The following is a 576716-nucleotide window of genomic DNA, read 5'->3' on the forward strand; positions in this document are numbered from 1 at the left end:
ATTTTTAGTAGAGACAGGGTTTCACCATGTTGGTCAGGCTGGTCTCGAACTCCTGACCTCGTGATCTGCCCACCTCAGCGGGATTACAAACGTGAGCCACTGCACCTGGCCAGCTTGTTTTTTGTTTTTTTTTTTGACCCCATTTGAAACTACACTCCATTAAAAAGGGTCTGTGTAGGTGGATTACTCTGGGAAACACACACACACACACACACACACACACACACACACACTGCATTTCACTACACCTTTAAGGAAGTATAATGAAGCAGATGGAATGGTCAATCTGACCTTACATTAAAGGTCATCATAAGGGAGTTTTCTAAACCAAAGTGAATGTTACAATAGAGATTGAGAAGATAAAAAATGTCACAGAGCCAACAACTGCACTTAATGGGAACTGGAAGCGTTCCCATCACTGTTCCACCCAGGAGGCTCTCAGAGCCAGAGGGCACTGGATGGAGGTCTGTCCTATTCAAGGCCTGAGATGTTCTCCTTGAGTCTGGAGGGACATATGGGTCACGTGGTTCTAATCGGCCCCATGGTGGTTTAAAATCACTGGGATAGTCTCACCTGTCACTCATCACACACACACACACACACACATACATACACACACACACACACACACTGCAGCAAGCAAATGATGCATTCACAGGAGGAGATAGTATTAAAATCTCAAGAGGGGAGATAACATCTGGTTTTCAAAAGCATGTTCAATGTGCTTCTGGTTTACTAATACAAATTGCTGAGAGCAAAGCTCCAAAGAAATCTCTGTATTGATACGCATTAGCAGACAACACAGTGAGTGAGAAGGCTTTGCTTGGAGATGACTCTTAAGTCATTGAGAACCACTGCTTGAGTTTGCACCTATCCTTGGTGAGGTCACTAGAGACAGAGCAAGGCAGAGAATGCTGCAGGGCCCTCCGTCTGCCCACGGCACATAAGCCTCAGCATTTGGAGGGGAAAAAAAAGAAATCTGACCTCCAAGCAATTGAGTCCACAGGAAAATCTGCTTGCATTAACCAGCTGGGTGCTGGAAAGATTTACCTCTGCCTCATAAAAATTATTTCACTAACAGATGTCTGATCTCCACCTGAAAGGATTACTGAGCAAATAGCAGATTCGCTTCAAACAGCAGCTTAGTGAGTCATCACAGATGTCAGGCAATGCATTAGCTGAAAACATTTAGGAAACGGAGGGGGTTGGCTGCAATCTCCCATTAGGCGGTATTTTGATGGGGAGACAACACTGGAATCTATGTGATTGGAATTTTAATTCATTGAGATTTTCTACAAGGATTGTAGAATGTCAAAGCTTGTTAGCTGCAAATCAGTGCATTGATTCCAGAGTTGAAAATAGTTCTTCCACCTAAAAAATAAAGAAGATTTAATATCCAACTGTCTTTACTTGGCAGCAATATAAAGTTTTTTTTTTAAAGCTAAGCTCTCAAGGTTGAAAGGGACCTCAGAAGTGATTTGGTCTAATCAATCAAGAGGTCACCTTCTACAGCCCCCAAAGAAACTGAACTTCAGTAAAAGAGGATGAAGTGCTATTCTGTATAAATACTGATTTTAAAAAAAGACCTATTGAATACATTCCAAACCCTCCACAAGTAAAAATGTGTCTATGTGAAAATGTTCACACATACACACATGTTCACACACTTCACACACATACACACACATGCTAAGATTCTTGTAACTCGCCGTCTATGACAACCTTGACGCTCACTAGAAGTATCTGGGGAACTTTCAAAAATCCTGACACTTAGTCTGCACTCCAGACCAATTAAGTTAAAAGCTCTAGGGGTGGGACTCATGTATCAGTACTTTTTTAAGTTCCCCAGGTGATTCCGACATGCAGCTGAAGTTTAGAACTGCTACTCCAGAGAGGCTGAGGCAGGAGAATGGTGTGAACCCAGGAGGTGGAGCTTGCAGTGAGCCAAGATTGAGCCACTGCACTCCAGCCTGGGCGACAGAGCGAGACTCCGTCTCAAAAAAAAAAAAAAAAAAGAACTGCTACTCCAGAAAGAGTATATTCATTTGTTCATTCATTCATTCAACAAGTATTTATTGAACTTTCGGTATATGCCAGGCACCACACTAGATACTAGAGATAAAAAGGTGACTGAAAAACATCATGATCCTGGATCTCATGGAATTTTCCATCTAATGAGGAAAGATTAATTAGCCACACAGTGAATATGTCATTTAAAACATACTAAGTGTTCTGGAGGAAAGATTGTGGTTCTAAGAGCAAATATAACAAAGTATCTGATGTAGATTTGCAGTCAGGAAAGTCTTTCCTGAGAAGTTGACATTTGCAACATGATCTTTTGATTGAGAGGAGTTAACTGGCAGGGAAGGGAAGAACTCTTCTGCTCTTTCTAAGAGGAACAGCGTGTGCAAAGATTCTCTGGCAGAAGGAGGCTAACACATTCAAGGAAATGGGGGAAAATAATATGGAAGACACCCAAAAAGCAATTAGCAAGAGTGGTCTGGAATGACAGACAGGTTGGCAGAGACCAAATGATCATGGTCTTTAGGCCACCATGTTAGTGACAGTTTAAGCAGAATGATAGAAACCACTCTGAACATTTAAAACAGAGAAAAAACAAGGTAAGGCATTAGTTTTACAGGTGAAGAAAGAGCTGAAAAGAAAGAGGATGATGAGGGAACCCAGAAATTAGCAACAGCAGGAAGCCATTCCCAGCCTTAGTCTGGGGGGGCACAAAAAAAGGGATAGTGTTTCTGCAGCCCAGGGTCTGGACTCACCTGGTAGAAGCTCAAACCTTTGTGGATCTATGTAGCAGGCCAGCTCCTATGGTAATTCCTGCTTCCTCCTAATGTGAGGCACTAACCATTATACAAACAAGATGCTTCTTCCTCTTCCCTACAAGGGGAGAAGAAAGTCTCAGCAGTCTTTGTATTCATCTCAAGTCTCCAGGTGATATGAAGTCTTCTCCATCAGGTCCTGATGCAGCTCCTGTGGAGGGCGAGGATATCATGAAACGTGTGGTGAAAGAAGGAAACCATCATTCAGCCATGACCCCAAGATCAGCCAGTACCTGCACCGGGCAGAGAGTTCCCTACCTGATGCTGGCTGAATCTCTGTGGACAAAGAAGGAAAGCCCATGCCCAGAATGAGTGTCTACTCCACTGAGGACCAACTGCTTTGCCCTCCGCAATGGAAAAGCTCTGTATTAGTTTCCTGGGCCTGCCGTAACAAAGTCCCACAAATCGGGTGGCTTAAACAATAGGAATTTTATTTTCTCAGAGTTCCAGAAGGTAGAAGTTCCAGATTGAGGTGTCAGCAGTGGCAGATTCTTCTGAGGCTTCTCTTCTAGTTTGGCCGTCTTTTCCCTGTGTCTTCTCATGGTCTTCCCTCTTTATAAGTCTGTGTCCAAATTGCCTCTTCTTATAAAGACACCAGTCATGTTGGATTAGGATACACTTTAATGACTTTATTTTAACTTAATTACCTCTTTGTAGACCCTATTTCCAAATACAATCACATTCTTTGGTACTTGGGGTTAGGACTTCATCATATGAATTTAGGGAGGAAACAACTTAGTCCATAACAGGCTTCAGCATAATTAATTTGCCTTCAGGTGGCTGGTTAGTTTCCCCATCCCACTCTCCAAAGAATGAGGCCATGTCCAGGGTTAGCATTGGCCACTGATATGGGCAGTTGGGCACTAAGCAGTAATAGGTAGTCAAATCAGCCTTGGAGCAGAGAATTCCACGCTGATGAGCCCAACCAGCTGTACTGCCAAAACTCCTACCTAGTGGGAAGATCTTCACTGCTGTAATTCACAGCCACCCCTGCTGGTCCTGTGTGCTTCAACAGTCCACTCTGGGTGGACCAGCATACTGAGCAGCCCCATCTATAGCAGCAGATGTTGTGAATGTCTGGGCCACTGGCTCATGGAACTTGCTAGTGCTTTCCAGACATGCTCAAACCCAATCTTATATATCCCACTTCCACTTGACAATTAATTGTGCTGCACACATTATGGTCTGGTGAATCAAACAGTGCCCACTTTAGGATGGACAGCTTAGGTCACATGGTCACTTGCTATGCCATGGTAATGTGTCCAGTCTCTCCTGGGGTCCAGAAGCAATGCAGAAGATGTTTTTCAAAAGGAGAATCAACAAAGGAGCACATGGCTCTGCTTCCAAATCCTAGACTGGCCAGAGGCTTTATCAAGAGAAGTCTGTAGAGAGAAAGAGAGAATTCTTATTTTCCACTAACATTCTGAACTCCATTGAATCTTTTGATCATAAGGCCTAAGTGGAAAGGTGGCTCACACCACAACCTGGGCCTATTGCAGAGCCGTCTCTCACTCTGGCCCCATGCTAAACTGTCAGCCCATTAGGCTGCTTGGCAAAGGGCTGAGCAGCACACCCATACGTGGTACATGTTGCCTCCAAAATCCAAAGATACTCAAGACCAGTATAGCTACATTATTATAAAAACAATGAGAATAGGGGAGTGGCATGGTTTGACTTATATGTTTTTAAAGATTGCTCTGGCTGCAATGTGGGTAAATGATTGGAGGGAACCAAAGTCCACCTGAGAAGTCTAGGTAGGAAGCAGTACAGTAGGCCGGGGAAGCAATGATGGAAACAATGGAGCAGAGCACAGAAGATGGACAGAAAGAGTGTCAAGGGCTATGAGGATGAAAGAGCGACAGGACCCAGCAATGCTCTGGAATTCGAAGAGGTGAAAGAGGTGAACCTTGTCCCCCAGGTCCTGGCTTCCCACACCAGGGCATGCTGGTGCCATTCATGGAGATAAGAAATGCTGGAAGACCAGTGAAATCAGGCTGATCTGGACCTGAGTCACAGCTCCATCAAATGCTGGATTATACAAGAGAACTTGTATGATCTCTTTAACCTTCTAGATGAGCTCCATTTGTTAAAATTACATTAAATAATATATTAAAAGCGCATAGACCACTCCTTGGCACACAGTAACTTTTTATAAATCTCAGTATCACTACTACTTCTCTTTCTGCTGCATACACCAGCATAGATATCAAGGGTCTGTGCTTTCAAACTGTCCAGGAAGAACTATACTATGGAAGTGACCCACAGCATTTACAGAGGAAACACAGATATAGACAAATATAAATCCTAAGTAAGGGAGTGTGTATTAGTCTGTTTTCATGATGCTGATAAAGACATACCTGAGACTGGGTAATTTATAAAAAGAGGTTTAGTGGACTCACAGTTCCACGTGGCTGGGGAGGCCTCACAAGCATGATGGAAGATGAAAGGCATGGCTTACATGGCGGCAGGCAAGAGAGAGAATGAGAGTGAAGCAAAAGGGGTTTCCCCGTATAAAGTCATCAGATCTCATGAGACTTATTTACTACCATGAGAACAGTATGGGGGAACCACTCCCATGATTCAATTATCTCTCACTGGGTCCCTCCCACAACATGTAGGAATCATGGGAACTACAATTCAAGATGATATTTGGGTGGGAACACAGCCAAACCATATCAGAGTAGTAGGATTAAAGGAAAGAACACATGAAGTGCATATTAACTTTTTTTCTGAAGAAACATGTGATGAGCTTTGCATAAAATTATAAGTGCTATATAAAGTAGGATTGTATCAGTCAACATAAATGTGTGACTGCTGGGCAAACATACCTCTGGCTTCACATCCTCAACCCTGACTTCTAAGAATTACTGACCAAAAAGCACTGATGAGAAGCATTTGAGTCTGGGGTTTGTCAAGCAGCAGGATAACTGCCATGGCACTGCTAGAAAGAGATTGCTGGTGTCTGCCGGACGCGGTGGTTCACGCCTGTAATCCCAGCACTTTGGGAGGCCGAGGTGGGCAGATCACGAGGTCAGGAGATCGAGACCATCCTGGCTAACATGGTGAAACCCCGTCTCTACTAAAAATACAAAAAATTAGCCAGGTGAGGTGGCGGGCGCCTGTAGTCCCAGCTACTTGGGAGACTGAGATAGGAGAATGGCGTGAACCCGGGAGGCAGAGCTTGCAGTGAGCCGAGATCGCGCCACTGCACTCCAGCCTGGGCGACAGAGCGAGACTCCGTCTCAAAGAAAAAAAAAAAAGAGATTGTTGGTGTCTTCCTCGCAGATACCTCCCAGTAAATGGAGCAACCTAAAGTGGCAATCATGATCACACAGAAAGTGAGGGAGATCAAGGCTGAGGTATGGCTCACTTTCATTCTGTTTTAACTAAAAACACCACCTCCAGTTTCTGTGACCCGGAAAGGATTAACTTCCCACACAGAATTTAAATCCTCCATTCATCCACTGACTGATGTGATCCCGGGAGGAGCACTGTAGGTTTACCCAGTTCATCATTCACAAGTTTTCTGCTGTCCCGCTTCACACCAAATCATAGAAGATTCATGACAATCATTAAGGTACCTTCTTAAGAACACACAGGATAGTGTGTGTCAGAGAATAAGGGGCTCAGTCTCACTGGGTTCACAGAGTAAGGGGGTGGCTTCTGGAATTGGAGTGGCAAGGTCATCGACCCTCTTCACAATGACTTAGATTTTGCTTATCCTGACAAATTCACCAAAATGGTACCAAAAATATACCCTGACTTAGCAACATTGTTCTTGCCTTTTTGCCACCTAAGTAAAGACCACAAGGTTTGGCACATGTAGGTGTCTGATTGTTAAAGCAACAGTCAAAAGAGAATCTAGAAATCTTGCCACCATTTTCAAGATTCTGATTTATCTTTCAGGCTTTTATTCATTCATACTTACTGAGGACCTACCATGATTCAGGCATTATATCTCTATGCTAGTAGTGGGGCTTTACTAGAGGCAATAAAGCAAGCTCCTGCACTCAAGGAATTCACACATCTAATGAGGGAGTCAATGAATGCCACTTGAGCCCAATGCAGGGGGTGCTATGATAGTGCCCCAGCAAAGGTGGCCACAGGGCTCTAGGCTCCTTATGCATGTGATTCAATTGACCACACAGCAGTATGGCTTTTCATTTACCAAATAGTTGCTGGATGCCTACCATGTGCCAGGAACTGCTTAGAACCTGGGGATTCAACGGGGAACAAAAATAGACCCACTGTAGGCCTTCATGAAGATGAAGTCACAGTCTTTGGAGTTATAAATATCTAGGTTCAAATTGTATCTCCACTCTTTAGTAGCTAGGTTATCTTGGGCATATTTTATAATCTCACCAAACCTCTGTTTCTTTATCTGGAAAATAGGTATAATAATAGCACCCACATCTCACCTTATTATAACAGAGTAAGAGAAATGAGAAAACGCATATGCTGGTCACCATTCTTGACAGAGTACATGCATAAGTGCTAATTTTAGAATGTCTATGTGTGTGTGATTAAAACCAAGATGTAATCTTTATTCAGGCCGTAGAAAGTTAACCTGAAATAAAATGTCAGAGCGGAGAGTCCTAGAGAGTATGAAAAGGAACAAGATTCAGGACAAGGACATGTGTGTCTCAGTGATTGGGTTCTTAGCTTCTCACCACCTACAAACACAGCATGCTATACCCACATGTACATTTCCATTTAACTCACTAGTGAGATTTGTTTAGGGTAACAATTTAAAAATATATATTTTTAGTTATAGCCAAGAAAGTATCAGAATCCAAATATCAATATCTGTTTAAAAAATAAGGTTCCCAGGCCGGGCGCAGTGGTTCACGCCTGTAATCCCAGCACTTTGGGAGATGCAGGCAAGCGGATCACCTGAGGTCAGGAGTTCGAGACCAGCCTGGCCAACATGGCGAAACCCCATCTCTACTAAAAATACAAAAATCAGCCAGGCATGGTGACAGGCGCTTGTAATCCCAGCTGCTGGAGAGGCTGAGGCAGGAGAATCACTTGAACCCGGGAGGCAGAGGTTGCAGTGAGCTGAGATCATGCCACTGCACTCCAGCCTGGGTGACAGAGCGAGACTCCATCTCAAAAAAATAAAAAAAACAAAAAAGACTCCATCTCAAAATAAATAAATAAATAAGGTGCCCTCCACTAATCTCAGAAAGCTAGAGGTGTTTTTCCACAAGGGACGGAAAGTATGAAAAGTATAAAAATCTTGTCAACCATGTAAGTTACATTCATTTCTTTGGCCCTGCTATGTTTTGAGTCCTTGTCTCTCCTAGGTAATCAGTTTCTTAGAGAGACAAATAAGGACCCAGGCATACCACATCCAAAAAATCTTAATATAACATATATAACAAATTATTCACATATTATTACTAAATTAACATAAAAATTTGAAAATGGGCATTTATATGAAATTATGTGTTATTCTATATTTTTTGCTTTTCTGTTACATAAATGCTATTACTTACACAAAATAATAATAGAACTAGCTAGGGCAAATTAGCAGCAATTAAGAGTAGGACTAAGTAAACAAAAAATATGTGTGAGAAAAATATAAAAATATTTTTATAGTGTTTAGTCTAATACAGCAGGGGTCCCCACAGTAGTGGCCACAGACCACTACTGGTTTGTGGCCCGTTGGGAGCCGGGCCACACAGCAGGAGGTGAGCAGCTTCCAGTGAGCTTTACTGCCTGAGCTCTGCCTCTGGTCAGATCAGCGGGGGTGTTAGATTTTCATAGGAGCATATATGTTGTGAACTGTGCATGTAAGGGATCTAGGCTACATGCCCCTTATGAGAATCAGTTTCATGCCCAAATCATCCACCCTCTCCCCTGCTCCCCTCAACTTTGTCCCTGGAAAATTTGTCTCCCACAAAACTGTTCCCTGGTACCAAAAAGGTTGGGGACTACTGTAATACAGCAATGTATTTTAACTCTTCAATTTTCGTTTTGTTTTGTTTTTAGAGAAAGATACTTGCTCTGTCATCCAGGCTGGAGTGCAGTGGCACAATCGTAGCTCACTGTGACCTTGAACTCCTGGCCTCAAGCAATCCCCCTGTCTCAGCCTCCTGAGTAGCTAGGACTACAGGAATGTGCCACCACACCCAGCTAATTTTTCAAAATTATTTTTTATAGAGATGGGGTCTGACTATGTTGCCCAGGCTGGTCTTAAATTCCTGGCCTCAAGAATTCAGCCCCTTAAAATGCTTGGATTACAGCCCAAAACCACCACACTTGGCCACTTCTTAAGTACTATAAGCTATATTATCATGTGTTCTTAAGATACATAAATGTAAGGCTTTTTTTTTTTAACATAACAGAACATAACTACAATTGGACTAATTGAACTGATATTATCAGTATTTAACAAAAATTAACAGTGACGTGTTTCTTTCTGTACCAAGATATAGTAGGCTATTTTACTGTTTCCTTTACTAATGATCCCTTTCTGGACTGCCCATGGCCTTTAGTAAATTCTTTTCTTCTTTATGTAGTGATAAATTGAATACAGTCAAGTTCACTTTGACCCATACCTCTGCTCTTAACAAGCACGTATTTTCAATGGCCAGCACCAATGATAGCTGTCCTGTAGGCACACATCTAAGGATATCTCCTTCCATGTCTATAAAGTTAAAAATCCTACTGAGTCCTGCCGCACATTTTGAGGAAACTGAAACTTAATTGGCCAGACATGGTGGCTCATGCCTGTGGTCCTAGCACTTTGGGAGGCCGAGGCAGGAGGATCACTTGAACTCAGGAGTTTGAGACCAGCCTGGGCAACCTAGTAAGACCTTGTCTCTATAAAAAATAAAAATAAAATTAGCCAAGTGTGGTAGCATATGCCTGTAGTCCCAGCTACTCAGGAGGCTGAGGGGGGAGGATTACTTGAGCCCAAAAAGTCAAGGCTCCAGTGAGCCTTGATGGCACCATTGCACTTCAGCCCGGGCAATAGAGCGAGACCTCGTCTCAAAAAATAAAAAAGACTTTGTAACCAAAGACTATATCTTGAGCAATATTAGGCAAAATCATTCTGTGACTAATAACCAAAGGCTTATTATAAAAATGAAGATGTATAATATAGAATAGGGGTCTTCTGCATTTCTTGCTTGCATGCCCAAGAATTTTGAAAACTACGTACCCTATCACAGATTTTAACGTTGACATATAAAAATCATATATACATTTGCTGGTATATTTAAATATGACATTTCAACATAAAACTGTTACATTATCCAATAAAATGTAATATCACAACCATTTGATACCCACCATCATTCACTTTAAAAACATCAGAAAGCTTATTTTTTAACATTTGGGAATTTAACATATTTCTTTGTCCTATTTAAATTCATGTTTCTCTTCTGCTTCCCCACAAAAAAAAAATCTATCCTAATATGTTTTATGGTCAAAAGTCTTTTGTTTAACTTCTTTGATCACCTCATGATAGCTAGAATTTTTAAAAAGTATATTAATTAAAATTTAGAAATTAAAATGTTTATTTCCAGTGACCTAAAGTGTTCAATGTTTTTTAAAATATTGAATTGCATTGAAACTATGATGATCACAACCAAATAAATATTTTTATAAATATTGATTATAATAATATATAAAATCATACAGGGAATACGTTTCCTATAGATCAATTTTGATCTTTTCTTGTATATAGATTTGGTCACTAGTACATATCTTTATTGTTTGTTAATGACTTTTAAATAATTTTAAAATTTTATAGGATGAAATAAGGATTGGTTGTAACTGTAATAAATATTTCATAATATGACTTTATAATATAGGTTTTAACTATCAGATCTGAAAAAGAAATTACATAAAAGTTTCATCTGTGTTTTTGCTAACGTATCTTGAAAAAGCTTCTTGTTCCAATGAAAAGAATTAGTGTCACTGAAACAGGAAAAGTTCCCTTGTCTCCCTCAATGGGCGTGCGATGAGGGGGCTCGTTTCTTCAGTGCCCCGCTGCTCAAAACCCCCTAGGGGGAGCAGGCAGACAGGCAGGTCGTGGGGAGCGAGGGCTCTGACCCCAAGGCAGCATCTAGGGTTGAATGTCTACAGCTCCTGAAGCCTTGGCGGGCATGTGTTACCATGTGCTCTTTTAGTTTTTGCCGTCTGTAGGCAACTTCTGTGCATCAGCTCAATTAGACCCTCTGCCCTATTTCAAGGACAGTGGACTTTGTGTTCTTGCCTTAGTGTACCAGAAAAATCAGATGACACGTGGGCTTGGAGAATGAGTGCAAGGTTTTATTGGGTGGTGGAAGTAGCTCTCAGCAGATGGATGGGGAGCCACAACAGGTATGGAGTATGCAGTGGGAAGGTGGTTTTCCCCTGGAGTCGGGTCGGGCAGCAGCTGGGGTCTCCCCCCACCATCCCGACCCAACTCCACATCGTTTCGCCGGTCAATGGCCTGGCAGCGTCTGCTGGTGCCTGTCGGTGTGCTCTTTGGCCAGTGTGTTCCTCTCCACGTCCACCCACTTGTGTCTCTGCCCACTAGGGTCTCGGGGATTTCATGGGCACAGGACGGGGGCGGGGCGGGCCAGGATGGTCTTGGAAAATGCAACATTTGGGCACAAAAACAGAAATGCCTGTCCTCACCTAGGTCCGTGCCCACAGGCCCGGAGGTGGAGCCCTCACCAGGGACCCTATCTTCCTTCTCCCAGCACTTCTCTGCTCTCCTCCCGTATCATCCCTACCCTATATTGTTGTTCAGACATGACCTGCTTTATAGCTATAAAGGAGTAAGCAATACTCCTTTGAAAATAACTGGGAAAAGTTTGCATTTAAATGTCTTATTGAGTCTATTTTTAGCATTCTATATTCCTTATGGACAGTTTCTGCTTTCTTTTATAAGACTATCCCTCAATAGTCAGGAAATGAAAGAGGCCAGGCCATTAAAAAAACTATCACTTCTCCCGCCACCCCACTCTACCATGTATCTAAATCAGAACTTCCCAGCATAGGGAATGCCACTCTCCACCTTTAATAGATAGAATAATAATGCCAGGAAAGGCAGGAAGCCTAGGGTTCATGGTCCCATCATTACCCATCAAAGGAAACCCTCCCTTTGCCTGGCTCTTTGAGGTTTTTGCATCCTTGGGCAATGTGCCCATAGTAAGATTTAAAATAGGTGAGGGATATGAAGAGCTATTGTGAACACAGGTCTGTTCTCTAGGAAGGAATATCTCAAGGAGGAGGGTTGAAGATCCAGCAACTGGTTTTCTTAGAAGTGCACACTACATACCTTCAAAAAATGTATGAAGATATACACACCCTTTGGGGTGTGTACTCCAGTTAGAGGACCACTGAATAGAAGAGTTTGGTGTTGCAATAAGTGATATGTGTGTAGATCAGAATCCCAGAGCTGTCATTACTAGTAGCTGCGTGAGCTTAGGCAAGCTGTTTAGTCTCCCTGAATCTCAGTTTTCTCGTGGGTATTCTCGTGGGTAAAATGAGAATAATGGAACATATAACGTGATAGTGACAATTAAATAATATATATAAAGCAACTAATACATAACCTAGCTAATACAGTGGTAGGCCCTGAATAAATAGGTTTTATTATATATGTATTACCATTATAATTATCATTATTTTTATTTCAGTACAGAAGTTACTATTATTATTCTCCAGAGGGGGCATAATATTACTAAAATAAAATAGGCACCAAAAGAGAATCCACAGGAAAACTGAGCCTATTTTGGGAAGGAGGGAATACCGTAAGATTTCACTGCTTGATGGTGAAAAGGCATTAGTGAGGGGAATCAGAATCTGTTACACAACCAATTGGTTGATTTTTATTACAGAGAATGGTTTAGTCCTTCTCAGTAATCCTGCTGAAGTCTTTGGAAAGTCTCTTGTTTAAAAACCTCTTTAGGAGTCTACTTCATTATTGTAATGAAGTTTCTGGTGCTTGTGGTTTGTGCAGTTGGGTAGTAGAACCCTTTACAGAATTCTTTCCTTAATGAGGTAAAGACCATTTCTTTCAGTTAAAGGGCTTTGGAAGGAGGCAGACTAGAGTCTAGGTCTAAGGACAATTCCAGCCACCATTTACCAGCTAGGATGCTTGAGTGACTCAACTTTTTCCTAATTTGTAAAAGGCTGTAAGAATGCTAACTTTTCAGGTAGTAAGAAAAAGGTACATAAAGCCCCTAACAAAAGTACCTGATATGCAGTAGGTGCTCAACAGATAGAAGTTAGTAGTATTAAAGAAGATAAGAACAAAACCCATGGTAAATAATCATTTCTGGCACAATGTTAAGTACCATCAAAAACAGTCAAAGGACTATGACAGTTCAAAGAAGAGAGAAGGAACAACTTTTTGTTCTGGAAAGGGTTGATGGAGAAAGGCCGTCTGAAAGAGGTTGAGATTGCCCTAACTGGACAGGTTGGATTTTGACAAGTGGAGATGGGAAGAAGGGACAGTTAAAGGATAAGAGGTGGAATGAGAAAAGTGCAGAGGTGGGAGATTCTAGGGACTGATTCAAGGGATGAATATTTCCATATGTATATGTGGATGATAGTGAGAGATGCAACTATTGCCTTGTTTGTGTACAGTCCCTCCCCAAATGTCAGGTAGAAAAACTCGGAAGGTGGTTTGGAGCCATAGTGTGGGGAACCCTGAATGCTGGATTCGGATCTGAAGGTGAAAGAGCTGGTGTCAAAACTGACTCACAGATGTCAGGTTGGGTACAGGCCCTCAGCTATAATATGAAGGCAGAAAATAGAACTGGTTTTATATTCCTTAGTTATTTCTTATAACACTTGGGTTAATTAACATAAGGATATATTTCAGAATACTGTTTGGATAATGTTCTTAGGCCAGCATTTCCCAAACCATCTTTTGGATACACAGAAAACTCTTACAGTTAACATACACATACCATGAAATAGTCCATCATGATCACACAAACTCTCTTTCCAAGTTAGTGTCCATTAACATATTAAAGATCCTGAGCAGTCCTGAAACAAACGAACATTTTTCCTTAATTTAATTCAGCATTTCCCATATGTTTTTCAGCCTAGCATAGTGTCTTCACAACACACTTACTAACGGCTTAGGAAATGGGGTTCTGCAGACTTCTGTTGGGAAATGTGTCTTATACGAGACCTGGTTAGGCAGCTGAATTATAGTTTTGAGAGGTTTGGTGGAAGCAAGGAGATGGGGGTGACAGTGGACAGGGTTGCAGGGAGAATAGCTCTCAGTATGTAAAGCCAAGCTGTCTGACCCAAGAGCTGTATAGATAAGCTTCATTGCAGAAAGTTAATGAGCAGATAAAAGAATTTGGTCATCCTGAAATTTGGCAAGATTCATTAATACTTTCTTCTTTAAACCCTAATTCTTAAAAAAACTTCTCTAAAAACTCAAGTTTTTAAACTACCTCTTCAAATTCTGTTTGCTGGCTCTCTTAAGAGCCAGAACTCCAGACTGCTTTCTGCTTGTTTTGAAAGACAATTCTGAGCCTGTCCAAAATTGAGTGTGAAATGGTTAAAAAGTAAAATCCCAGGTCATGGCCGCCACAGCTCTTTTTGAACTAGTGTTGCTCCTGGCATCTTTGACTCTTTCCCAGTAACAGGCCTTTTCAGTTCAGATTGGAACTACACACATTTTTTTCCCACTGAAAATGCAGGGGCTAGAAAGCAGGTCTCCCCAACTCCCACTGCCCTGTCTTCCCTCCTCCTGCTTGGCAGCCTGTAGCAAAACTTGTAGGCAGCTGTTAGAAAGCATTTAGAGAAAAAAACTGGAAAATGACTAAAATATAGATAGAAACCCCTTGGGAGTAACATGTACCTAGTAATAGATATTTTTTTTCAAATAAGACTAGAAGCTGGAAACTTTGCTAAACTGCAGTTGATAAATTTGCAGTGTTTAGAATCCAAACTTTGCGCCATTGCAGCTAACACAGACTGAAAATTCTCTGTCAATAGAATAAGGACCTTGATAGAAAAACAGTGTGAGTCAAAAATGAGAGCATCTGCAGAACCAGACCAAAATGATCAAAAGATATCAAAACAAAGACAATTCTCCTAGACACATATGAAAAAATATTTCAATAATCCCTACTGTGGAGGAATTTGAGGTTAGTTATATGAGCCATAAGAGAGAGTATCTATAGTTTGTTGCAGATAATTATGCTTGAGTTCATTAAAAAGCAAGCTATATGTCTATCTGTAAATTTAGTCATTCTGAATTAGTGCTTTGTGCTGTATTTATAGTCTAGTGTTTTTAAAAAATCTCTTTAAATATGTATATTAATACATATACCTACAGCAAATAGACTTTTGTGACAACTGCAGACAAGATTTTGGTTCCTAGAATTAACAGTCCAGGTAATAGCATGCCTTGCAATAGACCATCTTTGCCAGGCTTACTCTTGGCTGATATGCCATAGTTATCCTGCCATATATTGGTGGCATGACTTTCTCCAAATACTGTGGCTATATATGTTAGGTAACAGGGATACCTTAATGGCGTCGGTTCCGGGTTCTTCTCCCCGCCTTGACCGGGCACTGTCTGAACCCGCCAAAGGAGGGCCAATCAGAAAGAAGCATCTCCCGCCTTCCTTTGGGCCCGCCCCACGTAGGCCCAAGGGATATAAAACCCAGCACACCAGCAGCTCTCTCTCTTCTCTTCTCTTCCTTCTCCTTGCGTGGTGCCGCTGGATACCTCCAATAAAGATCTCTTGACCGCGACCGGTGTAGTTTGGTCTCCGCCCGGCCTCTTTCATTGGTGCCGTGACTCGGATCGGGAACACCCCACCCTTCCGTGGGATCCCGATCCCTCTTCGGGCTCGGTCCAGACCCCAGCCGGTCTTCGCCCATTTTCCTGTTCGCCGACCTCTCCACCCAACACCGGCCTCATCTCGGTAAGTCTCCCCTCCTGGTGTCCAACACCAGCCGACCAACTCCCATCTCAGCCGCCCGCTCTCAGCCGCCGTAAATCTTACTCTAGACTCGGCCTGCAGGGAACGGAGTTTTCTCCCTCTCCTCGCATCTCTGGCCTGGGCCCCCCCTCCCTTTCTCGTCTCAAAAATCCTGGTACCAAGTGGCCCACGGTCCTCGGCCATAGTCGGCCCCTCAGTCTTTTCACTTTGGTGACGACTGAACCGGAAGCTCTGAGTCACGTCGCAGTGTTCGGCTATTAGGGGACGCCCTACTTAGCCCTCACTGCATATCCTCTCGTAGCCCAGCGATGGGAGGCTCCGCATCCCTGCCGGCCGACTGTCCCCTATGATGCCTCCTAAACAATTTGTCAGCCCTAGGCTTAGCAGCCGACCTCAAACCAAAATGTCTAATTAAATACTGCACACAAGACTGGCCCACTTACCCCTTAGATAACCAAAACAAGTGGCCCCCATGTGGGTCCCTCAATCCTGGTATCCTCCAGGATCTCTATAACTATTGTGAGCGAACAGGAAAATGGGCAGAGATCCCGTACCTCCACAGGTTTTTCCTCCTAAAGGCCCTCAAACTTTCACCCTCCCCGACCCCCCTCATTCCTTCCTCTGCCGACGAGCCCCCCCCCCATACCACCACCCTCCGCCCCACCTTCCGGCCACCGGCCCAGATCAACCAGACGCCCCTCCCAGCGGTGCCTACCCGCCCCCCACCAACTGCACCTACACCACCGCTCCTCCAAACTTCCCAGCCCCCGAAGGCTGGTGCAATGGCTCCCTACACAAGTCTATCAACTCTTCCACTGGTGGCCCCTGTGTTCCTGTCACTCTCTTTCCCCAACTCACCCTATTACCCTTCTCTGAAGGCTCATCAGCACACCGACACAAGAGAGCAGTTTTCCTACCATTCATTCTCGGGCTATCCCTCACCACCTCCCTACTAGGCTCAGGACTAGGGGCTGCCTCCCTAGGTTACAGCGTGTCTCAGTTTTCCGATCTCAAGTTTCCGCTTTACAGCGTCAAATCACATCCCTAGCAGGGGTAACACTTCAAACCGCAGAGCTCTAGATTTACTCACCGCTGAAAAAGGCGGTACTTGCATCTTCTTACAAACATTAAAACTTACATAACATTAGGAAGAAACTAATAGGGGCCAACTCGTCCTCATCATTGTGGGACACATTAAGACCCCCTCCTAGCCTGGATCCTCCCATTTCTAGGCCCTCTCATGGGTCCTCTTGTGCTCTCCTTCCGTGCCTTCTCAAAGTCATGAGACAGCAAGTCTCATCCATCTCTAACCAAACTTTAACCAGCTTCTCCTTAGAGATTATCAATTCCTAGCAACCAGCGAAGAAGCGGCTGACTCCAGAGACAGACTCTGAGTGCCATGTCTCGGTTCCACCAGTTCCTTCACGATCTCCGCAAAGACTGCTGGCTCATCACAGACCCCTCCCTGCCCCTTGGCTGGCTACAAGGAACATTCATGGACTTCACAACCAAGGAGGTGTTCACATACAGCGCCCTACTGCTTGGCCTTATACTCCTGCTGTGCCCCGTACGCAACCCCCACAGTCCTCCCATACCCCTCCCCCACGACGCCCCCACTCAGCAGGAAGTACTCAGACGAACTACAATGCCCATTTCCCCACTTCCTAAGAAACAAAAAAGGGAGGAATGTTAGGTAACAGGGGTACCTTAATGGCGCCGGTTCCGGGTTCTTCTCCCCCCCTTGACCGGGCACTGTCTGAACCCGCCAAAGGAGGGCCAATCAGAAAGAAGCATCTCCCGCCTTCCTTTGGGCCCGCCCCACGTAGGCCCAAGGGATATAAAACCCAGCACACCAGCAGCTCTCTCTCTCTTCTCTTCTCTTCCTTCTCCTTGTGTGGTGCTGCTCAATACCTCCAATAAAGATCTCTTGACCATGACCTGTGTAGTTTGGTCTCCGCCCGGCCCCTTTCAATATATTAGCTTTAGAAACCAAAACTGAGCTTGGCTGTACTTTGCTAAAATGAAATGCTAAAGGCAGCATCGTGGGTTTCCTTCTACACGCATTTATGTCCTGATGGAAAGAGCATTAAAGCTTGACTGTCTTTCTGTTGTAGGGAAGTGTGTATTATATCACAAGACTGGTTTGACTCTGAAAAATGGCACTGCTATGGGATACCTATTCTCTCTTGAAAAGTAGGACTATCAATGCATAGTAATAACTTTTCCCACCAAACCCTAGGGCTGATGGCAACCTTAATAAAATATCCATAGCAGTCAGCAAGATGTTTATGGACATGAAGTATTAGGAAGTTTTGCTATTAGGAAACAGTTCTACCACTTACTGCTCAAGGATCTCATTATGCTTCAAATGTATCTTAGAATAGAAAAGTCAGAAATAATAAGAGAATTGCCCAGAGACATGACAACTCAGGGACATGGATAGCAAGAAGAAAGCTCTCTAAAGCTCTCCCCTCCCTCCCCTGCCCCTCTCCCAATTCGCCGCGCTGCCATCACAGCCAGACTCTCTCGCATGGTATTTTCTTTCCAGATTGTTCACTTGGCTCAGAGGATGCAGGGAAAATTCATTCACGAAAATCAAAGTGGCATTTAAGAGGAGTGAATGCTCACTCCTGCTCGCTCACTCTTGCTCTCACTGGCTTCTATATATTCTGGGAAGAGAAAAAGAAAAAAGAAAAAAAAAAAAAACCTGGAACCCAGACACACACACTCTGAATGTCCTGTGCTGATGGGAGGGAGACTTGGTTTGGCTCCAAATCATAGACTGTTACAGTAGGTAGCTAGTCAGGTATGAGCAGGGCAGGAGAGGGCTTCCCCCCACACACCAGGAGTGTTGGGCAACCATCAAGTGATGGTCAGGCAGTTGTTAACTGTTTCTCTAAAGTAATAAGTAGTTACAGCCAGCGCTAGAAGAAGATAGTCTCCTGATAGATAGAAAACACCTGAAACTGATCAGCAGCTTCCCAATAAAATCCCGGAAGTATGCCAACAAATCAAACCCCAAGTCAAGATGTCAAGCTGTGCACTTGGTTTCTCAAGTCGCCCGCTTGGCCCTCTTCCAAGTTATACTTTTCTTCTTTTCTCTCCTTTCCCTCCTTTCTTTCCTTACTGTTCTAAAGCTTTTTAATAAACTTTCAATCCTGCTCTGAAACCTGCCTTGGTCTCTTTTTCTGCTTTATGGCCCTCAATCAAATTCTTTCTTCTGAGGAGACAAGAAATGAAGTTGCTGCAGGCCCACACGGATACGCCGCCGGGGTAACTCTGATACCTGCCACTGCCAACATTTGGTGTGGTGAAACTTGGATATTTGCCACTGGTAACACCTTGGGTTCTCTCATTTCTGGTTCCCATTGCAGAAATCCAGAATGCTGGCCAGTCCCATTGCAAGGCGCCTTTAGTTAGCAGTGATTTCTAAAGAACAAACAGGTATGGAAAAAAGGCTTACTCCTCTGGAGGTACATCAGATGCATCTGGCAAAAGAGGGGAACTTTTTTATTTTTGAGACAGGGTCTTGCTCTGTCACCCAGGCTGGAGTATAGTGACATGGTCATAACTCAATGTAACCTCCAAAGCTCCTGGGCTAAAGCAGTCCTTCTGCCTCAGCCTCCCAAAGTTCTGGGATTACAGGCATGAGCCATCATGCCCTGATGGATTTTTTTACTGTAAGATTTCCTCCCACCCTGGGAAAATTTGATACACCCTGAGGAAGGCTTGCTTGATCTTCTCTTCTATCCATTTCTGTGCAGTCACTATTTTCGGGATATACTATTTCTCATGGGATTGGGCAAATCCTTGAGCTGTGTTGAGTCAAAAAAAAAAAAAAAAATGGAAAAAGAACCACAGACAGATATAGAGACTCTTCGCCTAACTTACCTGTCTTCGAATAAGCTGAAATTTGTGCCAAAGGAAAAAGCTAAAACTCTGCTAGAAGGGCTATGACTAATTAAAATCTGAATACAAGGTCAGGAACATCCAAACCAGACCATGAAGGATATCTAAGGATCAGGTTGCCAGGCAGAAGAAGACTGGGAGAATGCAGAGAGCCATCAACGGGCAGCAAAGTCAGTGACACAAAGAGAGGTTAGACTCCCATTGCAGAATCAATTTCAGAGCAATGGTCAGAGTTAGGAAAGGGAAGGGAAAGACAATGCTTGAGGCTCTAGGCTGGAGTAGAACAGAGCCAGAGAGCCAAGGGCCAGCAGAAATGACTGTCAGATGGGGGTAAACACGTGGTGAGTCCCCCACTTGATGAGACCCTCCATCCAACCCTTCTGCTTCTCTGACAATTTTCTAGCTGCAACACTTTCTGCTTCTGGGGGGCAGCTTTGCTAACAGGTGTTTTCTAATTACCTGTAGACCTCAGGTACCCCTGCTCAGCATTCTTTTTTTTTTTTTTTTTTTTTTTTTTTTTTTTTTTTTTTTTTTTTTTTTGAGACGGAGTCTCGCTCTGTCGCCCAGACTGGAGTGCAGTGGCACAATCTCGGCTCACTGCAAGCTCCGCCTCCTGGGTTCACGCCATTCTCCTGCCTCAGCCTCTCTGAGTAGCTGGGACTACAGGCACCCACCACCATGCCCGGCTAATTTTTTTGTATTTTTAGTAGAGACGGGGTTTCACCATGGTCTCGATCTCCTGACCTCGTGATCCGCCTGCCTCGGCCTCCCAAAGTGCTGGGATTACAAGCGTGAGCCACCGCGCCCGGCCCTGCTCAGCATTCTTAAGAAGATCTTTTTTTTTTTTTTTTTTTGAGATGGAGTCTCACTCTATTGCCCAGGCTGGAGTGCAGTGGCATGATCTTGGCTCACTGCAACCTCTGTCTTCCAGGTTCAAGTGATTCTCCTGCCTCAGCATCCCAAGTAGCTGGGATTACAGGAGCTCACCACCACACCTGGCTAATTTTTGTATTTTTAGTAGAGATGGGCTTCCACCATATTGATCAGGCTGGTCTCGAACTCCTGACCTTGTGATCCACCCGCCTCAGCCTCCCAAAGTGCTAGGATTACAGGCGTGAGCCACTGTGCCCGGCCCAAGAAGATCACTTTATGTGAGGAAAGGAAAGCACACTTTTGTGTTGTTTGCCTTTGGTCTTCTATATGAAATAATCACAAAAATATGTGTTAAGGGCCGATTTTTTAAAGAAAATATTTGGCTTTTCCCCATGCTGAATTGAATCCCACATTTAGAGAACTCTGGTCTGTTGATGTGGAGATTGAATTTATGTTTCCAACTCTACATCAGCATCTTCCTGAGAACTCAAAGGCAAAACATAGTCTAAGCCACCCATTTTCTTCCTATCCCCTAACCCTGGAAGTCTGACACCTTACCCATTCCTTAGCTTTGCGCAGATGCAAATCCTGTCAAGATGAAATGCCTGCTCAGCAAGTGCTGTTAGACAAGTGAGACAGCTGCCACAAACCATGGGTGGCCAGTGCTGAATTATGATACCACTCAGGAGGGGCAGGATCAAGAAGGAATGTTTTGGCCCATGTTTTGCCGTGTTATCATTGCAAGAATAACTGCAATGTTGTGCCATGGATCTCAATTCCAATTTATATTTCACACTATCAGGCAGATTTCAGATAAAAGAGCTTCTGACCCAAAGCCCCTTGATGTATTATCAAGCCACATTGGATTCGTGCCATTGCTTCTTGGACTCCGTCTACATCTTTGAACACACTTCATCAATGAACTAAATCTAGATCCCCTACATCTCTCTCAAAGCAGAAAGTAGGATTCATTTTTACTTTCAAATCATCAAATGGGTCAAAACTATGGTCAGAGAAGGCAGAGAAAAATGTGTAAGATGAGATCAAGAGGTAATAGGTATTTGGGCAAGATTCTGCCATGTATTCTGGCCTCTCTCTTGAACTGCAGCAATAAGAACCATTAGTGCCCTTAATTATAACATTTATAAATTAGTGAATTTCTACAAACACAAAGAAACTAGCCCTCTAATTTTCTTTACTAAACAAAATATGCTTCTTCATGAAATTATCAAGCTATCATTTAAGGTCAGTGTCACTTGTAATTAATTCATTATGAAAAAATTTTGAAGAGAAAATGATCCTTTCTTCTTACTATGATAATTGACTTATTTTTAAAAAATGGAGTACATGTATCGTAACCTGTCAGAGTAAGGTATTTTGATTAGTTCTGAATCATTCTTCTGGTTAACAGAAAGATGCCGGAATAAAGCTAGGGCTATTATTTCATAAGAAGGAGGGTCAAGGTCATGTTAAAGAAGGTCAGTGAAAGAGCAAAACTGGGGCTCGCCATGGTATGACTGCTTTCAGGTAATTGAAGAGAAATTAGCCATGGTTTTTGCTGATGGGGTAGTATTGACTCACTCAGAGTTTCCCCCACACCACACCCCATCCGCATGGGTCGAGATAAAGGCTAAGTTCAGCCACCCCTCTCTTGGGAGCCAGCAGAAGCCCCTGGGGAAGATTCCACTGATGTCCAGCTGAAGCCTGAGATGGCTGAGTGCCCAAGACACAAGAGGGAACAGGGCTTGGATCTTCTAACATTGTGAAGAGGTGCAGTGTGCCCCCAGGAAGAAAGAGGGACTTGGAGTATCCCTCATATCAGAAGAGCATGTGGAAGACTGGGGAGATGGAGTTAGAGAAAGATAGACAGCTCAGTGAGGCCTAGCACTGCCCTCAGCCCATCCTGCCTCATTCAGCCTTGTACCCCATAAAGAAGCAAATTCCCAAAATAAACTCAGTTCCTCATCCTGCCCTCCATAATTCTTTTATGGGACACTTGATTTCTTCCATCCTCCATTCACATTTCAATGTGTGAGTTTTAGGGAGGACGCAAAAGGCAGCATTGAGCACTCCCTCAGTCATCTCCTGAAGACTGCGTTCCCCTTCCTTAAACATCTCCAGGTCTTACTGTCTCTCAGGTAGAGAGTTAGTTGATTCATGACTCTCTCTGCATAGTCATGCACAAAGGAAGGATTCATAGGCAATCTTTCCCTATGGAAAGAGGAAGAGGCAGTCTCTGCAGCCTAGAAAGAAAACACTCTGAGAAATTCTTTTCAACACAGCTTCCTGTGCCACTTCACTACAAAATCAGAGAAGTTTAAGATCGTGTAGCTAACCCTTCTTGAATCATAGGACTCTGTTCTTTAACTCCTATTGTTCAAGGAAAGAAGTTGGGATGACCACATATGAAAGATCAAAACTAGCTATGAATTCTTTCAACTTCTCTCATCAAAAGGTAGAGTGTATTTCCTACTCCTTAAAGCTGGACTGGCCTTGTGACCTGCTTTGGCCAATAGAATGTGGCAGAAATGTTATTTTGCAAGTTTGAGCCTAGGCTTCACAGCTTCCACTCTTTCCCCTCTGGAATGTGATGCCATGTGAACAAGCCCAGGGTTGCTTCATCTTAAAGATGAGAAACCACATGGAAAGAGACACCCAGACATAAGTGAGCGGTTCGCACTCCACAGAGTGGAGATGAGTCATACATCTCTTGGTTTTCAAACAAGTCTGCACATTTTTTTGGCTGGGCACAGTGGCTCACACCTATAATCCCAGCACTTTGGGAGGCCGAGGTGGGCAGATCATGAGGTCAGGAGATCGAGACCATCCTGGCTAACACAGTGAAACCCCGTCTCTACTAAAAATACAAAAAATTAGCTGGGCGTGGTGGCAGGCGCCTGTAGTCCCAGCTACTTGGGAGGCTGAGGCAGGAGAATGGTATGAACCTGGGAGGCAGAGGTTGCAGTGAGCCAAGACCGTGCCACTGCACTCCAGCCTGGGCGACACAGTGAGACTCCATCTCAAAAAAAAAAAAAATTAGCTGGGTGTGGTGGCACATGTCTGTAATCCCAGCTACTCAGGAGGCTGAGGCAGGAGAATCACTTGAATCCAGGAGGTGGAGGTTGCAGTGAGCCGAGATCACACCACTGCCCTCCAGCCTGGGCAACACAGCAAGACCCCATCTCAAAAAAAAAAAAAAAAAAGTCTGCACACTTTTTGATACACCTAACATGGTAGAGTTTAATTGTCTTGGTCTTAGTCGCGCTTTCAGTGAATATAATGCAGTAAAAGTGACGCCACATGACTTCTGAGGGTAGGTTAGAAAAAGCAATACATTGTCCACCAGGCTCTCTCTTGTGACACACGCCTTGGGGGCCCTGAGCTGACACATGAGAAATCTGCCTATTCAGAAGCTGCCATGCTACAGAGAACACATGGAGAAGCTGCATGGAAATAGAACAAGATGCTCAAGGAGCCCCAGCTGTTTGAGTCAGCCCAACACCAACTAGCAGGCACATGAGTGAGTGAGTGAGTGAGTGATAGCCTTCAGATGACACCAGTCTTTGGGTCACTCTAGGCTGACACCAGGAGGAACAGAGATGAGCTGCTCCTGCCAAGCTCTGCCCAAATTATAGATTTATGAGAATAAATGTTATTTTATGTATTTATTCATTTTTAATTTTATTTCTTTATTTGAAACAGAGTTTCGCTGTTCTTGCCCAGTCTGAAGTGCAATGGTGTGATCTCAGCTCACTGCAACCTCCGCCTCCTGGGTTCAAGCAATTCTTGTGCCTCAGCCTCCCGAGTAGCTGGGATTACAGGCATGCACCACCATGCCCGGCTAATTTTGTAATTTTAGTAGAGATAGGGTTTCTCCATATTGGTCAGGCTGGTCTTGAACTCCCAACCTCAGGTGATCTGCCCACCTTGGCCTCCCAAAGTGCTGTGATTACAGGCATGAGCCACTGTGCCCAGCAATAAATGTTATTTTAAACCACGGAGTGTTGGGCTGATTTGTTAGGTAGCAACAGAAAACAGATACACTATTGCATTTTATTTATTTTTTTACTCACAATTTGATGTAGGACAGCAAAGTTTCAACTTTGTAATGGGAATATTCATAAATTACTATATAGTCACATAGTAGACAGTAATTCCAATAAATATTGCATTTTCTTAATCTGGTCTGTCATAACTTGGTGAATTCTAGTTAAGGGTACACCTAAGCCTCAGCAGCCTGAGTCAGTGAAGAAGAATATACTGAGAACAAGAAGCTAAAATTAAGAGGGGCGAGGGCTGGAGATACCTGCCTCAGCTGCAGAGGCAGCTGAAGAGTTCAACACATGATGTTTAAAGTTAGAGGAACTCAACTGAAGGGGAACAAGCCAACAGGTTTAAGAGGGCAGTACACATTTTCAGGTAGGTGAGCAGAGACCACATGGTGGCCACCCGTTCCTGGGAGCTCAACAGGGCTAGAAGTATGGGGAAAACTGTTCTCCATCCCAGAGGAAGGACTTTTATTCCTGTCTTATGGGACCCAGATAAAGAGACAAAAATAATATACATGAAACCTTTAGAGCGATAATGAAGTACTCAATTACTTGGACTATATGTTCAAAGAACAGAAAGCTTCAGTGTTTTCAACATTAAAATGACCTCCACACAAAAGTATGCATATTAATTCACCTGTCACTAGCTGACTTGTCCTTAAGTACAAATAATTAGATTGAAGATGGGTCACAGATGCATTCTATGCTTGGAAATGATACATAAAATTTCCTAGATATGAATGAAAAGGATTTGTGAGAATAAACCACTACTCTTCAGCAATAGAAAGGTTTAGACTCTGCAGGCATTTGAATGTGACAGTTAAATTTCTCAGCCAGCCCCAAATCATCTCTTCCCTCACTGCAGTGGTTTTTGGAAATCCATTGTATACTCTCTTTTCTTCATGAACTATTCACTCGAGCATCAGCATCATATTTTTGTATAGGTTAAATGAAACCTGTCACCATGAGAGAACCCTGTGTTCTAATCAGCAAGCATGAAAAGTAATAATGGAATCGAAGCTATAGATGCTGAGTATTTGTTAGAGGTTGAAAGGTAATATATCATGTGTCCATGACTATCTGGAATCATCCCATATTCATTCTGTGGGAGGTTACTATAGATTTTCTATACATTTGCCAATAAGAATAAAAAGAAAGAGAGCAATGTTAGAGACTGTGTTCAAAATAACTATCTGTTGCTATTGGTAACTAAGACTCACAGTAAATTGAAATGTAGGATTCTATGCCTCTTTTTGATTTTCAGATGGTTGAAACTTTTAGAAAAGGGACTTAGTTTATTTTTGGTTTGTATAGTTCAAATACTTCTCAGAAGGTCAGTAGGCCTTGGGAAGGTTTATATGCTATATTTAGAGGACTAAAGCTGTGTTTTAAATGAGAATGTTTGGGACTTATCAAAAAAATTAAACTTAAAAAATGAATTGGGCCAGGCATGGTGGCTCACTCCCGTAATCCCAACACTTTGGGAGGCCAAGGTGGCTGGATCACTTGAGGCCAGGAGTTCAAGACTACCAGCATGGTGAAACCCTGTCTCTACTAAAAACACAAAAATTAGCCAGGCATGGTGGTGGCTGCCTGTAATCCCAGCTACTCAGGAGGCTGAGGTACAAGAATTGCTTGAGCCCAGGAGGTGGAGGTTGCAGTGAGCCGAGGTCGCACCACTGCATTCCAGCCCGGGTGACAGAGTGAGACTTCGCCTCAGAAAAAAAAAAAAGAATTGGAAGACAAGTAGGATATCAGCTGGTGACCCAACCCCTGGCATGTCCCTACTCACGGCCATCATCACAGATCTTCTCACTTCATGGCAGCTGTTACTCATACTCCATGGACCTTTCCAGTGTCCTCCTACAATTGCTTTGGCTTTTTCTCTCAGTCTTCATCCTGTGCTCACTCTTTGGACTTGATGAAGGCATTTGGCTAACCCAGTATACACACTGGTACTTTTGCAGTTACAAATAACAGAGTATTCAACCCAAACTGGCCTAAACCAAAAAGGGAATGTGTTGGCTCATGTGATTGGAAATTTCAGAAGTTCAGGCACATCATGATGCAGGGGTTCAAATGATATTTCCAGGACCCATTTTCTGTCTGTCCCATGACTCAACTGCTGTACTGATTCCATTCTCAGATGGGCTCTTTCTTTCCCTGTGGCCTCAGAATGGCTGCCACCTGCTCTGGGAACAACTTATTTCCAGGTTTAAATCTGGTAGAAAACAGTGGGTGTCTTTGATTCAGAATTCTTAAGAAATGTCCAGGCCAGGTGTGGTGGCTCACGCCTGAATCCCAGCACTTTGGGAGGCTGAGGCAGGTGGATCACCTGAGGTCAGGAGTTTGAGACCAGCCTGACCAACATGGTGAAACCCCATCTCTGCTAAAAATACACAAAATTAGCCGGGCGTGGTGGTGCATGCTTGTAATCCCAGATGCTTGGGATGCTGGGGCAGAAGAATTGCTTGAACCTGGGAGGCAGAGGTTGCAGTGAGCCAAGATTGTGCCACTGCACTCCAGCCTGGGTAACAGAGTGAGACTCTGTCTCAAAAATATATATACAAATAAAAAGAAAAGAAAAAGAAGTGTCCAGAAATTCACACAGATAAGACCAGTGTAGATCCCATTCTTGTGCCAAGAAAATATGGTATGCCAGTTGACTCAGGCCTCAATCCAATTTCCACCCCCAGACCTAGAGCTCCATCTAGACCACAAGGAATGAAATGCATAAGGGATGAATCCCAAAATGAAAAAAGGGGCTATTGACAGGAAAGGAAGGATTGGATGCCAGGGACGCACACATAAAATACCCATTACATCTGGTTTTGACCGTTAGCTCTTCCCGGGCTCAGATTGCACTCAATACTCCAGTTATATTGAACTCTATTCCTCTAACTTGCCGTGTTCTCTTTCCTCTTTGTGCTATCCCGCATACTGAGATACGTGCAATGGAGCCTAAGCCTATTGCTTGCCTATCATGAAAGGGTGAAAATGATTTTACTCTAAGATGTAGAGTAAGGCTTCCATAATTGAGGTTATTGGACTCTGCCCAATGAAGCACCCTAGCAACCCCAGAGACCTAGAGAAATGAGTATTATTGCTTCCAAAGTGTGTTGATTGTGTATAGGGTGTCAGGCCCCTGAGCCCAAGCCAAGCCATCGCATCCCCTGTGACTTGCACGTATATGCCCAGATGGCCTGAAGTAACTGAAAAATCACAAAAGAAGTGAAAATGCCCTGCCCCGCCTTAGCTGATGACATTCCACCACAAAAGAAGTGTAAATGGCCGGTCCTTGCCTTAAGTGATGACATTACCTTGTGAAAGTCTTTTTCCTGGCTCAAAAAGCTCCCCCACTGAGCACCTTGAGACCCCCACTCCTGCCCATGAGAGAACAAACCCCCTTTGACTGTAATTTTCCTTTACCTGCCCAAATCTTATAAAATGGCCCCACCCATATCTCCCTTTGCTGACTCTCTTTTCGGACTCAGCCTGCCTGCACCCAGGTGAAATAAACAGCCATGTTGCTCACACAAAGCCTGTTTGGTGGTCTCTTCACACGGACGTGCATGAAATTTGGTGCCGTGACTCGGATCAGGGGACCTCCCTTGGGAGATCAATCCCCTGTCCTCCTGCTCTTTGCTCCGTGAGAAAGATCCACCTACGACCTCAGGTCCTCAGACCGACCAGCCCAAGAAACATCTCACCAATTTCAAATCCAGCAAGCGGCCTCTTTTTACTCTCTTCTCCAACCTCCCTCACTATCCCTCAACCTCTTTCTCCTTTCAATCTTGGCGCCACACTTCAATCTCTCCCTTCTCTTAATTCCAACTCCTTTCATTTTCTGGTAGAGACAAAGGAGACATGTTTTATCCGTGGACCCAAAACTCCGGCGCCGGTCACAGACTAGGGAAGGCAGCCTTCCCTTGGTGTTTAATCATTGCAGGGATGCCTCTCTGATTATTCACCCAGGTTTCAGAGGTGTCAGACCATGCAGGGATGCCTGCCTTGGTCCTTCACCCTTAGCAGCAAGTCCCGCTTTTCTGGGGAAGGGGCAAGTACCCCAACTCCTTCTCTCCGTGTCTCTACCCCTTCTCTGCTTTTCTAGGGGGCAAGAACCCCCAATCGCTTATTTCCGCACCCCGACCTCTTATCTCTGTGCCCCGACCCCTTATTTCCGTGCCCCGACCCCTTCTCTGATTTTCTGGAGGGCGAGAACCCACCACCCCTTCTCCATGTCTCTACTCTTTTCTCTGGGCTTGCCTCCTTCACTATGGGCAAGCTTCCACCTTCCATTCTTCCTTCTTCTCCCTTAGACTGTGTTCTTAAGAACTTAAAACCTCTTCAACTCTCACCTTACCTAAAATCTAAGCACCTTATTTTCTTCTGCAATACTGCTTGACCCCAATACAAACTCGACAGTAGTTCCAAATAGCCAGAAAAATGGCACTTTGAATTTTTCCATCCTGTAAGATCTAAATAATTCAGGCCGGGCACGGTGGCTCACGCCTAGAAAAGCAGAGAAGGGGTAGAGACACGGAGGCCGAGGCGGGCGGATCACGAGGTCAGGAGATCGAGACCACGGTGAAACCCCGTCTCTACTAAAAATACAAAAAATTAGCCGGGCGTGGTGGCGGGTGCCTGTAGTCCCAGCTACTCAGAGAGGCTGAGGCAGGAGAATGGTGTGAACCCGGGAGGCGGAGCTTGCAGTGAGCCGAGATCATGCCACTGCACTCCAGCCTGGGCGACAGAGCAAGACTCCGTCTCAAAAGAAAAAAAAAAAAAAAAGATCTAAATAATTCTTGTCGTAAAATAGGCAAACGGTCTGAGGTGCCTGACATCCAGGCATTCTTTTACACATCAGTCCCTTCCTAGTCTCTGTGCCCAATGCAACTTGTCCCAAATCTTCCTTCTTCCCCTCCTTCCTGTCCCCTCAATCCCAACCCCAAGCGTTGCTGAGTCTTTCTAATATTCCTTTTCTACAGACCCATCTGACCTCTCCCCTCCTTGCCAGGCGGAGCCAGGTCCCAATTCTTCCTCAGCCTCTGCTGCTCCACCCTATAATCCTTTGATCACCTCCCCTCCTCACACCGGGTCCAGCTTACAGTTTCGTTCCGTGACTAGCCCTCCCCCACCTGCTCAGCAATTTATTCTTAAAAAGGTGGCTAGAGCTAAAGGCATAGTCAAGGTTAATGCTCCTTTTTCTTTATCGCAAATCAGATAGCGTTTAGGCTCTTTTTCATCAAATATAAAAATCCAGCCCAGTTCATGCTTCGTTTGGCAGCAACTCTGAGAGGCTTTGCAGCCCTAGACCCTAAAAGGTCAAAAGGCCGTTTTATTCTCAATATACATTTTATTACCCAATCTGCTCCCGACATTAAATAAAACTCCAAAAATTAGAATCTGGCCCTCAGACCCCACAACAGGACTTAATTAACCTCATCTTCAAGGTGTACAATAATAGAAAAAAGTTGCAATTCCTTGCCTCCACTGTGAGACAAACCCCAGCCATATCTCCAGCACACAAGAACTTCCAAACGCCTGAACTGCAGCGGCTAAGCGTTCCTCCAGGACCTCCTCACCCAGGAGCTTGCTACAAGTGCCAAAATTCTGGCCACCAAGCCAAGGAATGCCCGCAGCCCGGGATTCTTCCTAAGCCGCGTCCCATCTGTGTGGGACCCCACTGAAAATCGGACTGTTCAACTCACATGGCAGCCACTCCCAGAGCCCCTGGGACTCTGGCCCAAGGCTCTCTGACTGACTCCTTCCCAGATCTTCTCGGCATAGCAGCTGAAGACTGACACCGCCCAATTGCCTCGGAAGCCTACAGGACCTTCACAGATACTCTGGGTAACTCTCACAGTGGAGGGTAAGTCTGTCCCCTTCTTAATCAATATGGAGGCTACTCACTCCACATTACCTTCTTTTCAAGGGCCTGTTTCCCTTGTCTCCATAACTGTTGTAGGTATTGACGGCCAGGCTTCTAAACCTCTTACTCCCCAACCCTGGTGCCAACTTAGACAATATTCTTTTAAGCACTCCTTTTTAGTTATCCCCACCTGCCCGGTTCCCTTGTTAGGCTGAGACACTTTAACTAAATTATCTGCTTCCCTGACTATTCCTGGGCTACAGCCACACCTCATTGCCACCTTTTCCCCCAGTTCAAAGCCTCCTTCACATCCTCCTCTTGTATCCCCCCACCTTAACCCACAAGTATAAGGTACGTCTACTCCCTCCCTGGCGACCGATCACGCACCCCTTACCATCTCATTAAAACCTAATCACCCTTACCCCACTCAACGCCAATATCCCATCCCACAGCACGCTTTAAAAAGATAAAAGCCTGTTATCACTCGCCTGCTACAGCATGGCCTTTTAAAGCCTATAAACTCTCCTACAATTCCCCCATTTTACCTGTCCTAAAACCAGACAAGCCTTACAAGTTAGTTCAGGATCTGCGCCTTATCAACCAAATTGTTTTGCCTATCTACCCCGTGGTGCCAAACCCATATACTCTCCTATCCTCAATACCTCCCTCCACAATCCATTATTCTGTTCTAGATCTCAAACATGCTTTCTTTACTATTCCTTTGCACCCTTCATCCCAGCCTCTCTTCGCTTTCACTTGGACTGACCCTAACACCCATCAGGCTCGGCAAATTACCTGGGCTGTACTGCTGCAAGTCTTCACAGACAGCCCCCATTACTTTAGTCAAGCCCAAATTTCTTCCTCATCTGTTACCTATCTCGGCATAATTCTCATAAAAACACATGTGCTCTCCCTGCTGATTGCGTCCGATTAATCTCCCAAACTTCAATCCCTTACAAAACAACAACTCCTTTCCTTCCTAGACATGATTAGTGCGGTCAGAATTCTTACACAAGAGCCAGGACCGCACCCTGTAGCCTTTCTGTCCAAACAACTTGACCTTACTGTTTTAGCCTAGCCATCATGTCTCTGTGCAGTGGCTGCTGCCACCCTAATACTTTTAGAGGCCCTCAAAATCACAAACTATGCTCAACTTACTCTCTACATTTCTCATAACTTCCAAAATCTATTTTCTTCCTCATACCTGATGCATATGCTTTCTGCTCCCCAGCGCCTTCAGCTGTACTCACTCTTTGTTAAGTCCTACAATCACCATTGTTCCTGGCCCGGACTTCAATCTGGCCTCCCACATTATTCCTGATACCACACCTGACCCCCATGACTGTATCTCTCTGATCCACCTGATATTCACCCCATTTTCCCATATTTCCTTCTTTCCTGTTCCTCATCCTGATCACGCTTGATTTATTGATGGCAGTTCCACCAGGCCTAATCGCCACACACCAGCAAAGGCAGGCTATGCTATAGTACAAGCCACTAGCCCGCCTCTTAGAACCTCTCATTTCCTTTCCACCGTGGAAATCTATCCTCAAGGAAATAACTTCTCAGTGTTCCATCTGCTATTCTACTACTCCTCAGGGATTATTCAGGCCCCCTCCCTTCCCTACACATCAAGCTCGAAGATTTGCCCCCACCCAGGACTGGCAAATTAGCTTTACTCAACATGCCCCGAGTCAGATAATTAAAATACCTCTTAGTCTAGGTAGACACTTTCACTGGATGGGTACAGGCCTTTCCTACATGGTCTGAGAAGGCCACCGCAGTCATTTCTTCCCTTCCGTCAGACATAATTCCTCAGTTTAGCCTTCCCACCTCTATACAGTCTGATAACAGACCAGCCTTTATTAGTCAAATCAGCCAAGCAGTTTTTCAGGCTCTTAGTATTCAGTGAAACCTTTATATCCCTTACAGTCCTCTGTCTTCAGGAAAAGTAGAACGGACTAAAGGTCTTTTAAAAACACACCTCACCAAGCTCAGCCACCAACTTAAAAAGGACTGGACAATACTTTTACCACTTTCGCTTCTCAGAATTCAGGCCTGTCCTCGGAATGCTACAAGGTACAGCCCATTTGAGCTCCTTTTTATTAGGCCCCAGTCTCATTCCAGACACTGGACCAACTTAGACTATGCCCCAAAAAAACTTGCCATCCCTACTATCTTCTGTCTTGTCATACTCCTATTCACCATTCTCAACTACTCATACATGCCCTGCTCTTGTTTACACTGCCAGTTTACACTGTTTCTCCAAGTCATCACAGCTGATATCTCATGGTGCTATCCCCAAACTGCAACTCTAAACTCTTGAAGTAAATAAATAATCTTTGCTGGCAGGACTATGCTGAATCTCCTTTAGCACTCTCTAATCAGATGTCCTGGGTCCTCCCAATTCTTAGACCTTTTATACCTGTTTTTCTCCTTCTCTTATTCCATTTAGTTTTTCAATTCATACAGAACTGTATCCAGGCCATCACCAGTAATTCTACACGACAAATGTTTCTTCTAACAATCCCACAATATCACCCCTTACCACAAAATCTTCCTTCAGCTTAATCTCTCCCACTCTAGGTTCCCATGCCGCCTCTAACCACGCTCGAAGCAGCCCTGAGAAACATTGCCCATTCTCTCTCTCCATACCACCCCCCAAAAATTTTCGCTGCCCCCACACTTCAACACTTTTATTTTTCTTATTAATATAAGAAGGCAGGAATGTCAGGCCTCTGAGCCCAAGCCAAGCCATCGCATCCCCTGTGACTTGCACGTATATGCCCAGATGGCCTGAAGTAACTGAAAAATCACAAAAGAAGTGAAAATGCCCTGCCCTGCCTTAACTGATAACATTCCACCACAAAAGAAGTGTAAATGGCCGGTCCTTGCCTTAAGTGATGACAATACCTTGTGAAAGTCTTTTTCCTGGCTCATCCTGGCTCAAAAAGCTCCCCCACTGAGCACCTTGAGACCCCCACTTCTGCCCACCAGAGAACAAACCCCCTTTGATTGTAATTTTCCCTTACCTGCCCAAATCTTATAAAACGGCCCCACCCCTATCTCCCTTCGCTGACTCTCTTTTCGGACTCAGCCCACCTGCACCCAGGTGAAATAAACAGCCATGTTGCTCACGCAAAGCCTGTTTGGTGGTCTCTTCACAGGGACGCGCATGAAATAGGGAAGCACAACTACTTTTCAAAATCTATCCTGATGTAGAATGAACTATAATACTGAAGGAGACCAGAATATGCCACCCCAAAATAGGTCTCTTTGGCATAAGGATTATTCTGAGCTGAAGGCAATTGAGGAACATCATACCCAGAAAAAGCTCTGAAGCAGAGCATAAATTTCCCTTTCTCAAAGGAAGCTTACATTTATAAAAGAAATTTACATTTGCCAAAGTGTCTCCCTCTCCCAAACCAGGAAGGAGGAGGATGGCTGCTGCAACTCCTATCAATGGAGAAGGCACCACCTGAAATCTGCATAACAAACCTTGATAAACAACTCTTGTTTCCACACAGCCCTTGGTCATCTTGCATAACTTACCCCCGCAGCAGGCCCCAAACCTTTTTTTCTTTATCTAGCCTAAGAAGGTATGTAAACACTAAGTTCTGGCTGCCTCCTTGAGCCACATTTTACTTTACCCAGAACCATGCATATGTGTGTAAATAAAACCTTCTTTCACTCATTACTCTGTCACTAAGGAGGCTAGAGGAAAAGTTCCCTTCCCTACAAAAGAATGTCTGTAGCAGATCTGTAGACCTGTAGTGCCCAGAAGCACTTAACATGGTGGCCAATACAATTTGGGAGTGCTGGCTGGGCACGGTGTCCATGCCTGTATCCCAGCACTTTGGGTGGCTGAGGCGGGTGGATCACCTGAGGTGAGGAGTTCGAGACCAGCTGGACCAACATTGAGAAATCCCGCCTCTACTAAAAATAAAAAAATTAGCCAGTCATGGTGGCATGTGCCTGTAATCCCAGCTAATTGGGAGGCTGAGATAGGAGAATCGCTTGAACCTGGGAAGAGGAGGTTGTAGTGAGCCAAGATTGTGCCACTGCACTCCAGCCTGGGCAACAGAGTGAGACTCTGTCTCAAAAAAAAAAAAAAAAAAAATATATATATATATATATACACATATATACACACACATATATATATTTGTGTGTGTGTGTGCTTTAATCTCTGTTGTTTCAAAAATATTTAAGGATTTATCCTCAAGTATTCAATCCCTTTGAGACTACCAGGCTTCTGACGTGGTTGTTCAAATCAGAGAAAAGAAAGCTGACTTCGAGTATATGCAGGACTGAGAACTAAGTAATAAAGTGAAAAAACTAGAGTTATTTTGTGATTTTTTTTTCAGCATATAAATAGAGCTAAAAGGAGAAGTTCAAACAGAGCACATTTCATTCCATATAAGTTTATTAAGAGTAACTAAGTGCCAGAGTTGAGTGTGTAACATTGCAATGACATAAATAAGATAGGACTCTCAAGTAGAAAATAGTCTAACAAGAATCAGACAAATGAACAAAACACACATTATCTCCTTATCAGAGAGTGCTAAAAAATAAATAAATAAATACACACATTAACACGCAAATTAACAAATGTCACCAAGGTGGCAGTAACCCTGCTTGAGAGCCACTACACCCTTTCCACTTCTCTTCCAACATTCCCACCTGGAAAAGAGGTGAGCAGGTGCAGGCTCTGCAACACTATAGTCTCTGCTTGACATATTCCAGCTGTGGAATCCTCCTCCCCTATTTTTGCCTTCCCTTTAAATCCTGCTGTTTCAAGGCCATCATGGCACTTTGCTGCTGCTTTCCCTACTGTTGTGAAAGGCCTGTGAACCGGAAGAAGGTTCACTGAATAATTTAAAGGCAGCTTCTCACTTCCAGAAGCAATGCTCTAGTTACCTAAGATAGCATCAGGCCACCCAGCATTCCGTCTCTGCCTGAGGCAGGTATACACTGATGATGCATTGTAGCTAAAACAGCCAGTGAGTCAGCGATGGCAACAACCACCCAAAGAATCGCATTAATTGTGGACTTGACTCAGAGATGTGGGATGATGCTGCATGTGGAAGAGAAGCTGGTTAGATTAGTTGGTCAGGAGCAGGACAGCAGGCAAAGTGTGCTATGTCAACACATTCATAAAGAGCTACATGTTTGCGTTTGTTTTTCAACCAAGGACGCAAGTTTTATCTACTTACTCTTTACTGCCATGAGCCTGTCAGGCTCTGTCGCCCAGGCTGGAGTGCAGTGGCATGATCTCAGCTCACTGCAACCTCCAACTCCCTGGTTCAAGCGATTCTCCTGCCTCAGCTTCCAGAGTAGCTGGGACTACAGGCGCCCGCCATCAGCCCTGGCTAATTTTTGTATATTTAGTAGAGACGGAGTTTCACCATGTTGGCCAGGATGGTCTGGATCTCCTGACCTCATGATCCACCCACCTCAGCCTTCCAAAGTGCTGGGATTACAGGCGTGAGCCACCGGGCCCAGCCAGGTATTTGAATAAGCATCTTCCTTAGGGAATTCAGTGGAATACAAATCAATAATACATTTGAGTCCTAAACATAAACAGAAGTAAGAACACCTGTGAGGGGAACAAAATGCAGGAAGATCCAGAACTCCCCAGCAAGCTTTGTTAATTCAAGTCCCCAACAAAATTTTTTTCTAAACATTCCTTAAATTCTGCATGTTCTCATAAGATTTCTAGGTGTGACTACTGAAATGTGCTGATTTAGTTAGGGCTAAATATTGAACAGTTGCTAAAGTTGCAGGAAGAATGGAAACAAATCCAAGAAACAAGGTCCTCTTTATATCCACCCTGTGATGGTTGCTCTTGTTAGTTTAATTAAGCTCCTGGATTAATGTAGGTAAGCCCTTCCTGATTCATTCCTTATGCATATAGGGAACCCAGCATGAACCTAAGCTGGGTTCACTCTAGGACTCAGGCATGTCAAGGCTTGCTGCAAAAACTCATGGGTCAGCAACACTTACTTATGAGAAAGGTAGAAGAACCTCCTGGGGAAGAACCTTTCTTAGAGAGCTCTAAGGCAAACGAGTTTGATACAAGGACAGTGGTGCAGAGTAGGAGGGGTAAAAGGGCAAAAGAAGTGAGATGGGGACCCCCTTGGAGGTTGAAGGAGCCCCAAATTCCTTTTGTTTTTGAGACTCCTGAAATATTACATTAAGAAATACCAAAACTGGGTTATATAAAGAGGCATTTCGCAAATTTACATTTAACATATTAATGTCTTTAACATTAACACAAAACACATTGCAAATAATTGTATTATTCACAAGATCATGAATGGATTTAGAAGTATTAGTAATTGATAATTTAGTATAGTGATGTAGTCCAATATAGGGACACAAGAAAAGGGCTGTGTGGTGAGTGCTGTCTTCTTTCAGTTCAGGTGGCATCTCCCTGAGATGGGATGAATAACCTCGTTTGGAGTCATCTCTGTCATTGGCCTGTGTCTGTCCCTCAGAGTGTCCTCCTGCTCAGCCTTCACTGACCCAGCCTGAAATCTATGCCTAGGGGCTGCAGGAAAATAGCAAGTAGAAACCACAAGAGCTCTTGAGCTCTGAGAGGCGCTGAGCATGCAAACCTTCTGGTGCCAACAACTTCTTCAGCAACTTTGTTGACTTTGGCAACCACGGGAGTCAGCTCAGACATTACCGCCTTGACCGGGCGTCAGTAGCCTTGGCACAGGTGTTGCTGGGCAATCACAGCAGTGGAGGTGCCTTTGGCCAACACCAGCAGTGGCTGCGTCTTCCAGGCATATTGGCAACAGGACCGTCGCTTTCAGTATTGGTTATAAGAATGATCGCTGATGGCCGGGCGCAGTGGCTCACGCCTGTAATCCCAGCACTCTGGGAAGCCGAGGCGGGTGGATCACGAGGTCAGGAGTTCAAGACCAGCCTGGCCAAGAAGGTGAAACCCCGTATCTACTAAAAATACAAAAAATTAGCCGGGTGCAGTGAAAGGCGCTTGTAATCCCAGCTACTCGGGAGGGAGTAGAATCGCTTGAACTCGGAGGGCGGAGATTGCAGTGAGCTGAGATTGTGCCACTGCACTCCAGCCTGACAACAGAGTGAGGCTCCATCTCAAAAAAAAAAAAAAAAAAGAATGATCGCTGATGAAAACCAAGGCTGGCAAGAAAACTGCAATAGCCATGGGGTAACCAGGAGGATCTTGCTCCATCAATTAATTCTTCCCTGCCCTCTCTCTTGGGAGCTAGCCTTCCCCCAGATAGTATACATTCTGTTTGTCCCTGGCTGATCCCATTGGGACAGACCATGTAAGGAATCACCGCCTTGATTGAGTGGGTGAGTCTAAATAGTTCTGGGGGGTTAGAATTCAGAAGACCCCTTGGCCATAGATATAAGGCTCATTTTCCCATATAAGCTTTATCAGTAATTTTTTAAATGTTACAACTTTGACTCTATATGCTGGTTCTTTTGGCTTATTTCTAGATTGATTCATAACTCAGGAACGAGAAGTGCTATTTTATTAAGACTCTCAAACACTATAGGAATCATCGTCATCATCATCATCAACATCATCAATCCTTATTACTGCATTCCCAGGCCCCGGTACATTATTTGGCTTTAGCAGACATCTAAATATGTATGTAGCCAGGCGTGGTGGCTCATGCTTTTAATCCCAGCACTTTGGCAGGCCAAGGCAGGTTGATCACCTGAGGCCTAGAGTTTGAGACTAGCCTGGCCAACATGGTGAAACCCTGTCTCTATTTTTAAAAATACAAAAAATTAGCCAGGCATGGTGACAGTGCCTGTAATCCCAGCTACTCAGGATGCTGAGGCAGGAGAATCACTTGAGGGTGAGGTTGGGAGGCGGAGGTTGCAGCAAGCCAAGACTGTGCCACTGCACTCAGTGAAATTCCATCTCAAAAAAATAAATAGGCCAGGCACGATGGCTCACACCTGTAATCCCAGCACTTTGGGAGGCTGAGGCAGGTGGAATACTTGAGGTAAAGAGTTCAAGACCAGCCTGGCCAAACAAAACCCCATCTCTACTAAAAATACAAAAATTAGCCAGGCATGGTGGTGTGCACCTGTAAGCCCAACTACTCAGGAGGCTGAGGCAGGAGAATCACTTGAACACAGGAGGTGGCAGTGAGCCGAGACCATGCCATTGCACTCCAGCCTGGGTAACAAGAGCAAAACTCTGTCTCAAAAGAAAAGCGTGTGTGTGTGTGTGTGTGTGTGTGTGTGTGTGTGTGTGTGTGAAATAATGAATATATGAGAAAATATACAATACTCACCCCAGGACAGTATAAAAAATATCTGGTTAGAATTTGATGGATGTGTAATAAGAAAATGGCATATCCAGAAAAGAATTGTTTGATGATTGTTACAATGACTCAGTTTTTACCTGAAGGCTGGTATATCCCAAGAAACATAGCTTATTGATTGATTGATTCATACTTTCACAAAACATATTTTGAGCATTTAACATGCACTAGACATATAGAACTAGAATGCCTACACTTAAGCAGTTAATAATCTAGTTGGGTAAGCAGATCTGAGTGTGAGTAACTGAAATTCAATATGATGAAAGATTTATTGACAGTGTAAGCCAGTTAGTATCATAGCATAGAGGAAGTAACAATTTTGCTTGTCAAGAGAGTTAAGAAAGTTCCAGAAAGCTAAAGACAAAAAATTTCAACTAAAAGTCTATTGATTTACAGTATGGAAAAGAAAGAAAGCCTTGGGACATTGAGCAAACCACCAGTTAACTGGCAGTTTTTCTGGAAGCCAGCAAATGGAATGGTTCAAATCAACCAATGATCCATTCATTCTGTAAGTATTAATTCAGGGCCTACTTTGTACTAAGAACTGCCCAAGGCCTGGGATCGATGCAAGTATTACAAAAAAGGACGAAGACACTTGGAGCTAGATGTGAAAGGGGAACATAGACCTTTCCCACCTGTCATCTCAGGACTAGCTTTAACTCCGAGGCTCTATACTTGGAAGATGTTTCCTTTCTACAGAGATTCCACAGGGAGGGAGAAAAACAAGGAATTTGGGCTTCAAACCAAACTTGAACCTAATGATCCCAGACACTTTAATGAAGATAATCAAATCCAGAAAAATCTCAAATCAAAGTTGTTTTTCTTTAAAAAGACGGGGTCTACCTTGGTCACCCAGGCTGGAGTGCAGCGTGACACAATCATAGCTTATTGCAGTCTCGAACTCCTGAGTCCAAGCAATCCTTCTGCATACCCTCCCAAGTAGCTAGGACTACAGGGCGTGTCACTATGCTTGGCTAATGTTTTAATTTTTTGTAGAGAAGGGATCTATGTTGCCCATGCTGGTCTCAAACTTTTGGCCTCAAGCAATCCTCCCACCTCAGCCTAGATCAAACTTTTGAGCATATTCTGTATTATCGGCAGTAAACTATAAAAATTACCTTTGGGCCGGGCACGGTGGCTCACGCTTGTAATCCCAGCACTTTGGGAGGCCGAGGCGGGCGGATCACGAGGTCAGGAGATCGAGACCACGGTGAAACCCCATCTCTACTAAAAATACAAAATATTAGCCGGGCATGGTGGCGGGCGCCTGTAGTCCCAGCTACTCGGAGGGGCTGAGGCAGGAGAATGGTGTGAACCCGGGAGGCGGAGCTTGCAGTGAGCCGAGATTGCGCCACTGCACTCCAGCCTGGGCGACAGAGTGAGACTCCGTCTCAAAAAAAAAAAAAAAAAAAATTACCTTTGGACAAGGATTCATTTGCCCTGGAATCCTTAATTTTCACAGAAATAACACCTCAATTTACAAGGTACACACTGGCACAGATATTTATACCACATGATACTTTCTCCCTGGCTATAGTTAATAAGATAAAGAGTAGCCATGTAAGATGAACCAATTTCTCTATAGAAATAAAAATGGGGCTAAGAGACACTTGCAAATTAATGATGGCTGACTGAATTGAAGCAATACAAACTTGGATACTGTGCAGTCTTCTTTCCACCTTGGGCACGGACAAGCAGTGGGCAATTTGTGAGAGAGGAAGCTGATGCACAGTGAGAAAGAACATGAATGAACCTGGCTGCTAATGGCTTAAGTCCCTGTGAAACAGCCTCAGCTCCTGCTCTTGGGTCCTGTTGCCCTCTAATAAATCCTCCACACATCTGCTCTTCTGCTTAAGTTATTTAGCAGAGTCTTCTTATTTGTCATCAAAAGAGCCTTAGACTTAAAAAAAAAAAATTGAACAGAGGCCCTCTTGTGGGATGTACGGTTTGTAACTCTCCAGCTGCAAAATGTTCAGTTGGTTTGCATGGTCCTAAACTTCTATTTCATTGTGGAGAGGGTGGTTAAAGATGAACTTACACACATCATCCTACAAATTATTGCTTGTTCTTGGAAATGCAATTGCTCAAGGAGGTTGGCTGCTGAGACCTCAAGATGGTGGCAAGGATATGCAGGCATGGGTGTTACTTCAAACAGATAATAAAACTGAAAATAAACTGGACTGAGTTTAGCAATGCTTGCCCTAGACTGGATGGATTATGCCTCTTATGTGGTGTTATTCTAACTCATTTGAGAAAACAACTGATGTCCTGTTATTATGCGCTAAAGGGACTGTGCTTCTGAGTATAGAGCACTTTCCATGGGTTGAAGGTTGCACTTTTTCCTAAACGAAATAGAAATTTCCAGAACCTATCATATTGAATGGACAGATCCAGGTCAGAAAGAAAAGACACAGAGGCAGGGAACTTTTTACCTTTTGGGGGATATGGGGACTTGAGGCCTGGGGCTCAGCAGAAGGGGGGACATACTGAAGGTCTTCCTCCTATGGTAGGAAGAAGAAAGCTGACCTCTACAACTGTGAGGCAGGCCAGAAACTATGGAGGCCTCAGTAGTCAACCCTGAGAACAGTCAGATCTAATATCAGTTTTACATTTCTCTAGATTGTAATTTCCTCTTGCAGAATTGAAGCCTTCAGTAAAGTTTTATTACAGTCTGGTCTTGGCTTAGCTTCAAGCAAAAGAAGGCGCTATATGGAAAGGTAAAGGGGGTGCAGCTTTTCCTCATCCTGAGGTCAGCTTTATGGTAGCAGCACTGATTGAAGGGAGGTAGAATGTTCTGGAACTGCATCAAGTGACCTGCAGAGAAGTGAATGATGGTCCATGGTAGAGTGGAGTTTGCCAGTCTGGAATCAGGCAAAGCAGAGTCATAGATGTGGCGTGACTGACTTGGGAACCATCATGAGACAACTTTCCCCCACCCATATCTTGCTGAGCATGCCTGAGGGAAAGGACAAATTATAGAAGAGATTGGCTAGATGCTCAACGATATCCTTTTCCTCTGCTGAGCACACAGATGACTACGTCTTCCATCCCCTTGCATTGGCCAAGGGAACATGACCGGAAGGGATGTAGACCCTTCAATATAGGGGTGTAGACACTTTAATGTCTGGACCCTAAAATCTGCATGCATCCTCTGCTTAATCTCTCTTTGTTTGCTGGTCAGCTCGATTGAGGATGATATGCAGAGGACTCCAAAAAGGCTGTAGAAGACAGCAAGCTCCATTGATAGAAGAAGCCTGAATCCCTGAGTCATCACTTAGAGGGGAGCTGCCAGAACAGTTTTGAGTTGTGATGGGAGCAAAGAATAAACATTTATTGTGTTAAACCACTGAGATTTTGAGGTTGTTTGTTACTGCAACTAACATTAATTACTCTAATATGGCAACATAAAAAGATATCTGAAGTCCTATCATTACACAGATGAGGGCCTTTGAATGGTCAGAGATTTGGGTTACATGAATCAGACCTACATCCTTCCCCCAAAGAGTTTGCAGTCCAGTAAGAAGCTTAAAGAAAAAGTGACAATAGAAGGATAGGCAGGAACCTCATAAACAACTTTGTTTTCCTGTTGTAGATTTTAGTGATGAGGCACAGAGCACCCAGAAAAGGTTTACACAAAGATTCTCATTATATTATTCCTTTGACAGAGCTGTCAAGAATGGAGAGCTGGTTTTACTAAGGTGGTAAAGTCATTGAAATTCTACCCTTGAATTAAGAGAAACCTTCATTTTTTTTTTCGTCTCTGATCAGGTCATAGGTTTTCGTTTGTAACCTTTATTTCTGCATTACCAAGACTGTATTTTACTTTCCTGAAACTATGGGAAAACAAAAGTAATTAAAGAGACAGTATACTAGATCAGTTATTACTAAACCAAGATCTTGTTAACACAATGCTAACACAAGTCCACAAGCAGCTACAATTCAAAATGTAACTAAAACTCAAGACATAGTTCACCTGGGACTGATGCACTTTATTTTTTTTAGTCCCCTTTGCCCATTTCCTTGGGATCTGGATAAGGCACCCAGTCAGAGGTTTGCAATGGCAATTATTTCATAGCCTGTCAAGTAAAACTGGGTAGAAGGGGATGACATTCAGCCATGTGAAGCTGGCCTGTGACATTTTCCCCTTCTTTAATTTTTTTTAAACTTTTTTAAAATTATGCATTACAATACATGCTGTAACATGGATGAAGTTTGGAGACATTATGAAAGTGAAAGAACCCAGACACAAAAGGCCACATATTGTGTAATTCCATTTATATGAAATGTCCACAATAGGCAAATCCATAGAAACAGAAAGCAGATTAGTGGTTGCCAGGGCCTGGAGGGAGAGAGGGGGCTGGGGAGTGACGGCTGCTTAATGGGTACAGGGTTTCTGGAACTAGATAGTGATGATGTTTGCACAACATTGTAAATGTACTAAATGCCACTTATTTATACAATTTAAAATGGTTAAAATGGTGACTTATATGTTATGTGAATTTTACCTTAAAAAATAATCCCGATTGAAAAAAAAAACTGGATTTTTTTTATGGCTTTCCTTGGCACACACATTCCTGCTCTGTCTCCTATTCATTCTTATTCAAGCAGTAGTATAATAATGAGAGTATTAACAATACTAGAAATTAAATGCAACTCACTGCCACCCGACTGGCAAAAACACAAAACTCGGCGTTTGGACAATCGACTCTGCCGAATCAATAGAAAATCTGAAAGTGGGAATCACGTGCTCTTTAGTGAAGTGTCAGGGGAGACTATGCTTCTTCCGCGTGAAGCAGACATAGAATTGCAAGTTCCTACATGAGAAATTAATCAACAAAGAGTGAAAACTGCTATCTGGGTCCCTTCTCCTTCCCTCCTCCCAAAGTGTGTTGATGTTATTTACAGGGCTTGCTGGTTTTTTTAAAAAAAACCCTTACCTCCCAGAACTGGTTTTCATGGCAAAGCAGATTTAGATGGTGAAGAATAATGACTGAAGGGCAGAAAATGGGCTGGGGCTGGGTGGTGATTGTCCTGCCAATCCATGAAGAGTCACCCTGTCCGTATGACTAACGCTGTGCCAAGCAGGTGTGTAGAAAGACAAGAGGCTTGAAGAAGATACACCAAAAAGCACTTGCTTTAAATTCCTACCCTCTCCCTTTCCCAGCCATGCTTTCTCCTCAAGGAGAGGGTTTAGCATCTCTACCTGAGCTGGGAAATAAAGGGCATGGCAGGTGAGAGGTGGTGTCACTTCATAAAGAGGCTCAAGTTCTTAACCAGAGGCCCCCGTGTGTTCTGTTAGGTGCTTTCTAGGAGTCTCAGAATGTAAGGCCATGGAGATGTTGGCAGACTTCCCATGGCCTGGCACCACAGAGAGCAAACACCATTCCTGCTTCTGGCTACTAAGTCTCACATTCGAGCTCTGTTCTGCAGAAGATGTGAAGAGAACCAAGCCAGGTGGCTGCAAGCCCCAAAGGCAGAGGTGTGCTGGAGCTGGCTTTGCTCACGATAGCCAGTTGTTAAATTGTCAGGAATTTTGCAAGCCAGTTCTTAACCAAATTATTATTTAGGAAAATAAATTGTATTATAAATATTAGTAGAACTGAGAGATGTCTCAGTTTAATGATTGTAACTTGTAACAGAGTGATAAATAGTAAATAAACTGTAGACTACATAACAGATGTAAGACAACGACTTCATTGGGAAAAGATTTAGAAGATTGAAGGGTACATCTTTATTTGTCATATCACAGTGGGATTGTAGCCATAGGGTGGCTGTGGATATATGAAAACAGCAAAAAGTAACAAAAGCATTTTTTGAGTCAATTGGCTATATGGAATTTATAACGAATTATGTTATGTATTTTGTTAGTAATAACTTGTATGCCACATACCCTTTAAATCAGTAAAATCCATAACAAACTTGTAAACTTACTTTTGTTTTCAGCAAACCAGTTGTTAAACACCACCACAACACCACTGTCTGAAGAGCTACAACCCTAGGACACCTGAATTGAGTTTTTTGTTAATCTTCCCACCTGTGAAATGAAGGAAAGAAGGAAGAAAAGAGACAGGGAGGGAGAGAGATTACTTCCAGACAATCCTACTTCTTGCATTTTAAGTCTAAAATAGTGAAGAAAATGATAGTGATGGAAAACGCAGGGCTCACTCTGCACACGTAGAACAGGTGGTCTCCTATCTGGTACGACTTGAAAGGTACTCCGAAGCGAGCCAGCCCAGAAATATCTACCCCTCTGGCTTGCCCAAGCCTGCTTTTTGAAATTCACAGAATTTGAGTATGCTTCCTTTGGATGAGCTTTGTCTCCCATGCCTTTCTCTTGCCTCCAATACTCCTCATTATCACCTTAGCTCATATTTGAGTATAAATAACTAGATGTGACCTTGAAAAGCACTGAACTTCTTCCCAGGAAAATAAGATGTAATAAAAAGCTCTGGTGTGGGGAGGAAGCTGAAAACAACAACAACAAACCCTGACATGCCCTGACAGTGCAGGCCATAAAATGGGGATCTCAGACACCATGGGGCATAGGCACTGAAGGAACTGTTGGGAGCATAAGGGCTTTAGAAAAGGGAAACTGGAAAGATGCAAGAGGAAAGGGACCTGGTGCAGACCCTGGTATTGAGCTTGCCCCTTATACCCCTTATGAAAAATAAGGAGGTTAGAATGAGCTCTAATGAAAATCATGGAGTCTGGGTAATAATGACGTGTCAATGCAGGTTTATGGACTGTAACCAATGCATCACTGTGACCATGAACAAGCCTGTGTGTTTGTGGGGGACTGAAGGTGTACAGGAACTTCCTGTGCTTTCTGCTCAATTTTGTGCAAACCTAAAACTGCTCTTACAAAAAAAAAAAAAAAAAAAAGCCCACTTTTCAGAAAAGGGTGGGGGGAGCTCAGGTCCTAAATATGAGCCTCATCACAGTTCTTGTTTTCAGCAGCCCATCCAAAGCCCTCCTTCCCTGCCTGTCACAATTTTCATACCCTCTGGAGTCACTTATCACAAAAATAACAATCACAATCCTTGGAAAGGTGTCACTATATCTTAATAAATAAGCAGGTATACATGTGTGGATTTGTACATCCCAAGAGGTGGAACTGATGGGAGACAGCAGCACCCCATTCCCCCACAATCAATGAACAAACCTAGTAAATATTCTCTCCATCCCCTTTGCCATTCAGCTCAAATATTTTGACTCTCTTTTTTTCAAATATATCTCAATCTCTTTTCAGATGTGTATTTTACCTTGTTTACTGCGACGAGCCTGCTTTACAAAATACATATTTTGAATCTCTTTTCAGAGGTTTATTAACCATGCTTCCTATCACTCCTCCTCGTCTCCGAATGTCTACTTGAACTCCTCTTCAAATACTATCATCAAATCTTTGAAGTTTGTTCACTTGTGATGTAAGGGGCTCCCTCCCTTGAATGTTCCTGGAAAGGCTGAATGATCAGGAGAATATTGGGTTGTACTTATGTATAAAACAGATCCTAGGCCGGGCGCAGTGACTCACACCTGTAATTCCAGCACTTTAGGAGGCCAAGGCAGGCAGATCACCTGAGGTCAGGAATTCAAGACCAGCCTGGCCAACATGGTGAAACCCTGTCTCTACTAAAACTACGAAAATTAGCCGGGAGTGGTGGCGCACGCCTGTAATCCCAGCTACTCTGGAGTCTGAGGTAGGAGAATTGCTTGAACCTGGGAGGCAGAGGTTGCAGTGAGCTGAGATCATGCCACTTGTACTCCAGCCTGGGTGACAGAGCGAGACTCCATCTCAAAAAAATAGAAAAATAAAAATAATAAAAAATAAAACAGATCCTAAAGCTGATGTGAGAGTAGTCTGACTGGTCTTCACTCCCTTCCTCCCTCCCTCATGCATATATTTTAGTAAATGGCAAATGACATATATTTTTGAGAGGCGGGTTAAGGAATGACTCATTGACTGCACACAGAGAGAGTTAGCTTTCAGCAGCAACTCTAAGTAGCAGGATCAGCAGGGCCAGCTGGAAGTCGGTTCAGGGATGTGGCTCATACTTTCCCTAGGCTGGGCCTGACCTCCACCTTGCTTGCCGCGATATCATTCTAATGAATCTTAAACCTGCATGTCTGAACCTGCTTCATTCAAAAAGAGTAATGAAATGGCTCCCAGGCAACCCACATCACCCCTCTCCGTCCAGAGCCCAGACAACAGCTCTTCCCTCACCTGTCAGACTTGGACCTATTGAAACTGAAAATACAACCCAGTGGTCTAAGAACATTATATTTTTGGTGTATTTTTTTCTCTGTTTGAAAGTTCTCATGAAGACAAATTGAACCTTACTTCCATATTTTGTGAACAACTTTTACTGAACAGTTTACCACAATGGGACTATTCTGGAAATCAAGAATATGTGACCACTGTGCCTGATTCTTCTCACAGGCCATTGGTCTGCAAGCATTGACATCCACAGATATTTCCGCTCCATGATTAGACTGCAGGGATCAAAGCCAGAGGGCAGTTATCACTTTGTGATAACTTTCCAAGGCTGCCATGTCTTTTTCAAGATGTCACCTTCGAGAGGTTACTGCATGCTCTAAGATTTAGTCTAAGTAGGGCTCTTGTTCCTTAATGCCCTCAACTCTAAGAAAGACCCACTGGATGGACCTGTCTTCCAGGCATTAACTCTTAAGTGGATGCTTTCTATCACCCACAGTGTAAATAATCTGGCGCAGAAAGCATACCAGGGACTTGGGTTAAATTTTTGACACATATTGAAGCTGCCTGTATTGCTATAGGAAAGCAAGGGAGATGATGACTATCAAACTATTCTTCATTTAAATAGTTTGAATAATTGAACTATTCTTCATTTAAAAATAGAAACCAAGACCATGATAAAATTATGATTTCCAGTGGATTTTCTGCTGTTTGCACATGGCCATGCAGTTTAAGGTAAATGTATGACTGGTGTCTCTGCAAGCCTTTCTGAGAATATCATCCCTATAATTGCCAAATAGAGGAATTACATGACTCAGATGACTGTTTCCCTGGCTGACTGGTTCTCCAGCCCCCCTGGATCTGAAAAAAGGTGAGGGAAGAAGAGGCCAGGGAAGGATGGCCTGCTGTGTGGGGCTGGACTGGGTGCTTGGTGTGTTGAAGCCATTTCTCAGCACAAGCTCCTTACTCAGCCTGCTGGAAATGCTGATTGAACATCTGTCAGGCAGCATCCACAGGTATCACAAAATGTAAGGAGCATCTCCCCATAGCTGAACTCACCCTCATCAAGAAAGGGCTGTGCTGAGCAGTAACCCTGGCTGAGTCATGGCTTCTGGGCTGTGAGAGCCCAACAGCAGGAGCTAAACCACAAGAAAGGAAATACAAAGGCTGGAGGCACCTTAGTGGTCCCATTAGTGCCCATCACATATTCTCTTTCCAGAGTCTTGCCCTCTCCACTAAAGCCTCCAGACTGCTATAAAGTAAAAATAAAATAAAGAGTAGCAGCTGCCTGTTTGCCTCTGTGGCTTTTATATCTGCTCACTCAGAAAGGGCTGCACTCCCTTGAAGCTGCAATTAGCCTAGCTCACCAAGGGGCTGGAGGCCACTCCAGACCACCAGCTATCATTCCTGCTGGGGCACCTGCCAACTGGAGAAATTCACCGCTAAAGAAGAACAGGGAGGAATATTAGCTCCTTCCTGGGAGAGTCTGGATACAAAGCTTCTTGTTTTGACCTTGTTTCTCTAACCAAAACTCAAGACATGTGGTCTGAAAAAGGATTTTTGTATAGCTCCCAAGGGTAGGTGTCCGTTGAGGGGACCAGGATTTAGAAATATAAATATTAGAATTTCTGGGCCATTTCAAGATTATGCATAAGAGGATAGCAAAGAAGAACAGTTGTTTTGGAGTCAAATAGATGTGTTTAGAAATTACATCTCCACTACCTAAAAGCTGCAGTCTTGGGCAATTATTATTATTATTTTTGGAGACAGAGTCTTGCTCTGTCAACCAGGCTGGAGTGCAGTGGTGCAATCTTGGCTCACTGCAAGCTCTACCTCCCATGTTCAAGTAACGCTCCTGCCTCCTGGGATTAAAGGCATGCACCACACTACGCCCAGCTAATTTTTGGATTTTTTAGTAGAGACAGGGTTTGAACATGTTGGCCAGGCTGGTCTCAAACCCCTGACCTCAAGTGGTCCACCCGCCTTGGCCTCCCAAAGTGGTGGGATTACGGGTGTGAGCCACCATGCTGGCCTCAATTATTCTTTTGTGACTGTTTTCTCACCTGCAAAAGGGAACAATAATAATACTTTTCTCATAGGGTTGTACGGAATATTGAGATAATGTGTGTGTAAAGGAGAAAAATAACAACCACACTATAAACTACCACAATTGCTTTCTAAAGCAGGATCTATGACTGGAGAGTCCCCTTGTTTTCCTGAGATTCTTGCGGGGTCTGCTCAGCTTTGCTTAGTAAAGAAACAAGATGTATACACACTAAAAAAAAAAAAGAAAAGAAAAGAAAGAAGAATTTGGACTTTCCAGGAATAGTCCAGGAGGAAGCTCCTGAGGAATGGGACAAAAATAGCAAAAAAGAGAAGATCCAATGGCAAGTTGTGAGGCCAGGAGAGGAGTTTGTAAGTTTAGAGGATTTAAGACCTGGGTTCGGATCCTGCCTCTGCTGCTTACTAACCATGGGTCTTTGGGCAAATTATTTAGCTTTGTTTTGTTTCAGTTTCCTCATATGGAAAATTGGGATAATACCACTTCCCCGTCAGAGCTGTAGTGAAGATTAAGTGAAATAATCACTGCGAAGTGCCCAGTAACAGTATCTATTCTTGCTATTGCCACTAATAACATTGAGAATGTACAGTCGGACCTCTGTAACAGGGAACATCTTGGTAAAGGCACATTCCCTGCATATTCAACTCTAAGAATGAATATATTCTTGGCACCACTTCTCCAGAGTCCAGTGTCAGTTCAGATACGGTTGAGAGAACCAAAGGGACATCCCGAGGTTCTGGTGGAAGCTACCACAGCCTAAGCCCCTTGCCAACTCTCCAGTCTTTCCACTCCTGCCTTCTCCCTTTAAGATTTTTCTGGTCAATAAAAGCAGCATTGCTTTCTGTGATTCAGATGACACTTGTGAAAGCCTTATATTTATGTAAATAAAATAATGTTCATGAAATAGTTTTAGAAACCAGATCAAGTCTGTTACGCAAAGTAAGGCATTAGAATTATTATAAGGAAAAAGAGGCTTAATGAACACTTAATGGACATCCCTGTTTTGTGTCAAGTACAGTTTTCTTCAGCTACATCATCTAGGCATTAAGAGGTTTTAAGGCCGGGCACGGTGGCTCACACCTGTAATCCCAGCACTTTGGGAGGCTGAGGTGGGTGGATCATGAGGTCAGGAGTTTGAGACTATGTTGACCAACATGGTGAAACCCCATCTCTACTAAAAATACAAAAATTAGCCGGGTGTGGTGGCACATGCCTGTAATCCCAGCTACTCGGGAGGCTGAGGCAGGAGAATTGCTTGAACCCAGGAGGCAGAGGTTGCAGTGAGCCGAGATCACGCCACTGTACTCCAGCCTGGGTGACAGAGCAAGACTCCATCTCAAAAAAAAAAAAAAAAAAAAGAGGTTTTAAAAAGTTCCTCTCTAGAGCTACACCTAGTTGCTCCAGAGTAACTGAAGGAGTGCTAATTTTGCACATGGCATAGTTATATGGTTTCTGTCAAGGTAGAGCAGACCTACTGATGTGTCCTGGAGGAAGATCAGAGAGCTGTGGCTACCTCCTGCCCCCCTACCATAGGTACCTCCATCCCAGTGACTGTGAGTACCTGCCAGACCCAGGGCTAAGCACTGGGCATAAGAGAGAGGAAGACAGGCAGATCTGTGCTGCAAAGGCACTACTGTTGAAAATATCTGAGACAAACAAAAAATTAACAATATTCATTTACTTCCTTCTCAGTGAGAAGTGATACAAAGCTAACCCACAGAGGTATACAAATGAAGACTTGGCCAAGTCTGAGAATGTGGGCGAAGACTTTCCTGAAAGTAATTAATACTTACACTGCAGCAAGAGATTAGAATGCACAGAAGAGGGATACAGAGAGCAGTCCTTCCAGGAAGAGGGAACAGCATGTGCAAAGGCTCACAGGCAGAAAGGAGTCTGGTGTTGAGGATATGAAAGAAGATCAGTGCATCTTGAGTCTGGTAAGCAGATGAGGATGGTGGGGGAACTGAGAGTGCCCCTAGGAATGAATCTCCCAGTTGTTTACCTTGGGGAATGGCGGAGATAAATCCTACTTTTCACAACTAAGGGAATAACCATTCATAATAAATAACAGAGAGGGGTAGCAGAAAAGTTAGGGGTGTGAACAGACACTTGTCGTTAAGTGTGTGAATGCTTTATTCAGCTAACTAGAACCCTGAGACATTGGGTCCAAGATCAAAGACAGATTGAGTGTTGGAGCTGGCTAGTCTTCCTCTATGTCACGGCCAGCTTGCAAAAACCTGGGCAAGAAAGAGGCTATTTGAAACTGTGGGTGATTTTGTGCAAATCTATTCCCACTAGTAGATGATCATCACAAGTACAGATAGAGCATTAGATGTTAGACACCAACCAAACGTGTTGTCCCAAGTATTCCAGGCACCAGCACACCTAAGAACAGAACCCAAGCCTACTCTGCAGGTAACTCCTCTGCTTCCAGGGAAGTTTCCACATGGTGACTTAACTTGAGTGAGCAAATCTGCCTGTCAAGACCTGCTTATTTTGCCCTGACCACTTGGAGGCATGAGAACATTAGGGTGTCCTGAGCTGGTCACAGGCAGCCATGCAACCTGCCTCTAATCCTAGCACCAAAGGTCCGTGCCCATGACAGCACCAGGACAGAGTAGGGTCCTCCTGCTGACCTATCCTAGGGCCTTTAACCCATGCACCCTGGGATGGTACGTTCTACTCCAGCACTACACAGATTTATGCATAGTCCCTCCATGTGGGACACCCCTACAAGTGTGCCAAGTGGAAATATCTCATTCCAGCAAGGAGAATCAAGAGAAACCATTGCCCCCACCTCCTTTGGGTTCACAAGGGAAATATTTTTTCTTTGTAACACATCTGCTAAGAAATACCAAGGAATTTCCAACTCTCTTTGTCTTCCTCCTCCTCCTTCTCCATCACCACCACCACCTCTCTCTCATCCTCCTCCTCCTTCATCTTTCTCTTTCCCTCCTCTTCCTCCTCCTTCCTTATCTCTCTCTCCTTCTCTTCCTCCTTCTCCTTCTCCTTGTTTTTTTCCATTTTCCTCCCCCTCCTCCTACTTATCTTTTTTTCTTAGCATTTCTCTATACATTCCAATTTTTCTATAATGAAGATGTCACGTTTGAATAAACAGGAAAAAGCAAAGGGGAAAAGAAAACAGGAAGGGAAAACTCAATCCCCAAGTCACCGAAGACTGACTACTGCGTGGCAAGAACTCTGGGGTCTGGCCCTGAACGTTTCACTAATAATCCCTATAACGATCAGCTCCGTAGGAGAAGAAATGATTTGGATCATTTCTAAAGCCTGTTCCAGGTCTAAATGGAGCTGGAATATGTGAATAAGTGTATTTCTTAAGGCAAAAGGATCCTTCAGAGACTTCATTGTATTCTCCAGGAACTTCACTATAGGCCAATGAAACAAAGAAACCAGCTTTGAACAAGGCCACTGGATTCATCCAGGGACCTATCATTTAGCCATGCTAAAAGGATTTAGCTCTCAGAGGTCAAGGTAGTCCCACCATGGGGACAGTGAAAACACACACACACACACACAAATATACACACGCATACACACACAAACACACACACACAAGTACCACAGGAAGATTGCTGAGCTAGCAGGATTTCTTTCATCACTGATTTGCTTCAAGTTTTGTGTACATTAGAGTCTCAAAGTAATGAATTTTTGTTCATCCTCAGCTTTAGGAATACGTAGGATTGTGGTGTTAGTAAACAGTGCCTGTTGAGTAGAACCATTACTAATCAATTATTTCCTTATTTCTGAAAATTCATTAATGCCCCACCCTGAAAAAGTCTTCTATTCCTTTCATATCTGGGGGAGCTCTGATAAGTGGATGGCATCAGTCTTCAGCCTCATAACTTTAAAGAGGTTCTCCACGTTCTGAGGGACAGGTGGAGTTTTTTTCACCCACTTGACAGAAAACGTCTTTGTATATATCACTCCTACCCTTCAGGAAGCCAGAGCCCGGAGGCCTGTTGGTAGAATGAAAACCAGAATTGACTTAGTTGACTCTGAGTTTCTATGGGAGCTTTATCATGTGAATACAGTAATGAGGTTCCCTCCCCATCTCTCCCTTCAGTCGAACATGGTGCCAGGTGAGGTGGCTCATGACTGTAATCCCAGCTCTTTGGGAGGCCCAGGCAGGTGGATCACTTGAGGTCAGGAGTTAGAGACCAGTCTGGCCAACATGGCAAAGTCTCATCTCTAATAAAAATATGGAAATTAGCCAGGCATGGTGGCACACCCCTAGTCCCAGCTGTTTAAGAGGCTGAGGCATAAGAATTGCTTGAACCTGGGAGGCTGAGGTTGCAGTGAGTTGAGATCATGCCACTGAGCCCCAGCCTTGGTGATGGAGTAAGACTCATCTCAAAAAAAAAAAAAAAGATCGTGGTTGCACCTCACCATCACCACCACTCACTATCTGCACATCCCCAGTGCTCATGGGGATTTGTTTTAACTTGGGAACAGTGATTTATTGATGCCACCAGAGGGCTGGAACCCTGAATCACAAAAATCAATGCAGAAAACTGACTATCTTAATCTGTTTTGTTTTACTATAAAGGAATACTGGAGGTTGGGTAATTTATAAAGAAAAAGAAGGTTTATTTGGTTTATGATTCTGGATGGCTAGAAAGTTCAAGACTGGGCATCTGCATCTGGTAAAACCTTCAGGCTGCTTCCACTCGTGGTGGACAGCGAAGAGGAGCCGGTGTGTGCAGAGGCTGCACGCTAAGAGAGGAGAGCAGGGCAGGGAGAAGCAAGGATTGTTTTAACAACCAGCTCACATGGGAACTAACATAGTGAGAACTCACCACTCCAGAGTGGAAGGGCATTGATATATTCATGACGGATCCACTCCTGTGACCCAAATACTTCCCACTAGGCCCCACCTCCCAACATCGCTACAATGGGGATTAAATTTCAACATGCGATTTGGTGGGGACAAACAAATTGTATCCAAACCATAGCATTCCACTCCTGCCCCCCCAGCAAACTCATGTTCTTCTCACATTGCGAATACAATTATCCTTTCCCAATAGTCCCAAAAGTCTTAACTCATTCCAGCATCATCTCAAAAGTCTAAAGTCCAAAGTCTCATTAGAGACTCAAGATAAGTTCCTTTCAGCTATGAGCCTGTAAGATGAAAAACAAGTTATTTACCTCCAAGATACAATGGTGGTACAGGCATTGGGTAAACCCTGACAATTTGCAATTAAGTAAGAAAGCCATTTGCATATTTGGAACTTATGGTTTAATTACGTCATTTAATCTCCAGAGTGGAACCCTGGTAATTGGCATTCCCATTTCATAGATCGAGAACCTGAGGCTCCATAAGTTGTATCAGCTATACATGAATATTAATCCATACCTTAAGAGCAGACCTAGAATAACCAGGAATAATCAATCAAATAAAGATGGAGAGGCCGAAAAGAGAAAACAAGGCTATCATGAGAGTATCAGCAGATTTCACAATTCCCTGAAATTCCTAAAGCTTCACTGTATAATAGGATCACCACTATCCACATGGGGCTATTTAAATTTAAATACTAATCATAAGTTCAGTGACCACACATGGTTAGTGACTACAGTACTGGACAGGACAGATTTAAATAGCATCTTCATCATCACAGAAAATTCTATTGAATGGCTCTGCTCTAGAATACATCCTCATGAGTGAAGGAGTCTATTCTTAGAAGACGGTAATTTTTCAAGTGCTATTGTCCGAGCTGTATTTATGTGAAGTTCCTAGAGTGCAGAAGGAATCTGCTTCCTCCTATTAAAGGGACAAGATGCAGCAGACAGCCTTTGTTCCTAGTTTTTCAAGAACCTCCCCACCTGCCCAGGAGACAGAGTTGCTTCCACGGCCAAAAGATAGGATTCTTGGGGTCACACAGGCACACAGTCTTTCTCTGAGCTCTGTTTCCTACTCCATGTGGCGTGATAAATAAGTGAATTCAGGCCTTCTCCCAGGAGGCTCTGTCAGATCTTACATTGACATCCTTTCAGCATGCAGCAAACCACAGGTAGGTAAGATCCTAAGCTTTAGATTTGACCCATCGTGGGGAACGGGGATGGAAACACAGGGTAGAAAATCTCATTTATGCATTGAGCCTAAACCAGAGGTCCACCTATCCCCACCAAAGCTGCATTGATTGTTACTGACATTGACTTGGGCCTTAATAAAATTGCAATTTGGTTATTATTTGATATTCCTATGTGTACCACTCCTTGGGGAATCTGAAAGGTAGAAATTAACAAGCAGGGAGGAATGAGGGTACTTCTTGGTTGCTAAACCTTAATTATTGCCATTAAAACTTCATCTGCTATAGTCTGAATGTGTCTGCTCCAAAATTCAGATGCTGAAACTTAATGCAATGTGATAGTGTGAAGAGGTGGAGTTTTCTAGAGATGATAAGGTCATGAGAGCTTGTCCCCTCATGAATGGGATTAAGGCCTTTATTAAAGAGTCTTCATGCAGCACTCAGCTGGCTTGCTCTTTAGCCTTCCACCGTGTGAGGACACAGCATTCCTTCCCTCTGGGGGATGCAGATCTCACCAGAAAACACAACCTGCTGTCACCTTAATCTTGGACTTTCAAGCCTCCAGAACTGTGAGAAAATAAATTTCTTTTCTTTATAAATTATCCAGTCTCAGGTATTTTGTAATAGTAGCACAAAACACACCAAATCACCATTTCCCAATCACTAATATTTAATCAATTTTCTTTCTTTGTGACGTGCTATTCTCTCCTTTCTGAAAGTCTCTTTATTTTGCTTCAATGACAGTACTCTCTGAGTTTTCTTTCTACCTCTGTGGCTATTCATAAAAAGTGCCTCCTCTCACCAGGTGTCCTCGTGTAAGTGACATCGTCTTTAAACCCTGTGTGACAATCCCTGATGCACTGCTGTGATGCCCAGGGAAGACAGGGTGACCTGGAAATCCAACTACTTCCTTAAGATCATCCAACTTTTGGATAATTATCCGAAATGTTTCATCGTGGGAGCAGACAATATGGGCTCCAAGCAGATGCACCAGATCCATATGTCCCTCTGCAGGGAGGCCATGGTGCTGATAGGCAAGAACACCATGATGCACAAGGCCATCTGAGGGCACCTGGAAAACAACGCAGCTCTGGAGAAACTGTTGCCTCATATTCAGGGGAATGTGGGCTTTGTGTTCATCAGGGAGGACCTCACTGAGATCAGAGACCTGCTGCTGGCCAACAAGGTGCCAGCTGCGGCCCATGCTGGTTCCATTGCCCCATGTGAAGTCACTGTGCCAGTCCAGAACACTGGTCTGGGGCCCGAGAAGACCTCCTTTCTCCAGGTTTTAGGCATTACCACTAAAATCTCCAGGGGCGCCACTGAAATCCTGAGTGATGTGCAACTGATCAAGACTGGAGACAAAGTGGGAGCCAGTGAAACCACACTGCTGAACATCTCTCCCTTCTCCTTTGGGCTGGTCATTCAGCAGGTGTTCGATAATGGCAGCATCAACAACCCTGAAGTGCTTGACATCACAGAGGAAACTGCATTCTCACTTCCTGGAGAGTATCTGTGATGTTGCCAGTGTCTGTCTGCAGATTGGCTACCCAACTGTTGCATCAGTACCCCATTCTATCATCAATGGGTACAAACGAGTCCTGGCTTTGTCTATGGAGATTGATTACACCTTCCCACTTGCTGAAAAGGTCAAGGCCTTCTTGGCTGATCCATCTGCCTTTATGGCTGCTGCCCCTGTGGCCACTGCCGCCACGACTGCTCCTGCTGCTGCTGCTACCCCAACTAAGGTTGAAGCCAAGGAGGAGTCGGAGGAATTGGACAAGGATATGGGATTTGGTCTCTTTGACTAGTCACCAAAAAGCAACCAACTCAGCCAGCTTTATTTGCAGAACAAGGAAATAAAGGCTTTTTTAAAAAGAAAAAAAAAAAGGTGCCTTCCTCTGGGCATGCTGGCTTGTGCCTGTAGTCTTAGCTGCTCCAGAGGCTGATGTGGGAGAATTGCTTCAGCCCAGGAATTCAAGGCTTCAGTGTGCTATGATTGCACCACTGCACTCCAGCCTGTGCAACAGGGCAAGACCCCATCTCTAAGAAAAACAAAAATAAATAAAAAAATTTTTTTAAAAAGTACCTTTAGCTTATGTGTCTTTTGCAACCCTTTAAATGTTGATATTCCCCAAGATTTCATATTCAACTCCTTTCTCACTCTGAATTCTCCTTGAACCATAGTACTTACATTTGTGATTTTACCTACTAACCATATATTAATACTTTCATGTTCTATTTACATCTCACACCCCCACACAGAGATACTCAATGACCTACCACGTATCACCTCTTGGATGTCCCACATATAATCAATCCAAATTTATCTTATCTCAAACCAAACTTATCACTTTCTCTTCCCATTGCTAAACCTTTTATCTTCCCCAGTGTCAGCCAAGACGAGTCATTGCCAGCACCACTCATCTTTGCTGATCAATTTTAACCAGAATTATGTTTGTGTTATCCTAGGCTTCTTCTAAAAGCCTGAGTCACAGCACTCCACAAAAACAACGAATAATACATCAAAGATATTTAAAAGATAATATTCCACGCTGGTGAGGATACGTTGTAAGGAGCACTGTTACATACTCTTACGAGGGAGTTGTAAATTTATACATTTCTAGAGAGCAATTTGATGATATATATTGTTACCAATAACAGAACATTCCTTTGGAACACTCTTGGGTCTCTGAAATAATGTAGTGAGGCAGAGGCCAGACTGGCGGAGAGAATCTTAAGAAATCATACTGCTCTGGCCTGCACCAAAGTGAGCAGTAAGCAACATGTCAGGGTGAAAGTCTTATTACAAAACCGGGGGCAATGAAGAAGCAGAAGAAGAACATTTTGAACTGGACCTCGCTAAAGAGGTTGGCACAGATCCACAGCACTTCAGCATTACCAAGGGCTTGAAACCCATGAGAATCATGTGAAGCAAGTGGAGACTATAAATATTCAGGAATAAATAGTTTGATTTTTTGGTTGATGCCTCCAGAGCTATGTTTGAATCTCAGAGTGCAGATGAGTTGACTCCTTTTGACATGAGCATCCAGGAGTTGGATAATCCAGGTGCAAAACGAATTCTAGAGCTTGACCGGTTTAAGGGGCAGCAGGGACAAAAACGTTTCCAAGACCTGATGGGCATGTAGGCATGGATCTGACTACTCACTCAGTGAAGTGCTGTGAGTCTGTGACAACAACCTCTTTAGCAATGTACTGTACAAGAGGAGTCAAGTTGTTCACCAATGAAGATAAGCCCCATGGCAATGACAGTGCCAAAGCCAGCTGGGCCAGGACCAAAGCCAATAATCACTGAGATACAGGCATCTTCCTTAACTTGATGCACCTGAAGAAACCTGAGGGCTTTGACACATCTTTCTTCTTCTACAGAGATATTATCAGCATAGCAGAGGATGAGAACCCCAGGGCTCACTGAGGAATCCAGCAAGCTAGAAGATCTGTTGAGGCAGGTTTCAGCCAAGGAGATCAGGAAGTGAACACTCAGCAGGTTAAAGCTGAAGCTCAACAAAGATATAGTGCTCTTTGTGGGCATTTATAATCTGATCTAGAAGGCTCTCAAGCCTCCTCCAATAAAGCCCTAACGAGAAATAGATGAATCAGTGAAAATTAAGACCCGGATATTTAATGTAAATACAGGCAGTTTGCTTCTGCCTAGAGATACCAAGAGGTCTCGGATCTATGGAAGGCATCAGATTATACTGGAGAAAGAGGAAACAGAAGAGCTAAAATAGTTTGATGAACCAGGTTTGATTCTCATGGGTTTAAGCCCTTGGTAAAGCTGAAGAAGCACCATTACCTGAGGCCCTCCTTGTTTGTGTACTCTGAGGAGTCGCTGATGAATGGGAGCTCAACCCTGTTCAGTGCTCTACTCATCAAGTGTCTGGAGAAGGAGGTCACAGCATTGTGCAGATACATACCCTGCAGGAACATCCCCCCTTATTTTGTGGCTTTGGTGCCACAGGAAGAGGAGTTGGATGATCAGAAAATTCAGGTGACTCCTGCAGGCTTCCAGCTGGTCTTTTTATGCTATGCTGATAATAAAGGGAAGGTGCCCTTTACTAAAAAAGTCACGGCAACCCCAGAGCAGGTGGACAAGGTGAAGGCTATTGTTCAGAAGCTCCGATTCAAATACAGAAGTGACAGCTTTGAGAACTCTGTGCTGCAGCAGCACTCCAGGAACCTGGAGGTCTTGGCCTTGGATTTGATGGAGCCTGAACAAGCAGTGGACCTGATATTGTCTGAGGTTGAAGCAATGAATAAAAGACTGGGCTCCCCACTGGTGGATAAGTTTAAGGAACTTCTCTACCCACCAGATTACAATCCTGAAGGGAAAGTTAGCAACATAAAACACAATAATGAAGGTTTCAGAAGCAAAAGGCCCAAGGTGGAGTATTCAGAAGAGGAGCTGAAGACCCACATAAGCAACAGCACGCTGGGCAAGTTTGCTGTGCCCATGCTGAAAGAGGCCTGCTGGGGTATGGGCTGAAGAGCAGGCTGAAGAAGCAGGAGCCACTGGAAGCCCTCACCAATCACTTCCAGAACTGACCAGAGGCCATGCGTCCAGCTGCCCTTCCACAGGCTGCCTGGCCTTGTTCTCAGCCAGTGAAAACAGGTGTCTCCTGATCTAGGAAGAGCCTGCCTGACAGAAGCAGAGGGACTTTATCTGTAGGAGGCTTTCTGTTGCCATGGCAATGGTGTAGCCCTCCCACTTTGCTGTTCCGTACTCTACTGCCTGAATGAAGAGCCCTAACTTTGTACTGTAAGAAAAAAGAGAGACTATACTGCCCTCCTGATGCCAAGTGTCACTCCAGCCAGCATCACAAGGGAGTAAACAATGTGATGCCTTTTTTTTTTTTTTTTTTTGAGAGAGAGAGAGAGAGTCCTAGGCTGGAGTGTAGTGGCACAGTCATGGCTCAGATCTTCCCCCGGTTCAGGTGATCCTCCCCTGTCAGCCTCCCAGGTAGCTGGGACTCCAGGCATGAGCCACCATGCCTGGCTACTTTTTGTATTTTTTTTTAAGAGATAGGGTTTTGCCATGTTGCCCAGGCTGGTGTCAAACTCCTGGGCTCAAGCAACCTGCCCGCCTCAGCCTCCCAAAGTGCTGCAAAGTTCTGGGATTACAGATTACAGGCATGAGCCATCAAACATGTCATGATGTCTTAAGATCAGTTTATCAGAATGATTTTTCACAAAAGTTTATGCTGAACCCATCCTCAAATCACATCATCCATGTTACCCTCTCAAGCCATTTTTCTTCCATGATTATAACAACTCACAACTCATTATGTCAGGAATCAGGGCTGATGATAGAAGTCTGGCTGCAAATACAGACATCTCTCCCAATTTGAAGGTGTTTGTGCTCATGAGTCTCATCTAGTGCTAGTTTCTTTCTCTTGCACCTTCTTAGAATGCTAGATATAAGGCCCCAGTCAGCCAGCCTCAAGACACTCTGGTATTTCCGTTGCAATGAGATTATATAGATTCTAAGTAGCTAATATGAAAACAGCCAAGAATTCTAACTCTATCGAGCCTCTGCCCCACCGCCCATCGTCTGGGATGTGAGGAGCGCCTCTGCCCGGCCGCTGTGCAAACTTCCAAGTGTGAAGTGACAGCCTTCATTGTAGAATGAATGAAGACACTGGCACTGATTATATAACACCTTGGCAGCTATCTCAAGTCGTTGATGGTGGAGGTATTGGAATTACAGAAGAAAGCAAACACACAAATTTGACTAAAGGCGATTTTGTGACTTCTTTCTATTGGCCCTGGCAAACCAAGGTTATTCTGTATGGAAACAGCCTTGAAAAGGTGATATATATATATGAACGTATCTGATTTTTTTTCCCCGTATAATTCTTACTTTGTGCATTTGATATTCAGTTGTGTTTGTAATCACGGAAAAATAAAAGCATATATTTAAAAAAAAAAAAAGAATTCTAACTCTATCAAACTATACTCCAATCACAAAAGGAGACTTTCTACTCATTTGAAGAGGCACTTTCTAATGGCAACTGGTGGCATTTTGCATTAAATAAAATTTATTTTGCAGTAAATAAAATTTAATGCAAAATGCCATCAGGCAGCACCAGAAAGTGCCCCTTCAAATGAATGGAAAGCTCTACTCAGAGAAATCAAAGAAGCAAAGAATATAGACCACCTGGTGAATGAATTGGAGATATAATGTGGTACTTTAGCCTCTAGGGCCTGGTGCCCACAATGGTGGTGCCTAAAGTGGTGCACCCGAAATCTGTTTAGGGATCTCCATTCTATCTTATGTCTTCTCAATATATATCAGGAATCTCCAGAAATTTATTCTCGATTCCTCCTGAATAAATTTATCCTAAGTCAATAAGTAGAGGCATGAGAAAAGATTTGTGGTCTAGGGTGTTCAATGCAATATAATTTATAAAAAATTAAAAATATTAGAAACGATCTAAATATCCAGAAGACATTATAAATTGAAATACTATGAATATTATTCTGCCATTAAAAATTATACATTGGAATAATATAATGTCATGAAAGAGTGCTCATAATAGAATATTCAATAAAAAATAGGATATAAAAGTGTTTATAAATATCATCCAATTAAATGTCTAAATATATGTGTGCATTGAAAAAAAGAGTTGAACAAATAATGATGAGATTAGAGGAGATTTTCCTGCAATATGTAGTTATTATCTTTAGAATAAAAAAAAAGAAGAGACATTAGGTTGTCTCTGACTAATTAATTAGTACCTGGTGATATATAGTTTTTATTTACATCTTCTCTTCGTCCAATTAGATTTGAATATCCTGGAAAGTAAAGATCTTCTTTGCTATTCTTTAGTGTTTCTGTCATAACACAGAGCTTTTTGCACACAAAGGCAATCAATCAGTAAGTCTGAGGAGAAATAGCTAATACCATCAGTTCAATGATCACTTCTAGGAAGGCCATACGGTCAATCTGTCAACAAAATGAGTGGTGGCTAACTTCATTCTTCTACAACAATGAAGATACCAAAATTCCAAGTGTAGAGGAATAGCTATAAAATTAGGGTCACACACATCTGAGTTCCAATTCCAACTTCACCACTTAATGGCTAAGTGATTTTGACTAAGTTACCTACTTCTGTGAGCCCGTTTGAGCACTAATAATAATACCACTCCTCACAGTGGTTATGAAAATTAAAGAAGGAGGCCGGGCACAGTGGCTCACGCCAGTAATCCCAGCACTTTGGGAGGCCAAGGCAGGCAGATCACAAGGTCAGGAGATCGAGACCATCCTGGCTAACACGGTGAAACCCCGTGTCTACTAAAAATACAAAAAATTAGCCGGACGTGATGGTGGGCGCCTGTAGTCCCAGCTTCTGGGGAGGCTGTGGCAGGAGAATGGGGTGAACCCGGGAGGCGGAGCTTGCAGTGAGCAAAGATGGTGTCACTGCACTCTAGTCTGGGTGACAGAGCGATACAACGTCTCAAAAAAAAGAAAGAAAGAAAGAAAATTAAAGAAGGTACAATGCCTGGAAAATTGTTGGTATTTTCCCTTTTGAAGCATGGCTTATTTTACTGAGAAAATTACATTGTAAATAATTAAAATTGTCATCAGCTCCCACATTTTGTTAAATATCTTTTGAAGAACTCAATGGATTTAAAATTAAATTTTAAATGATATCTGTTTTGGACAGAATCTACCTACATCTGGAAAACTGGAGGCCAAATTTTTTCTTTTTGCTGAAATTAGATTTTTTGGTATTTTCTTGGAAACCTCTTGCTGTTTTATCAAATCTGATTAAGGAGGGACATCCAGCTCCCCAGGGACTAGAGTTAACATTGGATACAAAAGACACATAGAGACCAGAGAGATGAGTAATATGTTTCAGCTCATTTATTTTCAATAGCTTCTCTAGGCAGGAGAAAAGGAGAATGGAAGGAACTTGTAAAGAATGACCAGTTTTATGAGGCAAAAAGATATCACTTTCATAATGTAATACTAGGAAGGAAGATTACCTTTGATAAAGTAGTTATCTTAGAACTGTAGTTAGAAATGGAGTGACATTTCTTTTGTGTTCCTTCCTTACAGTATGAGGATATTATAATGAATTTAATAAGGTCACATGAAAATTTATTTTTTTATTATTATACTTAAAGTTCTGGGATACATGTGCACAACATGCAGGTTTGTTACATAGATATACATGTGCCATGGTGGTTTGCTGCACCCATCAACCCTTCATCTACATTAGGTATTTCTGCTAATACTATGCCTCCCCTAGCCCCCCAAACTCCGACAGGCCCCAGTGTATTATGTTCCCCTCCCTGTGTCCATGTGTTCTCAATTCCCACTTATGAGTCAGAACATGCAGTGTTTGGTTTTCTGTTCCTGTGTTAGTTTGCTGAGAATGATGGTTTCCAGTTTTATCCATGTCCCTGCAAAGAACATGAACTCATCCTTTTTTATGGCTGCATAGTATTCCGTAGTGTATATGTGCCACATTTTCTTTATCCAGTCTATCATTGATGGGCATTTGGGTTGGTTCCAAGTCTTTGCTATTGTGAACAGTGCTGCAATAAACATACGTGTATATGTGTCTTTATAGTAGAATGATTTATAATCCTTTGGGTATATACCCAGTAATGGGATGGCTGGGTCAAATGGTATTTCTAGTTCTAGATCCTTGAGGAATCACCACACTGTCTTCCACAATGGTTGAACTAGTTTACAGTCCCACCAACAGTGTAAAAGCATTCCTATTTCTCCACATCCTCTCCAGCATCTGTTGTTTCCTAACTTTTTAATGATCGCCATTCTAACTGGCATGAGATGGTATCTCATTGTGGTTTTGATTTGCATTTTTCTAATGACCAGTGATGATGAGCTTTTTCTCGTAAGTTTGTTGGCCTCATAAATGTCTTCTTTTAAGAACTGTCTGTTCATATCCTTCACCCGCTTTTTGATGGGGTTGTTTTTTTCTTGTAAATTTGATTAAGTTCCTTGTAGATTCTGGATATTAGCCCTTTGTCAGATGGATAGATTGCAAAAATTTTCTCCCATTCTGTAGGTTGCTTGTTCACTCTGATGATAGTTTCTTTTGCTGTGTGGAAGCTCTTTAGTTTAATTAGATCCCATTTATCAATTTTGGCTTTTGTTGCCATTGCTTTTGGTGTTTTAGTTGTAAAGTCTTTGCCCATGCCTGTGTCCTGAATGGTATTGCCTAGGTTTTCTTCTAGGGATTTTATGGTTTGTGGTTTTACATTTAAGATTTTAATCCATCTTGAGTTAATTTTTGCATAAGGTGCAAGGAAGGGGGTCTAGTCTCTGTTTTCTGCATATGGCTAGCCAGTTTTCCCAGCACCATTTATTAAATAGAGAATCCTTTCCTCATTCCTTGTTTTTGTCAGGTTTGTCAAAGATCAGATGGTTGTAGATGTGTGGCATTATTTCTGAGGCCTCTGTTCTGTTCCATTGGTCTATATATCTGTTTTGGTACCAGTACCATGCTGTTTTGGTTACTGTAGTCTTGTAGTATAGTTTGAAGTCAGATAGCATGATGATGCCTCCAGCTCTGTTCTTTTTGCTTAGGATTGTCTTGGCTACATGTGCTCTTTTTGGTTCCATACGAAATCTAAAGTAGTTTTTTCTAATTCTGTGAAGAAAGTCAATGGTAACTTGATGGGGATAGCATTTAATCTATAAATTACCTTGGGTGGTATGGCCATTTTCACAATATTGATTCTTCCTATCCATAAGATGGAATGTTTTTACATTTGTTTGTGTCCTCTTTTATTTCTCTCAGCAGTGGTTTGCAGTTCTCCTTGAAGAGGTCTTTCACATCCCTTGTAAGTTGGATTCCTAGGTATTTTATTCTCTTTGTAGCAATTGTGAATGGGAGTTCACTCATAATTTGGCTCTCCATTTGTCTATTATTGGTGTATAGGAATGCTTATGATTTTTGCACATTGATTTTGTACCCTGAGACTTTGCTGAAGTTGCTTATCAGCTTAAGGAGATTTGGGGCTGAGACGATGGGGTTTTCTAAATATACAATCATGTCATCTGCTAACAGAGATAATTTGACTTCGTCTCTTCCTATTTGAATACCCTTTGCACTCTGAGAAACATATGAAATTAAAGGATTTATTATACTCACAGGCCCTAGAATGGGACATGGACCACACCATGCAAGGGGCCTCATGGGAAGAATACCAAAGAAGTGGGCTCAACCAAGCAGGAGTGGAGCCAAGAGAAAAGACCCCTGGGCAAGTGGATTTACTAGGAGTCCAGGTGAAGTATACAAGCAAAAAACATGAGGGGGTTTCACTGGTGCATTTGAATGTCTCTAGGTCACAGTCAAGTTATGGTAAAAAGGTGAACCTGTAGTAGGGACCAACTTCATCAAACTGGTGCACCTGGTTTCTTATGCAAAATGCTAACAGCCTGTTTGTGGACATGTTGAGACTCCAGAAATATATGAAGCTTTAAAAATTTACAATACACCCTTCCTCTGAAAGGAAGTTCAAAGATGGTGGCAATAATAAGCTTGGGCTATTTGTGCATTAGGCAAGCCAGTCATTTCAGCAGGGGAAAAAACAGTGATAATGATTGGCTGAATTTTAGTGTGAGCCCCGTCTCTACTAAAAACACAAGGCTATTTAATGCTATGTCTGGGTATGGTTCCATAAAAAGAAAGTCTCATTCCCCACCATGCTTTGGGAAATACTGCTTTTGTTAGTTATAATATCATCCATATTGCAGAATTCTTGATCTTTGTCCTACAAAATCTTTGGTATGTGGTTTTTGTTCTCCTGGACTCAAGATGGTTTCTCTATGTCCTTCAGATACCACATCCTCATTCCAGGCAGGAGGAAGAAGTGAGGACAACACAGCGAGTGTGCCAGCCAGTCTTTGATTTTTTCAATGAAAAATAATAGTTTTCCTAGTATTTTCACCCAATAGAATGCAGCTTGCATCTCACTGGACAGAATTATGTTTCTTGCTGATTCATAAGTGCAAAAGAAGCCGGGAAATCATCATCATGAAACATTTTCTCTGCAAGTTCATCAGATACTCTATCAAATCCATTTTCATCCCTAGAGACATCTCTCCTGGTATGCTCTGTCATCCTACTCCAATCTGAGCTGGATACACTGTAGGCTTGATGCTTAGTCAGAAACTTGGGACACTTATATTTCCACCACCTTAGAAATTCTCCTCCTCACTCCGGTGTTATATCCTCTATTTCTTGACTGCTTAGTTCTTGGTTTACTCCCTTGTTTGGTGGTGCTCATCCTTCAGTAGGTTTTTGAAAGGGGAAGTAAATTTTTGAGACCTTACATGTCTGAAAATGTCTTCTATCTAGTATCAAACTCGACTGATAGCTTGGCTGAGTAGAATTTTAGATTGAAAATAATTTTTCTGGCCGGGTGCAGTGGCTCATGCCTGTAATCTCAGCATTTTGGGAGGCTGAGGTGGGTGGATCCCCTGAGGTCAGGAGTTCGAGACCAGCCTGGCCAACATGGCAAAACCCCATCTCTACTAAAAATACAAAAATTAGCCAGGCACGGTGGTTGGTGGGTGCCGGTAATCCCAGCTACTTGGGAGGCTGAGGCAAGAGAATCCCTTGAACCCAGGAGGCGGAGGTTACAGTGAGCCGAGATCACGCCACTGCACTCCAGCCTGGGCGACAGAGTGAGACTCCGTCTCAAAAAAAAAAGAAAAGAATTTTTCTTTGGCTTTTGAAGGCATTGCTTTCCTATGATTCCAGTGATTGAGAAGTCTGGTCCCTGCCGGGCGCGGTGGCTCACGCTTGTAATCCCAGCACTTTGGGAGGCCGAGGCGGGCGGATCACGAGGTCAGGAGGTCGAGACCACGGTGAAACCCCGTCTCTACTAAAAATACAAAAAATTAGCCGGGCGTGGTGGCGGGCACCTGTAGTCCCAGCTACTCGGAGAGGCTGAGGCAGGAGAATGGCGTGACCCCGGGATGCAGAGCTTGCAGTGAGCCGAGATCGCGCCACTGCACTCCAGCCTGGGTGCCTGGGTAACAGAGCGAGACTCTGTCTCAAAAAAAAAAAAAAGAGAAGTCTGGTCCCATTCTTATTCCAGAAGTTATGTATATATTCTATTTTTCTCTCTGAAGATTTACAGTGTGTTCTATCACTGGTGTTGTAAAAGTTGGCTTGATTCCTTATTTATCAGGCACTTGTGGGCCTTTGTAATCTGGAGATTTATGTCCTTCAAATCTAGGAAAAGTTCTCTTATTACTTCTTGGATCATATATTTTCATTTCCTCTGTTCTCTTTATCTAGAATGACTATTAATTAAATATTGCACCTGTTGGGTGCTCCTTTTAGTTCATTGTTTTTGTTTTCTCTCATTAACCATCTCTCTTCTTATTTATTCTACTTTCTCATGATTAGTGTTTGCATGATATATCTTTTCTATCATTTCACTTTTAACCTACATGTTTCTTTTGATTTCATGTACATCTCTTGTAAACAAATACAATGTGATCTTGCTTTTTATCCAATCTGACAATCTTTGCCTCTTAATGGGTTTAGTTAATTTACATTTATTGTAATTATTGATATGGTTGGATTTAAGTCTTGCTGTTTGTTTCTTATTCATCCTGTGTGTTCTTTGCTCTTTTTACACCTCCTTTCCTGATATCTATTGAATTAGTTAATACTTTAATACAATATTAAAGCATACAGCATTTTAATACACTATATTAATACAATATATTTAATAAAATATTTAATTGTATCTATTGCCTTTTTAGTTATGCTTCTTGTTTATTTTTTGTTCTACCTTGAATTAACATTTTACAATTCACATGTAATGTAAAAAGCTAACAACACAATGCTGTCACTTACCCTACTTCCATGTTCCTTGTGTTGATTTTGTCAAAAATTTTAGTTCTACATATGTTATAAAACTCATAATACATTATTATTATATTCACTTTGGACAATCTATTGTCTTTTAGAATATCAAGGAACAAGAAAAAGTATTATTATTATTATTATTATTTTGAGACAGAATCTCTCTCTGTCGCCCAGGCTGGAGTGCAGTGGCACAATCTCGGCTCACTGCAACCTCTGCCTCCTGGGTTCAAACAATTTTCCTCCTCAGTGTTACGGTAGCTGGGACTACAGGTGTGTGCCACTACGCCTGGCTAATTTTGTATTTTTGTTAATAGAGATGGGGTTTCACCATGTTGGCTGGTCTCGAACTCCTGACCTCAAATGTTCCACCCACCTCAGCCTCCCAAAGTGCTGGGATTATAGGCGTGAGCCACAGCTCCTGGCCTCAAGGAACAAGAAAAAAGTATTTTTTAATAATTACTCACATATTTACTATTTACAGTATTCTTCATTTAGGTTTGAGTTTGTTTTATGTCATTTTCCTTCATCCCGAAGAACTTACTGTAACATTTCTTGTAGTACAAGTTTGGTGTTATAATATTCTGTCAGCTTTTTTTTTTTAAATATCTTCTTTTTTTTTCTTTTCTTTTTTTTTTCTTTGTTTTTTTTTTGAGACAGGTCTTTCTTTGTTGCCCAGGCTGGTCTAGAACTACTGGGCTGAAGCAATCCTCCTGCCTCAGCCTCCCAAATTGCTGGGATTACAGGTCTGAGCCACCACTCTCAGCCTTAAAATATCTTTATTACCTTCATTTCTAAAGGATATTTTCTTTCTAGGCTAATAGTTTATTTTTTCTCTAAGTACTTTTCTCTCATCAGTACAATTGATGTCATTCAGTTGTCTTCGGTCTTGCATTCGTTCTGATGAGAAGTTCAACAGTCATATTTATTATTGTCCTACATTTAATACATCTTTTCTTCCTCTCCAGTTGCTTTCAAGATTATCTTTGATTTAGCAATTTTATTATGATAGGCATGGTATGGTTTTCTTTGTGTTTATCCTGATTGAGGTAAGTTGAGCCTGTTGGATCTCTAGTTTGATATTTTCCATCAAATTTCAATTTTTTTTAGTCAAAATGTCTTCAAATACATTTTTCTGTCTCTGCTTTGGACTCTAAGTACAAATATGCTACACCACTCAATATTTTCCCAAAGGTCACTGAAGTTGGTTCTTTTTTTCTGCAGTCATTATTTTTTTCTCTGTGCTTCTGTTTTGCTAGCTCCTATTGATGTGTTTTAAAGTTTATTGATTTTTTTTCCCTTCTGCAGTGGTCAAATTAATGTTAACCTCAGTCAATAAATCTTTTATTTCTTTTTTTTTTAGAATTTCCACTTGCTTCTTTTAAATAGTGTCCATTTCTGTCTTTACATTTCCCAGCTGATCATTCATTTTTTATATATTTTCTGTTATACCCTTGAACATATTTATAAGCTATTTTACAGTCTTTGCTAACTCCAACACCTGTGCCATATCTGGGTTTGCTTCTACTGAATGTCATTTCTCCCTATTATGGTTCCTGTTTTCTAATCTCTTTATATATTAATAATTCCTTTTATTGCAAGTTGGACATTATAGATAACACAATGGATTTTACTGTCTTCTTTTAAGACTGTTAAATATTGATCTTGCAGATAGTTAACGGGTGATTTAGTTTAATCCTGCTGAAGCTTAGTTTTACTATGTATTAGGCCAGGTGAAGAGTTACCTTTACTTGAGGACTAATTTAGCCCTTCCCTTAAAGTGTAACCTTTCTACTATCTCATCTAAATATTCAGAGTATATAGAATGGTCTCTTCACTCTGATTGGTTAGAATTTAAATGCTTCCCCAGCACTGTGTATCCTCCACGATCTCCAGTCGATTTCATGGAGTCTTCCTGTTCACATGTGCAGCTTAGTATTCGACCAAAGATTGAAGAGGACTCCCTTGCAGAGTTCTAGGTCTCCCTCTGCATGCAGCTTTCTCCCTCCCAAGTACCTTGTCATACATATTTCAGCTATTTCATCCCTGAATTCCAATTTCTGTTTTCATCACTCTCTGGCTCCCTTTCCTTATGGCATATTTTGGAGATGATTCCCAAGCAGACATCCAGAGTGAATGTGGAGGTTACTGTGCATTTTCCCCTTTTCTCAAGAAGCTTAGTGTTGCAGTGTTTGATGTTTAGTAACAGAAAAATCACTTCATATATTTTGTGCAGTTTTATAGTCACTTGCTGTAGGAAGGTAAATCCATACCAGCTACTTCATTATAATTGGAACTAAAAGTCTGATTAACTGAATTTTTCACTTTTGACTTTATATTTTCAATGCATATATAATAAAATTTAATTCAACACTTTTAAAGGGATAATTTTTGTAGCGTTATCAACTCTAAAACTCCTCACCCCCAATATTTAGTGATCAGGATAGGAAAAAGTGAGAGGTTTTAACTGAGGGTAGGTGATATAAACACAGCATATTGAGTTCTCACTATAAAGTGAGGCATGGGTCAAAAAGTATATTTGTCATTGGAATAATCCAAGGCAAGCTTAAATTCCTACCTTCACTGGCTACCCAGAGGCTTTTAACATTAGCTCCAGATAAAGTGGTTCCCAACTTAGGAATGGAGAGAAGATTCTGCCAGAATATATACATAGTGGTATTTTCTATTGTAATTCTGACACTTAGTTTAGTGAAACAATTTGTTGGACCCAGAAAGCACCAATAGACAATGAAAACCAATGTTCAAAAGAAAAGCTTATTTATTTATACTCTAATACATGCTGTGGACATAAACAGCAGCTGGGCTCCTTTTCTAATAGCTGCAGAGCCTGAGTCTGCACTTCTGTGGTTCTGAAGGTTATTAGTATACTCCTCACACTCTTACGGATTCAGGTCTTGCCTTTCTCAGGTGTTGAGAATCTAGCACTTGATCGTCTCTCAGCACGGGAATGCTGGGCCTAAACTAACTAGTATTCAGGTCCCAGGTGCTTCTTATAAGTTGTGTGTCCATTAGCAAATTACCCTGTCTGAGCATTGGTTCCTCACCAGTAATATGGTAGAAAGCACCACTCTTTCAGATATTTGCTTCTGCCCTGCCAAGCTGTTGGCACTAAAGATCCATCACTATCTAGAGGCAGTGCTTGGACCAGTGACAGGGGTCTGCTAAAAACCTCTTTCACACCAGTTAGAATGGCCTCTCTTACACCAGTTAGAATGGCCATCATTAAAAAGTCAGGAAACAACAGGTGCTGGAGAGGATGTGGAGAAATAGGAACACTTTTACACTGTTGGTGGGACTGTAAACTAGTTCAACCATTGTGGAAATCAGTGTGGCGATTCCTCAGGGATCTAGAACTAGAAATACCATTTGACCCAGCCATCCCATTACTGGGTATATACTCAAAGGACTATAAATCATGCTGCTATAAAGACACATGAACATGTGTGTTTATTGCAGCACTATTCACAATAGCAAAGAGTTGGAACCAACCCAAATGTCCAACAACGATAGACTGCATTAAGAAAATGTGGCACATATACACCATGGAATGCTATGCAGCCATAAAAAATGATGAGTTCATGTCCTTTGTAGGGACATGGATGAAACTGGAAAACATCATTCTCAGTAAACTATCGCAAGGACAAAAAACCAAACACCGCATGTTCTCACTCATAGGTGGGAATTGAACAATGAGAACTCATGGACACAGGAAGGGGAACATCACACTCCGGGGACTGTTGTGGGGTTGGGGGAGGGGGGAGGGACAGCACTGGGAGATATACCTGATGCTAAGTGATGAGTTGATGGGTGCAGCAAACCAACATGCCACATGGATAAATATGTGACAAGCCTGCACATTGTGCACATGTACCCTAAAACCTAAAGTATAATAATAAAAAAAAAAGAATTGAAAATGTCTTTGAACACACACACACACAAAAAAAACCTCTTTCTCTCTTTTTTTTTTTTTTTTGAGACGGAGTCTCGCTCTGTCGCCCAGGCTGGAGTGCAGTGGCGCGATCTCGGCTCACTGCAAGCTCCGCCTCCCGGGTTCACGCCATTCTCCTGCTTCAGCCTCTCCGAGTAGCTGGGACTACAGGCGCCCGCCACCACGCCCGGCTAATTTTTTGTATTTTTAGTAGAGATGGGGTTTCACTGTGGTCTTGATCTCCTGACCTCGTGATCCGCCTGCCTCGGCCTCCCAAAGTGCTAGGATTACAAGCGTGAGCCACCGCGCCCAGCCAAACCTCTTTCTCTTAGAAGAGAGAGATAGGCACTGATCTCCTGCACATACACCTGCCTCATGCCTGCACTGAGTAGTAAACCACTATGTTCCATGTAGGCAATTGACCATAGACAACTTCACCTACCAGATTGCTCTTGTCCTGGCAGTGCCTTGCTCTCTCTTGCCCCCAGGGTTATATAGAAGCTGTTTCCTCTGACAGAAATATTCTTCCCTCTCAAATCCTCACTCCAACTCCCATCCCCAACTCATCCTTCTTGGTTTACTCCCATTCTTTCTTCAGATCTCAACCCAAACATCTCTTTTCCGGGGAAACCTTATTTGACCTAGATAGACTAGGTTTAAGTTTCTCAGCAGTTGAGTCCTGTAAGAACCTGTGTTGCAGTGGTCAATCGCAAATCACTGCAGCCTCAACCCCCCGGGCTCAAGTGATCCTCCCACCTCAGCCTCCTGAATAGCTGGGACTATAGGCACTCACTATGCCCAGCTAATTTTTAAATTTTTTGTAGAGATGGGCTCTCGCTATGTTGCCCAGGCTGGTATCAAACTCCTGGGCACAAGTGATCTGCCCACTTCAGCCTCCCAAAGTGCTAGGATTACAGGTGAGAGCCACCATGCCTGGCCTGCTTCTCTCAATATAGCAGGCATCGCAAGTGAAAATATTTAATATCTGTTTTCTCTGCTAGATTTTAAACTCCAGGGGAGCAGGAATCATGCCAGAGATCTCCAGGACCGAACCCTGAAACATAGTAGATGCTCAACAGGCCACTGTTGGTTTGAGTTGTTAACTTTAGTGGTGATGCACACATGCATATATATTTGGAGTATGCTGAGTGTTTGAAGACACAGTATGCAGAAATGGGAAGGCAAGGTGGGGGTTTAAGAAGGGGTTTGCAGAAAGGTCTTTTTACAGCTTATCTTTTTATATGAAAAGCTTCACACATCGAAGGAGTCAGATGGCAGAGTAGTGACTGAAGGATTCAGAGTTGAACAGCTGAGTACTCTGCCCATGAAGTTCCTTAAGGAACCTTTGCTGAATATGAGACAGAACAAAAAAACTCAGTGTCACAGAACAACTTCTACTCATCTGTGGTTGGTAAAAATGGATGGAAACTGAAAGTATTTGAATCCTGGCCATTGTCCTGTTTGGCCAGGACTCCAGAGAAGCCATTTTACATGCTCAGCACCTGCCTTTCTTCTTTGGTGAAAATCAAGAGGCAGACAGTATGTTTCTGGTAGTGACAGCTGTCTTCTTTTTTATACTGAGAGGGTAAAATTATGTAGCTTATCTTTAAGTGTGAGAAAGCCAAATACAAGAACAAACCTCTTGATTCTAAAGAAGAGATTCTCAACATGGGTGAGAGGATTGAAAAGAAGAGGAGGAAGTGACCTTGGTTGTAAAAAATGTGTACATTTTATCACAATGTTTCAGAAAATTGATAGGCAGGTTGCTTTATTTTTCCTTTTATGTAATGTATATGTAATATTACCTAAAGGTGTGTGTGTGTGTCTGTTTAGGCAATATTACCTAAAGACATTTATGAATGTATGTGTGTGTGTGTGTGTATGCATGCATGCACACTAATGAGAGAAAAATAAAGCAAATATGGAAAAATGTTAATTGGTGAGTCTAGGTGAAGGATATATATTGGTATTTCCTTTCGTTTTCTTGCAGTTTTTTGACAAATTTGAAATTTTACAATTAAAAATATCATCATGATTAATAAAGGCAAATCTTTGAATTTAAAAAACATATTTAGTCCATCCAAGAGGCTATAGAAGCTTTATTTACTGACCTTTACATTTTTCTCCCCAAGATTCCAACTCCCTTCTCACAAGAATGCATATGAATTTCTGCTGGAGGGACATGCCCAAACCCTCCCCTGTGGCCACCCCTTCCAGACATGGGGCTAGGCCGGCTGAGTCTTTAGAGCCAGTCCACTGCCTTAAAGATAGTGACATTGGAGCCACTTACCAAAGGAGGTTATGCATCATCATTCTCCTGGAGGTTTTCATATGCTTTGAAGTTTTAGATAGACTGTTCCTTAGAGGCAGAAGTTTGAACCAGATAAAGCCTCCCAAGTTCCTTTCAATTACAAATTTGTCTGAGTGCTGAAAAGTGAAGGTTTAGAGTTTCTGGAGTAAGTATTACAGTTCTCTTTCTCTCCCCTTGTGATTTGACTACTCAGATTTTTGAAGCTGGCACATAGCTTTTGTTTTCCTCTGCTTTGTTTTCTTTTCTGTCTCCTGAAAGAGCTGTGCTCCAGTGTCTGCCCGGTAAAGTTGCTAGCGGCAGCATTCCTGGAAGCTCCTTGCTCCAGATGATGTCAGACCTCATGTGACCCAACCATCGCACGTCCGGAAACATTACATCATTCTAGGATGTGATTCCTTTTAACACAGAGCTTGCTGTTATTGTGCTGCTGCTGTTGCTCCTGCTGCTATGAGCAGCAAGCCATAACCTCAGGCAGAGGCCGCTTTGTACAGATCAGCAATAGACGCACCTGAGGATCATGCTGTCCCCCAAAAAATGCAGTGACTTCTGGGGCAGGCCACACGCCACGTTAAACATGAATAAAACATTTCATAATTAAAAATCAGAAATAAAGATGATGATTTTTTTCCTGGCAAGATATGGTAACATGTAGTTCATATTTTATTGAGTTACATATTTGGGCATGTCAGGTTCACATTATGTGGGCAAATGTGCCTGTGAATGGTGCCTGTTGATTGGCTGAAGGAAACTGACCCTGAGTGTGTAATTCTCATAGGTATATGAATGGGACATGAAACCCATAGAGGGCCATTAAAAGAAGACAAGGCAGGCTGGGCACAGTGGCTCACACCTGTAATCCCAGCACTTTGGGAGGCTGAGGTGGGCAGATTACTTGAGGCCAGGAGTTCAAGGCCAGCCTGGCCAACATGGTGAAACCCTGTCTCCACTAAAAATACAAAAAAAATTAGCTGGGTGTGGTGGTACACACCTATAATCCCAGCTACTCAGGAAGCTGAGGCATGAGAATCCCTTGAACCTGAGAGGCAGAGGTGGCAGTGAGCTGAAATTGTGCCACTGCACTCCACCTGGGCGACAGAGCAAGACTGTCAGAAAAAAAAAAAAAAAAGACAAGGCATTTATGGCTGAGCATGGTGGCTCACACCTATAAGCCCAGCACTTTGGGAGGCCAAGGCAGGAGGATTGCTTGAGGCCAGGAGTTCAAGACGATCCTGGGCAACATAGTAAGACCTCATCTCTACTAAAAATTTAAAAATTAGCTGGACATGGTGGTGTGTGCCTGTAGTCCCAGCTACTCGGGAGGCTGAAGTGGGAGGATTGCTTGAGGCTGGGAGATTGAGGCTGCAGTGAGCCATGATTGCACCACTGCGTTCCAGCTTGAGAGACAGCGTAAGACCCTGTCAAAAAAAAAAAAAAAGATATTTGTAATTCATATCACTTCAAAATAATTATACAAGCAAAATCTTAGGGGTGAAGGGAGTAGAGGAATATTCAATACCCATCGGTAAGCACCCTTATAACAATAACACTTTAAAAAAACAACCATTTCTTGAGCTCTTACCATGTGCCAAGACACTGTGTCAAGCAAACTCGTGGCCTTGCTAACAGCATGACTAAGTAGAGTGCCCTTTGCTTTAGAGTGGTCTTAACCTTCTGTCCTAGGGGTGTCCCATCAGGGTCCAGTTGACCATTGCTCCCCACGCAGTAACACTGAGCTCTACTGGATCACCCCCTTGCTATTCAGAGCAATTCAAATGCAGCTGCACTTGCATCAGTGCTTCCTGGAGACAAGCTCAGGCCCAAGAGAGAGGGCATCAGACAGTCAGTGGATCTTAGCAGTCCTGCAGGCACCCAGCCATCGTGGTAGCCCTGAGGAAAGCAGACGACTATTAATCTCATTCAGGTTCACCACGACTGTCAATCAAAATGACTTTTGTCTTTATCTCCTCTGAGCAATAAGCCTTTGGTGTCTGCCATCTACACAGCCTCCTGCAGTGCTCACCTCCTGTAGCACTTCGTGTTGCATCCCCACCTCTGATCTACATGCTCTTCCCCGAAACTTCCTCTCTTTCCATCCCCAGCCCAACCCCATGTGTATTTACCTCAGTCTTTTAAAACTAGATCAGGAGTCCAGGAAGTATTTGTTTCCTTTTTCATTCAACTGTTGTGTTCACCATTGCAGCTTTCCCAACTAGCTGAGCCCCTCTGGATCCTGCCTGTCTGCCACCCTGGTCTCCTAGCAACCCTCCGCTCTGCAGTCTGGGAGGTGGATGTGTCAAAGGGAGTCTGGGCGGCAGAGGTGAGAATGCAAAGAAATCTCTCCCCTTCTAGGCCCTGAAGTACAGAATCGCTGCTTCACAGTAATGAATATTTCAGAAGAAGAGATTCGCTTTCCTTGGCATAGCTGAAACAGGCCTAAGGGTAACAAATAATTTGCTAAGGAGGGCAGGGGTTCCTCTGTGCCAGAAGCAGAGATTTCTATTTGAAAGATACTTAATGATACTGCACGTGGCTTGCCCTAAGGACTAATGAAAAAACAGTGAGTTAAATTGTGATATCTTTTTGATATAAGAACGGAGAGGTCAATGCCATTCATAGGGGATGCATTTGAGCTGTTCTTTGATAATAATGTAATTTTAGAGCCAGAAAGTATCTTAGGATCATGTTGTCCAAGTATCACTTTTTTTGTAACCTGATAAACTAAGGCCCAGAGAAGTCAAATGTCTCAGCTGGGGGTCTTCCAATAAGAGAAGAATGGGGTTGGGACTGGACCTCTCTCTCCCAAGGCTCAGTCTGGTGCTCTTTCTATCACCCCATGCTGCCTTCCAGAGTCAGCGTAGACACACCACACTAGCTCACATCACTCAAAGGTACAGGTTGCAAAACAGCTGGATATTTGGGGAATAAGTCTTGTGTTGTAGATAGCAAAGAACTAACCACCTGACCTGTGCTCTTGGCCTCAGTAGCAACTTGTCCTTCCTGGATGAGCTGACCAAGACAGACAATAGTGAAGAAATACAAAAAGCTGATCACTACTCACCCATGAGGTTTATACTGAAAGACTGATTTCAGGCTTATCTATCCTTAGTTTAGGGTCAGAGGAAAGGCGATATTACCCTACACCCACAGTGACTATAGACAAACTGTTAACCTAAAACAGGGGGTATTTTTTGGTATGTTTGGTCTCTAGAATTTCTCGTCAAAATTCTTCATTGTGAATGATAAAAATCTAATTCCAACTATCTTTAAACAAAAGAAGGGAATTGATAGGCCCATGTAGCCAGGCATAATAAAGTAGGGTAACTCAAAGAACCTGAAAAAAGATGTTGGCTCCAGGGCTGAAGAATTGGGATCGTGATTCAATTCTACATCCAGCTTTTCTCTCTGAGTCTCTGCTTAACTCTCTGATCTGCTCCTATAGCAGGTCTTCTTTGTTTGGTTACAAAGATAGTCACAGTCTTCTAACTTCATATCCTTATGGTACCATGACCCCGAGGAAACACCACTGCTTCTCTTGTTTTTAAACTCAGAAATCTCAGGGAAGGACTCTAATAAAGTCAGCTTGAGTTTATACCTTCCCCTGAACCATTACTGAGTGGGAAGGAATGGAGAGCTGTGATTAGCCAGACCTGATACTGGCCCCTGCCTCTGCAAAGGGAGTGAGGAGGAGGGAGGGCAGTTACCAGAATAAAGAGTGATGAGAAAGCTTGCTTGGATGACAAAAAGACAATAGCTAGCAACATCCACTACATCTTGTTTTCCACAATGGAAAATGGTGGAATTGAGCATAATTTCCATTACCTCTTGCTATTCCTCCCTTTAGCCCACACACGTACCTATGGACCATTCATAAATCAATGTGGATAATTGCATTGGTGGTCCAAGGAATTCTTCGTGAGTTAATCAGTCTTGTCAAAATTGATCCATAGCTGGCTGGGTGCGGTGACTCACGCCTGTAATCCCAGCACTTTAGGAGGTCAAGGCTGGCGGATCACTTGAGGTCAGGAGTTGGAGACCAGCCTGGCCAACATGGTGAAACCCCGTCTCTACTTAAAATACAAAAATTAGCCGGGCGTGGTGGCAGATCCCTGTAATCCCAGTTACTTGTGGGGCTGAGGCATGAGAATCACCTGAACCTGGGAAGCAGAGGTTGCAGTGAGCTGAGATCATGCCACTGCACTCCAGCCTGGGCAATACAGCGAGACTCAGTCTCAAAAAAAAAAAAAAAAAAAAATTGATCCATATCCGTAGACCAGACCCTGCAAGAGTCCTCCAAGGACTGCAGGGCAGGAGGCAGTGTGCTGGAGGAGAAAGCACAGGATCTGGGGTCTAAGCCTAGTTTTGTCACTGGCCAAGTCTGTAGCCTTAGGGACTTGTTTAGAAAATGGGAGAAGGTGGCACAGGAAGTCATTAAGATCCATCTAACCCTAATATCCTACAGGTACAATTCAGGTGCAGCAGCAGAGCAGGTCACTGCCTCCTCTAGTGGTTCATTTAAAGCAGGGAAGGAGCTCAGGTAGTCTCAATTTCTCATCAAAAGGAGGAATAACTTCTCCACAGAGCCTGACAGGCACATTCCCAAGGAATGAAGTTAAAAGGCAAAGTTCTGAGGGCAGAAGGACTCCACTGCCTTATCCGTCCAAGCCCTGGAGAAGTGCTAAAAATAAGAAACTGCTCTCCAAAACGGAAATGTGTAGCCACCCTGACATCTACTCCCCAAGACATCATGGGTTCAACCAGTAGTTGGTAAGAATTGGAAAGTGATGGTAGGAAAAAAACCCACAAAAACAGAACAAAACAAAACAAAAAAATACCAGTTTGGAAAGGATGTAAATCACTATGTAGAGTAGAGGATGAGAAAAAGAGAGAGACTAGTCTCAAAAATGCTATTGATCAAAACTCATTTATTCCAGAAATGTTTACTAAGCATCTATTGTGTCCTAGGCATTGATTATAAATAATAGCACTGAGGATAAGAGAATGTTACAGACTTCCTGGGGTTCTTATTCCAGTACAGAACACAAACATTACATAAATAAAAGTATAATAAGTGCTATAAAGTGGAAACCTAAACCTAAGGTGTTCTCTGAACTCATAAAGGGGGGCCCAGACCTTAGCTTTGGTATCAGAGAAGGTTTCCCTGAGGAACTGATCTCTAAGCTGAATTATGTGAGTACTAGGGGGTACCAGGTCAGTTGCGTGGGGTAGATAGTAAAGAGAACAAACTGTATGCACCTTGTTTGTGAGAAATAATTTAAATTTTTTGAAAACATTATTTAGGCCTGGCACGGTGGCTCAGACCTGTAATCCCACCACTTTGGGAGGCCGAGGCGGGCAGATCACTCGAGGTCAGGAGTTCGAGACCAGCCTGGCCAACATGGTGACACCCTGACTGTACTAAAAATACAAAAATTAGTTAGGTGTGGTGGTGGGTGCCTGTAGTCCCAGCTACTCAGGAGGCTGAGGCAGGGAGAATTGCTTAAACCCTGGAGGCGGAGGTTGCAGTGAGCCAAGATAGTGCCACTGCACTCCAGCTTAGGCAAGAGAGTGAGACTCCATCTCAAAAAAAATAAATAAAAAATAAATAAATAATAAACTATTATTACATGCTATGCTCTGGGGATGCAAAGATGAATAAAACACAAAGTTCTTGCCCTCACAGATAGCAGTCTATGAATGACAGAGGAGAGGGTTTGGAGCCAATAATAGCTGTATTCCCAGAAGTCTGTGGTTGCAAATTGAGGATGGTTATGATTTTACTAGAAATGTTGGAGGATATAAAAGGCGAACTTTTTCTTAATAAACACCACACTTCAGGGACTCAGACCTTTCTGGACATGCAACTTATTCCCTTTTATCTTTGGACTAAATCAGTAAAAATTTCCTGAAAATTTTACAGACTAATTAGGAAATACCACAGTTAGAAGTGGGCTAACCTGGAACCCCCACCTGGGTAGCCCTTTCATGTATACACCACAGCACCTTCTTTGCCAGGAGATGTGGTATATTAAAATACAAGATTCCCTGGGGAAAGAGCTACTAAAGAATAGTATGAATGTTCCTCTTCGTCCTAATCATCCGATCTCCATCACATTTGCTGTACACTCACCATGCATGCCTTATTTAACAAAGGCCAATTCCTCCATGTAGCTCTAGCTCTAAAACAGCCCCGGTATTCTGTCGCCATTGATACAACAGTGACAGGAGAATATTGGACTATGATGGTCTCTGTATTTTCAGCTCTAAATTTCTATTATTCTAATAAAGTGCATAATTACTTAATTACCTTTTGTTAAATGACAGTTTTATCTAGCCAAAGGAATTTCATTCAAATTTTATATGTTGTGTGAGAAATGTAACAGAGCATTGCATTATATTTACCAACATCAGTCTTCTACACTGAGTTAATAGTTTATTTAGTTAGTTTACATTGAGCCATACACAACACACCTCCTTAGGGGAAAACACTTCAGAACCTTTGATACAGTAAATGTTGTTTTGTAAAAAAAAATTGATTACAGTGATCACAGAGTTGTTGGTAACTGTACTGGAGAATGAGTACTTTCTATGTATAGGTACTACAATGTATAACTATGAAGCTTTCCTATAAGCAAACCGATTACATGAAAATAGAATAAACTCATGGTTAGATGGTTGTTTTATAAAAATAACCTCATAAGGATTTACTTCAACAATGAGGTCCTCTAAATGCAATCTTGACAGTGGTTTTGTTTTTTTGTTCCCAAAAGATAATTGATAAACTAGGATTAAATACTCACTGTATATATGTACACACACACACACACACACACGAAAGTCTGGGACTCGTATCTAGAATATATAATGAGCTCTTACAACTCAACAAGAAAATAACCCAACTTAAAAATGGGCAAAAGCATTAAGCAGACAAGTCACAAAAGAAGGTGCATGAATGGCTACTTAGCACATGAAAATATATTCAACATCATTAGGGAAAAGTAAATTAAAATCACCATGAGATATCCCTAGAGATCATAACAATACCAAGTGTGTGGGTGAAAATGTGGAACAACTGGAACTCTTGCACATTATTAGTGAGAGTGTAAAATGGTACATCCATTTACCTGTGAAGATAAACAAAATCTATCTTATGATACAGTAATTCCAGCTCTAGGTATTTACCCAAGAGATACAAAAACACATGTTTATAAAAATGCTTGTGAGTGAAAGTTCAAAATGGCTGTTTTGTAATAGCCCAAAACTGGAAACAACCCAAAGTCCTTCAACAGGTGAATGAATAAACAAATTGTCACGTAATCAAACAAATGGATATTTCTAAGAAATAAAAATGAACAAATTTCTGATATACACAACAATATGGATGAATTTCACAGAGATTAGATTGAGTGAAAGAAGTCAGACGTAAAAGGGTATATACCTGTACTTTCTTATTCCATTTATATGAATTTCCACAGCAGCCAAAACTACTCTATTGGGATGGAAAACAGCGCATTTCTGGGGCAGGGTTTGGATTAGTGTAAGCCAGATTGACAGCAAAGTAGCAGAATGGAACTTTTTAAGGTGATGGAAATGTTCTATATCTTAGCTGGGGTTAAAGTTACATGGGTACGTCTATTAAAATTCATCAAACTGTGCACTTAACATCTGCATGTTATGGTATATAAATTATACTTCATTAAAGTTGATTATAGAAGAGTGATCACTGCAGACTGCTGACCATATCTGTCATTTAAGATAAAGGATTTTCGAGACTTCCTTATGTTAGGACTCCAAAGCTTAAATTCCTTCTATAAAGCATGTTATGGTAAAATAGAACTTCTTTATAGGGGATGATTTTGTCCTCCAGAGGACATTTGGCAATGTTTAGGGATATTTTTTGTTGTCACAACTAGTCGAAGGTGCTTCTGGCATCTAGTGTGTAAAGGCCAGGGATACTCCTGAACATCCTACAACGCACAGGATAGGACAGCCCCACAACCAAGAATTATCGAGCCCAAAATGTCAAAAGTGCCATGCTGTAGAACGTTTTCTGAAAGGATATTCTACTGTGCTGCATACATAAAAATTAGTGAGATTATTTAATGTTCCCGTTAAATGTGAGCAGCTATATATTATCACTAGTGTGCAGTGAGTGACCAAAGTAACAGTTTTGTGGTTGACAGGACTAATACATTCTTCATCCCACCTATGCAAAAATGTCAAATTCTTGAAAATGCACTGTTTGCTAAAAGTTGAAATAATAAAATTACAATTTGAGTTTATAAAGTGCATTCAAAAACATTTCAGGGACATATGTACAATGTGGTGAGAGGCTGTGCATTTAATGAAACAGCAATGATACTCTTAATATTTGTGTTCAGAATTCATTTTGACAACCTATTTCAAATGGAAAGAATCCTAATCATACAATAAAATCAGATTTAGGGTATGATAAATAAGTATCTTTGCCTGTAAATGTCTTGCACTATTAATGAGTTCATTTATTAAAACTTCCCAAAGTGCCCTTTTCATATTTATTAGTGACTTTTGTAAAATATTTTATCTATAGATTCATGGTCAATAATACTAACTACTTTAAACTGCAACATATAAAACATTCAAGGAATTTCACTTACTAAGATATTAATGTACGTTAACCAGGACTCCATTTAGCACTGAAATATTTACTAATACATTTATGAATAATTTACTCCCTTGTTTTATCCATTGCTTAACATCTCAGCACTTTTGAAATTTAATTTCTTTGAAAAAAAAGCTCAAATGGATTTTGCTAGTGTACAGAGTTTAATGTCATACCTCACAAGAAATATTGTTCTCCAAAGGGTAAGTTTTTTTAGGGAATGTGATTTAGCTAGAATGGCTGAGATCCAGCAAGCCTGCATATCGTAGTGCAGTGTCATACACACAGAGTATACAATGAGTGTTTGAGGATGATGTGATGGTGGGGAGGGAGGAAGGAGGAACAGAATAGGTAAATGAAAATAGAATGCAAATGGATGCCAAGGATTAATACTACACAGCTAAATTAGCTAATAAAATGTGAAATAAGGTTACACTTTTTTAAAAAAAATTAAATGTGGGTGGCTCATTTCCATACGTAAAATTTATACTGATATCATATAATCATTAATGATAATAATGTTTTAAGCTGACAGTTGTTATATATACCACAAAATTAGGGTCTTTTATCTGACTAAATAGCAAATCATTTCCTTATCCCAAAGGTTAAGAGACATCTGGTGTGTGAGACCCCTAGAGTTACTTAAAGCATAAACTAAATAATAAACATTTCTTGTTTTTATTCCTCTTCTATATAAATGGTCATTCATTAAGCATTTGGTAATAGTAGCAAAGCTGTTTGAGAGATACATTATTAAAATTACTGGTCTCAAAAGAAATTACTGGACAATCTAAAGGTTATGGCATTTGTTTTTTAAATTCTGCAACAACAAATTATGTCTTATTTTGCTGCTTACAAATGATTGTCCATGTTATTGTCGTTCAAACACAAAGTTTATTCAGGATAAATTATTTCTACAGTGAATTGGGTTCTTCAATTTGCTTAGATTTTTGGCCTTTTAAAAAGCAGCATTTATTGCCTCCTAGATTTTTTACCATGTACATTATTGTTCAATTGCTTAAGACTTTGTTAGTATGACTAAGGCCATGAGCTACCATAAATTATCTGCGGACCAATTGTGTTTTGAACATAGTGAATTCATAGTTTACATAATTCCTGATTATTGGTCACAAGTGTCACAATTAAATTTTGTCCTTTAGCAGGTAGATGTATTACTAAAATGGCTGTAATTCCAATAAGACATAAATTATCTAACTGACAAGAGAGAACCAAATATTTAGTTCTGTGTTACTGTTTGCTATGGTTTATATGTTTGTCCTCTGAAACTCATGTTGAAGTGTAATTGCCAGTCTAACCGTATTAAAAGGTGGGGGCCTGTAAGAAGTAATTAGGTCATGAAGGCTCTATACTCATGAATGGATTAATGCCATTATTGTGGGAGTGAGTTAGTTATCTTGAGAGTAGGTTGTTAATAAGTGAGCCCAGCCCCTCATGCTTTCTCTTTTGCACATGATCGCTTGCTCTTGCATCTTTCCACAATGGGATGATGCATCCCAAAGACCCTAACCAGATGCTAAAGCCATGCCCTTTGATTGCCCAGCCTCCAGAACTGTAAGATATAAACTTCTTTTCTGTATAAATTACCTGGTGTGTGCTAATCTGTTCTAGTAACAGAAACTGGACTAAGATAGTATTGTTATCAATAAATAATTTACCTTGACTCCCACAATTTTGGAAATGTTTTTTATTTTCCCTAAACTTTTAAATTTGGAAATGCCTAGGGAGAGGAGAGAGGCCATGATTATTAAAAAATAAGTTATTAGCATAAACTCCACTTGTGATTTTATACAAACTGACCGGCAAGTCCGAATAAAGTATAGCTTGAGATGCTAATGCCAACGAACTAACTAATTCGCTTCAAATACTTTTGAAAAGATCATAGAATGCCTTTTTATTCTTTTCTTCTTAAACCATACTCACCCTACAGATGCAGTTCAGGTTCCATCTCGTTGAGGCAGGCTCCCCTGGCAATATCTGGTCACAGCAATCTCTCCAGACGTAACCACACTTGTGTGTACCACTCTTTTTGGATATTAAATCAAATGGGACCTAGTATTTACCAATGTTGACAGATAACGTCTTGTCTATCCAATGACACTGAAGGCAGACAAAATCTGCATTTCATATTATTTCTAATACATACTACCCACTGGAGTGCTGGGCCATTTGTTTTTTTCTTTGCCCTCTTCCATGAACATTTATTAACCAATCACCTATTTGATAAGTACAAACACAGGAGAGAGGAAGAAATTTAAATAAACCGTAGTCTGTGCTCTTGAGTCATTTGATGATTTTGGTTCCTCCTTACTTCTCCAGTCTCATGTTAACGTCTTTTTTTTAGCTCCAGACAGGCTAAACGACATTTAATTCTTAAAGACACTGTGTCTTCTCACTTCTGGAGTTTTGAGCTATTTCCTCTGTATCTAAGAATGCTTGGCCTCCTTGCTTCCATTCTACTCTCTATCCCATTTATTTCTGGCTTTGGTCTAGTCTTAGCTCACATGGTACTCCCTACAGGAAGCCCTCCCTGATCTCTAAAGTGAGGTGACCTTCTTATCTGTTCCTCTGTACTGTTCCCAGCATTGCATTTTCAAAAATGAAGTATAATTGCCTGTTTATCTGTCATTGGAGTGTATTATCTATTAGTACACATATGTGTCTCTTTTGTATTGAGTATGAGTCATGTGTATGTTTAGCTCCTGGTACACTATATATTTTCAAAATGTGTTGAATGAATGAATGTCACAAGGGTAAACATCACAATTCCTCCCCTTGAGGATATCACCATCTAGTGGGGGAGACAGTAATGCAGATAAACCATAATACAAGAAGTCAAGGTGTTAAGTTTCAGAATGGACACATATATTAAAAAGCTATGGGTTGGGGGGTGGGACGAACACCTGTAGTCCTAGCTACTCAGGAGGCTGAGGTAGGAGGATGACTTGAGTCCAGGAGTTCAAGGCTCCAATAATGCAGTGAGCCACTATCATGCCACTGCACTCCAGCCTGGGCAACAGAGTGAGACCTTGTCTCTATAAGGAAAAAAGAAAAAGCTATGGGGGTCCAAAGTGGCTAATTTTGCCTGGTAGAGTCAGGCTTTTCACAAAGGAGGTGATATTCGAACTGTGTTTAGAAGGATTTCAAAGTTTGCTCGGTGGAAAAGAGGACAGCAGATCCTCCGTAATTAACTACGTTAGAATGTTCCAGCATGCCTTTGTGCAGGTCTATAGTCTTGAGTGGTTCAAATCTTCCAAGTGCCTTTCAGTGCAAGAAAGATAGAAAAGAATAGAATATGGCCACAAATGAGGGATCCAAGTAACTAGAACAGTGGAAAGGATTGAATTTGAAAAAAAGATTTTAAAATGCAAGGATTATATATAAGTCAAATTAGTGGCTACTAGCAGGACAATTAACACTGACCACATCTGCTGGAAAGAAATGACATCAAGAAGAATAAAACAGTCAGTCACCTAATGCCAGTCAATGTAAGGAGGGTAAATTGGAGAGCTTAAGAGAGGGAGACACTGAGCAGAGCACTCGAGGGAAACTTCCCCTGCTATGGCATCTAGTAGTCTGTGAAGGTTTCACCAAGGGGGAACAGAAAGTCAACCTTCAACACAAATCTAGAGTCCAGTATAAATGATCAAGTGCATCAGGGGGAGCTGGGCTGGGAACACATCTTGACTCCGGACCTACAAACCCTTATCCCTCCCCTGCAGCTCCTTAGACTGCAAGTAAGATGTGAAAAGTGGTATCAGTGAAGAAAATGAACCCAAGGAAACATTTCTCATATTTAAGCAAACTAAGAAATGTTGCTTAGTCCTTACATTCTACAGGAAATGAAATTTGAGAAAGTTTAAAATCACTCAGGCCACCTCTCTAGACTCAGCCCCAACCGTAGTGTCACACTTCACATTTTAGAAACAGCTGCTTGTGTTTCTCTGTACACACAAGTTACTGCTGCCCCCCACGCCTTTTGTCATGATTTTTCTTTCTGCTAGGGTATTTTTTTCATTTCTCCCTTACGCCCTTGTCAGCCAGCTAAAATCTATACGGCTTTCAAGACTCAGCTCAGATATTACCTCTTAAAAGTCTTTTCTGAATCCCAAGGCCATGGTTTTTGTTCCTGCTCTGTTCCCTGGTAATTATTCCTGCTTGTGTATTGGTAACCTCTACCTTCACCAGTACTGGGTCTTACTTATATTGATGTTCTTAGGGCCTCCAGCCATTCATAGCACCTAATGGGTACCCAGAGAATGGTTCTTAAATGAGTGAATAAATTAAAGAAGAAACAAAAGTGTTATGGGGAGATTTACTAAGTAATATGATTAGAATTATGCTTCAGGAAGACAAATCTGGCAGCCATGTGTAGGATGATTGAGGTGGGAAGCCCAGACGCAAAGGCAGGAAGACTGAGGAAGCTAACGAAACAGCTCAATGAGGAGGTGGAAATGAGGATGTCAGGAGAGGATCAATCCAAGAGATATTTTGGAAGTTAAATCAATAGAACTTGGTGGCTGACTAGTGAACAAGCAGAGGAAAAGAATATTTATCCTTTCTGTTCGTAGCTTATCCACCAAATGTGATAACCATTAACAGAAAGAGTCTGTAACAAGGTACTAGAGAAAGATAACAAGGAGATAGTAACGTATTCAGAAAATAAAAAGATCAAAGAGGAAGAAAGGGATCAGGAGGTTGCAGCTTCACTGAAGCTAAGATTTGAGAAAACTGTAAAGAAAGTGTAGTCCAGGGTAAGGAAAACACAGGGAAGTGAAGGAAGTTGTTGGACGGAGCTATTTTATTCACAAATCACAAGGCAATGGCTTCTCATATTTGTGGTCTTAGTTTATATACAACTCCAACCAGCAGTTTCCCCTTCTCCTAACCTTCCCTTGATTTTCCATTATGATATTGTTGATTGGAACTTATAACTCGGCTGCTAAAAAACACGGGGGGGGGGGCATTCTTTTATTTCAAAGAATCTTTTAAGAGTCTATTTCAGTTGTGGTAAAAATAAGAAAACAAGAAATACTTGGTCACCTGGGGCATATTTTTATGTCCAAATGAAGCCAAAAATATTTAAACAATTTAAAATATCCAGGTAATTTGTCTAATCTCATCTGAATTATGCTAGAGAAAAAGACAATCAGAGAAATAAAAATGCTTTTATTTAAACAAGATACATAGAATAGACAAAATTTCCTTGATCAAAAGTTTCTCTTGTTACTTAGGTCATATTGTGTCAGGATTAGGTTCACCTGCAATAACAGAAAACTCAAAATAGCAGTGACTAGAACACACAGAGATTTATTTTGTCACGCGAAAGAAGTCCAGATGTGGCAGTCCAAGCTTGGCGTGGCAGCTCCACAAAGCAGAGGAGACTCAGGCTCCTGTCTTCACGCTCCACCACAGTTTAGGTCAATTCATTGTCTAAAAAGGATGCTGGGGCTACAGCCATGGTGAATTTTAGGTAGGAAACAGGAAAGGGGAAGGAGAAGCCAAAAGAGTTTTTCTTAGCTGTCTCTCTTGTAAGTAAACTTCCTGGAAACCCCTCCCAATGATTCCAACAATTTGTGCTCTATTTCATTGGCCTGAACATAGTGTATGGATACGTTGAGTCAAGACAAATGTGCTTTGTCTTCAAATCTGGGCACATAAGTGTCCCAGTAATATATGGGTCCTCCTGCTAAAGCAAAAGGGGAAATGGATAATGAACAACTAGTTATCTCTTCCACAAATACCAAATCTCATTGACATTTGGTGGCTCACTTAACCTGACAAGTCCTAAACACATTAAAATTAAGAAGATGGAGACTTAAAAGCACTATGGCACTTATATTTGTTAGCTAACTGTGTTAATATCTTCTTTCCTCGGAAGTTGAGGCAGGAGAATGGCATGAACCCAGGAGGCGGAGCTTGAAGTGAGCCGAGATAGCGCCACTGCACTCCAGCCTGGGTGACAGAGCGAGACTCTGTCTCAAAAACAAATAAATAAATAAATACATAAATAAAGTAGGTTTTGGCCCAATAAAGGTATAAATTTTGGGAAATACTGAAAATATAAATATTTTTTCTTGGATTCAAAAAAGCAATAAAACACAATGTTTAGTGAAGCTAGTTCTTTTCCTAACTGGTCAATGCCAGCAAAGAGAAAAAGAGACTTCTTTCCATCTCTATTTTAGTTGTAAAGAAAAAGATGACCATTGCTCCTCTGGCTATCAGAAAAATAATCAACTTCTGAAGAAAGGTTACAAATTTTCTGCGAAAGAAACAGAGTTTGGCTGTTCTATACACTGGACAATCACTTGTGACTACCTATTCACCAAATGGAATCATCTCTTCTTGGCTTTTCCTTTCTTAAATTCTTTATTGAATTCAATACAATAGGTTTACCCATTTGTGAAAATGTCTTCTTTCTTACTTGGCTTTTGTAACATGGTCCTGCCATGTACAGTTTTCTCCTTTGACTACACGTTTTTTTTTTTTTTGAGACAGAGTCTCGCTATAGAGCTTCTTTTTCCATCCACCTCTAAAAAAATAGACAGTTGGTCGGGCATGGTGGCTTATGCCTGTAATCCCAACACTTTAGGAGGCCAAAGAGGGCAGATTCCTTGAGCTTAGCAGTTCAAGATGAGCCCGGGCAACGTAGTGAGATGCTGTCTCTTCAAAAAACACGAAAATTAGCCAGGCATGGTGGCATGCACCTATAGCCCCAGCTATTCAGGAGGCTGAGGCGGGAGGATCGCTTGAGCCTGGAAGGCAAAGGTTGCAGTGAGCCAAGATTATGCCACTGCACCCCAGCCCAGGTGACAGAGCAAGACTCTGTGTCAGAAAAAAAAAAAGATAGTCCTCCCAGCTTATTTTCGTCATCCAATCTTGCTCTCACTGCTCTCACCCCATCTAGAATCCACTGGCACTTTCATCTCCTCCCTTCAATATAATTTCTGTGTGGAAGACTTCCATAGGTAGGTTCTAGCTCTGGCCTCTCCAATCCTAATTTCTAACTTCAGTTTACAAAAATAACTTTAAAAAAAAAAAGAAACCCTAGCTCTTCCATGGGCACTTCGAATTTAACAAATCCAACACTGAATTTATCCATTTATCTTTTTTTTTTTTGGAGACAGTCTCACTTGCTCTGTCACCCAGACTGGAGGGCTGTGGCACAAACATAGCTCTCTGTATCCTCAAACCTGGGCTCAAGCAAGCTTCCTGACTCAGCCTCTAAAGTAGCTAGGATTATGGGCATGCAACACCAGGCCCAGATAATTTAATTTTAATTTTAATTTTGTGTGGAAATGGGGTCTCTCTATGTTGCCCAGACTGATCTCAAACTCTTGGCCTCATGCATTCCTCCCACCTCTTCCTTCCAAAGCACAGGGAATACAGGCATGAACCACCGTGCCCAGCCTCATCCTATTCTTGTTTGCCCCAGAGCCATTCCTCCTCTTACATTCTCTATCTTGGTTGCTGACATGACAATGCCACCTTTCCAATTCTTTGGACTGAACACTTGAACATCACTTTGGGCCATATTTTCCCTTCCCACACCTATATCTAACTGTATACCAAAATTCTATTGATTCAGCCACAAGAGAGGCACTGCCTTTCCATTGTTATTACTTCTCATTTAGAATATTGCTGTGACATCTAGAGGGGTCTATCTGCCTTCAGTAATCCCACATACTTCTACATCTTCTTTAAAATATCTTCAATTGGTTATACCTTGCACACAGAAAAAGACCAGACCATACTATTGTAACTGCCCAAGGGGTTCACCTTGCCCACTGCCTAGACAGAGCCGATTCATCAAGTCAGGGGAATTGCCAGAGAAAGAGTAATTCACGCAGAACTGGTTGTGAGGGAGACCAGAGTTTTATTATTACTTAAATCAGTCTCCCTGAGCATTCGGGGAGCAGAATTTTTAAGGATAACTTGGTGGGTGGGGGAAAGCCAATGAGCCAGGAGTGCTGATTGGTCAGGGATGAAATCATAGGGAGTCGAAGCTGCCTTCTTGTGCTGGGTCAGTTTCTGGGTGGGGGCTACAAGGTCAGATGAGCCAGTTTATTGATTTGGGTGGTGCCAGCTGATCCATCAAGTGCGGGGTCTGCAAAATAGTTCAAGCGTTGATCTTAGGAGCAGTTTAGGGAGGGTCAGACTCTCCAGCTGCATGATTCCTAAACCATAATTTTTAATCTTGTGGCTAATGTTAGTCCTGTAAAGGCAATCTAGTCCCTGGGCAAGAAGGAGGTCTGCTTTGGGAAAAGGCTGTTACTGTCTTTGTTTACATTATAAACTAAGTTTCTCTCAAAGTTAGTTCAGCTTATGCCCAAGAATGAACAAGGACAGCTTGGAGGTTAGAAGCAAGATGGAGTCGGTTAAGTTACATCTCTTTCACTGTCTCAGTCATAATTTTGCAAAGCCGGTTTCACTATTTGGATTTTGAGGTTCTCTATAATCAAGAACCAATTTGTTTAATGCCTTCCTACCTCTCCCACACTACTTCTTTTCCAAGGGACACCCCTAGGGATCTAAATTAATCTCTCCCTTATTTGTCCCACTGCCCTTTATCCAAAAGCCATCCATGGTACTCATCACACTCTGCTCTGAGAGTATTTGTGTTTGTCTGCTTTTAGGTAGTGAATCTCTGGATCACTTGTCCTTATTGCCTTACTGTGCTTACTACAGTATCTTTAATGTAAAAAGCACTCCATAAATGTTTGTGGAATAATAATTGTAAATAGCCCTTGCTTCTGCTCACTCAATCTTCAATTCAAGGATGACTCTTAGCACAGCTATGAGGTAAGGCTTCAAGGACTCTCCATGCCCTTGCTATGCTCCCCTTACTTTCCCTTAGAGATGTCCAGTACCCTCACATTTTCTCCTGCTGACCCAAGCTTCTTACTAGGGTGCTTACGTAGACCACTCCTTTTAAGCAATTCCAACTCCCAGAACTTGCTATTCCCAGTCTTTTACCAAAACCTACATATCCCTGGGATGAACTTTAGAGCCCAGCCTCTTCATTTTATAAACCAAGAAACTAAGTCCCAGAAATGTGACATGAATTCCCCAAGGTCATGATTCCAAGTCTTTCTCTTTCTCTCACATCTTCGTTTAGTGCCCATCCTGCAACTCAACCCCTTTGCTTCAGGCTGTGGCTAAGGATTGGCGAGGGGCTGCTGCTTATCTTCCTCAGTAACACATCTCACTCTTAACAGTCATCAGTGCTCTGACTCACACTAATGGATACTGGAGGAAGTTCCATTGGTACCTGGACTCATCCTGTTGTTATTTTGGTCACAGTGCTTTTCCTACCTCCTGAACCCAGACCTCAGAGAGACACTGTCAATGCTGGGATATGTAAGGCCTGCACATTTTCGCAATGTACTTTTCTTATGACTGTGGAATAAGTGATATTCACTGTCTGATGCAATCCTCCCACATGCCACAGAAACCATGGTAGCAGAACTCCAGAGGCATCCCCCCTGCAGTGTTACAACTTCCTGGGGGAAGAGTTCAGTTCATGAATGTGTTGTAATTTCTGTGAAGGGTATCTAAAGTCCTTAAAAACATCCATGAATGATCCTTTTCAACAATACTTGGAAGGAAGTCAGGGACTTCACCATTAAAACTGAGCCAACACAGTAATGAAATTCAGTGACCACCACAGGAGACATATGAATGCCTCAGGGCAGAACAAAGGCCAGCAGAATCAGCCAACAGCAGTTACTTCCACAAAATGCATTTACCTGAATAGGAACTTGAATGGTTTTCAAGGAATGACAGTCTCCTTCCAGAAAGTGTCATGTGTTCGTTATTCATCCAGTAACACTAAGAATCTAAATTTAAATTTTAGTTTAGTTTGGGATTGGTGCTGGACTTTAGGGAATAATCTTATCAGAACTGGATTATTCTAGTTAGTGATGATCTGAAGAAACATTGCATTTCTTCAGATGGAAGAAGGGAGCACTGGCAGCTTGCCTTTTCTGAAAGCTTTGATTACAGAAGTATAGGTCCCTGATTCTTAAAGGGACCTTACAGCACATGTGATTCAACTGCCTTTTATAGGTGAAGAACTGATTCCTGTTAACCTGATAACATAGAAATTGCCTATCCTATTTTGTGAAAATCATCCTACTCTAGAAGTAGGAAATAATGGAGTAGAAACCCGGGCACTAAATTATAGTTGTTATATTATTAGGACTAAGTGTGTATGTCCACGGGCCTGACAGAAATGAATGCTCTGGACCCCATCCACTTGCCTTCCATTTATTCCTGTGCCATTTTCTCATACAAAGTGGATGGCCTCTTTAGGTTTCCTTTGGGAAATGTGTAAGTGCCTACAGGCCTTTGTGCTCACATTAAAATAATTTTTTTTTGTTTTTACTTTTTGGAAAAATAAAGTCTGCTCAGAGACAGCTCAATTTCTTCATTTAAAAAATGGGATAAGACACTATTTTTAGATGGCATTTGTGACTATCCAAATGAACAATGTACTTTCAAAAATAGTGCTTTGTAAAAGAAACAAGTTATTCTATTTACTTTATGTACACATTCCATTTATTTCTTCAGCAAATATTTATGAAGCACTTACTAGCATGATCACAATTTCAGATAGTTAAGTACAGTAGTCCCCCCTTTATCCATGGGTTCATTTTCCACATAATTATTCAATTTAATTATTAGTTATTGTTAATCTTTCACTGTGCCTAATTTATAAATTAAACTTTATCATATGTATGAATAGGTAAAAACATAATACAAATACATAGGTTTCAGCACTATCCATGGTTTGAGTCATCCACTGGGGGTCTTAAAACATATCCCCTTGGATTAAAGGGAACTGCTGTAATTAATTGCTTACTGCCTGTATCAGTCACTGGAATTCTAGCTTTCTGGGAAAACGTATTTCTTCTCTTTTGTTCTCTAATGCTCAGCACCCTGCGTGGCTGGCATTTAAAAGACTAACAAATATTTGTTGAATGGATGGATGAATGCATGAATGAAAAACCAAATGAATAATGAAAACATAAGTGTATAATACACTATAACACGTACTATATTGGGCTTGCATAGTACTATGGGAATTCATAGCAGGAGCATTTAAAGCCAGGCTTGACGGGGCTAATCTCCGGAAGAGCAATTAATCTTTTCAAAATCCGACTCCTGCAGGATACGGTCCCCCACTGGCCTGCCACTAGTTTAAAACGAATTATTTTCTGTGAAACATCAGGATCGTGCCAATAGTAGGGCATCAATAAGATTGAATAAGTCAAAGGCTTGCGCGGACAAGTCCAATTAGAACACCTCTGGCTAAAAGCCAGAATGAATGAAAGGGCTCATGCCTCGGCGTAGACACAGAACTGGGACTGAAAAATCTGCCCCAAGCCTCCACGTCGACTTTGGCTCCGCCTGCAGCGCCGGCGCCGTAGTCACGTTACCCGGGCCTCCCAGCCCTAGGCGCCTGGGCCAGCCTGCGCCTGCGCAGTACTCCGAGACCGCGGACCCGTGTCAGTGACAGCTTCCGGTTTGGTTTCTCCGCCTTCTGCTTGGCTAGAGCTATTGGGGCTCAGTGGCGGCCGCAGTGGGGTGGAGGGGGGCAGGGCGTGGTGAGGTAAGGTGAGTGCCGTAGTGGGGTTCCCCGGAGCCATGGCCTGCTCCATTGTCCAGTTCTGCTACTTCCAGGACCTCCAGGCCGCCCGGGACTTCCTCTTTCCTCACCTGCGGGAGGAGATCCTCAGCGGCGCCTTGCGGAGGGACCCCAGTAAGTCCGCCGTTCCTTCCCCCGTCACCCGCGGCCTCTGCTCGGCGGGTTCGGGTCTCCTACTCGCTCTGCGCCTCCTGCCTGTGCCCTCTGGACCCCCACTTCTCCCCGTGCCTCCCCTCCGCTCCGGGATGACCCCCTGCCCACCTCGTCCTGAAGCCCCATTTGTGTTGTCGTCCTCTCGACCCAGCATCCTTAGCCCCTCTGACCCCTGGCCAAAAATTGCGTCTTGTTTCCTCTCGCCTTTGCCTATCACCGCTTCCTCCCTCCCTCCCACCACCCCCACACATTCCTAGCTTTCTTTCTAAGTATCTTCTCCGTCTCCCATCTTCAGCCTGGGGTCGTTCCATGTTTCATGTTGCCTGCTTCGTGATCGCATCCTCCCCGTTCCTTGCCACATGTCAGCGCTCCACTCTGGTATTGCCCCAGCGCCCACTCTCTTCCATCCCGGAGACTGTGGCCTTCTGCCACCTCCCATTCCGAAAGTGTTGATCATCCCCCCACACTCTTCCTTCTTTCATCTGCGTTTGCCTCATTCAGATTTTGAGAACAAATGGCTGACAAATGAGTGACTCTTGAGGTGGTAAGACTCTCTCAAAGAAGGAAAATAACCTGTCAGGAAGTGAACAAGAATCTACATTAGGAACTAAAATTACAGTGACATAGCCAAGAAAGGTTAATTTGCTTTATTGGGATGAGAAGCCTTCCACCTATTTTTATCATCAAAGTGTTTAATGAGCCTTTCCTCAAGTAGTATAAAGTTCCAAGCCTGGTTTATTAGACACTACATAGGCTTTCAGAATTTCATACATTTCATCTTTTGAAAGGGTGTGCCTTGTGTTTTATTTTATTTTATTTTTGCATTTCCAACATGAAGCTCTTTTGGCTTTGTAGTACAGCGCTCTCACTTTGTGCTATACCGGCATGGTGATATAAAGCCCACTAAGCTCCTCTCCCTTTTTTAGAAAATTTAGAAGATATCAAATCGAACCCGTCTGTGAATGATTGCATACTTTGTGCCAGTCATTGGTGCCACAAACCAAATAAGGTTGGTGGACCCAGCTGTGGGAACTTATGGTTTACAGACCAATCATTAACTTCCATTCAGTGTGATTGAGATACATATGCGGCATTTTCTTGAAGTGGTGATACTTAAGCCTGCCTTTGAAGTACTAGTTAGAGGAGTAAAGGAGCAGTAATAGCATGTGCAGAGGAAGGGAGGCCTGAAATGGCATGGTATTTAGAGAACTAAGAAAAGCTGAATGGCTAGAGAGGAGGATGGGAGAGGAAGAGTTGGGGCAATGAGGCAGTAATAGTAATAAGGAGCTAGACCATGAGAAGCCTTGTGAAAGTTGTGGCGTTTCTCTGAAAGTTTAAGTAGAGAAATGACATTGTCAGATTTGTATTTAATGTAATCAACAACACTTGTTGAAGACCTGTAATGTGCTCTGGTAGCAAAGTGGAGGAGAGATTGGAAGAAGGGAAATGGATTGGGAAGCTCTTCCAGTAATCCAAGCAAGAAATTATGTGAGCTTGAATTAAGAACCTTAGCAGGATGAAGATGAAGGACTAGATTAGAAAGACTTAAAGGAGTTAGAATCTGCAGGACCTTGTGAAGGTCTGGTGATGGGCGTTGTTACTAGTAAGTGAGGGGGAGTTTAGGAAGTCTTTGGCTTGTGGTTTGGGCAAGTATATATAATAAGAGAATGAAGGATACAGATTTTCAACCTTTTGCATTTTAAATGTTTACGGTATGTCCCAAGTAAGGACATCTGGTTGAACACCAGATATAGATAGTCTAAACAATAGGGAGTACTGGGCCAGAGATGTTAATTGGGGAGCTAACAGTAAAACGTGTCAGTTCAGTCTCAAGGATTATGTATGTTGTGAAATGCACTGAGTACTAAAGCTGTAAGCTTAGAGGAGCACTAGTGTTTAAAAGTCAAATAGAGGTTACTGGGAAGAAGACTGAGAAGGAGTAAAAGAAAGAGGAAAATCAGGTGAGAGTAAGGCCCTCGGAGCTGAGGAAGGCAAGAACTTGATGAAGGTGAGAAATGGTCAGCAGTTTTGCAAATGCAGCAGGGGTCAGGTAAGAAAAGGATAGAAAAATGCACATTGGTTTTGGGAAGGTGGAGGTAACTTGGACCTTAGGACAGTTTCAGTAGGATAGTGGAGGCAGAAAGCATATTTATAGGATAAGGGGTTAAAAAGTGAAGTATACTATTTCAAGGCGCTTGGCTGTGAAGGATAGCAGATGCAGGATTGTAGATAGGGAATGTAGAAAAAAGGAACAGATTTTCTTTGTCCCTCTACCACTCCCCTGGTCCAGGCCACCATCTTTTCCCAACCTGGGCTATGATATGATATGTGTCTTCTTCTAGCAGATCTTCCTGCTTTTGCTCTTGGTTTCCCATAATAATTCTCAACAGTAGTTAGAGTGAGCTTTTAAGGCATAATTTAGATCACCACATTGCCTTTTTTTTTTTTTTTTGAGATGAAGTCTCACTCTGTTGCCCAAGCTGGAGTGCAGTGGCATGATCTTGGCTCATTGGAACCTCCACCTCCTGGGTTCAAGCAATTCTTCCGCCTCAGCCTCCGGAGTAGCTGGGACTACAGGCATGTGCCACCATGCCCGGCTAATGTTTGTATTTTTAGTAGAGATGGGGTTTCACTATGTTGGCCAGGCTGGTCTTGAACTCCTGACCTTGTGATCCACCTGCCTCAGCCTCCCAAAGTGCTGGGATTACAGTCATGAGCCACCGCACCCAGCCTAACATTGCCCTTTTAATAACCCTCTATGGTTTTTGATTGCACTTAACATAAAATCCAAAGTTCTTAAATGGTGTGTAAGGCCCTTGAGACTCTGCTTCCTGCCATTTCTTGGACCTTATACACCTCTCCCCTTATTTCTTATGCTTCAGACACTCTTTTTTGTTGTTAAATCAGCCAACCACATTTGTGGCTGAGGTTTTTGCCCTCACTGTTGTCTATGCCTTGGATGCTTTTTGCAGATCTTTGCATGCTAGTTGCATCTTGTTATTCAAGTCTCAGCTCAAATGTCAACTCAGGGCAGCCTTTTCTGACCACCTGATCTAGATCTAAAGTAGTCAGTACCACCCCCTTGTTCCCACTTGTTATTCTCAATCATATCATCCTGTTTATTTTCATCATTATATCTATACTGTCCAGTATGGTAACCTCTAGGCACATGTGGTTATTGAGCCTTTGAAATGTGGCCAGCGCAACTGAGGAACTGAATTTTTAAAATTCAAGTTAATTTTAATTAATTTAAATTTAAGTAGCCAAAGTGGCTAATGGCTATAATATATTATGGCACAGTTATAGGTGCTAAAACTCAGGTACATACAGATTGAATACTTGTCCGAGTTACACAGGCAGTTGGGGATATAAATACACCCCAAACATCTGGATTAATTTGCACTATACCTATAGATTTATAAATATGGTTTAATGTATTTCTCTTCTAAATCAAATTCTTGAGTTTATGTATGTTGATATTATTGCGGCTATGATCAATTCATGTAGAAAATGAACAGAATGGACCTCTTCACCAGTGAGCCCCTTTGTAAAACCTATACAGATGATCTCAGACTTATGATGGTTTGGCTTCCAATTTTTTAGCTTTACGGTAATGTGAAAGCAATGTGTACTTTGTAGAAACCATACTTCAAATGTTGCACTTTGATCTTTTCCAGAGCTAGTGATACAATGGGTAAGATACTCTTCTGTGATGGTGGGTAGCAGCAGCAAATATGAGAGACTCTACAGTATTCAGGAAGTACTGTATTCAAGAAATTACATGAGATATTTTCAACCCTTCATTATAAAATAGACTTTGTGTTAGAAGATTTTGCCCAGCTATAGGCTAATTTAAGTGTTCTGAGCACTTTTAAGATAGACTAGGCCAAGCCGTAATATAAAGAGTTTTGAATGTAAACTTTTGTACAGTGAAATTTTACAGAGAAAAAATGAAATTAGCAGAGCAGGTAAATAGGACTTAAACTGACTTAAACTGCTGATGGTATTTGCCTTTGCTTTTCTTCACTTTATTTATTAATGTTATAAATGTTTATTGAGAAGCAGAAATCATGAGATCATCCTAAATTTTTTTAGCTGATATAGTTTTAATTTCTTAACCCAGCTCATCTCTAGAGGATATGTAAAAACATAAAACACCTCAATTACTTGTGAATTATAGAGGTGTATCAGTTGGTTTAAAAGTACTTTTATTGGGCTGAGCTCTTGGAAGACTCAGGTCCTTGGGTCATAGGCATCATGGACCAATCTAAAGAAAACTGCATTTCAGGGCCTGTTAAGGCTACAGCTCCGGTTGGAGGTCCAAAACGTGTTCTCGTGACTCAGCAATTTCCTTGTCAGAATCCATTACCTGCAAATAGTGGCCAGGCTCGGTGAGTCTTGTGTCCTTCAAATTCTTCCCAGCGTGTTCCTTTGCAAGTACAAAAGCTTGTCTCCAGTCACAAGCCAGTTCAGAATCAGAAGCAGAAGCAATTGCAGGCAACCAGTGTACCTCATCCTGTCTCCAGGCCACTGAATAACACCCAAAAGAGCAAGCAGTCCCCACTGTCGGCACCTGAAAATAATCCTGAGGAGGAACTGGCATCAAAACAGAAAAATGAAGATCAAAAAAGAGGCAGTGGGCTTTGGAAGACCTTGAAATTGGTCGCCCTCTGGGTAAAGGAAAGTTTGGTAATGTTTATTTGGCAAGAGAAAAACAAAGCAAGTTTATTCTGGCTCTTAAAGTGTTGTTTAAAGCTCAGCTGGAGAAAGCAGGAGTGGAGCATCAACTCAGAAGAGAAGTAGAAATACAGTCCCACCTTCAACATCCTAATATAATCAGACTGTTTGGTTATTTCCATGATGCCACCAGAGTCTGCCTAATTCTGGAATATACACCACTTGAAACAGTCAGTAGAGAACTTCAGAAACTTTCAAAGTTTGATGAGCAGAGAACTGCTACTTATATTACATAATTGGCAAATGTCCTGTCTTACTGTCATTCAAAGACAGTTATTCATAGAGACATTAAGCCAGAGAACTTCTTGGATCAGCTGGAGAGCTTGAAATTGCAAATTTTGGGTGGTCAGTACATGCTCCATCTTCCAGGAGGACCACTCTCTGTGGCACCCTGGACTACCTGCCCCCCGAAATGGTTGAAGGTCGGATGCATGATGAGAAGGTGGGTCTCTGGAGCCTTGGAGTTCTTTGCTGTGAATTTTTAGTTGGGAAGCCTCCTTTTGAAGCAAATACATACCAAGAGACCTACAAAAGAATATCACGAGTTGAGAATTCACATTCCCTGACTTTGTAACAGAGGGAGCCAGGGACCTCATTTCAAGACTGTTGAAGCATGATCCCAGCCAGAGGCCAATGCTCAGAGAAGTACTTGAATACCCCTGGATCACAGCAAATTCATCAAAACCATCAAATTGCCAAAACAAAGAATCAACTAGCAAGCATTCTTAGGAATCGTGCAGGGGGAGAAATCCTTGAGCCAGGGCTGCCGTATAACCTGTCAGGAACATGCTACCAAAATTTATTTTACCATTGACTGCTGCCCTCAATCTAGAACACTACAAGAAATATTTGTTTTACTGAGCAGGTGTGCCTTAACCTCCCTACTCAGAAAGCTCCACATCAATAAACATGACACTCTGAAGTGAAAGTAGCCATGAGAATTGTGCTACTTATACTGGTTCATAATCTGGAGGCAAGGTTCGACTGCAGCCACCCCATCAGCCTGTGCCAGGCATGGTGTCCTCCCAGGAGGCAAATCCAGAGTCTGGCTGTGGGGAAAGTGACCACTTTGACCTGACTCGATCGGTTAAAGTGCTGTCCAATAACCTTCCAAGTACCTGAGTGAGTGTGTAACTTACTGGGTTGGCCAAGCCTGGTAAAGCTGTTGGACTGAGTATGTGATTCTTTTCAAGTATGAAAATAAAGATATTTGTACAGAAAAAAAACTACTTTTTTATTTTACCATGGACAGCTGCTGGAGATATGATACCACTCTCTTCTATATTTGAATTATCAAGGTATGACTTTATGTTACTTTGTATATTTAATTACAAAAGAAAACTGTCCTCTTTAGCTTTAAAAGATGCTGAACGCTACCCTTTCCCAATGTTTACGTTAATGACAACTGTTAATAATTGTTTTTATAAAGTAAATACTATCTACTTAAGACATGAAGTCTGGTCTTACTGCTTTGTGGCTTTTTTGTTTGTTTTATTTTTGTTTTTTAGAGACAGGGCCTCACTCTGTCGCCCAGGCGAGAGTGCAGTGGCATGATCATAGCTCACTGCAGCCTTAAACTCCTGGATTCAAGGGATCCTCCCACTTCAGTCTCCTGTGTTGCTAGGACTACAAGTATGCAGCACCATGCCCAGATAATTTTTTTGTTTTTTGTTGAGATAGGGTCTTGCTGTGTTGCCCAAGCTGGTCTTGAACTCCTGGGCTTAAGTGATCCTCCCACCTGGACTCCCAAAGTGCTGGAATTACAGGCATGAGCCACTCTGCCTGATTTATTACTTTGAAGTTGCAGGGATGGGTGGAGTTTAGGTCCCCACTTTATGGGTCCCCATTTAACCTACAGTGACATAATTTCCAATGACTAGACCGGAACTTTCTGAAATTTACAGCTGAGTTGGGCAAAAGTATAAATAAATAAATACATACATACATACATACATACATACATACATGAATAAAGAGGGAGAACCAGAATAGTTGGAGATAATTTGGGTATTATTGTGGATTTCTTGATTTACCTAATAGTAAAATAATTTCTTGTTGACATAACAAAAATGTAGAACAGTTTTCCTTCTTGCCTCTTTTACCAGCCAGAATATAAAGCATGTAGGGAATTATGTTGAAATAATCAATTCATGTTTTTAAGCAATCTCTGAGAAAAATGTGCTTTATTTAGGATAATCTAAAATCATAGAATCACTTTGCATAATGGGCTATCAAAAATGATATAAAATACTCTATTTTTTATATGTAGTAAAATTTTTTTCTCTAGTTTGAGATCATACTAGGAGAGAAAATAATCTGAAAATAGAACATTTATAGAGATTTCAGAAAATATATAGAGTTATTGGGTTTGTTTAAAATTGGAAGAGGATCATACAGATAAAATTTTACCAGTGAGGAAATTAAGATTTGAGTGTTCTTCAATTTCTTCATTCTGGTAGTATTTATTGAGCATCTACTATGTTCTAAGCACAAAATGAGTTTAAAGATAAATAAAATGAGTTCCTCAAGCAATTTTCAGCTAATAAAAGAAGACACATATGTGAAACGATTGTTAGAGGTGTTATGCTATGATATGGCACATGATGGGGGAGAATGAAGGAGTGTTGGTCTAGTCTGTACAGGAAACCCAGAAAGTCTTCATATAGATGGTGATATTTTCACATTAATAGTTTAAAGATGTCCATCAGATGGAGAGAAAATAGACAACAGATGTGAAGCAGTATGGAATTCAGAAAGCTGCAAATAGTAAATTGTGGTGGGAGGGTGGGATGTGGTAAGAGGTGAAATTGAAGAGGTTGGTGAAGGAGTTTAGATTTTTTTCAGTAGCAGCATCATTAGATTGAAGTAAGAGTACCTTGGGATCATGGAAATTTATAAAAGGTTGCTTGGGAACAGATGATTTTAAGTAAATCATTTTCCACATGTACCTGTGAAAGGGACTGCTTTCTCACCCTGCCTTCTCCCACTTTACCTCTGACACGTTTGTAGTCTTATTATAGTAAGTTGCTTCAAGGTGTAAAAAAAACCTCCCCTTTAATCAAAGTGCTGTAAATTCCTCCATTCATTTTATTATTAGTTTTCCAAATTTTACTTTTTAATTATCAAGATTTATGACATATTTATGTTGTTTTCCTCATTTATGTATAATAATTGTAATAACTCAAGCAAGAAGAAAAATGTTAATACTTAAGAGTCTTATCACAGGAAAATGTTTTCTTAATTCATATCCTTTTTTGCAGAGAAAGTTTTGTACTGATAATAATAAAAATCTATGTTTATTAGAATAGCATTCTGTAGAGGAAGTAGAATAGAAATAAGTATTCAAGGAGAATAAAGGACTTGTAAAAACTGTTGAGAAGATCAGCATTTTTTTTTAATGGATGTCGGTAGGTATCATTTCCCTATAGTGTTTGGAATCCACTAAGTTTTAAAAAGTAATAATAGTTTTATGTTTAAATGTACATGTTTATAGTATAACAGAAATTGCATATTTTTTGCGAGGGATACATACTAAAAAATTCTTTTGGGGCATATATGAACCAAAAATTTGAAGGCCATTCTCCTGTAAGACTCAGTGATTCCCAGTCTTTTTTTTTTCTTTTTTTTGTTGGCATAATAGTGTACATAAGAAAAATGAGATATGGACCCCAAACAGCTAAACCAATTTTGGAAAAGAAGAAAAAAGTTAGAAGATTCACACTTTCTGATTTCAAAGCATATTGCAAAGCTATAATAACCCAAAGTGTATGATACTGGCATAAAGACAAACAAACCAGTGGAATGGAATAGATAGCTGATAAGTAAATCCTCACATATATGGTCAAGATGATGTTCAGCAAGTGTGCCAAGAGCATTCTTTGGGGGAAAAGACAGCTTCTTCAACATATGATGTTAGAGGAAATGGCTATCCATATGCAAAAGAATGAAATTGAATCCTTATCTTATACCATATACAAAAATTAAATAGATTAAAGACCTAAATGCAGCACCTAACACTGTACAACTTCTAGAAGAAAACATAGGAGAAAAGCTTCATGACATTGGACTTGCATGCTTTTGGATATGACACCAAAAGCACAGGCAGCAAAAGCAAAAGTGGACAAATGGGGCTACACTAAGCTTAAAAACTTTGTGCATCAAAGGACACAATCAACAGGGTGAAAAGGCAGTTTTCAAAATGGGAGAAAATATTTGCAAATCATGTATCTGATATGGGATTAATATCCAGAATATATAAAGAATTCCTGCAACTCAATAACAACAACAAAAAATCAACCCTATTTAAAATGAGCAAAGGACTTAAGTAGACATTTCTTCAAGGATGATACACAGATGACCAAAAAGAATATGAAAAGATGCTCAGTATAACTAATCATCAGAGTGATGCAAACCAAAACATAATGAAATGTTACACCTATTAGAAATGGCTACTATCAAAAAAACAGAAAGTAACAAGATATGGTGAGGATGTGGAGAATTATAAACTTTTGTGCACTGTTGGTGGGATGATAAGATGGTACAGCCACTATGGAAAAAATAACAATTCCTAAAAAAATTTTTTAAAAATTATATGATCCGGCAATCTCACTTCAGGGTGTATATACAAAAGAATTGAAAGCAGGGTCTTGAAGAGATGTTTGCACACCCATGTTCATAGATAGTTCACAGTGGCCAAGAGGTGGAAACAACCCAAATGCCCATCGATGGATGAATGGATAAACAAAACATGTTATTATACACAAAATGGAATACTGTTTAGCCATTAAAATCAAGGAAATGTCACATGCTATAACATGAATGAACCTTGTTAAATTTTGCTAAGTGAAATATGCCAGTCACAAAAAGACAACTACTGTATGATTCCCCTTACATGAGGAAGCTAAAGTAGTCATTTATAGAAACAAAAAATAGAATGGTGCTTACCAGAGGCTGAGGAAAGGAAGAACTGGAATTGTTTAATGATACAGAGTTTCAGATTTGCAAGATGAAGTTCTGGAGATCTTTTTTTTTACAACAATGTGAGTACACTTAACACTACTGAACTGTCCACTTAGAAATGGTGAAGATGATAAATTTTATGTTTTTTTGTTTGTTTGTTTTTTCTTGAGACAGAGTCTTGCTCTGTCACCCAGGCTGGAGTGCAGTGGCGCGATCTCGGCTTACTGCAAGCTCCACCTCCCGAGTTCACGCCATTCTCCTCCCTCAGCCTCTCGAGTAGCTGGGACTACAGGTGCCTGCCACCACGGCTGGCTAATTTTTTTTTTTTTTTTTTGTATTTTTAGTAGAGATGGGGTTTCACTGTGTTAGCCAGGATGGTCTCAATCTCCTGACCTCGTGATCTGCCCGCCTTGGCCTCCCAAAGTGCTGGGATTACAGGCGTGAGCCACTGCACCTGGCCTATGTGTTTTTTTTTTTAACCAAAATACAAAATGTCAATCAATTAGATTAATAATAAATAGATTATTTAAAAACGCGACAAAGCTGCTTATGATGGAAAGTGACATAAGTTCCAATAGTTCCAGGCCCTACCTGACTGCTTTTACTGCTACAAGGATCAATATCTTGGCTCACCTGTAACCCATTTACAGCATACTAAGAATCTCTGCTATTGGCAGAGGGTGGCCATTGATGGTTTTAAGTAAAAGTATAGCAAAAGTATTTTAAGATTTGAGTTTTAAACAGATATATTTGGTAGCTGTAAAGAGAATAGATTGGGCAGTTCAAAGCTAGAGGCAGGTGACCATTAGATGGATAGTTGTAGAAGTCCAAGTTAGAGCCCATAAAGGCAGAACTAAGGTAATAGCAATGGCAATGGAGTCTGAGACTATTAGAATTTGAGCTGAGAAATAGGATAGCCAGACAAATATTTTAGAGACATTTCTTTGTCAGCAAAGAGAAGAATGGATGGGAGTGATGGGTAAAGTGGAAGTGGAGTGACCAGTTAGGAGGCTATTGCAGTATTGCAAAAGAGGAGATTATCTTTTCCTTAGCATGGTTTTCCTAAGAGGTTATTTTATAGTATACACAGTGACAATCCTGGAAGTATGACAAGTATTTTTGAATGAGTACTATGCTTAATACAATTTGGGACTATTGAGACCTTGAATGAAGAGTAAGTTGTTGAACCTTCCTCATAGAGAGAATTCTTGAAACTCTTAGGTATCTGCTGTGACCATATCTTGCCTTTAAAAAAGAGGCCAGAAATGGTCCCTTGAACATAGATTACTTTTCTTTGTACAATGTGAGTCTAAGTCTCACATACAAGTTCCCCAGAAGAGAGAATCTCATCAGGTCAAGAGAGTAGACATTACTTATCACATTGCCCCTCCTTTTTTTAAGGTATGTAAAATCAGACATAAAAGCCACCACCTGGCTACTCATACTCTACCTTTCAGACGTTAAAACCTCAGTACTGTGCTAACATGGTAGCCACTAGCCACATATGGCTATTTACATTTAAGTTTAAATCAATAGTAATTAAATTTTAAAAAATTCAGTTCCTCAGTCACAGTGGCTACATTTGAAGTGCTCAAGCCGTATGTTGCTAGTGGCTACCATATTGAGCAGCACAGATACAGAATACTTCCATTATTACAGAAAGTTCTATTGGAAGTATTGCCTTAGTAAGACTTTTTTCTTCTTATTCTTCAACTTTTAAGTTCAGGGATGCATGTGCAGGATGTGCAGGTTTGTTATATATGTAAATGTGTGCCATGGTGGTTTGCTGCACAGATCACCCCATCACCCAGATATTAAGCCCAGCATCCATTAGCTATTCTTCCTGATGTTCTCCCTCCCCCCCACCACCCCAACAGGCCCCAGTGTGTTTTGTTCTCCCCCATGTGTCCATGTGTTCTCATCATTCAGCTCCCACTTTAAGTCAGAACATGTGGTGTCTGGTTTTCTGTTCCCGCATTAGTTTGCTGAGGATAATGGCCTCCAATTCCATCCATGTCCCTGCAAAGGACATAATCTTGTTTCTTTTTATGGCTGCATAGTATTCCATGGTGTATATATACCACATTTTTCCTTATCCAGTCTATCATTGATGGGCATTTTGTGTCTTTACTATTGGTTGATTTTGTGTCTTTACTATTGTATTGTGAATAGTGCTGCAGTGAACATATGTGGGCATGTATCTTTATAAAAGAATTATTTATATTCCTTTGGGTATATACCCAGTAATGGGATTGCTAGGCCAAAAGGTATTTCTGCCTCTACGTCTTTGAGGAATCACCACACTGTCTTCCACAATGGTTGAACTAATTTGCACTCCCACCAACAGTGTAGAAGCATTCCTTTTTCTCTGCAACCTTGTCAGAATCTGTTGTTTTTTGACCTTTTAACAAGAGTCATTCTAACTGGCATAAGATGGTATCTCACTGTGGTTTTGATTTGCATTTCTGTAATGATTAGTGATATTGAGCTTTTTTTCAATATGTTTTTTGGCTGCATGTATGTCTTCTTTTGAGAAGTGTCCGTTCATATCCTTTGCCCAGTTTATAATGTGGTTGCTTGTTTTTTCTTGTAAATTTGTTTAAGTTCCTTGTAGACTCTGGATATTAGACTTTTGTCAGATGGATAGATTGCAAAAATTTTCTCCTGTAGATTATCAGTTCGCTCTGACGATAGTTTCTTTTGCTGTGCAGAAGCTCTTTTGTTTAATTAGATCCCATTTGTCAGTTTTTGCTTTTGTTGCAATTGCTTTTGGCGTTTTCATCATGAAATCTTTGCCCATGCCTATGTCCTGAATGGTATTGCTAGATTTTCTTCTAGGGTTTTTATAGTTTTGGGTTTTACCTTTAAGTCTTTAATCCGTCTTGGGTTAAATTTTGTATATGTTGTAAGGAAGGGGTCCAGTTTCGATGTTCTGCATATGGCTAGCCAGTACTCCCAGCACCATTTATTAAATAAGGAGTCCTTCCCCCATTACTTGTTTTTGTCAAATTTGTCGAAGATCACATGATTGTAGGTAAGGGTCTTATTTCTGAGTTCTCTGTTCTGTTCCATTGGTGTATGTATCTGTCCTTATAATACCAGTACCATGCTGTTTTGGTTACTATAGCTTGCAGTATAGTTTGAAATAAGGTAGTGTGATGCCTCCAGCTATGTTCTTTTTGCTTAGAATTGTCTCAGCTATTTGGGCTCTTATTTGGTTCCATATGAATTTTAAAATAGTTTTTTTTTTTCTAATTCTGTGAAGAATGTCAGTGGTAGTTTAATGTGAATAGCATTGAATCTATACATTACTTTGGGCAGTATGACCATTTTCCTGATATTGATTCTTCCTATCCATGAGCATGGAATATTTTTCCATTTATTTGTGTCCTTTCTGATTTTGAGCAATGGTTTGTAGTTCTCCTTGAAGAGGTCCTTCACTTCCCTTGTTAGCTGTGTTCCTAGGTATTTTATTCTTTTTGTAGCAGTCATGAATAGGAGTTCATTCATAATTTGGCTCTCTGCCTGTCTGTTGTAGTGTATAGGAATGCTTGTGATTTTTTGCACGTTGATTTTATATCCTGAGACTTTGCTGAAGTTGCTTATCAGCTTAAGAAGCCTTTGGGCTGAGACGACGGGGTTTTCTAGATATAGGATCATATCCTCTGCAAACAGAGACAATTTGACCCCTCTCTTCCTGTTTGAGAACTCTTTGTTTCTTTCTCTTGCCTGATTGCCCTAGCCAGAACTTCCAATACTATGTTGAATAAGAGTGGTGAAGAGGGCATCCTTGTCTTGTGCTGGTTTTCAAGGGAAATGCTTCCAGCTTTTGCCCATTCAGTATGATATTGGCTGTGGGTTTGTCATACAAGGCTCTTATTATTTTGAGGTATGTTCCTTCAATACCTAGTTTATTGAGAGTTTTTAACATGAAGGGATGTTGAATTTTATCAAAGGCCTTTTCTGCATCTATTGAGATATTCATGTGGTTTTTGTCTTTAGTTCTGTTTATGTGATGAATCACATTTATTGATTTGCATATGTTGAACCAACCTTGCATCCTGGGGATGAAGCCATCTTGATTGTGGTAGATAAGCATTATGAGGTGATGCTGGATTCAATTTGCCAGTATTTTGTTGAGGATTTTTGCATTGATGTTCATCAGGAATATTGGCCTGAAGTTTTTTTCTTTTGTTGTATCTCTGCCGGGTTTTGGTATCAGGATGATGCTGGTCTCATAGAATGAGGGAGGAGTCCCTCTTTTTCAATTTTTTGGAATAGTTTCAGTAGAAATGGTACCAGCTCTTCTTTGTACCTCTGGAAGAATTCCACTGTGAATCCGTCTTGTCCTGGGCTTTTTTTTTCGTTGGTAGGGTATTTATTACAATTTCAGAATTCATTATTGGTCTGTTCAGAGATTCAGTTTCTTCCTGGTTGGGTCTTGGTAGGATGTATGTGTCTAGGAATTTATCCATTTTTTCTAGATATTCTACCTTATTTCTTTGTGTTTATAAACACAGAGGTGTTTATAGTATTCTCTGAGGGTTGTTTGTATTTCTGTGGTGTCAGTGGTGATATTCCCCTTATCATTTCATGTTGTATTTGTTTGATTCTTCTTTCTTCTTTATTAGTCTAGCTAGAGTTCTATCTATTTTATTAATTTTTTCAGAAAACCAGCTCCTGAATGCATTGATTTTTTTTTGAAGGGCTTTTTGTGCCTCTATCTCCTTCAGTTCAGCTCTGATCTTGGTTATTTTTTGTCTTCTGCAAGCTTTGGGATTTATTTACTCTTGGTCTTCTAGTTCTTTTTAGTTGAGATGTTAGGTTGTTAACTCAAGATCCTTCTAGCTTTTTGATATGAGCATTTAGTGCTATAAGTTTCCCTCTTAACACTGCTTTAGCTGCATCTCAGAGATTCTGGTACATTGTCTCTTTGTTCTCATTAGATTCAAAGATCTTTTTGATTTCTGCCTTAATTTCATTGTTTACCTAAAAGTCATGCAGGAGCAGGTTGTTCAGTTTCCTTCTGGTTGGGTGGTTTTGAATGAATTTCTTTCTTTCTTTTTTTTTTTTTTTTTTGAGATGGAGTCTTGTTCTTTCACCCAGGCTGGAGTGTAGTGGCGCAGTCTCGGCTCACTGCAACCTCTGCCTCCCAGGTTCAAGTGATTCTCCTGCCTCAGCCCCCCAAGTAGCTGGGACTACAGGCACGTGCCACCACGCCTGGCTAATTTTTTGTATTTTTAGTAGAGACATGGTTTCACCGTGTTAGCCGGGATGGTCTTGATCTCCTGATCTCGTGATCCGTCCACCTTGGCCTCCCAAAATGCTGGGATTACAGGCATGAGCCACCATGCCCAGCCTTTTGAGTGAATTTCTTAATCTTAAATTCTAATTTGATTGTTCTGTGGTCTGAAAGACTGTTATTTCAGTTCTTTTGCATTTGCTGAGGAGTGTTTTACTTCTGATTATGTGATCAATTTTAGAGTAAGTGTCATGTGGTGAGAACAATGCACATGCTGTTGAATTTGGGTGGAGATTTCTGTAGATATCTGTCAGGTCCACTTGTTTTAGAGCTGAGTTCAGGTCCTGAATATCTTTGTTAATTTTCTGTCTCCATGATCTAATATTGTCAGTTGGTGTTAAAGTCTCCCACTATTATTTTGTGGGAGTCTAAGTCTCTTTGTAGGTCTCTAAGCACTTGCTTTGTGAATCTCAGTGCTCCTGTATTGGGTGCATATATATTTAAGATAGTTAACTCTTCTTTTTGAATTGAACCCTTTACCATTATGTAATGCCCTTCTTTGTCTTTTTAAATCTTTGTTGGCATAAAGTCTGTTTTGTCAGAAACTAGGATTGCAACCCCTGCTTTTTTTCTGTTTTCCATTTGCTTGGTAAATTTTCCTCCATCCTTTTGTTTTGAGCCTATGTGTCTTTGCATGTGAGGTGGGTCCTTGAAGGTTTTGGCTCTTTATCCAGCTTGCCATTCTATGTCTTTTAATTGGGGCATTTACCCCATTTACATTTAAGGTTAGTATTGTTATGTGTGAATTTGATCCTGTCATCATGATGGTAGCTGGTTATTTTGCAGACTTGTTTATATGGTTGCTTCATAGTGTTACTGATCTGTGTACTTCAGTGTGTTTTTGTAGTTGTTGGTAATGGTTTTTTATTTTCATATTTAGTGCTTCCTTCAGGAGCTCTTGAAAGGCAGGCCTGGTGGTGACAAATTTCTTCAGCATTTGCCTATCTGAAAATGATCTTATTTCTCCTTCACCTATGAAGCTTAGCTTAGCCAGATATGAAATTCTGGCCTGGAAATTCTTCTCTTTAAGAATGTTGAACATTGGCCCCCAGTTGAGAGATTTGCTCTTAGTCTAATGGCTTTCCCTTTGCGGGTGACCTGGCCTTTCTCTCTGGCTGTCCTTAACATTTTTTCTTTCATTTTGACCTTGGAGAATCTGATGATTATGTGTCTTGGGGTTGATCTTCTTGTGGAGTATCTTACTGAGGCTCTTTGCATTTCCTGAGTTTGAATGTTGGCCTGTCTTGCTAGATTGGGGAAGTTCTCCTGGATGATATCCTGAACTATGTTTTCCAACTTGGTTCTGTTCTCTCCATCTCTTTCAGGTACCCCAATCAGTCATAGATTTGGTCTGTTTATGTGATCTCATATTTTCCAGAGGTTTTGTTCATTCCTTTTCATTTTCTTTCCCTCTATTCTTGTCTGGCTGTCTTATTTCAGAAACATAGTCTTCGAGCTCTGAGATTCTTTCCTCCACTTGGTCTGTTCTGCTATTGATACTTGTGATTGTATTGTGATGTTCTCATGTTGTATTTTTCAGCGCCATCAGGTCAGTTATCTTCCTCTCTAAACTGGCTGTTCTGGCTATCAGCTCCTGGATTGTTTGATCATGATTCTTAGCTTCTTTGCATTGGGTTACAACATGCTCCTTTAGCTCACCAAAGTTTGTTATTATCCACCTTCTGAAGCCGACTTCTGTCAATTCAGCCATCTCCGCCTCAGCCTGGTTCTGTGCCCTTGCTGGAGGGGTGTTGCAGTCATTTAGAGAAGAGGAACTCTGACTTTTCAAGTTTTCAGTGCTTTTGTATTGATTCTTTCTCATCTTTGGGGGTTATCTATCTTTAGTCTTTGAGGTTGCTGACCTCTGAATGAGGTTTTTGTGGGGTCTTTTTTGTTTTTTTTTGTTCATGTTGTTGTTGTTGGTTTCTGGTTGTTTTTCTTTTAACAATCTGGCCACTCCACCATAGGGTTGCTGTGGTTTACTGGGGATCTGCTCCAGACCCCAGTTGCCTCAGTTTCTCCTGTACCTGGAGGTATCACCAGTGAAGGCCACAAAACAGCAAAGATGGCAGCCAGCTCCTTCTTCTGGAAGCTGCATTCTGGTGGAGTACTGACCTGTTGCTGGCCTGCATGTACTTGTAGGAGGTGGCTGGAGACCCCTGTTGGGAGGTCCCATCCAGTGAGGAGGAATGGGATCAGGGTCCCACCCAAAGAAGCAGTCTGGTCACAATCTGACAAGGCAGCTGTTCTGCATTGTTGGGGAACCTTCCTCATAAACTGTCTATTCTCCACAGCCAGCAGGCTGGAGTGCCTGAGTCTACCGAACCACAAAGATGGTAGCCACCCTTCTGCCCCTGGGAACTTGGACCCATCTCAGGGAGATTGCAATCTGCCACCATTGGCTGGCTGGGATTCCAAGCCAGTGGGTCTTAACTTGTGAGGTGCCGTGGAAGTGGGGCCCACAAAACGATGCTGCTTGGCTCCCTGGAATCAGCCCCCTTCCTAGGGATATATACAGACAGATTTCCTGCCTTGCCAGGGATCCCAGCTGTAGTATGTAAAACTCATGGTTCTCTGTGTGTGCCTGAGTGGCTGCTCTGCCGAGACTCTACACAGCTCTGTGTATCAGACCCAAGGCCCTGGTGGCGTGGGCTCATGAGGGAATCTCCTGATCCATGGAAAGATCCATGCAAAGATCCATGGGAGAAGTGTAGTTTCCCAGGCAGGGTAGCACAATTACTGCTTCTCTTGGCTGGAGGTGACGGTTTCTTTGGCTCCGTGCCACTTCCAGGTGGGCCGTCGCCCCCTCCACTCCCTCGTACTTTTCTTCATTGTCTTTGGGTCAAGCTGTTTGTCCAGTCAGTCCCAGTGCAAGAACCTGGGTATCTCAGTTGAAGGTTCTGAATTCACTTGCCCCTTTTCATTCCTCTCCATAAGCGCCGCAGACCACAGCTGCTTCTAATCGTCCATTTCAGGTCTGAGACTTCTTTCAGACTTTCTGTGCTCAATTAACACACAGATACACACAAGCTAATTGGGAATTTTATTTATTTGTAATTTTATATTGTGATCTCATTTTTATAAAATGCATATCTGCAACCTTTGGAGTTTAATTATATATTATATAATATCTATATCTTTCCAAGTCATTTATAGTTTCCAGGTATATATAGCTCTAGCTTGTTTTTTTTCTTCATTTTCTCTTTTTTTTTTTTTTTTTTCTTTTTTTGAGAGAGGGTCTCAGCCTATCACCCAGGCTGTGCCATCATGGCTCACTGCTGCCTCCACCATCTGGGCTCAGTTGATCCTGCTGCTGCCTCAGCCTCCCAAATAACTGGGACTACAGACATGTGCCACCATGTCCAGCTATTTTTTCTATTTGTTTATAGAGATGGGGCTCTCACTATGTTGCCTAGGCTGGTCTCGAACTTGTGGGCTCAAGCAATCCCACCACCTCGGCTTTCTGTGCTGGGATTACAGGCATAAGCTACCACACCCCGTCTATAGCATGTTCTTAATGGTTACATAATATTCCACTGAAGACTGCACTATGCTCTGTTTAATAATTGCCTGATCAATGAACATTTTTAAGGTTATTTCTGATATTTTTGCTGTAAGAACAGTGCTCCACTAAGCATCCTTATACATGTGGGTCACAATTGCCAAATTACTCTAAAAATTGGTTTTCAGGTTCAGTCCTATCTATGATAATCAGTGCCTATCTACACATACACTTATTATCATAATATGATCAGTGTCTTTGACTTTTGATCTTCTAATAAATGAAAAATGGTATATCATGGCTTTAATTCATACTTCTTAAAATTGAGAAAAGTTGAGCATTTTCAGTGTGTATCAGTCAAGTAGAGCTTGCTTTGTAAATTAACTTTTCACAGCTTTTGCTGACTTTTTAATTGTATCTTTAAACTTTTTCTGTTGTTTTACAAAAGTTTATCATATCTTGTGTTTATATTTTGCAAATATTTATATAATCATATCTCTTGACCTTTGCCTTCTTAGCTTCTTTTTCATATTCTCCTTTGAAAGATCTTTCCAATCTTAAGCTTGTAAAGCATTCTATTAGATTTTAATCTAAATCTAAATATCTTAATCTAAATATCACATTTGTGTGCATGTGTGTTTAAGTGTGAAATTTGAGGTGGAACCCTATCCTTATTTTATTGCAAATGGATATGCAATTGTTTTAACACAATTTATTAACTAATTCTTCAACTTCCTACTAATTCAAGATGTTATTTTTACCATGTTAACTAGTCAGAAATACTTGCCTCCTTTTTTGGCTTTTCTTCTGTTTCACTGATTTATTTGTCAATTTCTGTCCATTTTAATGCTTAGTGGAGACAGTTTCTGCCAAAGTACTTGTATTACTCCATTCTCACACTGCTGTAAGGAAATAAACTGAGACTGGTAATTTATTTAAAAAAGAGGTTTAATTGACTCACAGTTCAGCATGCCTGAGGAGGCCTCAGGAAACATAGTCATGGAGGAAGGGGAAGCAAACACATTCTTCTTCACATAGTGGCAAGAAGGAGAATGAGTGAGAGCAAAGTTGGAGGAGAGCCCCTTATAAAACCATCAGTTCTTGTGAGAACTCACTATCATGAGAACAGCATGAAGGTAACCACCCCCATGATTCAATTACCTACCACCAGGTCCCTCCCACAACACATGGGGATTATGGGAACTACAATTCAAGATGAGATTTGGGTGGGGACATGGCCAAACCATATCATTTTACCTGTCTCCTCCCAAATCTCATGTCCTCACATTTCAAAATACAATCATGTCCTTCCAACAGTCCCCCAAAGTCTTAACTTATTTTAGCATTAACTCAAATATTCAAGTCCAAAGTATCATCTCAGACAAGGCAAGTCCCTTCCACCTATAAGCCTGTAGAATCAAAAGCAAGTTAGTTACTTCCTATATACAATGTGAATATAGGCATGGGGTAAATACACCTTTTCCAAATGGGAGAAATTGACCAAAACAAAGGGGCTACAGGCCCCCTGTAAGTCCAAAATTCAATGGGGGCAGTCATTAAACCTTAAAGTTCCAAAATGATCTCTTTTGACTCCATGTCTCACATCCAGGTCATACTGATGCAAGAGGTGAGCTCCCAGAGCCTTGAGCAGCTCCACCCCTGTGGCTTTGCAGGGTACAGCCTTCCTCCAGGCTTCCTTCATGGCTGGTGTTGAGTGTCTGTGGCTTTTCCAGGTGCATGGTGCAAGCTGTCGGTGGATGTATTATTCTGGGTTCTGGAGAACGATGGCCCTCTTCTCACAGCTCCACAGTGTCCTAGTGGGGACTGTGCGTGGGGGCTCGCACCCCACATTTCCCTTCCACACTGCCCTAGCAGAGGTTCTCCATGAGGGTTCCGCCCCTGCAGCAAACTTCTGCTTGGACATCCAGGCATCTCCATACATCCTCAGAAATCTAGGCAGAGGTTCCTCAACCTCAGTTCTTGATTTCTATGCACCCACAGGCCCAACATCACATGTAAGCCACCAAGGCTTGGGGCTTGCACGCTCTGAAGCAATGGCCTAAGCTATATGTTGACCCCTTTTAGCCATGGCTGGTACACAGAGCATCAAGTCCCAAGACTGCACAAAGTAGCAAGGCCCTGGGCCCACAAAACCATTATTTCCTCCTAGGCCTCCGGGCCTGTGATGGGAGAGGCTGCCATGAAGATCTCTGACATGCGCTGGTGACATTTTCCCCATTGTCTTGGTGATTAACATTTGGATCCTCATTACTTATGCAAATTTCTGCAGCCTGCTTGAATTTCTCCTCAGGAAATGGGTTTTTCTTTTCTATTGTATTGTCAGGCTGCAAATTTTTCAAACTTTATGCCCTGCTTCCCTTTTAAACACAAATTCCCATTCCAAACTATCTTTCTCAAGTTTAAAATTCCACCGACCTCTAGGGCAGGGGCAAAATGCTGCCAGTCTTTTTGCTAAAGTATAACAAGAGTGACCTTTTCTCTAGTTCCCAAGAAGTTTGTCATCTCCTTCCGAGAACACCTCAGCTTAGACTTCATTGTCCTTATCACTGTCACCATTTTGGTAAAAGCCATTCAACAAGTCTCTAGGGAGTTCCAAACTTTCCCACATCTTCCTGTCTTCTGAGCCCCCCAAGTCTCTAGAAAGTTCCAAACTTTCTGACATTTTCCTGTCTTCTTCTGAGCCCTCTAAACTGTTCTAACCTCTGCCTGTTAACCAGTTCCAAAGTTGCTTCCACATTTTCAGGTATCCTTATGGCAGCACCCCACTTCCAGCACCAATTTACTGTATTAGTTTGTTCTCATGCTGCCATCAGGACATACCTGAGACTGGATAATTTATAAAGGAAAGAAGTTTAATTGACTCAGTTCAGCATGGCTGGGGAGGCCTCAGGAAATTACAATCATGGCAGAAGGGGATGCAAACATGTCCTTCTTCACATGGTGGCAGGAAGGAGAATGAGTGAGAGCAAAGTGGGGGAAAGCCCCTTACAAAACCATCAGATCTCATGAGAACTCACTATGATGAGAACAGCATGGAGGTAACCTCCCCCATGATTCAATTACCTCCCACTGGGTCTCTCCCATGGCACGTGGGGATTATGGGAACTACAATTCAGGATGAGATTTGGGTGGGGACACAAGCCATATCACTACTCTTCTTTCAAAAAAAGTCTTAGGGTTTTTCTTACATATTTTTCTTCCCATTGAGCTTTAGAATTAATTTAAGTTCCAAAAAAAACCAAACCCAATTTATACTGGGATTTTAATGAGAATTGTTTTAAGTTTGTGTATTAATTTCGGAAGGATTGACATTTTCCCAAACTCTAGGTCTATTTCCCCAACCCCTACCCCTACCCCTACCCCTAGCTTTATTGAAGTATAATTGACAAATAAAAATGGTACATATTTAAGGTGTGCAACATGAGGATTTGATATACATTATGAAATGATTGTTACAATCACCTTACATAATTAATTTTTTTTTCTTTTGGTTGGGAGAACACTTAAGATCTACTCCCTTAGCTAATTTCAAGTATACAGTACAGTATTATCAGCCATATTTACCATGCTGTACATTAGGTCCTCATAACTTCATCTTGTAACTGAAAACTTTTACCCTTTGACTGACATCTTATTTCTACTCTCTGCTTCTAGTAGTTTGACTTTTTTAGATTCCACTTATAAGTGAGATCATACAGTACTTGTCTAGATAGTTTTATTCATTTTTTTGCATCTTTTAGCAAAGTTTTTTGCTTCTCATATAAATCTTACACTTCAATATATATCTGAGTGTCTAGTTACTTTATTAAATTTATGGTTATGACCTGGATCTCATAACATTTTTATTTAAAATTTATTATTTTATTGGTTTTTGTTTACATTTAGTTCTCTTTATCAAGTCTAATTTTTCAAAGTTTCTAATTAATTTCTGTTTTCATCTTTATTCATTTTTTTCATTTGTCTAAGATCTGTAGAAAAGTAATACTAAAAAAATTTCCAAGTGGTTCTTTTTTAAATTTTTTCATTTAGTTATCTTTTTATTGCTGATTGCTGTTTTGCGGTATTGTTATTGGAGAGTATAGTCTGTATGTTTTCTGCTTCTTAAAATTTCAACAGTTTGGGGGTACAGGTGATTTTTTTGTTACACGGATGAGTTCTTTAGTGGTGAATTCTCAGATTTTTAGTGCGCCCATCACCTGAGCAGTGTACACTGTACCCAATATGTAGTCTTTAATCCCTCACCTCCCTCCCAACCTCCCCTCCTCGAGTCCTCAGAGTTCATTATATCACTCTGTATGTCTTTTTGTCCTTATAGGTTAGCTTCCACTTACAAATGAGGACATACGGTTTTTGCTTTTCCATTCCTGAGTTACTTCACTTAGAATAATGGCCTCCAGCTCCATCCAAGGTGCTGCAAAAGACATTATTTCTTTCCTTTTTATAGCTGAGTGATATTCTGTGGTGTATATATACCACATTTTCTTTATACACTTGTTGGTTGATGGGCACTTAGGTTGGTTCCATATCTTTGTAGTTGTGAATTGTGCTGCTATAAACATGCATGTGCATGTGTCTTTTTCATATAATGACTTCTTTTCCTTTGGGAGATACCCAGTAGTGGGACTGCTGGATCACCTGGTAGATCTACTTTTAGTTCTTTGAGGACTCTTCATACAGTTTTCCATAGAGATTGTACTAATTTACATTCCCACCAGCAGTGTAAGAGTGTCCCTTTTTCAACACATCCATGCCAACATCTATTGTTTTTTGACTTTTTAATTATGGTCATTCTTGCAGTAGTGAGGTGGTATTTCTTTGTGGTTTTAATTTGCATTTCCCTCATTATTAGTGATGTTGAGCAATTTTTATGTATTTGTTGGCTGTTTGTATATCTTCTTTTGAGAAATATGTATTCATGTTCTTTGCCCACTTTTTAATGAGTTTTTTTTGTTGTTTTTTTCTTGCTGATTTGTTTGAGTTCCTTGTAGATTCTGGATGCTAGTCCTTTGTCAGATGCATGGTTTTTGAATATTTTCTCCCACTCTGTGGGTATTCTGTTTACTCTGCTGATTATTTCTTTTGCTGTACAGAAGCTTTTTAGTTTAAATAGGTCCCATTTATTTATTTTTGTTTTTGTTGCACTTGCTTTTGGGGTCTTAGGAATTCTTTGCCTAAGCCAATATCCAGAAGAGTTTTTCCAATGTTATCTTCCAGGATTTTTATGGTTTCAGGTTTTAGATTTAAGTCTTTCATCTATCTTGAGTTGATTTTTTTATGAGAGATGGGGATCCATTGTCATTCTGCTTTGCCAAAGAGCAGTTGGCAGTAAATATTTGGCTTTACTTCTGGGTTCTCTATTCTGTTCCAGTGGTCTAAGTGCCTATTTTTACATCAGTACCATGCTGTTTGGGTAACTATAGCCCTGTAGTATAATTTGAAGTCCTGTAATGTGATACCTCCAGATTTGTTCTTTTTGCTTAGTCTTGCTTTGGCTATGCGGGCTCTTTTTTTCTTCCATATGAATTTTAGGATTTTTTTTCTAGTTCTATGAAAAATGATGATGGTATTTTGATGGAAATTGCATTGAATCTGTAGATTGCTTGGGCAGTATGGTCATTTTCACAATATCGATTCTTCCCGTCCCTGAGCATGGGATGTGTTTCCATTTGTTTGTGTCATCTGTGATTTCTTTCAGCAGCGTTTAGTAGTTTTCCTTGTAGAGATCTTCTGCCTCCTTGGTTAAGTATATTCCTAGGTGTGTTATTTTTTTGCAGCTGTTGTAAAAATGATTGAGTTGCTGATTTGGTTCTCAGCTTGGTCATTGTTGGTGTATAGCAGTGCTACTGATTTGTGTACATTGATTTGGTAACTGCAGACTTTACTGAATTCACTTATCAGATCCAGGAGCCTTTTGGATGCATCTTTAGGATTTTTTATACGATCATATCATCAGTGAACAGCAACACTTTTACTTCCTCTTTTCCAATTTGGATGGCCTTTATTTCTTTCTCTTGTCTGATTGGTTTGGTGAGGACTTCCAGTACTATGTTGAATAGAAATGGTAAAAGTTGCCTTGTTCTAGTTCTCAGGGGAAAAGCTTTCAACTTTTCCCATTCAGTATGTTGGCTGTGGGTTTGTCATATATGGCTTTTATTACTTTAAGGTAGTCCCTTCTGTGCCTGTGTTTTCTGCTTTTGGGATGTTGTATCAAAGTTTGCTTTCTGGGCAGTAACCTAATTAATATTTGTAAATAGACTTTGGGCATAAGAAAAAACTATTTTCTGTAGGGAACAAAGGTATTTTCTGTATAGCTCTATAGCTTTGATCTCCATAGCAGCCCCTCGTTGTATTGCTGTTTAATGTGTTATGCTAATAGAGACTGTGAGTGGGCTTAAAACGACCAGTGACAGCATCATACCAGATTCAAAAGACTATCTTAGATCACTGAGATGGCACTGAAGATGATGTACTCTGGAAAACTGTTAGTTGACTCAAAAAGTAGGTAGAAAATGGCATCTGAGCTAGCCTGCGTGAGTCCGAATCCCAGTTCTGCCACTTGTCAGTTGTGTGACCTTGAGCGAGTTATGTAATCTCCATTTGCCTCAGAAATTTCATCTTTGAAATGGAAGTAACAGTAGTACATACCTCAGAGGGAAAGCTGTTGTGCTTAGAGCAATGCTTTGCATGTAGTAAATACATGTGTTTATTATTATTATTATTATTATTATTATTATTATTTTTGAGACGGAGTCTCGCTGTGTCGCCCAGGCTGGAGTGCAGTGGCGCGATCTCGGCTTACTGCAGGCTCCGCCTCCCAGGTTCACACCATTCTCCTGCCTCAGCCTCCCGAGTAGCTGGGACTACAGGTGCCCACCACCACCACGCCCAGCTAATTTTTTGTATTTTTAGCAGAGATGGGGTTTCACTGTGTTAGCCAGGATGGTCTCGATCTCCTGACCTTGTGATCCGCCCCCCTCAGCCTCCCAAAGTGCTGGGATTACAGGCATGAGCCACCGCGCCCAGCCTATTATGTCTTTTTTTAAAAAAATAAAGGCTGATGTTGAAGGTGCATGTGAAAGGGTTTTGTTTCCTGAAAAATGAAAATGAATAAAGGCAAGAGTTCTAAGTCAGTGTATTTTCTGTCATTGGGATTTTGAACATTTTTATCTCTAAATTAATGTTATATGATGTGTGACATAATTAAATGTCACATGTAGGCGTTTGATTATGTCATTTAAGTGCCCACATTTACAATGTATAGTATTCAGATTGCCCAAAAAACTTTGTATTTTTGGATCTTCTGTTTGGAAAAATAGATGACTACCTTATATTTGAAGTCATTTTTTCTTTACTCATTTAAAAAATAATGGTTTGTAAAGTTGTTTAGCAAGGTTGGAAACAGTTTGTAAACTCAAAAAATCAGTATACAGTTTTATGTTACAAGGAAGTGCTTATAACTGCAAAAAAGTTGAAAACAATATCTGATACTAGAAGGTTGATTAAGTTATGCTACATTGACACAGTGGTATAATATGGAGCTGTGAAAGAATAATGGCTTATATCTATATTAATTGCATGGAATACCTTCATTTCAGCATATGTGGCTAACTTTTTTCCTTAGTTTCCAGTTTTTTTTGGTAATATCAGCCTTGTGTTGCGTTTGTCGATGTCTCTATATTCTGCACTAAATTATACACCACTTTAGGCCAGGGAATGAGTAATATATTTCTTATATCCCCAGCATTGGTACACAGATGATTTGTAGTAGGAACTTAATAATGAACAAATGTCTATTGTGTGTTGGATTGTGTCTGAGTTGGATGTTTGTCCTTGTTTTAGGAATGCTAACTATGAAATAAAACAATAATAAATATGCTATCTACATTTTTTTCTTTACTATGGAACCAAAATATTCCATGTTATCCTGTGATATTGTTAAAATTATTATCAGACTTTCTCTGTGTGTACTTTGAAGAAAAACAGCAATAGCAAAATTAGGCTGGTTTAGGAAGGATTTAATTTAAATATAAGGAGATTTCTCAGGGACAGTAGTCAAATAGTAGAGTAGGTTAAGGAAAGAAAATATAGAATTGGTTTCTCTAGAATATGCAGAAATTACCTTTAGTTAGCAATTTTTACATACCTTTACCTACATTTCATAATGTTGCACCCTTCTTCACCTTTTTAGACATGCTTAACTTTTTCTGTTGCTTTGGATATAAAAAATAAATAATATATAAATATGAAGTTGTTAAAAAAAACAAAATTATAATAGACATGTACATTTTTAATGTATGTAATATAACCCTTTAGTAAGTGACTAAGTGACTAATATGAAAATTATTTTCAAATTAGTATTTCTTGCTAATATGAAATTTCATGCTAATATGAAATTTATTTTCCTATTTTCCATTTCTCTAGAAATGGAAAAAATTAATAATTCTGATGTATAGGAATATAAGAGGCAGCTTCTCTATTCTTTAGACTTTTCTTTTTCTTTTAGCTTTGTACTGCTGGGTGATGCTTTTCTTGCCTTGGCCAAGTAGAGCCAAGTAAAATTTGCTGAATCCCCTGAATTATTTACAAGTCATAGGTTATAGAGGTTCTTACTTTTTATAGAAGGAAGTACATTATCTCTGTTTTTTTCTCATCTCAGAAGAATAGAAATGAATTTACTTCTGTACTAAGATCTTTTATTAGACCACAGAAACGAAATTAAATTTTCCTTTTCCTAACATTTAATGGTTTCAGTTTCTCATTTAGTATTTGAACTTGACATACTCATATTGGAAAAAGCAAATACTGTCAAATCAATTGCCCACTTCTAGAATTCAATTTCCTTTCTAGCTTCAGGTTCTTGTTAAATGAAAAAAACATACACTCAGTTTATGAGGACAGACTGTTCAGAAGCAAATTAGGATAATGTATTTTAGGAATTAAATAGAGCTGTGGAAAGCAGAAGTTGAATTTCTTATTTAAGCTTCTGTTGTTAGACTAATTCATTGATTGGAAATACCCCTAAACAAGACTTCTATAATTTTTTTGATGATTGATTAAAATATGTTTTCTATATGGTTTGAAGGTTTCATTTATCAAATGAGAGACATAACAGGTTTTTCATACTAGTATAATCTAATCTCTTCAAGGAAAAAATTCTCTTCAGAAGGGAATTGTGGTTACATTTTACATTTTGAAGTCATTGGTTTTATTTATTCAGTCAAAACATTTAACTTGGTGAGGGTAAGAACAGGAGTTTATGGTTATGTTACTGATTATTCTAGATATTAATAGTTCAAATAGTCCTGTTCAGTGATAGGTATAAAAAAAAAGTTAAAGATTGAAAAGTCAGGTTACCAATCAATGAGGATGCAGTTGCTTTTTTGTTACTATTATTTGTAACTCTATCTCGCTCCTCTTTATTTCCCTTCATATCATGTAAGTTGGTTGGAGATCAGCTTATTAATCTTATTTAGAGAGAGGATATGATTCAAGATGTGATATAAACCAGAGTGAAAGAAAATTTCAGCAACTGAGGTGGACAAACAAAATATTTTAAGACGACAAATTTCTTGAAAGACCCAAATGAAATCCTTAATGCAATCTTTGATTTTCTGTGAATTTTAAGGAAAAAAAATGGATAAGAATGTAAACAGAATAAATTTTAAAGGAAGTTCACCCTTTAAGAAAGGATTGACAAAAAAAAAGATTTAAAACAAAGTAGAAGTATCTTGTCTTCCCAGAAATGCTATTTTATCAGTAGATTGTACAACAAATGAGCTGAGAAAGCTCAGTTACAAACATGAATCTGAAATATTTTCCTTATTGCTGGAACGCTGTCCTGATGTAATACAGTTGTAACATGGCCACTTTTGGAGCAACATCTCCTAAACCTCTCCTATGGATGTGAATCGTAGCATGAAAGTAACAAGACCTGAGAAGCATTCTCATCATCTATTTTTAGATTTCTCCAGTAAGCAATATTTGCTATTCTTGAACTGTTCTTAGTGTAAGCTGTTTTAGTCACTGTTGGCAAAAAGAATATTTGCATAATAGACTATAGACACAAGAATGATGTGGTGGTTTTTTTTTGTTTTTTTTTTTAATCTTCAAAATGGCATGGTGTTTATTTGGGAACTCAATGGCTTTTATAATTATTTCTTCTAGCCCTACCATGAAATCAGGTTGTTGAAAGTCCCATGTAATTGAGCAAGTTGGCTTTCCATTATTGATGTAGGATGTTTTGTTAGTAATGATACAAATTTTGTTCTGAAATGTTGAAAAATACGTTGTGTGTGCACGTGTGTGTGTGTGAAATATAAAAATCCTTTAATGCATATCAAGCCATCTACGCTGAACTAGATTTTTAGAAGATCTTCAGATTTAATCAAATTCTGCCTCTTAGACTTGAATTCAAACAAAATACTATACTATTCCTATTATTTCATAATCAAAACTAAAGCTAAGAAATGGTACTTTTTAATTATTTTTTCTCACTAATTAAAATGGAATGGGAGAAAATTATTAATATTATAATGTTACATACAAAAATTATTTGAAGTCCAGGTGCAGTGGCTCATGTCTGTAATCCCAGCACTTTGGGAGGCACAGTAATCCCAGCACTTTGGGAGGCAGAGATGGGCAGCTTGCTTGAGCTTACAAGTTCAAGACCAACCTGGTCAACATGGTGAAACCCCGTCTCTGCAAAAAATACAAAAATTTGCCAGACATGGTGGCACATGCCTGTAGTCCCAGCTACTTAGGAGGCTGAGGTAAGAGGATTGCTTGCGCCCGGGAGATTGAGCCTGCAGTGGGCCGGGATCACATCATTGCACTCCACCCTGGGCAATAGAGCTAGACCTTGTCCCTCCCCCAAGCCCCACAAAAAAAAAGTTGTTTGAAAAAGGTGGTTTGGATCCTGAATATAAAGTCTGTATATGTAAAGTTTATAAAACATAATCTTTTGTATTTGTTGTATTTCTTTTGAAGTGCAAAAGGTTTAGAAACAACTGCTGATTTGTTCATTATATTATAAAATATTAATTTAAATACAGCTGCTTTTATGGGGGTATATGCAGAAGCATTTGAGTAAGAATGTCATTTTCACTTACTATTCATTTAGCAAATATTAAGTATGCTTTTATGTATGTGTATGCGTGTGCACATACACAGGATACACATTTTCTGCCAAGGGCCTAATAGTTGTGTAGACAGGGTGTACATTTATGTTAAATCAGATAAGTACATGTTAACGAACAATGCAGCAAATGACTCAAAACAGTATATAATTAAGTTCTGAATAAGAAACACAGTCAAATGCTGTAGTTTCACAAGAGGGGAAGATCATTGGTGGATGCAAGAAAACTTCATAAAAGATTAACCTTAGTCTGGAGAAGTTGGATTTGGAGAGGTAGAGTCACATGGGAAGCATTTAGTTGATGGCTGTAGGATAGGCAAAGGCAGAGTAATAGAGAATGTTGTATTTGGATAGTGGTAATTATAACAGCTATTAAGGGTGTCTATATGCCAAGCACTGTAAAAGTGCTTTGCATATTTTAACTATAACAACTCTATGAGATAGGTGCAGTTTTTAATTCCATTTTTGCTAAAGAGGAAGCCAAGGCAGTAAGAAATTAAATAAATTGCCCAAGATCATATAACTCTTTAGAAGGTAAAACTGGGCAACCAATCCAATGCAACCTGACAACTCAATTAAACCTGAGATTTAATTGGTGTTCTAGACTTGAGCTGTCTTACACTGTAGCCACTAGCCACATGTAGTTTTGAGCACTTGGAATGTGACTAGGAAAAACTGAGATGTGTTCTACATGTAAAACACACATTGCCTGGGCAAAATGGCAAGACTTCATCTCTACAAAAAAAAAAAGAGAAAAAAAATTAGCCAGGCTTCGTGACGCACACCTGTGGTCCCAGCTACTTGGGAGGCCAAGGTGGGAGGATCATTTGAGCCTAGGAGATTGAGGCTGCAGTGAGCTGTAATTGCACCACTGCACTCCAGTCTGGGTGACAGAGAGACCCCTTTTCAAAACTAAACTAAACTAAAAAAATACTCATCAGATTTTGAAGAGTGTGTATGAAAAATGAATGTAAAATGTCTCACCAATAATTTTGCATTGATTATGCATTGAAACAATATTCTGGTTATATTTTGATCAACTATATTATTAAGGTTAATTTCACCTGTTTTTTTTACTTTTTAATATGGCTATTAGTTAATTTAAAATTACATAGGGGTAGCTCATGATATATTTCTATTAGACAGTGCTCTTCAAGATTGCATACCAGTGAATGAACAGTCCAACTGGAGTGAAAGAATAGAAGAGTGATGACAGGCAAAGGAAAACAATATTTAGGATTAAATTAGACCAGCACTTAGGTTTATCCTTGAGGTGATCCATGCATGCACCATCTGCCTCAAATTTTTAGGGTGGGAAAAGTTGTTAAATAGAGATTCCTGTATCCATTGCAGACCTCCTGAAACAGAATCTCTGAGAGTAGGGCCGTCTCTAAAACTTCAGTCATCCCTAACTCATTATTTTAATTTCTTCATTGTAAAGGTTTTAAGGCCTACCCATCAAGGGGGATCTGCAGGAGAGACTATAACGCTGGTTTTATGAAGACAATTAATGTGAATGCTGTTTCCTTAATTTTCTGACCAATTTTGTTGGATTGGACTACAGTAAAAGGAAAGACATAGGCAGTTGATAACAGTGTTATTTAAAGAATTGCTTTTTGGAGATTGGGTGGTTGCTACTTATTTAATAAATAGGGAAAGTAACAGTTTAAATTGCCATATAATTTGTAGTCTAGCCTTTCATGGAAATGAGGGCCACCTAGCTCTGGCTATGGGATTTGGTGATTGGTGGAATGTTTGGAATCTTTACACTGGATCTAGACTGTCCTAAAGAAGTTGGCTGTCTTGGTGTCCTTAATTCCATGATACATTTTGTTAAACTGATTTCCCTTTTTAAGTTATACCAGAGCTTAGGGCTCTCAAATTACCCTGTCTTACAAAAGCTATTGTAAGACAGGGTACTTATTCTTCTAAGAGACAATCACGGTGAGCCATTTTTAGCTTTTTTTAGAAGCAATTGATAATAAATTAGGCAAATCAGTCATTTCTTCATGATGACGTAGAGTTTATGAACCTCAAAGCCTTATAGTAATATTCCATATTAACCTAAAACAATGCATAGTTCTCAAATTTATGTTGAACATTGCTTTGGCTACCTACATTCTTGACTGATGATCAATTAAAAAATACTAATGATACTGATTAAAGAATACCATCCTTCTTAGAAAGGTTACCAGAAGGAAGTACTGTGCCTGAACAGAATTCTTTGCATGAATGGCAATTTTATTAGACATTCATCAGCTATTTTCTCAATATATACCTTTTTTTTTTTTCCTAAAGAATGTGCTTGACCTGCTTGCATAACCCGAAGGCGTAAGAAATAACTTTGGTAAAGTGCTGAGATTCTAATACTTTTTAATAGCTGAAAATAGCTGTCCACTAGCTCCTTGCAAAATATTCTCAAATGATTTTCAACAGGACATAGGAGGCCACAAAAATTAAATCACTGGCACTGAGTAGAAGTAGCCATAAGGGGCCAAGCACAGTGGCTCACTCCTGTAACCCCAGCACTTTGGGAGGCCAAGGTGGGCGGATCACAAGTTCAGGAGTTTGAGACCATCCTGGCCAACATGGTGAAACCCCCGTCTCTACTACAAATACAGAAATTAGCTGGGTGTGGTGGCGCGTGTCTGTAATCCCAGCTATTCGGGAGGCTGAGGCAGGAGAGTCGCTTGAACCAGGGAGTTGGAGGTTGCAGTGAACCGAGATGGCACCACTGCACTCCAGCCTGGTGACAGAGCAAGACTCTGTCTCAAAATAAATAAATAAATAAATAAAATAAAAAATAAAAAGAAATAGCCACAAGGGTATTGCCCCACTGGCAAAACATTTCCCATTTTTAAGTTGACTATAATTTGGAATGCATTCTCTCATGGTATTATAAATAGGCTTAGTCTTCTAGAGCAACCTACAAAAAATATCTTTAACTTACCTGAATAATAGTGCTGTTTCACCTTCCTTTATCTTGACTTGGTTGGGAAAAAAGTATTCCTATGATAATAGAAGATGCCCAATTAAATTCTCTTTCCTTTTTGTTGAAAGAAGCTTTCTAGTCAGGGGCATTGAGAATGGGTAAACCTTCATAAATCTAAATAATCTGTATAAAGTATTTCTCAAGGTCTTTCTTTTCTTGGAGGTTCTGAATTGTGGCATAGAGAGATACTGGATCTCTGCAGGGGTAGGAAATCCAAATTACTGCTGTCTTCTATTTGCTTATATGAGTCATTTGTGAATTGAGTCAGGTGCTTTTTATACCAATATGGAGGAGAAATAACACACTTTTTATAGTTTTATTTTATACACATTCAACAGAGGTTATGTGCACAAACTAAGCTCTTTGAAGGCTTATTTGCTTTTATATTTCCAGCACTTAGCACAGTGCCCAAAACATAAAAGATGTTGTGTTTGTTGAATGCATGAATGATTACAGCCTTCCTGAAGAGTCTAAATTCTGCATGGTCTTTCCGAGATTGTGGTAATTTGATATATACATTATTTTTATAGCAATTTAAAAATTGAATCATGAACTTTATAGTAATAAGCTCTTTTAGATTCTTTGCTTTCTAATATAAGAGATAATACATATTATGAAACTTTAAATGGGATAGCCTTGTTGCCTGCCTTAAACCCACAATAAGGCAATTGTTTTTGGTGCTGTGGAAAAATTAGCAAAATAAAGAGATTGCTTAATTGAATTAAATTGCCAAAAAACAAACTAATTTTCCAAGTTTAAAAAAAATCTCTAAATCTCAATATCAAGGAAATGTTTCTATTTTTAAATAAGAACCTTCTTACTTTTGGCCTTAACTGTAAACTCCACTTTTCCCTAATCTTACCCTTCATGAGGAATAGTAGGAGTACATATAGTCGAATACTTAGGAGCATGGGTTTTGGAACTCAAACCTGAACTCAAGCTGTACTCTGCCACTTACTCCTGTGTGATTTTGGTTGAACTACTTAAACTCTCCAAGAAATCTGTTTTCTCATTGTAAAATAGGGACAATAAAGGATCCTGTGATGTTTAAATGAACGAATAATGTCTATAAAGCATTTAGGCATACAGAAATGTTTAATACATGTCAGTTGTCATATACATTGCATCTTTCTGCCTCTTTCATTCATGTTGACTTTTTCCCCTAGCCTTTCTAGCTACTTTTTAAGGACTGAGTTTAAGTTGACTATTCATTGTATTTTTTTTCCCATCTCTTACTCTCTCATCCAAGTTCCCATTAGTAGTCCATTACTGCACTCACCATATATTATGGTTCCATGTTTGTCTGCCTTCTACAAGAGATCATGAATTCTTCAAGGGCAAGGAGTATGTTTGTATTTTTCTCAGCTCCTACTACAGGATTTGCCACATGGTGTTTAATAGAGTATTTGTTAAATTGCTAATTGACTTGTATATGGAACTCTTCTATAAATTGTGCAATGTTAATCAAATGATAGTGCTATTTTAGGACTTAATATATACCTATTAGGAAGTAATTATTTGGCATTTAAGTACAGAAGATTAGACTGTTACTACAAAGCTAATTGAACAATGACTCCAAGTACTAGACTATAACAAATTCTTTAATCATCTGTATGTAATTGATTTCAGCAACCTTTAAAACCTCATATATAAGTGAATCTATTTGCTTCCTTCCTACTGTAAGCCATCAGGATCAGTCCCATCTTTTAAATTGATTTCCCCCCAGAATTTTACAGCTGATTGCTTAAATATAATATTTTATTTAGCTAAACCTTTACCAGCATTGAGAACTTGGTATGTGTCAGGCACTGAGGACTTTAGTATGCTATCTGGTGTAAGTCCTTACAACAGCCCTACTAGATAGAGGTAGTCTTGTTTTCCATGCCTTTATGATTAAAAACTAAAGTTTAGATGGGCAATTTGCACTAGGTCACAGAGACAGTAAGTGCTAGATCCAGGATTTGAACAAGCATTCAATACTTTATACGTATTACCTCAAGGCCGGGAGTGGTGATCCACGCCTGTAATCCCAACACTTTGGGAGGTCAAGGTGGGCGGATCACTTGAGGTCAGGAGTTCAAGACCAGCCTGGCCAACATAGTGAAACCCTGTCTCTAATAAAAATACAAAAATTAGCTGGGCTTGATGGCGGGCGCCTGTAGTCCCAGCTACTCCAGAGACTGAGGCAGGAGAATGCCTTGAACGCAGGAGGCAGAGGTTGCAGTGAGCCAAGATTGCACTATGGCACTCCAGCCTGGGCAGCAGAGTGAGACTCCATCTCAAAAAAAAAAAAAAACCACACACGCTTTATATGTATTGCCTCAAATTAAATTTTTAAAGGTGTTAAAGTTCAAATAAAACTTAGGCAGTGTGATTCTGGGGCCTAAAGTTTTATTTGCACTTTATTAATGCATATAAAGTATCTCATGCTTGTCTCAGAGTAGTTGTTCAAAAATGATAGTTTTTTTCTCTTCTGATAAATTAAAAGATGATTATGTAAAAACCAGTCACCTAGGCCTTGTAAGGGAACATACTGTCCAAACCTATCTGGGCTTTTACATTGCTTGTTGCATTGTTGTTGACCATCTTATTTTCCCCTGAGAGGACGTTCCAACATATAAGAAATCACAGAATATCAGAAAAGGGTGCAGAATAGTAGGTTTGTCTTGTTTCAAAATTCAGTTTTATTTTCCATTGATGGTTTGTCTTATCAAAAAACAAGTTACTTTTTTAAGACATCTGTGAAATTTTAGATTTTTTTTATTCACTGTGTATATTTGTCTAGTATCTTGAGTAATAAACATTTGTCATTTTTAGATTTTTAAAACGTCACCTTTGCAGTTTGATTTGAATGTGAATTAACTTGATGTCTAATATCTTAAGATCCAGATAACTCACACACAATTTTACTAATAACTTGCACACAATTTTGCTAATACATAAATTTAGAAATTCAGTAGGTCAAATATTTTCTGATTGTTATTACATATAGCAAAATCCTGGTATAACACAGTTTACTATTATTTTCTTTCTTAACATCAGCATTATACAGGGGGTTGGTTCTATGATGTTTAGAAAAAATGCTTTAAAGATATTTAAAGCCCTACATTTCATGCAAGCATTGTTCATCTTTTTAAAAACAGGTAAATCAACAGACTGGGAAGATGATGGTTGGGGAGCATGGGAAGAAACTGAACCACAAGAACCTGTAAGTCTTTACAAATATATGCATGTTTTTTGATAGTGGCATTTTCCTTTTGTAATGATGGTGACATATTTCAGTGTCAGGTTGACATTTTAAAATCGATGTCAAGGGCCAGGCACAGTGGCTCACGCTTGTAATCCCAGCACTTTGGGAGGCCCAGGCGGGCGGATCACGAGGTCAGGAGATCGAGACCACGGTGAAACCCCGTTTCTACTAAAAATACAAAAAAATTAGCCGGGCGTGGTGGCGGGTGCCTGTAGTCCCAGCTACTCGGAGAGGCTGAGGCAGGAGAATGGCGTGAACCTGGGAGGCGGAGCTTGCAGTGAGCCAAGATCGCGCCACTGCACTCTAGCCTGGGTGACAGAGTGAGACTCTGTCTCAAAAAAAAAAAAAAAAAAAAAGGATGTCAAGAACATTTTTGTGCTTACTTAATAGTACTTAACTAGATACTTCTTCTTAAGGAACTTAATGACATTGTAGCTAAAGTGGGTGTTCTTCATTCATTTCGTGTTGCTATAACAGAATACCTGAGACTGGGTAGTTCATAATGAACAGAAATTGATTGGCTCACAGTTCTGGATGTTGGGAAGTCCAGGATCAGGGGCCAGCATCTGGCAAGAGCCTTCTTGCTGCATCATAATACAGTGAAGGTGATAGGACCAGAGGGTGGTGGAGAGGGTGGGAGGGAAGAAAACATGGGCCAAAACTCCTCTTTTTATAAGAAATTCACTCCCACAATAAGGAACCTACTCCCTCATTAATGGCCTTAATCTATTCACTCTGCTCTCATGACCTAATTACCTCTCATTAGGCCCCACTTCCCAACACTGTTGCATTGGGGATTAGACTTTCAACACATGCTCTTTGGGGGCACATTTAAACCACAGCAGTGGGCTAAATGGAGAATAATTGTTTTAGGATTCTTTATCTTTCAAAAATTATTATTTTATATTCTTTCACTATTCACTCAAATATTTGCTGTACCTACCATATTCTAGGCATTTTTCTAGGTGCTGGGAGTATAGCAAGGAACAAGGCAGACAAAGTTCCTATATATGTTAGTATATTTTCACATATGAGTAATAAAAAAATCTAACTTTAATTGGCTTAAATACGAAGAAAATTTATTCGCTTACATAGAAGGAAGTCCAAAGATAGAATGGAATCCTGGGTTGGTTGATCAGGCAATTCAAATATGTCAAGTTCTTTCCTTTTGTCTACTTTGTATATGCAGTGTTGGCTTCATCCTAATGTCTGTTTCACTCACAGATGTAGTGTGGACAACATGTTTCTTCATTAATGGTTAGAGGGAGAAAAAGACTTGGGCTTTTCCTGACTCTTTCAGGAATTAGGGAGCTACTTTCTTAGACGTCTCTAGCAAACTTTTCCTTATATCTTCTTGGCCAGGATTGAGCCACATGCTCATTTCTGAACTAATCACTGGCAAGGGATATGAGATATTCATTGTTGAATCATATTATTCCTTGGAGTTAGAGGATAAGAGGATTAGCTTCTCCTGAGGCCTGTGGCCACATGGAAGGAGTTGATACCTGAACAAAATCAGGATTTTTTTTTAAGAAAGAAGAATGAATATTAGATAGGTCTTCTTACAGTCCTATTTCTAGGAGCTTACACTCTATGAGAGGGAGACATAAAAAAGAAAGATGGATGAAAAAGAATTCAAATGGTAATGTGATAGCAAGTGACCAAGTGACTGCTGTAGATTGGGTGGTTAAGGAAGTCTTTTAAGAGGCTATGACAGTTAAACTGAGATCTAAAAGGCAACAGGGAGTCAACAATGTGAGAATCTGATGGAGAGGATTCTAGGCCAGGGCAGCAGCTCATGCAAAGTCTCAAGGCAGGAATGGGCTTGAGAGTATGAAGGAACATAAAGAAGGCCAGTGTGATGTAGCAGGACTGAGACTGTTACAAGATGGGGCAGAGAAGAGAGCAGGCCAGATGTCAAGCTTTGTGAATTTGGTGTTTATTCTAAATGCAATGGAAAACCACATTTACCTGATTTCTGACTTTGACAGCTCACCTTGGCTGCTCTTTGGAATAGGTTGAAGTAGGGAGCAAAAGTAGAAGCAGGAAGACCAATTACAAGGCTGTTGCAGTAGCTTAGTTGAGAGATGATTGTGGCTTTGATTAAGGTAGTATTAGTGAAAATGAGAAATGGATGGATTCTGGATAATTTTCAGAGGTAATGATAAGACTTTCCAGTGAGCTGGTTATGAAGGATGAGAGGTAAGTGAAAAATCAATAATAACTTCTTTGATCTGGGGTGTGGTGTGAAATAGATAAAACATGATTGTCGAAAGGTTGATATTCTCAAAAGGTGAGCAATAGATGCCATTCTCTTTACTTTTGTTAATGTTTTAAAATATCCATAATAAGAAGTTTTTAAAAAACCTTGCCAGATATTTGGCTTGAATAACTGGAGGGATGTAGTGTCATACCAAGTTGGGGAAGATGAGGAAAAGAACAGCTTTAGCAGAGAAATCAGAGAGCATCATGTGCTAAGAAGTAGAGATATGCTCATGTAATAGAGATTTATGGAAAAACTCCATGAGGAGGTTAAGAATAGGAAACCATTTCAGAAGACCTCTAGGAGAATTACGATGTGTTGAATAGGATAAAACGCAGCTCAGGGAATTTGGTTACCGCAGCACCTCCGCGAACAACACCTGGTCCTCTTCTAATGCTATGTCAAAATGGAGCCTCAGCTACTCTGCTTTTCCTAAAACTGACTGCTTTCTGCTTACTCAGGATTTAAACTATTGCATGGCTTTTGCTATGTCTCTTGTTTGTGGTTGTCTTAGATTATTTCTCCTTCTTTGTTTCACATTCAGAGCTCATATGAAGATTTTACTGAGTCTGTGGATTACAACCTAATATAGGATATTTGGGGAGGGGGACATACTGTTTACACCAGGCCACTTCATGGGACATCAGCAGCTCTATTATTGCTGCCTCCTGGTCAGGCATTCATCAGCAGTTTAATTTGCTATGGCAAGAATGAGGAGGGGAGGGAAGGAGAGGAGGGGAGGGAAGGAAAGGAGGGGGTTTGTGTAAACAAACTTAGAGATTCTTCATGATTCTATGAAAGTAACCTTTCAGAAAGGGATGTGCTTTGAGAATTTCCCAGAAAGGGATAGTGTAAATGGCAGTTACCTTACATGTGGTATTTGGTACACTTTTAGTATTTGCTTTCTGAAATCATGTAGCTAAGTTACCACTGTGAATAACGTAAGAGACTTCCAAGTAAGTTTGAGGTTTTCTGGAATAAACCTCACAGGCATTGCATACTAAAGTGGACACATGCATTTATAATTTCAGAAGAGGTTCCAGTGTGACAGTTGTTATTACATATATAAAATAATACTGGTGCTGAGCTATAGTATAATATTTATTTCAGACCCAGATGGCCACATCTTCAAGCGCCCACTGATACATACTTGGCTTTTTCTGTAATGGATTTTTGTTAATATTTGTGAATGACATAGTTAGGCATTTGTGTGTGAGGCAAGTTGTCCTTAAAGATATCTACTAATTCTTCCCTGATAGTATTAAGTGGGTTAGTTTAGTCATAGTGTGCCACAGACTTGCTTTTTGGCTCATCTAAAATGTGCCTTCCTAAGGGTGTGCCGCTTTATGGCATTATAACCTAATGAGTAGAAAAGAAGGAAACTGTGCTATGCAATGGGGTCAGAGAAGCAAGTAGGCCTGATATAAGGCTTTGTAAATTTGGAATTTATTCTAAATATTATCAGAAACCACATTATCTGATTTCTGGTTTTTCAAGCTCACCTTAGCTGCTCTGTGGAATAGGTGTAGTTAGTTTTCCTTTTATTTTTTTCTTAATTAGCTATATTATTCTTTTATTTTCTTCTTAATTAGCTGTATTTCTCATACTCATGAGGGTCATGGGCCTCTTTATTTTGCAGCATTTCATTTTGATGTGCCACTGTTGCAGCTGATTCTGAGTGACGTGGACAATGATAGCATAGTGAGAATGCATAAGTGTTAACACACTTCCTTTAAATCTGACCTGTAAAGCATGTCTTCTTTTTTCAGCAAGGATATACTAAATCTAGAGATAACATAAATTGAGGGATCTCTAGGGATAAATGTAAGGATCTTTTAACTGATGTAGTTAAAAGCTGAAAGATGCTTCTACTCATTCTAAAAACACATAAAAATACTGACACGTAGAACATTTCTTCATTTGGATAAAATCGGAGTATTTACAAATGGCCCTAATGGATGAGAGTAGCTTGGTGTTCTTTGTCTTGATAGGTTTGCTCATACTGTGACTTGACAAACAGAGCAAGTGAAAATTGTTGATAGACCTCATTCACAACAATTTTGGTGTATCAATTATTTCTAGCTGAACACCTGTACCTTGTCATGGGTCATGTGTACATGGTGAGGGAGAATGCATCTGGGTGACAGTACAAGTAGGCAGGTGCAATGAAGTTCGTTATCTAGGTGTTCAAGTTATCCTGGTTGTTCAAGAGAGCCTCTTTGAATTTGGATCCTTTCCTTAAAAGACATCTTTGCCAAAGGAGACTGGTGGGTGGGAACAAAAATGGCACTATGGCCAGAGTAAGGACTATGACCTCTCCCTTGAACAGCAGCATCCACCAGAACTTTCCATATATAGCACTATTATGAAGTTTTGCTGAGCAAAATGTTTTATACCAGGACTATTAGAAATCTACTCAACTGAAGTAAGAGACTTATTTCTACTACCATCTGTGATTATGAACAACTCCAGAACTATAACCAGCTCCAGAGGCAAGAATTAGAATAAATTTTGGCAGATGTGTGAAATGTAAAAGTATATGCTCTAGTTGCCTTGTTAGAATGTAAAGGAGTGGAAAGAGAACCTTTTACTCTCTCTTATTAGGAACAGATACCAAGCTCAAAACCTACCTCCTCTGAGAGTCTGAGTCTTATCCACGTTAAAGAAGGAACCAGGATTGGAAGAAGTGGAATGTCCTGAAGTCAACTTACAGTTGTGTCAAGGCATTATAATCATAAAAACAATTATAGAGGCCAGGCGCGGTGGCTCACGCCTGTAATCCCAGCACTTTGGAAGGCTGAGGAGGGCAGGTCACTTGAGGTCAGGAGTACGAGACCAGTCTGGCCAATGTGGCAAAACCCTGTCTCTAACTAAAAATACAAAAATTAGCTGGGTGTGTTGGCACATGCCTGTAATCCCAGCTACTTTGGAGACTAAGGGAAGAGAACTGCTTGAACCCGGGAGGCGGATGTTGCAGTGAGCCGAGATTGCACCACTGCACTCCAGCCTGAGCAACAGAGTAAGACTCTGTCTCCAAACAAACAAACAAACAAACAAACAAAAAACAATTATAGGATTCTTCACCAGTTGCCATTGGGTTGAGGTTATTATAACCAGAAGAGGGTAAACTTTTCTTCTGTGTTAGTCGGGCGTTACAGAGATGGTATGTTTTGCTCTTCAGGAGTGCTGTGGTAGTGTGTAGATAAGCCACAGGAGGGGAAGCAAAGAGGAAAGGAGCAGCAGCCACTGCCACGGAATGCTGACATGGAGGCCAACTGGCTGCTACTGAGTTCGGCAAAACCCTAAAAACTCCACAGTGCTTTTTATCTCCACAATTGTGTTAGCTCTTTGAGAGTAGTTTCTTATTTTTATGGCAGAAAATGACTTTTATGTTCAGAGTGACAGTACTGGGATCTAGACAAGGCTTTTTTAGGAAAGGAGAAAGGCTCTTTTTTTCTTACTCTAGGTTGATTCTGATTCTGATTTATAGGTGTTAGCTATAATAATGGCTTAGTGAAGAAAGCATATTTTAACATACACTATCGGCCATAGCCAACTATGTCCAAGGAAGTGTACATCTATGACACTGGTAGGCTTAGGAGCTTTAATGGTTTCAGTGATAGAAGACAAACATCTTTCTGCTATAGCTATTTCACATCTATATTCATCTGCTCAGGCTGCCGTAACAGTATACCACAGACTAGGTGACTTAAACAACAAAAACTTATTTTTTCACAGTTCTGGAGCCTAGAAGTCTAAGATCAAGGTGCCATCGGGGCTGATTTCTGGTGAGGCCTTTCTCCCTGGCTTGCAGACAACTGCTTTCTTGCTGTGTCCTCATTTGGACTTTCTTCTGTGTACACATGCTGGGAGGGAAAGAGCGAGTTCTGGTGTCTTTTCCTCTTATGAGGACACCAGTCCTATCCAACTCTTATGAGCTCATTTGCATTTAACCTAAATTACCTCCTTAAAGGCCCTATGTCCAACCGAGTACAGTCACTTTAAGGTTAAGGCATCAACATATGAATTGGGGTGGGGGCAAAGGGACACAAGTCAGTACATTGGCAAGTGTACTGAATTGGGCAAGTGACAAAAGTAAGGTTAAGGAATTTCTACTTGCCTATAAGTAAATACAATAAGAGACTGAAAAGGCAAGCAGAACAAGCTTTTAAAATGGATTGGGATAGAAGAAAGATGGATTGGGATAGAAGAAAGATGGATTGGGATAGAAGAAAGATGGATTGGGATAGAAGAAAAGGTAAAACAAAGATCTTCCTCTATACTAACTTGATTTTAAGTGACATGATGACAAGATAGCGGCTGGCTTGGGGACATTGGAAAAGAAGGTAGATGCCATCTACTGACTGATGATCCTATAACAAATAGTAAATAGCTTTGCTGTTTTTTTTTTTTAAGAGTATTATAAAGGTTTTTAGTTGGTATTATAATTTTTTTGCTATGAGAAAGAAGTAAGTAGAGGAGAATATTTTGTTCAGCCTTATGCTGTAAAGGGAATTGAGGCAGTTTGGGAAGAAGCTTGAAAGGCTTAATTTAATTTCATGGCAAGACTGATTTAATGGACTTTCCTTCATTGGTGTATTAAGGCCAACAGTAGGAAGTATAGACTTGGGGATTTGCTCAATAGTAAATAGATAGTAGTTAATAGGTGGTAAATGGGTAGTGGTTACTGGATCAGGAAGCACAGGAAGGTTCTGGGTCAAGGTCTTCAGTTAAGGTAGGCAGCATGGAAAATTTCCATTCAAAAGAGTCTTTGAAATGTGCTCCATCTGTTTTACAGAAACTGTTGTTAACAGTTTAGAGAGGGAATTATGATTTAGCAGATTAACAGGGAATAAAAGCATGCTGGTCAGATGGAGGCCCCAGAGAAATGTTTGTTTACAGGCTGAGAAGTGGAATATAGCACGACCTGACTGGAGATTCCTAGAACATTAATAATCTGGGATGATACTGAAAATATTTTGCCTTATTTTGTTATTTTCATTAAACTCTCATGCCACCTGCCACACAGGAGCCATGAGCACCAGATTGGCCAGAAGCAGAAGGAGAACACTTACACTGTAAGGATATGCCCTAGGTTATCCTCTCAGGCTGGGCAAGGGTCTCCTTCTCATTAGGCCTTTTCTTATTAGGACTTTGGACTTTGGATTGTTAGAAACACTCATTTTGCCGAAGATCTTCCTGTCTACATTAATACGAGCTTGGTCTAGCCTAGTGATTCTCAACCATGGGTGATTTTTGCCTCCTCAGTGGATATTTAGCAATGATTTGGCATCATCTGGAGACATTTTTGGCTTTCACAGCTTGAGGGAGGTGCATCTAGTGAGTGGGGGCCAGTAATTCTGCTAAGCATCTTTCAATGCACAGAACAAAGGGTTTTCTGGCCCCAGATGTCAATAGCGCTGAGATTGAGAGATCTTCATTTATTTAGCCCATGGCTTTTAATGTAACCCTCCCAGTCTGTCTTTTTTGCCTTTTCCCCGTTTTGTTCTCCAAAACTTCTTGACCTTCAGAGCATTTGATCTATAAGATCATTAATTTAATTTTAGTAGAGTTTGGTGAAGTGATTTGCTGTTGTGAAAAGTGTAGCTAAATAATTGCCAGGAGACAAAAGTTAATTTAAGTTCTTCTTGGATCTTTGGCCAGAGCAGCAAGTTGTCCAGGCTTGGTCTCTGTGGCATTATTTATGCCTAAATGCTTAAGCTCCATGTAGTCAGCTGCAACTTTTCCTTTCTCTTGTTTATAACTGTTAATTTTAGTTCAAATCTGCACTCCTTAGGCATTCCCATAGAGTAGCTTCTGTTAAGTGAGTTTTGGTTTGGTGATTGGGGCCTCTCGTCTTCTACCAGGTATCTGGCTGCGTGGAGTGGGGAAAGAGAGCCTGGGACCTGACTACTGGTTAAACACACTTGCAACCAAGCTTGCTTTTAGCCCCATCCTTTACTTCTAGGGGGACCTGGTGCCAATTCCTAAGGCTGCTGGTGATTTTGCAATTCAACTAGGGTAGCTTCTCAGCTTTCTTCTCCATCAGTTTAGGAGTTAGCTTTCTAGGAACTGTAAACTCAGTTACCACCTGTTCCTTTGCTTTCTAGCTCTCACATTTTGTGCCTTTTCTCCTTGTTTTTGTTCATATGTTTTTTGGAGGAAAGTTTTTTTTCTCCTTACTGGTTTTGCCTTTAAAAAAATTCTTTTACTATTGTTCTTAGTGGTGCTGGGGAGACTGAGAATTAAATTCATGTGTTTAATTTACCCTGTTTACCAGAGACCAAATAGACTTTAATTTTACACATTATTCTACTCCTTGCTTTTTCTATTTAATGTAATTTGGAGGTTTTTCCATATATGTAAATTATTTCACTATTTTCAAGGAATACTATTTTATTATATAGCTGTACTGTGATTTATTTAATCACGCTTCTGCTGAAGGGCATCTAGTTTTCCTTTGCTCTTTTTCTTTTCTTTTTTCCTATAATGAGCAATGCTGCAATAAGCACCTTTATGTCTGCCATTCATCTTTGGTTACATGTTGGCACATAGGGTCATAATTAAGAGTCTGACTGCCTGAATTTCTGTCCCAACTCTGCCACTTACTAATTATGAAACCTTGGGCAAGTTATTTAACTTTTCTAAGCTCAGTTACCTCATTTCTAAAGTGGTATTGATAACAATGCCAAACTCATAGTGTTGCCATGAGGATTAAATGATATATGCTTACAATAGTACCTGGAGCATAGTAAGTGCTCAATAAATGTTAGCTAGCCTTATTCCATCGAATATATTTTTTCCTCTTTTTTTTTTTTTAAATAGGGTCTTGCTCTGTTCACCAGGCTGGAGTGCGGTGGCACGATCATGGCTCACTTCAGCCTCCACCTCCCAGGCCTCTAATTTTTCAGTTTTTTTTTTTTTTTACAGATGGGGTCTTACCATGTTGCCCTGGCTGCATTTTACGTTTTGAAAGAAACTGTTGCATGGTGCTTCTAAAGGGCTACCCAATTTGTATTCCAAATAGCAGTGTATGAGAGTACCTTTCTTTACTTGTTGTTTACAGAAATAAAAACAGCTCTGAGCCAGTTGCTTATTATCATTGGCTGTGTGCTATTGTTTTTTTTTTAAGTGAAATATTTCTCTCCACCCATGTTTTTAATAAATACTGTATTGGGAAACAAGACTGTGAGAGATGAATGTGCTTTTCTCTTGTCGTTCTCAGGTATTTGAAATTGTTGACTCCTAGTATGTTATCATACTTTAGTCTTTGCTAAACCAGATCAATGTAAAATGCCATTTCAGTGTTTTAATCTGTATTTTACATTTATGGGTAAGGTTTGTCATCCTTTCATATGTTTTTCACTTATAATTCTTTTGGGGAATGCATACCATTATCTTATTTTTTTTCTAAACTCCAATAGCAATTTAAGGTTCATTGCACTTACTTTAGCTATTAAATTTATTCTGATTGATATTGAGTGAGAGTTATTTCTTATTTACTAGTATTGTTTATCCAACTAGATGATAGTTTCTGAGCAGGAATTTTTTTGTCACTTTCTTTTACTCCATGGCACCTAGATTTAGTATGTAGTATTAAACAGTTGTGGTCAGACAAAGTGACTTGTGCCTGCCTATAGTCCCACCTACTCAGGGGCTGAGGCAGGAGGATCGCTTGAGCCGAGGAGGTAGAGGCTGCAGTGAGCTGCGATTGCACCATTGCACTGCAGTCCAGCCTGGGCATCAGAGCAAGACCCTGATTCAAAAAAAAACAAAAACAGAACAAAACAAATAAATAGTTGTTCAGGCAATAGAGAAGTATACTTTTTAGTTATGGAGTTCCATTGTAATTGTTTATGAAATGAATTTTGTATGAGTAATAAAATATATTTGACACATGTTTATTATAGAAAATTCAGGTATTACAGAAAAATACAAAGAATAAAATAATCCATCCCTAACATCTAAAAATGATCATCATTATTAACTTCAAGGGGTTCTGCATGGCTCTATACAAATAAAGGGGTCTTTAGGGGTTTTTCTTTGGCACTATATGAATAGAAGGTTGAGTGGGCAGATGAATGGGCATAAAGAACATTTTATGAAAATGAGATCATATTATATACACAATTTAATAATAAATGGCAGAATTATTCCTACTTGAATTGACAGTTGAAATAAATAAGAGTTACTGAATTAAAGTTCCTCTAATGCTAGAAAGAAAGGTAATTTTTAAAATTGAGATTGAAGTTATAGTTTTTTTGTGATTAATTTATTTGTGAGAATTTTCCTTTGGGCCCCTTCAAATCAAATTTAGAAAGAGTTCATGCCTTTCCTTATGTTGAAAAGATCTCAGGATCTTTCATTTGAGAATTTATTCTCTGATCTGAAATGTGGCCTAGACTAGTACTTTTCATGCTATGTGTGAGAGAGCTCTAGGGTTCTACAGAGGTGCTGTGTAGCTTCCTCATTTGTGCTTTTATTTCATATATTGAAATTTTGTAAAAAATTTTGTTTGGGAATAAAAAGTTCTGCTGTCTAAAAAAAGAAACTTTGAAAAATATTGAGCATTTTATAGTTAGTAGCAGAATAGAAAAAAAAAGAAAAAACCCTCAGTGATTAGTAATACAGTGATGTTTACTTTCTTTTTGTGTTTCAAAATTGCTGAAGCACTATGTGTCTTGCTTTAAAAGTATAAATGAGTATTTTATTTCTATGGCTTAGGCAGTAAGCTGCTGAGAATTACAGAGAATGTGCTGACAGCCCTTAGATTACACTGGATCTTACTGGTACCACTAAAATGTATAAATATCTGTGAAAGTTAGCACAATGACAGTAACAACATAAATTGCAAATGATGGACTTATCGTACTAAAGTTGAAAGCTTTGAAAAACTACTCCTGGCTACTTCAGTGACTACGTAAGTACTACAATAGCTGAAAAACCAAAAAACATTGGCCACTGTGTTTACCCAGTAATTACCAGTCCCTATAATGCCAGCTATAGTTGAAAGGCTGATTTAATTACTACAGTTTTATTGTCTGCCTGCATTGTGTGCTTAAAATCAAAAGAAAGAAAAATTTTAAAGCATATGCTCTATCCCATATAGAGTTGTTTAGAAAGAATTGCTTTTCATAATGCACATTAGTGGCTTCTGTATTTTTGTAGATTAAGAAAACTTTTTTACTGGTCTTAATTAAAAAAAATTATTTAAGTTTAGGCCACACTAAAATGTAATTATAGATTCCCTCCCCTCAACAACTAGGATTATGTTTTATAGGTGCATTTGTTCGTTCATTCATTTTTGCCTTTATAAAAGCAAGTTTTATTGTTATTTACCATAGTAGTTTTAGAAAGAGGAACAGATTAGCTCAGTCCAACATGATTGGCAGCTGGCAAAATCTAGTGAAGCAGGTGTTCTGATTGCTTTAATTTGGGGGATTTAATTTGGTTGCTTTTAATACTTAGCCATCTAACACTTCAAACATAATGCAGAATAAATATTTCATCTCCTTCCTTTTTACTTTAATACCACACCCACCTCACTTCAATATGGAAATATCTTCATTAAATATGATTTCCAAAAGAACATGCTCCCTGGAGAATATAGCCATGAGCACAGTGCATAAAAAGAAAAACTCAAAATAAAACTCTGTATGATAATTTTCTATTCTAAGGAAACAGAAGTTTCCAGTATATGAAGAAATAAACCCAGTCTCAGATGCACTAATAGGTCTGTGAGAAGAGGTTGTGGTATAATAACTGAAAACTGCCAGCTATTTTCAAGATACTCAAGTGGTAATGGTGCACCTAGCCCGGCAGCAGCCCTCAGAAGAAGCCAGGGTGCTCTCTCCGTGTAGGCCAGTGTATTAGTCCATTTTCATGCTGCTGTTGAAGATGTACCTGAGATTGGGCGATTTACAAAAGAAAGAGGTTTATTGGACTTACACTTCCACGTGGCTGGGGAGGCCTCACAATCATGGTGGAAGGTGAAAGGGACGTCTCACCTGGCAGCAGACAAGAGAAGAGAGCTTGTGCAGGGAAACTCCCCTTTTTAAAACCATCGGAACTTGTGAGACTCATTCACTATCAGAACAGGGCAGGAAAGACCCACCTCCATAATTCAGTTACCTCCCACCGGCTTCTTCCCACAACACGTGGGAATTGTGGCAGTTACAATTCAAAATGAAATTTGGGTGGGGACACAGCCAAACCATATCAGCCAGGTACAAAAATCCATCTTCAGCTTTTGCCTCCTCCTGAAGCTATCCCATGGTTGGGCTGCACTGTCTTATCCACAAACGGGACAGAGGCCTTTTCAGCAGGAAGCTGGATCCTACTCGTGATGATGCACATGGACTGAGCCACTAGAATACCAGGTGGCACCAAGGACTTCTACTTATCAGGGTCAGCGGTCTGAGAGCCTGGACTTTTTCATAATCGCTGGAACCGGCCGGGCTGTTTTGCGCGGATCTTAAGGGACTCCACTCACCTGTGTTCCAGGAGCGATCCTCTCTGAACACCCACTTCACAGTGGCAGGAAGGGGACGGGCTGGCTCTGAGAGCCGTGGAGCTTAGCGCAGCCACCACAGCGACGACGATGGGGGAGACTGCACGCAAATTCAGTGTCAACTTTAGTAACAGGGTGGGGGAGGCAAGTTTTGTGGAAAACCCAAGGTCCCTGGTGGAGCACCTTTAAGCAGTGAGGTGCTTTTTTTGTTTTACATTTCAGGCGTGGCTTGGGAAATTACCTTGTCAAATGATATTATTTTTGGATCACTAGCTTCAAGGGGGCAGTGTTAGAGACTGTAGGCCCCATTATTGTTGGGGAAGTTTTCCAAAACCCTAATTAGTAGGCAAATGCCCTTATGACACAAAACAAAATGATGAGCTTGCATCTTGTCAGCCACTGAATGTGTGCTGATGCTCTATTAGGCTTCCCAGAGCATTGTTGTTTACAGCCCTATTTCTTGCCTGAGCTTTCTGGAACTGGCACTGGAAATCATATTTTGTTGTAAAACCGAATACTAGTTCATTGTGATCCAGCCTAGAGAGGGGATTTCCTAATCTCCACTATGCCAATATTGTCATCAAGTTATTTGTGCTTAGACTTGAGACTTCCCTGAAAAATCTAGCACCGGAGTCACTTCAGATGGACTCACCCTCTTTGTTCTTGGTTTGTATTTCTGCAGCACTTCTGGAGCAATACTGTGGCAGTGTTGTACAGGATACATTAAAGCAGAGAGAGAGAGATGTGAGCACATTGAGGGTCTAGTCATTCTCATGGATTCTGACCCACAGGCCATTTCCTCGTTCTTCCTCAGACCCCTGATTTTAGAAGTGAAGGACCAGAGTTCCTCTGTAAATTGTCCAGGGACTGTGTGAATGTATGTTGCTTTAAATGTATTAGCTATGGTATGGTTGGTAAAAATCCACTTATTCTTTCTAGAGCTTGATTTCTTTTCTGGAAAATGAGGAATTTCACTCAAATGATTCCTGTAGTTCCTTCTGTTTCTGTTTAAGATGGAATCATCCTGTCAGTTGGCTTCAAGAGGATTATGACAAGTGTAAGAAGGAGATTGTTGATCTGTACAGACAAGCAGTTCTAGGATCTTTGATAACATTGTCTTGCACTTAGTACTACAGTTTCTTAATTTGTAGATTTATTAAAAGAAATTTGATTTACCTGAGGATTTCTCCCATCCACACCTCCACCGGTTTTCTGTTTTGAATTTGCTTCATAATATGGTAAAATTTACTCTGGCTGGGGGCAAAATATTATAGCTAAGCTTGTGGAGAAACAATACATTTTTACCTCTTTATAATTTTAAGGATATTATTTGGTTTGGGTTATTGTCATTAGAGGCTTTTTGTCCTTGTATTGAATCTGATATGTTGAATAAATACTGTGCCTTAGTCACAAAGAAGTTACTTTAGAATTACATGTGACCAGGAGCTTGCAGTTGCAATAGGTATACAGCTGCTCCCCCATGTGGTTGTGGATCCAAAGAGCTTGTGGAGCTTGTATTAAGAGCACAATACCATTGCATTTTTGTGACCAGTTAGCATCATTCTTTTTTTTTTTTAATTATACTTTAAGTTCTAGGGTACATGTGCACAACCTGCAGGTTTGTTACATATGTATACATGTGCCATGTCGGTATGCTGCACCCATTAACTCGTCATTTACATTAGGTGTATCTCCTAATGCTATCCCTCCCCCCTCCCCCGACCCCACGACAGGCCCCGGTGTGTGATGTTCCCCACCCTGTGTCCAAGTGTTCTCATTGTTCAGTTCCCACCTATGAGCGAGAACATGCGGTGTTTGGTTTTCTATCCTTGCAATAGTTTGCTCAGAATGATGTGACAAGTTAGCATCATTCTTGAGAAGCACAACTACAAGTTTAGATCTAGACTTTTATGGCACATCAAACTCTAATGATGATATAATAATATTATCGTATTTTCTAACCTATTTTTATAATATGTAATGCTCAGTTGTACATATCCAACTTTACCATGGCAAACTAGGAGGATATATTTTTAGTACCACAGTAACAGAAAGTTGAAGTAGAAAAGACATAGAAAATAAACTGCAGTAAAGAATGATGGAAGATTTTGGCTTTTTGCTTCCTTATTCCCCCATCTTCAGTGGGTGAAACCAGAGTGCTAATAATCCACATCAAGTTTTATTCTGAAGTTTCATGTAAATAAAAATGTACATGTATAAGATGGCTAAGCAGGTTGGGGATATCACAATTGATTACAGAATCATTTTTCTGAATTTGCTTCCAAGCAAGTGACATTTATTTCCAATGCTTTTGTCATGGTTAGTCCTTTTGGGACAAAATTCGTGTTTGCTTCTGGGATCGCTTATAGTCCATTTGTTGGGGTAGCAGCAGACAGCTTCATCATAATCTGACACCGAGTTTTAGGCCCAACTAAGAAGACTATGGTACAGTGGTATTCTGTTATTATATCTCTTTAACTTGTACTTACCATGGATATGTCAGCCAGAATCTTGAACTATTAAATCTTAGTATTACTTAAGAAAAAACATTACTAAGGACTAGCTTTAGGTTGATTGCTCATTGTCATACAGTTTCAGGTGTAAGAATAGATAATATATTATTCAAGAGATAGGGAATGCTGTTATTTACTCATATATTCTATTAGTGGACTGTGCTACATGTGGAGTTGAAAAATAATATAAGCCATAGGCTTTGCCAACCAGAGGGTGTCTCATCTAGTGTGGGAGAAATGCAGTCAAGAATAAACAGGTATGGGTGCAGCACACCAACATGGCACATGGATACATATGTAACAAACCTGCACATTGTGCACATGTACCCTAAAACTTAAAGTATAAGAATAAGAATAAGAATAAGAATAAACAGGTAGCAGGGAGTAGTAAGACTTTTAATTGCAGTAAGTTTGAAAGACGGTTAGGAGTCAGGGTAGGATGGGTTTGCCAGAGGAACTGGAACTTCTGATGGAAAGACAGAAAGGAGAGGGAAAGTATTTTTAAAGGAGTTCATGAAGAAATACCTCAAGAATACTCTGGCTCACATATTCAAATACAGTGGTCATCTTGTAGCTCTAAATAGACTCAAAGAACTACAGAGAGATTAGGCCGGAATAAAGTGACAACACAGTAGTTCTTTTGGAGAAAAGGGTTTTCATTGAATATGAGACTAGAGTCAAATCTCAAGTAAAGACAAACTTCCAAAGAGCTAGTACAGCTACCCACAGAGATAGGCAGGGTAATAGAATGGAAAGACCATCTGAATTAAGAATCAGGAAGCCTAGATTTTAGTTTGGGCTCTGACACTAATTCCATGGCTGGAGCACATCCCTTAACCTCCCCGAGACTCTGTTTTCTTTATTATAAAATTAGATTTTGGACCAATTGGCGTCTAAATGTCTTCCATCTTTGACTCTTTGTCTTTTCTGTGCACATAAACATCAGATCTAATCCTTGTTAGTGGCGTTATTTTGAAAACGTGGGACAGAAACATAGGAACAATATTCTTTATTGAAAAAAAAAAAGAGGCCGGGCGCGGTGGCTCACGCTTGTAATCCCAGCACTTTGGGAGGCCGAGGCGGGCGGATCATGAGGTCAGGAGATCGAGACCACGGTGAAACCCCGTCTCTACTAAAAATACAAAAAAAAAAAAAAATTAGCCGGGCGTGTAGTCTCAGCTACTCGGAGAGGCTGAGGCAAGAGAATGGCGTGAACCCAGGAGGCGGAGCTTGCAGTGAGCCGAGATCGTGCCACTGCACTCCAGCCTGGGCGACAGAGCAAGACTCCAGCCTGGGCGACAGAGCGAGACTCTGCCTCAAAAAAAAAAAAAAAAAAAAAAGAAAAGCAACTTTTATAATATTTTTAGGATTTACTGATTAAACATAGTTTTGGAAGTGTGATAAGAGGAAGGAATCTATTTGTATAGATGCTCAATTATTAAAACAAATTTTTTTGAGAACATGCCCAAATAAGGGCTGTATTCCTTTCCTGAAGCATTATATTGATTCTTTTTTATTGCATTGAGATGGAGATTTTAGGATAAGAGTCAGAGACCAATCAAAGATTTTTGGACCCTCCTAATTTCTTGTCAAACACAATGCCTAAATAATATTCCTATTTAAGCTGTCCTCTTCTAAGCTCCTACCTGAAAGTGGATCTCTAATCACTTAGAAGGTGCTGTACCTCACAGTTGGTATAATTGGAGTCTCAGTTATTGGAGGAAACCATAGGGTAATGTTGTCCTCAGCTTACAGCAAGCCATCATGAGGAGTGATGTGTTGGGTAAACAAAGACTATCCTACAGCAGAAGTTGTGGAACCAGGGAAAAATTTAATTACAACTAAGTTTTACCTTCATAGCTTTTATCTTTGGGGGATAATTTTCTAATTTATCTGTAGAAAAACAAACATTAAAAACAACAAGCTAGATACAGAATTCCTTAAGAAAAGTAGAGCTTTAATAAAATGAGATTTTGCCAATTTATGTTCTTCCTATCTTTCGGGAGGTGGTACAGCCTCCTTAGCTTATTTTGCTTGAGAAAAAAGTTCCAAATCTGTTTGTTTCCTAATATCCCATTGCAAAAGAAAAATAATTGCATGACTGTCCCAGAGGTTTCAGGCTCATTTTGGGGTATTTCTAAAGATTCCCTATAACCCATATTTTATTTGTGTTTTAAACATTTCTTTGATGGTATCCCAGTGGTATCCCAGAAAGAAATAATTTATTATTCCTAGAAATATAATACTACTATAACATTTCTGACTAGGATGATTTTCTGTTTCCAAAATCTCTTAAATTTTGTAATGCTTGTAATGCATGCTTATTACAAGTTTTTAAAAAGCATGAAATTATAATTTTTTTATAAAAGGAAAATAACCTGCATAGCTTTCCCCTGCCGTTCCCTCCCCTTTTGAATAATTGAATCTAAAAGACATTAAGTAGGGCTGAGTAAGGTAGGAGTCTACATGACATCAAACCTAGAGGCTGTAAGAGAATAGATGGATAATTTAGCTACATGACAATAAAAAATTTCTACATGGAAAAAATGAAGCCATCACAAATAGGAAAAACTATTTGCATCACTTATGTTCAAAGGGCCAATTTTGTTTTTTTTTTGTATGTAAAGAGCTTATACAAAGCAATTAGAAAAACAGCATCAACCCAACAGGAAATCTACAAAGGAAGGGAACAAACTGTTCATAGAAAATTATGCAGTTTGTTCCTTTCCTTTATATAAAAATGAGAAATTTTCTTAAGTATATGAGAAAATGCCTAAATTCTCATTAATAAGTAAAATGTAGTTTAAAAGTATATTGAGATACTACATTTTACCTATTAAATTGACAGAGATCCGCCATTAAAATATTTTTTGAAATGCCTGTAAAAAAGCAAGCACTTTCAAACATTGCTGATGGAATTACAAATTAATACAACATGTGTGGGACACAGTTTGGGAATATTCAGCAAATTTACTAATACACATTCCCTTTGACCCAGTAATTTTACTTCTGGGAATTTAGGTTACTGATACACTTCCACACAAACTGACAAATTTATAAACATATTTATTGCAGCATAGTTGGTAACAGCAAAAGATGGTAAGCAATACAAATGTCCACGCATATAGGGAACTGGTTAAATAAATCATAGTGCATCCATAGAATGGAATACTATGCAGACATTAAAAAGAATAAAGAAACTTCATGTGGAAGTGGAATGAAGTCTAAGGAATATGTTAAGAGAAAAAAGCGAAGTATAGAAGTATGCATATATTATGCTACTATTCTTGTAAGAAAAAGGGAGGAAAAGGGTAGTAAATGTACATAAAGTATCTCTGGAAATACCCATAAGAACTGATTGCATTGTCTCTAGAGTTAACAACTAGATGGCTAGAGTACAGGAGTATAAGAGGTTTTTCAAAGAACACCTTTTTATAGCTGTTGAATTTTTAACCATGGGGATTTACCTATGTAATACATAAACGTCTAACGAAAAAGAGAAAACACCTGTAGGCCAAATAAAAAGAAAGAAGCATAACATTATATCAAATGCTTTTATAGATCCTATAACCATAATAAACATCAGATTTTTTTTTCTTTGCTGTCTAGCTATCTCTTTGTAAATAGGATTATTCACTAAATTTCCTAATGCTGAATTATTCCTGGAGTGATTCCTATGTGACATTTTTTTTTTTCCTGAGACAGAGTCTTACTCTGTCGCCCAAGCTGGAGTGTAGTGGTGCAATCTCAGCTCACTGTAACCTCTACCTCCTGGGTTCAAGTGATTCTCCTGCCTCAGCCTCCTGAGTAGCTGGGATTACAGGCACGTGCCACCACACCTGGCTAATTTTTGTATTTTTAGTAGAGATGGGATTTCACCATGTTGGCCAGGCTGGCCTCAAACTCCTGACCTCCTGGCCTCGGCTCTCCAAACTGCTGGGATTACAGGTGTGAGCCACCATGCCTGGCCACTATGTGACATTCTTTTAATGCCCTGCTAGTTTATATTTGTTTATATTTAAATTTTTTGCATTAATAGTCAAAACTGAAGATTTGTTTATAGTGGGTGTTTTGTTTGTCAATCATCTTCGGCATGCTTTGATAAGGAATATTATGAAACTGTATGAGAGTTGGAAATATTTCCGTTTTTTTCTTCCCCCTCACCCCTTGAGGCAGGCAAGCTGAGTTTGAATGCTCTCGGTATTTTTGCATATGCAGTAATTGTAGTGTTACCCACAGGAAGAAGAAGGAAATACTTGCAAAACACAAAAAACTTCCTGGCTCCAAGATTGTGTTTTATCCTTATCTCCAACCAATGATCTTATGGTGATAGCTCGAGAGCAAAAAGCTGTATTTCTAGTGCGTGAGTATCCTATTATTTTCAGCGACCTTTATTTTGACGCATTGGATAGAAGAGAAAATGGATTAGGTGAAAAGAATATAACACTTTTTATTTATTTTTTTTCTCTCTCTCTCTCCCCCTCCACCCCCTCCCTCCCTCCCTCTCCATTTCCCTCTTTGTCCCCCTTCCATTCTGTTTGTTTTCTCCCTTTTTTCTTTCTTGTCTGTAGCTACCTTAGCGCTCGCTGTATGGTATCTCAGGGGCAGTACTGTGCATTGCTCAATTCTTGCAAGGGACAGTCAGAGCTAAAAAGGTCATTGACATTTTCTTAGTAACAATATGAATTAGGTGATTTTCAACTCTAATTTGAAAACCCATAATATTATAGATTTCTGTTTTGGGCATAACATTTTAACTCATAATTTTTTGTTGAAGATTAAAATTGAGGTTTTTTTCATATCTTATAGATCTCCAAACCTTACTGATCAAAGTAAGATTATGTGTAAAATGTGTATAGAATGGTCTTACAAAGCAAATTTACCCTCAAGTAGCAAAGTTCTAGTAGAAAAATTTTCTCCGTCATCTGAAGATAAAAGTAGTCTTAAACTAGGCAGGGTGGGCATAGGAATTAATAAGTTTATTTTACAAGAACTATGACAACATTATACAGGTTGAACTGGGGGAAGGAGAGGCTGAAGGCCAGGAGACTAGGTGTATTATAAGAATCTTATAAACATTTTTATCTTATATTTACCTATAAAAAAGACCCAAGTCAGTTAATACACAACTGTTAAATTTTGTAATAATATTCTAAGGGGAAAGAGCAAAATTTATAAATTACTCTTTTAGTATATTATAGCTAAAATTATTTTATGTGATATCTTAATTCTTTCAGCAAAATGGAAATATAGTGATAAAGGAAAGGAAGAAATGCAATTTGCTGTTGGCTGGAGTGGTTCATTAAATGTCGAAGAAGGGTAGGTGCCAGTTAATTTTTGTTTCTCTGTGTGTTAAATGTATGTATGAAATTATTTGACTTGTAGGTGAATCTATTAAAAAGTTTCATTATTTGGTTGGGCACAGTGGTTCACGTCTGTAATCCTAGCACTTTGGGAGGCCAAGGCAGGAAGATCATTTGAGTCCAGGAGTTCAAGACCACCCTGGGCAATATAGTAAGACTCTGTCTCTACAAAAAATTTAAAAATTAGCTGGACGTGGTGCGCACACCTGTAGTCCCAGCTACCCGAGAGGCTGAGGCAGGAGGATTGCTTGAACCCAGGAGTTTGAGGCTGCAGTGAGCTATGATCATGCCCTGCATTCCAGCCAGTGCAACAGAGTGACACCCTGTCTCTTAAAAAATAATAATAATTTTTTAAAATAAGAAATTTCATTATTTGAAATGTTTAGTAAATGTATGTGCATCCTAATTTTATAGATTGTAGAGAATGATTCGATCAGCAAATTTTATGTATCGTGTAATTATGTTTTTAAAAAATTCTGTTGGAAGATTTCAGGAAGAATTCAAAAAGAATCTCATAAAATCCTTTTTACATTTTGTCTTTTCCCTCTGTTCTCCATTACTAATTTTATTCATCGAAAAAGTCAAGGGCAATCATTGTCTTCTCTGCTTTGCTGATATTGGGCTTATACTTGAAGGGTACAGTACTACATTAATTCTTAGAACTCATAAATACTTCAGAAATGCAAGTTGGTACATTAGTTTCCTGCTGACCCAGTAAAGTTTTTATAACCATGATATCCAGTATGGTTACATGATGGAGCTGCTAGCCTAGAACCTTGAACCCAAAACTGGTTTTCAATTAAATTTTTATGACTGAAAACTGTCTGATCAGAATGAGTAAGAAAATCCTTCAGACTTTGAATTCAGATAAAAGGCAACCAAGTGGAAGTGCCTAGAACATGCCTGGCACATCGTAGATATTTGAAATATTCTCTATTATCAAAATAAATGGTAATATTTCTCCTTACACCATTTAGCCTAAGTGTTTTAAAGACATTTGATCTCTGTCAGAAATGCAAAGCAAACATAATACTTTAAAAACAGCGAACAAACACAAAGATGAATTTTGTTCATTAATTACCTAGTATGATGTATGGCATAGAAGTGTTTATAGTTTCTTGGATAAGCTGGTGATGATCCTCAGGTTTGACAGATTTAACAAAAGTCAGTGGGTAGAAGTTGTTTTGATTTTGAGACTTAGTTTCTGAGCTCCTGACAAATATTTCAAGTCTACATGTCAGAAAAAAATATCAATCTTTTTTATATAACATCACACCTAACATGTGCTTAGAAATAGATGATCAGAGCAGTTTCTGCAAAATAGAAAAGAAAACCGAGCAAGTTGAAATACGTAAATTCCTAAAATAATGTACCCTGCAGAAATACCGTTTGCATGTAAAATGACTGGCAGTTCCTCAACCATTTGCCCAGCTCCTGATCAAACAAGAGACAGGCTGAAGTTCTTAGCTGAAGCAGAGGAGAGGGAGGGAGATAGTAGGAAATGGCTGTGTGGGGATCATTTGAGCTTTGCTCAGTTCTGTATACAGTCAGTTGTGTAAGTAAAGTTTTGCTTTCTGTACTTTCATGTTTTTCATGACAATACAGAGTGAAAAATTCTGTTTTTTATTAACCTCAAATGCATGTGGCATTACGTTTTGTGTGAATGAATTTTATGGACCTTACCGGTGGTGGAGTTTTACTGTATTTTTACTTATGCATCAAATAAAACTGGTTCACAGAAGTCATCTTCCAGTTATTATCCTTTAACATCCAATTATAGAGAAATAAAAGTAATTGGTAAGTTCGGTGGGTAAGCATATGATTTTGTTTTTGTTTTTAGGGAATGTGTAACCAGTGCTCTATGTATCCCACTAGCAAGCCAAAAGAGGTAAGGATAAATAAGAGTTATCTGTTTTCTTTGCTTTGATTTATGAGGTGTTAAGATAATAAATTTTGTTTGTGACAGGAGTTCCACTGGGCGTCCTGACTGGACCTGCATTGTGGTGGGTTTTACTTCAGGTTATGTGCGCTTCTACACTGAGGTAAGTTGAGTTTTCAACAGCTAGAAAACACTAGTTGACTGCAATATCTGGTTATGCATCCCCTTTATACTAGTTTGTGACTTTATTACCTGCTGCTTGAAAATGTGTAGTTGATGCTTTATGGGGGTAGAGGCCGGGATAGGCCGTGGCAAGTTCTGGTAGAAGATACAGAGAAGAGGAGCTGTATTCTGAAAAGAGTGTACCTGGTATCTCTGGAAAACTGTTGTGGAAATGGTACTCTTTGCCTGGCCATACCTGCTCAGGTATATTGGTAAGAAAACAAGCAGGGCCCTTCTCTGTGCTTCCTCCTAGAATGGTGTGCTCTTGCTTGCACAGCTTTTGAATGAGGACCCAGTACTTCAACTTAAATGCAGAACCTATGAAATACCACGACATCCCGGCGTGACTGAGCAGGTAGTGTAAAAAATTGTGTTCCAACAGTAACAGTGGCATTACTTTGAAGCAGTTTCTCTCCTCTTTTTTGGGTAGAAACTTAAAAGATATATTTGTCTTGTGGCACAGTTAGCTCTGCTATCAGAGTCTAGAAATATAATCTATTGGTAGCTGAGTAAAGAATACCAGTCTTGCTTTTACTTATTTAATGAAATATTATATGTTTCATTCTACAACAAAGTAAAACCCTTTAGTTAGAAGCCAAGAAAATTTCTTATTTTTAGAATTTAATAGTGACTTAAGGCAAAAATACGATATTTTATAACCTTATATCTTTTTTTATTTGGATTTAGGTGCCAAAATTACCCAGAGTAAAAGAAAAAAAATTTGGCCTTCTTGTTACTAGTGATACTACCTTGTACTTAACTGTTTCTCAGAAAAGGGATTAGTAAGCTTTTGTTCATAGTGGAAAATACATCTATTCATTGAAGATTTTAACTGAGAAAATAATACTGTTTGGTATCTAAGGCTCTAACTTCTTAGGTGCCTTGTAACATTTTGGTTGTCTTAGTCAAAAAATAATTGTAGGGCCATTTAAACCAATATGCTTTTATTTGTTTGGCAGAGTGCATAGTCAAAAACTATGTAATATGCCTTCCCTTTGTTGTACTACTTGGCCTCCAAAAGATTTCAGGTAAACAGATGTATATACTGTATGCATTTGTTAATTTAATTTGCATGGGAGATGGACTGGAGCTGTAAAAGAATCTTAACTATCTAGTAAGGGAGACTAGGATTAAAATCTAATAATATCTATGGATGAATTAATCAGTAATATAAAGCACTACCTAATTTATTGGTAATTTATTTGGACAGAATACATTCTGTACAAGCTTAGAGAAAGAGGAGTTCAATTTGGACCAGGAAAATAAGAAAATTCCATGGATGAGGCGAGATTTGCATTAAGCCTTGAATAATGGGTGTAGAATTTAATTAGGTAACAGAAAAGAGGGGAAAGTGTTTCAGGTAATCAGGAGAAAATTTGAGAGAAGATTCGAATGTAGAACTATATATACAACAACAAAGAAACTTATGTTATAAAATAATGAGAAATTGTCAAATAAGCAGAGTGGCCAAATTTTGTATAAATTCAAAAGCCAAATGAAAAATTAGAATTGATTCAGGAAATGAGAGAAACTCCTAAAGATTTATGAGAAGGAAGTGATATAATCAAAGGAATATTGAAGATTTCTTTCTTCAGGATACACTGGAATTAGGGAGGCTAGTTATCTGGTTTTTTAAGTTATCTGTAACAGATGTGGAGTGCTGGGAGCCAGGACTAAAATGGCTATGGGAAGAGAGAAAGGATCAGTACAAAAATTGTTTTGGGGCTGCGCACAGTGGCTCACACCTGTAATCAATCCCAGCACTTTGGGAGCCTGAGGTGGGTGGATAGTCTGAGCTCAGGAGTTTGAGACCAGCCTGGGTAACACGGTGAAACCCTGTCTCTACTAAAATACAAAAAATTAGCCAGGCATGGCGGCATGTACCTGTAGTCCCAGCTACTTGGAAGGCTGAGGCAGGAGAATTGCTTGAACCCGGGAGGCGGAGGTTGCAGTGAGCTAAGATCTCGCCACTACACTCCAGCCTGGGTGACAGAGCGAGACTCCATCTCAAAAAAAAAAAAAAAAAAAAATTATTTTGAAGAAGCAATTAATAAGACCTGGTTATTGTGTAGAGATGTACGATTTTTTAAAAATGAGCTAAAGATGTCTCTAAGATACTTATCCTGAGGAGTGCCATTGTCAAAGTTGGAATAGGGGACTACATTGGCAGTAAATGTTATTAAATGAAGTTTTGCACATGTTGAGTTTGAGGCGATGGTAGGAAATAAAATCAAGTTACTGGTATCATGTAATGATACAAAACTGCTGTATAGGCCCAGAGACTAGGTTGGACGTGATGGTTGAAGTCATAGATAATGAATGAATTCTTTCAAGTAAAGAGTGTAGGAAAATAAAACTGCAGGCTGAAGACTTAAGTCTTAGTAACTAATAATACTCATCATAAGGGGATAGGAGAAATTGAACTATTAAAGGAAACAACAAACAGCTGGAAATCAAAGAAGATAATCTGTGAACTGAAGATAACTTTCCAGAGATGTTTTTCATTTTTCTAAAAATTGACTGGATGACGAAGCTTTTTAAAATGCATTAAATTTGGTCATGTCTATAATACTCTTTTTTTAGAACTGGTGGAAAAATATAACTAACATTTAAATATTTCCTTGCTATTTGCTGTACAAACCAAGAAAATCATCTCAAAATTTTTATCAAGAAGGAAGTCTTTGTTGTTACTCTGGATGCTACGTTAAACAGCTCTGGATCTGACAGGTCAATTTATATATCAAAGATATCTTCTATTTGCTTCTTTTTAATATACTCCCAGATTTGTCAGAGATCACAGAAGCATATTTCCTCTAATTCAGTTCTAGGAGCAATGAGTGTAGTACGGGTGACAGCAGGTCATTCGTTGCAGGAGAGGATTCTAAAGAGAGGAAAAATCTCCTGGAATTTCAAAGAAATTTCTTTTGTATAATAGCTTCTGTAAAAAGATCTTCTCTGTCATCTAGCACAATATCTACAGATTTGGGGCCATTGGTGTTTGTATTACTGTTTTCTTCAGGAAGACTACCTGGTTTTGGAGAAATTGACTTGCTAGTGATTAGGTCTTTTCTGTTTTCTAGCTCCCCAAAGTCAGTGAGGAGGCTGTCTCCCTGCTGCTGTGCTCACTGGGCCATGCATGCTTAGCCTTGTGAACTTGTCATGTGAGAACACATGCCATGTTCCTTCTCCACTGGCTTATGCCACTGTGGCCCAGAAGTCTTTTTTAAAAAGAGAAACAGCCTGACAGTCCAGTAGAAAAAGGAGCAAGGCAGATCTCAAGAGAAGAAATTGGCCCAAAAGCATATAAGAAAATTTTGAACCTTAATAATAATCTAAGAACTCTAAGAAAATACAATGAGACAACTTTTCACCTTTTGGATTGGCAAAGATAAAGATTAACAAACTTTTGATGACAATATACAGAAACAGTCACTCTCATGTGTTATTGGTGGAAATATAAGTTGATAGGTACTTTTTGAGGCAACTTAATATATATGAGAATGAAAATTGTGAATACTGTATGACCCAACAGACCCACTTGAAGGAATTTACACTAAAGTAATATCCTACTAACATGAAAAGATACAGACAGAAGAATGTTTATCGCAGTGATGTTTATAATGATGAAAATATATTAATTCATAAATATTCTTTCCTGCCTATTATTTGCCCAGTTCACTTCTAATCCCTGATGATTCATTGGTGTAACAGGCATACGAGGTTCCTGCTTTCACGGGGCTTACAGTTTGGGGATGGTGGAGGGAAACCAACAGTAGGCAGCTAGAGATATCAAGGTGATTCCAATCTCTGATAGGTGCTGTAAAGGAAGTCATGTTGATAAGATAGCAATGTGCCAAGAGAATAGGTATGTTGTTTGAGATGGAGGTTCAGGAGCAGCCTCTCTGGGTAACTAACATTTGAACTGAAACCTGAATGACAGGAACAATTAGGCAGGTGAAGATCTGAGAGGAGAAGGTCCAAGCACATGCAAAGGTCTGAGGGTAATGATGACCTCTCACATTTGCCAGATGTTGCAGCCATGGTTAATGAGTTCAGGTTTTATTCTAAATGCAGAAGGGAGTCATTGAAGAGTTTTAATCAGGAGATTGGTTTGATCTGCTATGTCTCACCAAGAGCACACTGGCTGTGTGGAGCATGGATTGTAGAGAGCAAGAGTGGAAGCAGGAGGCCAAACCGAATGTCCATCAATATGAACTGGTTAAGTAAAATCGGGTACATGTAATGACAGACTGTGCAGCCACAACAAGAAATGATTTGTTCACTTATTGAAATGGAAAAATATCATTGACATATTATTGAGTAGTAAAAAACATGTTAGGATACTATATGTGGTATAGCCTTATGCAAATGTGTATGAATATATTTGGGGATGTGTATTGAGACGTGTCTGGGATTTCAGGTGAGTATTCTTCTGTTTTTACATACTGTTTGTATCTGTGCAATGAGTATATTTACTTTTTATGAAATTGTAATTCTTTCTTTACTCGTAGCATCTTTGAGATAATTATTCACCATATACAAAAGGTTATATTTGAAAAGAATTTTAGGTGTTTGGCAAAAAGGCACTCTGAAATTAATTTTTTGTCTATTTTTACTGTTCTTCTGCCTGATACTGCTTTGGGTGTTGGGTGGTTGATGGTTTAGTCCCAGTATTTTTTATTTTACATTATTCGTGAAATTCAGTATAATAAAAAGTAGATAAGCTTATTTGATGTATCTATTCAAGAACTTTTTTTTAAATTTCTTAAATAGAATGAAGAGTTGAGTATCTTATATCCAGCTGCCATTGTGACTATTGATGGATTTAGCCTTTTTCAATCTCTTCGTGCTTGTCGAAATCAGGTAGCAAAAGGTAATATTTTGGCAAGAAATATTTAACCTCTGTTAATGTTTGTTTTATTTAATTTCACCTGCTTATGGAATTAAGTATGTCTTCTAAGTAAAAAAGGCCTTCTGAACTAGATTTATGGGGAAAACCTGCCTTCTGTAGAGAAAGGGGAGCATGTTGAGTAGATTGCTTAGTAAGGTAGAGACAAGAGCTAAAACATAAACACTCTTCACATGTTGCCTTTGGAGAGTATGGTCAGCACAGGAACACTGGGCTTTCTTCACGAATTCAGCAGTATGTCTTGGCTAGCTAGATTTGCAACCAACATTGACAACCAACCCTAGTATTGACAAGTAACATTGGGGTAAAGAATTTAGTTGCATGTGGCTGAGGTACCAGATTTTCACTAGATCAGCAGCTGATCAAGGCCAACATCCTAAAATCTGGTGACTCTACATTGCTTCCATCCTCCCTGAGAATAAAGCTATGACTGTGTGCAAGGGAAATGCAAGATCCTACAGGTATCACTGTAGGCAGGACCCAGCAGGGAGTCAACATGAGCTGCTTTTTGCTAACTCAGAACACTCAGAATGGAGAAAAGCTAGAGGCCTAAACTTAATATATATATGGGCAACGACATTATTTTGTGACTTAGGGATGAAAACTGCCCAAATAATCAAGAATTCTTACTTTTACTACCTATAGTTTACATTCTGATGCTGTTACATCTTTTGGAAGAGATATTTCATCAAATTCAACATGGCATTGATTGTAAGATACACTATTATTTTATGTACCACTAAGAAGAGAAACTATTGCCAGTGAAAGACACACCATCAATTTTCAGATCTCAATTTCAGAGTTGTGAAAATATGGAAGAGTCTTAAAATCAGTGAAAATATGAGTAGTAGCACTAACTTCCCCTTTTCTTCTGGGATTGAGTAGAGGAGCCTTAATGGCCCCAAAACAAAGTTTAACTTTGGTGAAAAATTAAATGGCTGATAATACCGATTATAAAATTATTGTCTATTTTTAGTTTATTAAATTAATGGACTTCTACGGAAAATTGCCTTTTGATATATAGATTAATGGTGAGTATTTTAAATGTTCTCAAGATAATGAAGCTTATGGTGGGCTAAATTTAAATAATTTAAAAGATTCTGAAAATAGATATAAAAATTTAAACAAATTCTGACCTAGTAAAAAAGCATTTACTAGAAAAGAACCACATAGCCAAGACATCAGAATTTTTACCAATCATATCAACCTGCTAAAAAAGACAGAGAAAAATTTTTGATTGCAATATGAGATGCTGGATTTAGACTAGGTTTAGAAACAATTTTATGAAGCAGTAAACATATCCTAATTAGCCTATGTTTTCAGGAAGCTGTCTCAACCATTTAGGAGTTAAACTTTGTTTTGGGGCCACTAAGTCTCCTCTACTCAATCCCAGAAGAAAAGGGGAAGTCAGTGCCACTACTCATATTTTCACTGATTATAAGACTTTTCTTTTACATATTTTAACAACTCTAAAATTGGGATATGAAATTATTTCTAAATCTAGTCTAAATGCAGCATCTTATATTGCAATAAAAATTTTTTCTCTGTCTTTTTTAGTAGGTTGATATGATTGGTAAAATTCTGAAGTCTTGGCTGTGTGGTTCTTTTTTTACAATTGGTTTAAATTTTTATACCTATTTTCATAATCTTTTAAATTATTTAAATTTAACCCACCATAAGCTTCATTATCTTGAGAACATTTAAAATACTCACCATTAATATATATGCCAAAAGGGAATTTCCTGTGGGTAAGAAGTTTATTAATAAACTAGAAATAGACAATTATTTTATAATTGGTATATCAGCCATTTAATTTTTCACCATTTTTGAATTTCTGTTTGTTTGTTGTGTATGAGACCATAAAGCCATTTGTCTCCTAGGAAGTAATAAGGAATTAAGCCATTTAGTGCCCTTGGGTTGTAAGTTGCTGTAAAAAGAGTTCTGGTTACTTAGCCATAAATTGTGATGTTTATTTTGGCATATAAGAAAATTATCTTTTCTTGGCTTTACTATCAATCTGCAATATTTAGAGGTTATATTTTTTCTTTATTATTATTTTCTCACTTTCCTGAATAAACAGCCAGAACTCAGCAGTATTCTAATATGTAGCATGGAAGTTTACTGATTCATGGGATGTGCATGAATCTATGGCAAGAGGTGTTTAACTGTTGCTTTTCCTTTTCTTACTCACTGGGTGAAGGGACTGAGGTTAAAGATTGGCATTTCATTCATTTTTTTGACAGTGCTGTTGCTTTTAACATATCTTTCTATCAAGTCTGGTCTCAGATACCTAGGTTAGAGACCTTGCTGTATGTGTGCTCTCCCAGGTATATCAGGATTTTAGTTTTTCAATCAGTAAAGCACTGATTCCTATCCCCAGGATTTCATCCACTTTGTCAAGAGGGAGAAATTGCTTACTTGGCATCACTTGCAGTTTGAATTCACTTTGTTTTTGTTTTGTTTTCTTTTGTTGTTTTCGAGAGGGAGTCTCCCTGTCTCACCCGGGCTGGAGTGCAGAGTGGCGTGATCTCAGCATACTGCAACCTCCACCTCCCAGGTTCAAGCGATTTTCCTGCCTCAGCCTCCCGAGTAGCTGGTACTGAAGGCATGTACCACCACGTCTGGCTCATTTTTGTATTTTTACTAGAGACGGGGTTTCACCATGTTGGCCAGGCTGATCTCAAAGCGATCTGCCTGCGATCTCAAGTGATCTGCCTGCCTCGGCCTCCCGAAGTGCTGGGATTACAGGCATGAGCCACCATGCCCGGCCTGAATTCACTTTGATTTTTAGTAGTAGTCTAGGATTTTTATTTTTATTTTTTATTTATTTATTTATTTTTTGAGACGGAGTCTCGCTCTGTCACCCAGGCACCCAGGCTGGAGTGCAGTGGCGCAGTCTCGGCTCACTGCAAGCTCTGCCTCCTGGGTTCACGCCATTCTCCTGCCTCAGCCTCTCCGAGTAGCTGGGACTACAGGCGCCCACCACCACGCCCGGCTAATTTTTTTGTATTTTTTGGTAGAGACGGGGTTTCACTGTGGTCTCGATCTCCTGACCTCGTGATCTGCCCGCCTCGGCCTCCCAAAGTGCTGGGATTACAAACGTGAGCCACCGCGCCCGGCCGACGTAGTCTAGGATTTTTAATAGCCTTCTTTAATTACTGGAGTGTTCCAGAATCTTTTGTGACAGCCAACTTAGTCTTTCAAATGTTTGCATTTTATGTGCATTGTCTTGGTGTGAATAAATCTCACTTTATGCCTTGTTTTCATTACTTTGCCTCATTATTAGCTGAAATTTTAGAATAAGAAATTAGTATGGTTTTAATTTTTTTTGTAAAACTTCAGTTTATCCATAATAATTAAGTTTGAATTGTCTATTTTATTTTTGGTAGCTGCAGCATCAGGCAATGAGAACATACAACCACCACCATTAGCTTATAAGAAATGGGGTCTACAAGATATTGACACTATTATTGATCATGCTAGTGTTGGTAAGTATTACTAATTCAAATTCTCTTGGAATTTACTTCTTATACTTTTTATTGAAGTATCTCGTTTATTAGAAATGGACATTTATTCTTTATTTATTATTATTATTTTTTAAGATGGAGCTTTGCTGTATCACCCAGGCAGGAGTGCAGTGGCATGATCTCAGCACACTGCAACCTCCACCTCCCAGGATCAAGTGATCCTCCCACCTCAGCCTCCCAAGTAGCTGAAATTACAAGTGCGCCACCACGCCTGGCTAATTTTTGTATTTTTAATAGAGACAGGATTTCATCATGTTGGCTGGGTTGGTCTTGAACTCCTGACCTCAAGAGGTCCACCGGCCTTATCCTCCCAAAGTGCTGAGATTACAGGCATGAGCCACTGCACCCGGCCAACATTTATTCTTACGTGAAAAAATGCATTGCCTTTAGTGGGACATCTGGAAGTTAGTTCGGATTCAGATCATCATAGGCATGTATCTTTAAAGCCTGGCATGATGGCTAACACCTGTAATCCCAGCACTTTGGGAGGCCGAGGCGGGTGGATCACATGAGGCCAGAAGTTCAAGATTAGCCTGACCCCACATAGTGAAACCCCGTCTCTACTAAAAATACAAAAATTAGCCGGGTGTGGTGGTGCACACCCGTATTCCCAGCCACTTAGGAGGCTGAGGCAGGAGAATTGCCTGAACCCGGGAGGTGGAGGTTGCAGTGAGCCAAGATCACGCCACTGCACTCCAACCTGGGTGACAGAGCAAGACTCTGTCTCAAGAAAGCAAAACAAAACAAAAATAAATTGTAGCAGTTTTAATAAAGATTTAATTATGCCCTCAGCCACAGTATTGTACAGTTTTAAATCACTCACTGTTTGACTAATTTTTCTACAGACAAATTTGGTCTATATAATGACCATATAAGTCAGTCTTTTAAAAATATAACCTTGGTCAGGTGTGGTGGCTTGTACCTGTAATCCCAGCTACTCAGAAGGCTGAGGTAGGAGGATCTCTTGAGCCCAAGAGTTCAAGACCAACCTGGGCAATATAGCGAGACCCCATCGCTTAAAAAAAAAGTAACCTTTAAACTAGTAAAATATAGATAAAAGCAGATTTCTTCCTGCAGCCAGTATAAGAGAGCTTACTGTGTTAGGTATTGAGGGTATAGAGATGTAAAGACATGCTTCTCTGCTGTCTGAAAGTGTGAGTCTAGGAGTCTAGTTAGAACAAACACATGAGAATGGCTATAGTACTACAATATAATAATCGTAACAGACAAGGGGACCAGCTGTAGTGGGAGCAGAGGAGGACACACTCATTGTTTCTCCAGCACACTATACACTTTTATCCCTAGAGCTATGTGCGTGTTGGCTAGAATGCCTCCTCTGTGTTTGTTCACTTGGTCAAGTTCTACTCATTCTATGCAAACTGGACACTGGGAGAGAAAGAGCAAGGAGAAGAGGAAGGAGGGTGACTCTAAAGAGGCTAACGATATCTGACACACAGGCCGTCTTTCTATTTACTGTGTAGCTCTTATATGGAATACTCTGTAATAAAAACCTATTGGTAAACGTTTCAGTGTGTCTACTTTTTTGCTAGCATAAAAATGCTACAAAATTCCAAAGTGTTGAGTTCAGTTCGGGGTAGCTTCCCTGCTCTGTTAATTAAACTTTGGAACATTGAAACTGGCTAGGGAAAATGATTGGATAGAAACTATTATTCTATTCATTTATCCCCAGCCTACAAAATGAAAAAAGGTACAATAAATTTTATTGTATGTACATCTTTATGTAGAGGTCTGGTTAATTTATTCAACAAATAAATGAGTACCTATTAATATTTGTGCTAGAAATACAAGATAGGACCCCACCCTGATAAAGCTTACGTTTTGGTGATGGGGAGACAAACATTAAACTAAATGAATAAATATGATAATATCAAACTCTTAGTGGGCATCATGAAGAAAATAAGTAGAAGGTTATGATAGAGAGTAAAGGAAGAGGGTGCTTTAGGTAGATTAGTGAGGAAAGGCCTCTCCAAGGACGTGACATTCAGACTGAGACTTGAAGGATGAGAAGGAGCCAGCTATGGAAAGAGGTGTAAGAAGAGCATTCTAGGCAGAGGAGCATCAGGGATATAGGCCTGGGAGCCTTGAAGACCTCAGAGTGTTCAAGAAACAGAAAGGGGGTTGGTGTGACTTGACCGTAAAGAGTGAGGGGAAAACAGGACAAGGTTAGGTTGGAGATGCAGACGGGTTAGATCACGTAGGGATAAGGAGATCCGATTTTATTCTAAATGCAGTGGATGTCATTGATGGATTCTAAGTGGGGGATTACATTTAAACATATCTGTTTGCTGGGTAGAGAGATGCTTGTAGAAGAAAGCAAGGAGACCAGTTAGGGTAGAGAGATGCTTGTAGAAGAAAGCAAGGAGACCAGTTATTGCAATAATTCACACAAGAGAGAATGATGGCTTTATGGTGGAGGCAGTGGAGATGGAAGGAAGTAGACAGATTTGAGATACCTTTTGTACTTGCTCAGGGATGGTTTTGAGAAACAAGAGGAAGGAAAGAATTAAGGGTTTCTTAATTTTTAAGTTTGAGCAACAGGGTGGATGATGTGACTGTTTACTGAAATGAGAATAAGGAGGAGAGGAAGAGATTTAAGGTAGGCAAATAAAGAGTTACGTTTTTACAGGTTAACTTCTGACACAGTTAAACATTCAAGTAGAGGTATCAAGTATACGAATTGGACATGAGAGTTGGAAGTTCAGGGAGGAAGCTGGGATTGTAGATATAAATTTGAGAGGGAGTGGTTTACTGTGGAATGTTTTGTAGAATTCAAGAAGGTCCACTGGATTTGACAACATGGAGTTATTTACTGACTTTTGATATGAAAGTTACAGTAGAATGATGAGGATGAAAGCCAAATTAATATGGTATTAAGAATAAATATTTTCACCCCCTGCTGTCTAAAATCACAAACAAGGAGCATAAGAAATAGATTCCCAGTATCTCCATTTTTATGGAGTCCTGACCTCTTCCTGAAGCCTCACACTCATTTCTCCAGTTCCCTACTGAATAACTTTTACCTAGCTATCAAACTTAACATATCCAAAATCGAATTCTTAATTTCCTCCTGTCAAACTTGCTCCTCCTTTTTTTTTCTACATCATCTTTCTTTTTCTGGTTGCTCCTTACCGTGACATACAAGGCCCAACTTTATCTGGCTTATGGTACCTCTGACGCTGTCTCCTGTAGGGTTCCCCTCCCTGTTCATTGTGTTTCATCACGCAGATCTCCTTTGTGTTCCTCAGACACAGCAAGCATATTCCTACTCTAGAGCATTTAGAATTACTGCTCCCTCTGCCTGGAAAACTAGCTAGTCACATGGCTTTCTCCCTCTCTTCACTCAGGTCTCTTTATATATCACGTTGTCAAAGAGGCCTTCTTTAGTCACTCTGCTAGGCCTAGAAAATTATCCAATGAGTTTGACTTTATGGAAATTTATATTGAGAGAGACTTTGATGTCTTTCAAAGTGTGGAAAGGCCTCAGACGCTCAGGGAAAACTCTAAATGACAAGGTAATAATAACTCCAGAAAAAAAAGAATGCACAGCCAAGGAAATGTAATTACAGTAAGTAGCATGTCTCAGCAGTGAGGAATACTTATATCATTCCTAATAATAAAAACAGTGAATTTAATAAAAAATTGAGATACAAATATTTTGGAAGGATATAGGGAGAGAAAGAGAGATGTAAATAAGCCATACCATCTTAAGTTAATGAAAAATAGTGCTAAAATCGGTGACTTGAAAGATAACAGCCCCCTAAATTCAGTACCAATGTGTAGCAATATAGAGGGCAGAAAAACACTTTAAATAATACTGTAGGAATGTGGTCAGCAAAATGTGGACTGTGGGAAATTAGTCTCAAACAGCCTTGTTTCTTCAACAAATAGATTTCAAAGGATCGAGGATGGGAAGGAAGGGTTGAGGAGGTCAGAAGGATTTTGGACCAACCTTTATGTCCATTTGTTTGTGGTCCTTACTTTGAAACCCAGAGGTATTGTTTTTCTTAGCAATGATCAGCTATTTTGCTTCAAGAGCAGAGAATGCAGAAAGTTTAGGTCAACCAAGGTTAAGATTTAGCCAGAGGAGTATGTGTGTAGGGGGAAACGAGTATAGGGAGGTTGTGGATATTTGCAAGAAAGCGATGATGATGGAACACAAAGCTAAGCTGGATAGAAAGGGAAGTGATCCCAAGAGGTACTTGATAAATAGTGGAAAAAATAGTAGGATTAATTAATTTAAACTCAAAATTGTGAAATTACTGCAGGGAGTTTCTGGAGTAATTGAGATGGAAAGCTAGGAGGTGGTGGTCTAAGTGTGGTATGCTTGAAATCAAAATTACAAAGAATCTACAGTTGCTGATGACAGGATCTAAAGTGTGACATTGAAAATGGATGATTTAAGTTATAGGAAGGAAAACATCATTGGTAGCAAGGATGGAAAGGACTGATCAGCCATTTCCTTACAATAAATTAGAATCCTTTGAAAAAATTGCATATCTATTGCAAAATTGTCCTCTGGATTACCGTGTAGTAATTTATACTCCCGTGTATATTGCATGGGAGTTTGAAAAGAAGCTGTTTTAAGACTTAAATTTCAATTTATATGCCATACAATTTGCCCTTTGATCGTGTTTTGGTGGAGTCAGGCAAAACTTAAGCAAATTTTGTAATATAGTGAAAACATTTTGTAAACTGAATCATGGATTCATTCATGACTATGAGACAGGTGTTCTGATCTTTTATAATAGTCCAGGAGGTAGGAGGGGAATTTAAAAAATAGTCCAAGGATTTGTTTGATCACTTTAATTCCTGTAAATCCAGTGAATGGTTTGCTTATGAACTCACTCAAAGAATTTCCTTTCCTAGGACACATCTTAAGGATGAATGCATTTTTTGACGGTTTTCGGGCAAAGGGGAGGCAATACATGTATATGAAAATTAGTAAGGTCAGGCACAGCAGCACATGCCTATATTGGCTGGGCACAGTGGCTCACACCGGTAATCCCAACACTTTGGGAGGCTGAGGCTGGAGGATCACCTGAGGTCAGAAGTTTGAGACCAGCCTGGCCAACACGGCAAAACTTCGTCTCTACTAAAAATACAAAAATTAGCTGGGCGTGGTGGTGCGTGTCTGTAATCCCAGCTATTTGGGGAGGCTGAGGCAAGAGAATCGCTTGAACCTGGGAGGCAGAGGTTGCAGTGAGCTGAGATCGCACCATTGTACTCCAGCCTGGGCGACAGGGTGAGACGCCATCTCAAAAAGAAAAAAAAAAGAAGTGAATTGGTATTTGGGGATATAAGTGGACTGTATACTTCTGGTACCTCTGAGTTGCGTATCTGTTCAAAAAATTAAATTTTGTTTTTATGATATTCTATAGGTTATAGAAATTATAGATGGAAATTTTAATATTTAATTTTTTTTTTTTTTTGAGATGGGTTCTCGCCCTGTTGCCCAGGCTGGAGTGCAGTTGGTGCGATCTCAGCTCACTGCAACGTCCACCTCCCAGGTTCAAGCAATTCTCCTGCCCCAGCCTCCCAAGTAGCTAAGATTACAGGCACCCACCACCACGCATGGCTAATTTTTGTATATTTAGCAGAGGTGGGGTTTCACCATGTTGGCCAGGCTGATTTCAAACTCTTGACCTCGAGTGATCCACCTGCCTTGGCCTCCTGAGTGCAGGGATTATAGGAGTGAGCCACCATGCCCGGCAGAATATTTTCTGAGGTTGATTTTGTAACTTTTAAAATGACTTTTGGTTATTAAATAAAACTAAAAATTTAGCATCTTAGAATGGAACTGAAGTAAAAATGTAATGACCGAAATAACATTGTACATTCAAATCACGTTGTTTTTTTTTTATTATTAGGTATTATGACTCTGTCCCCCTTTGATCAAATGAAGACTGCCTCCAATATAGGTGGATTTAATGCAGCAATTAAAAATAGTCCACCTGCCATGTCTCAGTATATCACTGTAGGGTCCAATCCATTTACTGGCTTCTTCTATGCTTTAGAGGTATGAGTTTTATCAATGATCATGAGTAAGGCTGCTCTTGATTTTACAATTTGTCTACAAATTGGATATGGTAACTTGCTTAGCCTTAGAAGATTAAGCAGTTTACATTTCTAAATTTCAATTGAAACTAAAATTAATCTCAACTAGCTTTCTTCTAAATTCTTTAGATTAACTGAAAAGGTACTACCATCAGTATAAAAGAAAATTCTTTGTTTCTGAAGCCCTGAGTTCTTTGATAGCTGAGATGTCTTTAAATATTGGTGCAATAGTCAGGAGCTCAGGCTTGTTAATGATGTCAGCCCACTAGGGATTTGAGTAAATGAGGAATTGTAAAGACAGAACAAGCTGCCAGCTATACTTGTTATAAGTGGTGAAAATTGCTTCCTAAAATAGTGGAAAGTTGAGTGTTAGATTTGGCAGCTCTTGTTTCTCACTTAAAAAGCATGCTTCTCAGAGTTGTCCAAAATATCTTTTTACTTTTATAAAAATGTGTGTGTATATGTGTGTGCATATATATATATATATATATAAAGAGAGAAAAGAGCCAGTTATGTGTACATGTGAAATCCATAGTCCAGCTAGAATAATGTAATCTTAATGTCCTAGTTTAAAATTTATTTTAATGAAATTACAATTTAAAGAGGGAAATTCTAATGGTAAAATAGACTAATTGTGATTTTATTTTTAAACTATAGAGTTAAAACTTTTTCTTATATTGTGCCTAAAATAAACTTTTCACTGTACTCTGAAAGAAGCTGAGTTGCTAGTCCAGTCTTTACAACTTTTCAAAGTATTTTAAAGTAAGCTTTATTTAGAAAGTGTGTTTGTTTCTTTGTAAGCTACTAAGTTTCCTCTGTCAAACGTTCTGTTTTTCAGGGAAGCACACAACCATTATTATCCCATGTTGCACTAGCAGTTGCAAGTAAACTCACTTCTGCTTTATTTAATGCTGCCAGGTAATTACTTAACAATTAAATAAAAAGTATCTCATTTGTATCTAGCTTGCTTTTAACTTATATTTTGATAGTCTGCACTTTAAAACCCTGGAAGCTCAGTTTTATTCTAAGTTTTCTTTCTTTTCAGTGGCTGGCTTGGTTGGAAAAGTAAGCACGAAGAAGAAGCTGTCCAAAAGCAAAAGCCGAAGGTTGAGCCAGCTACACCATTAGCTGTAAGGCAAGTCTGTCATGCTTCCTAAATTTTAGTCCTTTTAGAAAGGTACTGTTAAATGTGTATGGTCTTTCCGTGTGCTTGGTTGATTTGCTGATCTCGTCTTTGGAACTTCTGAAAGCCATTGCCGTGGATTTTTTTCCCCCACTAGAATGTAAAACTCCATGTGAAGAGTGATTCTTACCTGTTTCGTTCACAGCTGTATCCCTGTTACATACTAGGTATTCAAGATATATTTCTTGAGTGTGCTTTTTAACAAATAAAATTAGCTTAGTTGTAGGAGAATTAATTTAGTGATAGCTGTTGAATTTCTTTTAAAAGTTTAGATAGTTTGTTACTACGTTGTGTAAACTTTAAAAGTACTTAGTGATTTCTTTTAAAAAAATGTAATCCTAGTGGATTACAGTGGCTCACGCTTGTAATCCTAGCACTTTGGGAGGCCGAGGTGGGCAGATCACTTGAGGTCAGGAGTTTGACACCAGCCTGCTCAACATGGTGAAACCTTGTCTCTACTAAAAATATAAAAATCAGTCAGGCATGATGGCATGTGCCTGTAATCCCAGCTACTCAGGAGGCTGAGGCAGGAGAATTGCTCAAACCCGGGAAGCAGAGGTTGCAGTGAGCTGAGATTACACCGTTGCACTCCAGCCTGGGGGACGAGAGCAAAAAACTCCATCTCAAAAAAAAAAAAGTAAAAGCAGGAGTCCTGTATTCAGGCACTCTTTAGACAGACTCCTGGCCTGTGCTTCCTTGTTTCCTTCAGTAGTGCTTTAGAATGTGTTAGTATATTGGTGAGATTTTTTTTGGTGGAGGGAGCATGATTTTTGTTTTGTTTTGTTTTTTTCATTTTTTTTTTAGACAGAAGCATTTTTTCTAATGTTTGGTTTTGTTTTAAAATCATTTTTTATTACCTAACATAAAGTACCACCATGAAGGGAAATAGAACACCTCCTATTTATGGATGTTCTTCACCTAAAAAGAGCCAACTAATTTTTAAAATTTATCGAAGTATGGCTTCTAAGTTTTTTTTTTTAATCTTTAAAAAATACATTGTAACATATCACATTTCCTAATATCAAGAGCCAATAAATTAGCCAAATGGCCCTGTGCATCTCAAATAGATGTAACAAAGGTTGGGCACCTTTGTTTCAGGGACTTTTCTCTAAGTGAGCTTTCCTAGTTCTCTTTTAGTACCTCTTTTAGTACCTCTTTTATTTTATTCACAATTCTAATGAGGTTGATGATAGACCAACAGCAGTTTAGAGATAACTATTTAGAAAAAGGAAGGTTTTTGCTTCAGGCAGATTGGTGTCAGCAGGATGTCATATCTTGCAAAAAAGAGAAAGATTAAGAGGAAGAATTTGAAACAGACAAAAGATGCCTGTGTGGGAGCATATTCTAAAATTCAGTTGATGGTGAGGACATTGTTTTCTGTGACATGCCTTTTAATAAAATATAGTTATACTTTATATTCTCTAAAGGTATAAGGTTGTGGGTATCTATTGAAAACCTACGTAGGACTGTGGTTTTATTTTATTTCTTTTATGTATTTTATATTACATATGTCAGTTGTGATTAATAAATTAACTATTAATCCAGGCAAAATTCATATTTCTTTATATAAAAACAGATTCCGCCTATTTCATTTATGCATTTCATTATTCTGTTATATGTTTCTGAACTGAAATGTGATTTGAGTTTTTATTTTCTTTTAAATATCAGATTTGGACTTCCAGATTCTAGACGCCATGGTGAAAGCATATGTCTGTCTCCATGTAACACACTGGCAGCAGTAACCGATGATTTCGGCAGAGTTATTTTATTGGATGTAGCTAGAGGAATTGCAATACGCATGTGGAAAGGTACTTCTTACAAAAATCCAGAAAAACAATTAATTCACTTTTTACCCCAATAGTTGAGCAATGTTATCATCCTTTAGCTTCTGGTTGATAACTTTGTTTAATTTTTTATGTTTACATTTTCTTTTTTGGACATGAACTCAGATCAGCAACTACTTGATCCAGTAGTCAGTTGATACATCTTTTAGGTTTGATCACCTCATAGCCATGTTTAACTTTACCTTATGCACTTTCTTTCAATTCTCACTGTTATTGTCAATTTCTGAGTTCAGTTTCTTGCCCCTGCTACATTTATTCCCCTTCACAAAGCCATTCTTGAGCCAAATGTTCTCCTGAAATCTATAATGCCAAGTCTTTCAGATTTAAGATAGCAAAACCCATCTTCGCTGACTTGACTTTTATATCCATATGCTTGGGTCAGTCCACCTGGTGTGTCAGTAAATATGTCACTTAGGAGTTTCCTTCAGCTATTAGTAACAAACCCGAGTAACAGACCACAGTATCTTCAGGAACCCAGTCTTCTTCCTTGTGGCTTCCCCACTCAAGGTTCTCATAGACAGCCCTCTTATCTGCATTCCAGGAAGGAAGCAGAAAGGAAGAAGGCCTCTCCTGGCAATTGAGTCAATCTACTTTGAAGATATTCCCCAAAGTCCCTTCAACCATTATCTACATTAGCCAGGACTTAGTGACATGGCCTCATCTAACTATAAGGGAGACTTGAAAATATCTTTTAACTAGGCACACTGTGAATAATATCTCCCTGACTAAGAAAGAAGGGATGATTACATTATTTAGAATCATCTGGAATAGTAACATGTCAGCATAGACCACAATTTATGGTGCAATCTTATCTATCCTGTAAAATGTGAGGAATAATGGACTGAGGTCATTCAATTACTCTGGACCAGATTGAAGCCACTATCACCTTCTTGCCAAAGAACTCCTGCAGTGACAGACAGAGGCAGTCTTTACCTACTACATGTCTCAGTATCTGTAGAAATAGTTTTAGTACTGCAGATACATCATTTCTCCTTGGTGTTTGTCTTCTGAAACAATATTAAAGGTATGTTCTCAGCAAGACTTTTCTAAAATACAGAAGGCAAAGCTGTACTGACTGCTCCAAATCCACTATGGCAATCTTATTCCTTGCATCATTGCCTGTCTTTCTGCAGCTGGTACAGCCGGTTTTTCTTTCCATTGTATCCTTGGAAAGAAGGATCAATTGCCTATGTGAGGGACCACCCTAAAATGGAAAACAGCAGCAGCTACTTCTCCCATGCAAGAGCTTCCTCCCATCGCCCTGTAACCCATATTTTCTATCTGCATGTCACCAGAAGGCTTGGATGGGAAGGGAAGGGAATGAGAGCAGGAGAGGCAATTAGGTGGCTTCAATTATATCTATAATCTTTTCTCTTTTTTTTTTTTTTGAGAGAGTTTCGCTCTTGTTGCCCAGGCTGGAGTTCAATGGTGCGATCTCGGCTCACTGCAACCTCCACCTCCTGGGTTCAAGTGGTTCTCCTGCCGCAGCCTCCCAAGTAGCTGGGATTACAGGCATGCGCCGCCATGCCCAGCTAATTTTTTGTATTTGATAGAGACAGGGTTTCACCATGTTGGTTAAGCTGGTCTCAAACTCCTGATCTCAGGTGATCCACCCGCCTCAGCTTCCCAAAGTGCTGGAATTACAGGCATGACCCACTGTGCCCAGCCAATATTTTCTTCTTAAAGAGAAAAAGTGATCAGAAGTAAATATAGCAAAATACTAAGATTCGATAAGGCTTGGTGATAGACTGGTTATTATTTATTATCATTTTTATTTAAGATATTCCATAATAAAAAATATACTTTTATAGCTTTTCTTACCCCACCCCCACCCCCACTATTCCAGAGTGCTTCAGGAGGCTACTATGGAACCTAGATTAAGCAATTAACTGCCCTTTTCCTCTGTCTCTAAGGGTACCGCGATGCACAAATTGGATGGATTCAAATTGTAGAGGACCTCCATGAAAGAGTGCCAGAAAAGGCGGATTTTTCCCCCTTTGGAAACTCTCAGGGTCCAAGTCGAGTAGCTCAATTCCTTGTGATCTATGCACCAAGAAGGGGAATTTTAGAAGTGTGGAGCACACAGCAGGGACCAAGAGTAGGAGCTTTCAATGTGGGGAAGCACTGCAGGTAAGCTGCAAATGCTGGCATTGTGCTGGTTACAAAATGAAATACAGGAATGCTTTTATTAAAATAAAGCTATTACTAAAGCTGCTTATTAGATTACAAATTTGAGAATTACAGTATTCTTTATTGTGGTTTTTCCTGTGAGTGCCTGGCATGTACTTAAGTATTTAATAACCAAAAAAAAATTAAAAATGCCATGATACACTGCTGAATTAAAGTTAGCTTGTTGCTAATGTTTGTCCCTTACTTATGCTGTGAAGGCTCAAAAGGAAAGGTTCCTTCAGCTTGCCCTAGTCGTAAGTGAGGTGAATGGTTTCTTTGCCATTGAAACAGGGGCCTGATTGTGTTCATTTAATTTTTTAGAATCTTTCAACAAGGCAGAACTCTGCTAGTTGAGCCCTGCTTTACTTATGTATTTGCTATCAGTATTTAGTTGCCTTATTAATGCTCCTAAATTGATAATAATGTTGGGTTTCCTAGCTATAATAAAAGCACCTTTTGGCATTTCTCCTTGTTCTAATATTTTTACCATATTGTTATGTGATTTCTTTAGGCTGCTGTATCCTGGCTATAAAATAATGGGCTTAAATAATGTTACAAGTCAGAGTTGGCAGCCACAGACTTATCAGATCTGTCTTGTTGATCCAGTGTCTGGAAGTGTGAAAACAGTGAACGTTCCCTTCCATTTAGCACTGAGGTAAGGTGTGTCCAGTGTTGCTGATTGACGCTCCTCTGCTAACTTTTCCTAGTTCCTAGGTTTCTTGTACTCCCTTTTGTAGTTGCTATTGTGTTGTTTCCTTTGCCTTTAGACTGATATCTTTAAAGTTAAATAGGAAACATATAAAGGAAAAAAAAGTTGGAGTGTGTCAGAATTAGGAAGAAAATAATTTCACATTCTGTAATAATTTGTTATATTTATTGGTTTAGTGATAAGAAGAGTGAACGAGCCAAGGATATGCACCTAGTGAAGAAACTAGCAGCCTTACTGAAAACAAAATCTCCCAATCTTGGTAGGTATTCTCTCATACAAATAATAAAGCATACTGTTCTATCATCTTTTAAATCAATAAAATATTCTGAATGGAGCAATCAAAATAAGGCATGGATCAGCTTATTGGAATTGCTCTGTAAGGCTGAAGTGTGCCATCTAGAGGGTGTTATAATTCATAACAAGAAAACATTAATGTGAGAGAACCCAGAAATCCTTTAGACTCACTGATAGTACAGATATGTTCATTTTCTTTCAGAATAATGTTTCACTGTTATAAAAATTAAAATTTTACTTTATTTTTTCTTTATAGATTTGGTTGAAACAGAAATAAAGGAATTAATTCTTGATATTAAATACCCTGCAACCAAAAAACAAGTAAGTGTATATAATACACGAACCTTCCTGCTAGTAGCTATAATACATCCTTCTTAAGAAAATCTTTATTTTCCTATTTCCCCCAAACATGAGAGGCTGAAGTCTTCTTTTCATGTTTTTATTGTTTATCCCTTTCTGTATTTTCATGTAGAAGTTCCTGTTGTCTCTTTAAAAAAAAAAAAATTAATATTCACGCCTGTAATCCTAGCACTTTGGGAGGCCGAGGCAGGCGGATCATGAGGTCAGTAGTTCGAGACCAGCCTGGCCAACATGGTGACACCCCCGTCTCTACTAAAAATACAAAAAAATTAGTTGGGTGTGTTGGCGGGCGCCTGTAATCCCAGCTACTCAGGAGGCTGAGGCAGGAGAATCGTTTGAACCCGGGAGGCGGAGGTTGAAGTGAGCTGAGATTGCACCATTGTACTCCAGCCTGGGCCATAGGGCGAGACTCCGCCTCAAAAAAAAAAAAAATTAATATTACCATACGTCTGAGTGTGTTTTATATACACACACCTACACATCCCTACATTATATATATAATAGTAAATATGTGTGTATGACCACCTACCTTAGGAAATGCAATCTTACCAGGAACTCTAAAGAGCCTTGAGTGTCCCCCCTCAGTCCCATTCCCTTTTCTCATCCCTAAGGTAACCATAATTTAGAATTTCGTGGTTCTTTCTTTTTCTTTGCTTTATAGTTACATCATTCCTGTGTGGCTCCTTTGAAACCTGTTGATGCATTTCCTGCCTTTTCAAACTTTATATAAATGGAGTCATGCCCTATGTCTTCTGTGACTTTAGTTTTTCCTTCAGGATTATGTTTCTGTGTCATTCATATTGGTATATGTAGCTATAGTTATAATTGATTCATTTACTATGCCATACAAATTCTGCTCACTGACTAGAATTTATTTACACTCCTGTCAGTGAACGGTTAGGTTGTTTCCAGATTTTTGACATTACAAGCGATGCTATGCTTATCCATGTACATATTTCCTCATTCACATATGCAAGAATCTGGCGTTTATACCTAAGAGTGGAATTGCTAGGGTGTGAGCTTCTTCAACTGTACTAGTTGATGGCAAATTGTTTCCCAAAATAGTTGTACTAATTTATATTCCCACCTGTTCTGTATGAGTCCCTGTTACTCCACAGCCTCAACATTCCATGGTATTGCCAGACCTTTACTTTTTGCCATACTCGTGGTTATAATATGGTCACCATTGGTGATTTCTTTTACTCCCACTCCTCCTATCCAAACCCCTCATAATGCTATTCAAGTCCTAACTCCACAAATTCTTACATAATGCTTCGATCCCCATGGGTAACTCTGAACTCCTACTCTACTTTCAATCAAAACTGGATGGTTAATGACTACTTATTTTCTAATTATTTCATGTATGTTAATCATAGCTCCCCTGACTTTTTTTCTTTAGGTCTTTTAAGCTCCTTCAAGTAGGAACCTTACCAAATACTTGATTTTTATAATTCACAGCATCTAAAATAATGCTACTGTGAAAATGTAAGAAAAAACTGTATCACAGGTTTTTTCTTTTCTCTTACACAGTCACTCAACACTTCTGCCACTAGATGTAGGGTTTTTTTTTCCCACACACCAATCAATTTCTTTGGCAGATTCTCCAGCTAACACCAGCTGGTTATTCTCTAATTCAGTTCAATTCTGACACCATCTACCTGGAGATAGCACGAGATCATCACGACAGGTTAAGAGCTCAGTCCCACAAGACTTCTACCTACTTCAGGTACCAGTCACAAGTAGTCGGTTGTCAGCTATATTTCTGACTGACTGGCTATAAATTAGGGTTACTGTGACCCCCTCTTTGTGGTTGATGAATTTGCTAGACCAGCTCACAGAACTCAGGGACACATTTTACTTAAATGTTTACCCATTTATTATAAAGGATATTACAGAGGGTAGAGATCAACAGCCAAGTGGAAGAGATGCATAGAGTAAATCATATGGGAAGGGTTGCAGAGCTTCCATTCCCTTTCCTGGCAAGCCACTATTCAGGAACCTCTACATGTTCAGCTATCCAGAAGCTCTTCCAACCCTGGTCCTTTTGGGTGTTGATGGAAGCTTCATTATATAAGCATGATTGATTATATCATTGGCCATTGGTGATCAATTCAGTCTTCAGCTCCTCTTGGCTCCCCAGAGGTCGGGGGCTGGGCTAAAAGTTTCAATCCTCAAATACATGGTTGGTTCCACTGGTAACCAACCCCTTATTCTGAAGCTCTCCAGGAGCCTGCCATGAATGGCCTCATTAGAAAAAAAGAAGCTTCTATCATCTAGGAAATTACAGAGGTCTTAGAAGCTCCCCATCAGAAACGGGGGTCAAAGACCAAATGTTAGAACAAAAAGTTCTCCTAGCATCTCTGTCTACAAAGGGATTAAGAGCTCTGACTGATGAACTAGGGCAGAGACCAAACACTAGAACAAAAGAAACTCCTAGCACCCCCATTGTTCAAGAAATTATAGGAACTCTGTGTCAGGTACTAGGGCCATAGACCAATATGTATATTTCTTATTATTTTATAGCTACATACATGGGAGAATTTAATGAATAGTGATACGTGGGAGAATTTAGTGAATAGTGATTTCTGTTGCAGTCCATTTTTAAAACACTTTTTATTGTGTTATTGTAGAACAGAAAAGCCTTTGTGACTTTTAATTGTGTCTTCCATTCTACTGACAATGCTAATTTGCTTTCATTTTCCTCAGGGTAAAGTCAAGTCTCCATTATTAGAGATGACATGATGATGACAAAGTGGGCATCTAGAGGGGCAGTTTGAGAAATCTGTAGTAGAAAGGGTCGTAACCCACACAGTTCTTCTCATTTTGATGCCATCTTTCTTCTTATCTTAAATCATAGAACAACAAAGTTGGGAAACCAGTGTAATGCAAAATGTCTTCTTGATTTTCTGTTTTTCAATGATACTTCTGAATCATGTATGAAGCTGTGAATTTTATAAAAAATGCTAGAAAACCCAATAACAAAAGTTATATGTCTTATAGGACCGACTAAAGGTAGGGAAGAAACCAGTTTAGGCTTTGGGAGACTGAATAATGGGGAAGAAAGCAAGCTAGCTGCTAGCCTGTGTAATCATAGGCAGAACTGGAGCAGGTTATGCTTGTCCTGGATTCTGGCCTCTCACAGTCACTTTCTTTATTGCTTCCCGGTAGTTGCTTCATTATATGCCTGACCAACATCTTGAGCCAACCTCTAAGCCCATTTCTCCTCCACAAACACACAGAGGTTATTGTGTTATGATCGGATATTTGTCTTATCCCACATTCTCAGCCTACTTTTTAAACTATTTAATCTCATTAATTAAAACCCAATTTAATGTGCTAATATGAAAGGATAAATATGACCTCTGACTGCCGTGTCTAACTCATTGATGTCTCTGATAGTTGCTACTTTAGGCATGAAGAGATATATTGGGACTGGTTATGAAGAATCTTAAATATCTATGGGGGCGGGGAGGGAGGTAGGGAAGGTGGGTACTGTATCTATCTAGCAGGGCCTATAGATTCTGCCTGCCATGCACAAATGCAATAATTAAGCTATAACTAAGTTTTTGGCAGCTTTTGTTATTGACATGACAATAACCTCTGCTTTTCATTTATGCCTAGATATAGTATAGGCATATTCAAACTCTTCTTATTGGTAAATAGCTTTATCTTTGTTTCTCTTTTGATTTGGCTATTCTGTTAAGTAGCAGTTGCCTTCTAGTTGTTTTATTCTCAGCCTGGATTTTTGTCATTTATGTCATATTTGGCATGACATGAAGTTGGTTGTATATTACTTAACAATGCAACTTGAGATTTAAGATATGCACACTAAAACATCTTAAATATAGAGCTTCCCTTTGAAATTTGGGGTAGTGAAAGTTTGGGCATAAATATAAGATTTAAAAAACAAAATCATTGCCTTATAATTACTAGAACTGTTCAATATCTTTCTTCTAGGCTTTGGAAAGCATTTTGGCAAGTGAACGTTTGCCATTTTCTTGCCTTAGAAACATCACTCAGACTTTAATGGACACTTTAAAAAATCAAGGTAATAGGGTTTATACTGATTAGAGGTTATGTTCTTAACTCAAGTTTTGTAACTCTGATTATAGAAAGCTATTGACTTTGTGATACCATCATGTTACTTTAATGTGGAAGTAATATAGATATAAGAAATTAAGAATCTTATTTATTCCCTATTTAATACATGTAGTTGATCTTCATCTAAGCTGTCTTTGAATGTGTTGACTGTTATCAGGAAGTTGTTTTTAATTGTGAGGAAAGATGTCAGGATAGAATGATAAGTGGTTATTCTGGTATAGCTTTGTATTAATGTTCTATCAGTGTATCAGTTTCCTATCAGTTTCCCTCGTGAACAGAGTAAGGACTTCCAGAATCACAGTCAACAATCAGATTATCATTTCTGAATTTTCTGGTCATTTTTTCATGTTCAAAATTTGTCTGTACTATCACATTGTTCTTTAAAATCCATCAGTCCGTCAAAACGTATTTGTTTGAAAAAGGATTACACTTGAAACTGTGGGATTGTAACACCATATTCCATCCAACTGAACTAGTAAAAATTCACTTTATTCTGAATTCCTAACATTAGTTAAATTGTAGTGTGCAGTAAACTGGTGTCATCTAGTTGTGACTTTTGTTTGTCATATTAATTATGTAAAACCAGCTTTGTGTTTTAACTACGTGTAAGCCAGCTTAAAGTGGCTTAATAAACAAATTATAATTTGTTCTTTCAGGGCTTCAAACTTGCTAATTTTGAGACTCTTTTTCAACCTTTTTTTTTGACAGATACATAAAACTGACATTGGCAAATAGTGAACTCCTTTAGCATACACCACTTCTCAGAAATAAATACCTTTTTTAAAAAGCATAGTGTACTTACAAAGCCCTCCCACCCCTCAAGGCATTAGCAAAATCCCAAACTTTATTAAATGAAAAGTTATCTTTCACTGGCCTGGTAGTAAACCAAACACCATTGTTGGAGTTCCATAAAATCATCAGTTTCAAGTTCTACATAAACATAAGATTCCTAAAAACTTTAATTATTTTGTATGGTCAGTTTTGTTATGGCTATAAGAACTTGAATGATATTCCACGATACTGTATTTCAAATAAGATTTTGAGGGGATTATCAGTGTCTCCCTTTTTAAAGAATAAATATTTGTTTTATATTAGATATAAATATTCATACAGTATATGAATTATGTAGTCAGGGAAAATATTTTCAAAGGTATTTCCAGATAATTTCTTTAAATTTTAAGTATTAGATGAAGATATTTCCACTTTCTTTTTTATCCCCCTACTTTTAGAGCATCTTATTTTATTTAAAAAGTTAGACATTTTGTCATGACAGAAAAGTTATTTTTGCTTTCAAAATCTGGTATAGCTTAAGCATCTCAATATTTAATACATCAGAGCATCAGGGAATTATGTAATATTGAGAGATTTAATGAAAGAAAAGCCTGTTTATGAGTCTGTTAAATATAACTCTTATATATACTTTTCCTTCTGCCTTTTAGAACTTGAGTCTGTTGACGAAGGATTGCTACAGTTTTGTGCCAATAAACTAAAATTGCTGCAACTCTATGAGTCTGTCAGCCAATTAAATTCCCTTGATTTTCATTTAGACACACCATTCTCTGATAATGTGAGTAATCCTACATTTTGTATTATATAAAATAATCTCTCTGATTTGTTTTACTTTTTAAAATCAATCATACAGAAGTCGAAAATTAAGAATTTTTTTAAAGCTTTAAAGGTATATTTTCTTTACCAAGCCCCCTGCTAGCTCTCCGTGCCTTGCTGCTATATTTATATTATTTATGCAAGTGCTGAGATTATAGCCATAAGCCACTATGCCCAGCCACGATATGTTTTTGTACATAGTATATAAAAATAGTTTGAAAGCCTAGCAAGTTGTATCCCTGAGAACCACATACAAGACTTATATGTAGATACAATGAGAATTGTTTTTCTATGTTTTTATTTTATAGTGTTTACACTGCTTCATAATTAAGCATTTAAATTCAATATTTAGTTTCCTCAGAATAGTAAGAGTTGCATTTGACACTCCTTTCAATTGTTTTCTGATTATACAGTAATACATGTTTATTAAAATTCTAGCATTTGCCAAGGCATAGTGGCTCGCACCTGTAATCTCAACACTTCGGGAAGCTGAGGGGCGAGGATCACTTGAACCCAGGAGTTCGAGACCAACCTGGGCAATGTAGTGGGACCCTGTCTCTACAAAAAAAAATTTTTTAATTAGCTGGATGTGGTGGTGTACACTTGTGGTCCTGGCTACTCAGGTGGCTGAGGCAGGAGGATTGCTTGAGCCCAACAAGTCAAGGCTACAGTGAACCATGATCATGCCAAGGCACTCTAGCCTGGGTAACAAAGTGAGACCCTGTCCCAAAAAAAAAAAAATGCTAACATTCTAGAAGATAATAAAGTACCCTCAAGAAATATGCTAAAATGGTACTTTTAGTACCATTTCTTTTAGTACCTACCCTCTAGTACCATGTTTGGTTTAGTACCAAACATGTAGTGTTTCAAAATTATAGTTTACTTTATTTAAATAACCTCTTACTCATGAAATGTGATTTGTAAGTAAAGTTTTAAGCAGAATACATAATAGCTATTATATTAATTAAAAAGTCAATTTTTGCTTACAGCCTTGAATTTCAGTTCAGATAATGTGGTTGATAGATATGGAATGTTGTTTTGTTTTTGTTTTCTATTTTAAAGGACTTGGCTGTGTTACTAAGACTTGATGAAAAAGAACTGCTTAAGCTCCAGGCATTACTAGAGAAATACAAGCAAGAGAACACCAGGACAAATGTTCGATTTTCTGATGATAAAGATGGTGTATTGCCTGTAAAAACATTCTTGGAATATTTAGAATATGAAAAGGATGTGCTCAACGTAAAGAAGATAAGTGAAGAGGAATATGTGGCTTTAGGTAGGTAAAATAATACACTGGTCTTTGTGGTCTTTGTATCCCTTTTCTTTTAGAAGAAAACATGGTAGGAACATACAGCATCTCAGAGATTCCGTTTGTTTTGAAATTTAAATAATGAAAGGATTTAATGTACTGTATTTTTTGGCCAACAAAAGATACTCTGGTCAACAGGTTGTATTAATAAGTATACTAAAGAGATAATATTAGATCATGATTTGCTTTCTGTTTTAATAAATTCAGCAAAATGAACCATTAATTTCTCTTCCTTCATAATGTTTTGTTTCTCTGTAATTCCAGATTGTGATTCAATAAGATTGTTGGTCCAAATGGTAAGTAGTCATTGATTAATGTGCTTTGTTTTTGTTCTACCAGGTAGTTTCTTTTTTTGGAAGTGTTTGCATGGAGAAAGCTCCACTGAGGATATGTGTCACACTTTAGAGTCGGCTGGACTTAGCCCTCAGCTGTTGTTGGTAAGGTTTTTTTGGTTGCTGGATGCTGTTCTTCCTTGTGAATGTCACCCAGAAGTGTCAGTCTTCTTTTTTTTTATTGTCTTTAGGATATCATAGAATGTCCATGAAAACTTTCTAAAAATGATCAAAGAAATTTTTAATCACCATATTTAATAGAGTAATATTATTTTATTTTTCTTATACCCTGTAAATTTTTTTTTCTTTTTCTTTTACTTTGAGAGAGAGATTGAGTCTTGCTCTGTCACCCAGTCTGGACAGTGGAGTACAGTGGTGTGATCATAGCTCACTGCGGCCCCAACCTCCTGGGCTCAAGCTATCCTCCCATCTCAGCCTCCCGAGTAGCTGAGACTATAGGCACATGCCATTATGCTGGGCAAATTTTTTTTTTTTTTACTTTTGTAGAGATGGGGGTCTTGCTATGTTGCCCAGGCTGTCTCAAACTCCTGGCCTGAAGCAATCCTCCCCACTTGACCACTCAAAGCTTTTGGATTACAGACAAGAACCACCGTGCCTGGCCAATTTTCTGTAAATTTTAACAAGCATACTGTATAGTTGGCCTAAAATAAGTTTAGAATCTGTGTGCATGCACCTATATGCATGCATTTACAATAGAATTGGATCATCAGCAAAAAACTGTCATGTTACAATGAAAAAGATCTTAAAAACAAAATAAACTTCCCATAAAGCAATGTGGAATTATTACCAAACATTTTCAAACTTTGAATATATATTATAATGTAATCTCTAATATAATAAGTATAAAACAAAAGAATCATCCAAGGAGAAAATACAACACTAAATTTTTGCCCTTTCTGAAAAATACAAGGAAAGTTACCCCATTTTCCTTGTTATTCTTTGTTATTACCTATCCCCTACACATGCATGCATACACAGTTGTCCCTCAGCACCCATGGAAGATTGGTTCCAGGAACCTCCCCCTCCATTACCAAAACCATGGATACAGAAGGTCCTGATAAAAAATGGTGTAATAAAAAATTAGCCAGGCATGGTGGCATGTCCCTGTATTCCCAGCTACTCAAGAGGCTGAGGCATAAGGATCCCTTGAATCAGGGAGGTCAAGGATGTGCTGATTGCACCTCTGCACTCCAGCCTAGGTGACAGAGTGAGACCCTGTCTCTAAAAAAACAAAAAAGTTAAAATGGTGTAGTATTTGCATGTAACCTATGCACATCTCCCGTATACCTTAAATTATATCTAGGTTACTTACAATACCTTCTGCAATGTAAATGCTGTGTAAATTGTTAAAACTCTACCATTGAGGGAATAATGACAAGAAAAAAGTCTGTACATGTTCAGTATAGATGGAACCGTCCATCTTTTTTTTCTGAATATTTTTGACTCACAGTTGATGAAATCCACAGATGTGGAATGCATGGATACAGAAGGCCAACTGCATACTCTTTCACACACCCCCATTTACATGTTACATTTTGGCCAGGATTTGGGCATCCTACCTCTGTGAGCTTGTTGATGGTTTAATGTATTGTTTTTATTATGTATGTGTCTGGTTTTGGTATCTGGGTAATGCTGGCCTCATAGAATGAGTTCGGAAGTATTCCCTCCTCTCCAATGTTGTGAAATAGTTTGAGTATAATTGATATTAGTTCTTCTTTGAATGTTTGAAAAATTCAGCAGGAAATTCATCAGATCTGGGCTTTTCTGTGATGGGAGACTTTTTATGACTGCTTCCATCTCGTTACTCATTACTGGTTTGTTGAGGTTTTCTGTTTCTCTAAGGCTGTTGGCATAAAGCTGTTCATAATAGTCTCTAATGATCCTTTGTATTTCTATGGTATCAATTGTAATGTTTTCTTTTTTGTCTCTGATTTTATTTATTTGAGTCTTTTCTCTTTGTTTCTTAGTCTAACTAAAGGTTTGTTGATTTTGTTTATCTTTTTTAATAAAAACAACTTTTTTTGTTGATCTTTTGTAATTTTTTTTAGTCTCAATTTCATTTATTTCTGCTTGATCTTTATTACTTCTTTTACTAATTTTTAGGTTGGTTCTTTCTTTTCTAGTTTCTTGGGGTGCATTGTTAGATTGTTTATTTGGAGTCTTTTTATTGAGGTGTATATTACTATAGACTTCCCTCTTTTCTTTTTTTTTGAGATGGAGTCTCACTCTGTCACCAGGCTGGAGTACAGTGGTGCGATCTCGGCTCACTGCAACTTCCGCCTCTTGGGTTCAAGCGATTCTCCTGCCTCAGCCTCCTGAGTAGCTGGGACTACAGGCGTGCGCCACCACACCCAGCTAATTTTTGTATTTTTAGTAGAGACAGGGTTTCACAATGTTGGCCAGGATGGTCTCGATCTCTTGACCTTGTGATCTGCCTGTCTCGGCCTCCCAAAGTGCTGGGATTACAGGTGTGAGCCACCGCGCCTGGCCGACTTCCCTCTTAGCACTCCTTTTGCTGCATCCCATTGTTCTAGTATGTTGTATTTCCATTTTTATTTTTTCAAGAAATTTTTAAATTTTATTTTTAGTTGCTTCCTTGCCTCATTGGTTGTTCAGTAGCATGTTGTTTAATATCTGTATTTGGGCAGTTTCCAAAGTTCCTCTTGTTACTGATTTCTACTTTTATTCTGTTGTCAGATAAATACTTCATATGATTTTGACTTTTTAAAATTTGTTGAGAATTGTTTTGTGGCTAACATATGGTCTGTCCTGGAGAATGTTTTATGTGCTGATGAAAAGAATGTGTATTCTGCAGCAGCAAGTGAAATGTTCTATAAATGTCTATTAGGTCCATATGGTCTAGTATGTAGTTTAACTCTGATCTTTCTTTGTTGATGTTCTACCTGGAAGATTTGTCCGTTCCTGAAAGTGAGGTTGAAGACCTCTGTTATTACTGTATTGAAGTCTGTCTCTCCCTTTAGATCTATTAATATTTGCTTTATATATTTGAGTGCTCCATTGTTGGGTGCACATATACTTACTACTGTTAGATCCTCTTGCTGAATTGACTCTTTTATCATTGTATAATTACCATCTTTGTCTCTTTTTTTTTTTTTTTTTTTTTGAGACAGAGTCTCACTGTCACCCAGGCGGGAGTGCAGTGTCATGATCTTGGCTCACTGTAACCTCTACCTCCCAGGTTCAAGTTATTCTCCTGCCTCAGCCTCCCCTTTGTCTCTTTTTATAGTTTTCAACTTAAAGTCTATTCTATCTGATATATGTACAGCTTCTCCTGCTATTTTTTGGTTTTAATTTTTATGGAATATCTTTTTTCCATTCCTTCACTTTCAGTCTATATTAGCCTTTATAGGTGAAGTGAGTTTCTTGTATGCAGTATACACTTGTATGTTGTTGAGTCACTCTGTGTCTTTTTTTTATTATTATTATTCCTGGGCCTAAGCTATTCTCTCATCTCAGCCTTCCGGTCAGCCAGGACTATAGGTGCATATCACTGTGCCCAGCTCACTCTGTGTCTTTTAATTGGAGAATTTAGCCCATTTACATTCAGTGTTATTATTGATTGGCAAGGTCCTACTACTGCCATTTTGTTACTTGTTTATTAGTTGCTGTGTAACTCCTCTCTTTTTTTTTTTATAGTTAAGTGATTTTCTCTTGTATGTTTCAATTCGCTGCTTTTGATTTTAATGTATCTATTGTAGGCTTTGCACTGTGATTACCATGAGGCTTACAAAAAAAATCTAGTTACAACAAGTATTTAAAACTGATACCAACTTAACTTTGATCTCAAAACAGCAAAACCAACAAACCATAAAAAGAAAACCTATACGCGTTAACTCTCTTCTCCCCCCATTTTAGCATTTTTGATGTCATCATTTTATGTTATTATCTCTTAACAAATTGTCATTTTTTTGATAGTTTTTTCTTTTAGTCTTCTTACTAAAGATACACGTGGTTTAAACACCGTGATTACAGTATTAGTACGACAATCACATTGGCATCATTTTCTTTCAGTTTGGAGAACTCCCTTTAGTGTCTAAGAAATCACACATTTCTTATAGGATAGGTCTGATAGCAGTAAATTCCCTCAGCTTTTGTTTGTCTCGGGAAATCTTTTATTTCCCTTTTTCATTTCTAAGGAATAACTTTGCCACATACAGTATTTTTAGGTGGCAGTTTTTTTCCTTTAACACTCAGAACATATTGCCCCACTCCCTCTTGGCCTGTAAGGTTTCTGCTGAGAAATCTGCTACCAAGCATATTGGATCTATCTTATATGTTATTTGTTTCTATTCTCCTGCTGTTTTCTAAATTCTCTCTTTGTCTTTGACCCTTATGACTTTGTAAATTGGAGTATTCTTGTTTGAGTTAACTTGGATTGGTGACCCTTGACCTTCCTGTACCTGTATATTCTGGTTTGGAAAGTTTTCTGTTATTACTTATTTGAGTAAATGTTCTACTCCTTTGTCTTTCTCAGTTCTCTCTTTACCTCCAGTAACCCCAATATTTGCTCTTTTGATGTTGTTTTATAGATCCTATAGACCTTGTTCATTCCTTTTCATTCATTTCATTTCTTTCTTCTCCTCTGACTATGTATTTTCAAATAGTCTGCCAACGAATTCACTGATTCTTTCTTCTGTTTGATCAATTCTGCTATTGATGCTCTATATTGCGTTTTTAATTTTATTTATTTTTCAGCTCAAAGGTTTCTATTTGATTTTTTTCATTAGTATTTCAATCTTTTAAAAATTTCTCTGATAAATTTTTGAATAGATTGTGTGGGTTTTATTTAAGTTTGTTGAGCTTCCATTTTGAATTCTTTGTCTGAGAGATCACACATCTCCCTCACTTTAGGTTCTGTCTCTGGTGCCTTACATTGTCCATTTGGTGAGGTCGTGTTTCCCTGAATGTTCTTGATGCTTGTGGAAGTACAATGGTATTGTGCATTGATATATTAGGTATGTATTTTAGTCTTCACAGTCTGGCTTTGTTTGTACTTGACCTTCCTCAGAGGGCCTTCCAGGGATTCTAAGCTGACAGACTTTTATGTTCCCTGAGCTTGTGACCACTGCAACACTTGACATCACTCTAAGCCCAGGCTTGCTGCAGGTCTCTCAAGAGCGCTGAGGTTTATGTGGCTTTCCATCCTTCATGGACTGGGGGAAGACCCAAGAAGGGTACTGAGGCTATTTGGGAATGCTGGCCAGGGACCTGGGTCCAGAAGACTGTCCTGGTGGCCCAGACAGGTATGCATCCCAGCAGGTCTCTGCACAGGTGGATGGGTCCCCAGCTGCAGTTAGAGGGGGTAGAAGTGAGACTGGACCTCTTTAGGATCTGTGTGAAAAGGAGGCTGGTGGGCCTGTTTTGTTGGCTCAGATGGTTATGTGTCGCCCAGCAGGTTCCTGCACAAGTGAGGTAATTCCTCAACTGCAACAGGAGGGGCTTGAGCTGAGACTGGGCCCTCTTGGGATCAGCTGTGGGAATGGAGGCTGGTGTGTCTCATGTTGGCTCAGAGAGGCATGTGTCTTCAGCAAGTTCCTGCGCAGATAGGATAGTTCTCCAGCTGCAGTGAGGGGGCCCTGAGGGGGATCTGCTGTGAGATAGAAGTTGGTGAGCCTGTCAGGGAGGCTCTGAGTCCTGGGCTGAGAAATATGGGTGAGTCTGCCTCTGGGTCTTTATGCAAGCAACTCTGAGCTGGGACCTCAGCTAAGGAAGGTGAGGGCAGCACCACAAAGCTACTTTCCAGCCCACTGCTGAGACCAGTGCTAGCAGGCACACTAGCCTTTCTGCCAAAACATTAGTGTGTACAGTTCCTTCTGGACCCCGTGGCAAATGGTTTTGGTGGCAGGAGCATGGGCAAACAGGGAAGTAGCCAAGCCCCTTGTGGGGACTGGGCTGTTTCTGGGCTTCAATCTGGAAGTCACTTCAGGGGGACAGATCAACCACCTTATTGTGAGAGAATATAAGTAGGTTACTTTCTATTCCGCCATCTTGGTGACCTCAAGGTTTCTGTTACTCAAAATCTATTATTTAGACATCATCTGGTTATATGTCAATATACAACATATTTATATGTGAAATAATGGTTAATATTTTAATATGTGAATTCATAATATAAATATCATATGAATAATGTAATGTGGCATTCTTTGTTGTGACTGTTAGAATATCTTATTTTGTATTTACTAGTTATGGAGGTAGTTACCTTTATACACTAGACTGTCTTCTCCTGTTATATGTGTCCATATATGTGTTTCTATGTGGTAACTTAATTTATCTCTGTATTCACTTCTGTATTTTTCTTCTTTCATCTTAATGTTTCCTGCAGTTTAAAATATCTTTATATTGCTTATAAGTGATTATAAAATTATATCATTATGTTCTGACAGTTTCTTTGGCATCCTCTATTTTATACTGATCTCCTATATACAAACAAAAGCTTGACTGTTTGGAATTTTTAATGTTTATAGAAAACAGGAAAAACACACCCTAGGTTATAAACAGAGATTACCTGGAGGGTGAGAAATAGAAGGAGGTAACCTAGGGAGAAATAAGAAGGAAAGTTAAGCAGAGCAGGTTTTTTGTTTGTTTCAGAATTTTATTACAACTGATGGTGGGTAGAGGAGAGGTTGGTTGGAGAGAAAAGTAGAATTCATAGTGTGAAGAGAGGTCCAAGTCATGGCATTTAATTTTTTTGGCTGCCTTAATATAAAATAACCTTCTGGCTGCCAATTTTGATGAGCATTTTGAAACTTTGTTGTTGATGGAGAAATGAACCAAGCTTTAAGAGACATTAAATCTATAGGTATGTTTAGAAGTCTGGTATACTGGCCGGGCGCAGTGGCTCACGCCTGTAGTCCCAGCACTTTGGGAGGCCGAGGCAGGCGAATCACGAGGTCAGGAGTTCGAGACCAGCCTGGCCAACATAGTGAAACCCGTCTCTACCTAAAAATACAAAAATTAGCCGGGCATGGTGGCTCGCGCCTGTAGTCCAAGCTACTCAAGAGGCTGAGGCACTTTGAACCTGGGAGGCGGAGGTTGTCGTGAGCCAAGATCGCCCCACTGCACTCCAACCTAAGTAACAGAGTGAGACTCTGTCTCAAAAAAAAAAAAATAGAAAAGAAATCTGATGCACTTTAATAACAGGCCCAGGTCAGACATTTTGTATGTAAAATTTATCAAAGTGAATCTAGTGGCAATTTAACAGTGAGCCTAAAATATAAAATAAATTCTGCCTTCCCCCAACATTTCTTTTTGATTTGCTTCCCAGTATACATGCACATAAAACAGCGAGACAGAGTTATTTTTGATTGAGTATAGAATGTCTTTGTTAACTGTATAGGCAACCAATTTTTTCAGCCTACCTAGTGGTGAAAAGCGTCAGGTTATGGAGGTTAAGGGGAAGTCTAGAAGAGAGGAAATTCCCCTGATAAATAAACTAAGGTCATTCTGAATTTTGTTGGTTAAACAGGATATTGGGTTGCAAGTGGAAGGAACATGGTGTAATTATGATCCCATTGTTGTGACAGTGACTCCCCCTTATCCTCCCTCAAAAATACTATATATGTATCTATACATATAAAGCTGTTAATGGCTTGGAACATAGTAACCTTTATGTAGCCATTAGCATTTATTGTTGTTAACATTGTCATTATTTATGAGCATGGAAGATGTATTTGTTTTTTAAAAAAGGTTTCTAATGGGTACAAAAAGAATAAGACCTTCTATTTGATAGCACAACAGGGTGACTATAGTCAATAATAACTGTACATCTTAAAATAGCTTAAAGAATATAATTGGATTATTTGCAACTCAATGGGTAAAGGCTTGAGGGGATGGACACTCCATTCTTCATGATGTGCTTATTTCATGTTGCATACCTGTATCAAAACATATCATGTACCCCATACAAATATACACCTACCTACTATGTACCCACAAAAAGTTGTTTAAAGGGTGTCTATATGGGATGAGGTAAAAAAGGAGCTGGTATGAGGAGGCCCTTGGAAGGGCAATAGACCAAAAAAGGAAAAAAAATAGAAGGCATTAAAGAGTGTGCGTGTATGTGTGTGTGTGTATATATGTGTGGTTTCATAAATGTAAAAATTTGCATATATACATTTATATGTACATGTATATATCCTCATACACATGTGAACATTTTTAAAGGGGGAGAAAAGAAAATATGCATGTTATTAATAGAATCAGGCAGGTTTATTTTCAAATTTTAGTTCTTTTTTTTTTTTAATTTACCTGAGATCTGATAAACATGGATCCAATTTTAGTTCTTTTCGTTTCTCTTTTTTTTTTTTTTGAGACAGAGTCTCGCTCTGTAGCCCAGGCCGGAGTTCAGTGGTATGATCTCAGCTCACTGCAACCTCTGCCTCCTGGGTTCAAGCGATTCTCCTGCCTCAGCCTCCCAAGTAGCTGGGACTATAGGCACCCGCCACCACGCCCGGCTAATTTTTTGTATTTTTAGTAGAGATGGGGTTTCACCATGTTAGCCAGGATGGTCTCAATCTCCTGACCCTGTGATCCGCCCACCTCGGCCTCCCAAAGTGCTGGGATTACAGGCATGTCAATTTTAGTTCTAACTCATTAACTGTAGTGCTGGACACGTTAGCTTTTCCGTATGAGCTTATTTCATCATTTCTGAAATCTGTATCATCATCCCTGCCACAGAAGTTATTAGGATAAAATGAGGTGATGTGCATGTTACGTACTTATCACAGCTCCTGGCCCTAAGTCATCCTCATAAATTCACTTCTTTCATGAGCTTCTTCTCCTTCAACTCTTTACCCTCCTTAATTTTTGAAAACTATTTGAAATAATTCATTTAAACTAACAGTCAGTCTTAATTTAGAGCTATTTTTCACATAAAAGTATTGTATTATAATTAATCAAGGCCTTTCAGAGATACCAGTGCTTACAGATGTAACACCATTTCATTAAACTTCATTATCCCAGAATTATCTGTGAACCAATTTTAAAAATCTTAAAAATATTTCAGCTTCAAGTAGATATGCTGGTTTACGGCCATTTTAAAAGTCACTTATGTTGACTTAAGTTTTTTCGTTTAAAGTCTGTTTTTTCATAACTTATTAGTGATTTAAAAATTGGAGTTTGATACTTTTATGTACTTGCTCCTCACTGCCACATCTGCAATACCTTTGTACAGCCAAGACAAGGCTAAGATCCACAGCTCCAGATCCTACCTCTCTCTCCAGTCAAAACCTACAGCCAAGTCACACCTCGTTCATCAACAGCAAATCTATGCTCATGTAGCAGTAAGTCCTATCTGGTAATATGCTCCTTAATAGAGATTTGGATTGGAAGGCAATGCTTAACCCAAAGAAGGTTTGGAAACAGTGAAGTTTAAATATACAACAGGTTATAGAGAATCTCCTAGGTAGACAAGGTACCTCATTCTCCCTCTCAGATGATACATGATACAGCAAGCAACCACTAATTTTTTCACCTCAAGAAGCTGCATCATCCATATGCATGCATCTGCTGTCTAGGAAAGCGTAAGATTTTATCTATGCTAAATTTTTTTTTAGACTGAAAAAGATTTAAATTTGATTTCAGTCTCTGCTCCTGAGTGTTTGGCTTTCAAAAGAAAAGGATATTTTGGATAAACCACAGTCAATCTGCTGTCTTCATGCCATGCTGTCCCTCCTGAGCAAGATGAAAGGTAAACAACGTTTGTTGCTCTCGTCAACAAAGCTTCGTGTTTGAAATGTAACAAAAAGACGGGAGAGTGGATAGGATCCCTTAACAAAAGGAGTCTATAGTGTCCAAAACATTTCACCATAGAGATTCTTTTATGTATTAATAGAATACTTTTAATGCATTTGACTTATGCTTTAATTTATGAAATTTTATATTTTGTATCATCATAAAAAAATAACATGATTTGAACAATACATCTTAGGCAAATGGAATGGTCTTCGGGGAAGGTAATGTTTTCCTTGTTATTTTTTGTATAATTATCAGAATATTAATCTGTTAAAATATTCAACAGTTTTCAGTAATAATGAAATATTCCAAATAAGGATTTGTATTGTTTCAGAACAAAGATGACTAAAAGAGCATAAATAAATGGAATAGGAATGTTCTGAATAAAATAGATTGTTAGACTTCCACTTCATTGAGAAATATAAAAACACATCAGTAGGGAACTTAGTTTCAACATTATGCTTAACATAAATGGTTAGTCCAAAAAATTGACAGGGTAAGAGTTTATTTTTCAGTTTTCTCCTATCCCTATAGTGGCCATCGATGAGACCTGGGATTCTCAGTCTGTGTCCCCATGGTGGCAGCAGATGCGCACAGCCTGTATTCAGTCTGAGAACAATGGAGCCGCTCTGTTGTCTGCACATGTTGGGCATTCTGTTGCTGCACAGATATCAAACAACATGACAGAGAAAAAAGTAAGTGGGTAAAGGTGTGGCTTTGATCTGTATACATCCAGTAGGCTAAGGGGATGCTTTCCTTTTCTGGGGTTTTTTGGGTGGTTTTTTGGAGCAGGGAGAGGGATGAGAGGTGCTCCCCTTAATTTGTTTATTCAGAATGATGCCATGGATATTTGAATTTAGCAGTTGCCGCATGGCAGTATCCTACTGTGTTTTTTCTCATCTCTTGAGGACTCACATTTCCTTTACAGCTCATGGTGGATCAAATAATTTTTTCCAGGGGGTGTTAACGTTAATTTGGATGAGACACTTAAATAGGTCTGTGGAGATTCACTTAACATTGTCAGTCACTGTTGTTTATAGGCTAAATTTAATATTGCCTGCTTGAAATGTTCATTATGATGGAGAGAGCTGAAATTTCAGATTGTTTTTTAGGTTGAACAGTGCATTCTGAAGAGATGTAAGTATTTTGATGGTACTGATAGACAAAACTTGGCCCTTGCCAAAGATGGCCCAGAAAACTTTGAAGTGTATACTGGTTGAGTCAGGGCCATTAGTGCAGGACTCCTTATAAATATCTGAACTCACCATCCTTGCCCATGAGTCTCCAATCTACTCCTGACCCTCATGTTTCATCCAGCCAAGTAGTAATATTTGTGAAATAGCATTTATGTGTTGCTTTGTGATGTATCCTCAGTATCCATCAGCTTTCAAGTTAAAAGTTTATTCAAGTTAATATTGATTCAGAATCTTTGGCGGAGAATCACCAGTGCATTTTTTGTTAGTTTTCCCAAACAGTTTTGGGTGCTGATTCAGAGGCCCTCACTGATTCCTGGGAGGCACTTTCTCTTGACACTGAGTACTGGAAACTCCTTCTGAAACAGCTGGAGGATTGTCTCATACTTCAGACTCTGCTTCACAGCAAAGGGAACACTCAGACTTCCAATGTGTCATCACTGCAGGCTGAGCCACTTCCAAGGCTTTCTGTTAAAAAGTTATTAGAAGGAGGAAAAGGTAAGCTAAAGTTCATTTGAGCATTTGCATCCATTTTTTTATGTTACGAGGGTTTCTTTTAATAGAAATGATGGAAAGAATAGAGAAAGAAAAATACACTCAGATTTAAAAAAATAACAATAACCTTCTATATACTTCCTCTAAATTAATTTTCTCTAAAGTCTTATTTGGTCAGTTCCATGCCCAGGGACTGCTAGGTGCTTCCCTCTGCCTAAGAAAATTGGCAGTGATTCTCAACCTCCTTTTTTCACCTACATGTCTGTATGAGGCCAGATTTTCCTCTTACACTTCGACCAAAACACAGAGCACAATAGATTGAATGTCAAAGCTGATTGGAGAATCCAGATATAAACCAGGCATTACAGAGATTTGCAAATATGTAAAGTAGTGCCATGTTTCTCACCAAATATCCTTTTTTTTTTCTTGCATTGGGAAATGTAATTAGTTTTTTTATTATTATACTTTAAGTTCTGGGATACATGTGCAGAACGTGCAGGTTTGTTACATAGGTATACACGTGCCATGGTGGTTTGCTGCACCCATCAACCCGTCATCTACATTAGGTATTTCTCCTAATGCTACCCCTTCTGTAGCCCTGCAATCTCCCACAGGCCCTGGTATGTGATGTTCCCCTCCCTGTGTCTGTGTGTTCTCATTGTTCAACTCCCACTTATGAGTGAGAACATGTGGTGTTTGGTTTTCTGTTCCTGTGTTAGTTCACTGAGAATGATGGTTTCTAGCTTCATCCATGTCTCTGCAAAGGACATGAACTCATCCTTTTTTATGGCTGCATAGTATTCCATTGTGTATATGTGCCACATTTTATTTATCCAGTCTATCATTAATGGGCATTTGGGTTGGTTCCAAGTCTTTGCTATTATGAATAGTGCTGCAGTAAACATATGTGTGCATGTGTCTTTATAGAAGAATGATTTATAATCCTTTGGGTATATACCCAGTAATGGGATTGCTGGGTCAAATGTAATTATTTTCATAAAATATTAGCATGTAATCAGTTTATTATTTTCATTTCAAAATGGGCTAATAAAATATTTTTTAATTAATCAGTTTTAATTTTTAGTACCATAAAGATTGACAGCTATAACTCATAAACCAAAGTTCTGTGGGGTTGCCAGTAATTTTAAGGGGATCATGAGACTAGTAAGTTCAAGAATTGCATAAACTCTTAAGCTTGCTCTCCAGTAACTTTTGACTTTGAATCCAACTGATTTTTCTATTTCTTTCTCATTTGCTTCCTAGATTTTAGTTAAAATGAAGCATCCATGTGCTTCCCGTCTTAGATCTGGACCTATCCTCTTCCTTTCCCTGCCTCTCTCACTCATGGATATCAAAATCTTACTCATCTTTCAAGGTCCAGCTCAAATGCTTCTCCTCCAGGAAACCTTTCACGATTCACTAACTGCAAATTTTCTCTTCTTCCTCCTAATATCCACAGAATGTTATTCCTCTGTTGTGAAGCATCACTTGTTACTGTCCTGGAGTCATTTGGGTTCCTGTGCTTATATCTTGCAGGAACATAAACATCTTACATTTTTAGTTGTCTTTGGGGGCTCACACTTTTTATCAGCAGCTCTTTTAGGCATTTGATAGTGGAGGGACTGTATGTGAGGTTTATAAATACCCACATATTTATAGATTTTTAGTTTACTTCTTTTCTCATTCTTTATAAAACTTGTGACCTTTTTTTTTATTGTAAACTCACCACACTTCATGTTGCCACCGAGTGAAGGGGTAAGGATGCCATTTGAATATTAACCTAAGCAATGGAATCAGGGGCTTAATTCTGGAATGAGAATTTTCCAATGATTTAGAAGCTAAACATAAGAAATTAGATCACCCAGCACACTGCTCCCATTTATTTTCACTGATAATTGTGAATTTACTGTGAAGCATTCTTTTTGTGGAAAGGTTTTTATTTGAATCAAAAGATAAGGAAAGACTGAGAAAGTTTTGGTAAACAATGGAGTATAATTTGTTTTCGATAATAAACAGGACTCATTAAATATCTGGAACGTTTTTCAGCATGCGTTTACAATTTTTTGTACTGTATTGATGACTGAGACATGATATAGTATAATGCTGTTGATTAGCTAGGGCTAAATTAGGCCCATAAATATTTCATATAGGCAAATTAGTTGATTATTAAAAGTAATAGGGCTGGGCATGGTGGCACATGCCTGTAATCTCAGCACTTTGGGACGCTGAGGCAGGTGGATCACCTGATGTCAAGAGTTTGCGACCAGCCTGACTAACATGGTGACACCATGTCTCTACTAAATACAAAAATTTAGCCAGGCATGGTGGCACATGCATGTAATCCAAGCTGCTTGAGAGCCTGAGACAGGATAATCCCTTGTACCTGGGAGGCAGAGGGTGCAGTGAGCCAAGATTGCACCATTGCACCCCAGCCTGGACAACAAGAGCGAAACTCTGTCTCAAAAAAAAAGTAATATTTACTGGGTGCAGTGGCTCACGCCTGTAATCCTAGCACTTTGGGGGGCCGAGGCAGGTGGATCACCTGAGGTCAGGAGTTCGAGACCAGCCTCGCCAACATGGCGAAACCCCAACTCTACTAAAAATACAAAACAATTACCTGGGTGTGGTGGGCACCTGTAATCTCAGTTGCTCGGGAGGCTGAGGCAGGAGAATCACTTGAACCTGGGCGGCGGAGGTTGCAGTGAGCCGAGATCGCAGCACTACACTCCAGCCTAGGCAAGAAAGCATGACTCCGTCTCAAAAAAAAAAAAAAAAAAGTAATATTATATTGGCCTTAGGAGCCTAGACAAGTGTCATACTAACCAATCTATTTTCACTTATAATTTAAGTAAAAGTGTTTTAAGTATAATTTTTTTTTTTGTCTCTGGTAAAGTGTCTTTTAAATTTTTGAACTTAGAAAGCATATGGTATACAGACATACGCATGTGCCTTTATATTTATCTAATATTTTCTGAGAGTATAAGGATGCCCTGACATCGTAAATATCCCACTTGTTGCCCTCACAAGTTGGGTGGTAAGTAGGAACACTGCTGTAAATCTCATGGCTTTTTCGGGTCACCTTCAGGCTGAGAAATGAATGTGGCACTTAGATCTCCTCGTAAGGAAATTGGCTCCCATTGGCAAACACTGCCCTGTGTGTTGTGAATTTTTATTTTCTTTCTTGTCTCCAAACTATAGGTGGCATTGCAGACAGTGTAGCCAAGTGGATATTTAAACAAGACCTCAGCCCTGAAGTATTAAAACTGGCTAATGAAGAAAGAGATGCAGAAAACCCAGATGAACCCAAAGAAGGTGTTAACAGAAGTTTCCTTGAGGTATCAGAGATGGAGATGGACTTAGGAGCCATACCAGGTGATACACAAATAATGAGAAATATGAAATCCAAATTGGAAAGATGTGGCCAAGTGTTCATTAAGGAAAAAAATAACATCACTGCTTTCTTCTGACTTTCAGACTTACTGCATTTAGCCTATGAGCAGTTTCCTTGTAGCCTTGAGCTCGATGTGTTGCATGCACATTGCTGCTGGGAGTACGTTGTTCAGTGGAATAAAGATCCAGAGGTAAGATTCTCGTTACCTCTTTCGTGTTATTTCTGCTTCTGTGTTCATGCTATTAATATGTGGGGACTGTCTAATTAAATAGCTTATTATAAACACTGGCTTTTTCCCCCACTGTAATGCCTCTGTACTAACTAGGGTAGACCTTTTTCACATATTTCCTCTTATAATCCTCCCAGTAAACCTGTGAAGTGTAGATACTGTCATTATCCCCACTCTAAAGAAGAAAATACTAGGGCTCAGAGAAGTTAATTTTCTTCCCTGCAGACACACAGCTAAGTAAGTGTCAGGATTTAAGCATAGGGTTCTCTTTATCTAAAACCAGTGTGCTTTGCCCTACTCCCTAGTTAGGTTGTGACAAGTATATTGTTTATTTCCTTCTGAATTTCTGGATGAAATGGCCCCAACCGAACACAATATTCTTAATATTATAGTCATCATGATAAAGTCAAGAGTGAAGGTCCTGAGATCAACCTAGTGTCTGATTGTTCAAATATGTATTTGTCTGTTACTTCTGTTTGCCTCAGAAGAACAAAGAGGCAGATTGTGCCCAGGGTTGACTGTAGTCCAAGGTTAGCCTTGCTGCCCTCTCAGCTCTCTGCTCAGGCGTCATTTTCTATTGCTTTTGGTAGCCACTGTTTCTACCAGGGCATTCGCAGTCTAGAAGCAGCATATGGGGAAGGCCCCAAGCCTGGAGGCAGAAGGCAGTGATTTGGATCCCAGCTGAATTGCTGACAAGCTTCTGGCTCAAGAGAGCCACTGAATCTCTGGCCTGTTATTTTCTACCTCCTTCCCCCTCCGTTTTAAAATGAAGGTGCCATGATCAAATAAGATATAAAAACGTATTGTAAATATTCCTCTTTGCCAATCAGTCCTTCACTTAGACCTCCTTAGTCAGTTCCCTGGTAAATTATTCCTCTCGAATCAAAATTCTTACCTTTATCATCCTTATATGAGGTTGCACTATTGTAGAGAACTCTCACAGATGAACTAATTCATGCTAATATATTAATGGAAACGATGCTCTTCTTTCCTCCAAAAAACTGTAATCACTTATATATTAAAGGAAGACATTATGAAAGTAAGTGATTTAAATAAAGGAATAGTCTTTGATCAGTTAAACCTTGACCAAAAAATGATTTTAGGACAGAGGATCCTCTTAATGCCCTTCAAATCACCCTCTTGAGTTGACTACAGCCTGAATGGCGATCATATTTAGGCTCTCTACTTAAATGTGTTACTTTTCCATTTTATTAAAAAGGAATGTTATGTCTAGAATGAGAAAATAATAATTTCTAAAATCTGAATTAATTTCAAATTCAAGTCTAAAAAAGTGGCATTTAAGAAGAAAATTCTGCTTCATAGTATTTGTTTATAAACCAAAGGCAGCTTGCAGAGGGGACATAGACAAAGCTGACGTCAAGCCCCATGGTTGCTGCATAGAGCTTGTAATCATCATAGCACACGGTTTCTGAACTCTTTGTTTCAATGTTCTCCTAAAATGAGGGCTGTAATAGTAGTTATCTCAAAAGGTTATTGCATATTTTGAGAAAATGAATGCATAGTGCCTAACATTTTGACTAGTGTTATCAGGATCATTAGTATTGCTTACATTTAAAAGAAGTTGTTGTTTTACTTGTTTGTTTTTCCTGTTAAATATTCATCTTGCCCCATCCAGCCAGTCTCAGCTCCACCATTTGACACACACAATTTTATAAGGCTCAAAACAATAAAATTACCTTCAGAGAAATTTCACCACAGTGTGTATTGGCAATGATGATATGTTTGATGATGATGTACAGGCTACAAAATTATTTAGCAGAGATCTGAATTATTTCATCAGTGTTGCATACTGTATTTGAGTTTTAATACGTAAACTTCTTTGATTAGAAAGAGTTGAATTTCAAACATCCCATCTAATAATATTTCATATTTCCTTCCTGCTTTAATGTTTTTCTCTTTGGCACTTACTATTAACATACTAAATATAATATATTAACTTATCATGTTTATTATATAGATCCCTCACTAGAATTTAAACTCAGTGAAGGCAAGACTTGGAGTCTGTTTTGTTCATTATGGAATCCATCGTGCTTCAAATAGGGCTTGGTGCATACTAGATACTCCATAAATATTTGTTGAATGATGAATGAATGAATTGTGTCTACAAAAGTAAGCTTATTGTTTTTAAATCTGTATGAAATTCAAGTATTTATTGGAGAGACTATTGCTATGATGTTCAAACCCAGCAAATTTGAATCCATATGTTAGCCCATATGACTGAGGAGCTTCTAGGAATTAATTATTGTATAGGTAATGTGAGTTGAAGAGGGACAGTTTATCAAAAGTTATTTCTTACCCAATAATTTCATGTTATTGCAACATTCTTAGGTGGTTTTATGCAGAAATCTATGTAAGAAGTCTCCACTGATACTGGTAAAACCTATTAAATGATACCTGTTTTTCTTTCTTTTTTTTTTTCTCCCTGTATGTAAGGAAGCACGTTTTTTTGTTAGGTCAATAGAACACTTGAAGCACATATTTAATGCACATGTTCAAAATGGTAAGTAAACAGATGTTAGAAACATCACTGGTTGATCTAAAAGAGGCTTCTTGATTTAACAGGATGTGAATTTGAAGATTTACAACCTATTAAATTTTTATTTGATTATCCTGCAATCTAACATATTACTGTGTATTGGCTGAGGTGCAAGGGTCTCTTGAGCCCAGTAGTTCAAGGCTGCAGTGAGCTATGACCACACCACTGCATCCAGCCTGGGTGACAAAGTGAGACCCTGTCTCTAAAAAAAAAAAAAAAAAAAAGTACTGGCCATTTTAACTACTTGGAAAAGTGTTATTTATAAAGGGGCAAAACAACTGATAGTAATCACCACTTCTGTTCCCCAAGCTGACTACTATCCCTGAGTGTAATTAAGGCAGCTGTTCTGCATCTAGCTTTCCAAGGAAAGAGGGACTCAATGCTAGATGCAGAACAGCTGCCTTCATTACACCCTTCACAGATAGTGAAGGAAAGAGGGATGGATTTCTCAGGACTGTAATTCTTAATAAAAAATCTTGGTAGCCAAAAGCCTAATAAGATTAGACTGTAGCAACTATCTTGTGCTTCTTATAATGGATGTGAATATTCTCCATTAGCTGCCAGACCTTGGCAACTACTGATGTCTCCTTGAAAAAATATTGAACTTGTAAACAGATTCCATTTAATAGATAGATGGGTTTCATTATAGGAATTGAGGATATCAGCACTAAGCTAGTTAGTAACCTTAGTAAATGATGAGACTTGGTGTTAGGCTGGGTAAGAGGAGATATCACCTTATGTCTCCGTGATAAATTCTAGAGAAGCTATATATTTTTCACCTGTATCACGTGATTGCAGGTGACATGAAATCCAGTTTCAGCAATTGTAAAATGTCCCATTTTACTTGAAGAGAACCTGAAAACTACTTACTCATCTCTTAGATCTTACCTTCATCCAAAATATATATATATATATATATATTTACCTTGACTGACTTAGAAAATATCATGTTTAGATTATTCTATCTTTACTAATAAAATTAAGTTACTGCTGGGTGCGGTGGCTCATGCCTGTAATCCCAGCACTTTGGGAGGCCGAGGCAGGCAGATCACGAGGTCAGGAGATCGAGACCATCCTGGCTAACGCGGTGAAACCCTGTCTCTACTAAAAATATAAAAAATTAGCCGGGCGTGGTGGCGGGTGCCTGTAGTCCCAGCCACTTGGGAGGCTGAGGCAGGAGAATGGCCTGAACCCAGGAGGCGGAGCTTGCAGTGAGCAGAGATTGCACCACTGCACTCTAGCCTGGGAGAGAGAGCGAGATTCCGTCTCAAAAAAAAAAAAAAAAAAATTAAGCTACTAACTGACTTCAGACTAGTATTTCTTCAAGTCAGGCCTTTACCTATTTGTACCTTTACCCATCGAGTAGGGTTCCTGGCTTCTCAAAGCCTGTGAGGGGCCTTACTCATAGACAGACTCAGCTACAAGGGTAGTGATAACAGCATGTGAAATGCCATGTTTACATTGCCTAATTGACAACTGTTTCAGAAATTTAATTTTAATGCCACAGCTCAGTGAGCAGTGACAGGGTCTTGCTTTGTTACCCCAGTTGGAGTGTAGTGGCACACATAGCTCACAATAATCTTGAACTCCTGAGCTCAAGCTGTCCTATCACCTCAGCCTCCGAGTGGGACTGTAGCCATGTGCCACCATGCCTAATTTTTTAAACATTTTTTCATAGGGATGGGTTCTGGCCATGTTGTCCAGACTGGTTTGTTTGTTTTTTATATATTTTGTTTTCAATACTTTTTTATATAACTACATACTTTAGTTTGTAGTTATATGTGAAAAAAATCAATTGGCAGACATTGGGATTGTTTCTAGTGTTTGGCTGTTGAGAATAAAACTGTTCCCAACAATCTCATACATATCTTCTGTATTCATTTCTCTAGTGTATATACCCAGCAGAATTGTCGGGTGATAGAGCAGACACATGTTTAGCTTCAGTAGCTACCACCCAGCAGTTTTCCCTGTGGTTTTACCAAATTATTATACCACCAGTAATGCATGAGTGTTCCATTTGTTCCATATCCTCACTAATACTTGGTATTATAATTTAAAAATTGTTCTTAGCCTTTTTGGTGGTTATGTAATGCTGTCTCACTGTGACATTATATTGCTCTCATAACTAATGATGTGACTCTTCTTCATGCTTACTGGCAATTTAGACATACTCTTATACAGCCCAGTTCTGATTTTTATTAAATCAGATTTAAAATGAAATTAAAGATTTCATGAACTTTATAAATATTACATAAGATATAAAAAGTAAAATCAAAATAGTCCATATAGTTTAATAAGCTTAAGAAAGACAGTAATTTGTTATGCGTAATAAAAGTGAGAATACATAAGCATTCTATTTACTACTTTTACTTGCTATCTAGGCATTGCACTAATGATGTGGAATACGTTCTTAGTTAAAAGATTTTCTGCTGCTACATACTTAATGGATAAGGTAAGGTAGTTTCATGTATTGACTTCTTATTTATTTGGTTCTCTTAATTGACTAATATTAGAAAGATTGTTCACATTAGGCTTTGTTAGACTACTTTTTAATTTGATAATTAGATTTTACTCATACTCAGTTAAATGTAGTGCCCAGTACTGGCATTTTAATGACATGAAGAAAAGCTCTAAATCCTCATAAAGAGACTGATATATTATAAAAGCCTCTTAACTAAACAGGTTAGGACTGGTAGTTGATTCCAGCAAGTATTTGCATTCTATTTTAAATTAAAATGTACAAATTATACTTACCAATCTTTGATACAAGGCCAAGATATTTTCTCTGAATGGAGTTGATTGCATTCTCCTTTGGTTTTCTTGCATAAACCTCACCCATAATATATTGCCTATCATGGCTAGATCTTATTTTTTTAAAGTTGTTATGTAATCTGAGTCTAAAACCTTTAGATTTCTATAATTTTTGTAGTTGCTCCCTCTGTATCTAATCCAAAAGACCTAGGAGTTATTCTCCTCCATAAATCTTTGCCAAGCATTCAACATAGCATTCATGTAAGTAACTCCCCCTTTTTTCTCATTCATATTTCATCAGTTATTGAATTAAATTACATAATTACAGTGACATCTACAACCAGCATGAGTAGCTTTGGAAACAAGCATAACATGTAAGCATAGAACTCAACTGGTGGGAGCAGAAGCTGCTAGCATGCAGCCTAGTCTCCAGCTGAGTGGCCAGGGGCACTAGTTAGTATGTTTTAGAGGCCACTCAACAATGTAGATTAGGGTAGCGTCAGACGAGTGGATGCTAAGAGAATTACCACTGTAAAGATAACATATTCTTTTAAATGTATAGTCATAGTCATTCCTGCATCATGAATAGCACCACAGCCAAGACCCAACTTTAGGCCACTGCTCCCCTTGAAATTGCTCTCTTTGATGTTATTGATAACATTTTTCTAGTTAAATCTAACCCTTCTTTCCTCTGTGCTCATCTTCCTTGACTGCTTAGCTTCTTTCTTGGAACTTGCATCTTTTGGCCTTTATCATGTTCTCCTATTCAACTTCACCTCTTATCCCCTCGCCTTTCGATAGAATAACAATAAAATGTAATTTATGTGTGTGTTGCAATTTGTAGTTTCACAGCATTCTCACATCCACAATCATATTTGATCTTCACTACTTTGATTGGGGCGAAAATAGTCCTAAACCAGGAAGTAGGAAATTTGTGATTGGATAAGTCTTTATTATAATGTGTTATCTCTCATGTGCCAAGACTACACTAGGTTCTGTGGTTGAACCAATGGAAGTTACGGTCCTGGCCCTCAAAGAGCTCACAATTTGAACACCAGGTAAACAGATAATAGGGAGTGTTTGGAGCTCAGAAGAGGAGGAAATAAATAACAAAACAAGGGGAAGGCTTCTGACTTAAATTTTGGTGGATGCCTATATATGAACCAGTAAAAAAGTAGGTGAGAAGAAAGTGTATCCCAGCAGTCCTGGAGATATGAGGCAACTTGTTGGATTCAGAGAACTGTAAGTAGCTTAGTATGGCTGGAACATAGGCTATATTAGAAGAAAAGAAAAGCTAAGATGAAGAATTTCCTGTGCAGAGTGTGGATTTGGATTTTTCTAGTAGTATGTGTAAGCTTAGCACAGGGTCTGGCACATGTGGTAAGGGCTCAGTAAATTGTAGCTATTATTTTATATTGAAGACACTGGGGCAATTTTAAGCAGAGGAATTATATATTCAAATTTGTGTTTAAAAAGATGATTCTGGCAACGGACAAAATATCTTGGGACTGGGGTCAGCTGATCTTGGTTGTTCCGAGGCTGTTGCAGTAATCCCAGCAAGTGGTAGTGAGGTGACATTTTTCTCCACTGTCTCCTGTGAGTTTCCTCTCTTATCAAGTAGTATTTCTGAGGGCAGAACTTTTACCTCCTACTTATTACACTGTAGACATATACAGTAGAATCTTAATAAGTACTTATTGCATAAGGAAATTTTTCTGAGCTAGGAATATAACTCCCATCTGCTTTAGAGTGTTTTTCCTTTCTTTGTATTTCATACAATTGTGTCTTTATCAACAAGCTGAATTCTTAGTTGTTCTTGATTAGTGGCCCTGAATTAGGCTCTGGATGTTTTTTTTTTTTTAAGTTTTTCTTTGGTGGGAGTGGGATGGAGTCTCACTCTGTTGCCCAGGCTGGAGTGCAGTGGCACGATCTTGGCTCACTGCAACCTCTATCTCCTGGGTTCAAGTGATACCCCTGCCTCAGCCTCCCGAGTAGCTAGGACTACAGGTGCACGCCACCACGCCCAGCTAATTTTGTATTTTTAGTAGAGACGAGGCTTCACCGTGTTGGCCAGGCTGGTCTCGAACTCCTGACCTCAAGTGATCGGCCCACCTTGGCCTCCCAAGTGCTAGGATTACAGGCATGAGCTACCACACCAGGCCCAGGCTCTGGGTTTTTAGGCAACACAGTTATTTGACTGCAAAGTGAGGGCCAGATTTTTAGAGTTTTTACTTAATAGTTCAGAAATATGTAATTTATATTTGAAAAGGGTTATTCTTGAGCCCAGTGTGAGATTAAGTTTCACCACAAATTTAATTGCATCTACTATTGGTAGAGCCAACAGCTAATTAATGAGGCTGCCACATTTATTTATAGCTGCATTTATAGTTTTTAAATTTGGTTACTTTTTATTATTTGTGCCATAGTAATGTCTTTTTATTTAAATTATTAAATGTTACAACATTTTGTCTTTTTATTTTAGGTTGGAAAATCACCAAAGGATAGGTTATGTCGAAGGGTAAGTGAATCTCCCATAGCTAGAATTATAGTTGTTAATTCCACACTTCATGTAGTACTTTATTAACTGTAGGGGTGAACTTTGCCATTTACCATTGTGATGACGTATCAGGAGGAGATAAGAAAAATGAAAAGAGAATACTGCATTAAGGAAACTGGTCATGAACTATGGCCAATTTTAATTTACTTTTCCAGATTGTTAGATAGCATGTTAAACTAGGTTTTTATGAGATGTGTTCAGCTTTGGACTGTGAACAGGATAACATGCTACCATTGCTGCATATTTTTGCTCTAATTCCGATTAGACATTTATAATAGAAGCATCCAACATCAAATTGAAGCAGGTTCAAATGAAGTAGTTAATTTGATCTACCTATATATATAATATATATAATAACATAGGTATACAAATACAATATTAGTCTTAACTAATATTCTAATTTATGGATATGGGACTTGGATTTGACCCGAGAAATTAATAGTACTAGCTTCCATTGTTGAAGACTTTTTCTGGTGTGTTCTTGAGAATGGTTGTATGACTAGAGTTGTGTGTGTGTGTGTGTGTGTGTGTGTGCGTGTGTGTGTGCGTGCGTGCATGTACCCATAAACACTGAATTATTTGCTTTGGGGATGTGAGGAAATTATAGATTGTTGGTTTTAAAAAGATTATATGGCCGGGCGTGATGGCTCACGCCTGTAATCCTAGCACTTTGGAAAGGCAAGGCCGGTGGATCACCTGAGGTCAGGAGTTTGAGACCAGCCTGACCAACAAGGTGAAACCCCGTCTCTACTAAAAATAGAAAAACTAGCCGGGCATGGTGGTGGGCGCCTGTAATCCCAGCTACTCAGGAGGCTGAGGCAGGATAATCGCTTGAACCCGGGAGGTGGAGGTTACAGTGAGCCGAGATCACACCACTGTACTCCAGCCTGGGCAACAAGAGTGAAACTCCATCTCAATAAAAAAAAAAGAAAGATTATACACAAATGCAGTGGTCCCTTGGACAAGCCCTTTAAAGGAATCATTGAGAATCATCTGTTGCTCACAGCATGAATCTGGTATTTAGTTCTCAAGCTTGAGGATTCTAGTTTTGCTCAGAAAGCAGACCAGGCTGTTTTCTTGGAACTTTTCAGGTGAGATTCTCATGTGTGTATCTTCCATCTACCACGACTATTTGGCTACCAGATGCCTTAGCAAGCTGAACAGTGAGCTCAGTAGTGCCACCATTTATAGTAACTGATGAGGCTGTGTCTTTACAATACACAAAGAACGCTACTTTTTCAAAGTCAATATTTTACCACTTTGTAAAGCTTGACTTTAAAATTGGTTGACAGTAAATAATCTAAAAGAAGGAACTTAAATATGCTAATGCCTTGACTTTCAAATCCTTGCCTGTCTATTCAGTGTGGAAAGTCAGCTGAACAAGTGTATTGCATCCTGGTTCTTGTTTTGCTGATAGTAACTGTAGCAGTTTTCCTGCAGGGCCTAATTACGTTCCTTTTTAAAAACAGGATGTGGGAATGAGTGACACAGCAATGACATCTTTCCTCGGCTCCTGTTTGGATCTTCTTCAGATCTTAATGGAGGTAAAAAAGGTGTATTTTTCATTCTGAACTCCTCCTAAGATATTAAATATTCTGCAAACCGTTGCATTTAATAAATGACTATTTTAATGAGGTTGTTTTTCATTCATTCATTTCTAAATTTTGACTTAAGCCTAACAGGTAGTGATGTTTTCTTATTAAATTCTTATTGAAATTAGACTTTGTGTTTTTTTATTACAATTTGGGACAGTGTACAATATGAATTTGCACTTTGCTGCTAATAAACTCATTAGGATATTTGTAAGCTATTATTTTTCCATTACTGAACATAGTCCTCTATTCTCAAAACCCTTAGGCAGATGTTAGCAGGGATGAAATACAGGTGCCTGTGCTGGATACTGAGGATGCGTGGCTCTCCGTGGAAGGACCAATCTCCATAGTGGAACTGGCCCTTGAGCAGAAGCACATCCACTACCCACTGGTGGAGCACCACTCCATCCTGTGCTCCATCTTGTATGCAGTCATGAGGTTTTCTCTGAAGACCGTGAAGCCACTTTCACTTTTTGACAGTAAGGTAAGTACCTCACAGGATTTCAGAGCTATTTTGGAGTTGCAGGCTTAGCAGACACATGGATTTTCATATTTAATAGAAGCTGTCCAGTAGTTTTGTGACTTGTATAATTTGGTGTGAGGTTCCAACTTCCTCATTCCCTGCTTGATTCCGTTCTTTTTATTTACCTTCCATACTGCTCCCCTTGGAGTTTTGCCCTCTCAGCTGTCTGCTCTTCTCATTCTCCATATTATTCCTGGACAGACTCATTTTCTCCCTCTTGTATATCTCTAGGCCTGACCAATCCCTAGAGTTTGAGGCATGCATTTCTATTGAACTTCTCTCTTTGAGTGTCTTATAGGACTTCAGACACCTCATATCTAAAATATATCTGCAAACCAATACCCCCGTCCTGCCCCTAACCTAAATTTGCTGTTCCTTCTGAATTCCCTGACTTGGTTATTTTATTAAATATGTCATCATTTTTGCCCTGGCAAAAACTAGAAACTTTGACGTTATCTCACCAATTCCTTACTTCCAGCCAATTTTCTTCATTGTGAATTCATTCCTATAAATTCTGCCATGGATCATACCTGTCCATTTCTCTCCATGACTATACCCCTAATGCAGGCACGATCATCTTTCTCTTGGCTATTACAACAGCCCTTCCTTAATCACCCTGCCTCCAGTTTCTCTCTCTCCAGTCCCATGCTGCAAGAGCTGTCTTCCTAAGAGACAGGTTTAATTGTATTAGTTCTATACCTAAGATTTTTTTGGCTCCTCTGCAGGATCAAGTCCAAACTTGTGAGTAGAGTATGTTTTTACATATTCTATTGTAACCTTCACAGTTTAGCTGCAGTGGATAGTAAAATCCTTTCCTTCCCCATGCAGGTGTCAAAGTTTGAGAGACAGGACACAAACTCTTGGAGATAAAAATGTCAACTTTATTACTTAGCTTTCTACTGATAGAAGCTGGGTTAGAGAACACAGCTTAGGCTTGTGGGAAAGTGGGTTTATTATTTCGCCCTTAAATGAGAGACTCCCAGACAGGCACAGTGACTTCACACCTGTAATCCCAGCACTTTGGGAAGCCAAGGTGGGCAGATCACTTGAGGTCAGGAGTTCGAGACCAGCCTGGCCAACATGGTGAAATCATGTCACTAGTAAAAATACAAAAACCAGCCAGGCATGGTGGTGCGTGCCTGTAATCCCAGCTACTTGGGAGGCTGAGGCAGGATAATCGCTTGAACCTGGGAGGCAGAGGTTGCAGTGAGCCAAGATCACACCGCTGCACTTCAGCCTGGGCCACAGAGTGAGACTCTGTCTCAAAAAAAAAAAAGTATAGATTTTGAATGAGTTAGTATATCTTTGAGATTATAAAGGATAAGAGTACTTAAAGGTTAAAAAAAGAGAAAGAAATACCAAAATAAAGTGCCCAGCTCAGTATTCCCATCAGAAAAGGCCTTTGTGAAACCAGAACACATCCAGAATTGGACGAGCACAGTAATGTTTAGTTTCAACTCATGTCATGCCAAGATTACCTGGGTGACACTCATCTGCAGACAGCTAGTATGGTTGAGTGCCTAGTGAAACAATCCCGGTGCTACCATTTGCTAACTAGAATTATTTAGATTTTCTTACTCTCAGTTTTCTCATTCAGAAAGTAGCAGTGACTCTAGCGCCAACCTCATGGTTGTTGTGAGGGTTCCTTGTATTCAATATGAAGTACTTAGCAGTGTCTGGAATATAGTGAATAATAAGTGGTACTATTATAGATGCTATAGCTGGGACCGCCAGGTGGGAACTGTCGAGTAACAGATTGTGAGTGTATGCTACATCTTTAAAAACTTCTATCAGTGATGTCCAAAATGTCATGGGTTGCCCTGTAAGTCCGGTTTTTCTTATCACTAAAGGATGAGTAGCTTTTATCTACTTGGCAGTCACAATAGATGACCTAGAATCACAGATGATTAGGTATGGAAGGCACATTGGAAGATACCTAGGATGACCTGCTTGCAGAAGAAGAAACAGTAACCCAAGATTGTGGGTCATTTACCCAAGGCAACCTGGTTGGAAGTGGTGAGCCTCGGACTAGACCCAGGTCTTTCAGCTTAAAGGCCAATGCTCTTTGCTCTGTATTACATTTCCTTCTAAGGAACTTGTAAAATCCTGTTTCCTGATATTCTGTTTTTACTCTTTAGACACACATCTGTTCTTTTAAATAAGCTGTTTTTAAACAATTCAACAAGTGTTTTTAAAAGGATTCAGAGGCTGGGCACCGTGGCTCATGCCTGTAATTCCAGCACTTTGGGAGGCCGAGTCGGGTGGATCACCTGAGGTCAGGAGTTCGAGACCCGCCTGGCCAACATGGTGAAAACCCCGTCTCTACGAAAAATACAAAAAAATTAGCCTGGGTGTGGTAGTACACGCCTGTAGTCCCAGCTACTTGGGAGGCTGAGGTGGGAGAATCACTTGAACCAGGAAGGTGGAGGCTGCAGTGAGCTGAGATCATGCCACTGTACTCCAGCCTAGGCAACAGAGTGAGACTGTCTCAAAAAAAAAAAAAAAAAAAAGGATTCAGGGTACATATATGTATTACTTAGCTATTACTGCAGAGCAAATCATCCCAAAACTTGGCTGAAAATAACAAATATTTATTATCTCACAGTTGTTGTGGTTCAGTAATCTGTGTTCTCCTTATCTAGGTGCCTCTGGCTTAGTCTCTCATGAGGCTGTAGTTAAGGTGCTGCATCTGAAAGCTCAACGGGGATGGGGAAAGGGTGATTCACTTCCAAGCACAATTGTTGGCAAGATTCCGTTATGCCACATGTGCCTCTCCATACAGCAGCTCACAACACGGAACCTGGCTTCCTGCAGAACAAGTGAGAGTGAATATGAGTGCCTCGAGGCAGAAGCAGTCTTTTGGAACGTGGTCTTGGAAGTAACATGCTATCACCTCTACCTGCTTCTGTTGCTAGAAGCAAGTCACCAGCCTCCATGCAAGGAGAGGAGACTATAGGAAACACGAATACCAGGAGGAGGGGATCACTGGGGTTCATCTTAAAGGCTGTCTACTACATGCTAGATAATTGTTATAAAAATTAAAGGAAGAATTCTAAAATCTGTTTAAGGAGAATAAAAATCAACCATGAGTTATTATTAAGTTTTAAACAAATATTTCTCCCTCTCCTCCCTTAATAATCCACACTTATCAGTTTTCTTGCTTTCTCTCTAGGGAAAAAATGCATTTTTCAAAGACCTAACTTCAATTCAGTTATTACCTAGTGGGGAAATGGATCCAAATTTTATTTCTGTACGACAACAGGTAAATTACAGCTATTGGATTTTGTTTTTGTTTCTTGGAAAAAAAAAACAGGGAAAAATCTAGCTGGCTTTTGAAAAGAATGACCACTTTCTATCTCAAGGACAGAAAACCAAACAGCACATGTTCTCACTCATAGGTGGGAACTGAACAATGAGAACACTTGGACACAGGATGGGGAACATCACACACCGGGGCCTGTTGTAGGGTGGGGGGAAGGGGGAGGGATAGCATTAGGAGATATACCTAATGTAAATGATGACTTAATGGGTGCAGCACACCAACATGGCACATGTATACATATGTAACTAACCTACACGTTGCGCACATGTACCCTGGAACTTAAAGTATAATAATAAAAAATAATAATAATAATAGTATTAAAAAAACAATGGCCACTTTCAAAGTATTCTTGAGAGCTAGTTGTTTACCTTTAAATGATGTGTTCTTTTTTTGATAACTAAACAATTTAATGGAAAAGCCACTGTAAGTGACAGAAAAGCTAACAATACTTTGATTTAGGTATTTTAAAATGAAACAGTAACAATACATTGCTCTATCTCTTTCTCCATTTTCAAGTTCTTATTGAAAGTTGTCAGTGCAGCTGTCCAGGCCCAACATTCAGCCACAAAGGTCAAAGATCCCACAGAAGAGGCCACACCCACTCCTTTTGGGAAAGACCAAGATTGGCCAGCTCTAGCTGTGGATTTAGCCCATCACCTTCAAGTTAGTGAAGATGTTGTTAGAAGGCATTATGTGGGGGAACTATACAACTATGGAGTTGACCACTTAGGAGAAGAGGTAATCATGACCCTTTGAATGTTAACTGGGCTCAAGTTATAAAATTGATAGTTGGAATAAAGAATCAGTAAAGTCTCCAATGAAGCCTTTTGCTCTTCCTTTTGTTAGAACATCTAGATACAAAAATAGAACAATAGAATATTTTTTAAAACATAAAATTATAATCAAATAATTCCTACAGTGTGCCAGGCCTGCCCTACGCACAGGGCTATAGCAGTGAACAAAACAGACAAGGTTCCTTCCTCATGGACTTGATAGTCTGCTGGTAGGAGCAGAAAAGCATGCTAAATTTTGCATTGAATGGTAGGTGCTATGAAGAAAATAAAGAGGGCTGGGTGTCGTGGCTCACACCTGTAATCCAGCACTTTGGAAGGCTCAGGCGGCAGATCACTTGAGCCCAGAAGCTCGAGACCAATCTGGGCAATATAGCGAGACTCTGTCTCTAAAAAGGAAAAAAATACTTATTTTTAAATTAAAAAAAAAAGGAACAGGATCATATGAATAAACAGGAGCCACTACAGTAGAGTGGTCATTTGAACTGAGCCCCCAAGGAGAAGCAGCAGCCAGCTACTCAGAAACTGGGGGAACAGTGCTTGAGACAAGAATTACAAAGGCCCTGAGGTGGGGACTAGAATGACTAGGTCCAGGACTAGAAAGGCCAGTATGGCTGACCAAACATAGTAAGCAAGGAATAAAGAAGTATGGCATGAGGCAGGGAGGCTGGGCTGGGCCATGGCCCTATCCTAGGTCTCGGAGCCCATGGTTATTCTGAGTGTATTCAGAAGCCATTAGAGGGGCTGGGCATGGTGGCTCACGCCGGTAATCCTAGCACTTTGGGAGGCCAAGGTGGGTGGATCACTTGAGGTCAGGAGTTCAAGACCAGCCTGGGCAACATGGTGAAACCCTGTCTCTACTAAAAGTACAAAAAATTAGCTGAGTGCAGTGGCACGTGCCTGTAATCCCAGCTACTTGGGAGGCTGAAGCAGGAGAATCGCTTGAACCCAGGAGGTGGAGGCTGCAGTAAGCTGAGGTTGCACCACTGCACTCCAGCTTGAGTGGCAGAGTGAGACTCCATCTCAAAAAAAAAAAAAAAGGCATTAGAGGGTTTCAGATAGACATGACATGAAATTCCCTTTATTTGCCAAAAGTTTGAAAACAGCACACTGAGTAGCCATATTGAATTGAAAGATTAGGTGATGAGAGAAAAAAAATTAACCAAGGAGCAGAAATTTGGGTTTAAATGCTAAGTTTGATTTGGATTTATCTTTGGTTGTATACAATCAAAAGATAAATGGCCACAGTTCAAAAATCAACTAGAATCTCTTCACTGGCAACCCCTTTCCTATAGAATAAACAAATCTGCTCGCTCTGACTATATTATTTCTCCATGTTCCTATCTTCAGGCCATTCTACAGGTTCATGACAAAGAGGTCCTTGCCTCTCAGCTGCTGGTGCTGACAGGGCAAAGGCTGGCTCATGCGCTTCTCCACACCCAGACAAAAGAAGGAATGGAGCTGCTTGCCAGACTTCCACCCACACTGTGTACTTGGCTGAAAGCAATGGTCAGTACAATAGAACGAGATCAGGCAAAAGGTCATTGGATGTTTTCTTGAGTGCCTAGTTAATAACAGTATGAAGAAAATTTGACAAGTTTAATTCACCTAGTTACAAAGAAAAGCATTTTTATGTAATAACTCTTAAGTCAGTAACAATTATTGTTTAGTTGTCTATAACAGGTTATTTTTGTGTCCCATTTGCAGGACCCCCAGGACCTTCAAAACACTGAAGTGCCAATTGCAACAACAGCTAAACTAGTAAATAAAGTAATTGAGCTTTTACCAGAAAAACATGGGCAGTATGGTCTAGCCTTACACCTCATTGAAGCTGTGGAAGCCATATCTCTTCCTTCTTTATGACACTTACCTACTGGAAATAGTCTAAAATTATGATTATAACATGAACTAGTGCATGGTTATTTTACATAGTAAGACCTGGAATTTTATGGGAAAAGTATGTCTTTTTTTTTCCTTTTGTAAAATAAATAAAAGTATATATAACTTTTAAAAAGTGCAACCCTGGCTAAATTCCACTCCTTTGGTTAATACTGAAGATAAAATATAAACAAATGTCAACTCTGTTATAATTAATACAAATGTTTTACTGTTTATTTCTAATTCAAACACTTAAGTAGCTTTATTGTTAAACTTTGCTATTTAAAATTGGTTATAATTTAGATTATGTTCTTATAAGATTCTATATTTCCTATCTACAATGTTGTTGTAATTCAATTTAAATGTGTTCATGTACAGTCCCCATCAGTATAGAAACACCCCACTCTCCTTTAGTAAATGTTGAGAAAATGCCTTTGTTGTCATGCTCCAAATCCCACACTGGGCTGCCACCTGGGAGTTCTGGATACTGAAAGGTTTCTTTCCCAGAGGTTCTGCTGTTGCCATCAGAGGAGGATGACCGTGCTTCAGGAGGAAGAATGGGTTCAAGATCGTCATATTCGTCAGAAGGGGACACTAAATAGAACCCTTAACCAGTTGTACTTGCCAAAATGGAGAATCAGAGGTGTGTAAAATGCAGCAAATTAATTATAATGTAAGTTAAGATTTGCTTTTTGCCAAGTTGCAAAGTTGTATCCACATCAGGTCACTGTAAAAATGTATTATCTTGTAAAACTTATGTAAAAAAAAAAAAAAGGCAAAGATACTACAAATTTTAAGTCCAACTTTATTTTTCCTACAAGTATTTAGAAATGCTTCTGGGATTTGCTAATGTTACCTGTCCTTGGGAACAGTATTGAAAAAACTGCTTAGTGATATTACAGCTTTAGCAAACCTACCTCACAGCTGGGATGAGAGGATAAAATACAACTAATTTTGTACCCTATAGTGCCTAGAGCAGTCCAAGTGCTAAATAAATATTTACTGATTAAAACCAAACTATAGCTACTCGGGAGGCTGCAGGAGGATCGCTTGAGCCCAGAAATTTGAGGCCATTCTGGGCAATATAGCAAGACCCTGTCTCGAAAAAAAAAAAGAAAAAAACCAAACTAACCAAAACTCTGTAAAAGAGTGCTTTGAGCTCTACAAATACCAAGTATTTATTATGGTATATTTTTAGAATGTAGCCATACTGTGTAATTATGGGTATCTGTCATGGATCACAATTATTTATTCATAGTAAGTCATTGTGATACAGAAGTTTGTTTCTTCACTTCCCCTTAAGAAGCCAACTATAGTAATCATGCAAAGTTGAGGAGTATGTCCTTCAGGGATATAAAGAAAAACAAATCTGTTTTTTGAGCTAAAAGAGCACATCCAAACAAGAATTTAACTGGCTAAAATTTAGTAATTACTGTTAGTAACTATCAAACTTAAAATCTTACAAGATAAATGGTTAAGATGTCTTATTTGGGATGGGGGCCTGTGAGTCTGATTGAGACATACATTTTATAGAGTAGCAGCACTGGAAAGGGCTAGTCCAACCTCCCAGCCTCTGCTTGGGTCTCCACTGCCCCAGCCACACACATCCTAGAATTCTTGTAAACATATCTGGCTCTGTAGTAACAGTCACTTGTTATATGTGTTCTAAGAGATTAGTTCTTCCTGTGATTTTTCCAAGTACGCTGAACGTAGTAGTATGAATTTAAGGAGGCTAGTCAAAGAAACTTGGAATTATAGGTATTTTTAAAGAATAAATCCTTAATCCCATCATCACTTGGTGGGGAGGGGGCACTTATTAAGCATTTTAGATAATAAAACTGGTTAAGCTTAATCTGGTAGAACAGACAATCAAATCTGGGGATTGCTGAGAACAATAATAAACTGAAGTATGGCTCACAGAATCCTAACACAAATCATTAAGTCTCTAGTTAGATTTGTTATCCTAAAATTTTTCATAAAATTTTAAAATTGAATTCTGACTTGTAAGAAAAGCGTTAAATATTTTACTACTTATCAAGGGCTTTTAAAATAAATAAATCTGATAGGAAGAAAGGCAAATAAATACCTACGTAGACATTCTATAATAACAAAGAGCCATAGATGATAAAGGAATTAGATTTTAATGTAGAATGGGTGGTTTTGTAAAAAAGCACTTATTGTAGTTATTGATGAGAAGCCAGTAACCAGTAGTGTTTTCCTAGATATACGCCCACCCTCACACAACTTTATTCATTAACATTAAATATGCATTTTTATCTTATTAAATTATATTGTATAATGCTAAAGGAAAACAAAGTGTTCAAATAATCATAACTTCTACATTACAGGTTCCGTTTAGATGTAGAACTAGAGGGGCCAGGGTAAATGTAGATAGAGATACATAGCACCATGCTTCTTAATGCTTCATACTTTTGCAAACAGAAAAAAAAGTTTTACTTTTATTATAAAACTTCATCTATGGTCAAAGTAAACACTGTTACATTTAAATTGCTTTTTAAAAACAATTGCGATCTAAAGTCAAAAATCTGAAATTTAATAATATGAGACTTACACTGAATATAATGTTCATTTAGAAATTGCTGTGGTCCATTTCATTTATAAGGGACAAATATTTTTACAGTGCACTACAGCAACAGTGAAAGCCCTCTCTCGCCCTGATAGGAATGGGTTTGCTGGGTGTCTAGAAGTTAGATTCCTGCTGAATAGAATTAGCCATCCTTAAAAGATTTTAATCCAATATTGAACTGTTTATAAAATGCTTTCTCTATTGTAATGTACTGTAAGTAGTGAAATTCTGTATATACTGCTATTTTCTGTCTGTTCATTGTTGTGAACTTATGTATATTAGTGAAATAAATTTTCAGCTTTCATGTTGTTTCCTAAACATTCATAAGTATAACTAACTATTAAGAGATTTCTTCCTCTCTTGATTGATTAACAAATTTGGTGATTATTTATTTTCTTTCTAATCCAACCCAAAAAACTAGCTATTCTGAAAAGGTTGATGTTTACTAATGGGAAGAATGAAATGGCCCTTCACCTCTTAAGGGAAACAGGCCTCCGCCATTCCCTTTCAAAACTATACTTCTTTTACTTGATACTCACAGCTTCTGCACCAACATCAGTCAGTATTTTTCCAGAATGCCTTTATTTTCAGTATCATAGAATTTAAATACGGAGTCAAAAGATTTATAAAATATAAAACATTTTCTGCTCGGCCATATTTGAAGACAAGCTGAATACATATCTATGTTCTCAATAAGTCCATTATGGATATATATAGAAAGAGATGATATACATATATCCATCCACAGATACACACACACACACACATATCTATTTCTGCATGTATATATACATAATTCTTTCTATAGTTACAGGAAATACTTCTTTTATAATTCTGATTTTGACTCCCATCCTCCACCATTTACTCATCCACTCATTACCTAAATCTTGGCTTTCTTTCCAATATTGTAAATAATCCATCTAAACTTCTAGCCAGTACTGTCAGGAGGGTTCTTGTTCGAGTGAGCTGTTAATACTATTTTCCCCTAACAACTTCTGCACATCGAGGACAGAGTGTATCTGAAGACTCCGCTGTATACTTCCAACAACGAGGGCATTTTTCTTTCGTAGTCGGCATGACAATTACTTTATAGGAAGACTCTTCACGAATATCACCACCTATAAAAAAATACATGAGGAGTATTTCTGATAGGCATTCAACTTGCAACACTGTTTCTTAATTGGTTTAGCAGAGGCTTCTTTTTCAGTCTTTTGTCCTGCCTTGGTAAAGCTAGTCAGATACTTCCACATTTGCCCCATCACATATATAGCCAAGATAATGGGATCATACAACTCAATAACTGAAGAGAGCTGAGGAATTAGAGATCCCATGACTCTGAGATTAACTGACGTCTCCCAAGTCACCGAATTCTACATCTACTCAGGCAGAGCAGACTTTCTAGCTGTTAAATCTGGGCATAGTTCTGATGAATGACACTGCCTCTCCAGCTACATACTTGACTAAGAATTTTTAAAAGCCAAATTATAGTGACAACTACAGTGTCCTCACTCAATATATCTCGTGGGACAAAAAGAACCAAAAATATCTCCACAATTAATACTCTTAGACCTCAGATTGATAAAAATATAAAAGTAAATTATTTTCTAGTCATTGTACAAAGAGTACATGAACATTACATGGCCGGGCACGGTGGCTCACGCCTGTAATCCCAGCATTTTGGGAAGCCAAGGCGGGTGGATCACCGGAGGTTAGGAGTTCGAGACCAGCCTGGCCAACATAGTGAAGCCCCGTCTCTACTAAAAATACAAAAATTGGCCGGGTGTGGTGGCAGGCGCCTGTAATCCCAGTTACTTGGGAGGCTGAGGCAGGAGAATTGCTTGAATCCGGGAGGCGGAGGTTGCAGTAAGCCAAGATTGCACCATTGCACTCCAGCCTGGGTGACAAGAGCGAAATTCCATCTCAAAAAAAAAAAAAAAAAAAAAAAAGAAAGAAAAAATTATAAAAGTAAATTAAGCCAGAACTTTTACTACATGGTCTATGCTGCCAAGCCCAAATTTGAACTGATGCCTATAAGTTAGCTTCCCATCTCCTGGTACCCAAAAGCTATGAAAAACACAAGCAGCATAATCTTTGCCAAGATACCTTCTTATCTTTCTTTTTTTTTGAGACAGAGTCTCGCTCTGTCGCCCAGGCTGGAGTGCAGTGGTGTGATCTTGGCTCACTGCAAGCTCCGCCTCCCGGGCTCACACCATCCCCCCTCCTCAGCCTCCCCAGCAGCTGGGACTACAGGTGCACACGGCCACGCCTGGCTTATTTTTTGTATTTTTAGTAGAGACGGGGTTTCACCGTGTTAGCCAGGATGGTCTCAATCTCCTGACCTCATGATCCACCCGCCTCGGCCTCCCAAAGTGCTGGGATTACAGGCGTGAGCCACTGCGCCTGGCCTATTTTTCTTTATTAATGCAACTCTACCTCTACCAATGAAGATGAACCAGGTTGACTTTTAAAATCTTCTATAAAACAAATGTCGACAAAATGCTTGCTTATGAGATACCATCATTAGAATGAGCTCAATAAAACTTCCTCCTTAACCCCTCACAAGAATGGCTAAATATTTTAATCTGGGGTATACATAATAGGAAATTTTAGAATTAACACTGGGGAACAGTGGGCAGGACTGGGCCAGTACTGGGGTACTAAGTATCAAAGCAGGGGGACGCAAAAGGGAAATGGAAGCAAGTCAGACTAACATACACTTCATATACGGTGACCATTATTTATTCAAAGGACAGAAAGAAAATCTCTCTCCCTCTTCTGTCCCTAGCCCTCAGTTCCCAAGATCATCAGGTAAGATAGTTTTAAGAGTGGGCTTAGAAACTTGGCAATTGTTTATATTATTTCCATAGAAAGATGTATTCCAAGTACATATCTACCTTTAGAATAAACCTAGTCCACTGGAAAGTTGGAGATGACCTATAATTACTCAATTCTCCAGATGTTACTTGTTACTTTCACCTCCTTCTTACCTTCTAAGTTGATGAGGAATTTCCCTTTAAGCTCAATTACATCTGCAGTCATCTCTCGTGGTTCCTGCGCCAGTAGAGTTGACTCAGAAGCCATCATTAATTCATTCAACTGAGAGGTGCTGGAAGTCTCTTCAGACTGCAGCATCTGGAAGGAAGCATGTGAAAGTTACCGTTTATGTTAAATTTGTACCATAAACTGAGGTTATAAAAAGAAACACTATAAAATCTCACATTTAGAGAGGAACCTTCTGGTATACCATTGCATCCTGAGCAAACACCATTAAATGCATCAATCCTAATTAGCATAAAAGGTTTTAACTAAATATTTCCATCAATAGTATTTATTGAGAATACCAGGCACTTCATTTTGCCAGACCCTAAGATGTCTCTTATTTCTAATTGTCTCATACATACACACAAAAAAAACCTATATGGTGTTTATTATCCTCACTTTACAAATGAAGAAACAAGCAAAGAGAAGTTAACTTGCCCAAGATTCTCAACCCATAAGTGGTGGAACTGCAGGTCAAGCCCAGGTCTGTCAGCCTCAAAGCCTTTTTTTTTTTCATGTATCATTGGGTGAGGGGCTAAAATACTATTTCAACAGGTACCTGCTTTTAGTAATGTATACTGATAGTAGCAATCTGAACAATACGCAGAACGCTTATGAAGTAGACTGAATTTGTCTGATGAACACATTTTTCTCTGTAATTTTGATCTTCAAAGTGAGTTTGTAAGCTAACCAACACAGACATTCCTTTAAAAACTAAAGCCCATGAGAAACAGGAGCCTCAAAGAGATTAATTTGGTTTTAACAAGTTTATGCAATTAGTAATGGATAGAACCAGGACTCCATCTGACAGCTACTTGGTAAGATTCCTAAGGAAAATACATTCATGTTTTTGAAAATCCCAAAGTATCTTTGCCAATAAAATTGATCCAAACAAGCTGTTCTTCTTTTCAGTTCATTACTTAGAAAGCCTGAAGTCAAAGGAAACATAGTATGTAGGAAAAAAGGCCAGGACTAGGCTGTGTTACCCTGGCTAGGTCACAGCTTCAGCAGTCCTAACTTCCTTACTTGTAAAATGAACAGCTTCCCAAGTTTTAAATTTTAAAATGGGAACATCTCATCTATTATACCTACTAGCTATTTCAAGCTCAAATCTTAATCATGCTAATTACATCGTTAAAAATTTAAATTGAGCTTATCATACAAAATAAGATGGATATTTTTTAGAAAACTGACACTAATAAAACTTTTAAAATATAGCTCTTTCCACCGTCTTTCTGCACCGCCACAATGGTGCTCATGAATGTCCTGGCTGATGCTCTCAAGAGCATCAACAATGCCGAAAAGAGAGGCAAAAGCCAGGTGCTTATTAGGCCATGCTCCAAAGTCATCGTCCGGTTTCTCACTGTGGTGATGAGGCATGGTTACATTGGCGAATTTGAAATCATTGATGATCACAGAGCTGGGAAAATTGTTGTGAACCTCACAGGCAGGCTAAACAAGTGTGGAGAGATCAGCCCCAGATTTGATGTGCAACTCAAAGATCTAGAAAAATGGCAAAATAATCTGCTTCCATCCCACCAGTTTGGTTTCATTGTACTGACAACCTCAGCTAGCATCATGGACCATGAAGAAGCAAGATGAAAACACACAGGAGGGAAAATCCTGGGATTCTTTTTCTAGGGATGTAATACATATATTTACAAATAAAATGCCTCATGGAAAAAAAATTATATTCATTGCCAATTCTATTCTTAAGCATTTAGACTGGAGAAAAATCACATCATCATGTTAAGCTATAAGCCAATCTGGCCAATCAACCCCTAAAACTCCCAAGAATAAAATTCTGATGGCCCTTCTGGAAATAAAAATAGGATAAATGCTTTGAAATACATGTGGTAACTTGCTGGAGAAAATGAATTTTCTCCAGATTTCACAAAATAAAAATGGAAACTCTTTTTGGGTTTATTTTGAAGCTGGTACAGATGGATGAAATTCTCAGGAAACCTGACCCTTAATACAAAACTCCCAATTTTCATACATTCAAAGACGATCACAATCAATTTATATGTCACCTGTCTTCTAAATAGTCCTGAGGCTTTTCATTTGAAACAGAACTTTATTTATTCCTTCCCTGTCCCTACACAGTAACATGTATGTGTTACATGCACAGAACATGTTTTACAAGACATGGAAAAGAATATGGTGAAGTAGGAAACAAAGAATCAGTGACAATATCAGGATTAGAAGACGTAAACCCTAATTTCTAAATTAATTTTTTTTTTAATTTAGACACATTTTTTTAAATGTGCATTGACTTTGCTTAATTTATTAAAAGATATTTAAAAGTGAAAAAGTACGTGAAAAGGAACATAATAGAATAATTGCATAGTAAAGTTACACATAACCCAATGTTATTTGATTAATTTAGACACATTTTAAAAGCAAATTTCAGGCAAAGCTCTAGGATACTAACACCATTTCAAAAGGTACGTATTGCTGCATACCTCTATTATCTCAAAAAGCAGTCCAGGTTCTATCACAATGACAACCTTGTACTCAGCTGCATTTTTGCCAGGGATGCTTCCGAGAAATGAATCTCGCATTGCACACGCACTCTCCACAGCTTCTTCCAACCCGGGCTTCTTCCAGATAGAACTAGTACTAATCCACCCAGTACGGAAAACACTCTTGGGCTCTTCAGAAGAACAAAAACAGTAAACTGCTTTACAAACATCCTAAAATGTATATGAAGCGATAACCATTAAATACTTACCATTAATGGGAAATAAGAATTGTCATTTATGGTAATCAAGTGATGAAATATTATGGATCCATCCTAATTATTTACAAAACATTTATATCAGCATTGGAAAATATTTGTTACATTTAAACAAAAGAGAAAATATATAATAAGATCTCAAAGAAAAAAAAGGATGCTTAGAAAAAAATAGAAATATCCCAATATTAACAGCTATCAGTAGTAAGATTATAAGTGACTTCCCCCTCTTTCTACACTTCTATAGTTTCTAATTTTTATAAACTTAATACAATCAGAAGAAAACAACTATCATAAAACTCACCAAAAGCACTATATTTTGTTTCAATATAACCTAAAATATATTTCAGAACTTTTTTTTGAGAAAGAGTCTTGCTCTGTCGCCCAGGCTGAAGTACAGTGGCATGGTCTTGGCTCACTGCAACTTCCACCTCCCGAGTTCAAGCAATTCTCCTGCCTCAGCCTCCCAAGTAGCTGGGACTACAGGCGCCCACCACCACCATGCCTTGCGCATGTAGTAGAGATGGGGTTTCGCCATGGTGGCCTGGCTAGTTTTGAACTCCTGACCTCAAGTGATCTGCCCACCTCAGCCTCCCAAAGTGCTGAGATTACAGGTGTGAGCCACCATGCCAGCCATTTCAGAACAGTTATAAAGGTATTTCAGAAAAAAGGTGATTTCTTGACACTGTCAAGCTGCTAATACATTTCAGAAAGCACAGAATTCTGAAATTTACCCTACTCGTCTACAAACAGGTGTAGAAACAAATACATGACCAAGACACACTGTGTCACACAGCAGTCACTGTAAATGGGTAAGTGCCCCTTTTATGAAGCAGATAAAAGTAGAAGTTGCACTTTATCAGGGGTATTTCTCATTAAGAGAATAAACGAAGTATTCCTTACCTTTAATATAAGGTATGTGCTGGAACACCTCTTCAGCGAGGTGAGGAAGAATGGGAGCAAAAGAACGAACTATTACATCCAAAATTTCAACTAATGCAGTCTGACAAGAGCGTCGTTTGGGGTCATTTTCCTTTTCACAATAGAGCCTGAACAAGAACAACTTATTCAGCAGTTGACAATACTTTATACATTATAGTCACCAAGATGGGACCTGCCTCAGGTTGAGTTTATTCCTAGTGGCTAATCCTATGGCTCTAATCATCGTCTACTTAAAGAATACAATACACTCTCCTACAATTTTACTCTGTCCAGGTGTACCCACCTCCTTGAAAGCACTCATGGCTACGCTATCTCATTCTGTTTCTCAGGTGGATGACAACTAGGGTCTAGACTCCTGTATTAAAGGACTATGAATAAGTTAGTTGATGGTATTTAACATGTGGCTCCCACGCACTACAATGCTACTAGTGTTTTAAGGGAAGGAGCAGGAGTTATAATCCCTATGTGCAAGGTCCTTGGGGTGCTGACAGGCTGAGGCTAACGCCTCAAACTGGACTCATTACCATAAAGATGGGACCGTCACCTGCGCACTGGAGCAACAGATGAAGACTTGGCATCAAGTCCTCTTCTACAAGGACTCTGCTAATATTATACAATGTTACCATATAATTGCACATATATATCTCTCTCTTCCCCTCAGGATTTGAGAACTCCTGAGAACAAGCATTACATTCATCATCTGATATTAGCAGTGATGATTTTTTGAACACTTTATCAAGCACAGCGTTAAGCACATTATTGCTTTTCCTTCTCAGTCACGAGGTAAGTATTACTATAGCCATTTTACAGATGAAGAAACAGATTACAGAATAAGTTGCCCCAAATCAGAAAGCTAGTAAGCGGGAGGGCTAACCTTTATACTCAGACTTGACTCTGGAACCCAATCTTTTTTTTTTTTTTTTGAGATGGAGTCTTGCTCTGTCGCCCAGGCTACAGTGCAGTGGCGTGATCTGGGCTCACTGCAAGCTCCGCTTCCCGGGTTCACATCATTCTCTTGCCTCAGCCTCCCGAGTAGCTGGGACTGCAGGCACCTGCCACCATGCCCGGCTAATTTTTAGTATTTTTAGTAGAGACGGGGTTTCACTGTGTTAGCCAGGATGGTCTCGATCTCCTGACCTTGTGATCCTCCAGCCTCAGCCTCCCAAAGTGCTGGGATTACAGGCATGAGCCACCGCGCCCGGCCCAGAACCCAATCTTAATAACTGCACAACACTGCCCATCTTGCTCATCACTGTATCCCTGACGATTGCCAAACACAAGTAGGCACTCAAAAAATATTTGCTGAGGTTTTGTTGTTGTTTTTTGAGACGAGATCTTGCTCTGTCGCCCAGGCTAGAGTGCAGTGGCACAATCTCCACTCATTGCAACCTCCGCCTCCCAGGTTCAAGCGATTCTTGTGCCTCAGTCTCCTGAGTGACTCGGATTACAGGCATGTGCCACCATGCCCGGCTAATTTTTGTATTTTGTATTTTGCCAGACTGGTCTCGAACTCCCGGCCTCATGTCATCCACCCACCTCGGCCTCCCAAAGTGCTGGGATTATAGGCGTGAGTCACCACGCCTGGCCATTGTCAAGCATTTTAATATTTAGTCATACATACCTATCTTTGATTATACTGAAATAAAAGTTAGAGAGCTCTCTGGTATAAAACGTCCGTAACAGCCGAACAACTTTTCCAAAATCATATTGTTTGTATAATTCGGTAATCTAGGGAACAAAGCCAAAATAAATTTGGAAGCTGAAACAGGCAAATGAAAATGTAAGTCATCATAAGCAAAATATGCTCCTTTCAAAAATTATTTCAAAGAGACAAATACAAAACAGGCAATATGCAAGAACTCCTGGGAATCTTCCAAATGTCATTTCTGGATAACACATTTGACTACACTCAGAAAATACTATTTTACTCTGAAAACTATGAAAGGACATTAATTAAGGAAAGAATGAGATTGTAAACAACAAAATCACACCATTTTAACAACAGCAAACAGTGGAAGTTACCAACAATTCATTAGTGTTCCTTCATTTATGCCTCATTTATTTTTGATTTGGGCAAATTGGTATGTACACCTCTGACTTAAGGGTACACTAATGCAAACACCTTTCCAATTGTGAGAAAACACAATTTTTTTTTTTTTTTTTTTTAAAGACAGGGTCTTGCTCTGTCAACCAGGCTGGAGTGCTGTGGCACAATCACAGCTCACTGCAGCCTCAAAACCACGGGCTCAAGCGATCCTCCTGCCTCAGCCTCCCAAGGAGCTGGGACTACATGCACTCGCTAACACGCCTGGCTAATTTTTAAAATTTTTGTAGAGATAGGTTCCTGCTCTGTTGCCCAGGCTGGTCTTGAACACCTGGCCTCAAGCAATCCTCCCATCTCGGCCTCCCAAAGTGGTAGGATTTATAGGTGTGAGTTTCCATGCCCAGCCAGAAAACACAAATTATTTAAGTCTATATAAAAATGAGCAAGTATCTTATGAGACAAATAGGATAGTCCATTTTGGTTATTTCTGTACTTTATTATGAGGAGCACATTTGCAGATAAATGAAGTATAACTCCACTTTATTCCTTCTTGTTGGAAAAATAGAGCTAATCATGAGAGAAAAATCTGGTCCGAGGGGAAGTCTGGACATATTTCTCTAATCTTTTGAGAAACTTGAAAGATATGATAACACTTTATACCGAAGGACAACCTGGGAATGTGTGGAATTTAGCAAGTATAACTTTTTCAAGAGTGCTATAGTTACTATTTCCAGCAAGGTCTGTTCCACTCAGATAAAACTAAAATTTTAACCTACAATAGTGCTGATATTTCTAGTTTCCGAAAGTTTATTAATTTACATTTACCTTGTTTGCCAAATCCTGCAGTAAGTGTAGCATGTACTGGTCTATGACATACATATCATTAACAGGGATGGAATCTGTTTCTGGGTTGAAATCAGCCACATTTCCCAAAAGAAAGCGGAGTGTATTCCTAAGCTATTCATAGGAAGAAAAAATATGCAGTTAAAAAAATTTAATGGTGCCTTCAATTTTCACTGAAAAGTTATTTTATTACTAACTCTTGTCATTTTCTTAATGGGGTATTTTTATTATCATTCCAAATAAGACCACAAATGTAAAAAAATAAAAAACAGAAAGTACACAATAAACTCTTATTCCTATAGCCCGGTTATAGGAACAACCACTGGATTTTATGCCTAAGGACTGAACTTTCATTACATTTCTTTATTACGCTGGGGCAAATCACCTTTCAGTAGCGCAGTTTATTCATGTGTGTGGGTCAGAATAATGTTATTTCACTTGCTTCACAGGTGAAAATAAAGATACATGGAAAAATGTGAAAGGTTATTGAGTATATAAAAGTATACAAAATTAATATAATCTATACTATGCTATATTACATTCTATATATTAATAAAATATAAAGGATATTATATACAAATTATATAAAATTACTGGTATTACTACCAATGTTTTGAAACAAATAAATTTACACAGGAGTTTTTTTTTGAGACAAGGTCTTGCTCTGTCGCCAGGCTGGAGTCCAGTGGTGCGATCTCGGCTCACTGCAACCCCCGCCTCCTGGGTTCAAGCGATTCTCCTGCAGCCTCCCAAGTAGCTGGGACTACAGGCATGCGCCACCATGCCCAGCTAATTTTTGTATTTTTAATAGAGACAGGGTTTCACTATGTTGGCCAGGCTGGTCTCGAACTCCTGACCTTGTGATCCACCTGCCTCTGCCTCCCAAAGTGCTGGGATTACAGGCATGAGCCACCGTGCCTGGCCAACACAGGAGATTCTTAAAATCTCACAATATATGAAGAACTTGTTTTCATTCAGTTTTTTTCAGTGCCAAACAAAATGTGTCTCATTTTTTAAAACAATGATTTGACAAACTTGTCCTTTAGAAATAGGAAGAATAATAGTTCTAACCTTGCTAATATCATCTCTGGCAGCATTGAGTACGGATGGGCCAATTGTAACTTCGGTGAAGACATTGGAATCAGCTACCCACCAGCGAAGGACATCAGCACCATACGGAGGCTCTTTGCTTTGATCCTTTTCATTGAGAAAAAAATATATAAACACAATGGCTTTCAATTCCAATTAGCCGAACAAATGTTTTAGGTAAAGCTCCTATTCAGAAATTTTTGAGCACAATGTAAGTATAAACTATACTAGCATTGTAATGAAATGCGGGCTAACAATCTCAAATTAGGCTGTATCTAAAAACGAAACTGGAAAAAGAAAGAGCGTGCTCTGCAATCTTGTTCAACGCACAAATGCTCATACCTAATCTCTTCCCTGGTCATGTCTGTTTCCATCTATTAGAGCTGGTGGTTAGACACACAGTAGTGTCAGGGAGGTCTCTACAATGAGGGAGGGGAAGAGGAAGGACTGCTTTTCCTTTCACTATTTCCTAGCAACTCTGTACACAAAACAATGAATGGTCACAGGATGTTAGGAGGGCAGTAAAAAGCTACAGGAGTTAAAAAATAAAAAAAACAGACAAATGATTTATTTCACAAAAGCAGCTCCAAAAACCCCCCCAAATTATCAGCAACCTCAGATTTGATGTACATTTAGGACCTGCTTTAAAGTGTATAATTTTCAACAATATAATAATGAAATGTGCACTTAGAAGTTGCAATCTCATTTTTCCTTTTATCATTTCCATTTAACTATACAATTAACACTTCATACATTTTTTTTCCACTTCAGACAGCAATGTGCCAACACTGTAACACGGTTTGAGGGAGGCACACCTCACACAATAGTGCGAAAACCCGATCATCACGCTTATGAATCACAAAAGGATCTACACATTTTAAAGGCTCTCAGACAATTAAAAATGAAACAACGCGGTTTGGGACCTAACTGGAGAGTCAGGCCTGAAATAAGTTAAAAGGACCACAATCCCAGCCTCTGCCTTTTTCATTGCAATCGTGTTATTTGAGAGTATAAAAGATAGTTTTTATTTTTACATTGAAGTAACTATATTAAGGGCTTTGGCTGCCAATTTAAGATCCTTAAAACGAAAATAAAATACATTTTAGAGAATCACCTACTTGTCCTCCATTAACGACAACATCAGGATGAATGACATTCCCAAGAGACTTGGACATCTTTTCTCCCTTTTCTCCAAGGGTAAATCCATGAACAATCACTGTCCTAAAGGGACAAATCAGCTATTTTAATGATAAATACAATTATAATTATCTTTTTGAAGATTAGGTACAGCTTAAAAATATGACACAAAAATATGATTTTTCTTGACTGATTATGAATAAAACTTTTTCTTTTTTTTCTTTTTTTTTTTTTTGAGATGGTCTCACTCTTGTCACCCAGGCTGGAGTGCAATGGCATGATGTCGGCTCACTGCAACCTCCGCCTCCCAGGTTCAAGGGATTCTCCTATGTACGTCTGACCTCAGGGGATCCACCTAACTCGGCCTCCCAAAGTGCTGGAATTACAGGTATGAGCCACCCCGCCCGGCCGAAACCTTTCCTTAAAAGTCAAATTCGGCTGGGTGCAGTGGCTCACACCTGTAATCCCAACACTCTGGGAGGCCAAGGCAGGCAGATCACTTGAGGCCAGGAGCTCAAGGCCAGCCTGGCCAACATGGTGAAACCTTGTCTCCACTAAAAATACAAAAATTAGCCGGGTATAGTGGCATGTGCCTGTAGTCCCAGATACTCGGGAGGCTGAGGCATGAGAATCACTTGAACCCAGGAGGCGGAGATTGCAGTGAGCTGAGATCGTCCCACTGTACTCCAGCCTGCGCGACAGAGTAAGACTCCATCTCAAACAAAAAAAGTCATTCTTAGCTCATGTATCACAATAGTTAAATAGTTAACTCTAGACTTACACAAAGGAAAACTTTAGATATTTTCATCACTAAACAGATTATTTTCTAAGCTTCTGCTATGTACTGACTTTATCATTAAAACTAACCAGGTTAGAAATAGCAAACTATAGAGACAGCAAGGAGATCAGTGGTTGCCAGGGGCCCTGGGGTGGGAGTGGAGATTAGCCACAAATGGGCATGAGAAAACTTTTTAGTGTGTTGGAAATGTTATAAAACCTTTTGTGGTGATAGCGGAAAAACTATATAATTCACTAAAAATAAAAAAAAAAATTTTTCATGAAAAAATGAAACCAGGAAAAAGTATGTCTTAAAAAGAACAGATTGGCCGGGCGCGGTGGCTCACACTTGTAATCCCAGCACTTTGGGAGGCCGAGGCGGGTGGATCACGAGGTCAGGAGATCGAGACCACGGTGAAACCCCGTCTCTATTAAAAATACAAAAAAAAATTAGCCGGGCGTAGTGGCGGGCGCCTGTAGTCCCAGCTACTCGGAGAGGCTGAGGCAGGAGAATGGCATGAACCCGGGAGGCGGAGCTTGCAGATTACGCCACTGCACTCCAGCCTGGGCGACAGAGCGAGACTCCGTCTCAAAAAAAAAAAAAAAAAAAGAACAGATTATCACCTCAAAATTATTTTCAAAAGACAATTTGAAAAAAATAGGATCTGCCCTTTTATTGGTCTTTAAAACGCATGTTAAGAAACAAAAAACATGCAAAGGGCCAGGCGTGGGGGCTCACGCCTGTAATCCCAGCACTTTGGGAGGCTCAGGAGGGTGAATCTCTTGAGATCAGGAGTTCAAGACCAGCCTGGTCAACATGGTGAAACCCCCGTCTCTATTAAAAGTGCAAAAATTAGCCGGGCATGCTGGCATGTGCCATAATTCCAGCTACTCAAGAGGCTGAGGCAGGAGAATCGCTTGAACCGGGGAGGCAGAGGTTGCAGTGAGCCAAGATCGCGCCACTGCACGCCAGCCTAGGCAATAGAGCAAGACTCCATCTCAAAAAAAAAAGAAACATGTAAAATGTTCTGGGATGGGTTTTTATCCTAAGACAGCCACAATCTTAAGCTAAGCTATTTAGGAATCTTTCTGATTAGTACTTTCACCTACACGTTTGAAAAAGTAATTATGTGTACTAAATGAGAATACCTAATTTAATAAAATTCATGAAAGCAATGTTTCAGTTCACTAGCCACTATGGATATTACAAATATAAAGGACATCTGCACTCAGGCTGTCTTCTCTCAACCTCGAAGATCCTTCCCTACATTCCTCCTAGTGAAGTTTTACCATAGATCAAGATCTAGTTCTAGGCCAGGCATGGTGGCTCACGCCTATAATCCTACCACTTTGGGAGGCCAAGGCAGGAGGACTGCTTCAGGCCAGAAGTTTGGGACCAGCATGGGCAATGGGAGGAGAATGCATCTCTAAAAATAATTAAAAATTAGCCAGGTGTAGTGGTGCACGTCTGTAGTCCCAGCTACTCAGGAGGCTGAGGCAAGAGGATTGCTTGAGCCTAGCAGATGGAGGCTGCAGTGAGCTCTGACCACACCCATTGCACTCCAGCCTGGGTGACCGAATGAGGTCCTTTCTCAAAAAAAAATAAAAAAAATTTTAAAAAAACTACATAAGTTTCCCCAACTACTCCAGTCAATGCTGACTTTTTCTTCAAGGAGTTATGATCTGCATCACACCCACAAGACACCTTGGTGTTGTCTCCTTTTTCCTTTCTCTTTTTTTTACTTCAAATTCTTACAGGACACTGTAAGCAATCATGAGGGGTGCCTTATCATCTCTATAGTACTCAGCATAGTGCTTCACACACTGGCAGGTACTCAGCAGGTTGGTTCAGGCATAAATACTTACTTATAAGGTGCTCTCTTCCTTGCTGCCACACTTGTTAATAAGGATGACTGAAACCAACCCCCGAGCTGGTCTTTTCCTTCCAAGTACAAATCTGCTCTTTGGTCAGGACCTCAAAATTAAGTATTAAAAGAAAAAAACCCAGAAATTTAAGTTAATTAAAATAGAAAAAGAATATATTTCCTAATAATAATTAGTGGGGAGGAAGGGAAGTAACTTTACAATAGAGAAAACTGACAGATGCCACCTTAACCAAGAAAATGACCAAAGTTACACATTACCAGTAGTAACGGGACAGAGGTGTATCACGTGACTTCTGAAATGATGTACTGAAATAAACACAGTATCCTTTCTGTGATATTCCTACTTGAAATGCGTAACGTGAATCTAATCACGACAATGCACCCCACAAACCCAGAGAGACAACCTACAAAATACACCTGTACTGCATGAATGTCAAGAAATGTCATGAAACACACAAAACAAGAACTAGAGAGACATGACAATTAAATGTGACATGTGATCTCAGATTAGATCTTGGGTCCTTTTTTTTTCCTCTTTCCACCTAGGATGTTATTGGGTAAAACTGAATAAGTTCTATAGACAGTTAACAGTATGGAATCAATGTTAATTCCCTAATTTTGGTATCTGTGTTGGTTATGTTAAGAGACTATCCATGTTTTGGGGAAATATATACTAAAATATTGAGATAAAAGATGCAACTTTTCCTCTACATATATATACACAGAGAGGATATATAAAGCAAATGTAGTAAACTGTTAATGCTGGGAAATTCTAGATGAAGAGCATGCTGTAATTCTTTATAATACCTTATGACTTTTCAAAATAAAAGGGTTTTCAAAAAAAGTAACATGAGATCTTTGATAAAGATTACATCCATATTTTAAATCTAAACTCACAACTCTCAAAGCCCCCATAATCCCTTTTATCTGTAAAATTATGATTTGTCCTTGTATCCTAAGATTGAAGATTGTGTTGTAATCTTTATGTAAGAAAGATTACCTGAGTGGAGGTGGGGAAACAAAATTTAAATAACTGAATCAAACCAATTCAATTGCATCAATATTACTGAGCACTTGTTATATAGCAGGCATTGTGTTAGACCCTGGGGAAGGAAATCTGGACTCTGCATTCTTGGAGCTGACATCTAGTAGGGTAGATTTTATGTTAAGCAAGAAATAAGTGTGATGGGGCCAGGTGCAGTGTCTCACGCCTGTAATCCCAGCTCTTTGGGAGGTGGAGGCTGGCAAATCCTGAGGTCAGGAGTTCGAGACCAGCTTGACCAACATGGCGAAACTCCATCTCTAAAAATACAAAAATTATCTGGGCATGGTGGCGGGCACCTGTAATCCCAGCTACTTGAGAGGCTGAAGCAGGAGAATCACTTGAACCCGGGAGGTGGAGGTTACAGTGAGCAGAGATTGTGCCACTGCACTCTAGCCTGGGCGATAGAGTGAGACTCTGTCTCAAAAAAAAAGGAAAAGAAATAACTGTGATAGGTGTTATCAAGAGGAAAATAAAGGGTTTAACCTAATCTGTGCAGCCAGGAAAGTCTGAGATAATGTAAGAAGGTAAATGCATATGCAGTGAAAACAAATCTTTAGCTAGACCAAGAAAATAGAAAAGAAGGTCCAAATAAACAAAATCAGAAATGAAAAAGGAGACATGGGGCCGGGTGCGGTGGCTCACGCCTGTAATCCCAGAACTTTGGGAGGCAGAGGTGGGTGGATCACGAGGTCAGGAGTTCAAGACCGGCCTGGCCAAGATGGTGAAACCCCATCTCTACTAAAAATGCAAACATTAGCCAGGCATGGTGGCGGGCACCTGTAACCCCAGCTACTTGGGAGGAATGAGGCAGAGAACTGCTTGAACCTGGGAGGCGGAGTTTGCAGTGAGATGCAGTGCCACTGCACTCCAGTCTGGGCGACAGAGCAAGACTCCATCTCAAAAAAAAAAAAGAGAAAGGAGACATACAACAGACAACAGAGAAATACAAAGGATCATCACAGACTACTATAAACAAATGTACACTAACACATAGGAAAACCTGGAGGAAATGGATAAACCCCTGGACACATACAACCTCTGAAGATTAAACCAGGAAGAAATAGAACAGTAAGGAGTAACCGGACTGAATAAGTAACAAAAAGTCTCCCAACAAAGAAAAGTCTAGGACCAGATGGCTTTACTGCTGAATTCTACCAAATATATAAAGAACAACAACAATTCTGTTCAAACTACTCCAGAGAATGGAAGAGGAGGAAACTCTTCTTAAATCACTGTACAAAGCCAGCATTAGCCTGATACCAAAACCAGGCAAAGACACAACAAAAAAGAAAACTACAGGCCAATACCTCTGTTGAACAAAGACACAAAAATCCTCAACAGGCCACTCGCGGTAGCTCATGCCTGTAATACCAACACTTTGGGAGGCCGAGGCAGGTGGCTCATGAGGTCAGGAGATCGAGACCATCCTGGCTAACATGGTGAAACCCGTCTCTACTAAAAATACAAAAAATTAGCCGGGCGTGGTGGTGGACACCTGTAGTCGCAGCTACTCGGGAGGCTGAGGCAGGAGAATTGCTTGAACCTAGAAGGTGGGGGTTGCAGTGAGCCGAGATGGTACCACAGCACTCCAGCCTGGGCAACAGAGTGAGACTCCGCCTCAAAAAAAAAAAAAAAATTCAATGTGGCCAGGCATTGTGGCTCATGCCTGTAATCCCAGCACTTTGGGAGGCTGAGCCGGGCTGATCCCTTGAGGTCAGGAGTTCGAGACCAGCCTGGCCAACATGGTGAAACCCCATCTGTATTAAAAATATAAAAATTGCCAGGCAGAGTGGCTCACACCTGTAATCCCAGCACTTTGGGAGGCTGAGGTGGATAGATCACCTGAGGTGGGGAGTTCAATTCCAGCCTGACCAACATGGTGAAACCCCGTCTCTACTAAAAATACAAAATTAGCCGGGCGTGATGGCACATGCCTGCAGTCACAGCTACTTGGGAAGGTGAGGCAAGAGAATTGGGAGGTGAGGTTGCAGTGAGCCCAGGTTGCGCCATTGCACTCCAGCCTGGGTAAGAAGAGTGAAACTCCGTCTCAAAAATATAAATAAATAAATAAAAATTAACCGGGGGTGGTGGCACATGCTTATAATCCCAGCTACTCTGGAGGCTCAGGCAGGAGAATCACTAGAACTTGGGAGGCGGAGGTTGCAGTGAGCCGAGACTGTGCCACTGCACTCCAGCCTGGGTGACAGAGCGAGACTCTGTCTCAAATAAATAAATAAAGATTCAATGCGGTTCCATGCAAAATACCAATGATATTCTTCACAGAAACAGAAAAACTCATACGGAAAATTCATCCTAAAATTCATACGGAAACACAAAAGACTCCCAAATAGTCAAAACAATACTGAGCAAAAAGCACAAAGCTGGAGGCATCACACTGCCCAACTTCAAAACATACTGCAAAGTTATAGTAAAAAACAGCATGGTGTTGGTATAAAAACAGACACTTAGACCAATGGGACAGAATAGAGAACCCAGAAATAAATCCACCTGTTTATTGCCAACTGATTTCCAACAAAGGCACCAAGAACATACAGTGGGAAAAGGACACCCTCTTTAAGAAATAGTGCTGGAAAAACTGGCTATCCATGTGCAGAAGAATGAAAATAAAACCCCAGCCTGGCTAACATGGTGAAACCCCGTCTCTACGAAAAATACAAAAAATTAGCCAGGCGTGGTGGTGGGTGCCTGTAGTCCCAGCTACTCGGGAGGCTGAGGCAGGAGAATGGCGTGAACCCAGGAGGTGGAGCTTGCAGTGAGCTGAGATCGTGCCACTGCACTCCAGCCTGGGCGACAGAGCGAGACTCTGTCTCAAAAAAGAAAAAAAAAGAAAGAAAAGAAAAGGAAATAGACCCCTACCTCTCACCATATGCAAAAATCAGCTCAAAAGAGAGACTTAAATCTAAGGCCCCCAACTATGAAACTACTAAGGAAAACACAGGAGAAATCCTCCAGGACATTGGTCTAGGCAAAAATGTTATGGCTAAGACTTCAAAAGCACAAGTAAAGGAACAAAAATAGACAAATGGGACTATATTACGAAAAAGCTGCAGCATAGCAAAGGAAACAATCAAACAATCAACACAGTGAAGAGACAACCTGTAGAATGGAAGAAAATCTTTGCAAACTATTTGTCTGACAAGAGACTAATATTCAGATTATAAAGGAATTCAAATAAAGAAAAAGCAAAAACAAGAAACAACAAAAAAAAATCTCATTACAAAGTGGGCAAAGGGTCTGAACAGACATTTCTCAAAGGAAGTCATATAAATGGACAATAGATATATGAAAAAATGTTCAACATCACTAATCATCAGGGAAGTGCAAATCAAAACCACAGTGATATATCATCTTACTCCAGTTAGCCCAGAATGGCTATTATCAAAAAGAAAGTAACAAATGATGGCAAGGATGTGGAGAGAATGGAACTATTATACACTGTTGGTGAGAATGTAAATTAGTACAGTCATTATAAAAAACATCATAGAGGTTTCTTTTCAAAAAACTAAAAACAGAACTCCCATATGATCCAGCAATCCCACTACTAGGTATTTATGCAAAGGAAATAAAATCAGCATATCCACAGGATACCTGCATCTCCATGTTTATTACAACACTACTCACAATAGCCAAGATATGGAATCAGTCTAACTATCCATCAAAGATGAATGGATAAAGAAAATGTGATAAATATACACAATGGAATACTATTCAGCCATTAAAAAAGAATGAAATCCTGTCATCAGCAGCAACATGGATGGAACTGGAGGTCATGATGTTAAATGAAATAAGCCAAGCATAGAAAGACAAATACTCCATATTCTCGCTCATATGTGGGAGCTAAAAAAGTTGATCTTACGGAGGTAGAAAGTAGAATGACAGTTACCAGAGGCTGGGAAGGGTGAGAGGGAGGGATGAAGAGAGTTTGGTTAATGGGGATAGAAAAGGAGTTACACGTACGGGATAAATTCTAGTGTTTAATACAGTAGGGTAAATATAGTAACCATTTATTGCATATTTCAAAATAACTAGAAGGGAAGATATAAAATGTTCCCACCACAAAGAAATGGTAAATGTTTGGGATGATAGGTATCTTAAATACCCTCATTTGATCATTACATATTGAATGCACCTATCAAAACACTACACATACTCAATAATATGTACAATTATTATGAATTAATTTAAAATTTTTCTGTTGCAGTGAAAATTATTTGGTTAAGAATATCACACTCTGGCCAAGTGCGGTGGCTCACATCTGTAATCCCAGCACTTTGGGAGCTGAGGCAGATGGATCACTTGAGGCCAGGAGTTTGAGACCAGCCTGGCCAACACGGTGAAACCCCTTCTCTACTAAAAACACAAAAATGGTGGCACATGCCTGTAATCCCAGCTACTCAGGAGGCAGAGACAGGAGAGTCACTTGAACTCAAGAGGCAGAGGCTGCAGTGAGCTGAGATCGCACCACTGCACTCCCTCCTGGGCAACAGAGTGAGACACTGTTTCAAAAAAAAAAAAAATCACACTCTAGAAATATTATGACTAAACTCTATCAGATAGATTTTAATGACAGTTTTCATGGATTTTAACCCACTTTAACCCACTTGACAGCGCCAAATACAACGTGCGCTTACTGCACTTGGTAATGTAAAACCATTTCAGAAACTGAAAAGCAACAATGGTAGTAGCGTTAATTCTCACAAAGCCTAAAGCAGTGAATACACTTTGAAATACACTATACCTCACTGTTTCACAATTGGCATACTCTTTTCTGAAACTCAGAATGCTGCCCAAAATGTGCCAGCAGGAAACTCTTCTTCCTACTACCTTAAGTAGTGGTACTGACCTGCATTTTCAATACATAGTCATGCATTGCTTAATAATAGAGATATGCTCTGAGAAATGTGTCCTTAGGTGATTTCATCATTGTGTGAACATCATAGAGTGTACTTACACAAACCTCAATGGGATAGTAGCCTACTCTACACCTAGCCAACAAGGCATAGTGTTTTGCCTCTAGGCTACAAACCTGCACATCATGTTACTATACTGAATACTGCAGGCAATGTCAGCACATGGTACATATTTGTGTATCTAAACATATCTAAACACAAAAAAGGTACATTAAAAATACAGTGGTCATCCCTTGATATATGCAGAGGATTGGCTCTAGGACCCACCAAACCCCCAGCCCCCCACCCCCATATGTACCAAAATCTGTGAATACTCAAGTCCCACAGTTGGCCCTGCTGAACCTGCATATATGAAAAGTCAGCCCTCCCTTTCTATATGTGGGTTTCAAATCCTGAGAATACTACATTTTCCATCTGCATTTCACTGAAAAAAATTGCATGTAAGTAGACCTGTGCAGTCAGAACCCTGTTGTTCAGAAGTCGAATTTATTATCATCTTGTGGGGCCATCATCATATATGTAGTCTGCTACTGACTGGAATGTCATTATATAACACATGACTGTAATTTAGGGAAACCAAGTACCTAAACTTGCAGTATTTTCTCTCAAATATGCTATGAGAAAATTATGAAATAATAATTCTGAAAATCACTACAAAAAAATTATAAAAATATGTTAACTTATATTTGGCCATTATTATTATGCATATTTTACCTGTAATAGAGAGTAAACATGAATTTACATGCATTTTGTTTTTCAAACTTCCTAAGCTGAAAGAAAGGCTTAAATGAAGGAAATAGATCCACCTACTACAAATCCTATTGTGCGATTCATAGACAAGCTACTTTTCCCACACACCCTTACTCCAGAAAGCAAACAGGGTCTCTCGGGCCAAAGCTGGCCCTTAGTAGGAGTGTGAGGAACTGTGTGATCCATCACTGCTTCCGTGACATCTCATCCCTGTCTCCAACTTTACAGCGATAACAAGCCTTGTTCTTCATTTGAACTCTATCTTCACTTAGTTGCCTTAAAAATATTTCCTCTCAAGCATCTAAACACATCCTCTAATATGTGCCTTCTCCTACTACTCCTTTCTAATTCCTGCCCAATGTCTCTCATTTCTCTTTAACCAATCAGTCAAAAACATTCCCTAATTATCAGTAAGTATAAAGTTAGTCAGCTATTTGTACAGAGAAGAGAAAAAGCCACAAAAAGCAATGTACTATAGAAGATGAGAACTGAAAATCAGGGTACTTGAGTTCTAGTTTGACACTGTTAAACTATGTGACCATCACCTAATGTGGCTCTAAGTCAATTTCATTTTCTCTTCTGAAAAATGATGGGGTCAGACTATTTCAGTGACTTCCAAACTTTGTTTTACAAAACTGGGTGCCCTGGGGTTGCCAAGTGGCCAAGGAGAGTGAACTGGTTGAAAGGAGGAAAAATATTCTCATTTTTAACTATTTTCTGTATTGTAAATTCTAAATGAAATTTCATCTAGAAAAACAGAAAAAGGTTTAGAAATCATTGGATTAAGTAAATTCTAAGGGTCCTTCCAGGTCTAAAATATAGCAGATCTCTAAATAAAGCACACACAAAACAAGGTTTTGATTATAGATCCCTTCTAAATACCAATTCCATATTTTCAAAACTTCTTGATTGGCATATATCTATTTTTAAAAATTACCTGGAAGAACATAAGACCATGAAGTTCCGCTATCAAACCAGATGTCCAAAATATCCTGACCTGGCACATATTCCAAGGCATCAGGGCCACCAACCTAGTAAGATAACGTAAAAGCATGTTAGGTACACAAAGATCACAATATAGACAACAAATACTGTACCCCAAAAGTCTTAAGAAAATGAAATGCAACCATGAAGTTCACATTTTTAGATGAAATTTACAGTATTTTTAAGCATTTCACAGTTAACTACAACTCCCTCCATTCACATTTAAAACTATCTGTGGCTACTGAATTACAAATTTACCAATGTAATATGAATTGGTTTTTATTTCCTTGAAATTAACTTTAAATTTGGATATTTTAATGTGTGATACAATCAGCTAACTCTACTACAGATCCTACAATGGCCTGATGTAACATTAGGCACTGTTCTCTCACAGTAAATTACATGAGCTTAGTCAACCAAATCAGTCAACATCAATCAATCCTGGCCCTCAATGAGATAACAACTGACCCTCACATTCCACTACTTTATTAAATACTACACTTTGTTTTTTGTTGTTGTTGCTGTTTTGTTTTGTTTTTGAGACAGAGTCTCACCCTGTCGCCCAGGCTGGAGTGCAATAGCACGATCTCAGCTCACTGCAACCTCCATCTCCTGGGTTCAAGCGATTCTCCTGCCTCGGCCTCCAAAGTACCTGAGACTAAAGGCATGTTGCACCACCATGCCTGGCTAACTTTTTCTTCTTTTTTTTTTTTGGAGACAGAGTTTCACTCTGTTGCCCAGGCTAGAGTACAGTGGTGTGATCTCGGCTCACTGCCAGCTCCGCCTCCTGGGTTCATGCCATTCTCCTGCCTCAGCCTCCCAAGTAGCTAGGACTACAGGTGCCCGCCATCGCATCCAGCTAATTTTTTTGTATTTCTAGTAGAGACAGGGTTTCACCATGTTAGCCAGAATGGTCTTGATCTCCTGACCTCGTGATCCGCCCACTTCGGCCTCCCAAAGTGCTGGGATTACAGGTGTGCACCACTGCGACTGACCTAATAATACACTTTGTTTTAGGGGGATAGGCTCTCACTCTGTCACCCAGGCTGCAGTGCAGTGATGCAATCTCGGCTCGCTGCAACTGTCTTCCAGGCTCAAGCCATCCTCCCACCTCAACCTCCCGAGTGGCTGGGACTACAGGCGCATGCCACAATGCTCGGCTAATTTTTATATGTTTCTGTAGAGGCAGGGTTTTGCCATGTTGCCCAGGCTGGTCTCAAACTCATGGACTCATGGACTATCTGCCTGCCTCAGCCTTTCAAAGTGCTGGGATTACAGGTGTGAGCCATCATGCCCAGCCTTAAATACTACACTTCTATAGTTAAACAAAATGTCTACTTTCAAACTGCATTAGCTTCTAATTTACAGTAAATAAATTTGTTAACTTTACATAAGATAAATTTTTAACTCTCAAGAATTTCTCATGTTGTCATTAAGTCCTGTAATACATACAAAGGCTGTTAAATACAAACAGAAATTTACCTCAGATAAGACTTCTTTTGGAAGAAGTTGCTCAGGGGGAAGAGTCCACCAGATATCACTGCCGTGCTGTTCCACTAGTTTAACAATATGCTCAATGGTTTGGCTATTTCAGGGGGGACATAGCAGAATTATCCAATTAACTATTGTGATGAATAACAAACATTTTAAAATTAAGAAATAGTGATTTCTTTTCCTATCTTTTTCCTCAAACCTTAGTTTGAAGAAAAAGCTGCTATCATTTTAAATTCAATATAAATAAAAAATTGATTATACATATCCTTAAAAAGAAAAAAAAAGGCTTCTGGCCGTTTCCGTTACTGATTTACCTATTTCTTACTAATCTATTTTCTATCCAGGTACTTATACTCAAAACCTCCTAATTATCTTTCCTCTTCTGATTTCTGCCTAAATTAAACCAACACATTCTCTCAGTTCTACCTTTGAAAGATTACAGTGGTTCCCACTGACACTGTATCAGTCCAACCTCATTCCCTCAAAACTACACTGATGCAATCAATGGTCTGAGAGTATTTCCCCCTACCCTCATCCCTTTACTTTACAAAACAGACCTTGAAATACATGCATTCCTAAACTGCTTTTATCACACGAATTCTCTGCTTGATAACTTTCCAGGACTCCCTCCCTGCTCACAGGCATCTGCATAAGATGCAATGCCATACTAGAGCAGAGACTGTGATGACAGATATCCAGGCTTATATTCTGACTGTCACTTTGTATTTATATGACCATGCACACGTTCTAAAGACCTAGCTTTCCCTTCTGTTAAGAACAATCTATTTCATTGTTCAGAAACTATTGAACACCTCCAGCATCTTGGGCACAGGCACTAGAGATACAGCAGTTGGCAAAATACACAAGATCCCTCCCCTGATGAAACTTAACATTGTAGTAATCCTAGACACTTCCCTCAGAACAACTACAAACTAAATGAGACTATACATGTAAAACTTAGTACAGTACCTAACACATGACAGAAAGCCAATCAACCCCTATCAAATAAATAACAGAACTGGTCGTATCTTTGGGAAGATATACAGTAATAAATTATTTGAAAATTAAACTCAGGGAAAAAAAATTCATACTATAGTTTCTCACAAAAATAACATATTTTTGATTTATTCGAATATTGAATTTATTATTGCAGCTTTGTTGCTATTACAGCTTCCTCTAGTTGCTTTTCATTTAGTCACAGTACATATAATGGCCAACAGCATGGATCCTGCCAGCAGGGGGCTTTGGCTTAATTTCTGGCTCCACCACTTGAACCCGGGCAAGGCACTTAACATTTCTGTGCCTCAGTTTCCTCATTTGTGAAACACAAATAGTAACAGCATCATTAAGAGACTTCCTATGAATATTAACTGAGTTAATAAATACAAAACACATAGAACAATACCTGGCACATTTGAATAAATATTATGTAAGCATTATTCAAACTGATTATTTGATGTCAGGTCTGGCCTGATAATTCACAGATAAATGAAGTGTTTACCAAAAATTGTTGTGGAAAGCAAAATCAAATGAGTATAAATTAAATATGCTCCACAGGCCGGGTGCAATGGCTCACGCCTGTAATCCCATCACTCTGGGAGGCCCAGGCGGGCAGATCACGGGGTCAGGAAATCCAGACCATCCTGGTTAACATGGTGAAACCCCATTTCTACTAAAAAAATACAAAAAAATTAGCTGGGCATGGTGGCGGGCGCCTGTAGTCCCAGCTACTTGGGAGACTGAGGCAGGAGAATGGCGTGAACCCGGGAGGCGGAGCTTGCAGTGAGCCAAGATTGCGCCACTGCACTCCAGCCTGGGTGACAGAGCGAGACTGTCTCAAAAAATAAATAAATAAATAAATAAATATGCTCTACAAATTTAAATTTGAAGTATCTTATAAAAGCTGGATATCACTAAGTTGGTATTCTATGAAGGATAGATTTTAAAAGTATAATGTTACCATCATGTACTTTGAAGAACTTATAATGAGAAAGGAAAATGGGCATAAATGCATGTTTCTAAGACAGTGAATCATTTTAGATGGACTTTAACAGTAAAGATAAACTTTTATGTTATCAGACCATAAAAACCTTATGTAATAACTACCTAGTTATATGACAATAGTATTAAGTTACATATTACTATTTTATATAGTTTGTCCAGAACATTTTCAGTTAAGAAAATATGAATATGGTATAATAGAAAAATCTGAATAAATCTAAAGACCAAAAGAAAAAAAAAAACAAAAAGATTACAACCATAAAAGAGAGATACTAGTAAAGTACATTTACATGGACATATACGCACAATTACAGTTGATACCACTGTTCATACTAAGGAAATTCTCATTAAAAAAGAATAATTCTAAAAATGGGTGTCATTTTGCCTTTTTTTTTTTTTACAATGTTATCATTAGACTGGCAAGTTTAGGTAAAGAGTAAAATAAAACAGTAAAACGGTTTTAAATGTATTGGAAAAACACATAAAAATAATAACGAAGTAAAAGTAAATGCCTCAAATTTCATATTAATTTAGCAAATATGGTAGAAACGTTAGGATAAAGAGTATTAACCAAAACCATGTATACATACACCACATATCTTTTTCGAAGCACTAATTGGATTCACAGAAATACACAGTGGGTCTTGAGAAATGATTTGTTCTGCACCTTAGGGTTCCTTAAATTATGAGGCTAAGCAAGTAACAGTTAAAACCAGGGCTTGAATTCGTGTTTCCTAAATCATACATAGTTTGGTGTGCTGTTTTTACTTATTTATTCTGCCTCTCTAACTCATCTATAAAGACAACACTGTAACTGAATTCACACTCTTACTCTCTGGAGTTTGCTAAGCAATGGCAGAAAGGCTCTTTTACCCAGGCATAGAGTGAAGACTGCGTATCAGAGATGAAGTGAGGAACTAGGCAGTCTCAGGAGATTAGTGTGTTGACACAGCAAGCACTAAGTCCAAAGACCAGCCTCTAACTGTGACTTACTGGAAAATGACAGGAATAAATCATATTATTTTTTGAGTTTCAGTTTCTATAAACATTGGAAAAAGTGACGAAGAAGACTAGGTGAAAATTTTTATTCTTAAAAGAAAAAGTCCTAATAACTAAAGAAAGTGAGTAACCTTACGACTACAGATGAAACATATCCATTTTATTTTATTTAATTAATTTTTTTGAGACAAGGTATCACTCTGTGGCCCAAGCTGGATTGCAGTGGCATGATCATAGCTCACTTGAAGCCTTGAACTCCTGCGTCAAGTAATCCTCCCGCCTCAGCCTCCCGAGTACCTGGGACTACAGGCCCATGCCAACATGCCGTTTTTCCCCCTCCCCTCTAGAGATAGGGATCTCACTTTGTTGCTCAGGCTGGTCTCAAATGCCTGGCCTCATGCAATCCTCCAGGCTTAGCCTCCCAAAATGCGGAGATTATGGGTTGTGAGCCACCACACTCAGCTCCACATCCATATTTTAGAATCCTAAATTCAACTTTAATAAAACTAAGCTCTTTTTCATATTCTTGGCCTGGCACGGTGGCTCATGACTACAATCCTAGCACTTTGGGAGGCCAAGGCAGGAGGATTACTTGAGCCCAAGAGTTCAAGACCAGCCTGGGCAACATAGTAAAGACCCCACCTCTATTTAAAAAAAAATAAAAATAAGTTCTTTTTCATATTCCTAAATATCAGAAAATTCAATGACATTTTAAATGTTATTTAACTATATTCAAGTAACCTACTAAGCATATAACTAAAAGCATTAAGAAAGATTCCAATTTTGCTGTTGGCATGTTATTAAAGCAATGGTAAAATTCCAAGTTTAGTCAGACACCTCTAGTCTAAAATTCATTGTAATTGCTACTTTTTTATAACAATATTAGTAATTTACTTAGATATAGAGCATATTTTAACATAAGAAATGTAATTTTGTGTTTTATATATACTTTATTTGCAAATTTAAAAAACTTTTTAAAAAACTGACAAAAGTCTCTTAGTGAGGAGGAAAGGTTTTTTGTTTTTCTTTTAGCTTACCTAATTACACTTACGAGAAACAACATAACTACACATTAGCTACACCAATGAAAAGCAATCCTGCAATTATTTTTAAAAATCCAATTTCAAAAAGGCTATCGTAAATAAAACAACATACTTCAGATTTTTTTCCTTGTTACATATGTATATGAATCAGAACAAAAGAAAAATTTGTTCAATGTATCCAAAAGAAACATGAAACATTTTTAAGGGAAGAAGCTTTATCTCATTAAGAGAGCAAGTCTCACTAATATTTAGAGAGCAAGACTTCCTTCCTTACTTTATACTGTGAATTATGAAAACATCATGTTCTAAATAAAGTCTACTAAATGTACTTTAGTAAGCATTATGTTCTATAATTCGGTACTATGAGATTCTAGATAAATTATTTATATTTTTAAAACAATAAAGTTAATTTTAAAATGAGAGAGTAAAGAAAAACCCAACAAATATATGTTAATTCGCTAGATTTAGCCATTCCACAATGCATACATATTTCAAAACATGTTGTACATAATATATGCAATTTTTGTCAACTGAATAAATTAATTTTGGGTGGGCACAGTGGCTCACACCTGTAATCCTAGCACTTTGGAAGGCTGAGATAGGTGGATCACTTGAGCTAAGGACTTCAAGACCAGCCTGGGCAACATGGCAAAACCCGGTCTCTACAAAAATACAAAAATTAGCCAGGTATGGTGGTGCGTGACTGTAGTCTCAGCTACTTGGGGGGTGCTGAGGCAGGAGGATCACTTGAACCCAGGAGGCAGAGGATGCAGTGAGCCGAGATTGTGCCACTGCACTCCAGCCTGGTGACAGAGCGAGACTCCGACTCAAAAAAAAAAAAAAAAAAAAAAAGAGGCTGGGCGTGGTGGCTCACGTCTGTAATCCCAGCACTTTGGGAGGCCGAGGCGGGTGGATCACCTGAGGTGGGGAGTTCGAGACCAGCCTGACCTACATGAAGAAACCCCATTTCTACTAAATATACAAAAATTAGCCAGGCATAGTGGCACAAGCCTGTAATCCCAGCTACTTGGGAGGCCGAAGCAGGAGAATCACTTGAACCTGGGAGGCAGAGGTTGCAGTTAGCCAAGATCCCACCATTGCACTCCAGCCTGGGGAACAAGAGCAAGACTCCAACTCAAAAAAAAAAAAAAAAGTGTGACAGAGAGATTTGAAAACAAAAATTACAATAAAAATAAACAGACATATAACCCACAAACTTGAGCTAGGTATAATGATGATAAAAACAAAGATAAATTTAACGTTCAAACAAAATCTAAAAAGATAATTTGAGAAAAGTATATAAAGTTAACTGTGAACAAGTGCTCAAAAGATACTCATTATAGAGACGTGACAAACATCTAACAAAATCCGAACGTTGGGTATGTTATGTTCATTTGATTTTCATACAAAAGGAACTAGGCAACCATTAAGAGCTAAGCTGACATTTTTAACAGGTGCATATTCATTCTTCTATAACTAATTAAATTACATCTTCTTTTGTATATCATTATGTTCCTTTATAAACAACTGTATTGGACATCTTATATACATATCTTCACACAAGAGGTATTAGTCCTATTTCCTTTGGGTAAATACTTAGAAGTGGAATTTTTTAATAATGAAACCAAGATAATACTTACAAGATTTTTAAAATAGTTTTGTTTCCTAAAAAAATTTTTAAACAATTTTCTAACTATTTCCTTGTGATATTTAATATTCTTCAGAAAAAATGCAGGAAAATTCCTAATTTGTCTGAAATTTAAGAATTCTACCTTTATTTCTTTAATATTGTATACTTAACACAAACTCATAGTTAACCTATAACCCAAAGATCAGTATAAACAACTGCTGATAAAAGTGGGTGAAACCTCTTATCAGTATGTAATCTATATGCTTCCATCTTAATGCTTTATTTCATAAAGCAATAAATCCATCATAAAACCTTGTACTTTACTCAAAGGCCTTATCTCAACACATGCATTACGTGTCCCTTCTTAGGTTTCAATCTGTGAAAATCCACTAGGTAGCATGAGCAACTATGACATCAGCCAATCATTCTGAACTTCGATATCAACTGGAATGAGGCTTATTTAGCGTGTTATGGACATTAAGCAGCATTAAGACTACCAAACAACAAAGAAACGACTGCTGTCATCCCACTGTCTTCTGTGTTTTGCCTTTATAAGCAAAAATATTAAAGATTAAGACAACTTTTCTTCTCTAACTTACTGGAAGAAGAATGAGGTAAGAGGCTAAATGTTTCACATTTGTTTACTAAATTTAATTCTAGAACAAAGTGAAATTTGGGAGGGGAAATTCCATTTTTAATTTAATCCTAGATTTATGTTGTAAAGCTGACAAAAAACCATTTTGGAGAAATTTTTCTTTATTTAATGAACATAAACTTTTTGAACAAAAGGTTTATTATTGTTAACTGAGAAAAAATTTGACGTAGCTAAAGTTAACACTCAAATTATATTGGAAATTCCTTGGCTATTTTTACTAAATTTCTCATAATTTCCAGAAGTTAGGGGCTAAGTTTCCCTATGTTAACTATAGCATTAATAGCATGAAAGTGATATAACTGTTTGAAATGATGGAAGAAATTTAACCAACTTCTTTTCCTTCCCAGGTAGCCAGTATTTCTAAATTTTATCTTTTTTATGCTAAAAATTATTTATTCTGTTTTTATTGACTAGTAACAGATTTCAACCTAAATTCTAATGGCATTATATCACAGATTCAAAAAATGACCAATGACAGTAAAGTCAAAATGGAATTATTTCTTGAGAAAATACAAATATGATCTAAAATGCAAATGACACTATTAATTCAAATCAAAATAAAACACCAGCGTTTCAAATCTACCAGTCCCTAAACTTATTTAGAACATGAATACATCGAGACTTTCTTCTGTGAAACAAGTATACTTAGAGATAATGTACAGATCCCATGATGAGCAAAAGGAATCTCCTTATATGTTTAATGGTGTTATCAAGTGTAACAGCAACTCCATGTGGACTGTGTACCAATTTCCAGTGGAGATGCTGTTACTTTTGATAGTTACCAACTTGCTACAGTATAAAAGTATAATAAAGAAAGACAGAAAATTGTGGTCACTTGGACTCTCATTTGATTCCGGTGGAAAAAAAGATAAACTTTCAGCCTGTTTTATAAAATTAACAAATAATTAAGAATTAATATCAATTTTCTTAAATTCAAGTTTTACAACACCAAAAAGATCCAATAATGGAAAAGGATTAAAGTCATCATTCAGAAATGGTATACAGGAAAATGACCTATGAATTGACAGACAATATAGCTGAGTTTGCCTGTCATTTCTTTAGGCCAATATTCTGTATGACTGTGCTACTTCAATATCAGAAATCGACTAACACCATGGAACCAACGCAATGGCAGGTACACAGAAGATAATCTGTAACACTACCATGTAAATGTATTGAGTAAATAAAACATAAATATACCTAATGAAAACTTGTTTGTGTTTTTCTGACAAAGCTCATATTTATTTCACCTAACTCACTGACCAGTCAACCTATGTACCATTTATCAGGATGCATCAATTAAACCAGTTTGCTATATTTAGTAATACATACGTATGATCCACCTCAGAGTCCAGAGGGCTATTTCACCAAGGAATCTCCACCCACCTCAATCACTTCAGTGAAATTCCCTAGACATCTTGCTCTCTAAATAATGAAAAGAAGAGTAGCCAGGCATGGTGGCTCACGCCTATAATCCCAGCGCTTTGGGAGGACAAGGCAGGCGGATCACTTGAGGTCGGGAGTTTGAGACCAGCCTGACCAACATGGAGAAACCCCATCTCTACTAAAAAAAAAAAAAAAACCATATATATATATATATAAAAAATTAGCCAGGCATGTGGCGCATGCCTCTAATCCCAGCTACTCAGGAGGCAGAGGCAGGAGAATCACTTGAACCTGGGAGGCGGAGATTGCAGTGAGCTGAGATCGTGCCATTGCACTCCAGCCTAGGAAACAAAAGTGAAACTCCATCTCAAAAAAAAAAAAAAAAAAAAAAACAAAAAGAAGAGGAGACAATGACATGGCTTATAAAAGTTTCCAAAAAAAAAAACCAACTCTCCAGTGTGAAATTTTAAACAAATGCTTGTGGAAATTCGTCTCAGCTATAATCACTTTAATTCTTTTTCTTTTAAACTAAGTCTGAGGCCGGGCATGGTGGCTCATGCCTGTAATCACAGCACTCTGGGAGGCAGAGGCAGATGGATCCTTTGTGGCCAAGAGTTCGAGACCAGCCTCGTCAACGTGGCAAGAGCCCATCTCTACTAAAAATACAAGAATTAGCCAGGTCAGTGGCACATGCCTGTAGGCCCAGCTACTCAGGAGGCTGAGGAGGGAGAATCACTTGAACCTGGGAGGCGGAGGTTGTAGTGAGCCAAGATCGCACCACTGCACTCCAGCCTGGGTGACAGAGTGAGACTGTATCAAAAATAAAATAAAATAATCTGAACTAGACAAAATTTACATAATTCTTAATGTAAGTATTAAGATATTAGTAGTTTACATCTGACCAAGCTCTGTAAGAACAACACAGCAATAATATTTAGATTATTTCTAAAGTCTTACCTCAGCTCCAACTTATAATAATATTGAAATAGCTTTCCAATGACTTTCCAGTCTCTAGCCTCTACTTTCTTTTCCTAAAACATACTCTTACTCCTCAAGTCTACTTAAAAGTTTAAACTCCTTAACAGCATAATTTAGAAAAAATTCCATTCACCAAATTAAAAGAAATTGCTCAAAGAAAATGAAAACCTAGAATGTGTTCCTAAAAGGAATAATTAACATTCCCCTCTCCACATCTGTGAAAAACAGCAACAACACTCAAAGCCTCCCTAATATTACTAGAAGATAAACTAGCTAGACTATTATCTCATTAAAAACAGGGGCCATGTCAGTCTTGTTCACTGTAGCTACTAGCAGTTCCTAGCACTGACACGTACTAAGTGCTTAACAATGTGTTCTGTTTTGTTTCGTTCTGAAGAGACAGTGTCTTGCTCTGTCATCCAGGCTGGAGTGCAGTGGCATGATCATAGTTCACTATAACCTCAAACTCCTGGACTTGAGCAATCCTCTCGCCTTAGCCTCCCAAGTAGCTGGGACTACAGGCCCACACTACCACATCAACTAATTTTTAAATTTTTCTGTAGAGATGGGGTCTCACTGCAATCTTGAACTGCTGGCTTCAGGCAATCCTGCCGCCTTGGCCTCCCAAAGTGCTGGGATTACAGGCATAAGCCACTGCGCCCACATAAAAATGTTTCTTCAGTGAATACATGAATAGCTCATCGTCTACGGAATACTGTGCTTTACACCAAGTAGTTTGCATTTATTATTTAGTATTCATCACAGTCTACCTGCAACCATTGTTTTTCCTATTTTTTTTTTTTTTTTTTTTGAGACGGAGTCTTGCTCTGTCGCCCAGGCTGGAGTGCAGTGGCGCAGTCTTGGCTCACTGCAAGTTCCGCCTCCCGGCTTCATGCCATTCTCCTGCCTCAGCCTCTCTGAATAGCTGGGACTACAGGCGCCCGCCACCACGCCCGGCTAATTTTTTGTATTTTTAGTAGAGATGGGGTTTCACCGTGGTCTCGATCTCCTGATCTCGTGATCCGCCCGCCTCGGCCTCCCAAAGTGCTGGGATTACAAGCGTGAGCCACCGCGCCCGGCCTGTTTTTCCTATTTTATAGAGGAGCCAGAGGTTAAGTAAATTCCTCAGAGTCTCACACACAGTGAATGGCAAAGTCTGGGTTCAAATTCAGTTGCCATTCTCCAAAGCTCACAGATTTCCAAGCAACTTCTCTTTCAAAAAGCACAAAAGGGAGCTGTTCGGGATAAAAGAATTATTCTAAGACATAATTATGATAGTGGCTGTAAAACTGAATAAATTTACTATAAATCACTTATAATAAATGAATTTTTTTCTTTTTTAATTTTTTTGAGATAGAGTCTCGCTCTGTCACCCAGGATGGAGTCCAGTGGCGCAATCTTGGCTAACTGCAACCTCCGCCTCCCAGGTTCAAGCAGTTCTCCGCCTGAGCCTCCGGAGTAGCTGAGATTACAGGCCCGCGCCACCATGCCTGGCTAATTTTTGTATTTTCGGTAGAGATGGGGTTTCACCATCTTGGCCAGGCTGGTCTTGAACTCCTGACCTCATGATCTACCAGCCTCGGCCTCCCAAAGTGCTGGGATTACAGGTGTGAGCCATCGCACCCGGCCATGAATTTTATAGTATGTAAAGTATGCCTTAATAAAGCTTAAGAATGAGGCTGATCCATGTGTAGTGATTTGGAATAAACCATAACACACAAAGTGAAAAAACTCTAGGCACAGAGCAGAAGATAGAGATATTCCCTTTTGTATAAACATATGTATGTGCTGACAGCAGAATTCATTTTTTCTGGAAAGATTCAGAAACAGCTGTAAACAATGACTGCCTCAAAAAAAGGTTCTGGATACCTGGAGTAGGAAAAAGCCTACTTTTCAGTGCACAAGCTTTTCTACTATGAATTGTTCACTATGTCCATCTATTACCTTTCCAACTCAAAAAAAAAAAAAAAAAAAAGGAAAGAAACAAGAAAAACTGGGAATATAATGATCAGTGTAATCATGTGCATTTAACTATATTATAATTTCTTAAATTTTAAGTATCTACATAATTACATAATCCCATTTCCACTGAAAAGGACAGCAGACTCAGAATGTGAGAGTGATTCTCTTCATTCCTGAAGAAAAAATACATTTCAGGCTCCCCAGCTAAACACTGTCCATCTTTGGATCCATGATACCTTAATATAGCCCAATAAATTCTCATAGAAAAAAAATCAGAGCCTTTACTTCTAAGTATCAATATTTAAGAAAATCTAGTTTTTAATAAAACTCTATGATAGAATCATTTTGAGTTTATATTTTAGACCCCAAAAAGACTATTTTAGCATATTTTATTTAACATATATAAACGGTTCTTAATGGACCACATTATTTTTCAATTTTTGAAGAAAAAATAATTCATTTTAAAACACTAAAAAATTTTAGAAAGCATTCTACCTGTTGATTAAGTATTCATCCTTTGTCTTATGATGAAACACAGGAATTGGAACACCCCAAACTCTTTGCCTTGATATACACCAATATGGCCGCCTGTCCATCATTTCAACCATGCCATTCAGTGCTGATCCAGGAATAAATTTCACCTTTTTTAACAATTCCTGCAATTAATTCATAAATCAAGTCTTGTGAGAGAAAGCAGAACAAGTATTCTAGAACAGTCAACTTTCCAAATGCATTTCTTTCTTTTGGATGTTTGTAGCCATTCACATATCTCCCTTACCCTCCCCTCAAAAAAACAACTAAAGAACTAAAAGATTTCAGAGCAAATAAGGCAAAGTAAAAATGGAGCCACAAAGAACTTAGCAAATAATATCAGGAGCAGTGATGATATCAGGGGCATTGTTGCATTTTTTAACAATGTTACAAAAGATTTCCTACCAATTTCTAATTTACACCAACCCTAGATCAAAACTGGTAATAAAAGCTTTCACAGAACTATTATACTTCACTAAACTATAGTTAAAATCAATTCAAACTTGATTTCCACCATTTTTAAAAATGCTTAAAAAAAAATTACTATTGTAGGCTGCCAAAAAAAGATTGTGATATACCTAATTTTACATAATATAGTTTACAATATAGAAAACACTTTCTCAAAATAAGCCCAAGCATGTGGCTGAAACCTGTAATCCCAGCATTTTGGGAGGCTGAGATGGGAGGATCACTTGAGCCCAAGAGTTCAAGGTTGCAGTGAGCTATGAGCATGGCAGTGCACTCCATACTGGGCGACAGAGCAAGAGCCTGTCTCTAAAATAAATCTCTCTCTCTCTCTCTATTGACAAATGGATAACAGTTACTTCCTCTCAAGAAAGCTCCCTTCCTCCATTCCCAAAATAAGGTTGAAAACTGCTACCATTTGATTTAATGTGTCAACTAGCAAAAGATTGTATAGCAAAAATGTTTACTAATACTCTCCAAAAAGGTCAAAATGTTAACTTCATTTTAAAAAATCTTTCTATCCATTAATAAAAGCATTTTTACATTTTCAAAGAAGGTTTAAATGGTTTCCTCACTCACCATTAACTACCAGAAGTCCCCTCCCCCAAACTCTCTGTAGCACCACCTATTGGCAGAATGGCAAAATCTCTACAAATCAATTTGATTAATACTATACTCGGTTTAAAAGTCTAAGAAATGTGAATATTGAATAGATATTTGATTTTGCTAACGGATAACTATTACTTTTTAAAGGTGGTGATAATGGCATAGGAATTATGCTTTAAAGAGTTTGGCTGAGCGTGGTGGCTCACGTCTGTAATCCCAGCACTTTGGGAGGCCAAGGCAGGTGGATCACCTGAGGTCAGGAGTTCGAGACCAGCCTGGCCAACATGGAGAAACCCTGTCTCTACCAAAAATACAAAAAAATTAGCCGGGCATGGTGGTGCATGCCTATAATCCCAACTAATCAGAAGGCTGAGGCAGGGAATTGCTTGAACCTGGGAGGCGGAGGTTGCTGTGAGCCAAGATCACACCATTGCACTCCAGCCTGGGCAACAAGAGTGAAACTCCATCTCAAATAAATAAATAAATAAATACAGAGTTTATCTTTGGCTCACGCCTGTAATCCCAGCACTCTGGAAGGCCGAAGCAGGCAGACTGCTTGAGCTCAGGAGTTCGACACCTACCAGGGCAACTTGACAAAACCGTATCTCTAGAAAAAATACAAAAATTAGCCAGATGTGGTGGCACAGGCCTGTATTCCCAGCTACTCAGGAGGCTGAGGTGGGAGGATAGATTGAGTCCAGGAGGTGGAGGTTGCAGTGAGCTGAGATCACACCACTGCACTCTGGCCTGGGTGACAGAGCAAGAGCCTGTTTCAAAAAAAAAAAAAAAAAAAAAAAAAAAGAGTTTATCTTTCAAATATACGTGCTAAAATATTGCCGGGACAATATATAATATGGAAGAAATAATGCCTGGAGTTTGCTTCAAAATAATCCAATTGTTAAGGGGTAAAAAGTGGGTGGTGGGAGGGGTGTAAACAAAAACAAAATTAACCAAAAGTTGATTCTTGTTGAAACTGAGTGATGGGAATACGACAACACATTATCCTATTCTAGCACTACTTCTGCAAAGAACAATTTTTAACTTTACAAAAAAGTTTAAAAAAAACTTGGCTTAAATATATTGTGTCAGACTTAGATTTGGTTCTACAACCAAAAATCGGTGCAGAGCTGCAATTTACAAATTTTAACATTGACAAATAAGGAAGAGAGGCTTTAAACGAAGAAAAAAAACAAAACGCACTATATATTACAGTTGTCCACATTACACAAGTATAGAAAGTTTAAACTGCTATAAAAAGCTTTGGCAAGGACCCCAAATTGCCAGGCCAATAGATGAACCAGCTAAATACAGTAGTATCTTTCAAAATGTAAAGCAAAATATCTATATATTCAACCTGGTTAACACATATATATTTAAGCTCTTTCATTAAATAGAATCAAGTTGTGAGAGATGTTTACACACACACACACACACACACATATATACACCCACATAGAAAGATACATATTAAATGAAAGGGCTCAAATATACATTAAGTATTTAGAATATAAGTTATAAGTATTTGTTACCTCCAAAGCAACAACTTTGTATATTTTTCATATTGTTAGTTTTTCTTTTTAATATGCTTCCTTTGTAAGTAGAACAGTAACTTTTTTAATTGATTGCATTTCAATCTTAAGAAAGCAAAGGGTTTAAAAAAGTTTTACTGACTGCTTATTATGTATCAGACTGTATTCTGGAAACTTGTATTTCCTTACTCCATGAGATAGGCATTATTACCACTTTACATAGATGAGGAAACAGAGGCTGTGGCAGGTTAAACCAGGTAACACAGTTTTGTCCAAATTCTATGCAACTTTGACAACACTGGGCAAGAAAGTCTATCTACTAACAGTGTGATTTGGACAAATCACTCAACCTCTTTATGCCTCATTTCCCACACATGTATAATGAAAAAATGGAAGTCCAAGGTCCTTCCAGATCTAAAATTCTACAATTTTATGAAACTAAATCATAATAGCAGCAATCCCTGTTACTCCTGAAACCCCACCTCAACCTCACATGCAGCCCCTTTATACTGAGGGAATGATACGCCCGACCCCTTAAAACAGGATGCTTTTTATACCCTGGCTGCAGTTTTAATATCCGTGATGTTTATAAACCACTGCTTGCTGGCACGAATAACCACGGGTTTCTTGGTCCTCCAGTCATAGGGATAGCTGTGCACCAATTTTTCCTCTTTCAACAAATTCTTTGCAGTCTGAAGCATCTTTATAACTTAAAAAAAAAAAAACACCAAATTATATTAGACATAATTAAAAAGTACTGTGAAAATCCTAAAAATGCTCTAAACTTCCAAAAATACTAAATCTGCAGCAACAGGTGGCAATAAGAGTAGTCACCTTGCCGGCCACAGTGGCTCATGCCTATAATCTCAGCACTTTGGGAGGCTGAGGCGGGCAGATCACAAGGTCAGGAGCTCGAGACCAGCCTGACCAACATGGTGAAACCTCGTCTCTACTAAAAATACAAAAATCAGCCAGGCATAGTGGCGTGTGCCTGTAATCCCAGCTACTCAGGGGGCTGAGGCAGGAGAATCGCTTGAACCTGGGAGGCGGAGGTTGCAGTGAGCCGAGATCATGCCACTGTACTACAGCCTGGGTGACAGAGCGAGACTCCATCTCATAAGAAAAAAAGAGTAGTCAACTTGGCCGGGCGTGGTGGCTCACAACTGTAATCCCAACAATTTAGGAGGCAGGGACGAGAGGATCACTTGAGGTCAGGAGTTCAAGACCAGCCTGGCCTGAATGGCGAAACTCCATCTCTATTAAAAATACAAAAAAATTAGCAGGGTATAGTGGCGTGCACCTGTAATCCCAGCCACTTGGGAGGCTGAGGTGGGAGAATCATCTGAACCTAGGAGGCAGAGGCTGCAGTGAACCGAGATTGCGCCACTGCATTCCAGCCTGGCAACAAAGCGAGACTCTGTCTCACAAAAAAATAAAAATAAAAAAGAGTAGTCACCTTCCAGGTATCAAAGGTGTGCTCTGGGATTCTCCTGGCAAAAAAAAGCAGGGACTGTAAAATCTTAATCAGACTCCAAATTATGTGACTTCCACCTCTTTCCACATCAAAGAAAAGATGAACAGATTATATCTAGAATTCTACATTTGAAGTTTAGAGCCATAATCTTTCATGCCGTGAATCTTAAAAGGGTCTCCAGGTAATCTGGAAGAAACCAGGTGTAGTGGGTTGAACTGTGTCCCCAAGAAGATCTAACCCCCAGCACTAGTAAATGTGACCTTACTTGGGAATCAGCCCTCTGCAGATGTAATCAAGTTTAGATGAGGTCAGACTGCATTAGGGAGCACTGGTGTTCTTAGAAGAGGATACAAAGATTATGTTTTTGCCACTGATTCAGCCATGTGAAACTCACCTCATTAGCCTTTTCTGGGTTTGAAGCTGCTGTCTCTAAAAGTGCCATCTCATTGTGCTTAGTATCAGTCAATGCTAGAGAAATCTTGAACAGCTTATGTACAAAACTTTTTAAAATTTTTGTATTATCTTGAAACTTTGCTTCTTTGGGTTTGTGGCACCCTGGCCACCCAGTTTGACTGTGACAGCCCTCTACAGTCTGTGGGCTGGCAGACTTTTTTTTTTTTTTGAGATGGAGTCTCGCTCTGTTGCCCAGGCTGGAGTGCAATGGTGCGGTCTCAGCTCACTGCAACCTCTGCCTCCCGGGTTCAAGTGATTCTCTTGCCTCACCCTCCCGAGTAGCTGGGATTACAGGCACCTACCACCACACCTGGCTAATTTTTTGTATTTTTAGTAGAGACAGGGTTTCGCCACGTTGGCCGGGCTGGTCTTGCACTCCTGACCTCGTGATCCATCCGCTTCGGCCTCCCAAAGTGCTGGGATTACAGGCGTGAGCCACCGCGCCCGGCCGGGCTGGCAGTTTGCTGATCTTTTAAAGTTTCTTTCCCTACCCAATCCCCACTTTCTGGTAAGGTTTCTGTAAAGCCTGTCAGGTGTACATCCTGTGGCTTACTGGCTTAAAACGTACTGTCCTTTGATATAGTCTCTTTGGGGCCGATTGGAAGAAACAGAAATCAGTAGTCCACCTGTTTTGATACTGAATATTTGACAAGTGTCTTTCTGAAATAAAGAACCAGTCCCTCCAATAAAAAAAAAAAAAAAAAAAAAAAAAAAGAGGATTCACAGAGAGACATTTAAGACCTAAAGAAGGTGGCTGGGTATGGTAGCTTACACCTATAATCCCAACACTTTGGGAGGCCTAGGCAGGTGGATCACTTGAGGCCGGGAGTTTGAGACCAGCCTGGTCAACATGGTGAAACCCTGTCTCTATTAAAAATAAAAAATAGGCCAGGCGCAGTGGCTCATGCCTGTAAACCCAGCACTTTGGGAGGCCAAGACGGGTGGATCATGAGGTCAGGAGATCGAGACCATCCTGGCTAACCCGGTGAAACCCCATCTCTACTAAAAATACAAAAAATTAGCCGGGCATGGTGGCGGGCGCCTGTAGTCCCAGCTACTCGGGAGGCTGAGGCAGGAGAATGTATGAACCCGGGAGGCGGAGCTTGCAGTGAGCCAAGATCGCGCCACTGTACTCCAGCCTGGGCAACAGAGCAAGACTCTGTCTCAAAAAAAAAATAAAAATAAAATAAAAAACAAAAATATTATGACCTGACACAGTGAGGGCTCACGCCTGTAATCCCAGCACTTTGGGAGGCCAAGGTGGGCAGATCACCTGAGGTCAAGAGTTCAAGACCAGCCTGGCCAACATGGTGAAACCCCATCTCTACTAAAAATACAAAAATTAGCCAGGAGTGGTGCTGTGTGCCTGTAATCTCAGCTACTTGGGAGGCTGAGGCAAGAGAATTGCTTGAACCCAGGAGGCAGAGGTTGCAGTGAGCTGAGATCACACCACTGCACTCCAGCCTGGGCAACAGAGTGAGATTGTGTCTCAAAAAAAAAAAAAAAAAAAAAAAATTAGCTGGGTATGGTGGCATATGCCTGTAATCCCATCTGCTCGGGAGGCTAAGGCACAAGAATCACTTGAACCCAGGACACAGAGGTGGCAGTGAGCTGAGAGCATGCCACTGCATACCAACCTGGGTGAGAAAGTGAGACTCAGTCTCGAAAAAACAAGTAAGATCTAAAGAAGGCCATGTGACAAGAGAGGCAGAGAGTGAGTAACACAGTTATAAACCAAGGAATGCCAAGGATTTCCAGGAGCCACCAAAACTAGAAACAGGCAAGTAAGGATTCTCCCATAGAACCTTCAGAAAAACATGGTCCTGCCAGTACCATCAGTTTAGACTTCCGGCTTCTGGCACTTGAGAGAATAAATTTCTGTTGTTTCAAACCACCAAGTTTATGGTGATTTTTTACAGTAGCCTTAGAAAACTAATATATCAGGTCTAATTAGCCTTAGTCTTAGTGTGGACAAAGAAACGTTTTCATAGCACCTGGTCTCAATCTGTAAAGAAAGGCAGAAAGACAATTCAAGTCTGGAGGATTCCCAAGATTCTAATAAATAAACCATGCCATAAAGGTCAGTTATTTACAAGGGTTAAAAAGTGAGTGGGGAATGTGTAATTTACAGTCAACATCCAGCCCTGATCTTGATTGTATCCTTCCACAAAAGTAATACTGCTGATTATTATCTCTACAGCTCTAAAATAACTTCACTCCCTGTTGACTGCCCTGACTTGCTTAAATAAAGCAGCTTCAAAGCAAAAGATGAAACAGTCTCAAACTCCATTTAAAAACATGTGGCAAAACAAGACATAATTTTAGTTTTTTGTTTCTGTTAAAGTATAAGAAGGGAAAATAGGTAGCAAAGGTTACTGCTAGCTACTTTTCAGAAAACATGTATGATATCAACAGATATGATGCTCACCCACATCAGTTCCCTCTTCAAGGACAGCCTTGTTTTGAAGTTCAGGACCTGCAACATCTGTGAAAACTCCATCTTCGTCCACTAAACAATCCTATAAAGTATCATTTTGAACAATTAAAATATCAAGACATTTTCTCTTATGACAATATCTGGCAAAACAATATATATAAAACATCTCATTATAGCCTAGTTTTTTCTACATTGAAACTCTAGGTACTTGGCCAGGCGCGGTGCTCAGGCCTGTAATCCCAGCACTTTGGGAGGTCGAGGTGGGCGGATCACTTGAGGTCAGGAATTCGAGACTAGCCTGGCCAACATAGTGAAACCCCACTTCCACTAAAAATACAAAAATTAGCCAGGCGTGGTGGTGTGCACCTGTAGTCCCAGCTACTCGGGAGGCTGAGGCAGGAGAATCGCTTGAACCCTGGAGGTAGAGGTTGCAGTGAGCCGAGATCATACCACTGCACTCCAGCCTGGGTGACAGAGCAAGACTCCATCTCAAAAAAAAAAAGAAAAAAGAAAAGAAAAAGAAATAGGAATTTGTGAATTTTACACATTTAAATCACCAAAGCCAAAATGTGTTATTGAAGCATATACGTAAACTTTAATAACAAAAGTAACAAAATATATTAAAACACCTTTGAGTGGTCTCTATTGTTTCCAAATCTATGCCTGTGTACACAGTTGTTCCCTTTCAGACTCACCTTTTAACTAAATGGAAATACTTGCTAACTGAAGTATGTAAAGTAAATGTAGAGAGGACTGTTTAGCTAAAACAAACAAACAGGCTTTTTCAGGGAGTAAAAGTAATTTGTGTATGTGACTTGATACTAGAAATAAAGTATTTTAAAAGTGCCCCATGATATATATACTTCAATTCTAACGTGCTAATTGTCTCCTAATTCTGGGAAATCTTTTTCAATTAGTACGAATTAATGAAACTTTAGAGTACTACACAAACCTAAGCATTTCACAATTACGATGACAAAAATCATCATTTTTAAAAAATAAAGATGTTGGTTAGAATTTATCATTTCCTTTTATTAAGATGAATAATTAAAAATGAAAAAGGAGGAACAGTACCATGGGCAGGTTGTGCTGAGACGCTACACCGTAATCTTCCATACCATGAGCTGGGGCTGTGTGAACCAATCCTGTTCCTTTTGCCATGGTCACATGATTTGCAGGTAAAAGAGGAGAGGCTTTATCAGGAATTAATGGATGACTGCAAGTACCATTTTCCAAATCTACACCTGTGGGGAAAGAAAACCACTATTAAGAATCATTTTATATGGCAAATCTATCTCCTTAAGCTTAGCAATAGAATATCAGGTCAAATGTGCAGAATCTAGAACAATACTGGCTAGGCTTAAATTCCAGCTTCCCCTTTAACTTGTTCTGTGACCTTCTGGAATCTATAAAATGCAGATAATTATGGTTCCCACCTCAGAGGGTTGCTGTGAGAATAAACAGAGTTAATGTAGTTTAAGTGTTTTGATACTTACTGCATCTACCACTTAATACTCTCCCTCACCACCCTCCCAAAAAGGTCTCTAAGTAATTAATAAGAAATAATGCATTTTTTTCTGGAAAGAAAACTTACCCCATACAAATTACTTCATTTTTAGCTCTTCAACATTCCTAGTACTTTAATAAGTAGTAGCTACATGACACCAGCTTATTTTGACAGGGATAAGAAATATATATATACTCCTCCACAATATGATGACTCAAATAGCAACTCAATAATTATCTGATAGTAAGAATTTGAAACAATTATGCTATCTAGACAAAAGATCTTTAAATTCAACCTTAACACTTTCAAAAATCTTGTGATTTTTAGCTTCTATGATAACGTATAACTTGACAATGAAGTCTTTAATATCCTCTGCATTTATAAAAGAGCAGGGGGCCGGGTGCGGTGGCTCACGCTTGTAATCCCAGCACTTTGGGAGGCCGAGGTGGGCGGATCACGAGGTCAGGAGATCGAGACCACGGTGAAACCCCATCTCTACTAAAAAAAAAAATACAAAAAATTAGCCGGGCGTGGTGGCGGGCGCCTGTAGTCTCAGCTACTCGGAGAGGCTTAGGCAGGAGAATGGCGTGAACCCGGGAGGCGGAGCTTGCAGTGAGCCGAGATTGTGCCACTGCACTCCAGCCTGGGCGACAGAGCAAGACTCCGTCTCAAAAAAAAAAAAGAGCAGGGGGCTGGGTGCAGTAGCTCATGTCCATAATTGCAGCACTTTGGGAGGCTGAGGCAGGAAGATTGCTTGAGCCCAGGAGTTTGAAACAAGCCTGGGCAACACGGTGAGAGAGGGTGTGAAGTAAATTACTATTTTGGTTTTTATTTTTATTATCCTATTGCACCAAAGAGGACCGAATGGTCTTAAAAATTCTTAAGCTCCTTTCCTGCCTCTGACATAAAAATCTTTTTATTTTTGTTAAGATTGTTTAAACTTCTCATTGGCTTGTATCTGAACTGATTAATTTACAGGGCTTTCCTATTTAGCTAGGCAGTCTTTCTAGGCAGTTTTTGTATCTTTATTCATGTGATTGATTTTTTAGCAAGAAATTAAAAGATATAGCATACCTAAGGATCAAAGATAATTTTAGGCCAGCCATGGTGGCTCACGTCTATAATCCCAGCACTTTGAGAGGCAGAGGCAGGAGGAACACTTGAGCTCAGGAGTTCAAGATCTGCCTGGGCAACATAGTGAGACCTCATCTCTAAAATAAAATAAAATAACATAAAATAAAATAACATAAAATAACATAACATAAAATAAATAAAATAAAATAAAAAAATAAAATAAAATAATAAAATAAAATAATAAAATAAAATAAAAAATAAAATAAAATAAAAAAATAAAATAAAATAAAATAAAATAAAATAAAATAAAAATAAAATAAAATAAAATAAAATAAAATGAAATAAAATAAAATTTTAGTCCAGGCACAGTGGCTCATGCCCGTAATCCCAGCACTTTGGAAGACCAAGGCAGGAGGATCACTTGAGGCCAGGAGTTCAAGATCAGCCTGGGCAATGTAGCAAGACCTAATCTCTACAAAAAAAAATGAAAAATTAGCCCAGCATGGTGGCACACGCTTGTAGTCCCAGCTACTCAAGAGGCTGAGGCAGGAAGATCACTTGAGCCTAGGATCCGGAGGCTACAGTGAGCCAAGATGGCACCACTGCACTCCAGCCTGGGCAACAGAGCAAGACCACGTCTCAAAACAAAACAAAAGAACAACTACAACAAAAAGCTAATTTTAAACTTCCCTAGAATTCCATAATTATATTTCAAAAGCAGTCACTACCTCAAAAGTCCCAAATTATAGCTCACAAAGAATTATTTTGGGCTAGGCAGAGTGGCTTACGCATTTAATCCCAGCACTTTGGCAGGCCAAGGCAGGCAGATCACTTGAGCCCAGGAATTCCAGACCAGTCTGGGCTACACAACAAGAATTCATCTCTGTAAAATATTTTTTCAAAATTAGCCAGGTGCGTGGCATGTGCCTATAGTCCCAGCTACTTGGGTGGCCAGGGTGGGAGGATTGCTTGAGCCTGGGAGTTTGAGGCTGCAATGAGCTGACTGGACCACTGCCTTCCAGCATGGGCAACAGCATGAGATCCTGTCTCTTTAAAAAATAAAATAAAATAAAATTCCTTTGATAGAAGAACTGCTTTCTGAATAATTTTCAGAACCTATTCAATCCTTTCTTAAAATTATATATTGAAAAATAAGTACATTCATTTCCTTTCTTGCTACTTTTATTAAAACAGATAAAAAAATTTTTAAAAATTAATTTTGCATAAAATTTTACCAAGTAACTACTGGATATTGCCAGAAATTAGTTTTATCTGTTGTACGTTTATCAATATTCATATTTTTCTATACTCCTATCATGCTTAATGTATATTCTCCTTTAGTGTAATCAATGTAAAATGTATTCTAGAAAGGTAGAGGCCATATCTGTTTCAATTCAGAATAGGCAGTTCAGCAAAGTAGTAAATTCAAGTCAGCCCAATACTTTGATCTATGTTGTCAGATATCTAACAATCTTCACCTGAAAATGTTGACATAGTCTCAAATGTTGTTTCCAAAGTAGAAGCAACAGATGCTACTTTATCTGCAGCCAGTACGTAGAGGTCTCCAGACTTAGAACATTTCACAACAGCATACCTAACATAAAATTTTAGGATAAATTACTAATAATGAAACAAGAAAAGCCACAGATACTATTTTAATTTTTAAATAATCATTTTAGAAAAAACTGACTTCAGGCCAGGCGCCGTGGCTCATGTCTGTAATCCCAGCACTTTGGGAGGCTGAGGCAGGTGGATCACCTGAAGTTGGGAGTTTGCAACCAGCCTCACCAACATAGAGAAATCCCGTCTCTACTAAAAACACAAAATTAGCCAGGCGTGGTGGTGCATGCCTGTAATCCCATAATCCCAGCTACTTGGGAGGCTGAGGCAGGAGAATTGCTTGAACCCGGGAGGTGGAGGTTGTGGTGAGCCAAGATCGTGCCACTGTACTCCAGCCTGGGCAACAAAAGGCAAAACTTGGTCTCCAAAAAAAAAAGAAAGAAAAAAGAAAAGACTGACTTCAAGATCAAACTGTACTATTTTCAAAACACTTCGTAACTTAACACTTCTGTTTCATTTTCCCGAAAAGCCGGATAAGGTCATAAAAAGGATCATCTAAAGGTTAATAAAATCTATATGAACACAATAACTAAGTTATAATTCATTAAATTTTAAAATAATAAAGAGGATAAAATAAATTCAAAATAATGTTAATAATGGAATAGATTCTATTTGTGTATAAAACAAAAAATGCAATAATATACCCACTTTGATTCCGGCATATAGCAAACAGCTTCATTGGCTGGAATCGTCCAAGGTTGTGTGGTCCAGACCAAAATACTAACAGGAGATGAACCATCTGTGAAAATAAAATTGTAAATATGTTAGCAAATGGGATAATTCTATAACTTTAGTACACTCAAGCTATGAATAAATCTTACCTATAAGAGATGCCAATTTAGGAGAAGGTTTTAAGAGAGGAAATTTTACATATATTGAACGACTGACATGCTCAGGATTATATTCAAGTTCGGCTTCAGCCAATGCAGTCCTAAGGTTTAAAAATATTAAACATAAATATTTGGAAGCCTCACAAATTTCTCCCTTTTAATTACCAAAAAATGCTTATATACCTAGATGACGGAGACCAAAACACAGGTTTGTAAGATCGATAAACCAAGCCCTATAAAAGACAAAAATATGATGTTAAAAGTAGAATTTGGTAACACATACTAAAACCTACTCAAAGAGAAAAAATACTTCTTTACCTTATCATACATTTGGTAAAAAGTTCTCAACTGTTTGGCTTCATACTTGCCATCAAATGTATAGTAGCAATTATTCCAATCTGCCATTATTCCCCAACGAATAAATGCTGATTTCTGTTTCTCAATGGCTGCTTTAGCAAATGATCTAGCTAAAAAAAAGACGAAAAAAGCTTTTAAAAAACCAATGAATTCGAATTATTAAACATGGTTTAGCATGTATCTCTCTAACTGCAAATGTTGTAGTCAGTTTAGAATGTAATTTTTTTTTTTTTTTTTGAGACAGAGTCTGTCTCCCAGGATAGAGTGCAGTGGCACGAGTGGCGCGATCTCAGCTCACTGCAAGCCTCTGCCTCCCGGGTTCACGCCATTCTCCTGCCTCAGCCTCCGGAGTAGCTGGGACTACAGGCGCCTGCCACCACGCCCCGCTAATTTTTTTGTAGTTTTAGTAGAGACAGGGTTTCACTGTGTTAGCCAGGATGGTCTGGATCTCCTGACCTCGTGATCTACCCGCCTCGGCTTCCCAAAGTGCTGGGATTACAGGCGTAAGCCACCGTGCCCGAGCACAAAATTTTTTCTTTTTTTGAGATGGAGTCTTGCTCTGTTGCCCAGGCTGGAGTGCAGTGGCAGATCTCAGCTCACTGTGACCTCTGCCACACAGGTTCAAGCAATTCTCGTGCCTCAGCCTCCCAAGTAGCTGGGACTACAGGCGTGCGCCACCACGCCCGGCTAATTATTTGGTATTTTTAGTAGAAACGGGGTTTTGCCATGTTGGCCAGGCTGGTCTCAAACTCCTGACCTTATGTGATCCACCTCCCTCGGCCTCCCAAAGTGTTAGGATTACAGGCGTGAGCCACTGTGCCCGGCCTATAAAAATTTTTTAATAGAAAAATAATTTGAAGGTCAACAGTGTTCAGAAGATACCTACAACAAATTCTAAAATTAACCAGAATTGCAAAAGTTAAAATTTTATTACTGTCTTCTGTATTTTCCAGACTTTATACAATGACCTCACATTTAGGACAAATAAACTGGAAAAATTATTCCTTATTGTTTCTTAATTTAAGAAAAGGTCAGATAACAATTTTCATTTCATTATACACAAAAAATTAATCAGAATATCAAATCTAAGCCAATGATAATAGGTTTCACAAGGAAGTAAAAATATCTTCACAGCTAAATCCAAATGTACAATAGTATAACATATAAGAAAAAGAGAGTCCTCCCTGGCCCAGTCAACTGAAGAAAAAGGATCAAATAAGAGATTAATGTAAAATATATGTATTTTAGAATTGAATTTTGGCTTAACACCTGAAATCAGTCAACAAGCCCCCTTGAGGAAAGTAAAAAAAAGAATTTACCAAAAAATAGTTTTATAAAATATGAACATTAAGAAACTGAGAATGCAATCAGAAATGCTCACAAAGTCTTTCCTTCAATATCCAAACATAAATTCTTACAAAAATCAATGAAATAAAATCTGAATTTTCTGTGACAGAAAGGCGTTTCCAATAGATCTCATTATAAGCAAACCAAACCCAAACAAAAGGTTCCTTTGGTAAAGTTCTGACTTTCCCAAGGACCCTAAGTGTTTACAAATATCATTTTAAAACAGAAATAGAGATTATTTACCTTTCTCTCTAATTTCCACAGCTGAAAGATTCTGAGCTTCTCTACCAAGTTCTGATAATACTTTTATTTCAATGGGCAACCCATGACAATCCCAGCCGGGCACAAAATGTATTTTGGAGCCATTCATCATATGGAATCGATTGGCTATGTCTTTCAAAATCTGCAAAGATAAAATGATAATTATCATTCATACATAAAACATTTGGCCTACAATTTATGTTCTTTTTTTAAACTTAATACCATTTTTAAAACTGCAATTTGAACGGATATGTATAAATTAACTCGTATAAAAAAACACAAATAGTCTAATATTATTTATATTGAGCTAAAAAATATCATTGAACTATTGCAGAACTTACAGTGTACTCAGAGAATGGAATATTGTGGTTAACTCTGTCATTGACACAACCCTTATTAAACAGTAGACCTTTTCATTAGGTATAGTTCTAGAACTAATTTACCTTTTTAAGTTCATTTTAGATACTAGAGGGCAGCAGAGCCTTTTAAAAAATGTATTACCATAGTTGAATGGGGGAATCAAAGGCAAAGGATAGATTTGCCTCCAAGCTCAATTTCCTTCTTCCCAAGAGGAAACAGCGCTCTGACCACTAGCCCAGTAGTCCAGAAAACAATTTCCTCCTTTCCATACCTATCAAAAGTAGAAAAGGTATTATTATATTCTACTCCCATCCTTTCCCCCCTTTAAAAACTCTAATTTCAAACTGTTTACTAATGAACAGGAAGGAGCCTTGTGATCTGAGTGGTTGTCACACTAAAAAAAAAAAATTGACCTAGCTATATATACTTAAGATTGGTACACTTTACTCTGGGTATATTATTTAAATCAATCATCATATAAATAGCCTCCTTTCCACTTATCTCTTTGGAAATGGTTTACTTATTTTTTTGTCTCTTCCCTGCAAAACATAAACTCCATGAAATCAGAGAGGCCATCTGTCCTCTTCACCCATGAATTCCAGCCTTTCGAATGGTTTCTGGCACTAGTCTATACATATTTATCAAATACATGAATACATGGATGCATATATGCTCTAAACAATGGTATCTTATACAATAGCCACTGGCCACATGTGATTTTTGGTGCTAGCCCAAATTCAGATGCAATGTAAATTATAAAATATATACCTGATTTCAAACATGTTACGAAAATGTGATATATCTCAAAAATGTTTTACATTGACTGTATGTTGAAATGATATTTTAGATATGTTGGGTTAAATGTAATACTAAAATTAATTTCGCTTGTTTCTTTTCATTATTTTCTGGGGCCACTAGAAAAATTTTAACTTACCTATGTGGCACAAATTTGTAGCTTGCATTATATTTCTTATATTTCTTTTTTTTTTTTTTTTTTTGAGACGGAGTCTCGCTCTGTTGCCCAAGCTGGAGAACAGTGGCGCTATCTCGGCTCACTGCAACCCCTGCCTTCCAGGTTCAAGTGATTCTCCTGCCTCGGCCTCCTAAATAGCTGGATTACAGGCACACACCACCGTGCCCAGCTAATTTTTTTGTATTTTCAGTAGAGAGGGGGTTTCACCATGTTGGTCAGGCTGGTCTCGAACTCCTGACCTGATGATCTGCCCGCCTCAGCCTCCCAAAGTGCTGGGATTACAGGCGTGACCCACCACGCCCAGCCGCTTGCATTATATTTCTACTCAATAGTGTTGCTTTCAGTCATATGAACAGGATGAAATCAATCACTGAAACTAATAATTAACAGTGTACCTAATAAGGATTCTTAAATGTAATAATAAAATATAATATATGAAGCCTCTAGTGAAAAGAATAGTAGCAATATAATAGGAATATTTTACTAACTCCTCAGTATCAAACACCACCCTCCTTCTCCCCAAAAAAAGTTCCTCCATACTTTTAAGAGTCATTTATCTCTGTTCCTTTCATTTTTCTAATATTCATGCATTGCTTTGTTTGACGGATAAATATCTGAATGCCTACTATATGTCAAGAATTTTTCTAGGAACCTAGAATATGGTAGTAAACAAACACGATAAGGTCTTTTTTCTCATGGAGGAACACAGAATATATACCAACATATCACACACTATGGAGAAAAAAGCAAATTATAGGGTTAGAAAATGACATTTACGGGCTGGGGGTGGTACCATTTTAAAGGGAAGTCAGTAGAGCCTGATAAGATGACATTTGAACAGAATCTGAAAGAAATGAGGAGGTGATCCATGTGAATATTCTGGTGATGCATTCTAGGAAGAGGAAAAAGCAAGCAAGACCATAATTAGCATGTGTGAGGAAGAGCAAGAATTGGTCCTCCCCTAGTTCCAAAGTGCTCATGCTCTTTGCTAAGGGTTTCAAGAAGGCTTCTCTTCAAGTGAGAGATAGTTTTGTAAGATGCCACTGTTTTGGCCGGGTGCAGTGGCTCATGCCTGTAACCCCAGCACTTTGGGAGGCCGAGGCGGGTGGATCATGAAGTCAGGAGATCGAGACCATCCTGGCTAACACGGTGAAACCCCATCTCTACTACAAAATAATACTAATAATACAAAAAATTAGCCAGGCATGGTGGCAGGCGCCTGTAGTCCCAGCTATTCGGGAGGCTGAGGCAGGAGAATGGTGTGAACCCAGGAGGCGGAGCTTGCTGTGAGCGGAGATTGCACCACTGCACTCCAGCCTGGGCGACAGCGCGAGACTCTGTCTCAAAGAACAACAAAAAAAGATGCCACTGTTTTTTAGGCAATTCTTCTTTTGCCCTCAATCCACATGGAGCTGGCTCCCTCTGCTCCAGCTCCAAGAGTGAACATGTGATCACACGTAGCCATTAACATATTCTATCCCCAAGTCTGCAATGACTGATTCAGAAATAGATGTGCGACCCAAATCAGGCCAATGAGATTCAATTCTAGGACTTTTATAAGAATCGTTGGGGGCCAGACGCGGTGGCTCAGGCCTGTAATCCCAGCACTTTGGGAGGCCGAGGCGGGCAGATCATGAGGTCAGGAGATCGAGACCATCCTGGCTAACAGTGAAACCCCGTCTCTACTAAAAATACAAAAAATTAGCTGGGCGTGGTGGCAGGCGCCTGTAGTCCCAGGTACTTAAGAGGCTGAGGCAGGAGAATCGCTTGAACCCAGGAGGCGGAGATTGCAGTGAGCCAAGATTGCACCACTGCACTCCAGTCTGGGCGACAGTACAAGACTCTGTCTCAAAAAAAAAAAAAAAAAAGAATTGTTGGGAAAGAGAAGGTGGAATAATGTAAGCCTGAAACTACTGGGAAATGTGCTGGGGGTCTGGGGTGGGGCAGTCACCAAAGTAGCAAAGAGTGAGAGACAGAGAGAAACCAATTCTTAATTTTATTTGAATTCCCGATCCAGCTATGCAGGTGGCTAAAACTATCTGGACTCTACAGTAAAATAGCCAGTAAATTCTCTCTCTTTGCTTAATCCAGTTAGAGTTGGCTCTTCTATTCCTTGCAAAAGTGTTTGAAATAATAGAGTTTTATTCTGTATTTATATCACAAAACATGATTTTTTTTTTTTTTTTGAGACGGAGTCTTGCTCTGTCGCCGAGGCTGGAGTGCAGTGGCGTGATCTCGGCTCACTGCAAGCTTCACCTCCCGGGTTCACGCCATTCTCCTACCTCAGCCTCCCAAGTAGCTGGGACTATAGGCGCCCGCCACCACGCCTGGCTAATTTTTTGTATTTTTAGTAGAGAAGGGGTTTCACCGTGTTAGCCAGGATGGTCTCGATCTCCTGACCTCGTGATCCGCCCACCTTGGCCTCCCAAAGTGCTCGGATTACAGGCGTGAGCTACCGCGCCTGGTCTCTAATAGCACTATTGACCCATTCAGTGACCAAATTCCTGGTTTTGAAACTACAGATGCTTAAGCCCACTTCCTCCCCCAAATTTCCACTGAAATCTACAAAAAATAAAGAACTGAAAAATGAGTGAACAGATTGTAGTATTAACATATTCTCTCAATGAAATACTACTAAGCATTTTAGAAAATAATGAATTATTGATATCTGTGGGCCAGGCACTGATTACAGGCATGAGCCATACCGCCCGGCCAAGACATACCTTTTTTTTGTCCACTGCCATTCCCAGATTCTAGAACAATACCTCACACGATAATTATGCACTGAATAAGATTATATTTACTAATATAACATTAAGCTCAAAGCAAATAGCAGCAATGTTTTTTTCATGCAGTACTAAAATTGTATATTGCTTTCTATGAAAATGTTTTAGTTTTATGTGCAAATGTAAATTTACATAATTATCATATAATTAGAATACACATTTATAAAGAGTATTTACATAAACACTTTCTTTCAAGTGTCATAACCTAAATTACAGTTACCTTATTTAAAGCATGTCCAACATGAGCGTCACCATTTGCATAAGGAGGTCCATCATGAAGGCAAAATTCTGTCTTTACTTTTCTTTCTCTTTGCCATGAATAAAGTTCTGAAAATCCACATTTCTGTTTAAAAAAAAAGATATCTAAACATTATATAAATACATACTCCTGAGTCTAACCATAAATAATAGGCAACACTTGCTTATTTCCATTCCAATTCCATTCCAATCTATTCCATTCCAATCTACTCAACTCTGAAATACAAGGTGAGGTTTCTGAAATGCGTGTCTAAGTACGCATCTCTTAAAATCTTTCAGTAGTTTCTCCATACACCTCAGACTGAAGTCTAAACTCTATATGATATGCAGGACCCTACAAAGGTTTAGTACCGCTAAGTTCTCGGGCATTCTCTCATCACTCCCCATGCTTCACTCCTCACCCCCGACATGTTGAAGGACCTGCGCATTCCCGACAAACATATTCTTGCTATTCTTTGGCTGCAATGCTTGCCATTCCCCAAATCTGGTAACAACATGCATGGCAGTCTTACTTCCCTTCCCTCACTTGCTGTGTGATCTTGGCCAAGTTACTGTGCACTTATGGGCCTGCTTTCCCATCTGAAAAAAAAAAAAGTGCTAAAATCCATCTTACAGGGCTGGTGTGAAGATTAAACGAGGAAACATTTGAAACTGTCACTCTTTCTGGCATACAGAAGGTACTGACTAAAAAGCCTTTAAAAAATTAGATGAACTCTTATAACTGTCAGAATATTTAGGCTAAGTATATTTACTTAACCAATATTCCAAGAATATCAGGGATTTTTAAAGACTAGAATTGCAGAAACTAACAAGAGGAATCTCTGCTCTTAAAAAGTTCAGTTTAGGCTGGGCGCAGTGGCTCATGCCTGTAATCCCAGCACTTTGGGAGGCCGAGGCGGGAAGATCACTTGAGGTCAGGAGTTAGAGACCACCCTGGCCAACATGGTGAAACTCCATCTCTACTAAAAATATAAAAATTAGCCGGGCATGGTGGTGCACACCTGTAATCCCAGCGACTCGGGAGGCTAAGGCAGGAGAATTGCCCGAGCCCGGGAGGCGAAGGTTGTAGTGAGCCGAGATCGCGCCATTGCACTCCAGCCTGGGGGAGTTCAAACGAGTCATAATTCCAACTAGGGATCTAAAAGATCCAAGAAGTGGGCTTCAACTTCCCCTTCATTCATCATAATTGAGGTTTTTAAGTTTTTTTTTAAGGATGGGGGGGTGGGTGTGACTAGCCAGTATGGTCTCGAACTCTTGGCTCAAGCGATTCTCCCGCCTTGGCCTTTCAAAGTTCTGGGATTACAGACGCGAGCCACTGCGCCCAGCCTGGGTTTTTATTTACATGTGGACATGTGAATTTACTTTTTACAAGGCATTGGAAAGTGCCCAAAGTCGACCTGTTTTATCTACGGTAGAAATGGGACATACGTGCGATACATGCTGGTATCTGGGCATCGCTAGTGACCCCTTCAAGTCCCGCTCCGGAACCTGGTACAAAGGAGGGACTTATCTAGAGATTTCTTCACTTAGGTTTTCAGCCCACAAAATTTGTGCGAAGCAGACGAATTCCACCGATCTGGTCACACCCCCGCCCACCCGCACCGGCGTGGAGCGCAGAGGTGTGGCTCCTGCGAGCGCCCAGTGCCCGCGGCCGGATCTGGCCTCTCCGGAGGCCCCGCGCCGAGGCGGGGCCCGTACCTGCTGGATCTCCAGCTCCGTGTCCGGCTGCTGGCGGCCCAGCAGCTTCATGGGGAAGCTGGTCTGCGGCAGCAGCACCGTGTCCCGGTATCTGCCACTATTCGAGTTCGGCTGGTGGTTACTGGCTCCGGAGACCGACCGCACCAGAAACCTCTTCGTCGCCCCTTGCCATCCCGGGCTGCAGGGAAGGCGGGGCGTCCCCCACAAACTTCGGGCAGTGGCCAGGGCGGCCGCCCCCGGCCCGCGAGGACGCAGCCCCCAACGCATGGCCGCGCAACCCCTGAGCGCGGGGTCCTCCGCTCGCGCCCCAGCTTGAAGGGGCAGGACCCCAGGAAACCAAGGAGAGCCGAGTAAGAGGGCGCACGCGCTCCGGGAACGGAAGGGGCGGGGAGGGAGCGGCGGGTAGGGGGGGCGGGGCGGTGGGCACCGCCTTCCCGGAGTCCGCGGAGACTGAGCCACCTCCGGGTCCTCCAAGCAGCCGCCGGGGGGCGGGCTCAGATTCACGGGGGCGGGGAAAGGTGGGGCTCATAGTCCAATCGCTGTGCCCTGCTTTTTAAATATATATATATATTTTTTTAATTTAACACAACATAGCTATGATTGTATCACTGTAACATGTAGCCAATAAAAAGTAAGATGTTTTACATATTCTCTTCAAACGAAGCCTTTGAAATTTGACATGTACTTTGCACATACTGCACATCTCAATCTGGGCTAAACTCATGGCAAGGCCTCAACAGGCACACTTGGGTAATGACTACCACTGTGGGCAGCACAAAGTTCAGTGAAAATATTGTAAAATAATAAAATTTCAGCAAATCGAGTTTTAAAGATCTAATTGGCTATTATTAAATATTCCTAAACCTTTCTACAAAATAGAAAGGATCTCTGATGAGCTGTGGGGGCAGGGTGAGGTTTATAGGCAGAAAAGGTTGAAGAAGACAGAAACAGGGAACGAAAAGCAGACACCATTTGGCTTAATGGATTTGGCTATCATCTCTCCTGATTTCCTGGAACGCAGACCTTACAAGTAAACAGCCTAGTGCAGGAGCTCAGTCCAAATCAGTGACTTCCCATAAATTTTAATAATATTATAAAACAATCTAACCTTTTTTTAAGATTCTCTTAAATCCCTGTTATATCCCACTCATAGAATAGTATGGTATGTATAGCAACTTCTGCTCCTGTTTCTGACAGGTTCTGCTCTATTTGGTTGTCCAATTCATAATAGTTCACAATTGTTACCATTTCATTGTAGAGTATACATCTTGGGAATAGCCTTCCTAATCATAAAACACAACATCCAGAACATTTAGTTCAATGAATAAGAAGGACAGATTTTCTACAAGTATGAAAATTTGTATATACCAAAAAAAGATACCGGAAAGTGAGAAACCAAGTGACAAACAGAAAGCACTCAATCAATGTCAGCCTTTCACCAGTCAGTGACTCCAGCTCTGTACCTGAATTAACTCACTTAATCTTCAAAACCAGATGAGGTGAAGACACAGCATACCAAAAAAACATGTGAGATGGGAACTATGAGTATTACCATTTCACAGATCAGGAAACTGAGGCACATAGAGTTATGTAACTTGCTCAAGATGATACAACTAAGTAGCACAGCTGGAATTCAAACCCAGGCAGTTAGATTCCAGTGTGTGTGCATAGCCACTATGTTATGTTGCCTTCCCTACACTATACTGTGGAAGAAAACATTTGCTACACATTAAAAAATAATAATATACAAAATGCATAAAGAGCTGCTACAGATCAAAAAGATAAATGTAAACAACACAATTTTTTAAAAAAAGGATAAAAGAAGCTGGACACAGTAGCTCATGCCTATAATCCCAGCACTTTAGGAGGCTGAAGTGGAAATATCACTTGAGCCCAGGAGTTTGAGACAACCCTGGGCAACATAGGGAGACCCCTGTCCCTGAAATAATTTTTTAAATTAGCTGGATGTAGTGGCATGTGCTTGTGGTCCCAGCTGCTTCAGAGGCTGTGGGGGGAGGATCACTTTAGCCCAGGAGGTCAAGGCTACAAGTGGGCCATGATTGCACCACTACACTCCTGCCTGGGCAACACAGTGAGAGTCTGTCTCAAAAATAATAATAATAATAAGGCAAAAGAAATGAACAGTCAACTCAGAGACACAGAAGTGGAAACAGCCAATAAACATAAAAAGATCCTCAACTTTAGGAGTCATGAGAATAGACAGTTAAAATACCATTTTCTTTCCAGCAGATTAGAGCAAAAATTAAGAAGTTTGATAACAGGGCTTGGGAGAATGTGTGAAAGTGGACTGCTGATGGTAGCATTAAATATGTACTGTCGGCCAGGTGCGGTGGCTTATGCCTATAATCCCAGCACTTCGGGAGGCCAAGGCGGGTGGATCACCGGAGGTTGGAAGTTCGAGATCAGCCTGACCAACATGGAGAAACCCCATCTCTACTAAAAATACAAAATTAGCTGGGCGTGATGGCGCATGCCTGTAGTCCCAGCTACTCGGGAAGCTGAGGCAGGAGAACGCTGGAACCCAGGAGGCTGAGGTTGCAGTGAGCCAAGATCGTGTCATTGTACTCCAGCCTGGGCAACAAGAGTGAACTATGTCTCAAAAAAAAAAAAAGTACTATCTTTTCGAACGGCAATTTAGCAGTATCCATCACCATTTAAGATGCACTTCAACTGGGCGTGTTGGCTCATGGCTGTAACCTCAGCACTTTGGGAGGCTGAGGCGAGTGGATCACCTGAGTTCAGGAGTTCGAGACCAGCCTGGCCAACATGGTGAAACCCCATCTCTAGTAAAAATACAAAAAATTAGCCAGGAGTGGCTACTCTGGAGGCTACTCTGGAGGCTGAGGCAGAAGAATCACTTGAACTCGGGAGGCAGAGGTTGCAGTGAGAAATCAGTCCACTGCACACCAGCCTGGGCAACAGAGGGAGATTCCATCTCCAAAAAATAAAATAAAATGCACTTCATCTTTGACCCACGGTTTCGCATCTGGGATCTATCACAACTATAGTCTTCCAGGAGCACAAAGATATATTTACATAGAAACTCTCCTAACCAACCTCTACATAACTTGCTGAATTCAGCTATGCCGTTTTCTTGTAAAACCTATGAGAGGATACAATGAACACTTGGGAGATGGCTACTCTTTAGGATGACTGCAGATTTCTATTCTCACTTGTTGAGCTTACCTTGCATTATGTTTGTCTTTATTTAAGCCATTTGTACTTGTCATGTAATTATACAATTTAATTATAAAAAACAAAGTATGGCCAGGCGCAGTGGCTCATGCTCCCAGCACTTTGGGAGGCCGAGGCGGTCAGATCATGAGGTCAGGAGTTCGAGACCAGCCTGGCCAATATGGTGAAACCCCGTCTTTACTAAAAAAAATGCAAAAACTAGCTGGGCGGGGTGGTGCGCGCCTGTAGTCCCAGTTACTCGGGAGGCTGAAGCAGGAGAATAGCTTGAACCCTGGGAGGCAGAGGTTGCAGTGAGCCAAGATCAAGCCATTGCACTCCAGCCTGGGAGACAAAGTAAGACATCGTCTCTCTCTCTCTCTCTCTCTCTCTCTATATATATATATATATATGGTTAAAGTAATATAATTTAAGTTATGTATATTTTGCTACTTCCCAAAAATATACATTAACTTACAGAGTTATTGTGAAAATCAAATGAAGAAGTAAAAACCTTTTTAGGCTGGGCGTAGTGGCTCACACATGTAATCCCAGCACTTTGGGAGGCCAAGGTGAGCAGATCACCTGGGGTCAGGAGTTCAAGACCAGCCTAGCCAATATGATGAAACCCCGCCTGTACTTAAAAAACAAACAAACAAAATTAGCCTGGCGTGGTGGCGCGCCTGTGGTCTTAGCTACTTGGGAGGCTAAAGAGGAAGGATCGCTTGAACCCAGGAGGCGGAGGTTGTAGTGAGCCTAGACTGGGCCACTGCACTCCAGCCTGGGCGACAGGGTGAGACACTGCCCCCTTCCCCAACCAAGCCCCCCAGTAAAAGATCCCATCTGTACAAAAAAAATATTTTAATTAGCCCGGTGTGGTGGCGCGCACCTGCACCAGTAGTCCCAGCTACACGGAAGGCTGAGGCGGGAGGATGGCTTGAGCCTAGAAGTGGGAAGGCAGCAGTGAGCCGTAATCGACTCTGCGCGACAGAGCAAGCTATCTCTCTCTTAAAAAAAAAAAAAAAAAAAAGTAAGCAAGCATCTTTGACACAATTCTGCATAAAGTTGCTTTGTTGTTGCGTGGGGAGTGGGAGGTGGAGGTGTGTGTGGTGGACCTGCTGAAGGCTGTCCACGGACCGCTAGGGGTTCGAAGTTAAATAGCCGCAGAGCGATATCACTAATCCAACGAACATTTTAAAACAGTGAACTCTACGAAGTGGGCTGGAAGACAGCTGAAACCAAAACCAATCTTTTTTTTTTTTTTTTCAACACACTGTTGCTGGCTTAATGTGTTCTTTGCTTCTTCTTCTTTTTTTTTTAGCCAATCTTTGAAAGTTGACACACCTTTCGCTTTTATTTACTTACAACAGGTGACTTGCACCTAGGGAGAGCTTGGAGAAAACACGGACAAGTGGAATTTTCCTGCGGATCAGGAGTCTAAAGAGGCTGTGTCAAATCGCTGTTGTGCGCTTGCGCGGAGTTTCCCGCATGCTCAGTAGCTGAGGTAGGGATGCCATCCATCTCGAAAGACTTACTGACAGTGCGAAATCTCGGTATTGGATGCAGCGAGGGACCTGGGTCTACGATAGCGCGCTTTTGCTGTCCTGAAGTGTTTTTGGTCCAACGTTGTTCCAGGTTTGTCACCGTAAGTTTCTCTCCTGCTGGTCAGGGCAAGAGCCAGGTAGATAGGATTTATGTTAAAAAATAAAATAAAAAAGGTTTATGTGAATCAGATTGCTTCTCCAGATATTCTAATTTCGGACTTGGACTCTTGAGTGTCAATATTTTAATTGTTTATCTGTGCTTTTATTTGCACGATCCGGAAGGTTTTTATAGCCATATATTGTAGGAACAAGACAAACCTAGACATTGACTTTGTTGATGCACCCAAATTTAGAAACTGCTTGGCACCCAAAATTAAATTTATTTAAATAGCAAATATTCTTCCAACTACCATTTCTACATATTTGTAGGTTTGCGTGATTTATTTGGATTTCTCTGGAAATATAATTGCTGGTTCAAAAGATATGTACATTATACTTTTATTACCGTTCTCAAAACTCTGCTAAGAGCGTTCACCGCTTTGCCAACAATGCTCAGGAACATGTTCCTTCACACCCTTGCAAACTGGACAAAGGACAAACTCTTCTTTTCTTCTTCTTCTTCCTTCTTCTTCCTCCTTCCTCCTCCTTCTTCCTTCTTTTTCTCTTTTTTTTTTTGTTTTTTTTTTGTTTTTTTTTTTGAGACAGAGTCTCGCTCTGTCACCCAGGCTGGAGTGCAGTGGCGCGATCTCGGCTCACTGCAAGCTCCGCCTCCCGGGTTCACGCCATTCTCCTGCCTCAGCCTCTCCGAGTAGCTGGGACTACAGGCGCCCGCCACCACACCCAGCTAATTTTTTGTATTTTTAGTAGAGACGGGATTTCACCGTGTTAGTCAGGATGGTCTTGATCTCCTGACCTCGTGATCCGCCCGTCTTGACCTCCCAAAGTGCTGGGATTACAGGAGTGAGCCACCACACCCGGCCTTTTTTTTTTTTTTTTTAAGACAGGGTCTTGCTCTGTCCCCCAGGCTGGAGTACAGTGGTGCCATTATGTCTCACTGCAACCTTGATCTCCCAGGGTCTGGTGATTCTCCCACCTCAGCCTCCCGAGTAGCTGGGACTACAGGCATGTGCCACCACACCGCCTAATTTTTGCATTTTTTTGTAGAGACTAGGTTTTGCAAGCCTGTAATCCCAGCTACTTGGGAGGCTGAGGCAGGAGAATCGCTTAAACCCGGGAGGCAGAGGTTGCAGTAAGCCAAGATCTCGCCATTGCACTCCAGCGTGGGCAACAAGAGCAAAAAATAAATAAATAAATAAAAATTAAAAATAAAATAATCATTTCTCATTGTTTTAGTTTGCATTTCTTTCATAATTAGTGAAGCTGAGTATTTATGTATTTAATAGCCAGTGCTTTTCTCTTTGTAGGTATTGCCTGTTCCTGTTTATTTGCTCATTTTTCTATTGGATTATTCAGCTTTTTTACAAATTAACTCATTTGTCTGGTATGTGATACAGTATTTTTTTCTTATTTTGTCAAGTACCTGTTTATTTAGTTTATGGTATTTTGGCCATGCAGAAGTTTTAATTTTATTTTTATTTATTTATTTATTTATTTTGAGACGGAGTCTTACTCTGTCGCCCAGGCTGGAGTGCAATGGTGCCAATGTTCTCAGCTCACTGCAACTTCCACCTCCTGGGTTCAAGCAATTCTTCTGCCTCAGCCTCCCTAGTAGCTGGGATGACAGGTGTGTGCCACCACGCCCGGCTAATTTTTGTATTTTTAGTAGAGACAGGGTTTCACCAAGTTGGTCAGGCTGGTCTTGAACTCCTGACCTCGTCATCTGCTCAACTTGGCCTCCCAAAGTGCTGGAATTACAGGCCATCGTGCCCGGCAACTTTTAGTTTTATACAGTCAAATTTATCAGTAGAATATTTTATGGATTCTTGGTTTTATGCTTAAAGGGCATTTACCAAGCTTATGAAGTTTATAATTTTTATTTCCATGCTTTTATGGTTTCATTTTTTACTTTTATAAACCATGCATTGAAATGTATTTATATCAAAATGTATTTATATCAAAATATCAAAAGAATGCAAAAAGGACTCAACTTTTTTTTTTTTTTTTTGAGGCGGAGTCTTGCTCTGTCGCCCAGGCTGGAGTGCAGTGGCACCATCTCGGTTCACTGCAACCTCCGCCTCCCAAGTTCAAGCGATTATCCTGCCTCAGCCTCCCGAGTAGCTAGGGTTACAGGCGCCTGCCAATATGCCCGGCTCATTTTTTTTCCCTAAGGTTTAGCAACTCAGGCCGGGCGGAGTAACTCACGCCTGTAATCCCAGCACTTTGGGAGGCTGAGGCAGGCGGATCACAAGGTCAGGAGTTCAAGACCAGCCTGGCCAACACGGTGAAACCCCATCTCTATTAAAAGTACAAAACTTAGCCTGGCGTGGTGGCGTGTGCCTGTAGTCCCAGCTACTCAAGAGGCTGAGGCAGGAGAATTGGCTGAACCCGGGAGGCGGAGGTTGCAGTGAGCCGCAATCACGCCACTGCACTCCAGCCTGGGCAACAGAGTGAGACTCTGTCTCAAAGAAAAAAAAGTTTAGCAACTCAGACCAGGCATGGTGGCTCATGCCTGTAATCCCAGCACCTTGGGAGGCCGAGAAGGGTGGATTGCTTGAGGTCAGGAGTTCGAGACCAGCCTGGCCAATGTGGTGAAACCCCATCTCTACTAAAATTATAAAAAAATTAGCCAGGCGTGGTGATGCGTGCCTGTAGTTCCAGCTATTCAGCCGTATGAGGCAGGAGAATCACTTGAACTCTAGGGGGCGGAAGTTGCAGTGAGCCGAGATCAGGCCACTGCACTCTCGCCTGGGCTACAGAGCAAGGCTACGTATCAAAAAAAAAGAAAAAGTATTTAAAAGTTTAGCGACTGCCCTGCCATTTATGCAAAATTGAATTTCCCCCATGATTTGAAACACTACCTTTAGTGTGTTCAGTTCTATTTCTACAATTTATTTCCTTAATTTGCCTCACTAGCCAAACTTTTATATCATATTTTGATTAAATCATATTTTATCATATTTTGATAATGGATAAGGGGAATACCTCTGTTCATTGTTCTTTTTCCAGAATTTGCTCCATTATGCTTACATTTTTATTTTTTCAGATGACCTTGAACATTATCATCAGGCCAAGTTCTGAAATATAAATAATTTTAGTATTTTGACCTGGAACTCATCATTTTTAGATCCTAATCCTCATATGGTCACAATCGTTATATGAGAAGAAACTAATGTTTGATTCCTGTTGTTTTTTCCATCCTTCTGAACTAGCCCTTTGGCAGTTGTAAAGACTTCTCAAATGGATAGGTATTAGGTCGATGGCCTTAAGTGTTATACAGCTTTTTTTCTTGTCTACTCCAAGCCTCAAGCTCAGAATGTTATGAACAAAAGGCTGTCCTATACTCTGATTGAGGGTCATGTTGATTATCATTTTGTATTCTCAAGGTCAGAATACTGTTGGAGAAGCTAAGGAACTTTTTGCCCTTAACACTGCCCTAATGTCCCTGCAAAATAACCAAAATAAGGACTATCATAATAATGGTTAGCCAGTATTATTTGGTGTTTACCATTTTACAGATTGGGGCACAGAGAATTTAAGTGGTTTTCTCAAGGTCCACAGCTGAGCCAGGATTTGAACACAGGTAGTGGGCTCCAGCACCTGCGCCCTTAAGCACTATGCTGTTTTAGATTAGGCTTTCAGAAAAGACACCTTCACAAGAGTGTTTTAAGGCCCAGAAGATGTAAAACTGGTAGAGAAGGAAGTACAATGGTGTTATTTGAACTGCTTTAAGAAAGTTAACTTGCCTGTAGCTAGTTTGGGCCTTGCTCTTAATCTACCTGTATCATCAAAAGGTAAATCTCATTGTAGTATAGGAGGGGGCATAATTAAAAAGGCTAAAAGGGACCTCTTGTATAGATTTTTTGTTTTGATAATATGACTATGTATTTTTTCTTTTTTTTTTTAACCAAGAACCAACATTGTATTCATCTGTTTAAAAAATATGTAAGAAAATGATTAAGGCTAGGGCATAGTACTATTTCATTACCAATTCAGTTTGGACCAGAGAAGTACTTCAAAGAAGAATGGTAAAAATATTTCCCTATTTGCCAATTAAAAGTGATTTGTGGAATCTCTTTATAAATCATTGTGTGCTTTACGTCAACATTATTTTTCCCATTTTTATTTTCTTCTATTTCTTATTTTTCCCATTCTTATGTTTTATAAGCTGATGTTAGCTTTAACTGGTGGTTATTAAATATAATATCATTTTGTGAGGAAATTAGTAGACAGACAATGCCTGAAAGTTTTTCCTTGGAAGAAAATACCATGGACTTGGCAAATACAAGGGGAAGTAGTTGAGTCATTTATGAAGCCTGACAAAGGTCAAGTGGTTGCTTAACTGGTTCAAAGGTAAATGATATCTATGAAAAGTTATAACAACACCATACAGTGAGGGAAGGTGATCTTCCTATTACAAAAGAATTCTTTTATAACATGGGAATTGAAGGAGCATACGAACACATAATTAAAATATGGTCAAGACATCTGGGTAGAACAAAGCAGTTGCCCAAAGACCACATTTCCAGTGCAGAATAAATCAGATATATGTCTGGATATGGATATAAAGGAATAGAAATAAGACCAGAAAAGTGTTTACTAAATTATTTCTCTGGTTTTTTTTTTCTTTTTCTTTTTCTTTTGAGGCGGAGTCTTGCTCTGTCGCCCAGGGTGGAGTGCAGTGGAGTGATCTCGGCTCACTGCAACCTCCGCCTCCCAGGTTCATGCCATTCTCCTGCCTCAGCCTCCCGAGTAGCTGGGACTACAGGTGCCCACCACCACACCCAACTAATTTTTTGTATTTTTAGTAGAGACGGGGTTTCACTGTGTTAGCCAGGATGGTCTCGATCTCCTGACCTCATGATCCACCCACCTCGGCCTCCCAAAGTGCTGGGATTACATGCGTGAGCCACTGTGCCTGGCCCTATTTCTCTGTTTTCTATCTGAAGTGCTCCTGAATTAATAGTAATTGTAACTGGTTTATTCCACATGTAACTCCTAGTATGCCAAGAAAATTAATCTAGCCTGATTATGATATCATAAAACAAACACTTTATATATAGTCATCCCTCAGTCTATGAGGGAGGTTGATTCCAGGAACCCCCGAGAATACTGAAATCTACACATACTCAAGTCCCACAGTTGGCCCTCCAAAACACTCATAGATGAAAACTCAGTTTTAACAGATCACAGACTCTCTTGAAAATAAAATAAAAATATATTTTAAAAAGTCAGCCTTTCCTGTCTACAGGTTTTACATACCTTTTCTCTCCACATTTGGTTGGAAAAAATCCACAAAGTGAACCGGTGCAGTTCAAGGCCACGTTGTTCAAGTGTCAGCTGCACTTAGAAACGCGTTTTATTGGCCGGCGCGGTGGCTCACGCCTGCAATCCCAGCACTTTGGGAGGCCGAGGTGGGCGGATGACGAGGTCAGGAGATTGAGACCATCCTGGCTAACATGGTGAAACCCCGTCTCTACTAAAAATACAAAAAATTAGCTAGGCGCGGTGGTGGGTGCCTGTAGTCCCAGCTACTTGGGAGGCTGAGGCAGGAGAATGGCGTGAACCCGGGAGGTGGAGTTTGCAGTGAGCCGACATCACGCCAGCCTGGGTGATAGAGCAAGACTCCGTCTCAAAAAAAAAAAAAAGAAACCCATTTTATTTTCATCTTAATTTCCAGACAGCTATTGGTCACAATATGGTATTCATTACCTTACATAAATTTCCTTTTTTTTTATTTTTGAGATGGAATCTTGCTCTGTCGCCCAGACTGGAGTGCACTGGCACAATCTCTCGGCTCACTGCAATTTACACCTCCCGGGTTCATGTGATTGTCCTGCCTCAGCCTCCTGAGTAGCTGGGATTACAAGTGCGTTCCACCACGCCCAGCCAATTTTTGTATTTTTAGTAGACATGCGGTTTCACCATGTTAGTAAGACTGGTCTCGAACTCCTGACCTCATGGTCCGCCCGCCTTGGCCTCCCAAAGTGTTGGGATTACAGGTGTGAGCCACTGTGCCCAGCCATAAATTTCAATTCCATCTTCCTTCTGAAGAGTTTCAAACACTTCACTTATTGTTCCAGTTAGGTTCATAATTCCTGTCAACAGAATGTGGATGATAGAAACAAGATGTAAAGGAGGCTGGGCACAGTGCCTCACACCTGTAGTCCCGGGATTTGGGGAGGCTGAGGCAGGTGGATCTCCTGAGGTCAGGAGTTCAAGACCAGCCTGGCCAACATGGTGAATCCCCGTCTCTACTAACAATACAAAAATTAGCTGGGCGTGGTGTCAGTTGCCTGTGATCTCAGCTACTCAGGAGGCTGAGGCACAAGAATCACTTGAGCCTGGGAGGCAGAGGTTGCAGTGAGCCAAGATTGCACCACTGCACTCCAACCTGGGTGACAGAGTGAGACTACGTCTCAGAAAAAAAAAAGAAAAAAGATGTTAAAGATGTTAAAACATCAAATCAAATATTCAATCAGAAATTCATGGTAGAACAATGACTATTGCTGAATGGAGGTTTATAATGTTCTCTATAGTCCCAGGGCTGAGTGCGGTGGCTCAGGCATGTAATCCCAGCACTTTGGGAGGCCAAGGTGGGCAGATCACTTGAGGTCAGGAATTCAAAACCAGCCTGGCCAACATGGTGAAACCCCATCTCTACTAAAAATACAAAAATTAGCCGAGTGTGGTAACAGGTGTCTATGATCCCAGCTACTCAGGAGGCTGAGGCAGGAGAATCACTTGAACCCCGAAGGCAGAGTTTGCAGTGAGCTGAGATTGTGCCACTGCACTCCAGTCTGGGTGACAGAGCAAGACTCCATCTCAAAAATATATATATATATATAAAATATAAAATATATATATTATTTTATATATATACAGACTTTTATATATATATTATAGTCCTTTCACCTAGGGAACAATCATGTGTTCCCTTATTGTGATGAAATAATGTTGATTTGATTTAGAGGTCGGAAGTTTTTGTCATAGGTTAATTCCCCATAAAACTCTAAGACAGAGATAAAGTGGAAGAGGTTTATTAGGGAGTGCTTTCAGGATCGTTTGTGGAAGGGAAGGGGAGGAAGGGAAGAAAGTAGGAGAAGGTATCTTGGGCTATGATGCAGTCTCAGCTAAGGCCTCAGTTGACCCCATAGGGTATTCTGGAAGCTGGATAGCCCTTCAATGCTGGGGTGGCAGCCCACTTGGGGTAGGAAATGGCCTTTAAATCTCCCTATTGTGACGTTTCAGGTGAAGTGATCCTTCTCAGCAGATATACTCCCAAAGAAAGATGGCAGCTGAGGGCCATCTGTTGACAGCTGTCTTAGCAAGTAGGGAAATAAGCTCTTCAGTCCTGAAGGGAATGCGGGTGGTACATCCAGAACAGTCACTAAAATTTCAGGATTTGAATTCATATTTTCTTTTTTTTTTTGAGACAGAGTCTCACTCTATCGCCCAGGCTAGAGTGCAGTGGTGCGATCTCTGCTCACTGCAGCCTCTGCCTCCCAGGTTCAAGCGATTCTCCTGCCTCAGCCTCCTGAGTAGCTGGGATTACAGGTGTGCACCACCATGCCCAGCTAATTTTTGTATTTTTAGTAGAGACAAGGTTTCACCATGTTGGTTAGACTGGTCTCAAACTCCTGACCTCAGGTGAGCTGCCCACCTTGGCCTCCCAAAATGCTGGGATTACAGGCATTAGCCACCATGCCCGGCCTGAATTCATATTTTCAAAGGAATGTACAGGCCAGACACAGTGGCTCACGCCTGTAATCCCAGCACTTGGGAGGCCAAGGCGGGTGGATCACGAGGTCAGGAGTTCAAGACCAGCCTGGCCAAGATGATGCAACCCCGTGTCCACTAAAAATACAAAAATTAGCCAAGCGTGGTGGTGGGCGCCTGTAATCCCAGCTACTTGGGAGGCTGAGGCAGAGAACTGCTTGAACCCGGGAGGCAGAGGTTGCAGTGAGCCGAGATGGCGCCACTGCAATCCAGCCTGGACGACATAGCAAGACTCCGTCTCAAAAAAAAAAAAAAAAAAGCAATGTACTGGATTCTAAAGGCTGCTTTTTCCGTTTATTTCATTGGAGCTACAGATTTCTGACACTCCTTACTTTTCCAGGTGATTGGCCTTCATTATAATTTGTTAGTTTGCTTGTTCTCTTTATTTGGCTACTGACGAAGATGGAGGTAAATAATAGCAGAGAATATTCACTGATATTCAGAAAATAATTTATAGTTATACGCAATCCCTCTGATGTGGTGAGGCTTTGTTTCCCCACCCAAATCTCATCTTAAATTGTAATCCTCATAATCCCCACGTGTCAAGGGAGAGACCAGGTGGAGGTAATTGAGTCATGGGGGGCAGTGATAGTGAGTGGTTCTCATGAGATCTAATGGTTTTTAAGGGGCTCTTCCCCCTTTGCTTGGCACTTCTTCCTGCCACCTTGTGAAGAAGGTGTCTTGCTTCCCCCTTGTCTTCTGCCATGACTGTTAAGTTTCCTTAGGCCTCTCCAGCCATGCTGAACTGTGAGTCAATTCAACCTCTTTCCTTTATATTAGGTTGGTGCAAAAGTAATTGCGGTTCTTGCCATTGGAAGTAATAAATTACCCAGTCTTGGGTCATTCTTTATAGCCGTATGAAAATGGACTAATACACCCTCCCTTTTTAATTACACCCTACACACCTACATCCCTTATACTATTCATACCTCTTTTGGTGCTTCCTAGTTTTATGTTACAGATATTAGGTTACATTATTTTATCTACAACTCACCAAAATATTAGCTCCTCAAACACAAATCTTACATCTCATATTTTTAGCCTCCAAAGCACCTTCCACATACTTTGCACATTACCCACCACCTCATACACAAACTTTTTCACATGCTCAGCATCCTGGGCCAGTTTCTCCTATGCTTTGACATGCCCCATCTGCAGAGAGACATAAAAAATATAGAATTTATTGAAAGAGTTAATGCCCAAATGGAGTTTTTTCCAAGTTTCTTTTAGTAAATATATATTAAATAATTTACTCAGTTAATGGAAACAATCCCAAGTTAGCACTCAACATGTGTTAAGTTGGATTTAAGTAAATAAAACCAGTAGTTGGCTTTGAAACTAACAAGACGTTTTTCTTGATCTCTTTTTAGAGTGTACCATGGCTTCCAGTAACACTGTGTTGATGCGGTTGGTAGCCTCAGCATATTCTATTGCTCAAAAGGCAGGAATGATAGTCAGACGTGTTATTGCTGAAGGAGACCTGGGTATCGTGGAGAAGGTACTCAAACTCTCATATCATTTCATACCAACTTGATTTTTGTTCTTGAGGTTTAACTAAATGATGTAAGAATGTGGACAGACTTTATCGGTTAAAATAATTGATGGCTCCCTTAGGGAGACTGCAAGACCCTTGGTTCAAAAGGGTTCCATCTCTGCTTTGAAAATGACTCCAAGGCCGGATGTGGTGGCTCACGCCTGTAATCCCGGTACTTTGGGAGACCGAGGCAGGCGGATGATGAGGTCAGGAGTTTGAGACCAGCCTGGCCAACATGGTGAAATCCCGTCTCTACTAAAGATACAAAAAATTAGCCAGGCATGGTGGCGAGCACCTGTAATCCCAGCTACTTGGGAGGCTGAGGCAGGAGAATCGCTTGAACCCGGGAGGCAGAGGTTTCAGTGAGCCGAGATCGCACCATTGCACTCCAGCCTGGGCAACAGGGCGAGGCTCCACCTCAAAAAAAAAAAAAAAAAAAAGACTCCAGACTTTCTACATCCAAGATGTTTATTTATATGTCTGAGTCTTCTGAACCATATCCATCCCCAAGGCATTGTAACCAAGCTTCAAATCCTAGAGTAATCTATTACATGCAACGCCATGCAATCCTTAGTGAACTCAACATGTTTTGTAAAATCTGGCATTTACATAAATATTTGTTATAATCAAAGTGATACATTTTTTTCTTCCTCAGGGAAAAGAAACTCAAAGCAAGGGTGTTTTTCCCGGTATAGTAATTACAAACTTAAATAGATTATCAGAAATACTGATAGTCAATTCTTAAAAGAAATACCACCATGCTTGTGTTCCAGTTTAAAATACAATCTTCTGGCCGGGCGCGGTGGCTCACGCCTGTAATCTCAGCACTTTGGGAGGCCAAGGCGGGCGGATCACAAGGTCAGGAGTTCGAGACCAGCCTGACCAACATGATGAAACCCCATCTCCACTAAAAATACAAAAATTAGCCAGGCATGGTGGTGCACACCTATACTCACAGCTACTCAGGAGGCTGAGGCAGGAGAATTACTTGAACCTGGGAGGTGGAGGTTACAGTGAGCTGAGATCACGCCATTGCACTCCAGCCTGGGCAACAAAAGCAAGACTCCATCTCAAAAAAAAAATACATATATATATAAATCTTCCTTGGGATTTGGTTATTACCTCACATTACAAATTTTACACATAAGTTTTCATATATTAACTTTTAATCCTTAAATTCTTTATTATAATCTTTTTTTTTTTTTTTAAAGAGACAAGGTCTCACATTGTCGCCCAAGGCTGGAGTGCAGTGGCACAGTCCTATGGATAGCTTGTTGCAGCCTCAAGCTCTGGGCTCAAAGGACCCTCTTGGCTTAGCCTCCTGAGTAGTTAGGACTACAGGCAAGCGCCATGGCACCCAGCTAATGTTTTTATTTTGTGGAGATGGGGTTTCAGTATATTGCCCAGGCTGGTCTCAAACTCCTGGCTTCAAGTGATCCACCCACCTTAGACTCCCAAGGTGCTGAGATTATGGGTGTGAGTACAGGTATGAGCCATTACACTTCGCCTAAATCTTTCTTTATTATAGCCTTTAAGGAAAATTGTATTGTAATTTCTTCCAAGTGAGAACATTAATAGGACATGATTGATCATTAGCACTTTAACAATTTAAAATAGAGTGAGTTAAGTCACTCACTTATGAGTGATCTATCTATCTAGGGTTGTTACCATAAGAAAAAGTGAGATATATGAGTAAAAAACAACTTAGAAAAAAGTTGACGTGAGTTCATTATAAAACATTCAACGTAATTGCTTTTAAAAAGTTAACATAAAAATCAGCCTGGGCAACATAGCAAGACCCCATCTGACATGGTGGGACATGCTTGTAGTCCTAGCTTGGGAAGCTGAAGTGGGATAATTGCTTGAGCCCAGGAGTTTGAGGCTGCAGTGACCTGTGATCCCACCACTGTACTCCAGCCTGGGCAACAGAGTAAAACCCTGTCTCTAAAATAAATAAATAAATAATATTAAAAAAAAACTCATAAGAACAAATGAAATAAATCTCATTTCCTTTTTTGATAGATTTATAGGCCTGCTCATAGAGGAAATAGAGGGTATCTTGATTTAAGCAAAACATTTGTTATAGTCTGTCATTTTCTATTTAAGAAAATATTCAAGCTATTTTTAGTTATATAGACGACATCTCCCATCCTGAGCCATGATTAGGTGTATTCATAACTGGATGAATAACATTATCCACAAATTTAAATTCATGAGTCATTTTCATCCTGGAAAAGGATCACTGTTGGCTGATCACAGGACTCTGCTCCTGACATTATACTGTTCTCTTTAATCATTAAATAACATAGAGTTTTAAAAAACATGGAATGTGTTAGCTGAAGTGGAAGATGATATAGAAAACATACTTATCAAATGTGTCAATAAGAGAAAGCTGAGCGGGCTAGTTAATGCATTTGATCACAGAATAAGTATTCAAAATAGTTGCAACCTCTGAGAAAAGTGGACCAAATCCAACAGGATATTATAACAGGAATAATATAAAGCGCTGTATTCATGTTCAAGTTATGTAAGATAAATCTGATTCAAATTTGTTTGAAAAAGAGATTTTAGTTGACCACAGACATGCTTGGTAATAACCAACAAAATAATACTGCTGCTTTCAGAGGGCTACTAATATTATTATTATTATTATTTTTTTTTTTTTTTTGAAGAAGGAGTTTCACTCTTGTTGCCCAGGCTGGAGTGCAATGGCGTGATCTCGGCTCACTGCAGCCTCTGCCTCCCGGGTTCAAGCAATTCTCCTGCCTCAGCCTCCTGGGTAGCTGGGATTACAGGCATGCGCCACCACACTCAGCTAATTTTGTATTTTTTTTTTTTTTTTTTGAGATGGAGTCTCGCTCTGTCACCCAGGCTGGAGTGCAGTGGCACGATCTCGGCTCACTACAAGCTCTGCCTCCCAGGTTCATGCCGTTCTGCTGCCTCAGCCTCCCGAGTAGCTGGGACTACAGGCGCCCGCCACCACACCCGGCTAATTTTTTTGTATTTTTAGTAGAGACAGGGTTTCACCATGTTAGCCAGATGGTCTCGAACTCCTGACCTTGTGATCCGCCTGCCTCGGCCTCCCAAAGTGCTGGGATTACAGGCATGAGCCACTGCGCCTGCCCCCTAATCTCATTTTTTATAAAGTTTTTTCTATTATGAAAAGTAGGAAATGGAGAAAAATGCCAAAAAGTAAACAAAAATCATCCATCATGCCACCATTGCCAATATTTTGAATTATTTCCTTTCAGATCCTTTTCCTTAACATCACTTATTTTAAGTTGATCTTACGTTGAGATTATATTAGACATACAACTTTGAAACCCAGGTAGCTAAAAAGGAACACGGATGTAATGCTAAGTCAGGAAAAAAGGTAACATTCTCATTGTCTTCTGTACTGCTCAGGCATTTCTAGTACTTTATATCCTTCTGTTGATACCCTATTTTTAAAAAACAGCAAAATCAGTTTATCACACAAGGTTCCAATGATGAGGTCTGGAACTGTGTTGATAGAATAGGAAATATTTATCTTAGAGAGGAAAAGAGAATTGCTTTCCTCAGATAGTGGAATGGCTTTCAATGTGTCTTTTTTTTCTCTACAGCAGTGGTCTACAAACTTGATTGATGTATAACTAATCTTCAAACTCAACAATTCTTTTGAGCAGGTTCATTCAAAAGATACTTATAGACACCTACTATGTGCCAGACACAGTTCTTTAGGGAATAAAATCCTTTTGTGGAGCTTACATTCTAGCAGAATAATACTTTGCATTGAGATATACAGCAAATCTCAGTGAGGCATAAAACAGTTGCTTTTCATAATGACTTCTTATCTCATTGCAAAGTATTGTTAAAATTCTACTAAAATGAGGCCAGGTGCACTGGCTCACACCTGTGATCCCAGCGCTTTGGGAGGCCGAGGTGGGCGGATCACGAAGTCAGGAGTCTGAGACCAGCCTGGCCAATATGGTGAAACCCCATCTCTACTAAAAATACAAAAATTAGCCAGGCATGGTGGGGGGCGCCTGCAGTCCCAGCTAGTCAGGAGGCTGAGGCAGGAGAATTACTTGAAGCAGAGAGGCAAAGGTTGCAGTGAGCTGAGATTTCGCCACTGCACTCCAGCCTGGGAGACAGAGTGAGACTCCGTCTCAAAACAAACAAACAAACAAATTGTACTAAGATGATATAATCGTAAATCTACTTAACCAGGCGTATATAAATTGCAACATATCATAAGGCTCTGAAAGCAAACTAACAAAGGAGGTTGTGGTTGTCACTTGCAAACTTTTTCACTAGCATGATTATCTGACATATTGATTGAGTGAGGGTGCCATAGGTGAGCTATATGTTAAATATTACAGCAGTTCATATTCGTGTTTTTTAGATTTTTAGAAATAGGATTTCTTAGGCCGGGCGCGGTGGCTAATGCCTGTAATCTCAGCATTTTGGGAGGTTGAGGCGGGCAGATCACAAGATCAGGAGATCAAGACCATCCTGGCCAACATGGTGAAACCCTGTCTCTACTAAGATACAAAAAGTTAGCCGGGCATGGTGGCACGTGCCTGTAGTCCCAGCTACTCAGGAGGCTGAGGCAGGGGAATTGCTTGAACCCAGGAGGCAGAGTTTGCAGTGAGCCAAGATCGTGCCACTGTACTCCAGCCCGGCAACAGAGCAAGACTCCGTCTCAAAAAAAAAAAAAAACAAATAGGATTTCTTACTCTGTACCTGTGAATCAACTTGAGGACCTATTGAATTATTATGATTAGGATTAGTGTGGAAGTTATAGAAAGATCCAAGGAACACTTTTCTAATAACTATTAACTTTGCCTTGAAAAGTTATACATTTCCTCTCTCTATTTAAGCAAAAGGTTGATGTCTAGAGATAAGGAATTTCTAAACTAGGGAAGAAAATGTTCTAGATTACTTAAAAGCTCCTTTCCAAACTTTCCCACTATTAATCCTTTGAGAAAAACCAAGGCAAGAAACCAGTTAACTCATTTGGTGTTAAGTTCTGTGACTCTAAAAACTGACAGTGTAATCTAAATTATGTAGGCACTCATGCACAAGGAATCAGGGGACAACTTATTTTTCATCAGCTCTGCTAAAATTTGCATTCTTTATTATAGACCTGTGCAACAGACCTGCAGACCAAAGCTGACCGATTGGCACAGATGAGCATATGTTCTTCATTGGCCCGGAAATTCCCCAAACTCACAATTATAGGGGAAGAGGTAAGAGTCGTCAGACATTTTTTAAAAATCCCTGTTTACCAAATGGATTTATAACTGACACTTTAATGATTTATATACCACTGTTATGATTTTAAGCATTATATTTATTGTTTTAAACACAAAAATAATTATTGTATTCCTTGGACTTGGGGGAAATATCTGATTTTAAGACATTTTGGTCTATTTCTAAGCCAGATGTCTTAATTATTGACCATAGAAGATATGGTTACTGTTATACCCAGCATACAAACTGTAAGATGGGCAGAAATCTAGAACTTTGGAATAAAATGGGTTTTGTTGTTTGTTTGTTTTTAAAATTAGGCTTATTTGCATACTTATCCAAAGACTGTAACGCTTTGAAAGTGAGGGAATTAGGCCGGGCACAGTGGCTCACGCCTGTAATCCCAGCACTTTGGGAGGCCAAGGAGGGCGGATCACGAGGTCAGGAGTTCAAGACCAGCCTGACCAACATGGTGAAACTGAACCTGTCTTTACCAAAAATACAAAAATTAGCCAGGCTTGGTGGTGAATGCCTGTAATCCCAGCTACTCAGGAGGCTGAGGAAGGAGAACTGCTTGACCCCAGGATGGGGAGGTTGCAGTGAGCCGAGATGGTGCCCCTGCACTCCAGCCTGGGCAACAGAGCAAGACTCCATCTCAAAAAAAAAAAAAAATGAGGGAATTGACATCTCATGTAATACAAGGGAACTATCTGCTGTCAGAGACACTTGTTTAAATGAGTGTATAATACTTAAAAATTCTTTTCTTTTTAAACTCTGTTCAGTATAATGACATTGGAACCATTTAGTCAATTTTGATGAGCCACATATGGTTGTTTTTGCAAATTTTTAAGGTTTGCTTTAAAAACTCTAAATATAAATGGTAAACCGGAAGAACTAGTGAAAACTGTGATGCTGCATTTCTTCTGTTAATGAGACAAAGCATACTCTGTAAACACTAAACGGCTTCAGTAACCATTAGGGTTATCTCTGCTTTAGGATCTGCCTTCTGAGGAAGTGGATCAAGAGCTGATTGAAGACAGTCAGTGGGAAGAAATACTGAAGCAACCATGCCCATCGCAGTACAGTGCTATTAAAGAAGAAGATGTATGACCCATATTTATACTCAACTCTCTATTAACCTGGGCTTTTTGCCATAGTAAAGGAAATAATATTTGCCTGTAAGATGAAAAATTGGTAGTTATAAAATAGGGGCAACCAGAAACTTGATATCTTTCAGAGCCAACATGGAAGTATCAGGTAACCATATGGATTTAGAGTTCAATTTCTCATCCTATGGGTTTCCTTTCCACTCTAAAACCGTTATTTAAAATACTTTTAGGGCCAGGCATGGTGGCTCACACCTGTAATCCCAGCACTTTGGGAGGCCGAGGTGGTTGGATTGCTTGAGTCTAGGAGTTCGAGACCAGACTGGGCAACATAGTGAAACTCTGTCTCAACAAAAAATACAAAAATTAGCCAGGTATGGTGGTGCACACTTACAATCTCAGCTACTTGGGAGGTTGAGGTGGGAGGATCACCTGAGCCCATGGAGGTTGAGGCTGCAACCAGCACCATCTCTTTTTTTTTTGAGACGGAGTCTCGCTCTGTCACCAGGCTGGAGTACAGGGCCGCGATCTTGGCTCACCACAACCTCTACCTCCTGGGTTCAAGCGATTCTCCTGCCTCAGCCTCACAAGTAGCTGGGACTACAGGCGCACACCACCACGCCCAGCTAATTTTTTTGTATTTTTAGTAGAGATGGGGTTTCACCATGTTGGCCAGAATGGTCTTGATCTCTTCACCTTGTGATCCACCTACCTCAGCCTCCCAAAGTGCTGGGATTACAGGCTTGAGCCACCTCCCCTGGCCCTAGCACCATCTCTTAAAGAGATTATTTTTTCCCCCGTTGAATGGCCTTGGCACACTTGTGAAAAATCAGCAAGCCATAGATGTATGGGTTTCACGCTGGTCGCGGTGGCTCACACCTGTAATCCCAGCACTTTGGGAGGCCGAGGTGGGCAGATCACCTGAGGTCGAGAGTTCAAGACCAGTCTGACCAACATGGAGAATCTCCGTCTCTACCAACAATACAAAATTAGCTGGGCGTGGTGGCGCATGGCCTGTAATCCCAGTTACTCAGGAGGCTGAGGCAGGAGAATTGCTTGAACCTGGGAGGCGGAGGTTGCAGTGAGCCGAGATTGCACCATTGCACTCCAGTCTGGGCGACAAGAGCAAAACTTAGTCTCAAAAAAAAAAAAAAGAAAATAAATAGATGTATGGGTTTCATTATGGACTCTCAGTTATATTCTATTGGTCTATATGTCTATCCTTATGCCAGTACCACACTTTCTTGCTTTGTATTAAGTTTTGCAATTGGGAAGTATAAGTTGTCCTACTTTGTTCCTGCCTTGTACAGTTTTACACATACCCTCCAGCCTGGACAGCAGAGTGAGACCCTGTCTCATTAAATAAATAAATAAATACTTTTAGGAAGAAAATCTAATTTGTTATTTAGTAGATATTTAGTAGGTTTGATAGTAAAACATTCATTGGTAATTGGGGATAGAAGGCTATGAAACAGGTTGCTACCTTATATTTTTAGAAGACCATAAATATCATCCTGCTTGCTTTTTATTGTTGCTTAAGTTAAATCTGTGACTTCAGATAGCCACCATAACGTCTTTAGTTTTCCAATTTTTAATTATTTAAGGCATATTCATTGGAGACTTACTATGAATAAGACACTTTGCTCTGCGGTATGAAGGAAACAAAGAAAATGAGACATGGTGGGGCTGGGCGTGGTGGCTCACGCCTGTAATCTCAGCACTTTGGGAGGCCGAGGCAGGCAGATCACGAGGTCAGGAGATTGAGACCATCCTGGCTAACACGGTGAAACCCCATCTCTACTAAAAATACAAAAAATTAGCCGGGCGTGGTGGCAGGTGCCTGTAGTCCCAGCTACTTGGGAGGCTGAGGCAGGAGAATGGCATGAACCTGGGAGGCGGAGGTTGCAGTGAGCCGAGATCACGCCACTGCACTCCAGCCTGGGTGACAGAGCGAGACTCTGTCTCAAAAAAAAAAAAAAAAAAAAAAGAAAAAAGCAAAGAAAATGAGACGTGGTGTCCTCCATCAGAAACATGCCCTCACTCAGAAATTCACATAATGTTATCATTGTAGTGGTTAAAGGCAGCATATCCTGAATCATATTAAATGTCCTAAACAGAAGGAATTTTCCTTTTAAATCTGCTGCCAGTTTTATTCTTCATTTTTCTTTGGACTGTATGGACTGTGTCCTTAAGATAATCAGACTGTTGTTTTTTTAAAATCAGCACTTATGTATAAAAATGAGTAGCAACTATGCTTGTTCAAAACATTTTTTATGCCACTTTACAAGTTTTTCCTGTACCATGATCTAGAGATCAGTATATTCATTGTGCTTAGTGTTCAAATGATAACAAACTTTTATCAGTTAAGCATTTCATGTTGAAAATCCTTTTTTTTGTTTTTGAGATGGAGTTTTGCTCTTGTCGTCCAGGCTGGAGTGCAATGGCATGATCTCTGCTCACCGCTACCTCCGCCTCCTGAGTTCAAGTGATTCTCCTGCCTCAGCCTACTGAGTAACTGGGATTACAGCCACCCACCACCACGCCCGGCTAATTTTTGTATTTTTTAGTAGAGATGGGGTTTCACCACTTTGGCCAGGCTGGTCTTGAACTCCTGACCTCAGGTGGTCCACCTGCCTCGGCCTCTCAAAGTACTGGGATTACAGGTGTGAGCCACCGTGCCTGGCCTGAAAATTCTTAAATCAGACTTTTCTCTTATTCAAATGGACTTTTTCCATGATTACAAAAGAATAAGGTCTTTGTACTATCTCAAAACAGATGACATTAACTTAAGCCATCCATAATATAATTTCAAACAGGAAAAAAAGAGTAATTTTAATCTATTTAAATCTATTTTTAGAATTTTGTGTGCTTGATTTGGGTATTTTCCTTCTCTCTTTTTAATTTTAGCTCGTGGTCTGGGTTGATCCTCTGGATGGAACCAAGGAATATACCGAAGGTTGATATCTCTTTTGTATTCATATTTGACAGCAGTGGGACAAGGATATGATGTTAGTTGTAAATATTTGATATTTTGTATGTTGTATGGAAAGCTACTATCATGTGTTATGTTTACCCCTAAAGCTATATTTGTGCTCATGGTTATCATACATCGTTGATTGTCAAGACAGGAGAATAAAATTCATCTCCTTCAAATACCACCCCCCACATACTCCACCAGCCCCACACTTCTAATGTCTCCCAGATGAGAATAACATATTAAACCAGTGTTACCAAAATGACTATACTGAACCCCCAGCTTTATTGGGGTAGAAAAACGATAACGAGTACAACTGTGTAGCTCTTGCTCTGCCACCACCACCATCCCATGCCCTCCCCATTCACTCTCCCCTAATCTGTGAACTGCTTTCACATTTCATAGCCTTACCTTCTAAAGGTGGGTTTTGAAACACAGTACAATATTTCTCCTTATCTAAGATGAGAACAATTAGAAAGCAACAAATTAAAATAAAATTGGCCATATAAATGTAGGAATGAACAAGCTCAGAGCCAGAGTTTTAGGTTTTGTTTTTTTTTAGACAGTCTTGCTCATTGCCCAGGCTAGAGTGTAGTGGCACCATCTTGGCTCACTGCAACCTCTGCCTCCCAGGTTCAAGCTATTCTCCTGCCTCACCTCCCAAGTAGCTGGGATTACAGGCACCTGCCACCATGCCCAGCTAATTTTTGTATTTTTAGGATAGATGGGGTTTCACCATGTTGGTCAGGCTGGTCTTGAACTCCTGACCTCAGGTGATCCACTCGCCTGGGCCTCCCAAAGTGCTGGGATTACAGGTGTGAGCCACCACGGCTGGCAAGTTTTAGGTTTTAGGCTTAGAGTTTTATTTTAAAAATTAAGATCTAGGCCAGGCGTGGTGGCTCATGCCTGTAATCCCAGCACTTTGGGAGGCTGAGGTGGGCAGATAATTAGGTCAGAAGTTCGAGACCAGCCTGGCCAACATGGTGAAACCCCTTCTCTCCTAAAAATACAAAAATTAGCTGGGCCTGGTGGTGCACGTCTGTAATCCCAGCTACTTGTGGGGCTGAGGCAGGAGAATTGCTTGAACCCGGAAGACAGAGGTTGCAGTGAGCTGAGATCATGCCACTGCACTCCAGCCTGGGTGACAGAGCAAGACTCGGTTTCAAAAAAAGAAAATAACAATAATAATGATGATGATGATGATGATAAAATTAAATTAAGATCTACATAAATTGTCTTGTATTGCCTCTCAGGACATGGCTTAAAAAATTTATCATAATTACTAGAAAAAACTATTTTACTCTTCTTGAATGAGATGTCTCTATAATGGGTGAATCACAGTGTGTGTGTACATGTGTATGTACGTGTGTGTGCTGAAAACATCTGTAGAACCCATTGTGAAAAAGGAAGCTCTAGACAACTTTAATGTGTATAAAAGCACCTAGAAAGCTTATTTAGGTCTTGTCCCCTACTCCCAGATTTTGATTCACTAGTTCTGGGAAGGAGCCTGAGAAGATCTGTATTATAAAAAGTACACCAGTTAATTCTAATGCTGCTTGATAGTCCTTGGGCCTCCCTTTGAGAAACTCTGCTTTAAAGGCTTGAAATACAAGTCTAGCGTGTAATCCAGGAATATAAAGTGATTCGGCAGGTAAGGATGAGTTGGATGATGGTGGAAGAGGTATAGAGGAATCTGATGATGATGGCTGCAGAGTTATGGCTGCTTTATTTCGTTGGTTTACACATTGTACTAATGAGACCATGATTGCCAATTCAATTAAGTGGCCATAGATCCTATTGCTGTTTCTGGCCAGCTCGCTTATCATTTATATCTTTTGCTATAAATAGGATTGATCACGGATGAATCATTGCAAATTCTATACATTAACTGCAAAACTAACTTGGAGCAATTGATGTAGTAATGATGAGTCATAATATGAGTAAGTTATATAACTGATATTATTTCTTCTTTGCAGGTCTTCTTGACAATGTAACAGTTCTTATTGGAATTGCTTATGAAGGAAAAGCCATAGCAGGAGTTATTAACCAGCCATATTACAACTATGAGGTATTACTATAAATGATACAAAGTAATTTCATTAGATAAATAATTATAGTGTTATCTGATTCTTATAATTCTTATAATTATAGTGTTACCTAAGCGAGTGGTTTTTAGCTTGGTTGCATATGCAATCATCTGGGGAACTTTTCATTTTTTAAATTTTATTTATTTATTTATTTATTTTTAACTTTTTTTTTAGCTATGCTATTAACTGATGAGAAACTTTTAAAAATATGGATTCCCAGGCCATACCCCAGACCTATTGAATCAAAATCGCTGGGGGCATTGGTACTGGGTATGTATATATATGCATGTGTATGTACACAGACACACTAAATAAATTATGTATTTTGTAATTTATTCCTTATGATTCAAATATAAATGTTAAGAGAATTACTGATAGGGTTCTTGATTGGCTTGGGCATCAAGACACCTGATTTATGATTGGTTCCTGAAGCACATTCAAGAAATGAACCATTTCAACCAAGAAAAGATGCTAGGCATGTTGTTTTCCAGGTAACACTGTGTAGCCCCTAAGTTACAGTCAGTGTTGGTAACAGAACTTATTATGCTCTTGCATTCTTTTTTCTTGTCTCTTCTAATCTGCTTTGATTTTCTATTATACATCAGATAAATTGCCTTCTATAGAAGCAAGAGACCAGTGTAATTTCAAAGCAAGAATGTACCATTAAATTGCATTAAATTTTATAGGAAATTGTTGAGATAAAGTAGTTAAGGTATTTATATTAATGTGACCTTGATAGAACTTTAGAGAAACAAAGTAATCAGAGTGGAAATATTACTCTGAATTTCCACTCTGAGTTAAAAGCAAGGTTAAGCTTTATTTCTAATATAAATTTGTTTTTTCCTGCTGTTTGTATGATTATAAATTTTATTAAGAATCATGTGTTTCTTAGGATTTACCAAAATAGTTATATGTTATTGAGAAAGTCTCTGGGGTTAAATTGCTTCTTTAAATATGATTTTAATGTTGATACTGTTATATACAGACACAAGTTTGTGGTTTTTATGTAAACTTTAAGTTAATACTATTACTTTCAAAAGGGGCATTTAATTCATATAAAGCATTGTAATGCATGGTACCTTGCATCAAGAAAAAATCTAAGTGCTTAGGAGTTAATAATTTTCACCACTTCTTTCTGAGATTAGAAAAATTGTATTCATTTTCCACAGAATAATGAAAAGCAGCAGTTAAGGGAACACAGGAATGAAGCAAAGGTGAGAAAAATAGCTAGGGTTTTGGCTCCACTAGTAGGTAGAAAAGAGGCAGGCAACTTGTGGTACCCCAGGTGGTCATTGTGCATCCCACATACCAGTTCATTTTCTCCAGTTCTGCTTCTCTTCATTACCTCTCTCTGTACCACTTCCCTTCTGGACACTCTGTTTATCCTTTCTTTTGCTTCTCTTGCTTATGCCTTAAAATTCATTACCACAAATGGAAGTAGAAAAGTTGCTCAGCTGTGTTGGTGGTATTCAGGCTAAAGATTCAATTTTAAATGATAATAATCATCACCATAATAGCTAAAATTTATTAAGAGTTTAATGTATGCTGCCAGGTTCAAGGGTTTCAAATGTATCCTTTCATTGAATACTAACTACAGCCCTTTAAATAAACTATTATCCCCATTTTAAAGAGGAAACTGAGGCAATTAACTTTCCTGTGGTCACCCAGCTGGTAAATGGCAGAACTGGGATTCAAACTCAAATCCAAACCTTGCTACTGTATTACTTTATGTTGCCCTCCTGAGCCAGAGAAAAGACTTAGCAATTCAAACTTTATTATTGCTTCCAGCATATACTGAAACTAGTAGACACTTAAAGGAAATAGCATGAAGAAACTCACTCTATCTTCATACTGAAGCCAATTTCTTAACCGTTGAAGCTTCATTGTCAGAAAATTTTCACCTTCATTACCCTCCCAAAACTGGTGTGGAGACTTTGAAAGACAGAGACAATGCGAGAGCCTGAGAGTCAGGAGCACAGAAGAAGGCAAGCCGGCTGCATCATGGGATTGCATTTACCATACCAAGACACTAGAGTCCTTGATCCCATCCTTTTTGCCTAGATGTTCATTTACAGAGGGAATATGACCTTGTAGGGCCCAAAGTATTTGTGTCCACTGTTTTCTTTCCTTTATTTTTTTCCAGAATAACTGGAGAGCTGCATTAATAAATAGGTTTCTTGGCTGGGCGTGGTGGCTCACACCTGTAATCCCAGCACTTTGGGAGGCCAAGGCAGATGGATTACGAGGTCAGGAGTTCGAGACCAGCCTGACCAACATGGTGAAACCCCTGTCTCTACTAAAAAAATAACAAAAATTAGCTGGACATGGTGGCACACACCTGTAATCCCAGCTACTCAGGAGGCTGAGAGGCAAGAGAATTGCTTGAACCCAGGAGGCAGAGTTTGCAGTGAGCCGAGATCACACCACTATACTCCAGCCTGGGCGACACAGTAAGACTCTGTCTCAAAAAAATAAATAAATAGCTTCCTTAGATTCCAAGCGTCTCCTGTAGTGTAAACTCAGGTGGGAACAGAGGAAGCACATTAACATATACCGAGCACCCAGTGCTTGTTCTTTGGCTCCTTTGTTGCCCCATTTGCCATCAGACTGTTCTGGGATTGCCCTACCAATGGAAAGCTGTCTCACCTAGGACCACACCTCTTCCCAATGCAGTCCATTTCCAGTGACTGATTATTGCAGGAATTTAAAGACCTGACATCTCATCCCAATTTGGGACTACCCTGAAAGGCTATTGTAGCTCCAGACTCCCCGCATAGGAACAGCTCCCCGTAGGGTCAGCTCTTGTTGTACCTGCATCACAGCTTATTTCTTCCCTCTGCCCACACCCTCCTCCTCCTTCCACAGGTGTTGATACCAAGCGCACTTCCTAACAAACATACCACCTGCCTCAGAGTCTGCTTCCCAGGGAACCCAACCTGCAATCTAAGTATATTTCACAATAACAACACCCAGGGTACTGCTCTAGGACAAATAAGATGATGTGTGTGAAAACATTTTGACAGGTAAACATAGGCAGTCTAATTTAGTGTTTAAGAATATCATCTTTGAAGACAGATGAGCCAATCTTTGGTTATGAACTTCTTAGAGCCTTTAGTCAGGTTACTTAATGATTCCACATTTCATTTTTCTCATCTTTAAATTAAGGATGAGAATACCTACTTCATGGAGGTGCTTTGAGGATTGAAAGAGAGATAATACATGTAAAGCACTTAGAATGGTGCCTGGTACATGTTTGGTGTTCAGTACAATATGTATATCTCTCTAATATATGTCTACTATATTAATATGATTGTATTTTGATGACTTTGCATCAATCATTTTATGTATCAGTTTTACTTTCCATGAAATACAGATTTTTTTCTATATCAAGTGTATAGTTATAACAATGTGGTTGAAATTGAGTTCTGCAAAGGAAAATATAGATTCTAAGATTGCATTATCATTGTGATTTTGCTACTACAATTGTCAGCAAAATCTTAACTCTGATCCCATTATCCATGGCTACTCTTCAATATTGTATTGGCCTATTCAGTTGCCCTATCTCCATAGCAGCCAAATACATTGTCATCATTACCTATTCCTGTAGCAACATGATTTTTAGTATTTCTTGGATAATGAAAAGTAGTTATCAATACATGGTATTTCATTTCCTGGGGATTTTAGTACCTTCTGAAAATGGCCATTTTCAAATACAACAAAGAGATCATTAGATAATTCAGAGAAACAGTAATCAGTTTATGATGTTTCAGCACATTATAAACAGAAATCAGTTTATAAGGATTCCAGGGAATACCCCAAAAGTTCTTTGAAACTGTTAACCAGAACAGTAATGATAATAATCAGCAGATTCTCTCAGGAAAAGCTCTTTGTCAGTGATATTGTTCTTGTACTTTATAACATTATCATGTTTTTAGAGACGGAGTCCTTGCTCTGTCGCCCAGACTGGAGTGCAGTGGCGCAATCTCGGCTCACTGCAACCTCCGCCTCCCAGGTACACGCCATTCTCCTGCCTCAGGCTCCCAAGTAGCTGGGACTACAGGCACCTACCACCACGCCCGGCTAATTTTTTGTATTTTTAGTAGAGACGGGGTTTCACCATGTTGGCCAGGATGGTTTAGATTTCCTGACCTCGTGATCCGCCCGCCTCGGCCTGCCAAAGTGCTGGGATTACAGGCGTGAGCCACCGCGCCCGGCTATCGTGTTTTTATTTTTTAAATCATGATGCTGATATAACTGAATATTCCATTTATGGGCTAACGTTCTTCTCCAAATAACCACAAGTTTTGTTGTTTCACTCGTTTACACAGGCAGGACCAGATGCTGTGTTGGGGAGGACAATCTGGGGAGTTTTAGGTTTAGGCGCCTTTGGGTTTCAGCTGAAAGAAGTCCCTGCTGGGAAACACATTATCACAACTACTCGATCCCATAGCAACAAGTTGGTTACTGACTGTGTTGCTGCTATGAACCCCGATGCTGTGCTGCGAGTAGGAGGAGCAGGAAATAAGGTATGAAAAATGTCTGTCATCTGCTCTGAAATGCAAGTGAATCATTGAAATACTCAACTTTTAAAAACATGAAATAAGAGCTTAAAGAGATGGGAGTAAAGACTATAATTTGTACATTTCAGCAGTATTTAAATTTTAAAAATAAATTTGAGTCAAGTTTTTTTTTTTCTTTTTTTTTATCTGAGAGAGTTCAATGTTAATGAAAGTCATCAGGATGACTCCATGCTTCTTGCCAAAGACCTTATTTTCCCAAGGACCCTCTTAGATTATTTCCTAGACCTTCTACAGACTCTAAGATCTGGCCTGCCTGCCCACTTCCTATCTATTTCCCCCATTCTTTCATCCAGGTTTCCAACCTGCTGAGAGAATTATGAAACAGGACACAATTTGATCGACATCCCTAGCCCTGATCTCTTCTCATCTGCTTGTCCCCTAGATATCATTATGATGACATCCCTCAGGTATCTCAAATTCAGCGTGTGCAATTTGAGTTCATCCTCTTTCTACCCACCTCTGGATGTGTTTCTCTCCCTGTTTTACTATCCCGCTAATGGCACAACCATTTTTTTTTTTTTTTTTTTTTTTTTTTTTTTTTTTTTTTTGAGACGGAGTCTCGCTCTGTTGCCCAGGCTGGAGTGCAGTGGCGCAATCTCGCTCACTGCAAGCTCCGCCTCCCGGGTTCACGCCATTCTCCTGCCTCAGCCTCTCCGAGTAGCTGGGACTACCGGCGCCCACCACCACGCCCGGCTATTTTTTTTTTTGTATTTTTAGTAGAGACGGGGTTTCACCGTGGTCTCGATCTCCCGACCTCGTGATCCTCCCGCCTCGGCCTCCCAAAGTGCTGGGATTACAAGCGTGAGCCACCGCGCCTGGCATGGCACCACCATTTTTCTAACTGATCCAGCCAAACACCTGAAAGTCATCCTAGACTCCTTCCTTCCTCACATCCTATCACTCTGGTCCTACTTATGTATCTTCTGAATAGTTTTTTTTTGTTTGTTTTTTGTTTTTGAGACAGAGTCTTGCTCTGTTGCCCAGGCTGGAGTGCAATGGCACAATCCCGGCTCATTGCAACCGCCACTTCCGGGTTCAAGTGATTCTCCTGCCTCAGCTTCCTGAGTAGCTGGGATTACAGGTGCCTGCCACCATGCCTGGCTAATTTTTGTATTTCTAGTAGAGTCTGAGTTTTATAATAATGATTATTTTACACTATAACCAAAAAAAGTCAATTGACTAATGAAAGTTTGATATCAGGTTACCATTTAGAGTCATGCAAGTTCTAGCAGTGATCTCAGTTGTGTATCAGTATTAGAGGAATTGTTAGGATGACTCTATAAAAGTTTGTATTTTGTGGCGCTGCAAAGCTGTTCTTTGTGGGGAAAAATCTGCATCTGTAAAGCATCTCTATTAACATAGCTAGCTCTTTTTCTTTCAGACCCTCCAAATCCTAAAGAGATTAACTAAAATCTGATTAGGAAACATTTGTCACTTATTGGATCTAAGGACAGCCACTATAAGACCTCAAAGGAATTTTGGTCTCAACAATCTTTATCTTAATCTGAACATTCCTTTTCTATAGATCCCAGGTCTTTAGACAAACCCAATCAATTGTCAATCAGAAAATACTTAAATTCACCTATATCCCGGAAGCCTCCCCGCCCCCACCGCTTTGAGTTGTTCCACCTTTCTGGACCAAATCAATGTATTTCTTAAACGTGTTTGATTGATATCTCATGCCTCTCTAAAATGTATACAACCAAGCTGCTCCCCACTGCCTTGGGCACATATTCTCAGGACTTCCTGAGGGCTGTGTCATGGGCCATGGTCACTCACATTGGGCTTAGAATAAATCTCTTCAAATATTTAAAAAAAAAAAAAGTTTGTATTTTGGTAGTGAAATGGCAATACGTGTGATCCCAAGACTTATGAAAGTGTTTGTTCGACTAGTCACATTGCACATCTGTTAGGATCTATTATAATTTATACATTATGGTGCTGCTTGATAATTCTCTGTCCTTTATTTAATAATGGTCAGGGTTTTTTTTTTGAGGGGGGTACTGTTTGTTTGTTTGAGACAGAGTCTCACTCTGTCGCCCAGGCTGGAGAGAAGTGTTGCAGTCTTGGCTCACTACAACCTCCACCTCCCAGGTTCAAGCGATTCTCGTGCCTCAGCATCCCAAGTAGCTAGGATTACAGGCATGCACCACAACACCCAGCTAATTTTTTGTATTTTTAGTAGAGATGGGTTTTGCTATGTTGGCCAGGCTGGTCTCAAACTCCTGGCTGCAAGTGATCCACCTGTCTCAGCCTCCTAAAGTGCTGGGATTACAGGAGTGAGCCACCGCGCACAGCCCTCTAATAAATGGTCAATTTTTTAGATGTTGAAAAAAACTTGAATTAATTCTGCTGTAAATGTATATTGCTTTTACACTAAAAAAGAAAAACAATGTGAATAAAAGGAACATGTTACTTTATGTAACTTGGAATATGGAGACAGTTCAGATATCCTCTTTGTAGCTTTTTTGACCATTATTTTTTCTTCGTATCACTATATTATTATGCATTTATTCTATGTATTTCTTCATAATACTGATATAATTTAAACCTGCTAAAAGCTTTAACTAAGTTAAGTTTAACAGAGGAACTGATTAAATATCCTTGATAGAAACAAGCAGTTTTTCTTATCTGTACCTCAATCTTTTCATGACTTTCAATTATTCTTTCTATTATCAAAGGATAATTCTTATTTTTACCCTTACAGATTATTCAGCTGATTGAAGGCAAAGCCTCTGCTTATGTATTTGCAAGTCCTGGTTGTAAGAAGTGGGATACTTGTGCTCCAGAAGTTATTTTACATGCTGTGGGAGGTTAGTCTGTTTTATTTTAGGAAATTCATAGTTTTTCTACAATTATATCATGCTAAGACATAATATCTCAGTAATATTATTTTACTTAGACTGTTACAATATAAAAGCTAGAAGGAAGCTTAGAGATTATCCAGTCCAAACCCCTCATATGATAGATGGATGAGAGAGTAGATTTTCAGCAAGTTTTACTTTAGTTATAGTCTCTTTTTTTGAACTTTGATCTGCATACAGTTAATTTAATTTAGCCCTTATTTATAGCCTTTTTTTTTTTTGACACAGGGTCTCTTTTGTCCAGGCTGGAATCCAGTGGCACAGTCATGGCTCACTGCAGCCTTGAACTCCTGGGCTTGTAGTGAACCGAGGTTGTAGTAACTGAGATTGTGCCACTGCACTCCAGCCTGGGCAAGACTCCATCTCAAAAAAAAAAAAAAGAAAAGAAAACACTAAATAAAATTAATTTTAATCAGAGAAAAAATAATTTTATATCCTTTAGTTAGTTAAAATTGTTCTGTAGTCTTAAATTTCAAGTGAATTAAAACTTAACCTTTATGGACACTCATTATTTTATCCAGAATTTATTGGCTACTATTGGATAAGGAAGCAAAAGGCACTTAAAAATAACTAGAAAAACCACAATCCAATTAGCCACTAACTTGATTGATTGATTAATGGATTGATTGATGTTTTTCTATAGGCAAGTTAACCGATATCCACGGGAATGTTCTTCAGTACCACAAGGATGTGAAGCATATGAACTCTGCAGGAGTCCTGGCCACACTGAGGAATTATGACTACTATGCAAGCCGAGTTCCAGAATCTATTAAAAATGCACTTGTTCCTTAAAGGAAAGTTTCATTTGGCCGGGCGCGGTGGCTCACGCCTGTAATCCCAGCACTTTGGGAGGCCAAGGCAGGTGGATCACTTGAGCTCAGGAGTTTGAGACCAGCCTGGGCAATATCGTGAGACCCCATCTCTACAAAAATACAAATTAACTGGGCATCCTGTCATGTGCCTGTCATCTCAGCTATTTGAGAGGCTGAAGCAGAAGAATCTCTTGAGCCTGGGAGGCGGAGGTTGCAGTGAGCTGAGATCGTGCCACTGCACTCCAGCCTGAGTGACAGGAGGTAAGCCCTGTCTCAGACCAAAAAAAAAAAAACACCCCAAAAATACTGAAAGTTTCATTTACTTAGCTAGGAGAAAGACTTCGTTCTCAAAATAATACATTCTAAAACTAATTGGGTAGAATTAGAGTTCCACCTTTATTCATTGTTGAGCAGTGATTTATATTTAGTTGTTATATTTAGGAATAGAAAATAGAATTAAATAATTTAACTTGATTAATCAACCAGACCAATTTTGATGTCTGGAGAACTTATAAATTCAATATGTTATATTTGTTTTCCTGTATTTAGGTGGAGAAATGAGAAAAAGCTTTAGTTCCAATTGACAATTTAGGTCAATGTTCAATCAACATTCCTATCTTTTAAACCAGATTTCTCTTTTTTTTTCCTGAGACGGAGTCTCGCTCTGTAGCCTAGGCTAGAATGTAGTGGCGTGATCTCAGCTCACTGCAAGCTCCGCCTCCCGGGTTCATGCCATTCTCCTGCCTCAGCCTCCCGAGTAGCTGGGACTGCAGGCACCCGCCACCACACTCGGCTAATTTTTTGTATTTTTAGTAGAGATGGGGTTTTACTGTGTTAGCCAGGATGGTCTCGATCTCCTGACATCGTGATTGTCTGCCTCGGCCTCCCAAAGTGCTGGGATTACAGGTGTGAGCCACCACACCTGGCCTAAACCAGATTTCTTTAGGGTACAATTGTTTCTGGAATCTCACTCTTGTTTTTCACAGTAATTTTAAAAATGTTTCTACTCCAATTAAGAATACATATGATGTTATTATATATGCTGATGGAACAGATTTATGAGAAAAGTTTTCTTTTAAGTAAATTATTTAATCCTAGCTCTTTGTTATTCACCAGCTTTTTAAAAAAGCGTTTGAAAATTATACATTCTTGACTTTGGGGATTAGCTTATTCTTGTGGCATCATTATAAGGCTTAATTGTAGAAAGCTAAGTACTTGCTTCTATTCCTTCCAATGAGAGATTATAACATAAACTATCAAAATTATTCTGCTAATATATGTAGATTTTTATTTTTAGGTCTCTGTCCATTGCTTTTAATTAAAATTATCTGTTTTCAAATCAAACACATGGTTTAAATTAACAGTTCCCAAACTCAAATGCATATCAGAATCACCTAGGAAGATTTTTAAAAAATGCAGATTCACAGGTCAGGCGCAGTGGCTCACGCCTGTAATCACAGCACTTTGGGAGGCCGAGGTGGGTGGATCGCCTGAGGTCAGGAGTTCGAGACCAGCCTGGCCAACATGGCAAAACCCTGTCTCCACTAAAAATACAAAAATTAGCCGGGCATGGTGGTGCGTGCCTGTAATCCCAGCTACTAGGGGGCTGAGGCAGGAGGATCGCTTGAACCCGGGAGACGGAGGTTACAGTGAGCTGAGATCATGCCACTGCACTCCAGCCTGGGCAACAAAGCGAGACTCTGTCTCAAAAACTAAAAATAAAAATTCACACGGTTTATCCCAACAATTTTGCTTCTCTCTCTCTCTCCGTGTGTGTGTGTGTGTGTGTGTGTGTGTGTGTGTGTGTGTGTGTGTATTTATTTATTTATTTATTTTGAGATGGAGTCACTCTCTGTCACCCAGGCCAGAGTGCAGTGGTGCAATCTCAGCTCACTGCAACCTCCACTTCCCGGGCTCAAGCGATTCTCCTGCCTCAGCCTCCCGAGTAGCTGGGACTACAGGCGGGTGCCACCACCCCTGGCTAATTTTTGGTATTTTTAGTAGAGATGGGGTTTCGCTGTGTTAGCCAGGATGGTCTTGATCTCCTGACCTCATGATCTGCCCACCTTGGCCTCCCAAAGTCCTGAGATTACAAATGTGAGCCACCACGCTCAGCCTGCTTCTGTATATTTTAAGAAATTCAGGGACTTTGATAATCATTTAACTCTAGGACTCACTAGATAAGGTAATATAGTATTATTTTACAGAAGTGTCATAATCTACCAGGAAGAGGTCTCTGTGTTCTTGACACCTTTGAGCCCTCCCTCTTGTAACTCTCTTCTTATTGTCCTGGCTTTCTTTTTTCACCTAGCCACTCCTACTCAGTCTCCTTTATTGCTTTCTCTTTGTCTTCCTTCCCTTAAATGTCACTGTTTACCAAGATTCTGTTCTTGTCTCTCTCTCTTTTCTTTTTTTTCTTTTTTTGGTAGTGATGGGGTCTTGCCATACAGCCCAGGCTGGTCTTGAACTCCTAGCCTCAAGCAATCCTGCCTCTGTCTCCCAGTGTGCTGGGATTATAGGTGTGAGCCACTGCACCTGGCCTATGCTTTCGCTCCTTTCTCACCAGATGATCTAATCCACCTGTGTGACTTTTGTGGCACTTTTGCTCATTAATCCAAAATCTTTAGCTTAGAACTCTCAAACTCTAGATCTATATACCCCAAAACCTACCTAGATGCCTTACAGAGATGTCTGAACAATTATGTCTAAACAGTTCTTCACTCTTGCCCCGACCCCTCCAGAAATTATTTTACAAACCCATGAGGTGATCTTGATAATTGGCCAAGTTAGAAAATCATTACCTGAATCCATCTGCTTCCCTCTACGAATGGAGTTCTCTATCTGTAAATAGTGGACTAAACCTAATTTTTAAAAAATCTAAGTGTAACAAGAGAATAACTTTATTTTTATTTATTTATATATTTTTTGAGACGGAGTCTCGCTGTGTCGCCAGGCTGGAGTGCAGGGGCGCAATCTTGGCTCACTGCAACCTCCACCTTGCGGTTCCAGAGATTCTCCTGCCTCAGCCTCCCGAGTAGCTGGGATTACAGGCATGTGCCACCATGCCCAGCTAATTTTTGTATTTTTAGTAAAGATGGGGTTTCACCATGTTGGCCAGGCTGGTCTCGAACTCCTGACCTCAGGTGATCCGCCTGCCTTGGCCTCCCAAAGTGTTGGGATTACAGATGTGAGCCACTGCACCCAGCCCTAAGATAATAACTTTTTTTTTTTTTTGAGATGGAGTCTCACCCTGTCACCCAGGCTAGAGTGCAATGGCGTGATCTCAGCTCACTGCAACCTCTGCCTCCGGGGTTCAAGCGATTCTCCTGCCTCAGACTGCCGAGTAGCTGGGACTACAGGCATGCACTACTATTCCAGGCTAATTTTGTATTTTTAGTAAAATGATGCAGTTTCACCATGTTCGCCAGGCTAGTCTCGAACTCCAGACCTCAGGTGATCTGCCTACCTCAGCCTCCCAAAGTGTTGGGATTATAGGTGTGAGCCATTACACCTGGCTTACAGACACTATTCTTTAACATTTTTTTTTTTAGACGGACTTTTTGCTCTTGTTGCCCGGGCTGGAGTACAGTGGCGTGATCTCTGCTCACTGCAACCTCCAGCTTCCAGGTTCATGCGATTCTCCTGCCTCAGCCTCCTGAGTAGCTGTGATTACAGGCATGCATCACCACACCCAGCTAACTTTGCATTTTTAGTAGAGACAGGGTTTCACCATGTTGATCAGGCTGGTCTCAAAGTCCTGTACTCAGGTAATCCACCCACCTCGGCCTCCCAAGTGCTGGGATTACAGGTGCGAGCCACCGTGCCCAGCCACAGACACTATTCTTGATAATGCAACATTAGTGGCATTCCCACTAAAGTCAGGAACAAAGCAAATACGCTCTTATTCGACATTATTATTGCTCCCATTTAACATCATTCTGGAAGTTCTAGCCAATGAAAGAGATAAGATATAGGTCACGTAAATTTTAGATAGGAAGAAAATGATATTTACCTAGAAAATCCAACATAACTAAAAAATGATTGGAACTAGTAAAAGCATCCAACAAGATGGTAAGTCTAAGACCTAAGACCTTCTGCGGTAAGTCCCACTATCCTGAAAGTAGGCTTCTTTTTTTTTTTTTTTTTGAGATGAAGTTTCGCTCCTGTTGCCCAGGCTGGAGTGCAATGGTGTGATGTCAGCTCACCGCAACCTCTGCCTCCGAGGTTCAAGAGATTCTCCTGCGTCAGCCTCCTGAGTAGCTGGGATCACAGGCATGCACCACCACACCCAGCTATTTTTTTGTATTTTTAGTAGAGATGGGGTTTCTCCATGTTGGTTTGGCTGGTCTCAAACTCTCGACCTTAGGTGATCCGCCCGCCTCAGCTTCGCAAAGTGCTGGGATTACAGGCATGAGCCACCGCGCCTGGCCTCAAGTCTCATGGGAGATGTAATCTAAGGGGCCCTCCCTAATGAAAACAAGGATGTCTTGGGGAGGTTAAGAAAAAGTGTAGGCGAGGATGTGATTCAGATGGTTCATGGAATCCATCCGGGCCCCCGTACTTTAACACCAGCAGCTCACACACACGAATGTGTGTATACACCTTGGAGTATCTCTGGAGCTCATACATACACGTCCGCCCCAAAGGATTTGAAAGGGAGAATCAGATGAGACGCTGAAAAAAACACTTGTGGACTCCATGATTGGGGGCAGCATGGGAGGTTTTTTTGTTTTGTTTTTTAGATCAGGTCTCTCCCTGTGTCGGCCAGGCTGGAGGGTAGTGGCTACTCATAGGCAAGTCCAAGGCGAGGCCACTACAGCCTCATCTTCCTGGGCTCAGGCGATCCCGCCTCAGCCTTCTGAATAGCTGAGACTACAAGAGCGCGCCACCGCGCCTATCTGCAGTGATTTTTTGTTTGTTTTGAAACGGAGTCTCAGTCTGTCGCCCAGGCTGGAGTGCAGTGGCGCGATCTCGGCTCACCGCAACCTCCACCTCCCGGGTTCAAGCGATTCTCCTGCCTCAGCCCCCTGAGTAGCTGGGATTAAAGGTGCGCGCCACCACTCCCGGCTAATTTTTGTACTTTATTAATAGAGACCCCTGTCTCTACAGTTTCACCATGTTGGTTAAGCTGGTCTCGAACTCCTGACCTCGTGATCCGCTCTCCTCCAGCCTCCCACAGTGCTGGGATTACAGGCATGAGCCACTGCTCCCAGCCTCTGCGGTGATTTTTTTTTTTTTTTTTTTTTTTTTTTTTTGAGAGGGAGTCTCACTCTCGCCCAGGCTGGATGCAGTAGCACGATCTCGGCTCACTGCAACCTCCACCTCCCAGGTTCACGCGATTCTCCTGCCTCAGCCTCCCAAGTAGCTGGGATTACAGGTGCCCACCACCATGCCAGGCTAGCTTTTGTATTTTTAGTAGAGATGGGGTTTCACCATGCTGGCCAGGCTGGTCTCGAACTCCTGACCTCAGGTGATCCGCCCGCCTCCACCTTCCAAAGTGCTGGGATTACAGGAGTGAGCCACCACGCCCGGCCTGCAGTGATTTTTAAAGAGTCTTTTATATTTCCTTTAACCATTATTTTCAATACGCAAATAACTCTTGAAAATACGTTCTTCTTTTGGAAAAAAAAAAAAACGGGGGCGGGGAATGTATGAAATAAACAACCAGAAAAACTTCTCCCATTCCCAACGTAATCATGGCTATCGTGTGTATGCTTCCAGGACTTTTCTTCTGTATGTTTACATACGGACAGTGCATGCTTTTGTTCCGTGCTTCACAGAAACGCCTATCCCATCTTAAAGATGGTTTTACAACCTGCTGTTTTACGACCTGCTGGCTTGACGAAGTGTCGTAAAGTCCCGTCCACTTCAGCGTTTTTCCCACCGCAGCGCAAAAGGCCAGGGAGGCCATTCCATCCCTGGCGGCTAAGAGGTGGGGTGGCAGGCTCTGCAGCCTGCCGACGGGGACGAAGACGGCGCGCGACGATGACGCACCGCGGCGTGCGCGGTGTCGGCAGTAGCTGCGGCGCAGGGGCGGAGCGAAGGCTGCGGCGGCGTCGGGTACGCGCACACGTTGCATCTTCTTCTTTTCGCGGGGTCCTGCGTGGTTCTGGCACCAGCCAGGCGTACTGACAGGTAGACCAGCGGACTGGTGGAGATGGCGACGCTCTGTCTGACCGTGAATTCAGGAGACCCTCCCCTAGGTAAGGGGCCGAGGCCAATAACCTGTGTGGGTTGCATCAGCCAGGGAGGGTGCGGGGCGAGGAAGGTCGCTGCGCCCCGGCTTTGCGCAGTGGTGGTCACCATCTGGGAGGTTGGACCTGCCCCCGCCCCAGAATTGTACGTGGAGGAGGCTCCGCACCCCTCGCCCCCTGTCCCCGGCAGGTGCATCTGTTCCTGAAGATGGTTTTCCCGGGCGTGGAGGGAGGCGCAGTGTGAGCCCGGGCTAGGCAACACGAGAGTCCGCTTCGGATCTTCTCAGAGGGATGAACTCCCAGTCAACTCACCTCCCTTTTTCCCCCGGAGACCGAGAGTTGCTCGTGGAAATAAGATTTTTAAACTTAACATTCAATTATCGTCGCTTCTCTTTTAGCATTTTTCCCCCGACTCCTTACCTAACCTCCTTTCCTGTCCTCTCCTCTCAGGAGAAATCCTCAGTTCACTTGAGTCAAATTTTCCTTACGTTTTATCGAGTTCAGAAGAAAGAACCCAGACGAGCATATTAGCATTTAGGATTTCAACTGAGGCTGCATTTATTTTTAATTAAAGGTGGCAGGGTAATTGGGGAAAACACCCAGGTACACTGTAGACTGATGCGGTTGCTTTTACTGCACCCTGTGGATGTGTAGTAAATTTCAGAGTAAACATTGGATCTGTCACCTTACTGATACATCTTAAGTTCTGTTTGGAATTATTTTTTCGACATGACGAAGGTTATTGTTGGTAGATTGCTTAGAATTTCTGCTTTTTCATTACTTTGGGAAATTACACAGAAGAATTTAAGTAGTTTGCCAATTTTTTTTTCTTTTGAGAGTCTGGGTCTTGCTCTATCATCTAGGCTGGAGTGCAGTGGCGCTTTCAAGGCCCACTGCAGCCTCGAACTTCCGGGCTCAGATGATCCTCCCCCCTCAGCCTCCTTAGTAGCTGGGACTACAGGCGCGTGCCACCATGCCTGGCTAATTTTGTGTTTCTGTCTTTTTTGGAAAGATGGCGTTTCACTGTGTTTCCCAGGCTGGTCTCAAACTCCTGGGCCCAAGCCATCCTGATTTGGCCTCCCAAAGTACTAGGATTACAGGCGTGAGCCACGGTACCCAGCCTGACCTAATATTTGTTAATGCGTATATATGATAATAGACACACAGTACTTTCTAATGTTCAGGAAGCCCATACCTTTATATACAATTGGCTGCGTGGGGCTCATGAAATTATTCATTATGTTCTCAACTTTGGTGATGTTTTAAGGTTGTTGAACAAAAACACAACTTAATAGCCATTTTAAACATTTAAAAGATGATAATGTTTTGGCATATTGGTTGCAGTAATGGACTAACCGCACAACAAATCAATGAACTCTAAAAGGAATGGGTTTGATTCCTGAGCTGGAAAGGCATTAGAGTGCCTTCATGGTTGAGAGCAAAGACATTTGGTTCCTGCAGACCTGAGTCCAATCCTGGCTGCCACTTATTAGTTGTGAAACCTTGACAAGTTCCTTATTTAGCTTCTCCCATAGTTTCCTTGTTTTAAGAAAGGGAAAATAATGTCTTCCAGATAGGATTGGTTGCCAGAGTTAAGGAGACTATAGTTAAAGTTCCTGATACTGTTTTTTTTTTTTTTTTTTTTTTGAGACCGAGCTCATTGCAACCTCTGCCTCCCAGGATCAAGCGATTCTTGTTCTCAGCTACACGAGTAATTGCGCTTATAGGTGTGCACCACCACGCCCGCCTAATTTTTGTATTTTTTAGTAGACACAGCATTTTGCCATGTTGGCCAGGCTGGTGCTCAAGCAGTCCGCCTGCCTTGGCCTCCCAAAGTGCCAGGACCACAAGTGTGAGCCACCATGCCCAGCCTCCTGATACATTTTTTGTTACTTAGAAAATCACCCTGAAGGTGGCCTGTTTCTGTAGTGTATTACAGAACTCGGAATTCTGCCAGTATTCTATGAAACTCTTGTCGTTTTGAACTGTATGCCAGTTATCAAATATATCATTTTTCTAATTGCTCCTCCCCCTTTTTATTTTTGATTTAATTATTCCCAGTTGTTTAATTCAGTTACATTTTATCTATAAGTAATATAATTAGATGAAACATTTTAAAATAATAGGTTGCATTGCTAGAATTTTCCTATTTTATATGCATTCATCATGTTATATATTTAATGTTAATTTCAAACTTAAAACAAAGATGCAAGACTAGAACAAAGACCTTTTCCCCCCGTACCACCCAAGAGCATACTGTAGATATGAGGCTTCAGTATCTCACCATAACTCCAGTGTACATCCCCAAAAAACTTGGAAACTCCACGTGATCTCACACAAGCACCCAAATCAGGAAATACACTTGGATACAATGCTTCCATCTAATGCACAGACCCCATCCTTGTTCTGTCACTATTTGTTACAGCCAGACCCTCCATAGAGTTGAGACAAAATCCCGTATTATGCTTTGTTTGCATCTAATTGTCACCTGTCTCCAGTTTCTTTCAGTCTGGAATGGTTTACTAGTCTTCCCTTGGCTTTCATAGCTTTGACCTTTCTGAAGATTACAGGCCACTTAACTTGAAGAATATCCCCTGTTTAAGTTGTCTGATATTTCCTGGTGTCTAGATTCAGGCTCTGTGTCCTTGGCAGGAATAGCGTATTTATTCCTTGTTCTTCATTGCAGCCCATCAGTTGGTGCATGAATTTAATTTTCCCATTACTGATGATTCTAACCTTGATTTTAATGGTCAGATGCATTGGAATCATGTAAATGTTCCACTTTGCATCAGATCTTCACCTACAAGTTTCAGTATCCGTTGGTACTTCCTGCCTAACTTGATTTTTATGATTTTTTGATGTTTGTGAAATAGTGACTTTCCAATTCTACCATTCCTTCTGTATGTATTAGTTGGCATTTTTCTGTGAGGAGAGCTTTCTCTTTTTCCCATTTAAAAAAATCATAGCAAAATATACTCAAGAAGTTACAATTTGTATTATTTTCATTTTCTATTTAAAATTATTTTATTTTTAAAAATTAGTTTTATTGAATTATAACTTGTATACAATTAAGTTCACCAATTTTAAGTGACTGACAAATGTATACAGTGTGTAATCTACACCACAGTCATCATGTAGAATATTTCCATTACTTCAGAAAGTCCTCTCATGCCCCCTTGCAGTCATTCCTTTCCCTATTTCTGGCACCTGACAGCAACTCATCTTCTTTTTGTCACGCTTGTTTTGCTTTTTCTATAATTTCATATACATTGAATCATATTATATATATTCTTATATTCTCATATGTGCCTAGGATAATACTTCTGAAATGCGTGTATCTTTTTGTCTATGACAGTAGTTTACTTTTGTTGTTGTTGATGTTGTTTTGTTTTTTTTTTGTTTTTTGAGATGGAGTCTCACCCTGTCACCAGGCTGGAGTGCAGTGGTGCGATCTTGGCTCACTGAAACCTCTGCCTCCCAAATTCATGCGATCCTCCTGCCTCAGCCTCCCGAGTAGCTGGGACTATAGGGGCACGCCACCACGCCAGCTAATTTTTTGTATTTTTAGTAGAGACGGAGTTTCACCATGTTGTCCAGGATGGTCTTGATCTCTTGACCTCATGAACTGCCCCCCTCAGCCTCCCAAAGTGCTGGGATTACAGGCGTGAGCCACCACGCCCGGCCTGTAGTTCACTTTTTTATTTGCTGGATAAAATTTCATTGTATGAGTGTGCTAAAATTGATCTCATTTATTTTGATGGTCAGTACCCTGATTTGCCAGTGGAAGCCCCTCCAACCTGGACTCCTTTCTTTCTTTTTTTTTTTTGGGAGATGGGGTTTTGTTCTTGTTGCTCAGGCTGGAGTGCAGTGGTATGATCTTGGCTCACTGCAACCTCCACCTCCCAGGTTCGAGCAATTCTTCTGCCTCAGCCTCCCAAGTAGCTGGGACTACAGGCACATGCCACTACACCCGGCTAATTTTTTGTATTTTAGTAGAGATGGGGTTTCACCACGTTGTCCAGGCTGGTCTCGAGCTCCTGAGCTCAGGCAATCCGCCTGCCTCAGTCTCCCAAAGTACTAGCATTATAGGTATGAGCCACTGTGCCTGGCCTTTTTTTTTTTTTTTTTTTGGGACAGAGTCTTGCTCTGCCACTTAGGCTGGAGTGCAGTGGCATGATCTTGGCTCACGGCAACCTCCGCCTCCTAGGTTCAAGTGGTCCTCCTGCCTCAGCCTCCCAAGTAGCTGGGACTACAGGCCTGTGCCGCCACACCCAGCTAATTTTTATATTTTTAGTAGAGACTCTATGTCCTTTCGACATATCTCTTCTCTATCTTTGAGTACTCCTTTGCTTTCTAACACAATAAGATTTTTCAGGTTTATTTTGCACCTTCCTTGCCACAGCCCTGTTTCCAGTGGAACATGGCGTTTATAAACCAGTAGCTGGGTGCTAGTTGTCTATCTTCTTTTTTAGACGGAATTTCACTCTTGTTGCCCAGGCTGGAGTGCAATAGCACGATCTTGGCTCACCACAACCTCCGCCTCCCAGGTTCAAGCGATTCTCCTGCCTCAGCCTCCTGAGTAGCTGGGATTACAGGCGTGTGCCACCACACCTGGCTAATTTTGTATTTTTAGTGGAGATAGGGTTTCTCCATGTTGGTCAGGCTGTTCTCGAACTCCCAACCTCAGGTGATCCACCCACCTTGGCCTCCCAAAGTGCTGGGATTATAGGCGTGAGCCACTGCGCCTGACCTGTCCATCTTAACCAAATTAAGGGACAGAGGATTAATGAATCGATTAAGTGTCAAGAGGCCGTATTACACTGTTTTAGAGTTTGAGCTGTGGACTACATTAGGCTTGCATTCAGATCCTGACTGCCATATATTTTGTCAAGGACATTAGGCTGGTTATTTAACTCCTTTAAGCCTTACTTTCCTATTCTGTAAAATGGGGATGAAAGTATCTCTCATTTTTTTTTTTTGAGACAGTTTCGCTGTGTCATTCAGGCAGGAACGCAGTGGTGCAATCACGGCTCACTGCAGCCATGACTTCCCAAGCTCAAGCAGTCCTCCTACCTCAGCCCCTTGGGTAGCTAGGACCACAGGCGTGTACCACTATGCCTAGCTAATTTTTGTATTTTTTTGTAGAGACAGGGTCTCACTATATTGCCCAGGCTGGTCTTGAACTTGTGGGTTCAAGCAGTCCTCCCATCTCAGCCTCCCAAAGTGCTGGGATTATAGGCATGAGATATCATGTCCTTTGAATCTAACTCTACAGGTTACCCCAAAGATGAAAAATTATAATTGTAAAGCATTTGGTTTAGTGACTATGACATAATAGTCACTCAAATACTATTAACGATAGCTTTTTTCCTTTTTTTTTAGTTTTTTAAAAATCCAAGGTCAACATATTAACAAAAGCTTTTATATAAGGCACTATACTTTTTTTTTTTTTTTTTTTTTAAGACGCAGTTTCGCTCTTGTCACCCAGGCTGGAGTGCAATGACTCAATTTCAGCTCACCACAACCTCCACCTCCCAGGTTCAAGTGATTCTCCTGCCTCAGCCTCCCGAGTAGCTGGGATTACAGGCATGCGCCACCATGAACGACTAATTTTATATTTTTAGTAGAGACGGGGTTTCTCCATGTTGGTCAGGCTGGTCTTGAACTCCCGCCCTCAGGTGATCCGCCTGCCTCGGCCTCCCAAAGTGCTGGGATTACAGGCATGAGCCACCATGCCTGGCTGGCACTATACTAATTTCTTTCTGTCTCCGAAGGGAGAAGCAGATTAATTTCAGTGTCTCTAACTGAAAGCTGAACAAATTCAAAACCAGTTGGATATGCTAGTGAATGGATTCTGGATTCTGATTTGTTGCTGCTCTGAGACAAAAGACTATATTTTCTGTCTACAGACTACTGAGAAAAAAGTTCACTCCTTATAGGACTTAATATTGGTTTGTTGACTCATCCTGATTGCTTTATGATTCAAGTTATAAATACTGCATTGCTTTTAAAGATAAAAAATCTTTTCATATTATTTATAGGAGCTTTGCTGGCAGTAGAACACGTGAAAGACGATGTCAGCATTTCCGTTGAAGAAGGGAAAGAGAATATTCTTCATGTTTCTGAGTAAGTGTTTTCATCTTTTTATTTTCAGTACTGATTGGCTTTTTCTTTTTTTTTTTTTTTGAGTTTTTTTAGACAGAGTCTCCCTCTTTTGCCCAGGCTGGCATGATCATAGCTCACTGTACCTAGAACTCGTGGACTCAGGATCCTGCCATCTCAGCCTCCCGAGTAGCTAGGACTGCAGGCACATGCCTCCACACCTGGCTAATTAAAAAATGTTTTTTGTAGAGATCAGGTATCACTATGTTGCCCAGGCCAGTTTCGAACTCCTGACCTCAAGCCGTCCTCTGGCCTCAGCATCCCAAAGCACTAGGGTTAAAGATGTGAGCCACCACGTTTGGCCTCTGAATGGCATTTAAAGAAATATTCGGCATCGCCGGGTGTGGTGGCTCACACCTGTAATCCCAGCACTTTGGGAGGCTGAGGCAGGCGGATTACGAGGTCAGGAGATCAAGACCATCCTGGGTAACACAGTGAAACCCTGTCTCTACTAAAAATACAAAAAATTATCCAGGTGTGGTGGAACGTTTTTGTAATCCCAGCTACCTGGGAGGCTGAGGCAGGAGAATTGCTTGAACCCGGGAGGCGGAGGTTGCAGTAAGCCAAGAACGTGCCACGGCACTCCAGCCTGGGTGACAGAGTTAGACTCTGTCTCAAAAAAAAAAAAAAAAAATTCAGCATTAAATGTTGTATGCTTATTTTACTTACTAATTAGGTAGATTGTCCCTAGAAAGAAGTATACTTTTCTTTTTTCTTTATTCTGAAAGAATTGAATCTAGAGACTTAAATTTTTCAGCAAACTGATTCCCCATGTAATCTGTTTAAAAGGAACTAGAGGTCCAGCTTCGAGAGCCCATCTGCAACACCAGCTCCTGAAATGAGGCACAGTTATTTAATTGGACTGGCCTATTCCCAGAAATGAGTGACTGGTTTAATGGGATCCTTTGGCGCCCAGCTATTGATTTTTTCCTGTACAACCACCAACTCAGCTTTTAACTGAAACTTCTAGGGAAGTTTCAGACAGGGGAATGTTGCCTCAGAAAGCAATACCCCAAAGACTGGCGCTTTGACATGCTGAGAGGCCTTAGAAACTACCTCAGAATCAGGGTACCTCTAACCTTGTTTCCTTTCACAACCCTCCATGCCCACCTCCCCCATCGTGTAGAGAGGGACTTTCTAGAATTTCCTCATCTGGCCAAGAAAGCATCTTTCCAAAAGAAATGCAGTTGACTTAAGTTCCGTCCTTGGGGATCTCATCAAATAATCTGGAAAGGTCGGTCAATCCCAGCTCAGACAGATTTCACCTGCTCTTCTGAGGGCAGCTTCAAGATATTACCTAGGTGACTTTATCCCTGTAATAAGACAGTCTTTGTTCCTGTGCCGCTCTGTTTCTTATCTTCCTTTAATGTTGCTCTCTCACCTCCCTGTGCCCACTTCCTGGTCCATTTATTCTGATGGTTTACTTTCGCTCAAAAGAATTATCTACATTCCCTATCTTTCTGTTCCCCTATGAAACAGGGTATGTGGCCAGGCGCGGTGGCTCATGCCTGTAATATCAACACTTTGGGAGGCCAAGGTGGGTGGATCACTTGACGTCAGGAGTCCGAGACCAGCCTGGCCAACTTGGTGAAACCTCGTTTGTACTAAAAATACAAAAAAAATTATCCGGGTGTGCTGGCCTGTGCCTGTAGTCCCAGCTACTCAGGAGGCTGAGGCAGGAGAATAGCTTGAACCTGGTGGGCGTACATTGCAGTGAGTTGAGATTGTGCCACTGCACTTCAACCTGGGCAACAGAGCAAGATTCTGTCTCAAAAAAAAAAAAAAACTCAAAAAACTTTGCCAGATAGAAGAATCTGGACCAGATTGAAAGAGGGTTTCAAGGATATGTTTTCAAGCAGGATGCAGATTTTGAAATGTTTAAATACAATGTTAAAGGTCCCTAATAAACTGATATAAGAAATACTTGTATTGGGGAAGGGATAAAATATACACAATAAGAGTATTACCAGCTTGGTGTCATTTTCTCATGAAAAAATCTTAGAAATAGGTTTGAAAGAGGTGCCATGCAGCTTCTTGACTTGGAGAACTGCAGTCCTCCTTGTTGAGCCTCAAAAGGAAAATGAAAAGAATGCAAGAGGAGGATTTCCGTTCTCTACCACTCTTTATCCTGATGCTTTATAATTCTTTGTTGACTAAAAATAATTGAATATGGTATAGTTTTATTAAGAGTTGTAATACATAAAATGTCACTAGTTCAAATATGTTGCTTTTAAAAGCCAGATGTTATTTATGTAGTATCTACAGTGATGTTACTTTCTTCTACCTGCAGTGATTGGAATTAGGCTAGTGTTGTAAGTTAACTTTAATGAATAAATCTAATGATTCTTGCCTTAATAAAAGTACTGCCTCAAGACAGAAAAATAGTCATTACTGAAATGCTTGGCTTCTGTTAATAGTAGGTACATATTTCAATTGAAAGCCACTAATTTGTCTTTGCCAGACTTAGTCTTACTGTTGGCTGGTCACAAAATTTATAAACTGTTTGTAGTGATAATCACAAAGGTGACTGTGCATAATATGAGTAAAGGAAATTAATCTGTAATTGCATTCTCAGAGTACTAACCTAAATGTTCTGTGTGCCTCTTGCCCTCTCAGTCCTCACTGCAGCCTTGGTCTCCTGGGCTCAAACGATTCCCCTGCCTCAGTGCCCCCTCCCCTCCAACCTGGCCCCCAAGTAGCTGGGACCACAGACACATGCCACTATGCCAGCGAATTTTTGTATTTTTGTAGAGATGGGATTTCGCCATGTTGCCTAGGCTGGTGTTTACCTCCTGGGCTCAAGCGATCCAGCCACTTCGGCCTCCCAAAATACTGGGATTATAGGCATGAGCCACCGCACCCAGCCGCAAAGGTAAACTTTGTATGTGTTCAAAATTAATGTCTTTCTACAAGGTTCCAAATATCATATTTGATCATTTATTTTATTTATTTATTTATTTATTTATTTAAGACGGAGTTTTGCTTTTGTTGCCCAGGCTGGAGTGCAATGGTGCGATCTCTGCTCACTGCAACCTCTGCCTCCTGGGTTCAAGTGATTCTCCTGCCTCAGCCTCCTGAGTAGCTGGGATTACAGGCACCCGCCACCATGCCTGGCTGATTTTTGTATTTTCAGTAGATTCGGGGTTTCACCGTGTTGGTCAGACTGGTCTTGAACTCCTGACCTCAGGTGATCCGCCCACCTCGGCCTCCCAAAGTGCTGGGATTACAGGCGTGAGCCACTGTGCCCGGCCTTGATCATGTTATTTAAATGTCGTGACAAAACTAGTCTATTAAAAATTTTTTTTTTTTTTTTAGAAATAGAGTCTTGCTCTGTCACCCAGGCTGGAGTGCAGTGGCACGATTATGGCTCACTGTTGCCTTAAACTCCTGGGATCAAGCCATCCTCCTGCCTCAGCTTCCCAAGTAGCTGGACTATAGGTCTGTACCACCATGCCAAGCTAATTTTGAGAGACAGGGTCTTGCATTATTTTTTAGTCTGGTCTTGATCTCCTGACCTCAAGCTATCCTCCCATCTTGCCCTTGCAAAGTGCTGGCATTACAGGCATAAGCCATTGTACCTGGCCCTAGTCTGTTTTTTTTATTAAAAGTTTTTGATGTGGCTGATATTTATTTTTTTTAGAGATGGAGTCTCACTCTGTCGCCTAGGCTGGAGTGCAGTGGTGTTATCATAGCTCACTGCAGCCTTGAGCTCCTGGGCTCAAGTTATCCCCCTGCCTCAGCCTCCTGAGTACCTGGGACCATAGGCATGTGCCACCACACCTGACTAATTTTTGAAATATTTTGTAGAGATAGGATCTCACTTTGTTTCCCACGCTGGTCTCAGACTCCTGGCATCAAGCAGTCCTCCTGCCTTGGCTTCCCAAAGTTCTGAGGAGTTTTGATGAGATAGGATCTTTTTCTGTTGCTCAGACTGGAGTGCAGTGGCACAATCACGGCTCACTACTCACTGCATACTTAAACCCCTGGGTTTAAGCGATCCTCCTGCCACAGCCTCCCGAGTAGCTGGGACTACAGACATGCACTACTACATTCGGCTAATTTTTAAAAAATTTTTTGTAGGGACAGGGTTGCCCTATGTTGCCTAGGCTGGTCTTGAACTCCTGGCTTAAAGTGATCCTCCTGCCTCAGCCTTCCAAAGTGCTGGGAGTATAGGTGTGAGCCACCACGCCCAGCCTCATTAAATTTTTTTTTTTTTTTTTTTTAAATCAAAGCTATGGCTGGGCTTCGTGACTCACACCTGTAATCCCAGGTGTAATTGGGATTGGAGTACTGTGCCCTGTACTCCAGCCTGAGTGATAGAGGGAGAACTCCATCTCTAAAAAATAAAACAAAAAACCCAAAGCTACATATGCAAATACTTTAGTGGCATAGTGCTGTAAGTATTTGAGTAAAAAACACCAGTCATTCACCTCCCATCTTCTATTTTTCCCTCTATAGGAACAAACATTTCAACTCTTTTGAGCTGATTCTTTTGTATTGACCTCTGTCTTTAACATTCTAGTATTGTTTCTCCTTATTTTTCCACTTTTAGACAATATCTTTCCACTAAGAAAGAAAGCTGGGCCGGGCACAGTGGCTGAAGCCTGTAATCCTAGCACTTTGGAAGGCCGAGGCGAGTGGATTGCTTGAGCTCAGCAGTTTGAGACCAGCCTGGGCAACATAGTAAAATCCTGTCTCTACCAAAAAAAAAGCAAAAATTAGCTCGGCGTACTCCCAGCTACTTGGAGGCTGAGGCAGGACGATCACCTGAGCCCAGGAGACGGAGGTTGCAGTAGAGCCAGGATCGCACCACTGCACTCCAGCATGGATGACAGAGGGAGACGCTGTCTCAAAAAAAAAAAAAAAAAAAAAGATAAACTGAGCTGGGCGTGGTGGCTCACGCCTTTAATCCCAGCACTTTGGGAGGCCAAGGCGGACAGATCACCTGAGGTCAGGAGTTCGAGACCAGCCTGACCAACATGGAGAAACCCCATCTCTACTAAAAATACAAAACTTGCCGGGCATGGTGGTGCATGCCTGTAATCCCAGCTATTCAGGAGGCTGAGGCAGGAGAATCGCTTGAACCCGGGAGGTGGAGGTTGCAGTGAGCTGAGATTGTGCCATTGCACTCTAGCCTGGGGAACAATAGTGAAACTCCATCTCCAAAAAAAAAAAGATAAAGCTGAAACACTTTCCCCTGTTGCCACTACATACACACAGTCACCCCATACTCATGAACTTCTGCTCTCTACCTCCCCCTTTCTCCCAGTGTAGTTGTACCATAATTGTCATTTGATTACCATTCTGTATTTACATTATAATGGCCGTGTAAGTTTTATTTACTGCTGAGCCACATAGTATAATTGCTTTTCATGTAAAACTATTAGTTTTCCATGGAATAATTGGTGTTTGTTTGCTTTGTAATTTTCTTTGAAACTTTCTGATTTCTGAACTTTTCTATGTCACTTCAGGAAGTTTGGAGGGATCTTCCCTTAGGAGTCAGTATTCTCAAATTTTACAATAATATGCTTTAGTTTGGGTCTGTTTTACAATAATATGCTTTAGTTTGGGTCAGTTCTGCTGGGCATTTGGTTGCCTCTTTCATTATGGAAACTTGGAAATCCTGCTTTTGGAAATTGAAAACACTTTTTCTTTGAAAAATGTTTTTCTCTCTATTTTCTGTTCTTTATGTGGATGTTGGGATTAGTCCTTTTATTTTTCTAAGTTGTCACCTCCATTTTCCATCTCTCTCTATTTTTTTTTTTTTTTTTTGAGACGGAGTCTTGCTCTGTTGCCCAGGCTGGAGTGCAGTGGCACAATCCAGGCTCACTGCAACCTCCGCCTCCCAGGTTCAAGCGATTCTCCTGCCTCAGCCCCCAAGTAGCTGGGATTACAGGCGTGCGCCACCATGCCTGGCTAATTTTTGTATTTTTAGTAGAGATGGGATTTCACGATGTTGTCCAGGCTGGTCTGGAACTCCTAACCTCAGGTGATCCACCCACCTCGGCCTCCCAAAGTGCTGGGATCACAGGCGTGAGCCACCGAGCCCAGCCTCTTTATTTTTATTTTTAGAGATGGAGGTCTCAGTATGCTGTCCAGGCTGGAGTGCAACGGATAGTTGCAGGTGCAATTATAGCACACTACAGCATCCAACTCCTGGGCTTAGCGATACACCTGCTTCAGCCCCCTGAGTAGTTGGGACTACAGGTGTGTACCAACATGCCTGGCCCATTTTTTTTTTTCCTTTGCTTTCTGGAAAGTTTCTCAACTTTATTTTCCCATTTTTCTATTGAGGTTTTTAATTTTGGCTATTATATTTTTAGTATCTGAGTGTTCTGTTTTTTTACATTCTGGATACTCTTTTTTTATTATCCTGTTGTTTTATGATTGCAGTATTTTTGTTTCATTGCTAAAAATAAATTTATTCTTTTAAGAACTTGTATTTTAGATTCAGTGGTACATGTGCAGGTTTGTTATGTAGGTAAACTTGTGTCATGGGGTTTGTTGTACATACTATTTTGTCACCCAGGTACTAAGCCATCCAATAGTTATTTTTTCTGCTCTTCTCCCTCCTCCCAACATCCACCCTCAAGCCCCAGTGTCTTTTGTTCCCTTTTTTGTGTTCATGTGTTCTCATCATTAAGTTCCCACTTATAAGTGAGAACATGCAGTATTTGGTTTTCTGTTCTTCTGTCAGTTTGCTAAATATAATGGCCTCCAGTGCCATCCATGTTCCTGCAAAAGACATGATCTTGTTTTTTTTATGGCTGCATAGTATTCCATGGTGTATATGTACCACATTTTCTTTATCCAGTCTGTCACTGATGGGCATTTAGGTTGATTCCATGTCTTTGTTATTGTGAATAGTGCTGCAGTGAACATTTCCATGCATGTGTCTTTATGGTAGAATGAACTATATTCCTCTGAGTGTACAGCCAGTAATGGGATTGCTGGGTCGAATCGTAGTTCTGTTTTTAGCTCTTTGAGAAAACGCCATACTGCTTTTTACAGTGGTTTGACTAATTTACACTCGCACCAACAGTGTGTGGTTTTTTGTTTTTTGTTGTGAGATGGAGTCTTGCTCCACTGCCCAGGCTGGAGTGCAGTGGTGCGATCTTGGCTCACTGCAACCTCCACTTCCCGGGTTCAAGCAATTCTCCTACCTCAGCCTCCTGAGTAGCTGGGATTACAAGTGCCCACCACCACAGCCGGCTAATTTTTATATTTGTAGAAGAGACAGGGTTTCACCAGGTTGGCCAGGCTGGTCTCAAGCTCCTGACCTCAAGTGATCTATCTGCCTCAGCCTCCCAAAGTGCTGGGATTACAGGCATGAGCCACCACACCTGGCCTGTGATGGGTTTGGATGAGGTTTGATCTGCCTTCTTAGCCTCTTTATTAGCAATATATTCTTGGCTCCTTTGCCTTGATTTATTTTATTTATTTATTTTTTTTGAGACACGGTCTCTCTCTGTCACCCAGGCTGAAGTGCAGTGTGTGATCTCAGCTTACTGTGAGTTCAAGCGATTCTTGTGCCTCAGCCTTCTGAGTAGCTGGGAGTACAGGTGCATGCCACTATGCCTGGCTAATTTTTGTGTTTTTAGTAGAGATGGGGTTTCACCATATTAGCCAGGCTGGTCTCAAACTCCTGACCTCAAGTGATCTGCCCGTCTTGGCCTCCCAAAGTGCTGGGATTACAGGTGTGAGTCCCATGCCTGGCCAGCCTTGATTTATTTTAAATCACTGTTATTCTCAATATCCCAGTTATATTTTCATATTTGCACCTCTGAATAGACATGTAAAGAACAAATTAGCAGACCGGGTGCGGTGGCTCACGCCTGTAATCCCAGCACTTTGGGAGGCTGAGGCAGGTGGATCACCTGAGGTCAGGAGCTCGAGACCAGCCTGGCCAACATTGTGAAACCCCGTCTCTACTAAAAATACAAAAAATTAGCCTGTCGTGGTGCCAGGCACCTATAATCACAGCTACTTGAGAGGCTGAGGCAGGAGAATTGCTTGAACCCTGGAGGCAGAGGTTACAGTGAACTGAGATCACACCATTGCACTCCAGCTTGGGCAACAAGAGCGAAACTCCATCTGAAACAAACAAACAAATTAGCAGATCTGTTTTTTTAGTATAGTAGAAAATACATGGTAAATATAATAAAGTTTCCATTTTTACATTTCTTCGTACGTCTCATGACTTACTGATTTGCTAGAGCGGCAGTAATATTTTATCTCGTGCTTATATTCTAGAAATGTGATATTCACAGATGTGAATTCTATACTTCGCTACTTGGCTAGAGTTGCAACTACAGCTGGGTTATATGGCTCTAATCTGATGGAACATACTGAGGTAAGCAATGAACATTTTGTTGTGTGTGTTTTGTCTTATGCTTCTGTTTTTTTTTATGGGAACCTCATCATTTATTGTTGGCTTATGAACTATTCCACTTAAGGATATTAATAGAGTGTTAATTATATAGACCAAGGTACAGAATGCTCATCTTGTTTTTGTTGTCACAAAAAAATTCTTTTTTTGTAATTCCTAAGTTTGAACGTTTAATCCCCTACCAGCTGTTCTTTTGGGGCATTTAGTGCCATCTTTGCCTTCACAGATTCCTAGCATTTCATAGCCAGATGGGGCTGTATAGATCATCTTATCCAACTTTCTTACTTTACGGATAAGGCAGCAGGCCTAGAAAATTTAAGAAGTTTGACCAGGGTAACACGCATAGTTTGGATCCCATTTTCTTTTCTTTCTAAGTGTATGCCTTGTTTAATTAATTATATTAGTAGTAAATTAAATTTTGATACAATCACGTGCCTCTTAACAATGGGATGCGTTCTGAGAAATGTGTTATTAGGCAGTTTCATCATTCTATCACCATCATAGAGTGTACCTACAAAAACCTAAATGGGATGGCCTACTACACACCTAGGCTATACAGTGTTGCCTATTCCTTCTAGACTACAGACCTATAATGGCAAGTTACAATACTCAATACAGTAGGCAATTGTAACACAATACGTATTTGTGTATCTAAACATAGACAACATAGATAAAACTATAACCTTATGGGACCATTGTCATATATGCAGTCTGTCATTGACTGAAATGTCATTATGCAGTAGATGACAGTACTGCTTTTTAGATGCTGCTTTTTTTCCTGTTTGTATTCTGCTTTAACCTTCCTAAATTTCATAAAATTCAAAGTACACAGAATGGTTTCTAAGTACTAACTTCTAAATTTTTCAAGTAAATGAATCTGTTTGGCTAGGTACCATCCCTTCAGTTCATTCAGGTTGGTTACTTATTTCTGCCACCAATTCTCAAATTCTTATTTTCCTGTTCTTTCCTGAAGTGCCCCGCCACACTCCTGTAAAAAAAAAAAAAAACCAGAAAGCATAGCAAAGTAAATGTGGCATTTATTTAAGCTCCATTTTAGATTTTAGGCAATCAGAATTTAGTCCACATAATGATAAATTGTATAATTTGAGAAAGGAAAAGCATAGTAAGAGTGTACTGTTGCTCTAGTTAACTAGAATTTTTTTATGGTCTTTCTTTTTATAAGTTGAAATGTTGGAGTGCATTTCTTTTCTATCTTTTATGTTGACAGATTGATCACTGGTTGGAGTTCAGTGCTACAAAATTATCTTCATGTGATTCCTTTACTTCTGCAATTAATGAACTCAATCATTGCCTGTCTCTGAGAACATACTTAGTTGGAAACTCCTTGAGTTTAGCAGATTTATGTGTTTGGGCCACCCTAAAAGGTATCAATAATTCTTATAATCCTCTGTTTTAATTGTTTAATATTTTGCTGGATAAGAATTATACATATTTCTGTGTGTATGCATGTATGTATATGTGTGTGTATATATATATGTTTAGATAGTAACTTAGGACTTTATTACAGAGGAATGACCTCCCTGGCTGTTTTATTCCTATGCAGCTACAGGAATTCCCTGTCTTTTTCTGCCGTCGTCTGTCTCACAACCCCAACTTCCTTCTTGCCTTTGGAGCTGATCTTATTTCTGATAAAGAAGTCCCCATCCCATTTATGTTAGCACCTCTCCTACTTCAGCTGTTATTTTACTCCAGACACTTGTCTCTGACTTGAAAAAAGCCATTATTGCTCAGTGAGTGCGTGATTGGTAGGTTAGGGAGTAGTGGGATGATGTGGAGTTGTGGTTTTTCTTGGAGGTCACTTCCGTCTTCTACAACTAGTTTGCAACAAGTAAGAATATGCTTTTTCCAACTTGGAAAGCCAGTTTTTTCAAAAACAACTTTCTTGAGGTATAATTGATATACAGAAAATCACACTTATTTAAAAATGTATTATTTGATAAATTTTGACATATGTGTGTATACACACACACACACACACACACACACAGATGTGGAACTATGGTTACAATCAAGATAATAAATATATCCACCACCCCCAAAATTTCCTCATGCCCTTTGTAATCATCCACCTTCACCAGGTCCCAAGCAACCAGCACGCCCAGCTTTGCGTATTTTTCATCTTCAGTTCGTTGTATCTACGGTTATGGAACCCATGGTTCAATGTATATCCAGATATTTAAAATTTCATTTTCTTTGGAAGCACAACTTTAAGCCATCTCATTTACTTCAATTAGTCACAACTGGAACTTTGGTTTTGAAGCTGCAGATCTATTGAATAGTTTAAAATTATCTTTGCTCATAGGAAATGCTGCCTGGCAAGAACAGTTGAAACAGAAGAAAGCTCCAGTTCATGTAAAACGTTGGTTTGGCTTTCTTGAAGCCCAGCAGGCCTTCCAGTCAGTAGGTACCAAGTGGGATGTTTCAACAACCAAAGCTCGAGTGGTAAGCCTTTTTTTCTTTCTTAAAAAAAAAAACAAAAAAAAAACACTTTGGGAGACCAAGGCGGGCGGATCACAAGGTTAGGAGATTGAGACCATCCTGAATAACACGGTGAAACTCCATCTCTACTAAAAATATACAAAAAACAAAAAATTAGCCAGGAGTGATGGTGGGTGCCTGTGGTCCCAGCTACTCGGGAGGCTGAGGCAGGAAAATGGTGTGAACCTGGGAGGCGGAGCTTGCAGTGAGCCGGGGTCGCGCCACTGCACTCCAGCCTGGGCAACAGAGCGAGACTCCATCTCAAAAAAAAAACGATGACATTTCAGTCTGTCTGAGGCACTAGGTCTGAAAAGACAATTATTCCTACTCATAAAGTTTATTTTCTTTTAATAAATTTAAAAGGATCTTCTTGCAAGAATCTGACATTTTTAAGTCTTGGTTTCACATTTAATTGTTCATCTATATAAAGCCCTAATCTTTATAATTATATAGCTAAAGATTTTGATCATCCAGTGTATGTCCCTTAGGCAATCCAAACGCCATATAAATAAAATCTCATAATTTTACACCTTTGCAATTGTTTCTTTCTTCTGAATCTCCTGGTTTTTGAACCATTGAGCATCAAGTCCTGGGATTCTGCAGCACTTTTTCATTGATTCTGTAGGAAAATGTGACATAATGTACAGTACAAAAGCTCCTTTTCTCAACCAGAGTTGCTCCACTTTGATCTGTTTTACACTTTAGGAATATGTTGTAAAGTTTTGATTTAATTAAGGTTTTCTAATGTAAAATTTGAAAACTACTGTCTACTTGGATAAAGATAGCCCAGTCCACTCAGTTGTTTTGCCTACAAATCTTTACTCATCCTTCACTGTTTTTCACATTTACTCAACGAGTCCTGTTATGACTTCTCGTGTGTAGATTTGTTTTCTGTCTATCTTCAGTGCTGTTGCACTTTGTTAAGGCCTAATTTTTCCTTGCTAGGTTTAATACTATAATCTCATAACTAAACTTCCTTTTGTCTCATCTTTCTCTAGTTCAGGGTATCACTTTAGAAAACACAAATCCATGGTCCTATTATCCCTGAGGACTGACTCCTCATTGCCTAAAACTTAAAAGCCAAACTTAAAAGGTCCTCTGTGTTTTTGACTTAATCTATTTCAGCTTCCTTCCCTACCCACCCAATATGCATTCCTAACTTTTCATGGACATTGCACTACTTTTTCCTGCCTTTGTGCCTTACCTACTCTGTTATTTATTTACTTAGAATGAATACCCCATATACTTTTTTTTTTTTTTTTTTTTTTTGAGACAGAGTTTTGCTCGTCACCCAGGCTGGAGTGCAGTGGCATGATCTCGGCTCACTGCAGCCTCTGCCTCCCAGGTTCAAGCGATTATCCTGCCTCAGCCTCCTGAGTAGCTGGGACTACAGGTGCACGCTGCCACGCCCAGCTAATTTTTGTACTTTTAGTAGAGATAGGGTTTCACCATGTTAGCCAGTCTGGTCTCAAACTTCTGACCTCAGGTGATCTGTCATCCTTGGCCTCCCAAAGTGCTGGGATTACAGGTGTGAACCACCGTGCCCAGCATCCCATATACTCCATCTGATACATTTCTACTTATCTTCGCGGTCCAGCTTGGTTCTTAACTCCTTTTAAGCTTTTCCTGATAAAGCTAGATATTGCTGATTAATTTCAACTGAGTGCTCTAACAGCACCCTGAACATATCTCTATTACTGGTATTTGGTTTTATTTATATTCTTAACCAGATTTTGCACCCTCAAGTGTAGGGACGATGTTCTAGTCGTCATATTTTTCATAACCAGTGTGTGTAGTGCCTGGCACATTTGTTGAATGAGTGTGTTCTTAGACATTTAACCATAAGACTTTCTGTTGTGATGGTGGTTGTGTTTTTCAGGCACCTGAGAAAAAGCAAGATGTTGGGAAATTTGTTGAGCTACCAGGTGCGGAGATGGGAAAGGTTACCGTCAGATTTCCTCCAGAGGCTAGTGGGTAAGAAAATGTAACTCACATTTATAATTTAATATATTTAGTGGGAAAGCTTTAAAACAGTGATTAAATACTTAAAGTATTAATAGGTTAATAATATAGAAGAACATAAGATTTTAATTGTGAGAGTTAAAATTCTAAACATCTGAATAGTTTTTATGTTATTAATAGTTAATGTTGATTTAATTTGTAGTTTGTTTGTCAACTTAGTAAAAGAGACAACATTTTAATTTTATCCTGACAGAACTTTAATTATGTAATTAACAAAATATCCAAAAATAAAACTTAAATTTCATTTTTATTTTTAGATTTTTGGGCTTTCATTTAATTGGATTTGTATTTGTACCCTGAGCAGTCCTTTTAATTAGCCGTTGAAGTTATAATAGCATTGGTCTTTAAGTTATTTTTTTCCCCCAAATAAAGGAAGGGGAGTCCTGAAAAGCCTGTTCCTATTCGTTTCTTTCCGTTAGGTTTCCCAACCCCTTTATCTCTTGGTACCCATGGAAAGTAGTATTTGAATAGCTCATTAGAGAAAAAGACTGTTCTGTATGGTGGTCACCAGGCTGGGGCTGCTGCAGGCCTTGCCCACCATTCCCCAGGGCTGAGAAGGAAGTCTTTGTCTTTGCACACCTGTCATCCTATTTGAAGTATACTGGACAAGCTTTATAACAGTGTCCTTCCAATGATGTTAATATAATAAAATACCTCTTATTAAAGCAGTTAGCCTCACTTAGAAAATTAACCATTAGGAAAATGTTCTGCCATGTTTTGTAATTGAGGTGATTATTTTTTCCAAATTTAAAATTTCCAAATTTAATTTTTTAGATTTTGTATTCCATCACCATAATGAAATTCCCACCTTTCTATAGCACACAGTAGAAACTGGAAGATACAGAAACAATTTTCTTTTAGCTATGTATTTAATAGTTCTTCACAAACTATTTCATAAGCATCATTAACAGTAAAATTACTTTTAGAATTTCACATTTTGCCTCTGCTTTTCTGTTTGCTGATTCAGGAGGTGAAATAAAGGGTAGATAGAAGGAGATGAAACAGAAGTGATGACTGTGGAAAATTCACAGACTTGATCATTAAATGGTTGATTGGTAATTGACTAAGTGGATTCAGTCATAAATGATACTTAACTTACATGGTTTAATATCTGTAGACATCTTGGTTTCCTACCGTCTAGTATTCTGCTACTGTGCACTTGGTATGAGAGGTCATGATTGTCCTGTTGGATAGTGACCTTAATTGTCTAAAAGCCACCTTTTTTTGGCAGTGGCCATTTATAGCTGCGCCACTTGAACATTTGTCTTTTTTAAATCTTTTCATATTTTGTGTCACTGTCACTTCTTGGAATAGTAAGTTCCCCATGTTTGTATATTTACAGTATAAGATATATTTACCTGTTGTAAATTATGTCAGAGACTACGCTCATCAGACAATTTTGGGGTTATGAATATAAATCAGTATTTAGTTTTTCTTACTATGCATAGTTTTCATCATCTCTTCTTATACTGTTAAAGAGTTTTTCTTTAATTACTATTTTTTCATTTTTTCTTTTCTGTGTCTTAAGTGAAAGGCTAGAAGGCTTGGCTTAGCCTTTTATTCTTATTCTTAGCTAACATATACATAACACCTATTATGTACAGGTGCTACTACGTGCTTTACTTATAGTAACTTATTAATCCCAACAGCCTTCTGAGGAAGGCACTGTTGTTATCTCTGTTTTACAAATGGTTTCGGAAACAGATTCATATGTTGTAGTAACTTGCCAAGCTCAAACCTCTACCATCTGGCTCTAGAATCCATATAATTAAAAATTATACTAAATGTATCTGTTAAATGTGGCAGAAGCCCAATTCAGCATCAGTGCTAACTCATGCAGCATGATTATTTTGTGTGTGTGTGTGTGTGTGTGTGTGTGTGTGTGTGTGTGTGTGTGTTTTAGCGATTCTGATATAGATTCACTCTTTAACTGATGATTTTAGTTGTCTTGTGACTTATAGTCCTCTTAGCTTTCTTGAGGTTTGGAATTGTTAGACCTGCACACATTATTTCAGATTTAGAAATAACATTTTTGAAATAATGTTTTGATCTCATCACCTTTCTTAAATTAATTTCTGTATTTTAAGCCAAGCACATTAGCTGTAAAATAATAGGTATTAATTGTTAATCTTTTCTTGACAATGGTTATAACATGTTATTGGGTGCAACGCCCTCAAGTTAAAAGTACACCACAGTATTTTTCTTCTTGGGAACTTATGGCCCTTCATTTAGTTTTATTTTTAATAAATTTTTAATTTTAGAATAGTTTTAGATTTACACAAAGTTGCAAAAATGGTACAGAAAGTTCCCATGTGCCCTGCACCCAGTTTTTTTTTTTTTTTTTTTGTGACGGAGTCTCGCTCTGTCGCCCAGGCTGGAGTGCAGTGGCGCGATCTCGGCTCACTGCAAGCTCTGCCTCCTGGGTTCACGCCATTCTCCTGCCTCAGCCTCTCCGACTAGCTGGGACTACAGGCGCCCGCCACCATGCCCGGCTAATTTTTTTTGTATTTTTTTTAGTAGAGACAGGGTTTCACCGTGGTCTCGATCTCCTGACCTCGTGATCCGCCCGCCTCGGCCTCCAAAAGTGCTGGGATTACAGGCGTGAGCCACCGCGCCTGGCCAGCCCTGCACCCAGTTTTTCCTAACCTTAACATTTTACGTTGTTGTGGTACATTTGTCACTACTAATGAACGAATATTAATATGTTATTAAACTCCATCCTTTTTTGGGATTTTGTTAGTTTTTCCCTAGTATCTCTTTTCTGATCTAAGATTTCATCTGGGATATCACATACAGCCCTTTTTAAAAATTTTTATTTAATTAATTAATTAATTAATTTATGTTTTGTATTTTTAATAGAGACAGGGTTCCACCATGTTGGTCAGCCTGGTCTTGAACTCACGACCTCGGGTGATCCGCCTGCCTTGGCCTCCCAAAGTGTTGGGATTACAGGTGTGAGCCACTGTGCCCGGCCTACAGCCCTTTGTTATATGCATAAAGTTTTGAATAGCCCTAAATATGTTGCATTGTACTTGTTTGCATTAGCCTTTCTATATAAACCCTCCTTTTTTTTTTTTTTTTTTTTTTTTTTTGACATAGTCTCGCACTGTTGTCCAGGCTGGAGTGCAATGGCATGATCTTGGCTCACTGCAACCTCCACCTCCCAGGTTCAAGCGATTCTCCTGCCTCAGCCTCCTGAGTAGCTGGGATTACAGGCACTCACCACCACGCCCAGATAATTTTTTTTTTTTTTTTGAGACGGAGTCTTGCTCTGTCGCCCGGGCTGGAGTGCAGTGGCACGATCTTGGCTCACTGCAAGCTCCACCTCCTGGGTTCACGCCATTCTCCTGCCTCAGCCTCCCGAGTAGCTGAGACTACAGGTGCCCGCCACCACTCTCGGCTAATTTTTTTGTATTTTTTTTAGTAGAGACGGGGTTTCACCATATTAGCCAGGACGGTCTTGATCTCCTGACCTCGTGATCTGCCTGCCTCGGCCTCCCAAAGTGCTGGGATTACAGGCGTGAGCCACCGTGCCCGGCCAATTTTTGTATTTTTAGTAGAGACGGGTTTTCACCATGTTGGCCAGGCTGGTGTTGAACTCCTGACCTCATGATCTGCCCGCCTCTGCCTCCCAAAGTGCTGGGATTACAGGTGGCGTGAGCCACCGTGCCCGGCCCAAGCCCTTCTTAAAGTTGAATCATTGATCTGGGATGCTAATGACTTTTTAAAACTTGATTGATTTGAAAATAGTATAAATTCATAAAAGAGGTTGTACTTTTCCCCCTCCCATATTGATATCAATTGAGATCAAACCTGTGTGGGAAACCAGGTAACTGTCTTAAAGCTGTACAACTGCTGGCCGAGGCGGGCAGGTCACAAGGTCAGGAGATTGAGACCATCCTGGCTGACACAGTGAAACCCCATCTCTACTAAAAATACAAAAAATTAGCTGGGATGGTGGCGGGCACCTGTAGTATCAGCTACTTGGGAGGCTGAGGTAGGAGAATGGTGTGAACCCGGGAGTTGGAGGTTGCAGTAAGCTGAGATCACACCATTGCAGTCCAGCCTGGGTGACAGAGCGAGACTCCGTCTCAAAAAACAACAACAACAAAAAAAAAAACTGTACCACTGCTGCCATCATTATAATTTGAAACTAACACAAGTTGGTGAAAGCTGATTAAACTTCCTTGCTTCATGCCTTGTTTCCAGCCCAATCAACTGTATTTCAACATAGTAGTGTTATATATTTTCTTTTACTCATGTACTTGATAGGAGGGTGTTGATATGTGATATTATCAACAGTGTCTCTGATCTGTATTCTTCGTTACAATTGTCAGCTGCTCATAGGAACAGCAGAACAGTGTTTTTGTAGATTCTGATTCATTGAGGGTTGGTGCTGATGAGACCTTTGGGATTATTTAGCTAAAATTCTTTTATTTTTAATCTCTGTGACATGAGTTTACCTATATAACAAACCTTCATATGTACCCCTGAACCTAAAATAAAAATTAAAAAATTAAAGTTAAAGAATAATCTTTTGGCCGGGTGCGGTGGCTCACACGTGTAATCCCAGCACTTTGGGAGGCCAAGGGAGGCGGATCACGAAGTCAAGAGATCGAGACCATCCTGGCCAACATGGTGAAACCCCGTCTCTACTAAAAATACAAAAATTAGCTGGGCGTGGTGGCGCGTGCCTGTAGTCCCAGCTATTTGGGGGGCTGAGGCAGGAGAATCGCTTGAACCCAGGAGGTGGAGGTTGCAGTGAGCTGAAATCGTGCCACTGCACTCCAGCCTGGGCGACAGAGCGAGATTCCGTCTCAAAAAAAAAAAAAAAAAATCTTTTATTTTGGCATCTGAGAAAACCAAAGCCTAGAGAAGTGAAGCAGCTTTTACTAATTGTCATGTGCTCTTTTCATTTAGTCATCACAGTGACAGTCTCAGAAGAGCTTCTCTCCAGTGGCATAGGTGGGCACCCAGTTCTCAGTAGTAGTAGGTCTTATTAAAGACAAACTGGAAGGTAGCATTGGAAACAATTTTGAAGCAGCTTTACTTTAAATGATCATTCTTTTTGATAAAAAGAAAAAGGAGAGTCTCCTTAAGGTTGCAATGTTTGTAAATACCTTGTCCCCTCTGTGAGATTTTACATATGAAGTTGTTTCTTATAATTGTTTTATATATGGTATAGTCTTTTTTTTTTTTCCTGTCAGGGTCAGATTTTCTATCACAGTACTTTTTGTTAGAAAATAAAATATGACTTGGGTACCAATTAGAAGGACTTTTGTTTAGTTCTCATCTCCTCAAAAAGGTTAAGTTTAAGTATTTAGTTAAAACATGTTAATGAGTTTCTTTGTGAAATGTTTTTGTTTTAGTTACTTACACATTGGGCATGCAAAAGCTGCTCTTCTGAACCAGCACTACCAGGTTAACTTTAAAGGGAAACTGATCATGAGATTTGATGACACAAATCCTGAAAAAGAAAAGGAAGATTTTGAGAAGGTAATTAAAAGTGTAGTGATGACCCTTTGTCAGAAAAGTGAATTAAAGTTACAGGATTACCTAATACCTTCATGGTATGAAAATAAATTTTGTTCTCATAGCTGCTTTTTTCCCTATCTATATATTCCATATATGAGACCTAAGCCAAGACATGTCAAGCTCCCATACCAAAAAACTTAAAATTTATTTTTCTTTTCCCCAGTTATAGAATTGACCTGAATGATATGTTTTCCTATAATACCAATTTATTAAATGGTCACCGGAGGCAGGTTTTTTGGTCATATAATCTTAAGTTTATGAATGAAATAAACACTAAGTAGGTATTGGAAAATGTGAAGGTTTCCTAGCCTCTATCTTTATTCAGAAGTATGGCAGTGTATTCAAAGAGAGGGCAAATGATTGTCAGTTCTCCCACTAATGACCAGCTTTTCCAAAGTAAATGGAAAACTCCATCGTGAGATCAGCTTTCTCAGCTGGAAATTTGGAGGCTAATGTAATGAGTATCTATCTCTTTTTTCTTTTTTGATCTAATATCATGTAACTTCCACAACCATTTTCAGGCTAAATAAGACTGATGGTCTTTATTACATTTGCCTAAATGCAGTATCAAGGGTTGAAAATGCACGAAAAAATGCAAAAGATATACTGATGGTTATTTTGGTTTGTTATTACAGGTTATCTTGGAAGATGTTGCAATGTTGCATATCAAACCAGATCAATTTACTTATACTTCGGATCATTTTGAAACTATAATGAAGTATGCAGAGAAGCTAATTCAAGAAGGGAAGGCTTATGTGGATGATACTCCTGCTGAACAGATGAAAGCAGAACGTGAACAGAGGATAGAATCTAAACATAGAAAAAACTGTAAGGCACATTGTTTTATGTTTTACTTGATATTCTTATATTGTGCTTCTTTAGTAGAATGTGATTTCTTTTTTGTGAAAGCTGCTAGTTTTTTTTTTTTTTTTTTTTTTTTTTTTTTAAAGAAGGAGTCTTGCTCTGTTGCCCGGGTTGGAGTACAATGGCGTGATCTCGGCTCACTGCAACCTCCGCCTCCCGGGTTCAAGTGATTCTTCTGCCTCAGCCTCCCAAGTAGCTGGGACGACAGGCGCGCGCCACCACACCTTGCTAATTTTTGTATTTATTTATTTATTTTTGAGACGGAGTCTTGCTCTGTCACCCAGGCTGGAGTGCAGTGGTGCGATCTCGGCTCACTGCAACCTCTTCCTCCCAGGTTCATGCCATTCTCCTGCCTCAGCCTCCCGAGTAGCTGGGACTACAGGCGCCCGCCACCACGCCCGGCTAATTTTTTGTATTTTTAGTAGAGATGGGGTTTCACTGTGTTAGCCGGGATGGTCTTGATCTCCTGACCTCGTGATCCGCCCACCTCTGCCTCCCAAAGTTCTGGGATTGCAGGCGTGAGCCACCGCGCCCGGCCTAATTTTTGTATTTTTAGTAGAGACAGGGTTTCACCATATTGGCCAGGCTGGTCTCGAACTCCTGACCTTGTGATCTGCCTGCCTTGGCCTCCCAAAGTGCTGGGATTACAGGCATGAGCCACCACATCCGGCAAAAGCTGCTAGTTTAAACACATTTGGGTGTATGACTCATTTGTCTTAGAAATCTTTTTTCTTTCTCTAACTTTATGTTCTTGTTATTTTATTAACATCACAACCGCATATGAATATGCCCTTAGTATCTCACTTATTATGTGTAGTCTTTTGCATTGTATTCATTCCATTTGAAGGATTCCTTGTGCAACATTTTACAGTTTTCTTACTTTAAATACTTAGCCTTTCTATAATACAACGTTTGATGATAATGTTGTCACCCAAGGCTTCCTTTTGGCATGTGGGTAAATGTGAATATAATATATAATACAAGCTCAGTATTAACCTATGTCTCTGAAATATCACTTGACTAAAGAGCATATCTTTCTTATTCATGACTTCTCTGCTGAACTTCTAAATTGGGCTATTTTCATTCTGTAATTATGTTGTCAGAACTTCACTATAATTAAACCTTGAGTGTCACATTTGGGAAGTATTAGTAAATTAAAATAGTTATATAATGAGTCTTTTTTATTTTGAAAAGGTTGTCTACATTTTCAGAGGTGGCTAACCAATGGACTTTTAGACCTATCTTGATTATTTGAGGGCAAGTGTCTTACATTTCTAGTAGCTTCCACAGAAAATTATTGTTTAACAGTTTGTATGCATATGGGGCAGGTTTTTGCTAGATATTGTGATATAGGGGGAACCATAGCCACTTGGAATATAGAGTCCTTTTTTCTAGTATTAAACTCTTTCTTGTATCACTGTTTTCTATCACCTCTTATTTTCTTGGATCCAAGAGTATCCTGCTTCTCATTGGGATGACGAAGGGGCTTTCAGGGAGCCCATGAATTCAGACTGTCAACCTGAGCTGTGTTCTTTAGATAGGCATGGGCTGTAGTGCCAATGCCTGTGAGACCTTAGGGCTGGACCAAACCATTCTGTCCCTTAGGCATGAGGTGGCAAAATAAGAGAATGCTTCTGCTTTAAAGGCAGAATGTTAAATTTGAGGGAGATGAGAAGAGAAGGGGCTGGCCCGTTGTGCCATGATGGGAAGGGAAACACTAGGTGAGCAGAGCCTTCAGGCCTTGTACTTTTTCTTATGCTTAATTGATACTACATGAGTGGAATGTATTGATGTTACCTTTTCTTAAACGTATTTGTATTTCCTAAATGTATTGTGAAACTTCTTTCATTAAAAAATGACACATTTGCTCTTGGTACTGGATACTGGAACTATTACAGTGTTTTCAAACTAACACAGGGTGGTTATAAAACAAGAACATGAAAATTTATATCAAATTATAGCACTATGAGAATAATTTGAATTTAACCAGATTAGTGAACTGTAATATAATTATCATTTTATAGCTATTGAGAAGAATCTACAAATGTGGGAAGAAATGAAAAAAGGGAGCCAGTTTGGTCAGTCCTGTTGTTTGCGAGCAAAAATTGACATGAGTAGTAACAATGGATGCATGAGAGATCCAACCCTTTATCGCTGCAAAATTCAACCACATCCAAGAACTGGAAATAAATACAAGTAAGTATGTCTCCTTCAGTATGCTAGGTAGCCTTCTGTACTTTTGTTTTGATCTTCTTTAAACATGGAGTACAAGCAAAATAGTCAAGAAACCTGGCCTTTTGTTCATCCATGGGTTCACTGGCTGGTGGCCTTCTGTAAAGGCATGTAGCCTGTCAGGGGCTGTTTACTCACCTGTCAATTAAGGTTATACCACATTATTTCTAAGATCACTTCCATCTATGAAAGTCCCGAGTCTGCCTAGAGTTGCTTTTTTTGTATTGATTAGGTATACTGTGATGTACATCTTTAGGTGAAGATACTTTGCTTCCTGTAATAAACTGAGTCTACTTTGCACAAATTTATTCCTAAGAGTATTGAAAACTTCCAGAAATATGAACAATACAAGAAAGTAACATGTTTTTAGATTAGTTTTCAATGTGGATTTGTAGGTTAACGAATCTTTGTTTTAAATGGACCTTTTCCAAAAAAAAAAAAAACCCTACTTTATAAAATAAATCATAAAATATATTTTTTTAATACTTTGAAGAAGCATACTACACATAAATGCTGAATTAAAACTTCTGAAGATAATGGTAAATGTAAATGATTACTTGGTTAGCTGATGTGACTTACTTTAAACTCGTGGGTGCTGACATGTCTGTCCATATATAGACAAATACACACATGTGATTGTATGTGCATACATACCATTTTTCCCAGGATTACTCCTTGTTTTACTAAGCAAATCCTTTCAATACATTTGGAAAAGTGACTTTGGATACACATTTTCAGTATCAAATAATTGCAAAGCATATGCAGTAGCATCTTAATCAAGTTGTATCTTAAAAGTTAGACTGTATAATGGCTGGGCACAGTGGCTCATGCCTGTAATGCCAACACTTTGGGAGTCTGAGGCAGGGAGCTCTCTTGAGGCTAGGAGTTTGAAACCAGCCTGGGAAACATAGCAAGAACCTGTCTCTACCAAAAAAATAAATTAAAAAAAAAAAACTAGCCAGGTATGGTGGCATGCTTCAGTAGTTCTAGCTACTTGGAAGACTGAGGCAAGAAGATTGCTTCAGTCCAGGAGTTCAAGGTTACAGTGAGTTGTGATCATGCCACTTCACTCCAGCCTGAGCAACAGAGTGAAACCCTGTCTCTAGACAAACAAAAAGGAAAGCATTGGCTGGGTGCAGTGGCTCATGCCTGTAATACCAGCACTTTGGGAGGCCTTGGCGGGTGGATCACTTGAGTCCAGGAGTTTGAGACCAGCCTGGCCAACATAGTGAAACCCCATCTCTACTTTAAAAAAAATACAAAAATTAGCCAGGTGTGGTGGTGCATGCCTGTAATCCCATCTGTACTCGGGAGGCTGAGAATCACTTGAACCCAGGAGGCGGAGGTTGCACTGAGCTGAGATCGCACCGGTGCACTCTAGCCTGGGTAAAAGAGCAAGACTGTCTCCAAAAAAAAAAAGAAAGAAAGCATAATGCACTAATATATATATATATTTATATATATATATAAATTCAAATTGATACTACATGTAAATTGTATACATTATCTTAGAAACTGTTTTTAAGACTATTTCATCTTAAATGTAATTTTAACCTAATGATTTTCTGGTCTTTTGTCGGTGTTTTTTTTTACACAGTGAATGAAGCACTGTTTTTGAGTGTGTTTTACTACTTTTAAGACTTTTAGGGATTTACTTGAGTAAGGGATTACTCAAAACAGAGTGAGACTCCGTCTCAAAAAAAAAAAGATGTTCAAAAGCTAAATTTCCTTAAAATTATTACATGTATTGTTTATTGCTTCCTACCATGTTATACATTGGCCATTACAGAAATATTATGATTATACAATTTGCCAAGCCAATACCTAATTTTGTATTAGATTGCAAATTTGCTTTTTTGTTTGACTGCTAAGTTGATAACTGACTCATTGTTCTCAAAGGCTGACAATGTTTTGATATACTTTGAGTATTAAAAGTCATAAAACCTTTTGGTTTTTAAGAATCTCTTAACTTGTACAGAATTACATTTTAAATTAGTATTGTTGTTTATAATGCCTAATCTAAGAGAGAAAGGGTAAAATGTTTTATTTATTTTATTTTCTTTTTTTCTAGTGTTTATCCAACATATGATTTTGCCTGCCCCATAGTTGACAGCATCGAAGGTGTTACACATGCCCTGAGAACAACAGAATACCATGACAGAGATGAGCAGTTTTACTGGATTATTGAAGCTTTAGGCATAAGAAAGCCATATATTTGGGAATATAGTCGGCTAAATCTCAACAACACAGTGCTATCCAAAAGAAAACTCACATGGTTTGTCAATGAAGGACTAGTAGATGGATGGTATGTTTAATGTTACTTAGAATTGACAAGAAGTAAGGACATAGTAGATCAGTGATTTTTAAACTGCTTGAGAGATAGGGAAGGTGATTGGGAGGAGGGGGAATGGGTAGGCCTATAGAATTCCTGGTTCTTATCTTCTTCTCAGCCAGTGCATTAGGGCTCCCCCTTCTTGTTTTAATGCCACAAATAATGGAGTGCCCACTGGGGATCGTGGAATGAAAAACACACATGAGGGCACATTCTCTGCGGGTCTTAGCATTTAATAGAAAAATAGTTTTGACTTTTTGGTCCTTGGTATATTTGATTACTGATCTCTACTCTCTGCTGAGGCTGAGGTTTTTCTTTTTGGCTAGGTCCCAAGAAGGTCAAAATACCCTTGAGTCGAAGTGAAGATGTAAAAATTTATCTTGAGCTCCATTAAAAGGGTATTACTGCATACTTACCGAGGTTTGCAAATCCCTGCAGAATATTAATTTCCTACATATATTTTTGTTTTATTCCAAAGGGCTTTATAAAGTATATTCATATGTGAATGACAAGATACCATCTTTTTTCTGATTCTCATGGTCCTGTGTGGAATAGGAACCTTGAAAATGTTTGATAAATAAAAATGTATTAATGCATGAGATTTCCATATTTGAAAATGTCACCATTGTGTCTTTTTTTTTCAAATGTGCTTCTACTGTTTCCAGTAGTGCATTTATTTTACTGCAGTATTTGGCAGGTCAGCAGTTACCCTGTTCCTTGAACTTGGGCTCTCTAGTATTGCATTCTACCTAATTAGTATAACCAGCTCTTAGCCAAATGTTTAACAAGCTGAATATAATTTATTATTCATTAAGTATCTTCTACTCTCAACAGCTACACATTACAAAATTTCCTTGGTACTTAAAATTTACATATTTCCAGGGATGACCCAAGATTTCCTACGGTTCGTGGTGTACTGAGAAGAGGGATGACAGTTGAAGGACTGAAACAGTTTATTGCTGCTCAGGTGCGTTACAGTTTCTTTTCCAGCTTGTCTTGTTTGAAATTTCAGGTACTTCTATTACTGTCCCTTTAGTCTTTATTGTCTCTATTGTTCTTTCTATTCCTTGTTTGTGCCTTATGATCCAAGGGCAGATTTTTTTTTTTTTTTTTTAAAGCAAACTTTTTTTTTTTTTTAAAGTTTATCACTGCTTGTAATAGTGAAAAATTGAAATGTCCTAAACTCCTAAGCTAGGTTTGGACAAAGGCAGCTGAAGTATTTTTAGCAGTGAATTATATGACTTTACTGTGACCAGTCTGTAGACTGAACCTTTACAGTGAACTGTTAAGGGTAACCAAGTTAGTTTGTATACACTGAGTTTTATATTTCACCAGAAGTAAACTTGAAAGTATTTATCGAGTTTGTTTTTTTTCTAAACATGCTTAGCGTGAAATAAAGGCAAAGTTCTAATTAATACTTCTTGCCCTTAAAATCATGTTGTTATTGTTTTTTAGGGCTCTTCACGTTCAGTTGTGAACATGGAGTGGGACAAAATCTGGGCGTTTAACAAAAAGGTATGTATTTTAACTCTCTGTCTTCTTTTCTCATGCCTAAGTCCCAAATAATGTACAAGTAGAAGTCATTACTGTGCTCATGGTAGAGAAAAGTTTGTGAAGAATATTAACATTTTGCAGACTTTCAGGAAAATGGAATGTTTTCCTTTTTTAAATACATGAAGAGCATTAATTAAGCCTATTAACTATTCCAAATAAGTGACAATGATTGAAACAAACAAACTTGGAATTATGGGGAACAGCAATAGTTTTTTCCTTAAATTTTTTATGAACACTCTGCATTTCATTTTTCTGCTTTCAAGCTGCGAGTTCTCTGTAAGAAGGTATTACTTAATGCTTTTATTTGCCTTAAACATAGCTTTTAGCATATTACATGTTAAAACTTGAGATGTTATATGGCTTTGAAGCACAATCACATTTATATAAAAGACTTGCTTATACAAACGCATTGAAAACGCATTATTCCTAGTGTTAAAAACCATGTCCTCTGGTTTTCTTAGTGCCAAAGGGAATATTGGGATAACTCTATTCTACCCCATTCCCTTGTGTGCTGAGAGGACATAGAATTTCAAAAGTATATATTTCATTGAGTTGTATTGAAGTTTCATTAATTACAGTTCCTTTGTCTTACTGAATCCAGCTTTTTTTTTTTTTTAACTGTTTCTTAACTGTAAGTCAAATGAGGAACATTGCCTATTGACATTGTTAATTACTAATTGGAAAGCAGATGCTTGGACACTATAATAAGGCAAATCATTCAAATGCCATGTTTTAAATTATGGTTTCTGTGATTGTGTTCTGTAAATTCTTATTTGGGATTGCTGCTTGATGGTGCTGATGTCTTGCCTCAAGATATAGTTGCTTGTTTCGCATGTGTCTTGGATTTGTTTTATTTTGGTCTTTTGTGTTTAGTTTTTGATACATAAAGGAATTGTTAATTGGTTCTTTCTGTTGCTGCAGTTACTAATAATAAATATGAGTAGAATTTGCTGGCAAAGTTAACATTGGTGTACTTTTCATTAACAATACAATTTTTACAGATTTTAAGTTTTAATAAAGTTAAACATGGACACTTCAGATATCTGAAATATATTTTACTATAGTCAAATATTTCTATAAGGTCTGTTAAGATGAACAACACATTCCTCTATCTTCTTTCATAGTCTCCCTGGAGAAAGCACTTTCATCTCTTCTAGATAGTTCTTTTGGTATTTATTATGTTTCTTTTCTTTTCTTTTTTTTTTTTTTTGAGATAGAGTCTTGCTGTCGCCCACGCTGGAGTGTAATGGCGCAGTCTAGGCTCACTGCAACCTCTGCCTCCCGGGTTCAAGCGATTCTCCTGCCTCAGTCTCTCGAGTAGCTGGGACTACAGGCATGTGCCACCATGCCTGGCTAATTTTTGTATTTTTAGTAGAGATGGGGTTTTACTGTGTTCGCCAGGCTGGTCTCAAACCCCTGACCTTGTGATCCGCCCACCTCTGCCTCCCAAAGTGCTGTGATTACAGGCGTGAGCCACTGTGTCCGGCCTATTGCTTATATTGCTGAATGAAATATATGTGTTACTACTTTTTTAGTTATGTTTAGACATATAGTTGACTTCCCATGGGGGAAGATAAATAATTCGGCCTTTTACTTTTTCTCCTAACTTTTTGGTTTGCTTGTAGTTGATTGTCTTGCTTTGTCTCTCCCTCTCATTTGCTTATTTTTCGTTTTTTTGTTTTTGTTTTTCTGTTAAAAAAACAACAACAAAAAAAAAACAGGTTCTCATGCCTCTAATCCCAGCGGTTCAGAAGGCCAGGGCGGGAGGACTGTCTGAGCCTGGGATTTGAGACCAGCCTAGACAACATAGTGAGACCCCATCTCTCCAAAAAAAAAAAAAAAAAAATTAGCTAGGCCTGGTGGTGTACGCTTGTAGTTCCAGCTACTTGGGAGGCTGAGGTGGGAGGATCACTTGAGCCCAGGAGATCGAGGCTGCAGTGAGTCCTGATCACACCACTGCAATCCAGCCTGGGTGACAGAGTGAGACCCTGTCTCAAAAGAAAAAAAAAGAAAAATTAAATTTTTTTTTCCTCTGCCCACCTCTGCGTACTTTTCTCTTTTCTTTTCTTTTCTTCTCTTTTCTTTTCTTTTCTTTCTTTTCTTTTCTTTTTTCTTTCTTTTTTGTAGCAGAATCTCACCCTGTTACTCAGGCTGGAGTGCAATGGCACAATCTGGGCTCACTGCAACCTCCACCTCCCAGGTTCAAACGATTCTCCTGCCTCAGCCTCCCAAGTAGCTGGGATTACAGGCGCCCACCACCACACCCAGCTAATTTTTATATTTTTAGTAGAGATGGGGTTTTGCCATGTTGGCCAGGCTGGTCTCGAACTCCCGACCTCGTGATCTGCCCACCTCAGCCTCCCAGAGTTCTGGGATTACAGGTGTGAGCCACCACGCCCAGCCCCCCTGCATACTTTTCTGTCTCCACAAGATATGCAAATTTCCCACCAAGATATTCAGATGCCTTAGGTATAGTTTCAGTTTCATTTTGGAGACATCTGCCAGAGCCTTCTGTGCTGCTCTGTAACCTGATTTGGATTCATGGCCCATTGGCTTCTGAAGCACAGCTATCTTCCTAGGTCTCTTCATCATCTTCCTAGGGATTCCCTTTGCTTTTGTTCTGTAATGGACATTATAGAACATTGCCCCATTCTTGGATCTTCTTTTTTTTTTATATTACCTTCTTGCTTTCCTGAAGGTAATACATCATTCTTTGGACACTCGGTCCAGCTCCCTGACAAGGGGAGGATGGGATGAAGAAAATTTTTGAAACCTTGTATCTGACCTGTGTTTTTAGTCTGAAATTTCATGATGATAGGCCATGGTGAGGTCTGTTTCCATCCACATCATTGGAGGAACATGGCTTCCAGTCTGGAAACTCATTCCTTCAGTTCTGGGAAATTTTCTTGAATTCTCTCCCTTTCCCTTTCCCTTTCCATCTTTTATTTTCTTTCTCTTGTCTTTTCTTTTTTGTTTTGTTTTTTATTTTTTTCTGAGACGGAGTCTCACTCTGTCGCCCAGGCTGGAGTACAGTGGCACGATCTCAGCTCACTGCAATCTCTGCTGCCCGGGTTCAAGCAATTCTACTGCTTCAGCCTCCTGAGTAGCTGGGATTACAGGCTTCTGCCACTGCACCTGGCTAAGTTTTGTAGCTTTAGTAGAGACGAGGTTTCATCTTCTTGGCCAAGCTGGTCTTGAACTCCTGACCTCGTGATCCACCCGCCTTGGCCTCCCAAAGTGCTGGGATTGCAGGTGTGTGCCACTGTACCCAGCTTTGAATTCTTTTTCTTTCTTCTCTATTGTGTATTTCTTCTCCTGGAACTCTTCTTGGGAAGATGTTGGGCCTCTTGGACTGGTACTCTCGTTTCGTGTTCTGTCTTATTTTCTTTCTTGTCTTTTAGTTTATTACAGATCTACTTAATTTTTATCTTCCCACCTTTCTGTTGAATTTTATTTATGCTATTATAGTTCCAGTGTTTCTCTTGTTCTCTGAATTTTCAAAATAACTCTCTATTCTTGTTTCATGGTATTAATAGTAGGGTTTTCTGCATAGTAGTGTCTCTTCTCCCCAATTTGTTTATTTTGGTTTCTTTCACATTAAAGGTATTTCTCAGATGTCTGGTTAGAGCCTTGGTTATCTGCTTATGTTTAATGTGGGGAAATAAAGAGTGATTGGAAGCCTGAAGAACGAGAGTTGGGCTTTCAACTGAGCTTCACTGTACAATGATCTGGCTGGGCTAGTTTGTTGGAGAAATTCCATGTCAGTAATTTTATATCTTTTCTCAAGGATTAGGCAGTTCTCCCAGAGGGACTTCATTGAATCGCCTTCCTGAAGTGTGAAGACCTGGCTGCCAGGTTTTGGAGCCAAAAGGGGGAAGACTGCTGAGGGTTTTATAAATCTACTATCATATGTTCACTTATTCCCCTTGTCTCTCGTGCAGTACCCTTTCCTTTGGCTCTTTCTGGTATCTGCCAGGATCTAGATACCCTCTTATTCACAGAGTAAACTTCCATTCTTTTGTCAAGGTGGGGGAGAGGCAGTTGCCTGGTTATACGGAGTGGGGAGGGGATGCTTCTATGTTTTTCAGCTCCCAGAATTTTGTTGCTGTTATCTCTTCTTTTTTTTTTTTTTTTTTTTTTTTTTTTTGAGATGGAGTCTTGCTCTGTCGCCCAGGCTAGAGTGCAGTGGTGTGATCTCGGCTCACTGCAACCTCCGCCTCCTGGGTTCAAGCACCTCTCCTGCTTCAGCCTCCCAAGTAGCTGGGATTACATGTGCCTGCCACCACGCCCGGCTAATTTTTGTATTTTTAGTATAGACAGAGTTTCACCATGTTGGCCAGGCTGGTCTCGAACTCCTGACCTCAGGTGATCCGCCCACTTTGGCCTCCCAAAGTGCTGGGATTACAGGCGTGAGCCACCACGCCCAGCCTTCTCTTCTTTTATTATATTAATCCTTCTGGATTTGTTCCTTTAAACAAAACAAAACCTTTCATTTCTTTTAAGTTGGGGGTTGGGAAAGAGTGAAAGTTGATGAGTATTTTCAGTCTGCTTTTTTTCTCCTAAATCCTGTGAGATCTTTAATCATTAAACACCATCTTTAAAACAGCATTGTTTTTAGTCAACTGGTAGTAAAAAGGAAATCATTCTGATCATTACTTTTTGTTTCTATTGCTGGCCTTCATGATGTCTTCATACACTGAAACCCATTCCCTTCAACTCTTGAGGTACATATCCCTCTTATTTAGAGTTCATGGCACTCTCAATCTCTAATTACTGCTTTGTTGTTTTCTAGCTTACTCTGTCTTTCTTCTCAAGCTCTGCAGGTAAGATTTAAGTGAAGCATCAGTGAACTAAATTAGTGCCATGGAGTTGTGAAGTAAGTGTTACTGGCAGAGCTAAATCATCATTCTTTGGACATTCTCCTACTCTTAACTAACTTAGCATTTTTTTTTTTTAAAGCAGGTTCTGTTTTAAAAAAAAATTAGCTAGATTTGTTTGCATGATTCTTTGGAGAAAGAGCCTTATTTTAGGAGTGAATTGTACATGGTAAAGAAAAGAAGGGGGAAATGGATGAAGGGGAAAGAGACGTGGGGTAATTAGTTATCTCAATATCCCTTCGACAATACCGTGATCCTTGTTTTCTTAGCCTGAGTTTTCATCTTGATAGGAAACTAGTACTTTCTTTTTCTGTATCATAGTTAAATGGAATATATCTATAAATAGTTTTTTCCTTGATAGTGGTAGGAGACATTTCAAGAGCTTACTTTGCATTAACCTCACTAGTTTTCTTCTTGCTTTTACTTAAGTGTTAAGATTTTAACTTTTCAGTCAAGGCAGAAGAGTCACAGGTTTAAGATGTTCATTTTAGAGCTGTTATCAATCTCTATGAACCCTTATTGACTACTTTAGTTTTAAAATGTATGTATTTCAGTAGTATAATATAGTTTTTCCCAACTCTCATCTCAACCCCCTTGCATCTGTTCCCAGCTAATAAAGTATGTAGAGACTTCTCTCTCCCCTCCACAAATAAGGAGACTTCCTTCCAGTGAAAGTTTTCTTGAAAATTAAACCCCAATAAATAAAACAAAAACATAGCTGTCCTGGTTGAAGTATGTGAAGGGGATCTGGAGGCCCTCTGGTCCTTCCCCCTCCACTTAGTGCTACCAGGGCACCTCTTTGATATCTTTAGGACTCTTTGGAGTAATTTGAAAACCACTGATCCAGAGACTTTTAGAATTGCATATTTTTAGAGCTAAAAATACCTTTTAAGTCTTTTAATCCAAGTTTCCCAAATATGCCTGATCCTAACCATCCTATGGAATGCTTGTTAAAAATTAGATTTCTGAAATTTACTTCAGACCAAGTTGTCTCAGAATCTGTGCTAACAACTGCCCCAAGTGATGATTAAAATTAGTCAAGTATAGGAAACATCCTTCTGTTCCTTTGGCAGTGGAGGAAACAGCTGCAATGAACTAAGTTTCTTAGGCGGGGTTGTCTAGTTTTAGCTTTTTTAAAGAAATTATATCTTACTGACTTAAATACTGAACTGAGTAGTCAGTCACGAATTAAATCTTTGATTATTCCAGCCCAGTAGAAGCTGAAAGGAGAAATCCTTAACTAATAAGAATGACCTTTAAGCCTCAAGGAAGGAATGAAACAGTAAACTTGAGAAAGGCTGGTACTGATTTAGTATTAGCATGAAATATAAGCAGATGAGGATTAGCAGATGAGGAGAAGTTAAATAGCTTTTCAGACTTTGCATGAATGACCTCTCTGAGGATGGCTTCCTTTCTGAGTTCATTCAGAATTTCCACGATATCATTCTTTTCAGAAGCTGAAAACTACCTTCAACACTGACAAGAAAACCAACCCAATAATGGTAACAATGGAAAAATAAAAACAAATTTAATTATGCCACTGTTTTCTGCATTCTTCTAATGAGAAAAAATAACTTCTATTACTTAGCTCTTTGACTCTGTTTGCTTTCATCTACATTTTTCTCACATGTGCTTTATATATAGTGTCTAAACATTGCTCTTGTGATTGGTCATCATGACTAATTTTACACTGAACAGTGAAGTGAGAAAAATACATCAGCTCCAGACGGGGATGCTACTGCTGATTTGGAAGTAGAATAGGTTAGAGCATAATGTGTATGACCGTTTATTCAGTCAATCTGCAAATATTTATTGATTACCTATATGAGACAGACCCTAGCTGGGTACTGGGAATATACTGAGAATATACTGGTCTATATATACTGGCCTCTATATATAGCATGTAAACCAGTAGAAATGTCATTTATACTTTTAATCTATAGAATTGCCTTATTATAGTGACCGAATGCTATTCTGCTTTTGATGGTGATGTGTTACCCTGATTAAAGAAAACAATACTGAAACAAAAATATCCATATTCTCTTAAAATGGACTTCTCCAAACTATAAAATTGAATATCACATTTACCTTTAGGATTAAGATATAACCCCACTGGAAAACTTTTCCTTACCTTCTAATACCAAATTTTAAAATTATTTTCAAAATAACTCTAATATTATGCTTTAATTGGTTTCTTTTCACCTGCCAGTAGCCATTCTTGTGAAAGAAGTCTAAATCCTTCATGTAGTCTTGGTTTACAGTTGTTTCTCTTTTTTCTGCTTAATGGTAAATATCAGAAAAGAGTTAACAGTTGAAAAAAAATTAGTAAATGCAGTAACAAGAAAGCCAGTTAGTATTCCTGTGCTATTATTTATTTTGCTTATGGCGCTCTATAAGATATTGCAGTGTTTTAACATGAGGATGTATTTGTTGCAGGTTATTGACCCAGTGGCTCCACGATATGTTGCATTACTGAAGAAAGAAGTGATCCCAGTGAATGTACCTGAAGCTCAGGAGGAGATGAAAGAAGTAGCCAAACACCCAAAGGTCACTCTTACAGTTTCACCGATGTGTTTCTCTCTGTTAAAAGAAGGAGCAGAAAATAAAAAGGAAAATGTGCTTTCATGGCAGTGGCATGATTTTGAGATGATTTTCTTTTTTTTTTTTGAGGCAGAGTCTTGCAATGTCTCCAGGCTGGAGTGCAGTGGGGCGATCTCGGCTCACTGCAACCTCTGCCTCCTGGGTTCACGCCATTCTCCTGCCTCAGCCTCCCGAGTAGCTGGGATTACAAGTGCCTGCCACCACGCCTAGCTAATTTTTGTATTTTTAGTAGAGATGGGGTTTCACCGTGTTGGCCAGGTTGGTCTCGATCTCCTGACCTTGTGATCTGCCTGCGTCGGCCTCCCAAAGTGGTTGGAATTACAGGCGTGAGCCACTGCGCCCAGCCGAGATGATTTTCTATTCAACATTGTTTGTCAGGATTTGATACTAATTGAAGTAAATCTTTTTGTGGATTTTTTGCCTTAAAAAAGTTTATTTTAGTAACAGTCCACAGTACATCACACAGAACTGTTATGCTCAGTTGGTGCTTATTTTTTATTGTGTAGAGTTAGCATATTAGTGTGTAATAAGAATTTATCTTTTCCTAGAGTAATCCTGAAAGATGAGTTATAATTCAAGCTCCTATCTTTATATGGAATCTGAAGTGCATTCTCTATTAACTAGGGTATTCCCTGTCACCTTTGTCTTTAAGCCAAAACACACAGCTTGACTTCAGAGTCTTACACTGTCATTTCCTCTGTTTGGAAAGTATAAGTGAAGGGTCCATCTAAATTCCGAATAGAATTTTTTTTTTTTTTTTTTTTTTTTTTTTTTTTTTTTTTGAGACAGTTGCGCTTTGTGGCCCAGGCTGGAGTGCAGTGGCATGATTCTGGCTCACTGCAACTTCTGCCTCCCGGGTTCAAGTGATTCTCATGCCTTAGCCTCCTGAGTAGCTGGGATTACAGGTGTGCACCACTACACCCAGCAATTTTTGTATTTTTAGTAGAGATGGGGTTTTGCCTTGTTGGCAGCCAGGCTGGTCTTGAACTCCTGGCCTCAAATGATCTGCTTGCCTCGTCCTCCCCAAATACTGGGATTATAGGCATGAGCCACTGTGCCCAGCCCTGAATAGAAATCTTAAATACAGTTACCATAGAGTACTTCTTTGTTAAGCTGTGGTCATCCCAGATTCTTATGACTGCTTAGTTGACAATTTTGAAGCAAAACAAGATTTTTTTTTTTTTTTTTTTTTTTTTTTAATTTTGAAATGGGCCTTGCTCTGGTGCCCAGGCTGGAGCGCAGTGGCCTGATCTCAGCTCACTGCATCCTCTACCTTGGGCTCAAGTGATCCTTCCACCTCAGCATCCTGAATACCTTACAGGTTCATGCCACCATGCCTGGCTCATTTTTGTACTTTTTTGTAGAGACAGGGTTAGACCATGTTGCCCAGGCTGGTGTTTGTAGAGGCAGGGTTTCACCATGTTGCCCAGGCTGGTGAAAGAGTTCTTTATTTCAGCTTTACAAGTTGTCTATAAATAACTTTATTATATACTGAAAATTACGTTCACAGACTAACGCATATACTAGTAGCCAAGCTTATAGCTGTGTTCGTAGACTAACTCACATATAAGATGATGTGCATTGCAAAGAGCTATACATATTCTAAATCGTAGCTTTATATGATTGATTGTCTTCCCATGTATGTCATTAGCTACTTTTTAATTTTAAAGATTTGAATCCTAATAAGATGTGGGGTGCGCGTTTAGTTGATTGGTTTGGCTTTGTCTTTCTTTATATCTGATTGTTTTGACCAGGTAAATAGTAGTATCTGACCTGCCATATCACCTACCGTACAGTTAGCATAAATCTGAAGCATACTGAATATTTTAAAATTTGAATCATGAGAATAAAAGTTTTGAATAGTGCTTATTTTTTAAAATGACAGTTGTGGTCTGATAATTTAGATTAAATTAGTAGGCTGGTGGCTTATGCCTGTAATCCTAGCACTTTGAGAGCTGGAGGTGGGAAGATCATTTGAGGCCAGGAGTTCGAGACCAGCCTGGTCAACATAGCAAGACTCTGTCTCTATGAAAAATAAAAAAATTAGCCAGGCATTATGGATCATGCTTATAATCTCAGAGGTAGGTGGATCGCTTGAGCTCAGGAGTTCAAGGCTGCAGTGAGCTATGACTATGCCACTGCACTCCAGCCTGGGTGACTGAGCAAAACCCTACCTCAAATAAAATTTAGAAAATTAAATTACTAAGTACTGCTCATTGTTAAAAATAAGAACCAATTTTTAAGGAAACACACTCTTAAATTGTGACTGGATTACTCAGTTTGCTCTGTGGGATTTTCATTATAACATTTCACCGCAAAGTATTTTTTATTTAGCCTGTCAGTATTCTATTCTGAGCTTAGTATGTTATCTGTTGTTAAAACATACTGATTTTTCTCAAATGCATTGGTGAATTCATTGAACAGTTGTTAAACACATGCTGGTTAATGTTTATTTCAAAACGCCTTCTTGCACTTTTCTTTTTTTAATTCTGCCAATAAAAACTGAAATTATAGCATTCTTTTTATTCTCCACATCTCTTTTTCTTTCCATATCATACACACTAGAAAGGCAGAAAATTTACTTATCTATATCTATATAGATAATACTTTCTTTAAACTTTGTCTTCTAAAATCTGAGAGGTCCATAATTTCCTGCTAAGGTGGCATCTGTTGTCCTATAACGTCCCATAGCCACTGCTCAAGAATGACGTATTTTCTCCTTTGCTGCAGAAGCAGTGAGATTCTTTTTTTTTTTTTTTTTTTTTTTTTGGTGATGGAGTCTCGCTCTGTTGCCCAGGCTGGAGTGCCGTGATGCAATCTCGGCTCACTGCAACCTCTGCCTCCCAGGTTCAAGTGATTCTCCTGCCTCAGCCTCCCAAGTAGCTGGGACTACAGGCGCATGCCACCACGCCCAGTTAACTTTCTGTATTTTTAGTAGAGACGGGGTTTCACCATGTTAGCCAGGATGATCTCAATCTCCTGACCTCGTGATCTGCCCACCTCAGCCACCCAAAGTGCTAGGATTATAGGCGTGAGTCACCGCACCCGGCAAAGCAGTGGGATTCTAAGGATAGGAAACAGATTCTAGTTGAAGAGATACTAAATGATAAATTATACTGTCTTAGCTATGAAATCAATGAATGATTCTTTTAGGCTGGAAGTAATCTTAGGGGCAGGCTACCTCGTCTAATTCCATTAGCCTTAGTGGTCAGGTTGCTGATCTGATGTTGCAGAGCTGGAATTCAAACTATTGATTTCTATTGAGGCCGACTATGTATTGTTTAAATGCTAAGAACAGAATTGGGAATATGTTTATGTTAAAATACATAGATGGAGAAAGAGTAAAGCATTTTCTTCCTAATACAGCAATGAACTGCTAACAGTTGAGTAACACAGAAGACTTTTGTATGGTTAAAGAATAGAATGAGTGTATAAATTTGTATACTGGATTCAATAAGTTGTTGTTTCAACAGACACTCTGCTTTTCTTTATCAATCAGAATCCTGAGGTTGGCTTGAAGCCTGTGTGGTATAGTCCCAAAGTTTTCATTGAAGGTGCTGATGCAGAGACTTTTTCGGAGGGCGAGATGGTTACATTTATAAATTGGGGCAACCTCAACATTACAAAAATACACAAGTAAGAACTTCTTGTTTGTTTTCAAATAAACATGGAAGAAAAGTATTTTATTCGTATTTACTTATTAAACATTACCAAATTCAGACCCATACATGTTGCTGACTAGTAAATCTGCCCAGACATAGCTACTGCAAATTCTGGACGCAAATTAAATTTTTTTCCATATGTGTTTCAGTTTACTAACAGGCTATCAAGATGTCTTTTATTTGTGGTGTTGAAAATTACTACATCTGGAAATAAAATGTAGTTGTAATGCTTTAATGAGAAATTACATGATAAAAAGGGGCTCTATACAGTTGCATGACATGGGGATCTTTTAGACAGAATTTATATATATAACATAATCTTTATACTAAATTTACTTTAAAATTGATTGGTTAATAATGAATTTGACTTTCTAGTTACTATAGTGTGCTACACTTAGGAATTTGATCTTCAGATTCTATAAATGAAACATGCTTAAGATTGATTTATGCAAACTCTGAAATCTTAATTGCGCAGTTATTACATATGATTGCAAGTAACTGCCGAATGTTTTTAAACATAGTAATTCAAATTTTATAATGCTTAATGCAGGTGACTTTAAGTTAATAAATATGTACATGTTCCTCATCAATTGTATGTGAATTGTTCTCTAGTTGATTATTAGTATCTCGATGTCAGTGATTATGTTGTATTTATTAACCAATATATGTCTGCCATATTAGAAGCTCAAATAAATGTTTGATGTGGAATTTTTCCAAAGAAAATTTCTTATCCATTTATTACAAAATAAAACAAATTATTTTATAATAATATAAAATAATTATTATAGAACAAAATAATGAATTTATGGCAGCTGTGGTTAATATTTCTTTGAATACTTTTAATCTTATATCTAGAAATGCAGATGGAAAAATCGTATCTCTTGATGCAAAGTTGAATTTGGAAAACAAAGACTACAAGAAAACCACTAAGATCACTTGGCTTGCAGAGACTACACATGCTCTTCCTATTCCAGCAATCTGTGTCACTTATGAGCACTTGATCACAAAGCCAGTGCTAGGAAAAGATGAGGACTTTAAGCAGTATGTTAACAAGAACAGTAAGGTAACCTCCCAAAGAAACCATATTTCACCTTTTAAATTTTTCTTTAGAATTAAAAAAAATTTTATATATTTCGGATCCTCAGATAAAATGGTTAAGATGTGTAGAATTTTATTTAAATCAAAAGATGTAAGTTGGCCAAGCATGGTGGCTCATGCCTGTAATCCTAGCACTTTGGGAGGCCAAGATGGGTGGATCGCTTGAGCTCAGCAGTTCAAGACCAGCCTGGGCAACATGGCAAAACCCTGTCTCTACAAAAAAAAAAAAAAGATGTAAGTACTGTTTCCATTTTATAGATGATAGGAAGTGAAACACAGTGAGGTTGAGTTACTTACCTGAGGACAAACAGTAAATAGTAGAGTTGGGATTCAAATCTGACCCTTGTGTTTAAGTGCTACGCCAGCATGCCTTTCACCTAAGTCTATTACGTGCTTCTTGCATCATATTTCATATTTATAGCAGGGAAATTATTTCTTCAGGAATGCTAATCAAGTTATTTAAAAGGTTTTTTAAGGCCAGTTTATGTACATTAACTTTTACAAATGTGATGAATTGTCATTTAACACTTCACCGTTTTATTATGTGTCCTCAAGTAGTGAACTTTTTAACATATCTGTTTAAAATGGGAATATTTTAGTTAGTGGAAACTGCTTGCATTTTAGAGTTGTTTTACCATTCTGATTTTGAGAAGTATACTTTGGTTTTACATCATCTTTACAGCATGAAGAACTAATGCTAGGGGATCCCTGCCTTAAGGATTTGAAAAAAGGAGATATTATACAACTCCAGAGAAGAGGATTCTTCATATGTGATCAACCATATGAACCTGTTAGGTAAGTAAATGTAACTGAACGTCTAAATGAAAATGCTTAAAGTTCTTATAGTGAGTAATATTTTAGAAATTGAACTTTCACTAAAATAACGTACCTAACAGTTTTCTTTCTCAGTCTCTTTCTCAGTTTTCTTTGTTTTATATTTAACATTTTAGACTTAAGTAATTTATTTTAACAAGTGATCTTTGAAACAACATGCACATTGAACATTAATAAATTATTCATTTCTGAAATTAAACCATCTTATAATTAACTTTCTTGTAGCCCAAGTATAAAGAACAAAATTTCAGTACTGTATGTTACCTATCTTTGGGTGAAAATTATTACCATAATCTTTTTCTTTGTAGTGTATTTTCACTAGATAAAAGGTACAAACAGTACATTTAGAGGGAAAAAAATAACCAATATTTGTATTTTTTTTAACCATGAAGTAATAGGATTATTAGAAGGAGAACTCTGTAAATTTTTGTACCTTTTGTTTCTTTTCTGTTTGTCTCTGCTATTTTTTTAAGTGATATCTCTGTAACTGTGTAGTCAAAACGCCTCTCCTGAGATTTAGTCTTGTGAATCTAACTGCCTTTTAGATATCTCTGAATAGATTCTTTCAAGCATTTCAAACTCAACGTGTTCAAAATTCCAGGATCTAGGTGTCATCTTTGACTTATTCTTCCCCTTCATCCCTTTTTTCACTCAGCAAACTCTGTTGTTTGTGTTGCCTGTCTGGTCCATCTCTGTGGATCCACTGCTCTGCCTTATTTCAGGCTGTAGCATTGCTTCCTTGATTGCCAAAACAGGCTCTCAAGTATCTCCTTGCCTCCAATTTCATCCTTTTCCTCTTCAGGTTTCACATGCCCACCAGTCTGAAAATTTAAGAGTAACAGTTTCATCACATTTCTCTACTGTTAAAAAATCTCTATTAGTAGGGCAGGCACTATGACGCTTGCCTATAATCCCAGCACTTTGCAAGGCTGAGGCAAGAGGATTACTTGAGGCCAGGAGTTCAAGACTAGCCTGGGCAACATAGTGAGACCCCATCTCTACAAAAAATTATAAATAAAGAATTAACCAGGCATGGTGGTACACACCTGTAATCCTCACTGCTCAAGCGGGTGAGGCGGAAGGATTGCTTGAGCCCATGAATTCAAGGTTACAGTGACCTATAATTGCACCACCACACTCCAGCCTTGGTGACAGAGCAAGACTCTCTCTCAAAAACAAACAAAAAAAATTATTGTTAGTTTCAGTGTAAAAGCTAAACTTTTGAGTTTGACATGCAAGATTTTTCATGTTACGGGTTCTCTTGAGCCATACGTGTTGGAGTTTTCTCGCCCTGATCCTTTCTGTTTAACGTATATACCAAATTGCCTGGGGCTTTTCAAAAGCACTTGATGCCTTTCCCTAGAATGGCCTTGTGGCTTTTTCGTCATATGAGTAACCTTATTCATTTTAATATCACATTTCCTTTAGTCAAATATGCTCACACATGCATACAGTGTAGCATAGTGCCTAATAGTCGCTAAGCCCTCCTTAAGTATTTAGTAATGGTGGTGGTACCACCAACTAAAATAACAGAGTAGGTTCTCATTTTATTCTTAGAAAGTTTTTGAACTTTTCAACAAATAGTGCTAGAAGAACTGAACAGCTACACATGAAAGAGTGAAGTTGGGCGCTATCTCATATCATATACAAAAATTAACTCAACATTTATCAAAGACCGAAATGTAAGAGCTAAAACTATAAAACTCTTAGAAGAAAATGTGAGTGTAAATCTTTGTAACCTTGGCAATGCTGTTTTGGATATAACACCTAAATCACAAGCAACCAAAGAAAAAAAATAAATTGGACTTCATCAAGATTAACATATATTGTGTTTCGAAGAAAGTGAAAAGATAGGTCACAGAATGGGAGAAAATATTTGCACATGTCTGTTAAAGGACTTGTATCCAGAAGAGAACCCAATTAACAATGGGTTTAAATAGACATTTCTTCAAGCAGATGTACACATGTAAGCACATGAAAAGATGCTCAGCATCATTAGTTGTTAGGGAAATTCAGATCAAAATGATAATGAAATATCATTGCATACCACTAGGATGGCTGAAATAAAAAAAAGACAATAACAAGGGTTAGAAATGTGGAGAAATTGGAATCCATATGTATTGTTGGTAGGGTTGTAGAATGGTTCAGCTACTTTGGAAAAACAGTTGGATGATTCCTCCAAAAATTCAACACAGAGTTACCATTTGACCCATCAATTCCATTCCTGCGTATTTGCTAAAGAAAAAGAACACGTTCACACAAAAATATGTACATGAATGTTTACAGCTGCATTATTCATAATTGCCAGAAAGTGGCAATAGGTTATTGCTAATTACTATACCCTTTGGAATTGAGAAATTCTTATAAGAATTTCTTATTATTATTTTTTTAAGAGACAGGGTCTCACTCTCACCCAGACTTGAGTGCAGCGCCGTGACCTCCCCAGGCTCAGGTGATCCTCCCACCTCAGTCTCCTGAGTAGCGGGGGCTACAGGCGTGTGCCACCACACCCATCTAATTTGTGTATTTTTTGTAGAGACAGGGTTTCACCATGTTTCCCAGGCTAGTCTTGAACTCCTCGGCTCAAGAGATCCACCTGGCCTCCCAAAGTGCTGGGTTTACAGATGTGAGCCACCATACCCACCCTTAAATATTTTAAAATAAATAAATGTTTTACAGAAATTTTTCTGCTTATAAGCAGATTAGGTGTGGTATGTAGACAAATTTTCTTGAAGTCAAGAGTATCATTAACATTCACTAACGCCCTTTCTAGTGGCAGGCATAGAAGATATAATTTTGCCCTGGGCTTAGTTTGTTCATGTGGATGAAAGTTCATAGATTGGAAGTTTGTAATAAGGACTGTCAATTTTTTTTTTCCTTTTTTTTTTTTTTTTCATTGAGGCAGAGTTTTGCTCCTGTTGCCCAGGCTGGAGTGCAATGATGCAGTCTTAGCTCATTGCAATCTCCACCTCCTGGGTTCAAGTGATTCTGCTGCCCCAGCCTCCCAAGTAGCTGGGATTACAGGCGCCCACCACCATGCCTGGCTAATTTTTTTGTATTTTTTAGTAGAGACAGGGGTTCACCATGTTGGCCAGGCTAGTCTCAAACCCCTGACCTCAGGTAATCCACCTACCTTGGCCTTCCAAAGTGCTGGGATTATAGGCATGAGCCACCATGGCCGGCCGATTTTTTTTTTCTTTGGAGACAGAATCTCACTCTGTCACGCAGGCCGGAGTGCAGTGGTGTGATCTTGGCTCACTGCAACTTCTGCCTCCCAGGTTCAAGTGATTCTCCTGCCTCAGCCTCCCGAGTAGCTGGGACTACAGGCACCCGCCGCCACGCCTGGCTAATTTTTTGTATTTTAGTATTTTAGTAGAGACAGAGTTTCACCGTGTTGCCCAGGTTGGTTTTGAACTCCTGAGCTCAGGCAGTCCACCCGCCTTGGCCTCTCAAAGTGCCAGGATTACAGGGATGAGCCACTGTGCCTGGCCAAGACTGTCAATTTTTATTTATGCATTTGTTGTTTGTAAAACTATTCTGAAGAGCCTCTGATTTGAATAGTAAGACAATGGACTATTTTATACTTCAAAAAGCATTAGCTGGACAGGCACAGTGGCTCATACCTGTTATCCCAGCACTTTGGGAGGCTGAAGTGGCTGGATCACTTGAGATTAGGAGCTCAAGACCAGGATGGCCAACATGGTGAAACCCCGTCTCTACTAAAAATACACAAATTAGTGTGGTGGCGTGCGGCTGGTAATCCTAGCTACTTAGAGGCTGAGGCAGGAGAATCACTTGAACGCAGGAGGTGGAAGTTGCAGTGAGCTTAGATCACATCACTACATTCCAGCCCAGGCGACAGAGCGAGACTCTGTCTCAAAAAGGAAGGAAAAAAAGAAAGAAAAGCATTAACTTAGTGCCATTGAATTTATCTAGGAATTCGATGTTTATTGCTGTTCAGATAATTTTGTTCAAATAAACTATTTTGTCCCTTTATTTTCTTCTTAGCCCATATAGTTGCAAGGAAGCCCCGTGCGTTTTGATATACATTCCTGATGGACACACAAAGGAAATGCCAACATCAGGGTCAAAGGAAAAGACCAAAGTAGAAGCCACAAAAAATGAGGTAAGTAATGACTTTTACAGATATGTCTATAAAAATAAATGGTCTTTATATCCCAGGGTTTAGCATATATTTCTTTACAAATGATTATCTTTCGTGTAGTGGAGACTGAAGAAGACAATTAAGTCTTGCTCTTTGCATTTTGTTGTTATCCTTTCATGTAAGATTTTAAAATCTTGCTCTGTCGCCCAAGGCTGGAGTGCTGTGGCGTGATCTGGGCTCACTGCAACCTTTGCCTCCCGGGTTCAAGCAATTCTCATGCCTCAGCCTCCTGAGCAGCTGGGATTACAGGCGTGCACCATGACGCCCAGCTAATTTTTGTATTTTTAGTAAAGACAGGCTTTTGCCATTTTGGTCAGGCTGGTCTCGAACTCCTGACCTCAGGCAATCCTCCCACCTCGGCCTCCCAGAGTGCTGGGATTACAGGCATGAGTCACTGTGCCTGGCCAGACCCCTTATACTCTTAAAAATGATTTGCTTATGTGGGTTATATTTATCAGTATTTATCATACTAAAAATTGAGAAGTTTTAAAAGGATTTAATTCATGTAAAAATAATAAATCCAGTTACATGTTAACATGAAAAAGTTTTTATTAAAAAAAAATTTTCCAAAATAAAACTTTTAGTTACAAGAGTGGTATGGTTTTAAATTTTTGCAGATCTCTTTAATATCTGACTTTATAGCTTCTGAAAACCTGTACAAACAGTCATGAGAGAATGAGAGTGAAAAAGACAAAATACATCTTATTATAGTGAAAATAGCTGTGACTTTGCAGATCCCCTTTAAACAGGTTCTATATACCCCTTAGTGTCTGTGGACCACACCTTGAAAATTGCTACTATATATTATTGAATAACTCATGGAGTAAGCATGAGAGGGAAATTTGGTTGCTCTTCCCTCGTTGTTCCCAGTTCCCATCTGTGCCTCTCACTTTTTACATATCCTAGAAAGATAACTGCTGTTAAGCTGTAAGTTAGTATGTGTTCTTGAAAAACTTCATGTTCTGCAAAATCACCTACCAAAAATAACAGCTGATTTTTCAAGAAAAACAGAGTTGAGGCAAAACACTAAAAACCTATGTATCACATACAGTTTCAGTCAGATGGTGGCTGGTTAGCAGTCATCAAAGACTCAACTGGGCTAGATTCTATTTTTATTTTATTTTATTTGAGACAGATTATTGCTCTGTTGCCCAGGCTGGAGTGCAGTGGTATGATCTCGGCTCAGTGTAACCTCCACCTCCTGGCTTCAAGAGATTTTCCTGCCTCAGCCTCCCAAGTAGCTGAGACTACAGTCACGCACCACCATGCCCAGCTAATTTTTTTATATTTTTAGTAGAGATGGGGGTTTCACCATGTTGGCCAGACTGGTCTTGAACTCCTGACCTCAGGTGATCTGCCCACCTCGGCTTCCCAAAGTACTGAGATTATAGGCATGATCCACTGCACCTGGCCTGGGCTGGATTCTAAAATTGTTTCCTCACCTGGATGCCAGGTTGATATTGGTGCTGGCTGGGAGCTCAGGTGGAATAGTTGACTGGAATAGCTGCAAGTGGCCTCTCTAGCATGGCAGTGTCAGGGTAATAAGACTTCTTAACCATCATTTAAGGCCTCCAAAAGTGAGTGTCCGGTAGATGAGGTGGAAGTAGCATTGCATTTTAGGATTTAGACTTGTAACTCTCACATAGCATCATTTCTGCTGTACTCTGTTGGTCAAATCAATAACAAGCTTTCTCAGATTCAGGAAAGTGCACAGAGATCCCCCTTCTTGGTGGGAGGAGAGTCAGAAAACTTGTGGACATGCTTTGAAACCTACACACTTTTGAATAGAAATTCAAAATTCAGGTACAGTTGACTGGCACTTATACCCAACTTAGGAGTCAGAGATCCTTTGCAGCTTTAAACCTGAAGGATAATAATGCTTTTCCCTGTGATGTGTAGATCTTTGAGGATATTTGTCTCCAATAGAAGCTGATACTATCAAAATTAAATTCTCATCCAGGGCTTAATGTTATGGTAAAAAATGTTTTTTAAGCATCATTCTTATTAAAGGAAGGCACTTACACAAAAGGTTTTTGGGTTTTTCTTCAGGATGTCAGTGTATTTCTAAAGTTTTCTCTTTAATTATGAAAAGCTTGTTCCTGCCTGCTTCTTTATTTGACATAAAACTTGAATACACAGGGAAAAATCACACACAAGGCAGTGTGATTTTTTTTTTTTTGGTGTTTATGTTCCCCTGTTTACTAACCATGAATGAGATGATTTATGTTGCAAATTAAATGTAGCAGAACAGGCCAGGCGCGGTGGCTTAAGCCTGTAATCCCAGCACTTTGGGAGGCCGAGGCGGACAGTATCACGAGGCCAGGAGATTGAGACCATCCTGGCCAACATGGTGAAGCCCTGTTTGTACTAAAAATACAAAAATTAGCTGGGTGTGGTGGTGCAGGCCTGTAATCCCAGCTACTCGGGAGGTTGAGGCACAATAATCACTTGAACCCGGGAGGCGGAGGTTGCAGTGAGCTGAGATCACACCACTGGACTCCAGCCTGGCAACAGAGCGAGACTCTGTCTCAAACAAAAAAAAAAATGTAGCTGAACAAATATATATTTTTAATACAGGGTGGCTACATGAACTGCATTATTTATTTGATGTATATGCATTTATATATGCATATTAGTGTTTATGAGTGTATACATAGAATCTCACTAAAAATAAATATGAGTGATTTAAGGAATTATGGGGAAGGAATTTTGAGTGATGGGTTTTTTTTACTGACATGCCTACTTTGAGAGCCCAATGCCTGTGTAAAATGCAACTCTGATACAGCTTGAGATGCCTGTTAGGTGTCTAGGTAAAGATGTCTTGAAGACATTGAAAATGCCGGGTCTGGGATCAGGACAGAGATGAAAATTTTTGGAATTTATACATAAGACTCTGAATATGGATAAGATTATTCTGAAAAATTAAGTGGCAGATTATTTAAAAGAAAAAAGCTGAAAGAAAGGTATAATGTGAGCTGGGTTTTAATGTTAGAAGGGTTTCAGTAGGGAAGAATGTAGTCTAGGCACAGAAAACATGAATAAAAATAGTATCTTTATTCACTCTTCAGGGTTGATTTTAGTGAACATAGCTCTAGATTTGTTGCATTTACTTACATACAAATAGATACCTGTAAATTTATTTCTAATTTTGCACAAATGAAACTGTTCCACAACAATGAGTTACAATTATATCACAGAATTTCATGGAGCTCTTGCCTTATCAACAATCTAGATGTATTTCATCCCTGAAAAAATTAATAGTGATACCTAATGCTTATTGATACTCACTTTTTCTCAGCCTTCGTGACTAAGGGTAAAGATTACTTTTTATTTTCCCATCAACTTGATGGGTTAAGTGTGGTTATCCACCTTTTATAGTAAGGAAACAGCTTAAAATAACTCAAAGTTGCACAGTGAGTGTGTGGTAGAGCAGCGATTTATTCTCAGACTTGATGGATATGCTATAATTTCTTTAGTCCCCTAATGACAAAGATTTAGGGTATTTTCAGGTTTTTACTATAGTAAAAATGTTCCAGTGAGTATGTAGGTACCTCTATCTTTGTTTACTCCTGTCATTTTTCATTAGGATAAATACTTTGGAATGAGATTATTCATTTAAGCTTTTTAAGGGATTGAAGTATAAAGTTTCTGTTTTTAATTGGAAACATTATAAAACAATCAGTTTGAAATAATTTTGTGGGAAAACATTTAATATGAATTAATTATTTTACTTTTGGTTTTCTCTCTTTGTAGACTTCTGCTCCTTTTAAGGAAAGACCAACACCTTCTCTGAATAATAATTGTACTACATCTGAGGATTCCTTTGTCCTTTACAATAGAGTGGCTGCTCAAGGAGATGTGGTTCGTGAATTAAAAGCCAAGAAAGCACCAAAGGAAGATATAGATGCAGCTGTAAAACAGCTTTTGTCTTTGAAAGCTGAATATAAGGAGAAAACTGGCCAGGAATATAAACCTGGAAACCCTCCTGCTGAAATAGGACAGAATATTTCTTCTAATTCATCAGCAAGTATTCTGGAAAGTAAATCTCTGTATGATGAAGTTGCTGCACAAGGGGAGGTGGTTCGTAAGCTAAAAGCTGAAAAAGCCCCTAAGGTCAGTATGTTAGAGAAAGTCAAGACCACATTTTCAGTAAGTGTGTGAATTCAAACTGCTTAGGGTAGTCTCATCTTCTTATAAAACATAGACTGCTCATATTTTGATGTAATAATCAACATTGATTGATACCTGCTATGTGTCAAGCTCTGAAAATATATATAAGAAGCTCATAATCTAGTTGAGGGGTGGCTTACTGGGGAAGGAAACATACAGACTCACTGTACTCTTGTGTGATGTGACTGTAATCCTTTGTGATATGTATAAGTTGCTATGTAAAGGTTTTGTGTTTTTAAGTGGCAACAAAGGCGGAAACAATTTATAAAGGATATTTAAAATCATCCTGAAGTAGAAGCAGCCATTATGGGGGAACAAAGATCACAACAAGGCACTCTTTAAGTGTGGAACCATGGTTCTCAAGCTTTACTGTGCACCAGAATTACTGGCTTGCTAAAACATGGATTGCTAGGCCCTGCCCCTTGACTTTCTTCTGCAGTAGATTCAGAGCATGTGGAGAATATGCATTTCTAAAAAGTTTCTCAGGTGATGCTGATGCTACTATCCCAGGGACCATGCTTTGAGAACTCCTGGTGTAGAGGACAGTACCATCAGAGGTAGAGGTCAGAAGGTACAAGGAGTATTCAGGGAATAACAAATGGATTGTCAAGAGGTTTTTGACCTGTGATTATCTCCAACTTTTCATAGCAGAGCCTTCAAATTATATGAAATTTTGACTTAAGTATAAATTATATTCTTGTTTCAGTATGTCCTTAGGCAAAACATTCAGCCAAGTGAGTGTGGCACCTAGTGTGAAATGGGCTTACTTGATGTAGGTAAGAGACAAAGGGAATGGCATCTGTATAGACTGAAAGATCATATTTAATAATGAAGGTAGGTAGTTCTACTCAAACAGCAGCTTAGTTCTAAGACATGATCAGATAAATAGTACTGCAACAAAAAACAATTCAGCCCCGATGAGCTGCCAAAAATTGTAGAATTTAGGCTGTGGCACATACACAGAGAGGTACGGTACACCACTAGGCTTGACTTATGTGGCAGGAAGGGGATTTGTTCTAAAATGTCAGATCTGTTGTCCTGTCAGGGTCCTAGGCTCAGGATAGAGAATTCAGTAAGTTCCTCACCTCATCAACAAGTTGCTGGCATCTGACACGAAACCCTGCCACCTAAGATACTTGCATTCATGAATGTTTGACCTCACATTTTGAGGTCTTGCCCCAGGAGTTAATGTTTTTCTGTCTCTCCATTGTGAACTGTGAGAAATCCTTTATTAGGTCAGTGCAAAAGTAATTGCGGTTCTTACCATTACTTTTAATAGCAAAAACCACAGTTACTTTTGCACCAACCTAAATAGCTTGTTGAGATCCCGCAGAACCATGATTATCTAAAACAGCTTTGCTTCGAGGAATAAATGCTGCTGGATGTATGAGTTTAGGATATAAATTCCCGATGTTTCCTACCTCATGGGGAGGTTGGGAGCATTTTGCACTGTATCTGTTGGACACTAAATATGTACTCCTTTCTAGGTGTAATTTGAAGGGAAGGGCTTTGGTCTTCAAATTTCTTCATTGTATAAGTAGAATATATTGAGATTCTGTGCCAGTTTTTGGTCAGCTTAATTATGGGTGGAATAGTAACAGAAGCAACCATTGTACTTGGAGTGACAGTCAACTATGAATCCATCACCCATCCTTTTGGGTTAATGGGTTACATCATGCTTTCATGAAATAACACTGTTGAAGTTATAAAAAGTCAGCTTAAGGTAAAAAGATCTAAATTTCTTTGGTAATTGGGCAGGTACTTTTATTAGGTATTTTAATACTAATAAATGTGATACTGAAATAAATCTGTCTTCAGTTTAGTCTGACTTACATTTATTGAATGCCTACTGTATACCATATGTGTGTTTCAAAATATAGTAAGTCTTAATGTTGTACATAGGTTCTTGGAAACTGAGACTTTGAGAAAAATGATGTATAACAACAATAGGCTAATTGAGATAAACAAGAATTAAGTAGGCCGGGTGCAGTGGCTCACGCCTGTAATCCCAGCACTTTGGGAGGCCGAGGTGCGCAGATCATGAGGTCAGGAGATTGAGACCATCCTTGCTAACACAGTGAAACCCCGTCTCTACTAAAAATACAAAAAATTAGCTGGGCGTGGTGGCGGGTGCCTGTAGTCCCAGCTACTCGGGAGGCTGAGGCAGGAGAATGGCATGAACCCGGGAGGCAAAGCTTGGAGTGAGCCGAGATCGTGCCACTGCACTCCAGCCTGGGCGACAGCAAGACTCCAACTCAAAAAAAAAAAAAAAAGAATTAATTTACCACAGCATATTTCTGATCTCAAAAACATTGCATTACACAAACTTCTTGTGTTTTTTTATTGTTGTCGTTGTATTCATTTTTTCTTTTTTAATATTTTGTCTTTTCTTTTAAAAATTATTATTTTTGCATTACACAGACCTCTAATAAAGACCCAAACACTTCTAATTGAAACAAATGTGAGCTGTATATACATTTAAGAAAGGTTAATAAAGACAAGTAAGATAATTATTTACCCAGTTATTCTAGTTCAGGGTTTTGGGTGGCCAGAGCCCATCCTTGTAGCTTAGGGCTCAAGGCAGGAACCAACCCTGGATAAGACATCATTCCATTGCAGGGCACATTCACACACACTCAGACTGGGAGCATTTAGACTCACCAGTTCACCTAACGTGTCCAGCTTTGGGATGTGGAATGAAACTGGAGTTCCCAGAGAAAACTCACGCAGACATGGGGAGAATGCACACGCTCCCACACAGACAGTGGCTCTGGCTGGGAATCACGTTTTTTTTCTCTTCAACGTTATGATGAAATGAATCAAACAAAACAATGTTATTCAAGGACCTGCTGTACTGCATATATTTTTTCTCTGAATGCTAATAATAGCAAGTGTTTCTTCTCTTCTAAAGAACGAATCCAGTTACTAGGAATGGAACTAGCATTTAGCCTGCATCTGACACTGTGTACTATACACTTTTTAGTCCTCCCAAGAGCCATGTACAAAAATATTCAAAGAATGCTACTTTTTCTATTTGCTTGCTTTAGCAATAGAGGAGAAACTGAATATGAAAGTAACTTCCTGAAATTTGCAAAGCCTAGGTTAAAATATTGACTGATTCCCATGTTATTTACCTTGAGAGGTGGTGACAGTGGGGTATTCCATTGAAAGCGCTAGACAGTTACAGTTTTACTAGTTTATCATTATTTAGCAAGTCTGTGCTTGTTTTATATTAATAATTTGCCTAAGCTTCTTAACCATTCAGTTTTCTACAAAGGTGGTTATTTTACTATGTCATGTTAAATGGCAAGGAAGGTGACCAGCTGAAGTTTTAGGTTACCAGCTTCAACTAGACTTTTCTTGCTCTGTTTTTTGTTTTGTTTTGTTTTTAATCTTCTCTTTCCTGCTTCAGGATCAGATAGATGCTTCTATGAAAGAACTTTTAAGCATAAAGGCAAAGTATAAGCAAAAAGACGGGAAAGTAATAAAAACTTGAAGTCCATCAAGTCTACCATCTTTTGCTCCTTCTATTCTTTTTCTCCTGCTCAGTAGGTTGCTGCATAAAATAATGAATCAAGTTGATGTAGTGTGAGGTGCATAACAGAGAATACACCAAAGATATAATAACACTGAATATTAAGTTACTTTAAAAATTAAAGTCACTTTAAAACAAATCTTTTTTTTTTTTTGAGACAGGGTCTTGCTCTGTTGCCCAGGCTGGAGTGCAGTGGCTTGATCATGATTCACTGCAGCCTCGACCTCCCAAGCAATCCTCCCATCTCAGTCTCCTAAGTAGCTGGAAGTACAGGCACATGCCACTATGCCTGGCTAATTTTGTATTGCTTGTAGAGATGGGGTTTCACCGTGTTAACAAGGCTGGTCTGGAACTTCTGTACTCAAGCTGTCCTCCCTCCTTGACCTCCCAAAGTGTTGGGATTACGGGCATGAGCTGATGGGCCTGGCTGTACACCTGTTCTTTGTAAACGAATTTTTTTTTTTTTTTTTTTGAGACGGAGTCTCGCTCTGTCACCCAGGCTGGAGTGCAATGGTGAGATCTCAGCTCACTGTAGCCTCCGCCTCTCAGGTTCAAGCGATTCTCCTGCCTCAGCCTCCCAAGTAGCTGGGATTACAGGCGTGCACCACGACACCTGGCTAATTTTGTATTTTGTTTTTAGTAGAGACGGGGTTTCACCATGTTAGTCAGGCTGGTCTCAAACTCCTGACCTCAGGTGATCCACCCGCCTCGGCCCCCCAAAGTGCTGGGATTACAGGCATGACCCACCATGCCTGGCCTGTAAATGAAATTTTATTGGAATACAGCCACACTCATGGTTTACATATTGTCTATGGCTGTTTTCATGCTACAGTTAGAGTTGAATAGTTGCAACCAAGACTCACATAGTCTAAAATATTTATTATGTAGCCCTTTACAGAAAAAGTTTGCTGATCCCCCCCGCCGTGGAAGAAAGAGTTTTGAGAACCATTATAGTTAACAGTTGTTTAAAAATCAAGTAACAACAACAAAATCAAATGATTATTAAATAAAAACAATTCACAATTGTCACTAATATTCTGTCCTTATGCCATACCCAGTCTACGTGGAGGGGAGTTGAATCACCATTTGCTTCTGTAGTTGCAGCATTTTAATTCATGGCACCTTGTATTTTATGTCCCCAATAATTCATCTTGCCAGTCTTTGCTCTTTTATTTTTTACACCAATGTTATTGTTTTTTAAAACCCACACCACAGTTTATCAGGAAAGGACATACATCCCTGTACCCCTTTGTCCATTAAGCAGGTGGTTCTAGGAAACCGCCACCCTGCACTGTGACCCCAAATAGCTTCAAGATGTCTCAGGCCAAAAGATAAATGTTGCAGGGAAGGAAACAAGAAAAAAGCCTATCTTTTTCTTGATGTTGTTTGTAATTCTTATTTGGGATGTGTGTAGTGAATTCCAGCTATATCTGTATTTAGTACTTAATGCAAAATTGATTTTGATCTAAACAAATATAAATACATCTTACATCAGATTATGGTTCAGGATACTTCACAAGACTTACATCAGCTTGGGGATCTTCTGGAAAATCTTTAGAATTTGTGTTAATTGATTTGTATCAGAGAAAAGTAGCAGGTAAATTGTGATTTAGGTAAACGAATCAGCCCAGTTGATAAGCAGGAGAACAGGTGTTGTGTTCTAATTTAGGTTTGACATCAGGATCTGGGCTCTACCTGGTGCTGTATTGGCTCCTAGAATCAGGTTTCAGTAATTGGTTATTCCTTACAGGTGTAGGTACTTAAGCTACGCACAATTGGTTATTTTCTTAAAATGCCTTTCTTTGAAACCTGTGAACTTTTAGTTTACTAAATCTCCTAGCAGACTTTAAAAAATATAATACAAGCATCATCACTCTCTTCCCTCACTTACTTGGAAGGATTTTCTGTTCTGATTACCATTCATTCATCCCCCTCCCCACCAAGTGAGAATCTCTGCTTTCAGGAGTCATCATTACTAATGTGTGTACATATAATTCTCCTAGATATGCCAGTAAGGAGCAAAGGTGAGTGACTGGTAAGAAAATTGGAAAAAACAAGTTTGAAAAAAGTGTTTTTTGAAAAAAGTTTTTTCATTTAGAATCGAGATATCCAGGCTATTTTGAAAGGTTCTATTATTTCAAATGGATAATGTTCTAGGTTTTTTTTTTTGTTTTTGTTTTTAAAGTTCACTCCTTTCCCCATGGAGAAATGTTTCCATCTAGTGGCTGCTGAAAAAATAGCTGTTTGAGTACTCATTCTGAATGTAATCAGAATGTAATAAAAAAATTGCCCATTTTCTCCATTTTATTTAACTTTCCAGTTTTTAGTCATAACATTAGCATCACTTCTACTTATTTCCAATTCCCATCTTAAACCTTTACCAAAGTCTTTTGTATAGGTTGTTTCTTTTCTCATTAATCCACATCATCTGAAAACCTTTTCTGTTTGTATTGGCATACATTAGGTAAGTTTAAAACAGTCTTTGTCCACTAACAACTTAAAATGTACTAGCAATGCTCTTTTACCTTCTTCTGTTGTATGATATTTTACTAAATCATAGTATACCACCCAATTTCTCTTTGTAAATGCCTTTTCATCCAGAAAACTAGCATTAAGAGATAATTTGTTCTCCACCCATCCATTCTTCATTGTATATTCTAAGAGACAGATTCAAAGTAATAGTCAAACATCTCTTTCAAAAAGCAGTTTTCCTAGCATGTTAGTAGGATTAAAAGGCACATTTAGATCATTGTTTTCTGTAATCCTTAGCAAACTGTAGTGGTCAAGATCACAGCCTCTGGAATAAACCCGAGATTCAAATACTAGCTCTACTACTTATTGTGTAACTCTGGGGAAGGAACTTAATCTTTCTAAACTTAACAACTTCTCTAAGAGTTGTTTTGAGAGTTAAATAAGATACCATGTAAAGCACTTAGTATAGTGTCTGGCACAGACTAAATATGCCATAAAATGATAATGATACTTTTCATATTATAATTCAAATTCTCTCAAGAATCTTTAGGTAAATCCTGAATCATCAGGGAAGATTGCATAGTGGTGATTAGTATAATTTTACTCTTTTTGGAAAAATAACCTGAGTAATTTACTTAGTTATCTAGAATATTCCATTTCCTAATGGGCGGGGAAATATATGAATATATAGCTTTATTAAGAGTATCTCATTCAATAACAGTGGTTTGCTCACCTTAATTTTCTCCTTTATAACGTTTCAAATTATAATCTTGGCAAACGGGTTTTTTTTTTCTGTGTGAAAAGCGTGCCATCTGACTTCAAGCTCTAATGAATACCTGCTTATAGTGTAAAATGGAGCTTTTTTCAAATAGTCATCTTTTTCTAGAAATAGTTGCAGGGAAGTTCCTTCTTTTCCATTTTTATATTAGCTGGTGGAAATTTCCCTTTTTTTCCCCTTGATTCTCGTATGTCTGATTAACTTGGCTCTTTTTCTTAAGATAAAGTAGTTTCTGCTGTGAAAACTCTTTCCTAAAAACAGAATAAACAAGGACACATCAAGAGTACAAATCAGACAATCTACTCTCATCTTCTCTTTGTACATTTTCTCTTAATTTTACTGCCTTTGTGTGGTGCCTGGTATGACACTCTAATAAGCAGAAATTGTTATAAAGTAGCTGGACAAGGAAATGTGCTTTGCTGCCTCATAGATGCAAATTTTTTGAAGGAATACCATTGGTATCCTGCATTCCTCTGACCCCCATTTGAGTATTCTTCATGGCTTCTGCCTGGTTTCATTTAGCTATCTGGAGCATTATTTGAATGTAGCAGTAAAAATTGGATAGGGTGATTTGGAGACACTTTTCCTATCTATTTTGATTGATACCTCCAAGTTCCCAGTGGTAACTGGTTTGTGGTGAGATAGTAGCACCTTTCAGGTAAGGTGTCCAGCTTAAGGCCTTTGCCTGTGTTGCTGTCGTTCTCTGCTAGAGAGTCACAAGTGTCTCGGTTGGGCTGAGTGTATCATTCTTTTTTATTATTATGTTGAAGTATCAGAGATTAAAATATAGAGGTAAATGTCTAAAAACTTCAACATGCTTTCTCATCTCATTGTCAATTTGTAAAATTGATGTAACTATTCATTAGTTGGACCCAAACTTCCTTTTTTCCCCAAAGTTGTATTTAATTTCTGTTTAATAAGCTGTGGAAAATAAGGTTTGTATAGGCAAAGCCATTGATCTGATCTTTATTCTGATTTTGTAAATTCTGACTTCACTATTTATAGACCCAGGTCTTGACGCTGACAGTTTACTTAGATGTTCTATTATTTGTCTGTTTACTTACGTAAAATAGAAAGTTATACTGTTGTATGTTGAATTGTATTTTTGTTTATTTCTTCAGCTTATATATAATTTATGTTTTTAATTTTTCTTTAGCTTTATCTCTTATTTTAGGCTGATGATTTAACATAGGTTTCCCCATGATTAACTTATGGGAATGATTTGCTGATAAAGATTTTTAAATGGCATTGAAATTTCCAGAAATTTCCAAAGTGTTATAAATATCTCTTTCTCTCTTTTATTTTAGGCTAAAATAAATGAAGCTGTAGAATGCTTACTATCCCTGAAAGCTCAGTATAAAGAAAAAACTGGGAAGGAGTACATACCTGGTCAGCCCCCATTATCTCAAAGTTCAGATTCAAGCCCAACCAGAAATTCTGAGCCTGCTGGTTTAGAAACACCAGAAGCCAAAGTACTTTTTGACAAAGTAGCTTCTCAAGGAGAAGTAGTTCGGAAACTTAAAACTGAAAAAGCCCCTAAGGTTAGTGTGTTAGTTTATGTGTTTTTGTTTTATGTTTCAGGGTATTTTCTTTGCCTCAAGTGTTTTCTGCCCCATCAAATCTGGCTAACTTCTACTCATATTTCAGTTCTCAATTCTCTTACCTTGCCTTTTAGAGAAACTTTGTTGATTGTTTCTTACCCCAACTAGATTTGACTGGATGTTTTCATACGACACTGCCCATCACTGACATAGTACTTAAACAGACTGTATTTTAATTGTTAAATTGTTTGTTTCCCTCCAATCTGTAAGATCCAGAATAGTGACCTAGACCCTAGCACAGTGCTCACGCATTGAAGGCCCTTGATATTTACCTTGTTTTTCATTCTTTCTCCTAAAGCACTGTCAAACTGAAATAGTAAGTTTTATTTTGAGCTCTTAGTAGTTTGTGCTAATTCTGTAAGTGTGAATTCTGTTATCTTTTTAGGAGTAGGTTTTTTTGTACAGATTCACATGAGTGGAAGACAGTTGTTGTAGTTTTGAAATTTAACTTTATTAGAACTTGATAACCGTTATCTCCTCTTTATAATTGTGAAATGTTCAACTTACGTAATTTAATGGCTCTGAACTTAGATTCCTATGGAATACATGTTATATACCAGTGCTTTCTAGTAGAACTTTCTGCAGTGATGGAAATATGCTATAACAATATTGTCTAATACAGTAGTCACTAGCCACATGTGGCTATTGAGCATTTGAAATGTGATTATGGTGACTGAGGAAGTGAATTTTTAATTTTATTTACTTTAAATTAAATTCAGCCACATGACTACTATTTGGATAATGCAGTTGTAGACTGTGCTATTTTCCAGTCACAGTTTTGCACAATTCTATCCCTGTTTATCATAATCTTTATAATTTCAATAGTTGGTGTAACACCTACCCCAGACCCCTCTGTCCCCAAACCCCTGTCTTTAATTGTGTTTGCAAATCTACTTTTAAGCTTTGGACAGATCCTTTTGTAGTTCCTAAGTGTGATGGTTGGGTTTTCACACTCATATGTGAGATATGCCTCCTTCAAACCTTATCACCACCTGGGCACATTCCCCATCTGATGTTGGGGGAAGAAAGAAAGCTTTGAGCATTGTATTTGTTTACGTGTGCTTAGACGATGACTTGAATTAAATACTGTCTTCTCTTTTTCCTCTTTTGTTAAACTAAAGGATCAAGTAGATATAGCTGTACAAGAACTCCTTCAGCTAAAGGCACAGTACAAGTCTTTGATAGGAGTAGAGTATAAGCCTGTGTCGGCCACTGGAGCTGAGGACAAAGATAAGAAGAAGAAAGAAAAAGAAAATAAATCTGAAAAGCAGAATAAGCCTCAGAAGCAAAATGATGCCCAAAGGAAAGATCCTTCTAAAAACCAAGGAGGTGGGCTGTCATCAAGTGGAGCAGGAGAAGGGCAGGGGCCTAAGAAACAGACCAGGTAATGAATCGCAGAAATTCATTTGAAGCAAAGCAGAGCTGTGAATGAATTCAACTCTTAATGTTTTTTAAAACAAATTTTGACTAGTTTAACCATCACATTAAGTTAGAGAACGCTAATGCTATAATGTCAGCAGATAGCATTTATTGATTTTCCATTTAGTTTTAAAAATAGGTAACACATTTGTTTGGCGCAAGAATCTCAGAATATAAGAAGTTCCTGTGCATGTTTCCCATCTTTCCGGTTTTCCCCACCACCGTAATCAGTCGGTAGCCACTGTTAACAGTTTCTTCTGTATCTGTTGAGTGATTTTCATTTATTATTCAAGTAAATACAGATACACACACACACACACACCCCTACATACATATTTTCTCTCCTCCTTTTTAAACATGATTGGTAGCCTAATTATACACATTGTGTTGCACCTTAAGTAGATTTTTTTCAAATGAAGATCTTTTGTGGGGACTAAGTGAGAGCTTCATTCTCAATTTAAAAATTGATAGTTTAAATATAAGACAAAACTGACTAAAGACAAAACAGTGGGATAGAGGGCTCTTTAAGGATCTTCCAATCTGTATGAATAATGTAGGGTCATACACCACATAATGATGTGTCAATCAACAGTGGACTACCTATATGACATTGGTCCATAAGATTATAATGGAGCATGTATGGAAACCTGATATATGGCACTTGATATTGGCATTGCAGATCAAGTGGGGAAATTATTGATATTCAGTAATGTTGCTGGGATATTTGGTTTTCCATATAAAAATATACGTATATCATCTAGGTTTGTGTAAGTACAAGCTATGATGTTTGCACAATGATGAAATCACCTAACGTATTTCTCAAAATGTATTCATGTCATTAAGTGACGCATGATTGTAATTTTTTGTCTGTTTCCACAATTAGAGTGAACTTTCTGATGGGTTTCCCTCAATGGCTTAATAAGAAGAAAAAGCTGTTACTGAGATACTTTGGTTTTACATTTGTTTAGCCGAGTATCAAACTTTGCTGCCTCTTAGCTCTCTTGTCATACACACAGTGTCTCCTTAAACAAGAGAATGAAACAGTTATTTTTCTTTTTGACTATTAAACTGAATAACCACAGTTATAGCAGGGTAGAAGAGAATGTAGAACTTCTCACCTTTTACTTTCTTAGTGCTTGTGAAAGTGCTAGGTTTCATAGAGTTACTTTGTTGAGGTATGTCATAGTGAAACAATGGAGAATGCAAATGCAAATACATTAAAATTTTTAGCCAGTAAAACCTTGTTTCTAAACTCCAAAAAGAGACCATACTCTATCCTGAATAATTGTTGATATTTCAAGAAAATGATTATTGTCTGAAATAGTTTTTTATTGCAGACCTAGTTTATTTTACAAGCATCTATCTCTGCAACTTTTATTCTAGTTAAAAGAAAAACTTGAGGCCGGGCGCAGTGGTTCACACCTGTAATGCCAGCACTTTGGGAGGCTGGGGTGGGCGGATCACTTGAGGTCAGGAGTTCGAGACCAGCTTGGCCAACATGTCAAAGCTCCGTCTCTACTAAAAATACAAAAAAATTAACTAGGCATGGTGGCACACACCTGTAATCCCAGCTGCTTGGGTTGGGGAGGGGGAGCTGAGGCACGAGAATCGCTTAAACCTGGGAGGTGGAGGTTGCAGTGAGCCAAGATCGCACCAGTGCACTCCAGCCTGGGCGATGGGGTGAGACTATTTCAAAAAAAGAAAAAGAAAAACTTACACAAATTTGGCTAATATGCACACATAAGTACACACATGTGTGTGTATTTATAGCCATTGTTTTTATTACTTTTTAGGTGTTACTTTCACTGAAACAGTGATCTTACTATAATTTTAACTGGCATAAAATTCTTCTTTTTTAGTGGGAGAATAGGTGTGAACAGGCTGTGTCTCTATTACAAATACATTGCCTTCTAAAGAACCTTGTAAAAGAGATGTCTGCATAGAATCATAGCTTTTCTTACATTTGGCTTTCCTAGATTTTGTGGACAATATCTCTCAACTTTTTAAGAGATGTCTCTACTGTTGTTGTTTTTTTGTTTTGTTTTTGTTTTTGTTTTTTCTTTTGAGACAGAGTTTCGCTCTTGTTGCCCAGGCTGGAGTGCAATGGCGCAATCTCGGCTCACTGCAGCCTCTACCTCCCAGGTTCAAGCGATTCATTCTCCTGCCTCAGCCTCCCGAGTGGCTGGGATTACAAGCATGCACCACCACGCCTGGCTGATTTTGTATTTTTAGTAGAGACAGGGTTTCTCCATGTTGGTCAGGCTGGTCTCAAACTCCTGACCTCAGGTGATCTGCCCGCCTCGGCCTCCCAAAGTGGTGGGATTACAGGCATGAGCCACTGTGCCCGGCATTTCTACTGTTTTTTTAGGTTAAAACATTATCTTAGGGGCTAGGCATGGTGGCTCATGCCTGTAATCCCAGCACTCTGGGAGGCCGGAACAGGAGGATTGCATGAGGCCAGGAGTTCAAGACTGGCCTGGGCAACATAGTGAGACCCTGACTCTACCAAAAAATTAAAATAAAAAAATAAGCCAGATACATGCGCCTGTAGTCGTGGCTATTTGGGAGGCTGAGGCGAGAGAATCTCTTGAGCTGAGGAGTACGAGGTTGCAGTGAGACAGGATCACACCATTGCGCTCCAGCCTGGGTGACAGGGTGAAACCCTGTCTCAAAAACAAAACAAGAAAACAACAACATTATCTTGGGAATGAATATAGAAGAATTACAAATACAGAAATAACTCATACTGAAGAGAAACTAATCTATTTTGAACTTTAGAAGTTTATTTTCATTCGACCTGAAAGCAGTTGCTGAATGAAGAGATTTATCTTTTACTTTTCATACCTGCAGGTTGGGTCTTGAGGCAAAAAAAGAAGAAAATCTTGCTGATTGGTATTCTCAGGTGAGTATGCATTCAGTTGATTTTTACATTTTAAGTCTCTGAATGGCTGCTTTATGTTTAGATTCTAAAATACAGGCACAAAGGCAATAGTAATAATATTGTATAATGCCTTTAATAATAAACAGTGTAGTCATTTAACATGACACTATTTTTCAACATGTTAACATAAAGTCTTGAATTGAAAAGTAGTACCATGAGATAGTGATTGATTTTTTTTTTTATTTTTTTTTATGGGGAGGTAAAGGGATTAATTCAAAGCCACAAAGATGTAGTCAATAGCAGAGGCAGGATTGGAATTCAAGTTTTTTTTTTGTTTTTTTTTTTGGGACGGGAGTGTCACTCTTTTGCCTAGGCTGGTGTGCAGTGGTGCGATCTTGGCTCACTGCAACCTCCGCCTCCTGGGTTCAAGCAATTCTTCTGCCTCAGCCTCCCGAGTAGCTGGGACTACAGGCACACGCCATCATGCGTGGCTCATTTTTGTAGTTTTAGTAGAGACTGGGTTTCACCATATTGGTCAGGCTGGTCTCGAACTCCTGACCTCAGGCAATCCACCCACCTTGGCTTCCCAAAGTCCTGGGATTACAGGCCTAAGCCACCATGCCCGGTGGAATTCAAGTTTTATGGAGAGTTTGGAACCCTGTTATATGTTGTTTTTCAGTATAGTCAGGTCTGTTTTGCTTCCATTATGACCTGCCACATTAAGGGAATGTATCAACAGTAGAAGCCCCCAGATTTGAATTTCAGTTATCATACTCTTGCCACTTACACTAGAATTTTGGTTCAATGTAAGCTTTAAAGACTATTTTTCTTTTAAAAAGGTCATCACAAAGTCAGAAATGATTGAATACCATGACGTAAGTGGCTGTTATATTCTTCGTCCCTGGGCCTATGCCATTTGGGAAGCCATCAAGGACTTTTTTGATGCTGAGATCAAGAAACTTGGTGTTGAAAACTGCTACTTCCCCATGTTTGTGTCTCAAAATGCATTAGAGAAAGAGAAGACTCATATTGCTGACTTTGCCCCGGAGGTAAGTGAGCTTGCTTTTTTATTTTTTGCAGTGTTCTCTGACAAACTCGAAAATATATTTTCAACTTTTGAGTTTAACAGCCAATTTTGAAAAATATAAAGCCATTTTTGTTAAAAAGTTCTGTTTCTACCTTTATAGCAAGTAATGATTTTGTTACATTAATTAACTGACTTTTAATATTTAGAAGGTCAGTAAGTGCGTACCTTTCCTCACAGTGAACAGCAGCGACTATTTTAACTTGCCTAAATTGATATAGCAAATATTAAAACAGAGATTTGCCTGCATTTGTACTGTTGCTGCAAAATGCTGTTGAAAAAAAATATATGAAAAATGATTTTTTCTTACTAGGTTGCTTGGGTTACAAGATCTGGCAAAACCGAGTTGGCAGAACCAATTGCCATTCGTCCTACTAGTGAAACAGGTGAGAATAGGCCTTGGAGTGCAGGAGAATGCTCGCTGAACGATAGAGACAGCTTCTAGAGTTGAGTCTCAGCTTTTGCTTTGTGATAGGTATAATCTCTGTTGACAATATAAAATTTCATGAGTGTTGATAAAGATTGAATGCAGACTTAAGTTGTCTAGAGTTTTATTCTCTAATATTCATTGCAGAGCTCTTTATCATTAAATTATAGGATTTTAAATTTAATACTCATTTTTATGCTGTAAATTTTTAGGACTTTTCAAGGAATTTTATTCTTAGAATAATTTTTGTTGTTGGAATTGATTATAATATTGCAAATACAAATTTTTATGCCATAATTATTTTTAAATTTTAGTAATACATTTAGATTTGCATTCATGTAGGGTGTTCATAGGTTGCTAAGTACTTTGACATCATCTCGTGTTATTCTTACAACAGTGTTGTGAGGAAGGCAGGGGCAGTTATTGTCATTTCCATTTTGCAGCTAAAGAAAAGTCTCTGAAAGATTAAATGATTTTTCTAAAATTACGTATGGTAAATGGAAATGCTGTTGGAAAATTTGAGGTTTTGGGCTTTACAGTGTCTTTCAAAGTGATCATTCATCTGTAGAGTTCAGGATTGTCTGTTCTTATTGATATTTCTAGTGATACTTTTGTATAATACATTATTAATATTTTGATACCAGTTTTTTTCTCTCAGACTGGTAAAGTTTTGTTTGTTTTGGTTTACTAATTATAGATCATGAGCAGGCTATTCTAAGACAGGTATCTTCACTTTGCACTTCATTGCAAGAGCTTTCATACTTTGAATAGATGCATCAGATATAAATTAATTCTGCTTCTCATACTTAACTGCTGGATTCAGAAAATTGTTTAGCTTCTATAAACTCAGCTTTCCACGTCTTTAAAACTGAGATTATGATACCTACTTATGGGTTGAATGTGAGAATTGAACAGATCAATGAATGCAGAGAACTTAACATAGAACATGACCTTTATTTGTGTTTTTAAAAACAAGACGTGAAAACCATCAAAGTACATTAACTGTTATGTGAAGAATGTAAAATCTTCTGTGAAGAATGTAAAATGTGATCAAGTTTAGATTTGTATCCTTGAGTAATACACTTTATGAAATAGATAATACTATTCACTTATTATAAACGTTGGAAATATATTTACACAAACATACGTTTTGTTTTTCAAATTTGTTTATTACATTTTAATTCCTATTAATTATCTTGCTGGTTTAGCTCTTACAGCCTTAAAGGAGAAATAAAGCCTTAAATGACTGTCTCTATTTTCCCGTGTCTTTCAGTAATGTATCCTGCATATGCAAAATGGGTGCAGTCACACAGAGACCTGCCCATCAAGCTCAATCAGTGGTGCAATGTGGTGGTAGGTATTCACCCCCTCTTGTATTCTATTATTATTCATGTTCTTTTTTTTTTTTTAAAGCATATTTTGTTTTTATTTTCAAAGGATTGGGAGTATGGAACTGATTTTGAAGTGTTTAAGAGAAATTGTGATTTTTGATACTTATTATATAAAATGGTAATAAAAATTGGAAAGTGGCTGGGCATGGCGGCTCATGCTTATAATCCCAGCACTTTGGGAGGTCGAGTGAACAGATCACTTGAGCCCAGGATTTTGAGACCAGTCTGGGCAACATGGCAAAACCACATCTCTACTAAAAATGTAAAAATTAGCCAGCTGCGTTGGCGTGCACCTGTAGCCCAGCTACTTGGGAGGCTAAGGTAGGAGGATCATTTGAGCCTGGGAGGCAGAGGTTTCAGTGAGTCATGATTGCGCCACTGCACTCCAGCCTGGAGGACAGAGCAAGACCCTGTCTCCAAAAAAAAATTGAAAAGCTCTTTATAATGACTAAATTGTTTTCTTGCCTCTTCCAGCGTTGGGAATTCAAGCACCCTCAGCCTTTCCTACGTACTCGTGAATTTCTTTGGCAGGAAGGGCACAGTGCTTTTGCTACCATGGAAGAGGCAGCGGAAGAGGTATAAAAAGTTATTTTCCATATTAACTATGTTCCATTTTTTTTGTTCAGGCTTTGCAATTTTGTTATTTAAAATGTATGTAACACCTGTTAAAAGCAAAATCAAATTAATTCAAATGTACATGGATTTAAGTAACTGCTTATTGGAATATTATTAATAAGGGAAATAGGCTCTTTTAAATTTTTAGGTGAAAATACTTCTGGACTTTAATGTGTAGAAAAAATTATTTTTCAGGAAATTTTCATTTTGATACTGTGTATCTTTTGTAACATTTATTTTCTCTTATATTCTAAACATACATACACATTTTAAAAAGTTATTTGACTTCTTTTTACATTGGTTCGTTGAATATCTTTCTTAATAAATTCACACTGGCTGCTTTAACCTTTTCATAAAAAGAGGTTTCTATTGTTCAAATTGCTTTTCCCACACAATGAGTCCTAAGTGGTGCAGTTTTATAGATCTTAATGAATAAATGTACCCTAAATTTGAACACATTTACATTTAAAATGTTACAGGTCTTGCAGATACTTGACTTATATGCTCAGGTATATGAAGAACTCCTGGCAATTCCTGTTGTAAAAGGAAGAAAGACAGAAAAGGAAAAATTTGCAGGTGGAGACTATACAACTACAATAGAAGCATTTATATCTGCTAGTGGAAGAGCTATCCAGGTATCAAACTGCCACATAGAATTCATAGGTCACTGTAAGCACAGTCCATGGACAGATCCAATAATTTCTTCTGTCATCACAGAAGTAGACTGTTTTAAAAATTAAGTGTTTCATGTACTTTCGTTTAATGATTTCAAACAAATCTATCCCATTCCTCCGTCTCCATGGTTTGTTAAGTCATGGTATGTATTCTGAATTACTACTAAAATATGAATTCCTTTTTAACTGTTGTGGGTAAAATTACTGCTATAAAAGGGGCTGCCCAGAGCAAAATGCTTGTAAATAGTATTTTTTGACTAATCTTAATCTCTTATTATGGTAATTATGCTTATAATTAAAAACCGTATTTAATGTAAAAAAAAGGGAGAAAAAACAAGTCTAGTGCCATTTTAAAGCATGTGATCTTATAGTAATCATTTTCAAGGGCATAATAGGTTATTAAAAATAAAGCTTATCTTTCTCTCTCTATTTTAGGGAGGAACATCACATCATTTAGGGCAGAATTTTTCCAAAATGTTTGAAATCGTTTTTGAAGATCCAAAGACACCAGGAGAGAAGCAATTTGCCTATCAAAACTCCTGGGGCCTGACAACTCGAACTATTGGTGTTATGACTATGGTTCATGGGGACAACATGGGTTTAGTATTACCACCCCGTGTAGCATGTGTTCAGGTAAGGAAAATATTCCTGTTTATCATTCATTTTATAAAATACAAGCCATATTTACTAAAGGAAATTTGAAAGGGTGATTTTCTGAATATCATTCAGGCAGATTTCTCTGATAATAAAAACAACGTGGAATGCAGTCTGGACCCTAGTGTTTTGTAATTGTGTGTATCATTTACATTATTTATTGTTTCTTACTCTTTTAGTTTTTAAGCTACTTATATAAACATTTTTAGAAGTCTTTTTAAAAAACGGTTTATAATATGTTGAATGAGCTGGGCATGCAGGCTCATGCCTGTAATCCCAGCACTGTGGGATGCCAGGGTGGGCAGATTGCTTGAGCCCAGGAGTTTGAGACTAAGCCTGGGCAACATGGCAAAATCTAGTCTACAAAAAATTAGCCAGGTGTGGTGGCATGCACTGATAGTCCCAGCTACTTGGGAGGCTGGGGGGAAAAAGATATATGTATATGTATATGTATATGTATATGTATATGTATATGTATATGTATATATGTAAAATAGATTAAGTGAAATATAGTAGGTCAGATGAAAATGCATTTAGCACGGGTAAGTGATTTGCAGGTAATTAGTAGACATTATATATAAAATTAGAAATCACACAGCTGATTTGTGTTGATAATATAGCCACTGGTATGTTTTGACTTCTGAGAGCTCATTACTTCTATATCTGTTTCTTTGCATAAATTTGGGACATTGTGCTGGATTCTAGGTGGTGATTATTCCTTGTGGCATTACCAATGCACTTTCTGAAGAAGACAAAGAAGCACTGATTGCAAAATGCAATGATTATCGAAGGCGGTTACTCAGTGTTAACATCCGCGTTAGAGCTGATTTACGAGATAATTATTCTCCAGGTTGGAAATTCAATCACTGGGAGCTCAAGGTAAATTCTTCAGTTTTATCTTTTACCCCCAACATCTGCAATTTGAGTTTAGATTTTCCTCTGCGTGTTTTTATAAAACTTGAGGTTTCTCATTACTTTCCTCTGTTTTGATAGTTGCGAGTTTTTTTCTTCTTCACTTAAACTGTTGAGCACTGACACAGTTCATAGCTTTGCAATAGTGATACCTAAATTTAAAATAGTTTTTGTGGAAGCTTATTTTTATTATGTTAGAATAAAAACAATCTCGAGCCCTTGTTTATGATTACCCTCACGTAGCTGGTATACTAAAATGTTTATGCCAGGAATTCATAAAATAAATAAGTTATTTATATAGTAAGACCACCAGAATAACAGTACATGGACATCACTTAGCTGTCTTTGTTATAGCTAATAGTGAAACATCTGAGATTAATTTTATTCTTGAGTTTTGCACACATTGTTTCATACCAGTTTGTTGATTTTTATTTTGTTTATTAAAGCCAGTCTAAATTCTGCTTTATTGTTTGTAATATAACTTTCATTTATTGCACATTGTCATTATTATCTGTGCCCTTAATTTTGTTTTACAAACTTATAACATTTTTTCTTATGCTGAAAGAGGGAATCTTACTGGATCTAGAAATTAGGAATTGAGAATATAAAAACTGATATTATAGGCGATGGAATGAGAGAATGTATTGAGATTGCAGCCGCATGCTTTCAAAGTATGGAAGCTCAGCAATATTGGGATTATTAAGTATACATCTAGGGTTACCAAAGTTGCTAATATTTATCATCTTATTTGTTTCGAATGGCCCCTGAGGTAAATTTCCTGTGCTGAGGAATGGTAATTATATTGATAATTGTTTCCCTTTTATGTAATATACCAGCTTCTTTATATGCTCTCCCAAACATGAATTTTTTTTCCATGTCATTTCCTTTTTAATTGCACTCCTTTTTGCTTACTTATAAATAGCTATTGTGTGATGCCAGTAGCAGTTTCTCTAAACTAATTTCTACTTAACCTGGGCTATAAAATGTTAAAGGAGAAATTTATTGCTGGCTACTAGCGGGATTAAAAAGAAAAAACCATCCACATTCATTCCTGAATTCTTTGTACCCTTTCCTCTTTTATTCATTTCTCATCCTTAGACTGTCTTGGCTTTGTCTTTGTCACTCTTCTTTTAGTACCCTAGTGAGCCTATACTATGTTGGGGAGGTATTCCTAGTATGAGTTGGGTCTTCTACAGCTTCGTTGTATTCCTCAGGAAAGAAAATAAAGCACCTAAGTTCTAAACTTGATGCCTCAAGTTAAAGAACATTGAGAAAGAGAGTTCACTATCTAGTGGAAGGTATTAGTTATACTTTTTAATGCCATTTTAATTCCTAAATTTAGTCAAAGAATTTCTAAGAAAAAATATTTTAGGAGATCTGGATTTATATTTATTTGACAGCGATTGACCAAAGTGTGTGAGCGATGTATACACGCATTTTGAAACATTCAGATTAATAAATGAGCTGTAATATAGTTTGATTGTGAGGCCAGAACCCAGCAACTCCTGTAATTCTTCTTTGGTACCCCTTCCTATATTATGAAAATATAAAGGGGAAAATAATCTGAGTGAATTAACTACTTTTTACTATGTGGAAAGAGTAAGATAATTTTGTGTTGCTGTTGAAACAAAACACAAATCTTTTAAAGTTAAATTTGTAACTAGTTTTAGAAAAAAACTATCAACAAAATATTTGCCTCCTCCATGATTTGGCTTCAGATTACCTTTCCAACTTTCACTTTTCATTATCCCCTTTCATAGGCCCTTTTCTCTCTTCACAGACAGCCTGTTTTTCCACCTCTGTGTCTTTACTTGTGCGATTTCTTCTACCTGGGTTGTAAAATCTTTTTTATCATGCAACAGTCACAAACTTACAATAAAGCAAGTCCACTACAAATAAATTTTCCTGCTTGAATCATTTGAAAATAAGATGCTAACCTGATGCTCCATCACCCTACAAACATACTCTCCTACGTAATCACAGCACAGCCAACATAGTACAACCAACATATTCTACATAATACAACACAAGTTAGTATAGTAATGTTCATACATTACTATAGTCTAATTCTAGACCCCCATTCAGCTTTCAGGAGCTGTCTGACTAGTGTTTCTTTATAGCAGAAGGACCTAGTTCAGAATTACGTGTTGCATGTAGTTATTATGTATCTTTAGTCTCTTTCAGTCTGCAATCATTTCTCAGGTTTTCTTTGATTATGGTGATCTTGACACAGCACATTTTTTATTAGCCTTTCTATTAGCTAATTCATATTTTATGGATCCATGATTTCCAGTATTAAGCACTGGGTTATAGAATCTGGTACTAAGGTTATTTGTTTTGATGCTCAAAGTGTCTCCGGCTTGACCATTAGGATCCCTTAAAGCTGGCTTTTGTGTCCTTTTGGCATTCTCCATCGTTCTTTAAACACTTCCTTGCTGCTTGGCACAAGATGTTGTAGGCTTATCTTGTACTTTTTCTACCCTGGCCCAGGAATTAGTCATATCTCTAAGAAGCTCTGGTTCTTTTGAGCGGAAAATGGTATTTAGTGCTGGTTATGCTCATTGCTTTTGAGCTATCACTTCTCCCAGTCCTTCTTAGTAGATGGAGCTACTGAATATGTATATACATGTAGATATCCATATACACATACAGATAGGTGTACACTTTTACCATCATATTTCCGTATCTATTTATGTATGTTGAAAACCAAGAGTTTGTATCTATACTTTAAATTCCAATAAAAAACCACAGGGTGGACCTGGCATGGTGGCTCATGCCTATAATCCCAGCACCTTGGGAGGCTGAGGCAGGTGGATCATCTGAGATCAGGATTTCGCCACCAGCCTGTCCAACATGGTGAAACCCTGTCTCTGCTAAAAATAGAAAAATTAGCTGGGCTTGGTGGTGGGTGCCTGTAGTCCCAGCTACTCAGGAGGCTGAGGCAGGAGAATCGCTTGAACCTGGGAGGCGGAGGTTGCAGTGAGCCCAGATTGCACCATTGCACTCCTGCCTGGGCGAAAAGAGCGAAACTCCATCTCAAGAAAAACAACAACAACAAAAACCACCACAGGATGCATTCTAGTTTTTCTCCATTTTGTGCTTGTAATTCCCTTTTCTGACAATGAAAAACCTAGCTCGAATAATCCTTAGTACGTGAATTTATTAGATTAGTCACCCTGTATGCCACCAATCTCTCGTTGCCATTGCCACCCCCTCCTCTGTGTGAATGAGCTCCTTATCCCTCGTGGGCTCTGTCACTCTACAAAGTTCTTCTCGTGTGCAGATGCCCTCTCGCCTGACTCAGGCTCAGACACCCTGCTGTGGGCTACCAATGGCTCTCTCCTTTTTCAGTGTAGGATCCAGTCCTATTGCATTTTGCTGTCATGTCCTTTTAGTTTTCTTTAATCAGAAGTAGTTCCTCAGACTTTCATTGTCATTTATGACATAGGCATTTTTGTAACTATAGGTCAGTTTTTTATAGAATGTTCTTTAATTCGGATGAATAATTTACTTGTTAATTTTTACCTTCTCCAGTAACATTTCTTCTCTCTTCCAGCTGAGGAATATTCTTTCACTGCTGACTTTCTGTATTAATTTTTATTGTTTATACGTGTGCCTTATTTACCCTACAAAGCATGAAGCTTCTTGAGGACAAGATGTATTTCTTATTCATCTTGTAAATGTCATTGCACTTAGCACTGTATCTTACAAATGCATGTAATACATCCAGTATAATACATTGGATAAATAATTAAAGCAATAAAATAATGTAATATTTAGCATACAACAGTTTGTTCCATTGTGGTTTTTTTAAATATCATTTTGTAAAATAAGTCTTCCCTAGGGGTAAATAAGGACTTCTAGAGTAATATTTAAAATTTTTCCTGTGGCATTTTTGGGGTGTACCACCCGGCATCTAAATTGTACATGGAAGCACATAACTTAGGAGAATCCCAAGTTAATTTTAGAGGATTATTCATTCAAAAAAATTATTTAAAATCTACTATTTCTCAGATAAGGTTCTGGGCCCTAAAAATGTGGTGTTTCCCTAAGCCTTAAGGATGTTAATCCCCTTACAGGATACACATTCACAAGATTGAACATTCCCAAGTCTTAAACTTGCGTATAGTCCGTCCTTAAGTTGCTTTGGAAAAACCAAAGAGTATAGGGGAGTGGTTCTTAAACTGTGGTCCTAGGACAAGCAGTGTCAGCATCACTTGGAAACTTGTTAGAAATACAAACTCTTGGCCAAGTACGATGGCTCACGTCTATAATCCCAGCAATTTGGGAGGCTGAGGCGGGCAGATCAGTTGAGGCCAGGTGTTCGACACCAGCGTGGTCAACGTGGTGAAACCCCGTGTCTACTAAAAATACAAGAATTAGCCAGGTGTGGTGGTAGGTGCCTGTAATCCCAGCTACTCGGGAGGCTAAGGCATGAGAATCAATTGATCTTGGGAGGCAGAGGTTGTAGTGAGCCAAGATCATGCCACTGCACTCCAGTCTGGTCAACAGAGTGAGACTCTGTCTTCAAACAAACAAAAAAACAAATTCTCATGTCCCATCCCCAACCTACTCTAATAAAAGACTCTGGAGGCAGGACCCTGAAATCTGTCCTTTAACAATCCTTCCAGGTGATCATAATGCATGCTAAAGATAGAGTATCCAGAATGAGGACTTTTCACCTAGAGAATACCACTGTATCAGCAATGAGTCAAAAATGTGTCATGTTACTGATCACCTCAGTGGCTTGTAGCCTCAGAGTCTTCGTTTAGCCCCATTCCGATGCAAATACGTTTTCTGGATGCTATTTTGTGAGAAAAGTTGGGAATGCTGATCTAGAAACTACTTTGTTTCTCCATGAAGAACTTCCTTAGCTCAGAGCCACTGGGGCAGTAGATTTTTTTTTTTAGGTTTATGCCTTCTTACTGGAATAGGTTTCTACAGTATCTCAGCATTATTACCTGTGTTTTTTTTGGCTTTGCCTTTGTTTTTTGGGTTTCTTATAATTTATTATAAGAAGATAAAGCCATGAATTACATCTGTATATTCAACTGGAGACATTCATATATCATTTTAACTGCCTTTTTTATCTTATAGGGAGTTCCCATTAGACTTGAAGTTGGGCCACGTGATATGAAGAGCTGTCAGTTTGTAGCTGTCAGACGAGATACTGGAGAAAAGCTGACAGTTGTTGAAAATGAGGCAGAGACTAAACTTCAAGCTATTTTGGAAGACATCCAGGTCACCCTTTTCACAAGGTAGTTTCTTAAAATTGCTTATGTCTCTCCAGATCTTCCACCACCTTTGAGATCTTTACCAAGGAATTTTTGGGGTTGCCCCAATTGGAAGCAATTGTTCCCTCCCTCTGAACCCCCGTGCTACTTAATTCGCCACTCTCTGGGTTTTTTACTTGTATTATGGTTATTTTTCTAAGTGCCATCTGCTTCCTACTAGGTTTGCAACAATGAAGTTTCTGTCCCCTGGACTAATTGAGGTTAATTTAGATCTAGGCTTTTATGAGATATAAATGTGAGGGCTTCAGGCATTGACTGTCATCTGCTGGGTACTCATTGGCAGCACCTGGGAAGCTTTAGTAACTACCAGTGCCTTCCTAGAGATACTAATTTAATTGGACTGGAGAGGGCCTGGAAACTATACTGTTAAAAGCTCCCCCAGGGGATTATAATATAGCCAAGGCTGAGAACCTCCTGACTGGGGTTGGGAATGAGGGATAGAGGAAGGCCTTAGGGCTGCCCTTACCTATGGAGAGAGTCTTTTGGAATCACAGATCTCAAGGCAGTCAAGGCAGAGGCACCAGAAGATTAGTGGCTTAGCGTGGCACTCTGTTTTCTTTCTGAGGCAGAAAGCAGAGAGGAAGGCCCACTACCACTGACGATAGAGGTGCAGTTTGGGAGAGGGTAATGCCTGCATCTTATATAAGGGCACTTATATATTGATATAAGATATATATATATATATATCTTTTACATATATTTCCTCTGAATCTGGAAATATTTAAGACCAGGGAGGTTTAAAAAATAACACAGACTCCCATAGGTAATGTGTTAATGCCAGGAAAAGAATGTTGGTTGTTACAGATTTAACAGCAGTAACAAAAGTTATGATTACCTGTTGTGTGCTTAACAAATTTCCCATGCATTTAAGGCTCGCAATAGTGCAATGATAAGGTAACTCTGATATACTGATGGTCACTATAAGTGACAGACTTGAGATTCAAATTGAGTCCTTCTGACTTCCAGGTTATCTTTCCTTTAAATTGTGCTTATGTGTTTCATAAAACTGTCATATTTGTGAGAACAATTATGTATTGTTTTCTAATTTTGTTTGGTAGGGCTTCTGAAGACCTTAAGACTCATATGGTTGTGGCTAATACAATGGAAGACTTTCAGAAGATACTAGATTCTGGAAAGGTCAGAGAATTCTGAAAACTTTTCAGTATAAAAATATTTCAGTAAATTGTATTTTAAGGCTCATTGAATTTATGCATGATATTAATACCTTTTTAAGCCAATCACATAAAAAGATAGTACATTACTCAACATTTATATATATGTATAAATATATAATCTAAATATATAGTCTTTGTTTTATATTTATATATGTCTTATATATAATATATAATCTAGTCTGTTTTATATTTATATATGTCATATATAGTGTGTGTGTGTATATATATATATAGTCTTTGTTTTCTACTGGCTCTTCTAAAGCATTACAACATTATACTGTTTTGGGGTAATACTTGTGAACTGATTATGTAAGTTTTTTTACCATGTTTGATATGCTACTTTCCAAAGAACATTAATTCTGTATGTCTCCTTATTTCTTCATTATTGAAAATCTCTGTTATTTCAGCTTCTTGTAAGTTCCTAAAGTAACCATTGTTCTAGCTTTAGAGCTGTCATATGCGGCTGCCTAAAACAAGGTGAAAAGTCAGTTTCTTTCCATTCTCTGACCGTACACACTCAGCTCTCAATTGATTGAACTTTCTGCATAATGAGAAGAAAAGTGTTGCTTATTCTAAGCCTGTTTTTCATAATGTGGGGCTACCTGGCTCCTTAGAACTCCATAGGCTTTCCTAATTAGGTAGTTAATGGCTCTTTAAGATTTAATTGGTTTTATATATTGGGCATATGCAGTTGTTTCGAGCTGAAACTTTAAAGTTTCATAAAGAAGAATTTCAGATTTGCAGAGTTATTTAATTATTGGAATGAATCACTTATGGACTTTAGTATTCTGGTATACGTTTGAATATACAGCCAATCCTGTGTCCTCAGGTTACAAGTGAGAAATCCAGGGGCCAGTGTCTAAATGAATACCCCAAACTATACAGAATTTAGATCACTCTTCTGACTAGGTTTAATGCATTTTCCTCTGTATCTTTATGTTTTAAATTCATGCTGAGAATGAGCATGAATTTATGTAAAGCTTTAATTTTTATGGTCATAGCGTATTAATATGTCTCATTTCTTGAGCTGGGAAAATTAATCTCTCTGGCTTTCATTTTACTATTCTGTAAAATGAGTACAAAATAGATAATATCAAAATCCTCTTTAGATCTATAATTCTTCAGTATTTAGCCTTCTATCCTTATTGGGTTATTGCTTTTGTAATTTTTCACCTTTCTGGGTTCTGTAATTTTTCACTTGACTCAAACTTCCAACTTTTTTTTTTTTTTTTTTTTTGGTACGGGGTCTTGCTTTGTTGCCCAGGCTAGAGTACAGTGGCGTGATCTCGGCTCACTGCAACCTCTGCCTCCTGAGTTCAAGCGATTCTCCTGCCTCAGCCTTCCACGTGGCTGGGATTACAGGCGCCCACCACGACGCCCAGCTAATTTTTGTATTTTTAGTAGAGACGGAGTTTTGCCATTTTGGCCAGGCTGGTCTTGAACTCTGACCTTAGGTGACCCACCTGCTGTGGCCTCCCAAAGTGCTGGGATTACAGGTGTGAGCCACTGTGCCTGGCCTCAAACTTCCTACTTTTAATAGAAGGCTAGACAGTGGGTAGCCATCTGTAGCACTGTGTTTTTTCTTTCACTCTAATTTATGATTTTCTTTGTTCTATTATGAATTTAAAATTTTCCTTTATTGTAGAAATACTGTAGTCATGTTTGCTAATACATTTTACTGAAGGAGCATAAGATACCTAGAAAACTAACGCTCCATCACCCTGCATTAATGTTCACCTAATGAATTACTTGTTTTTCTGTAATATCCTAATCTCTATTCACTTCTGAGAGATGTCTTTTGAAACATGTTAAACCAAATCCCAAGTGCAAGGAAGGGTTTGCAGAAGGAACTCTTGAGTGTGGACTGTGTGACTGGGAGTAGTTGATGAGAAGCTGCTGAGGAAGCTGGAAGCATGTTGCTATTACTGCCAACGTCTCTTGGGTCTCCACTTCCATAGATCTCTAGATTTTCAGCTGCTTTATACTGTATTTCTAATATGTGGATATTATTCACAACTTTGCTATTCCCCTCATTAACTCTCCAGGAATATTTTGCAGGGCTACTATATAATTGTTATTGAAGACAAACCTGATTTTGAAATAGACATGCTTTAAAAATTAGCATTCACAACTAGGAGAAATTTTAATACTTGCTGGCTGGGCCCGGTGCCCCACGCCTGTAATCCCAGCACTTTGGGAGGACAAGGTGGGCAGACTGCTTGAGGCCAGGAGTTTGAGACCAGCCTGGCCAACATGGCGAAACCCCGTCTCTACTAAAATTACACAAATTAGCTGGGCATGGTGGCACACGCCTGTAATTCCAGCTACACTAGGAGGCTGGGGCACGAGAATTGCTTGAACCCAAGAGGCGGAGGTTGCAATGAGCCAAGATTGTGCCACTGTACTCCATCCTGGGTGACACAGTAAGACTGTGTCTCAGAAAAAAATTTTTAATACTTGTCTAGTCTAACATCCACATTTTATTAAAAGAAAACCCAGAGCTAGAGATTTTCAAACACGTGGCAAATTTCAAAATTAAAATAAAATCCTCAGTATCTTGATTTGGCCTTTGTTTTATGTAGTCTAAGAAAGAAAAATTGAAAGGTGTTTTTTTTTTTTTCCTTACACAAAATGATTTTCGGACTTTAAAAATGATCCCCTTACCTATATAACATGTTAGGAACATTGTGGCATAAAGTGAAATATGCGTGATTGTTAATTGTTACTGTTAACAACACATTAAGAATCAGTTTGCTATTTTTGATGTTCCTTTTATCCTCCTGATAACTATTTAGATAGGTAGAGCAGGTGTAGTCCAGGTTTGAAATGAGGGAGATATAACTGGAGTTCAACTTCTTTTCAGCCACTATGTTTTAGCCAGTTTATGGGGAGATTTGAGGGTACTGCAAAGATGTGTTTGTTGTGTCATGTGCTGTGAGCATGGGTTTTGGATAGTGGAAAAACATTCTTTCCTATCTTTTATAATTGAGCAAATTTCCTAGCAGGTTTGCAAAGGTACCATGGCCTGAAAAAAGGCTGGGAGACCTATCCTTTTTGCTTGCAAGTTTAATATAGAACTCAAATGTTCCTTCTACAGAATAGAATTGAAGGAGTTATAAATACTGAATGCTTTTCCTTTTCATAATTAGATTGTTCAGATTCCATTCTGTGGGGAAATTGACTGTGAGGACTGGATCAAAAAGACCACTGCCAGGTAAACCTAATTAACTCATAAAACTTTTGCAGTATTGCAATGGAAAGGAATAGCAATGTGCAGCATAAATGAGTGGAATTCTTATTTGTTATTAATTTCAGGGATCAAGATCTTGAACCTGGTGCTCCATCCATGGGAGCTAAAAGCCTTTGCATCCCCTTCAAACCACTCTGTGAACTGCAGCCTGGAGCCAAATGTGTCTGTGGCAAGAACCCTGCCAAGTACTACACCTTATTTGGTCGCAGCTACTGAGGGATGAACGAAACCCCCCTCTTCAACTCCTCTCACTTTTTAAAGCATTGATATTAGTATCTTCTCAGATACAGACCGTTTTATGATTTTTTAAAGAGTAAAAGTTCTAAAATGAAGTTACACAAGACAATTATTCTTATGCCTAAGTTAACAGTGGATAAAAGACTTTTCTGTAAACAACCCCAGTAATAAATATCATGAACTAATATGGTTTTTGCATTCATTTGTTTCTGAAAAACCTGCATTATGTACTATGAGGAAATTTCTACAAAGAGATGAAGACAGTTGAAAGCCAGATATCTGTTGTTGATCTAAGCACTCCCAACATGTCTCAGACCCTGAACCACCGGTTATACCCTATGTCGATAGGTCTTGAAGGACTTTCTTTCCATAGCTCCTAATACAGAATCTGAAATTGCCCTGAATCTTTCTGTTTAAAAAACAAAGCAAACCCACAAATGGAAAAAGCAACAATAATAAAGATTTCCCTTGAACTTCTGTCTTTCTCTAGTTACTATCAGGTCTTTGAAATAAGGGTTACAGTTTCTGTCTGAAAGAGTGATAAGCCCTCCTCCCTTCTTTTTACTTTCTACTTTTCCTCACCCTTCTGCCCCCACCACACCACTGTTTTCACTGAGATCATGAAGGATACTCCTGAGCAAAGCTCATGTTGACTTCTTAGTTTCATGTCTTACCATATCACTCTGTTACATTTGATACTTTTTAAAAAAAATTATTCCTGTGACCTGCCCTCCCACATCTCTGACCCTTTTTAGTTCTATGTCTTTCACTGGCTTTTCTTCCTTGGTATGCTTTTTCGATATTGGTTTACTAAACTTCCATATTTGGCTGTCTTCTCGTGCCTAATCAGCCTCATCTAATCCCACAGTTTCAAATAGCATTAATCGGCTAATGACTCCAATATTTTTATCTGTATGTCTGAGTTCTAGACCTTTTCCATCTGCATACTGAATTCTCTTGAGTGTCCCATCAGCCATTCAGGTCAACATGTCCCAAAAAGCTCATTTCGCCCTTTACCCCCAGACCTCCTCCTACAGTATTTCCTGCCTGGAAGATTAGCATTGCCAAAATGTTCGTCATAACCCAAAGCAGAAACCTGAGAGCCCCCCTGGGCAGTCCCTCCAACACCATCATCCATATTCACTCGGCCAGCAAAACATGTTGCTATTACCTCTAATTCCTCTTGGGTATTCCCTTTCAAAAACCTGTGGATTGCCTGCAGGGCTTGGTACCTCTTGTGCTGATTACTGCAATGGACTCCAGTCATCTCCAGTCCAGTCCACATTTTCACAGTGTTGTTTTTCTTTTTCCTAACAGTTTATTAAGAATTTTTTCTTCCCCTTAACACCCCTCTGTGGTTCGCCATCACTTAAAAGATGAAATTTAAACTAGCCCATCTAGTTTCCTTTTCAATCCAGCGAAGTCCTTTGCAACCTAACCATTTGGGGTTTCCTGTAAACAACGTGGCTATTTCCTGCCTGTGCCCTTTGCTGGGAAAATGCCTTTCCTCCCTCATTTCTAGTCCACTTGGTCAATCTTTTACCAATATTTCCAGTCCGCTTGGTAAATCTCTTCCAATATGCTTTTACACTTCGTAGTGATAAATACACCAGTAAAGGAAAATGCATCAGAAAGGACTTGCATTTTGAGCTGTGCTTTGAAGGATGAGTACAATTTCAATAGGTAGAGGAAGGAGGAAGGACATTCCAGGTAGAGGGAACAAGAGATGGAAAAGAACAAAAGTACACACTGTATGAGAACACAAGAACTGTTCTTAACATTGGTAGGAAATTCTCAGTTGAAAGCAGACTAAATAGAGCATGCTTTCAAGACTCATGTCTTGAATATGTGCATTCATATACCTAAGTTAGTGAAATTGATTTCAATTGACTGAAATATATATAGTCACATTTTTATACTCAGAATCATAATTTTGTATTCATTTATGGCAGTTCAGAATGCTTTGCCTTCTATCCTTAGTGTCTACGTAAACTGCCTAAGTTCAGTTATAAAATGGAGAAAAGTCTAACAGCTATCTCAGTTACTCTACCTCATAGAGGAAGGCAGTTAAAACAATGCCCAGCACATAATAAATAGCTGTTGTTGGTTATGATCATTACGTAGGGTCAACTGGAAGTTGCTTCTAATATATAATTCTATAGTAGTTACTTTAGCTGCTAATTGTTTTTCTGCAAACCAACATAAATGCTTTTAGGGGACAAGGCTTTTTTTTAACCAGTCCATGATAAAAGCCCGAAAAGTACATTAGAGATTATTCACATTTTTCCCTGTAGCCACTGGCCATTTTGGAGGAGGTGGCCATCTCTGGTGCAAAGACAAATCCTTAGTATTACGTTTTGAAACTTCAGATGAGTGACACTAACGACAGAAAAGCTTGAAGTTTGCTGCTTTAAAGGAAGTCACTATTTAAAGAAACTCTACATTAAGTACTTCTGTTAAGCAGGGAATCCTTTACCCAGAATGTACCTCTGGCACATTGGCCTTTTTTCATAAGTTGAGGTTCAGCTAAAATATCAAAATATTTTCTTGAGTGTCTGTGCTTTTCAAAAGAGTACATGAACCTGAAGGAAATGAACATGATTTTACTTGCAGGTGACAGCTGTAAACTAGATGTATGACTGACAGTTTGTGATTATGTGCCTCGTGTTCATTGCAGCAAAAAGAAAGCAGGTCAAGGCATATTTACTACTGACTCCATTCACTGGGGCCAGTGTACGACATTACATCTTAGCAATTTCTAGTTCATCCATGAGAGTGTGTTTAATACAGTTTTTCATTATGCCGGTAAATCACATGAATCCTTAATGAGAATTGGACAATAACGGTTGGCTTGCCAGTGAAGAGGATTTAAGTCTTGATAACAGCAGCATCAGAACATTCATAAAGCAAGCAAGGAGGAAGGCATTTTGACTGGAGATGGACAGATCACCCTATTTACGTCTGACTCTAGTTATTAATATTAGTTATCTGCCATATAACTGTGGTGTTCAGGGGTTGCCAGTACCATCAAAAAGTTGGGGGAAGTAGCTACCACTACCCTGTTATTTTCAAACATAAATTTGGTCCTTCGCTTGTCGCTTTTACTATGTCTAGAAAGTGCTAGCCATTTAACAAATTTGAGTGCCTGCTCTGTGCACAGTGCCAGAGGATACAGTAGTGAGTAAGGCGAAACATGATTTTTCTTTTTTTTGGCTGTATCTCCTTGCAGTAGTTCTGTTTGAGATGCCAACTTAGGCAATCACTCAGGTGGAAGGTGAGATGGGGCACTGAATTGGGTTGAGTGTTGTCAGTAAAAGGCCATAGACTGGGTGACCCTGACTAAGAGGGTCTTATCTAATCATGAGATTATCCCCGTCACCAGTGGCAACACACTGAGAACTTTGTAGTTGAGATAATGCCTGGAAAATTACTCTGCCACACCATCAGGCTCAAAATAACAGGTAGAACCATATTCATCTTGTGGTCAGTAAGCAATTTTAAACCAATGTCTTTGTTCAATTTTACTGGAACATTTATGAGTTTGGAACGTCGAAAGTACTGAAATGATATAAAATATTAATATTTAAAAAGCATCATGTAATAAGGATATTTCAAAATACATTTGAAGTATGTCACCAAAACCAAATTTTGTGATGAAATACCTGTTGATGAGGAGGTTGAGGGATACAGGAGCTGGTGATGATGATAATATCAGTATTTATATGTGGGTAAATATGTAATTGTACCATATTTCCCTCATTCATTCTCTCACTCTTCTAGACAATTATTTCATACCCTTTTCTCCTCAAATACGAATGCTTCCTTTTTTTGACTTTCAGTTGATTATCTTGATTTCTCTTTCACTGAGATGACAGAGGCAATAAGGATAGAACATCTGGGACCTCCCACCACATCTACCCACCTACCCATGTCCATACATTTCACTTTCTCTGCTGTTTCAGGTGAACTGTCTGTTCTCAGAGTGGATGCCAGCCCCTCCACATGTGCACTAAATCTCATCCCCTCTTGCCTTCTCAGTTGTGGCACATCAGTGATTCTCCCCTATGTATCATCAGGTTTTCTTTCTCTCCTGGTTCTTTCCATCAGCTTACAAACATGCTGTTATTTTTCCCAACCTAAAAATACCCTTTCTTGACTCCATATCCCTTTCAGTGTAGAGCAAAACTCATCGAAAGGATTATCCACACTTGCCAGCTCCAATTTCTCTTCTCCATTCTCTTGAGCCCCCGTCTCATTTACCCTCAGCACTCCCCAGAAACCACTCTTGTGAAGATCACCTATGGCCTCCATAAGGTGCAATCCCATCGGCATTTCCAGCCCTCATTTTGCTTGCCCTCTCAGCACTTGACTCGGCTGATTCTCTGTCCTCTTTGAAACACATTCTTCCTTGGCCTTCAAAACACTATACTCTCCTATTTTTTCCTTTTATCTCTCTAGTCCTTCCTTCTCACCCCTTCATATTTTCTTCTCTTCACATTTTTTTGGTGGCCTCATCCAGTCTCATGGCTTTTAATGTTATAAATTATCAGCTCCTGAGTTCACCCTCCCCTGAACTCCAGGGTCATTCAACTCCCAACTAGCTTCCAACTTGGATAGCTAATAAATACCCCAAACTTAACATCATTTCCACCCCTCGCCCCATGCTGCTCCTATAACAGTCAACTTCGTCTTACCTTCATCTCAGTTGCAACATCACTTTTCCAGGTCAAAACCCGAGTGCCATCTTTGTTGTTGTTGTTGTTTTGGAGACAGAGTCTTACTCTGTTGCCGCCAGGCTGGAGTGCAGTGGTGTGATCTCGGCTCACTGCAACCTCCATCTTCCGAATTCAATCAATTCTTGTGCCTCAGCCTCCCGAGTAGCTGGGACTACAGGGGTACCACCATGCCTGGCTAATTTTTCCATTTTTTTGTAGAGATAGGGGTTTCACCATGTTGCCCAGGCTGGTCTCGAACTCCCGGGTTCAAGCGATCCATCCACCTCGACCTCCCAAAGTGCTGAGATTACAGGCATGAGCTACCGTGCCCAGCCCCAGTGCCGTCTTGACTGTTGCCTCTCTCCTACCTTATGTTTAATTACTCAGCACATGCTGTTGACTCTAATTTCGAAATCTCCTGGATACCAGCCAGCTTCATGTGTGTGTGACCTGAGCAGTTGCACCAGGCTCTGTGCTTGGTTTAGTGCTCTGCTGTTGCTGTCTTGAAATTATTAATAATTTAAAAAAATTGGAGTATGGTAAAATACATATAACATTTACTATCGTAACCATTTTTAAGTGTACAGTTCAGTAGTGTTAAGTATATCCACATAGTTGTGCAACCAGTCTCATCTTTTTTTATCCTTGCAAAACCAAAACTCTGTACCCGTTAAACAACTGCCCCGTGTCACCTTCCCTTCAGCCCCTGGCAACCATCATTCTCCCTTCCATTTTTGTGAATTTGAACTTGACTGTAGATACCTCATATAAGTGGACTCATACAATATTCATCTTTTTGTGGCTGGTTTATTCCACCTAGCAAATGTCCTCAAGGTTTATCTATGTTTTAGCACATATTGGAATTTTCTTCCTTTTAAGGTGGAATAATATGTCCTTGTATGTATATAGGCCCCATTAAAAAAATTCTTTCATCTGTTGATGGACACTTGGATTGCTTCTGCTTTTTGGCAGTTGTGAACGATGCTATGAACGTGGGGTACACATACCTCTTCAGGACCCTGCTGTCAAATCTTTTCAAGTTTTTATACCCAGAAGTGGAATTGCTGGATCATATGGCAATTCTATTTTTAAGTTTTAGAGAACTGCTATATTGTTTTCCATAGTGGTTGCACCGTTTTATTTATTATTTATTTTAAGAGAAATCACTCAGACTGCATCCTCTCCCTCTTAACTCTCTCAGATGAAGAGAAGAACAATCGTCAATGGCAAATAGCAGTTGCAGTGAAGCAACGCCAAGAACCAACTTCACGCTCAGGAGAGAATACTGAACCTCCTCCTTGTGGATTCCAGGGCTGCGCCATTTAAAAACTCTTCTTCTTCCTTTTCTTTGGGGGGTGGGGGGATAAAGTCTTTCTCTGTCACCCAGGCTGGAGTTTACTGGCACAATCATAGCTCACTGCAGCCTCAAACTTTTGGGCTCAAGCAATCCTCCCGTCTACTTGTCTCCCAAGTAACTGGGACAACAGGGAGTGTGCCACCATGCCTAGCTAATTTAAAAAATTTTTTTGTAGATGCAGACCCTTGCTATGTTGCCCAGGCTGATCTTGAATTCTGGGCCTCAAGCTATCTTCCCACTTTGGTCTCCCAAAATGTTGGGGTTACAGATGCACACCATCACGCCTGGCTTAAAAATTCTTGATAATTGGCTGGGCATGGTGGCTTACACCTGTAGTCGCAGCACTTTGAGAGGCCAAGGCAGGCAGATCACTTGAAGCCAGGAGTTCCAGACCAGCCTGGGCAACATGGTGAAACCCTGTGTCTGCTAAAAATACAAAAATTAGCTGGGTGTGGTGGCTCATGCCTGTAGTCCCAGCTACTTGGGAGGCTGAGGCACAAGAATCACTTGAAACCAGGAGGTAGAGGTTGCAGTGAGCAGAGATTGTTCCACTGCACTCCAGACTGGGCGATAGAGCATGACTATCTCAAAAAATTAAAACATTCTTGATAATTTTTGAACAATGGAACCTGCTTTTTCGTTTTGCAGTAGAACCCATGAATTATGTAGCCAGTCCTGCCTGGGTGTTTCCACTTTACACCTAGTCTAAACCACAATCTCTAGATTATTGCAGTAGCCTCCTAACTGGTCTCTCTGGTTTCATGTAATCTCAAACACATCCAGTGATTCCTTTAAAACATATACAGGACCTCCTCATTCTTCTGCTCAATATTCTCCCATCTCCGGGCCCCACATGATCTGCCCCTGCTCCATCACTTCTCTGGCTTCATATCCTCTTTCTCATCCCCGCCATTACTCCTCTCCAGCCCTGCTAACCTCTTTGGTGTCCCTTGAATTCCCATGCTCATTGTTCCTTCTGCCCAGAAAGATCTTCCTTCAGATGTCTGTGTGGTTTAGTTTCTTACCTCTTTCAGATCTTTATTCAAAGAACATCTTAGTAAATTCTTCCCTGACCATTTTATTTAAAATTTATTTAAAATTCTTCTCTGACCACTTTATTTAAAATTACAATCCATCGGCCGGGCGCGGTGGCTCACGCTTGTAATCCCAGCACTTTGGGAGGCCGAGGCGGGTGGATCACGAGGTCAGGAGATCGAGACCACGGTGAAACCCCGTCTCTACTAAAAATACAAAAAATTAGCCGGGCGTGGTGGCGGGCGCCTGTAGTCCCAGCTACTCGGAGAGGCTGAGGCAGGAGAATGGCGTGAACCCGGGAGGCGGAGCTTGCAGTGAGCCGAGATCGCGCCACTGCACTCCAGCCTGGGTGAAAGAGCAAGACTCCGTCTCAAAAAAAAAAAAAAAAAAAAAAAAAAAAATTACAATCCATCCCTATCTCTTTCCCCGCTTTATATGTCTTCATCATACTTATCACCATTTAATATTCAATACATTTCATAATTTATTTTATTAATCATTTATCTCCCCCCACCAATCACTAGAATACAAGCTTCATAAGGGCAGAGATTTTTGCCTGTTTTGTTGACTGCTGTCTCTCTGGAGCCTAGAACTCTGTCCAGCATGTCAGCACTCAGTAAGTATTTGTGGCATGAATGGATGAAAGAGCTAGTCTTAGAGCAATAATTTTCACAATATGGTTGTATTGGAAGTCTAACTGTCAGAATAGTAACTGAATTGGAGATAATTTATGAGATACTATGGAAGCTGTTAGGGCTACTGTCTAAATTATCAGGTTTTAGTCAAAGTCAGACTATTAGCCAGCGTTCTCCAGAGAAACAGAACCAATGAGAATGTGTATGCATGGTACACAGATAGTTTTATATATATATAGTTTTATATATATATAAAACATCTCTCTCTATATATAGTTTTATATATATATATATATACATCTCTCTCTCTCTCTCTCTATATATATATATATATAGAGAGAGAGAGAGAGAGATGTATTATAAAGAATTAGTTCACATGATTAAAAGGCTAAGAAGTCCCAAGATTGATGGCGAATCAGTAGGCAAGAGACCCAGGAGAGCCAATGGTGTAGCCCAAATCAAAGACCCACACGCTCAAGACCCAGGAAGAGTCCATGTTTCAGTTTGAGTCTGAAGGCAGGAAAAAACAAATGTCCCAGGCTGAAGGCAGTCAGGCAGGAAGAGCTACCTCTTACTCAGCCTTTTTGTTCCATTCAGGCTTCAACTGATTGGAGGAGGCCCACCCACATTAGTGAGGGCAATCTCCTTCATTCACTCTGCTGATCCAACTGTTAATTTCATCCAGAAACACACTCACAGACAAAGCCAGAAAGTCTTGCATGTCATTGACCAAATGACCAGTCAAGTTGACATACAAAATTAGCATCACATTTGGGAGAAAAAGAGATTGTAATATCACTCTGTGTTTCTTTAAGAGATTGACAGTAGTCAGGCTGCTCACAATCGAGGCCACTGCTGTTTCAGTCATTTTGGAACTGATAGGCCTTTAAGGGCTATGAGTGTTTGACAGATAAGATTTTTTAAAAATAAAAACAAAAACTTCCTTGCATCAGTGAAATCATTATTACTTGTCTGTCTTCCTGGAAACTAACTGGAATTATGTCTTCAGCTCTTCCAGTTTAAAGGTTTCCTGAATATGAGGAGTATTTCTTTTGTCTTACAGAGAATGTTTGGAAGTAGGGTGACCCCTCGAAAATTCCGTACTTCACACAGTAAATGACATTCAGAACTGCACACCAGGTGGACAAGATGTAATTGCTTATGTCAAATGATTTGCTTCACCTGAGCTGTTGCTGCACACATGGAGCATGGAAGCTGGAAAGGCCACCGCCACTGATGAGCTTCTACATTACTCAAGGACACAGAAGCTCTTGATGTCTGTAATTAAACACACACATACACAAACAAAACAGTCTCTCAAGTCCATATCTGAAGCCAGTGTCTTGTATTTCCATAAATCCTGGTTCACGTGACATCTCTTGCTTAATTGCCCTTTAAACTGTTTTATGGCTTTATAGCAACCTATAAAAGGTGATTTCCAAATATGACAAGCGCCGGAGGGCTGAAGGGAAGAGTTACCCAGGAGTTGTAATCACTGAATCTATAGCTGCTCCCCTAGCAGCTCAGCCTTCCCAAGAAAGGGAGAGGAACTGCCAGGTCACCGAGCCGCCATGGGGCGATACTCTGGAAGAAGCTTCCGTTTAATCCTCATGTGCGTCGTTAGCATCCTCCTCTTTGTGATGGAACTAGTGATCGCTTACGTTGGCAACTCCCTCTCCTTGGCCTCCGATGCTTTTGCCGTCCTTTCCCACTTGGTGTCCATGATCATAGGTTTTTTTGGTGTAAGGGCCAGCAACATACAACAGCACAAGAAGAGCACTTATGGCTTTCTTCGGGCAGATGTTGTGGGAGCATTTGGGAACACCATTTTTGCGGTGGCATTGATGTTCAGCATCCTGGTTGAAGCCATCAAAAGGTACATCAATCCCCAGAAGACAGAGGAGCCGATACTGGTTCTCAGTGCTGGAATTATTGGTCTGTTCTTCAACGTTCTTAACTATGTCATCTTCTTGGACTGCTGTTACTGCGCAGCACCCAAGCCCCAGGGAGACATGGAAGCAGGTAAATAGCTACTCAGAGGGTGGCAGTAAATTTGGTGAGAGTCCTGGCGGGTGCTGTCTGAGGGGGCCTTTGTGGTGCTATCCAAAGGGGCCTGAGTCTTTGGGTCAGCCTCTTGTCCCTGTGATTTTACAATCGACCTTTCTCAGAAGAGTTGCCTTTAGTTTGAGGTTCTTTGTGAGTAGGGTAGCAGCAGGTTGCTTCAATGTTGGCAGCATTTCTTGAATTTTTACTCAGGGAATGAAAAAGTGTCTTCAGGCAGGCAGAGAGAAAGTAAAGGCACTAATCGTAGCCACAGAGAGAGCAATTGGAAAGACGGTGGATGTGGCAGTCTCCTTTAAGTGATTTACTGTTGTTTACCCATATGTGACATGGCTATGTTTGAATTTTAAAAAAATTTAATGTCTTCATAAAATATGTTTAAAAGTACTGGGCTACATAACCAACTTACAAAGAGCACAGTATCAGATAATCAGGTACGCTGATTAACTGTTAGGAATATATTTGAGGAATGTTATGTAAAATGGAGAGAGAAAAAATAAAGAAGATAGTCCAGTAAATGTGGCTAGTTTTTGAAAGGAAAATTTGCACTTATTTATTGCATACATCTGTTCTGTTTGAGAAACAGGACAATTTACATGTGAATCTTTAGGAGAGACTTAAGTGTGAGTACCAAACTTACTGGATTATCTGTCAAAAGAATGGAATTAAATCTTGGAAGAGAACAATATATCTAAAAGATGCTTTTTTTTTTAGATGGAATCATGTTTCTTTAATTTATTGCCACAAGAGGTGTTTGTAAGTACCTATGTATCAGAAAGTTCTTACAGAAGAGAAATTTTCGGTGTTTCTTTTATAAATAAGTCCTATAGCATGAATAGATTCAAATTATGGTTCTAGCACAGGGCAATAGTCAAGTTACTTCACCTAGCCTGTTTCCCTATCTGTAATATGGAGTTAATAAGGACTGAGAGAAATGCTAAGTAACTTATTTAGTATTTAGTAGGCACTTGATAAATACAAATTATTTTCTAAATCACAATGCAAGCCTTTAAACTACATGGCAATCCAGTATTTAATTCTAATAGCTCATATGAATCTTTAAGAATTTCAAATATTTCCTTATTTGATGCTGAAGAGTTTTCTCTCAGTAGCTGGGCCATTATATAACTGAGTCTGGGGACCTCAGAGGCCAAGTTGCATTTTTTATTTGATTCCCTGTCTTTGCTACCATTATAAATTATGTCAGTTGGAGCTGGTCCTTTATCCTACCTCTGTGTCAATTTTCCTATTGGTAGAACATATGTTATGAGAGTGTCTGTAGGATGTGGTAAACATAAAAATAAATTAGAAACTACAGTCTAGATTTTTATTTGAGTTAATGAATCACTGAATTTGGGCCTCATCTTTTGTAAAGGAAAATTCATTGTTAACTTGAGACCCTATGCTATGGCTACGTCAATCATCATGTGAAAATTACTACTAGAGCTTCCAGATCATGAAATTCACATATTTGATATAAGACAAATATATATTTTTTATTGCTAGGTATAAATTTAAGGCAAGAGAGATGATTTCAAATGATTAGTGTTGACATTACCATTATATTTTTGATTGTCACATAACAGCTCTGATTTTGCCTTTATTCTTGACATACGATATTTACCTGCATATAACAAAAGCAATTTAGGTAAACAGTCTGACTCTGACCAGTATGAAACTTGGTACACACCATATTTCTGTTTTTATAAAATTGAATTATTACTGGATAGGTCTTAGTTAAGCTTTTGTTTGGGAAGTGGTATTTTCCAATGTGTTTATGCTGAGATAACAAGAAGAGGCTTAAGACAAATGTTTCACTCCAACCATATGGGTTTCTTTTTTTTCTTTTCTTCTTTTTAGTTTTTATTTTTAGTAGAGACAGGGTTTCACCATGTTGGCCAGGCTGGTCTCAAACTCTTGAGCTCAAGTGATCCACCCGCCTGGCCTCCCAAAGCACTGGGATTATAGGTGTGTGCCACAGTGTCTGGTCCAGCCATGTGGGTTTCTGCTGGCTTAATTCTAGAGTATCTAGCTTCTTTTGAAGTATTTGATGCTATATAGTGTTCTACTTTAAATAAGTGATAGGTACAATATACATGTGACTCACACTTTAAGATCCATGTTCTATGTTACCATTATTATTTTGGCAGCTTTTGGTGTTGTTAAATTCTTCTATTAGAAATTTTAGGCTGTACCAGCAGCTCATGCCTGTAATCCTAGACTTGAGGAGACTGAGGCAGGAGAATCACTTGAGCCCAGAAGTTTGAGGCTGCAGTGAGTTGTGATCACACCACTGCACTTCAGCCAGGGTAACAGAGTGAGACCCTGTCACTAAAAAAGAAGAAAAAGAAAAAGAAATTTTAGTGTTTAAACTTGCCAAGTTCCTTTAGGATAGATGTTTGGCTTGTTAGCATTTATGTCTACAGTTATGTATTTATCACCTTTTCTGAACCACACATTTTGGTATTCTTCCCATCATCTAAATTAGTTTAAAGAAAAGAATAAATATTGCATCAGATGAACCTCATAAATTGACATTAACCTGATATCAATTGGCTCACATTTTAAGAACAAATATGATTAATCCATCCATATTTATAAAAGGAGTTATAAACTATGAGAGCGAAAGACTCTTGATTTCAAAAGATTCAACCTAAACTTAGGATAAAGAATTTCTGTAAGTCTAGAATCCTAGCTTATAGCACATGGCAGTGCCTATAAAACAACTTTTGGTACCACCTGGCTTCATGATCAGAATCCAGTAATGTATCATTCCTTTTGTGGAATCTCTAACTAGAGTTTTTTGCTTAACAAGCCTTCGGTCTCCCCCAGGTTCTGTGGATCTTTTACTTGTTCTGTTTATCTATCTGGTGTAGAAATTGAATTCATAATATTTGATGTTTGAGATCATGGAAAGTAAAAAAAATCAAGACCACTAACTTTAAATTAAATATAATAGAACAAACTTTATATATAGGTAAGACTTTAAATATCCCTGGGATGCATGAAAAAAGTTATACTGGAGAATCAGACATACAGAACCAGAAAATTTTTAAAACCTGGGAGAAAAGAATGTCTGAAAGATTTAGCTGAGATGAGAAAACTTGAAAGTCTTAGATCCAGATCTAGCTGGTGGGAGGCCACCCCTGACTCTAAAAGGTGTGAGGAAGTTCAGGTGATGGTAGAGTCAGTATTTTTGGCTAAAGTGCGAGGCAAACTGAAAAAAGTAAAAAATACAAGCATTCAATAAAAGACAAACAAATAAAATAGGGTTAAAGTCCACAATGGTCGATGGCTTTGTGTGTGCATATGTTTCAGGGAAGGGAATGGGGAAAGGTTGAAGGGGTGAAAATAACATGTAGGTGCAGATCGCAGGAGATACTTGTCACGAGCCAGTATCTTTCTCTAGGCTTAGGGACTCAATTTGTTACGTTTATACTTTTTCCTATTCCTTGCTTACTTTATTTGATTTTCCTTGATTTTCTTGTTATCTTTCATGTTTAAGTCTTATTTTTAGTTATTTTTTCAGACCTGAGTTTTCTTTAGAATCAAGCTACTAAAACCCTCCATGCCCTTGCCTTGTACTGTATGAATAACCTTGCTGTACAGTGGCCTTTATTTTAAGCTAAAGGTAATCTTGTACAGCTTGCTTTTCTAGTAGGATGGCTTCTGCTCTATTTTGCATCTTTTTCTGTCTGGGATAGATCGGGCCTGCCATTTATATCATTTACAAATGATACATTTATATCAGAAATATCTGTTAATTATTTTAAAGTTTTTTTCTTAAAAAAAAAATGCCTTTCCTTTGAATTTAAGTTTTGTTTTGTTTTTTTTTTTGAGATAGAGTCTCACTCTGTTGCCCAGGCTAGAGTGCAATGGTGTGCTCTTGGCTCACTGCAACCTCCGTCTCCTGGGTTCAAGCAATTCTCGTGCCTCGGCCTCCCAAGTAACTGGGATTACAGGCGTGCGCCACTATGCCCAACTAATTTTTGTATTTTTAGCAGAAATGGGGTTTCACCATGTTGGCCAGGCTGGTCTTGAACTCCTGGCCTCAAGTGATCCTCCCGCCTCAGCCTCCCAAAGTGCTGGGATTACAGGTGTGAACCACCGTACCCGGCTAAGTTTTGTTTTGATTCCAAATTGTGTTTGCTTTCCCTCTCTCTCCCTCTCTTTCTCATAATCACGGTTCTGGCATTATGTTTCTCCAACCAACTCGCTAGAGGCAGTGACAGCACAGCAACCAGCAAAGTGTATTGTTGCAGAAGGTTTTAACACACTGCTGATTAGTTGCTCATGCAAGTTTCTAGTTAAGATTCAGTACTATAGCCTGACAGGGGCTTTTCACGTGGACAGTCCTGTAGACGCTGAAACAAGTCAGGTTTCCTTTTGTCATGAAGGAAATTTTATTCAGTGACAAGCAGAGTAGGCAAGGCCAAGAATTTTAGGAGAGGCAAAGGGGAATTTGCTGTCTCTCTGCCAGTAGCAAATACTATGGAGTAAATAAAATTTGAGGCCGGGTGCGGTGGCTCAAGCCTGTAATCCCAGCACTTTGGGAGGCCGAGGTGGGCAGATCATGAGGTCAGGAGATCAAGACCATCCTCGCTAACACGGTGAAACCCCGTCTCTACTAAATATACAAAAAATTAGCCGGGCGTGGTGGTGGTTGCCTGTAGTCCCAGCTACTCGGGAAGCTGAGGCAGGAGAATGGCGTGAACCTGGGAGGCGGAGCTTGCAGTGAGCCGAGATCGGGCCACTGCACTCCAGCCCAGGCAACAGAGCAAGACTCCGTCTCAAAAATAAATAATAAAATAAAATAAAATAAAATAATAAAATTTGAGAAACTGCATAATTGAAGGTAGCTTTTCTTTCTTTCTTTTTTTTTTTTTGAGACAGAGTCTCGCTCTGTCACCCAGGCTGGAGTGCAGTGGCACAATCTCGGGCTCACTACAACCTCTGCCTCCCTGGTTCAAGCGATTCTCCTGCCTCAGTCTCCCGAGTAGCTGGGGTTACAGGCATGTGCCACCACACCCGGCTCATTTTTTGTATTTTTAGTAGAGACGGCATTTCACCGTGTTAGCCAGGATGGTCTCGATCTCCTGACCTCATGATCTGCCCTCCTCGGCCTCCCAAAGTGCTGGGATTACAGGCATGAGCCACCGCACCTGGCCTGAAGGTAGCTTTTCAAACTAGAAAAGGGAAGGTTTTCTAGGCATAGGTTACCTGAGTTCCCTTTCTAGATCAGAGGCAGAATGGTAATGATTGGGAATTTGTGATAATTATTAAATAATTTAAAGAAACATGATGCTTAATTCCCACAAGCTTTACTTTGCATTTTGTCTATATCTGACAGCAACCATTGTTTGCCAAGCACCATCACAGCTGTTGATCAATTAATTTCCACACGAGGATTTGGTGATAAGAATGCACACACCACAGATCACAGTATCTGTCCCACGGTAGAGGCCTAATAAATTCCCTCACCGCTCTTTTGCTACGTTCCTGACAGCTTGCCTAACCTCTCATTTCTCTTGTTGCCCTGTGAAGGGGTCTGGATCAGTTATGGGGAGTAAATAAGAAAGATTAAAGGAAGATAGAAAAATAGGTGCTATTTCACATTTGTGAAACCAAATTCAACTGAAGAAAAAAAAGAAACTAAAGAGACCATCTCTTTGTTCTTAGTAAGTTTTTTTCCCAATGTGCAGAGGCTGCTGTGACTGATATCAGGTAAATTTTAATGAAAAATGAGTTTATATTGACATCTGTGCATTGTCAGTCTTTGTCAGAGTATAGAGAGAATACTTAGAGCATCATATCACATACATTTGAAGAACTGCATGTTTTACAAAATAATTAGCTAGAGAGAATGCTTGCTATTTATTTCCATTGTTTAGACAAGGAAAACAGGTTCAGAGACAAATCCACAATCATACAGCTAGTTAATAGTAGGGTACAAAGAAATTAAAACTTTGAGTCCAGGCCCTTAATTAAAGACTCGACTCCACTTGGCTCCCCTCAGAGAGGAAAACAGTTATGGACTGTGGAAAGTTATTTGGCAATAATCACAAAAGGGCATATTAAAATGTGCAAATGAACATACCATAAATTGAATCCTAATTCCAGTAGCTAGATGACCTCCAAAAAGTTACTTAAACTTCCTAAACCTCAGTTTCTTCATCTATAAAGCTGGTAACATCTGTCTCTTAGAGATGTGATGCAAGAATGAAATTATATTATTTGTGTAAAGTGCTCAACACAGTACTTGGAATACACTGAACACTCGATAAATGGTAACATTGGTGGTGGTGGTGGTGGCTGGTAGTGATTGTCCAAGGGCTGAAGGGACGAGGAACAAATGAAATATTAGTAAGGTCCCTCGGCAGACAAGGTCTTTGCTCTATTTCACATCCACAAACTGGCAGCCCACCTTATCCTTGCCAAGACTCTTGTTATTGTTAATCATATATATGGTTACAGCAGATCCATCACTATTTCTACAAACCATACAAAACACGTGTTGTTTTGATGATGGGTTAGTGGCATCTCTTGTGGGATGAACCAGAAGGACCATAGACCAGCAACAAAAATACATATTTCAGCTGGGCACAATGCTCATGCCTGTAATCCCAGCACTTTGGGAGGCTGAGACAGGAGGATAGCTTGGACCCAGGAGTTTGAGGTTGCAAAGAACTATGATAGCATGCCATTACACTCCAGCCTGGGTGGCAGACCAAGTCCCTGTTTCCTTTCCTTTCCTTTCCTTTCCTTTCCTTTCCTTTCCTTTCCTTTCCTTTCCTTTCCTTTCCTTTCCTTTCCTTTCCTTTCCTTTTTCCTTTCTGTTCCGTTCCTTTTTTTTTTCCTCTTCCCGTTCGTTCGTCTTCCCGTTCCTGGTTCATGTTCCGTCGCTCCCGTCTCTCCGCCCCCCACCTCGCTTTTTTTTTTTTTTGAGGTGTTTGAGGTTGCGGATGTCTCGCTCTGACCCGGATCTGCGTGGCTCCAGTGCTGGATTTGGCTCACTGCGCTCCCCACTCCTGTTTCTAGTTCTACACAATAAATTAACTTAAAAAAAGAAAAATACATGTTATGGAACGTCCTTCCTCATCCACTGGTTCTGACACTGGAAAAGATACTTAACCACTTTGAGCCTCATCTTAGGTATCATTACACCTACTTTAAAGAATCACTCTACAGCCAGGGGCGGTGGCTCACATCTGTAATCCCAGCACTTTGGGAGGCCGAAGTGGGTTGATTGCTTGAGCCCAGGAGTTTGAGACCAGCCTCGGCAACATAGCGAGGCCTCACCTCTACAAAAATAAGAAAAATTATTTTCTTATTTTTGTGGTGGTGCATGCCTATAGTACCTTATTATGTGGTGGTGCATGCCTATAGTTCCAGCCACTTGGGAAGCTGAGGTGGGAGGATCACCTAAGCCTGAGGACAGATGCACCTTCTTATCAAGGCTGCAGTGAGTCATAAGAATCTGTTTTTCTTTTGACAAATAACAACACCTGATGTGTTTTTTTTATTTATTTATTTATTTATTTATTTATTTATTTATTTTTGAGATGGAGTTTTGCTCTTGTCACCTAGGTTGGAGTACAATGGCATGATCTCAGCTCACTGCAACCTCTGCCTCCTAGGTTCAAACCATTCTCCTGCCTCAGCCTTCTGAGTAGCTGGGATTACAGGCGCCCGCCACCACGCCTGGCTAATTTTTGTGTTTTTTAGTAGAGATGGGGTTTCATGTTGGCTAGGCTGGTCTCAAACTCCTGACCTCAGGTGATCCACCCGTCTCGGCCTCCCAAAGTACCGGGATCACAGGCATGAGCCAACATGCCCAGCCTATGTGTTATTTATTTATTTATTTACTTATTTTTAGACAGAGTCTCGCTCTGTTACCCAGGCTGGAGTGCAGTGGCGCGATCTTGGCTCACTGTAAGCTCTGCCTCCCGGGTTCACACCATTCTCCTGCCTCAGCCTCCCAAGTAGCTGGGACTACAGGCGCCCGCCACCACGCCTGGCTAATTTTTTGTATTTTTAGTAGAGATGGGGTTTCACTGTGTTAGCCAGGATGGTCTCGATCTCCTGACCTCGTGATCCACCCGCCTCAGCCTCCCAAAGTGCTGGGATTACAGGTGTGAGCCACCACGCCCAGCCAAATTTTTAAGAAGGCTCTTGTCAATGTCAGCTTCCCCATCTTTCAGTGCTCAAGATGGCATTTTGTAGCAGGCCATTACTTGTACTTTTAAAACTATATATTTTAAATTGCTTTAATGGTAATACAATGTCAATGTGTAGCTCATTGAAATAATGCAAATGTGGCTCATATACTAGACTGTAATTTCCAAGTTGCAGATGAAGAAACTGAGGCACCAACTGTTTTATGGCTAACCCAAAGTTGATGTTAGAACTGGACTTTGTATTACTGCACCTCTCTTCTGTCAACAGATGCTTTGCCTCTTGAACATTTTCCTGCAGTCCTGTCTAGTGAATAATGATACTCCCCATTTTCTTTGCTGAGAAGCTTAATTTTTCAGGAAGGTAGGGTGAAAGTAAGCTTATTATTTTGATTTTCTTATTGGCCAGCTGTTTACAAGATGTAGACATTATATTTGTAATTTTTTGCCTCTTTCTTGTTCTTTTGATGGAGACGATAGTCATTGTGGCTTTTTGAAAACATTGTGTACAACTGTCTCTGATGATTATGAAATATACCAGTTTTTCATCTTTTAAATTTTTTTATTTTTATTTATTTATTTTTGAGACGGAGTTTCACTCTTATTGGTTGCCCAGGCTTGAGTGCAATGGCGCGATCTTGGCTCGCTGCAACCACTGCCCCCTGGGTTCAAGTGATTCTCCTGCCTTGGCCTCCCAAGTAGCTGGGATTACAGGCGTGATTACAGGTGTGAGCCACCACACCCGGCCTCATCTTTTTTTAATGAGAGGCAATAATATCTGGAGATTCCTTATCCTTAGAATGTCTTCCATAATCCATGTCCTGATATATATTGTTTACACCTGAATAGGTGCCTTTAGAGAATTTTGAGGAGGTAATTTTTTTTGAGACAGGATCTTGCTCTGTCACCCAGGCCAGAGTGCAGTGGCATGACCGCAGCTCACAGCAGCCTCAACCTCCCAGGCTCAAGCGATCCTCCCATCTTAAGTAGCCTCTTAAGTAGCCAAGACCACAGGTGCCTGCCAACCATACCCGACCAATTTTTTTCATTTTTCTGTAGAGATGGGGGTCTTACCATGTTGCCCAAGCTGATCTCAAACTCCTGCCCTCAAGCAATCCTTCCACCTTGGCCTCCCAAAATCCTAGGATCACAGGCATGAGCCACTGCACCCTGAGGATGTGGTTTTTGATAAAGTGAACCTATGCTCTTGTTCTTCATCTGCCATGACATCTTTAAAAATGTATCAGCTTAATAGGAAATAAAATAAAGTTGATGCTTACATCAGGCCAATGGGAGGTAGGGGCTGGCTCCTTACAGAGGAACAGCAGAGAAGTCAGGTTGAAGGGGCAACTGGCTGAATGGACCATCTGTTTTCTGTAGAATTCTTTACCTGAAGAAACTCTCTTAAGGTCATGAAGGAGAGGAAAGAGGAGAACTAGCAACTAGCTCCACACATGCTGACCAGAGCCAATTGAGCACATTGTTGGGACTTTTGGGGGCCAATATACAACTTCATTCATAAATCTGGAACTGCTTGAGAAACAAGGAATAAAAGTCCAATAGCAATGAAAACAGTAGCTCAGTGTTTGTTTGGTAAAAGCTGTTTTGGAGAATGTAGCTTGGATATCACAAATGGCTTCCTAATACTAATTCTGTGGAGTAAACTCACCTATTCTCTTACACGCAGAGCACAATAACTGGAAGAGCAGAGGTGGGCCCAGGAGCAGAGAGAATGTGCATTCTCAGTGGGCAGGCAGTTGGAAGGAGGAAGCCCAGGGAGGGCTGAGCCAGGCTTAATCCATTTCTTCAACCTAACCCGCCAGTGAGAGAAGACCCTTCCACCCTTGGAGTGACTACTTACATGGGGATTGGGGAGGGAATGGAGGCTACACTGGTGGTCGTCTCATGGAAACACAAGACAAGAGGAATGGCAGTCTCCCCCAGCCCTCTCCAGATTTATGTTCCCTTCACTCCTGGCTCCCCTGGAAGGACTAGATGAACAGTTTATCAGGACTGTACTGCTGCATTTCCATAAAGCTTGTACTCCCAATATCAACCACTGCTTCCTTTGGATTTCATCCTTTGGAACAGGTTTGGCAATTTAGATACCCTCAATGACCGAAATGGGTTAGAAGAGTAAGTATACTAGTTAAATTAACTCTGAGGCCCCCAAATGTTCAATATTGCTCATTGGCAATTATATAGTGACATAAAGTGATAGTATCAAGATATGCTAACAATTCAATGTCAGCAATATAAAAATGCCCCAAATTTTAGCAATATGAATCCCTTCCTAATATCAAATTATAACAGAAAATTAAATTTCAAAATTAAATATCTTTGAACTTATGCATTAATAGCCAAAGAAATCAAAACCACTGGTTATTAATCTAAAGGCAAGACCAAAGGCAAGTAAAACCGTAAAACCCCCAAGCTTCCTCTTTTGGGCACAGTCTCAGTTTGAGTATAGTTTCATGCCTGGTGGAGTTGGAGTTCCTTCAGCAGTTTTAGTCTGGGTTGTTTTCCACTAGAATGGATGCCATTCCTTCAGGGCATCCAAAGTTGCATAAGTTTAGCACCAAGACTTTCATGTTCTCCACCTTTTAAAGATCTTCTCTTTGTCTTTGATGTTCTTTAGTTTTGTAATCATATTTCCATATGTGGACTCTTTTTAAAAAAATCCCATCTGGGGATTAAATCTAAGCATTTATGTCTTTCATAAATTCCAGAAGATTTTTCAAACATCTCTTCTAGTTTTGGCTTTCCCCTGTTCCTTGTACTTTCTCCTTCTGCAATGCTAATTAGATAATATTTCATCTTATTCTGTCCTCCATGTTTTGTAACTTCTTTTTTCACATTTTGCTATCTTTTTTGTTGTTCTGTGTTGCATTCTACGTGGTTTTTCAGATTTACCTTCATTTATTTCTAGTTTTTGCTTTTTAACTTCAGTTCTCATTAACCTGCCCATTTAGTTTTTTAAAATTTTATTTTGAAATAACTTTATATTCTCAGTAAGTTACAAAAATAGTACATAGAGGTCTCATGTACCCTTTGTCAAGTTTTCCCCAATGGAATGATAGTACAATTTCCAAACCAAGAAATTTACATTCATACAATGAGTTATGTAATTCTATGAGATTTTTGTCACAAGTGTAGTTCTGTATAGCCATCACCAAAATCATCATTACAAAAATATCCCTCATGGTACCCTTTAGTAGTCATAGCCACCCTTCCTACCTTTACTCCCTATCTCTATGCCCTGGAAACTAATAATCTGTTTTCCATCTTTATAATATTTTATTTCAAGAATGTTAAATAAATGGAATCATACATATGTGACCTTTGAAATGGGCTTTTTTTCTTTCAGCATAATGCTCTTAAGATTAATCCAACTTGTTGCATGTATCAGTTGTTGTTTTTTATTGCTAAAAAGGATTCCATGGTATGGATATAGTTAGATATGTGTTTTAGCCACTCTGCCAATTTTGTCTTTTAAGTGGTGTGTTTAGACTATTTACATTTACGCAATTATTGAAGGTTGGGGCTTGAGACTGCTATTTTACTTTTCATTTTCTGTTTGTTCCTTCTATTTTTTTATATCTCTATTTTCTGTTTCCTGGCTTCTGTGAACATTATTTAGAGTTTCATTTTGATTTCCCTGTAGTGCTTTTGAGTATGTCTTTATAGAGCTTTGTTAGTAGTTGCTCTAGGTATTAGACTGCACATAGATAACTTATCACTGGCTAATGCTGTCAATACTTTGCTGGTTTGAATAAAATGTAGAAACCTTACCTCCATTTATCTTTTCCTATTTATAATTGTTATACTTACACAGGTCCCTGAGACTTATTTTATTCTATTTTTTCTCTGTTGTTCAGATAGAATACTTTCTTTCCTCTGTCTTCCCCATTTCTGCTACTGGGCCCATCCATTTTTTTTTTTTTTTTTTTTTTTTTTTGAGACAGAGTCTTGCTCTGTCGCCCAGGCTGGAGTGCAGTGGCGTGATCTCGGCTCACTGCAAGCTCCACCTCCCAGGTTCATGCCATTCTCCTGCCTCAGCCTCCTGAGTAGCTGGGACTAAAGGCGCCCGCCACCATGCCCGGCTAATTTTTTGTATTTTTTAGTAGAGACGCGGTTTCACCGTGTTAGCCAAGATGGTCTCCATCTCCTGACCTCGTGATCCACCCGCCTTGGCCTCCCAAAGTGCTGGGATTACAGGTGTGAGCCACCACACCTGGCCTCCCATTGAGTTTTTATTTCAGTTATTGTAGTTTTCATTTTTAAAGTTTCTATTTCATTCTTCCTTTTATCTTCTATTTCTTTGCTGAGACTTTCTGTATTTTTATTTGTTTCAAATGTATTTGTAATTGCTTGTTGAAGCATTCGTATGATGTCTACTTTAAAACTGCTTGCCAGAAAATTTGTAACATTTTGCTACCTCAATGTCAGTGTCTTTTTTCACACTCAGGTTAAAATTTTCCTAGCTTTGCTATGATGGTAGATTTTCTGTTGAATCCTGGACATTCTGAGTTATGAGGCTGTCGATCTTATTAAATTTTCTGTTTGAGCAGGTCTCCTCTGACACTGTGCTGGTGGAAGGGGTGCTGCTTGTTATTTTAAGATGAGAATGGAAGTCCAGGTTTCCCACGTGGCCTCTGTTGACACCCTGAGATGGGGAGTGCTTCATTACTGCTGAGCAGGTGCGGGACATCAGGGTCTCTGTTATGACTTCACTGACAGCATCCTGACTAGAAGGAGCAGAGGCGCCTTCTATTGAGTTTTTAATTTCAACTAATCTACTTTTCATTTATGATGACTTGTTCTTTACTCATACTTTCCAGTCCTTCCTTTATTCCCTTCTATTAAACATACTTACTTTATATTATGTATCTGGTATTCTCAACACCTGCAATTTTTGCATGTCTGTCTCTGTTTATTATTTTTGCTGCTTCTCTCAGGCTGGTTTACCTTCTCACATTTTGTGTGTTTCATGATTATTTTTATTTTTATTTTTGAGACAGAGTCTTGCTCTGTCACTGAGGCTAGAGTGCAGTGGCACAATCTCAGCTCACTGAAACCTCTGCCTCCTGGGTTCAAGTGATTCTTGTGCCTCAGTGTCCCAAGTAGCCGGGATTACAGGCCCCTGCCACCACGCCTGGCAAATTTTTGTATTTTCAGTAGAGACGGGGTTTTATCATGTTGGCCAGACTGATCTCAAACTCCTGACCTCAAGTGATCCTCCCTCTTCAGCCTCCCGGAGTTCTGGGATTCAGGTGTGAGCTACCTTGCCCAGCCATTTCATGATATTTGATTGTGAATTAATGTTCATCAAAGCTTTCTCCAAGGGAATTCTTTGAAGAATAGATTGTTGGTACATTTTTCCAAGAAGATTTGCATTTGCTTCTGTCAGGTGCCTGAGGGCATTATCAACTTGTAAATACTTAAAAAATTATTTGCCTGAGTTATTATTATTACATACATAGCATGACTTTAGACTGCATTACCACATGAAGACCACATTATAGTTTCAACTTCCCATGGGAGGTAGTTTTCCCTATGTCCACAACCAAGGCTAACAGATTCAAGTTTCCTTGTTGTCGCCTTTGGGGCAGTGGGTTTTTGTTTGTTTATTTGATTGTTCATTTCGTTTTGGTTCAACCTGTTCATTTCGTTTTGGTTCAACCTTTGACCAAGGAATCAAACTTTGTAAGGGGATCTCTGGTCCAACTCTCCATCTCGCATGGATCTCAGTTTTGTCTCTTATACCATCCATGATCATGTGGCTGTCAAAACTCAAGGCTACAGCATTTGTCTTTGTTGGACAGATGCTCTTAAATCAGATCCTGACTTCAGCTTACCTTTCTGGATTTTGACTTTTACTTCATTTTTGGCCTCTGAGTACGTTTTCTATTTTCTGCCACACTTTCCGAAGATTTCAAAAAGTCTGAAGCCTTATCCCAGAGCTAGAACACTTACAGGAAAATTTAGATTCCCACAATTTAGCACTTACTATAAACCAGGCCATCTTTATTGCTTTTTATGGCCACAGCAGAGACTCAGAAAGGAAAGAAGTCTTCTTGGTTTTTGCCTCTCAAAGATACCAGCCAGTATATGCCAGACCTGGCCAGGGCCAAGACCTGGGTACTAAGTTCCACTGGCAGAGCTTTCACAACAGGAGATCGATTATGGCACCAAGTTTTCCTATCTGGTAAACACATGGTATCCTTTCCCAGTGAGTGACATTGAAAACATTCTTGCTTGCTTGCAGAGTTTAGATATGTGCAGCAGTGACATCCTGGGCTGCAGATTTTATTTGTGGTATATTTCCAATCAGCATGTGAAAGAGATGAGAGAGGGAGAGGGGGAGAGGGAGAGAGAGAGACAGAAAGGGAGGAAGGAAGGAAGGAAGGAAGGAAGGAAGGAAGGAAGGAAGGAAGGAAGGAAGGAAGGGAGAGAAGGAAGGAAAGAAGGAAGGAAGGAAGGAAAAAAGGAAGGAAGGAAGGAAAAAAGGAAGGAAGAGAAGAAGGGAGGAAGACAGAGGGGAAGGGAGGAAGGAAGGAAGGGAAGGAAGGTCCCTAGTTCCATTTCCACTTAGAGCCCCTGCTTCGGGCTCTGTCTACACTCGGGCACCGTCTACACTCACTGCTGCGACTGCCTGTAGCTCTAGGACTGCTTAGACCTGTGAATCCTGCTTCTAATCCTGCTGCTCCCTCATGCTCACATTTGTTTCCATCTGAAGTTCAGCCTTAGCAAACTCCTGAGCTGAAGCTGTTTTGAAGGCTTCAAGTTTGTCTTGTTGTTTCTGCTTTATGCTCCTCCAAACATTATCTTTCCACAGCTTTTGAAGGTGGCAAGCATATCATTCAACTGAATGTCTCATTCTGAAGTTTGGAACATGCTTCTCCTGTTTTATTTCCTTCTGTGTTCTCCTTCTCCTCTCAGGAAGGCTCAGTTAGGTTGTTAATGGTTTAATCAAGTTTGTAAGCTGGTCTCTTTCCTTCTCTACCTCATGTAGGCTGGCGTTTTCATTGGACTTTCTTCCTTTTACTTTGTCATGGTTTTCTGGGTCAGATATTTATTATTCAAACAGATTTTTCTTCTATTCTCAGTGAGAGAAATGAAGTCAGGGTTTTATGGGTCTGCCAAAGGCAACTGTTGTCCAAACAAATCTGATCAACCCTCACCTCTCTGAGTTAGATAGTCTCACTTGAAAGGCTTTCCAGTTAAACCAAAAATCGACCCAGGCCTGGACTCAAACTATTATTGTCCTGCCTAGGTCCCATTCAGTATGTCTCGGCCTTCCTGTGCCCATCAGGAGAATCCTACGTCTGTCTGTTTTTTAATCTGTTCACTCAGGACATGGGAAAACCCTGCCCCACAATAACTGTTTTGTTTTGAAGCTCATCTAATAATACCCTAAATATTCTATGCCAATATCCATTGTCTTCTCATCTCTAATAGTTCCAAACTTTATAGACCCTTTGTACGGCTTCCCAATCTTTCACATGGTGGTTCTCCCTTCCAGTTACTGTATAACAAACCATCCCAAATGTACTGGCATAAAATAACAATTGTTTTATGAACCCAGTGGGCTAGAATTTGGAAAGCACACAGTGGGAACAGGCTGTGTGCTTTCACGATGTCTGAGGCCTCAGCTGGGAAGACTCAAAGGCTAGGGGTAACTTGATGGCTTGAGGCTGCAGTCACTTGAAGGCTCATTCACTTATAGGTCTGGCATCCGGGCTGGAAGCTCTCAATGTATAGGACTGCTGGCTAGACCACCTACACGTGACTGCTCCTTGTGTCTTGGCTTCCTCACACTAGGGTGGTCTCAGGACATTGGGTGTGGTGGCTCAGGGTTTCAAGCATGAGTGCTCCATCAAACAAGGTAGAAGTTCCATTGCCTTTTCTGATTCAACCTTAGAGTCTATGGATTGCAAGCAAGTGACAAGATGGAACGAGTGTCAAGCACATAGAGTCGGCCTTTGAATGGAAGGCGTATCAAGGTCACCCTGTAGAAGAACATGTGGACTAGGAGAATGTGGAGTAGAGCTATGATTATGGACATCTTTAGAAAAAACAATCTGCCCGGTTTGCCCCTTGGCTATGATTCTCATCACTTCCACATGCAAAAGATTCTCACTCCTCCCCAAGATCCCTAAAATCTCAGTCCATGTGGCATGAGCTCCAAGTCTAGGATCTTGTCACCTTGAATGGGTCCGTGGTTAAAGAGGCTCTTCTGGGACAATTCCTCAGGTACAGCTCCTTGAATTATCTCCCTCTTGATTTGAAGGTCTGTGAAGTGGCTGGGCATGGTGGCTCACACCTGTAATCCCAGAACTTTGGCTGGCCGAGGTGGGTGGATCATGAAGTCAGGAGTTCAAGACCAGCCTGGCCAAGATGGTGAAACCCCCTCTCTACTAAAAATACAAAAATCAGCTGGGCGCAGTGGCAGGCGCCTGTAATCCCAGCTACTTGGGAGGCTGAGGCAGGAGAATCACTTGAACCCAGGTGGTGGAGGTTGCAGCGATCCAAGACCACGGCCACTGTACTCCAGCCTGGGTGACAGAGTGAGACTTGGTCTCAAAAAAAAAAAAAAAAAAAAGAAAAAAGAAAAAAGAAACACATGACCTGCCCTCCACACACCCAACATATAATGATAGGACAGGCATGGAATAACTGTTGTATTCCCCAATTGCGTTTATTTTGGATGGCATTCATAGCTTTGAGAGGGTAGCTTTTAATAGCTGCCTGGATCTGTATCCCACTGATGGTAGAGGTGCATTCCAAATCCCAGGCAACTATCTGAAATATTGCCTTCCTGCTTCTGAAAGATTTATTTGGTTGCTAATCCCCAGTCTCATCCAATTCATCCCCCTTTTAAGAGTATTTACATATGTGGGCATTTTTCTTTTTTGTATCTTTCTAGCCCCAAGAAAGCTCTCCAGTCCTCTAGCTTAGTCTGCCCGTTGTTTCTGAGAGCAAATTACTCTCTCTCATTTTCTCTGCACAGTAATACTGCAGCATGTAATAAAAATTGGTCTTAAAAACTCATGCTTACTAAGGTCTGTTAAAATAGCCCCATAGCTACGGCAGTAGCATTCTTCTGTAGGCAATAAGCTGCTGCGACCTGTCAAGGTTGAAATACTGCCTGACTGCCTGACTCACTCTTACTGAAGCATTAAAACCTGGCAGCTGCTTACCACAGGCTCAATCTCCATGGGTTACTTTGGCCTCTAGATGCTCATCTTTATCTTTCTCAAGGTTCCTGCCAACTTACCAATATGTTAGGGCTTCAGGGACACATAAATAATACCCATTTCTTACTCTCCTAGGTTTGGAAGCAACTGATACATAAGATATGGATGACAGTTGAACATAAAATATTAACCTGATTACTGATATTGAAGGATATGGCTTAGACGTGTAGTGGCAAAGAGCTTCCTAATCGTCCACCCCAGAATTAAACTTCCTCGCCCAGTCCCAGGCCTCCCTCCACAGGGCAAAACCTGCCCCAGTTAGCTTCTCTCATGTAGCAGGATTGCAGGTCCCCGGGGAAGGCAAATTTGAAAAAGAAGTCCCAGAAGAGGACAGCTGAGCATGCTGCACTCTTTCTCCCAAGCTTACTGGACAGAGAAGCGATCCTGCCTCTGGGAAAAGTCAGGGGAGTGGTAGAAAGATGTCTAGAGTGATGGTCCTTTGGAGGTGCCCTCATGGAAATGTGAAGCTTGGGGGAATGGAGCGTTCTCCTAACACAAATCAAAAACTGTACTGGGGAGCTCCATTGTGAACCATGTAGACCATCTCCAGAGTGACTTATCCTGATGGGAAGAAGCATATTTGGGTCCCTCCCTCAACCCCTTCCCCCATTGTTAGCAAATTTGGATATAAGTGCCCCACTAAAAGATGCCTGATAATCAGCAAAGATCCAACATAGTAACTACATAGAGATACTAAAAAGAAAAAGTTAAAAAAGGAATCAGCAAAAAAGACAGAAGAAAAAATACATTGAAGAAAAATAATAATTACCCCAGGCGACAGAAGAAATTTTCAGATAAAACAATGAACATGAACTGTCAGAACTCTGGTGGCCAGGGAAAAAATAACAAACATTACAGAAATGAAACTCATATAGGAAGCAGTGAGGCATAAAATAAGCACCATTGAAAACCATCAATGATATAGAAGACAGGGTAGGGAAATTGATTAAGGAATTATTCTAGTTTTTTGAGACTAAGTCTTGCTGTGTTGCCCGAGGCTGGAGTTCAGTGTTGCGAGCTCAGTTGGCTGCAACCTCCGTCTCCAGGTTCAAGCGACTCTTGTGCCTCAGCCTCCCGAGTAGCTGGGATTAAAGGCACACATCGACACGCCCGACTAATTTTTGTATTTTTGGTAGAGATGGGGTTTTGCCATGTTGGCCAGGCTGGTCTTGAGCTCCACACCTCAAGTGATCCGCCCGCCTCGGCCTCTTAAAGTGTTGGGATTACAGCCATGAGCCACTGCGCCTGGCCTCATCAAGTAATTTAAAGCAACTAGAAGAAAGATAATAGATATGGAAAACAAAGAGCAGACATGCGGCATATACACACTAGGTGTTTCCTGATGTAGAAAGCAGACAAGTGCCCCAGGAAAGAAATTCGAAGATATAATAGAAGATTTTTTTTCTGAACTAAATGAAGATAAAAATTTGCATACCAAAAGGGAAAATTGATATGGAATAATTCATACATACATTCTGGAGAAGTTGCTAAATATCAAAAATAAAGAAAAAATCCCACAGGCATCTAGGCAGAAAAAGCCTGAGGACAAATTTCAGGCTGTATTCAGATTTTTCCACAGTGACATGCAATGTCAAGATACAATGATGAGATGTCTATACAGTTCTCAGAAATAAAATAAAACACGAACCTATGAATTTCATACCCATCTAATCTAAGTTTTGCTCATTTATGAATGGCAACATAATGACATTAACAAATATATTTATGTAGATAACCCAAGAGCTCTTCTTTTTTTTTAAAAAAAGACTAGATGAAATCCAGTCAACCAAAATGTGAATCAAGATGAGCTCAGAAATCGGAAAGCCATGGTATGAAAAGACTGTTGGTGAGCATCAAATCAATTTAAATATAGAACTGTGGCTAAGCCACTTTCAGAATTACAAGTACACAATAGAATGTAAGTGTTTTGGAAACTGTCAATGAAGTATAAGGAAAACCAGGAGGGTGCAGCGTTCAAAAGTCAAATTAGGAGCATAATTGAAGAAGGAAAGCAAAGATTCTCTACCATTGCCTCTCAGCTCTTTCTGCTTCCTCTCCTATTGCAGTTTGAAGGGTATTGTAAAGAAGCAGGGGAAGACACGATTACCAAGGGCTCCAAGTCACATCCTCATGTTTAATGACCAGACAAGAAATGAAACCTCTCTCCCAGGTTCATTTGAAAAATTCCGAAAGAAGAACTCTGGCCCATCTTGGGTCAAGTGCCCATCTCTTGAACCAAGCATTGTGACCAGGGCACGAGGGACTGTGATTGGCTTACATGCCTACCTCTGTATCCAAGGGGACAAAGGGGACAGGATCTCTTACCACCAGAAAGCAGGGAGGGCTTCAGGGAGGGGTCTGGGCAATCTGAAACTTAAGCTGACCCATTTAAATACTGGTGGCCACAAATACAGTGCTTGCTTTCTAGAACTCATGCTGGTTGTGGGTCCATGGCTTCATAATTACAGCAATAATGCCTTTTATTTTTCTATATATTTGTACCTTCATTATCTTATTTGATATTCAAACCAACTAGATACACTAAGTAGTATGAGGCTCTTCTTTGCATTTTACAGATTAGGAAACTAAGGCTCAGAAATTCTGTAACTGGTCCAAGTTGTACAATAACTTCGTTTCAGAGGTCAAGAATCTTAGTTCTCTTCCAGACCTCATTTCAATATTCAAAATAGCCTCTCATTTTGTGATAGTAATAGCGTCTCCCAGTCCAGATACCCTGATTCTTTCTACTCTTCTGCCACATGACTAGCAAGTAGGTCATGATGGCAAAACAAGGATGTCAATGATAAAACTAGGGGGTTTGGGTTTAGATTTACAAAAGATTTTATTTTAAATATTTTTATATTTGTAACATATTATTAATCAATATTTTATATTCATATAATATTTTATTAGTCAATAGCTAAGTTGTTTTAAGATAATTAGCTAAGTAGATTATTTGGATTAAGGGGACATACATGACTTTATAAAAAGTAGGATACTCTAGATAACTATGAAGGAGATTCCACAACTGGAAGTCAACAATAGTTTTGGGTATGACGACAGCCAGAAATCAATGGAAGGAGCCAATGTTTGTTGATTATCCACTAAAAGAACTATGCAAGGCCCTTCACATAAGCTTTTTCATTTGAGTCTCATAACTACTGTTTGAGAGAGTGATACCTCTATATCTAGCTTAGAAATGAAAACATAGAGGCTCAGAAGTTGAGTGACTTGCTCACTTGTGAAGAGCTGACAGAAGCAAGATTGGATTTTAGATGTGCATGGCTCCAAAGCCTATGTTCTCCCACTACATATTTAACCAGTGCATTTGGCAAATAAAGTTAAGGACATTTATTAATATGTTTGGTTTTGACCCTCTGTCCCCTTCACACAAAATTATTTCCACAATTTCTTGGGCAAATGACTTTTTTCATGTTCATATGGTCTAAAACTTAAGGCAAAATCTAGCAGTGAAGAAGGTTACCATCTGTGTTGGATTGTTTCTGATGGCACCAAAGAACACGTAGGAAACCTTGTTGTAACTTACGAAATAACACAATTTAACTTACAGTTAAAACAATTAGGTCTAGAATCAACATCAAGGGGGAGTTTTTCTCTATTTCTTGCAACCTGTAGTTCTTTTTGCTTCCATTTGAATTGGAAATAGTCTAAAAGCTGATTTTTCCCCCTCACTATTCACCCATCAGGAGGATTCAGACCCCATATGACATCAGTAAATGATGATGAACTTTGAATGAAAAGTGTTTCTTAAACTGCCAGTTCTGCCTTTAACCCTTTCCCCTGTTCCTCCTAATAGCTATAACCCCTTTCATTTTTGTGTTTTCACTTACCCTCGTCCCCTTGACAAATCCCAAGCACAGGGTTTCTCTGTGAGTGCATCTCTGGGGTTGTCCTTTTGACCTGGAAATGGTAAGAAACACAGACAGCAGTGCTATAGTGTCAATAATGACAAGCTGACCCCAGATACCACAGTTGGCCTCTTTGCTCTCAAATGAATCTAATAGCCCAAGGAAGTATTTCTCCTTCATCAGCAGCCCATTCAAAGTGGTGTTAACCATTACCTAGCTTTTATCATTCCATATCTCACGGAAAAATAATAGCATTCACCTCAAGTCAAGAATCTCTTAAATTTAATGCATTCTGAAATACTTTGAGAAAAAAAGGCATCATCCTGGTGTTATATAAAAATTGATGTCATCTTTTTATATCCATGAGTTCAACAGATGGTACCTTTGGTTCCTATATTTTGTATATGTGGAACTATTGTCTTTCAAACTGTACTTTTCTTCTTCTTCTTTTTTTTTGAGATGGAGTCTCACTTTTGTCACCCAGGCTGGAGTGCAATGACACGATCTCACCTCACTGCAACCTCCGCCTCCCAGGTTCAAGCAATTTTCCTGCCTCAGCCTCCTGAGTAGCTGGGATTACAGGCACCCGCCACCATGCCTGGCTAACTTTTTTGGTATTTTTTTTTTTTTGTGAGACGGAGTCTTGCTCTGTTGCCCAGGCTAGAGTGCAGTGGTGCAATCTCGGCTCACTGCCAGCTCTGCCTCCTGGGTTCATGCCATTCTCCTGCCTCAGCCTCCCGAGTAGCTGGGACTACAGGTGCCTGCCACCATGCCTGGCTAATTTTTTGTATTTTTAGTACAGACAAGGTTTCACCATGTTAGCCAGGATGGTCTCGATCTCCTGACCTCATGATCCGCCCACCTCGGCCTCCCAAAGTGCTGGGATTACAGGCGTGAGCCACCACGCCCGGCCTTTTCTGGTATTTTTAGTAGAGATGGGGTTTCACCATGTTGGCCAGGCTGCTCTTGAACTCCTGACCTCAGGTAATCCGCCCGCCTCAGCCCCCCAAAGTGCTTGGATTACAGGCGTGAGTCACTGCGCCTGGCCTATACTTCTAATTGCAGAAACTTAAACATGTTTTATCTTATGTCTTCATAAATTTCACTGCTCCCAAGACGGAGCTGTAAACAAATCCTTAAATGTATATTTTCTCTAAAAGTAATCCTTAGCGAATCCTTTGGTGAAGGAGAATATTCTGCTCTCTAACTTGGATTTAAAACTCCAGGTGATAGTTATTTTTTGTTAATATTCACTGAGCCTTTCTTATGAACCTGGCACTATCCTAAGCAATTTATATACCTTTTCCCACTTAAGTCTCATGACAACGTCATGAGGTAGATACTATTATTATCCCTATTTCACAGGTGAGGAAAGAGAAGGTTTAGTAAGGAACGTGCCCCCCAGGTCACAAGAGCAGTAGCAAGTGAGAAACACAGCCCAGATTTAGTTCCAAATCTGTCCGACTCCAAAGCTCAAATTATTAACTGCAGCACTACTCTGCCTTTTAAGTCTTCTCAAAGTGAGTGCAAAATTAAAATTATTTAGAGTCTGGTATTTCCTTAGTAAGTAGGTGGTATCATGTGATGCTATGCTCGTGCTCCTAACACTTCCTGGGCCAGGGCTATTAGGAGACATACTCTTTTGTTGCAAGAATAAGTGGCATTTTGAAGAAACCATGGAGGTGGCATTTGGGTGAGGACACTGCAGGCTGATGGGCACAGCTTTATATTCATATTAGAGCTGCTTCCTTCTAGATGGGCTGCAAATCACAACTCCCTTATAAATATAGCCCACTCAAATTAGTATTGACCACTACCTCATTTTTCTTTTTTCTTCTTTTTATTTTTTAGATGGAGTTTTGCTCTTGTTGCCCAGGCTGGAGTGCAATGGCATGATCTCGGCTCACTGCAACCTCTGCCTCCCAGGTGCAAGCGATTCTTCTGCCTCAGCCTCCCGAGTAGCTGGGATTACAGGCGTGCACCACCACACCTGGTTAATTTTGTATTTTTAGTAGAGACGGGGTTTCTCCATGTTGGTCAGGCTGGTCTCAGGCTCCTGACCTAAGATGATGTGCCCACCTCAGCCTCCCAAAGTGCTGGGATTACAGGCATGAGCCACCTCGCCTGGCCTCACTACCTCATTTTTAATCTTTTGCACATCTCATACCTCCATCACTAAAAAAAAAAAAAAAAAAAAGAATGGTTACTCAAGTCAAGAATCTCTTAAGTTTAATGGATTCTAAAAAACTTGGAGGGTCAATATGCATACTTTTGGGGTACAAAAATTACCTTCGTACAAAGGGTTACAGACGTACACATTATATAAATTCACCAATGAGGAGCTGACTTCATCCACAATAAGAATTTGGTGCTTTGGAAAGATGTCCATTCTCTTCTCCAAAGGCAATGTCATCTCTTGTCAAGTAGAACTAAAAACAAAAACAGATGCTTTTACAGTTTCTAAAAAAAACACTGATTGTTAATTTCTGGTCAAATACCAGTATAAAAATAATTTTTAGTGTCATAATCTCTGAATTTATGAATTGTAGCATATCAAATTTTGCACCAATACTAAGAGAACTTTTAAAAAACCATTTCATTTGTTTAGAACAAAAGAAGCATTAAAGGCCAGGAGCAGTGGCTCACGCCCCATCTCCACTAAAAATACAAAAATTAGCTGGGCGTGGTGGCAGGTGCCTATAATCCCAGCTACTTAGGAGACTGAGTCTGGAGAACTGCTTGAACCTGGGAGGCGGAGTGTGCAATGAGCTGAGATCACGCTATTGCACTCCAGCCTGGGTGACAAGAGCGAGACTCCGTCTCAAAAAAAAAAAAAAAAAAAAAAAAAAGATTGAGTTAGTATAATCTGGAAGTAAAGGGTGTAAGCTCTAGAGTTTGATGCCTAGTTCAGATCTCAAATCTATCAATCATTTACAGCTTGTGTGATCTTGGATAAGTTACTTAAAATCTCAGGTTCTTTCCTAGAAAATAGTACTTATTTTATGGGGCTGTGATGAGGATGAAATGAGATGATGCTTATAAAACTCTCAGCACAGGGCTGGGCAGAGTAAGAGATCAATAAACAAAAGCTATTTAAACCTCACAATTTGTTGCTAAGTATAAAATGCTGGCCAGGTGTGGTGGCTCACGCCTATAATACCAGCACTTTAGTAGGCCAAGGCGGGCAGATCATTTGAGACCAGGAGTTCGAGACCAGCCTGGCCAACATGGTGAAACCCTATCTCTACTAAAAGCACAAAAATTAGCAGGGTGTGGTGGCACACAATTGTAGTCCCAGCTACTCGGGAGGCTGAGGCAGGAGAGTCAGTTGAACCCAGGGGGCAGAGGTTGTGGTGAGCTGAGATTGGGCCACTGCATTTCAGCCTGGGTGACAGAGTGAGACTCTGTCTTAAAAAAAATAAAAATAAAATGCAGCCTATATTCTTATCAATTAACTTTAGATTATATATACTGTGTGTGTGTGTGTGTGTGTGTGTGTGTGTGTAGTTTTAGTACAAACATTTTCCTACAGTGCCTTTTATTGACACCATCTGGCAACACTTACCTTTTCTTAAAGTCAGGAATGGGGCCCCCAGGCAGGCCGTCTCTGCCACTTCCAGCTCCTCCAGCTTCCTCAGCCACTGGCTTTCTGGTTCCATCCACTGCACTCCTGGGGCAGTGACACAATTCTTATCTGCCTTTGGTTAGGAAAATAATTGGGCAATCTGCTCCAGTGATACATTTCTGCTGATTTCAGTTTTTCTTTCAGTGGTGAATGACAAAGAAATGCAATTAGCAAGGAATGCTTTAGTTTGTCAAGTTTAGTTCCACAAGGCCTCCCTCACTTATTTTGACTGTTTTGCTTGCTGTCATATTAAATGTTTCAGAAGCTTTACAGTTTGAAGACAGTCTAAGCCAGAAACTGTAATGGGTACAGTACTCTGATAAATCTCTTTTGTTTATTACAGTGTGTCATCTGTTGTTCAATAGTAATTCCATCACACATGTGCTGTAGTATTAATACTATTGACAATAATAGAACATTTATTGAGTGCTTACTGTGTACCAGGCACTATTTTAAGCATTTTACACATATTAACTCATTTAATCTTCCCTATACTATTATTATTCCCATTTTACGCTAGTGAAAAATACTGTAGTCTGTATCTTCTTACCTCTACATTATTAATTATTTTTATATTGATTTTTAGAAAATACTTCTAATGATCAATTTTCTCTAATTCTCAGTATATTTTCCTGGAGGTGTGAATATTTAATAAGCCCTCTGAGTTTGGAGGCTTATCTGGTGTAAGGTGGGACTTGGATCGAGGATGCTTTAGCATGGCTGTTATGGACCTCAGAGATACTGAAAGACAAGGTTATGTTTTACAAGGCTAAGGACAATGAACAGGGCTAGAGGTTAGGATGTTCTGTGGTTGGGAGGAGGTGGGGTTGAGACAGGGCCTTGCTATGTCACCCAGGCTGGAGTGCAGTGGCACCATCACGACTCACTGCAACCTCGACTTCCTGGGTTCAAGCCTTCCTCCCACTTTAGCTTCCTGAATAGCTGGGACCATAGGCACACATGCCTGGCTAATTTTTTTTATTTTTATTTTTTGTAGAGATGGGGGTTTCCCTATGTTGCCCAGGCTGATCTCGAACTCCTGGGTTCAAGTGATCCTCCCACCTCGGTCTTCCAAAGTGTTGAAATTACAGGTGTAAGCCACCACGCCTGGCCTGTGTTTTTGTTTGTTTGTTTTTTGTTGTTTTTGGAATAAGACATTTTTATTCATTTCCAAGCCAAAACTACATGTGTGTTTTTCAGGAATGGTTAAAGTTCAGGGGCTGGGGATGGGGAAGGAGAATAGAGATGACCAGACTGCACCTTCAAATCCTCTATGGGATGAGATAATGAGATAACAAAAGAAACCAACAAAGAAACCTAGGAGCCAGGCCTCCCAAACCTTCACAGCAGGAAGAGACCAGCAGCAGACACCCTTCTTCAAGGGTCCCTTCCTCAGCCTCTTCCAGAGTCCTGGAGACAGTTACCTTCTGGATAACTTTTATTTGGAACAGAGCCTGTTGTCAATAGAAGAGTCTTGGCCAGGCGCAGTGGCTCACGCCTGTAATCCCAGCACTTTGGGAGGCTGAGGTGGGCAGATCACTTGAGGTCAGGAGTTCGAGACCAGCCTGGCCAACATGGTGAAACCCTGTCTCTACTAGAAATACAAAAAATAAAAAATTAGCCGGGCATGGTGCCTGTAATCCCAGCTACTCTGGAGGCTGAGGCAGGAGAATCGCTTGAACCCGAGAGGCGGAGGTTGCAGTGAGCCGAGATGGCGCCATTGCACTCCAGCCTGGGCAACAACAGCGAAACTCCGTCTCAAAAAAAAGTCTTTATTTGGAATAAACCTTCATGTAGGTCAGTCGATTGTACTGCGTATCAGGTCATGCTGTCAGGGACACATGGGGGTGAGGAGAATATTCTCTTCAATGGAGAATGAGACAAGTACACAGAGGAGGTAGGTCAGCCCTGGTTTCTTTGGCGGCCAAGGGACTTGTGTCTACCACAGAGTAGACCAGCCTTCGAGTGCTGGGCAGGAGTGCATGCTTACAGAAGTGGGGTCTGCTCTCCGGAGGGCTGCCTGCGATTCACTCAGGGAAGGAAGCCTTGACAGCGAAGATCCTGAAGGGGAAAGGGGACGATCCTGTGCCATGAGTGGGTAATAGGAACGATCCTGCACCATTTATGATGGCTGTGAGGAACAAGAGAGGATTAAATAGGTTTATCCTGGGGTTAGTGGAATGACGGTGGAGGGCTGAGTGAAGGATGAGGTCACATTTCACGAAATGAAAAGCAGGAAGCACCCTCAAGGGCAAGTTGCCCCAAGCCTGTGCTCCAGGGCCTTGCACCTGATTAATATGGAATCTGCACCGCAAGGTGCCTCTGGGCACGTACGCGAAGGTGTCCCAGTCCACCGCAGCGAACACACCCCACAGCAGCCAACACACCCCACAGCAGCCAAGGCCCTTATCACTGAGTCAACAGGACACTGGCGACCCTGAGGGCCAGGAGAAGCGCGGTGTCTGGGTGAATCCCACCTCCGCATGGGGAGGAAGTCTGTGAAGATTGACATCCAGACACGCCTCCTCTCCTCCGCAGCGCCCCTCTCTGCACAGTCCTGTCCCAGAAAGAGAGACATTGGCTCGTGGCCACCTGCTAAGTCAGGCCCAGGGCGCGAGGGAGGGAAAAGGGCCGCGGGAGGCGGCGCACGGGCTGTTCAGATACTGCGGCCGCCACTCCTTTAGACTCTGGACGTGCGGGGACTGGCGGCTCTCGGCCTCGCGTTATAAAAAGCGGCGGGGCAGGGCCGGCGAGACAATCTGGGAGGCGGGTACCGGGCCTCACGGATCCCAGCCGCGCCGCGTCGCGCCCCCCACCTGTGGCTGCGCGCGGGGCGGGCTGCGCTCCCCTGTGCGGCGCTGGGCGCCCGGGGCTGGTGGCGAGATGGGCCGCTACTCGGGCAAGACGTGCCGGCTGCTTTTCATGCTGGTGCTCACCGTCGCCTTCTTCGTGGCGGAATTGGTCTCCGGCTACCTGGGCAACTCCATCGCGCTGCTCTCCGACTCCTTCAACATGCTCTCCGACCTGATCTCGCTGTGCGTGGGCCTGAGCGCCGGCTACATCGCCCGGCGCCCCACCGGGGGCTTCAGCGCCACCTATGGCTACGCCCGCGCCGAGGTGGTGGGCGCGCTGAGCAACGCCGTCTTCCTCACCGCGCTCTGCTTCACCATCTTCGTGGAGGCCGTGCTGCGCCTGGCCCGGCCCGAGCGCGTGGATGACCCCGAGCTGGTGCTCATCGTCGGCGTCCTGGGGCTGTTGGTCAACGTGGTGGGGCTGCTCATCTTCCAGGACTGCTCTGCCTGGTTCGCGTGCTGCCTCCGAGGACGCAGTCGCCGCCTGCAGCAGCGGCAGCAGCTGGCGGAGGGCTGCGCCCCCGGCGCTTTCGGGGGGCCTCAGGGCGCGGAGGACCCGCGGCGCCCTGCGGCCTCGACAGCCCCAGGCTCGGACTCGGCCGTAACCCTCCGGGGGACCTCAGTGGAAAGGAAGCGGGAGAAGGGGGCGACCGTGTTCTCAAACGTAGCAGGTGCCTTTCGGTTGCATCCTTTGGACCACTTGGCCCTTCCTTCCTCCTCCCACCCGGTCCCTTTCTTCTCACCCCACGCCCTCTTTTTCTTCTGCAGGCTTTTTTTTCTTTTTCTTTCTTTTCTTTTCTTTCTTTTTTTTTTTTTTTTTAAATAAATCCATTCCCTTTACAATCCCGCTTTACTTCTCTTCTGCCAATTTAACATATTCCCCATCCTTTCTTTTTTCTCCTGGATCCTTGGGTAGCCCTGGCGTCTTTTCCCTTACCCTATTCTCTCTATATGAGTATTGATTTTCTTGGAAATCAGTAATTATTATTGGGCAACAGGCAGCACTCTCCAACCCCTCCTCCCTCTCATTACTTGCTATCTGAATTTTGTTGTTCTCTCCCCCTCCCCGCTTTGCCCATCCGTTTGTCTTCTTGGGTGTTACGGGTTTAGGGGCTGCAGGTGGGCTCCCATTCGCCCTCCTTTTGTTTTAACTTGAAAGGTGTGTGAACGAAGTCCAAAGGTGGATCACAAGGCTATTTCAAGGCCAAAATGTACTGTTCTGAGCTGTGGGTGTGCAGAAGAAGGGTATCCCTTAAGCTAGTAGGAATTTAAAATAACAAAACTTTGAGTCCATTGGTTTTTTTGTTTGTTTGTTTGTAGAACTTATACACAACACAAGGTTTCTTCTTTGAATGCAGGTGATTCCTTCAACACCCAGAATGAGCCAGAAGAGATGATGAAAAAAGAGAAAAAGTCTGAAGCTCTGAATATCAGAGGTAGGATTGACTTTGGGCCTATTTGAAATCCCCTTCTATGACACATATAGACTGTGTTTATTTCTGTTTGACTTTTAATAAGGCAAAGGTGTGTTTGAAAGTAGGCCAGTTACATGCATAGACTATGACCCAACTCCCTTTCGTAATCACTGCATTGATCCTGAGGGAGAAACTGGTTGCTAATGATTTATCTTAGCTCTACTTAGACCCATGCTAATACTGCCTGCTCCAGAGCTACACATATTAATGTTATGTTACTACTTTACTTGGTTTTACTGGTCCGTGGGTATTGCTAACAAATCTTGCAACCCATTTTAATTGAACTGATTTTGATAAAGGTAGGAAAAGAGTAGGTGAGCTGCTATCCAAGGTTGTGCCCTATCTTGCATTGCTGAGTGACCCTATTGCATCAGCTATTTCTGCCAGAAATCTGCTTTTGTGAAGGGACTGTTGGCTCACTAAAACCTCCACTCCCAGGACCAAAGGGAGTGTTCTGGTGAGGCCCAAGGCAAGCACCTAGCTAGCATTCTTCTCACCATGTGGTCAAGGTCGGAAGCACTGGACTAAGGTCAGCCCAGGGCTTTTTGAGATATGTTTCTTTCTGGACACCATTGTATCCAACATCTCTCCTTTCCAACTTCTTGGGCACCGACTTTGCTTCCGAGTGATTCCAGAAGGGGTTAATCCCCAATCTTGACTTTGAGAATTCCAACAAGGATTAAGCAACCCTCTACTTTCCTGTGGTTTGGGGAAAGCCTATAAGTGGGGCTTTGATGGAAATAATATAATGAAAAATTAATAATTCAGGAGATACCTTTGCTTTGAGTGTCTCACATCTGTTTTACAAAGGAATTGTCAGAGTGAACCTATAGGGAAAATCCAGAAGATAACAATAATAACATATGATCTCCTAAAAATTTCTAAATTAATCAAATAAATTTAAGGGCAACAGGGGAATTTGCTCTCTGAAAGAGCTTAGTAGTGAGCTTTTAAAAGAGAATCTGTAATGAAAAAAAATCATCCTTTATCTTTCTTTTTTAAGGTCCAGTTTAAAAATATATACATTGGGCTGGGCGCGGTGGCTCTTGCCTGTAATCCCAGCACCTTGAGAGGCTGAGGTGGGCAGATCACCTGAGGTCAGGAGTTCCAGACCAGCCTGGCCAACATGGCAAAACTCCATCTCTAGTAAAAATACAAAAACTAGCCAGGCATGGTGGTGGGTGCCTGTAATCCCAGCTACTCGGAGAGGCTGAGGCAGGAGAATTGCTTGAATACTGGAGGTGGAGGTTGCAGTGAGCCGAGATTGCACCACTGCACTCCAGCCTGGGAGACTGAGCTAGATTCTGTCTCAAAAAAAAAAAAAAAAAATATATATATATATATATACACTCACATACATAATTTTTAAGGTGGAGTTCACCATCAGAGACTTTAACTTTTCAAAGCCTGTTCTGTTAAGTATCCTCATTTTTTTTCTTCTTTGAGATGGAGTCCTGCTCTGTCTCCCAGGCTGGAGTGCAGTGGAGCCATCTCTGCTCACTGCAACCTCCGCCTACCAGGTTCAAGTGATCCTTGTGCCTCAGCCTCCCAAGTAGCTGGGATTATAGGTGCGCACCACCACACCTGGCTGATTTTTATATTTTTAGCAGAAACGGGGTTTCACCATGTTGGCCAGGCTGGTCTCGAACTCCTGACCTCAGACAATCTGCCCGCCTTGGCTGCCCAAAGTGCTGGGATTACAGGCGTGAGCCACTGCACCCAGCCAACTATCCTCATTCTTATGTTACAAAGTTGCGAAAGAGAATAAGAAGAAGAGTAGACCCTCATAGATATAGTGATCTTGTTTGGGAAACTTGTATGAACTTGCCAAATTTTAGTCCTAAGCTATTGAAGTTTCTTGGCAGAAAAATTTCAGTAGTAGAATGCCTTGCTATACCTGGCTGGGCCTTTGGTTTATAGGGACTGACACCAGTGCACCTGTAGCTTCTGATAGAGGTGAATAGTGCAGTGGCTGAAAGGTTGGGATTTGGCTTCAAACTGCCTGAGTGTGAATCATAGCTCTGCCACTTAAGAAGCATGTGACTTTGGGCAAGTTATTGAACCTCTCTAAGCCTCCAGTCCCCTCATCTTTAAAATGAGGATAATAACAGTACCCACCTTATGGGATTGCTTTGAAATAAATGAAACATATAAAGTGTTTAGGCTTATAGTAGGAAAACTAGCTAACATTTTTACTGAGTACATACTTTGTCCCTGGTACCATTCAGGAATAAGTGAACTGGTAGTCACAACAATCTTACTGAATGGATACAATTATGGCTTAATTAGTGGGTGGAATTGCTCGGCTCAATCCACAGTGCTTCCGTGTTAGCTGAGATCATTCCTGCTGCTTTTGGCAAGTACCTGTGCTGTGGCTAATAGGAGCCTTTCCATATTCCCGGCTAAGTGTGAGGCTGGCCTCCCCTTTGGTGCTGTGTTCTTATCTTGGAGCCACAGTTCAGGGAAGGTTCACAGAATGTTAGAACTGGAAGGACCTTAGGGAAAATGGATTTCAACCTTTCACTTCACAGATGAGGAAGCAGGGTGCGGAGAGTTTGATGACTTCCCTAAGTCACCCCAGCTCATAGCAGAGACAAGGCTGGAATCCTGGGCTCCTACATCACATTTCTGGCCCTTTCCATGATCACCATTGCCTCTAGCCTCTAGACAGAGAGGGCTTGCTTCTCTAGTACACAGTCCACTGAATGGTTGTATTTCTTTCTTTCTTTTTTTTTTTTTTGAGATGGAGTCTCGCTCTGTCGCCCAGGCTGGAGTGCAGTGGCGCAATCTCGGTTCATTGCAAGCTCCGCCTCCCGGGTTCACGCCATTCTCCTGCCTCAGCCTCTCCGAGTAGCTGGGACTACAGGCACCCGCCACCACGCCCGGCTAATTTTTTGTATTTTTAGTAGAGATGGGGTTTCACCGTAGTCTCGATCTCCTGACCTCGTGATCCGCCCGCCTCGGCCTCCCAAAGTGCTGGGATTACAAGCGTGAGCCACCGTGCCCGGCTGAATGGTTATATTTCTAACATTGAAGCAACTGCTTTAGAAAGCAGGACTGTATCCCACTCTGGAGATCTGCAGAGGAAACAGCTTACGGGGGTCTCTGTGAACACAAACAATTTCTTCACTTTCTTTACTGTTTCTCTTATTCCAATGGGAATTAAAAAAATGAGGTTTTTTTTTTTTTTTTTTTTTTTTGAGACGAAGTCTCACTCTGTAGCCCAGGCTGGAGTGCAGTGTCGTGACATCGACTCACCGCAAACTGCCTCCCAGGCTCAAGCGATTCTCCTGTCTCAGCCTACAGAGTAGCTGGGATTACAGGTGCGCGCCACTGCACCTGGCTAATTTTTTTTTGTATTTTTAGTACAGACGGGATTTTGCCATGTTGGCCAGGCTGGTCTTGAACTCCCAACCTCAGGTAATCCACTGGCCTCGGCCTCCCAAAGTGCTAGGATTATAGGCGTGAGCCACCGTGCCTGGCAAAAAAATGAGTTCTAAGGAACACACTCTGTCTTCTACTGTAAAGTATGGTAAAAACACAATCCTCTTAAAATTCTCATCAATGTGCTTTGTAGTGGTCAATTTTGTTTAATAGGATCAAACATGATGTATTAAAAATGTTGTAACAATATGTCAGAAAGACAATTAGCTTTTTAAAGTTTGGTATAAACATAAATAGATGAATAGCCATCTTGACATCCCTTGAAAAGAAATCCCCTTTGATAAGATGTGTCTTTGTAATTCTTACTTTTTCCCAATAAGAAAGATCTCATTTTTTCATTACCATTTGCCCAGTGCAGATACACTATTTCCAGTCATTCAACAAATTCAACAGCACTGATGGCTTTCCTAAGTGCTGGGACACATCAGATTTCAACTTGTGTCAAATTGCCAATTTATGTTATATGCCAGTTTTTGGGGGGTTTCGTTTTAATCTAAAGGCAGCAAGTGAAGGCCAAGTACAGAGGTTTGCTCTTTGCAAAGCTACCTTGAGAGCATTGTGACTCAGCAGGTGATTGAGTTCTCTACTAAGTAGTGCTCTTTGTGTCTCAGATAATGCTGCCAGATTTATCTTTCGGAATCATAGATGTGATCACATCGGAGTCAGCTCAAATCCTTCACTGCATCCAGGATACGGTCTAAACACTGCTGACATTCAGAGCGTGCTGTTCTGGTGCCAATACTCCTTTCTAGACATTTCTGCCCTTCTCTTCACTCCTTCATGACCTCGCCTCCCCCATCAGCTCTTCACTATCTCCCAGCATACCGGTCAACATTTACTGTACATCTGTAGTGAGGTGAGAAGCACTTAGACCCTGTGATCAGGCAGATCTGGTTTGAGTTCTGCCTCTCCCTTTTCCCAGCTAGGTGACCTTGGGCAAGGAACTTAATCTCTTTAATGTTCAGTCCCCTCATCTGTATAATGGAGATAACAGGACCAACATCCCTGTGTTGTGCGGATCACATGGGTGGTTAGAATAGCACAGAGGACCCACTCAACAAATGGTGCCTGTTATCATCATCATCACCTCTTGGTCATTCTCAGAGGGTTTTCAGACATTTTTTTACATACTCTACAGAACTAGCCTCTGAGGGAGGTGAGGCAGATATTATCACTACCCCATTTCACAGATGAGAATCTTGCTCCTCAAAGAGGTTGACTCTCATAATAAGGTCCTTGGCTCATAGCAACAGCGTCAGGGTCTGTGAGTCCGAATTTAGCGCGTCAGCCTCCAGCGTTGCCCCACGAGCACGTCCTCCATCTTCAGTTTCCCACGAGACTCCCGCGAGGTGTTTCTGTCTGAAATGCCTTCGCCTGTGGTTGTCTGTTGAAGTCTGCCGCCTCTCCAGAGTCCTGCCCAAATTACCTACCTCTCCACAAGACTTTCCTGAGATTTCTCATCACAGGAGATTCTTTTCCTCCCTGAGGAGGTTATCGATGTATTTATCTCAGAATCTTCCATTTTGAGAGGCTGAGGCAAGAGGATTACTTGAGGCCAGGAGTTTGAGACTAGCCCGGGTAACATAGCAAACCCCTGTCTCTGCAAAAAAAAAAAAAAAAAAAAAAAAGGTAAAAAAATTCTTTTAAAAAGTAAAAAATTAACCGGTGCAGTGGCACACAACTGTAGTCCTAGATACTTGGGAGGCTGAGATGGGAAGATCATTTGAGCCCAAGAGTTCGAAGTTGGAGTGAGCTATGATTGTGCCACTGTACTCCAGCCTGGGTGACAGAGGGAGACCCCATTTTTTCTCTCTCTCTGTCTCTGTCGGTCTCTCTCTTTCACACACACACACACACTCTCACAGACACCCCACAGAATTTTACCAGTGCACTGTAGTTAATGGTCATGACCAGGCCTTCTTCATCTTTGCATGGGCAGCTAGAAGACACATTGCATTATTAAATGTCAGGAATTGAGTGGGATACTGCTTTAAACAATTTTTCAAACTGAAGGCTGTGACAATTTGGGCCCTAGAATTAGTTTAGTAGAAAATTAATTATAATTGAATGAAATAGAATAGATAATATTAAGAAGTCATATATAAGGATGAGTTTTGCTTTCCCATGAATTATTTGTTTCAATTTGTATCTCTGTGCTAGGATGCAAAACATAATTCTTACTGTGGATTATGGGAAAAACAAGTTCGAAAGTTACTATTTTATATAATTCTTAGGGAGTAATAGTGGGATTTCTCAGAAGGAAAAGCTGAAATTGAATTTTAGAACTTACATGAGGCAGGATGCACAGTAGATCTCTGGTCAGACCACCCAGATTGATATCTCCAGTTAACACTTTTTAGTTGTGTGATTTTGGACAAGTTACTTATGTATTCTGTGCCTCAGTTTCCTCATTTGTAAAATGAAGAGAGTACCAGCCGGAAATAATCAAAAGGGTCAGATTCCAATTTTCCAGAGTTTATTCAAGTGAAAAGTTGGCAATGGCCATTCCAGGACTCATCACTCCAGAGAAATGGGGATAGGGTTCCAGAGTTAAAAGCTAAATTCTTGCTTATATATAAGACAAATTTAGCAGGGTTACAACATTTTGTATACAAGCCTGGTTTAGGAGTTAAAAAAATTAGTTACAATTTGTTTTCTTTTCCATGTGGCTTGTTTTCTTTATAGCTGGTTTTCATTTCCTTTTCAACTTAAAAGAGTGTATTTAACATTCCATATTAAGGGACTGTGATAGCCATGATGTCTTGTATGAAAAAGGTAAGAGGGAGAATGAAAATCAACAGTAAGAGAGAAGGGGGTCTTCCCTGGGGCCCTTTGCCATTTACAACATTTTACAGAGCAATGCAGGTAAGGAAAAAGACTGAATTCAGACATACAACAGCTTACAGCTGCCTGTCACGTAGCTCAGGCCCTGTAATTCACATTCCTTGAAGGCTCAAAATACTTTCAAGTCCCAACAGCTTAGATTTTGCATTACTTATTTTCACAAGGGTAACCACCTTACAGTCCTTAAAAGGACTTAATGGGTAAGTGTAACACCCTTAAAACAATGCCTGGAGCATATGTGTTAGTTAGCATAATAACAGTTATTATTATTAAAGACAAGAGTTACTGTATGTCATGGGAGTTATGACAATCACCCAGAAGCTACTGTTTTATTGAATGCCTACATTGCTATTATATAAACAAAGGCAATTTGGAGTATGGCCCTGATCCTCATGTTACTTACGGAGGAAATGGACCTAACATGTATGAGACAATCAGAGAATAACAGACTGTCTCACGCAGTAAACATGACATCACATGTGTATAGGAAATATTAGGCTTTTATATTTTTATGGTAGCATTTTGTACTGTCTTGAAGCAAGTTAAAGCTTCAATTCTTAGCTCCTTGTAGAGGAACAAAGAATTTTTGAATTTCCCTTCAGTGGTTCAGGACAGGGACTGGGGAGTTAAAAGCTCCTTTGCGGGTGTGGTGTTGGGAGAAAGGAGCACAGCCTTAGAAAATGGGAATGTTAATGTATATATTGAATCAAGATCTTATTATCATAAGTAAACACTCAGCCAAAAGGAAATATGGGAATTCTTTTTATTCTCATATTTTTTTTGGGGAAAATTTGAGGCAATTGCCTCAAATTACATTTAGTGTTCACATGCCATTTTACCTATGATGTTATTTAGAATTGTGGAGTTGTTGCCAAGAGGAGGAATTAGCTCAATTAAAGCACCTTCCAAATGAGACTGTTTAGACTTAGCCATGAGTAAGTTGTTAGTAATTTGGATTATTATTAATTCTACTGCATAAGTCTGTGGAATACATGGAGAGACAAAGCAGACCTTTCTTAATATATATGCTTTCTTCTAGAGCAGTGCTTTGGAAACTTGTATGTGCATTCCAATCATCTGGGCATTTTTTTTTTGTTTTTTGAGACAGAGTTTCACTCTTGTTGCCCAGGCTGGAGTACAATGGCACTATCTCGGCTCATTGCAACCTCCACCTCCTGGGTTCAAGCGATTCTCCTGCCTCAGCCTCCTGAGTAGCTGGGATTACAGATGCCCCCACAATGCCCAGCTAATTTTTTGTATTTTTAGTAGAAATAGGGTTTCACCATATTGGCCAGGCTGGTCTTGAACTCCTGACTTCAGATGATCTACCTGCCTTGGCCTCCCAAAGTGCTGGGATTACAGGAGTGAGGCACCGCGCCCAGCCTCATCTGGGCATCTTTTTAAAATGCAGGTCCAGATTCTACAGATCTGAGGTGGGTCCTGAGATGCATCATTTCTAACAAGCTCCTAGGTGATGCTGATGCTGCTAGTTTGCAAACTATACTTTGAATTGCAAGATTCTGATGTTGCTTTTTGTAAAAAACAAACAGAATCCCCCAAAACCAAAACCCAAAACTTTGTGTATATATTTTATAATTTTTCTGACCAAATTCTTACCTACTTTACTTACTAAATCCCGATTTAGTCTTTGGCTAACAATTGGGCACTCAAATCTTTGCTGAGGAATGCATGTGTTCTATATCATAATCAGTATCTTTAGAAACAATTCCCTTAATTAAAGGCACTCACAATTTTTAGTATTATCTGTAGAATTTTAATTTTATTTTATTGTGATAAATGGCTCTTTATGTAATGGAAATGTTGCCACAGTCCCTGTTCTTGGGCACCTCTTAAACCAAATGCCATTTAAATGACCACAGACTAAATGCAAAGTAGGTAAATGCTTACAGGGAAAGGGGAAAGTGGATCAAGGTAGAAGAAAGACAATTTGTTTTAAACACTCTTAATACAACTTGTTCTCTCTCCCCTTAAACATGTTTAAAACAATGTAAAGCACAGATGCTTGCCTAAAAGAAAAAGAAATCTGTTTGCCAGCTTGGTGCCCTTTGATGGGTGGTGAGTGGTAACGATGTGGCCCAGTGAGACGGCACAGTCATGCTTCCTGCAGGTCAGAATCTTCCTAGGCTGTTGCTCTTCCAAGGTACTCTGAGTCCTGAGATGGTGGCCTGGGGTTTTGTTTCCTAAGAAGTAGTTGTCATTATTTTGATTCATCCTACTGTTCTAACCAAAACAAAAACCAAAAAACTCCAAATGGTAACAGATATTCATATACCCGGAAATCCAAGTCAGTGAGTGTCACGTGGCAGTAGTCTTTCTTTCTTCCCGGCAGGTGTACTTTTGCATGTGATGGGAGATGCCCTGGGGTCCGTGGTTGTGGTCATCACGGCCGTCATATTCTATGTGCTTCCCCTGAAGAGCGAGGACCCGTGTAACTGGCAATGTTACATTGACCCCAGCCTGACTGTCCTCATGGTCATCATCATTTTGTCATCTGCCTTCCCGCTCATCAAGGAGACTGCTGCCATTCTGCTACAGATGGTCCCAAAAGGAGTCAACATGGAAGAGCTGAGTAAGTAGACTGAATTTTGATCCAGAACCACTCTCAATTTAATGTTATTCAGGCCAAAGGACAAGCATTATTCAAGAGCAGTGTTTGAGTTATGTATTCTGAAACACCTTAAATCACCAGGTGGTAGAGATGTCATCATATGTTTTATAGCCTATTAAGATGACTCAGCTCCAAGTACCAAAGGTCCTTTGCAATCCGTGATTCTCTGACTCAACTGCAAATTTTTAAGAATGCAATACTTGGTCTGGGCGCGGTGGCTCACGCCTGTAATCCCAGCACTCTGGGAGGCCGAGGCGGGTGAGTCATCTGAGGTCAGGCGTTCAAGACCAGCCTGACCAACATGGTGAAACCCTGTCTCTACTAAAAATACAAAAAATTAGCCGGGCGTGGTAGCACGCACCTGTAATCCCAACTACTCGGGAGGCTGAGGCAGGAGAATCACTTGAACCTGGGAGGCGGAGGTTGCAGGGAGCCCAGATTGCACCGCTGCATTCCAGCCTGGGTGACAGAGCGAGACTCTGACTCAAAAAAAAAAAAAAAAAAAATAAAACAGGAAAAAAAGAAAAGAATGCAATGCTTGGATAATACCTATTCCTGGGCTACTTACTTTCATGTCAAAGATTTATTTCAATTCAAATAAGGCCATTTCTGCCAAGAACTTCATTTTATTCTCCTTATTCTAAAAACACGAATCATTCATATTCTAGACCCTGCTTTCTAGTTAATGTGGGCGTGCAAGTCACTGTGTCTCTCACAACACTGCCCAGAGCTGCAGGCAGAGCAGGTGGTGGGAGAGGGAAGGAGACAGAAGAGCAGACATACAGCATTGCCTTTGCCTTCCCAGGAGCTAGTTTGTTTCCCAATTGAGGAAATAAGATAAACATATACAAAGAAATTTGTGATATATACTGGATATGTTTTTAGTAAAGTAATATATTTAAAAACAGATATTTTTAAAAATAGAGGGCTACTTTTTGTGACTCATGCCTGTAATCTCACCACTTTGGGAGGCTGAAGTGGAAGGATTGCATAAGGCCAGGAGTTCAAGACCAGTCTGGGCAACATAGTGAGACCTCATTTTTAGAAAAATAAAAAAATTATTTTTTATAAATAAATAAAAAGTAAAGGTTGTAGTGTGTTCCTGTGGTCCCAGCTACTCAGTAGGCTGAGGTGGGAGGATCACTGGTGCCCTGGAGTTTGAGGCTGTAGAGAGCCATAAATATGCCACTGAACTCCAGCCTGGGAGACAGGGCAAGATTCTGTCTCTAAAAAAAAACAAAAAACCCCCCCCGCAAGATTGTAATAACAATAGCAATATTTTCATAGCATTTACTACATGCTAGAAATGTAAGTGTTCTTAGTGCTTTACTCATAATAATGCATTTTAATCCTTAAAATAATACAAAAAGGTACTATTATCATTTCTATTATACAGATAAGGAAATTGAGGCACAGAGAGGTTAAGTAATTGCCTAACCTCATGCAGTTATTAAATGTCTAAACTAGGATTCAAACTAGCTGACCGCAGAGCCTTTGCTCAAATCAGTACTGAATACCATCTCTCTAAATACATACTCATTTTGGAAAGTATAGAAAATACAGAGGAGCCTAGGACAAAAAACCAAACACCGCATGTTCTCACTCATAGGTGGGAATTGAACAGTGAGAACACATGGACACAGGAAGGGGGACATCACACTCCAGGGCCTGTTGTGGGGTGGGTGGGGGGAGGGACAGCATTAGGAGATATACCTAATGCTAAATGACGAGTTAATGGGTGCAGGAAATCAACATGGCACATGGATACATATGTAAGAAACCTGCACATTGTGCACATGTACCCTAAAACCTAAAGTATAATAAAAAAAAAAAATACAGAGGAGCCTAAATGAGAAAATAGAAATCTTTCATAATTTGACCGTGGAAACTACCACTGTTAATATTTTCTTCTATATGCAGTGTAAAAAGAAAGATCATACCATATACACAGTTTAGCAATTTGCTTTTTCACTTAAAAATACCTTATGTACATTTTCTCATATCCTTAAATATGCAACTTACTTTTAAACAACTGTATCCTATTCCATTACATAATTGGTTTAACTATTTCCTTATTGGTTCCATCTTTTTAATGAATACAAGGATCATTGTCCAAACTATTCTTGTACATACATATTTGGTTATTTCTTTTAGGTTAAACTTCTAGTACTAGAATTGCTAGAAAAGGTTTTTTTGATCCTTGTTGCCAAATCATCCCTTTTAAGAAAAGGCATTGCACTTTATACTACTATGGGAAGTTCATTCAAGTGTCCATTCCCTTGTATACTCAGCAACCCTGGGGACCTTTTTCTTGTCGTTGTTAGACTTATTTTCTTAAATGACTTTGTGTGGGCTAACAATGTGTGGAGAAAGAAAGTTAAGGGCAAATGTACCCATAGAGGTAGAACTAATTTATTCCTGCTGTTCTTAGTAAGTATGCAGCCATTTTGGTGAGAATGCCTAACGGGACCATATCCCTCCTGTAGTTCCATGTTTCAAATGCAGCTCTCACCTTGGCTTTTGTTTGCTCTTCTCTGTTACAGTGAGTAAACTCTCTGCTGTGCCTGGAATTAGCAGTGTACATGAAGTGCACATCTGGGAACTTGTAAGTGGAAAGATTATTGCCACCCTGCACATCAAGTATCCTAAGGACAGGGGATATCAAGATGCCAGCACAAAAATTCGAGAAATCTTCCACGGTGCGGGAATCCACAATGTGACCATCCAGTTTGAAAATGTGGACTTGAAGGAACCCCTGGAGCAGAAGGACTTACTGTTGCTCTGCAACTCACCCTGCATCTCCAAGGGCTGTGCTAAGCAGCTGTGTTGTCCCCCCCGGGCACTGCCTCTGGCCCACGTCAATGGCTGTGCTGAGCACAATGGTGGGCCCTGTCTAGACACATATGGAAGTGATGGCCTCAGTAGAAGAGATGCAAGAGAAGTGGCTATTGAAGTGTCTTTGGATGGCTGTCTGAGTGACCACGGACAAACTCTTAACAAAACTCAGGAGGACCAATGTTATGTCAACAGCACGCATTTTTAATCTGGTGCCCACATAATCAGACCGTATAGACGAGGCACTTTGGAACCACCAGCTTGACTCACAAAAAGAGCTTTCTGGGTTGCAGGCTCAGACCAGACTTGGAGTGTGCATGCTCTGTGTTCACTAGGGGTTGGCTGTTTGGAATTTTAGTTAAACGTGTCTGTGAATTTTTATGTAACTAACTCCTTTCCATTCCCCTGGGTGTCTCATGCTGCTCTTTGACTGTTTCAGCTTGAACATGCATTTTCTAAAGCAAACTGCACTAGTGTATATATCAGGGACATTGAAGTCTGGGACTGAGGCTCAATAGCTGCGGATACAGTGTTCAAAGAAGTTCTTGTTTCTAAACTGATTAGAACTTCTAGCTAATGCTCAGGTGAGATCATAGCTTAAATACATTGAAAAAACTAAAGTACCACAATAGCTGTATTTTTCCCAATCCCCTTAACGATCATAAAACAGGCAAGTTAAGTATTTCTGGCACTGAAGAAATATCTTTTTTCTTTGATTCATTTTTGAATAAATATAAAATGAATAACTATTAAGGTAGAAAATATTCTCAGAACATTCTAGAGGAGGTAAAGGTTAGTAGGAGGGCTTTGGCCATCTCTACATTTTGTGAGGTGAGAGAAAACTAATGTTTGCTTTCTGCTGTGAACTGAACTGCAGCTATAGAATGTTTCAAATGCTTAAATATATAATACATTTTTTTCACATGGAAGTGAGGGAATATTTCAGCTTCCTTAAGTATGACACAAATACTCATATACTGTCTTTTAGAGTCAGTATAGTTGGAGCTGTTTTCATTTAGTGCTTTGATAATGATTTACTTATTTTTCCAAATTTCCTTTGACTTTTCTTTCATACAATTGCATTGATCTATGCAGCATTTACCAGAAAAGAGTATTCCTGGGATAGCAGAATGCATAACACTGAGTGTTAATTCTTGTGAAATAAATAAGCTAGACTGCCTTCTCTTTAATTAGACATATTTAAAGTATTTATTATAGTTGTCAACTAGTAACTCAATGGAAAAGTTGATGTCCAAGGGAGAAATGAGAATTAGCTTAATTGCTGCCTTTAATGTGTTTTTGAGGAACTTAAAATTTTCTTTCATGTCTCTGATCCATATTACCAAGTTCAAATAAAATTTTTATAATCGGATTCAGACCCATAACCAAACTATGTTGGTAGTGGAGAAGCATCTGTCATGTATTTAACACATCGCTCAGACATCAGTATTTAAATCAGAACAGTCTCACAGGTATGAGAAAATGGGAGGTGCCTCACTAGACAACTAGTATCATCTCTGGTAGACTGCAAGATTGTCAGAAAATAACCATCTCTTAGTATGTAAAGTCCTGTTTAGAATCTGCACAGGATTTATCAGAGGTGCTGGGTTGATAATGAAGGCAGCATCCACAATTTTTTAGAACAAACATCATATTTAAACAATTTATCTTCGTCCTAAATTTGAAGGCTAAAATAAATAAGCAGCTATGATCCGTAGGATAGGAAATTATTATTTTTTTCTTTTTTGTGGAGACAGGGTCTCGCTATGTTGCCCAGGCTGGCCTTGAACTCCTAGCCTCAAGTGATTCTCCTGCCTTGGCCTCCCAAAGCACTGGGAGAACAGGCATGAGCCACTGCACCTGGCCAGGAAATTCCTTATTCCTTGAAAATGTCTTATCTGAGTTTAAATTGGCTGTGAAGTAGGTAAATAGAAAAATGCCTAAAAATATTTTTATTTCTAGGAGCTTATTGGGCTAGGTTATATGCACTTTATAAGCTCAAAGGGGTTAATAAGTAAGAATTTCCATTTTTAGTATTAAAAGTGTGGCATGTACTCACACAAAACAGTGGATCCTCTTAAGAAACTCAGCATGGAGATCAGTGGGCCAGATTCTCCTGCATAAACATTGGTTGAAATTCCTTAGAGCCAAAAAAGAAATTTTTCTCTGACTTCCAAATCTGAAGGTCTAATTTGATTTCACATCATTCTGCCTTTATTAAAAGGGAAAATTATAATTTCACAGTTTTTGTGCAATTGGCTGAAGGAATGGATATTAGTTTGCATTTAAACACTGTTCTTTAATCTCTAAAATATTTTTCTGGGTAAGAAAAGGCACTTAATTCCACTGTAATTAAACCTAACTTCAGAACAGTATCTTGATAGACAGTGATACCAGATTATGGCCTGGAGTCAATGTGAAATAATACCTTCTTAAGACAGTTTGGCTGACTGCATTTAATAATGTCCAATCATGCTAAGTGCAATAATTTTGTATTGGGTTGAGTGGCTTGCATTTGCCACCTGTGGCACTGTGATGCCTGCTGTATGCTATTTTCACTTGGGTTTCACTCTCTCTTTAATTGTCTTGCCTTTTAATTCTCCCAAGGAAATACAAGAGTTTTCTTTTTCCCTTTAAATCAGCCCTGCTTGGTGGCAGTAGCAGCTGATAAATAGATTTAAAACACCACTGTTTTCCTTTAAGATTAGGAAAACACTGGCACTCAGTTTGGTGCTCATGTATACTTAGGTTATTTACAGAAAATCCCCTCCCCCCCACCTTTTTTTAAAGAACTGACATAATTTTTTGTTTTGTTTTTTGTTTGTTTTTTTGAGACAGAGTCTTGCTCTGTCGCCCAGGCTAGAGTGCAGTGGTGCTGTCTCGGCTCACTGCAAGCTCTGCCTCCTGGGTTCATGCCATTCTCCTGCCTCAGCCTCCCAAGTAGCTGGGACTACAGGCACCCGCCACCACACCCGGCTAATTTTTTGTATTTTTAGTAGAGACGGGGTTTCACCATGTTAGCCAGGATGGTCTCAATCTCCTGACCTCGTGATCCGCCCACCTCGGCCTCCCAAAGTGCTGGGATTACAGGCGTGAGCCACTGCGCCCGGCCAGAACTGCCATAATTTTTAAAGTCTACGGCATATTTTCTGTGTCAGGTCAGGGACCAGTTGTCCTGTGTGCTAACCTGGCCTTCTACCCGGCCCTACTGCACTTCTGTTTCTATAGAAACAGTCCTTTCCACATTATTTTAGCATTGGCCATAGGAAATACTATGTCTGCTTCATTTTCTGACTCTCAACATTGTTTTTGAAAATATAATTAATTTTTTTCATGATATTGGGCCATTATGAATACCCACAGGCTCCATTGTTGACAGAAAATAAAATTACTCTCTAACTTCTTGATAAAATATCAATAAAGTAGGGAGACACTATTTGAGGAAGAATTAAGAATATTCTCCATATTTAGTTCTTTTTTTTTTTTGCCATTGGCAGAGCAAATTCCAGTGGTGGTAAATCAAGAACTCTAAAGTTCAGTAGAAAGAGGTGTTTTGAATGTCAAGGAAATCACTGAGGTAGATTTGGTATTACAATAAGACAGCTGCCCTGTGAGGTCGTAAGAGCTTTTGTGAGGCTTACTCCAGGGGTTCTCAGTCTTGGCACTATTGACATTTTGAATTGGATGTGTTCTTGCTCCTGATGTGTGGGATGTGTATTGTAGGACGTTTAGCAGCACCCCGACCTCTATTCATAAATGCCGGTATTGTCCCCCCAAGTTGTGACAACCAATGTCTCCAGACATTGCCACATATAACCTGGGAAAAAAAAAATTGCCCCAAGTTCTGAGCCACTGGGTAGAACTAAGGGTAGTTTAGGGACAATGTTAATGAAAGCCTCTCCAAAGTCCCATAGTCTTTTTAATAATTAATTCTGCAGAATTTGCTCTTTAAAAACATATTTTTAAAGGCAAGACCAGCCTATCCATAAAAATTGCAGTTGTTTCCACATAGGAACTTTGGATATTTAAAGAAAAATGTAATTTGAAATGAAAAGCCCTTATAAATCCCTTTATACATATCAGTCATTATAACAGTAAATGAAATGAAGAAAAAGCATTTGGTCTCACTCTTCTGTGCTGATCTCTTTAACTCCTGAATATCCTCAATTTGATGAGCCCACTATCAAATGAGACTGGATAGTTATCAGCACAATTGATTCATGGGGTTAAGATGTTTAAATCTCCTTCATATTTAAAATGATCAATTTTAAACTTGATGATGTTTCTTCTTCTTAGTTCCTGGTAAGCAGCTCATCTTAGTGCTAATGACAAGTTCAGATGTTAAAAAAATCTTTATCATTTATGGCTAATTTTATCCTCTGCCAAATCATATCTATTTTCTTCAAGAGAGCAAAATACATTTCCTGATTTTAAATTATTCGGCTTTTAAATATATCTTCATATTCCTGTAGTAAAAGACTGCAAAAAAAAAAAAAAACTGATGTAGAAAAAATGAGGAAACATGACCCGATTTGAATTTTGAATTTGGATGAATGATCACGGACTGCATGCCTGCTCTATAGATGTCATGCACCTGATAAAGTGTCGCGTATTTGTGCTTCTTAGCTTATTTACCCTCGAATAGCCACAGGTAGAAATGAGGTTGTCAAACCAGGAATTTAGTTTCTCAAGTGGAAATTGCATTCAACGATAATCCTCAATGTAGTCTGTGTGTTCTTACCCATCTGGAGTTTAGATAATGCAGATGAGTCATTTTCTGGTGCTTCTCTTTTCATGTGTTTTATTTCTTACCTTTTCGTTTACATGTAACTTTCTTGAATGTTTGCTAGATGATCAACTGTCACCTCTTAGTACAAAGCCATGCCGGACACTGAACCTACTCTGCACTCTAATGAGAACAATCCGGAAAGGATGATTTTCCAGGGAGAGTGACCTCTTCCTGGAGATCTGAGGTTATGTTACAGTATTGTGGAGTTTTGTTGCTTAAAATTCTCCTCCTGTCCTCACAGGCAATTTTGCTAGAGTTGCAATCCTCACATTTGAGAGAACTGTCAAAACTCTAAGACATAAAGTTTAAATAACTCAATAATTGCATGTGAATCCCCCAGTAATGTATGTACATGAGCATATCTTTCAAAGATGTTCAATGGTGCTGTAAATAAAATTTTTTTAAAAAATAGAAACATGACTGAGATATATATGTCTGTGGCAATTAAACAAATAACTCAAGTAGCAGAACTCATTTTGTCTTTGTCATTTACCCTGGTAAGTTTATTATTCAGTAACTCCTTGGATTGGTTTTAATAATTTGGGCTTATTTCTGTTTTTCTGTTTTGCTAGTCTCCTTCACACCCCTTCTTCTATCACCCAGGCTGGAGTGCAGTGGCATCATCTGGGCTTACTGCCACCTCCGCCTCCCAGATTCAAGCGATTCTCCTGCCTAAGCCTCCTGAGTAGCTGGGATTACAGGCACCCGCCACCATGCCCGGCTAACTTTTTATTTTTAGTAGAGACGGGGTTTCACCATATTGGCTGGCTGGTCTTGAACTCCTGACCTCAAGTGATCCACCCTCCTCAGACTCCCAAAGTGCTGGGATTACAGGCATGAGCCACCATGCCCCGCCCTGATTTGGTTTTCTAGAAAGACTGATTTGGCCCTGGGCTCTGACCGATTTGGCTCAGTAGGCTTTGTGTAGAAGGGAAATCTGTTTGGATTCAGGAAAGACAGAGAGGCCTGGCTTATTTTGGAGAGGGTCTCTGGATTTGAAATCTTTCCAATGGGTTGACTGTAATCTTTATAAATGTTGGATTAGAGGAACAGTCTTCCAGTTTTTTCAATTGCTTTTATCAATTAATTGATTTATCAGCATACACTTATTGCAAAGTGTGTGCAAGTGATTCTTGTCTTCAAGGAGTTTATAGTCCACATGTGAAGTTAAGTAAGGCTGTGCAACTTAGTGGGAGTTTAAGGGCAGCTATGTATAGCCTGTGATTGCTGAGATAACCTTGTGCTGGATGCGTTCTGGTGCTCAAATGTGCACATTCCAACCCCTGGGTAGCCTCTGCAATAAAAGGGAGCTACACAACATTTCATGACCATCAATTTCTTTCAACAATAAGAGTCTGTAGCATGAAGCAGAGAACTGAACCCAGGAGTTAGAGTACAGACTCTCTATTCCACAGAGAATCCCACCTACCCTCTGTCTCCTACCCTGCAGAGTATTTTTTTCATACCACTCTTATGTTGTAACATTAAGTTATGCTTTTACTTATTTTCAGTCTCCCTCACTAGATAAGGCTTTATATAATCCACCACTGTTTTCTTCAACCCCAATCACAGTACTTGGAACAGTACCTGGCACATAGTGGTAGCTCCATAAATATTTACTGAATGAATGAATGAATGAATGAAACAAACACAAGAACGAAGGAAAATTTCAACTCTTGGTGTTAGTAGTTACAGGCTTTGAACAAATTCTATAACTTCATTGAGCTTCAGTTTTGTTATTTATAAATGAGGCTAATGATGAAAACCTGTGGTACCTACCACAGGGTTGTAGGAATTAAAGGAGACGATGCATATGAGAACAGATTTAAATGTCAATGGATCTTATTCTTTCACACTTTCAATCTGGCATTTTTATCTTTCCTGTTCTTATCCTGCCTCCTGCCGTCTAGGTAACTCCATTTTGTCAATTAATTAAACATCAATGCTAAACAGCACTAAATGGTAGTATAAGCAACATGGGTGAAAGTGAAGAAGAAAGAATGAAGAGTCAAGGACAGCTTCACAGAAGAGCTGGCATTTGAAATCAGCCTTGGAGTGGTTCAGCGAGTGGAGAAAGAGGGAAAGGACCTTCCGAATTGAGAGCTTAGTTTTAATTCTTTAGGCAATTGCCCTTAAAGCTTTGGTGGGAGGAGTGTGAGAGGGCAAATTGGGGAAATGCCAAGAATAGAATATTTTCAGAAGACAATTTTCTCCAAAAATCTTCCTCAGCTGTTCTATGTTGCTCTGTACAGAGTGTTTCACCTGACATGCACTGAGCCACTAGCATCTCCAGTCCTGCCCAGGATGCTGAGCTCCATCAGTGAAGGACTCACTGTTGTTAAGTCAAGTTTAGCCTAAAGCTACCTTCTTACATATTTAACTTCGGCCTAAAGGTTTCTCTGTAAATCATGAACTATAGCTAGTGGAAGTGGAACCAGATTGTAGCCCACACTTGTGCCAGTCACTGAGTTTTGGCCAATCAAATGTGGCTCTGTTCCCAGGCTGCAGTGCAGTGGCCCAATCTTGGCTCACTGCAACTTTCACCTCCCAGGTTCAAGCCATTCTCCTGCCTCAGCCTCCCAAGTAGTTGGGACTACAGGGACAGGCCACCATGCCAGGCTAAGTTTTTTGTATTTTTAGTAGAGACAGGGTTTCACCATGTTGGCCCGATGGTCTTGAACTCCTGATCTCAGGTGATCCACCCACTTCGGCCTCCCAAAGTGTTGTGATCACAGGCGTGAGACACCGTGCCCAGCCTATCCTAATTTTAAAATCAGCTTTCCTTGACTCTTCTCTGTTCCTTTCAGTGGGAGCATGCTGCCCCAGATTCCCCCTTACCCCCTGGCTTATCCCTACAAACCAGCTCAAACCTTGCAGCCATGTTTAATGCTGCCTTTACTCTTATCCTATGCCTAACTCATCATTATGCTCAACTAATGCTCCCCGCAAAGTACCACTCATGTCAGCGCCTCCTTTCTGTTCCTGCCTGTTCCTCAGGTTCAGCTGTATCACCTCAGCCTGTACTGTTGCAGGAGCCTCTTGGCCAGCTCCCAGCCACCCCTAAACTTCCTCTTGTCAACCCTCTTGCTTCCCTCTGCTCCAGGAGGAGGGACAAACTCCCCCAGCCTGTCACTGTGGTTTCCTTCTCACCCCAGCACCCCCCAGGGTTTATCTTCTTCAGCAGACAAGCAGAGCACAAAGATACCTAAGGAAGTTAGAATGTGAGAGGGTGCAAGGATGCTTTTTCTCTGTAGGCTAGTGAATCGAGTTTTGTATGAGCTGGGGAGAGAGTATTATAGAGTAGTGTGTTTCTTCTATGCCAAAAGACTTTCTTCTTGTTTTTTTTTTTTTTAAATTTTTGATTTTTACATTACATTTACCAAGTTATTTCTTTTCTGGTTTCTCTTTCTGGCTGACTTCCTTTTCTATGTGAGTGTGTCATTTTGCCCCAAAGCTGACTTCCTGTGGATGACCAACTGTGACCTTCCTTGACTAGTGTCCTGATTCCAGAGCACACTCTGATATCGACATATCCTGTGAGCGTAAGCAGAGCCGTGGCCTCTCTCATCTTGCGTGAGGCAAAAAAGAGGGTGGATTTTCCTTTATCTCATATTTTCACCACATGGTCACATATGTGGCTGTGACATAATAATGAACTCCAATATAGAGCCAAAATATTTGGCACATTGCACGATTCTTTTAGGCTTGAAGATGCGAGAGTAAATTTGCATGGGATTTATAACCACAGGGCTGGGTGGGGACGAGGTGAAGGTGGGGGAGCAAATTGTCCCAGTGGCTAAGGTCGATAGAGGCTTGCAGTGGTGCTGATAACAACCAGGCCTCCTATCTGCCTCAGAAAACTGGGACCAAAAGAAGACCACGAGTCTGCAGATGTCATCTGATGCCCAAAAGCATTAAAAAAAAAAAAGCTGTTGACTGTTTTGGAAGGCGTGATGATTGAGAATGTTTTATAGCATTTACTTTCCATTGTTAAAAATTGCACTATTGGCTGGGTGCAGTGGCTCATGCCTGTGATCCTAGCACTTTGAGAGGCCAAGGCGGGTGGGTCACTTGAGGTCAGTAGTTCAAGACCAGCCTGGCCAACATGGTGAAACCTCATCTCTACTAAAAATAAAAAAATTAGCCAGGCGGGGTGGTGGGCACCTATAATCCCAGCTACTTGGGAGGCTGAGGCAGGAGAGTCGTTTGAGCCTGGGTTGCGGAGGTTGCAGTGAGCTGAGATGACACCACTGCACTCCAGCCTGGGTGTCAGAGAGAGACTCTGTCTCAAAAACAAAAACAAAAACAAAATAATTGCACTTTATAACACTTCCTGAGTGGAGAGACATCACTTGACCCATGGTATGACTAATCTTAAGTTATAGGAAAGTGTTTACAGAGAGATTTTATTATAAAAATCAATATATACTATGAATTATAGTTTAAGGTTTAAACATTCTGGCCTTGAAATCTGCCTGCTTTCAAATCCTAGCTCTACTATTTGTTAGTTATTTGACCTGTGAAAGTAAATTGCCAGAGAATTTAAAAAGCTCGCTGGGCCTCATTTGTGCCATGTGTGGAATGGAGGCAATTAGAGTTCCTGCCTCATGAGATTGTCATGCAGACTAAAGGAAATGACCCACGCGGAATGCTCAACACAGAGCCTGGGTCTCTAAATGCTCTATGAATGCTATTAACAAATCTTCTTTAAATGACAACTTTAATTAATAAGTAAAATTTGAGCCAGAGTTACTCCAATTGTTAACTCACTACTCGTGAAATGTCAAAAATATATGGTGTAGATTAGCCTGAGTGTCAGCATCCAGTTAGATTTGAAATGGCAGAGGCTGTATTACATGACTTTACCAAAGAACTATACAGACCTGGACACAGAACCCTGCATCTCCACCCCCAAATTCCGAGGGCCCTTATTTCTAAGAAAACACAATTCAATGCTGAAGGGCTTCAACAAAATACCAGGGCTTGATACAACAGGACCTCACCTCCCAGCCATACACAAGTGGCATCCTGAACAGTAATGTCACTGCTAGAGGGCTACTGAGTCCAGGGTTCCAGTCAGAGGCAGTGAAGTCTTCAGCTGACTCTGGGTGAACCTCCATTCTGTCAATGCCTCCCAGCTAGAGATGAACACACCTGTGGTTGAATGAGTTGGGTTTAATAATTGATGCCAAGAGGAGAAGGTACACCATGGGGAACCATGGGGCATATCAGCAAGAGGGCGTTCACAAACTTATTTGAGGATTTGGGTTCATGTTAAGTGATTTTGGGGGAGGGTTAAAGGAAATGAGGCTTTGCTTTGGATTGGATGCTGTCAGCAAGTGGGGATAACTCTGACTAGGCATCTTAATAAATCCTATCTTTAAGGGAAGCGGGGAGGAATGAAGCAAGGCTCAAGTTTTAATTGGAAGCAGTTGTCACTTTTTTTTTTTTTTTGAGACATAGTCTAGCTCTGTTGCTTAGGCTAGCGTGCAGTGGCAGGCCCACAGCTCACTGCAGCCTCGATCTCCTGGGCTCAAGTGATCCTCCCACCTCAGCCTCCTGAGTAGCTGGGACTACAGGATTGGACTACCACTTCTTGGCTAGTTTTTTTGATTTTTTTTTTATTAGAGACAAGGTCTCGCTGTGTTGCCAGGCTGGTCTTGAACTCCTGAGCTCAAGTGATCTTCCTGCCTCTGCCTCCCTCTGCAGTGGCTCACACCTGTAATCCCAGCACTTTGGTAGGCTGAGGCTGCTGTCACTCATTTTATCCAGGGTGGGGTCTGGAATTTTAGTGATTTGCGCAGTGCTCTTGTTTTTGTCTGTGCTTAGACGGTATTACAGAGTGATCTTGTTTCTCACCTCACTTCATCACAGTCACAGTAGCCTCTTGTCTGGTGCTGGTGTTCTGAGAGATGATTTGTGCCCCACAGGAGAATACAAGGGCTTAGCTGTGAGACCCAGGCCAGTCCCACCAATACCAAGGTCTTGTATAGTATCAGTTTCCAGATGCCAGGGGTGTACTTTTCTTTTTATTATGTTCTCAGTACTTAATATATTTGTGGTACATTTTAATGAAGCAGGCTATGCGCATTGAAATCCTGGCTGAAAGGACACTTATAAGCTGTGTGACCCTGGAAAGTTACTTCACCTTTTGAGGCATCAGTATCCTCCACATTTTATATGTGAGGTCTATACCTGGCCTCCCAGCGGTGCTGTGAAGATTAAATGAGATAATGCGTGTTCCTGACAAATAGTGATTTAAAAACTTAGCTATTTTTGTTGAGTCCCTCTGTATAGTTTGGCCTCCATGGCTTTCTGATTTTAGGACATGGATCGAATGCATTCTCTCTCTCTCTTTTTTTTTTGAAATGAAGTCTTGCTCTGCTGCCCAGGCTGGAATGCAATGGCATGATCTCGGCTCACTGAAACCTCTGCCTCCCAGGTTCAAGTGATTCTCCTGCCTCAGCCTCCCCTGAGTAGCTGGGACTACAGGCACGAGCCACCATGCCCGGCTAATTTTGGCATTTTTAGTGGAGATGGGATTTCACCATATTGGCCAGGCTGGTCTCAAACTCCTGACCTCAAGTGATCTACCTGCCTAGGCCTCCCAAAGTGCTGGGATTACAGGCGTGAGCCACCGCACTCTGCCTGCATTCTCTCATTTTGCTTCATTTTATTTCCTTGCATCATGTGACCCTTTTTTTTAAGTTTTAAGTATCATGATCAGAAGGCCTGCCAGATGCATAAGGTTATTTCTTCCTTTGTATTGACTTCTAGGAAATAATCTTATGTTACTGCAGCCATTACTGTCATGGTTACTGCTATGACGGTGTCAAACAACAGAGCCAGAGAGAGTCCGGCCACAGTGTTCATCATAGCACGGGAGCTCACACCGCTTGTGAGGGACTGGGTTATCATCCTGGCTATCTACTCATCAATGAATGTTTGTTGAACACATGAATGAATGAATGAATGAATGAAAACAGTGAAGCTTAGTTCTCATCTCACATTCCATCAAGCAGGTATTTTCTTTATTCTTTGATATCCACATTCCACTGGGGCTTTGCTGCACAGTTATTGTGTGATGCTCAACACTTCAGTGGAAAGAATGCTACGAGTGAGTTATCTGTGGTTCCCAAGAGGCGACAGCACATAGCAGGGCAGGCCTCCTATCTCCCTTTGCACGGCCCGGGACTCAGGCTACCACACCCACATCCATTTCAGGCCATCACATTTGGAACAGATGTTTTTAGCCTCTTTGCTCATTGATAAGAAAGTATTCTTTGTTTTATTTTGGGGCTCCATGATATCTCCTGCTTTCCTTTGTCACCTCCCTTTATATGTTCTTTTTGCCTTTCTTAGATCATTTTTTATTACTAAGTGACAATAGAACAAAAGAGTGCAGGAGCAAGTAAAGTGAGAGAAAGCCAAATCTCAGAGGAAAACCTGTTTAACAAAATAACCACATATGGTTTGTTCTTCAACTTGCTTTTAAAAATTAACAATATATTCTGGTGATCTTTCCCAGACAAGATGTAAAGATTTACCTCATTTTTATTAACAGTTATATAGTATTCCATTATGCAGCCATATCAACTTAAATATCTACTCTCTTGTTGATAAATTTTACTTCCTTTAGAAAATCATATAAGCTTTAAGTACCATTGGCATAACTCTGACACTTTCTGGTATTAGGTATGTGTGGATTTTGTCTTAATGTCCTTAAAACACTTCTTCTTTATGCTTTTTGCTCTCTCTGTCCCCAGTTTCCTATAATGAGTATATACTACTTATATAATATCATGAAAAAGTTATTTAAAAATAGTATTAATTTCATAAATATTTTCTTGAGTTCTGATTCCAATGACACTTATTGCTACTACTAATCCATTTAATATTTGATTATATGTTTGATATCTTCAAATAAATAGCTTTTTTCTTGAGAACACAAAATATATATTAATAATAATAAAAATAACAATAACATTGACTCAGTACCTCTATGTGGGAGGTACTTGACTTGTGCATATGATCTCATTTAATCCTCACGAAACCCCTGAAGAGTCGGTTCCCTTTTTACTAATGAGGAAAATAAAGCTCAGAGAGCTTATTTTATTTTATTTTATTTTGAGACAGAGTTTCCCTCTGTCACCCAGGCTGGAGTGCAGTGGCGTAATCTTGGCTCACTGCAACTCTGCCTCCTGGGTTTAAGCGATTCTCCTGTCTCAGCCTCCCAAGTAGGTGGGATTACAGACATGTGCCACCATGCCCAACTAATTTTTGTATTTTTAGTAGAGACAGGGTTTCACCATGTTGGCCAGGCTGGTCTCAAACTCCTGACCTCAGGTGATCTGCCTACCTCGGCCTCCCAAAGTGCTGGGATTATAGGCATGAGCCACTGCACCCAGCCAGCTCAGAAAATTTAAATGGATTGTTCAACTCAGTTACAGTGGAGCCAGGATTAGAACCAAGCTGTTTCTGATTCCAGTGCCTCTGCTCTTTTCACTATTCTGTGATGCCCTCCACTTCAGAATCTACTGAAGTCCCCAACACAGGGATGGACACACAATTTATGTTTAATTAAAACATGTTGGTTTAACTATTATTGAGGACAATCACTTTCTCTAAAGTCATAACCTGGTCAGCATACCCAAGCCAGTCTCCTCAAAGACCAATGCTATATGATATGTCCTGACCAGTGATGCTCCTTTTTTTATATTATTAACCACTGGATTCTCTTCAGCATTCGGCCTTGACACATCACACCACGGAAGGAGAAAAGCAAACTGAGGAAAAGGTGAAGTGGTTTCTTGAAGCAGTAACGTATGGTGGAAGACAGAGGCCGAAGCTCAGTAGATCCAAGGGAATGACTCCTACAGAGTTGAGGCTATTGATTGGTATTGAAATGTGGGGTGCCTATTCGTTGTCACCCTTATCTAAAAGTTGATTATTAGAATTCATAATTGCCTTGTCATAAAAGAGGGCTTGCATTTTGAACTGCTGGGCGAGCGAAAACTCTGGACTTTTTAATGTTTTTGAACAGCCTACTCTTTATGAAAGCAACCACACCTCATGGCGATCTCATCAGGTCTCTGGAAAGCAAGTCACGCATTCAGAGGCAGGTCATGCAGCAGAGACGTGGTCTTCCCTCTTTCTCCACGGTGCTCTTCTCTATGAAAGCTCTAAGTACTTTAGATATATAGTAAATCCATCCTTAACTACAAGTTCTTACTCCACTGAATTCTAACATAAGAAGATTTGCTTCTGTATACCTTTTCAATATCTGGGAGAATTTGGATTCTAGAACATGCAAATTGGGTGTCAACTCCTGCGAGGGAAATTTGGAAGAACAGGGAGCTAGGTATTTGGAATAGAGACAAGGATATAGTTGACAGAGCAGAATTAGAGCCCTTTGCATGGACTTCTTAGGAAAGATAAAAGCAAATGAGGGAAATGAAACCTTGGCCTTGGGACTGCATGTGCGTCAGAGGAGCCAGGAGTAGGCAAGTTCAGGGACTTTGAAATGCTGAGACCAGGAGAGGGGCTAAGGGGATAAAAGGCTAGATGTGTGGCCTGGGGTGAGACTGAATGGTGAGTCCTGGAAGTTAGGGGTTAACATAGCCATGTGTTAACCTTGGAAAAGCATTCAACATTTGGCTCAGAAAAAAAGCACATTGCAATATGAGGACTATCTGTTTAAGAAAACAACTCAAAATGGACCAACAACTTATTTTCAAAATTAAGGAGATCATGGACCTTTTCTAGCAAGCAAGTGATGATCGCATGAAAAAATATGGCATCTTTATTACTTATTTACAATGTATAACTATTATTACTATCACTTATACTTTGCACTTTCTTTGTAGGTTTATTTCAGTGGATGTATAATATTTACTAGGCCTTTCATTCTCACCTTTGCCTTCAGTTGAAATTTCACAAATAAGGTTTCAAGTCGTCTTCTAGTCCCACACTGAAAAGTTCTCCTATCCGGAAACTTTTTAGATAGCCAACACCATTGTTTAGGGAGAGTGTTCTGTTTTATGAATGACTAGTAATAACATCAAAAGGATGCAAAAACGACAACAAAAAATAGGCATGGATACAAAAGAATAACCAAAAATGCAAATTTACCACATTAACTTCATTTAAAGACGTTTCGAGAATGCAGCCCTCACTTGAATGAAAAGGTAGTTTGCACTGAGCTGAAACATTTAACTATAACAAAATTTGTTGTTGGGCTACTTAGATCCCCATTCTCAATTCCCTTTTTTCCTGCCTGCCTCCACTGTAAAGGCTGGAAAGGCCACCTGCTTACTGTCCCAACTTCACGTGCAATTCGGGATTCCCATATGGCAATTTTGGCTGATGGCGAGAATGGAGGAGTTTTTAGGTTTAGGAAAGAAAGAGTGCTGGGAAGGCTTTCATTTTTTTCTTCACAAAAAGAAGAGCTATAACTCTTATTTCCCTTTCTCTCTTCTTTTTCATTTGAATGCAGATTAGATGTACAGAGCTATGATAACCATCTTGTGACCAAAAGAAAGGAAAAGACAAAAAAAAAAAAAAGAAATTGATCACAGGGATGCAGTTTGTGATATTGCTGGGCTGTGTAACCACAGTCAGCAGCTGCTGATCTCTAGGCTTCTTTTCATAGGAGAAGAGTAAACTTGTACTCTTTTAAATACATTGTTAGAAAGTCTTCTGTTACTTGAAGCTAGAAGCATTCCTAACTGATTCATAGTATTGTAATTTTCTTATTTCCTCATTAGCAAACATGAGTCTGTTCATGGAATTGTATTAGCAATTGATAGTGCCTATGGGGAGTGTATATTGTTCCAGCCTTGTCTTTAATTCTTACGGATTCCCAAGTCATATTTCCTTTTTCTTTTCTTTTTTTGAGACAGAGTCTTGCTCTGTTGCCCAGGCTGTAGCGCAGTGGCATGATCTCAGCTCACTGCAACTTCTGCCTCCTGCCTCAGCTTCCCAAGTAGCTGGGAATTCAGGTGCATGCCACCATGCCTGGCTAATTTTTGTATTTTTAGTAAGACGGATTTTCACCATGTTGCCCAGGCTGGTCTCGAATGCCTGACCTTAAGTGATCTACCCACTTTGGCCTCCCAAAATGCTGGGATTACAGGCCCAAGTCATATTTCAAGAATCACAATATTTTAAATTGATATCTGTATTATATATCCATATTATAGGCTGTTTTATCTATCTAAAATCATTTCTCTGTGTTTTATATTGAAGGAGACAGATATTCTGTGAAAGTCAGGGAAAAATCTATCTATGTTCAAGAGTTTTTATAGCCTCATTAATACTTGGGGCTAAACAGTGTATACATTGTCATCTCATACTAAAACTTTCATGCAAGGTGGTGGGCAGAGTTCGATCCACTTTACAGGTGGAAAAATGGACTTAAATAGATGAAAACTATTATGCAAAATTTTACTGCAAATCAGGCTTGGGGGGAATAAAAGAACATTTGCATTATATTAGGAAACCTCAAGTATTTTCTTAACTTTTTAAGTTCTTAACAAGTGCCACAAGCCCTGGATTTATTTTGCCTACTTAATACATCTTTTACCATGTGGCCCTATGTCATCTCCTCCCTTTCTCCCTCTCTCCCTCCCTTCCTGTCTTCCTGCCTTCCTGCCTTCCCTCCTCCCTCTTTCCCTCCTTCCCTCCTCCCCACTCCCTCCCTCTGTCCCTTCCTCCCTTCCTTCCTTCCTCACCCACCCTTCCTCCCTCCCCCTACCCCCTCCCTCCTCCCTTCCTTCCTTCCTTCCTTCTTTCCTTCCTATTTTAATTCCAACCTTTCAACTTTTGTGTAGCCTGTTTTCAATCAAGTTTATTGTAAATCCCATTTTTTTTTTGAGAAGTAAAAACTTAAAAAGAAGATTAAATGATTGTCTCTTTAAGAATCAGGTCTTGAGTTTCTCCTGCCCATTTAGGCGACTTCTCCTTTTTCCTCAGATGAAACAATGAATTTCTATTTTGCTGCCACATTTTGGATGTGGAATCTGACTTTAGAGAAGGAACCCCTGGTTTTTGAGTCTTGGGCATGTCTTTTCAGCCTGGGCCTTCTTTTCTCCCTGTCAAATAAGGAAAGTGGGCTGAATGATCTCCTTTCCAGCACGTCCACCCTAGGATTCCATGGTTCATGCTGTGAGTTTCCTGGCCTTATTCTTGAGAGTCTTGAGTGTTTCTTGCTCTTCTGCTGTGTTATCCTTCTCTGTTTGTACAGCTGTGGCACATGATGAGTGTTTCGATTTTATTCTTGGCTAACTGTATTTCCCTTTAGCTTCCTGCTGATTTGTTTGTTTGTCTAAAGATTTTTTTCTCCTACATTCTTTGCCTGTGTTCTTGCATTGATTTTTCTGGACTCGTATCCCCACTTTAGTTCCATCACACAGGACCTCTTTGTGCCCCCAGTGTCAGGAGATAGGCCTAAGGTCTGTTTTGAAGGCTACTTGTGTTCTTTCAGGACCTGCTCTTCCCACGAGATAGCTGGGTCCATGGAAACAGGAACCTTGCCCAAACTGGTTTTTCTTTCCTTTGCTAAATGGTTTTGGCATCTGTTCCATTGTGTTCCATTTTATTCCATTTCTCCTCTTTGGTTTTCTTTCCTTTTTCTCATTTTGCATAAATCTAGTAAGCTTGGAACTACTTTCTATGGATTACCTTTAAGCTTTAAATATCCAACATTCTATATTCTCTCTACTGGTAGAAAACAGCCTAGTGTGGGGTCATATTCTCAAAACAGAACCTGTGTATGAGAGATGAGTTTTAGGTGATACCTGACTGAATATCTTTTCTTTGAATATTATATACTTATTTTAATGTTTACAGAAATATAGCTATCACATCAAACTTGTAATTTCATAGTTGTGCTACAAAAACCTCCCCCTTTAATACATTTACTGACATAGCAAAAGCCTAATTTAAAAGAAATTCTGAAATAATGCTAATTAGCATGGATTGAACACTTACTACAGTGCATGCATTACATATATTAATTCATTTAATCCTCAAAACAACCCTGAGGTAGGTACTACTGTTTACGCCCATTTTAAACATAAGGAAACAGGCATAGGTCAAGTCACTTGGCCAAGGTCACAAAGCTAGTAAGAGGCAGCACTGGACTGGAACTTAGCAGGGGTGACTTCAGAACTACATTCTAGCCACTAAACCATCATCCCTCTTAAAAAATCCTGTATGTATGATTTTGGAACAAATAATGAAGATAGTATTTGAATGATTGAAATTTAGAAATAACTTATGTAATGGAAAGCACATGGGCTTTGAACTTAGACAAACCTTAAATGCTAGATCTGTTAACTGGTCAATTATGTGTTTAAAGACATATCACTTAACCTCTATTAAAGCGCCCATCCCAAGTTTTTTTTTTTTTTTTTTTTTTTTTTGAGACGGAATCTTGCTCTGTCACCCAGGTTGGAGTGCATTAGTGCAATCTCGGCTCACTGCAACCTCTGCCTCCCAGGTTTTAGCAATTCTCTGTCTCAGCCTACTGAGTAGCTGGGGCTACAAGCATGTGCCATCGCACCTGGTTAGTTTTAGTATTTTGAGTAGAGATGGGGTTTCACCATGTTGGCTAGGCTGGTCTCGAACTCCAGAACTCAAGTGAGGCTCCCGTCTCAGCCTCCCAAAGTGCTGGATGGTTTTTTTTTTTTTTGAAATGGAATCTCACTTACTCTCTCACCCAGGTGGAGTGCAGTGGCACAATCTTGGCTCACTGCAACCTCTGCCTTGTGGGTTCAAGCGGTTCTCCTGCCTCAGCCTTTGGAGTAGCTGGGATTACAAGCATATGCCACTATGCCAGGCTAATTTTTGTATTTTTAGTGGAGAAAGGGTTTTACCATGTTGGCCAGGCTGGTCTTGAACTCCTGACCTCAAGTGACCCACCTACCTCTGCCTCCCAAAGTGCTGGGATTATAGGCAGGAGCCACAGTGCCCGGCCCCTATCGTAAGTTTTAACACATATGAATTCCCTCTTCTTTCTGTGAATCTCAGTCTTCTCATCTGTTAAAAAATCAGCATCCGTGACTATTGAGAGGTTTAGAAAAACTTACGGTTGTCAATATATAGTAGGTGTCTACCAAAAATACACATGAATGTCTTCCATTTTGCTGGCCTCTCATAGTTCGTACTTTGGCATTTAGGATCTCCAAATGCTTTAAGAAAAGATCTCTCTCTCCTGTTCCCCTGTTTTGTGACCAAAACAGGGTCAGCCTGGTGAATTTCTTTGATGCCAGTTTCCCCACTGTGGGGAAGAGCACAAAGTATCGAATAACCATAGCCAGGAAGAGAGCACATTTCTTGTGTGGAGCTGAACTGATAGGAAGGGGGTTGTATCTCTATCAGAAAAGAAACGGGAGTGGGTTACCTTTTAGGGTTCACATGGATAGCTTCTGAATTGGTTTGGTCACTATGTGGGTCATCATAAAGAGGTTGTGACCTGCAAGATGTGACTGTGGGTGAGGACAGCTGTGGTTCAAAATGGGAAATGCCTACAGCAGCACTCTAGTGGTAAAACATTTCCAGATTTTACAACTTTGAACTTATTATCCTATAAAGAATAATATAAATGGCTCCAGACTGTTTACCCAAAAGTGATTACAATGGCGTTTGGTAAAGATAAGGCTGTTTCATTCTTCACAAATGATTAAACCTCTGTGACGAATACATGGACAATTGCATTTTAAATACAGGGGTTGATTAGTTAAGAATTTTGAAAATAGCCAGATGCCCCGATACGATAACTGAAAATAACATTTCATGCACCTTAGTTGAAAGGGCTTTTTTGTAAGCCCATCTCCTCCTCCATGAATGTATGTGCCATTTTTTTTTTTTTTTTAATAATTCCACATTCTTCTTGACTTCTTCCATGATGCAGGGAACACAGAATTAGAGTCCAAAGCTCTACACTCAAGTTTGTGCCCTTCCATTTAAGGCTGCTGGGTGACTTTGGGTATTTATGAAACCATTCTGGACCTGAGTTTTTAAATAAATAAATGGAAGAGGTGAGATCGGCCCCTGCCTGCCTTCCAGGTTAAGGTGGGAGTTATCAGGTAAGATACTGTATGTGAAAGTGTTTTTAAAAACTGTGAAGGGCCATAACATGCAGTGTTGTTATTCTCTATGTCTTCTAACCAGATGCCAGGTCATTTTCCCCTTCCAAGTTCCATGTGCCTTTCCTGATCTCTTCCCTAAAGCTTATCTCCAAAATCTTACAGGAGTCAGAGTCTGGGAGATTCTGCTGTCTGGTTTAAGCCTTGATGGCTCCTTGTTTGTTTATTTTTTGTTTTGTTTTGTAAACACAACATGAAATCTCATTAATGTTGGGGCAAGCTAGTGAAAATCTACAGGGAAAAAAGGGTAATTCAAAATGCTGGCACACTGTCTCATTATGTTTTTCCATTATAGCAAGAGTTTTAAGTGCCTGTCATATGTACTCACCGATGTTAGATGAAATGCAAAAGAAACCTTCAGTGGATCTTTAGTCCACTGTGTATATGTGTATGTATGTTGGTGGTGGTGGGGGTGGGGTGGGGAGGAGAGATGCTCAAAATGCATGAAGGAAAACTAGAACAGACACTCTTACCTGAGAGTTCATGGGCTCCATGAGGGGTCCACAGATGGTCTTTCAGGGGGTCCTTGAAAGCCTATGTCCAGATTTGTGCATATGTGCATGTGTATATTTTCTGCAGAGAGGACCCATAGCTTTCATCAGGTTCTCAAAGGATCTGTAATTTAAAACAATAACAACTTAAGAACCAAGACAGAGAACATGGCCAAGCTGCATATAGTCTGACTAAATGGCATGTTGATTATTTATATGGTGAGCTTAGTCAGAAAAAGCTTTTCAAAGAATAATTAAGTCAGGTCCCGAGTCAAGAAAAGTTTCTGCTGGGTCTGCTTGTATGTGTATATTTATTAAATATAACAAATCATTACGGTAAGAAGCTGTAACATCTGGCACTTCACTAATTGGGAAAGCTTTATAAAATTGCATTGGAGGCCAGGTGCAGTGCTCATGCCTATAATCCCAGCACTTTGGGAGGTCAAGGTGGGTGGATCGCTTGAGCTCAGGAGTTCAGCCTGGGCAACATCGTGAGACTCCGTCTCTACAAAAAAATACAAAAATTACTTGGTCATGGTGATATGCGCCCTTAGTCCCAGCTACTTGGGAGGCTGAGGCGGGAGGATTGCTTGAGCCCAGGAGATGGAGGTTGCATTGAGCTGAGATGGCACCACTGCACTTCAGCCTGGGTGCTAGAGCAAGATCCTTTCTCCAAAAAAAGAAAAGAAAAAAAGAAAACTGCATTAGTCATAACTCCTAATTTTACTGTTTAATCTAGTAATCAGATTTTATTTCTAATACGTTTTGAAACTTCCCTGAATAAATGCAAAATTCAAATGAACTTCTCCTGTATATAATTTTGGGGAAGCAACATAAAGTATGAAGGTGAAAAAAGTGGGACTTCTGGCCAGCTAAACTCCTTTCCCCAATTCTGCCAATTTACAGTATGGGTAACCTTTTTTTTCCTAGTGATTCCACATTCTCAGCTATTCCATCATATGAAACATATGTTTATTGAGTTCCTATTCTGTAAAAGTCCCCATGTCTAGAGTTTAAAAGTTGTCTGTGACCAGGTCACAGAATGTGTGGCCAAGTTCTCTGACTGAGGAATCAGGAGGCAGCAGGAACCATGGAATGAGCTCAGGAGGCCCTCCATGCAAGGTTCAAATCCCACCTCTGACATTTTGTCACAGGGAGGTAGTGGGGGTAAGTCTTTTAATGAAACTTAGCCTAGATCTCCCATGAACACAATGGGAATTTGATTTTTTGCTTCCTTCATGTGCTGAGTAAATTTCATCTCATTTTGGCTTGCTTATTAGGTTGAGCAAGTTACCTCATCTCAGATTTCTTACTATGTAAAATGGGAGCAAGAGATCTATTAGCGTAGGAGGAGAAACATCTTCAGGTCATAGAGGAGAGGGTGAGGAAAGAGGTGGGTGCATGGGTAGCTGATGGAAAGGAAGTTAAGAGAGTGTCCATTTAGTGAGTGTTACTGCTCCAAGCACTTCAAGCACTTCATGAAAATAGTAGTAGGTCATTGTGTTCATATGAAATTGGTGTTCTTATTACCCATCCTTCCATCCTCCCCAATTTTAGTTGAGAAAGCTGAGGCCAGAGATGTAAGTAATTTGCTTAAAACAACATGTGTGAAGTGGCAGAACCAGGAAACAAACCCAGGTATTCAGATGCCAAAATCTACTCTTAAGTGTATGAACTGGATTGACTCTTCTATATATGTTATGCAAATAATATAGTCTTAAAAATTACAGGCTGGTTGTAGTGGCTCACACCTGTAATCCCAGCACTTTGGGAGGCTTAAGGCAGGAGGATGGTTTGAGCCCAAAAGTTGGAGACCAGCCTGGATAACATAGCCAGACCCTGTCTCTACAAAAAGTAAAAAAAAATTTGCTGGGCATGCTGGAGTGCGCCTGTAGTCCCAATCACTCAGGGGCTGAGGCGAGAGGATCATTTCAGCCTTGATGTCAAGCCTGGGTGACAGAGTGAGATGGTGTTGAAAAAAAAATTTCACTGATTTAAAATAAATTAATACATTTTCTATTTGCTTTCCAAGTATTTAGAGTGTTTTAATTTTTCCTTCCTTATCAATTTTATCACAAGATGGATTTAGCATGAAAGAAGTCAGCAAAATGATGGGATTTTTGTATAGTATTTTATTAGATGTTTGAACTTGTCTTGAACTTTGGTTTTAGAATCTCATGGAAGGAAATCTTGTATTTGTTTCTGAGAAAAATTTCTATGAATTTTATGTTTGGGGTTAAAGGTTTTGCTTTGCATACCCAGAGACTAAAGTCCTCCTTGTGCTATATTGCTGAAAACTCCTAACCTTACTTCTCATATATTTGATTTTTCTAAACTCTCAGAAGTCTCTCAAATGTCTAATATAGCACCAGTTTCATGCGCTCAATATTAGCACTGGCCATCAGAGAAATGCAAATCAAAACCACAATGAGATACCATCTCACACCAGTTAGAATGGCGATCATTAAAAAGTCAGGAAACAGCAGGTGCTGGAAAGGATGTGGAGAAATAGGAACACTTTTACACCGTTGGTGGGACTGTAAACTAGTTCAACCATTGTGGAAGACAGTGTGGTGAGGATCTAGAACTAGAAATACCATTTGACCCAGCCATCCCATTACTGGGTATATACCCAAAGGATTATAAATCATGCTGCTGTAAAGACACATGCACACGTATGTTTATTGCAGCACTATTCACAATAGCAAAGGCCTGGAACCAACCCAAATGTCCATCAATGATAGGCTAGATTAAGAAAATGTGGCACATATACACTGTGGAATACTATGCAGTCATAAAAAAGGATGAGTTCATGTCCTTTGTAGGGACACGGATGAAGCTGGAAACCATCATTCTGAGCAAACTGTCGCAAGGACAGAAAACCAAACACCGCATGTTCTCACTCATAGGTGGGAATTGAACAATGAGAACACTTGGACACAGGGTGGGAAACATCACACACCTGGGCCTGTCGTGGGGTGGGGGGAGAGAGGAGGGATAGCATTAGGAGGTATACCTAATGTAAATGATGAGTTAATGGGTGCAGCACGCCAACATGACACATGTATACATATGTAACAAACCTGCACATTGTGCACATGTACCCTAGACCTTAAAATATAATAATAAAAAAAACGAAAAATAGGGTTTCCCAAGATAGTTCTTAATGATTTTGTTTTGGTAAAGGAACATAAGGAGAAAAATGGAAAAACAACAACAAAAAAATAAGCTCCTCAGAGTTCTAGGAAAGTTATGCCACTTGCTCACAGTGTATCACTTTCAATTTAAACTTCTCTGGAAGGAATCTTTCCAATTAAGAACATGGCAGAGATTGCTAGTTATTCCTCAATATACATTCTTTTTTTCTTCTTCTCGATATAACTCTGATTATTAGCCAGGCATATGGATACTCAGAATGAAATCTATATCCCAGTCTTTATTGCAGCTATATGTGGTCTTGTGACAATTTTGTAAAATGGAATGTAAGTAGTAGTATGTGTGCAAATTCTTCCCCCTTCTTTCCAGCCTTCTTGGCTGGCTAGAATACAAAAGTAATGGCTGGAACACAGGGGAAGGTCAAGAAATGTGGTTACTTTGCAATCAAGAAACTACAGTCATTCTAAATGTATGTGCTAAAAGTATCTTTTCTTATTTGATGCTTACCTTTTAATTGTTTTAATGGTGCATGTTGATAAACAGAAGTTCTTAATTTTAGTTTATCCAATTTATCAGGTTCCCTCCTTTGATACGGTGGGTGTTTATTGTGTACTTCTTAAGCATTTTCCTATCCCAAGATCATGAAGACTTGCCTATGGTATTTTCAAGAGATTTGTTTGCCATTCACATTTAGATCTATAATTCACCTAGAATTAATATATGAACATTGTGTGAGGTTGGGTCAGGTTTCATTTATTTTTCTAATATGACTAACCAGTTGGCCCAGCACCATTTATTGAAAAGACACCCCACTACTCTCTAGTGCTGTCTTTGTCATAAGTTGTGTCCATATGTACATAGGTCTATTTATTTAGCCTTGTGTCAGTACCACACTGTCTTAATTACTATAGCCTTATAATAAGTCTTTAAATTTTTTTTTCTTTTTTTGGAAAACTTTTATTTTCAGTTCAGGGGGTATATGTGCAGGTTTGTTACATGAGTAAATTGTGTGTCACTGAGGTTTGGTGCATGAATGATCCTATTACTCAGGTAATGAGCATAATACTCAATAGGTAGTTTTCCAACCCTCATTTACTACTCATTTAGTAGTCCCCAGTGTCTGTTGTTCCCATGTTTATGCCCATGTGTACTCAATGTTTAGTTCCCACCTATGAGTCAGAACATGTGATATTTGGTTTTCTGTTCTTGTGTTAATTTATTCAGGATGATGGCCTCCAGCTTCATCCATGTTGCTGGAAAGGACATGATCTCATTTTTTATGGCTGCATAGTATTCCATGGTGTATGTGTATCACATTTTCTTTATCCAGTCCACTGTTGATGGGCATCTAGGTTGATTCCATGTCTTTGCTATTGTGAATAGCGCTGGGATGGACATAAGACTGCATGTGTCTTTTTGGTTATGTCTCTATCAGATTAGTCAGCAGTCATTTTCTTTAAGAACTTAAATGTATCATTCTTTTGTCTTTTATCTTTTGTTGTTTCTGTTGAAATGTCAGCTGTTCTGCCTTTCTGAAGACAATCTTTTCATTTTTTTCTTTCCTTTTCTTTATATCTCCAAAGATTCTTTTTGAGATATCCCCATTGCCTTTGGTCTTCCACAGTTGTGTACTATATACACCCAGTGTGTATTTCTCTTTATTTTTTGTGTTTGAGGTTTGCAGGTTTTGAATCAGTCATCTGCTATTTTTTTAAATCAGCTATTATGTCTTCAAGTATTGCTTCTTTTCCATTCTCCTTCTTCTTTCCTTCTAGGTATATTCAAATGTTAAATCTTCTCACTGTGCCTTTCATATACCCTATCATCTGTTTCCCATCTCTTTATCTTTCCATGCTTTATTTTGAATTTTTTCTTATGATTTATCTTCCAACTCATTTCTAATCTTTTTAAGTGTATGTAAAAGCTGTTATATTCAGTCATCAAGTTTTCAATTTTAATTATTTTACTTTTTAGTTTTTCAATTTTCATTTGTTTCTTCAGGTACATGCATATACATTTTTCTCAGTTCTCTGCTGAAGTTTTCATGTCTTTTATCTTCTTGAACTTGTAAACTTATTTATTTTGAAGACTGTCTCTGAAACTATAATAACTGAAGTCCTTGTTGATATTTATATACTCTAGTTTTTTCCTTCTTGGTTTTTATTCATGTCACATTGTCTTCTCATTTGTCTGCTTATTTCTGATTGTATGCTTCATATTGTTTGGCAAAATTTTTTTTGTATAAATAATTTGAGGCTGGACTGATGTTATTTTATCGCAGAAAGGATATCATTTTGCTTTTCCCAGTTATCCAGGGGGCACTAACAATGCTGGATCATCTCAATCCAATGTTATAGACTGAGAGGATTCTAGCTGAATTGCTCTTCTGTAGGGATCTATTTACATCTGGTTTACACTTACTTCTAAATGGATCCTGTCAAGATTCTAATCTAATGCAAGGGATTTTATCAGGTTCACCTGTTGGCAAACTCTCACTCCAATACCTGTCCCCCTAAAACTGCAAGAATTTCCAAAGTGACACGAAACTTTCCAGGAGTTCTTAGGGACAAGCAATCCCAAACATTGGGCTTACTTTCCTGCACCTTCTCATCCCCCATCTCCTAAACTGGTAATTCTGCATTTGCTTGATAGTTCTCTAATGCCTCTAAGCAGATTTAATTTCCACTTTTCTAGTTGTCCTCAGCAGAAGAGTTGGCCTGAATGTCCTGGTTTGCGTTTGCCGGAAGCAAAGGTCCTCTTAGACATTTAAATTATATCTTAAGGCATGCTCCTTCTCTCACACTTTCCCTACGACTGGAAGTTAGATATTCCCTTTCAAAATGTTCCTGAACTGCAGTTGTCTGTGAAAGTGTTTGCTGGTAATCTGTTTAGAAAATTGACTTGGCTATTCTTGAATCTTTATACTATCAAATAAATTTTTGAATCTGTTTATAGGTTTTCATACACAAAGATATCCTGTGGGATTTTGATAGAAATAGCATTGAATTTTCATAATGTGAATGGGAGATGGCAGATTGGCTTTCTGAAAACATGGCCGAGACAGAGATCGCTTCGTAGCAAGGTTCTATGCTGCAGTTGTAGATTTTTTTGGAAGCCCAGTCTAGGGCTCTTTCTTGAGCCCTTCTATTGTTTCTATGAACACCTTTCACTCTTTTTTGTTTTGCATATTTGTATATTTGCCTTTTATTCCTATGAAATAAGAAAGAAATAAAAATTATTTAAATTACCATATCAATTTAGGTTAAGAATTCTTATCTGTTAGTATAAATACATGTCACCCAACTATTATTGCTTATGTGGAAATCATTTTAATTTTTTAAATTGTAGTAAGAATACTTAACATGACATCTACCCTCTCAACAAATATTTAAGTGTACAATACGGTATAGATAACTACAGGCGTGATGCTGTACAACAGATACCCAGAACTCAATCATCTTGCATAACAAACTTTATACCTGTTGCAGAGCAACTCTACTTCTAACTCACCCAGTTCTTGACAACTGCCATTCTGTTCTCTGTTTCTGTGTTTGACTATTTTTAGATATCTCATATTAGTGGAATCATGAAGTATTTGTTCTTCTGTGACTGGTATATTTCACTTAGCATATATAATATCCTCAAAGTTCATCCATGTTGTTGCATGTGGCAGAATTTCTTTCCTTTTTAAGGGTGAATACTACGACCTTGTATGTCTATACCACATTTAAAAAACCCATTCATTCATCCATGTATATTTAGGTTGTTTCCACATCTTGGCCATTCTGAATAATGCTGCAATAAACATGGGAGTGCAAATATCTCTTTGAGATCTTGATTTCAGTTCTTTTGGATAAATACCCAGAAGTGATTGCTGAATCATATAGTAGTTGTATTTTTATTTTTTTGAGAAACCTCTATACTATTTTCCATGGCAGCTGCATCATTTTATATTCCTACCAACAAAATGCAAGGGTTACAATTTCTCTATGCCCTCATCAATGCGTGTTTTTTTTTTCTTTTCTTTTCTTTTCTTTTTTTAACAATACTTTAAGTTCCAGGATACATGTGCACAACATGCAGGTATGTTACATATGTATACATGTGCTATATTGGTGTGCTGCGCCCATTAACTCGTCCTTTACATTAGGTATTTCTCGTCATTTACATTAGGTATTTCTCCTAATGCTATCCCTCCCCGCTCCCCCCACCCCCTCCCCCACACCCACAACAGGCCCCGGTGTGTGATGTTCCCCACCCAGTGTCCAAGTGTCCATTGTTCAATTCCCACCTGTGAGTGAGAACATGTGATGTTTGGTTTTCTGTCCTTGGGATAGTTTGCTCAGAGTGATGGTTTCCAACTTCATCCATGTCCCTCCAAAGGACATGAACTCATCCTTTTTTATGGCTGCATAGTATTCCATGGTGTATATGTGCCAAATTTTCTTTCTTTTTTTTTTCTTTTTATTTATTTCTTTATTTTTTATTATACTTTAGGTTTTAGGGTACATGTGCACAATGTGCAGGTTTGTTACATATGTATCCATGTGCCATGTTGATTTCCTGCACCCATTAACTCGTCATTTAGCATTAGGTATATCTCCTAATGCTGTCCCTTCCCCCTCCCCCAACCCCACAACAGTCCCCGGAGTGTGATGTTCCCTTTCCTGTGTCCATGAGTTCTCATTGTTCAATTCCCACCTATGAGTGAGAACATGCGGTGTTTGGTTTTTTGTCCTTGCGATAGTTTACTGAGAATGATGTTTTCCAGTTTCATCCATGTCCCTACAAAGGACATGAACTCATCATTTTTTATGGCTGCATAGTATCCCATGGTGTATATGTGCCACATTTTCTTAATCCAGTCTATCGTTGTTGGACATTTGTGTTGGTTCCAACTCTTTGCTATTGTGAATAGTGCCGCAATAAACATACGTGTGCATGTGTCTTTATAGCAGCATGATTTATAGTCCTTTGGGTATATACCCAGTAATGGGATGGCTGGGTCAAATGGTATTTCTAGTTCTAGATCCCTGAGGAATCGCCACACTGACTTCCACAATGGTTGAACTAGTTTACAGTCCCACCAACGGTGTAAAAGTGTTCCTATTTCTCCATATCCTCTCCAGCACCTGTTGTTTCCTGATTTTTTAATGATGGCCATTCTAAGTGGTGTGAGATGGTATCTCACTGTGGTTTTGATTTGCATTTCTCTGATGGCCAGTGATGATGAGCATTTCTTCATGTGTTTTTTGACTGCATAAATGTCTTCTTTTGAGAAGTGTCTGTTCATGTCCTTTGCCCACTTTTTGATGGGGTTGTTTGTTTTTTTCTTGTAAATTTGTTTGAGTTCATTGTAGATTCTGGATACTAGCCCTTTGTCAGATGAGTAGGTTGCAAAAATTTTCTCCCATTCTGTAGGTTGCCTGTTCACTCTGATGGTAGTTTCTTTTGCTGTGCAGAAGCTCTTTAGTTTAATTAGATCCCATTTGTCAATTTTGGCTTTTGTTGCCATTGCTTTTGGTGTTTTAGACATGAAGTCCTTGCCCACGCCTATGTCCTGAATGGTATTGCCTAGGTTTTCTTGTTTATTTATTTATTTATTTATTTTTAAATAGCCATTCTAATGGCTGTGAGGTGATACCTACTATGATTTGAATTTCTCTGATGATTAGTGATGCTGAGTATCCTTTCATATAGGTATTGGCCATTTGTATGTCTTTTTTTGAGAAATGTTCTTTTTTTTTTTTTTTAGATGGAGTCTTGCTCTGTCACCCAGGCTGGAGTGCGGTGGCGCGATCTCGGCTCACTGCAAGCTCCGCCTCCTGGGTTCCCGCCATTCTCCTGCCTCAGCCTGTAGCTGGGACTACAGGCACCCGCCACCACACCCGGCTAATTATTTTTTGTATTTTTTGTAGAGACGGGGTTTCACTGTGGTCTCGAACTCCTGACCTCGTGATCCGCCCGCCTCGGCCTCCCAAAGTGCTGGGATTACAGGCGTGAGCCACCACGCCTGGCCTCATTTTAAAATTGAGTGTTTTTTGTTTTTTTTTGCTAGAATTGATGGAGTTCCTTATATATTTTGAATATTAACCCCTCATCAGATATATGGCTTGCAAATATTTTCTCCCATTCTGTAGATTGTATTTCACTCTGTTAATGTCCCCTTTGCTGTGCAGAAACTTTTTAGTTTGATGTAACTCATCTTGTCTATTTTTGCTTTTGTTGTGTGTACTTTTAATGTCACATCCAAGAAATCATTGCCAAGACCACTGTCATGAGGTTTTCCCCTATATTTTCTTATAGGGGTTTTACTCTTTTAGGTATTACATTTAATTTTTTAATCTGTTTTGAATTGATTCTTGTGTATGGTGTAAATTAAGGTTCCAATTTTATTCTTTTGCATGTGGATATTCGGTTTTCCCAACACCATTTATTTACTTGAGACAGGCTCTTGCTCTATTACCCAGACTGAAGTGCGGTGGTGTAAACACGGCTCACTGCAGCCTTTACATCCCAGGCTCAAGCCAATCCTCCCATCTCAGCCTCCTGAGTAGCTTGGATCACAGGCGTGTGCCACCACATCCGGCTAACTTTTGCATTTTTTGTAGAGACAGGGTCTTGCCATGTTGCCCAGGCTGGTCTTGAACTCCTGGGCTCAAGTGATCCATCAGCCTCAGCCTCTCAAAGTCCTGGGAATATAGGCGTGAACCACTGTGCCTGGCCCTGAAACCATTTGTTGAAGATACTATTCTTTCCCCGTTGTATATTCTTGGCATGGTCAATTGATCATAAATGAATGGATTTATTTCTAGGCCCTGTATTTATTTCTAGGCTCTGTATTCTGTTTCATTGGCCTATGTGCTTGTGTTTATGCCACTATCATCCTTTTTAAATTACTGTAGCTTTATAATATATTTTTGAAATAAAAAAGCACGATGCTTCCAGCTTTGCTCTTTTTCAAAATTGTTTTGGCTATCTGGAGTCCTTTGTGGTTCCATATGAGTTAGGATTGTTTTTTCTATTTCAAAATGCCACTGGCATTTTGATAGGGATTGCACTGAATCTGTAGGTCACTTTGGATAGTATGGCCATTTTAACAACATTAAGTTTCCAGTCCATGAACTAGGCATGTTTTCCCATTTATCTGTGTCTTCTTTTATTTCTTTTATTGTTGTTACATAGTTTTCAGTGTACAAATCTTTCACTTTCTTTGTTAAGCTGTTAAGCTTGTTTTACTCTTTTTGATGCTATTATAAATAGGATAATTTTCTTAATTTCCTTTGTACATAGTTCATTATTAGTGTGTAGAATGCAACTGACTTTTATATGTTGATATTGTATCTTGCAACTTTACTGAATTTGTCTTAATTCTTTTTTTCCTCATATAATTTTTTTTATTATACTTTAAGTTTTAGGGTACATGTGCACAACATGCAGGTTAGTTACATATGTATACATGTGCCATCTGGGTGTGCCGCACCAATTAACTCGTCATTTAACATTAGGTATATCTCCTAATGCTATCCCTCCCCACTCACCCAACCCCACAACAGGCCCCGGTGTGTGATGTTCCCCTTCCTGTGTCCATGTGTTCTCATTGTTCAATTCCCACCTGTGAGTGAGAAGATGCGGTGTTTGGTTTTTTGTCTTTGCGATAGTTTGCTCAGAATGATGGTTTCCAGCTTCATCCACGTCCCTGCAAAAGACATGAACTCATCATTTTTTATGGCTGCATAGTATTCCATGGTGTATATGTGCCACATTTTCTTAATCCAGTCTATCATTGTTGGACATTTGGGTTGGTTCCCAGTCTTTGCTATTGTGAATAGTGCCTCAATAAACATACGTGTGCATGTGTCTTTATAGCAGCATGTTTTATAATCCTTTGGGTATATACCCAGTAATGGGATGGCTAGGTCAAATGGTATTTCTAGTTCTAGATCCCTGAGGAATCACCACATTGACTTCCACAATGGTCGAACTAGTTTACAGTCCCACCAACGGTGTAAAAGTGTTCCTATTTCTCCACATCCTTTCCAGCACCTGCTGTTTCCTGACGTTTTAATGATCACCATTCTAACTGGTGTGAGATGGTACCTCATTGTGGTTTTGATTTGCATTTCTCTGATGGCCAGTGATGATGAGCATTTTTTCATGTGTCTTTCGGCTGCATAAATGTCTTCTTTTGAGAAGTGTCTGTTCATATCATTTGCCCACTTTTTAATGGGGTTGTTTGTTTTTTTCTTGTAAATTTGATTGAGTTCTTTGTAGATTCTGGATATTAGCCCTTTGTCCCATGAGTAGATTGCAAAAATTTTCTCCCATTCTGTAGGTTGCCTGTTCACTCTGATGGTAGTTTCTTTTGCTGTGCAGAAGCTCTTTAGTTTAATTAGATCCCATTTGTCAATTTTGGCTTTTGTTGTCATTGCTTTTGGTGTTTTAGACATGAAGTCCTTGCCCATGCCAATGTCCTGAATGTTATTGCCTAGGTTTTCTTCTAGGGTTTTTATGGTTTTAGGTCTAACATGTAAGTCTTTAATCCATCTTGAATTAATTTTTGTATCAGGTGTAAGGAAGGGATCCAGTTTCAGCTTTCTACATATGGCTAGCCAGTTTTCCCAGCACCATTTATTAAATAGGGAACCCTTTCCCCATTTCTTGTTTTAGTCAGGTTTGTCAAAATCAGATGGTTGTAGATGTGTGGTAGTATTTCTGAGGGCTCTGTTCTGTTCCATTGGTCTATATCTCTGTTTGGTACCAGTACCATGCTGTTTTGGTTACTGTAGCCTGGTAGTATAGTTTGAAGTCAGGTAGCGTGATGCCTCCAGCTTTGTTCCTTTGGCTTAGGATTGACTTGGCAATGCAGGCTCTTTTTTGGTTCCATATGAACTTTAAAGTAGTTTTTTCCAATTCTGTGAAGAAAGTCATTGGTAGTTTGATGGGGATAGCATTGAATCTATAAATTACTTTGGGCAGTATGACCATTTTCATGATATTGATTCTTCCTATCCTTGAGCATGGAATGTTCTTCCATTTGTTTGTATCCTCTTTTATTTCATTAAGCAGTGGTTTGTAGTTCTCCTTGAAGAGGTCCTTCACATCCCTTGTAAGTTGGATTCCTAGGTATTTTATTCTCTTTGAAGTAATTGTGAGTGGGAGTTCACTCATGATTTGGCCTCTGTTTGTCTGTTATTTGTATAAGAATGCTTGTGATTTTTGCACATTGATTTTGTATCTTGAGACTTTGCTGAACTTGCCTATCAGCTTAAGGAGATTTTGGGCTAAGATGATAGGTTTTTCTAGATATACAATCATGTCATCTGCAAACAGGGACAATTTGGCTTCCTTTTTTCCTAATTGAATACCGTTTATTTCCTTCTCCTGCCTGATTGCCCTGACCAGAACTTCCAACACTATGTTGAATAGGAGTGGTGAGAGAGGGCATCCTGCCTTGCGCCAGTTTTCAAAGGGAATGCTTTCAGTTTTTGCCCATTCAGTATGATATTGGCTGTGGGTTTGTCATAGATAGCTCTTATTATTTTGAGATATGTCCCATCAATACCTAATTCATTGAGAGTTTTTAGCACGAAGGGTTGCTGAATTTTGTGAAAGGCCTTTTCTGCATCTATTGAGATAATCATGTGGTTTTTGTCGTTGGTTCTGTTTATATGCTGGATTACATATATTGATTTGTGTATGATGAACCAGTCTTGCATCCCAGGGATGAAGCCCAGTTGATCATGGTGGATAAGTTTTCGATGTGCTGCTGGATTCGGTTTGTCAGTATTTTATTGAGGATTTTTGCATCAATGTTCATCAGGGATATTGGTCTAAAATTCTCTTTTTGTGTTGTGTCTCTGCCAGTCTTTGGTATCAGGATGATGCTGGCCTCATAAAATGAGTTAGGGAGGATTTCCTCTTTTTCTATTGACTGGAATAGTTTCAGAAGGAATGGTACCAGCTCCTCCTTGTACCTCCGGTAGAATTTGGCTGTGAATCTGTCTGGTCCTGGGCTTTTTTTGGTTGGTAGGCTATTAATTATTACCTCAATTTCAGAGCCTGTTATTGGTCTATTCAGAGATTCAACTTCTTCCTGGTTTAGTCTTGGGAGGGTGTATGTGTCGAGGAATTTACCGATTTCCTCTAGATTTTCTAGTTTATTTGCGTAGAGGTGTTTATAGTATTCTCTGATGGTAGTTTGTATTTCTGTGGGATCGGTGGTGATATCCCCTTTATCATTTTTTATTGCATCTATTTGATTCTTCTCTTTTCTTCTTTATTAGTCTTGCTAGCAGTCTATCAATTTTGTTGATCTTTTCAAAAAACCAGCTCCTGGAATCATTGATTTTTTGAAGGTTTTTTTGTGTCTCTATTTCCTTCAATTCTGCTCTGATCTTAGTTATTTCTTGCCTTCTGCTAGCTTCTGAATGTGTTTGCTTCTCTAGTTCTTTTAATTGTGATGTTAGGGTGTCAATTTTAGATCTTTCCTGCTTTCTCTTGTGGGCATTTAGTGCTATAAATTTCCCTCTACACACTGCTTTGAATGTGTCCCAGAGATTCTGGTATGTTGTGTCTTTGTTCTCGTTGGTTTCAAAGAGAATCTTTATTTCTGCCTTCATTTCGTTATGTACCCAGTAGTCATTCAGGAGCAGGTTGTTGAGTTTCCATGTAGTTGAGCAGTTTTGAGTGAGTTTCTTAATCCTGATTTCTAGTTTGATTGCACTGTGGTCTGAGAGTCAGTTTGTTATAATTTCTGTTCTTTTACATTTGCTGAGGAGAGCTTTACTTCCAACTATGTGGTCAATTTTGGAATAGGTGTGGTTTGGTGCTGAAAAGAATGTATATTCTGTTGATTTGGGGTGGAGAGTTCTGTAGATGTCTATTAGGTCCACTTGGTGCAGAGCTGAGTTCAATTCCTAGATATCCTTGTAAACTTTCTGTCTTGTTGATCTGTCTAATGTTGACAGTGGGGTGTTAAAGTCTCCCATTATTATTGTGTGGGAGTCTAAGTCTCTTTGGAGTTCTCTAAGGACTTGTTTTATGAATCTGGGTGCTCCTGTATTGGGTGCATATATATTTAAGATAGTTAGCTCTTCTTGTTGAATTGATCCCTTTACCATTATGTAATGGCCTTCTTTGTCTCTTTTGATCTTTGTTGGTTTAAAGTCTGTTTGATCGGAGACTAGGATTGCAATCCCTGCCTTTTTTTATTTTCGATTTGCTTGGTAGATCTTCCTCCATCCCTTTATTTTGAGCCTATGTGTGTCTCTGCACATGAGATGGGTTTCCTGAATACAGCACACTGATGGATCTTGACTCTTTGTCCAATTTGCCAGTCTGTGTCTTTTAATTGGAGCATTTAGCCCACTTACATTTAAGGTTAATATTGTTATGTGTGAATTTGATCCTGTCATTATGATATTTGCTGGTTATTTTGCTCATTAGTTGATGCAGTTTCTTCCTAGCCTCGCTGGTCTTTACAATGTGGCATGTTTTTGCAGTGGCTGGTACCAGTTGTTCCTTTCCATGTTTAGTGCTTCCTTCAGGAGCTCTTTTAGGGCAGGCCTGGTGGTGACAGAATCTCTCAGCATTTTCTTGTCTGTAAAGGATTTTATTTCTCCTTCACTTATTAGTTTGGCTGGATATGAAATTCTGGATTGAAAATTCTTTTCTTTAAGAATGTTGAATATTGGCCCCCACTCTCTTCTGGCTTGTAGAGTTTTTGCTGAGAGATCCACTGTTAGTCTGAGGGGCTTCCCTTTGTGGGTAACCCAACCTTTCTCTCTGGCTGCCCTTAACATTTCTTCCTTCATTTCAACTTTGGTGAATCTGACAATTATGTGTCTTGGAGTTGCTCTTCTTGAGGAATATCTTTGTGGCATTCTCTGTATTTCCTGAATTTGAATGTTGGCCTGCCTTGCTAGATTAGGGAGGTTCTCCTGGATAATATCCTGAAGAGTGTTTTCCAACTTGGTTCAATTCTCCCCGTGACTTTCAGGTACACCAATTAGACGTAGATTTGTTTTTTTCACATAGTCCCATATTTCTTGGAGGCTTTGTTCATTTCTTTTTATTGTTTTTTCTCTAAACTTCTCTTCTCACTTCATTTAATTCATTTGATCTTCCATCACTGATACCCTTTCTTCCAGTTGATTGAATTGGCTACTGAGGCTCATGCATTCATCACATAGTTCTCGTGCCATGGTTTTCAGCTCCATCAGGTCCTTTAAGGACTTCTCTGCATTGGTTATTCTAGTTAGCCATTCATCTAATTTTTTTTCAAGGTTTTTAACTTCTTTGCCATGGGTTTGAACTTCCTCCTTTAGCTCAGAGTAGTTTGATCATCTGAAGCCTTCTTCTCTCAACTCATCAAAGTCATTCTCCATCCAGCTTTGTTCTGTTGCTGGTGAGGAGCTGCGTTCCTTTGGAGGAGGAGAGGCACTCTGATTTGTAGAGTTTCCAGTCTTTCTGCTCTGTTTTTTCCCCACCTTTGTGGTTTTATCTACCTTTGTTCTTTGATGATGGTGACGTACCAATGGGGTTTCGGTGTGGATGTCCTTTCTGTTTGTTAGTTTTCCTTCTAACAGTCAAGACCCTCAGCTGGAGGTCTGTTGGAGTTTGTGGGAGGTCCACTCCAGACCCTGTTTGCCTGGGTATCAGCAGTGGAGGCTGCAGAACAGCAGATATTGGTGAGCAGCAAATGTTGCTGCCTGATTGTTCCTCTGGAAGTTTTGTCTCAGAGGAGTACCCAGCCATGTGAGGTGTCAGTCTGCCCCTACTGGGGGGTGCCTCCCAGTTAGGCTACTCAGGGGTCAGGGACCCACTTGAGGAGGCAGTCTGTCCATTCTCAGATCTCCAGCTGTGTGCTGGGAGAGCCACTACTCCCTGAATTTGTCTTAGTTCTAACAGTTTCTCTCTCTCTCTCTCTCAGTGTGTGTGTGTGTGTGTGTGTGTGTGTGTGTGTCTACAGTCTTTAGAATTTTCTATGTATAAGATCATGTCATCAGCAAACAGAGATAATTTTACCTCTTTCTCTCTGATTTAAATGCTTGTTTCTTTCTCCTGTCCAATTTCTCTGGCTAGAACTTCCAGTACTGTGTTGAAAAGAAGTAGCTAGAATGGGCATCCTTGTCTTGCTCCTAATCTTAGGGGGAAAACTTTTCAATTTTTCACCACTGAGTATAAGGTTAACTGACTTTTCATATATAATTTTTTTATGTTGAAATCTGCTTCTATTCCTAGTTTGTTGAGAGTTTTCATCATGAAATGGTGTTGAATTTGCCAAATGCTCTTTCTACATCTACTGACATGATCGTGTGGTTTTTGCCCCTCGTTCTGTTAATGTGGTATATTACACTAATTTTTGTATGTTGAAATACTTTGCATTCCAGAGAAAAATCTAAATTGGTTATGGTGTAGGATCCTTTTAATGTGCTATTTAATGTAGTTTGCTAATGTTTTGTTTTGTTTTGTTTGAGACAGGGTCTTGCCTGTCGCCCAGGCTGGAGTGTAAGGGTGTGGTCATAGCTCACTGTCACCTCAAACTTCTGGGATCAAGTGATCCTCCTGCCTCAGCCTCCTGAGTAGCTGGGACTACAGGTACATGCCGCCATGCCTTGCTAAGTTTTAATTTTTTTTGTGGAGACAGGGTCTTGCTATGTTGCCAGGGCTGGTTTCAAATTCCTGGCCTCAAGCAATCCTTCAGCTTCAGCCTCCCAAAGTGCTGGGATTACAGGCATGAGCCACCACAACTGGCCTTTGCTAATATTTTGTTGAGGATTTTTGTATTTGTGTTTATCAGGAGTATTGGTCTGTAGGTTCTTTTTTTTGGTAATATCTTTGTTTGGCTTTGGCATTAGGGTAATACTGGCTTCAAAAGAGTTGGAAAGTGTTCTCCCCTCTTCAATTTTTTTAGAAGAGATTGAGAAGAATTGATGGTAAATTTTCTTTAAATTTCTGGTAAAATTTACCAGTGAAGCCATCTGGTCTTGGACTTTTCTTTGTTGAGAGGTTTTTGGTTATTGATTCAATCTCCTTACTGGTTATAGGTCTGTTCATATTTTCAATTTCTTCATTATTCAGTCTTGTTAGGGTGTATGTTTCTAAGAATTTATCAATTTCTTGTAAGTTATCCAATTTGTTGGTGTATAATTGCTCATAGTAATCTCCTATTCTTTTTAATCCTGTGGCATTAGTTGTAATGACTGCTCTTCCATTTTTTATTTAAGTCTTCTCTTTTTGTCTCTTAGTTAGCCTAGCTAAAGGTTTGTCAATTTTATTGATGTTTTTTCAAAAAAGTGTTGCCGATTTTTAAAAGTTTTCTATTTTATTTATACTCTAATCTTTATTATTCCCTTTCTTCTGCTGAAATTGGGCTTAGTCTGTTCTCCTAGTTCTTTGAGGTTGGTTTGTTAATTTGAGACTTTTCTTCTTTGTTAACGTAGGGGTTTATTGCCATAAATTTTCCTCTTGGTAATGCGTTTTTTGCTGCCTCCCGTACGTTTTGGTACATTTTGTTTTCACGTCTATTTGTTTCAAGATGTTTTCTAATTTCCCTTTCATTTCTCTTTTGACCCATTGGTTATTCAAGAATGTGTTGCTTAATTTCCACATATCTGTGGAGTTTCTAGCTTTCCTTTTGCTGTTGTTTCTAGTTTCATTCATTGTGGTTGAAGAAGATACTTGGTATGATTGCAGTCTTCTTAAATTTGTTCTACATATGTCTGTTAGGTCCATTTTTATCTATAATGCTCTTCAAATTTGCTGTTTCCTTATTGTTTTTCTGTCTGGACGCTCTATCCATTATTGAAAGTGGGGTATTTAAGTTTCCTATTATTATATTTGTGTCTATTTCTCTTTCAGTTCTGTCAATGTTTGCTTTATATATTTAGGTGCTGTGAGGTTGGGGATGGATATATTTATAACTGTCATATCTTCCTGGGTCAATTGACCCTTTTATTATGAAATAATGTCTTTCTATATCTCTTGTGATAGTTTTTGACATTATATAATAATAAATGTCAACTGACCAGGAAGACATGACAATTATAAATTATAGTTTATGAAATATCTGTTGCTTGAGTTTGGTTAGATTCATTTGTAAAATTGTCTAGGCCCTATACCCTTTTGGTGTGGGATAGGAGCAGATTTTTGAATGACTTTTTAGTTTCTCTAATGGCTATTGGTATGTTCAGGTTTTCTATTTCTTTTTATTTTTGAGTCAATTATGGTAATTTATATTTTTTAGGCATTTGTATATTTCATTTTCCAAATTTATTTTAGTAAACTTGTTCACAGTGTACTCACATTTTAAAATCTCTACTGATGTATAGTTACCAGCCCCTCTGTTCTCATATTGCTTATTTTGCCTTCTCTTTTCCCCTGTTGTGATTTAGTGCAGATTATTTTATGAGACTTGTCAAGGAATAAACTTCTACTTTTATTGTTTGACTCTTTTTTGTTGTTTATTTAATAGTTCTGTTTTGTTCATGTTAAGATTTGTATGCCCACTTGACGTCCAAGTGGAAATTTTAAGTAGGCAATTGGATATCCAAGTCTGGAGCTTACAGAAGAGGTCAGAGATGATGACATAAATTATAAGAATGATCAGCATAGAAATATTATTAAAAACTATTGAGCTAGATGAGATCACCCAGGAAATAATGTGGATCAGTGCTTCTCAAAACTGTCTGTGGGGAAGGACTGGCGTTATTTTTCTAATCCAATCCGATGCAAACCAATACTTTGTAAAATATAATTGTATAAATCATTATAAAAATGAAATATGAACTATTAAAAAAGTATTCAAATTCAAGCCTAATTTTTTATTCTTAGATACAACAACATAAACATATACTGTCAAATTGCGATTAGAACTTTCTAAAGGCTTAGTCAGTTTCTGTATTTCTGTCATTGCGGTCTGGTAACAAATAGTTAATGGACTGACACTGGTATGCAGACCAAGGCTTTGAGTGGCACTGTGTGTATGGAAAAGAGAAGAGAATCAAGGACAGAGCCCTGGGTCACTCTGACCTTTGGAGATCTGGTAGGTGGGGGAGGAGCCAACAAAAAAGCTGGAGGAAGAGCAGCCATGAGGTAGGAGGAGAACCAGGCAAGTTTACAGTCAGGGAGGGCTGGAGAGGATAGTGTTTCTAGGAGGAGACAGTGGTCAGACCTTTCGAATGCTACTGAGTGGGTTGGGTTGGGTAATACAAGCACAAAGCATTGATCATTGGCTTTGTCAATATTTGACCAATATTTGGGATGAAAGTCCTTTTAAAGTAACTTGGAGAGAGGATGAGAAGGGAGAAAGTAGAGCCAAGTACAGACAGCTTTTTCTAAAAGTTTTACTCTGGTGGAGATCAGAAAAATAGGGCTATGATTGGAAGGAGATATGGGGTCAAGAGAAGGCATTTTGTTTAAAAAACACAAGGGATAAATATTGTATGATTCCATTTATATGAGGTCCTTAGAATGGTCAAATTCATAGAGACAGAAAGTAGCATGGTGGTTGTCAGGGGCTGGGAAAAGAGGGAATGAAGAGTTAGTTTTTAAAGGGCCTTCAGTTTTGGTTTGGGAAGATGAAAAATGAAATGGATGGTGGTGATGATTGTGCAACAATGTGAATGTGCCTAATGCCACAGAATTGTACATCTAAAAATGGTTAAAGGGTTAAAATGGTAATATCATAAATTTTATGTTACATACACTTTACTACAATAAGAGACATATTATAGATGAAATATTAAGTGATACTTTTATGCGGATGGAAATAATTCAGTAGAAAAGAAACTGATGGTGCAGGTGACCCCAATTCAGAAGCAGTTTTACTTCAGTGGCTATCATGTTGGGAAATTACAGTCTGAGTCCCAGGTCGTGAGCAGGATCTGGTGGTGGGTGCATCTTCACCTGTTTTCCAAAAAAGCAGCTTGTTTCTCATGGTAACTGGGGACTTCATTCTTGTGTGTGCAAACCAGGCCGGTGGCTTTACACAGAAAACCTGGTTTGGGTTAGTTCCTTTTTTCCTGCGAAAGTTGAAATTCCACTACCCATTGTCTGCTGTGTCTATTGAACTAAGTCTTTGCAGAGTTATTATGCAGAGCTCAAGGTAATAAAAGGTAATAATTAATATTAATTGAGTACCAACTGTATACCAGGTACCTTACACTTACCCCCCATAAGCTTCGCAAGAGCCCTATGAAGTAGGTGTTATTATTAGCATGACCAGTTTACAGATGTGGAAACTGAGGCACATTGATGTTAAGTAATTTGCCTATCATCACACATTCAGAACATAGGAAGTGACAGCTTTGGGATTTGAACTAAGGCAGCCTTACTTCAGAACTCCAGTTTACATAGAGGGTAGATACAGAAATTTGAATTCATCACCTAGTACATAATAATTTGGGCATGCTAATCCAAAAATTTCTCCATCATAACATCAGCACCATGTTTACATTGTGGGCAGTGGATTTTGTTTTAGCAAAATATGACTTATCACATTAAAGTAATGTCATTTGCTTAATTTTTTGTTGGCATTACATTTTAAAATGTGTTTCTTTTTAGAGCCATAAATGATCTAAAATATATAACCTAATTTTATGTTTTTGCATATTTGCTTAATATTATAATAAAGTATTATTTTAATCAACAATGGAAGTCTTAAAAAATTTTGTCCTTAGAGTTTAAGTAAAAAAAACCATAATGGTGTAGTTTTTGTAAGAAAAAAAATTTTTCTGGAAGAAAGAGGATCTTTGTTTTTTTTCTTAGTTCCCCGAGAATTTACCAGACTTCTGTTTGTAGAGAAGAATTAGTGAATGACTTAACAGGACTGTTTTCATTTGACCTAAAAAGATTGTATTTGAAGGACTTTCTGAGACCTGTTCAAAGGCTTCAGCTGCCTGGGTAACTGAGCAATGTAGAAGCAGAATTCCAGTTTTGAATTGCTTCCCAAGGCAGGCTTTATTTAGTTCAGGGGGAGAGGGAATGCACTGTGATTCTTAAAGAAACTCGGTGTGATTTTGCATTGCGATAACAGATTTGCAAGACATCCAGCACTTTTCCATGGGCATTTTCTTAGGGGGAAAAAAAACCAGTAGATTGTGATGATCTGTTCTGTTTCACGAAGATTGCAGAAGATGTTAAAAACCGGAGCAACTAGATGACAGACTGTGAAGTTGACCAGGGACCTTTGTATTGCCCCATTATGTATCCATTCCTATTCCTAACCGACTTAGTCCAAGCGTGTGCCTTACTTTTTGGTGCAGGGGTCAGGAGTCATAGCTGTTGCTATAGGCCTGTAAGAACTTTGTAAGGGTAGAATACAAAATGAACATCATTTTCATAGGCTTTTAGGTTGACTCCTTGGTGACAATGAAAAGGTTTAATCTGAGCTCACAAAATTGCTCCTAGACACCGTAATAAAGTTTTACCACTCTTATAAGTTCTGCTTTGAATTCTAGTTTGCCCTGTGAAATAATGGGAAATCATTAAATATTTCCTGAATGAATTAACAAATGATACTTTCATTCACGTCTGATACTTTCCAATATTATTTTGGAATATTATTTGACAGGGGAGTAAATACATTTTTATTTTGACCCTTTACTGTCAGATATTTCATGCCTTGAAAAACCCTAATTCTGAGCTGGAATTCTTCATGGCATGTGAATAAGATAACAGAAAAAATTTTTACATGTCTTAACAGTAACCACATTTGTTAATAAGATGTCTGGGTTAAGCACTTTTATCTTTTTATCATAAATCATGGTCATCTTATCTCCAACCCAGTTGCTAAAAGCAAAAGCACAAGTGAATTATTTCTTGCTGGTTTTTCACAATAAGACTTAAACAGGTAATCAGTTGCAAAGGAAAGAGGAAAATCTGAAAGAAAAGTTGGAGCTTCTAGTTATTGCCTTTTGCTCTGATAGGGTATTAAAGACTAGTGATAACAAAGGCAGAGTGATGATACTCAGCATCTGCAAGATTGGGATAATAAAACTACCACTCTGATAAGATTAAGTGCAAAATCACAAAAAGCATGTAATTATTTAAAAACCAGTAAACACATATAGAATGCTTAGCACATTCCAGACATTCCCTGTCTTAAGGTGTTCACAGTTTAAACTCATTTAATTCCTACAGTGATTCAATGAGGCATGTTATTGAATGATGAGATCATCATCATTTATTCCTCATTGATAGATGAGGACAACTGAACCATAGGGAAATGAATTTGCCTGAATTCATCAGCTAGTAAGTGACAGAGCCAGGACTTGAACCTAAGTGGTCTTGCTCCAGAGCTCACACTCTTGACTATGAGGCTAACACTGCTTCTCAAAAGATGGCAGCAAATGTATGAAATGTTGATTATCCTCAAATATCATTGATGACCCAGCTCTCACAATCTATGCTTTGAAAAAAAATTGAAACACTTTTATTGTGATAAAATCTTTCTTATTTTCCTTAATCCCAAGGGGTTAGAAAGGATGCAGGCAATAATGACAGTAAATTACCTTTAGCTTTCTGTTTGGAATTTACCATGTAAATGTGGAGAGACAATCATTATCTATACATTTTAGCAGCTACTATTTACTGTAAGTGCACACAGAAAAGCGCACATAATAAGTCAGATAAAAAACTGGCATCAGACAGAGAGAAAAGCAAAATAACTTAAAAGGGACCTAGAGTTTGTGCATGCACTTTTTGCTACATTATTGATTAGGGCATTGTTTCATTCATGTTTTCTTCTGTTACAGATCAGCTAGAGCAATAGCTATAAAGAATTTCGGATATTAAGGTAATAATTTTTATGGTACTTTTATTCCAGAAAGACTACAAAAAGTTTCCAAGAGATAGACTGAAATCTTGAGTATTAAGGTCTCTTCATGTTTCAGAATATAGAAAATTTCCATTCAGCTTTAACTAGTCCCTGAACAAATATAATTTTGTTTGGGATGCACAATTTAATTCACGGAAAAAACAGAGTGAAGATGTAGATGCCATTAAAAAATCACCCAAATAATAAACATTGTAAATAAGGCAGGTATTTCATTAAATTAGATAAAAAATGAATTCATTTTATATGGTTATTGGTTTCACAGTAACAGCGTTGAGATAAATGTAATGCTATGTAGATATTTACTTTGATTTGCAAGATGGCTGAGAACATCAACCAAACATTTTGCTGCAGTGGCTAAAAGAAAATAAATAAATAAAATAAAAGAAAATATATCACTGATAGTGGTTCTTGCTTGTAGGAGTATTACAAGTTAGGCAAATAAACTTTTAATTACAAATTTTTTACCGATATCATAATCTCATTACATTTCTTAAAATGTTTAGATTAGCCATGGCTGCCTGGCACTATTTAAAGGAGGCAATTTTCAATTTGTAGTTAATAAATAGGAGACTCACTAATCAATTTCAAACTTGAAATATATTTAAAATAAAACATTTGATTGCCAAACTTTCAATGTACTTTTTCAGTGATTTAACTTTCTCTTGTAGAACCAATAACATATTTGGTATAATATTAATAAGAATGTTACAGATTAAATACTTAACTTGAGCACATTTATTTACTTTCATAGTATCAATTTTGTGTCCTATAACATAACTTACACATCAAATTAACACGAAAGTGACATGGAATTTGTGAGCTCAATATTTTTTTCTAAATGTATAAAATGAATTAGAAACAAATTAAAGAATATACAATTCAATGTCTTCTTCTTAAACACCTTGTTTATTTCCTTAGGAATCTAGTATTTCTCATGAGAAATACCATATCATCTGGAATAGGTTAGCATGACATTAAAAGCTAAAAATATGTAAACCTCAGAACAATTTTCTCTCAGTTCAGGAATGGTCAGTTGTAATAGCCTTGTCAACGTCTCTCCATTTACACTTTTCAGGATAATCTTCTATGTATTCTGTTTATTCCTGAAGTCCTGAGTTTTTACATTCTACAAAATTGGATAGAGTCCTTTAAAATTTTTTGAACACATTCTGCATTTTCTCATTTAATGCCCTTAAGTTGAATAATGGAGCTACACTTAGTTTTGTTTTGAAAATGTCCTAGTTAGAACGAAATGTCTTTACAATGACTATGACAGAATGGCTCAACATTTTAAACGTGAACAACTTATCAGCTTACCTAATTAGTTGTATTGCAATTCAATATTTATATTTCCTTAATATTTTTCCCTTTAGTTGTCTTCCAAAAATCTGAATAGTTATTTGATAATTTTATACATAAATAAAATAACCTTTCTGATTATAGTTTAGATTGTAACAGTTATAAAAACATATTTATAACACAATACATTAGTGTATTAATGTATTCAGTCACAAGGAGTTAACTTTTCAACTCTTGCAGGAAAAAAAATGAAGACTTTTTAATATCAAATGCTAACTTCTCAAACTCCAGCCTTTAGTAAATAGAATATTTCTGTTTTTATAAGTGGCACAAGAACTTTGTAAATTCTCAAGATGCAGAGAAACATTTCTGGAAAAGATTGCTTTGGAAGGTATTTTTGAAGAGCCTACTCCTTAATTAAGTGCCAATACAGTGACTACAGAACTCTGAAATTTGGTCTAGAATTACGTCCCATGTGAGCTAATGTCATGTTTTCTATTTTATAAGTTTGTCAAAGGATTAATCTAAGCAAAACTGGTGTTTCCAGGGTTGAATTTAAAAGGAGTAGGCTATTTTACACATATCTAAGTGTGGAGCTTGAATTTGTCTGAGCAGTCATTCATGTTTTTTAATGTATAGTGTAAGAACAAAGAAAGGAAACATTTGAATGAACAACTGATTAGCCAGTATCTTAGTAATTTTTTGATATGGAAAATTTTAGTATATGGCAATATGAAACCAGCTAAGTTGTTAGCATAAAGAAAGCATAAGAGGTGATCTAAAAATCAATGTAAAAATTGTCCAAGGTCTTCTCAAATTTTCAATTTAATGGGGCTTATCCCCCTCCATTAAATAATTTCTAAGAAATTCTTTTCCTGGAGTTTTGACAGCCTATAATTTTTTAAAGAGTTTGTCTATTAGTGTATTACATTTATTGATATTTGTTAAGCACCTTAATTTCATCTTCATCAACCTGAAACATCCTCTGCATTTCACATAATTTCTACTGTAAGAAAAGTGTGTATTATATACATATACATGTTGCCTCTATTTCCTTAAGGACACCAAAGTCAAAACATGGATGTGTAAATTAATTTCTCTCAACATAGGTAGGGACACTCATCAATCCTTCTTTTATCTCTTGAATTTGTTTTCATATTCTGTTCTGCATTATTTTATGTTTTTATATGAAGTCTTATGTCATAGGCAAATCATATTGTGTCTAAAAGTTTAGTTTTGTAGGATTGTGAATGATCAGTATGAGCTCTTCCTTCCTTGATATACGGTCATGGATTGCATTCCTACTGGCATGACCTGACCTTGTTCATTTCACTTTGGGGATAGTCTATGAATTTTCCAGAGTTGAGTTAAACATTTATCTCTCTCCTAGGAAAATAGCTTTGTTTACATTTAAGCATCAAAGCTTAAAATTAGCCTTTAGTTTCAGCAGATCTGTATTTAATATGTTCTTTGTAAATTTTTTTTGTAGGATCAGGAAAAATAAAAACAGAAAAGGTTAAGAAATGAACACCACGTTCATTCATCTTTAGACACTTTGAAAGGAGAAAAATCTCCAATCAAGAGATTATTTGATATTTTTAACACACAAACTTGTACTGAATTTAATTTAAAAATAAACAATTTTTTTGTTTGAGAGAGAGAGAGAATATGTATTTAGATATAGAAGGGGAAATCTCATTGGAGCAACAGAATTGTTTTTTACAAAAAATTTTTGAACAAAATTTATTACAAAATAAATTCTTCTTTGTTGTGCAATTTTTGTCATTGGTGGTCTGAGTTACTCCTTATAATTTCTTTAAAAAGTAATCATTGGATGTTTAAAATAAGCATCTTTATAATTTTAAGGGACTGTAGATTCAGTTAAAATACTATAACTCATCCTATAAATTATGAAGTTGTTTGAAGTGATGGCCATGGTGAAAATAACTGGTAGCCTTATTATCATCATCGTCATCATCATATTTTTTTGTGACTGCATAGTACTCGCCTTATAGCACTATGAAAGTTTTTATAGGTCCTCTTGAATTGGATGCATTTTTTACAAATCCTCCATAGTTGGATAAATACATAGCAGCTGTAAAACCTATAAGGGCTGAATATATCTGCTGAGAAAAATTCTACGCTTTTCTCCTTGGGGCTGCAACAGAGTCTAATGAATTTTGGAAGTTAAAAAAGCAGAAATTCATTCTAAGCCTTATCTGTGGCCTGGAAGCGCCCCCGTATGTCCAGGATCTAGAATATACAGCAAATGAAATCTTGTTTGAGTATGAAACTAGCAACGGTGGCTTTAGTCTTGGATAAATCAGCAACAGAAAGGGCTTTAACTTGATGCTGCCCCATTTGTTGTACAAAAGACAGAGAACCAATAATTCCTTTTCTTCTTTCCAGCCCCCTCAAAATCTGTTTTCTGGAAGGCAGTTGGTAGGCTAATAAACATTAGCCTATAATGTTATAATGTATTATATTATATTATATTATATATAATTTGCTGAGATTAAATACGCTGCTTCCTCTCAGAAATTTGCATGTTCATTATAGACAATGATGTAAAAAGAGGGGCTTCTGAAGTGTGAAATTTCTGGGATCACTAGGTCGGTCCAGAAGGGCCAGGGTTAGGTGAGGAGAGTGAGGCTGAATCATGCAAGTGCAGGCTCTAATTCAGTTTTTACTAGTTCAACCATTGTGGAAGTCAGTGTGGCGATTCCTCAGGGATCTAGAACTAGAAATACCATTTGACCCAGCCATCCCATTACTGGGTATATACCCAAAGGACTATAAATCATGCTGCTATAAAGACACATGCACACGTATGTTTATTGCGGCACTATTCACAATAGCAAAGAGTTGGAACCAACCCAAATGTCCAACAACGATAGACTGGATTAAGAAAATGTGGCACATATACACCATGGAATACTGTGCAGCCATAAAAAATGATGAATTCGTGTCCTTTGTAGGGACATGGATGAAACTGGAAAACATCATTCTCAGTAAACTATCGCAAGGACAAAAAACCAAACACCGCATGTTCTCACTCATAGGTGGGAATTGAACAATGAGAACTCATGGACACAGGAAGGGGAACATCACATTCCAGGGATTGTTGTGGGGTGGGGGAGGGGGGAGGGACAGCATTAGGAGATATACCTAATGCTAAATGACGAGTTAATGGGTGCAGGAAATCAACATGGCACATGGATACATATGTAACAAACCTGCACATTGTGCACATGTACCCTAAAACCTAACGTATAATAAAAAAATAAAGAAAATAAAAAAAAGAAATACTAAAAAAAAATAAAAATAAATAAATAAATAAAATTTTTTTGATATTTCCCTCATCATGATTTCTCTGTGTTAATTTTTTATTTTTGAAAAGATTGCATCAAAATATTATTTATCTTGATTACTAAGTTTTTGGACACCTCCTTAAATTCTGCACACCACCCCCCTACCCCCAAGTTCAGTGCCTTACTTGCTTCACCCTTGTCCTTGCCCATTCTGGAGGAAGTGATCTTTTTTTGGAGTGGTGGAAGGGAGGTATCCACCATTCCCAGTATTCTAGATATCACACTGCAAAGTTGCCACCCAGTTCACCTTCCCAACTGAACTCGATGACCACCAATAAATAGTTTCACCATGTCTATCACAAGTACGCTGTATAGGGCAACTGAACTGGAAACTTGCCACCAGTCCACTGATGTTGGGAAGGTTGAATGGGCTCATGTAACGAGGAAGGAGGAGGTCCATGGGTCCAAAGGATCATAAAATAATAAAGTTATATAACATTTTTGAATTACTCTAATAAAAAAATAAAAGACCTGCCGTGTTGCAATGATATCTGTAGCCCTAGAATGATATTTCATTTTGCATAGCTAAATGTGCAGTAGTCATTTTTTTTTTTTTTTGAGACAGAGTCTCGCTCTGTCGCCCCGGGCTGGAGGGCAGTGGCGCAATCTCGGCTCACTGCAAGCTCCGCCTCCCGGGTTCACGCCATTCTCCTGCCTCAGCCTCTCCGAGTAGCTGGGACTACAGGCGCCCGCCACCACGCCCGGCTAATTTTTTTGTATTTTTAGTAGAGACGGGGTTTCACCGTGGTCTCCATCTCCTGACCTCGTGATCCGCCCTCCTCGGCCTCCCAAAGTGCTGGGATTACAAGCGTGAGCCACCGCGCCCGGCCAGTAGTCATTATTTTTAACATTTCGGTTAACTGCCTGTTTCTGGTAGGATGAAATAGATGTAACCAGGTTGGAGATGATATGTCCTAAAAAGCATAGGGTTTAATACTGACTTCCCAGAGAGACAAATGAGGGCTTCTAGTGCGTGCCTCAGTTGCCTTGGGTGAGAGCTGAAGGCTCAGTACTCCCAAGCCTGGAGTGTGATCAGATTTCAGCCTTCAAAGGTCAACATCTGAGGCTTCTGAAATGCAGTATTTGGAGTGCTTTTGAGGCTTATGACAGGGAAGAAGAATAGCTGTGTTCAGCAACCCCAAGGATTCATAGGCAGTGCTGTTTTGAGTTGAACCTATAATGTGTTTTGATGGAGTTTACTTTCCTTCTGTAGATCAGTTTCCTGGTTTTAACAAAATAGGAAACCTAAATAGGGAAGCTCTTCATTGCAGCTGGGCAAGAAGACAGGACTACAGAGAGGATAATCTGGATAAAAACCAAAAGTTTAAATTCACTTATAACTTTGCTTTTATATATGAAAATAGATCCTCATCTAATGTACGCTTTTCATTTCATTTCAGTATGACTGAGACATCTTCATCATTGTGTTTATGAGGCATTAAAATCTTGAGGGGGAAGGATCTAATAAATTCATTTAAGAGCTGCCTAGAACTCATTGTGGAAGAAACCTGGCTACAAATAATTAGCCAGTCTCATAGTTGATTCATGCTTGATTAGCAATGGTGATGGCAGCCGTACATACTCTTTATTTTTCTACTTTCACAAAAGTCAGAGAAAAGGAATAAACTCACCCTATATTAGGAGATAACTTTGTCATGTTTATAAAAAGCATTAGGATATATTAGAAATTAGACTATGACAAATGTTGCTTTTCTTGATATCCTTTTCATGGGAAATTTTATGTTTGTGTGTTTAAAGATTTTCCCCCCGATACACAGCGTTTTAAAACGGATTTCATTAATGACTTTCTGACCTTGAGTATGCTGAAATTGGATAGAAATTCAGCCAAAACCCTTGCATTTTATTTAATAAGACCTTCAAATTCATATTTTAAAATTAAGAAAATTATTTGTTTTAAAACATATTAGCTGCTAGACAAACACATAAATAACAGTAACTGGCATAATTGGAGTGTCTTCTTTTAAATGTATCATTTAAGCAGCACTATTAGGCAATACTTCTGTCTAGGAAAAGCAAAGTCAAAACTCCTAGAGTTAATATGTGTAACGAAGAAACGTTCATTAACATTGTAATATCTTGCAAGTGTCCAGAAGGTTGCAAAAGTGTTTGTACAAAAACCCCCCATTTGCCTTTTTATTTTTCTATATTTAAACTTTCCATTATTCAACACTGATTTGTTTTTTTTTTCAAGATGGAGTCTCGCTTTGTCTTTCAGGCTGCAGTGCAGTGGTGTGACCTCGGCTCATTGCAACCTCCGCATCCCAGGTTCAAGTGATTCTCCCACCTCAGCCTCCCAAGTAGCTGGAATTACAGGTGCATGCCAACAAAAACCCTACAATTTTGTATTTTAGGGTTTCACCATGTTGCCCAGGCTGGTCTTGAACTCCTGTCCTCAAGTGATCTGCCCTCCTTGGCCTTCCAAAGTGCTGGGATTACAGGCGTGAGATACCGAGCCCAGCCATGATGTTTAAGATGAATAGACAACATTTAAAAATGAAGTTTTATCTTTCTCAATATATTTAAGTACTAATATCAAAATAACAATACTTCTTTTTATGCCACTTCCCTTTTTGGGGCTTATCTTCCATTAGGTAAGTTCATGTGATCTAGCCTTGGAAACTAGCCACCATTTTTAACACCACTACTATGGGAAGGTGAAGCAAACTTTCGGTACATAACATTTGCATTAGGAATGACTATTTGTTATAAAGAATCATGAACCCTAGGATAGTCAGGTTTTCTCACTGAAGTATCAAAATGAGCTCAGTTTAAGGCTGTTTTCCCCGTGAGATTGTACCATGGTCGGTGGGACCTAGATGACGTTGTTTGAGTGTGTTAAATTCTGTTTCATTAACCATCAAAATACAGCAGAGCAATTGATAGATAAAACAGTTTTAAAATAGCTCAGACAAACAGGGGAGTAGGGCAATAATCAGAATTTTAAAAGTCAACATTACCAATGGGATTAACTTTAATCATGTTAGGCTAGATGTCCAATTGATTTATAAAATGCAGTGACTCACTTAAGGTGTTAATGCAGTATGTCAAATGGATTAAGCTGGCCTGAGATCCTGGGAGTCATAAAGGAAACTATGTTTTGAACAAGTTTAGTTTTGTGAACTTTGCTTGCCTTTTGTTTTAAATAATTGGAAGGGTTAGTTAGAAATATCTCTGTTTATTAGCCATTGTTAATGATTAGTCATTGTCTTTACTTCATATACATATTGGACATTGATATATTTGAGTTTTGATGAATTATAGTATCAACTCCAAATGAGACTAGGGAGACACAATTTTTAATTTTTAGTAACACAGATTAATTTGGTACTGGTCATCTATAGGTTGATTAGAAAGCAAGAGTCAACTGTCTGTTATCTATAAGAAATACACTTTAAGATACAGATAGGGTAAAAAATACAAGATGGAAGAAGAGATATCATGCAGACACTTCTAAGAAAGCTAGAGTGGCTATATTAGCACCAGACAAATAGATTTTAAATAAAGAATATAACCAGTAATAAAAAAGAGACTTCGCATAATAGTATAGGGAGCAGTTAATCAAAAAGACATCACAATTCTAAATGTGTATGTGGCAAATAACAGAACTTCAAAATACACAGAGGAAAAACTGACAGAACTGAAGCAGTAAACAAACACAGTTGTAGTTGGAAACCTCAACATTTGCTTTTTGACAATTGATAGAAGAAATTGACAGAAAGTCACCAAGTATATAGAAGACCTGAACAACACTGTCAGCCAACTTGATTTAATTGACATTTGTGGAACATTTCATTCCCCCAAAAAATTTATGTTATTTTCAACCACACATAAATTTTTATTAAGACAAACCATATGCTGGGCAAGAAAGCAAGTTTCTTTAAATTTTAAAAGCTTGATTTCATACACAGTATGTTATCTGACTACTATGAAATTAAATTAGACATTAGTAGTAGAAAATTATGTGAAAAACCTCTCCATATTTGAAAATTAAGCAACACAGTTCTAAATAACCCAGGGAGGGAAAAACCCATATTGTTTTGTAACCTGCTGTATTTACTTAACCGTATGTTTTAACGTGTTAATGATTCTGTTGTATAGAGGTACCATAATTGACTTAGCTGATTCACAGAGGCTGCCCATTGAGGTTGTTTCTTAGTTTTTGCTTTTGTAAACAAATGTTGCAATAAACATTGTTTATACTGTTGACTCCTCTCTTGATTATTTATTTAGGAAAAATTCTTAGGAGTCAACCCCCCTTTTTTTTTTTGCCCAAGCCTCACTCACTCTGTCTCCCAGGCTGGGGTGCAGTGGCACGATCACAGTTCATTGTAATCTCCACCTTCCAGGCTCAAGCGATCCTCTCACCTCAGCCCCCCGAGCAGCTGGGACTCCAGGCACATGTCACCATGCCCGGCTAATTTTTTTTTTTTTTTGTAGAGACAGGGTAGGGTTTTGCCATGTTTCTCAGGCTGGTCTGGAACTCCTGAGCTCAAGGCATCTTCCTGCCTCAGCCTCCCAAAGTTAGGATTACAGGCATGAGCCACTGCGCCCAGCCAAGTTAATTATTTTGACGAATTTCTGATCTAAGTGTCTTTGATACATATTGCCAAATATTCCTTTGGAAATTGTGCCAATTTCCTCTCTCAGCGGCAGTTTATTAGCATTCTTGTTTCCCTGTATCCTGAATAACACTAAACATTATCTGTTTAGATGTAAGGTGTGAGGTAGCAATCTAACTAGTTAGCCAGTTCACTAACTGCATTTCAGGAAATACCATTTTTATTTGAAAGAACGATTGACAGACAAGCTATGGTTCCTCATACTTCGGTATTTCACAGATATGTTCTTGAAATTAAAAAAAGTGAGCATGTCACTTCAAGGAAAACAACTGACAGTATTTATTAGCAATGATAAAATTTAACCTTTCAAGTAAAAATTAATATTCTGAAGAACTTGTTTCTCCCATCTTGATCCCATATTTCTGTATTTTCCTAAGAGTGGTTGGGATATTAATGAATTTGATTTGTTGATGTTGCATATTGAAATGCATCAGTATTTGAAATACCTGCATAGCTCAAAGAATCAATATTTTCCAATTTATTGGTATTCATAACATAGGTTTCCCTGATTCTCAGGCCTTAGAATTCAGACTGGAATTATACCACTGGCTTTCCTGGTTCTTCAACTTGCAGACAGCAGATCGTGGGACTTCTCAGCGTCTACAATGGCATGAGCCAATTCCTCATAATAAATCTCTTTATATCTCTGTCTATCTATATCTATATATTGGTTCTGTTTCTCTAGAGAGCCCTGATTAATGCAACCAAGGTTATTACAAAATCATAAGTGGGTAAAAGATTCATTTAAAGTGCAAGATGGGCAAATGATTTTTAATATTTCAGAATATGGAAAGCTTATTGGTATGGTTTCAGATTCTGCATTGCAACTAATCATACAGAAATGATCATTTATTGCATTTTGGTATATTTTACCAATGAAGAATATTGACAATTGTCTGAAAAGTCTATTAAAAAACTCCTCCCCTTTCCAACTGCAAATCTGTGTGAGGCCACATTTTTTTCATACACTTTAGACTTCAATCAAAACAACATATTGAATGCAGAAGCAGATAAAAGCTATTTTCTATTAAGCCAGGTATTAAATAGATTTCCAAAAATGTAAAACAATGACACTTTCTCACAAATTTTTTTGTTTGGAAATGTGATCATTTCTCTTAAAATATATTATTTACGCTAACATGTTTTGGGTTTATTATATCTAAAGAATTTAAAAAATATTTTAAATTACCTTAATTTAATTTCTAATATGGTAAATACCCACAAGAACAGAAAATCTTGGGTATTTTTAGTCATTTTTGTGTGTAAAGAGAGTTCTGATACCTGAAAAGTTTGAGACACCTGAAAAAGATGCTCTATTCTAAAGCATCTTTGTGCCAACCATCTACTGTGAACCAGGTCCAGTTGGTACAATCTTATACATGTACTGGGTCAGGGCAAAGTTCTGTGAAGTATCAAGATGATCAAGATCCCTGTAGACTATATTATCACAGAAAGCAGGACAATTAACTTTACCCTGAAACAAGCTATGTAAAGATAAACTGGTTTTGATCCTTGCTTTTGGCTATTGATAACTTTTCATCACATTGACAAACACATTCAAAGTGACAGGGTCTGTGTTGATTGTTCCTAGAAAGATGCAGCATTCAACATGGCAGCCATGGTTTGGGCTATCATCTAGTTACGTTTATGGTAGTCTACCATTATCTGTCACCATCCATCTCCTTTTTACAGAGGTCAGATAGGTGAATTGAATGAGGCTATAACAAGGCTCACCACTCTTGCATCCTTCAGGTTTTCGATGGTGATGATAATCTTGGCTGTCCCTCCAATAATTCAATATAGCTTCTGATTTGCTGCCTTTCAGTTTCAGGAGCTCTCATGTTGTTCTTCCTGCCATAAAAACTCTTACTCTCTAGGTCAGGGAACCAGTGTGAGGATTCTGCCAGCTGAAAATTGCATGGTCCCAGTGGAGTCACTGTGAGACAGACTTGGGCCAGAACTCCATTTATTACTTGGCTTCCATTAAGTCTATGTTTTTTTGTTTTTGTGTGTGTGTGTGTGTGTTTTGAGATGGAGTCTCACTCTGTTGCCCAGGATGGAGTGCAGTGGCGCAATCTTAGCTCACTGCAACCCCCCCACCCCTGGGTTCAAGCGATTCTCCTGCCTCAGCCTCCTGAGTAGCTGGAACTACAGGAACGTGCCACCACATCTGGCTAATTTTTTGTATTTTTAGTAGAGACAGGGTTTCAGCATGTTAAGTCAGGCTGGTCTCGATCTCCTGACCTTGTGATCCACCCTCTTTGGCCTCCCAAAGTGCTGTGATTACAGGCATGAGCTACCGAGCCCAGCCCCATAAGCCTATGTTATAACCAGAGGACCATAGTGCCCAAAGCAGCTGGTAGCAAAAACAGCTGAGATCCTATGTGTACTTGTCCTTAAAAAAATTCTGGCCTTTCCACTTTGTTTGGAAGTTTGTAGTTACTCTGTCAAATGATTGCAGGTCTTCTTGGGGGAAGGATGGAAAGAATATTTAGAATATATCTGTGCAGTGGTTATAGGGTTGTTCCTCAAAGGGACCCGACTTTGTCCTCAATCAGTGGGCTCTGGGCCTGTGAAGAGATTTAGATCAGGACACTGGATGAGCAACTGTGATATTTCATTGTGAGCAACTGCTATGAGCCTTCAGGTTATCATCTCTTCATTTTTTTCCTATTATATAACCAGAAATTATCCAATGTCTTAGGAGATGTCCATCAATCTTGCCCCCAAGAATACTGTGATCTATTACTTTCACTCTAAATCCCTATGTCTTATGGAACTTGACTGCTGCTCTGAGCTTGCTGACCATTAAGGTAAAATTATATCTATCTTGCTTCAGTAGTTAAGTGCTGCTACCTGGGATCTGCTATTCTGAGATTTCATCTTCTTTATGGATACTAGGGAATCTTATTTCATATCAGTATGTCCTACCACCAATTCTGGCCTGCAGAGTCACTGCTGAACTTCTCACCAGTATACTCCTTACTGTCTTAGCAAGGGAAGTGTCTTTTGGGTTCTCCAAGAGAATGTGGAAATATGGTAGGTTCTCAGGTTTTAAATAACATTTCTACCTCTCCAAGGCTTCTAATCTCTCTATTTCAGTGCCCGAGAAATTCTCACATTTCAACTTCATTTACTGTCAGTTGTTGTCAAATTCAGTCCTTAAAGAGCCATTCCAGCAAGCTCTCAGGATCAACTATTGTTCCTTGCTGGAGCTTTGAATCCTGAAGAACAGATGAGTGGTCCCATATCAGAGAATTGTCCCTGAACCACATTTATATTCTTCTTACCCAGCCCCTTCTTCTCCAGTATGACACCCTCAATATCCACTTCTATATATGTTCCCCTCATTTCTGCTGATGCATTTTAACCCGAGGATCAGTTATTTCCACAATAATTGTACATAATGAACCACCAAAAAACCTCAGTGATATACAATAATAAACATGTATATTTGCTAACATGATTATGGTTGGCTGAGCAGTTCTGCTTATCTGGGCTCACTGGGGGCTTGCTCATGCACTGAGAGTCAGCAGCAAGTCAGTGCTGACTCTCAGTGCTGATGGCTTTGCTGATCTTAGCTGGGCTCTCTCACATATCTGGGGACTTAGTTGCTTGGCTGTGGTCCACATAGCCCCTCATCCTCCAGCAAGCCATCCTAGGATTATTCTCCTGGCAAAGGAGCGGTGCAAGAGTAGAAGTATGGACGTTGAGGCCTAGGCTCGGAACTGGTACATGTCACTTATGCTGCGTTCTGTTGGCCAAAGCAAGGCATGAGACAAGCCCAGATTCAACGGCTGTGGAAGTAGACCACACTTCATGATGTGAGGGTCCTCAAAGTCACATGCAAAGGATGTAGATACAGGGAAAGTGGAGAATGAAGGCCAATTTGGCAATCAATCATTGTATATCCTCTAGCCAGAATTATTTACATCTTATCCACGTGCAAGACACATTCTCGCCCTTTCAAGGTTCTTCAAGGTCTTACACAATCATAGTATCAGGTTCAAAATCCAGGATGTTATGATCAATATCAGGTCTATAGTGGTTTCTTGGATGCATCTCCTTTTGGTCTGAAGCCATTAGAATAAAAAGACATGTTATGTTCCCCTACATACCCAATGTGCAATGGTGAATAGGCACAAAACAACCACAATAAACATTCCCATTCAATAAGAGGAGGCACATAGCAGCCACTGTTTCATGACAGTTCTGAAATCCCAATGGAGAAATGTTTACAGTTCTCTTGGAGTGAAGAGCGTGCCTTGATTTGGCCTTGCTTCTGCTCTTTGGAGTCGTTCCTGGCTGTAACCTCTGGCCCTTGATTCTGCACTCTGAGACATCCTTACTTTTCAATATTACTTGGTCACTTCTAATGAGGGCAGTGGAAATTATGTTCTTGAGTTCCCTAATTGGTCTGAGGTGTCTTTCTGTCTGGGGGAGAAGGAATATTCAACTTCTGGCATAATAATGATATTTCTAAATTTTTTTATATCTCTGCTTAATTTGTCAAGGCCCAGGCTTCTAGAATTAATGTACTATAAAGAAGAGACACTTTCCCCCTATGGTCACTGGCTTTGCTATAATGGTAATAGAGGACATTCAGGTTCTGGGGGCTGTGGACAGAGGGAAGGGAAGAGAGCAAGGAAGGGGTTAGATCTGTGGGTTTTTATTCATTCTTTCTGGATGATGCTCTGGAACGGAGAGGTGTGTAAGATAAGCTAAAGGGAACACCAGTAAATAGGGGGTTCCTTCCTCACTCTCTGAAAGAAGAAAGTCCCATGGGCTGCTCCTGCATCAAACTTTGGAAAGGTGACATCAGCTTAGCAGCTCAGTGTTGTGAGACAGAGGAGCAGCCTCAAGTCGTAGCTTTCTGGAGATTCCCTTGCTTATAGAGGCATGAATTGGACCCAAATGTAGCTGAGGTGTGCTGGGGACTTGGGCTAGAGGGGCTTAGTGTACCAGGGCAAGGGGTTCTGTAGCAATGAACTGTAGGGTAGATGGTTCAGGCTAGGACAGAGTGGGAGTCACAGCTAGACCTCCAGAGGGCCTGTAGTGGTAGGGAGTGTGTAGGTGTGACTAAATCATGAAGGGAAGGTGGCCCTGGCTTCCAGGGAGCAGTGCCTGACGCTAAACCAATGGAATGATTATGAGTTCATCTGTTGCAAATGCCAGCATTGTGTCCAATAGGGCTTCTGGCAACTGCGCAGAAGACAAATCTCCCTGGAGGTGGGAGGATGTGGAGAACATCATGCCTTAGGTCTCTGATTCTTTCTCTCTGTCACCATGCTCTGTGAGCCATACTCTTTCATGATGTTGCCTTGGAGAAGAAAGGTGGGGATGGTAAGAAAGACTAAAATCTGAGTGACTAGTCAATTTTTCCCAAAGAGATTGACATTTACTTAAAGTGTTTTAAAATCATATGAACTTTAAGTTATTTTATTCCCATTAACTAGTAGAAGAGGAATTAGAAGGAAAGTGTGAATTACATAAAAAAAATTATGATGCTTACTAACAGTTACTGACACTTACTATGTATGAGGAATGTGCCAGACTTAATCACAGTAACCCTCTGCAGTAGTTCTTATGGCTGTCCCTATTTTGCTTATGACGAAATTAAGGCACAGAAAGGCTAGGAAATTTCCCCCAAGGCACACAGCTATGAAATGATAGAACCAGAATTCAAAACCAGGCAGTTTGAAACTCGAACCTATGTTCTTAAATATTTCCTTTGCATGATCACATTGTAGAATGAGATAAATTTGCAATTCCACTTCATAAATGATCAGTAAGTATTTTTGGGATAAATGAATGGTGTGCTGAGTATTGGAGGTGGTAGTGGGGATGTGTGTGTGGACATTACAATGAACCCCAGTTACTACCTTCCTGGGTCTTAAAGTAGGGATGAACTTAAACTGTGAATAGTGAATTCAGCCTTGCTTAATATATATAACTTATATTTTGATTGTATGTAAATAATTTAGCCTTACAACCAAGGTATTGCCAAAGCAAATACTGAGGATAATAAGAGACAGACTCGTTGACCTTAGGTGTGAGACTCCAGTGTAAAAGCTGCTGAATTGGAATCACCCAGGAGATAAAGCTGTCAGCCAATTTACTCAGCTTAAAGTGTTCCCTAGAAACAATTCTCTAGGGAAGGAGGGGTCAACCTGAGGTGGAAGGGACTGATAAAAAAGACATACTTTATGTGTGTATGTGTGTGTGTTTTGGTTCGAAGACTCTCAAATACTTTCAAAGAGCAATCTATATTTGAACAGCTTCCTGCATAAAACCCATATAACAGCTGAGCCTATTTGAAGAGGGTCCAAGTTTTCTCTTGTATTTATTGGAGATTGGAGGAATGAGGTTTGCAAACCCAACCTTTGCTCCTTAGGGTCACTCATTTCAGGCACATGTCAGCAGTGGAAAATTTGTGATTTCCTGGAGACCTCCTCAAGGCCTCTGCTCCTAGGAGCACATGGCAGTGTAGGATAGCAGGACTCCAGCTGAAAACCATGGTGTAAGAACTTGGAAACACATGCCCAAGCTTCAACAGCCAATTCCATCAAGTGAAAGAAAGGGTATCAGAGATTGAAGATCAACGTAATGAAATAAAGCATGAAGACAAGATTAGAGAAAAAAAGAATGAAAAGGAATAAACAAAGCCTCCAAGAAATATGGGACTATGAGAAAAGACCAAATCTATGTTTGATTGGTGTACATGAAAGTGATGGGGAGAACGGAAGCAAGTTGGAAAACACTCTTCAGGATATTATCCAGGAGAACTTCCCCAACCTAGCGAGGAAGGCCAAGATTCAAATTCAGGAAATACAGAGAACACCACAAAGATACTCCTCGAGAAGAGCAACCCCAAGGCACATAATTGTCAGATTCACCAACCAAGGTTGAAATGAAGGAAAAAGTGTTAAGGGCAGCCAGAGAGAAAGGTTGAGTTACCTACAAAGGGAAGCTCATCAGACTAACAGCTGATCTCTCAGCAGAAACTCTACAAGTCAGAAGAGAGTGGGGGCCAATATTCAACATTCTTAAAGAAAAGAATTTTCAATCCAGAATTTCATATCCAGCCAAACTAAGCTTCATAAGTGAAGGAGAAATAAAATCCTTTACAGACAAGCAAATGCTGAGAGATTTTGTTACCACCAGGCCTGCCTTACAAGAGCTCCTGAAGGAAGCACTAAACATGGAAAGAAACAACAGGTACCAGCCACTGCAAAAACATGCCAAATTGTAAAGACCATCAACACTATGAAGAAACTGCATCAATTAATGGGCAAAATAACCAGCAAACATCATAATGACAGGATCAAATTCACACATAACAATATTAACATTCAATGTAAATGGGCTAAATGCCCCCAATTAAAAGACACAGACTGGTAAATTGGATAGTCAAGACTCATCAGTGTGTTGTATTCAGGAGACCCATCTCAAGTGCAAAGACGCACATAGGCTCAAAATAAACGGATGGAGGAAGATCTACCAAGCAAATGGAAAGCAAAAAAAAGGCAGGGGTTGTAATCCTAGTCTCTGATCAAATAGACTTTAAGCCAACAAAGATCAAAAGAGACAAAGAAGACCATTACATAATGGTAAAGGGATCGATTCATCAAGAGGAGCTAACTATCCTAAATATATATGCACCCAATACAGGAGCACCCAGATTCATAAAGCAAGTCCTTAGAGACGTACAAAGAGATTTAGACTCTCACACAATAATAATGTGAGACTTTAACACCTCACTGTCAATATTAGACACATCAATGAGACAGAAGGTTAACAAGGATATCCAGGACCTGAACTCAGCTCTGCAACAAGCAGAACTAATAGACATCTACAGAACTCTCCACCCCAACTCAACAGAATACACATTCTTCTCAGCACCACATTGTACTTATTCTAAAATCGACCACATAATTGGAAGTAAAGCACTCCTCAGCAAATGTAAAAGAACAGAAATCACAACAAACTGTCTCTCAGACCACAGTACAATCAAATTAGAGCCATGATTAAGAAACTCACTCAAAACCACACAACTACATGGAAACTGAACAACTTGCTCCTGAATGACTACTGGGTAAATAACGAAATGAAGGCAGAACTAAAGATGTTCTTTGAAACCAGTGAGAACAAAAACACAATGTATCAGAATCTCTGGGACACATTTAAAGCAGTGTATAGAGGGAAATTTATAGCACTAAATGCCCACAAGAGAAAGCAGGAAAGATCTAAAATCCACACCCTAACATCACAATTAAAAGAACTAGAAAAGCAAGAGCAAACACATTCAAAGAGCAAGAAATAACTAAGATCAGAGCAGAACAGAAAGAGATAGAGACAGAAAAAACCCTTCAAAAAAAATCAATGAATCCAAGAGGTGGTGTTTTGAAAAGATCAACAAAATTGATAGACTGCTAGCAAGACTAATAAAGAAGAAAAGAGAGAAGAAACAAATAGACGCAATAGAAAATGATAAAGGGGATATTACCACCAATCCCACAGAAATACAAACTACTGTGTCCCGAATTGGTGGGTTCTTGGTCTCACTGACTTCAAGAATGAAGCCGCGGACCCTTGCGGTGAGTGTTACGGCTCTTAAGGCAGCACGTCTGGAGTTGTTCGTTCCTCCCGGTGGGCTCGCAGTCTCGTTGGCTTCAGGAGTGAAGCTGCAGACCTTCGCGGTGAGTGTCACAGCTCATAAAAGCAGTGTGAACCCAAAGAGTGAGCAGTAGCAAGATTTATTGCAAAGAGCGAAAGAACAAAGCTTCCACAGTGTGGAAGGGGACCCCAGCGGGGGGTTGCCACTGCTGGCTCGGGCAGCCTGCTTTTATTCTCTTATCTGGCCCCACCCACGTCCTGCTGATTGGTACAGCCGAGTGGTCTGTTCTGACAGGGTGCTGATTGGTGCGTTTACCATCCCTGAGCTAGACATAAAAGTTCCCCACGTCCCCAGCAGATCAGTTAGATACAGAGTATGGACACAAAGGTTCTCCAAGGCCCCACCAGAGCAGCTAGATACAGAGTGTCAATTGGTGCACTCACAAACCCTGAGCTAGACACAGGGTGCTGATTGGTGTATCTGCAAACCTTGAGCTAGCTACAGAGTGCCGATTGGTGTATTTACAATACTTGAGCTAGACATAAAGGTTTTCCAAGGCCCCACCAGAGTAGCTAGATACAGAGTGTCGATTGGTGCATTCACAGACCCTGAGCTAGACACAGGGTGCTGATTGGTGTATTTACAATCCCTGAGCCAGACATAAAGGTTCTCCACATCTCCACCAGACTCAGGAGCCCAGCTGGCTTCACTCAGTGGGTCCTGCACCGGGGCAGCAGGTGGAGCTGCCTGCCAGTCCCACACCATGCGCTGCCACTCCTCAGCCCTTGGGTGGTCGACGGGACTGGGCGCCGTGGAGCAGGGGGTGGTGCTCTTCGGGGAGGCTCTGGCCGCACAGGAGCCCATGGAGCGGGTGGGAGGCTCAGGCATGGCGGGCTGCAGGTCCTGAGACCTGCCCCCTGGGAAGGCAGCTAAGGTCCGGTGAGAAATCAAGCGCAGTGCCGGTGGGTCGGCACTGCTGGGGGACCCAGTACACCCTCTGCAGCCGCTGGCCTGGGTGCTAAGCCCCTCACTGCCCAGGGCCGGCAGGGCCGGCTGGCTGCTCCGAGTCGGGGGGGGCCCGCCAAGCCCACGCCCACCCGGAACTCCAGCCGGCCCGCAAGCGCCGCGCGCAGCCCCGGTTCCCGCTCGCGCTTCTCCCTCCACACCTCCCTGCAAGCTGAGGGAGCCGGCTCCCGCCTTGGCCAGCCCAGAATGGGGCTCCCATTGTGCAGCGGTGGGCTGAAGGGCTCCTCAAGTGCCGCCAAAGTGGGAGCCCAGGCAGAGGAGTCACCGAGAGCAAGCCGGGGCTGTGAGGACTGGCAGCATGCTGTGTCACCTCTCACTGCTTCCTTCGAAGGATCCATGAATTCTTTCAGTTTTCCTGGCGCATTCCTGTGGTGGTTCTTGGAGCAAAACGATGTAAGTCTCCAAACACTGTTCTGTTGGTCCAAGTGGGAGCTGCACATTAGCCCTGTCTCTTATTTGCCATCTTCCTCCTAATCGTCTTGAGTATAACTTTTGTGTGATCTATTTTTTTTAGTCTTGGTCTTAATTTGAGGCATCAAGTTTATTTTATTTTGTTAAGACTTGGAAAACCTGGGTATTGAAGTGCCTTATAAGTAATAGTGTTGCTTGCAAGGTCTGGCTAGTATTTCAGTTCTAAACTGTATTTCTATTCGCTATAGAAACCTGAGTGCAGGGAAAAAGAAAAAAAACAAAGGAAAGAAAGAAAATAATTTGGGACTGGAGTCAGAAAATCTGGAATTGAAACTTAGCATTGCCAAATCAGAGTGACACTGGCAGCAAACACTGGTTGAGCACTTACTAGATGTCAAGTGCCTTTTTTTCTAATTTTCTCAGACTGACTAGCTGTATGATTGTGGGAAAGTCCCATAATCTTTCTGAAATCTAGTTGTAAATAAAAATAATACTGTGTACCCATCTTATTTCATAAGGTTGTTATGTGACTCAAATGAGATATTAAGTAACATAAATAGAGCTAAAATTTACAGTTCACTTATTACGTATCAGGTATGGTTTTAACTGCTTTACATGCATTAATTCATTTATTTTTTAAAAAACTATCCTACAAGTTAGTTCTATTTTATAGACAAGGGAACTGAGGGAAGAAGATTGTAAGTATCTTTCCCAGGGTTAAATAGCTAGCAAGAAGCAGGGCATGCATTTGAATGAAATGATATGTTAGGGTGATTTGAATATATACAACATTTCTTATTTTTCAACAGAAAGATCTCAAGTTCCAGTAGACTGGGAAGTCTAGGGTCCTTAGGAACATACCAAGAATTTGCATTCAGTAGTGCTGAAGGAACAGCTCTTGAGAATTTCAGATCCATATACTTCCTATTTATATGTAGTTATTTGGGCAGCTCAGTGACAGTTCAACTCATAAATGATTCCTCTTTCCTTTCTCTTACTGTTAGGTTCCTGTAATTCACTCTACCTCAATGCATTATGGATTTAATGTCAATTAGAGAGCACAGCCTTCAAAGAGCAAAGTGACCCGAACACTTTGCAATGAGATGCACATGAAAATACAAATGAAAAAATGACAAAATACACTGTTACATCAAGAATAAATGCTATGCACTAGACTTTTCCCCTCTCCACCTCCAACTTGTCCTTGTTCCTGTAAGAAGTCAAGATGTGGCTATGTTAAAAAATGGGTGGACGGGTGAACAGATATGGAGCCAACACTATCTCTTATACATAGAGGAAGTAGTGAAGGAACCTTTCACCTTGATTTTAAGCCTGACAAACAAAGGCCAATTTGATTGTAAGGAAAAGATGAGGTCTTCGGAGAAAATGACCTTGCCTTTCATTTTTGACCTTATAATAACCATTCTGAAAAGTTGTAAAAGGGAATCCCATGTTGATTAAGATAGTGAATGGACCAAATTACTTCATTGGTTTAAGTGAGGTACACCCTGCCCTCACCTTAAATTCAGGGTGGGAAAGGCCGGACTGTCATCTTACTCTCTTTTCTAATCGTCCATTTAGTGGATGTTATTGTTCGATGATTTGTTCGATGTTATTGCTGTTTACCATGGAGGCTGTAAAATATGAAGCCATTTTAGTGTAGGTCACCAGAGCACACACTCTGGAGCCTACTGCTTAGATGTGAATCTCAGCTTAAGTCCGTGTATGAGCTGAGTGACTCTGGGCAAGTTACTCAAGCTCAGTTTACTCCTCTATCATATGGGCATGATAACAATTTCTCCTTCATAGCTTTATTGTGAAGATTAAATAGTTAACATTATGTAAAGTGATTAGAACAGTGCTTCATAATAATTATTGTTGATATTAAATTATTAAAAATTAGTATTACTTAAATTATTGTTATTATTGTTATGCATTTTATTACTTATCTATAGACTCTGGAAACTCAAGGCCTTTCTGTCTTTTCACTCTTGAACAGGTCACTGTCTTCTACATCCTATCGTTTAGTTTTCTATCAAATTAACTTTTCTAATTAATACCTTTCATCATTGTTTTTTTTTCGGCTCACACTGTGGACTGACCTAACATTGAATAGACAATAACTCAAACACTCTTTGCTTGCCAGTCAAGGCTCTCCATAGACTGGCCTCAACTGTATTCTCCAAACTTTTTAGTAGGGAAGATGAAGTCGCTTTGGTTTCTCAGTCCGTTTTCAGAGACAGCAGCACCATCTACTGGACGATCTTTATTCTAAGTAACACTGAGCATTAACATTCTCGACTGTTAGAACTTAAAAGAGCGAGAAAGCAGAGGTGGACGTTGGTGTTGTCTTTGGTTCATTTGTTCTAAGATCACATTCCAAGGCTGAATAGATGAAAGACCATGAAAGAGTTAAGGAAATGCCATGAACAGTATTTCATGTTGAAAAACTTTGAAATCATGATTTTAGAATGTAAAGGGAACTTAGAAGACAATGGTAAAGCAGCAACAGTTGGAGTAATGCTGTATGTTTATGTATCACTGAAAAGTTTTTAAAGAACTCTCACATGATTTGACCCTCAAAGTAGCCCTATAAAATAGACAACACCGATCTTATTATCTCCATTTTAAATGAAAGGAGAGTAAGGCAAAGGAAGGTTAAATTATGTGCTTTAGGTTTCACACCAGGAATTGTGACTCGGTATTGTGGACTTTCCATTACGCTATATTTACCTGCTCCAGACTCTCATTCTATAGATGGGAAAACTGACTCCCAAAGAATCTAAGTAACAGCTCTCAAATCCAATGGTAAGTTGTAGTAGTATCAGAACAAGAGTCTCCTGATTAACAATCAGCACTCATTGACAACTCTACTTCTTCACTTTCTTATAAAATTTGTATAAATTTAAAGGGTGTAAGTGCAGTTTTTTTTTTAACATGGATATATTACACAGTGGTGAAGTCTGGGCTTTTAGTGTAACCATCACCCAAATAACCTACATCATGCCCATCAAGTAATTAATTTCTCATTCCTCACCCCTCCCACCTCTCCACCCTTTTAAGCCTCCAGTGACTATTATTGCACACTCTATGTCCATGTGTACATGTTATTTAGCACCCACTTTTAAGTGAGAACATGCAGTATTTGGCTTTCTGTTTCTGAGATGTTTTTACTTACGGTAATGACCTCTAGGTCCATCCATGTTGCTGCAAAAGATGTGATTTTGTTCTCTTTTATGGCGGTGTATATTCTTTTGTGTATATACACTACATTTTCTTTATCCAGTTTGGGCAACATAGCGAGAACACATCTCTACAAAAAATAAAAAAATTAACCAGGCAGGGTGGCACAAGTCTGTAGTCCCGGCTACTCGGGATTCTGAGGTGGAAGGATCACCTGAGTCCAAGAGGTTGAGGCTCCAGTGAGCTATCATTGTGCCCCTGCACTCAGCCAGGGTATCAGAGCAAGACCCTCCTTCCTGAAACCACCCCCCGGCCACAGCCCCCCAAAAGAAGGAGGTGGTGAGAGGAAGGGACTGTACCTTGAACCTCAGATGGACTCCCCAAATTTTCCCAGGCTTGGCTCTGAGCGACATTCTCAGGACGCCAGGTTGAGGAGGCCACTTGAGCAGGGCTGCTTCACAGCTACCTTCTGACCTCTGGCTCTGGGCAGGTCCTCGCCTCTTTCTGCAGGAAACGGGGCAGGTCGCTATGGGGGCTGTGGGTTTTTACAACACATCCTCTGCCGGGTCTGCAACCTTTTCCCGAACAGCTCTCACAGTTTGAGCTCTGGCGCTAAACACACTGGTGGAGTGAGAATGTCTTATTTCCTGGTCTCAATTCCTACTTTTGGGAGTTTTAATGAAGATTTGATCATTCTCTAAGGGCTGAATCCTGGCACGAGAGTTTCCTGGAAATATAAAAATGTCACCTGGGCTTGCTTGCACTTAGGTAACCCTTGCTGGTGCAACTTTGAAAGAAACCAGGAGACCTTTCTAGTTAAATATTTAAAACGATTTGATTGTCAAGCCTTCACAAACTCTAGCGGTTCTTTTGCAGTTGATTAAATTTTCTAGGACCACACTTTCTAGAGCAAGCATTGCTTCATAAAACCTATTTAAAAGTGAGTGTTCACCTAGATTCCAAATTTAGCACTATGTATGTTCACCAAATTTCTGTCATTGCCAGGAATTACTGGACTCCTTTTTCTTGTTGGGTGGACAGCTGGAGTTTTCAAATTACACTGTGTAGTTTGCTCTGCAGTTTTTTTTAATCTAAGAAGAAAACTTTTTCTTTTTCTTGCTGCATAAACAGTAGTGGTTTCAAATGTCAAAATCTGAACTCTAGATCCTTGCATGAAGCTTACTTCCCATGCTACGTGTGTCCTTCAAGATGGTGTGTTGAAGTGAAGCGAGGACACACAGTGGAGGAAGGTGTGGACGTAAGGTTAAGATGTTACCCAAGACACAAGTCAGGCTGAAAGAGGATTGGGTAAGCGAGAAAAGATGGTTAGAAGGGAAATTTCTTGGCCGGGGGCTGTGGCTCACGCCTGTAATCCCAGGACTTTGGGATGCCAAGGCAGGCATATCTCGAGGCCAGGAGATCAAGACCATCCTGGCCAACAGGTGAAACGCCGTCTCTACGAAAATACAAAAAAATTATCTGAGCGTTGTGGCATGTGCCTGTAGTCCCAGCTACTTGGGAGGCTGAGGCAGGGGAATCACTTGAACCTGGGAGGCGGAGGTTGCAGTGAGCTGAGATCGCGGCACTGCACTCCAGCCTGGTGACAGAGCAAGACTCTGTCTCAAGAAGAAAAAAAGAAAAAGAAGGTAAATTTCTAAATTTCTTTCCTCCTATTCATCGTATCTTCTCCTAGGACACCAAAAGGGCCTCAGGTAGAAAAAGTTCAGAGATTATAAACTGAGCAAAATTGATGAGGTTAATTGACTATAGAAACAATGCAAAGTGGCATCGTTCATCTGGGGTAATACCTGAGGTTCAGTGTCCCACGCCGAATAAATCAAAGATACGGACACACGAGCAGTGAGGTTAAGAGCAGAGGTTTAATAGGTGAAAGAAAGAGAAGAGCTCTCACCTGCAGAGAGAGGGGTCCCGAGTGGTTTTCTGGTCCATGGTGAAATGCAGCAGGTTTTATAGATGAGCTTGAGGAGGTGGTGTTCGATTTACATAGGGCACAAAAGATTGGTTGGACCAGGTGTGCCATTTGCATAGGGTGCGAAAAACTGCTTAGGGCTAGATGTGCCATTTGCATAGGGCATGAAAAAGCTGGCCACGCCACCCTAATCTTCTATTATGCAGATTGGTTCTCTATCTGGCTGGTGCCATGTTGCCTGTTTCCTTACTGTGCATGTGGTGACAAAGAAAAGGGAAGGTGGAGCCTCCATGTGGAACATGCCTGGCTCTCAGGTAGCCCTTTCCTATTGGCACAGCTGCCAGCATTCACCTGTACAAGCTTCTAGCTTGCTTATATCTATGTCTGCAGCTCGATTTTTCAGGCGGTTCTTTGTTAGAAAAGAAACGATTTTGAGGCTGTTTTTGTTAAAAGGGAAATTCTGCTGAGGACTCTGTTACCCATACTGTCTGCCTAAATAATTTCTTTCTATCTCTTGTAGCAAATGGATTTTTCAGATGGAGCTCTTTTCCTCTTTGGAGGGAGGCCTTAGCCTGGGGAGGACAGCTAGGTGCCAAAAAGAAAAGAAGCACATTTAACAGGGGCACATTTGACATCCAAGAAACACTGAAATATGGTTTAAATCTTTATATAAATTTCTATAAAATATGCAAAGGAATGATTACATTGTTTGACACAGCAAAACATTGTAATAATCAGTGGCTCAGCTATCACAAATCTCATCTTCAAGGCAGTTTCTAAGTTGACCAGGTAATTTATTGTCCAAATGGGGACACTTTTGGGTGCGAAGAGCATGCGATTTATAATTTCACTGGGCACAGGCATACACCAGGCCTGTCCTTGCACACTCCTTTTTCATCTAGTTCTCTCAATTCTGGCATGCCCCGTCACCTATGTTCACGTTTTTCTCCCAACTAATTCATCTGTGGGATTTATTCTGTTTTCCCAGAGGATCTAGAATGTAAATTACTGCTTTGGTCCTTACTGAGATCAGCACAACAAAAACCCAGTGGGTGTTCAAGCCTCATCTCTCACCACCATCCCGCTCTCGCTTATGGTTTAAAAGGAAGTTTCTTGGTCTAGAGCCAGTGCCACTCCAGGAGCAATGAGCACGCCGAACACTTAGATCTTGCTTTTTCTAAACATTGTTTTTCAGTGAAAGGGGCCAGGGCTTTTTGGAGATATGGCTGATTCTAGGGCAAGAGTGCAAAAAATACAAGATGAGCCTGGAGAGTCTTGTAGTGTCAGGAAATAAGGAAGTGCTCAAAAAGTAAAAGCATGGAGGCATGCATGGGACAGACATACCAACCTGAAAGAGCTCCTGGGGGCCAAAACTGGAAGAATTTGAACAGTAATTTTTTTTTTAAATGTAGCATTGAGTTATAACACAAGTATAAAATAAATGTACATGAGCCTATGTTGCCATACATAAATAATTGAATAATCAAATTAATGAAGGACGAGAGATAAATTTTCATTACAGAAGAATTTCAAATAGTATGTGTGGATAATCTACCCTCTCCTCACTCCCCTTAAGTGTGATCTGGACATAGCGACTGATTTCCAGTGAGTAGAAATAGAAAGGGGAAAATAGTAACTTTACAGTGGAGAAAACTGGCAGACACTACTTTCACCAAAACGATCAAGTTTAACATCACAGTAATAAGTCCTGTTGCTGCCACACTACTTCCTGTTTGGACATGATGACAAAAGGACCTCATCTCTGTGGTATTCTTTTCCAAATCTCATAACCCATGTTGAATCATGATGAACCTGTATTGAGGCATGTTCTAAAAACGACCTGACCAGTACTTCTCAGAACTGTTGAGGTCACGAAACGCAAGGCAAGACTGAACAACTGCTAGAGTAGAGTGGACTAAGATGACATGAGGACAAAATGCAACATGGCATGGTGCCTTGGATCCTGGAGCAGAGAAAGGGCCTTAGTGGAAAAAGTGGTAAACCTTAATATTAAGTCTGGAGTGTAGTTAATAGTAATGTACCACTGCTGGTTTCTTAGTTTTGAGAACAGTGCCATGGTAATGCAAAATGGTTATAGTGGGGGAAGTTGGGTAAGGGGTATATGTGAGCTCTCTACCATCTTTGTAACTTTTCTATAAGTATAAAATTATTCAAAAATAAAAAATTCATTTTTTTTTTGAAAAACAGGACATAGTTTCTAGCTTCATCCATGTCCCTTCAAAGGACACGAACCCATCCTTTTTTATGGTTGCATAGTATTCCATGATGTATACGTGCCTCATTTTCTTTATCTAGTCTGTCATTGATGGGAATTTGGCTTGGTTCCAAGGCTTTGTTATTGTGAACAGTGCTGCAGTAAACATACGTGTGCATGTGTCTTTATAGTAGAATGATTTATAATCCTTTGGGTATATACCCAGTAATGTAACTGCTGGGTCAAATGGTATTTCTGGTTTAGATCCTTGAGGAATTGCCACACTGTCTTCCACAATGGTTGAACTAATTTATACTCCCACCAACCGTGTAAAAGCATTCCTATTTCTCCACATCCTCACCAGCATCTGTTGTTTCCCGACCTTTTAACGATCGCCATTCTAACTGGCATGAGATGGTATCTCACTGTGGTTTTGATTTGCATTTCTCTAATGACCAGTGATGATGAGCTTTTTTTCATATGTTTGTTGGCCGCATAAATATCTTCTTTTGAGAAGTGTCTGTTCATATCCTTCACCCACTTTTTGATGGGGTTGTTTGTTTTTCTCTTGTAAATTCAATTAAGTTCCTTGTAGAGTCTGAATATTAGCCCTTTGTCAAATGGATAGATTGCAAAAGTTTTCTCCCATTCTGTAAGTTGTCTGTTCACTCTGATGATAGTTTCTTTTGCTGTGCAGAAGCTCTTTAGTTTAATTAGATCCCAATGCTAACTTTTGCTTTTGTTGCCGTTGTTTTTGGTGTTTTAGTCATGAAGTCTTTGCCGATGCCTATGTCCTGAATGGTATTGTCTAGGTTTTCTTCTAGGGTTTTTATGGTTTTAGGCCTGTCTGGGGTTGGGGGGTAGGGGAGGGATAGCATCAGGAGAAATACCTAATGTAGATGATGGGTTGATGAGTGCAGCAAACCACTATGGCACGTGTGTAGCTATGTAACAAACCTGCACGTTCTGCACATGTATCCCAGAGCTTAAAGTGTAATAATAACAATACTACTACTACTACTAATAATAATAAACAGGACATAGCAACTAGCTTAAAGAGGTTTTGTTTACCAAATCTGGACCAATTTTAGCATAAAATTGGGATTATAAACCAATAAATTCTGTTAAGGTTCATGAGTTTGTACTAAGGTAAATTAATGAATGGGTGAATAAATAAATAAATTGGAGGGACAAAAATGTTTTTCCTTACATTATATTGCCAATTCATAAATGTAGAAGGGAGAGTGAATTTAGAAAATTATCAGTGGGTGCTAAAACTAGTGATTGAAAGTTTGATGATGAACAGTTATTTGCATAATCTTAAGGTATTTACCTGCAAAGGAAGTACAGAGGGGAAAGCAGGAACTTACTTATGGTTGAAGAACATTGTCAGATGTTCATAAAGAATCACCATTAATATGATGAAAAATAGACAAACTAGTGTTGTGTGCTTCTGGAAATGATGCATTGAGGGCACCACATCACTTTCATGGTTTTCCTGCCCCCCAGAATGCATTACCTGAATCCTAATCATGGAGAAATATCAGAAAAACTCAAACTGAGAGGCCTTCTCCAAAATAACTGGTTTATATATTTTTTTAATAAATATTCAGGCTAAGAAACAAAAAAATTGGCTAAGGAATCGTTTCAGATTAAACGAGAACAAAGAGCCATAACAGATAAATACATGATGTGATATAGAATTGTATCTTGCACTGGGATGGGTGGGAGCTATTAAAGGACATTATTGGGACAATCAATTACATATGACTATTGACTGTGGATTAGATAATAGTATTATATCAGAGCTAATTTTCTTGATTTTGATAATTATGCTGAGATTATGTAAGGCTACGTGTTTTTATAAAATACACACAAGTGTTTTATTTAAAAAAGAGATACCTCTTGCTGCTTTGTGGAGAAAAGACTGCAGGGGAGATAAGAAGGAAGCAGGAAGCCATTAGGAGGCTATTTAATAATACAAGCAAGAGACAAATGAGGCCTAGTGCAGTGGCTCATGCCAGTAATCCCAGCGCTTTGGGAGGTTGGGGCAGAAAGATCCACTGAGGCCAGGAGTTCAAGACCAGCCCGGGCAATATTGTGAGACACAGTCTCTACACAAAAAGATAAAAATATTAGCTGGGCATGGTGGCACACACCTGTAGTCCTAGCTACTCAGGAAGATTGCTTGAGCCTGGAAGTTTGAGGTTGCAGTGAACTATGATTGCACCACTGCACTCCAGCCTTGGTGACAGAGTGAGACCCTGCTCCTAAAAAAATAAAAAAATAAAAATTAAAAAGATGATGCTTTTCTGTAGTTGGTGGTACTTGTAGAAATGCTGAGAAAAGGCTAGTTCTATTTGGAAAGTAAAACCAAAAGGGTTTGCTGATGGATGGGCTGTGGATGACTGAGAAAAAGAGACAAGGATTTCAGCCCGAGCAACTGGGAGAATGGAGGCAGGGAGGGGCTATCACTTAACTGAAAGGGGAAGATCCTGAGAGGAGCATATTTTAGGGTTGGGGAAGATCAGGATTTCAGTTATTACACATTGCAGCGCAATTGCTTTCCCTCAAGTGTAGCTCTGATAATCCCATTTCCCTGGCTGATAATTTTATTTCTTCAGTAGTTGAGATGTTACCACCAAAGGACTTGGCATTCGAGGTCTTTCTCAGCTTGGTCCCATAACACTTTATAAAGGCAGTATTTGCTCCCCTCCTCAGTGTTCCTTTTGTTTCCATCTAATTGAAAGACTTGTGATTGTTAACTTTTTTCCCGTTGGTATTTCCCAAAATAGGGTCTGTATATAGTTGTTGATCTGAATAATTGCTACAAATTGTACTGGCAGAAATATTTTTCTTTTGATAGTTACACACTGATATTAATGTATATTAGAAAATGACAGCACTAGTTCATCAAACCTGTGATAACATTAGTATTATCATTAGTACAAATCTTGAGTATTATCATTAGTGGATCGGTTTAAAGTCAATATAAAGAAAAATATTGTATAAGATATTGCAAAATAATAATATGATGAAGGTGGAACATGAAAACCTGGAGCTGCAGAAATAATGTACTGTTAGGGGATAATTTTTAAAAATATGTTTCATTTTATAAAATTTAAATATACCAAAAATAGAATAAACATGTCATTCAGCTTAGAGTTGCCTCATGTCTAGGTTGAAGGTCCCTTTGGCTCACCAGTCTACTCCAGCTTAGTCAACCAGAAGAACCCACAGGAATTCAGTGCCCCCAAGCCCCTGTTGAAAAATGAAGGGCTTTTGAATAGCCAAGGCAATTCTAAGCAAAAAGAACAAAGCTGGAAGCATCACATCACCCGACTTCAGACTATATACTACGGGGCTACAGTAACCAAAACAGCATGGTACTGGTGCAAAAACAGACACACAGACCAATGGAACAGAATAGAGAGCCCAGAAATAAGGCTGCACATCTAGGACCATCTGATCTTCAACAAGGCTGACAAAAACAAGCAATAAGGAAAGGACTCCTACTCAATAAATAGTACTGGGATAACTGACTAGCCATATACAGAAGATTGAACCTGGACCCCTTCCTCATGCCACATACAAAAATCAATGCAAGATGGATTAAAGACTTCAATGTAAGACCTCAAACTATAAAAACCCTGGAAGACAACCTAGGCAATACAATCCTGGACACAAGAATGGGCGAAGATTTCATGACAAAGATGCCAAAAGCAATCACAACAAAAGCGAAAATCCACAAATGGGATCTAATTAAACTAAAGAGCTTCTGCACAGCAAAAGAAACTATCAATTAACAGAATAAACAGCCTACAAAATGGGATAAAATATTTGCAACTACGCATCTGACAAAGGTCTAATATCCAGCATCTATAAGGAACTTAAAGAAATTTACAAGAAAAAACAAATAACCCCATTAAAAGGTGGGCAAAAGACATGAAAAGACACTTTTCTAAAGAAGACGTACATGTGGTCAACAAACATGAAAAACAATGTCACTGATCATTAGAGAAATGCAAGTGGCAAAACCACAATGAGATACCATCGCACACCAGTCAGAATGTCTTTTATTAGAAAGTCAAAAAATAACAGATGCTGTTGAGGTTGTAGAGAAAAGGGAACACTTACACACTGTTTGTGGGAGTGTAAATTGGCTCAACCATTGTGGAAGGCAGGATGGGGATTCCTCAAAGAGTTAAAAACAAAACTGCTATTAGACCCAGCAATCCCATTGCTAGCTATATACTCAGAGGAATACAAATCATTCTACCATAAAGATACATGCAAGTGAATGTTTATTGTGGCACTGTTTACAATAGCAAAGACATGGAATCAACCTAAATGCCCATCAATGACAGATTGGATAAAGAAAATGTGGTACATATACGCCATGGAACACTCTGCAGTTATAAAAAAACAAAGGATCATGTCTTTCATGTGAATATGGTTGGAGCTGGAGGCCATTATCTTTAGCAAACTAACAGACACAGAAAACCAAATACTGCATGTTCTCACTTATAAGTGGGAGCTAAATGATGAGAAGTCATGAACACAAAGAAGAGAACAACAGATACTGGGGCCTACTTGAGGGTGGAGGGTGGGAGGAGGGTGGAAGGTGGGGGAAGCAGCAGAAAAAGTAACTATTGAGTACTAGGCTTAGTACCTGGGTGATGAAGTAATCTGTACAACAAACTCCCATGACACGAGTTTACCTACATATCAAACCTGTACACATACACCCAAACCTAAAAGAAAGTAAACAAATAAAAATGAAAGGCTTTGAAGCCAGGAGTGGTGGCTCACGCCCATAATCCCAGCACTTTGGGAGGCCGAGGCAGGAGAATCCTGTGAGGCCAGGTGTTTGAGACCAGCCTGAACAACATATTGAGACTCTCAAAAAAAAAAAAAAAATTAGCCAGTCATGGTGGCATGCACCTGCAGTCCCAGCTACTGGGGAGGCTGAGATGGGAGGATTGCTTGGGCCTGGGAGTTCAAGGATGCAGTGAGCTATGATTGAGCCACTGCATTCCAGCCTGGGTGACAGAGTGAGACCCTGTCTCTAAAAATAATAATAGTAATAAATAAAAAATAAAAAAGAAGGGCCTTAAATACTCACCAAAGAATTTGAACTTGATCATATAATAATGGGACATTATGGTGAAATTATTTGAATAGAGAAATGACGAAAGGGTTACATTTCAGTTTAGAAAGGACTTAGTGATAGAGTAGTATCATAACATATAACTGCTGAGATGCTGAGATGGTTGTTGTAAATCTGGGGTATTAATTTAAATGGCACTAATTATTAAGGGCCATATTTTGCTATAATGCAACCATGGGTCCAATCAGAACTTAGCAGGGGAAATGCTCACTACCTCTTTACTATGGTGGACACACTGGGGAGAACACTGGGCGTGGAGTCAGGCAGCTTCAAGCCGGTAAGACACCATATCCATATTTTGCTATTTTCTAGCTATATGGCCATGGGAAAGTCATTTTAATTCTCCGAGTTTTTCTTTCATTTTCTAAGCATGGTGTTTTCTATACACAACTATTGAGATAATAATAGTTGTTGTAATGATGGCAATATTCTAGAAGCATTCTGCTCTCTGCAGATGCACCACTTTGGTGATTTAGTATTCTTTTGCAGTGCCTCCAACCCTCAACACCCTGCCTCAAGCCTATGTTTTTTTACTTTGGTGGGTGAGGAGATAGAAATAACTGTGAGGATGTACTTTATCATCAATGAAAGAAGGGATAAATAACAGAAATTTAAACCTTTGTTCTGTGAGCCTCTTGCTTCAAGGGAATCAGCAGGTTACCCTCTGTGGGTTCCTGTTACGCATTTGGAAAGAAAGCCTGATGAGGGAGGGGATGACATTGTTGAAGTTTCTCTTTTTAGCTGGCAAAAATAAGAACGCATTTAAAGGTATAACAATAATTCTCCTGGCATGTTTCTCACAGAGAAGCAGTGGGATCTTGTTGGGAATATTACGTCTTTGGAAAGGGAGAACTTCCTCAATCAGAGGACATAAAACAGTAATGAGAATAAACATTTGGTAAATTTAGGAAATCAACTTCAGCTTGGGAATCCCAAAAGGGAGCTCGTTTTGTGGGGTAGAAAGATATTTTTCCAGGGCTGACCCTTAGTAAAAGGAAACTTATGATTTTAAGTTTAAAAGCTCCAAAGGACTAATTCAAAGTGGAGAAGGGAAAGTTATTTTCATGAGAATTCCTGCTAAGACATTTGCATACTGTAAACCAATTGCCTGTTCGCTAATAGGATTTGAAGTTTTGAATCTGTGCACTTTTTTTCAATTTCTGTGGAATGGATGAAAGCAGGGAAAGGGACTTAGATAGACCTAGGTGTGAAGCATTTTCATCTTAGATCAATCACTGAACCATTCAAACCCCAGCTTCCTAATCACTAAATGGAGATAATAAAATTTACACCTCGGATTTGTTGTGAGAATTAAATGAGATATTTGTTAAGGTTTCAGCAGGGTGCCTGTATGTTGAAGTGCTTCATAAATGGGAGGTATTGTTGTTTTCATCCGAATCAACTGGCCTCTCCCTGCCTGTCTGACCTTCTCCCTCATGTATTTGAAACCTACTGGATGGGCCTCTAATCATCATAGTCTAAAGACTATCTTTATGGTTAGATGCTTCTATGGGGAAAGAAATGTAAAAAAGTAAATTTTTAAAAAGTAAACTAAGGAGTAGTGCATGATGTCATTCTTAATAAAACAGAGTTAAGGAGTCCAACTGGAAAGGTTTATAGCTTTGTAGTAAGTGTGTGTGTGTGTGTGAATATACCAGTGAGATTAGGGTGGGTCAAAGACATTTATATTTTGTAGAAGGGAGTGATTTCACTTTTCCTTTGTGTGTGATGTCCATGAAGCTAATTATAGCTGAGATTTATAACAGCTGATCAATTTAGTGAACTGGAAAGACACTCAAAAGAATTAAAGAGTAAAAATGTGGTTATTATTTAGCATTCTTTCATCAGATAATCTTTAACTGCTCCTGCCAACCTGATATATGAGAGTTGGTTTTTCCAAAGGTAATTCTGAGGCCCTTCATGATAACATTTTTGTTTTCTATTGTGATCAGTGAAAATCTTACCTCTCCAACAAATTGCTTTGGACTTCAGGACAAAGATTGTCTCCTCTAGTTCTTTTTTTTTTTTTTTTTTTTTTTTTTTTTAGTATTCCATGGAGATACTGTTTGGCTGTGTCCCCAGCCAAATCTCAACTTGAATTGTATTTCCCAGAATTCCCACATGTTGTGGGAGGGACCAAGGGGGAGGTAATTGAATCAGGGGGTTGGTCTTTCCTATGCTATTCTCATGATAGTAAGTCTCATGAGATCTGATTGGTTTATCAGGGGTTTCTGCTTTTGCTTCTTCCTCATTTTCTCTTGCCACTGCCATGTAAGAAGTGCCTTTCGCCTCCTACCATGATTCTGAGACCTCCTCAGCCATGTGGAACTGTAAGCCCAATTAAACCCCTTTTTGTCCCCAGTTTCAGGTATGTCTTTATCAGCAGCATGAAAACGAACTAATAATATGGTAATTAGATTATTTAATAATTACTCATTTACTTTGTCTTGTGAGTCTTGAATGATCAAAACTAGTTTAAAATAAGGTCATGAAACTTTTAGTGTTAATCCTTTTTTACATGTTCTTTGAACATAACTATTTAAAAATTGGCAATCTGTGTATTTACTAATCAGAACAGTCCATTCTCAAGTCCTGCCATGTAACAGGGAGTTCCCTGCATTCTTTTTATTGTTATGGCCCATATGAGACCTGATGAGTAAATGGGATCCATCCTCAGACACATCTTAGCATTTGGATTTACACAGATTCTGAAATGCAGAATTAATACTTAATGTTAAATTCTGATGTGGAAATATGTGCCCACTGAGAATTCTACTGGGTTTGTTTACAGAAAATAAATATTAATTTTGTTAAACTGAATGCATTTGCATTTCTTTCCCCAAATTACCACCAGCTTAGTTAACAAAAGACACACAGAGGCAAATCCCTCAGTTAGTGACTTTTCTATTTTCCCTGGGATGCTTTTCATAGACACTTGTGTGTGTGTATGCGTGTGTGTGTATGTGTGTGTGTGTGTATGTGTGCACGTGTGTGCTATTTATACATATATATATAAATTTTTTTTTGTATCACTTTACAGTGTCACTTGAAATGAGGGAGCTCTTATTGATATATTCCTTTTGGCTAATTTTCATTACATTGTCTGTATAGGTGACCAACTTGATGGGACAGTTCTTCAAACACACACAAGATGCTATATAAGGCCAAGGCTTGAGTGATTTGACTTATAAAGTAGAACAAGTCGCTTTTACATTCAGGCCATTAATTACTTACATAGACAGCAAAAGGAAAAGTAGCTGAAGATACTCAGCTCCCTGAGGTCCTTATCCTACACACCAGAAAGGAACGACACAGAAATAAAAGGGACTGGACAATGGCAACACAACTTAAGGGATTCCCCTTTGCTAAGGAGCCAATTCTAAGCTGCAGTACAATGGATTTATATCCTGCATCTCTGCTTTTAGGGAGGCAGCCCCGAATTCTTCATACTTCATCAGAACCTCTGAGGCAATGAGAAATTACCTTGTGACAGCCCCCAGAAGAGAGAGGGAGGTAGGTGGGTCTCACAGCAGCTCATCATGAGCCTCTCCTGAGCTCATGTTTAGGGAGGATTGTGAGACATTCATTGAAGACATAGATGAGCTGCAGTCCAAGCCTTTGCCTGCATGTCCCATCCGGACATGTGCAAGGCCACCAGGGCACCATAGTGGAGCCATCTCTTACACCATCCTTCTGAAGCAGCCATCTCCTACGATGGTCAAGTGAGATAGACTGTAGCAGGATCTCTCACTCATTTTGAAGACTGACTTGTCTTGCTTGCCCAAATTTCCTGTAGCTGCTTGGAATCCACAGAGAAGTTTTCTTATGGGCAGATCTCAGTTATCAAGATAGCTTAGGTCCACTCCATCACACGTTACACTTGGCTCCAAGAGGATGCCCAATGCATTAAGAAAGTAAAGCACTTTCTGAGTGCTTTGGTGCAGATTTTGCTGTACAAGGCTTTAGTTGGTGACCTCAGACTAGTGGTTAAGAACTTAGACTCTGCAGTTGGATGGTTCTGCCATTTACTAGGAGGGTGAACTTGAGCCAGATATTTAACCTCTGTAAGTCTCCATTCTCTCATCCACAGAATGAAGACAACAGCACAAGAAACTTGTATGAAGCAGTGCAGGTGACATGCTCAGAATGGTGTCTGAAACAGGGTAATACCCAATAAACATAGCCCTATATGTTATTGGGAACCTATTGGTGCTGAGCTCTTTACTGAACACATGGCACTGGGGAGAAAGACAAGGGAAAAAAACCCCAAACATTGTTAACTTACCATATAGTTGAATGAACTGAACATGGACAGTCATAAAATAGCTACCGATGAATATCAACCATGGTCTTTGCAAAGGAGAAGTCAGTAGTCATGAAATTCATCTTTTGGTTGAACTATGTTTAATTACAGTTCTAAGTTGGCCCAGTGACTTGTGGATAAAGGCAGAGAGCAGTGGGTCACTCTGTAAAGGCCACCACCAGAGTGCTGTCCACAAAATCTCTTTGTATAATGGTCTTGGCCAGGCACTGCTCGCTTACCTTCATTTTCCTTTCACAGTCCAGCCTGAGGAATGCCTGCTTAACCGGTTTGATCATTTTTACTGAAACAAGTGGTCATTTCATGTCCTATGGGATGCTTGCTGAGGACATTAAACACAGGTGTGTGGGGATAGAGGGTGAAAGCACAGCTATTTTCCAATTAGGAGCCCCTTGGTTCCCTGAAATCCAATCACATGGAGTGAACCAGACGCCCCTGTCTGGAGCTCTGTGTTCAACTCAGGATCCAACTCTCAGTGGAAAATTAAAAACAAAGTCATTATTATATATTAGATTTATTAAAAATGCAACTATTACCAAGAGCCTGTGGGCATGTGTGGAAAATGCTGTAATTAAATTAAATTAAATTAAATCCAGCAGTTAGAAGTAACATTTTCCACTAAGGAGGAGGAGGAGGAAGAAAAAAATAAGCCCATCAGAGAATTCCAAACCAGAAAAGTGCAAGAAGTGGCCAGGATTCTTCTAGGAGAAGGAAGATGTTATAACTGTTATTATTATTATTATTGCTGCCCTGAGATAATGGAAAAGTAATATATAAATTTGGAACAAGGTTAGAACTTTCCAGGCATTGGGAAAAGATGTTTATTTGGAAGAAGGTGAATAACATTAAAACCAGAAATGGAATGGCTACTATTATAGAGAGAAAGTTTATTTGTAGTGATTATCTAGAGTCATTATTCCAATAGTGACTATCAAATCAGTGGGAAAGCAGTGCTCTTTCAATGTTGCCAAGGTCATGGAAGGGTAAAATTGTCTGTTGGCAGTTGCAGCTGTCATACTTTGTTGCTAGAAGAATTGGGTTGTGTTAAGATGATAGGTGATGGTTAAAGCCGGAGCTTTAGTCGTAGCTTTAAGACAGGCTACGTTTCTTGTTTTCATCTCCATGTGGTGGAAGGAAGGCAGAGAGTTAGTGTGATGACCCTATGTGTATCTACACTTAGTTTTTTTTTTCTTTTTTGAAATGTGTTGCTACAAAGAGAGTTGCATGGTCCCTGCAAAGGCCTCTAAGCATGTCTCTGTGTCCCTTTGAGGGCAGAAGCTCTTTAATTGGTTGGATTGCTGGATTAGCACGTCTATAGCTTGATTTGTTGGTCTCTTCTGCAAGATCAACATTGGCTACAATTATGCTGCTTTTTCAGAAATAAGGAGAGTTCTGGGGTATGTTTAACAAACGAAGTGGTCTAGGCAGCTTGAGAGTGAGGTCAGAGCATAGCCACTACTTAGGGGATGGCAGCTTCCTAAAATGCCTGGTTAGAGGAATTCCCTGGCAGCAGCAACTGAAGCAATGGCTGTTCTCGTGGTCCGTGGTCATGGACTGTCTGGCTACCAGAAATATTCCACTAGTATTTGGTATCAAAAACTTTTATTTTGTACCATACCTGGAAAATTTGTTATCCTTCTGGGTTTTACCAAGGATGTTTTTTGCTCCCAACTGGCTCTTTCTCATTTGGTTGAACTTATTGATCAATTTGAACATCTGATTTGATTGATTTGATTTATACTTGATCAAATAGTCTCATTCATGTCAGTCAAAATGATTGAACCATTTGCTTGAAGGTGACTCTAGGTTGTCATCAGGCCACTTAGAGAGTTTGATGGAAAGCTCTGAGGTCCAGAAAGAATCCTACCCTCTGAATATGGCATTTTGGGGGCATTCTGCACAAGAACTGGTTTCACTTTGCTCAGGAAGAAAGTCTGTGAGGACTTTTAATGATTTTAGGATTTTTTTTTTTTTATGGTGAGCTCATTGATTACAGTTCTAAAACTCTTGAGGGATGAGGGAGATGGTGAATTCTGGCATTGAGGCTGGCCAACCTTGTAGTCAGTGAGGCTCTTTGGCTCTGGAATGGGGCTAAATTTGTCTCTGGCTGTGAATAAAGACTTCCTGAGTTTACATAAAAGGGGTTTGCTCATCCCCTGAAGCTCCCATGAGAAGGACTGGAGAAATCAGAGCCTTATTTAACACAATATAATTTAAACGCCACAAGCCCTCTACCCCTTTTACACGCATAGAACTCAAGTGCCCATCGCTGAGCCTTGAGCAGGTCTGCTTTTATTCTTGTGTGGGTTTTCCCAGGGTATTACTGTCAGGGTGAGGTGGTCTAGCTGCTTACTGTGATCCGAGCCCTGGTTGCACAGTAAGATTTTAATTTTTCTTGAATTCTAACCAAGTGGCAGAAGTCAAATGTTGGAGTGCAAGGGGAATCAGATACTTAAAATCATTTTTATCTGCTTGGATCAGATCTGCAAAACCACTCAAAAAGCCAACCACTCGTTCCATCTGCCACACAGTGCAGGGAAAAGAACTGGTTTCACTTCTATACAAAAACTATATCATTTTCAGATACTTTGGAAAATTGTAAACTATTCTCAGACGTTTCTTTTAATATGTCCTCCGCTTCTCTCCACAAAAAACATAGGAAAGATAGGACGATGATATCAGGAAATATAAATCACATTCCCTTATAATATTTTTTTTGCGGTGTGTATGTTTCTTTACTTTTTTTTTGTTTTCGAGACGGAGTCTCGCTCTGTCACCCAGGCTGGAGTGCAGTGGTGCGATCTCGGCTCACTACAAGCTCTGCCTCCCGGGTTCATGCCATTCTTCTGCCTCAGCCTCCTGAGTAGCTGGGACTACAGGTGCTCACCACCACGCCTGGCAATTTTTTTGTATTTTTAGTAGAGATGGAGTTTCACTATGTGAGCCAGGATGGTCTCAATCTCCTGACCTCATGATCCGCCCACCTCGGCCTCCCAAAGTTCTGGGATTAAAGGCGTGAGTCACCGTGCCCAGCTTTTCTGTGTATATTTCTAATGCCAATATTAAGAATGATGAGGAAGAAATGTTAATGTGGCACGATGGCTCCATGTGGATGATTTGCACTCGGAAGGCCTCATGAAGTCAGATTGCCAGAAGCAAACTGGGACATGAAATGTAGGACATGGAGAGGAATATCAGAAAATTTCATGCTGTTTCTAAGGAATTGTACAATTTGCAAAATTGCTGATAATATTTTGGATTGCAGAATCTCCATGTCCATGCTGTGTGTGTGCTTGAGTTGGAGTTTGTAGGAGCACAGCTTGACAATGGCCAGGTGGCTGACCACTGGAAAAAGGACATGGTTCTTCAAACCAGTGGCTGAGCAGCCTTCTGGATGGGTTGGAGGAAGGGTTTAGGGGGTGCAGTGCGGTTTGAGAAAAATCGACATAGCTGTGGAAGGGTGAGATGAAGAGTAAAGGAGAAACCCAAATAACATTTGATACAGATAATCACTCCATATAAGCCCTGAATGAAATGATGGGAAAATATGTTGTTGCTAATTCATAGGCTTTGCTGTCATTACTGGATATCTAATTTCAGCAAAGGCTTTGGGGTAAAATGGTCATAGAGCACATATATATCACCAACCAACCTTCGTCCTAAACATGATTGCATGTGAAATGGCTCTGATAAGGCGGAAGGCAGAGCTGATCTTTGTTAGCATGAACATAGTAGGCTTAGACATTTATATGTGGCCGGGCGCAGTGGCTCACGCTTGTAATCTCAGCACTTTAGGAGGCCAAGGCGGGCAGATCACTTGAGGGCAGGAGTTCAAGACCAGCCTGGCCAACATAGTGAAACCCTGTCTCTACTAAAAATACAAAACAATTAGCCGGGCGTGGTAGTGGGCACCTGTAATCCCAGCTACTCAGGAGGCTGGGGCAGGAAAATCGCTCAAACCCAGGAGGCAGAGGTTGCAGTGAGCTGAGATCATGCCATTGCAATCCAGCCTGGGCAACAAGAGCGAAACTCCATCTCAAACAAACAAACAAACAAACAAAAAACATTTATATACATTTTCTTTGTATCGTGACATTTTTCAAAAGTGCGAAGATGGCTTTGAATACGGCTTCTGGTATTGTTTCTCAGTTCTGTGAAGGATATATGGGGTATGGGAAGAAGCATGGACTTGGACAGATCTAGATTTGAGTCCCAAGTCTACCATTTGTTAGCTGCTGGATCCTGAGCACGCTGCTCAAACTCTTTCAGCCTCAGTTTCCCTATCTTCAAACCGAGGATAACAGTACTTACCTTATGTATAGTTGTGAGGATTAAATAAAATGATGAATCAAGAGCACTAATTTTTATCTTTTTAAACCATAATCTACAGTAGGACATCCTTTTTCCTTTTTTTTTTACATTTCTATTTGGTGTTCCTAGATGTACACACTCACACAGAGAGACGCATATGACTTTAACAAAAATTTCATGAAACAATACTTACTCTCACTAATGATACACTCTGATAGTCTCTGTTCTATTCTATTTCACATTTACAGAAATTCTGGTCATGACTCACTAAATTTATTTTACAACTCACCAAACGGTCTTGACCCACAGTTTGAAAAACATGAATCCGGCACATAGAACAGTGTCTGGTACACAGTCATTGACCTGTAAGGAATAAACACTGCTCTGGGGAAGGAATGATGTCATGTAGTAGGTTTACTGAGGCATAATTCTTTGGCCAAAGGAAGTTGTAATAAAACGCTGAAAGTTTCTTAATGAGAGTAGCATGAAGGTTGCCAATATGATAAAAGCACTTTCTCTTTCTCCTCCTCCTTCTTCTGATTAAGGCACAAAATGGAAAAAAATGAGGCAAAGAGACTGAAAAAATTAAAAACAAAACATGATGATCTTTTCCTTAAAATAATTTAATTAAAATTTTTTAACTTAAAAACTGATTTCAGAATGGTTAATATTGACAATTTTGGACAATAAATATTTAAAGGGGAGAAAATCCAAGGAGGTTGTTTACATACAGTTAACTAAAAGCACAAAAAGGTAGGGCCTGCTGAGTTTTTATCCTCTAGATGATGGTAAAACATCCTTTTCTTGTCTCTTTCCTTCTGCAGAAAGAAGTAGAACATGAATTCAGAGTGAAGGAGATGTTAAAGGTATGGTTGGTGTATTGGTTTTCTACTGCTGTTGTAACAAATTGCTACAAGTGTAGATACTTAAAACAACACAAATTGATTATCTTATCGTTTCCATGGGTCAGAAGTCCGGGCACATCATGGCTCAGTGGTCCTTCTGCTCTGAGTCTCACAAGACTGAAATCAACATGTTGGCAGGGCTGCTTTCCTTTCTGAAGTCTCGGGATGAATCCATTTCCCAGCTCATTCAGATTGATGACCTGATTCAGTTCCTTGCAGTTGTAGAACAGAGGTCCCCATTTCCTTGCTGGCTGCCCACTGGGGACCAGGCTTTTCTCCTAGAGGCTGCTCCATTCCTCCTCATGCTTCCCGTGGTGCCCCCTCCCGCGACTGTAATTGAGTCTCTCTTACCTCTCGAATCTAACTTCTCCTTCTGCCAACCTCTCTCTCATTCCCACTGGAGAAATTACTCTGCTTTTAAGGGCTCATGTAATTAATTAGATTAGACCCCCTAGATGACTCAGGATAGTCTCTCTAGCATAAGGTCAGCAACCTACAAAGTCTCTTTTGCTATGTGATGGAACATACTTACAGGATCCAGGGAGTAGGGCATGGGTATTTTTGGAGGGCCATTAGTCGGTCTGCTAAACGTGGTTCAGAAATAATTTTCTCTTTAAAGAAGAGTTCTTACAGTCATCAGATTTTCCATGGCTTTTAAGTACCTAGAGTTACTGGATGAATCTTAAAATTAAGGAATTTTAGAGGCATCTTAAGATTCATGAGGTTCAATTTCCTCATTTCACAGATGAGGAAATCAAATGGAATTACTTGCCTACTCTTACAAGAGTCTGGTAAAAGAGTCAGTGGTATCTCCCACGTTTCTTGATTTCTGGTCCTTCATGGCTCAGGTACTCAGAAATCATGATGGAGTATGTTATTGAAAGGGTGAATCCTTAAGAAGAAATAAATGAAAAGTCACAGCAATTGGAAAACCAGGCTTTTGTTTTGCCTCCTTCCAGATAGGAAACATTTGCAAGATAGAATTCTGGCAGTTACTTGTTGAAGGGTCATTTTATACCATCTTCTCATATTTAAATGTGAATAGTGGACATTTTTAAAAAAAGACTCAATACTTAATGATATCTGTGATATCAGAGATATTTAAAATTTTTATTATCCAGATATTTCAGATAAAAAAGAGTGTTTTTTTCTTCTTAATATAGAATAAATAACATTGTTTCTTTAATGAAACCCAAGAGGATGAGGATGAAAAAGACTGCAAGAGGACAGAACGAGAGCTTGAAACAATCAATTCTTAGGAGTTCCTAAATGACAGAGTCATGTTGTGCCCTTGCTGTCTGAGGCTGACATTAACACACAAGACCAGTAGTAGTTTCTTATTTGTCAATGTCAATGGAAGCAGGAAAGAGGTTCTGTCTGTCTATCTATCTATCTATCTATATCATCTGTCTATCTATCTATCTATCTATCTATCTATCTATCTATCTATCTATCTTTCCATCCATCCACCTATGAATTATTCTTTCACTCCCACTTCATTTACTCTGTACTTACTGAGAATCTGTTATATGCCTGGTGCTATGCTAGGGGCTGGGATACATTGAAAAATGACATATGGCCTTTGCATGAGATCACAAGATGTGGTCTTCGGGGAGCTCACAGTTTAATCAGGGAGACAGATATTAGAACAGATGTAAGAGCATGTTGCCCCAGAATTGTAACTGAAATCCCAACCTGAAAGGAAGATGCTCAAGTAATCCTATGTTTTAACAAGAGGCAAGTAGGAGTCAAATATCTCCCTCCAGGCTTACGAGGAGGAGGCAGAACTTCCCTATTAGCACCTGCCACCCTCCAAACACGGGATGAAGGGGTGGGAAGGGGAATGATGGTCCCCCACATAAGAAGTCTTGAGAATGAATGGGAGATACAGGGAATGTTTTGAGTCACTAGCTTTGTGAGGAGTGCCGTGTTCATGGTAAGAGGTGATTCTACTCTCCCTTCGGGTAGCACAGGGGTTGATTTCCTTCCCCATCATCAAGTGAACGGGTTCCCTACAATCCTGTGTAGAGATTGAGTGTGTCTGTGCAAGACAGGGTCACTGGCATCTCATTCCTTAGGCATCAGACTTGCTGATCTGCCCCTGATTACCAGAGAAAGAGAAAAGAATTGGAGGAAGACTACAGGGCTGCAGAAACAGTACCATGATCAGCACAACCACCAGTTAGTCTGGCAGGGGTCTGTGAGCCTCTAGTGGATAGAGTGGAGCCTGCAGAGGTGGCTGGGCTTGAGCCCTTTTGATGCTACTCCACTTGAGAGAGCTACACACAGGATAAGGGGACCCTATCAGCAAAGGGCTGTGGGAGATGCAGCATGAGTGACAGGATATGGGAGGATAGAAGAGGTGAGGCCAGAGTAGCATTTGCCATGTCAACAAAACATGTAGTCAGAAGGCCCCTTCAGTGCTCTCCAGTCAACATACTCATGAGCCTCACAAAAGAGTCAGCTTTGGATGCCTCCCCACGTGCCCAGCCTTAATAGCCAGTCAGGGTTGGCCAGAGAGAGAACTGCAATGACTTCAGTTAAGTAAGGAGCTGTTTGCTGTTCACCAGCCTCCCGTATCTCGCTTCCTTGTTCCCATCACCAAAGAATCCAGACCTGAGCACAGAGGTGGTGCGGTAATGAAAGAGTGTCATCCTTCACTCTCCAAGTCCCTCAAGCCATAGGTCTGATTTGCAATGAGGGAGAGGAAAAGTTTTGAATCAAATATGAGCCCAGAGTTATTAACAGGATGGAAGTGAATTTTAATAACTGAAAAGTTATGGCACTTGTTCGAGGTGTTAAAAGATTTACTATTGAGCGGGGAAGGAAGATTTGACAGAGTGTGAATGAAAACAGCGATTAAAAAATTTTGTTTGTTTCCCACTGATTTGAAATTCCAATTTCTCAATGCAATGGTTACAAAATAAATGCAAAACAGAGGGACTGGGCTATAATGGTGGCCAGTACTTTTTCTTTCTTGCACAACGTTTTGTTTTTTTCTAGACTTCATAAACTTGTCTTAATTATCGGTTTGCTTCAGTTTCCATTTACATATTACCAATTCGACCTCAACCATTTTTATCAATTGTCAAAATCTTCTTTCAGTCTGTTGGAGTACCTAATGTGTTCTATTACATGTACTTTGCTGAAGAAGTCTCTTTTAGATCCCTTCTGACCTGTTTCAATTTGAACTGGTTGGTCTCTGTGTCTGCTTCAGAGCTGTCAGCTTGTGGTCTCCCAAGAATATTTTTCTGGGAATTTCCTTTTTTTTTTTAATTTCACAATGATATGCCTTAGTTTGTGTCTCTTTCCATCTTCATCTATTGTGCTGGGTGAGCACTTGATGAAAATGTGTACTTTCCATCGGAAATTTGTGCCTTCTAGTTTGGGACTTATTTTTTCTCTTTTGGTGAATTATTTAGTTGATGATTCTACTCATCTGTTTTCTGTGTTCTCTCTGAATTTATCTATGGATACTAAACTCCTTGGGTTGTACCTTAGATTTTCTTACATGTTTTTTCCCCTTTCCATTGCTTTGAATTTTTGCTCTGTTTTCTGGAAGATGATCATTAAGGTTTAAAACATTGAGGTGTTAAAATCAATTAATTAGGCTAACAATCTATTTTGGCAAGCATCCCCAAATTCCCTACACTTTGGAAGAGAAGGCTATCTGAAGAAGCCATTTAAGTTATTCTCCTGGTTCCAACCACATCTGTGTCCAAACAAATGGAAATAGCTTGAAATATTCTCTCTTTCTTTGACAGCCTCCAAAGGGAAGCATCATAGAAACTTTGGCTTATAAACATTTAGGGTTGAATGGAAAGTTAGAGATTTATTGTGATACTCTTTTAGCAGTTGAGGGGACTGAGACTCAGAATAGTAAAATGCCTCTTACAAGGTCACATGGCTGGTTTGTGGCAGAGCAAGAACTAAAATCCAGTGTTCTATATTTTAAGTTCAGTTTTCTTTGCAACATACCACATTATCACTCACAGTCCCTGTGGAAATTTCTTCCTTGCATCTAACTGAAATTCTTCACTGTGTGTTTGAATCCCAGTTTCCTACTGCCTCTACCAAGAGTGATGAGTGTTGGCCATTGTTCCTGGCAATAGAAAGTCTTTGTCTCTGTTAGCTGTATGTTGTGTTTTCCTCTGCTGGGATGGGGCGATGTCCATTTCACATTTGCACTCCTCTGAAGTTAACAAGAAAGCTGAATAATAAAAGACAAAACTGGTAGTTACTGCTGTTTGCAGTCATTTCTCAAATACTTGCGTTGAAACCAAGGTTAAGATCTGGTTCCCACATGCCTGTAGGTTTCATGCAGATGTCTCCTCTCAGGGAACAGACTTCTGCTTATTTCATAACTGGCTGAAGGCATTGTTTCCACCCTGCAAAACTCTCGCCAGGTGGACAATTCAACTGGGGTCCAGAACTTAAAATGGTAGCTTTGTTTAAGGCAATCCTTTCCCTATCACTCTGTGCCTTAGTTTTTACATTTATTGACATTCTACTAATTTCGAATTGGGCTTTCTAAACCTGCATGCACTACATCTGTGTTTACAAATAGAATCTGATATACTCATGCCTCCTCCTCTTACTTCCTCCTACCTCCATTTGGACCTTTTGCTATTTAAAATATGCATGATCATTTAAAACCATGAGTGTATTCTTTGATAAATGTTTTTAAAAGATTCTTGGCTCAAGAGTTGTGTTGTTTTGGAACTGGGAAGGGATCGGGCTGCAATCCAGCACTCATTATTAGATGTTTTCTCTCTGAGGTATAAAGACAGCTCAGGTGGCTGTAGCTCTGCATAACCACAAGAGGGCGAGAGAGTCTAAAGAATGAGAAGAGGACCTTCCATGGAAACAAACTCCTCTTTGTTCACCTAGAGGCCAAATCATCAGATGATCTGCAAAACCTGGCAACTCTCAAGAACAATAGAGGGGCATGTATTAAGTGACCAGCTTGCTAGCCAGACCATCCAGAGGAGAGCAGCAGACTGCTGGGTCCAAGATTTATAAGCTGCAATCTTTGGCTAGTCGGCTGACCTCTCTGAATCTTTTTCTCCTCTGTAGAAATGGGCCTGGTATTGCCCATCAAGCACCTGCCTGTCTTCCTTCCAACTTTTTCCAGGGGTTGGTTCCAACGCCTAATGCCACGCTTTCCTCAATGCCAAATGTCACTCCGCTGAGAAATCTTCCAGATTCCCTCATCCTTGCTCTCATACTTCTCTGCACTGACCTGATAGTCTTTCTCTGGTTGTGTTCTTATTATTTGTTTCCAAGTCTGCTTCCCTCATTTGACTGGAGCTCTTGCAGGGCAGCTACTGTGTATCTTTATACCTGGCGTTCAAGGAACAGTGGAATTCTAAGCATTTCTCTCCCTTCTTTTTTGCTCCCTTCCTTCCTTTATTCATTTATACAGGTTTTTCTTCCAAGAATCAGGATAGGCATTAGGGAGGATATGGTCCCTGCTCTCATAGGATTACAGGTTAAATAATATTTTGGCTAAAACTACCAGTATGAAAGAGCAAGCATAACAGCCACATGATTAGCCATTGCACTTACTGAAATAAGCAAATGTTAGCATGATGTACAAAGGGAAGAGAAGACATACCTCATTTGGCACATACTGGGGCTCCGACAACTCTTGGCTGTAAATGTAAAAAAGTTGTTTCCAAAGAAATATAAAAAAATATATACAAGGAGGCTTGTTTTTCATTTAATTAGAAATGAGCAGGTGAAAGGGATTTAAAGTTCTCATAGAATTCCAAAATGCCAGAGAAGCGTGGAACTGTGCAAACCCACTGTGCTCACTGAAGAACGGTGCAGTTAGTGGTCAAGAGTGGGGATTTGGGGTTAGAGTGGGCCAGCTTCCTCACTTACCTACCTAGGAGGGCAGGCAAAGTGCCTCACCTTCCTAAGCCCCAGCTGTTTATTTGAAAAGTGAATACGAAATAGGAGACAGTTGGCCAAAGATCAAGGGTAATGCCTGGCATGAGAAAGCCAAGGGACATGTCAGCTGTTACTGACTGTGATCATCCTTCTTTTTTGTAATTGACTTCACCACATTCAATAACTTTCCACAGTGAGGATGAGCCTTACAGGAGGTGCCTGAACGTCCCAAGAATGACGGCAGAGTTTTCAGGGAAACAACCATTCTTATTTGGTTTGAGGATCTAACAATGCAGCTTTGGGAGCCCCAGTCCTGTAGTGTCCTCCCTTGAGAGTGAGAATAGAACCAACCGGGGTGGCTTGGTTGTTACCAAGGTCTGATGCTGCCCTTCCCACATTCTAACTCATTGTGAGTCAACCATCCGTTAATGCATCTGAACAAATTAGCTCTGATTTATAATTTTATCTTGGGAGGTGGCAGAGTCCCAAAAACTGCTTTACTGCTTCACTGATGATCATTTGAGCCAAGGGAAACAAAGGAAGAAAAGAATCAGATTTAAGCATAAGTTTTAATCACACTCCACATATAGAAATGCAACAAGTAAGCCAGCCTTTGGAAATGGCCATTATCACAAATGTATTGTGTGTCTGAGGCTTTGCAAGTGTCTGCTAGGACAGTGTGATTGCAGAGGTGCATGGAGGTTAAATACAACTTCAGAGCAGCCTCACAGTGCCTTGTATGGCTGACATGCCTTTAGATGCCCTGTGGCTTTCCAGGCAGGAAAGGGGCCCCAGTAGAGGTGCTGAGGTTTTCACACCTATCACAGGCTTCTTAGTGTGAGTGTGGAGCTTACCAGGGCTAGCTCTTCCAGGCTGCAATTTCCAGATAATTGGAAGTTACATAGTGATGGTGGCCATTGGTTATTCTGGATTATTACAAAGAATCAGGGAAGACATTATTTACTCTTTTATTGGATTTTCCAACATATGGCAGGGTTGGGTGTGTTGCTCTCTCATCTCCAATAAAGAATCGGCTTTCTCTTGGCCAGCAACCCTTGTGCGTAGGAGGCTGAATGCCTTGTTCTCTTGGGAAAGATTGACTTAGCTGCCAGGATGAGGAATCCAGCTACGCCTGGACAGGGTGAGGTCTCCAGGGAGCAATGTGAGGGAGAGGGAGGGATTGAACAAGAAGACCTTGGCTCTGGTAAAGTTAACTTTTTAATATTTACTAGGGAGCCTAGAGTTTCGGTTGATAACTGTGTGATGTGTTTGCACCAAGTGAGCCAAATGACATCCCAGAAAGCTGTGTGAGAGAAGGCTTTGCAGTAATTCAAACATAGAAAAGGACCTGGAGTATTCAGACACCACATAGTGCCCAGTGGTACAGGCTTGGGATAGAAAAAGAACCTGTACTGTGGATTCATTCAAGACTTCATTTCAGCACAATGACATTATCAGGAACATTAAATTAATGTAACTGATGTGAATTTTATGTATAAAGTTTATTTTCATTTATAGTTACATGTTTTGATTAATATTTGTACCTGTTTAGGTAAGGTCATGATAATAATGATTTAAGTAAACACTAGGAAATTACAAGGTTTTGTTTTTTTTTTAAATGAGTTCATGCATTACTCATGTTTCAGAAATACTAAATTAAAGAATATTTAAAAGGGTGTTTTTCTGTATCAAGGTTCAATCAGAAAAAGAGATCCAGTAAGAGTGACATGGAATAGGGGGTTTATTATTCGATCTTATGCAACTGTGGGAGCTGGTGAAGAAGTCTGAGGAAGACTGTTATCCTTTTGTCTGGTCTGATGGCAAACCTGAAGTTGCTGTACCTCTGCAGAGCTGGCAGCTGGGGAATAATAAGCTGGGCATGAAATAGCGCAGAAGACAAAGAACAAACGCAATTGAGAGGACAGTCTGGAACCTATGACCATCCCCTACCACCTCCAAACCTGATATGCAGAACCTGAAGCAGGAAATGTGGTGGCGGCTGGGACAGCTGCAGGTTTGGCTGCAGGCTTACACTGACAAGGTGATCCCACAGATTTGCTGCAACAGCCACTGGTACCTACATTCACCTTCAGAACATAATGGCTGCTACTTCACTTCTGCCTTCTGAATCTCAGGCAAACTTCTCTTGAGGTTAACCCTAACCTGCACCAACTGTAGGAGGGAGTGTTGGGAATCTTAGCTCAAGATTAGTTAAGTGGATACAGTACAAAGCCATTGCAATGACTTAATTTCAGCTATTTCTGGGATGAGTGTTTAAGCAGAATCTATAACACAGCATATATTTACTTAATTATTACTGAATGAACAAATGATTTGATGAACAATATTGAGGTTCAATTAGTCTCTTACGTCTTGATGATCCCAATTTTGCAGTTTAGCACAGGGTTTGGCATGTAGTTGGTGCTCAGTGAATATTTGTTGACTGTTACTGAATGGTGTGGCAGGAAGAGCAATGGTGCAGTGGTTAGCCAATCATGAGGCTTCAGGGTGGTCCCAGTTGGCTACTACTTCACTGTGGGGGCCTAGAGCAAATCACACCAGCTCTGTGGCCTTGGTTTGGTCTAAGGGACTGAGATAAAATAATCTCTATGTAACCTTTTTGCTCAGAAGTTTCACAGTTCAGAGAGTTTATCAGATTGCTTATAAATAGAGGGTGGGGGGAATATTTCACAAACTGAGCATTTGGAATGAGAGTTAGAGAATGTGAGTGATCATTAAGCAAAGCAGGCTTGGGCAGGGCCCATTGGGAGCCCTGGAATCCATCAGTCTGCAGGGAGACCTACATAGAGGGTGCTTGATAAGAAGAAGAAGGATAGGTGCAGACGGGAGTTGTGAGGGAACTCAGGGCCAACTTTGCCTGTTGGAAAAATTATGCCTCAGCTGGCTCTGTTCCATAAAACATGATCTGACTCGATTCAAGTCTGGCTTCTCAGTCGTGTTAGTTTTTCTGCAGAGCTAATTCTCTGCAGAGCAGAGATCTTTGTCCCATAGCAAGTGGCACTGTCTTCTGAGATTCCCAGGCTTCCTAGGACACAGAACCTTGCCTTGAAAAGCCTTCTTTCTTGGTTTGGGCACTGATTTCTTCTATCTGTCCTAATTCTGCCAGTTGCTTTCGTGCATATGCTATTTGAGTTGAGCTTGGCTGATGGCTCTAAATTTTTAAATGAAAATGGTTAGAAAGTCCTTTTTTTTTTTCAAATGTGTGAGATAATTTGTAGTCTTTTGAGCATGAGACAAGAAAAATCTCCAGCTTAGGCCATGGTAAATGATAAAAAGTCATGGTAAACTCATTCCTGTTTTAGACGGAATAACCATTTCCTTATGCATACCCCACCCTGGCCACATCCCAGGACCTCAGATGCATGAGGTCTAATTCAAGCTAAATTTCACAGTTTACCTAGAACTTAAAGTCAGTCAACAGCTATTTACTGAGCATCTACAATGTTGTTTTGCTAAGTAGGTGCTGGAAGAATCCTGAAACATAATTAAACATAATACTTTCAAAGAACTAATCATCTTCTTGGAAATAGAACAAACACATGAACAATTAAGAAATGAATGTGCATGAGAGGTGGCTCCAAACATGGTAGACTCCAGGGGAGAGCTTTACAAATCTATGTGATTCACAGAAGAATTTTCTTTTAGATGATGGGCATGGAATGAGGCTTGTAACAATTGTCAAAAAAGGAAAGTTGTTCCAAGCCGGAGATAGGAATGACAAAGAGGTGATAAGAAGACATGAAGGGAGGACAGAGGAGTAGATAGAAAGTTAGATTGATACAGAGTAGGACTTCTGTGTGTTTTTTCTCTTCTTAACATTAAAATATTAAGACTTTATTTTTAAGAGCAGTTTGAGGCTCACAGCAAAACTGGATAGAAATTCTACTGTTTCCATTTACCCCCTGTCCTCACACACCCATGACTTCCTCCACTATCGACATGCCACACCACAGTGGCACAACATTTGTAAGTTTCTATGCTCATCTTTCCTTGATATTATTAGACTCTTTTTGTAAATTTATTTTTTATATTTTAGACGAGCCTTGCCCCGTTGCCCAGGCTAGGGTGCAGTGGTGTGATCTCAGCTCAGTGCAACCTCTGCCTCCCGGGTTCAAGCGATTCTTCTGCTTCAGCCTCCTGAGTAGCTGGGATTACAGGTGCGTGACACAATGCCTGGCTAATTTTTGTATTTTTAGTAGAGCCAGAGTTTTGCCATGCTGGCCAGGCTGGTCTCAAACTCCTGACCTCAGGTGATACCCCTGCCTTGGGCTCCCAAAATGCTGGGATTATAGGGATGAGCCACCACACCTGGCCCAGATAGACTCTTTTAAGACAAGATGCTAAACTGGAGTTTAGGTGTTCCCTGGCACAATCCCAGTTTCGAGATATGAGCCTCTGTTTTTGGAGGATATTTTCTGAAGAATATTGTCCGAGATAACCAGTTTAGATTAGGAATCTAGGCTGAGAACCAAATTCCTAAAGCCCATTCTATTTTTCTGGTGCAGACCCATACATCTTGCCTCTTTCCCTTCTAGCAGCTCAACGTCTATCGGTTAGTGCTCTAAAAGAACTTCACAGGTGGCAGAACTGAAAAAAAAAAAGCCTTTTTTCCCTCTCATAAAAATACCTCTTTACTTTATGCCTTTCCATCATCTCATGTAGCTTTCCAAAAAATGAAACACGTACATAAAGACCAACTACACTCAAAATGCTGAGTGGGTCAGGGAGAGACTGGGATCTTGATCATTAACCAAGGCTCTGTGGAGGAATTAAGTTGTTTGACTCGTAGCTGCAGGCTTGGTGAATTAGGTAGTATTTCATTTCAATCCTTTGTGGGACTCAGGCTGCCAATATCTAGGCTTTGAAGTGGTTTCCCCCTCCTATGATGTAACTGGATTCCCTTTGCTCGGCCTGAAGAGGCATTCTTATACTCCTTTTTCCCAAACTAGTCACCAGTGGTTTGCCAGGCTGTGAGTCTGATGTGACTTCTCCTCTGGTTTCCAACAATTCTCCCCCAAAGTCTATATTTCCTGCCCTAGATAATTTAAGAAATGAAGATTGCAATACATTCTGCCTGTATGTGTGTGCTTGTGGGCATTTGGTTGGGGGTGGATGCTGGGCTGGTAGCAAGTGCTGCAAATTTCAACCCTCAGAATTTAACTCTTCCAACTCAACTGGGATTTAAGAGTGACTCTACTAACCCTATTTCTTTGTTTTGGGCCATCCACACCAGCACAGGCTTTACTGACTCTTCAATTTCCATTAGAGGAGAGTTACCTTACCCATTTTTTGATTGATCATTGAAGAAAATGGGTATTTTATTGGAATCATAGAATGTCTTCACTCCAAAATCTTTCCAGAAGTTAACAGATTGATCTTTCATCGATCTACTCGTTTTCCATGTTGTGAGAAATAGTTTGTATTGAGGCTTTTCTGAGAGATAGAGGCAGGCTCTCTATAAGTCACTTTCACTTTGAGTAAAGGCCCCCCACCAGAAAGCTGTGTGTTGGGATGTATTTTGCCTCTTGCATAGATGTATTCACTGACATTCACCATTGTAGTATGTGTCTAGTCAACACTGAGAGGTATATAGGGGAAACTGTGTGGAACTTACTTTATTTATTGTAAGAAAGCTTTTGAAACATTGCCCTTCATCATACATTGTCTTTCTTAAACCAGGAAAATAACAAAACAAAGAAGTAAATATAGATTCTATCATGTCTCAAATATGCTTTTTCTAAAGTGTGGTTTCTTAGGAGGAACAATTTCATAGCAGATATAAAATCTCATTGTATCAGTTCCTGCTGATTTAAAAGTTATAGTAGTTTATACCTATGATTTTGATCTCAGATTGAATTGGCTTTTAAAATTTTGTTTATTTTTATTAATTAATTAATTATTATTTTTTTAGAGATAGGGTCTTACTCTGTTGCCCAGGCTGGAGCGTAGTGGTGCAGTCTCAGTTCACTGCAGCCTTGAACTCCTGGGCTTAAGAAATCCTCCTGCTTTGGCCTCCCAAAGCGCTGGGATTACAGGCATGAGAAACCACATCCAGGCTGATTTTGATCTTAATGTAAGCATGACATATTTTGTAACTTAAGCTCATGTACCTTCTTTTGTCAAAAAGTCTTTGACTGGTTCATAATTATGGCCTTAATTTACTGCATTTGACCTACAGATGCTCATTTGTTTAGTGGCTTATAAAATGGTCTGGGGAAAGTAAACGGTATTTATTGGGAATGTTTTTGCAATTTGGAGGTTAAATTGTGTTTCTTCTTCTATCAACTCAAATTATTCTGTCTAGGTCTCTTCACACTAGGTGGCAGAAGTGGCTCGTGGAGGAGTCTAATTTCTTGACGCACGATTTTGATTGCTTCTGGGGGGCAGGGGCACTGAGAGGAGTGGTAAGTCAGTCACTTATAATGGACACTGAGATGTCTTTCTCTGGTGAAGTGAGCAAATGTGTGGCTTGGGGGATTGTCTCTGATTCCGAACCTGTAGCCCCACCCATATTTCTGTCTCTCTTCTTGCATCCAAGAGACAGAGGTGAGGGCAGGGAGAGAGAAAGAGCACCTTCCTTTTTCCTTAAAGTAACCAGAATCACATTTAATAAACCACAAGAGAGATGAGAAGTTACAAGCTGTTGTGCACCCTGAATTGACCTGCCTCTGATGAGCTGCAGGAGATAGCCATCTCTCGTGGCCCATGGGTCTCTCGACTGTGTTGATGGATGCCAGGTTAGCAGTGTTCCTGCTTGGAATTCTGCTCACATGTTGCTTTTGGACCATTTCAGTTGTTTAGTCAGCACAGTGAGAGAGCATGAGAATTGGGTAGGGGAGTGCTGCAGCCTTCTTTGATACGGTCTTGTTTTGGGCAAGTTACTTAATCTTCCTAATATAAAAAGTTTCCTCATCTGTGAAATGGAGATGATAACAGTACTTTAGAGTGTGTCTTTGAGAATTAAAGGAGATAATACATGTGAAGTGTTTGGCACATGGTAAGTAGATAATATATGTTTGTCATTGTTTTTTGATCAAGTCAAACTCTGTAAATGAACTTTAGTTTCATAACTTATAAGATGATAGTTTTGAATAATAGATCTGTCATGTTGTTAGCCTTCAAAGTTTAAAAACCTGTGTACAATGTGTGCACTGTCTATGTCATTTCTATATCACTCATAGGGCCTCGCACCTGAATGTGCACACAATAGTTAATCATGTGTTTATTAAGTGCTTATTGAATTCTGGATAAATAGAGAACATAAGGAACTATGCTTCTAACATGATTTATTTTATATATAAGAAGATAGTTAGAACAGAAGTAATATATTCTGTTTGTTCCTTCTTGTTCATTCATTTAATCGTTATATTTAAAATAATGAACATTAATGCACCAAACCATTACTACACCCTAGGAACTGAGCAAAAAGCCAGCAGGTATACAAAGCAAAGGTAGAACAAGTTTCATGTCCTCAGTGACCTGACTTCTGGGTAGGGAGACAGAGAAATGTAACATGGTGCCAAAAAACCTAAGTCTGCACAGATTCCACTGGAGCCAAAGGTGAATGAGCTTGTTGTATTAGCAATTGCAAGCTGTTTGATGTAGCTAGTGTGTAGGGTGCTTTGGGGCGTATTCAGAGATAAGGCTACTTACCAACATTTTCTAGGGTCTAATGTGTGCAGGGGCTGTCAGAACAGCCACATTTGAAATGTAGATGTATATAAAGTTCAGCATTTTAAATTAATGAAAAAATATTGGCTTTAACAATTCTTCTGAAACTCCTCTATGGTAGAAATTGTAACAACTGTACTGCATTGTACAACTCATAGAACTTAGACATTATCTCATTTGATAAATCATAATAATAGTATATTTCATTTAATGAGCCTATATTATTTACTAGGTACTATGTTTGACGTATGACATATGTTATCTCATTTATTCTTCATTAGAACCCTTTCTACCAGGAGCCCAAGTTTACCAATAAGGGGTGTAAGTTAGGAAGAACCAGCTTAAGCTCTGTGAGAGCAGAGATCATGTCTATTCTTCTATCCCTCTATCTGGCATGCTGCCTGGCACCTAGTAGGAGTTTAAGTGATGTTTATTGACTGACTAGATAATATGACTTTTTCAGGTAAAACTAGTAACTAATGAGACAAGTAGAAAGGTACTGGATTTTGACAACTTAGTTCGACATGATCATGGCTAGTGAAAGTCCACTTTTTTTGTGATGTAGGAGAGAATCAAACTCAGTATATGTCCTTTTAACCATAGATCCTTGCTGGAAAGAAATGCAGTCTTGGTCGTCAATTGCTTTTCATTTGTCAAGGATGTTGACTCTGGTGAGACAGTCCTTAACTGTGCAGGAAAGGCTATCAGTAGTTACGTTTTTGAGGAGTCAAAAGTTATTTGTGTATTTTTGACTGCATGGAGTGTTGGTGCACCTAACCCCTTGTGTTCAAGTGTCAACTGTATTGTTTCTGAGAAACCTTTCTTCTCATTCTTAGTTTGATCCAATAGCCTCTAGTCAAAGGTGTTGTATTATTGTTTCAGCTTCTGGTCTTGGGGTCATTTTGGTTGAGGAAAGGTCACCAAATTTTGGGAATGACTTCATGACTGAAGAACATTTTTGAGACTTTTGAGTTTGCTCCCTTTCAAAATAATGTTTTTCTCTTTAATGAACTTAACTGAATATTTCAGCCGATAGTTTCTGATAGCTTACTCTGTGTTAGGTCCTATGATGGGTGCTGAGGACACAAAGATGGGAAGACACAGCTCTTGCTTTCAAGGATAAAAGGGGGAGACAAACTTGTAGACAGATTACTTTTGTACTCAGTGTGTTTGAGACCCTCAGTGGGAGAACATGAAAGGCCTATGGATGCACAAAAGAAGCAGAAACGGAGGCCATTGTTGGCTTCCCAGCATCAGCAACTTGAGGCTAATGGGAGGCAAAGGTGGGGAAGAACTTCTAGGAGGGGCAAAGCCATCTACTGGCTATGAATGGGTGAGAAGGCTCAAGTTGCACCAGCAGTAATCTGATACCTCTGCCTCATCATTTTGATGGGCCAACAGCTCCCCAGATTTTAGAACCAGATGAACACTGCACGTATTATTTCTGTCTCTTTCATATTCACCAGCGGAAAGAATGCAAGTCCTCATTGACTTGGATGGCTCTCAGGTGGAGAAGCTGAAGCTTACCCTTTCTTCTTCCATTCGTGGTCCACTGATGTATGGCACCTCCCACAGTTGTCCTTGGTTTAGGCTCTGTGATGCTGATTTATCTTTGGCCATTAATCTTTGTTTTTTCTGTCTCTTGAGACAGAGTCTCACTTGCTCTGTTGCTCAGGCTGGAGTGCAGTAGGGCAATCATAACTCACTGCAGCCTTGAATTCCTGGGCTCAAGCAATCCTCCCACCTTAGCCTCCTATGTAGTTGGGACTACAGGTGCACACCACCATGCCTGGCTAATTTTTACATTTTATTTTAGGTAGAGACAGGGTCTCACTATGTTGCCCAGGCTGGTCTCCAACTTCTGGCCTCAAGTGATCCTCCTGTCTCGCCCTCCCAAAGCACTGGGATTACTGGCGTGAGCTGCTGTGCCCAGCCTGGCTATAAATCTTCAATCTGTTGTATTACTAATTCTTCCTTCAACTCATTTTCCCATTTTCTCCCTTTGTGTTTATTTTGTTCTCTCAGTGAGTACATAACTGAGATTATCTCTATTTATTCTAAGAATTTGGTAAAAAGGTTAATGCAAACTTAAGTACAAAAACTGATGGGCAGAACTGATTATCAGAGAGTGAGGGAATCCCTGGAGAAGCAGGGTTGCTATCACACAGTTAAAAATCTGAGCAAGTCTCATCTCTTGAACCCCAAATTTAGTTTAGTTTACCAGACAGAATCCATGACTGCTCATCAACATAATAGACCAATGGTAAGTATGAGGATGCCAGATAACAATTTGTCTCATGATTAGAAGCTGAGGGCAGGTAGCAGCCATTCAGCAACCCTGAAATGGCAAAGTTAGGGAATTGGGTTTTGAAAATGAGTCACCCAAACATTTTCTTTCCAAACATCTGCAGGTTGTTAGGCTGATTTATTTTGAATTAAAAAATCTTTTTGAGCTGGCTGACAGCTTATTTTAATTCCCAGCTGTTAAAATGTTTCAGCAATTGGAATTAGGGGCCGTGCCATGGCTTTTGATGTGGCAGGAGCCAGTTCAGCACTCAGGTACACCTGGGGGACCTGCCCCTTCTCATCATGGCCCTCCATAGTTTTATTTCCTCCTAAGAGCTTGGTGCTTTGAGTTCTTTGTTTACGATCTACTTGCTTGGGTCTTATAGGACTGGTGGCCAAGGGAGTTTAGCTCATATTCCAGGATGTGGTGGCTTTTATCCAGCACAAAGTGCTTTGTTGCTGTCTTAGATTCCTTCTGTGACAAGTTGGGGGATAAACAAATAAGTAAATAAGTGTATATTTAATTAATATTGCCCCCTCCTTTCCCAAAATATGCTGAAGTAAACTTTCCACCCAAAGCTGTGATTCTTATAAATGTTTTCAAGATTTTTATGCAGATTTTTGGCTTGGTAAAGGCTCATTTTCCCTGGGTTTGAATGAACGCCTCTCTTTTTTGCTGTGATTTTGGATGGGGGATCTGGGGACCTAGTATCCTCTATCCTGATGCCACTTACCACAAACAGCTGACGCCGCCACCAGCATCTATCATGACCACCACCAAGGAGCTGGTTCTGGCCACCCCTGACTCCTGTGGAATGCTGTCTGATCATTACTATTCCTTTTAACGCCTGATTTCCCCAAGGAATTATCTACACTAGCTACTTTCCCTCTTCAGCTCTTCTTTATGCCTCAGGTTTTTCATTCTCTTTGTAGCTCACTCTATGCTTCTGTTGACACTGGGCTCTCAAAGGTCATTCATGGCTTTTTTTTCTTTCTTTCTTTCTTTTTTTTTTTTTTTCCGAGCATGCTTTTTAGAGCATGCTTTCAATTAGAAAAGTAGTATGGCTTATAATATAACATTTAGAAAACACAGACAAATGTAATGAAAAAACATTCATGATTCTGTTTTCTAAAAATAATTATTTATAACATCTAGTTTACCTCCACTTGGACATTTTATTTGCATATGGGCATCTATTCAAAAAATTGAGCCCCACAAGATTTGTAGCATTCATTCTTTTTCAATATCATGAACACTCAGACCACTGGAAAATCCTCATGAACCAGGCTTTAAGCATTCATGTCTTTTTAATTGGATCTTGGTCTTTTTGTTACTTGATTTCTTTGCTTATTTCATGACCTCCATGTATCTGCATTAAGGGAAATTATAAAACCAAAACCTAGAATGACATAATGGGACATTAAATATTAGAGTAAAGATTTATGGCTTTATTCAGTGGGCACTGAGAAATCCAATCCTGTTTTTTAAGCTGTAAAATGAAGCATCAGATTAATACAAACATGAAAAAATGAATGGAAGAGACCATTTTGAAGATGGTCACAATAGTCTAGGTGGAGATAGGTATGGAAAGTATTAATTAGAATAATAATACAGAGAATCGAATGTAAAGCAAAGTTTGGAGAAGCACTGAAAGAGTCAAATAGGTAAGATCAGGGGAGTGATAAAATATGTAGAGGGAAAGTGGAAGGAGAGAGATGCCTTTCTCTAATTATGTTCTTCATTTTTGACTTTCATGTTTCTATTCCTGTTCTTTCTTTTTGTAGTATCCTTTTTTGATCATCTCTTTTCATTGAAATCTACACTTTATTTTGAGTTCCGGGGTATACATGTGCAGGATGTGCAGGTTTTTTACAAAGATAAATGTGTGTCATGTGGTTTGCTGCACCAATCAACCCATCATCTAGGTATTCAGTCCAGCATGCATTAGCTATTTCCCTGATGCTCTCCCTCCCTGCGCACTCCCTGCCCCAGCAGGCCCCAGTGTGTTGTTCCCCTCCCTGTGTCCATGTGTTCACATTTGAAATGTATACTTTTTATCAGGATTCTTCCTTTTCATGAAATTTTTCTTGATTACCTCAGGCAGATATTATACCTCCAATTTCTTAGAATTCTGTCATACTTTCTGTATCTCAAATTTTATCTCATTATTTTAGGGGAATGATCTCCTCAGCCGGAGTTAGATAGACAGCTTGTGGTTTAGGCTTTAGATGAAGGTGTAGGAATAAGAAAAACGCAAAGAGGCAATTGAAAAGTATAAGATTACATGATCTAATGACCAAGATGAAATTACACACTCCATTTCATGTGCGGTCTGAATTAAAAATACTTTAACTTGTGACAACATTTTCAAGTTAGCTCCTTGGGAGCTTTGTTAGGATAAAATGAATAGGAGTAACTTACCTTCGGTAAGAAAATACATCATAGTTTCCATGTCTCTCAAGGAACTGGAAGAGAGTGCTCATTCTTTTTTCTGGAAATTTAAGAAAATTATTTTATATTATACAATTATCCTCTCTCCCTCCCTCCCTCCCTCCTCCCTCCCTCCCTTCCTTCCTCCCTCTCTCTCTCCTTTCTCTCTTTCCCTCTCTCTTTCTTTTTTCTTTCTTTCTTTTTTTTTCTAGGATCTCCCTCTATTGCCCAGGCTGGAGTGCAGTGGTGTGGTCTCAGCTCATTGCAACCTCCACCTTCCAGGTTCAAGCAATTCTCCTGCCTCAGCCTCCTGAGTAGCTGGGATTAGAGGTGTGAGCCACCATGTCCGGCTAATTGTTTTTTTGTATTTTTAGTAGAGACAGGGTTTCGCCATGTTGTCCAGGCTTGTCTTGAACTCCTGGCCTCAAGTGATCCACCCGCCTTGGCCTTCCAAAGTGCTAGGATTACAGGCGTGAGTCACCATGCCCAGCCTACTATTATTTCTTGACAATCTTTTCCTGAAGAATTTATCTTTATGTGGCTGAATATGAGTTAATTTGTTTTCTAGAAAGATGCATTAATACAAAACAATATTGGTTTTCCACTAGGCTTTTCTTTCTCTAAAGACCTTCAAATCTTAAGAGAAATATGACATTGAGTGTGAAAGCAATATATTAGAGAAAATAAATATTCCCTGCCTCCAGCCTTCCATTTTATATTTGGCTAAACTTTGGGAATCATTTTAGAAAAGTGGGATAATATTTTGAGTGAGACGCTCTCAGATGCAGTTTATTGGGAATGAGTCATATGGGTGCCTTCTTAATGATACGTTATGACACATCACATGAAGATGACTGAATTTTCCTTTTCCTCTTTCTTTCCATTAGCACATTATCTACTTTGCCTCTTTTTCAATGATGAGTATCTAGCTTTGTCTTTTCACTTCCTTTCACATTTCAAGTCTGGTTTCACATTCAGAATTTATTAAAAATGCACTTTTTTTGAAAAATGCTAATTTCACAACCATCTTCAAAGATTCTGTTCAGAGTTCTGGGATGGAGTTTAACAGGTTGCATTTTGAGTCTCTACCACCATCACTCTCTGTCCCTAGACGATTTAGGTACAGTTGGACTGTGGATTACGCTTTGAAAAATTCTGGACTAAAGGAGCTGATTGAACTTTATCTCTTATTACAGCATCTCTCTCCAATTGCCTTGGCCCACTAGTGAGCAACTACTAGATTTAAATTTGTACATTTCTTCCAACGCATCTCTTTTGAAGGTTTATTATAGTGTTATGTACCCATTCACAGGTTAGTACCTATAAATGGAGAGGATTCTCTGAAGATAACCTCCCTTTATCACTTCTAACCTCTTATTCTTGGGTTGTCACCATTTTGCTTACTCAAGGATTCCTAAATAGCCTTTTTAAAAAGTGCTCTAATGAGTAAATTAAAGTAAAAAGCATTTTTAATGGTATTCAGATATCTGATAATGATTTGGACTTAACAATCCTGAAATTCTATAACTTAATGAAATGCACTTTTATAATGTTATACATCTATATTTAAATTACCTATTAAGATTTAAATCACAGCAAAACTTTCTTCTCTCAGAGAATGCACTGTGGAAGTTGTGAATTTACCTCTCATTTCTTTCCAGTATTTCTTTCTCCCATTTTGTGTGAGATATTTGTCTTTATAATTTGACATATTATTTTGGTGTTGCTTAAATATTGCAACTATTATGGGTAACTGAGCTGGCTATTGACATTGTTTGCCACTTATTATAAACAAGAAAATAATGAAGACAAGTCAAAATGTCAGAACCTGTTAATGATGGGATCGCAGTTATGGTTGGATATACATCAAGGATGGGAGTAGCTAGCTGCTATTTATTATGACATTGTACCAAGTGTGTTACCTTTTGTTATTTCGTTTTTTCTCATCTTATTCTTACTTGAACCATGTAAGTATAATCATTCTAATGTTACAGAGGAGAAAACAGAATCTCAGAGAGTAACCGGCCTTAACCACAACAATGTAAGTAATAGAAGCAGAGCATGAATCCTGGCTTTATTGACTCCAGAGTCTCTGCTTTCCCCACTACACTGTGCTGTTATGATGCTTAATTCATTTATTGTATGCTAACTTAATAAAAATAGATTTTATTCAGTGGAATCTCCCTGAATGATACTATATTGGTGGACGCATGTCATTATACATTTATCCAAACCTGTAGAATATAAAACACCCAGAATGAACCCTAATGCAAACTATGGACCTCAAGTGACAATGATGTGTCAATGTTCATCAATTGTAACAAATATTCCATTCTGTCCAGGGGTGTGGATAATGGAGGAGGCTATACATGTGTGGGAGCAGGAGCTATATGGGACCTTTCTGTACCTTCCTCCTAATTGTGTTGCAACTCTAGAATGGATCTTAAAATATATATATATATATATATGTATTTCTTTTTCTTTTTCTTTCTTTCTTTTTTTGTTTTTTTGAGATAGGGTCTCACTCTGTTGCCCAGGCTGGAGTGCAGTATTACAAAATGCAGCAGCAGGATTCTCTTGCCCCAGCCTTTTAAGTAGCTGGGACTACAGGTATGCATCACCACACCTGACTAATTTAAAAATTTTTTTGTAGAGATAAGATCTCACTATGTTGCCCAGGCTGGTCTCAAACTCCTAGGTAAAGTGATCCTCCTGCCTCTGCCTCCCAAAATGTTAAAATTACAGGCATAAGCCACTGCCCCTGGTCTAAATATATATATATTATTATTATTTTTTTGAGACAGAGTCTCGCTGTGTCACCCAGGCTGGAGTGTAGTGGCACAATCTCGGCTCACTGCACCCTCCACCTCCTGGGTTCAAGTGATTCTTGTGCCTCAGCCTCCTGAGTAGCTGGGATCATACACATGTGCCACCACATCCAACTGATTTTTTAGTAGAGACAGGGTTTCACCATTTTGGTCAGGCTGGTCTTGAACTCCTAACCTCAGGCGATCTGACCACCTCAGCCCCCCAAAGTGCCAGGATTACAGGTGTGAGCAACAATGACTGGCCAAAAATAATTTTTTTAAAAAAGATTTTGTTCTGATTCTGACGGGAATGGACTCTTTTCTAAAGTTACCAGCAGTTCTTTACCTGGTTAGTGCTACATTAGGCATATCTCATAGTTTTTAGGGTGGCAGGTATGTGAAAAAAGAGGAGAGGTGGACAAAACCAAGACAGCAGAAGTAGCTATTTGAGGGATTTCGGAACCCTTGACTGACACTCACTTCCTGGGACAGTCCTGATTTTACTGCTCTTTCCTCACCTCTTTCTTTTCAAGGCTTACTCCCTACACACTTACCCTAGCTCTAACCCTTCCTGCTGATGGGCACCCCATTCACAAGGCAGCAGATACCAGATGTGACGAATGGAAAGAAAAACGTTGTTACTTGATTGTTCTTATGAGTTATATACTCAGGCTCTTGGTTGGAGGGCTCTGATGTGAAAGCTTGGCTTCAAATCCACTGAGAAAGCAGCATGATTGAAGTGGTGAACTGGAGATGGGGTAGGGGTGGCCTACCACGAGGACTAATTTGTTCTTTAAGTTTATCTAATGGTTTGCAAGGGTGGAAATATCTCTGGGGAAGTGTGATAGATTCTCCTAGGAAACTGATTTCACCAAATAATTCTTTTGAAACTGTTTTCAGAAAGGAGACAAGTGGCATGAATCTATTTACAAAGAGAATCACCTCTGTGTCTGTGACCTAAGAGCCATTCCCGTAGTGATACAACTTGGACATTTGTTCAGGAGGCAAGCGCTCACGCTGAGTGATTTTCAAAGCTGTTCGAGGGCATTTATCAGGCTTTTAACTCTAGGTACTCTTTCCCACGGTGTGAAGGCCAAGAGAAGGGATCCTGGGCTCTCTTACCCGGCCCCAGGATGGGAATTCAGGGGGAAAAGGTCACCTATTCTTATCCCACAAAAGAAAACTTATTCATCAGTTGTCAAGCTAAGGAGCTTCGGAGTCCACAAATAGGGAAATTGCTAAGAACTTATCAGTAGTGTCCACCCCCCACCCCAACCTGGGGCCACATGGAGAATGATGTTGGGGGCACCAATCTTGTCCTACTTCAGGTGAAAAGCAGGGGTGGGGGGTTCATTCTGAAGGGCTCTTTTGTTAAAATTCCTTCCAATTCCAGGAAAAACATGCACTCCAAAGCCATTATCTCTTTTACTTCTTACTAGGGGACTTCCAGGAAAGAGACAGAGGGAGTGAGAGAAAAAAAGAGGAGGGCAAAACAGCTGCAGTGAATTTAGTCGCCTCTCCAGTTGCTTTTCTTGTTGCAGAATATTTCACATCCCAGGATTTCCCTTCTTGTCCTCTGGACTGTTGATACATCCAAGATCTTAATATCCTTTCAATCACAGCTTAAAGACATGGGGTGGGGCCGGGGGTTGAGGGAGCAGAAAATTGTATTTTAAAGTTTTGTTCCATTTGTTTTATCAGCAATTAAAACTTTTTGTGGTCCCTACCCTGGTTATAACAGCAGGGGCTATGAGGCCACCCTGCTGTGAATTCAATCCAGCCTGACCAGCTAGGACAACGATCAGATGAATTAATGGGTCTTGCTAGACCTCAGTTCCCCTCTTCTCGCCTCACTGAGAACAGCCCAGGCTTCAGTGGCTGCACGTGTGAGCATCCACTCACACACTCTACCCAAATCACATGCTGAATTCATTGCACATGTGAGCTATGCTGCACCTGTGGTCTGGAGCGACCAGAGTAAATGTAGCCGTGCACCTCCTCTGGGTGTCAGAGGACCTGAGGCTGCTCCTCTGCCTCAATGAGGGGGTCTTCCTTCTTCCCTCACATCTCTCCTCCTCTTTGAAGTTGGTAGCATGACTTGGACCCAGCCTCTTGGGAGAGGTGAAATACTCTTTCACTTTGGAACAGCTGAGGTTTGCTCATGGAAGCGGAGGTGCTGGAGTCACAAGATCATGGTGTGGATGACGCTGGCATTTCTTAGTAATGAGCCTTGCTGACACATCCCAGGAGAGGAAGTTAGGTTACGGCAAGGCAAGTGAATGAAATTGATTAAAGCCTGCAACAGATTAAAAAAATTAATTGTACTTCATTTAGGGTTATGATGTCTTCTTTCCTGGGTTAATCCATAGGCAATGTGGGATTAGGGCTCCTTAATCTATACCTGGAAGATTTCATGTCAGAGAAAGGTAAGATGGGGGAATCTGTAGGGGCTGGTCTGTGAGCCAGCATTGAGAGTTTAAATTGAGTCCCATAAGGAAAGCCTTCCGTATCTCCCATAACTAGGAATTACACTGGTGTCTGAGGAGGGGAAGCCTCTGGATGCAGGGTTTACTGTAAAACTGAAGGACAGCAAGGCTGATGTTCACAAGTGAGGGTGGAACAGTTATCGTAAAAGTGCTTTGCATTCAGCAGTCACTCAATAATGAACTATTCAATGACTGAATTAAAGCTATTTTGTGATAAACTTTGTTTAATAGGCTATTGCCCCAGAATGGTTGCAAATGTGCTCATTTTTGAGGTTCACAGCTGTTCTCTCCTTCCTGAGGTTCTACTGAGGCATAATTTACCTCCTGGTAGATGTGAGATGTGGTGATCACTATAGGGTAGGCAGCTTGGAAGGAAGGATTGGTGAGCAGTCTTTTGTTCTGAGTTACTACTGCAACGTAGGCCAAATTCCTCTAATTTTTTTTTAAAGACAGTGTGTAGATATTGATATTCTCATTTCCTGTGGAGCTAGAGTAACCCAGAATAATAAAACACCTTGGGCAAGCAAAGCAAACACAACTCAAGACAAACCACTTGCACGAGAGGCTTCAAATGGTGATTTAGATGTAAAAAGTTAAGTGATGGAATCTTGAAGACCACATATTCCTTGGGAAAGGCACATGATCTGGCCAGCCTGAAATGCATCATCAGCCCCTTGGAGGAGGTCAGTGACCCACGTTAATGTAAGGTATAAAATTCCAGGTTGTGGAATTTGGTGGTGCAACTCATGAGGGTTCCTACATTATAGCAATCTTTAATGGTTTGATAAAGTTGAGAGAGAGAAACAAAACTGAAGATTCTTTTTTCTCTCTGAGTAATGAGACTCTTGGATGAAAGTCTTATTCTATATATGGTTTTTAATCTTCATTTTCTACTTCCTGGTACCCAGATCTGCACAGGGGAGATCTTTAACCTGGATAGCAGTTAGTATTTCTAATTCAGCCCCAGATTAGTCCCCTACTGTGTATATGAGATGTTGAACACAAAAGAAAACTACCTGAGAGTGTGAGTTGTGGAGGTGGCTGGGCCAGATGCTTGCCTGAGTGATGAGCTGCAGATATCAGCTCAAGTGGAATACTAACAAGGGCTGGTACATGACTCTAACATCATTGAATTTCCTTTTTCTCCTGCCAGTGGACATGACAACTGAGGATAAGGTGGCTGGGAGATCATGAGGGCAAATGTGACACAAGGCAGGAGTCTTGCCCGAGCTTGTCAGCTGGTTCTTATTTCCTCATGCGGCAGGAGCCTTCTCTGGTAGGGCAGAAAGACAATGAGATCTCCACGCGATTTTATGGATCAGTTTTCACTTTTCCAGATGCAAAAAGAGGAGCCATAATTACCTTGCATATGTTTTGATAGCATCCGTTGGGCAAGTGGAAGGGGTAACTCACAACAGATAAACTCTGCTTTTGCTCCAGAAATGTCTCCTGCATCTGCAACAGGGGGGTGTTGAGTGATGCTATAGGCAGCTGGAAGGGCTCATTTATTTGACCTAATTATTCCCATTGTAGACCTGATTCATCATAACGGGCTCTTCTTCAAAGGAAATGAGAGCCAGATTGTCTCCTTGGCAGCAGTGGAAAACAAATGCTATCCACAGAATGACTGTTAGATTAAAAAAAGGTGCAACTTGCCTTTGGGGCCAGCTGATGTTTAATGATGTTACCAAGAATAGAGGACTGGAAAGAGAGTAGTGTCAACTTCTGACATTCTAGCTTTCTAAAAATGTTCTCAATAAAATTAACTTACCATTGGATGCTGTGAACAAGTAACCACATACTCAGAATCCAAGGAAAAATGGAAGCCTTGGGGTGTTTTTCTTAATAATCGACGAAATCTCTATGGGTACAATGGAGAACTTTTCACATAGAGACCTTATTATTTCTTAATCCTCTTGGATGCTCTATTGAAGGATTAAAATGATCTTTTTTTCGTAAGGGATGGAGAAATGGAGAAAGAGAGTTGAAATAACTCTCCTATTACCATCAAGCAAATCAAACACAGAATGGGACCAGCATGCCACATTCCCTCTGCAAAGCCTTGGAGTGCAACCGCATTAGCTCAATGGTGCATTTCACAACGTCACAACTTCATCTCAGATCATCACAAATTGTCCGTATTGAAACCTGGGTGCAATGAGAATAATCATTTAAATTTTCTCTGGTCCCACTTCTCTGCTTTACAGTGGTAGTTGAGAATGTCATACCCCTAAGGACATGGGAAAGACGTGTCCTTGACTGATTGATCCCTGTGACACAGTCTGACACTTTGCTTTTGTTTAACAATTCTCAAAGCACTGGATTGCAATGATGCCCTGTTGACAGCACTGTTCAAAAGTCGACCTGTTGTTGCTGGAACCTCCACGAATACTGTGTTTGATCTCAGCTGGGATCCTGTCTAGGAAGAGGTGAGGGAATCCCACAAACTACTTGTAAAGAAGATCCCATTGTTCAATCAAATCCTCTGTCACTGTAGCAATCCATGCATGCCGTTGCAGTTGGCATTCTGACACGTGTACACAGTGTTTTCATCTCTTCCCTGGAGTTGCGGCCAAGGCCTGAGATTCCTTTCGACATGACCGTGAAAAAACTCTGGATTTGTGCTCCCCTCTGCTCTGCAATAACATACCAGCTCTGTGATGTGGCCAATGTTTACCTAGTTGGTGGGAGGACTTTTTAATATCAAAAGGAAAACATTTCTTCTGCATTCCACATAGGTAAGATGTGGTTTGTTGTTGTACAGGGATAAGGATTTGGGGTGGGGAAGGGATGAAGAAAAGAAAAACAATCCCCCCACCCATTTTTTTTTTTTGAAATTTTCAGGGCTAAACTGATGGGTCAGGGTAGGTGAGCAAAAAAAAAAAAAAAAAAAAAAAAAAAAAAAAGAATCAAGCAATGCAGGAAGATGAAAGATGAACAGACTTTGTTTTAAAGAGTCATAGTCATGACTGAGCATATGTTTCCTTTGCATTCAGTTCCAAAATAGATGATTAGTAGTGAGAAGCAACTGGTTTCTGATGCTTATCAGAGGTCAGTTAATATCATTTCCAACTGTTGGGGTTAGATATAGGGTAGGCTGTATATCTAATGGAAAGAGATTATAAAACTTCATGGTACCTTGGATTATATTTCACAAAGCTGTTTTCTGGCCAAAGCAGTTAGCTAAGCAAAAGGAATTTGCCCAAGGATAAAAGGGGCTAGTAAGTTGTAGTGATCTTTTTAGATACTCTCTGTTTTAAATAGTATGAATCCACTGGCAGTTTATCAGTCATCATGGAACGGGGGGCCAGGGAGTGAGGGATGAGCAGGAGGGGACACACTGAAGACCAATTGGGTGAAGAAGCGGGTCCAGCTGGGGATGGAAATCAGTGCTCTATTTTCTCCATAGACCCCCACAAATGGTAGCTTGCAGGCTAGAGATTCCCTGAACCTCTAATGTTACCTAGAAACCTGAAGAGGCTGAGGGTGCCCTGTTCTTAGGGAAAGAACAACCTTGCTTTAAGTTATGTTGTTAAATGGTTTGTCAGTTTGATTTAGTTTGTTAATTTCTCCAAAGCAGAATCTGCCAAGGACATTCCCAAAGATCTACTTACTTATTAGAGAAACCAAGAGAGTCCCAGCAGCACAGAGGGATCGAGAAGGTTGAGAACAGAACTGGAGATGAGAATATGGCCACAGGAGACCCCAGGACTTAACAAACGCACTGGTTTGACTTATTTTCTGGATATTTTCTGGATGTATATAGTGCCTTTACTTCTCTTTAAAATAGGGGCAGTGCTAGAGGTATTGACGTTTCTTGAAATGTTCACAAGTCCTTGACACAGACTTCGGGGACTTGCAGTGATCTATGTAGACTGGATATGCTTCAAGTGGAAGGTTGTTGACTTTATTTTGGTCCCTAGGGTTAACATCCCACCTTATGGATTATTCAAGTTAAACTCTCAACAGCTGTTAGGGCTTTGTACCTCCACAGAGCTCAATCTTTCAGTTGATTGCTCATTGCTGAGCCCTGTACTATGCACTCTAGGAGTAATATAGGAAGTTTCTTCCTTAGGCTGAGTAGGTGAGAGTGTGAAGGTGTGTAGGGGTATGGGCTAATTTTTTTTTTTTTTTTTGATTGGGATCTCACGCTGTTCTCCATGCTGGGGTGCAATGGTACAATCATAGCTCATGATAACTTCAAACTTGGGCTCAAGTGATCCTTCAACCTCAGGCTCCCCAGTAACTAGGACCACAGATGCATGCCACCACACCAGGACAATTTTTTATTTTTTGTAGAGACAGGGTCTTGCTATGTTACCCAGGCTGGTCTCAAACTCCTGGCCTCAAGCAATCCTCTGGCCTTGGCCTCCCAAAGTGGTGGGATTACAGACATGAGCCATCATGTCCAGTCTGATTTGTTCCTTTCTACTGTAGCTTTTCTTCTGAGGTTGAGGGAAACAATATAGTGCAGTTATTAGTATATTCTATAAATACTTATTGGGCATCTATCCTGTGACAGTCTGAGATTCAAAGGTTGATTAAGAGACAGAGAAGTCATCAAAGAATTTATGCTTGATTTACATTTCTCTCCTCTCGCTAGACTCAGCTTGTCAAGCATAGCATTATTCTTATTTACTTCCCAATCCCTGGCATCTAGCATAAATCCTGGCCTATAACTGGTACTCAACAAGTATTGAAATGATGTACAACAGGAAGTTTGCATTGGTATTTTTCTTTCCTTTTCTCTAACAACTTGGCTCACGCATAACAACTGACCATTTTCCTTCTATCAAAATAGAACATTTCCCCCTCTGGGCTGCTTATTTACCATTGTGTCTCTTACAGTTACATGAGGAGGAATAAACCTTTCCCTTATTGGCAAGACTGCCTTGCTGTTAGTACATATTATACCCCATAGAGGCAGAAACTTTTTGTTCTTTTGTTCACCGCTGTATCCTCAGCATCAAGAATATACAGGGCTTTTAATAATTATTTGTTGAATGAATACATAAAATTGAAATCAGGACAAAGGTTCTAACTATATGAGTCAGGTTAGGTTAAACTTTGCTGCAGTAACAAACGAACCTGAAAATCTCAGCACCTGAGCATATATAGGTTTATTTCTCTTTCAAACAAAGTTGGCTGTGGGTCCTGCAGCTTTCCAGGTCAGCTTCTTTCCCAGTGGCAACTTAAGGATCTAGTCTGATTGCATCCTGTAACTACCCAATCTGGAATATGCAGCTTTTGAGTTACTGTATTATGGGAAGAGAGGGTACAAAGGTTGCATACTGACTCATAAGTGCTTTGGCTTGGAAATGATCCATATTTCTTCTGTTCAGTCTTTTGGTCATCAAATATGGGTAAGCCTATGAGTATTTGGTGAGCATGCCACACTAAGTATGTTATTCAGTGCTTGCTAAATGGTGCTGTAATTTCATGAAAAAGTAACTTGGTGTTCCCTGCTCACTCTTGCCACTTTAGTGCAGACTGGTCAATTTCCAATTGCCATTTTCCTGAAGTCCATCTTGAGAAGCCAGAGATTGCTTTGGCTCCAACATAAGAGGCTCTCAGTAGCAGGGAACTATGCTGTGTTTTGCTGGGGTTCAAATTTTAATAAGACATATAGCAGCCATGGAGGAGTTTAAGCTGTTTAAATTTCTGGCTTCCAACTGGACTAAGCTTGTCAAAGGCAGCATTGACTCAACCAATGACTCAGGGAGTTGGTATATAAATACCTCAGATCCCTCACTGCTCTGGTGAGATGGCCCTGAGATGCATTTTCTACACTGGCTCCCAGAGACGTCATTTGGATTAAATTCCAGTTATCCACAGTGGTAACTACCTTTGTTGCCATCTCCCCTTCCCTGTCTCATTTTCCCATTTCCTGACTCCCCTGACAGTGTTTCTTGGGATTCTCTCTAAAATTAACTATTTGCACTTGAATCCATGTCTTTGGGTCTGTGTATGGGGGAAACCACAAACTGAAAGAGAAGGTTAGAAGGTTATCTAAATAGTTCTCGTTGTGTGTGTGCGTGTGTGTGTGTGTGTGTGTGTGAGAGAGAGAGAGAGAGACAAAAAAACTTCATACAGATTGGGGAGGGGGTCCTGGGGAGGCCTCTTCCTTCACTATCTGCACTTGGAGAACTGCTTAGGTAGCTGGAATGAAGGAAGTGAAAGAGTACAACTGAGGGGAAAGGAGAATCCCTGAGATGCCAGAAAGATTTTCTCCTGTGCTATGTGTTTAAGCACATAAAGTCTGGATCCTACTGTGAAAGTATTGGCTACCTGAAGTCTTGGGGAGAGGAATTCCCAAAGGTGTTCTAAAGCAGGCACTTCCTGGGCAGCCAACGTGAGACCTGTGGTAATTGGAGCCTTGTATTTCTAAGCACTTCTTATTGGGATTCCAGAAGTGTAATTGGACAGGTTGACAAGTAGCTGTGGCTCCTCATAACTGCAGGGCTCAGAGTCCAGGCTGGGCACAGTACTGAAGGAGTAAAGCATGTCGTTTGTGGTTCTCCACCTCTCCTTTTAGTGCCCTCTGCTCCTTTTTGGTGATCTCCTATGCCCCAAGGGTCATATAATGGTAAAGTGACCTTATAATTTATCATCTAACCAAGGGCACTTAATAAATTACCTTCCCAATATTCCAAAGAGAAAACCAAGAAGTCATACAAGTGCTCCAAAGGCCAGTAAGTGGTGGCACCAGGATTTAAAGTAAGATTTGGGTGATTTCTTACTGCACCACCCATGTTCTGTGTTGACTCTGACAAACGGCTTCCTGGCAGGGAGAATGGGGCTGGGGCTTGGGAGTCGGGAGATGCAGGATGATCCCAGGTTTGCTGTTCACTCATACGGAAACCTTGGCAAGTCCTTTCTTTTCTCTGCTTGTTTTCTTATGTTTTGAGAGTTCTTTATATGTCCTAGATAACAAGTTGCTTATCAGATACATGTTTTGTAAATATTTTCTCTTAGTCTGTGGCTTAACTTTTCATTCTTTAGCAAGCCTTTCACAGAGCAAAATTTTAAAGTTTTGATGAAATCTGATTTATTAATTTGTTCTTTTATGGCTAATTGAAAGGTTTTCTCCCAGAAGGTTTATGGTTTTGGGTTTACCCTAAAGTCTACCATCCATTTTGAGTAAAGTTTTGCATACAGTTTGGTGCCATAAATCAAAGTTAATTTTTTTACATATGAATATTCAATGGTTCCAGCATGATTTTTTTTTTTTTTAAGAGACAGGGTCTTGCTCTGTCACCCAGGCTGGAGTGCAGTAGCATGGGCATGATCATAGTTCACTGCAACCTTGAAATCCCAGGCTCAAGCAATCCTCCTGCCCTGAGCCTCCCAAATAGCTAGGACTACATGTGAGTGCCACCATGCCCAGCTAATTAAGAATATTTTATTTTTTTTTAGAGATGAGGTCTTGCTGTGTTGCCCAGGCTAGTTTTGAACTCCTGGCATCAAGTGATCCTCCCACCTTGGCATCCCAAAGCACTAGGATTACAGGTGTGAGCCACAGCACCTAGTCCCAGCACCATTTGTTGAAAAGATTATTATTTCTCTACTAGACAGCTTTTACACTTTTGTCAAAAGTCAATTGTCCACATATGCATGGGTCTGCTTCTGCACTTCCCATTCTGTTCCATTGATTATTTTGGTTTGTTTCATTTCCATCAATACTACACTGTGCTGATTACTATAAGTTTATAATAAATCTGAACCAAGATAGTTTCAGTCTTCCAATTTTGTTCCTTTTCAACGTTGCTTCAGGTCTTCTTGGTTCTTCACATAGTCATATGAATTTTAGAGTCCATTTGATAGTTTCTACAGAAAAACCTGTTGGGATTTTGATTGACATTTTGTTGATTCTACAGATTAATTTGGAGAGAGTTGCCATCTTCACACTATTGAGTCTTCTGACCTGTGAACATACAAACTGGGACACATTTGAGAATGAAAGGGGACACTATGAGTAAGCCAGGGCAGTTCTGGGCAGATTGGGAATTATGGTCATCCTACCCGGTGCCCTCTTGTCACTGCATGTGATGATATCTTGCTGATGGCATGGTTCCGACAACTCTCATTTACTCCTGTCCACCTGAAAATTTATTATGTTTCCAGTGGTTTTAAGTATATTCCTGGCACAAACATATCAATAAATAAAGCCTTAAAATCACAGTATCCCATTGGACATTTTTCTTGGATGACAAGAGTGACAATGGATTAGCCTGATAAATCAATCCCTAGTCAGAATTATGTAGCCTATGTATTATTCTATTACTCATTCTTTTCACTTTCCAATGTGTCCAACACATATACATAGAGCACTCGTGTACTGGGCATGATGCTTGGTAGTATTCTTTAACTTTTAAAAACAAACTCTGAAGGCAGGTTAGAGAGAAGGTGCTTCAGACTGTCTTTAAACATTCATCTCTGCAAATTAAATAACAGATGTGAAATGCCCAGTACTGTTTCTGATTCATGCTAACCCCCCTATAAATTCCCCTCCCTAGGAGCACATCAGAGTCCTGAACAGTCCCTGCAGCCAGCCGGGAAGGTCCTTCCTGGGGAGGGAGAGAAGGATGTGAACCCTGATCTTCCTATATTTGGGGTGGATCAAAAGCAAAGCTCATATAAAGTTGGCAAAAGAAATCTCAAACTATTGTGGCAAAAAATATCATGGCAAAAAATCTGGATGAGTTCTTCTTGGTGTCCCTGCCAGCAATCTTGCAAGATACTTGGGGACATGACCTTCATTGCTCTTTGCTGTCATAGTCAAGGGTCAGGGTTTGGGTGGAGCAAGGAAGGAGGTGGTAACTTTGAAGCCCTTGCCATCCTTGTGGGCAGGAAGTGAAATATCAAGGATGTTCTCCAAACATTCTCTCTCTGCTGAGTTTTGAATTACCATGACTTCCTGTGCATCTCTTTTGTACTATATTCCTTTCGTGGGATGCTCTGAATCCATTCAGGTGGTCAAGATTATAAGCTCAACTGGTTAAGCTATGGGGCTAAGGAAATCAGTCTCACAGGTTCAGTCTCTATATGAGCCAGTTAACTCGGCACACAAAGAAATCTGTCCAAGTCCTCAGATTGCCTCACTGACCCCCACCAGCTGGCTTGAAAACACGTGCCGTGTAGGGCCTGGAAGATGGATGGCTAAATCATAGGCCCATTCCCAGTCCTGGCTAACTCCCCATAAAGGAGGCCCTCCAGACGTTAGAAACCGCTCATTAGATTCTGGAACTGTTCATTAATCTGGCAGCACTTCATTTTAAGGCCTGGTGTTTATCTTGAAGTAATTTATGAGTGACAGAGGATTTTGTATTGTTGTAAAAATTGGTTGTTGATAGTGTACCAGCCTACTTGATAAATGACTCCTTGCTTCAGTCCGCTGGAATGCGGAGTCCACTCAATGAGACTTGAGGAGGGAGACCGTGGGCCAGCCAGTGGGGGCTTCAGAAGTTTAGTTCTTCATTTAGAAACTTCTACTGAGTGCCTTCCATGGGCCAGGCACAGTTTAGATGCTGGGAATTTAAGTATTCATTATTTCCACCAATGTTTTCTTGCCTATTCCATGCTAGGCATTGTGCTGGACCCTAAAGCCTCAGCAGAGAATGAGACACAGTCCATGCCTTCAAGGAGACCTGAGTGTGGGGCAGGAAATATTAATTTATTTTGTGCCATGGACTTTTTTGGCAGTTTGGTGAAGCCTGTGGAAGACTTCTCAGAACAATTTTAGAGGCATACAATAAAGCACATGAGATTACAAAGGAAGCTAATTATAACACCATACAGTTGTCAAAACATTAAACAAATGCATCAGTGCTAAGTGCTAACTATTGAACATGTAAACCATGGTTCATGCCTGTTCATTGCCTTCTTCTCAGGGATACTGCCCCAATCTCAGCTCCTGCTGCTGGGGTGGTCCTCGCCTTGTGTCTGTGTACACCCAGACACAGCTGAGTAAAGACAGGGAAGCACTAGCCTGAAGGCTACTGTTCCTAAGCAACTGAGATGCTCTGACCAATCAGAAAGAGCTGCCTCGTCAGAGCATCACTCTTAGGAAGTATAATTGGAAAGCAGGAAAAATTCTAGCAATAAAAGGGAACTGAAGATGAAGAAATACAGAAAGTGGACTCATGTAGAATTGCAAGTCATGAGGTGTCTGACCAAAGTAAGGTTATGGGGAAGCTAAACTAATAAACAGGCAGAAGCTACTGAGAGAGAGAGAAGTGAGTGATTCAGTAACTTGTAGTGGGAGACAGGTTGACTAACATGAAAAGAAGCAGAAAAGCAGAGTAGCAAGGTGGCAGAGTGGTGAAGGGAGAGCCTTAGAAAGAGAATTCAGAAACTTTTCTTCTGAAATCCCTTGAATTGCTTTGGATTCAGAAGAATCCTTTATTATTTATTTATTTATTTATTTATTTATTTATTTATTTATTTTTGAGACAGGGTCTTGCTCTGTTGCCCAAGCTGGAGTGCAATGGTGCTATCACGGCTCACTGTAGCCTTGACTTCTAGGCTCAAGAGATCCTCCCACCTCAGCCTCCTGAGTAGCTGGAACACAGGTGCACACCCCCACACCTGGCTAAATTTTAATTGTTTTTCGTAGAGATAGAGTCTCCCTATGTTGCCCAGGGTAGTCTCAAACTCCTGGGCTCAAGGAATCCTCCTGCTGCGGCCTCCCAAAGTATTGGAATTACAGGCACAAGCCACCAAGAACAACCATTTCAGTTTTTCTCAGGGAGCCTGGTTGTTTGTGTGTGTGTGTGTGTGTGTGTGTGTTTTGAATTGCACTGAAGGCTAGCTTCCTGGATGACATTCTCATTTTCTTTATTACCATGCAGATTCTTACAATAAACTTTCGTTTCCTGAGGCAACTAGAGTGGATCTCTGTTCCTTGTGATCAAAAGAGTCAAATCCAAACATGGCAGGGTGGGGTAGGAACAATAAGGCCATCCTACTCCACCTCCAGCAGCGGGTGTGGACAGGGACTGCTTCCCAGCTCCCTTCTAAATTGATTTTGTATTTGTTAAAAATTACCCAGTTAGTTCAAAATTTTGGCAAAACATGTCATGGTTTATTAAAATACTGCTTCTTTTTCATGTTGTTGACATTTTAATTTCATTACACTGTGTGGTATTTAGGGTAAAAGCTTTATTTGGTATTTTAGGAGAAGGGTATGGTAAAAGAGAAAAGTCATATCGTAAAAAATTCAAGGTAATTAAAAGTGATATTGAAGTGGCCCTGTTGTCTGGGGTAAACACTCGAGGTTCATTGCCTCATGCCAAGGAAATCAAGGACACCAATACAGGTGAAGTGAGGTTAACAGCAGAGGTTTAATCAGCAAAAGAAAGAGAAAGGAGAACTGCTTTCTCTCCTGGGAGAGAGAGGGGTGCCCAAGTGGGACTTCCAGCCCATGGCAGATTGCACAAGATGTTATAGACAAGCTCGAGGAGGTGGTGTCTGATTTACATAGGGCCCAAAGATTGGTTGGACCAGGTGTGACATTTACATAGCGTGGGGGTGGGGTAGGGGGCAGGGGGAAGTGGGGAAGCTGGTCACCCCGCCATAATCCTATTATGCAAATGGGGTCTTTGCTGGCCTGGGCCATGCTGTCTGCTCCTGACTGCACACATAGTTGGCAAAGAGAACGGAGGATGGAGCCACCATGTTGGACATGTCTATCCCCAGGTAGCCCCTTTCCTGTTGTCACAACGGCCAGCAATCTCCTGTGCAAGCTTCTAGCCTGCCTTTCTGTGTCTGCAGCTTGATTTTAGAGGCTCCTCTTTGTTAGAAAAGAAAATAATTTGGGGACTTCTTTTCATTAAAAGGAAAACCTTACCGAGTACTCCTGTACCCTTACTATCTGCCTAACTAATTTCTTTTTAACTCCTATATCAATGTTTAATAATGAAATCTCTTTCACACCTTGATCACCTGGTAATGGATCGTAAGGTAAGAAGAGCCAATAATGACCTCTAAAATCTGAAGTTGCATGGGGATCACTTAGACTAGAAAGTAGAGTCCATTCTATATATGAAGGAAGAGGGTGCAGGAACCAGCAGGGACTCATTCATTTATCTGTTGCGTGGCTACTATGTTGTCAGGCAAAAGCCAGACAGATATTCCCCCGAGGAGCTTACATTCTAGAAGGGGAAAATAAACAGGCAACAATTTTTAAAAAAGGCAAGTAGATGAGATATGCTAAGAAAGCTATAAAGGGGGTCATGAGAAGAGAGCTACTGGGTCTGGTGGGGCTACTTTAGATCAGATAAGTAAGGAAGACCTGCTTCTGTAAGGAGGTGACATTTGAGCTGAGACTTGAAGGATAAGATAAGCCAGCCATGGGCAAAACTGCAGGAAGTGTATTCCAGCCAGAGAGAGCATGAGTGCTCCTTGGAGAAGAGCATGGGAGGAAGAGGAAGAGCCGTATGAGTGAGCCAGGAGATAAGTAAGGACCACTGGCTTAACAGCCATTTATGGAATGCTGAAAATGGACCAGGCTCTGTGCTAGTGTCAGCAATACAGCAATGGACAAAATATACAAAAATCTCTGTCTTTATGGCAGTTATCCTCTAGAGTGGACCAGGTCCTAATGTGCCCTATTAAGTCATAACAAAGGGGTGAGACTTTAGTCTGAAGGTGATAGGGAGCCTTTGAAGTGCTGAAAGCTGGGGAGTGACACAATCAGATTTGCATTTTAGAAATACCAGCTGTGAGGTCAGTGTGGAGAATGGCTGGGACAGGGTATTCTAGAAGCAAGGAGACTGCCCAGAGGCAGGTGGCAGAAAGAAGATGCTGTTCTTTATGTAGACAGTGAAGTAGGCTGGAAATAAATAGAGCCGTTCTAGAGATACTAAGAAAGTACAGTGGGCAAGGTCAGATCATGGACAGGTGGAAGATCTAGGATACAGAAGTGTACTGTCAGGTTTCATGACTTCAAGTATCGGGTGGATGTTGTTGCCGTTTATTTCGCTGGGCAATGCAGGAGGAGGAGCAGAGTTCTGGAGCAAAATTAAATTGTATTATTCTTGTCCCTGATGCAGTTTGTACTTTATTGAGGAGACAAGCGTGCAAATAAAATCATTCCATCAGCCAATGTACCAGTCAGGATAAGCTAAATTTTGATGTGCAAACTAACAACCATCAGAATAGCAGCTTAACACAGCAAAGATTTATTTTTCTCTCATGCTATGTGCCTAAAACAGAGAGGATTGAGTGGGGGTCTATTTTCACTGTAGTCCCTGACTGAAGCCTATATACGTTCCATCCTGACATATGCATCCATTGGGACATGGTTAAAAAAAGAAAGAGAGAGAAGTAGCTAATCACACACTGGCTCTTAAATCTTCTCTCTGGAAATGGTTTGCATCACTTCTGTTCACATTTCACTGGCCAAAGCAAGTCATAGGGTCATGCCTAACTTCAAGAAAACGAGGGAGTGCCATCATTCTGTGTACTGAAAGGAGGAAGACTATTCTTGCTATTGCAATCTATCAGGTGGTGCACAATTTCAATTTGTCCTTTATTGACAATAGTAGTTTTGATAGCTTGATTAAAGTGGTGTCTGCTAGACTTCCTCACTGTACGGTTATTTCCCCTTTGGAATTAATAAATACATTGTAGAGAGTTACTTTGAAATTATGTAAACTTCCCATTTCTTATCAGACTTTTAATTAATTAATATATAAGGAGATTTATGATTTCTGTTTAATTAATATCTAAACAGACTCATGGCTACAATTTCTAGTCTACTAAGTGATCCATATGCAACTTTAAAGGTCATGGTTTCCATTGAATACTCATGGTATTCAATGAGTTATCATTATTATTGTCGTTATTTACTTGATGCTCAAATTATCCCAGATTTGATTTGGCCAGTGGGAGCCTTTCAATCTGGCTTCTATGTCTTTTTGTCATGGCCCTGCATTCTTTGAGCACTTCCTTGCTCCAGAATCATCTTATACTTTTCTTGCTCTAGCTCTGGCCATGGGTCCAGTCCTTTCTTCAAGGAGCCTTGATTGTTTATAGTGGAGAACAATACTTGGAAGTGAAGATTGGGGTGCTTGGTGTGCTATTTGCTATTGGGATGTTGCTGCTCCCATGCCCTTTCAGGGGACAGAGCTATAGGATAGATGCATGTATGCACACATACACAGACATACAGATTTACATCTATACTTGTATCTATCTTTATCTATTATGTATATTAAAAACCATGAACTCACATTGATGCCTCCAATTCAAATTCAAATTCAAAATCATAGGATATATTCTGGTTTTCTCTCTCTGTTTTTTTTCCTATTTACAAATCCTTTCTCTCCACTGAGAAAGTTGGTCCTCATATCCTAACTTATTCCATAAGCTTCCCCTTTACTCCCTTACCCTGTGTAACTAAACTTTCATTGTCACTGCTGTCCCCTCCCTCACGTCAGAGCCCTCCTCCCACACTGGCTACTTCCCTCGCGTGGGGACCCTCCTCATTGTGCCTGGACTCCAACAACCAGGCCCCCTCTCCTGTCTGGACCTTCTCATTCTGAGGTCCCCTTAGGTGGAAGCTCCTCACTTCGCCTGGGCTCTGACTTTTCATTCCAGGTTAATGGGGACGTTGCAGCAATAAGTTAGCCTGGTGACATACCTGTATCCTACTAGGTATCTGTTTGCAGCCCATTTATAAACCTGAGAATGGGTTACAGCCAACTAAGAGTTAGAAACCCAAGTTTTCTGATTCCCAGTTTTTTTCTCTCTCTCAAGTTCCTGGCATCGATAGCAATTAATGGAATCCATGGAGGCTTTCTGTGGTTCTCTTTCTCAGTTTCGGCCCCAAATGGATTTATTTTGGAAACCAAATGTAAGTCCATTTACTCATTTAAGAGTTATCTAAAGGTTAAAAAATGCTATTTTTTTTTAGCAGTTCAGAAATTTTTCAAATGCTTTTTTGCCTTTGAATTTCTCAAAAGCAACTTTGTTTGGAAATTTTAAACTTGGCATTCCTGGTACATAACCCTGAGTGAGGAATGTGTGCTTTGCCTTGTTTGAAGAAATTTGGTTTTGAAATAACAAAGTTATGGATGTTTAAAAATACTGCACGGAACAGACACTGTGGGTTATTTTCCTTCGCCTTTGAAACATACTCTATATTGTGAAGCTGGTAACTTTCATGGGTGGGGGAATTTAATAGCATATACTTAACTGATGCAAATGTGAGATCATTTTATAAGCCACATGGGGATCTAGTTGAGGCATCTTTTCAATTTTTACTCAGTAAATTCACTTGATTTGTGAATAACTTAGAATCCTGGGGCATAGTGCCTGTGTATGTATCACGTGCTCAATAATTGTTGAGCTGATGTGAATTGAACATGCTTGTTCTCATCTGGCTGCACGTTTCCCCTCCAGCTCCAAGTGGCTAACTATGGTCTGGGAGAGTGGTTAACAAATTACAGTTCGTGGGCCAAATACAGCCTGCCACTGTTTTTTTTTTTTTTTTTTAATGGCCTGCAGGCTGAGAGTGGTTTTTACATTTTTAAATTCTTGAACAACAATAAAAAAAAGACTAACATATCATGACATATGAAAATTACATGAAATTCAAATTCCAGCATCCATAGAAGATGTTTTATTAGAACACAGCCATTCTCATTAATTAGTGTATTATCTAAGACTGCTTTCACACTAGAACAGCAGAGATGAGTAGTTGCAACAGAGACTATATGACCTGCCAAGCCTAAAGGATTTACTATCTGGACCTTTACAGAAAGAGTTTGCTGACCCCTAATCTAAGAGACAGAACACACATCGTCAGTTCCTTTTTAAGATAACTTGCTATAAAATTTAAAGCCAAGCCTTTTTTTTTTTTTTTTGGTTTTTAGTATATTTACTGTATTGTGGACCGTGTGGAATTCAGTGTTTTCTAGTGTATTGACTATGTACTGTATACACCACCACTGTCTAATTCCAGCACATTTCTATCATCCCAAAAAGAAATGCTGTATGTACTACAGTCAGTCCCAATCCTCTCTTCCCTCACATTCCCTAATCTACTTTCTGTCTGAAAGGATTCACCTATTCTAGACTTCATATAAATATACATACAATATAAGTAATATGAAAATTTCATTAAAATGTTCATACAGTATGTAGACTTTTGTGTCTTTTTTTTTCAAAGTTCATTCATGTTTTCACATATAGTAGTACTTCATTCCTTATTACAAGCCTTTCTTTTTACTTTCTACTTTAATACTTCGGGCCTGCCTCTTCTTTGACGTTTGATTGAATTCCAACTCAATATCAATAACAAAAATTATTGTGATAATAATAAAAGTATAAATCATCAAGTCAAATATAAATTTTTAAAATTCTGTCCATTTTGTTACTTGCACTATTTCCACATTAGATGACTAATAAAGATATCATGAGTGAAGAGATTTGGATGATAACATCTATTTTATACATCTCCAGGTTTATGTCTAATTGGTACATTTGTTTTGCTTTCTCAAGCTCTTTATAAGCTCCAGAAAGATAACTTCTTTCGGATTTCATATGCATAGTGTATTAGTCCATTCTCGTGCTGCAATGAAGAAATACCTGAGACTGGGTAATTTATAAAGGAAAGAGGTTTAATTGACTCACAGTTCCACAGGGCTGGGGAGACCTCGGGAAATTTGCAAGCATGGCTGAAGGGGAAGCAAACATGTCCTTCTTTAAATGGTGGTAGCACAAGGAGAAATGCAGAACAAAAGGGGAAAATCCCCTTATAAAACCATCAGATCTCATAAGAACTTACTCACTATCAAGAGAACAGAGGGTAACTGCCCCCATGATTAAATTACCTCCCACTGGGTCCCTCCTATGACACGTGGGGATTATGGGAACTACAATTCAAGATGGGATTTGGGTGGGGACACAGAGCCAAACCATATCTCATGGTGTAGGGCACAGGACTTAGAATCACAAGGGTCTGATGGCATTCTTCCTGAATCATGTTATTGGAGATACTCATACATTTGTAATGATGACAAATCTCAATTGGATACTCCACCCTTCCTGATTATCCTACAAACATCCCTAGTCAGTTCACTTTCTCATTCTTGCCCTGAGTTGGTTGCCTCATCTCATACTTCCCAGAGAAGATGGAAAAAACAAGATGAGAATTAGGCCATAATTATGCCTTGTGTACTTGCTTGTGTATCTAGATGATGATACAGATCATCACCTAACAATGGGCCTTTTCACCAGAGGTAATATTCCCTTTATTTCTCTCCTGGATCACATTGCTTCTTGCCTTCTACAGGACTTGGTTCCTCATTTACCGTTTCCTTGTTTCCACTACCAGTTTTCCTACTCTTCTGCATCATTCCAATCAGCACATGAGCTAGTTCTAATAAGTTTCATCTTTTAGAACCTGCCCTTTCCCCAGCACTCTTCTCTAATTACTGCTGCAAGTCTTTGCTACTTTTAAGAGACCTGCTAAAACCATTGTCTATGTACCTGTTATCTTTACTTTCTCATGTCCTTTTCTATTCTCCATCTATTCTAAACAGATTCTATTTACCACCACTTGTGACACTTGTTAAGGTCCCTAGAGACTCCATCTGACCACATCTATTTGATTATGTTTTTTCGTTACTTTGCCTACCAGTCACACACACTGTGGTATTTCACTTTCCTTTTAAAACACTTTCTTATCTGGTCTTCGTGGGTACCACACTCTTCCAGTTTTCCTCCCACATGATTGGTGATTTTTCTTCTCAGATGAGTCTTTGCAAGGATTGGACGTCCCAGTCAGAAAATCAAAAATCTGAAATGCTTTAAAATGTGACATTTTTGAGCACTGATATGATGCTCAAAGGAAATGCTCATTGGAGTATTTCAGATATAATGCATGTATTCTAATGTCCTCCAAAAATTGAAATCCAAAATACTTCTAGTCCCAAACATTTCGTATATGGGATACTCAACTTCTACCTAGTCTCTGCTTTATCCTCAATAGCTGCAACAGTGCTTGGCATAGAGTTGGTCTCAAAGATGACTTGTGCAATGAACTCACCGACCTTCTTCCCACATTGACATCTTTGTATTTGCTGATTTGCTTGGAAGACTTTCCCTCCAGGCCTCCACTTGGCTTCCTTTTTGTCATTGTTCAGCTTTCAATTCGAGTCACTTCTTTGGAGCAGGCAGCCCTTGCCAGCTTTCTGCTTCCCATTCCCACCCCTGTGACTCTCTAGGACAGAAGTAAGCAAACCTTTTCTTCACAGAGTCAGATAGTAAATACTTATGACTTCTCAGTTCATCCAGGACCTGTCACGACAACCTAACTTTGTCAATGTAGTGTGAAAGCAGCTGTAGATAATTCCTGCATGGGTGAGTATGGCTGTATTCCAATAAAACTTTACTTACAGATAATGAAACTTGAATTTTGTACATGTCATGAATTATTAATTTTTTGATTTTTTTTCAGTCATTTAAAATGTTACTTTGTGAGCTGCACCAAAATAGGCAGTGGGCTGGATTTGACCCAGAGGCTGTGGTTTGCTAATTCCTGCTCTAGTGCATTACCCTCTTTTATCTTTGTGGTGCTGAAAATTGTTATTTATTCATTTGCTGTTGTCATTTGTTTTCCCTTTCTTAGAACATGGTCACCTTGAAGGCAGGAATTCTGCCTTACTCCCTATTCTATTCTCAGAGCCTACAACACTGCCTAGATGCCTTCTGCCCAGGCTACAGCTACCCCTACCAGACCTTGCCCCTCCCCATAGCCCTTTCTCTTTCAAGGCTTATTCTCTTTCCTCTCCTATATTGATAGCTTCCCTCTTAGGAATTCAGGGTTCATTTCAAGAAAGGGAGTCAGTAAATTTGGCATCTGGTTGGAACAGGAACCTCAGATTTTAGTGGGGCGAGGCCCACTTAACGTGATTATAGCTGATTCCCAGCATCTAACTGTTCTGATTACATCCTATTTATCCCAGTGGTAAAGGAGGGATCCCTCTCCACATAGTGTGAGATAGTCATGCACGAGACACTTGACACTGGGCAGATAAGGGTGACAGCAGTTTAACAGTCACATATATTCACTCTGGAGGTAGAGGACACTGCCTGCCATGCAGGGCCAATGGGGTTGCACTCAGGAAGAATGAGCTGGCAGGGACTGTGGGAGGCAGGCTTTGTAGTATCAACAGGGGGAGGTGACCCCTGGTTACTAAGTGAGGATGTGATTGGCTTGTTTAAATAATTTCATGGGCTATTAGGGAGATAAAATCCACTAAATTGAAAACTGGATGGGGTTAAGGTGATTGGGCTGGTGGGAAACTAGCAGAATGGGGTCCGTTTCCTGCTGGGTTGGGTATATCTGGTGAGCGCAAGAGAACTCATGGGTAGGCCTTTCGGGACCTGGCTCAGACCTAAAATTTAAAGGGCCACCTTAACATCTCGGCTTAAAGATGTCAAGGTGGAACTCTAAATTTTAGGTCTGATATACTAGCACCAAGCTTAGAGCAATAAATATTTGTTGAATGAGTGAAGGATTTTACTTAACCTTTATTCAGTATCTGTATGTAACAGCTTCATATTTGCTACTGAGGACAAAAAGAGGATTGGGAGGCTGGGCGCGGTGGCTCATGCCTGTAATCCCAGCACTTTGGGAGGCCGAGGTGGGCGGATCATGAGGTCAGGAGATCGAGACCATCCTGGCTAACACAGTGAAACCCTGTCTCTACTAAAAATACAAAAAAAAAAAAAAAATTAGCTGGGTGTGGTGGCAGGTGCCTGTAGTCCCAGCTACTTGGGAGGCTGAGGCAGGAGAATGGTGTGAACCCGGGAGGTGGAGCTTACAGTGAGCCGAGATTGCATGACTGCATTCCAGCCTGGGTGACAGAGCAAGACTCTGTCTCAAAAAAAAAAAAAGAGGATTGGGATACAATTACATTTACATTATAGGGCTCCGTACAATTACAACAGAGAGCAATAAATGTTCTAATGAATGTAGGTTCCAGGGTTTGTCAGAATGCTGATGATAAGTCAATGTATGGGTAGGATGGGAACAAAAAGAGGGAGTTGCACTGAATCAGTTCTACGTTTTTGTTCTCATCTGTTCATCCAGTATTTATTGAGGGTCTATCATGGGCCAGGCTAGGCAACTCAGCTTTTGTTGTTTTTAACTGAACTCAGAAGACAAGCTACAATCATTGAACACAGAGGACGAATTGGAATTAGCATATGAACAAGGGCACACTAATGTGGTCTAAATAGTCTTCCCAAGAACTGTAGGAATGTGGACAGCACATGTTCTCATGTGAATGTGGTGAGTCAGGGACACCTTGGAGGGGCATTTGGAGTTCAAGGCAGTGATGGACGTGGATTGGCAGTAAGGAGAGGTAAGGCAATCCAGGCATGAATCATTCTATGGTTGGTTTCCTTGCTAAATAGATTCTTTCACAGGGAAGAGTCATCTCTCGTCCAACTACTTTCCTCTGTTGGATTTGCACAGCCATAGACCACACCATGTCTTTGTTTGTGGGGATTATTAGGCTGTGTTTGCAGCTGAATTTTAGTCAGGCAGAACCTCTCATCATCCAGAGCCTGGTCTTCACCATAAAATGTGGGCAGGAAATGGGAGCCATAAACTCCTGGCTCTCCTGTATCAACTTATTTTGATAAGACTCTCTAGTCCTCATTTCACTCTTCGTGTGGTGGAAATTTGTATCTGTATTAATTTGTCACATGTTTATTGAGCAAGTGCTTTGTGCAAGACAAAGGGCCTGGGTCTGGGTAAAACAGCAATAACAACAAAAAATAAAGATCCCTGTTTTTGAAAAACTTGCAAGATAACAGGGAGTAATAGCAACAACAAGATAGCAAATAAAGTCCCATGTAAATAAAGTATAAGACACTGACTCTCAAACAAGAAAACTGCAGCTGAGTTTTGATTCAGCCTTCTGTTAGCTGTTAGACCTAGAAAGTAGCTTAGTCTGTCTCTTGGCTCTTCTCTAAAATGGTACTAATAGTTCAACCACCTCATAATGTTAGTGTGAGGATGAAGTATTATAAGATTAAATATTGTTAGAGCAGAGTCTGAACATAGAAGTCAATAAATGCTAGCCCTTATTATTGTTATTATTATTATCACTGTGACAGAGACATGTTCAGTATGCAGTGTGTATACATAGGATAGACAACTAATAGGGAGGAAAGGATTCGTGAAAGTTTTCCCATAAGTGGTGACACTTGAACTGAATCTGGAAAGAAGGGTAATGACCGTTGGGAAAATGTATCGAGTACTTATGAGAGGCCAGATACTGTTCTGAGAATGTAAAATGGATAATTTCTCTTAACTCTCACATTACCCTCTGAGGTGTATGCTAATATTACCTTCATTATTACAGAGGAAAGACAAGTAGGACTTAACCAGGCAGAGAAAGGACCTTGGGGAAGGCATTTTGGATAGTGGTACAGATGCAAAGGTCTAGAGATTTGAAAGATTACCAGATTAATGGAACTCAAAGCAGTGCAATGTGGCTAGAACAACAATTAAAAAAAGATGGGAAATGGTGTGAGGTGAAGCTGGAGAAATAGGAAGGCCAGATTATTGCTGTCATCCCAGAGGCTCATTGGACACCCCAACTGAATATGGCTCAGCATTCTCTCTAACAAAGCTCTGGCCATCCACTTTTTTATTTTTAGTTTTTAAATTTTTCCATAAGTTATTGGGGTACAGGTGGTATTTGGTTACATGAGTACATGAGTAAGTTCTTTAGTGGTGATTTGTGAGATTTTGGTGCACCCATCACCTGGGCAGTATACACTCACCATATTTGTAGTGTTTTATCCCTCGCCCCCCTCCCACTCTTCCCCCAAAGTCCCCAAAGTCCATTGTATCATTCTTATCCATTTGCATCCTCATAGCTTTGCTCCCACATATCAGGGAGACCATACAATGTTTGGTTTCCTATTCTTGAGTTATTTCACTTAGAATCATAGTCTCCAATCTCATCCAGGTCACTGCAAATGCTGTTAATTCATTCCTTTTTATGGCTACGTAGTATTCCATTGCACATAAATACCACAGTTTCTTTATCCACTCATTGATTGATGGGCATTTGGGTTGGTTTCATGATTTTGCAGTTGTGAACTCTGCTGCTATAGACATGTGTGTGCAAGTATCTTTTTCAGTTAATGACTTATTTTCCTCTGGATAGATACCCAGTAGTGGGATTGCTGGATAAAATGGTAGTTCTACTTTTAGTTCTTTAAGGAATCTCCACACTGTTTTCCATAGTGGCTGTACTAATTTACACTCCCACCAGCAGTGTATAAGGGTTTCCTGGTCACCACATCCACGCCAACGTCTACTGTTTCTTGATTTTTTGATTATAGCCATTCTTGCAGGAGTAAGATGGTATTGCATTGTGGTTTCAATTTGCATGTCCCTGATCATTAGTGATGTTGAGCATTTTTCATATGTTTGTTGGCCATTTGTATATCTTCTTTTGAGCATTGTCTATTTATGTCCTTAGCCCACTTTTTGATGGGATTGTTTGTTTTTTTCTTACTGATTTATTTGAGTTCATTGTAGATTCTGGATATTAGTCCTTTGTCAGATGTATAGATTGTGAAGATTTTCTCCTCTGTGGGTTGTCTGTTTACTCTGCTGACTGTTCCTTTTGCCATGCAAAAGCTCTTTAGTTTGATTAGGTCCCAGCTATTTATCTTTGTTTTTATTGCATTTGTTTTTGGGTTCTTGGTCGGGAAATCCTTGCCTAAGCCAATGTCTAGAAGGGTTTTTCCAATGTTGTCTTCTAGAGTTTTTCTAGTTTCAGGTCTTAGTTTAAGTCCTTAATTCATCTTGAGTGGATTTTTGTATAAGGTGAGAGATGAAGATCCAGTTTTATTCTCCTATATGTGGCTAGCCAATTATCCTAGCACCATTTGTTGAAAAGGCTATCCTTTTCCCACTTTATATTTTTGTTTGCTTTGTTGAAGATCAGTTGGCTGTAAGTATTTGGGTTTATTTCTGGATTCTCTATTCTGTTCCATTGGTCTATGTGCCTATTTTTACACCAGTACCATACTGTTTTGGTGACTATGGCCTTGTAGTGTAGTTTGAAATCAGGTAGTGTGATGTTTCCAGATTTGTTCATTTTCCTTAGTCTTGCTTTGGCTGTGTGGGCTCTTTGTTGGTTCCATATGAATTTTAGAATTGTTTTTTCTAATTCTGTAAGGAATGATGGTGGGTGGTATTCAAATGCAGATTGTGCTGAATTTGTAGATTGCTTTTGGCAGTATGGTCATTTTAACAATATTGATTCTACCCATCCATGAGCATGGGATGTGTTTCCATTTGTTTGTGTCATGTATGATTTCTTTCAGCAGTGTTTTGTAGTTTTCCTTGTAGAGATCTTTCGACTCCTTTGTTAGGTATATTCCTAAGTATTTTATTTTATTTTTTTTGTAGCTATAGTAAAAGGGGTTAGTTCTTGACTTGATTCTTTGCTTGGTCACTGTTGGTGTATAGAAGAGCTACTGATTTGTGTACAGTAATCTTGTATCTGGAAACTTTTCTGAATTCTTTTATCAGTTCTAGGAGCTTTCTGGAGTCCTTAGGGTTTTCAAGGTAAATGATATTGTCAGCAAACAGTGACAGTTTGACATCCTCTTTACCGATTTGGATGCCCTTTATTTCTTTCTCTTGTCTAATTGCTCTGGCTAGGACTTCCAGTACTATGTTGAAGAGGAATGGTGAGAGCAGGCATCCTTGTCTTGTTCCGGTTCTCAGAGGGAATGCTTTCAACTTTCCCCCCCCAGTGTTATGTTGGTTGTGGGTTTGTCATAGACGGCTTTTTTACATTAAGATATGTCCTTTGTATGCCGATTTTGCTGAGAGTTTTAATCATAAAGTGATGCTGGATTTTGTCAAATGCTTTTCTGTATCTATTGAGATGATCATGTGATTTTTAAAAATTTTGTTTATGTGGTGTATCACATTTATTGACTTGTGTATGTTAAACCATCCCTGCATCTCTGGTATGAAATCCACTCGGTCATGGTTGATTATCTTTTTGATATGTTGTTGGATTCAGTTAGCTAGTATTTTGTTAAGGATTTTAGCATCTATGTTCATCAAGGATATCAGTCTGTAGTTTCCTTTTTTGGTTATGCCCTTTCCTGGTTTTGGTATTAGGGTGATGCCACCTTCATAGAATGAATTAGAGAGGGTTCCTTCTTTCTCTATCTTGTGGAATAGTGTCAAAAGGATTGGTAACAGTTCTTTGACTGTCTGGTAGAATTCTGCTGTGAATCTATCTGGTCCTGGACATTTTTTTGTTGATAATTTTTAAATTACCATTTCAATCACAGTGCTCATTATTGGTCTGTTCAGGGTATCTAGTTCTTGCTGATTTAAGCTAGGAAGATTTTATTTTTCCAGGAACTTACCTATCTCTTCTAGGTTTTCTAGTTTATATGGATAAAGGTGTTCCTAGTAGCCTTGAATGATCTTTTGTATGTCAGTGGTGTCGGTTGTGATATCTCCTGTTTTGTTTCTTAGTGAGGTTATTTGGATTTTCTCTCTTCTTTTTTTGGTTAATCTTGCTAATGGTCTGTCAATTTTATTTATCTTTTCAAAGAACCAGATTTTTGTTTCATTTATCTTTTGTATTTTTTTTGTTTCAATTTCATTTAGTTCTGCTCTGATCTTAGTTATTTCCTTTCTTCTTCTGGGTTTGGGTTTGGTTTGTTCTTGTTTCTCTAGTTCCTTGAGGTTGACCTTAGATTGTCTGTTTGTGCTCTTTCAGACTTTTTGATGTAGGTGTTTAGGGCTATGAACTTTCCTCTTAGCACTGCCTTTGCTGTATCCCAGAGGTTTTGATAGATTGTGTCATTATTGTCATTGAGTTTGAAGGATTTTTTTAATTTCCATCTTGATTTCATTTTTGACCCAATGCTCATTCAGGAGCAGGTTATTTTCCATGCATTTGCATGGTTTTGAAGGTTCCTTTTGGAGTTGATTTCCAGTTTTATTCCACTGTGGTCTGAGAAAGTGCTTGATATAATTTCAATTTTCTTGAATTTATTGAGGCTCATTTTATGTCATATCATATGGTCTATCTTGGAGAAAGTTTCATGCGCTGTTGAATATAATGTATATTCTGTGGTTGTTGGATAAAATGTTCTATATATATCTGTTAAGTCCATTTGTTCCAAGGTACAGTTTAAATCCATTGTTTGTTGACTTTCTGTCTCGATGACCTGTCTTGTGCTGTCAGTGGAGTACTGAAGTCCCCCACTATTATTGTGTTGCTGTCTATCTCATTTCTAAGGTCTATTAGTAATTGTTTTATAAATTTGGGAGCTCCAGTGTTTGGTGCATTTATGGTTAGGATTGTGATATTTTACTGTTGAACAAAGCCTTTTGCCATTATAGTGTCCCTCTTTGTCTCTTTTAACCACTGTTGCTTTAAAGTTTGTTTTGCCTCATATAAGAATAGCTACCCCTGCTCACTTTTGGTGTCCATTTGCATGAAATGCCTGTTTCCACCGCTTTACTTTATGTGAGTCCTGATGTGTTAGCTGAGTCTCCTGACAGATAGTTGGTTGGTGAGTTCTTATCCATTCTGTGGTTCAGTATATTTTAAGTGGAGCATTTAGGCCATTTACATTCAATGTTAGTATTGAAATGTGAGGTACCATTGCTTTCATCGTGCTCTTTGTTGCCTGTGTACTTTGGTTTATTT

At 39.8% G+C, this 576716-nt stretch overlaps 5 protein-coding genes, 4 non-coding genes and 4 pseudogenes across 14 annotated transcripts; 10 read left to right on the forward strand and 3 right to left on the reverse strand.

The window, feature by feature from the left end:
- The first annotated feature begins 55979 nt into the window (after nucleotides 1–55979).
- On the forward strand, nucleotides 55980–56922 carry LOC100591757 (annotated as a pseudogene).
- Nucleotides 56923–57897: 975 nt separating this feature from the next.
- LOC100592092 lies at nucleotides 57898–59677 on the forward strand (annotated as a pseudogene).
- Nucleotides 59678–94373: 34696 nt separating this feature from the next.
- On the forward strand, nucleotides 94374–215216 carry RAB3GAP2 (RAB3 GTPase activating non-catalytic protein subunit 2). Of its 2 annotated transcripts, none has more exons than XM_030812856.1 (35): nucleotides 94374–94675; nucleotides 130505–130569; nucleotides 150137–150260; nucleotides 151135–151216; nucleotides 153101–153148; nucleotides 153227–153302; nucleotides 153615–153716; nucleotides 158135–158234; nucleotides 161660–161758; nucleotides 167686–167834; nucleotides 168711–168790; nucleotides 168918–169007; nucleotides 170724–170863; nucleotides 172813–173029; nucleotides 173580–173723; nucleotides 173954–174036; nucleotides 174328–174392; nucleotides 178389–178479; nucleotides 179972–180099; nucleotides 181200–181413; nucleotides 181786–181883; nucleotides 191406–191511; nucleotides 192090–192250; nucleotides 193018–193246; nucleotides 196442–196615; nucleotides 196718–196824; nucleotides 199318–199384; nucleotides 201802–201872; nucleotides 204654–204689; nucleotides 206198–206272; nucleotides 206586–206804; nucleotides 210016–210105; nucleotides 210682–210903; nucleotides 212307–212465; nucleotides 212664–215216. In XM_030812856.1, the coding sequence occupies exons 1-35, from the start codon at nucleotides 94561–94563 to the stop codon at nucleotides 212817–212819; spliced, it is 4182 nt and encodes a 1393-aa protein (XP_030668716.1). In that variant the 5' UTR covers nucleotides 94374–94560; the 3' UTR covers nucleotides 212820–215216. The 2 variants fall into 2 exon arrangements, with proteins under 2 accessions (XP_030668716.1, XP_030668714.1); XM_030812854.1 differs by having other exon boundaries at nucleotides 94451–94675; nucleotides 150125–150260; nucleotides 212664–213614.
- Nucleotides 98709–100341, forward strand: LOC101178300 (annotated as a pseudogene).
- Nucleotides 163366–163496, forward strand: LOC115835302. Its single transcript, XR_004030290.1, has one exon. It is a non-coding gene; the product is annotated as a small nucleolar RNA SNORA36 family (small nucleolar RNA).
- A 768-nt stretch (nucleotides 215217–215984) lies between the features above and the next one.
- On the reverse strand, nucleotides 215985–270715 carry IARS2 (isoleucyl-tRNA synthetase 2, mitochondrial). Its single transcript, XM_003265081.4, has 23 exons — nucleotides 270340–270715; nucleotides 268604–268726; nucleotides 264247–264406; nucleotides 262618–262766; nucleotides 262483–262532; nucleotides 262291–262400; nucleotides 262118–262208; nucleotides 261328–261443; nucleotides 258343–258512; nucleotides 257260–257350; nucleotides 253462–253613; nucleotides 250269–250429; nucleotides 239108–239210; nucleotides 237579–237672; nucleotides 229896–230004; nucleotides 227234–227336; nucleotides 226098–226223; nucleotides 225009–225140; nucleotides 223761–223867; nucleotides 222101–222246; nucleotides 220926–221116; nucleotides 218409–218553; nucleotides 215985–216539 (listed from the first exon to the last, which is right to left on the reverse strand). The coding sequence occupies exons 1-23, from the start codon at nucleotides 270604–270606 to the stop codon at nucleotides 216397–216399; spliced, it is 3039 nt and encodes a 1012-aa protein (XP_003265129.1). The 5' UTR covers nucleotides 270607–270715; the 3' UTR covers nucleotides 215985–216396.
- LOC100593100 lies at nucleotides 219709–220148 on the forward strand (annotated as a pseudogene). Its single transcript, XR_001115682.2, has one exon. The product of XR_001115682.2 is annotated as a 40S ribosomal protein S15a pseudogene (transcript).
- On the reverse strand, nucleotides 226881–226983 carry LOC115835330. Its single transcript, XR_004030317.1, has one exon. It is a non-coding gene; the product is annotated as a small nucleolar RNA U13 (small nucleolar RNA).
- Nucleotides 270716–274999: 4284 nt separating the features above from the next.
- BPNT1 (3'(2'), 5'-bisphosphate nucleotidase 1) lies at nucleotides 275000–305257 on the forward strand. 3 transcript variants are annotated; one of them, XM_030812860.1, is made up of 10 exons: nucleotides 275043–275176; nucleotides 276500–276576; nucleotides 284342–284469; nucleotides 289632–289736; nucleotides 290734–290841; nucleotides 293751–293799; nucleotides 295794–295885; nucleotides 300233–300430; nucleotides 303192–303297; nucleotides 303992–305257. In XM_030812860.1, exons 3-10 carry the CDS (start codon nucleotides 284350–284352, stop codon nucleotides 304138–304140), a joined length of 927 nt encoding a protein of 308 aa, XP_030668720.1. In that variant the 5' UTR covers nucleotides 275043–275176; nucleotides 276500–276576; nucleotides 284342–284349; the 3' UTR covers nucleotides 304141–305257. The 3 variants fall into 3 exon arrangements, with proteins under 3 accessions (XP_030668718.1, XP_030668720.1, XP_030668719.1); XM_030812858.1 differs by lacking the exon at nucleotides 276500–276576 and having other exon boundaries at nucleotides 275000–275166; XM_030812859.1 differs by lacking the exon at nucleotides 276500–276576.
- A 4786-nt stretch (nucleotides 305258–310043) lies between these two features.
- EPRS1 (glutamyl-prolyl-tRNA synthetase 1) lies at nucleotides 310044–391934 on the forward strand. Of its 2 annotated transcripts, XM_012506579.2 has the most exons (33): nucleotides 310044–310363; nucleotides 316396–316480; nucleotides 324770–324869; nucleotides 326134–326290; nucleotides 327229–327368; nucleotides 329284–329378; nucleotides 334796–334922; nucleotides 335597–335789; nucleotides 337850–338021; nucleotides 340129–340362; nucleotides 341272–341356; nucleotides 341845–341904; nucleotides 342207–342227; nucleotides 349257–349367; nucleotides 352921–353057; nucleotides 353939–354146; nucleotides 354864–354976; nucleotides 359024–359141; nucleotides 362934–363293; nucleotides 371443–371676; nucleotides 372858–373120; nucleotides 376006–376057; nucleotides 376876–377085; nucleotides 377434–377506; nucleotides 378821–378900; nucleotides 379413–379514; nucleotides 380033–380188; nucleotides 380663–380860; nucleotides 381587–381760; nucleotides 386891–387051; nucleotides 388146–388224; nucleotides 391412–391476; nucleotides 391578–391934. In XM_012506579.2, the coding sequence occupies exons 1-33, from the start codon at nucleotides 310318–310320 to the stop codon at nucleotides 391726–391728; spliced, it is 4560 nt and encodes a 1519-aa protein (XP_012362033.1). In that variant the 5' UTR covers nucleotides 310044–310317; the 3' UTR covers nucleotides 391729–391934. The 2 variants fall into 2 exon arrangements, with proteins under 2 accessions (XP_012362033.1, XP_003265132.1); XM_003265084.4 differs by lacking the exon at nucleotides 342207–342227.
- LOC115835321 lies at nucleotides 372648–372751 on the forward strand. Its single transcript, XR_004030308.1, has one exon. It is a non-coding gene; the product is annotated as a small nucleolar RNA U13 (small nucleolar RNA).
- Nucleotides 391935–397626: 5692 nt separating the features above from the next.
- LOC115835225 lies at nucleotides 397627–397837 on the reverse strand. Its single transcript, XR_004030223.1, has one exon. It is a non-coding gene; the product is annotated as a small nucleolar RNA U3 (small nucleolar RNA).
- Nucleotides 397838–429363: 31526 nt separating this feature from the next.
- SLC30A10 (solute carrier family 30 member 10) lies at nucleotides 429364–443952 on the forward strand. The gene is made up of 4 exons (XM_003265085.2): nucleotides 429364–430003; nucleotides 430691–430768; nucleotides 439446–439685; nucleotides 442268–443952. Exons 1-4 carry the CDS (start codon nucleotides 429364–429366, stop codon nucleotides 442765–442767), a joined length of 1458 nt encoding a protein of 485 aa, XP_003265133.1. The 3' UTR covers nucleotides 442768–443952.
- The last annotated feature ends 132764 nt before the right edge of the window (nucleotides 443953–576716 follow it).

Source organism: Nomascus leucogenys, chromosome 5, assembly GCF_006542625.1.
Source record: "Nomascus leucogenys isolate Asia chromosome 5, Asia_NLE_v1, whole genome shotgun sequence".
Classification (NCBI taxonomy): domain Eukaryota; kingdom Metazoa; phylum Chordata; class Mammalia; order Primates; family Hylobatidae; genus Nomascus; species Nomascus leucogenys.

What these genes read in the sequence shown, in the direction of transcription:
- RAB3GAP2 (XM_030812854.1), top strand. Translation starts at nt 94,561, where the DNA reads ATGGCCTGCTCCATTGTCCAGTTCTGCTACTTCCAGGACCTCCAGGCC. An exon ending in AAAAGCTGTATTTCTAGTGC is followed by an intron (nt 150,261 to 151,134) that starts GTGAGTATCCTA and finishes TAATTCTTTCAG; the next exon opens with CAAAATGGAAATATAGTGAT. An exon ending in GGACTTAGGAGCCATACCAG is followed by an intron (nt 196,616 to 196,717) that starts GTGATACACAAA and finishes TCTGACTTTCAG; the next exon opens with ACTTACTGCATTTAGCCTAT.
- EPRS1 (XM_012506579.2), top strand. Translation starts at nt 310,318, where the DNA reads ATGGCGACGCTCTGTCTGACCGTGAATTCAGGAGACCCTCCCCTAG. An exon ending in TTGCTGATTGGTATTCTCAG is followed by an intron (nt 376,058 to 376,875) that starts GTGAGTATGCAT and finishes TCTTTTAAAAAG; the next exon opens with GTCATCACAAAGTCAGAAAT. An exon ending in ATCAGTGGTGCAATGTGGTG is followed by an intron (nt 378,901 to 379,412) that starts GTAGGTATTCAC and finishes TGCCTCTTCCAG; the next exon opens with CGTTGGGAATTCAAGCACCC.
- BPNT1 (XM_030812858.1), top strand. Translation starts at nt 284,350, where the DNA reads ATGGCTTCCAGTAACACTGTGTTGATGCGGTTGGTAGCCTCAGCATAT. An exon ending in AACCAAGGAATATACCGAAG is followed by an intron (nt 293,800 to 295,793) that starts GTTGATATCTCT and finishes TCTTCTTTGCAG; the next exon opens with GTCTTCTTGACAATGTAACA. An exon ending in TAGGAGGAGCAGGAAATAAG is followed by an intron (nt 300,431 to 303,191) that starts GTATGAAAAATG and finishes TTACCCTTACAG; the next exon opens with ATTATTCAGCTGATTGAAGG.
- IARS2 (XM_003265081.4), bottom strand. Translation starts at nt 270,606, where the DNA reads ATGCGTTGGGGGCTGCGTCCTCGCGGGCCGGGGGCGGCCGCCCTGGCC. An exon ending in TAAATTGGCATCTCTTATAG is followed by an intron (nt 262,209 to 262,290) that starts GTAAGATTTATT and finishes TTATTTTCACAG; the next exon opens with ATGGTTCATCTCCTGTTAGT. An exon ending in TGCTTTTTGAGATAATAGAG is followed by an intron (nt 218,554 to 220,925) that starts GTATGCAGCAAT and finishes GCTTCCTTCCAG; the next exon opens with ATGCTGCAGTCTGAAGAGAC.
- SLC30A10 (XM_003265085.2), top strand. Translation starts at nt 429,364, where the DNA reads ATGGGCCGCTACTCGGGCAAGACGTGCCGGCTGCTTTTCATGCTGGTG. An exon ending in CGTGTTCTCAAACGTAGCAG is followed by an intron (nt 430,004 to 430,690) that starts GTGCCTTTCGGT and finishes CTTTGAATGCAG; the next exon opens with GTGATTCCTTCAACACCCAG. An exon ending in TGAAGCTCTGAATATCAGAG is followed by an intron (nt 430,769 to 439,445) that starts GTAGGATTGACT and finishes TCTTCCCGGCAG; the next exon opens with GTGTACTTTTGCATGTGATG.